The 564090-nt window shown below is 43.8% G+C and overlaps 3 protein-coding genes across 11 annotated transcripts; 1 reads left to right on the top strand and 2 right to left on the bottom strand.

The window, feature by feature from the left end:
• Positions 1–6965: 6965 nt before the first annotated feature.
• LOC144600626 (rho GTPase-activating protein 6-like) lies at positions 6966–192501 on the bottom strand. 2 transcript variants are annotated; one of them, XM_078412440.1, is made up of 12 exons: positions 192201–192501; positions 78140–78296; positions 58299–58367; positions 48779–49035; positions 47248–47443; positions 40563–40618; positions 38642–38792; positions 33700–33848; positions 30782–30958; positions 18055–18152; positions 15190–15443; positions 6966–9675 (listed from the first exon to the last, which is right to left on the bottom strand). In XM_078412440.1, the coding sequence occupies exons 1-12, from the start codon at positions 192240–192242 to the stop codon at positions 9041–9043; spliced, it is 2241 nt and encodes a 746-aa protein (XP_078268566.1). In that variant the 5' UTR covers positions 192243–192501; the 3' UTR covers positions 6966–9040. The 2 variants fall into 2 exon arrangements, with proteins under 2 accessions (XP_078268566.1, XP_078268567.1); XM_078412441.1 differs by lacking the exon at positions 192201–192501 and adding an exon at positions 113885–114279.
• A 13497-nt stretch (positions 192502–205998) lies between these two features.
• nhsl2 (NHS-like 2) lies at positions 205999–462424 on the bottom strand. Of its 7 annotated transcripts, none has more exons than XM_078412443.1 (8): positions 461747–462424; positions 246376–246528; positions 230935–231065; positions 224204–224399; positions 221413–221544; positions 213002–215788; positions 211177–211318; positions 205999–207860 (listed from the first exon to the last, which is right to left on the bottom strand). In XM_078412443.1, the coding sequence occupies exons 1-8, from the start codon at positions 462024–462026 to the stop codon at positions 207512–207514; spliced, it is 4170 nt and encodes a 1389-aa protein (XP_078268569.1). In that variant the 5' UTR covers positions 462027–462424; the 3' UTR covers positions 205999–207511. The 7 variants fall into 7 exon arrangements, with proteins under 7 accessions (XP_078268569.1, XP_078268570.1, XP_078268568.1 ...); XM_078412444.1 differs by having other exon boundaries at positions 211177–211219; positions 230935–231068; XM_078412442.1 differs by having other exon boundaries at positions 230935–231068.
• A 54557-nt stretch (positions 462425–516981) lies between these two features.
• cldn2 (claudin 2) lies at positions 516982–531244 on the top strand. Of its 2 annotated transcripts, XM_078411987.1 has the most exons (3): positions 516982–517110; positions 527615–528293; positions 531067–531244. In XM_078411987.1, the coding sequence occupies exons 2-3, from the start codon at positions 527735–527737 to the stop codon at positions 531093–531095; spliced, it is 588 nt and encodes a 195-aa protein (XP_078268113.1). In that variant the 5' UTR covers positions 516982–517110; positions 527615–527734; the 3' UTR covers positions 531096–531244. The 2 variants fall into 2 exon arrangements, with proteins under 2 accessions (XP_078268113.1, XP_078268112.1); XM_078411986.1 differs by having other exon boundaries at positions 527615–531244.
• The last annotated feature ends 32846 nt before the right edge of the window (positions 531245–564090 follow it).

Consider the following 564090-nt stretch of genomic DNA (forward strand, 5'->3'; position numbering starts at 1 on the left):
ATTGAAGATCAAATACATTGTGATCTTCTTTTAAGGTTAGGGGGGAAAGATTTAATAGGAACCCGAGGGGCACCTTTTTACAGAAAGGGTAGTGGGTATATGGAATGAGCTGCCACAGGAGGTAGTTGAGGCACGTACTATCACAACATTTAAGAAACATTTGGACAGGTACATGGTTAGGATAGGTTTAGAGAGACATGGACCCAACACAGGCAGGTGGGACTAGTGTAGATGGGGCATGTTGGTTGGCGTGTGCAAGTTAGGCAGACGGGCCTGTTTCCATGCTGTATGACTCTATTATGATTCTATGATGTGATTCAGTTCCTTTCCAAATGCATTGTTTACTAAGTCATGAAGCAAGCTACTGATGGACCCAATTCCACATCATCTGAAATTATTTATATTGTTAGTATTTTGTTGCTTCATATAATCTGAGAAGCTTAACACTGCAACAGCCATCAGGTATTTATTTCACAAAATGCTGGAGTAACTCAGCAGGTCAGGCAGCATCTCAGGAGAGAAGGAATGGGTGACGTTTCGGGTCGAGACCCTTCTTCAGCCATCAAGCGTCTCTTATAGAGCCAACCACATTTACATTTTTTTAAAATGTAACCAATTGATGATAGTCGGATTTGAAGTTTGAGATTGACATTGTTTGGTGATTTCACATTTATCTTATGTATCAAATGGGATCTTCAAACCACTATCTAAATGCCTTCAGTCCCCACACCATCGTCAGACATTGCAGCAACTTGCCAAGGCTTTTTCAACACCACGCCATTCTTTACCACATAGAAAGACACGAGCAGTGGATGCATAGAAACAGCATCACTTGCAAGTCACAAACTATCTTTACATAGCGATGTACTGGTGCTCCTTGAACATCAACATCACTGTGTCAAAAGTTCTGAGACTTCCAACCTACCTGTACTTCTCCACAGACTTCACAGCAATGTGTCTGTTCTATTAATGAACAAAGATCATCATGACAAAGTGTTGCAGAATTGATCAAATTTCCAACTCGAATAGGCACTTTCAAATGATTGGCAGATATGGTTGTCCAACCATCTACCAACAAAAACACTGCCTGATAGGTATCCACCTATCACTCACAAAACTTTGTTCTATGCCATCTCTCTTCCAACTTTCTCCCCTCCACTACAATCAGTTTGTAGAAGGGTCCGGACCCGAAATGAAGCAAATCCACATTCTCCTGAGATGCTTCCTGGACCGTTAAGTTACACCGGCACTTGGTGTATTTTATTTGTAAACCAACATCTGCAGTTCCTTTTGTCTTCATAAGTTAAAATAAGATATGAGTTTGCTAAATGTCATGATCCTCTGTGCAGTCACCCATTATGCTTACATCAGTTACAGTGTAATGTAGTGGAGAATTGCCTTTTCAATATCCCATTAAATGTTTCTGGCCTTGTTTGGAAGAAAGATTTTTCGGCAGAAGGAAGGGAAAGGAACAGTGAGAGACTAAAAGGCATTCAGAAAGTCCTGAATTTTCTTATATATAAATCATGAACAGGTAACAAAGGCACAGCAAGTGTTGCAAGAGGATATAAATATAAGATTAGAGATGAACTTCTCCAATTTCACAAATCTTAAGTGAGACCATGTCTGGAATATTAGAGTTTTTAAGTTGCAGATCGTGTTGCAAATGTAATTAGATTGTGGCAATCTTATGGTGTATGTTATATATGCAGTGGGTTTTTTTGTGATGGTACGTGCCGACACCACATCCCAGCACCTCTGAAAAGTTAAACACTCATAATTTCATTCACCGACCACGTACCACATGTTCATTGCAAAGAAAGACAAAAAGTGCTGAAATAACTCAGCAGGTCAGGCATCATCTATGGAGATAAAGGATAGGTGACGTTTCTGGTCAAGACCCTTCTTCAGACCACATATCTACATTTCCACATATGGTTATTAATCGTATGTAGCTTTAAGGTGAAAGGATATGTGCGAGGCAATTTTTTTACACAGAGAATGATGGGTCCCTGGAACACGCTGCCAAGGGTGGTGGAGGAGGCAGATGCGATGGCAGCATTTAAGAAGAATTTAGATAGATCTGTTCTATCACACACAAGGTGGTGAGTGTATGGAACGAGCTGCCTGGGGAAGTAGTTGAGGCAGGTACTATTGTGATGTTTAAGAGACATTTGAGCAGGTACATGGATAAGATAGGGTTAGAGGGATATGGGCAAAATGCAGGCAGGTGGGACTAATGTAGATGGGACAATGGTCGGTGTGGGCAAGTTTGGCCGAAGGCCGAAGGTTATGTGCAGGTAATTGAGATTAGTTTATCTTGGCATCATGTTCGGCAGAGACACTGTGGGTGGAAGGGCCCATTCCTGTGATGACCTATGCTGTGTTCTATGTTCTATGTGCATACCAACACTTTTTTGTCAACAAAAATGCATTGCACATAGGATCTTTACAGCTGTAAAATTGAGGCTGGATTGGGCCTTTGGTTCGAGAGCTGAAAAGAGAATGTGAAGATTTAAGAGAGGTCAACAAGGTAAGCCTGAGGTCAAGAGCACTGGGAGGAGTAGGAGATCAGATTGTGTTGTGATTAAGACTTCCCAAGCAAATGGTCCTCACCCTCCAAAGAAATTCCCTAAAAGAACCATAGACCTTGAGCAGCCAACAACCCCAGCCTCTCGAGAAGCTGTTGAGAATAAAAGGCTTCAGGTTAAAATGCTCTCAAATCTAAGTAGGGATCAAAAAGATGTCACTATATATTATGTTAATTAGGAAGCCACTGGTCCCATTCCACTGCCGTTTTTCTGCAGTCTGCTTATGATTCCCCATTCCCATGCATTCATGCGGTTTTAGAACTGCTGTAGATCCTTACTACCCCTCAAAGGAGTTACAAGTATGAAACCTTTCACACAGCACCAAAACAGGCCCTTCGGCCAAGCTCGCCCACGCTGACCAACGTGCCCCATCTACGCTAGTCCAGCCTCCCTGCGTTTGGCCCAAACCCCTTTAAAGCTTTCCTGTCCATGCACCGTCACTCCAGCACTGACTCTGCTGGGATTATCACTTTACGCAGTGGTGCTGTTTTATTCACTGGCATGCCATGCACAAGCCTGATAATCATAGTCATAATCTACAACAAACTGCCCTGTTCCTGGTGCTTCATATATAAGAGTGACAGCAATAAGAAGTAGCAGATAAACATGGCTTTACAGCAAATATCATGTGATTAAATCTTACTTTGATCCAGAAGGGATTATTAATGCCCATAGAATGCTATTGGAGATCGTGTACAAATAGAGAAATGTCTCGGATGGTCTGAGATGGCTTTAACTTCAATTATGGATAAGACTTGCATTCGTCAAGTTTTACTGATGTTCTGTGATCCCAAGACAGTAATTATTGTGTGGGAAGGAACTGCAGCTGCTGGTTTAAAATCGAAGATAGACACAAAATGCTGGAGTAACTCAACAGGACAGGCAGCATCTCTGGAGAGAAGGAATGGGTAACGTTTCAGGTCGAAACATTTCTTCAGACTCTAGTGCATTATTTCTTCATTCCCGGTGCGTTACTTCAGCATTTTGGGTCTATCTTCGACAGTAATTACCGTTGTTGGTGCACTCTAAGCATTCAACACCAGGATCAGTTATTCTCAGATGAGCATTTTATTTTACATTCCAGTCACATTTGTGTTTTTTTAAAGTAAAAATGCAAAGCCAGTGCCAATCTGGAGCTCTACCAATCGGAATAAGATTGATATTACTTAATGTAATTTAAATTAAGATTGTTAAATAAGGCAAAGTGGGAAGTTCCCATCTGATTGTTGTGTGTTGAGTTCAAAGCTACAGAATACATCTGAAAATGTAAGGTCGTAGTTCACCAACTCATAGTTGCCTTGATCTGAAGATCCTTTTTCTCCCTGGTATCAGATTGATCAGATTGATACCAGGGATAAAAAGGATCTTCAGATCAAGGCAATAGTTTCAGAAATACAAGTAAATAGGAGCAGAACTTGGCCATCTTGCCCAATAACCTCTCCTGCCATTCTATGTAGCTTAGTAAGCTTGGCATGTTCCTCAACAACTCTCACCAACTTCTACAAATGTGTCGTAGAAAGCCTTTTATCGAGATGCATCACAGCTCGGTTTGAGAACAGCTCCATCCAAGATCGCAAGTTATTGCAGAGAATTGTGGATGCAGCCCGAGACCATCACACAAACCAACCTCCCTCCCATTGACTCCATCTACACTTCACGCTGCCACGGCAAGGCCACCAGCATAATCAAGGATGATTCTCACTCCAGACACGCCCTCCTCTCCCCTCTCCCAACAGGCAACAGGTATGGAAGTGTGAAAATGCAATTCTCCAGATTCAGCGACAGTTTTTTCCCTGCTGTCATCAGGCATCTGAACCATCATATCAACAACTGGAGAGCAGTCCTGAGCTACCATCTACCTCATTGCAGACCCTCAGACTACTTTTAATTGGACTTTACTGGACTTTATCTTGCACTGTACGTTATTCCCTTCATCCTGTATCTGTACACTGTGGATGGTTCGATTGTAACCATGTATAGTCTTTCTGCTGATGGAAAGCACACAATAAAACTGTGCCTCATGACAATAAATAAACTGGACTAAAATATGATCATAGCTAATCTTTTTTCCATGAATGACTTCTCTCCCACATTATTAGCTTTCTTGGTGTTGGTTCTTGACCAGTGTTTTGGTCCACCACTAACATCTGCTACTTTACGTCTTCTTAGTTTGGTTTCTATATTTTCCTTAACCTCCTATGTTGACTATGGGTGTGCTTTTTTTCTTGCTTAGTTCCTCTTTCTGAAAGAGATAAGTTTCTGCTCAGCATTATGAAGTAGTTACTGGTATACGTATCTGAAATTTTCCCACTCCACTCGAACCATCCATCTTTTTAACTTTGTAATTAACCTTATTTATGTTGAGGACATCGGTTTTCGACCAAAAATATTCACCAAACTCCATCTGGAAATCCACCTTTGAGATCAATACTTCTTCAGGAAACCTTGATTACAAGATCAATGTGCAGGTTAATATCACTCATAATGATTACAACCTTCTTCTTACATGACTTAGTGGTTCCCCAGTTATGCTTTATCCTATCAAGAGGCAAGATCTTGGGGGTCTCTGCACTATTCTTATATATAGTCTATCTATACAGTCTGTCTATCTATCTATCTATCTATCTATCTATCTATACTTTCTGTCTGTCTGTCTGTCTGTCTGTCTGTCTGTCTGTCTGTCTGTCTGTCTGTCTGTCTGTCTGTCTGTCTGTCTGTCTGTCTGTCTGTCTATCTATCTATCTAGCTATCTATCTATCTATCTATCTATCTATCTATATATATATATACACATATATATATCCTGTTTCTCCTGGCATTTCCTATCTCCACTCAAACTGACTCCACGTTGCAGACAATTGCATCTATATCACTGGTCACCTCTACACTGATTACCGTGTTATCCCATCTCTATCCCTTTTTGTGTATGCTTTTGGAACATTGATTTACCAGGAAAATTGAGCTCCCAATTCTTGTCGTCTTATAATCCATATTCAGACTGGAGAAGGATCTCGACCAGAAACGTCACCCATTCCTTCTCTCCAGAGATGCTGCCTGCCCTGCTGAATTACTCCAGCTTTTTGTGCCTATCTTCAGTTTCAACCAGCATCTGAATCTTGGATCTGTGAGACAAGTCATGGTAAGGCTCCTCTCCATCTACCCTCTGGTTCCCACTACCTGCCACACGTTTGGGCAAACCATCCTGACCTTGATCATTGATTAAATGATCAAACTTGAGGAAATTAACCCAAGAAATGGGCTGCCTTCAGATAATGACCCCCTCCCCCCCACTCTGGGATACATTGCAGTGTGTGAAACATGGACTCCAGTATTCCTGTTCTTTTTCAACTGTAATTTACTCCCTATCTTGAGCCTCCACTTATTTTTAATCTCCTCCACTTTCAAGTCTAAAACCACCCGTCTTTTCTTTGAATCACTTCTGCACTCAAGTCCCAGCCCTCCAGTAATGGTTTCATAGATCAGTCTACAAATGCCAACGAATTAGCTTCCACACCCCTTGAACCAGCCAATGCACAGAGTGCAGTGTTACGTATTAACATTATGAAAAGGTTATGGATTCAATGGAACAGTTCAAAGGCAATCAAATATGTTGAAGATTTTTCTTGTTTACTTCAGCGAGTTGAGAATTTCTTGTAAAACGTTTTCTCATGAGATTCAATGATGGAATAAATTAGATAAAGCCCATATCATATCATATCATATATATACAGCCGGAAACAGGCCTTTTCGGCCCTCCAAGTCCGTGCCGCCCAGTGATTCCCGTACATTAACACTATCCTACACCCACTAGGGACAATTTTTTACATTTACCCAGCCAATTAACCTACATACCTGTACGTCTTTGGAGTGTGGGAGAAAACCGAAGATCTCGGAGAAAACCCACTACCAAGAACATAAATTCATAAGGTCATAAGTGAAGGGAGCAGAACTAGGCCATTCGGCCCATCAAGTCCACTCCGCCATTCCATCACGGCCGATCCATCTCTCCATCCCAACCCCACTCGCCTGCCTGTCTTCTCCCCATAATCCCTGACACCCAAACCGATCAAGAATCTATCTATCTCCGCCTTAAAAAATCCTACTTGTTTTAAAAGCTTCTACTTGCATTAAGAGTAGAAATGGAATGGTTAACTTGAAGAGACTGCAGATGCTGGAACCTCGAGCAAAAAACAAAGTGCTGAAGGAAGTCAGGCAGCATCTGTGGGGGATGGACAGACGGCAAGATGGAGTTGAACTCCAGAAGAAGGGTCTCGACCAGAAACGTCACCCATTCTCCCCAGAGATGCTGCCTGTCCCACTGAGCGATTCCATCCAGCTTTTGTGTCTGTCTACAGATAGACAAACCGTCCGTCTATTCTCTCCACAGATGCTGCCTGACCTGCTAACTTCTTCCAGCCCTTTGTGTAACAGTTAACTTCCAATTTTGTTTGCACATCGAACCTGATCCAGGCAAAGGACTTCTTTTTATCAGCCCACCGGGTAAATATTTCAGGAGCTCAGGCAGAATAAAGGCAAACTGTACGCCGATTCTATCGCAAGCAGGCGAGGGCGAATTTGTAATCGGCTCCTCTACCGTCCGTCAATGTTAAGCGTGCCATTGAGAATCACGACCTCTGCCACAGAGGTACGAGCCTTAAAGTCAGGACCAGTTTTCAACTGCGCAAATCAAACGACCTACAAGAGCACATTGAGAGCTTTTCCCGAGGTGGTGGTGCAGTGCGTGTTTTACAGTAACGACAAGGCTGGGATTTTATTCACATCCTTTGTTCTCTTGTATTTTCCTTGCAGGTTACATTTTGACAAGCATTTGTTTCCGAGGTCACAGCAACTCCATTAGTTATTGGTCCAAAGCACTTGACAGTGAAAATTCAACATGGTTTCCCTCCCCAACCCTCCCCCCCCCCCTCCCCTCCCCCCCCCCCACCACCAATGAACGGACTGGTGCTATTGTTAGAAATCAAGTCTTCCAAAGCGCGGTTTTGCACACAGAACCACAAAGAAGCCCCATTGCCAGGTTGTCCAGTTGCACAAGTTAGTTTTATGTACAGGCATTAGGCAGATGGGATCCACGTTTATTAGCAGAGAAGTTACAGCTGATCTCGGGTATGTATGCACAGCACAAGGTTGCCCACCATTTACAAGACGCCACAGTAAGTAGCAGGCTGGAAACAAGTGGAGTCAGGGATTAACAAGCAAGCCGATGCTGGAGGTTACAAGATGTCCCCGGAAAATGGAGGTAACGTTGCGTGACGTTGGGAGCAGAAAGGGAGGAGAGTGGATAACTTAACCTGTCGAACGAGGAGGATGCCTAAAGGTGCTTTTTGCATTCTTGCCCCAGCTCCCCGCGATAGAGTCCCGTCATCAGCAGAAGTGCAAATGTAAAACAACCCTTGGAACCAGCTCACAAACGCTGACATTCCACACTCCAAGCTGGAAAGGCCTGTCACTGATATGAAAGCAAGCTCGGAGGAAAACAGACTATTTTGTTCAGTGTCACGTTTCGATCCCGCAATGTTGAGCATTCATGCACAGTAGCATGCACTGTGGAAATCATTCTGGAGAGGGAGAGAGGGAGAGAGAGAGGGGGAGGGAAGGGGAGGGAGAGAGAAGGGGAGGGAGAGAGAAGGGGAGGGAGAGAAGGGGAGGGAGGGAGAGAAGGGGAGGGAGAGAGAGAAGGGGAGGGAGAGAGAAGGGGAGGGAGAGAAGGGGAGGGAGAGAAGGGGAGGGGGAGAGAAGGGGAGGGAGAGAGAAGGAGAGAGAGGGGGAGAGAGAGAGAGAGAGAGGGGGGAGAGAGAGAGAGAGAGGGGGAGAAAGAGAGGGGGGAGAAAGAGATGATGGAACAAATTGTTCAGACCATAATAGTCGTCGAAACAGCTGGGCTCAGTGGTCAAAACTTGCCTTCCGTCAATTTAAATGTTCTCTCCTCCAAGATCAAAATCCCTGGACATTCCTTTAAATGTTTGCATTATCAAAGCCATGACACATGATACACTAATAATAATTTGCTCTTATTTTAAATAATGTGTAGATGCACAAAGGTATAAAATTAAAGCTCCGCTGAAGTTAAGCTTCTGCACAGAGAGGCAACAGCCATTGAAACAGCAAATAACATTTAAATATCCTTTAGGGGGGCTTCTGAATTATTTCATGAATGAACATATCATGGGCAAACTGGAAATGAGTCAAAATCGTGCAGCAGCCCAGTGTTACAGTTTACGGAATGCATAATACATTTTAACAACTAACATGACAGACTCAAAACTGTTCCCACATATGTTGAAGTAACACCCTCTTGTAATGAAAGGTCATGGACCTTAAATGTTAACTCATTTTCTCTCTCCACAATTGCTGCCTGCCCAGTGGAATATTTCCGACATTTTCGTTTGTTACTCCTTTTAGAAGTATCCACGGGATTGTTATTTCCAAAATTATACCGCAGTTTCGCGAAGGGAACTTTTTTTCTGATCGCTGCTGAAATTATGGTGTTGCAGTTGTTGTTGTTGATGTTGTTGCTGTGTCTGTCCTTTCCTTGGGGAGTCATCCCTACCACTCCTTTTCACCCACACTTTTGCTTCCATTCTTCCTCGACACGTCTCGTTTTGTAGTGCTGCACTTCTCTCAGATTCCCAGGGAATGAAGCTAGATTCAATCATTTGATTTTTGCTCAAATACTCGTCAGATGAGCTGGCTGCTTCACTGAAGCCCTTAGAGTCCTTGTCCATTATGGCAGCAGAGGATCGCATCATGAGACTTTTACAATTTGGAGAAAATTCTGAACGTACTCTTTGAAGTTTGCCTGCGCCTTTTGAGTACATCAACTCCTCAGTGCTGCCTGTAAATAACTGCACGCAGGCAAGACCTGAGGGTTTGCCATGGCTTTGGTGGTTCAGCTGACCATCGGGAACTGATGGAGACTTGCTTGTTGCTCTTAAAGCTGTGCCCTCTGCTTTCTTCACAAAGTCTATTGTTGGTTGTGAATGACTTGCTGTTGTTAGATTCTCATATGATCGGGATGCTCTTCGTCGATTGGAGATTCTTTCCACACCAGACTCTTCATAAGGACCTAAATAATTAAGAGAAAGTTAATAATTACTTGCTAATTTTATTGACACAAAGGGGAGCCAATTTATTTTACTTTAATAGCTATTAAACTTTTCCCATTCAAGGCCAGAAACCCCCAGCTCTTTCAATCTTTCCTGATCAGTTCTCATAGCATCCTTCTTGTGGATAATGTACATAATTTTAGATCTTTCCTCATAAAAAAATGATAGGTTAGCAATTGCAATACTGATTTTTCACCACCAGATAGGGCTGGCAACTGATATTATATCTGAACATCTCAGGTTAGGAGCACGAGTCAGCCACTTAAGCATTCGAGAATGCTTTTTGGAGAATTTGGACAATTTTGCCCGAAGAAACCAGATATGCTGCTTGTCCCGCTGAGTTACTCCAGCTTTTTGTGCCTATCTTCAGTTTAAACCAGCATCTGCAGTTCCTTCCTACACATAGGCATTTGAGTCTGTTATGCACGTTTAATGTGTTTGTAATCTCAACTCTGCATTAATTTCTAAACAGTGACCTTTCATCCCCCTTGTTTATCAAGAATTTATCTATCTCTGTCTTAAAATTATTTCAAAACTCAGTTTTACCCCCAAAAAATCACCACTCTCTGAGCGGGCGGTAGAGTTGCTGCCTTACAGCGCCAGAGACCTAGATTTGATCCTGATCCTGAGTGCTGTCTGTACGGAGTTTGTACGTTGTCCCCATGACTTGCGTGGGTTTTCTCCGGGTGCTCCGGTTTCCCGCCACACTCCAAAGATAAACAGCTTTGTAGGCTAATTGGCTTGGTAAATTTGTAAATTAGGATAGTGTTAGTGTGCAGGAATCACAGGTTGGCATGGATTCAGTGGGCCAAAGAGCCTGTTTCTGTGATGTGTCTCCAAACTAAACTGAAGGGAAAAAGAGAGTTGTCCCTGTTTTAACTGGTCAACCATTTATTTTTAAGCAGAGACTCCCTATTCTCTGCTTAAAAGAAGAATTTCATCACAAGTGGAAACATACTTTCCCATCGACCTGGCTAAAATGGGTTGCCAAATGAGAGTGTATTCAATTCTAACAGTGATGTTTAACAGATGAACAAGATGTTTAGAAAATTGTTCATCATAGAGTTAATTGTTCACCATAGAGTTAATTAACAGCAGTCAAGTACACTTATTGGTATGGTGACTAGCAGGCTGATGGAGGATTGTGATTTACTTTAGCAGGGTGGAAATATTTCCACTTGTGAATAGCACCAAAACAAGAAGCCACAATACAAAATAGCAATAAATCCAGCAGAGTATTCAGGATATGAATTGTTGGATTCCTGGCACTTTTACTGTTTCCAGTTTCTGATGTACATTTTTTTTATTGTGAGAGAGCCATTGACAAGGGAGAATCACAAAGTATAATTAGCTGTGAATCACTATGGGAATTTAATAGTAGTTTTATTTTATAAATTGGTAAACTAACAAGATATGGGATGTCCAAAGCTGGGGACCAAAACATGATGATTTGGACATTCCAGGTAGATTAATTGGTTCGGCACTGCAACACTCACTGCAAAGATGGATGAAGAGGAAGCCACCTTTTGGGGAGAGCTGCTGGCCTCCCCACAGAACTATCCATGAGAGGAGAAATCAGGCAGCACCATGTATTGCACATGTGCGTAAAAGCACTCCATCACTTTATAAGTGCCTATCAGAATCCTTTCAGGGCATCTCGAAGACTGTACATCAACTGCCACACTGGAGATAAAACGTTGTCCTCTTTATATACTGAACACACATTGTAATAATATTGCATTGTATTCAACTTCCAAAATTCATTTCAGTTGCAGGAAACAGAAACATATCATGGAAGTGGAGCACTACTTAGATTTTCTAATGGGAATGAACATAAACATTTGGCATCAACAAAAATGGAGAATGATGGTGGCAGCATGATGGGGGCACATCAGGCATCATCTAATATATTTAACACGAGTTATGCATTGGATTAGTTTTTAGTTTTAGCGATACAGTTTTTAGTTTTTAGTTTTAGAGTTTTTAGTTGTAGAGATTTTAGATTTTGAGTACGGTAACAGGCCCTTCTGCCCACCGAGTCCGCACCGACCAGCGATCCCCGCAAATTAATACTATTCTATGCACACCAATTCACAATTATACCAAGCCAATTAACCTACAAACCTGTACGTCTTTGGAGTGTGGGAGGAAACCGAAGGTCTCAGAGAAAACTCACGTGGTCATGGAGAGAACGTACAAACTCCGTACAGACAGCATCCGTAAGTGCTGCAAGGCAGCAACTCTACCTCTGCCCCTGCATGACCTATCTTTAAGATTCTGCCCTCTTCATAACTATTTGATTAATTTTGGTGCAGAACTTCCTTAACATGACAGCTCAAGCCCTTGAGATGACAGGCCCTTAATGAGAGCTCAAGCCTTTGTTTTATTTTTTTGTGGTGTGTGTTTAGGTTGGCAGAAAGATATTTATTGTTTATCTCTAGTTGTATTGAATAGTTGACGAGGGTACTTTTCGTTATTGTTTTCCTTGCACAGGTGATAACAGAATTTGACAATGTTTTGTGGTACAGAATCACATGGAAATGTCATGGTATATCGGAAAAAGGGTCTTGACCCAAAACGTCACCCATTCCCCCAATCCCGAGATGTTGCCTGTCCCGCTGAGTTACTCCAGCATTTTGTGTCTCTTCGGTTTAAACCAGCATCTGCAGTTCCTTCCGACAACATGGTACATCCATCCAATGTTACTGCTATAGTATAATTGGTTTCCTCATGATCTGACAGATCTACTACCAGTGATATGGTATGTTATTAAGATGAATGTTATGAGCATATATGTGGATGGTGACTCTGCAAAGAAACAATTCTCAAAGTGTCCTGAAATGCTTTAATGAATGGTCAGTGATAACTGGATAAGTAAGTGGGGAACCATTTTCACATATCACCAGTGAACTAGACAAAAAAAGAATGTTTTTTTGAGGATAGTGGTGTGGGAAACCATGCCAGAGGACTGGAGAGAATAGGATGCTAGCATATTTCAGTATTGTTTTGGATAGGATTTTTTTTTTGTAATGACAATGAAACTCATCATGCTCACCATCATCATAACATGAAATTTTCAGTAATTTGGGGCATTTGGAAATACAATGTCCAGGCCAAACTCCAGAAGTTGCAGTCATTGACTTGCCATTCCTATGCAATTCCCTTATGGAGCCTGCAAAGCAATGGTGTTTTTCACCCAAAGCGAAATCATCCATATTAAAGAATTCTGGTGAGGAGCTAATAAGGAGCTTGAAATTGTTATGCACATTTGGATTAACTCAAAATTAAGGTTTGCTGATGTCCTAGGCCATAAATAATGTTAGAAAACTTGCTGGCCAAAATAATCACATTTAATATGTAGTGATAGTAATTCGCCTTACAAAATGACCAACAGTCGGCTACCAAAAAGAAATGCGATCAGGAATGCAAGGCTGCTGTCCAGAAGAGCACACAAAACCTGAAAAAACAATGGTGGAGGGAGAAAGCTCGGGAAATCCAACAACTAGCAGACGCCAACGACACTCGGGGCTTTTACAACACAACTAAAGCCATTTTTGGCCCATCCACTCATGGTCAAGCCCCTCTCAAAAGCAAAGATGGGCCCACCATCCTGAAGAGCAATGCTGACATCAATTCTTGATGGAGGGAGCACTTTGAAGATCTTCTAAATCAAACCGCCTCATTTGACAGGAATGTGATCAACAACATTCCAAAGCAGCCCGCTGACGACTCCCTAAGCAGAATACTGGTATTTATTCACAAGCATATAATATTAAATTAAGTAAAGTCATTTGAAGATTGATGACGATCTGACATCTGGAATTACCTGCCCTGAATGCCGAAGAACTTTCAAAGCCAGGATTGGACTCATAAGCCACCTGATAGTTCATAAAAACACAGAACGTAGAAACGTAGACCATCATCCTCGACCTCGAGGGATAGCCACGACGATCGTATAAATATTTTGTGAAAGGTTAATATACGATATTGTCACTTCTACCGAAGTAACGGGATCTGAAATTTCAATGGGACTGTGAGAAAAAGATCAGCAATCTTTGTTCATTGGACACTTTCCACGTTCTGTTATGTTTTCTTGATTGAATAAACACAGAGAATTTCAGGAGACTACTTCAGTACCTGATGCAGAGATGTAAAGGTCATAGCTTTAATTTAACTCTTTCTACGATACTGACATTGCTTTTAAATCCACTGCCTGTGGCAATTTAGAAGAAAAGGTCCAAAGAACAGGAAGAATGGATAAAATGGGTAACAAATACCACATTTGTTATGCGGTTAGTGTTAATTATTGAGCACTAATTGCTCTCGTCTGTTCTGCTTCCTTAGATGTCAGATCCTCATGTTGTTGAGTAATACCCTGTATTGCCTCAAAGGACATTCAAATAATAGAAGAAACTGATTTATGATTTTGGAAACTTTATGCGTAATTAATATTACTGGGACCTTTGTGTGTAGAGTGGTCAGAAAAGAGGCATTTGTATAATTCAGAGGTTAAAAATTCAAGCACAATCTGTAAAATAAAATGTCCATACGTAGTCCTGGATCAGAAATGTACAGAATACTGTAATAGTGGTGGGTTCTTGGAGAGGAAAGAATTGGAAGCAATGTGGAAGAGTCTGGTAGTAAAAGGGTATTGGCTCCAAGTTGTGGCAAAGCAAAATAGAATTGTGCTGATACATGATTTTCAGATCTCATATCTGAATAGCAAATTTTCAGGAGGTGAAGGTCTTATCAGATTGAGGTTGGAGGGAGCAGTTGGGGTGCCGGCACGTGGCTCTGGAAAGAAAGCTATGGATATTCTATGAGTCTAAACTGACAAAACTCTTCGAGACGAAACATAGGAAAGAGAGTCTTTTGGTTGGAAATAGAACAAATGTTAGAGAGAGACAATATGTGAAGCAGTCGGCAGAGGAAATAAATGAGGGTTCTGGGCATGGTTGGTGACAAGAGCCACGAGTGATTGCGGAAGATCATGAGGAACATTGAGAACAATGGGATCTCGGACAGAATGGAAAGGGATTAAACAAAGCACTAAATCTCACTAAAGTATTTCCAGCAAAACCAAAAGAGGGGCAATGATACATGCTAGCCGACTAAAATGTCAACATTTCCCAACAGGACTTTGTCACAGCAGCAAACATATCTGCAGTTCCTACAGACCCTTTTGCAAACATTAAAAAAGCATTTTTAACCTAGTTTTCTGAACAATGACAATCATTTTCTACAGTGCACAGTGTACTGGATTCTCTGGAGCAACGCATGAATTTCTTTGGTTAGAAAAGAACAATTCCAAATGAAGCTTAATCCAGGAAAATGAGTCAAGTTCAGGGTGGCAGTGTTTCACACATTCCTGGACAAGACCGCAGCCTGACTTGTTGAACAGCTTTTCTGTAACCCCTACGAAGTTTTTCAATGCAGTATTTAAATTAATTTAATAAATCAAACATATCTCTTACTTTTTACAAATCGGGAAGAAAAGTTCTTTCCATCATCATGATGTCCATGTCTAATGAATGTCAATGTATCTGGAACTTTATACAACTCAGAATCTGAACTTTTCTTCCTCTGGTCCTGCAGAGGAAGGCCTTCACAGAAGCTGCGTGAGCTGTTCATTGGTGTGGTGTTAATGGCTTGAGAGCAGGGCTCGCACACAGCTTTGGCACAAGGTTGCTCTGCCATCACAAACACTTCATTTCCTTGATCTGAACTCCTGTGTAAATTGAGGAATGGAGCATTACATTCAAAAGATCATGTTCAGTTGCCATATCTGAGACAGATAGCAAACACACCAAGTTTCCAATCAAGTTAATTTGTTTCTAATGTTCCCATACCTGGCTGTTAGTTCCTTTATGTGGCAGTATATTACTGTAGTTAGCACTGCATAGTTATTGAAGTTACAAGGAATCGGCTGAGAATCAAAACACTTATAAATAATTTGGCTGTAAATTGAGCTCTGTACTGCCAATTATATTGATGTTAGTTGTTGATTTCCTTTCAGTTTGCTGCACAAATCATGTGCACACAGTTTTTATGGAGATCTTCGCTTGCCAGTGCTAACATGTGCATCTCACTTGGACAGGCAGAAGGCAGTGACACCATTCCTCATGCAATGGTGAAGTCATGCCGAATGAGACTGTGATCAAGATGGAGAGCATTGTGTTTGACCGTAAAAGGAAGCCATCCTATCCCTTACATCTGTTTTATTTATTGACCTTCAGTGGTATATATGTTTGCAGGTGGTTAATTTGAAATAAAGTTTTCAAAAATTGGAGGGAATTGTGTATAATGACAAATTGATATTATATCCTCAACTAATAGCAATAGTCATTGCCTTTCCTGACAAACACAGCTGCATTGATAGTCATGTCTCTGGGTTTTCAATATTTTCTCTGGAGCGCTGGAGGATGAGGGGAGACCTGATAAAGAAATATATAAAATGATGAGTGGCATAGATCGGGTAGACAGTCAGAACCTATTTCCCAGCATGGAAATATCAAAGACTAAAGGGCCTATAGCTTTAAAGTGAGAGCGGTAAAGTTTAAAGGAGATTTCCATGGCAACTTTATTGTACAGTGGCTGGTGGTTACCTGGAACATGCTGCCAGGGGTGGTGGTGAAGGCAGATACAATAGTGATATTTAAGACGCTTTGGAGCAGGCACATGATATGCAGGGAATGAAGGGATATAGATCATGAACAGGCTGATGAGATTAGTTTATCTTGGCATCGTGTTCGGCACCGACATCGTGGGCTGAAGGGCCTGCTCCTATGCTGTAGTGTTCTATGTTGTATGATCGGGCAGAGCATAAACAGATCTGTGGAGGAGTGTGCCCTGCGGAAGAAGGGTTGATTTTGGGAGGAGGTACGGCTCTATCACACCGTCTTTTCAGTGATCTCATCTCCTCAGTGAGGATCAGCATTTTGGGGGATAGGTATATGTTTAGATTTATTATTGTCATGTGTACTGAGGTACATTGAAAAACTTAGTCGTGCATGCTATCTTATCGGATCAGTTGCAGCATACATAAATACAATCAGTTCACACTGAAATGCAATAGATAGAACAAAGGGGAAGATACAGATTGCTCAGTATAGTTCTCAGCATTTTTGTGCATCGTAGCACATCAGCTCCTTGGACAAAGTCCTCAATGGGGTAGAGGTGAGATATCACTTCAGCAACTGGATGGCAACTGAGATTTCAACCATGCTGCTTGAGAGAGGCACGGGGCATCGGTTTGCTGCTGAGTCAGCAGGTGACTGTTCAATTCCCAATTCCAGAGCATGTCTAGGTAGTCTTTCCAACAGGTTTTGACAGATTTCTTGTCCTGAGAATGTTACCAATGTGAAATCAGCAGCGAATTTAACCATAGAAGCATTGACCATTAACTGCAATGACCTGTAGCTATAAGGAGATTTCACATGTTGGATTTCAACGAACTGTTGGATTGTCCTTGCTTTTTCATTCCACCAGTTCTTAATTTCTCAGATGAATAAATGGGATTGGCATGTTGGCAAAGATTCGGGGCTGTATTTTTCAATCATAAACGCCTTTCCACAAGTAAATTTGTGATCTGGATGCCATTTGCATAATCTATCCCACTGCACACAACAAACATATCTAACCTTGGTGAACGTTTAAATGGATTTACACTAGATTTGACCTCCACCATTGCCAAAGTGAAGCAACACGCAAAATGGAGGAACAGCACTTAACATTCCACTTGGGTAGTTTACAACCCTATGGTCTGAACATTGAACTCAATTATCACTTTCAAGCAATAACCCTCCCACCCCCTCTCTTTCTCTTGCCTCCATCCATACCACAGCTCACATATTTCTCTGACCATCTCCCTGAGTCCCCTATTTTTCTTTCATTAGCCCCCTATTTCCCCTTCCACCTGTCCCATTCAATCCATGTCCCTTCCTCCAGCTTTACATTTCACACCTTTCCTTATCTGATGCCCTTTTGTCTCCATTTCACTTCTTGCCTTTTTCACTTACTCCACCCATCTGCCAATCACCCCCTTATCCGCCTAGCACATGCCAAGCTTTGGCCCACCCCACCTCTCTTTCTCCAGCTTTCTGGTCGGCATGGGCAAGTTGGGCCGAAAGGCCTGTTTTCATGCTGTATGACTCGATGACTCTAAGAGGAGGAGCCCGGATGAGTGTAACACCTGACATGAGTCAGGTGTTATCAGCATGAGTGTAACACCTGACAATCTGCTACAATAATAACCATGCCATTGGGCAAGCGACCATGTCTTTTAAAAAAAATAGCAAAAATAAAACAGCCCTCAAATCACTTTCTTCACTAGTACTTACGATTGGAATTTAAGTTTCCTGCGTAGAAGATAATGTACAACATCTTTGTCCGTCTGCATTAAACTCATTAGCACTTCATGCTGAAGCTCCGGAGCAACCTAGACAAAAGCAGAAGCAATGTAATAGAAAAAAAACAATAGTGTTAGAAAAACATAATGAACGTAGTTCTACTAATGAATATAGAGAGAATAATGGAGGAAAACACAGGAGTAAGTGGGGTATAGTTGAAGCTGGTATATAATTAATGATTTTCATTGTGCCTATGTCCAATAATAGCCTCTTGGGTATGTGTTAATACTAGAATTGAATGGCATGATCTATTTATTGAATAATGGATTCCAGGAAGTGAGTAACAGGGTGGATTTTCAACAGCTGTTAAAGTGAGATCTGTTGAGAATACTAAAATAATTTCCTGTAAATCTTTCTACAAACCAATGAATCGTCTCTGAAATATTTCAGCACAGTGTTCCCACAATAGGTTAGGGTTAGAAGAAGTTTAATAGTTTTCTTCAAATCACAAAGTAAAACAAAACACAGATTATTTGGACTGTGACCACATTATGTAAGAATAATCCAACTAGTCCCCACGCCCCATCCTGCTATCCCCATAGCCCTAAAACTGAAGCCTTCACTTGTCAGGTACTTTCCTTCTGTACATTCAAACTTGATTCTATCAATAACTCCAGTTATGCTTCACGAACCTAATGAATCACTCACCCAAGAAAAACGTTTGTCCTCTTGTTGGTATCGATTTGTTTGCCGATCATTTTCACTCTGTACTTTAGTTCTAAACCTCTCTGCCAATAAGTACTAGTTCTCTCTAACCACACTATCAATACCCTTCACAACTTTTAATGCCTCTATCAAGTCCATCCACAACACCCTAATTTCCTAGAACAACCCAGCTTCTTCAGTCTGTTCACATGGCATCTTCTTGGCAAAACTCTTTGGTACCATGTCTAACTCCTTTATATCTTTCCTACAGTGTGGAATTAGAAATGGACCATTATGCTGCCAAATTAGTATTTTGTGATGGTTCACCAAGACTCGCTTGATATGTATCCCATGCCTTTATTTATAAAGAGTCAGATTCCTTATTTGTTGTTAGCACTTTCTCAAACTTGCCTGCCAAACATCAAACTGCTTACCGATACCTCCAGATCTCATTATTCTCGGGACTCTTTCACAATTATATCCTCTTCTTTATTTGCACCCTCATCTCATTTTTTCCTACCAAAATGTACCACTTCACATTTCGTTTTGTTACATTTCGCCTGCTATCTACAAGCCTACTCCATATAAAGTGATAGACTGATACAATGTGGAAACAGGCCCTTCGACCCAACTTGCCCACACAGGTCAACATATACCAGCTACACTAGTCCCACCTGCCCGTGTTTGGTCCATATCCCTCCAAACCTGTCCTCTCCATGTACCTGTCTCACTGCATCTTAAATATCGGGATAGTCCCTGCCTCACCTACCTCCTCTGGCAGCTTGTCCCATACACCTACCATGCTTTGTGTGAAAAAGTTACCCCTCAGATTCCGATTAAACCTTTTCACTTTCACCTTAAACCTATGTCCTCTGATCCTTGATTCGCCTACTTTGGGCAAGAGACTGTGTGCATCTAAATATGCTTCTCTAAACTCTTTGATGTCTATTACTATTGTTCACTACACCTCCATGTTTGCTGTCATATGCAAAATATATCTTGCACACCCAAATCTAAGTTATTAAATATATTTCAAGAAAAGCAATTTCTGAGTACTTAACCTTGGAAAATTCCACCGTATGCTGCCATTCAACCCAAAACAAAACAATGTTCCATTATTATTCATTGTTTTCTATAACTTTGGGATTTTAAAAATTTATGCTCCAACACCTTCTATCTAGATTGGGATACAGTTGTGATGACATAGGGCAATTTGTTAGATGTCTTTTGAATATCCCTAGACTGTATGTACCAACCATATCAATTGCATTTTCCTCATTGATTCCCTTTGTTACTTCATTTTTTTTAAACCGATCAAGTTAGTTTGGCATGATTTATCTGCAACAAATAAATTCTGTGTTACCTAATTGGTCTAATAAAATCATATTTTTTTCAAAATTCAAATGTAATAAGGTTATAATTCAATTGCTCACATCGGCTTCAGAGGATTTTTAAAACTATTCAGCCTGAATGTCATGTTGCATTCTCCTCTCATTCTCCTTCCAATCCAGATCTAGTCCTTCCTTTTTTATTGCCTTTTCCATTCCGTTCTCCTCTATTCCCATCAACAGTTTTGCTCCACAGCCCCACCTGGTTCCATACATTTCATATATACTTTCCGATCCTCTCCCCCTTGTTACTTCTGCCCTTCGTCTCCCCCTGACCAGTTTCTATTATCAGCATTATCACCTTCTTCACGTCACATTCCAGCACTGGGGAACCTTTGTGTCCCTGCTCCAAATGCTGCCTCCACCTTCATACACCCTTCCCCCTATCTCTGCCCATTTGTCTTTTTCCTCCTTGTCCTCTCTTATCTATAGCACACATAATAGAGGACATAAAATGTTGGATGGCACAGAACTTCCTCCAATTAAATGAGAGCAAGTCTGAGGTCATCCTATTCGGCCCCCCCGACTCCATCAAATTGATAACAGGCAGTCTTGGAAGCCTATCCTGCCTAGTCAAACCGCATGTCAAAAACCTCGGCATGATATTTGACTCTGCATTAAAATTTGATAAGCAAGTCAACGCTGTGGTAAAAGCCAGCTTCTTCCAACTTCGAACCATAGCTAAAATCAAACCTTTCCTCAAATTCGACGACACAGAAAAAATCATTCACGCTTTCATTTCCTCCCGCCTAGACTACTGCAACTCTCTATACACTGGGATCAGCCAATCTTCCCTGTCCCGCCTGCAACTGGTCCAAAACGCCGCAGCGAGACTCCTGACGGGTACCCGTAAAAGGGACCACATCACCCCGATTCTGGCCTCTCTCCACTGGCTCCCTGTACGGTACAGAATCAACTTCAAGCTCCTCCTATTCACGTATAAAGCCCTAAATGGACACTCCCCCCCCTACATCAAAAATCTTCTAACCCCCCTCTCTAACTCCAGGTCCCTCAGATCGGCCGACTTGGGGCTATTCACTATCCCGCGGTCTAGGCTTAAACTCAGGGGTGACTGCGCTTTTGCGGTTGCAGCTCCTAGACTGTGGAACAGCATCCCTCTCCCGATCAGAACTGCCCCCTCCATCGACTCCTTTAAGTCCAGGCTCAAAACATATTTCTACTCCCTAGCGTTTGAGGCTCATTGAGGAGGCGCTGTGAACTGTTTGCGTGCTACTGTATGTTTTCATTTTTTTTCTATTGGAACCTAATCAAATGTACAGCACTTTGGTCAACGTGGGTTGTTTTTAAATGTGCTATACAAATAAAATTGACTTGACTTGACTTGACACGATATAATACAATACAATACGATAGAACTTTATTTATCCCAGGGGGGAAATTGATCGACCAACAGTCATAAACACAAAATATATGAAACATGGAATTAAAGTGGCGAGTGGAAAGGGGTGGTGGTGGGAGGGGGGGGGGGGGGTTGGGGGGAGGGGAGTCAGTCTACCCCAAGACAGAAGAGAGAGGAGTTGTACAGTCTGATAGCCACAGGGAGGAAGGATCTCCTGTGGCGTTCTGTCCTGCATCTTGGTGGAACCAGTCTGTTGCTGAAGGTACTCCTCTGGTTGATCAGTGTGTCATGGAGAGGGTGAACTGTATTGTCCAGGATGCTCCGCAGTTTGAGGAGCATCCTCCCTTCCAAGCCCACCTCCCAAGAATCCAACTCTGCCCCAGGATGGAGCCAGCCTTCTTGATGACTTTGTTAATCCTATTGGCGTCTGCGGCCTTCGCCCTGCTGCCTCAGCACACGACAGTGAAGAAGATGGCACTGGCTACTACTGATTAGTAGAACATCTGCAGCATCTTACTGCAGATGTTGAAGGAGCAGAGCCTTCTCAAAAAGTACAGCCTGGTCTGTTCCCTCTTGTACAGGGCCTCAGCGTTCCTGGACCAGTCCAGTTTACTGGACTGCAAGGTATTTGTACCTACACCTACATCTGCCTCCCCACTATATACCCACTTGGCACAATCTGCCCATTATCCTTCATGCCTCCTCTATCCACCTATCAACAACTTGCCCATGTCTGACCCCACCACTTCATTTACCTGCTATCTTCCCTTCAGGACTGAGAGTGGAGAGGGAAACCGACAATCCCTCACCTCCAGTCCCCTCTCCCAGATGCTGTTTGACCCATTGAGTTCCACCAGCAGTTTGTCTTCTGCTCCAGAGTCCAGCATTTATGTCTTTGGGTCTCTCCATGTCATTTTAGTTCAACTTCATGAAGAAAGATTCAATTAACGTAAGGCTAATACCTAATCCAAGATGTGGATTTGGGCAACTAACGTAAATTACTGATGAAACATCAGCCAACTTTGTGCATGTCACCAGGACTGAACTTAAATAAAACTTGATGATCTGATCAAGAAGCAGCCACTAATTCCTGGCATCAATCCACTGAGGAAGTGGATCAGGGCCAAAAGAAGCCTTAAGGGAATTTTATATAAAAATCTTTCCATCTGGGAATAGTAACAGTTTGGTCGCATAAAAGTTATTTATGTGGTAAAATGCTTTGAACATTATCAAGCAATATTTATGAATTGGAACAGGACTAACCCAATGAGCATTGCAATTATCAAGGCAAAAGGTAACAAAAACATCATCTAGATCAGGGGCCTCCAAACTTGTCAGCATGAGGGCCACATTATATATTTGGCACATTTTTGTGGGCCATAGGAAAAAATAAAGAAGTGTGAGTTTTATAAATTTAATGAACTCAAAAAGGTTTAGACTAGGTTACGTTAGATTAGATTAGGAAAGGTTAAATGGGTTAGGTTAGATTAGGTTAGTTTACATTAGGTTTATATGGCAACAAATAAATAATATTAAATTTTTAAAAAGAACTTGAAATATTGGAATACATATATACCGTAGGTATACAATTATTTATAAATCAGAAAAAATATAGTGACCACCACGAGAGAGAGAGAGAGAGAGAGAGAGAGAGAGAGAGGGAGGGAGAGGGAGGGAGAGGGAGGGAGAGAGAGGGAGAGGGAGGGAGAGGGAGGGAGGGAGGGAGGGAGAGGGAGGGAGAGGGAGGGAGGGAGAGGGAGGGAGGGAGAGGGAGGGAGAGGGAGAGAGAGGGAGAGAGAGGGAGAGAAGAGGGAGAGAGGGAGAGAGATGGAGAGGGAGGGAGAGGGAGGGAGAGGGAGCGCTGCGATCTCTCGCTTTGTCCCGGCGCTGGGTCGGTGGCGATCCGCTCTCCGGTGAACCATTCGTCCGCAGCTTCTGCCTCCAGTCCCCGCCGCCTAAGAGCTTGCTGCGGGCCGGATAAAATCTCGTGGCGGGCCGGATGTGGCCCACGGGCAATAGTTTGGAGATCCCTGAACTAGATGAAAAAAGATGGGCCAGGGATTGTAACGGCATCGAGGCACCAGTGGATGCCCTTAGAGTTAGAGAGGATAAGTAGCAAATTCTTCTATACTCACTCTTCTTTCATCTGTAAGTCCGGTAGTGCAATTTTATGGGAACCTAGAGTTATAATATCTGCGATCATTTTTTGAGCAGCCTTTAAACCATCAACTGTGGCAGGACCAGACCACCCAACCTTCTGCAAGCACCACACTTTCCTCCCAACAAACATTCACTTCTACCTCAGCCTATCTGCCATTGAAACCTCAACGCTTACTACATCCATGCCTTTGTCACTTTGGGGCTCCCGTCGGCAACAGTAGGCATCAGCCCCCGAACATCTGTCGGCTGTGCCCCATCCCACACCAACGCTTGCTCACAAATCAATCCCTCCCAGAAACTAAAATGCTGCAGATGTTAGAAACCTGAAATAAAACACAAAATGCTGGAAGCACTCCACCCCAGTCACGAAAGAAACAGGATTAACATTTCAAATCTCCTTGTGAAACATTAACTGTTTGTCTCTCTCCGTTCCGCAGGTGTAGCTGAGTATTATCGGCATGTTCTGTTATTATTTCACTCCATTCCATGGCTGATCTACATTGGACCCTGTTTCTGCATTCCTCCAAATGTAAATACATGGCGATTACACCCTTCGTAGCCTTTCCTCTCCACACCTCTAACCTCCCTCAGCTTTACAATCATCTAAATTACGCCTTTTGTGAACCTCCACCCTCCCTTTGTGACACCCTTAGTGACAGTGCCTTCAGCCTCCCAGATCTTACGCACTGAAATTCCCTCACGGACACAACTGAATCTCCATCGTCCTTCCTTCTTTTAAGGCACTGATCTGATCCTGCCACTCTTTGAATATCTCCTGTGGCTCACCATTTATTTTTGTCTGATTACCTCTGTTAAATGTGCTCAGATTTTTTTTTGTGTTAAAGATACCACATCAATACAGATTGGTTTCAAAATAAGAGGTGATCCTTTTGCAGTGAAGAGATTTTGAGGGAGAGTTTTATTCTGTTATTTCTATTACAATCAAGAACACAAAATGCTGGAGCAACTCAGCAGGTCAGGCAGCATATCTGGAGAAAAGGAATAGCCTGAAGAAGGATTCCGACCCGAAAAGTCACCTATTCCTTTTCTCCAGAGATGCTGCCCGTCTATCTTTGGTATAGACAATAGACAATCGACAATAGGTGCAGGAGTAGGCCATTCGGCCCTTCGAGTCAGCACCACCATTCACCATGATCATGGCTGATCATCCACAATCAGTACCTCGTTCCTGCCTTCTCCCCATATCCCTTGACTCCACTATCATTAAGAGCTCTATCTCTCTTGAAAGCATCCAGGGAATTGGCCTCCACTACCTTCTGAGGCAGAGAGTTCCACAGCTTCACAACTCTCTGAGTGAAAAGGTTTTTCCTCACCTCCATTCTAAATGGCCAACTTCTTATTCTTAAACTGTGACCCCTGATTCGGGACTCCCCAACATCGGGAACATGTTTCCTGCCTCTATCGTATCCAATCCCTTAATAATCATATGTTTCGATAAGATCCCCTCTCATCCTTCTAAATTCCAGAGTATACAAGCCCAGTCGCTCCAGTCTTTCAACATACGACTGTCCCACCAATCCTGGAATTAACGTTGTGAACCTACGCTGCACTCCCTCAATAGTAAGAATGTCCTTCCTTAAATTTGGATACCAAAACTGCACACTATACTCCAGGTGTGGTCTCACTAGGGCCCTGTACAACTGCAGAAAGACCTCTTTGCTCCTATACTCAACTCCTCTTGTTATGAAGGCCAACATTCCATTAGCTTTCTTCACTGCCTGCTGCGCCTGCATGCTTACTTTCAGTGATTGATGAACCAGGACACCCAGATCTCGTTGTACTTCCCCTTTTCCTAACTTGACACCATTCAGATAATAATCTGCCTTCCTGTTCCTACCACCAAAGTGGATAACCTCACATTTATCCACATTAAACTGCATCTGCCATGCATCTGCCCACTCACACAACCTGTCCAAGTCACCCTGCAGCCTCATAGTATCCTCCACACACTTCACACTGCCACCCAGCTTTGTATCATCTGCAAATTTGCTAATGTTACTTTTAATCCCTTCATCTAAGTCATTAACCACCCACGTGCAGTTCGTTCCTACACAATCAAGGTCAGTTTTATTCATACGACACAATGGAGCAGAAAGCCCCAGTAAATCTTTCTCCTTTTCACCCACAGACAATGAGCTGAAGAGTGTGTAGGAAGGAACTGCAGATACTGGTTTAAACCGAAGATAGTCACAAAAAGCTGGAGTAACTCAGCGGGCAGGCATCACCTCTGGAGAGAAGGGATGGGTGACGTTTCGGGTTGAGTCCCATCTTTAGACAGCTGAAGAATGTTGTTTAATGTCCACTGACCAGGAGTCATCCCAAGTGTTGTACTTGGGCTTTCTTAGTCCACTTGATCACATGCTGCAAACATTTCCTGCAGTGAGTCAGCAGGAAGGCTGACCTTCAATGTTTTATTTATATTTAATCATTCCCCGCCCTTTCCAGATGTTGGAAATATTTTCCTATTTTCCATTTAAAAGCAGAACTAGCAGATAGAAATGAGAACCACAGAGGAAATGTTTGTAAAATTATGTGCATGCTCTCTAAACATAGAGGACTGATCTACACCAAAGTATAGCAGGTGATACAGTGAAAGGCATATTCCAATATATGAATCAGTGAAGTGACTCAAGCATGAACTTTATGAAACTTTGATCTTTTTAGGGATATTCCTCTGTTTATAATCAAAAATGATTGTTGCTTTATTTGTATCATCAATTCTGATGCCAAACTTTCAGTTGATTTTCTCAGCTGAAATTGCTGATATCAGCTAATGTAATTCTGTTTTTAGATCACACTGTCACAATTTTGTCATGGGAAATACTCAGTGAAAGGTGGTGTAAATTGTTAGCCTTAAAAGGAGTCTTTCATTTCATCTGTCTGGGTAGACATCAAAATAAAATTTTCACATGTGAATTAATTTCAGGCAATGGTTGAGCTGAATCAGAGGTCATTAGAAATGGAAAACCAACTCCCTCTCGAGTTCCTGCTGCTGAGATGAAGCTACCAGTGCAGCAAAAAAATGTGGCAGCAATGAAATTTCTAGTGCTGGAATTATCCTGAAGTTTGCAATCCATCATTTTCCTGCAAACATTATGACCATGGTCCAGGACTTCAAGAGTTAACTGTTAACTTCAACATTTCAGCAGTCTGGAAAAGGGTCCCTACCTGAAAAGTCACCTATCCATTCCTTCCACAGATGCTGCTTGACCTGCTGAGTTACTCCAGCACTTTGTGTTTTGTTCAACTGTTAAATATTGGATCAGAATGGAGAACGTTGCTAACTGTCTCTCCCCATCGCTCTCACCATTGGGGCTCATCATTGTTTTGCCACTGCTTTGTCTGTTCACCTTTCTCAGGGTGGCCATTCTAATAGCAAGAATGGTTTGGAAAAGCATCCACTAAGAGACCTGCCCCTGCTCCCTTTGGTCATGGAAAATAATTATGACCAGTGCATTCAAACCAATGTGCTGGTCATTTCCTTATTCAATGTCAACTTCTTCAATTTGCAGACTTTATATATATATGTTATCCTTACTGTGCAAGGCTGTGTTATCCTTGCTGCTGCAACAAAAAAAAAAGAAACTTGCTGCTAACATGCGTCGATACAACCCTATAGTTAAATAAATAGGAAATCTTTGTGAAAAGGACCATGTGAACTTAATAACAGGGAACCTTTATATTCTTTTCTGCAGAAACAAGGAACTGCAGATGCTAGTTTACACAGAAGGACCCTAAATGCTGGAGTAACTCAACAGATCAGGCAGCATCTCTGGAGAACATGGATAGCTGATGTTTCGGGTCAGGACCCTTCTTCAGGTCCCATAATATCAAGATTAGGTCGAGGAAAAATTGTATCAATTGCCAAAGGGATCAAGACTGGAGCAGAGATTGAAGGGGAAAGGTAAAAGAACCAAGAAGAAATGTATCTTTGCATAGCAATTGGTTAGCATTCAGAATCCCCTCATCCAGGGATAATTGTGGACGCAGATTCAATTGTAACATCTAAAAGCTGGATAAGTATCTGAAAGGAAGAATTTTCAGGGTTTTGACAAGAGGGTGAGGAATGGGACTAACTGGATTACTCTTTCAGTTGGCAGTTTGGACATGCAGGCTAAATCAAATCCTTTGTTCCTTTAACCATCCTGTGATGTTGTAATTTCATTCATTTCATTGGCAATTAAAATTCAGTGCCACACATGCACTACAGTTAAGGTTGCCAGATCTGGTTGAATGTGTTCCTGGAGATTTCATCTTGTCACATTTGGTCAAGTGTTTTTTTTTGCCGTTTGCAAACATGATAACAGTCAATTTAATTAAACATGGGTCATTGCCTGTGCATACAAATATTATTTTAGAAAAGAAATATGGGACTGGTAAGGAACATCAAATTATTATTAAAATGATCAAAATGTCCATCAGATGCTGTGATCAAAACATCGAAGTCAGAATGGAGATCCTTTAATTCATGTCTCTTTGGGGATTTCAGTAAGTTTGAGTTTGTTTCATTTATTGTCAATGTACCGAAGTACATTGAATAGTTTTTGTTACGTGATCACCAGTCAGTGGCAAGACAATGCATGATTACAATCGAGTCATCCATAGTGTACAGAGACATGATAAAGTGAGTAAACTTGAATGACATTTAGGGCAAGATAAAGTCTAGTAAAGTACGATCATAGGTAGTTCAAGGGTCTCCTATAAGGTAGATAGTAGCTCAGGACTGTTCTCTCGTTGTTCTCTCGATGGTAGGATAGGAGTGTGATATACTCTTTGTTTTTTTTGCATGGCTTCGTCATGCAGCAGCCATTCTCCTGATGTCAGAGGCCCAATTTCAATCGAGAGTCATAGAGTCATAGAATGATACATGTGGAAACAGGCCCCTCGGCCCAACTCGCTCACACTGGCCAACAATGTCCCAGCTACACTAGTCCCACTTGCCTGCGCTTGGTCCATATCCCTCCAAACCTGTCCTATCCATGTACCTGTCTAACTGTTTCTTAAATGATGGGATAGTCCCAGCCTCAACTACCTCCTCTGGCAGCTTGTTCCACACACCCACCACCCTTTGTGTGAAAAGTTACCCCTCAGATTCCTATTAAATCTTTTCCCCTTCATCTTGAACCTATGTCCTCTGGTCCTCGATTCCCCTACTCTGGGCAAAAGACTCTGTGCATCTACCCGATCTATTCCTCTCATGATTATGTACTCCTCAAGAAGATCTCTCTCACTCCTGCACTCCATGGAATAGAGACCCAGCCTACACAACCTCTCCCTATAGCTCACACCCTCTAGTCCTGGCAACATCCTCGTAAATCTTCTGAACCCTTTCAAGCTTGACAATATCTTTCCTATAACATGGTGCCCAGAACTGAACACAATATTCTCACCAACGTCTTATACAACTGCAACATGACCTTCAAACTTCTAGACTCAATACTCTGACTGATGAAGAAGACCAAAGAGGGTAAAGATGTGACCATTTCCAGTCCATCAGATGCTGTGCAAGGGTCAGATGCAGTGACATGGATTAGGGCCAAAAATACCTGATCAGCCTTCTCAAGTGGCAATATTTCACCTGGAATTAACTGAGCACGAGTGGTCTGCTCAAGACAAAAAAAATATTGGGGAGACACTGTGATAGAGTTGTAGGAAGGAACTGCAGATGCTGATTTAAACCGATGATAGGCACAAAATGCTGGAGTAGCTCAGCTGGACAGGCAGCCTCATCAGTGATAGAATTGCTGCCTTACACTGTCGGAGACTGTCCCTAGATTGTCCCCTAGGCTGCAGGCAACAATTCCTGACACTAGCTGGCATTTTGCCACATTGTATCCAGGAAGAATACAGTCCAGTTAACACAATGATGTCCATTTTACGAATCCTATCCAGAGATACACCATTCAGGCCAGCAGCAACATCATTTTTTAAACCATTAATAGCATTTAAAACCTTCTCAGGAGTTAAATCTTTTTAGAGAATACCCTGTTAGCCTGAGCTCGGCTTGGGCTGAATCTGTTCATATCAACTTTACTATTAACAACGGAAAACCCAGATTTGACATTGTTTCTCAAGACTATCTGTACTTCTGGGCCAACCTTCCTCTGCAGCCATCTGCTGCTGTGTGTTCACAGACACAATTGCAACTTGTGAGCTACTCGAGCAGTGAACAGTTCTAAGGAACCCTGCCGTAATCTTGCTAATTCACTCTGGCAATTATTTGTTTTTGCTTTTCTTGGATAAACATTAGTGGCATCTGTTTCACAAACATGGATTATTTTAGCAATCATATGCACTTCACCAGAAAACAATGTGCTATGAAAATAGTATTTGAAAACAATAAGTCTTGCTTATCTGGTGCCAGGTCTAAATCCAGATGGAGGAAATTGAAACAATGGAACTAGCATAAGTCACATCCCCTATCCCTTAAAAACACCTAAAGTACAAATGTTTCCCCTTCCACACTGTGTACCTTGCAAGCTTTATTATTACCCTGAAATTCACTATTTTTAATGTTCCTGAGCATGGTCCAAATATAACTCAACTCAAATGTTTCTTATGTGGCCGACACCCAGTAGCCACGGCAGAAAGCCAGCCAGACAGCATTAAAGACTGAGAGGCCTTTGGGCTGATGTCTATCTTCAGTTGCCTGTGAATTTGAGGGGGGAAAAAAATAGCTCCTTACCGTTTTAGTCCTATCGTTTGTCCTTCTGATCAAAATGAGTTAAATGCAAGGATTGTACTAGCTTCATTGGCAATTGCTGAATGCAAGTCCAGCTAACATTGTCAGAAGTGAAGTGATAATGCAAGTAGAACCCTTTTTCTAATTGCCTGTGGTTGTGGTTGTGGTGGGGAAACAGGGGTGCAGCAGGGAAACATGGACTCGTGGTTATATATCTCCTGGCACTTATTAGACTCATTTGCTAGAGAATGGGAATAAAACATTGCAGCCTAATTTTAAAAGAAGCATCTTGAGCAAAGTACCAACAGTTTTCCATGAAATTGTCCTGCAATAAAATAAATAATGCCTTTGGAAAAGGCAGCAAATTCACAAAAGAGTTGGACTATTTTACGCCATACTCACGGTGAACAGGTTTTTGTAGTTATCTATCATTTTTTGGACCACACCAATGACGGCTGAGCTCTCCTCTACTTCAACTGCCTGCATACTGTAGTCTTTGTCAGAAACATTCTCTCTGTGAAGGAGGTTTGGGCCAAAGATGGTGGCCAGATTGGGAGACGTCATTTTGTTTCCAGTCACCTAAAGAGAAACAGAAGCAATTGACTATTCTTCAAACCTCACAGTGTACTGGAAAGATGATTCATCAAACATTGTGCATCCACACAGATAAACTGGATGAACTATGATGGGCAGGAGGTCCATAATTAATTGATATATACATCTGATGCAATTGTCTACAATGTTGGATTTATTTTGCTTGCAAGGGTTTGTTACGTTGTCTTTCCCCGCTATGGTATTCACAAAGGAAATTGACTTTTTAATTGGAGAACAGCAAATGGGGAAGTGAAATTTTTGATGCAAATCTCCATAAGTAAAGACGAAGTACTCAAATCCTAAGAGGATTAAAGGTAGAAAAATCCCCAGGATCCGATGAGATTTATCCCATGCTGCTATGAGAGGCAGGGAAAGAGATTGCTGCTGCTCTGGCTGAAGTTTTTTAATCTAAGCTGGTCACAAAGGAAAGGGCCTGCCCCACTTAGGTGATTTTAAGCCGACTGCCGGTGACTAGGCTGTCGCCAACAGTTTGCCGGAGTGACACTGGCATGTTCGTGAGGAGTCTTCAAATAATCGTAGTGGATCTCAGCGCGTCGCTGAGAAATGAACCGGATTGAAATTTCTCAGTGACAGCTGGCTTGTCGCCAGGTATCGTTGCTTATTGCGGGCGCTGTCGCATGCTGTCCCCAGGTTTGCTAGGTTGTCGCAGATGCATTTTTAGAAGCACGTAATATTAAATTAAATAAAGTAATTTGAAGATACCATAAAATACTTGTGTTTAACTAATTTATTTACCGTCAGGACATTTCACAGGTAGATTGGAGACGACAGTTTGATGGTCAGGTAAGCGTGGGAATTTCACGATGTTTATGGCCATCAGCGATTACTTTTAAAGTAGGCGCCCAACCCAGATATGCAACCCAGAAAACAGATATGCTTCTCCCGTACATTTTCATAGAATGCCCACACTCGCACAAGGTTATTTCCAGTTCTTCCCATGACTGCCAACCACGACTGGAAATTAATCTCATTTTTCAATTATGCTCTATTTGACTAACTTCTTGATATTAATTCTGAATTTATCTTTTACCAATTACTGTAGACGTGTTACCATTTAGTTTGCAGTCATTATAATGCTGTGTCTTAACACTGCCTCAATTGCCTTCCCTACATTCCTTGTTTAGTTTAGATTTGTTTAGTTTAGAGATACAGCATAAAAACAGACCCTTCAGCCGACCGAGTCCGCACCGACCAGCGATCCCCGTACCCCAGCACTATCCTACACACTTGGAACAATCAACATTTTTACCGAAGCCAATTGACTGACAAACCTGTATGTCTTTGGAGTGTGGGAGGAAACTGGAGCACCCGGGGAAAACCCACGTGGTCATGGGGAGAATATAGAAACTCCATACAGACAGCATAGAAACATAGAAAATAGGTGCAGGAGGAGGCCATTTGGCCCTTTGAACCAGCACCACCATTCATTGTGACCATGGCTGATCATCCACAATCAGTAACCTGTGCTTGCCTTCTCCCCATATCCCTTGATTCCACTAGCCCCTAGAGCTTTATCTAACATTGATAGTCATGAGTGAACCCAGGTCACTTGCGCTCTAAGACAGCAACTCTCCCGTTATGCCACTGCGCTGCCCTTGTTTCTATTCAAACCTGTTACCTTTTCCCTGTGCATCAGTTTTTTTGTTTAAGTCATTTTTTCTTGCTCCTTTAAAAAAATACCTTCCTCTGGCCTTCTCAGCCATAACAACAATCCAGCAATTGCTTAATTGTCTGTCTTTCCATCAGCCCAGTCAATGACATGACCTATTGAATTAAAGTCATCCAGTACTTCTGCACAATCTTGGAGAGCAACCATAATCACAATCTTCTTTCATTAACTGCTAAGCATCTCCTGAAACCCCTTCATCCAATACATTTCTTCTTTATCTTTATAAATTTAAGCTGTTCATGCACTTCTCTATAACCTAGATGGAAGCAATCTTTACCACTGCCTTTTCTGTTTCTACACTTCCACATGCAAAACCGATTCACCCCTCTCCTTAAGCTTCAGTGGGATTCAGTGTTGTATTTGAAATCCAAATTCCGGGAGTGGACATGTTTGATTCCATAAGTACATTTGTGTTGCCTGATAAATGATGGACATAAACAGGATTACTTTGCACTTAGCTGATCCTTTCAGGTAAGATACCAGTACCTTCATCCAAGAATATCCAAGTCAAGAACCAGAGGACAGTGGTTTAAGGTGAGGGAAAAGATTTAATAGGAAACTAAGGAACAACTTTTTCACTCGGAGTGGTGTGGGTACATGGAATGAGCTGCCTGAGGGGACAGGTGAGGTAAGTGCCATGATAGCATTGAAAAATAGATTTGGGCAGGTAAGTGGATAGGAAAGGTTTAGAGAAATATAGGCCAAACATTGGCAAATGAGACTCGCTTTGATGGGGCATCTTGGTTGGCATGGAGGAGTCCAGCTGAAAGGACTATGTCTGTGCACAATGCGTCTAAGACTCCAAATCGGCTTGTATAGCGAGTGATTTTCAATTGACTACTAGACTAGGAAGCGTGGCAGCTAATACACTGCCAAAGAAAGCTCAATAGGCACCAACAAGATGAACGAGCAGTTAATCTGCTTTTAGTAGCAACAGCTGAAAGAGGAGTGTCAGCCAGGACACAGGGATTTGGCTGTTGGATGTACTTATTTTTTCTCTCTGAGCAAATAGTGTTGAAATTAAAGCCGTCATTACCTCTTGTCCACCTTCGCCAACTGAGTCCTGGGCGTGGCTGGCAACCTTTGACAGCAACTCCAGCAGTCGGAGCAGAGTGTCACAGTTGCACGGGGGTAACAGATAAATCAGCAGCTGGAGGGTGGAGAGCTGTTTCTTGTGATTCATCGCTATAGGAGAAAAAACAAGGAGAAGTCAGGGTTTTGTGATGTTGGAGAAGCCTTTGTTGACATCCTATTAATCAAACCAGGAATCACAAACTTGAATGTGCTTTAAATTCCTCTGAAAACAAAGCACGTCATTAATTTACCTTCCAGATTGCTGCTTGGACCGAATCAAATTCCCATTTGTGATTTAATTGTGTATTTTTTTAACAGGATGGGCCACGTAGTGAACGCTCATTTATCACTGGGGATATGTCAGCTTCACACGTCACCATTCTGAGCAGTCGGTATAAAGCCCCCCAGTCAGGTACAACGTGGCTCAGATGCAGACTGTGATATTGTATTGCACTGTTCCATCAAGCATTCCAGTTGGGGATTAGCATCAACTGGATTGGCTTGAAGAGGTGATTCAAAAACTATTCCAGGAAAAATATCCATTAAAAATGATTCAGTGTTGATAAGGAATGCATGAAATACAATAATAAAAAAAGAAAATGCTGAAATCTGTCATAAGCTTAGGTAGCACTTAAGGATCGAGTTACTATTGTACTGGCTCTTCTGATGTCCAATGGACTACATTATTCCTCTTGATGTTGTTCTGAGCCACAGCCCTCCTCTGCAAGATTGACTCCCAGTTGATCAATGAGGGCCAGTTCAGAGCAACATAGCACGGATCACTCCAATCAAAAGTAGTTCACTGCACCCCACTAGACCAGTGTCTATGCCACTCTAAATAAGCACCTCATTAAAATCTCTTTTATCTGTTTCTAACAAAATAATCAATATCATCTTTTTTTTTGGATGTTTAAGGATTACTTTGAGACTTACAATTTCGTTATAATTAGTAGGCTTTTACATGCAATCGCCTCCAAAGTTTTCCAATGCATTGATTTTTTTTGTTGTAAAACTGGCATTTAATTGCTAGTATCATTATGTAAGGCATTTTTAAAGTTAAAAATATGATGCATTCTACTACTGATACCAAACAATATATTCCTTCTGGCCCATTGCAAAGCCTCATTGTATATAATTTTCAACGTGATAAAACCTACTTTCCGAATCAAATCATTGATTTTTCTTCAGAAGGTGGTAAACCTGAACCTGTTCCAAAGCCTATCAGCTCACAGAGCATCGAGGAAGCAATTGTGCTCGATCTTATGAAAAATCTCACGGAAATCAAGATCTCATGCCTTGACGATTATCGTTCAGTGGCCTTGACAACCACCATCATGAAGTACTTTGAGAGGCTGGTTATGGAACATATTAAATCCAGTCTACCAAGCAACCTTGACCCACTGCAGTTCATCTACCATCACTACAGGTCCATGGCTGATGCCATCTCCCTGACCCTACACTCATCCCTGGAAAACCTGGATAAGAGAGACACCTTCGTCAGACTTCTATTCATTGACAACAGCTCTGCTTTCAATACCACTATCCCATCCATGCTCATCTCCAAACTCATGGAACTTAGAGTCAGCACTCACCTCTGTAATTGGATCCTCGACTTCCTGACCAACAGACCATATTCAGTGAGGATAGAGAACAAATCATTCTCTACCATAATCTTCAACTTGTTCCCCGAAAGTAGGCATTCTCAGCCCCCTTCTTTACTCCTTATACATCCACAACTGTGCAGCCCAATACAAATCCAACTCAATTTACAAATTTGCTGATGACACCACTGTGGTGGGCTGGATATCAATTAATGATGAGATGGAGTACAGGAAGGAGAATGAGAATCTCGTAACCTGGTGCCAAGACAACAACCTCAATGTCAACAAGACTAAGAGGATTGTGATCAACTTCAGGAAGTGAAATAGTACACATTCTATTGTACATTGACAGCGCCTAAGTAGAGATAATAAAACGTTTGAAGCTCATAGGAGTAAATATCACTAACAACTTGTCCTGGACCAGCCATATTGAAGCAATAGTCAAGAAATCACTTCCTTAAAATGATTAGGAAATTTGGCATGTCCCCAACAAGTCTCACCAACGTCTGTAGATGAACCATACAAAGTATTTTATCAGATGCATCCTGATAAAACAGTTCCACCCACGACGACAAGAAATTACACAGAATTGTGGACGCAGCCCAAACCATCATGCAAACCAACTGCCCTTCCATTGACTCCATCTACATTTTACGCTGCCTCGGCAGGGCCAACAGCAGAATCAAGGACCAGTGTGACCCCGGTCACTCCCACGTCTCCCTTCTCCCATCAGGCAAAAGGTAAAGAAGTGTGAAAACGCATACCTCCAAATTCTTCCCAGCTGTTATCAGACAACTGAACCATCCTATCACCAACTAGAGAGCAGTCCTGACCTACCATCTACCTCATTGGAGACCGTCGGAGTATCTTTAATTGAACTTTACCTTGCACGAAACATTACTCCCTTTAACCAGCATCAGTACACTGTGGAGAGCTTGATTATAATCACGTATGATCTTTCCGTTGACTGTGTAGCATGCAACAAAAACGTTTTTCACTGTACCTTGGTACACTTAGAGTCATAGAATCATAGAGTGATACAGTGTGGAAACAGGCCCTTCAGCCCAACTTCCCACACTAAATGTTGGGATAGTCCCAGCCTCAACTACCTCCTCTGGCAGTTTGTTCCATCCACCCACCACCCTTTACTTGACAATAAACTAAACTAACTAAACTAAGATTAAAGTTCAACATTTAGTGATTCTTGCGTTTTGCAATTGGATTACAAGATAGTCAATGTAGGCAGCAGATGTGGGTTAGTAAAGCCAATTATGAAAAGAAGGTAAATTGCTTCTGAGCTGTGATAATTAAAAGCAAACTCCTTTATAATTTAGCTCCAAACTTAGAAGAGTGTCACTTAAACAGTCTCGACATGCTATTTGTCACAAAAGAATGTAAGCACCACAGCCAAACTAGACATGATCCGAATTTCAGTGTAAAGTTTGATAGTGTAGTGATTCATTTTAATAGCAGTTTTAGTTATTTATTTTTTAGCTCTGCCTTCAAGAGTTGATTATATACACATACATATATATATATATATACATACGTATATGACAATTTAATAAATCACATGGAACTAACAAGATAAGAAAAACTCAAGGCAATGGGTTTTCCAAACTCAAGGATATTGATCAAAGTGTACTGTACTTGATCGGAACTCCAAGGCCAGACGTGGACACATACTGACGTCTGTACAACGTTCAACATTTCATCTTTACAGCAAATTGAAACAATCCATGGCTGCAGGCAACGAATCCTGGTCACCTCTCAGTGACAAGAAACAATTTTGCCACAGGAGAAAAATAGAATGACTTTCTATAACGGCAAGATAGTCTGACTATCTCCTTTGATAGCATTACCTTTGCCCAATTCACCTAGTAACATAAATTTGTTGTAATAGAAACATAAAAACATAGAAAATAGGTGCACTAGAAGGCCATTTGGCCATTCGAGCCAGCACCGCCCTTCATTGTGATCATGGCTGATCATCCACAATCAGTAACCTGTGCCTGCCTTCTCCCCATATCCCTTGATTCCATTAGCCCTGGAGCTCTATCTAAATCTCTTTTAAATTCATCCAGTGAATTGGCCTCCACTGCCTTCTGTGGCAGAGAATTCCACAAATCTCTGGGTGAAAAAGTTTCTTCTCACCTCAGTTTTAAATGACTTCCCCTTTATTCTTAGAATGTGGCCCCTGGTTCTGGACTCCTCCAACATTGGGAACATTTTTCGTGCATCTAGCTTGTCCAGTCCTTTTATAATTTTATACATCTCTATAAGAGCCCCTCTCATCCTTACAAGATCCCCTCTCATCCTCTAATCTGGAGCAAAAAACTCTCATCCTTTAATCTAGAGCAAAAAATAAACTCAACAGGTCAGGCAGCATTTGCACAGGTAGAGGGGTAGTTGACGTTTTAGGTTTAGATTCTGCATCAGGACTGAGAGTATAGAGAGAGGTAGCGAGTGTAACGAGGGGAGGAGGGGGTTGAAGCAGTGATTGGAAGGCGATAGATAGTACAGGGTGAGGAGAGGGGTGATGGGGAGATGGATCCAGTAGGGGAGGGGGCGGGTGGAGTTGGGAGCTGGTGGGTGATTGGGGTGCAGGGGAGGGGATGGTGGAGGTAGAGACCAAGGCTAGAAGCTGAGGAGGATGTGAGGAGGGGTCCGGGACCCTGGAAAGGGATCACATTGACCCAAAACCCAATGGGACCAGTGACATAACTATGGAGGTTGCAACAACAACTAGAGGCTGGATATTCTGAGCAAGTGGCTCACTTGCTTATTCTTCCAAGACATTTCAATTGTCAGCAAGGTTGGAATTCCCTCTGTTTGCCTTAATCTAACTCCAGCAACACAACAGTCAAGAAATGTGATACTGCCTAGACCTGTGCAGTCCAATTGATTTGTAACCCATACAGCAACCTAAAACACTTGCTTCCTCTAGTACTTGCTGCACTATGGCTGCACTATGAACCATCTGGACAAAGCACTGCAGCGACTCACCGTGACTTTTTGGACAGCACTTTCCAATTTATCGCAGAGTGCCCCTGGGATTCTCATCATCACTAAGTCACAAACAATCCTGACCTAGAAATACATCACGGTTCCTTCATCATCACTGAATCTAAACCCGGAAATGCCTTCCGCCAACAAACCATTGGAGTCCTCTACAAGACTGCTTTGTTTCACGCCACCTTCTTCAGACTAATTAGGAATAGCCATTGATTGATAACCTTGCTTGCAACATTTCATTCCATGAGAGAATAAAGAAACGGAGCTGGTGGGTGGGTCTGTGCTTACACATGGTATTGATGAAGGCTGTGTAGAGCTCTCTGGAGAGAAGTGGATCTGGCATGTCCCGCAGGAACTCTTTCAGTAGAGCTGCTACATCGTGGACACTGTGTTCTTCATCCAAAATCACTTCCAGACCTTGATCAAATTCATCTCGCAGCTGGAAAACACAAACATGTTACAGATTAAATATTCACCCGTTTGCTTCAATATCATGACACGATTTCTTCCAAAACACTTCTGCTTCAAAGCTCCGAATGGCCAGTCTGTCGCCTTTCAATGAATTACTTCTGTGAATAGTTACATTTCTGTATCGGATAATATTTTAATTCTCACGTGATTCAGTTAAAAATAAAATCTGGATTCTTTCTTTACAATCTACCCCTATTATTGATGGCATGATCAATACAAATTGATATTGATTTAACAATACAAATGCATGACAAAACAAATTTGAAGTCATACCTGTTCGTGCAAATTATCACTGGGTGATTATTGAACAGGAAACATGTATAAACTGGGATTAAAACTAAATCGAGTCCTTCATGCAATATTGTTCCCGACGGGCCGCGCAGGCAGAAGGTTTCCCAACGGCCCGCGGATGTGGACTGGGAATGCGGCCAGAGGTCTTTATCGAGGCGCCGCGGTCTTGATGCCTCATGGAAGCCTGGGTCAGGGCCCGGCCGGTGCCTCGCGGGTTGGCGAAGCGATCGGTGGAGCCCGCGGCTGGGGCCTGGGTCAGCACCACGGAGGTGTGAAGTAGGGCGTCGACGGCGGTGAGGTCTCGGCGGCGGTGAAGCGGCAGCAGCGGTGAAGCCTTGGTGATGTTGGGGCCTTGGCGGCGGCGATGCCTCGGGTCGGCCCGCCATCAACGGTCGATGAGAGTGTGGAGGACCATCATGAAGGTGGGGGGGGGTCTCACCTTTCTCAACCTGAAGGTCGGCTGCAGGAGGTGCCCCTGGGGCAAGATGGTTCCTGAAAATGGCCGAGCAAGGAGAAAGACGATGGTTTTCAGGATGACCTGATGGAAGCCGCGGCTGCAACGGGCCTTTATGGCCGCCTGCAGTTGGGACTGTAAAATGGTGCCAAAACCTGGTAGCTCTTGCATATAGACTCAATGGGCTGGTTCTATGCATTATACTTATGTATGGCAATAATCTCTTGATTTGCATGCAAACAAAATAATTTCACTGTACCCTGGTACACGTGATAACAAAGGAACCAGTGACATAACAAAGCATTTGCCTTATTCTTATTCTGATCAACATTATTTTTGAGACAAAGCAGAAGAACCATACTTCACTGCTGTTGAGATGTATCATCTCCAACCATGCACAGGTGATGACGATGGTGCAACAGTGGCACAGACTTCCCCAATACCATTAAGAATGCATTCACGTACATCTAATTGCATAATACACGCCAGTTTAACATGCTTTTTAAAGGGGACAATGTTAAAAATCCTGCATCATTATCCTGTTCATAGCAAACATTTCACCATTCTTCCTGTAGCTATCTGCTCAGGCTGCCTTTGGTTCGTAGAGGCACCATGAGCTAATGTGATGATGGGATTATGATGCTGTCTGGATAATATGTATTGATTCGCAACTATATTTACTGTTAAATATTGCCTGAACAAAGGGATATGAACGGTGCCCTGCAGTCATCAGAAGACACCTTGAATGTCATGCCTTGTCCACTCAGAAACAGGGAAAGAGCCAGCTTGGAGAGGCAGAAAGGATTACTGACCTTATAAATCTCAGTAATGATGGAAAAACAATGAAATGTGAGTTCTTCACTCTTGATAAAGTTATCCATGAGCTAATATCGCCCAATTACATAAGGGTGCAGCTGCGTAGAAAAGATTAATCTGGAGCATTTTTTAAAAAAATTCAATTCGTTAGATTTGGTCGATGTGATTTTATTTTACCTGTCGAACTCTTTTTTTAGAACTTCCAACTCGGAAAACACCAACAGTCTGAAGACCTGAAAAATAAGTAAGCATTCTTGTCAAGCAAACTTAAAAACACTCATGTCAAGTAGCCAAAATCTAATACTTATCATGATCAGCAAGCAGCAACAATAACCTGTGTCCTTTCATCCCCATAAATGGCTGAGCCAATAAAGACACTGCCTTGAAATCCAAGCATGAAGTATTTATATTTCAGCCATGTGAGAGTAATTACTTGCAGATTGTCTGTGATTACGACTATTTGTATGTCTAAACACACCACAGTTGAAATCCAACTGGCCACCTCTGCGTCAAAGATTCACGAAGAGATACAAGGCAGAAACAGACACTTTGGCCGGCTGAACCCATGCCAGACACAACCTCCTATTCACACTAATCAAACACTAATTCCATGTTTTATTTACCCTATATTCTCATCAACTCCCCCCAGATATCACTACTCATACTAAGCACAATTTAGAGTGGCCAATTAACCCACTAACCCTGAAAGAGGAGAATCCGTTCCTACTCTGCATTGGCGGGGAAGATGCTCTGGCTTTTAAAAAATCAGACCATATGTTTCCGACAACTACTCCACGCATCCAGTCAGAAGAAGTCTGGTCTTTTCTAGCAGACTGGAATTACTGTAAGAGCGCACACAACAGGTCAGCCAAGAAAGTTTATTCCCAAAATCATGACAAATTACCATTAATGGGAATAAGAATACAAATAGGTCTGGGTTAGCAAATAATTAGCAAAGGAGGAGAAGGAGGCAATCAATAAATGACATTAATTCTGGCTTGTGAAGAGTTACAATGAGAAATGGTCTAAACATAGTTACTCATAATTAAGGTGCATTGTAAGAAATAATTAGTTTATTCATGAAACACTCTGAATGCTGGAAAGGAAACTGGGGTGCAATCGATAGATAATTTGAAGAGATAAGGTTGTAGTGTTGGTTAATTTAGTTAAGAATTATTACTTAGAGTAAAGAGGAAGGAATGAAAGGAGTTAAAACTGTTTTTTTAAATTAGTTTCATCTAATCCAAGAGCAGTCCCTGACCTGGTTCTGGATAATTAGACTGAGCAAGTAAACAGCCTAAGGGTAGGAGAATGTTTGCAAAATACTTGGAAAACAGAAAGCAATATATAAATAGGTTCCATATAGAAAACGTGGAGGTAAAAGAGAAAGGAAAAATAGGTCATGGGGGTTGTACAAGAGAAAAAAACCAAATCAAAATGAGATAAATGGCACCTTGGCCAGATTAAATGATAGGGAAATCTGTCAAATAAAACCATTAGTTAATAATGGAAAATATGAGAAGGGGAAATGGAATAGTTGTAAATCAATCATTCCATAGAGGAAAGATGGGAGAGATTCAACGGCTAGGTCCCAAGAGTGAACAACGAGACTGAAACAGAATTTGGCTTAGAGTGCTGATAATAAATAATGAAAGACACAATAAATATAAAGCGTCAAAATAAAAATTAAAATAAATATTTTCAAAGTCAAGGAGTAAGGGTAAAAGTAACAAAGACAAACACATGTTCTATGGGTGTGGTTCTGCTTCAATGCTACTCAGAGCTTCAGTCAATGTCCAGATACTTTATGTTCAGCAGCATGTCATACTGCTGGATCCAGTTATAGCCCAGACATCCTAAGTGGACAACCTAACAGTTTCCTCATTGGTCAGATCTTTGCCCACCTTCTTAGAAACATAGAAAAACTAGGCGCAGGAGCAGGCCATTCGACCCTTCGAGCCAGCATCGCCATTCAATATGATCATGGCTGATCATCTAAAATCAGTACCCCGTTCCTGCTTTTTCCCCATATCGCTTGATTCCTTTAGCACTAAGAGCTAAATCTAACTCTCTCTTGAAAAGCTAAATATAGCTCTCTCTTGAAATCTTACTTTCTCTTGAAACTTCTTAACATATTCCAGATTATTTTCTTGCTTCTTTAAGCCCTTCTCACAGCATGCTCTTCACCTCTAGCTTTGTGATACATGCAAATCCAGTCCCTGTGCCTTCAGTTCCTTCATCCAAGTTACAATAAATGAATAAAATAGTCAATACAATTAAATATATATTGTATAAAATTAAGGCCCTAGATATGATTATTTTGAACAGTCCATAATTACAGGAGGCAGCTTCATCCATTGAAGCTAATTTGCTCCCAGGATCACTAGTTACACACTATGGTTTGAGTGCTCGAAACCCTCCCTAGTCAAAGCTTCACCCACAACCTGTCCTTAATTGTTGGAAGAGAATTCTAACAATGCTTGAACTAGCACAGAATTTAAGACCACATTGATTTCAACAAAAACTTTGTATCATTGGAATTTTTGAAAGAGTTATATTTAATTAGTTTACAGTTTAGTTTAGGGCGGCACGGTAGCGCAGCGGTAGAGTTGCTGCTTTACAGCGAATGCAGCGCCGGAGACTCAGGTTCGATCCTGACTACGGGTGCTGCACTGTAAGGAGTTTGTACGTTCTCCCCGTGACCTGCGTGGGTTTTCTCCGAGATCTTCGGTTTCCTCCCACACTCCAAAGACGTACAGGTATGTAGGTTAATTGGCTGGGTAAATGTAAAAATTGTCCCTAGTGGGTGTAGGATAGTGTTAATGTACGGGGATCGCTGGGCGGCACGGACTTGGAGGGCCGAAAAAAGGCCGGTTTCCGGCTGTATATATATGATATGAAATAGGGCCTTCGGCTCACCGAGTCCACGCCGACCAGCGATTCCCGCACACCAACAGTATCCTACCAACGTTCAGGACAATTTACCATTTTTACCAAAGCCTATTAACCTACAAACTTGTACGTCCTTTGGAGTGTGGGAGGAAACCGGACACCTGGAAAAAACCCACACAGTCACAGGGAGAACCTACAAACTCCGTTCAGAATTGAACCTGGGTCTCTGGCGCTGCAAGGCATCAACTCTGCCACTGCGCCACTTTTTCTAAATTATTTTGCTTTAGCTTAACTTAAATTATTTACAAATTGATTAAGTGTTCATAGTTTACTTTTTTTATTTAAGAAGTTATTAACTTTTATATTTTTGCCATATATAGTTTAATTTTAATATTTTCTTAAATGTGTGTGAATGCCAGAAATGGGGGGAAAAAAACCTCTTGAAATCAGTTCCAGCCAGCAAAGTGCCGATTGCAGCTTTGGCAGCTGTCACGGATTATCAGGTGTTCCAGGGGCTGAGGCTGAGCCTCTTCACAACAGCAGCAGGAGGCCTGTCGTCACCAGTCAAGTCGCAATGCTGGACTCTGGGATGAAGCCAGCAATATTGGCTCTGCGTCCAGCCCTCTGCGTCCAGCTACAGGCGATTATTCTCGACAAGCAGATAAGTCCAGCGAGCTCTGGCCCAACGTAATCAAAAAATAGTTGGAGGGGATGACAGAGAAAAAATCATCGCTCTGGGAGTGTTCCAGATGTGGAAATCTCTGCCAAAAACTGTGGTAGCTGAGTTCTTATGTACATTTAAAAGAGGTTTAAAATAGTTGCATGATAAAGGAAATAATAAATGGCAGGGGAAAATGTGCAGGAGAACAGTATTCACTCAATAACAAATTAAGAGTAAATCTCCTTTCTGGCAAGATATTAAAGGGCGTTCCTTTCCAATGACAGAGTAGAGTATGATAAGAGACAAAGATTCCTGTGGGCAGGGACATATATAGGCCAGGGACATATATACTAAAACATTATCATAGACATGTATAAAGGAAAAGATCAGCAAAACTTAATTTGGTCTCAGTCTTCGAAAGGAGAAATTGGTCTTTAACAGCCTTAGAAATTGTATTTGGAAAATTAGGAAATGGCAGAGAAATTAAACAAATATTTTGTGTCGATCATTATGGAAGAAACATAGATAAATAAATCCTGTAAATAGTGGAGAACAATGGATCTCCAGTGAATAAGGAATCAAAATAAGTTAGCCTTTGTAAAAACTGGTTTTGGATCAATTAAAAGCCAATAAATCCCCAGGATATGAAGATAGGGTGACAGAGGAGATAGTGATTGTGTTGTTGGTCAACTCTGGATAGGCCATTTATCCTGGAATGTCTCCACAGGTTAAAAAACAGCAAATGTAACTCTACTATTCAAGAAAGAAAGGAGAGAGAAAGTGGGAAATATGAACCACTTAGCCTAACCTCCTGAGTACGGACAATCCTAGAATCCATTATTAAGGATATGGGAATAGGAATTTAGAAAATAATAATGGGATTAAGTGGAGTCAAAATGGACTAAGGAAAGAGAAATTATACTTGTCAAATGCATTGGAGGTTTTGATCATGGTAACCAAATAATAAATGAGGGAGAATCAGTGGAAATTTGGATTTTAGGATTTTCCCTACTCTTGAGGTTAAGTTATGAGGGAAAATCAGTGGAATTTTGGTAGATTATTAAAGAAAATTAGAGCAGATGGCTTTGAAGTTATATAATAATGTGAGTTAAGTGGTCAATTGGCAAAAAATGCAAACCAATAATAAATGGGTTATTTTGGGGATGGGAGGTTATAACGTGTGGGGCAGAATCGTTCACAAGATACATCAATTATGATTATGCAGTTCGATATGGATTTTGGAAACTAAAATCATGTTTGTCATATCTGTCAGAATTTTTTTTTTAATTAGCAGAACAGATACTGGCAATCCAATGTCTGTGGTATGCCAGAGATATCATATCATATATGATATATATACAGCCGGAAACAGGCCTTTTCGGCCCTCCAAGTCCGTGCCGCCCAGTGATCCCCGTACATTAACACTATCCTACACCCACTAGGGACAATTTTTACATTTACCCAGCCAATTAACCTACATACCTGTACGTCTTTGGAGTGTGGGAGGAAACCGAAGATCTCGGAGAAAACCCATGCAGGTCACGGAGAGAACGTACAAACTCCTTACAGTGCAGCACCCGTAGTCAGGATCGAACCTGAGCCTCCGGCGCTGCATTCGCTGTAAAGCAGCAACTCTACCGCTGCGCTACCGTGCCGCCCTAAGATGTCATTAAACAAAATTATATCACGTGGGAGATGTAGTATATAGAGCGGAGGTGCAGAACCTAGCGGACTGGTGCTCGGATAACAACCTGTCCCTAAATACCACCAAGACCAAGGAGCTGATCATCAACTTCCGTAGGTCACATAACGGGGAATATGCCCCGATCTCTATCAACGGGGTCAGTGTGGAGAGAGTGTCCAGCTTCAAGTTTCTGGGCACTCACATTTCGGAGGACCTAACATGGTCCAATAACACTGCTGCGCTGGTCAAGAAGGCACAACAAAGACTGTTCTACTTAAGAACACTGAAAAAGTCTGGTCTACCCCAACAGCTGCTGACGACCTTCTACCGCTGCACCATAGAGAGCATCCTAACGCATGGAATCCCTGTGTGGTACCTCAGCTGCACGGAGGCAGAAAGGAAAGCTCTACAGCGGGTAGTCCATAGAGCTCAGAGGACCATCGGAACACAGCTACCAGACTTGGAGGGCATCTACAACACACGATGCCTCAGAAAAGCCACCAGCATCCACAAAGACTCTTCACACCCCTGCAACAGTCTGTTCGAACTCCTTCCATCGGGCAGACGATACAAGGCCTTCTATGCCCGCACCTCCAGACTCAGGAACAGCTTCATCCCCAGGGCCATAGCTGCTATGAACCAGTCCTGCTGAGCCGGATGGCCACAACGCATAGATCAACTTGCACTTTACCCTGTCCAAAACTGTTACAACTGTTCGTTTCGTTGGGTTGCTGCTGTCTAAATTACCTAAATTATTGCATCGTATGGGAGGCGCATTCCCAATCTCGTTGTACCCCTGGGTACAATGACAATAAAGATATATTGTATTGTATTGTATTGTATTAGTATATTGGAATGGACTGAATAGTGGCCACAGGCTAATTCATCGGCTTGGTAAAATTGCAAATTGTCCCTAGTGTGTGTAAGATAGTGTTAGTGTGTGGGCCTGTTACCGTGCTTTATCTCTAAAACTAAAACTAAATAAAACTTATTGTGCATTTAATTTTGTTGATATCACATCCAAAGTGCCCGTAAAGCTGCAGAGAAATAGAATTTAATTATTCCGGTTCATTGCTGGTGCATATGACAAATATACACTTGATTTTTGAACAGGGAGATATAAAAGATTTGATTTTGAGAATGTTATTTTGCCCAAAGGCAGATGTTGCCAGAAAAGCCAGCATTAACCTACTTTTCAATAAAAGACGGATTTCAACTGGGATGCTTTAAAAATATTATTAATCAATTTGCAAGGCCACATTTTCTCTGCATTTTGAATCCTGGAATCCGATTTCCTGCAAAGAAATGTTTACAGTGCAAAGCAAATAAAAATGGATCATGTCACAAACCTGAATATTTAGTGATTCATCTTAGCAGAGTGCTGAGATTAAAGGAGACACCAGGAACTGCAAATGCTAGTAGCTGGAGCAAAAAACAAAGTGCTGGAGGAATTCAGCGGGTCAGGCAGCATATGTGGAGAGAATGAACAGGTGATGTTTTGAGTCGATACCCTTCTTTCACTCTGAAGAAGGGTCCTGACCCGAATATGTCATCTCTCCATTCCCTCCGCAGATGCTGCCTGACCTCCAGCACTGTTCATTGAGCTGAGGTTCGTGGTTGCTTACCGTAGCTTTCGATGTGCCGGCAGCATTGCTGCACAATTCTGGGGACCTGCCGGTAGATGGGGTTCAGACTGAGCTTCTTTTTGGTCTTTGTTAAGCTTTTTCTTTCCAGTTCCACTGGCAAAGAGAGCTGCAGGGCCTCCAGCAATCGTGACTGGTTGTCATCCAGATCTGTGATAGAATCGACCGACACAGCACCCTGCAATTGTGGGATTCATCACATTTATTTTTATGTTCCACCACAATGAAGCAAAACAACAGATTTGTGATGATCTATTCATCTAGAATATGCACAACTCGTAGTGGGTAAGGAAGGAATTCACAACTAAATCTGGAAGAAGTACCATTGAAAAGGATTTAGAAAATCATTTTTATATTACTGAATGAATGAACAAATGAATAATACTTTATTGTCACATGTATCTAGGTACAGTGAAATGTTTTGTTTTGCAAATAACCTCAGATGGCACGGTGGCGCAGTGGTGGAGTTGCTGCCTTACAGCGCCAGAGACCCGGGTTTGATCCTGACTCAGGGAGCTTGTCTGTACGGAGTTTATACATTCTCCTTGTGACCTGCATCGGTTTTCTTTGGGATCTCCGGTTTCCTCCCACCCTCCAAAGACATACAAGTTGGTAGGTTAATTGGCTTGGTATAATTGTAAATTGTTCTTAATGTGTGTAGGATAGGGTTAATGTGCGGGGATGGTAAATGCTTCTGGTGAATCAGAATAGATGAAAATGGTCAGGAGAATGAGGAGCAGAATTGAGAGCTGCAAGGCCATCATGAGATAGTTAAATCAATTGAATTAATGTGTGCATAGGCCACAGCACGTTGGAATGCCGAGCTTGAGGCAAACCGGCTTGCGTACCGTGGAATCTCTCAGACCACCGTGCGCTTAGACAGTGATAGCAGCAACTAACAATAGGGTTCAAAAGTGGATCTAAAGGTACACTGTAGGGCATTGGGACAGTGAATATTTGAAAGGGCAGTGGATATTAGGATCCAGAAAAAAATGACGATGAATGCTCTTATGACTGATATCGCCACGTGATAGTTTAAGCAGCCTACCCTCGCTATTTTTTACATGTACAGACATTGAAAATGACATACGCAAGTGAATATTAAAGGTGGACAGAATGCCCTAGACTATTTTAGCCAGAGATGGTACACTGTGAATACTGGACACCTAACAAAAGAGTGTGGCAAAAATACTTATGCACGAAAATACTTTGTTTAAAAAGTCATCAAAAAAGAAAGTGATTCATTAGTAAATATTTCCTATTCCTCTTTGCTAAGTTTCAGAAAATGGAAAAGGTATAATGGAAAATTCCCACAACTTTCAATTATAAAACATAAAGCTGTCAGATCATTTTGAGTTAATAGTATCCTTAAATAAGTCACCAATAAGGAGACCCATTCGTCACACTTTATGTATGGTTTTTATACTATTTCTTTGGATATCCACCATTTCATTAGTACATTAATATTTAGTTTTGCATCCACACTGGCTTTTGAATTGGAAATATCGCATACCCGTCTGTGGCCTCTGGAAACATTATCCAGAAAAGTTGGGGAGAGAGGCTCATCCACCATGTCCAGGACAGACTGCAGAAATACGTTGCTATCATCCAGATGCTTGTGTTGCTTCTTGGCCCGAAATCTCAGGACCGATGTCTCCAGGTCTAGACAGTCTCTCCGACCTTCCTTCACCGCATCTTGCTTCTTCTTTCGTGCACAGTCATTGAGGATGACCTGTGGCAGAGGAATCCCAAACCCCAGAGGATGCAATTCTGCAAAGAAAAGGAATAGTACAAGATTAGTGGTCCAAATCCACAAAATTAAATTGGCATATTTCCATTTTCAACCAGATGGAATTCTGATGATGGATGGTTCATTGGCTTTCTCCGTGCAAGTTTCCAACAAGATCATTGCAAGGTTACGGATCTGCTGCTTGATTAATATTGTCTATTTTAAAAATTCTTACTTTGAACACAAATTGTTTTTTTCCATTCTCCCGGATGTGATCAGCCTGTTGCTCCTATTTTCTAAAGCCCTGCATATTTTACAATAAGACTTCAAAAGAACTATCCTAATGGGTATTAATTGCACACTTCAGCAAAATTATATTTATTAAAGGTCATAATTTTCTGATTAGAATTATTTCAATTATTTTAAAAATCGGGCTCGCAATAACACGTGAATCAAGGCTTGCATTAATTATGGAGAACACAAGAGACTGCAAATGCTATACTCAATGCGTTCACCCAGCAGGTTGTTTTTGCATTAATTACTCTAATTTGTCAAATACTTTCTTGAAGCATGTCACTGGCATCTTGCCCAAACCTGTCAGCTCCTTAAGATCTTCACCTGTAGATCTATCAAATAAAGTCACAATTGAAGTATATTTGAACCATCTACAAGGTTCCTAAATAAGGCTATTGTTTGGTGATCATTTGGATAAGCGAAAAGCACAGACAAAAGACATCAAAAAAGAAAAAGTGAAAAGGTAGGTTTTATGTCCTCTTCTTCATTTAATTCAAAACAAAGTTGAATTTAAAAACCATCAAAAATTAAACGTAATAAAAAGGAACTGCAAGTTCTGGTATATATCATAGATAGGCACAAAGTGCTGGAGGAACTCAGTGGGTCAGGCAAAAACTCTGGAGAAAATGGATAGGTGATGTTTCGATTCGGGACCCTTCTTTAGACTGAAGGTGAGGAAGGGTCCCAAATTGAAATGCCACCTATTCATTTTCTTCAGAGGTGCAGCCTGACCCATTGAGTTACTCCAGCATTTTGTTTCTATCTCACCAAGAAAATGTACCTGGTTAAAACAAATAGAAGCTGCAGAAGGAGAGTAGTTAAAGTTGTAGGTTTCCTGGGCCTTTGGGAACCAACTTCAAGGTACTAAGGATAAATGGGTCTTTAGAGATGAAGTGGGAGATGATAGAGCAGCTGGGAGTTAAGGATATTGCAGTTGATTGGAGGGACATACGGATTAGCGGGGGGGTCTCGAACCCTCGGTTGGGCTAACGGGTCACGTGGTGCGGGAGCGCGAGGTATAGTTGTGTCTGGCGCCAAACTGGGGAGATGAGATTAGATTATATTAGTAGTTAAGTAGTGTGTGTCCAAAGTAAGTGCGTTGCGCCTTGTCACGGTTTTTACTAAGAATAAAGTCTTTTGATAATAACGCTCGTTTTGGACTCACTACATTGGTGACCCCGAACGTAAGATCTGAAGGGAACACGCAGAATGTCACAGGTGGGAGCGAGCGCGGGCGAGGTTCACCTACCGCCGTTCTGGGCCCATCAGCCGCACCTGTGGTTTGTGCAGGCGGAATCCCAGTTCCATATTAAGAAGGTGGAGAGCGACCAGGAGAAGTTCCACCACCTGGTGAGCTGTCTGCAGGCGGAGGTGGCTGCGCGGGTCAGTCAATACCTGACCAGTCCACCCCAAACAGAGCAGTACGTGGGGCTCAAGAGGCTCCTACTGAGGACTTTCGGTTGGAGCCAGAACCAGCGGGCTCTGAAGCTCCTCCATTTACCAGAGCTGGGGCAGCGACTGCCGTCGGAATTGATGACCGAGATGCTGACCTTGGTGGGCGACCATCAGCCGTGTATGGTTTTTGAAGCGGCATTTCGGGAGAAGCTACCACGGGACGTCAGGCTAGTGTTGGCCGACGTCTCGTTTGAAGATCCGGTAGCGTTCGCCGAGAAAGCCGACGCGCTCGTCAGGGAGCGGCATACCCGAGACGACTCGGTTAATCGGGTCTCGAGGCCCAGCGGCAGTCGGTGGAGCGGCCGAGAGAGCGACGGATCGGCCGCTATTTCGCAGTCTGCCAGCCAAGAGGGGGCTGCGGAACATGTTTATTGGTCGCGGGCTCAAGCAACACGGCAGAATAGGCACGGCTGGTGTTTCTTCCATCGGCGGTGGGGCGGTTTAGCCCAAAGCTGCAGAGCCCCGTGTGCGTTTCCGGGAAATGCCTGGGCCGATCGAATGTAGAGGCAGTCTCGATTGGCCGTAATTGCCGCCTCTATGCGACGGACCAAGAGACCGGGATCGTGTTTCTAGTGGATACGGGAGCGGTTGTGAGTATTGTGCCCCCCTACGACTGTGAAGTTCAAGCGGGGGGGGGGAAGGGGCCGCCCCTCATTTCGGTGAACGGCAGCCCCATCCGCACTTACGGTAAAAGGGCTATGTCCCTGTCCTTCGAGTCCAGGACCTACCGTTGGGATTTCATCGTGGCGGATGTGGGCCAGGCTATTTTGGGTGCGGGTTTTCTATGGGCATTTTCATTGGTCGTAGACGTCCGCGGTAGCGGCCTGCAGCCCTCGGCCGGCGTACGGCCCCGAAGTACGGGGCCTGCGGCCCCTCCAAGCGCCGCCCCACCCAGTTCAGCGATCCAGGCCATCACCACGGCCCCCGGTCAGTTCGATGCGGTCCTAGCAGAGTTCCCGCAGCTCCTCGTTCAGCGGTTCGATGCACCTTCCGAGAAGCATGGGGTGGTGCATTTCATTCCGACCGAGGGGCCGCCGGTTTTTGCCCGGGCACGGCGCCACTCACCCGAAAAGCTGGCCATGGCTCGAGAGGAGTTCTTGAACTTGGAGAGGCTGGGAATTGTGCGGCCTTCAAGTAGTCCGTGGGCCTCCCCCTTGCATATGGTTTCCAAAGCATCTGGGGGGTGGAGACCATGTGGGGATTTCCGATGACTTAACGTGGCAACACGGCCGGACCGCTACCCGATTCCGCACATACAGGACTTCTCAGCTAGCCTGGAGGGGGCTACAATTTTTTCAAAGATCGATTTAGTGCGGGGGTATCATCAGATCCCGGTCCACCCGCCGGACATCCCAAAGACGGATACCATTACTCCGTTCGGCCTTAAAAACGCAGCTCAGGCATTCCAGCGTCTCATGGACCGTGTGGGTCGAGGTTTGCCGTTCGTGTTTATTTACCTCGATGACATTTTGATTGCCAGCCGTTCGGTCCAGGAGCACTTATTCCATCTCCGCACTATATTCCAGAGGCTGCAGGACCACGGCCTGATTCTGCACCCGGCCAAATGCCAATTCGGCCTGTCGGTGGTAGATTTTTTGGGTCACCGGGTTACACCGGCCGGTGCCACTCCCTTGCCAGCTAAGGTGGAAGCGGTCCACTCTTTTCCACGCCCTACTACCATCAAGGGTTTGCAGGAATTCGTGGGCATGGTGAACTTTTATCACCGGTTCGTGCCTGCAGCAGCTCGGGTCATGCGCCCCCTTTTCCAATGCCTCGCGGTAACCCCGCTGAGTTGGCGTGGTCCGCAGCTGCAGAGACGGCTTTTGTCGCGGTCAAACAGGCCCTCGCCAACGCCTCCATGCTGTGCACCCGCGCTCCTCCGCCCCCACGGCGCTGACGGTGAACGCCTCAGACGTGGCGGTGGGTGGGGTTTTGGAGCAGCAGGTCGAAGGTCAATGGCAGCTCCTGGCGTTTTTCAGCCAGCAGCTCTCGCGAGCCGAGCTCAAATATAGTGCGTTTGATAGGGAACTCCTGGCCCTCTATTTAGCAGTCCGCCACTTCCGTTATTTTTTGGAAGGCCGTTCGTTTGTGGCCTACACGGATCACAAACCTCTGACATTCGCTTTTGCTAAGGTCTCTGATCCGTGGTTGGCTCGCCAGCAGCGGCACCTCACCCTAATTTCGGAGTTTACCACCGATGTCCGTCATATTGCGGGTAGGCTTAATGCTGTTGCTGATGCCCTGTCCCGGCCAGCCATTCCCTCCGTGGCCGTGTTAGGAGGACAGGTGGATTTCCAGGAGCTAGCGGAGGCTCAGCGCCTGGAAAAAACGGCCGGGGTTTACGCCTCCACAGCCTCGGGACTGCGTTTGGAGCAGGTAGCGTGTGGCCCCACAGGTACCAAGTTGTGGTGTGACGTTTCCCTTCCACGCCCTCGCCCGGTGGTGCTTGCCGCCCGGTGGTGCCTGCCGCCCTGCGGCGTAAGGTTTTTGAGGCCATTCATGGCCTGGCACATCCATCCATCAGGGCGACTTCGGCCATGGTGGCCGCCCGGTTTGTCTGGCACGGCCTGCGGAAGCAGGTGGCGGCCTGGGCACGGGCCTGTATTCCGTGCCAGACCTCCAAGGTTCATCGCCATGTCCAGCCCCCATACCAGAGATTCGAGGTTCCCCCAGTCCGTTTTTTCCATATCCACGTGGATTTGGTGTGGTCCATTGCCCTATTCCAGGGGTTATACTCATCTGCTGACGGTGGTGGATCGGTTTACACATTGGCCGGATTCGCTCCTATTGTCGGACACCTCGGCGGCATCCTGTGCACGAGCCCTGGCGTTGCATTGGGTGGCCCGTTTCGGCGTACCGGCTATCATCACCACAGATCGGGGAGCCCAGTTCACCTCCTCCCTCTGGGCCACGCTGGCACAGTTGTATGGGTCTCGTTTACAGCAGACCACCGCCTACCATCCCCAATCCAATGGGATGGTGGAGCGTTTCCATCGGCAGCTGAAGGCGTCCCTCTGTGCCCGATTGACCGGCCACGATTGGGCTTATCAGCTGCCTTGGGTCCTCCTCGGCATTCGTACGGCCCCAAAGGCCGAGCTAGGTACATCCTCGGCCGAGCTCGTCTACGGTTCGCCCCTGCGGGTGCTGGGTGACATTCTCCCTTCCGCCCCCGCCTTGCCGCCACCCGTTACGTTGGTGTCGGGTTCCCTCCGGGCACGGGTGGGTTCTCTGGCTCCAGTCCCGACCTCCTGGCACGGAAGCACGGCAGTCCACGTCCCGTCGGACTTGCGGGACTGCGATTTCGTGTTCCTTCGGAAAGATTCCCACCGCCCCCCTCTTTGGCCGGTTTATCAGGGTCCGTTCCAGGTACTTAAAAGAGGGGCTGTCACTTTCACCTTGCAGGTGGGTAATCGCCAGGAGCTCGTTTCAGTATCCCGGCTCAAGCCGGCCCATTTGGACCAGGACCTCCCTGTGTCGGTGGCCGCCCCACTGGTCCCGCCAGCGGCGCCTTGTTTGCCACCTCTCGGCCCCCCGCCGCCTATGGTTGGGCCCGGGCCGCCGTTCCCGATCAAGCGCTCTCCGTCGCCTACGCCCTCCGCTTCCGTGGCCCCTCCATCGCCTCCGGCAGCGGCGGCCTCCCCGCCTCCCGTCACATTGGCGGTATCGGTTTCCCCCCTCCGTACGCGTTCAGGGAGGGAGGTCCGGGCACCCATGAGGTATGGTTTCGAGGGTTCTGGGGGGGGTCATGTAGGGACATACGGATTAGAGGGGGGGTCTCGAACCCTCGGTTGGGCTAACGGGTCACGTGGTGCGGGAGCGCGAGGTATAGTTGTGTCTGGCGCCAAACTGGGGAGATGAGATTAGATTATATTAGTAGTTAAGTAGTGTGTGTCCAAAGTAAGTGCGTTGCGCCTTGTCACGGTTTTTACTAAGAATAAAGTCTTTTGATAATAACGCTCGTTTTGGACTCACTACATGATCATATTTTTGCAATGAGGAGATGTAGTCATGTGAATGATGAGCTTGAAAGAAGGTGTAGGAAGGAACTGCAGATGCTGGTTTAAACTAAAGAAAGCCACAAACTGCTGGAGTAACTCAGCAGGACAGGCAGTGTCTCTGAGAGGAGTGGGTGATGTTTCGGGTTGAGGCCCTTCTTCAGACTGTGAACCGGTAGTAGGAATCTGAAGGAGATGCAGTGAGAGAAGAGTGATGAATTGCGGTGGCATGGGTGTGTGGTGAAGCAAAGTCTTCAGTGAAGGAGGTGAATGGGAAGAGGAGTCACTGATTGACCATTTCCCCATGCAGCCCTGCAACTTGTTCTTCTTGAAGACTCCTTTCTCCAATACACTGCGTGATGCTGCACTAGTTTATACAACACTAGCTATGGCGATAAAGACAGAGAGAAGGTGCAGGAATCAGAGAAACAACAAAAAAAAGGGCAGCCCAGGATTAAAGCAAGGGAGGCAGAAGCAACGATGAAAGAATCAGCATTCAAATAACATCAGACATATCTAGGAAAATGATAATATTCCTTGATTTACCTCATGTAATGACACCGAAAAATGGCCATACTATAGTCCAACTGTTAAATATTACATTACAGCACCCAAAATCTTTAATACTAAACTTAGTCACAATTACTTATAATAGCTACATAAAACGAGTTTGCAATGAAATGCCTGCCCCCATATTGAATTTAATATATTGGTTTATTGAATTTAATGCATAACTAGTTCATTAGCCATGATGCTGTGCATGTTAAGCCAGACAATACATTCTTTGATGATGTTGGTGTCTGATGATACAATGATGAATGCATCATGATAAACACAAACATTTTCAAAAGGGAAATGCAAGCGATTAAAAATTAGGATAAACTATATTTTTAGATTTTTACAAATAGTGCAGATTTATAAAACTGAACAAGTAAATTTCTACATGAAATACATACTTTGTGCAGTACATGCATTTATAGGTTTAGTGGTGCACATAGACAGAAGACTTAAAAGACGTTCTAATCTTGTTGGCCTTATTTGTAAAATCAGCTTTGCTGAAACTTGGACTTTGATGTAGCATCACAAAGCACAACTACCACGCAATTAGCAGACGGAGACGACTTGTTAAAAAGTTGAAAATGGAAAGGGAAACTTCAGCAGAATTGCTTTGTCAAAACATAATTAAGGTATAATTCCAGCCAGAACTCATTACTTGGAGACTAGATCCTTCAGAACCATGCTTTTGTGAGAGACATCATTCAATGTATTGAATTGTGCAACGTGATTGAATTTCAATAAAGAACTAAACCTGATCAAGGACTGACTGGAGATTACACAAAGTCCATTATTTGCAGTGATGTCCACTGCTGAGTAATGCAATTTCCATGTTTTTCAACAATACATACTTCAGATGGACAAAGTGGACCTGCACGTGGCATCCCGCAATAAGAAAATGCCCGAAGTAGCATTCCTTTGAAGAAATGTACTTGTCAAGCTTGAAATCCTAATCCGCTCATAAGACCCCACCACCTTTCCTTTGCCATTCTCCTGACCATCAATTTGCTGATCCAATCCCACTGATTATCATTCTGGCTATTCCAACCTCCCACTTCTGACATTTCTTAATATCACCCATCTATGTTCTCCAGAGATGTAGCTTGACCCTCTGAGCAACTCCAGTGCTTTGTGTCTTTTTGTGTGAACCACCATCTGCAGTTCCTTTTTTCAACCTCCACTAAGACCTGGTTGTCAATTCTTGCCCCTACCTCTTTATCAACCCCTCTACCACCTTGTAGACCTGACTCTTCTATCAGACTCACGCATCGCCCTCTTTCTGTCCATGGCCTGATATTTCTCCCCACGTCTCACTCCAACCTACTCTGTGATCATTAACATTCAGTAATAAAGTGCAGACTGTTATTCCAGGCTAAGAAGGGGAATTCATTGGGCATGTAACTGCCACCATTAAGACTTATATAATGAGCACTTTAATCATAGGCATGTGCGCCAGGAAGACATTACCAAATCTAACTTCTTTCATCATGAACTGTTCTTCATTCTTAGTCGCTCAAGCAGAAAGGGGATGGAGAAACTTGGGGTGTAGAAATGAACAGAGGAGACCTGGCAGATGACTGAGGAAATTTAAGAGAGTGGATTGACCAAAATGGCAGATCCTATGCAAAGGACAATGGACAATTATATTTTTCAGTAAGATTGTGTCAATGATTAAGCAATCATTTGGTACGATTAATCCCTGCTATATTTCTAACATTAACCAAACTAACAGAATGTAAGAGGGTACACAATGTACTATTGGAAGACAAAGTGCGAAGAGAACTCTTCAAAAAAATATAAGGTGGATTATATGTGTCAAAAATAAAAGTCCATGTTTCATAAAGTTTTCAACGGACAAAGAACAACAGAAAGAAGTTAAGCCGTATGGTATTACGGTATTTTAATGAAAAGATTATCTGACTTATCCATCCTTCCTCTCCCCACTCCCGTGCAGCAGAAGGTACAGAAGCTTGAGTATGCACACATCTGATTCAGAAATCTGCCTGAAGAGGAAAGACCCCATCTGGTCTCCCAAATAAGCCGGCTAGGCAGATGCAGAGGGGGGTGGTTCTGGGACACCAGAATGCACTGCTGAGCCTACTGGAGACGTCGTGGGTCCAATCAGCCAATTACGTGTCTGCCTAGCCTTTCTCAACATCGGAGGAGCATAGGTGAGTGCATAAGCCTCCCATTACCACCGAGAGCAAATTGATATTTGGCACTTTGGATTTCTAACATCTTGTCCTGTGTATTTGGAAACAGTATAGAAGCTGCGAGGTCATGTTGCAGTTGTATAAGATGTTGGTGAGGCTGCATTTAGAGTATTGTGTTCAGTTCTGGGCATCATGTTATAGGAAAGATGTTGACAAGTTGGAAAGGGTACAGAGAAGACTTACGAGGATGTTACCAGGACTTGAGGATCTGAGCTATGGAGAGAGGTTGAGTAGGCTGGGACTCTATTCCTTGGAACGCAGGAGGATGAGGGGTATCTTATAGAGGTGTACAAAATCATGAAAGGAGTAGATCACGTAGAAGCACAGAGTCTCTTGCACAGGGAAATCGAGAACCAGAGGACATAGGTTTAAGTTGAAGGCGAATGATTTAATAGGAATCTGAGGGATATCTTTTTCACACAAAAGGTGGTGGGTGTATGGAATGAGCTGCCAGAGGAGGTAGTTGAGAAAGGGACTATTGCAATGTTTATGAAACAATAGGTACATGGATAGGTTTAGAGGGATATGGGCCAAACGCAAGCAGGTGGGACTAGTGTAGGTGGGACATGTTGTTCAGTGTAGGCAAGTGGGGCTAAAGGACCTGTTTCCAAACTGTATGGCTGTGTGTCTGCCTCATCACTCTCTGCGGTGTTACATGTGGTACAACCTGTGTCTCAGCGGTGGCAATTTCATCTCTGAGTCACAAAGTTGAGGGTTCATCCAAACAGAAAGCTTTAATGAGATGATTTATTAGCCAAGCAAAATTGCCTGGAAATAAAATGGCTTTATTACCTTTATCTTTGTTTTCTTTGGTAAAAGGTTCTTTCTTTCGCCGAAATGATTTCTTCCTTTTTGGCCCCTCTGTAAAAATGAGAATTTGTGATTAGTTGCAGATGACCAGATGGAAGCAGTCTAAACAGTGCAAACCAGGAAACAAGTTATTAAAACACTGATCTAGACACAGGAAACAAAGGAGCTGGGATCAGAACTATTCACCCCAGATGTTTAGAGTTTTCTATTGGCATTTGGTGTGAGAATATCCTCATACCCATAACAATCTATTGTAAACAGCTGCTCAATAGAATTTTCCTCAAAGCCAAATTGTATGAAAGATAGATTTTTCCATCAAGTACACGCACGAAAGCAGAGCAATGTTAACTGGTTTAAAAAAATGTATATTTAAGATGAAATGGAGTGATTTGATCCCTCAACATATTATCATCATGATTCGGCCAGATAGTTTCTTCCCAAATGTTATCAGGCAACTGAACCATCCTATCGCCAACTAGAGAACAGTCCTGACCTGCCAATCGCCTCTTTGAGGACCTTATAAACTATCTTTAATTTGACGTTACCTTGCACTAAATGTTATTGCCTTTATCCTATATCTGTACACCGCTTGATTGCAATCATGTATTGTCTTTCCGCTGACTGGATAGCACGCAACAGAAACACTTGGCACTGTACCTCGGTACAATAATATTAAAACTAAGCCAAACCAAATTAAAACCAAATTTCCATTGGATGAATCAGCCCAACCACTTCCCCAACAGGGGACTGGCTTGCTGTTAATTCTGTTAGAAAAGCACCCAGTCAGTGCACAGAAATTGATTACAATTAAAGCAATCTAAAGACAACTTGCTATGAAAAATTTCCTATTTCAACTGTTCCCTCGAGTTTCAGACAAGGTACACTGGTGATTACATTTTAAAAGAAAACCTTGAAATGATTTTGAACAATTGACAAGCCTTATATGTTTTTTGATACAATGTTTGCAAACAGGCCCTTTGGCCTACCAAGTCACATTCACACTAGTTCCATGTTGTTCCAGTTTCTTATCCACTTCCTGCACACGAGGGACAACTTTACAGAGGTCAATTAATCTACAAAATGTTATGTGCTGGTCATAAAATCCTAAAATACGGGAAGAACCCAGTAAGTCAGAAAGAGGAAAGAGAGTTAATGACTGTGGAAAGAGAAACAGTTAATGCTTTAGATCAAAGACACCCTTCATCAGGAATCAGAAAGATAGCAAAAGAAAGCTGATCTATGCAGGTGATGGAGGACGACAGGTGGAACAGCGGAAATATCTGTAATCACGCAGTCTTTAAAATGCGTGTTTAAACTCATGCAGGCCATAATATACACATTCAAAAACAGAGTGACCTTCGCATATGGCTCCTTGAACATGGGAATACAGGGGAATGAGATGTTGAGGAGACTAATGGGGTGCTTGGCTTGATCAGCCAAGTCACCGAATATATGAATAGGGATCACAACACAAAATGCTGGGGGAATTCAGCAGGTCAGGCTAGAGTTCTGGAGGGACTTGGTTCAGGACTCTTCTTCAGACTGACCAAGTGGGGGGGGGGGGGGGAGGAGAAAGGGAGAAAGATGGAAAAAGGTTGGGGGTGTGACAATCCTTGACAAGTGATAACCAAGTTCACAATTTCACAAGATATAGTAGAATTAGGCCATTCGGCCCATTGAGTCCACTCCGCCATTCAATCATGGCTGATCCTACCTTCTCCCCATAACCCTTGACACCCGTTCTAATCAAGAATTTGTCTATCTCTGTCTTAAAAATATCCACTGACTTGGCCTCTAAAGCCCTCTGTGGGGGCCACAGATTAACTACCCTCTGACTAAAGAAGTTCCTTCTCACCTCCTTTTTAAGAGCGCCCAGAAACATGTGAGGTTGGTTTGAATGGCATAATGGTGGCCACAGGCTGGAGATGAAAAGGGGGGTCAGATAGGATAGAAGAGGGAGAAATGTAAAGCCAGAGGGAGGAACATAGGTGGAAGGGGACAGAGAAGTATAAAAGAGGAGGGTGGAAGGAAGGGATAATGGGAGACATGGGTACATACTGCAGTGGGGTGATGGGCACGCAAGAAAGAGAAAGGTGGAAAGAGAAAGGTGGAAAGAGGGTTTTGCTTAAAATTGGAGAAATCAATATTCACACATAGGGCAACAGTAGGCTACCTAACCGGAATATGAAGTACTGTTCCTCCAGTTGCGTGTGTCCTCATTTCAGGAAGTGGACGAGGCCAAGAACACAAAGATTGCGATTGTAACGGGAATGGGAGCAGGCCTTGGCAGACTGAACGGTGAAATGGTCGTCTAGTCTTCACTTGGTTATGCCAGTGTAAAGGAGGCCAAATCTAATGCAACAGATGAGGTTAGAAGAGGTGCATGTGAATCTCTGTCTTATCTGGAGGGGCTGATGCGGTCACTGGGTGTGTGCATGGGAGAAGGTGTGGGGACAGGTTGTGGTTGCAGGGGAAAGTGCTTTAAGAAGGGTAGGTTGGGTGAGAAGCGATGAGTGAACCAAGGAGTTGAGTTGTGGAGGGACTGGCCTCTGCACAAAGCGGAAAGGGGTGTTGATGAGAAGATGGGTGGTAGGATCACACTGAACTGGAGTGTTATGCTACACTTGTAGAAAGTGTTGTTCAGATGCACTGAGAGGATAGTGTGCAATTCTGGTCACTGCAGCATAAGAATGGTATGAATAAGCTAGAAAGAATGCAGAAACGATTTATAAGGCTGTTGCCTGGATTGGAGGACTTAAGTTATTAAGGGAGACTGGGTAAGCTAAGTCTGCTTTCACTGGAGCAAAGGAGACAGAGGTGACATGATAGAGGTATATAAAGTTGCGAGGGGCATAGATAAAGTAAGTAGCCAGTGTGTCAATCCTTTGGTAGTGGATCGCTAAAATGGGGGAACAGATTAAGGCGGGAAGGCTGAGGTATAAAGGAGATTGGAGGAGTCATTTTTCACACAGAGAGTTGTTGCTGTCTGGAGTGAGCTGCTAGAGGAGATGGTGGAGGCAGGAACAGTAAACACTTTCAAGAGGTATTATTGAGAGGTACTTGAATGAGCAAGGCATAGAAGGAAATAAAAGTAATGCAGGCAAGTGGGACTACTGTAGACAGGCTTGATGGTCGGTATGGACCGCATTGTCTGAAGGGCCTGCTTGTAAACTGTACAATTCTATGGTTCTCTAATGCTGTGACCTGGGGTTGTGGTATCCAAATAGAAATGCAATGATCAGAATTTTAATGTATCAACATGAATACAATCAAAATAAGAGATGATTATTCTCTTTGATTAAGATTGTCACAAAAAACTCAACGGGTCAGTTTTTTGTGTCTATCTTCGAAGTAAACCAGCATCTGCAGTTCATTTCAACACATATTCTCTTTAGCTGTCAGATACCATGGAATCATAGAAGTGAAGTTCGTCCCGACCTGCATTGTGTCTATCTGACCTAATATGACGTTCGGAGGTGAATCCTCACAGGCCGATCTGTCAGCTCCTCCACGAGCTTCATTTTATCCCCACATTTGCTAATCACTGGCAAACGTGTGGGCAGCAATTGTGCCAATGTTCATTTCTATAAGGGTTGCCGGCCACATTGAAAGCATTGTGGCTGATTAATGAAGGGTTGGGGAGGTAAAGTGACAGTACAAAAGTCACATAAAGAGGCATCTGACAACAAGAAGGGACGACTTAATATAGCCATGAGAAAAGTGAAACTGGGATAAACAGAACATAAATTATAAACAAAGTAAAGCTCTTTCCAAACAGATCTTTTGCCATCAGAATGGAAGTTGATGAGACTAACGAGAGCATTATCCTCTTGAGACAATCGCAGTCAAAGCCAACTTCCCACGACTGATGATAATCCTGTTTATTTCCCACTTACTTTGAGTCAAAGTGTCATTCCAGCTAATAACAATCACATTTCCTACTGTTCCTGCTGTGTTTTTTTTTCCAGAAAAAATATTCTGGAGAGACAGTGGTAATATTGGAGGTGTTGTTTATCAAACAATATGTGGAACCGAAGTCCTAACTGTTCCTTAGGTGGAAGAAAACATCAGCATTTGGGAAGAGGCTGAGCAGTTCTCCCAAGTGTCCTGGCCAAACTTCAGCTTTCTATCAGCCACAGTAAATCAGATAATCCAGCCAATGTCATGCAGCTGTTTGTGGGATTTTAGCATGTGCACGATGTAGCAGCAACTACACTTCACATATAGTCCAATGGTTTTAAGGTATATCTTTAGACCTTCAATACCATTGTGTAAATTCAATTGTCCCCTCTTTCTTACAAAATAAATTCTGCAGCTCATTCAGCAGTGTACCACCATCAACCCACTTGCCGAATGGATCTATGAAAGGTGCTGCCCCAAAGAGTCGGCCAATATCATCAAAGACCGTACCCTGGCCACGCTCTCATTTCCCTACTGCCACCAGGAAGAAGGAATGGGAGCCTGAAAACTGTGACCATCAGGGTCAAGAACAGCTTCTACCCAACAACTATCCGGCTCTTGAACACTACACAATACTAACCTCAGCAACTATGAACTTCTGTGGACTATCTTTGGGAGCACTAAGGACTTCGGGGGTTTTTTGCACTACTCCTACAGTTACTAATTTATTGATTTTCTTTAAAATTATCATATAATTTCTGTGTGTATTGCATTTACAGGCCTATTAAACTGATTCAAATATGAATTTCATTGTTCTGTTGTCAGTACATATGACAATTAAAAACTTTTGACCCTTGATACCAGCAGGGCTGAATACAATGGCCCTCAAAAATATGCTGTGTGATTAACCCACACCTCTTGATTGAAATAAGTTAACACACCAAACTCCTGCCCAAGTGAGCAGTTTTGGTTTGTGGCGCACTTGAATCAGGCTAATCTCAATAGTGGCTGGTACTAGTCCATCTAAAGCCTTCCTGCGTTGAGGTTATCCTGTACCTCTGGGAGCTGAGGCATATTTTGCTTGCAGTCGGAGCTGTCAGGAGTTCCACGAGCACAGCTGAAAGATGAAAGAAGGCAACAACACGGAAACAAAAACTCATCCAAAGGTTCAGAGGACACCCTGAAGACAAAGAAGCAGACATGTTCAGGGGACAATAGAAAAGTTTATGTTTGAGATATTTAAGAATGACTTGGATGGGAACCTGTCAAAGGTTGATCTGTAAGTTTGCCGATGACACAAAAATTGATGGAGTTGTGCACAGTGAAGTAGGCTGTGAAAGAATATAGCGGGATGTAGATCATCTACAGATATGGGCAAAGAAATGCCAGATGGAATCTAATCTGGGCAAGTGTGAGCAGTTGGCTTTTGCAAGGTCAAATGTAAGGGGGAAATATGCAGTAAATGGTTGGATCCTTAACTGCACTGATGCACTACAAGATTAAGGAGATCCAAGTCCGGAGCCCCCTGAAAGTAGCAGCAAAAGTAGATAGAGTGCTAAAGAAAGTATATGGTATGCTTGCCTTTCTTGGACGGGGCATTGAGTATAAGAGTTAGGAAGTCATATTTCAGCTTTCGAAAAACTTTGGTTAGGCAGTATTTGTAGTATTATGAGCACTTCTGGTCACCCTACTTCAGGAAAGATATGGAAGCTTTGGCCAGGGTGGAGAAATGGTTTTCTAAGATGCTGCCCGGATTAAAGGGCATTTGCCATAAGGAGAGGTTAGACAAACTTGGAATGTTTTTCTCTGGAGAGTCAGGGGCTGAGGGGAGATCTGGCAGGTTTATAAAATTATGAGTGGCATAGATAGGATAAACAGCCAGAACGTTTTTCCCAAGATGGAAATGTCAAATACTTGAGGGCATAGCTTTAATGCGAGAGGGGAACGTTTAAAGGAGATGTGCGGGATGTTTTTTTACAAAGAAAATAGTAGGTGACTGGAAGGTGCTGCCAGGGGTGGTGGTGGAAAAGATATGATAGTAATGTTTAAAAGGTTTATAACATTGGCACATAGATATGCAGGGAATGGAGAGATATGGATCACATGTAGGTAGGATTAGTTGAAATTGGCATCATGTTCGGCGCAGAAAGGCCTGTTCCTGTGCTCTACTGTTCAAAGCATGTGTAAAGCAGTTCTTGCCATGATCAGAGGATGTTGCTGTGACCACGCCATGCAAGAAAAATTCAATTGGTTCAGGTGGGACAAGTGCCTGTCAACATCCCAATGGAAATCTGATCAAAATCCTCCCCTCTCCCAACAACATGTCCTGCCTTGTATGTCCTTTGTTCACTATGTAAACCCCTGGCTGGAGCCAAATGCCAGGAAGTCACACCTCTCAGCAAGAGCGAGAAGTACAATTTGAGTATTAGCTCTTTAAATATCATAATATCAAGGTCAGACTTCTAGTTCCACGAGTGAAGAAGAGCTTCCAGTTTTCAGAATGTGAGGCTGGAATTCTTGCTGTGGATAACTTTCATATGTTGCATTCAACTTGGCCATTTGAGAAGTTTCACACATGCTCGGGAGAATGGCGATTCCACCAAAAATGTGAAGTTTAGTTTTGTTTAGTTTAGAGATACAGTGCGGAAGCAGGCCCTTCGGCATACCGAGTCCGCACCAACCAGCGATCCCCGCACATTAACACAAGCCTACACACCCAAGTCAATTAACCTGCAAACCTGTACGTCTTTGGAGTGTGAGGGGAAACCGAAGATCTCGGGGAAAACCCACGCAGTCACGGGAAGAACGTACAAACTCCGTACAGACAGCATCCGTAGTTGGGATCAAACCCGGGTCTCCGGCGCTGTAAGCGCTGTAAGGCAGCAACTCTACCACTGCACCACCGTGACGCCCTCAACAAATGCTCTAAAAAAATGTGGGCAAAATTGTTCATGAATTGGGGTTGACTTTTGTCAATACAGTTCTGTTTTTTTCTGGAAATATGTAAATGGATTTTTAATCTTGTACCAAAAATGTCTGCTTTTTCAATCTGTTTCATTTAAAAACAGAGGAAGCTTAAAATACAACATGAAAATAGCTTTGCTCATCGTGAAATATGCCAATGTAAATTGCATTATCGATATCTCATTTCCATCTCTTTTTGGTGTTTACTTGAACTTCGTTCCCACACCACAAACATTACTGCAGCCATTATTTGGTGAGACCCCTTTGCGGTTAACAGTGGCATTAGGTGGTCAATGACTTTGGATTCCCTCTTTATAAAAGGAAATCATTTTTTATTATCAGTACAAACCAGTTAGCCTCCCAGCCAGCCCTACACAAATGAAAACAAAATATAGAAAATTCTTTTGGAATTGACAAAAATAACCAAAAGAATTTGTCGAGTCAGAGTCATGAGTTTTTCCAGCACAGAAACAGGGCCTTTGACCCATCTTGCCCAAGCCGACCAAGTTGCCTACAGTCTGAAGAAGGGCCCCGACCCAAAATGTTACCTATCCAGGTCCGCCAGAGATGCTGCCTGACCCGCTGAGTTACTCCAGCACTCTGTCCTTTAGTGTAAACCAGCATCTGCAGTTCCTTGTTTTTTAGTTATGTAGGGAATGGATGGATATGAATCACATACAGGCTGATGAGATGAGTTTATCTTGGAATCATATTCGGTACAGATTTTGTGGGCACAGAGACTGGGCAAGTTCATACAATTTTAACCATTACATGAAGAATCAATTGGTATTAATGAGCATTAACAATTATCCTTCCTGAAGTAATGCGCCCCAACAAAGTCAATTAATTGAAATAACAACAAACATGAGTCTCCAGCTTGTGGCCTTGAGAAGTGTGCCTTCTCATTAAAAAGGCATGATACCAGGATTTTTATAAATCAATAGATGCTTAATTCAATAAGAAACTGACCAAAGGACACAGATTAAATGGGCAAGTGGTTCATTGCAGTTTCCTTGAAATTATTTTCACTTACTTAAAATTAGAGTGTCCATAGATAAAGGACAATGCTGAAAACTGAAGTGGCCAACATCTCAAGTAACTCGTAGGAGGGCATCACAAGGTACAGAGGGGGTTTGAAAACCAGGGAACCACATCTACATCCTCAGGACAGGGCATGGACCACAATGCTATTGGTTGTCAAGGTAACGGTGACAAAGCTTCCTGCAATGCCAAGCCTCTTGACTTTGTATGTTGCCTCACTGGGGTTAAGGCGAAGGATGTGACTGAGCAGATGCAGTCACTGAGGGAGAAGGGGAAACAGATAGAAGCCATCGCTTTTGGTAGGAAATGTTTTGAATTATTGCCAAAACAGTTTCACACATGAGGCATGATATTAAAGAAAATTGAAATACAGAATGCTCGTGAGTTGGGAGCACCATAATTGATCTGGGATTGGGTTCCAGATTCCAAGGGCACTGGGATAAGGAATGGAGGAGGTTGATTTTGCTTAAGATGAGCCTGGTATAGGCTATGAACATGGATATTACGTATATGTCGGGTGGACTCTTCTAACCGGGTAGCCGGATAGATGGACAGCTTTGGAACGGAAGAGCCACCGTTAGAAGACGGCCCTCTCCCACCTGTCAGGGGGAGAGGCAATACCTCAAAGCCCTCTCACCATCAGGGCTTTAATAGGGTCAAAATCAGGACCCCACAGTTGGAAGTCCGTTTATTTACTTTAGTGTTATTATTGTGTTTTTGTTTTGTAGTTGTTTTTTGGGGGCTGTTTCGTGCATGGATACTGGAACTGGTATGGTTTATATACTTTTATTTCTTCTACTTATTGGACACTAAATGCAAGCAGTTAAAATAGTAACTTATAATGGGAATGGCCTTATCAATCCTATTAAGAGAAGCAAGATATTAACCAAAATAAAGAGAGATAGAGTCGAGGTGGCCTTTCTACAAGAAACACACCTGTCTGAAACAGAGCATGCTAAACTAAAACGACTGGGCTTTAAACATCAGTACTCCTCATCATATAGTGCTGGTCATAGGAGGGGGGTGGCAATATTAATCTCTAGCAATATAAGTTTTGATCCCACCTTTGAAAAGAGAGATCCAGAGGGGAGATATATCTTCATGAGAGGTAATTTAGGCGGTTCATTGGTTACTCTGTTAAATATTTACGCTCCTCCCAACTCGGATTGGAAATTTTTTAAACATGTGTTTGATTTGATAATATCTGAAACCCAGGGAGTATTAATCTGTGGGGGGGATCTTAATGTTAGATTAAATCCTAAACTGGACTCTTCAATTGTTCATATAGCTCAGCCGAAATTGATAAATAAAAAAATTAACTTGGCAATGAAGGATATTGGATTAATTGATGTATGGAGAGAACTAAATTTGTCAAAACGAGACTACACATATTTTTCTAATCCACATTTGGCATATTCTCGGATTGATTATTTTCTTACCTTTGGAAAAGACCTTCATAGGGTTGTAAGCTGCGAGGTGGGGAGCATGGACCTTTCAGATCATAGTCCTGTGTATTTAAAACTACTTCTTGATCGGTATCAAAGAGACACTTTATGGAGATTCAATACATATGTACTGACTCATATGAAAGAACAGATTAAGAACGATATTACAGAGTATCTAGAACTAAATGACAATGACGAAGTTTCACCTCTGATACTGTGGGATGCATGTAAAGCGGTGCTTCGGGGCAAGATAATAGGATACAGTGCTCACATAAAGAAAGCTAGACATGAAAAGTTAGATCGGCTGCAAGTGGAACTGAAACAACTGGAACAAAACCATAAGGATACAAATGATCAAAAAATCCGAGAACTACTTGTGAAGAAGAAGAATGCAATAAATGATATTTATACAAAAGATATAGAAAAAAAGTTGATTTTTGTAAAACAGAAATATTATGATGGGGGAGGAAAAGCCAGTAAATTATTAGCCTATAAACTAAAAAAACAGGCAGAGAATACAATTCATAAAATAAAACACCCTGTAACTAATTTTACACACTATAAATTGAAGGAAATACAAAATTGTTTTGATATATATTTCAAAATATTATATTTACAACCTCAAATCAGTGGGGAGAAAATGGAGGATTTCTTTAAGGAGATTCATTTGCCAAAATTGACCAGTGAACAGAGTAAGTCCCTTGTAGCTGAAATAACAGAGAAAGAAGTTAGGTCTGCTATAGTACATCTTAAACCAAATAAGGCCCCGGGCCCAGACGGGTTCCCTTCAGAATGGTACCGGGTAATGGTGGACTCATTGGTCCCTACGTTACAACGCACTTTCAATTGGGTTCTCAAAGAGAACGTAATACCCCCCTCCTGGAAGGAGGCAGTAATCTCATTGATTCCGAAAGAGGGAAAAGATAAATCTGTATGCAGTAATTTTAGGCCAGTGAGCGTACTCAACCAGGATTACAACATTTTTACTCACATACTAGCCAAACGATTAGAGTGTTTGCTACCACAAATTATTAGCCTGGATCAGACAGGGTTTGTTCGAGGGAGACAAACCCAAGATAACATTAGAAGGACATTGCACATAATTGACCACATAACAAAATTTAACTTAGAAGCAGTCCTAGTTGGGTTAGATGCTGAAAAAGCTTTTGATTGTGTAAATTGGTCTTTTTTGCTTAGAGCTTTAGATAGATTTGGATTTCACAATACTTTTATTAAAACAATACAGGCTCTTTATGATAGCCCAAGTGCAAGAATTAAAATTAACGGAGTAGTTTCAAAACCATTTTTGCTAGAAAGAGGAACAAGACAGGGATGTCCAATCAGCCCCCTTTTATTTGCGGTTTTTATCGAACCTTTGAGTCAGTGGATTATCCAGAATAATAATATCAAAGGAATAGTAATGAAAGGAGGGGAACAAAAGATTTCTTTATTTGCCGATGACGTATTGGTGTATTTGTCAGACCCTGAACAGTCTTTGTTACAGTTATTTTATGTTTTGGAACGATATGGATCCTTCTCTGGCTATAAGTTAAATGTTATAAAAACACAAATTCTTAGTTTCAAATATAACCCCTCAGTAAAAGTAAGGGAAAAGTTTAATTTGAGGTGGGATGCTGAATCCATGAGATATCTGGGAATAAACATTCCAATAGATCTGACTAAACTGCACTTGCTTAACTACCTCCCATTGAACAATAAGATCAGGGAAGACATTAGGAGGTGGGACCTAATACCTTATCTTAATTTTGGATCTCGTATTGAATCGGTCAAAATGGTTATGTTACCGAGGCTGTTGTATCTCTTTCAATCACTTCCACTAGATATATCAGACCAACAATTTCAAGAATGGGATAAACAAATTTCGAGGTATATTTGGCAGGGACAAAGACCAAGAATCAGATACCAGGGGTTACAACTGACAAAAAATAAAGGTGGGGTTGCACTCCCGTGCTTGAAAGACTATTATGCAGCTGCTCAGCTGAGAACATTAATTTATTGGTGCAACCCCGACTATTGTGCTAGATGGAAGGAGATTGAGATTGCTATAACAGAGGAATTTCCGATTCAGGCTGCAATCGGAGATAAGGAGTTAACAAATAAGTTAATTAATTTGGGAAACTCATGGATTCGATTATCACTTAAGGTATGGAATAAGGTCGTTACCCAAAATCATCTGAGGGATGCTGTGAAGGTTTTGAGATGGTGCACGTTTGATCCAGATTTTGTACCAAAAAGACAGGACACTAGTTTTAAAAGATGGAGTTCTCAAGGTTTGACATCATATTGCACATTTTTACATAAGGGGTCTATGAACAGCTTTGAGAATCTGAAGAGGCAATTTGGTTTGAATAATGATGATTTCTATAGATACCTTCAAATTCGCCATTATATAGATCAAATACAAAAGGAATGTGCAGAAGTAAAATGGGATAATATTTTGTTAAATGTATTTATTGATGCTTACCATGGAGGCTCAAAACAGAAAACCATCTCAAAATTATACAAGGGTTTACGGCAGAGAAAAGGCAACTCACTGTATGTAAAACAGAAATGGGAAAGGGAAGGTAATCTGGTTCTAAAGGAAGAAACCTGGGAGAGCTTATGTGAGATACAATGGAAAACCTCAAGTTCAAATGTTTGGCGGGTGTTTTGCTGGAAAACCCTTATTAGGTTTTTTATTACACCAGTTCAAAAAAGGCATTACACAAATTCTTCTTCATGCTGGCGACAATGTGGGTGCCTTGAGGCAAACCATTTTCACATATTTTGGTCTTGTGTATCAGTGATCCCATTTTGGCAGGAGATTCATAAAGTTTTACAAAAAGTTTTTTATATGGATATTCCATTTAAATTTGAGTTTTTATATTTTGGTGCTTTACCAGTACAAAATGCTTCTATTAAAGATAAGTATCTTTTCCAGATCTTTAGTGCTGCCAGCAGGAAAGCTATTACTAGGAAGTGGTTGAAACCTGGAAAACCTAATGTGGATGACTGGATTAACATTGTATATATTTTTATAATGGAAAGAATAACTTTTGCTTTAAGATTGCAACAGGGAATATGTTTGAAAAGGTGGGAAAAATGGATGTTGTACATCATGCCCGTACGGCCATCATTTGTTTAAAGCGGATCTTTGTATCCTACTTCCGTGTCCTATCTCATTTTCCTTGATTTCATACCGCTCCAGAAGTAGTGATGAAATATTATAGAGGTATACCCCAAATGTTGGTTTTAGTTGTTTTTGTTTTTGTTTTTGTGTGTAGTTGAGTTTTGGATATGATCAAATGTCCAGTAAGTCATTACCCATCCTTGTAGTGCTTCCAATACCTGTGGTATGATTTAGTTTGGGATATGCAGTATTTGTTAACTACGGAGGGTTTAAGGTGAATGAGAATGTGTATCATTGCGGAATGTATGGAACTGGAAAATCAAAATAAATATACAATTATAAAAAAAAATATTTAAAAATAAGATGAGCCGGCTATAACTTAGCAGGTATAGAAACTGGGAAAATAGGAAAAGGTTGAATGCATTGCCTTCTTCCCATATCCTTAATTTTCCACTTCCTGCAATATATTTAATGACCGCATATTCCTATGAGGCAGAAATGTGTGGGGCAGGTATTTTACAATGATGGAGGTGGGTGCGTAGAACATGCTGCCTGGGGCAATGGTGGAAGCAGATACGATAGTGGCATTTAAGAGGCTTTTACATAGGTACATGGATTACCAGGGAATGGAGCGATATGGGTGTATGTGCAAGCAGAAAATGTCAGTTTAACTTGGCATCATGTACGCTATGGACATGTTGGGCTGAAGGGCCTGTTCTTGTGCAATACTGTTTTATGTTCCAGGAGAGAAATGTGAGGCAATTTAAACTTGGTTTAATCTATGTGTAAATGAGTATGGTGAGTAATGTTGGCAGGTGCAGAAATAGCCTTGATGGCATTGATTTTGGGATTGCATCCTATAAGTACGAGTCCAATTCTGCAGCAAATTGTAATGGACACCATCTTCTACTGTAAGTATGCAGAGGACATCAATGGGGTGGGTGCTGCTTTGATGCTGAACATCCACTCGGGAGATTTACATCCCAGCTAAGGCTTTCTGATCGTTAAGCTGAACAAGTATTTAGCAAACGAGAGGACCACAAGGGCAGAGATAAAGGGGATTTTCATCTGCTTACAGACTAGTTGCTGGTCGATTTCTTTGTACTGTTCCTACTGTTATCTGAGAGTCTTTAGTAGTTTTCAAGTTCTAAACTTCTTCAAAGAGTGGATTGCTAAATGTTGAAAGAGTCTTGGCTGATTTCAAAGCTTCTATACAAACCATTGCGAGACATGAGTGGAACATAATCTGGAAACTGAACAGAGGAAAGCTGTTGAAAAATAGTAGTGGGAAAACCGAAGTGCTCATGACCCAGAGCAACATGCGTTTGTGCTGTAAAGGAAGAAATTCTCTAAAGAAAGAATCTTCAAGAAAGAATGACGTGCAAGATGTCTATAGTTCAAAAAGAGCGTTCCTACTGAAATCTGGCATGTACTGTAAACATGACTACAATCTCAAAGGAGCATGGGGAAGAAGGGTCTCGACCCGAAACGTTACCCATTCCTTCTCTCCTGAGATGCTGCCTGTCCCGCTGAGTTACTCCAGCTTTTTGTATCGAACTACAATCTCAAAGCAGGCTGTGGATCAAAACACGACTGACTGTCTAGGTGAATGTGACAACGTTTATACATCTTTGTAAGGGCCCAGAATTGCTGGTATTTTCAATTTCTTAGCTTTTCTTCCTCTGCTATATGAGGGATGTCAATGTAATGTGCTAAACAAAGACTGATCAACTAGTGGTGTGTGCAAGGATCTTGCAGGAAATGCAATTCTCTCCAGATGCAGGATCGCAATGTTTTCCCAGTCACTGCTTTGCCAGTGCTTCATATCAATCTGCCCACGTCCCATGGGACTACAATCTTATGGCATCCGGGTTATGTACAACCAAAGGCAACAAGTCATGCAAGAGCCAGGGACTTGGTAACTGTCATAATATAGAAAATAATGGAAACAGAAGGGGTCTGACGAACGATGTCAGAACATGAAATACAATACAATACAATATATCTTTATTGTCATTGTACAGGGGTACAACGAGATTGGGAATGCGACTTCCATACGATTCAATAAATTAATTAGCTAATCAGTATAAATTTAGACAACCCAATGAAACAAAATTAGAAACAGTTTTAAAACAGAATAAAGTACAAGTAGGTCTGTGCCGGTTCGCTGTGCGATGTGACCATCCGACTCAGCAGGACCGGTTCATAGCAGCTATGGCCCTGGGGATGAAGCTGTTCCTGAGTCTGAAGGTGCGGGCGTAGAAGGCCTTGTAGCATCTGCCAGATGCCGGGGAAAAGAGGAGAACGTCTTCAAAGTAGGCCCACCTTGAGGAGATTTTGCATTGGAGCAGTGAAAATGTAGAAACAAGAAACTGCAGATGGCTGATTTACAAAGAAGGACATAAAGTGCTGGAGTAATTCAACAGGTCAGACTGCATCCCTGGAGAACATGAATAGATGTTGTTTCAGGTCAGGCCCATCTTCAGACTGATTGAAGTGGGGGGGGGGGGGGGGTGGGGGGGGTGGGTGGAGGGGGAGGGGAGGAGGAGAAGAAAGCTGGAATAGAGGAGGAGCTGAACAGAGAACATAGGTAGACCATACACAATTCAATCATTCATTTCTGAACTGAATTTGGCCCTTTAGCCCAACTTGTCCATGCTGTCGTAGTCCTGAAATGAGATCACAACACCTCTTCTAAAATCCAATATGGACCCAATTGGCAACGTTGCTCCAGAACCAGTCAGAACCAGAGGCATTTATTCACAAAATGCTGGAGTAACTCAGCAGGTCAGGCAACATCTCGGGAGAGAAGGAATGGGTGACGTTTCGGGTCGAGACCCTTCTTCAGATCCGACCCGACTTCGGTCTCGACCCGAAACGTCACCCATTCCTTCTCTCCCGAGATGCTGCCTGACCTGCTGAGTTACTCCAGCATTTTGTGAATAAATCGATTTGTACCAGCATCTGCAGTTATTTTCTCATAGAACCAGAGGCATGAGCTTTGAAGGAGATAACTTTTTTCTTTTAACATGTTCACATACAGATATATTTCCACTGCACATTTAAGACACCTACTGTAAATTAATGTGAATGCCTCTTCATATGTGCTGATTGCAGGAAAATGAACAATTAATCTCAAATTTATTCTTAGGCTTTATACTCAATTATACTCCATTTCTGGCATACTTTAAGACAAATTGTCATGAAAGCTGAGACAGAACCTCTCTAAAAAGAGTAAATTCATACTCTGTGAAATACAAAGTATAATCCTTTGGGGGGGACATGCCTAGAAATGTTGTCACTTAGCAAAGAAAATAAATTGAAGCAGGGAGTTTTCATTTGGTTACGAGGAATATTATTGAATCTTGCCCAAAGCATGCTGTGCTTGCATCAACATCAAGCATTCCATTACACAGTACAAAGTGTACCTACTGGCAATGGGTAGAACCGAGAAATAAAATTTCATACTTCTGAAGTTAAAGAATAAACTTGGATCTTAATGCAATGTTCTACTTTTATAATGTCATTTATAATTTTATAATTCATGAATTTATGAATTTTATAATTCATTTATAATGTCTTGTATCTGAAATAAAGCAAAATATGACTAAATACTCAGTAGACCAGGCAGCGCAAATGGAGAGAAACGTAGGGTTACAGGTTGAATGTTTCAGGTCAGCAACCTTTTGTCAGAACTTTTCTGATGAAAGATTGTTGAAATAAACCGCAGCAGAGGAAAGGTACAGCCCATTTTCCTCAGTATTCCCATTACACCATAATAAATAAGGTTAAAAAAATCCAGTGCCTTGGGATTCACTGTGGGAGCTTAAGGAATATTGCTAGTAATGCCCATATATTGACAGAATTAGCTTAAAAATTCAATAGTAAAGAATATAAACAGATGAAAGAAACAAACGTAACTCCCCTGCATGGCCCTTTCACAAGTCAGTATGAGAAAGTGTCAATCTTTTTGTATGATACAAATCAGCATACTGCAAAATGCTTTGAAAAAATTCTAGGCTAGTAAACAATAATATTCTGCAAGATCAATATGCAACATTCTGCACACTCATCTGTACCAACTCACCCAGCCTCCCCCTGACCTCTCCATTTCAGATTCACTACAGTAAAGAGGTGATACAGAAGGCTGAAGAAGAACATCATAAGGGCTAAACTTGTAAGGTAGTGAGAGAGATATACTGGGTGCTCCGGTTTCTTCCCACTTCCCAAAGATGTGCAGTTTTGTAGGTTAATTGGCCTCTGTAAATTGCCCAAATTGTGCAGGAAATTGATGTGGGATAATGTGGAACTGGAGCAAAGAGGTCACCAAAAACATTGATGTAGACATGGTCGATGTGAACGTTTATGGTGAGAGAGATATTAATGGGGTGGCACGGTGGCACAGCGGCAGAGTTGCTACCGTACAGCGTCAAAGACCCGGGTTCGATCCTGACTACAAGTGCAGGCTGTACAAAATTTGCACGTTCTGACTATGACCACTCTGGGTTTTCTCCAGGTGCTCTGCTTTCCTGCCACACTCCAAAAACGTACAGATTTGTAGGTTAGTTAGCTTCGGTAAAAATGTAAATTGTTCCTAGTGTGAAGGATAGTGCTAGTGTATGATGGTGATTGTTGGTTGGCATGGGCTCAGTGAGCTGAAGGGCCTGTTACTGCACTGTACCACAAAACCAAACTAAACTAAAAGAGTTAAGGAGTCAGAAATGACAGTATTAGAATGAGAGATGTTCCATAGACAAGCACTTTATTCTGTATCAAATCACCACCTGCCTTTTTGCTTTCCCACTTCCAGGCACGAAACTTTTGCCGTTAACTAAACAGCAGTGAGATCGTGGGGCTAGATGATTCATAAAAAATGCAATATGAGGAGGTGGTTCAATCCCAGTAGAGGCTGTGAATCATAGAACCATAGAAAAGCGCAGAAGGAAACATATGAGTCAGTGCTATCTCTCTCCATGAGCAATGCAGCTGATTGCATTCCCTGCAGCTTTATTTCAAATGCTGATTCAATTTGCTTTTTAATGCCATGTTGGAATCTGCTCCATCACATCGTTGTCAATACATTCCAGATACAAACACCTCACTTACCTTCATATTAACAAGGACCACAAGTGATTAAAACTCCCATCCTGAGTGATTGTTTTTAAAAAGCATACACGCTCAGGGTGGCACGGTAGCACAGCGGTAGAGTTGCTGCCTTACAGCATCAGAGACCCGGGTTTGATCCTGACTACAGGTGCTTATTCACATGTGCAGGAGGGCAGGAGAAATCACAGAGGGAAATCACAGACAGGTGCTGTCTGTTCGGAGTTTGTTTGTTCTTCCTGTGACCTGTGTGGGTTTTCTCTGGGATCTCCGGTCTCCTCTCACTCGCCAAAGACGTACAGGTTTGTAGGTTAATTGTCTTGGTATAAAATGTAAAATTGGCCCTGGTGTATGTAGGATAGTGTTAATGTGCACGGATCACTGGTCGGTGTGGACTCGGTGGGCTGAAAGAGTACATGTTTGTAGGTTAATTGGCTTGGTATAATTGTAAATTGTCCCCAGTGTGTGTAGGATAGTGTTAGTGTGCGGGGATCGCTGGTCAGTGTGGACATGGTGGGCTAAGAACCTGTTTCTGCGCTGTATCACTAAACTAAACTAAACTAAACTAAATTAAACTAAACTAAACTAAACTAAACTAAACTAAACTAAACTAAACTAAACCAAACTAAACTAAACTAAACTAAACTAAACTAAACTAAACTAAACTAAACTAAACTAAACTAAACTAAACTAAACCATTGAAACTAAATTGAATAGCCTGTAGTTAGGATTATCCTTACTACCATTTTTAAACATTCATATGGACCATGTCTACCGCAATCTTTCTGGTGACTTGTTTAAACCAGGTCTACGTTATCCCATTTTTGCCTCCGTTCCCTGCACAATTTGGGCAATTTACAGAAGCCAATTATCCTACTAACCTGCACATCTTTGGGATGTGGGAAAAAACCGGAGCACCCAGATAAAACGCACTCGGTCACAGGGAGAATGTGCAATCTCCACATAGCATCCAATGTCAGGATCGAATCTGGGCCTCTGGCGGTGTGAGGCAGCAGCTCTACCCGCTGCATCACGGTGTCTGTATGTGGACCAACATTTTGAAAATGCACAACAGATGAATGTAACTTCTTTGGTTAAAGAAGTTTCATTTGCCACTTTAATGTACAAATAATGGACTGAATGTTGCAAGGAAATAATTCTATAACTGTTGTAAATCATCCATAAAATCATGATAAAATTGCATGAAACATGTAAGCAAATTGTATCCAATAGTTAATAAATGTTATTAGGAAAGTTCAAATTAAATTTAATATACCACTTTCAATAGCATAAAGTGTTTAGATACAGCTAGAAAACAGGTCTTTCGGCCCACAGAGTCCACACCAACCATCAACCACCTGCCTCACACTAGTTCTAGGTTATCCTATTTTCTCATCCACCACAGCAGGGGAATTTCCAGAGGCCATTTAACCGACAAACCCACATGTCTTTGGGACCTGGGAGGAATCTAGGGCATCCAAAAGAAAACCACGTGGAAAATATGCAAACTCCGTACAGACATTACTCGAATTGTTGTAGGAAGGAACTCTAAAGAAGGGTCTCAACCCCAAACATCCCCCTATTCCTTCTAGTGGGCGACACGGTGGCGCAGCGGTAGAGTTGCTGCCTTACAGCGAATGCAGCGCCGGAGATTCAGGTTCGATCCTGACTACGGGCGCCGTCTGTACGGAGTTTGTACGTTCTCCCCGTGACCTGCGTGGGTTTTCTCCGAGATCTTCGGTTCCCTCCCACACTCCAAAGACGTACAGGTATGTAGCTTAATTGGCTGGGCAAATGTAAAAAAATTGTCCCTAGTGTGTGTAGGATAGTGTTAATGTGCGGGGATTGCTGGGCGGCGCGAACCCGGTGGGCCGAAGGGCCTGTTTCCGCGCTGTATATCTAAATCTAAATCTAAAAAAAAATCTATCCAGAAATGTGGCCTTTCCTGCTGAGTTACTCCAGCATTTTGTGCCTATCTACAGACATCACTCGAGATCTGGATTGAACCCAGGTCTCAGGCACTGTGAGCCTGTGGCTCTACCACTGTGTTGCCCTATTATGCATATGCTGTGCTGTATTATAATGTGCATTGAAATATTATTTTTTGGATGATTCATAGAATGGATATGGCCAAAATAATCTTCATGAATGTAAACAGGTCATATAATCTGTAGCTTCATAGTAGATGCATTTTGGTTCACAATAAGAAGTGCAGGTAAAATCATTGGCATTGGTTGTACCTTTGGGGATGGCAATCTGACAGCCCAGATCTTTCCCTTGCAGGTGGTAGAAAACTACGTCCTGAAGTCTTGCTCGCTCTAGTTCGGAGAGGCTCTGAATGGGAACAGGCTGCAGCGGGACATTCTGTCCAAACATTGTGTTCCAAGTGAAATCACCCTGCAAAAATAAAAACAAATATAGGCATCAAATAGAAAAAATGAAACAGCTTTGAGAGGGACATAAATCTGCTTCTTCTCATCGTGGCAGCAAGTTGATGGAGCAAGATTGATTAAAGTGGGCAGAGACTAAAATGGAGTGTTAACACTACGTAGACCATTTGTGCCATGAACTCTTGAATGTCATGTTGAATTGAAGGTCCTGGTCCTAATCATCACCTATCCATGTTCTCCAGAGATGCTGCCTGACCAGCTGAGTTACTCCAGCACTTTGTGTATTTTTTAATGTAATCCAGCATCTATGGATCCTTGTTTCTACACCTTGAATATTTCCAATCATACCCATGTACGGGAACTCATAATACAAACAAGCGGAGATAGATCAGCCATGATTGAATAGTGGAGTAGACTTGATGTGCCGAATGGCCTAATTCTGCTCCTATCACTTGTGACCTTATGACCTGAAATCGTCCAATTGTAAAATTAGGCCAGCCTCTTCCAGACATGATCTATGTTAGCACATCTGATATTGTTCAGGTACCAGAAATACACTCAAGAATATCACTGTTGAGATCAAATAAACATTTCCACAGATGCTGACATAAACTAGAGCAGAAAACATTAATCTATATCTGTAATGAAATGACCTCAAAATTGGCAACTAACAAAATACCCAGAAACGGTCCCTACTTTCACATCAATGCAATCTGCACTGCACCTCCCAAACTATTTATGAATCCATTTTGCATTGAATCATAGATAGACAATAGATCATAGATCAATAGATCAAGGACGGTGCTTCGCATTTATGTCAGGTATTGCTAATTACTGATCTCAGCTTTGCTTCAGGATGAGAGAGGAAAGTAGTTTTTATTTTCTCCCAAATCAATTTATTTGGAAACTATTGTTCACTGGAAAAAAAAAAATTGCTTAATATAATGAGTCATGAAAACACAATCTTCCCGTCCAAAGAAAATGGTACCATCGAGCAAAGATTGACAGACAAATTCAAACCATGTAAAAGATGCATTAGAAAAACAGGCATTCCTAACTAAAATGAAGACAAAGATTTACTTAGAATATTACACAAGCACAGAAATTGAATTGGTCAGTAGCCTTTCTTAGTACGTTGAGGTTTAACCTTTAGTCAGAGGGTGATGAATCTGTGGAATTCTTTGCCATAGAAGGCTGTGGAGGCCAAGTCAATGGATGTTTTTAAGGCAGAGATAGATGGATAGATTATTGATTAGTGCGGGTAGCAGGTGTTATGGGGAGAAGGCAGGAGAATGGGGTTAGGAGGGAGAGATAGATCAGCCATGATTGAATAGTGGAGTAGACTTGATGTGCCGAATGGCCTAATTCTGCTCCTATCACTTATGACCTTATGACCTGAAATCGTGCAATTGTAAAATTAGGCCAGCCTCTTCCAGGCATGATCTATGTTAGCACATCTGATATTGTTCAGGTACCAGAAATACACTCAAGAATATCACTGTTGAGATCAAATAAACATTTCCACAGATGCTGACATAAACTAGAGCAGAAAACATTAATCTATATCTGTAATGAAATGGCCTCAAAATTGGCAACTAACAAAATATCCAGAAACGGTCCCTACTTTCACATCGGTGCAATCTGCACAGCACTACCCAAACTATTTATGAATCCATTTTGAGCATTGGAACATCATTACTGTTTTGTGCATTCACAATTGCAGAATTTTTATATCATGCTCCTCCGAACAATATGATGTAATCTTGACCTCAATGATCGGGTTGCATCTTAGAGTGGCACAGCACAGAATACCATGCGGGAAGCCATAGGCATTAATATGGACATATAATATTTTCCTTCATCTCATGGTATCCATTGTGCAACTGGTCTCTGGCCATGGGTGCAGTCTCCCTAAGGTCTGACCAACTTCCCAATGATCAGTGCAAGGATGACTGAGCACTTCCTTCCACCTCCTCTTGCTCCTGCTGCTCTTCAGCTGATGCCTCATGGCCTCCGTCTGCCACCTAATCTTCCTCGAGCATAGCTGCTATCTTTGGATTGTTGGGTTCTGCAGCCTACACCACACAAGAATGAAGCCACTGCATTTCCTGGGTGTCTACTGCACATCACTGATGGATTGAAGCAGAATCTTATTTTCAAAAGATCAGTGAAATGTTCCACATTAATTCTAGTACTTACGAGGTTCAGCAGCTGTATTGGTGCTGAAAATTAGCATCAGGAACAGAGGAGTAGATAGTAGCCCTTGCAACCCAGGATCCATCTCTTTGGGCAGGGAAAATATCTGGCACTGCAGACTCTCTGAGGACATATGCATTATGTCCAGTTTCCAGAAACAAGCCATTTACTGGCAGGAAAGTGGTCAACAATCACCTAAACATTGAACATTTGGACACTTTTTCTGCTGGAGAAAAGATCCAAGCTATTAATAGAAATCCTAATGGGCAGATGAGTGAAAAGCCATCACTGAGATATGTGAAATACTCACAAATGCAAAGAAATTCCAAAACACTCCAAAATGCAAAAACAATATGCCCCTTGGGGTACTACAGTGAACAGTACATTTCTTGGCTCCAATAAACATTTGGTTTATGTTGATAAAGGGATTAGTGTAAATGTTGATGTTGTTAGTTGTGTGACTGACATAAGGAAAATGTATCAGTTGTGTTGCATACCTGGGCCAGTTTTTCAATGATTTTCATGACCATCACTGGTCATGGGTACAATTTATTCTTTTGTGTGTAATTCCATTTGCGCCTCAGTAGTAACGTCACTGGCTGTGAATCACGGTCATGCAGCTTTCCAGGTTAGCAACTGCCCCACGAAACTGGAGATGAACGCTTCAACCAATCCGGACATTTAGCACTTGGAGGAAATATGAGATTATCTTGCCTCTTCAATCCACTGATCATTCCATTATATAGAAATCCCTTCACACATCCTCAGAAGAATATCATTATGGAATTGAAAATCATCTTACCTCAGAAGAGACTTTAGAGGTACAATCTCACAGAGAAAGAGGCCCTTCGGCCCACCGAGTCCGCACCGACCACCAATCACCCCAGTACACTAACACTATCCTACACATTAGAGACAATTTACAATTTTTTACCAAACCCAACTAACCAACAAACCTGCCTGCACGTTTTTGGAGTGTGGGAGGAAACCAGAGCACCTGGAGAAAACCCACGCAATCACAGTGAGAAGGTACAAACTCCGTAGAGGCACTACCCTTATTCAGGATCGAACCCGGGATCCTGGCGCTGCTCCACTTGTCGTCTCTAAAGAATAGAGCAATACTGTTTCTACTTCTGGGTGTGTCAGTGAATATTGTTGTTGTATATGTGTGATAATTACATCTCATGGAATTCACAGAAAATTACCACAATTACAGATAGTCAGAATACAGAAAACAGTGAGGTTTATGGCCATCTTGCAAAGAGGGAAACAGACTGCAGAGCAAGCTCAAAGCAGTGCTTTCAAGACAGCTTTTGGTTTAGTTTATTATTATCACGTGTACCGAGGTACAGTGAAAAGCTTTGTTTTGGATGTTAATCAAATCAATGCAAACATGGGAGAATGCATGCTAACCAATATCTCTGCTATAGACTTTGACAGTGGAAATGACCACACCAAATTTCAAACTAGCATTCAGAAAATGATTAGAAAATAGCACATATTATTAATACTGCATCAGTTAACTCTGTGATGGGGTGAGACACCTGCATGGCGTCCAGCTGACTGGAATAGTGCCCTACTGTGCACATACTGCTGATAATATGGGGAGACATGAAACTGGCTGATCTATTTTTCCCTCTCAACTCCATTCTCCTGCTTTCTCCCCGTAACCTTTGACACCCTTACTAATCGCGTACCTATCAGTCTTCACTTTAAAAATACTAAATGAATTGGCCTCCACAGCCATCTGCACAAGTTTACCACCTTTTGGCGAAAGAAATTCCTCCTCATCTCCATTCTAAAGATATGTCCTTTTATTGTGAGACTGTGCCCTCTGATCTTAGACTCTCCCACTACTGGAAACACCCTCTCCACATCCACTCTATCTGGGCCTTTCATTATTCCATTGGGCCTTAATATTTAGCCCATCAGGTCTATGCCAGCTCACAGAGCAATTCCATTCCTCCATGGATTTTCCCTGTAATCTAGTCTCTCCCAATTCCCATCAACTCTCCCACCCAGATGACACAATGGCTGAATAATCTATTAACCCACATGTCTTTGACATATGGGTGAAATCAGAGCACTGGGAGAAAGCCACACAGTCACAAAGAGGATGTACAAACTCCACAAGGGTAGAACCAGAGGTCAGGATTGAACCTGTGTCACTGGAGTTGAGGCAGACACTAAAAGTTGTGCCACTGTGCTACCCAAACTACGTTATAGACTAAAAGCCTGTAACTGTAAAATTTGCAACACATCAATAGAATACACCATTTATTCACAAAATGCTGGAGTAACTCAGCAGGTCAGGCAGCATCTCGGGAGAGAAGGAATGGGTGACGTTTCGGGTCGAGACCCTTCTTCAGACTGATGTCGGGGGTGGGACAAAGGAAGGATATAGGTGGAGACAGAAAGATAGAGGGAGATCTGGGAAGGAGGAGGGGAAGGGAGGGACAGAGGAGCTATCTGAAGTTGGAGAAGTCGACGTTCATACCACCGGGCTGCAAACTGCCCAGGCGAAATATGAGGTGCTGCTCCTCCAATTTCCGGCGGGCCTCACTATGGCACTGGAGGAGGCCCATGACAGAGAGGTCAGACTGGGAATGGGAGGGGGAGTTAAAGTGCTGGGACACCGGGAGATCAGTTGCGTTAATGCACGTGTGTGGCTGCATCAGGCGGAGCATAGAGCCAAAGCACGTGGGCACCAAATGCCACTACCTGCTGAGGTTCTACCTGTCCCCGGTGTTGCGAAGGATGGGCCTGGCGCAGATGCCACGCAATGTGCCAGTCAGCTGGACATTGCCGAACCATCTGTCGTTTGTGGACAGGTTCTTCCGGACCAACACCTTTGACCACAAGTCCATCGGGCAGTGGTCAGCACGGAACGTCCTGCAGGCACTGCAGGGGAATGACTCCATGGATCCTGTGGCGTGGTTCCCAGAACGGACAGCCCAGCTTGTCTGGCAAAATGCCTCATCGCCAGTACTCACCAACAAGCACCAAGACCTGGCTTGGCTGGCGGTGAGGGGAGCCCTCCCAGTCAGATCCTTCCTGCACCGCCGGAACCTCACTACCAGCGCACGCTGCCCTCGGGACGGCTGCTACGGAGAGGAAACGGTGGCCCACCTCTTCAAAGAGTGTGGATTTGCCAGGCGAGTCTGGAGAGGTCTGCAGGGGTCCCTGTCACGATTCATTCCGAGCAGCTCCGTCACAGAGGACTCTGTGCTCTACGGACTGTTCCCAGGGACGCATTCCGAGACTGACATCGAGTGCTGCTGGAAGGTCATCAACTCGGTGAAAGACGCTCTTTGGTCTGCCCGATCCTTGTTGACCTCCCAGCGGAGCGAGCTGTCCGTCAAGGAATGTTGCCGACTGGCCCACTGCAGACTGCAGGAGTACGTGCTGAGGGACGCTCTGAAGCTTGGTGCAGCCAACGCCAAGGCCCTGTGGGGGAGGACCACAGTCTAGGGTCCTTCCGCTGCTGGACATGGGGGGCAGGGTGTGGTGGAGAGAGACGCCCCTCCAAATAAGGGATATGTATGTAAATGTATGTAAATGTCTAAGTAAATGCCTGTATTGAATATGTAACCTCCGGAAATGTCGGATGGGTTTGTTTAAAAATGATGGTTTGTAAATGATATTTATAACTTGAATAAAGTATTTTTTGATATAAAAAAAAAAAAAAAAAAAAAATTAATAGAATACACCATGCTGAAACTAACATAGCAGAGCTATCTGGCAACATGTGAACTCTGTAAACATTGCATTGCAAATCCTTATCATTCTGCAAATTTCAAAAATAACATTTGCTTATCTCATGAAGCACCAATGAAAAGTATAGAGCAATTTCTAGGCTCATTTGTTTACAACTACATTCTATTCCTTCCTCTAATAAAATAAATACAGCCCTTGAACAAGACAATAAAATTAAACTGGAAAATCCTCTAATGGTGTTTTTACATGCCTTGAAAGGCTGTGAATCATGCAATAACCATTGCAACTTTTGACAAACATTCTGCTAAATACTTCAGGAGTCTTCAGTGTCGGCCAGACAACAAAATAATTATTTCTACAAGACAATGGTTTACCCTATCGTGTTTTGAGTGGAGGTTCAGCCTTCGATGTACGGATGTTGTCTTCCTCTGTGTGTGCGACTCCCTGTCCTCTTCATCCAAGACATCAATACATTGCCATTTCCACCTTGAGACATCTTTAGATATTACAAAAGGGCTTAAGCGTGGTGGCCCATCACTCTGGAGCCCATTGCTCCAGCTAATATCCTCAATTAACTTTGCACAGGTAAAGTGTTCTCAGCAGCTGGAAGGAACCAACACAGGCAGCATTATTTAATGGGATGAGCCATTACTGAGCCTGGCTGGTGGCTGATTTCTTAAGGCTATTGCTGTGACTTAACAACTCTGTGACTGAATACCAGGCACTAAGCTGCCTGGTTCGTTGCTTATGGTCATATACCATTTGGAAGATGGAAATGCTTTTCAGTTCTGGTCTGTGGGAGAGTTGATATGCAGCACCTGAAAATCAAGGTGCCTGCAGTCAGTGTAATCTGACAACATGGGGAGCCCTGCAATCTCTGAAAGCCCATGTACATTCCCAGTCTATATGTCCCTGGGAAAAGAAATGCATCCAGAGTTGGCCATTTTTAACCAGACAGCCACAATAATCTCCCTTACTGCAAGACTCTGCAAAGATTTCAAAGTTCTGCCTGAAAGCTATAAACACCTAAGAGTTCATCCTCACAGTCACTACCAGTGCAATTTTAGCCCTGCATCATGAACCAAATATCAGTGGTGACATTCTTATTGAAATTTAGCAGCACAGTGACGCAGCTGGTAGAGCTGTTGGCTCACAGCACCGGAGAACCAGGTTCGATCCTAACCTCGGGTGCTGTTTTTTTGTGGAGTTTGCACTGACGATGTGAACGATGTGCATTTCATCCAGGTTCCCCGGTTTCCTCCACACTTTCAAAGACGTGCACTTTTGTGGGTTAATTGGCCACAGTAAATTGCCCCTAGAGTTTAGGGAGTGGATGAGAAAGTGAGATAACAGAGAACTAGTGTGTGGTTGATCGATGGCCAGTGTGGACTCAATGGGCTGAAGGACCTGTTTCCATGCTGTGTATCTCTAAACTAAACTTAGATTTCACAAACTTTGGGGTTCAGATTGGGGAAATTACTCTCTGTAACCTTGACTTCCTGGAGGTAATCCTATTCCTTCTCCTTAACCTTTTACAGCAGCCTGTACTGCTCTGTGTGCCCATTCCCATTTCTATTTATGAGACCATGTTCAGGAATATCTGTATTGTGTAGGTGAGCAAAAGGTCTTTCAAAACCGATTGAACATCCTGTAGAAAGCTCTTACAGCTTAAAACAACCATAAAAAGCATCATATTTTTTTGTAAAATCATAGCAACAGCCTGAAGAAATGAACCACCAACCAGGCTGAGAATACTGGTTGATCCCTTTAAGTAGTGCTGCTAGTGTTACTTCCTTCCTGCTGCTGAGGTTATGCTTAGCTGTGCAAAGTTAAAAGATGCTAGCAGGAGAAGCGAGTTCCGCAGCGATTCTGCCGGTATTCATCCTATGCTGTTACCTTCACTAAAATGGACAACTGGTGCAGGAGGAGGCCGTTCGGCCCTTCGAACCAGCACGCCATTCAATGTAATCATGGCTGATCATTCTCAATCAGTACCCCATCCTATGTCATCCTATGCAATGACGCATCGAGTTACAGGGCAGATTTTAAGGAAGGAAGAGAAAGTGTCATAAAAGGAAGAGAAAGTGCTGCAGAGGTCAGAAAGCTCAGAGAGGAAATTTCGGAGTTTCGATCTCGGGCTGACGAGGACAAAGCCATCTAAGTCCGTGATATAAATTAGCGGTGCCCAAGTGACAAAGACTGGGAGAGTACAGAGGACCAGGGTGAGCAAAGGAGTGTCGAACGTATCACACATGCTAACATATCCTGTATCTGAAGCAATTGAAAATCTTCCAACCTACTGTTACTTTTTCCTAAAATATTACAGAAATAACACATTACAAATATTACAAACGTTCACACGTAAAATTACCGTTACTTATTTTTGTTTACTTGCATTCCAGATCCAAGAAAAAATGAATTGAGCTATGTTTAGTGCTAAGGGTATAAAAACATGGACTGAACAGGGATGTAATGCATAACTGAGATCATGCTTAATCTTGCTCTGGCATCAGGCAGTGGTTTGTCTGACAATCAAACTCCACTCTCTTTTACATTTATGGGAAAAGGGTTGTGAGCTATTGATCTGATGCAACACTTTCATAATACTTCAATGCCAGATAGATAAAACTGTAACAATTTGGGAATGTCAATATGGATGCTTTCATTCAGGGATTTGACCAGCAGAATAAAACAACTAATACAATCTTTGTTCAACAAACTGATAAATGGACAAAACTATTTCAGACATCACTCTGATTAAACCACCACATCTATTTTTTGGGTATGCCTTCTGTGAAACCTGAGAACTACACACAGACACAAATGATAACAGTCATGTATGTTGTTATCTGTATCATTTGCTAAAACCATCTGAGAGAAATGGAAATTTGCACTGGAATATATGTTGGGTAGTTGGGGGAATTGAAACTCTTTTCATTAAGTGCTTGCTGGGGCATCAGAGCGAATAGAAATTGGATTAGAAAAAAGAAAACACATTATGCAGTGTTAAAAAAGTGTTTTGCTTGTTTGAACTGTTTACATCCATTTCTGGCAGAAGTGCTTCATACCAAGAAAGTGACAGGGGGTTTCCTGTGCTATTTTCTGACTTCTGGTGTCATTTTCCCACACAATTACTTCTTCAATGTGTGCAGCATGCATTTCTAACTTGTCGATAGAAATTGAATCTAAAAAGTCTCAAATGTATACCTGTCACTTTTCAGACACAGTAAAACAAGCAGTCAGTCATGTAGTAAGTTAAGGAAGATACATGATTGAATGGATCACTGCAGGGACATAGTTTTAATCAATACTGATTCCCCCATATTGATTTCAATATTAGGAGTAAAGAGGTTCTTCCGCAGTTGTATAGGGCCCTGGTAAGACCACATCTGGAGTATTGTGTACAGTTTTGGTCTCCTCATTTGAGGAAGGACATCCTTGTAATTGAGGCAGTGCAGCGTAGGTTCACACGTTTGATCCCTGGGATGGCGGGACTGTCATATGAGGAAAGATTGAAAAGACTAGGCTTGTATTCACTGGAGTTTAGAAGGATGAGAGGGGATCTTATAGAGACATACAAAATTATAAAAAGATTGGACAAGATAGATGCAGAAAAAATGTTCCCAATGTTGGGGGTGTCCAGAACCAGGGGCCACAGTCTTAGAATAAAGGAGAGGTCATTTAAAAATGAGGTGAGAAGGAACTTTTTCACCCAGAGCGTTGTGAATTTGTGGAATTCTCTGCCACAGAGGGCAGTGGAGGCCAAATCACTGGATGAATTTAAGAGAGAGTTAGATAGAGCTCTGGGGGCTATCAACGGATATGGGGAGAAGTTGGGCACAGTTTACTGATTGTGGATAATCAGCCATGATCACAATGAATGGCGGTGCTGGCTCGAAGGACCGAATGGCCTCATCCTGCACCTATTTTCTATGTTTCTAATATATTTCTCTTGGGCAACTGGAGCACTGCTAGGAGTTACAATCTCTGTGCACCTCAGTGGAAGAGGCTGCTATCTAGCTGGTGCAATGATCCAGTCACAGCCCATGGCCTAATGTTTCTCAGGGCACTATCAGACCATTTCATAGTGAGCAGTCCATCTCACATGTCATTGTAACAATTAATTCTTCAATTAACGGGCCAAATGCAGTCAGGTGGGACTAGTGTAGATAAGCTGGGCCGAAGGCATCCATTCTCTGGATGCATTCAAGAGAGAGCTAGACAGAGCTCTTAAGGATAGTGGAGTCAGGGGGTATGGGGAGAAGGCAGGAACGGGGTACTGATTGAGAATGATCAGCCATGATCACATTGAATGGTGGTGCTTGCTCGAAGGGCCGAATGGCCTCCTCCTCCACCTATTGTCTATTGTTTATCTTGGTCAGCAGTGAAGAGGTGGGCTGAAGGGCCTGTTTCCATGCCATGATTCGATGACTCTATGACATCGCCCCATCCTTCAAAGAAATACAGGGGCCTACCCTCCATAGAAGGTACATGGAGTCAGCATGCACAGGGACCTCCAGCCATTTAATCAAATGTCCATGTTGCTGTGAAATGATGATTCAATAATTTATTTGTCTGCATTCGCAAACTTCTTTTCTCTTCCACTTCATTTTCTGTGATGTAGATATTTCATTTTTCCTGCTAAAGTACTCATTCCATACTTCACTTGACACCTAACTGTTTGCAAGTTTTCTAATATTTTTATGAATTGTGTTACATTCTTTCTCAAATCTGAGTTTGTTTGGTATCATTTTCAAATTATGACTTTCCATTACTTACGCTTATTCAAGTCATAAAGATAAATTATAGATAACAGAGATACTTCTTCCTCCAATTAATAGACTAAATTTGGGATAAAGCTTTTGACATGGGCATGTTGTACAACACCTATTGAGAGAGCACTATTATTAGGGCAGCACGGTGGCATAGCAGTCCAGCTACTGCCTTACAGCGCCAGAGACCCGGGTTCGATCCTGATGACGAGTGTTTGTCTGTATGGAGTTTGTACGTTCTCCCCATGACCTGCGTGGGTTTTCGCCGAGAACTTCAGTTTCCTCCGACACTCCAATGAAGAATAGGTTTGTAGGTTAATTGGCTTGGCATAAAATGTAAAATTGTCCCCAGTGTGTGTAGAATAGTGTTAATGTGCGGGGATCGCTGGTCGGAGCGGACTCGGTGGGCCAAGAGGGCCTGTTTCCATGCTGCGCTCTAAACTAAACTAAAACTAAATAATCACAATGACTGCCTTGGTTTAATATGAAGTCCCGGTAAAAAAAATCAATGCAACGGACTATAAATTGTGACAGCATCACAGAAACATAGATCCAGCAGCCTTTACCAGCTTGGACTGGTTGGCATTTCCGATCCCTCTTTTATTAATGCAGAAATAAATCCTGCTCCAGGCTCCTGGCCCAGATTTTTCCACTTACATTTCAATTGCTGGAACCCAGCAATACATTTCCTCTAATTATTTGAGGTTATTTTCCTCTGCAGTAAAATATATTCCTAGAATGTCATTACATGCGGGATGTAATTAGAATAAATATTATTAATTGTAAACATGAACAAAGAGAGAACAGTCGTCCACTTATAGTGCTTTCCCTAACCTTGGAATATAGAATAGTACAGCACAGGAACAGGCACTTTGGCCCACAAAGTTTGTGCTGAACATAATGTCTAGTTAAACCAATCTCCAGTCTGAAGAGGGTCTCGACCGGAAACATCACCCATTCCTTCTCTCCAGAGATGCTGCCTGTCCCGTTGAGTTACTCCAGCTTTTTGTCTCTATCTTGCGTTAATCTCCTCTTCCTGCAGGTGATCCATATTCCTCCTTAATTCTTCTTAATTGTTAACTGTATGTTTCTGTTGTCATTTTTGAGCGGTGCACCAAGGCACATTCCTTGTATATGCACATACTTGGCCAATAAACTTGTTCATTCATTCCATTCCCTGCATATTCATGTGTTTATCTAAAAGCATCTTAAATGCCAGTATTGTATCAGGCTCCACCACCACCTCTGACAGCACATTCCAGGCACCTACTACTCTGTGCATGGAAGCCACAGGTTTTATATTGAAACGCAAAAGCCACCTTACCAGCCACGACAAATTGAAGGAAAATAGAACCAACCCTGGCAGTTTCCCCTATACAGGCAGAAATTTCTGAAGAGAACAGACCAATTACACCCCTGCTTGACTGCTATAAAATGTGAGTGGAAGCATAATTCAATACAAATCAGGGAAATAAAGTTTGCCCCTCTCACCTTAAAGCTATGTCCTTTAGTCCTTGACATTCCCACCTTGGCCTTTCCTTCTTTTCATTCCTTACTTTATTTCCCTGATTTATGTTGTTATGGTTCCACTCACACTAATATTGCAGCCAAGCAGGGGCTGCGAAAATTGGTATGTTCACTTCAGAAGTTTCTACCCAAATGGGGGAAATTGCCAGGCTTGGTTCTATTTTCTTTAAGGTTGTTGTGGCGGCCCAAGTGGCTTTTGGGTTTTAACAGAAAATTTGTGGCTTCCAAGCACATCACCTTTGCTCCCTCTCCAGTAGAGTCCATCCTCGATAAGCCACAACACCCCAATCCAAACTGAAAATTAATAGACATTCCCTGATTTTCAGCTGTTGACCACCAGGTTTCTTCCCCCTGTGTGCAATACTTTCTTAACTAATGAACTATGAATGAACAAAAATGTTCCAAAAAAATGGAAAAAAACCCTACATTTAATTATAATGCCCCCTTGATTATTATCAATGGTTGTTTGAAGCAGTACCTTTAATTGTGAGAGACTGAAGCATTTTCAAGAGAATTGACAATCACTATGTTACTGGAGCTGAGATTGGGATTGCAGATACAACTACAAACCTTGATGTGACATCTTTAGAATGCCAATCATTTCCCTTTCTTAAAATTACAACTTTTAATTGTAATTAAACTTGGGGAGGTTCAGCAAGATTTTTAAAGATTCAGTATTTACACCTTACTCTGGAGGAATAGATATTTAGATGATACGTTGCCGTCTATAACAAAATGTTGGAGGAACTCAATGAAGAAGGGAATGAACAGACGTTGTTTCGGGTTGGAATTCTTATTCAGATTGATACATTGCTGCTGTGCTATGAATTGGCTGATGATCACAGTGTATAAAACAGAGGCGGCATAGTTGGTTTGGGGTGATTTCAGAGGGGGTGCAGGATCTAAATGTCCATTGATCCCATGTGTTGATCTGATCCTTGCACGGGAGGGCACGTGGCAACTTTGCAACATGGAAAATTGGAGGAAAGTGTACAGGTTTTGTGGGATGTTCTGCACTGGACTCCAATCAAGAGTTTTCAAGCACTCATTCATAATGTGGCAGTACTCAGAACTGGCTCTGACCTCAATGTTTATGTCAAATATAGGCACAAAATGATGGAGTAACTCAGTGGGACAGGCAGCACCTCTGGAGAGAAGGAATGGGTGACATTTCGGGTCAAGATCCTTCTTCAGACGAATCAATGTTTATGTGACTGGTCCAGTTAAGTTGCTGCCTTGCGGTGATCTCCAGAATGATAATGAGGGAGAAGGGGCGAGGGTGTGAGAAAGGTAAGCACTTCTTTCATTTGTGGAAACATGACCTAATGCATCTCAAGTCATAGGAGATGATCAAATGTGCCCAAGGAGTGAAAGGAGTAACACAACATCTGTTTATTCACATAAATTTCAAATGAAGATTTGGTTTGAGGATCTAAATGAAGCCCAAGTATTTGCATAAAACAATTACTGCCAGTAAATATCTTCAGCCATTTAAGGAAATGATTTTCACAATTGCAGCTTTGAGGAAAATATTAGCTTTGGCTCATATCTTCAATTGCACTCATTTAGCCTTGAGCCATAATCCATTTTGTCATTATTTTTTCCCTGTACAAGCATTTAAGATGCTTTTGGATAAGCAGATGAATGTGCAGGAAATTGAGGGATATTGATCATGTGCGGGCAAAGGAGATTTAGTTTAACCTGGCATCATTTTCGGTGCTGAGATTGTAGATTTAGGGCCTGTTCCTGTGCTCTACTATTCCAATCCCTATCTCAGGCCTTATCTTTCATGTGTATTTTTCCTTCATGTATGGAATGTGGTTGATTCTGGAAGAGCCTGTATATTTTTCTATTCCTTGCCATCTTTGAAACATTGGCTATTAATGGCATAATTTGACCTGCCGCAGTTCTCTTGAGAAAGGTACTCTCATTATGACACTTAGTTAATCCCAGGAATTACACCAATGAATGAACATTGATATATTTCCAAGCTCGGATAGCTTTGGAATTGTAGGGTGAAAGTACAAATGCTTCCAAGTACCAGCTGTACCTGTACTCCCAGACTGTTGCTAGGGATGTGTAGGAAGGAACTACAGATGCCGGTTTAAACCGAGGATAAACACAAAAAGCTGGAGTAACTCAGTGGGACAGGCAGCATCTCTGGAGAGAAGGAATGGATGATGTTTTTGGGTCGAGACCCTATTTCAGACTAGTGGACAATTGGGATGTGCTATTGGACAATATGCCATCTGCTATCACAATACCCCAAATGGTTGACAGTGCTTGCTTACAATAGACAATAGGTGCAGGAGTAGGCCATTCGGCCCTTCGAGCCAGCACCACCATTCAATGTGATCATGGCTGATCATTCTCAATCAGTGCCCCATTCCTGTCTTCTCCCTATACCCCCTGACTCCGCTATCCTTAAGAGCTCTATCTAGCTCTCTCTTGAAAGCATTCAAAGAATTGGCCTCCACTGCCTTCTGAGGCAGAGAATTCCACAGATTTACAACTCTCTGACTGAAAAGGTTTTTCCTCATCTCCGTTCTAAATGGCCTACCCCTTATTCTTAAACTGTGGCCCCTGGTTCTGGACTCCCCCAACATTGGGAACATGTTTCCTGCCTCTAAAGTGTCCAACCCCTTAATAATCTTATATGTTTCAATAAGATCCCCTCTCATCCTAAATTCCAGTGTATACAAGCCTAGTCGCTCCAGTCTTTCAACATACGACAGTCCCGCCATTCTGGGAATTAACCTAGTAAACCTATGCTGCGCGCTCTCAATAGCAAGAATATCCTTCCTCAAATTTGGAGACCAAAACTGTACACATACTCCAGGTGCGGTCCCACTAGTGCCCTGTGCAACTGCAGAAGGACCTCTTTGCTCCTATACTTAACTCCTCTTGTTATGAAGGCCAAAATTCCATTGGCTTTCTTCACTGCCTGCTGTACCTGCATGCTTCCTTTCAGTGATTGATGCACTAGGACACCCAGATCTCGTTGTATGTCCCCTTTTCCTAACTTGACACCATTCAGATAATAATCTGCCTTCCTATTCTTACCACCAAAGTGGATAACCTCCCACTTATCCACATTAAACTGCATCTGCCATGCATCCGCCCACTCACACAACCTGTCCAAGTCACCCTGCAACCTCATAGCATCTTCCTCACAGTTCACACTGCCACCCAGCTTTGTGTCATCTGCAAATTTGCTAATGTTACTTTTTATCCCTTTTGTTTCTCTTTGTTTGGTGTTGGTTTATGATTGTGTGTGTTATTGCTTATTTTTATTGCTTATTTTTATTGGTCTTATTGTTGGACTGTGGGTAATCTTTCATTTCACTGCACATTTATGTGTATGTGACAAATAAATTGACTATTGACTATTCATCCAAGTCTATCGCTGCTCCATCGAGAGTGTGCTGGCATACTGTATAATCACATGGTATGCCAGCTGCTCAGAAAAGGACAGGAAGGCCCTTCAGAGGGTCATCACGACGGCCCAGAAGATCATCGGCTGCTCACTGCCCTCCCTGGAGCACCTGTTCAGCCTACGCTGCCTCAGTAGAGCAGGCAAAATAATAAAAGATTCATCCCACCCCGGCCACCGTCTGTTTGTTCATCTGCCCTCTGGTCGACGTTTCAGGTCGATCAAATCCCGAACAAACAGACTTAAGAACAGTTTTTACCCCAGGGCCATACGAGAACTGAACACTACTTTCTGCACTAGGCAACACTGTTAAAACTTTTGTACTTAATATAATTGTATTTATTTGTTTTTGCATTTATTGCATATATGTTTTTACGCACCGTCAGGATTGGCTATTTTTTAAATTTCATTGTACAATAAATGAATATTATTATTATTATTATTATTATAATGTATATTGTAAATAGCTGCGGTCCCAGCACCACTCTTTGCTTTCTGTCTGCCAACCAATTTTCTATCCATGTCAGTACCCTACCCCCAATACCATGTGCTCTAATTTTGCCCACTAATCTCCTATGTGGGACCTTGGGACCTTACGGGGAAAGATGTGGTGTAGGTCATACAGCCTGCTTTGTCCTGAATATTTTCCAGCTTCTTGGGTTTAGTGGCAATGACAGGCAAACAGAGATAATTCCATTAGACTCTTATATGCTTTACTGTTGATGGTCAAGAGGATTATGGGACACAGAAGATGTGCCAATTGCGATTTTATGCACTGACTCTGACCTCCAATGTTCATGTGGCTGGTCCAGTGGTTACTGGCATGTGGTGATCCCTGGAATGTAAATAATGAAGACTTGGCAATGGGGATGCCAGCGAATTCCAAGAGTGACGCTATCTCATGATTAATGCCTGGCATCAGTGTGACATAACTGTTACTTGTCATGCCTGAATTCTGTCAAGTGAATACTACACAAACAGAACAATGGAATTCTTACTTGCAATATCACAACAGATATAAAAATGTAGTACTCCATTAAACCATAATAAACAATAAGAAAGTATATAAATATATATATGTGTGTGTGTGCGCGTGTGCGTGTGCGCGCGCGTATGTAGATACATATATATATAAGCACATAAACAAACAAACAATAATAATGCAAAGACAAAAAAAAATCCCTCAAGTCCATGTAGTTCGGAGCTTATTTGCAGGTTGTAGTGTTTAATAGCCTGATGGTCATTCTCTGAGGAGCTGTGAATGGAATTAAACACTGTGAAACTATCAACAAACAATTTTATTTCCGAGAGACACAAGGAACTGCAGATACTGGGATCTTACATAGAACACAAAGTGCTAGAGTAACTCAGCAGGTCAGGCAGCATCAGTGGAAGGAATGGATAGGTGACGTTTCGGGTCATGATCCAATCTTATTTCCTGTTATCAAGGAAGAAATATCTTTAATAAAGTTGCTCAGAATAGTCGGGTCTAGGATATTACCTATTGCATGGATGAAGCACTATTGGCTCAATATCTCTCTCCACAAATGTTGAAGAAAGAATATTTCTGGCATTTTCTCATTTCATTTCTTACTAATATTTTGACAAAATGATTCTAATGCAATCCCCAGCACAGATTCAACGGGCTGAACAACCTCCAACTGTGAGAAAATTTTCTCGGAACATTATGTTTCCTTTTATCTCAACCCACCGCTTCATTGTGTAATTTCTAGGCCAGAACATTTCAAACAAACAACGGCCCACACCGGCCAACAATCCCCCAGCTACACTAGTCCCATTTGCCTGCGCTTGGTCCATATCCTTCCAAACCTGTCCTATCCATGTACCTGTCTAACTGTTTCTTAAACGATGGGATAGTTCCAGCCTCAACTACCTCCTCTGGCTGCTTGTTCCACACACCCTCCACCCTTTGCGTGAATGTTACCCCTCGGATTCCTATTAAATCTTTTCCCCTTCACCTTGAACCTATGTTCTCTGGTCCTCGATTCCCTTACTCTGGGCAAAAGACTCTGCATCTACCCAATCTATTCCTCTCATGATTTTGTACACCTCTATAAGATCTCCCCTCATCCTCCTGCGCTCCATGAAATAGAGACCCAGCCTACTCAACCTCTCCTTACAGCTCACACCCTCTAGTCCTAGAAACATCCTCGTAAATCTTTTGTGAACCCTTTCAAGCTTACCAATATCTTTCCTATAACATGGTGCCCAGAACAGAACACAATATTCTAAATGCGGACTCAACAACGTCTTATACAACTGCAACATGACTTCCCAACTTCTATACTCAATACTCTGACTGATGAAGGTCAAAGTGCCAAAAGCCTTTTTGACCACATTATCTACCTGCGACTCGACCTTCAAGGAACCATGCACCCGTACTCTTCGATCCCTCTGCTCTACAACACTACCCAGAGACCGACCATGTACTGTGTAGGTCCTGCCCTTGTTCGACGTCCCAAAATGCAACATCTCACACTTCTCTGTATTAAATTCTATCAACCATTCCTCCACCCACCTGGCCAATCGATCCAGATCCTGCTGCAATCGTTCACAACCAACTTCACTATCTGTAAAACTGCTAACTTTTGTATCAACAGCAAACTTGCTAATCTTGCCCTGTATGTTCTCATCCAAATCATTGATGTAGATGACAAACAGCGCCGAACCCTGAGGCACACCACTAGTCACAGACACCCAGTCTGAGAAGCAACCTTCCACCATCACCCTCTGCTTTCTTCCATGGAGCCAATTTGCTATCCATTCAGCTATCTCTCCTTGGATTCCATGCGATCTAACCTTCCAGAGCAGCCTACCTTGCGGAACCTTGTCGAGCGCCTTACTGAAGTCCATGTACACAACATCTACAGCTCTGCCCTCATCAACCTTTTTGGTCACGTCTTCAAAAAAAATCAGATTTGTGAGACACGACCTCCCACGTACAAAACCATGCTGACTATCCATAATCACCCCTTGCCCATCCAAACCCCTTTCCCTTAGAATACTCTCAAGTAACTTACCAACTACAGATGTTAAGCTCAAAGTTCCCAGCATTTTCCCTGCAGCCCTTCTTGAAAAGAGGTACAACATTTATCACCCTCCAGTCTTCCATTGTGCCAAATTCTCCTGTATTTAAGGTCGGCTCGTAAATTTCAACCAGGGCTCTCGCAATTTCCTCTCTAGTTTCCCACAGTCCTAGGATATATCAGATCAGCCCTGGAAATTTGTCTACCTTCAAATGCGACAGTACTTTCAGTACTTCTTCGACAGTAACCCTGACTGCTCTCAGGACACTTCCAGTGTCTGCTCCAATTTTCTCCGTCCTACTATCTTTTTCCTCGGTAAATACAGAGGAGAAATACTCATTGAGGACCTTGCCCATCTCCTGTGGCTCCACACAGAAGTGACAACTTTGATTCCTGAGAGGTCCCAATCTTTCTCTAGTTACCCTTTTCCCCCTTATGTATTTATAAAATCTTTTGGGATTGTCCTTAATGCTACCCGAGTGGCGAGTGGAGTGCCGCAAGGCTCGGAGCTGGGGCCACAACTATTTACAATATATATTAATGATTTGGATGATGGAATTAAAAGTAACACTAGCAAATTTGCAGATGACACAAAGCTGGGTGGCAGTATGAACTGTGAAGAGGATGCTAGGAGGTTGCAGGGTGACTTGGACAGGTTGAGTGAGTGGGCAGATGCATGGCAGATGCAGTATAATGTAGATAAATGTGAGGTTATCCACTTTAGCAGCAAAAACAAGGGGACAGATTATTATCTCACTGGTGTCAGATTAGGGAAAAGGGAAGTGCAATTAAACCTGGGTGTCCTTGTACACCAGTCACTGAAAGTAGGCGTGCAGGCACAGCAGGCAGTGAAGAAAGCTAATAGTATGTTGGCCTTCATAACGATAGGATTTGAGGAAAGATAATGAGGAAAGATTGGAAAGACTCGTCTTGTATTCACTGGAGTTTAAAAGGATGAGAGGGGATCTAATAGAGACGTATAAAATGATGAAAGGACTGGATAAGCTAGTTGCAGGAAAAATGTTCCCAATGTTGGGGCAGTCCGGAACCAGGGGCCACAGTCTTAGAATAAAGGAGAGGTCATTTAAAACTGAGATGAGAAAAAACGTTTTCACCCAGAGTTGTGAATTTGTGGAATTATCTGCCACAGAAGCCAATAGAGGCCAATTCACTGGATGAATTTAAAAGAGAGTTAGATAGAGCTCGAGGGGCTAGTGGTATCAAAGGAAATGGGGAGAAGCAGGCACGGGGTACTGATTGTGGATGATCAGCCATGATCACAATGAATGGCGGTGCTGGCTCGAAGGGCCAAATAGCCTCCTCCTGCACTTATTTTCTGTGTTTCTATGTTTCTATACCCGCCAGAGCTATCTCCTGGCCCCTTTTTGCCCTTCTGATTTCCTATTTTAGTTTACTCCTTAGTTCCCAAAGTCCTCCAGAAACTCTATTTTTTGGTTAACTGAACTTTCATATCATATGAAACTACTTTCATATTGTTCCAGGGAATATGTTAATTATATGTTAATTATAAGTCTCATATGTTAATTCACCATATTGGGTGGCACGGTGACACAGTGGTAGAGTTGCTGCAGTTCCACAGACACAGGCATGTTGTACATCACCTATTAAGAGAACACTATTATTAGGGCGGCACGATGGCGTAGCGGTAGAGGTACTGCCTTACAGCGCCAAAGATCCGGGTTCGATCCTGAAAACGGATGCTTTTCTGTTTGGAGTTTATATGTTCTCCCAATGACCGCGGGGGTTTATCACCGAGATCTTCTGTTTCCTCCCACACTCCAAAAATGTACAGGTTTGTAGGTTAATTGGCTTGGTAAAAGTGTAAATTGTCCCTAGTACGTAGGATAGTGTTAATGTGTGGGGATTGTTGGTCGGTGCGGACTCGGGGGCCCGAAGGGCTTGTTTCCGCGAGGTATCTCTAAACTAAACTAAACCACATTATCGGTATGATTAACAACACCGGGTTAGTTTCTGGGTGGTGGAGGTGGTGGGGTATGTGTTGAGTGGTACCCGTTGGTTGTAGCTGGGTCTAAAACAGTTTTTGCATGTACTTCTCAACAGAGGTGACTAGCCAGCTATTTAGAGCCAACATTATTACAGCAAAGCTAATTATTACTGCAGAGCATGATAGAGAGTTTAAGACAGGATGGGATCTAAATATAATGGAACAAGAACATGGGTGTTGGAATCAAGAGAGTCAGTTTACCCAAGCCTCTTGAACATTTACTAAACACACATAAAATCCGTGCTGCAACCTCATTAAATGTCATGATTCTAGAAAGCAGCCAGCACTCTCCTGACATTTATCGCCTTAATTTGTGACCACGGGGCTTAATTTAATGAGTGGCTGGCACCATTCAATCCATCTTGCACCACTATTAGAGCCAGCTTGCAGCACTCTAAGGGGATGTATGCTGTGTCTGTGATCTTGGAATTTATTCCAAGGATTCAGCAGCTTCTTCAAGGAAATGCAGTGCATTGGGGAGAAGTGGGCGTGCCGACATTCTGATATGTTTCTGAAGGCCTTGCAGGGGGAGATGGGGAGGAGAGGAAGGTCAGGTGCGTGTGTCCAAAAACACCAGTAGGCAACAATTCAGTTAGCAGTGGGAGGAGGGGGCATCTGATGTGAATGATAGAAGCTTAAGAACAACTAAATCTAACACAAAAACTGCATCAAACAACATGGTCAAGATCAGAGAATACTCGATCAAATCCTAATTCTCATTACCTGCACCGAGAGCCTCTCACACTACTCAGTAAAATCAAATCCTATCATTCATCAATGGTATAATCCTTCTCAAGTTGTTCTCATATCTAGCTATCATTCTGTCAGGATTCTTTCGAGATCAAAAGCATTCTATTGAGAAACATCGCAGCATGGTTTGGGAACAGCTCCATCCAAGACCGCAAGAAATTGCAGAGAATTGTGGATGTAGCCCAGACCATCACGCAAACCAACCTCCCTTCAATTGACTCCATCTACACTTCGCGCTGCCTCAGCAAGGCCACCAGCATAATCAAAGACCAGTTTCACCCCAGTCACTCCCAGTCACTTAGGAGGTACAGAATTTTGAAAAAGCATACCTCCGGATTCAGGGACAGTTTCTTCCCAACTATTATCAGGCAACGGAACTGTCCTCTCACCAGCTAGAGAGCGGTTGTGACCTCCCATCTACCTCATCGGAGACCTTCGAACTATCGTTAATTGGACCTTATTGGACTTCATCTTGCCCTAAGCATTATATCCTAAATCCTATAACTGTACACTGTGGGTGGATTCATTGTTTACATATATAGTGTTTTCGCTGACTGGATAGCATGCAACAAAAAGCCTTTCACTGTACCTTGGTAGACGTGACAATAGTAACCTAAACTAAACAAATGCACCACCCCTTTCACGCACAATGATTCCAAGCCTCATATCCACATGACATATACACATTCAACTATTCAACCATGGCAGGTACCAACTACTTTAAAGAACGTGGGTGCTGTAATCAGGAGAGTCAGTTTACCCAAGCATCGAACATTTACTAAACCTAATTAAAATCTGTGCTGCAACCTCATTATATATTATGATTCTAGAAAGCAGCCAGCACTCTCCTGCCATTAATTGCCTTAATGTGTAACGCACGTCGCTCTCTTTTGCAGAAGAAAGTGGTGCACAATCACAACCGGTCGTAACTGGTGGGGACGATTACCTTCCATTGTTTAAACCTCAAGAGGATAGTGGGCCACGTTGCAGTGGCTGTGACTGTATCTCTAACCAGCATCTGTGCCAGGATCACGAGTACAACAATATTAATGTAACTAATCCTCTTTCTTATATTGCTCTTCCTTCGATCCCAATCTCTTCTGACAAGCTTCAGGCGATATAAACTTAAACTTCTTAAATGATTTCCCCTCCCCTCCCCTCACTACAAGCTTTGAACCGTCGGAGAGCCGAGAGATCCACGCTGGCCCTGTTAATTGCTGAGTGGCAGGAGAGTGGTGATGCTGGCACACCATCACTTGATCAGACACTTGCAACCCCCATAGCAGATAATGGCATGGGAGAGGTTATTATGGATACAAATTATGCATCTGGTAAATTACTGGGCATGAATGGTTTCCAGCCAGCAAAACAAAAAAGGGCAAACCGGAAGATAAATCCAGAGATACCCTTTTAGTTTTACAGATATCGGCAATCTCCCTCTGCTTCTCTTCCTCACGCTCACCATTGTAAGGCCTATAACACAGTCCCATCAAAGTGATCAATCCCTTCCTGTTTTCAGGTTCTACACATTAAATCTCACTGGACTATCCCACACCAATATCCTCTCTGAGCACTGAGGATATGTCCTCCCTGACCAAAAAGACAACTCTCCCTCCTCTCTTACCTGGTTACCTGTTATGCTTGTAAGCGTCTCCACCCTGCAACATTGAGCTGGCAACCCTGCCCTAACATCCCAGTCCCACCAGTCAATCCATGCCCCAAATTCATCAGCCTGAGGTGTGTTACAGAGGAAGCTCCAACATCTGCCATGCAAGCTTAGACCTACAAAAATGGCAATGCAGAGATGCAAATTGTTGTTTGCACGGTTGACCTGGTCATAGTGTTCAATCATAATGTTCAAGCAAACCCTGAGATGGTCAGCAATGAAAGTGGGGCAAGGAGAGGAGTGGTGGAATGGGAACTGGGATGGAAAGGGGAAATGGAATTGTGTACTCAAACCATTATCTAGTTTCCTGAATGGCCAACAAAGATTCACCATTCTTCCCTCCTTCCCTCCTACTCCTCCTGTATCTCCAACTGAAACCTACTGGCAAACACTGAACATCCATGTGAAGAATAACCATGTGGCAATGGGTTTGGATGTCCACTCTGCCATACGCTATAAGATACCACCAGAACAGGCAGCAATGGAAGTATTGTTTGAAGATACCAATGGTCTGGTCCTTCACGTTCTGGCTGCAAGCATGACCAACATTGGTTAAAGTACTTCCTTTGTGCTTAGTATTTCAGTTACTAGGTCAGTTTATTGTCACTTGTACCAATTACGGTACAGTGAAATCTGAGTTACTTGGAGTAAATTCCAGGAAACAGAAGGTCAGAAGGTTGCATTTGTTCTCAAACAAATACTGTCTGGACAGTTCAAAGATAAATGGCCCAGATGAATGCATCGAGGCGGCCCCTCCTGTTTACCAGACTACATAGAACTGCCACTGTATTTAGTTTTTCAGCATTTGGAAAGTGTTTTACTTCTAGCTCCAAACATAAAGAATGGCCTCTCATAACACATTGAAATAAATTAAATACAGATTTTGCTATCAATCTTATCCATTACTATCTCTGTAATATAAAGTTACCAATCACAATGGTCAAAATGCAGACACGAAAGACTATAGCTGCTGGAATCTGAAGCATAAAAGAAACTGCTCAAGAAATACAAGGGATCGAGAAGCATCTGCGGGGATAAAGGAATTGTTGACGTTTCAGGTCGAGACTCTACAACAGGACTCTGAGTTCACTCTGAGTAAAGTGAATGATTTTCAAAGCAAACGATAATACATTACTTCTTGGTTTTAATGCGTCAATTAGGATAGATCCAATGAAAGATGCAGTACTTAATATTAAGGTTTATGAGCCATATTGCTTTCTAAATGCCGCTTGACCAGCCAAGTTTTTCAAGAATTTTCTGTTCCTGAATCACGTTGCAAAACAGCTTGTAAAAGACCAGTGGCTAAATGAAGCAAAATAATCAAGTTGTGCGGGATTATGATAAAGTGAAAAGTTATGCACTCTGAAGTCCTGTGGAAACATAAACTGGATCAGAAGCTAAACTGGAAGCCTTTTGCCAAGTAGAAAACCAAGAGTGCGTGTTTCACCCAGATTCCACGGCCATTTCACACGCATCCAGCGGCAACATCTGGTCCAGGCCAAGAAAAGATTAGTTTAATATTTTCACAAAGCTCCCTAACGAGCCAGGTCAGTTATTTCCACTGCTGACCACAAGAAATACTGATTTCATGACACAACATTAGACAAAAATAAATGCAATTACTGTTTGGACATTTCAATCAAGGAAGCAATGCTTTCACCAAGTGGCCCTCTGAGTGTACAAAGATTGATGATTTACATTGATGGCCATATTATAAACTGCTCAGTTAGATGATAGATGACTCAGATCATGTATTCACTTAAGCTAGAGAGAAAAGCACTGCAACAAAGTGGCTCCAGTTAACCACATCTTGTAAAGCCAACAGATTATGCACAGCAAATAGCATCTGTCCAATACAAACACAGTATGCTCCTGTTCACCATATTATAAGATCAATGGTTGATCTGGTTGTAACTTGTTTATCTTAAGTAAAAGTTCAGCTCCATATTCATCATTTATCTATCCACCTTAAAAGTATTCAAAAACTCTACCTCCGCTGCTCTTTGCAAAAGAGAGTTCCAAAGACTCACAGTTCACCAAGGGAAAACATTTTGCACCATGTCTGCCTTCCTTTTTCAACAGCGATCCCAAGTTCTAAATTCTCGTGTAAGAGGAAACATCCTCTCTGCCTAAATCCCTGTCATATCCATTAATATTTGTATCTGTTATCTGGGAAATGCAAATATTAATAAGGCATAGAACATCAATCTCATGTAACTGCCATTAACATTTCCATTCATCAATTCCCTGACTTAAATGCTCAGGGCAGGCCAAAAACCAGGTTCATGAAACAGGCACCATGTTTTTGTGCTCCGTATTAGGAAGTATCACAGATAGAAGAGAAGAGCTAAGTATGTGCTCAAAATCTCCTTGAAAAAAAATGCGACGTCACCACTGACTTCTTGGAATCCCTGGCTCATCATTGTTCAAAGTCGAGAAGGAGCATTGGGAATTGTGCAGCCAACCTCATGTCCAACCTCTGGCAGCACGCAGAAAGAATGCCCTGCCTCACGAACCATAAACCCACTCTCCCCGTCAGTCACCTCCTGTCCCCATATGAGGTGGAGCCTGCAGTTCCCACCTTAATCTCATCATCGTCCTCTGAACCCATCAAATTGAAGTGGAGGCAAGCCATCGTCGATCTCAAGAACCTGCCTAAATAGGAAATAAATGCAATGAAACAGGAGAACCATTTAGTTTAGCCTTAACATATACAATTATTAAGGGATTGGACAGGCTAGATGCAGGAACAATGTTCCCGATGTTGGGGGAGTCCAGAACCAGGGGTCACAGTTTAAGAATAAGGGGTAGAACATTTAGGACTGAGATGAGGAAAAACTTTTTCACCCAGATAGTTGTGAATCTGTGGAATTCTCTGCCACAGAAGGCAGTGAGGTCAATTCACTGGATGTATTCAAGAGAGAGTTAGATATAGCTCTTGGGGTTAACAGAATCAAGGGATATAGGGAGAAAGCAGGAACGGGGTCCTGATTTTGGATGATCAGCCATGATCATATTGAATGGCGGTGCTGGCTCAAATAGCCTGCTCCTGCACCTACTTTCTATGTTTCTATATTTCTATGTTTCTAACCCCATTTGTAGGGTTGAGATATTGATTTCCAGTATCACGTCCATAATTTCATCCTGCAATCTCACTCACACAGTACTGCAGTCCGTTTTCCCGTGATCTAGTATTAATCCTGTGATATTCTTGTCCCCCTCACAATTCCATTCAATTTTTGTTCATTCTCTTTTGCAACTATTCAATTTCCCCTGCTTCAACTCCCAGTTGATAAGTTTGAACAAATCACGCAACGTTGTACAGGGATTATTTTTCAGGGTCATCCAGAAATATTAAAAAACTGGCAAAGGAACAAATAGAAAAAGACAGCGAGCAGCAAAATTAATGGCACATGTGATGGCTGGACCCTGTAATCAGGAAACTAGCTGGATCTCACCCAGGAAGGTAGCGTTTAGAATTTAGAACACAGAAAAGTACAGCGTATCAACAGGCCCTTTGGCTCACAATGTCTGTGCCAAATATGATGCCAAGATGAACAAATCACATCTGCTCGCACAATCCAGATCCGTCCATTCCTTGCATATCCATGTACCCACCTAAAAGCCTCAAACACCGTTATCCTATCTACTACCACCATCAGCCCAGGCAGTACTTTATGTTTTCCATGAGCCAGGGAAAGGAATAGTCAATCAATCTCAGTGAATAACCCGCTGTAAAAATTATCTCCTTCAGATATGCCCTGTTGCATAAATTTACTATAATCTTAAACCGTACGGTTCTAAAAACATTGGGAATGATCAACATAAACTGAGATGTTATGCAGATTTAACCAAACAAGTCAAAGTAAGAGGATTCCAGAAAGTGGTTTGAAATTAATTCAGAGCTCCTGAGAGTTGCAAATCCTATTTATCCCGCAGAGTGTGTGATGATTCATTCTTCACGGGTCCCATAAAGCTCCAAATCCTTATTCAGCTGATAGTGAGATTTCCGATTAAAAGATCAGGCAGGCTGCTAGCCCATTTTGACAAATGGAGCATATGCATCACACTTTAAATCAAAAAGAGTAATTCTCCCAAATAAAAAAACCAAAAGAGTGGCTGGGCCATTTTTTGGCCAGCATGGGAGATTAAGGGATGACCTCAGAGACGTTTATAAAGTCATGAAGGCTTCGATAAGGTGAATAGCCATTGTCCTATCCCCACGATAGGAGAGTGTAAAACTAAAGGGCATAGGTTTAGGGTGATTGAGATGGATGGAAAATTTGGAAGGAGCAGTATTTTCACATAGAAGCTGGTGCATATATGGAATGAGATGCCAGAAGAAGCTGTGGAGGTGGGTACAATAATACTTAAAAGACACTTGACAGGTATATGGATAGGAAAGGTTTGGCAGGAAATGGGCTGGCATGGGACTAGCTCGGTTGGGTAACTTGGTTGGCAAGGACAAGTTGGGCTGAAGGGCCTGTTTCCATGCTGTGACGAAATGAGCTGCAATTCTATGTTGCTATTTAACCTTACATTGGCCTGCTCAGAGGATATACTATTTAATACGGAATGAAAGCACAGATTAAATTATTGTCAAATGACCCAAAGGCCTGAAGTAAATATTTGAAAGCATAAACTCAGTTAGTTCACTGCAGCTGGAGAATTCAGTTGATTACGTTACTTAAATAACCCAGAAGACAAAGTTGGTAATAGTGATGATAGTGACCATGGAAGCACTGAATCTTTGTAAAAAGATTCTTTAGGTCACTACTGTCTTATATGGAAGGTAATCTCCTGCCTTCACCTAATCTGAAATCTGCCCGTCTATCCTCAGCTCTTGGAGCTGGCTCCAAATCCGGTGATTTATCGAACACAACACTGGCTAAGAATGACACACGATTGTGGCCAGCCCCAATAGCTTCTCCATACAATCTGCAGCCATTCAAGAGAACAGCTTGAAGGCAAACAGATAAGGACATTAGATTTGGTCTTGCAACATCCCATGAGAGAATACAAAACAGATCAAAGCATTGCATTTCAGTCAGAGAGTTGTGAATCTGTGGAATTCTCTGCCTCAGAAGGCAGTGGAGGCCAATTCTCTGAATGCATTCAAGAGAGAGCTAGATAGAGCTCTTAAGGATCGCGGAGTCAGGGGGTATGGGGAGAAGGCAGGAACGGGGTACTGATTGAGAATGATCAGCCATGATCACATTGAATGGCGGTGCTGGCTCGAAGGGCCGAATGGCCTCCTCCTGCACCTATTGTCTATTGTCTATTGTCTATTGCATGATGCTCACACAAATTATTTGATGGCTAAGGCATAGGTGAATCTCTCTTGTACAAAATGTAATGTTTTCTGTTCTTAAAGACGTACTGTATGGGCTTATAATATTATAGGTTATTACTCAAGATTGATTAGAGGTCAGAAAATAGAGAGCAGGAAAAAATATTTTTCAGTGACGTTTCGGGTGGGAAGATCCTCGAGTCTGAAGAAGAGTTCTGATCTGTAACGTCACCTATACCTTTTCTCAAGAGATGCTGCCTGGCCCGCTGAGTTACTCCAGCATTATGTGTCTATCTCCAGTATAAACTAGCATCTGCAGTTCCTTCCTACACAAAATATTTTGTGTTGGGGGACCTATCTGAGGAGTGTCATCAGTGTTTGTACTGCAGCCATCAACATTAATGGCCTCAAACACTCTCACCTTTTGCCAGGATTTTCACAAGGACCACTAATGATGTGCTGTTCATTGGCTCACCTTTGACTTCTACAACTAGCCGATGAGCTGAGGTGGGACGCTGGTGCATGTAGTAGCTGCCTGCTTTCATAGGAATTTTGCATTGGTTCCTCAGCTTTATGGTTGGGCATGGAACTATTCCTTAAATGGAGCTGCTGACCATACTCGCAAAGTTAAATACAGATTAGCTTTATTTTCATTATTTGCTGCACTCTTCTAGTTTACATAATGCAGCTTTGCTTCAAATAAAGTTATTACTTTTAACTTTTCAATTACGTAAATCTTTTAAAACTGGTTTTAGAAACATTTAAAATCAATTCAAAGGCCTTTGACAGCAACAAACAGTCAAAAAACCAACACGGCAGCTGAGGATGAGGCCTCAAGATCTAAGACCAGAAGTGTAGTCACTGTTTGCCCAATTCACCCTGCGCCATGGTGAGGACTGTTGGACCTCTGGCAATAGAAACATAAGAGTAGAGTACAGACAGAGAGCTGGGTCCAGCATGATGCTACCCGTCTGAAGAAGGTGACCTGAAACGCCACCTATTCCTTTTCTCCAGACATTTTCCCTGATCCGCTGAAGAATTCCAGCATTTTGTGTCTATCCTCGGTGTAAACCAGCATCTACGATTCCTTTCTACACATTTTGGCCACCCATTGACTTGGATGAAAACAGAGCGTAACTAGACCAAGTCGCAAAGATGGAAGACGTATATTCAACGGAGGAAACAGAAAAAAGAGAACAGAAGAATAGAGAAAACAGAAAAAAACGACGCTATGGACGGAGATAGGTCATGCAAGTGACCAAGAAGGTGGCAGATTCAATAAAAAGAGAGAAGATGATAAGATTATTTGCTTTGCTGGGAGCAATGGAAAGAGATATATTTCAAAGCGGTAGGAAACTAGTGAATGTTTGCATATATAAGGGTGAAGGTATATGGTCTCTGAAATGGAAAAAGTGACATTAACAAGCCGTACAACAAGTAGTCAGAAAGAAAAACATGTTAATTGCCTTTATTGAAAATCCAAAATATTAGATTGAAATAAAGAATTGGCAATGAGACACAAATAAATACTGAGATACCTCCTAACTTCTAACTGTTACATGTTTATCCCCGACAATCTTATCTCAGAATTACTAAGACTATGCCTGCATGCAAAGGCATCATGACAAGGCAGTAGATGATTGAGGCTCGATCACATCAATGTCACTTGCATTAATAGTATAACAATAGCAACATGTGGGCGATACAGTGGCGCAGGAGTAGAGTTGCTGCCTTACAGCGCCAGAGACTGGAATTCGATCCTGACTGTGGATGCTGTCTGTATGGAGTTTGTACGTTCTCCCTGTGACGACGTGGGTTTTCCTGAGGTGCTCCGTTTTCCAAAAAGACGTTCAGGTTTGTAGATTAATTGGCTTCTGTAAATTGTTCCATTAGATCTGGAGGGTGGGTGATCGCTAATCGCTGTGGACCTGATGGGCCGAAGGGCTTGTTTCCACGCTGCATCTCTAAACTAAACATGTAGCTCTTCTGGCTAGTTCAACCCTTTCCCACACTACAAACTCAGATTACTTCACTTCAGAAGATGTTTATTTTGTGTGGACAGTTCAGTATCAACAACTTATGTCCATCATATTCCGTTGAAAATATTTGAAGTGATCGTTTAAAATATTGGACCTCCTGTGCCATCGGAACCATTTAGAGTCCAAGGCAAATTCCTTGCACCCAGAATGTGTTCATTGGACTCAGAGTTAATAGCATCAGTTTCACATGGCCACATAATCGCACCTAATGGCTGCGGCTCGCTGGAAGTCTGTTTGTCCTATTTGTTTGTGTGTTAGTGTTGGGGTGTTTTGTTTTGGTTGTGTATGTGTGGAGGGGGGGAAATCTTTCTTTTTTTAGGTCTCTTCCTCGGGGCGAGGCTTGGCCGCGGGGCCTTCCATCGCCCGGCGCGGCTCGGCCGCGGGACTGAACAGTGCCCGGTGCGGCTCGGCCACAGGGCCTTCCATCGCCCGGTGCGGCTCGGCCACGGGACTGAACAGTGCCCGGTGCGGCTCGGCCGCGGGGCCTTCCATCGCCCGGCTCACCACGGGACTGAACAGCGCCCGGTGCGGCCGCGGGGCCTTCCATCGCCCGGCGCGGCTCGGCCGCGGGACTGAACAGCGCCCGGTGCGGTCGCGGGGCCTTCCACCGCCTGGTGCGGCCGCGGGGCCTTCCACCTCCCGGTGCGGCTCGGCCGCAGGGCCTTCCATCACCCGGCGCGGCTCGGCCACGGGACTGAACAGCGCCCGGTGCGGCCGCGGGGCCTTCCATCGCCCGGCGCAGCTCGGCCGCGGGACTGAACAGCGCCCGGTGCGGCCGCGGGGCCTTCCACCGCCCGGCGCGGCTCGGCCGCGGGACTGAACAGCGCCCGGTGCGGCCGCGGGGCTTCCATCGCCCGGCGCGGCTCGGCCGCGGGACTGTACAGCGCCCGGTGCGGCCGCGGGGCCTTCCACCGCCCGGCGCGGCTCGGCCGCGGGACTGAGCAGCACCCGGTGCAGCTCGGCCGCGGGGCCTTCCATCGCCCGGTGCGTCGCGGCTACGGGACTGAACAGCGCCCGGTGCGGCCGCGAGGCCTTCCATCGCCCGGCGCAGCTCGGCCGCGGGACTGAACAGCGCCCGGTGCGGCCGCGGGGCCTTCCACCGCCCGGCGCGGCTCGGCCGCGGGACTGAACAGCGCCCGGTGCGGCCGCGGGGCTTCCATCGCCCGGCGCGGCTCGGCCGCGGGACTGAACAGCGCCCGGTACGGCCGCGGGGCCTTCCACCGCCCGGTGCGGCTCGGCCGCGGGACTGAGCAGCACCCGGTGCAGCTCGGCCACGGGGCCTTCCATCGCCCGGTGCGTCGCGGCTACGGGACTGAACAGCGCCCGGCGCGGCTCGGCCGCGGGACTTTCCAGCGCCCGGTGCGGCTCGGCCGCAGGGACTTTCCATCTCCTTGCGGGGGCTGTGCGGGTCGGTCGCCTCGGTAGGGGTCGAGCTGCCTGTCCGTGGGTGCGGGGGGAAGAGAGAGGGGAAGTTTTTTGCCTCCATCACAGTGAGGGGGTGTTTGGAGTCACTGTGATGGATGTTTGTGTTGGAGTTGTGTCTTGTGGTTTTTTTTTGTACTGCTGGCTAAGTAATCTCGTTCTGTACGAATGACAAATAAAGCTATTTTGGATTATTTGTTTATTTAGGATTTTGAAAAAAGAATTGTCACCTTCCTCAGTCACTTGGATGCACATCTTTCCTTGAAATTTTACATCCAATGTGAAGGAAAGTGCCCAATTAGTTTCAGTTTCAGAGATAAAGAGATAGCACGGAAACAGACCCTTTGCCTCGCCGAGTCCGCGCCAACCAGCCATCCCTGCTCACTAACACTATCCTACACACACGGGACAATTTACAGTTTTACCCAGCCAATTAGCGTACAAACCTGTACGTCTTTGGCGTGTGGGAGGAAACCAGAGCACCCGGAGAAAGCCCACGCAGGTCATGGGGAGAATGTACAAACTCCATACAGACAGCACCCGTAGTCAGGATCGAACCCTGGATCGAACTGGCACTATAAGACAGCAATTTTGGGCACTATATCTGAGGAAGGATGTGCTGGCTCTGTAGAAGGTCCAGAGGAGGTTTACAAGAATGATCCCAGGAATGAGTAGGTTAACTGATGTAATGAGCGTTTGACGACAAGGGGCCTATACTCGCTGGAGTTTAGAAGAATGAGGGGGGACCTCATTGAAATGTACAGAATAATGAAAGGCTTGGATAGAGTGGATATGGAGAGGATGTTTCCACCAGTGGGAGTCTAGGACCAGTGGTCATAGTCTCAGAATTAAAGGATGTTTTTTAGGAAGGAGTTGAGGAGGAATTTCTTTAGTCAGAGGGTGGTGAATCTGTGGAATTCTTTGCCACAGAAGGCTGTGGAGGCAAAGTCAGTGGATATATTTAAGGCAGAGATTGATATATTCCTGGTTAATACGGGTGTCGGAGGTTATGGGGAGAAGCCAGGAGAATGGGGTTAGGAGGAAGAGATAGATCGGCCATAATTGAATGACGGAATAGACTTGATGGGCCGAATGGCCTAATTCTGCTCCTATCACATGATCTTATGAACTCTCCTGCTGCGCCCCCGTGCCACTGAATTATAATATAAAATTAGTAAGGATGAACGAAACACAAATGAACAAACCACTTCAATATAAATACTGGCAGAAGGAAGGGTAGCTAATGCCAACAACTGCTGCTCAGTCTTTACTGCCTTGGGAAGCAAACTGATTGTGTAACTCATTCCAATCACGCAGTCATCATCAAGCTTTCATTATACTGATTTTCTCACTGTTCATATTAATAATAATAATAATAATACATTACATTTATATAGCGCTTTTCATATACTCAAAGACGCTTTACAGGGATTTAGAGAACATAGGGAAGTGAATAAATAGATAAATAAGTAAACGAACAGAGAAAGGAGACAGAGGGTGGGGTGACCTTCAGTGGTTGAAGGCAATACTGAATAGGTGAGACTTCAGTGATGTTTTGAATGTGGTGAGTGTGGAGGAGTCTCTGACGGTTTGAGGTAGTGAGTTCCATAGGGTGGGAGCAAGCCCTGTCCCCCCAGGATCTGAGTTTGGTCCGGATGTGGGGGGATAGGAGATTGGCAGCAGCAGAGCGGAGGGTGCAGGTGGGAGTGTGCCTGTGGAGGAGGTCGGTCAGGTAGGATGGGGCCAGGTTATGGAGGGCTTTGTAGGTCATGAGGAGGATTTTGTACTGGATTCTCTGGGGGATGGGGAGCCAGTGGAGTTTGTTAAGGACGGGGGTGATATGGTCACGGATCGGGGTGTGGGTGAGTAGACGGGCAGCGGAGTTTTGAATGTATTGAAGTTTACTGATGATTTTTGAGGGTGCGCCATAGAGGAGGCTGTTGCAGTAGTCCAGACGGGAGGTGATGAAGGCGTGGATGAGGGTTTCTGCAGCTGTGGAGGAGAGGCATGGACGGAGACGGGCAATGTTTTTGAGGTGGAAGAAGGCTGTCTTTGTGATGTGTTTGATGTGTTTGTCGAAGGAGACATTAAGTATTAACGTCATACTTTGCTTTCTCCTTTATACATTCCAACTTGGTGAATAAGTATTCTGCATTACTTACTCACATTAGTTAATGATTGCAAGTTATTGGATGCTGGTTATGCTGGGTTCCACATTATCCCTAATGTGGAATCCTAATTACTGTAAAAAGTGTGCAGAGCGTGAGATCAGTTCTTCATGTTTATTAACAAAGGTTTCCTAATCTTTTCTATGCATTTGCTCACTCATATTTTATGGACATTCATATTTGGAGCAAAAACAAGCAAATAGAACCCCTTGATGGTCTGAAGAAGGGTCCTAACTCGAAACATCATTAATTCATTTTCTCCAGAGATGCTACTTGACCCGTTGAGTTACTCCAGCATTTTGTGTCTATCTTTAGAACCCCTTACATTGATTACACTTTAGAATATACTAGACCAAGTGGACCCGTTGGGCCCAAACCTCTTGCATTGGTGCAACATCCTCTCCTCCCACCCTCCCCTCTCCCTCCCCTCTCCCCCCACTCCCCTTCCCCTCTCCCCCCACTCCCCTTCCCCTCTCACCCTCCCCCTCACACCCTCCTCTCCCCCTCCCCCTCACACCCTCCTCTCTCCACCCTCCCCTCTCCGCCCTCCCCTCTCCCCCATCCCCTCCACCCTCCCCTCCCTCTCCCCCTCCCTCTACCCCCCTCCTCCCCCTCCCTTCTCCCCCCACTTCCTCCCCCTCCCTCCCCCTCGCCCCCTCTCCCCCTTCCTCCCTCCCTCCCCCTCCCCTCTCCCCTTCCCCCAACCCCCTCTCCCCCTTCCCCCAACCCTCGCTCCTCCCCTTCCCCCCTCCCTTCCCCTCCCCCTCTCCATCCCCCTCAATCCCCCTTATCCTCCCCCCTCCCTCCCTCCCTAGGAGATAGATTTAAACATTAAAATGTGAATAACTTAAAAAATATAACACCGATTTCAAGGAAACTTCACCCATTAGCACCAAAGGGACGACGGTAAGGTGGGCCTAAAATTGTCACGTTATTGTGTACCGTTTTGGCTGTAGTTCAGGAACAAACAAACAAACAAACAAGAGTTTTAGTATATAGATAGATGAGAACCCATTATACTGCCATTGAATTCACACACAGAGATGGTATAAGAACTTTGCTCACGCTACAAGTGATAGAAAATACCTTTTGGTGGTGGGAACTATACACAGTGCAATCGTGCACTAGTCGGATTTACTATTATCTAGAAATGGGTATAATGAGTAAAGCTTTTAAATGATAACATTTCAACATTTCTAATGTTTCCATTTCCACGAGTTTCCAATACTATTATGCACTAACTAGAAACAACAAGTATTAGAATATAGGTTTTATTAGCTTCATTATCAACAAGATCAAACTACGAAATATCCCGCTAAATTAAAGGCAGTTTTATTATTAGCTCAGTAGAACTGCATACTCAGATCCAGAAAAATGTAAACACTTTCACATAACATTGAAATAAAGATGGTAATCATTTTGCAAAAAACAAAACTTAACAGCACAAACTAATCTTACAGCAGTAAGGCTAACGCCAAAGAATAGATTTCAGGCAGGTAAACAATAAAACAAGACAGTTGCAATGCTTTCATCAGTACTTACTGTGATATTTGTAGCTGTATCTAATGTCCGTATCTGAGATGCCGTAAACAGTTCACACAAAATGCCTCAACTCTCTCGCTATCTCTGAAAAATCATCATCAATCAGAATACATACGGAACTCAGTCACTCCATTTGCTGCTCAGAGCTGCAGTTGCAATTGTGTGGGGTTGTGTGTGTGTGTGTGAGTGAGATGGAAAAAGGGCAAGAGCTGGAGAGAAATTACCCCTCATGCTGTTTCCATCGCATTCATCTCTGATGTTTACACAAGCTGGGAATGTGACCAGCTTCCCTTCCAAATGAAGGAGTTTGAGAGTCTTGCCAAAAAATCATACTCCAGTTGGATAGACAAGAACATGGCAATTGTAGAAGTATATAGGGAAGAGAGAGGGAGAGAGAGAAGGGGGGGGGGGGGGGGGAGGAGGGAGAGAGAGAAGGGGGAGGGGGGGGAGGGGGAGAGGGGGAGAGAGGGAGAGAGGGAGGGAGGGAGAGAGGGAGGGAGGGAGGGAGAGAGGGGGAGAGGGAGAGGGAGAGGGAGAGGGAGAGGGAGAGGGAGAGGGAGAGAGAGAAAGAGAGAGAAAGAGAGAGAAAAAGAGAGAAAGAGAAAGAAATAACAGTATCTCGTTAAACAATGCCCTGACGGAAAAGCAAGCTGCAGTGGGCTTAGATTAAAAATTACACAAAACATTATCTCATACGTAACAGTGTCAGCTATAGGACACTGGAACAATGCTTTTATTATTTCATTTTCCAGAGCTGTTAAATGCAACTCTAAAGTGGCTTCAACAGTCGACAGTTAAAGTGATCTCTTTGCGAGTGCTTTACAGTAATACATAACCTCAAATAGATGGAATGAGTATAATGCACCTCTGCAGTCTCAAGTTGGAGATTGTTGAATGCTGAGCACTCATGTCTTACATCAAACCCAGCCTCAATCACTCAAACTATATGCCACAAAAAGCAACTAAGCTACTGCATTGTAAGTGACTTTAATGCCATTCTCTGCCTCAGAAGGCAGTGGATGCCAGTTCGTTGGATGCTTTCAAGAGAGAGCTGGATAGAGCTCTTAAGGATAGCGGAGTGAGGGGGTATGGGGAGAAGGCAGGAACGGGGTACTGATTGAGAGTGATCAGCCATGATCGCATTGAATGGCGGTGCTGGCTCGAAGGGCTGAATGGCCTACTCCTGCACCTATTGTCTATTGTCTATTGTCTAAACGAAATCATTCTTCAACAGGAATCGTTCCTTTTGTGAGTGGTATGGAAAAGTCAGAAATAAATTTGAACTTACTTAGGTTTAGATTTATTATTGTCACGTGTACCGAGATACAGTGAAAAACTTTCTTTGGTTCTTCAGTTCCCTACCCTGGGTGAAAGACTTTGTGCATTCATCCTATCAATTCCCCATCATGATTTTATACAACTCTGTGAGATCACCCCTCAGCCTATTGCGTTCCAAGACATAAAGTCCCAGCCTGCCCAATCTCTCCCTTTAGCTAAGACCCTCGTGTCATGGCAATATTCTCATAAACCGGGTAGATTTCTACAGTTATCATATGATGATGCTTGGAAAATGTGACCAAAGATCTGTTTCCGATTTCTTCCCACAACCTAACGATAAGCTGGTAAGTTAGCCTGCTGCTTTAAATTGTCCTTCCGTGTAGGTATGTAACCAAAAGAACCAAAGGAGAGTTGATGGGCATGAAGAGAGAATAAGTTGCAGGAAGGGGTACACAATGGCACTGCTGGGGTTACCATGCTGACACGAGAATAAACTTTCAACCTGAAAAATGATCTTAACCAGAAACGTCACCCTGTAGGGACACAGGGATTGGTCCAGACCATCGAACCCTCTGATTGGTAGAAGAGGTGAGGTGGTGCGCAGGTAAAGGAACTGGGCAGTCTGGTTTAGTCCTCCGAAGGAGACAGTAAGATTTATGGTTGTCTGTCGTTTGGTGCGTTGATTGTCACGGTTGTTAATGTTACAATAAACGTCTACCTCAACGTACTTCGCCTACGACTCGCCATAGTGGTGACCCCGACGTGATCACAGATCACCAAGATGTCCCATCGGGAGGCATCGACGCCAAACGCAGTCGGCGTTCATCTGCCCCCGTTCTGGGCCCACCAACCACGCCTGTGGTTCGCCCAAGCGGAGGCGCAGTTCCACCTCTGGGGAATACAGGAGGACGCGACCAGGTTCTACCATCTACTGAGCGTCCTGCCATCGGAGACGTCCGCACGGGTCGCACAGTACGTCACCGACCCGCCTGAAACCGACAAGTATGCGGGCCTCAAGTCGCTGCTGCTGAAAACCTTCGGGCGCAGCCAACAACAACGGGCCAGCACACTCCTGCACTTACCTGAGCTCAGGGACCGACCGCCGTCGGTCCTCATGACGGAGATGATGACTCTAGCGGGAGAACACACCAAATGCCTCATGTTCGAGGAGGCATTCCGCGAGAAGATGCCAGAGGACGTCCGCGTAGTCCTAGCAGACGTTACTTTCGGGGACCCGATGGATTTCGCAGAAAAGGCGGACGCACTGGTCGCGGCAAAGGCGAGGCGCCCCGGGTCAGTAAATCGGGTTTCAACACAGGTGAGCGACCGACCACGCGGCCAAGATGGCGCCCATCCGCCCGCCACTTTTCAAAAAACCCGCCAAGCTGCTACGTCGACGGCGGCCATTTTGAAACAGGCCCGCGACATAGAAACACACCAGCGCGGCTGGTGTTTCTTTCATAGAAGGTGGGGAGCAGCGGCACGCAACGGTAGAAGCCCCTGCACATTCTCGGGAAATGCCTCGGCCGATCAAATGTAGAGGCAATCTCGATCGGCCAGAACCATCGCCTCTACCTTGCTGAGCAACACACAGGTACCGTTTTCCTCGTGGACACCGGGGCGATCGTCAGCATTGTGCCTCCATCCTGCCAGGAAGCGCGATCAGGTAAGACCGGCCCCCCACTCATTGCGGTCAACAGCAGCCCTGTCCGTACCTACGGAACACGGGACATGTCCCTGTCCTTTGGTTCCAGGACCTACAACTGGACTTTCATCATCGCAGATGTAGGCCAGGCAATCCTGGGAGCGGATTTCCTTTGGGCTTTCTCATTGATCCCTGACGTCCGCGGGAAGAGCCTGCAGCCGTCGTCCAGTAGCGTTGACCCTCCCGCTCCTTCGGTTTCCGTGTCATCCACCCCGACCGTCCAGGCCGTCACTACGACCTCCGACCCGTTTGCTGCGATACTCGCTGAATTCCCGGAGCTCCTGTTCCAGCGATTCGACACACCTGCCGCCAAGCACGGAGTCGTGCACTGCATCCCTACGGAGGGACCGCCTGTTTTCGCCCGAGCCCGTCGCCTACCCCCTGATAAGCTGGCAGTCGCTCGCGAAGAGTTCCTCACTTTGGAACGGCTGGGGATCATACGCCCGTCAGACAGCCCGTGGGCCTCACCGTTACACATAGTCCCAAAAGCATCTGGGGGGTGGAGACCATGTGGCGATTACCGACGTCTGAACGCCATCACCATGGCTGACCGATACCCGATCCCGCATATTCAGGATTTTTCTGCCAGCCTAGAGGGTGCCACGGTTTTCTCAAAACTGGACTTAGTCCGAGGGTATCACCAGATCCCCGTTCGCCCTACAGACATCCCTAAGACCGCCACCATCACCCTGTTCGGGCTTTTCGAGTGGCTGCGGATGCCTTTCGGCCTCAAAAACGCCGCCCAGGCGCTTGTTCCAACGCCTCATGGACCATGTGGTTTGTATTCATATATCTGGATGATATTCTCGTGGCAAGTCGGTCGGCTCACGAACACCGGTCCCACCTGCGCTCCATATTCCAAAGGTTGCAAGACCATGGTCTGATCCTACACCCGTCCAAATGCCAATTCAGACTATCCTCAGTAGATTTCCTGGGCCATCGGATCACACAGGCCGGTGCCGTTCCCTTGCCCGAGAAGGTGGCTGCTACCCGCTCCTTCCCCCGCCCCGACACTATCAAATGGTTACAAGAGTTTGTAGGCATGGTGAATTTTTACCACCGCTTCGTCCCGGCGGCAGCCCGGATCATGCGCCCCCTTTTCCAATGCCTCGCGGGTAACCCCACCGAGCTCGTGTGGTCCCCTGGTGCCGACGCGGCTTTCGCAGCAGCCAAGCTGGCCCTTGCGAACGCCACCATGCTCGTCCACCCGCGCTCCTCTGCCCCCACTGAACAGCAGGTTAACGGCCTCTGGCACCCTTTGGCCTTTTTCAGCTGCCAGCTCACTCGCCCCGAGATAGCTTACAGTGCCTTTGATCGGGAACTCCTGGCCCTCTACCCGGCGATCCGTCATTTTCGCTATTTTTTAGAGGGCCGCTTTCTCGTGGCTTTCACTGACCACAAGCCACTGACGTTTGCTTTTTCGAAGGTTTCCGATCCGTGGTCGGCCCGCCAGCAGAGACACCTCACTTTCGTTTCGGAATTTACCACCGACGTTAGGCACATTGCGGGAAAACTAAATGCCATGGCGGATGCCCCGTCCAGACCGGCTGTTTCCCCGGTTGCCGAGGTAAGTTCCGGGGTGGATTTCCAGGAGCTCGCGGAGGCTCAGCGCCTGGAAGACACCCCCTCCCTGTACCCCCACACCACCTCGGGGTTGCGGTTGGCACAGGTAGCCTGTGGTCCCACGCGTACTAAACTCTGGTGCGACGTTTCTCTGCCGCGCACCCGCCCGGTAGTACCCACTTCCATGCGGCGCCAGGTTTTTGACACTATTCATGGCCTGGCACACCCGTCCATACGGGCCACTTCGGCTCTGGTTGCGGCTCGATTTGTCTGGCACGGGCTGCGGAGGCAGGTGGCCGCCTGGGCCCGCTCCTGCATTCCGTGCCAAACCTCCAAGGTACACCGGCACACTTGGTCCCCCGTCCAGCAGTTCACGGTCCCCGCAGTCCGATTCCTCCACATCCATGTGGATCTCGTCGGCCCGTTACCCCACTCCAGGGGCTACACCCACCTCCTCACGGTAGTCGAGCGGTTCACCCGGTGGCCAGAGGCGCTCCCGTTGTCCGACATCTCAGCAGCCTCCTGCGCGCGGGCTCTGGCGCTAAATTGGATTGCCCGTTTCGGCGTCCCGGTCGTCATCACTACCGACCGGGGCGCCCAATTCACCTCATCCCTGTGGGTGGCTCTGACTCAGGTGTGCGGGTCGCGATTACAACAATCCACCGCCTATCACCCCCAGGCCAACGGGATGGTGGAACGGTTCCACAGGCAGCTTAAAGCCTCACTTACTGCCCGCCTGTCCGGCCCCGACTGGGCCGACCAGCTCCCATGGGTTCTCCTGGGTATCCGCACGGCTCCAAAGCACGATCTCGGAGCTTCCTCGGCAGACCTGGTCTATGGCTCGCCCCTGCGGGTACCAGGCGACGTTCTCCCCCAAGGTTCCACCCCCCCTCCCTCCATGCCAGCACTCTTAGCTTCACTCCGAGTGCGGGTGGGGTCCCTGGCCCCGGTCCCTGCTTCTCGTCACGGGGATCCCCCTTCACACGTCCCGCCGGCCTTGGGCGACTGCGAGTTCGTTTTCCGGCGCATCGATGCCCACCGGCCAGTTTACCAGGGTCCGTTCAGGGTAGTGAAGAGAGGCACAGTCACCTTCACGTTAGAAGTGGGTACACGACAAGAGGTCGTCTCGGTTTCCCGCCTCAAGCCTGCCTATTTGGACCCAGACCAGCCCGTCACAGCGGCTCAACCTCCTCGCCGGGGCCGACCTCCGGCCGCGGCTCCCATACAGCAGTTTTCCCCCTCGCTGCCCCCGTTCGGGACCCCGCTTCCCCCGGTCTCCTTGCCACTGCCGCCTCCGGCTCCGGCAGTTTCCCCTCCTCCCGCGGTGCCGGTTTCCCCGTCCACACCCCCGGCAAGGCCCCCCTCTCCTCTCCGCACCGGTCGGGTGGTCCGGGCACCTGCCCGGTACCGCACCGAGGGTTCTGGGGGGGGGGGTCATGTAGGGACACAGGGATTGGTCCAGACCATCGAACCCTCTGATTGGTAGAAGAGGTGAGGTGGTGCGCAGGTAAAGGAACTGGGCAGTCTGGTTTAGTCCTCCGAAGGAGACAGTAAGATTTATGGTTGTCTGTCGTTTGGTGCGTTGATTGTCACGGTTGTTAATGTTACAATAAACGTCTACCTCAACGTACTTCGCCTACGACTCGCCATAACCCATCCTTTCTCTTCAGAGATGCTGCCTCACCCGCTGAGTCACTCCTGTACCTTGTGTCAATCTTCAGTGTAAATCAGCATCTGCATTTCTTTTCTACCCACTAGAATGGACCCATTATGCTGAGAAGTCTTTTTCCGTGATGTAATACAAAACATTATGCTAAGTACACTACCAATATCAATCTACAGTATAACTGAAACGGGTTTAGGACATGTTCAGGAAATTTTCTTCATGTTACAAAGAGTGCAAGCATAAAAGCTGCATAATTAACTCTTCCAATTGATTCGGTAAATGTAGTGGTCTGAGCTGAGCTATACTGAGTGGGAAAGATCCAATGTTAATTTAATTGGTTACACATGCAACTCAACTGAGCAAAGTTAAGCAACAGCCCATATTTATATTCTGAATGTTTTTCAGCAAGGTTTGGTTGTTATTCCCGTGTAAGTCAGAAGAAGGGTCCCAACCCAAAATGTCACCTATCCATGTTCTCCAGAAATGTTGCCTGATTTACTCCAGCACTTTGTGTCCTTTTTTTTGTAAACTAGTGTCTGCAGTTCCTCGTTTCTTCGTGTGTGGATCTTACTTCAAATTAAAGTTAGCATTTTTATTCAGGCTGATGGAAAGACCCTCTTCTTACATCGTCTGCTATTTCTCAGCATATTTTGCACATAATACCTGGTATTATTTTCAAATGATAAATGGAGTTAAAGTGCCAGAAAAATCTATTGAAAAGGAGATGCAAAGCCACAGAAATGTGTAACGGGATTTACTGATGGCATGATCAAATCAATTCCTTAGCCAGAGATCCAGAGCATTACTCCAATAATAGCAGCTTGTATTTCAGATCAGTAAGCTGAATTAAAAAGTTTGGCTCCATATTCAATAACTAAGAGAAACTTCAAAGCCTCCCATATTTTGATTTGGTATTGTGAATATTTTAGTAGATTTACTTTTGAACTCGTTTTATAAAATTTGATATTGATCTAAAATGGAGAACCAATGTTCTCAGATTCTCCTGACAAAATGCTATAATTTAAATGGGAACAGTGTGATGATTCCATAAAACCTGAACATCGGGATTTTCATGACCTCCTGACAAAAAGGCGGCAGCTGATTAGGATAACATCTCAGGAAGTTCCGAGTCTGGCTATCTTCAATGGAGGTATAGAGCCTTGCATGTAAAATTCATGTCAAATGGTATTCTGTAATGAGCAGGCAAGTTGCTAAGTCAGTTTATTTCCACATTATAAGACTAAAAATTGCCATCACTGTTTCAGAGTTAAAATAATATTTTGTGATTAAATTCATGTATTCATGGACCATGTTGTTCCCCTCCTGAAATCTTGTCGTTGGATGTAAATGTTCTGCAGTTTTAGATATGTACAAAAAGGAAATGGCCCTTCAGACAAACGTGTCCATGCTGAGTTGGCATTCTGGGCTAGTCCCATTTGCCTGCATTTGGCTCATATCCCTCCAAACCCTTCCGATCTTTATATCTGTCCAAATGTCCCCTGAAAATTGTGTCATAACTCACGATTGTATTACAGTATGTATAGGAAGAAAATGGAAATGCTGGTTTACATCAAAGATAGGGTGAGCCCAAAGACGGGTTCCTACCTGAAACATCTCTCTGGAGCCTTTGAAAAAGTTCTGCAAGATCAGTAATTAGGCAACCAACACAATGAGCGTTATTGAATATGATTTTGTTTCAACAAAGCAGTGAATTTACACTGTGATAGCCCAATCTCCTAAAGAGTTTAACATGGGACCAGTATAGCCAGCTAAGTTTAGTGAGTTTCATTATTGCTATGTAAAAAATTGCCACATGATGGGAATGGATGACTCTTATTCTTAACTATTTTGCGCTGGAAATAGATAGATTAAAAGTAGTCAGTTATCATGTCAGCAATCAGTATTAAAAAGCTAGTGTCAACAGTCAAAGAACTAGCAAAATGTCAAACAAAGCCTTCAGCTTTCTGATAAGTAAATCATTTTTGAAAACTACAACGATAAATATGAAGTTTTGGATAATAATTAAATTAACGACTTGATTTCAGTATGAGAAAGCATCGCAACTCCTGGAATCTGGTTTAATCGTGACATTGGGTGATGTCTGCATGGAGTTTACAAGATCTTCCACTGACTTTTGAGAGACTGGAGAAGGGTCTCAATCCGAAATGTCACCTATTCCTTCCCTCCAGAGATGCTGCCTGTCCCACTGAGTTACTCCAGCATTTTGTATCTACCTTCCACTGACTATGTGGGTTTCTGCCAGGTGATGAAATGAAGGTCCGAAAATATGGTGAGAGCGCTACTTTATTTACAGAAGCCTGTTGCCTGAAGGCAAAGGCATCTGTATCGTGGGCAGCTTCTGTCATTTGCCTCTGTACTTGTATCTAGACGTGAAGTGTGCATGTAGGAGTAGGCAGGGTTTAATAATGGCTTCCACTCAAGGTCATTGTTGCTTTTGGAGAGTATCCTCAAATGGAATTATCTAATAGATTAAAATTTCATTCATTTCATTCATTTCATTTCATTCATGCTCCAATCCTTCTCCTGAGAACTGTGGAGCGTTTGAAAGAAAAGCCGAAAGTTAATATTAACGAGATTCCCAGCAACTGTAGCTGGAGTGCCCCAGACAAGTGAAGCTATCAGGAAGCATCCAACAACCTTCAATAATTTTATTTGTTCAACAGGAATTCGGATAACCCAGAAACAATCAGTGGCAGGGAATCATGCAACAAGAACAATGTTGCCCTAACAATAAGAATGCAGCTTTCACGGCAGGCTTCTCTTACAGCGGCTATTTCACAGACAGTCATACAGCAGTGTTGGTCTGTTTCCAAACTTCAATCACATTACAGGTCAAATATTTAATTTAAATAGTTTCATTTAATAATATTAAATTGCTGATCTTTGACACTGCTTGTTCGTGCATGCTTACAGGGCTGAAAGGGAATTCCAATGGCCTTATATTTTTATTAGTTATTTGCTTTTTATCTAAGATTCAGGGATAGCTAACATGGCCAGAATATATTGCCCATTTCGGATTGGCAATGGTGATCCATGTTCTTCATCTGATACTGTCCGCTGCACATACCATGCGCAGACTAGGTCTCAAAATCCAATAACACGATGCTCAAAATGTTTGGATAATAAGTAGTGGCCCTACAGAATACCTATCATAACTAGTTCTTAATTTATAGGCTCCTTCTTCTACTTGGAAACAAGGTTCATTTGAATGAAAATATAATGGTTTGATTTATTATAAGGGTATAAACTCGTAAATCAGGTATAAAGAAATCATGAGCCAGAAAGTTTGGTATGGACAGGATAGCTTTAGAGGGATATGAGCCAAATGCAGGCAAGTGGAATTTGTGTAGTTGGGGCATATTGGTCAGCATGAGCAAGTTAGGAAGAAGGGCCTGTTTCTACACTATTTGACTCTATGGCTCTAATGATGAATGAAAAAGATAGTATGATTAAAAACCTTGCATGACAAAGGATTAAAGGTTAGAATAGGAAAAAAGCAAGCAAATGAGTAAGTCTCTTAAAAATTGGAGGGGCGTAGGAGAAACTTAATAAATAAATTAGAAAGAGGTCCTCAGAAATATCCTTGGCAAGTAAAATTAAAGCAAATCTCAAGATATTTCGTAAGCAGGGGAAAAGTGTGTTCCCTTCAGGACCAAAAAGTAATTTATGAGTGCAGATCAATGATATAGGCAAACTCTTAAATGAATAGGTCTTAGTTTTTTTTAGTTTTAGTTTTAGAAATCAAGTGCGTAAACAGCCACTTCGACACACCAAGTCCATGCTGACCCGTGATCACCCATACATTAGATCTATCCTACACATGAGGGACAATTTACAGAAGCCAATTATCCTACAAACCTGCACATTTTTTAAAAGTGGAAATCGGAACACCCGGAGGACACAGACGCGGTCAGAGGGACAAGAGAGACTCTGTACAGACAGCACCTGCATTCAGGAACGAACTTGGGTCTCTACTGCTGAGCTATTCTGCTACCCATCTCATCTGTATTAATCAAGTAGAAGAATGGGAAAACTTTGACATCAGGAAGGATTACGTTGATGGTTTGGAGCATATTAATATTAGGAATAAAGGAGGTGTTCAATGTCATGAGTACATAATATTGATGAACTCTTCAAGTCTGGGTGAGATCTATCCCAGGACGCTATCCCAGGAGATAACTAGAGCCCTGACAAAGATTTGCTTCTTTGTTAGCTACAGGTGAGGTCCCAGAGGACTTGAGCATAGCCATTGTTATTCCTTTATTTAAGGAGCGCAGCAAGAATACACCAGGTAATTACAGATCAGCAAGACTTATATTAGCAGTGGAGAAAATATTGGAGAAAATTCAAAGAGATGAGATTAACGAACATTTGAAAAGGCAGGGAAAGTTCAGGGAGAGCTAGCATAGCTTTGTGTGAGGGATGTACTCACACATGTGAATGAAGTAAACAAGGATAATCACAACATTTAGTAATCAGAGCTTGTGTTGGGGCTCCATGAGGAGGTTTGAGGGAAAGCATCTGGACAACAGTGACCTCAACATTAGGAATGTGGTTGAAATCTGCAACACAAGGAAGATTTTAAAATGAACCATTTTGTTAAAATGAAGGACAACTTTGAATAGATCGAAAAGAGAAAATCAATATAGGTGACAGACGGTAAATGATCTGTAAGGCCATTACAGGCACCTCACGCACAACTAGCAGCTTGGAGTACAAAGAACTATCACAGAAACGAGGTCTCCTATTCAATCTACTAAAAGAATAATTTTACAGAATTGTGAAAACAAATAGAAATACGTGATGTGGGAGAGTCGAGGAAAAGTCAAAGACTATAATGAGCCAGTCAAGGTCAAGGTGAGGTTGCAAAGTAATATATTATCTATTCCCATTGGTGGGAATGTTATTTTTCATTGGGCTTCACTCTTAAAGACAATGTGCAATAATTAGAATTTAATGATGGTAACGTGATGAATATTATTAAGATTTTAGAAACATGGAATCACTGATGCTGGTTCCAAAAGAGGACACAAAGTGTTGCAGTATCTCAGCAGGTCAGACATTTTATCTGCAGAATATGGGTAGGTAGCTTTTTTCAGACTGATTGTAAATTGAGGCAGAGGTTTGACAAAACTGGGAGAAAGAGGAGGCAGGGCAAAGTATAGCAGGTGATAGGTAGACATAAGCTCAAGGTGTTTTGATAAGCAGATGGTTTAGACAAAGGCCAGAGATTAAAAACAAAGGTGAGGGCAGGAGAGCAGCAGGAACCACAGAGGGTGAACAGTGAGAAAGGATCTCACAGTACAGAGGGTTTTGGATAATGTTTAGAATCTGAAAATACTTAGATTTGTGTACATTTTTAGATTTTGATTTAGAGATACAGCGCAGAAACAGGCCCTTCGGCCCACTGGGTCCGTGCCGCCCAGCGACCGCTGCGTCCCCGCACACTAACACTACTCTACACCCACTAGGGACAATTTTTACATTTGCCCAGCCAATTAACCTACATACCTGTAGGTCTTTGGAGCGTGGGAGGAAACCGAAGATCTCGGAGAAAACCCACACAGGTCAAGGGGAGAACGTACAAACTCCGTACAGACGGCACCCGTAGTCAGGATCGAACCTGAGTCTCTGGCGCTGCATTCGCTGTAAGGCAGCAACTCTACCGCTGCGCCACCGAGCCGGTAGGAACTGCAGATACTGGTTTAAATCAGAGATAGGCACAAAATGCTGGAGTAACTTAGCAGGACAGGCAGCATCTCTGGAGAGAAGGGATGGGTGACGTTTCGGGTCGAGACCCAACTTCATCCGGTCAAGGGTCTCCAGAAACAAATGTTTTGCCAGTTGCTTGCTCATGTTTGTAACGGTTTACATGCGCTTCAGGCAGTTCTTGCAAACCAGAAGGATTTTCAGTCTCACAACCCAAATCTTGTTTGGTTAATGTGATTAATGGGAAATCAATTGGCTTACAAAACATGATTGTTGAAGTTTGGTTTCGGGGATTTTCAGCATGTCTTTTCAAAATATCTTACAAAATTAATTGTATATTTGTAACAAGGCACTTCACTGCTGACAGGACACGTGCAATAGGCAACAACTTGTCAAGCTAACAATCACTCCGGCAAAGTGTGAGATAAAAAGCTTCTCCACATAAGTTATTTTCATTATAATCTTTCCAGCATTATTTTAAAAACACGGAGATTATAAATTAATTTAAAGCAATTTAGAGACTTGTCCACAATCATGCCCCTTGGGGATCAATGTTTCATCGCACCATTCTTTAACATTATTTATAATAATTTCAGTGTCAATGTTGGGGCCACAGTCTTAAGATACGCACATGAAATGTAAATTCTGTCTGCTCTATGGACAGATGCCTGATTGAGTCAGTTGATCTTGACTTTGAGGTTAACGTTATGGAAAGGCATCTCCACTGCGCCGACTCTATGTTCAAAATGGATACGGATTGATCTATCAATATCAACGCGACAGTCCAATTTTGGGATTCAATAAAATGAAACTAATGTTTCTTATTTTGTGATGATTTACATCTTATTGAGTTGAATGGTTATGGAAGTATAATATAATAGATGACACAATGACTCTATTAATCTCTCTGCAGCTACCTTTTAAGCTTAATCCTACATATTTGTTGCCATCTCGGTGATAAATCAGCCAACAAACAGTGATGCACATTTTCTGGTGACTAACCAGGTTATGGATGGAAGATTGTTATTTTAGGGCCTTCTTTGCTACCCATCATCAGTTGTCTCCATAGATTCCAACTAAGGTCTGTGTAAGTCCTCCTTCCACTTGTTACCAGGCTGGAAACCATCTACGCCCAATTTTCAGGCCACCGAACTCGGCGCATGCAAGGATTCAACCCAAAGGGAATCATCGCATCTGCCTGACTTAAACTGGTTTTATTTTAATTCAATAGATTACAGGCTTAAAACATAGTTACATTTTGATTCTGCATGTCCATTTGGTATGTAGCTGATTTATTTACCACTGAAACCACCCCAACTTTGATTGAATAATCTCAACCATGTGTATTCTTTATAAGGCCTTGACTTTATAAGGTTTTTATGATTTCTTTATAAGGGACTTTCCATCTCCTTGCGGGGGCTGTGCGGGTCGGTCGCCTGGGTAGGGGTCGAGTTGTCTGTACGTGGGAGGGGCATGGGGGAAGAGAGAGGGGAAGTTTTTGGCCTCCATCACAGTGGGGGGGGGGGGGGGTGTTTGGAGTCACTGTGATGGATGTTTGTGTTGGGGTTGTGTCTTGTGTTTTTTGTACTGATGGCTAAGTAATCTCGTTCTGAACGAATGACAAATAAAGCTATTTTTGATTTTTTGATTTTTTTTTGTTAGTCATTCAATTGTCCTCATGGAATTGTCAGTCTGCTTGATGTTTGACCACTATCAAGCAAAAATCGTTTGCTGGGAAATTCCCTACATCTTAAGTTGCTGATGAATAGCATTACTATTTCTAAGGTGTGTAGGAAAATAACTGGTTAAAATCGAAAGTAGACACTATCTCCATCACAGGAGACAGACAAGTGACCGACATCTGCTAGACAATAGACAATAGACAAAAGGTGCAGGAGTAGGCCATTTGGCCCTTCGAGCCAGCACCGCAATTCAATGTGATCATGGCTGATCATTTTCAATCAGTACCCCGTTCCTGCCTTCTCCCCTTACCCCTGACTCCGCTATCCTTAAGAGCTCTATCACGCTCTCTCTTGAATGCATTAAGAGAATTGGCCTCCACTGCCTTCTGAGGCAGAGAATTCCACAGATTTACAACTCTCTGACTGAAAAAGTTTTTCCTCATCTCCGTTCTAAATGGCCTACCCCTTACTCTTAAACTATGGCCCCTGGTTCTGGATTTCCCCAACATTGGGAACATGTTTCCTGCCTCTAACGTGTCCAACCCCTTAATAATCTTATATGTTTCGATAAGATCTCCTCTCATCCTTCTAAATTCAAGTGTATACAAGTCTAGCCGCTCCAGTCTTTCAACATAGGACAGTCCCGCCATTCCGGGAATTAACCTAGTAAACCTACGCTGCACGCCTTCAATAGCAAGAATATCCTTCCTCAAATTTGGAGACCAAAACTGCACACAGTACTCCAGGTGCGGTCTCACTAGGACCCTGTACAACTGCAAAAGGACCTCTTTGCTCCTATACTTAACTCCTCTTGTTATGAAGGCCAACATTGGACCTCCTCCCCTAATCTTGAAGGAGGGGACACTTCAACTCCCCCTCCCATTCCCAATGTGACTTTTCTGTCCTGGGCCTCCTCCATTGTCAGGGTGAGGCCCAGCGCAAATTGGAGGAACAGCACCTCATATTTCGCTTGGGCAGTTTACACCCCAGCGGTTTGAACATTGACTTCTCCCACTTCAGATAGTCCCTGCTTCCCCTCTCTATCCCCTCCTGCTTCCCAATTCTCCCACTAGTCTTCCTGTCTCTGACTACATCCTATCTTTGTCCTGCCCCCTCCTTCCATCCCGTCACCTCCTTGTCCCGTCACGCATCCCTTCTCTCCTGAGATGCTGCCTGACCCGCTGAGTTACTCCAACATTTTGTGTCTACCTTGTATTACTATTTCTAACGTTGTTTGGAAATGTGTCCAGAGTTCCTGGAGAAGATGCTATTATTTTTTGAGTCTTGGAGACAGGTAAACTACAGGGATTCAGAGAAGAAAATAATTAACTATTCTTCTGCAAAGTTTTACCAGTGGCGGCACAGTGATGCGGCTGGTAGAGCTGCTGCCTCACAGCGCCAGAGACCCGCTTTTGATCCTGATCTCGGGCGGTGTCTGCATGGAGTTTGCACATTCTCCCTGTGACCACGTAGGTTTCATCCGGGTGCTCTGGTTTCCTCCTACATTGCAAAGACGTACAGGTTTGTGGTTAATTAGATGGAAAAGTGGGATAGCATGGTGTGGGTGGGTGATCGATTGGTGTGGATTCAGTGGGCCGAAAGGCCTGTTTCCACGCTGTATCTTTCAATCAATTCAAACTAAAATTCAGCCCCTGCTACTTTCCATTCACTCACATTTCTTTAGAAATTCATTACAAAGATTTGTTGTCCCTTTCAGTATGATGGTAAATGGTTTTGTCAGTCGGTATAGGTGTGGGCCAAGTAACTGTCTTTATACAACTGCTGTCTGACCCCCTTCATGTAGATATAGTTAAATGTGTATGTGCTTCAAGTTTGGCTACAAGGCTCTTGAATGATGAGTAGAATAGCATTTATCATGTAGCTGGTGAGGCCATAAATCTTCCAAAGAAAATATTGCAGAAGGTGCATTAGCTGCATAGATCTGGAGAATTTCAGACCCAAATCTCTGGAGTGATAGTTAGAGGGGAGTTGGAGCACACCCACAGAATAATTGATTTCAAGACAAGACATAATTTGTTTTTCTCTAAATTCTTGGTCAGCCAGCACTTGGAACACAGCTTTGATCTTTTTTCCAGATGGTTGACGTGGACTTTGGGAAGGACTGAAGGATTCAGTCCCTCTATTAAGAACGATATTGGTTATGACGATGGTCTTAAAACAAATTTGCACCCTATTCTATGGAGTAGCACAGATTTAGATCAGATCAAAATTCATCAAATGATAAGATAAATGATAAAATAAATTATAAAAATAGATTTTTTTAAAAATTGAAAACAGTCCCAATTAGCTAGGTTGGAGAGTTCTAAGAGTCATGGCTATTCTGCAATATGTGATCAGATTTAGACTTTAGACTTTGAGATACTGCACGGAAACAGGCCCTTCGGCCCACTGAGTCCACGCCGACCATCAATCAACCCAGATGTCAAGGGATAGGCTGGGGCTGACTCTTTACTGTGTATACAGTGAACATCAATTTGTTAAATCCCTTCAATAGAGAGCTGTACTTATTCCCAGCAGGAGTGAAGATTCCCTCACACAAAGAGGTGACTCTGCCAGGAATTCAAAGTTGGAGAGTTCTCCAGGGGCTGGAGAGAATTTTAAACCTATATGCTTGGGTTATATGTGTCTTTCTTTTCTTTCTCTCTGGCAATCAAATGGTTTATTGTTGGTGGGGAGTGCATATTGTATTGCACACTCCATCAAATTTGAGCAGGGCCAAGGTTCTGTTTCTTTCCATCACACCATGTGTTTGCATGAGCAGTGTTTGAAATAGTAGTTTGCAACCCTGACTACTAATAAAAATCGATTGTTTCCCCGCATAGCACGCTAGACGTTCAATAGAGATAAAAAGGATAAGCTGACAGTGAGCGTGGAAACTTTGTTCTTCCTTTAAGCAACACTGGGAAAACAAGACTAACGTCAGCTGGAGAGAAAAGTACATACCTAGATTACTTCACGAAAGAGCTGAAGCTTGACTCATTAAAATCACATTAATTATATGAGGGGGAGGGGGGGGGGGGGAGTAGTGAACCACAAAAGCCATTAGCTTTGAAGTGGTGTATTTGAAATTTAAAAAAAATGTTTTGTGGAAGTAGGGGAATTTATGTCCCCAATGTTAATTTTTTATAATCATGCAAAATATTATCTTTTTAATAGACTTTGGGATTCGCTGATGTTGGTGTATCGGACAGAGATGACAACTATGAAGGATTCCTGAGAAAACAATAACCAGATGATTTAATTTAGTCTAAGTGCTTGCAAATCCAGGATAGACTGAGGAATGTGGAATCCACTGTGATGGATGTTTATGTTAAGTTTTATGTGGTTGTGTGTCTTATTGCTTTTCACTTAGTATGGCTGCATGGTAACTCAAATTTCACTGTACCTTAATTGGTACATGTGTCAATAAATTGACCTTGAAACCTTGATGACATCAAAGGTTTAGAATCTAATGTTACACATTACTGCACACTTTCATTGACGTTTCTAGTCGGCTTATGCCTATTTTCCAGATGTTATAAATCATCGTTTCTCAGAACTGCACTCAGCTAGTGTGACGTTGTCATTTACCACAGTTTGTCAAAACGTTGGGAGCACTGAATACAACAGCTCACACATAATTTAATCTTGAGTGGAATTAAGTCCTGAGCTTGCCTCAAATCGCTCATTCCCACAAACAGGCTAAAAACCTAATTTTTGATCAATTGCCTGGATTCTCATGGCCTTTTGTACATAGAACATAGAAAAGTACGACAGGATCAGATCTTTTGGCTCACAAGGTCTATGCTGCACATGATGCCAAGATCATTTTATCTGCCTCCATATCCCTCCACTTCCTGTACATCCATATGCCTATCATATTTGCTTCCACCACCACCCCAGCAGTATGTTTCAGGCACTCACCACCCTCTGTGCAAAAGAAATATACATCTCCTTAAAACTTTGTCCCACTCACCTTGAAGCTATGCCCTCTAGTATTCTATATCCCCATCTTGGGGGAAAGATTTTGACTGTCTACCCTTGTAATTCTGTATTGACCAAAATAATCAATGGAGTAAACCTTTGTTTTAGCGGACCACATTATTATGGATTTTGGTTACAGATTGAATCGTTTGTGGACCGAGATCATGTTTCATGGAATGACCACTGGGTGGATGGAGCGAATGGTGGTTTTAAACCATTTTAGCTTAGCTTCGTTCAGACACACAGTGAGGAAACATAGAAACATAGAAAATAGGTGCAGGAGTAGGCCGTTCGGCCCTTTGAGCCTGCACCGCCCATTCAATATGATCATGGCTGATCATCCAACTCAGTATCCTGTACCTGCCTTCTCTCCATACCCCCTGATCCCTTTAGCCACAAGGGCCACGTCTAACTCCCTCTTAAATATAGCCAATGAACTGGCCTCAACTACCTTCTGTGGCAGAGAATTCCACAGATTCACCACTCTCTGTGTGAAAAGAAACGTTCTCATCTCGGTCCTAAAAGACTTCCCCCTTATCCTTAAACTGTGACCCCTTGTTCTGGACTTCCCTAACATCGGGAACAATCTTCCTGCATCTAGCCTGTCCAACCCCTTAAGAATTTTGTAAGTTTCTATAAGATCCCCCCTCAATCTTCTAAATTCCAGCGAGTACAAGCCGAGTCTATCCAGTCTTTCTTCATATGAAAGTCCTGCCATCCCAGGAATCAATCCGGTGAACCTTCTCTGTACTCCCTCTATGGCAAGAATGTCCTTCCTCAGATTAGGAGACCAAAACTGTACGCAATACTCCAGGTGTGGTCTCACCAATGCCCCGTACAACTGCAGCAGAACCTCCCTGCTCCTATACTCAAATCCCCTCGCTATGAATGCCAACATACCATTCGCTTTCCTCACTGCCTGCTGCACCTGCATGCCTACTTTCAATGACCGGTGTACCACGACACCCAGGTCTCGTTGCATTTCCCCTTTTCCTAATCGGCCACCATTCAGATAACACTGAGTCCGTGCCGACCAGTGATCACCCACATGTAGAAACAAAGAACTGCAGATGCTGATTTATGCCAAAGATAGACACAGAGTGCTGGAGTAACACAGCGGGTCAGGCAGCATCTCTGGTGGAAAAGGAATAGGGGACGTCTTGGGTCGAGAGACTTTCTCAGGCTGAAGAAATGCCACCTAACAAATGTCACCTATAGATTTTGCTCCAGTGATGCTGCCTGACCCGCTGAGTTACTTCAGCGCTTTGTGTCTATCAATAACAATCAGCCATACATTAGTTCTATCCAACACACTCGGGACAATTGATAAGGACAATGTGTAGGATAGAACTACCGCATTGGTTCTATCTTTCCTCCCACATTGCAAAGACATTGTGACAGCGTGGGTTTCCCCGAGTGACCCTGCCAACAGTGCCACCACCCCACAGGGCCAGAGACCCGGACCAGATCCCCGCAACCTCGCATCCCCTCCACCAGGTTCCCCCGCACACCAGCTCCCCACGACACACCAGGGACAACTTACGGTGGAGGATAAAACCAATAGAACCATTGCACTAGAGCACCCGGAGGAAACCAACGCGACCACAGAGAGCACCCGAGGACAGTATTGAACTCTGGTCTGTGACACTGTAAGGAAGCAACTCGACCACAGCACCACTGTGCCGTCCAAAGGTATTGTGTATTTTGTGTTCTTTGCTGTTTATTGTGCTGTGTATGTTAGAAATAGACAATAGACAATAGAAAATAGGTGCAGGAGAAGACCATTTGGCCCTTCGAGCCAGCACCGCCATTCAATGTGATCATGGCTGATCATTCTCAATCAGTACCCCGTTCCTGCCTTCTCCCCATACCCCCTGACTCCGCTATCCTTAAGAGCTCTATCTAGCTCTCTCTTGAATGTATTCAGAGAATTGGCCTCCACTTCCCTCTGAGGCAGAGAATTCCACAGATTCACAACTCTCTGACTAAAAAAGTTTTTCCTCATCTCTGTTCTAAATGGCCTACCCCTTATTCTTAAACTGTGGCCCCTGGTTCTGGACTCCCCCAACATTGGGAACATGTTTCGTGCCTCTAACGTGTCCAACCCCTTAATAATTTTATGCGTTTCGATAAGATCCCCTCTCATCCTTCTAAATTCCAGTGTATTGGCTGTTTTTCCATTAATACTGTACATATTAACCCCCTTATTCAGTTAGAGTGGACAATCGGTAATAACGGACACCATCTCCCACAGTGTAGACACAAAATGCTGGAGTAACTCAGCGGGTCAGGCAGCATCTTGCGTGATGCTTCCTTTTCTCCAGAGATGCTGCCTGACCCGCTGAGTTACTCCAGCATTTAGTGTCTACCTTCGATTTTAACCAGCATCTGCATTTTTTTCCCTACACATCTCCCACAGTGTGGTCTGTTACAGCGAGGGTTTATTGGAATTAAATGGAATAAATTGCTCTTCGGTGTCTTGGTCTCCTGCAAGTACCGAAAAAGTGTGTTTTAGTTTTTAATTAATGATGTTGTGACTTTAGTTTGTTTAACTGAGGGGGATTAAATATTTTATTTGAACATTCTTTTACTTTCCAAACAGTGCTTGGAAGGCAAACAGCTTTGCCATTAGAATATCAACTGAAACGGGAAATTGCCACATAATGGCAGTATCTACGTATCTCCTCTTAAAGTTCCAATGCAATGAGAGGGGCCAGCAGCAGGTTTTAAGCACTTTCCAGAATTGCTTCAGATTACTCCTCTGGAATGAAAATGACTCACACTGGTGAGGAGGTGGAACAGTTGAAACAGCTGCTGGATTTTGTTACTTTCCTTGATATGTATGTAATTGTTTCATGGGCTTCTGCAATGGCATTTGGTACACTTAACAACTTCATATACTAATGGCCCTTTTCTTGCCTTCTGTCATATAGAATCTTATTATGCCTCCCCCATTTGAGCCGCAACAACAAGAAACAGAAAAGTGGCCAAGTTGGTTAAGTTACTGGACTAACAGCTGGAGATACGAGTTCAAACACCATGTCTGCTGGATTCAGTTTAGTTTATTGTCACGTGTACCGAGGTACAGCGAAAAGTTTTTGTTGCATAGAAACATAGAAAATAGGTGCAGGAGGAGGCCATTTGGCCCTTCGAGCCAGCACCGCCATTCATTGTGATCATGGCTGATCATCTACAATCAGTAACCTGTGCCTGCCTTCTCCCCATATCCCTTGATTCCACTAGCCCCCAGAGCTCTATCTAACTCTCTTTTAAATTCATTCAGTGAATTGTCTTCCACTGCCTTCTGTGGCAGAGAATTCAACAAATTCACAACTCTCTGGGTGAAAAGGTTTCTTCTCACCTCAGTTTTAAATGGCCTCCCCTTTATTCTTAGACTGTGTGCCCTGGTTCTGGACTCCCCCAACATTGGGAACATTTTTCCTGCATCTAGCTTGTCTAGTCCTTTCATAATTTTATACGTCTCTATAAGATCACCTCTCATCCTTCTAATCTCCAGTGAATACAAGCCTAGTCTTTCCAATTTTTCCTCATATGACAGTCCCTCCATCCCAGGGATTAACCTCGTGAACCTACGCTGAACTGCCTCAATAGCAAGAACATCCTTCCTCAAATTAGGAGACCAAAACTGCACACAATACTCCAGGTGTGGTATCACCAGGGCCCTATACAACTGTACTCAAATCCTCTTGTTATGAAGGCCAACATGCCATTAGCTTCCTTTAACTTTTCCTTTTTTCATGAACATGTTGTTTCTCCTTTAATGGAGTGTGACATTTTCTTCATGCTCGGGTTTACCACTTACTCCTTTAAACTAACATTTTCTCTGGGTTCCCTTGACAGACTGGGTCATTTTGCTTGGTGGGTTTCTGTCCCTTAAAAGGTTATCTGTTTATTGTAAACAGACACAAAAAGCTGGAGTAACTCAGCGGAACTGGCAGCATCACTGGAGAGAAGGAATGGGTGACATTTCGGGTCGTGACCCTTCTTCAAAACTATGTAATCATTCTTGTAAAGTGATCCATTGCTTGTTTAGTGGTATACTTTTAAATGTAGACACAATTGGTCCCAGTCTAATTCAAGTAAAGCTAATCCCAGTGGAATGGCTCCCTCTTTCCTGTTATTGGTTTGTGTCACATAATTTGAAACTAATTTCTCCTTCAGTTTCTTGGTCACTCATTCATCCGTCTGATGTTAACAATGTCAATTTTCACATCACTCGGGAAGTAATCCAGAAATGATTTCACTTTCACCCTGTTTTAAATTTAGACCCCAGCTGCTCATACTCTTTCAGTGTAACTTCCTCTGCGGTGCTATTTATGTTATTTATTCCCACATGGATCATGACTGGTTTGTCCACTTGCAATCTGAATTCCTCTTGAACCTCAAAGAAGTGTCCCTAAGCCTGACACTAACCTTCAGGACTCGCATTCACAACTGCAGAGAGTAGCGTCTAGCCCTCTTGCAATACCCATTCTCCCAACATGAGTGACTCCCTGTTCCCTGGTGCGATAGTTAACTTGCTGTTTCACCCTTCACTCTCCACTCTCATCTCCACCTGCCGCTTTCATACCTCTTGAACAAGTGTAGCAGCTGAGACTGCCCCATTGCTACATCCCCATATATCCCTCATGAGGAGGCACACTCTCCTGACTGACCAGTGCCGCAGTAATTATTTTAAGGTGCTTTACAGTCTTTCGAAACTGGAAACTCTCCTTTCTCATCACAGTCTTTGAATCTTGGACGCCAGCATTCAATTCTGAATGACAATTCTTAATTTACAGTGGTAGTTATGAGGGATCTCAATGGCTTCCATCTGTTCTCATATCATAAAGCTGCAACACATCACCTCCCTGCCTTACCTCTCTTTAATTAACTTAAAACTATACCTTGTCCCAGTGAAGATCCTTACTTACTAATATCCACATTCCATAGGCTCTGGACTGAGTGGGTACTACATGCTGTGCTAAGTTACACTGTGCATTAACAGAAAACCACAGATTTATATTCCACCGATTTAAATTGCACAGATTGAGACCCCAGTGTATCACGTTCCATTTCATTTCATCATGTATCTGGCTAGACTTCATTGCTCAAAGTACTCAACACAACACGCCATCACATGCTCCACCACATAATATGTCCAGTCATATGCCAATGAAGTATATCTGCCTATACTCCAGCACACAATATATCCGGCCGCACTACAATACACAATGTGCCAGACTACAATCTACCACAAGCGTATTCAGTTACACCACTTTTCATTGCATCCAAAACACTTCAAAGGACATTGTGCTAGACAATATCCCACCATACAATGTATCTAAATGCACTCCAGTAAAACAATACTTCTGGCAACGGTCACCTTACTCATCATATCAGACTGCATTCTACAGCACAAAGCATCTTAGTGACTTCATCGCACAATATATCAGGCCGTACCCAACAGCGCAATGTATCCAGTTGTGCTCCAGATACAATGCATCTAACTACACTAACTAACTGGATATGCAAATAATTGTATATCCAATACACATCCAATGTGATAGATTTTGATGCACAATTTATGTAAAAACATAGCACAAAAAGTAAGGAAATTTGTGTTTGGTAGATTATTTATTTGTTGTAACAATGCTTCTTGGCAATAAATCTTATACTGTTGGAAAGCCTGTTTATTTCCCTTTTAAATGGTGCCACATTTGTAAGGAACATGCATTTGTGGGATGAGCAGCAGAGCTGAGTATATGGGTTGCGCCCATGAAAAATTTGCCAAATCTTCTCTGCCAATGCCAAACAGCTTATTCTGCTGTTGCTATTGACTCTTGTTTTGAGCTTCTGGTACCCCCAGGTGCTGACAATCAGGTGCCTGATTGGCACCTGATTGGCAGCATCTGTGAGCATGGGCCCTGCTACAGTGGTCAGTAGGTGTCTGCTCCAAGAATCGGCATGCCACGTTTGACTGATCTGGATAGGGCCCGTGCGATAGGGCAACTTCAAGCAGGTGTTCCGCAAAACCAAGTTGCGGCATTATTTGGAGTGAGCCCTAGTACCATCTCCAAAGTGAAGGCCAAGTTCCATATAATGGGGGATGTCAGAGACGGGCCGCGAAGTGGGCGTCCCAAGAAGACGACACCCGAAGAAGACCGTTTCCTCACCCTGTCAGCACTTAGGAACCGTAGGCTGTCTTCTACAGATTTGCAGTCAAGGTTTGCAGGACGATATGGCCGACGGCTCTCTGCCGAGACAATTCGGAACAGACTGCACGCAGCCGATCTCCGGTCTCATAGGGCTGCCAGGAGGCCTGCCATGACTGCCCTTCACCGTCAGGCCCGTTTGCGCTGGTGTCGGCAACACGTGCACTGGAACCTGAACATGTGGAGGAACGTTATGTTCAGCGATGAGTCCAGATTCTGCCTACGGCAGTTGGATCATAGGGTCAAAGTGTAGAGAAGACGCGGAGAACGCTATGCTGATTGCTGCACCGATAGAGTAACATCTTTTGGTGGAGGCAGTGTGATGGTGTGGGGCGGCATCTCCCTCACTGGAAAAACGAGGCTTGTCATCATTGGAGGCAATCTCAATGCAGAGAGATATCGAGATGAGATTCTGCAACCAGTGGCAATACCATATCTCCACAGTCTGGGACCGAACTCTATCCTCCAAGATGACAATGCTTGCCCCCACAGAGCAGGGTTTCTCAGAGACTACCTCCAGAATTTGGGAGTGGAGAGGATGGAATGGCCTGCCAGCAGTCCTGACCTCAACCCTATTGAACACTTGTGGGATCAGCTTGGGCGTGCTGTTCGTGCCAGAGTGACTAACACAACCACGTTGGCTGACTTGCGACAAATGCTGGTTGAAGAATGGGATGCCATCCCACAACAGTGTGTGACCAGGCTGGTGACCAGCATGAGGAGGAGGTGCCAGGCTGTTGTGGCTGTGTATGGTTCTTCCACACGCTACTGAGGCTCCTGTTTATTAAATGAATAAATTGTTAAATTGCCAATATGTCTTGTTTCTTCAGACTTCAATCATCCAATCCACCAAACAACACCGAACAAGAGTCAATGGCAGAATAAGCTGTTTGGCATTGGCAGAGAAGATTTGGCAGATTTTTCATGGGCGCAACCCACATACTCAGCTCTGCTGCTCATCCCACAAATACATGTTCCTTACAAATGTGGCACCATTTAAAAGGGAAATAAACAGGCTTTCCAACGGTATAAGATTTATTGCCAAGAAGCATTGTTACAACAAAGAAATAATCTACCAAACACAAATTTCCTTACTTTTTGTGCTATGTTTTAGTTCCGATACACAGTATAGAATGTACCAAACTTCACTTCAATGTGCAATGTCCAAACTATATACCAGAGCACAAAGTACTACATCACACACACAGCAGGACCCAATGTGCCCAACATCATCCAATGCGCAAAAATCAGACTGCACCCACACCAGTGAACTGGTGAACTACATTTGATCACACGACCTTGCGCCACACAATGCCTTTGTTCACCACACGGCACCATGCATCAGAACACGCTCACACAATGGGTTCCTTGGATAAAGTGCTTAGATCGATACCTCAGCCAGAGTTAATGTTTTTCTTGACGTTGGCTTCTTTCTTAACTACTTGAATCCAAGGCAAGAAGACAAAGTCATTCTTGTGAGTTAGCATGCTCCTGTTGTTTGGTTGATTTAGCCTGGAGAGTTCATAGCAGAAATCCCCTTCTTTTTCTGTGTATGTAAAACCAGAAACTGACCTCCAACATGTGCTGCAAGCAATTAAAGTCTGTGAATATTTATGCTTTGATCATGACACGAAAGGGTGAACAGTAATTTTCTGTTAACACATTAGAAAAGCTGGGACAAAGACTGCATTTTTCCAACCGGAATACATACAAAGAATAAATGATAACTCCGTGAAGAGTTGATTGCAAAAAAATGCTTGGCAATAAATTTTCCAAAACTCAATCGTTTTTCCAACTCCAAATTGCTGGAGATAAGAATAACATTTCTGTCACAGATGGATGTTTATAAGAATAAATGGTAATCTAACCAATTAGTTAAAAAATAATGACAACATTTCACAACTGAGATTAGGAGAAAATAAAACAAACAGAGGGCTGTGGGGGTTGGGGGTGGGGGGAAGGGAAAGAGAAAGTGCTCACGGAAATGAAAGTGAATGAAATATCGGACTGTAACCATATTATAAATGGCCATCTGAGCAGAATCATGTCTGGTGTTGAACTAAATATCAATCTGACTTGGGTATGACATATAGAAGTTGCAAGAAAAAGCCAATCACCCGATCAGCCCACATGGTGGGTGTCCACAGAAGTCTTCTTTTTACTCCAGCCATCAATGACCTTATTCACAAAAAAAGCTGGAGTAACTCAGCGGGACAGGCGGCATCTCTGGAGAGAAGGAATGGGTGACGTTTCCAGTCGAGACCCTTCTTCAGACTGACTGCAGTCTGTCTGTCTGTTTGAAGAAGGGTCTCGAGCTGAAACGTCAACCATTCCTTCTCTCCAGAAATGCTGCCTGTCCTGCTGAGTTACTCCAGCTTTTTGTGTCTATCTTTGGTTTAAACCAGCATCTGCAGTTCCTTCCTACACAATGATATTATTCAGATCTGTTCACATTCCCTTATTCACCTTTCCATTGAAACAATACTATCATGTTTGTTACCTTAATCATTAACTTAGAAGTGTGATAACAGCCCTTTAGATAAAATCGTTTGTCTGGTTCACCAACCTGTATATTTATAGCCTCACATCCCATAAGTGTCAAGGAATGAATGATTGTTCTGACTACAGTGCTGTGCCCCTTTGTAATTTGAAGTACATCCGCCAAATTGATCCATGATCACCTATGTTGTACTATCAACAACTTTGCTGCTCCAATTAAAAACATATTGACAATAGTCTATCACAACCAAAAAATTAAAATGATGTTCCGTTATTAAAATCTTTCCAGACCTTAATAATTGCCCAAAAGGAAATTTTAAGAATTTATGGACAGTTTTGATATGTTTAAACATCTTAATTTTTTAGCTGTCTGTGGCAGAAGTTCAGAGCCTCATGGGCTTATTTTGGGAAAGAGTGAATATTGGTGTAAAGTAAACGCTGTGGTAAAACAATGTATCTGTCTGAAAGTTAGCACGCTGCCTCTGTGTGAATTGCAGAATACAATGATTTAACTGAGCCACTAAAAATGTACATGTTGGCTTAACTGTGGTTGGATGGAAGGAATTTTCTCCGAGTGGGATATTTAATGAGAACACTTGGATTGAAGGTTTAGTTTAGAAATACAGCATGGAAACATGCCCTTTGGCCCACTTGAGTCCACGCCGATCTTCGATCACCCAACAACACTAGTTCTATGCTATCCCACTGCCTACACATTAGGTGAAAGCTTCGATTCATCTAGATGCTTTTCCGAGAAAAGCAATGATTACAACACTAGACACCAAATGTTGCCAGTTTCCTTGACATGTCTAACAAAGAATTTTATGCACAATCATGCCCTTTTATTGACAAGCCTCCTTGAGTCATCTTTCAAATCTCTGTCAAACCTCCTTGCTCCTGCACTAACACCTATACCAATGTGGCAACTTGCATGGAACATTATTTAAACTAGCATTAGTCCTTTGAACATGACACCACTTGATAGATTTGTGACATAAATTATTTGAGAAAGTTCAATGGTTCAAAGGTTCCTTTATTATCATGTGTACCGTGGTACAGTGTAATTCTTTTTTTTGCTAACAGATCAGTAAGATTATTGCCATACATAAGTACAATCCTCAGTTCAGCACATAATACATAGAATTGGCTCACTGCGTCTATATGCAAGAGTCACCAAGTTCTGGCACCATTTCACTGTGCCAACTGCAGCTGGCCATAAAGGCCCTTTGCAGCCATCGCCTCCATCTGGTCAATCCGCGAACCCTCGCCTCTCTTCCTAATGTTTCACGTTTCTTGGTTGCTGGCTGTGTCCATTTCTGCCTGACGTTCGACAGCCGAGGTCTACTCTGAGCAGTTTCTCTGAAATCATCACTCACTGCGTTCCAGCCAGCAACCAGAGCAATCTATTCTGAAATTTGCATCAGCATGCAACAACCAGAACCAAATATTTATTCTCTGGGTAAGCCGTTCTTGCCTGCTTCTGTGCCAAGCAGACACAATTTGTTATTCAAATTGAAATGCCATTTCAGGCATCCTGGAGATATTTAGTATTACACCACTCAAAGGAGCCAGACATTCCAAAACAGAAAACCTAACCGTTTACAGCCAATTGCCGTCAGTTTTGGTGACTTTACGAGCTTATCTTACTAAGATAAAAAGAAAATTCACATTCCATTTGCCAATATACAAAGTGTCCAGGATAAGCAGAGAGAGAAAGGAAGCGTGGCAATATCGATTAAAGAGCATATCAGTGTGCTGAAGAGGGAGAATCATTAAAGACAGAATGTGATTAATTGGAACTAGAAAACAGTAAATGGAATTTTATTTCGGAGTCACGTGAGTGACTACGTGAAGACCCCGTCCAGCACGCATGCGCGACATTAGCGTTCAAGCAGTGCAGCGCGACGAACGGGAGTTCAAGGTGCTCCCGCTACAATTTGAAAAGTCGGGCCGACAGGTAAGTTTTACCGTGGCCGTGAGTATTTTCTCTGTTGTCTGTTTTATGTTCCAGACCAGAGGGAATAAACTTGCAGCTCGCCCCCGTTCGTTTTCCGTTGAGGAACGTTCTTTGGAGGGGGGGCAAGAGGCGGCAAACTACCGAGCCGAGCCCAGCACCGCTAGCGCAGCCTGAGCAGCGAGCTGGAGGTACCTGCAGCCAGAACCGGGCGGTAGTATCCGACGATTCGGATGAAGATGCCACACCGCTACAGAGCGGCACTGGCAGCCGCCTAAGCCGAAAACGGCTTATGGAGCAAATGCTCCAGCGAGATCTGCTGAGAGAGCAGCAGCAGACTCGCCAAGGGAGCCCAGGTACTCCCGCAGTGCCCTTTACGGCACTGGCCATTGCCTCACCTTCTTTTGAAGGCAGCATTGGCGACCAGGTCTGGGCTGGTCAACAAGATGGGTTCTTGGCTGAAGATGTCCGGAGTACGCAGAGTGTACAGGATCAGGAAGAGCTGCTGGGTGTGGTCAACCGCTACGTGGTCATTCCACGAGGGGGTCGGCCTTTAGAGCCGAAACTTGCAGCCAGCATTGACCACCTGTCCTCAAAACCCCTACAAGAACGGGTGGTCAATGAGGCTCTTAAACTATATTCAGCCCCAGAAAATTGTACATCATTGAATGTACCAGCTGTAAACAGCCAAATTTGGGGACATTTGGGGCAGAACATCAGGAACCTGGAGTTGAAGCTCCAGAAAATCCTTAAACCCCTGACTGCAGGGATGACATTATATGCTCGGTCCATTGATGGTGTGGACATCTCCACAAATCAGCAAGATACATTAGCTCTGCTGTGCACCAAGGAAATCATCAAGCCTGCCCTCAACCCTAAGTTTGCGGGACTTTGCAAAACACCGGGTTCAGAACCTCCAATTCTGCTTTTGGAAAGGACCTTCCAAAAAAGGTGAAAAACCTAAAGGAAGAATCCAAGACCTTTGGTCTCGTGAGGGCAGGTTTGGGACCGAGCAGACCTAACAAACCCAGGCGGCAGTACCTCACGGCGTCCACCAGTCGTAGACCACCATATGGGACTGGTGAAAGCTCGGGGTCCGCAACCATTCCCCGTAAGCCTTTTTAGGCCAGGGCCCAGAGCGGACCCCATGGAAAATGCGCCACCCCCAACAACTTCAACAGCAGCCCTCTACAGCCCAGCAGACACCTCATCGCCCAGCGAAGAGGCAGAAGTAGCACCAGTAACCATGGAGGTAGGTGGGTCTGGTTCCTCTCAGCATATGAGCAGTAGGGGCTCTATACTATCAGGGGGGAGATTGCACTTGTTTTTGGATGCATGGGAAACCATCACTAATGACAAGTACATACTAAGCTGCATTCATGGCTATAAAATTGACTTTGTTCATGAAAACATTCCGCCAGTTCAGCATATACCCCAAAGGGTATTCACCCTCTCAGTCAAAGAGAAACAAGAGGGTCAAGCTGAACTTGTGAGGCTACTAGCAAAAGGTGTCATTGAAAGAACAAAACATGAACCTTTGGAATTTGTGTCTAATATTTTCACTAAAACTAAAAAAGATGGTGGATGTCGCATCATCATTGACTTAACTACGTTAAACGAGTCAGTTAAGTATACACATTTTAAGATGGAAACTTTGAAACCGCCAGACTTTTGATTTCTAGAGGGTACTTTCTAGCAGGCATTGATTTAAAAAATGCCTACTACTCAGTACCCATACACAAGGAGCATCGTAAATAGCTATGGCAATTTAAAACCAAATGGACTAACCTCCGCTCCAAGGTTGTTCACTAAAATCTTAAAACCCGCCTTCGCATTATTGAGGAAACAAAAGCATATAGTCATGGCGTACTTAGACGACATTTTAATAGTAGGGAAAACCTTGGAGACAGCTATTTTGGCAGTAGCAGCCACCAAACGTTTGTTTGAAACTTTGGGGTTTGTCATACATCCAGATAAATCCAATTTTACACCGTCCACTACCATGGACTATCTTGGATTTACGATTGATACTGTTCGCAGAAGGGGAAAGCATCACAATTGACACTAACATGCCACGAACTACTGCATAAACGTCAGCCAACCATACGGCAGGTAGCTAGAGTTATTGGTAAAATGGTAGCAGCTTTTCCAGCTGTACAATTTGGGCCTTTGCACTACCAAAATTTACAAAGAGCAAAAGTGCACGCACTAAAGCAAAACTCAGGTCACTTGACCGAGCTATGTATTTAACTGCTGAATCCATTCCAGAGTTACAATGGTGGACAAGGAACATTAGGCTCAGTTTCCAGTCCCATAATAATCACCAACCCAGTATTAACCATTCAAACGGATGCAAGTGCTTTGGGCTAGGGAGCAACTAACATGCAATCCAGCACAGGGGGCAGATGGACTAATTCTGAATCATCTTGCCTACAGACACGGGGTATCAACTATTTAGAAATGTTGGGTGCGTTTTATGGTTTAAAAGCATATTCATCTAATACGGATCATGCACATGTCCGGTTGCAATTAGATAATACCACGGTGGTGGCTTATATCAACCACATGGGTGGTGTAAAGTCGATATCGTGTGACAAATTGGTCAACCTAATCTGGCAATGGTGTGTCGAAAGACATACTTGGTTACCAGCAACTTACCTACCAGGTAAGCAAAATACAGTGGCAGACACCAGGTCACGCAAATTTAACGATAACATCGAATGGATGTTAAATCCCAAACTATTTGCCGAAATTACAAAGCAATATGGCACACCAGATATCGATCTATTTGCATCCAGGCTGAATCACCAGGTACCAACGTATGTCGCTTGGGAACCAGACCCTGAGGCAGCAGCAGTTGATGCATTCACGCTGTATTGGGGGAAAATGTTCTTTTATGCCTTTCCTCCCTTCTGCCTCATCAGTCGGGTATTACGCAAGATTCAATTGAATTCCGCTTCAGGAATCTTGATAACACCCGACTGGCCTACACAGCCATGGTTCCCAGTGGCCCTCGACATGGCTGTCGAAACACCGTTGGAATTCCCCAGCAGTCCGGAATTATTAATCCACCCAGTGTCAGGCATTAGTCACCCGTGCCATGACAGAGTCAATCTCCGGGCTTGCAGATTCTAAAAAGACCTCTACTGGGCCTGGGACTGTCTGAGGACGCCATCAACATGATGACCGCATCCCACCGGGAGTCCACCAGGAGACAATACCTGACCAACATAAGGAAATGGGAACGGTATTGCTCCAAAACAGGAACTACCTACAACAGCGCCATAAATACAGCCAGGAGTGCGTTGTCAGCTTATTTGGTTCCAGCAGCAGGACAACTGGCTTTGGGGTCCCATCCACTAGTAATCAAAATCATGAGGGGCATTTTTAACACTAACTCCCCCAGACCAAGGTACACTCAGATCTGGGATGTCAGCATTGTGCTGACGTACCTTAGGGGATGGCCACCGCCCAGGGCACTCACGCTGGAACAACTTACACTGAAATCAGTCATGCTCATGGCACTAGTGTCAGCTTAAAGGGTACAGTCCCTCCACCTTCTGAGGCTGGACAGCATGACAGAGTCATTGGACTGTTTCACATTCCATATTCAGGGACTGGTCAAACAAACTAGACCAGGTACCACGCCTCCAGTCATGGAGTTCTGGGCATATTCATCTGAACCACGGCTGTGTGCCAAGACCCATCTCGCCAATTACATAGACACAACATACAACTTAAGAGGGAGAGAAAAAGCCTTATGGATAAGCCACAAGAAGCCTCATGGTCAGGTGACGAGCCAAACCATTTCAAGGTGGCTCAAGCAGGTGCTTAAGTCCACGGGAGTCAATACGAATGTTTACAAATCTCACTCCACCAGGGCTGCATCTACGTCGGCGGCTAGTCGAATGGACGTGCCTATGGACCATATTCTGGCCGAGCAGGATGGTCCTCGGAAAGAACTTTCCAAAGGTTTTATAATAAACCGCTGGCGCAACCTGCTACATTTGCAGACAGAATTTTAGAGTCTGCAGATAATATTTAATTTAAGCCCTGGGGAGCTCTCTGTTTTTTGTTGTCATTAATAAACCTTTTTGTTCACAAACAGGTTCTTGATCGCGATAACATACTTCCTCCCTCTAAGGTCTTCAGACAGTGAGTGAAGCATGAGCTGGTACACGGTTCGGAATCACAGAGCTTTGAAGTCTTCACGTAGTCACTCACGTGACTCCGAAATAAAATAGTAAGATTAAACGAGAACTTACCAGTTCGAAGTTTGATCTGTATTTTATGAGGAGTTACGATGAGGGATTACGTGCCCTCCGCTCCCACCCTCTATTATACAGATCAACTGGTAATTAAGTTCTTATTTTTTCTTTACTATATTTATTTCAATCGTTGTGTTTTTTCTGTGAATCCACACCGCTGCTTTGAAGAATGTCGCGCATGCGTGCTGGACGGGGTCTTCACGTAATCCCTCATCGTAACTCCTCATAAAATACAGATCAAACTTCGAACTGGTAAGTTCTCGTTTAATCTTACTATTTTAAACTGTTGACTGCTGATTATACTGGAATAGAAATAGCATTAAGAGCATAAAAGTCATATCATAAGACATAGGAGCAGAATTAGGCTCTTCGGCACATCGAGTCTGTGCCACAGGATGATGCGTTTCTACAATGTGTGCAAGACAAATTTGTATAGCAGTTGTTTTCTGGTCGAATGGAAAAGAAGGCAGTGAAGGATCTGGTTCCAGGGAATGAGGTGGTTGAAGTCAACCAATGAGTTGTAGGGCTCTAGAAAGCATTAGCTGTGGTAGTGTGTGGTGACAAATGTGCTGGAGAACGTTCAAGGCCACAGTGGGTGCCCGAGGCTGCACGGGCACGCATCGCCGAGAGCCAAGGGGGACAACTGAGAACAAAGGGGGTCACGTTGTGGGGGGAGGGAAACCACGGAGAACAAAGGGGGCCCATTGGGACTATAATGAATACATTGTACCCTTGTCAGCACCCTATACATGGCAACTCTTTGCGTACTTTGTGTATGGTGTGCAAAGCAAAGAAATTCACTGTGCCATGCCACATGTGATAATAAAGTATCAATCAATCAATGTGCACAAATTAAATCCCTTGAATGAACCAGGCTATCCCATGTGTTGTATATCTTTGGTATTTTCTTCTGCAGCTGACTGTGCCTCAGAGACTGGAGCCATGTGGATCAGCAGGAGATTGATCTTGAGGCAAATGATCAGCCATGATCTTATTGATGGGTGTAGCTGGTTTATGCCCATCTCATTCCTGTGCCTAATATTTATTTTCTTAATATCACTGATGGGTTTAGTCACCCAACACTGTTGATGCTATTAAAAAAAATATTGAAGATCAAGTCCAATATCCTTTATGTGTAGGAAGGAACTGCAGATGCTGGTTTAAAAGGAAGATAGACACAAAAAGCTGGAGTAACTCAGCGGGATAGGCAGCATCTCTGGAGAGAAGGGATGGATGGCCTTTCGGGTCGAGAGTCTGAAGAATTTGCAAGAAAATGCCAATCACCCGATCAGCCCACATAGTGGTAGTCCACATAAGTCTTTTTTTTACTCCAGCCATCAATGATCTTATTCACAAAAAGCTGGAGTAAATCTGCAGGTCAGGCAGCAAGCAGTCTGAAGACGAGTCTCAACAGGAAACGTTACCCATTCCTTCTCTCCAGAGATGTTGCCTGTCCAGCAGAGTTACTCCAGCTTTTTGTGTCTATCTCCAATATCCTTTAGTGCTTTGTAGCAGCAGATTTTCATCAATTATTTGAGCCATCTCAATCACTCTCTACATAATCTATTTGATTTAAGTGTCGCAAATTTTACATCAGTGAATGAAATTAAAAGATTAATATTGTTATTACAGATTCAGTTACACTGCAACCCTACCTCACCCTATCAATAAGCATTGGTGATATACGTGTGTATTTTTCAACAAAGCACTAAACCTGTAGAAAAAATTCTAGTTAATTCATCACTCAAATAATATTTACCAACAGCACCCGATAGTCTTAACTGTAAACTGGCAATTTATTTAACATACAAGATATTGTAATTTTTATGATAAATTATTCAGGATGGCAATTTATCAAAGTCTATTTAATATTGCATTGCCAGCTTGTTGTGCCAGCAGGATGATCATTATGCAGATGAGACTGACACTCTGTAGTGTTACTCCGTGAGTAATCTTCATCTGTATTCCATGATCAATAATCCTCACCCTGCTGAATAAACAAGAATTTGTTTACTGTTTGTGCTGCGTCTAAACCCTCGAACTGCTGAACCAACTCCTCTGTTTCTCACCTGCGTTAAACCCCAATTTAAAACCAGCGACCATTTCTTTATGGTTGTACAGCTTGTTTTAATCAGCAGTGTGTCCTTTTTAACTCTGAGGTGAGACAGGGAGAAACTATATCTATCTGAACAGGTGTAGGAAAGAACCGCAGATTTGGTTTAAATCGAAGTTACACGCAAAATGCTGGAGTAATTCAGCGGGACAGGCAGCATCTCTGGAGAGAAGGAATGGGTGACGTTTTGGGTCGAGACCCTTCCTCAGACTGACTGCAGTCTGAAGAAGGGTCTCAACCCAATACGTCACCCATACCATCTCTCCAGAGATACTGCCTGTCCCGTTGAGTTACTCCAGCAATTCGTGTCTATCTGATCCGGGCTGGGCATACATGCAGTTTGTAGCCCACATACCCAGAGACAGCAAAATTTGATAACCCAGTCTGCCATGAAAATACTAAGGTCAATGTAAGTATACAGGACGTGAGCAGTGCCGGATTAACATAGTAGCAAAAGTAGCATTTGCTACGGGCCCCGCACTTTCGAGGGCCCCACGCTATGTTGCTGCGTGCCGCAGTTAGAATGTGCTGCCAACGCCAGGGTGAGAATGTGTTGGCGGTAGGGCTGAGCGGAGCAAAGGGCAGCCGGCATGTCACCGGCCAACCGCCAACCCCGAGACACAGACCCTACCCCCCCCCCCCCCCCCCCCCCCACCAGGGGTGCAGTGCTGTCGGAGCTCACCGGAGCGCCGCTCCGGCACCTCTGTTTGAAGAGAGGTCTCGATCCGAAACATCACCCATTCCTTCGCTCCAGAGATCCCGTTGAGTTTCTCCAGCATTCTGTGTCTATCTTTGGTGTAAATCAGCATCTGCAGCTTCTTCCGACACATAACTTCCCGACGGGCTGTGGACTGGGAACGCGGCCGGAGGCCTTTATCGTGATGCCGCAGTCTCTATGCCTCCTGGATCACCCGGGTCGGGGCCTAGCCGACGCCTCGCAGGTAGAAGCCCGGGTTGGGCGAAGCAGCCGACGGAACCCAGTGTGGCGTCGACATCGGCGGGCCTCAGCGGCGACAGTGGTGAAGCCTCGCGACGATGGGGTCATGGCGGTGGCGATGCCTCGCGAGTCGACCCGTGGTCGACAGTCGATGAGAGCGTGGAGGACCGCCGTGAGGGGAGGAAGAGTAAGAACAATGGAGGACCCGGTGTGGGGGGATCGCTGAGGGGGGGGGGGGGGGACACACAAAAGGAGGAGCCGCCGTGCTTGGTAACTTTATCATTTTTTTGAACACTGATTCAAATCTGAGATTGAAATGTATTAAAAGCTAAAATGTGTGAAATATGAAGTAAAAATGTAAAAAATGCTGGAAACACCCAATCGGACAGGCAATATTATAATGCTAATTAATTTATTGCATCGCATGGGAGGCGCATTCCCAATCTTGTTGTACCCCTGTACAATGACAATAAAGATATATTGTGTTGTATTGTATTGTATTAAGAATACACATTATGATTTAAACATGTGAGTGCAATAAACCAGAGCAAAAAGAGACTACAAACTTTTGGTTATTGAGTAGAGCTACTCGCGGAAGAAAGCTGTTTTTATGTGGCTGCTTTGACAGTTCGGAGTCGCCTTCCAGAGGGAAATGTTTCAAAGAGTTTGTGCCCAGGGTGAGAGGGGTCAGAGATGATCTTACCTGCTCGCTTCCTGGCCCTTGCAGTGTATAGTTCGTCAATGGGGGGAAGGTTGTATCCAACTACCTTCTCAGCTGATCGAACGATTCTTGGCAGCCTCCAGATGTCGTGCTTGGTGGCTGAGCCAAACCAGACCATGATGGAGAAGGTGAGGACGGACTCAATGATGGCAATATAGAATTGGACCATCGTTGCCTGTGGTAGATTGTTTTTACCTTAGTTGCTGCAGGAAGTACTTCCTCTGTTGGGCCTTTTTGACTCTGGAGTCAATGTTCACCCCCCCATTTAAGGTCCTTGGAGATGATGATTCCAAGGAACTTAAATGACTCCACAGATGTGACTGTGGTGTTGTTGATGGTGAGTGTGGGGGGGGGGGAAATGTCCGGGGAAAGGGAAATGAGAGATTATAAACAGTGAGGTAGGGAGATATAGAACAAATGTATGATAGATATGCAAAAAAATAACGATGATAAAGGAAACAGGCCATTGTTAGCTGTTTGCTAGGTGAGAACAGGAACCTGGTACGACTTGGGTGGGGGAGGGATGGAGAACCTCACTCTGACAATGGAGGAAGCCTAGGACAGAAAGGCCAGAGTGGGAATGGGAAGGAGAATTAAAAAGTTTGGCAACCGGGAGATCAGGAAGGTCCAGGCGGACTGAGCTAAGGTATTCAGCGAAACGATTGCCCAGTCTACGTTTGGTCTCGAGTCCACATCTTCAACAACAGATAAAGTAGATGAGGTTGGAGGAGATGCAAGTGAACCTTTGCCTAACCTGAAAGGACTGTCGGGGTCCTTGGACAGAGTTGAGGGATGCCCTGGTATGGAACACCGAGAATCCAACTCCCAACATTTGCTAATGCCAGAGTTCAGTCCAGGGCTTGTCATGGCACATGCATACACAGAACAGCTTAGACTACAGTCTGAGTATTGCTCCACTCATCTGTCCAGCTGACAGTTAATATTTTCCACATAACATAACTCTGATAACAAAGTGATTCTCATTTCTAAAGTTGAAGAAGCTATTACTAATTTCTTAATACTATGCAGTGTTGTACTTGTAGTTAATTCTCAGTTTTTTTATACTTATTTAATGCAGAACATGCATGAAATGGAACAGTTTTTCCATTTCCTGACAACTAAGTAATCATTAATCTATCCCTGGTGAGGCAAGTTGTGATTTGAACAGAGAATAATGGTTTCTGTTTGTGTTCTAACTTCTATGTGATTACTTTTATCTTAGCAATTACCCTTCGTGAATTTTCATGCCGCACATTAGCCTCCCTTGTGGATTCTGGCAAGAAGATTACAGTTTAACTCTAATTAATGTGTAAATTATTCTCGGGTTCATGACCATTATGAACAAACCTCACTCTCATTTAACGTAAGGTCATAGCAACCAATGGAGTGATGAAAAAAGACTGAATGGTATACCTTTGGGATATTTTAAGGCAAAGGATTACACATGCTCAAATTTAAAATAAAAATGAGAACTTTAACCTTGACAGACTAGGTAACATCTGTGGAGGTAGAAACAGAATTAACTTTTAACTTCCTTTCAGCTGAATTGGGATAAATTGAAGGTGAACATTTCTAGGGGAAGAGGGGGGGAGGGGGGGAGGGGGAGGGGGGATGTATGAAAGGGAAACAACAATGAAAAAGTCGGCAGATGTTGGAAATCTTCATCAAAAATTTATAAAATTCACCTTGACTGTGGACATGTTGAATTCTACAACTTCACATAAATTGATTTCTCAGTTTGTATCAGTCAGTCATCTGTTACATTGGCTCAGGTCCATTGCTATTTCTTTTTTTTTGACAACTTGTAGCGGAGGTCAAAGCCAAATCTGACCTGCCAGACATGTCTTCCTGCTCAAGATAGTTACAAAATGCTGGAGCAACTCAGCGGAACAGGCAGCATTTCTGGATAGAAGGAATGGGTGATGTTTCGGGTCGAGACCCTTCCTCAGACTGAGCAGGTGGAATCACAGAGGGGGAGCAGCGAGAGAGGATGTTGCAGAATACTTGTCGGAGAGAGGAGGAGAACTTTTTCACAATAGGCACACCTTGAGGAGAACATCGGTAGTTGGGAAAATGCTAGAGTCAGTTATTAAAGATGTGATAGCATCACATTTGGAAAGTGGTGAAATCATCGGACAAAGTCAGCATGGATTTACGAAAGGCAAATCATGCCTGACGAATCTTATAGATGCAGGTGCAGCAGGCAGTGAAGAAAGCGAATGGTATGTTAGCATTCATAGCAAGGGGATTTGAGTATAGGAGCAGGGAGGTTCTGCTGCAGTTGTACAGGGCCTTGGTGAGACCGCACCTGGAGTATTGTGTACAGTTTTGGTCTCCTAATCTGAGGAAAGACGTTCACCAGATTGATCCCTGGGATGGCAGGACTTTCATATGAAGAAAGACTGGATAAACTAGGCTTATACTCGCTGGAATTTAGAAGACTGAGGGGGGATCTTATTGAAACATAAAAAATTCTTAAGGGGTTGGAGAGGCTAGATGTGGGAAGATTGTTCCCGATGTTGGGGAAGTCCAGAACCAGGAGTCACAGCTTAAGGATAAGGGGGAAGTCTTTTAGGACCGAGATGAGAAAACATTTCTTCACACAGAGAGTGGTGATTCTGTGTAATTCTCTGCCACAGAAGGTAGTTGAGGCCAGTTCATTGGCTATATTTAAGAGGGAGTTAGATGTGGCCCTTGTGGCTAAAGGGATCAGGGGGTATGGAGAGAAGGCAGGTACAGGTTACTGAGCTGGATGATCAGCCATGATCATATTGAATGGGGGTGCAGGCTCGAAGGGCCGAATGGCCTACTCCTGCACCTATTTTTTATGTTTCTATGTTCTATGGAGCAGATGAAATGTGTAGGAAGATGCAGATGCTGGTTTACACTTAAGATAGACAAAATGCTGGAGTAACTCAGCAGAACAGGCAGCATCTCTGGATAGAAGGAATGGGTGACGTTTCGTTTCTTCTGAAGGGTCTTAACCCGAAACGTCACCCATCCAGAGATGCTGCCTGTTCCGCTGAGTTACTCCGGCATTTTATGTCTATCTTCGGTGTAAACCAGCGTCTGCAGTTCCTTCCTACACATGTCCTCCTACGCTGCATTCTCCAACTCCTTTTAGGTTTAGGTCAAGTTTCATTATTGTCACTGAGGTATGGTGATAAGCTTTGTTTTGCATGCTATTCAATGAAATCAATGAATAGCTTACATAAATACAATCAAACCAAACTCAAAGACAACAGAAAGAACAAAGGGAAAGATACCAAGTGCAGAATATAGTTTGCAGCATTGTGGTGTAACAGTTCAAGAGACAAAGTTCAATGTCTGCATGAAGACGGTACCCTAACTTATGGAAGCAGTCGGTTCAGAAACCTGATAATGGAGAGGACAAAGCTGTTCCTGTATCTGGTGATGCTTCTGCATCTTCTGCCTGACTGGCGCGGGAAGGAGGAGGAATAACCATGGTAGGAAAGGTTATGCTTTGGGTCTTGACCCGAAACGTCACCCATTCCTTCTATCCAGAGATGCTGCCTGTCCCGCTGAGTTACTCCAGTATTTTGTGTGTATCTTTGGTGTAAACCAGAATGTGCAGTTCCTTGCTACACATGGTAAGAAAGGTCTTTGATTATGTTGGTTCCTTTCCCAAGGCAGCGTAGATTGTAGAAGGAATCACTGGTCAAGAGTCTGGTCTGTGTGATGGACTGGGCGACATCCACAACTCTCGCAATTTCATGCAGTCGTGGGCAAGCTGTTCCTAACCAACCCGTGACACAACCCGACTGTATGCTTTCTATGCTGCATCGATAGAAGATTCACTTGTCGGTTTTTACTCTCCAACTGCTTCCATTCACTCACTGATCAGATAGCCTTGTTTGCAGGTTATGCTGACAGTCACTCAGGTTTTACCCTGTCAGAGAGATTGCCCCTCCCCGACCTTCCTTGTAGCTTCATAAGCTTTTCTCTCATTACCGGATCTGATAAAGAGTCTTTGATCGGAAATGCTAACTCCCTTTCTTTTCCCATAGATGTGGCCTAATCTGGTGAGCATTTCCAAAATTGTCTGTTTAAATGTCTACGAGAGCAAGAAGGGGTGGGGGATTTAGATACCTAATTTTGATTTAGATGCCTTTATTACAAGACGGATGCCTCTGAAGAGGTCCTGTGACCTGAGGAACAGATGATGGGGTGAAATGCGGACAAGAGAGCCAGTAACTCACCACCGAGTGGTTAGGTCAAGTTTGGAGGGATATGGACCAAGCGCAGGCAGGTGGGACTTGTGTAGCTAGGACACGTTGGCCGGTGTGGACAAGTTGTGCCGAATGGCCTGTTTCCACACTGTATCATTCTATGACTCTATAACATGCATGCCATGCCTTCCTTCCTTCCTGTGACAGAGTCTGCACTTCCCACAAACACCGTAGAATACACAGAAACGGAGCAGAAACAAATCATATTTGGCCCCACAGGGATTACTGAGATTCAGCTGCATTTCAGTAGAATCATGATTAGCTGTCAGGTTCTGTTAAGACTTTGAGAGATCAGTGATTACAATTGAAATAAGGTCCTTCCTCTCTCCTGCTCACAGGTCATCAATACTGCTGACAGCAATTGGTGGCACTGTAGAGCTTTTAAATTGGAGTATTTTCACACCTCATTACCTACAGTAAGTGCTTCAATGCTATGAGCACCTTTCGGAAGTTGGCAGTACCTCAGTGTATTCATTGCAGTGCCCCAGGCTCATTAGAAGCAAGTTTACATTGCTGCTTCAGTTCCATGGGACCGACACTGGGAACCCATCACTGAATGTTCTTGACTGAACTAAACTATAGTCAATGATGTGCCATCGCCCTTTATTGCATCGAATGGAAGTCGCATTCCCAATCTCGTTGTACCCCTGTACAATGACAATAAAGATATATTGTATTGTATTGTATTGTGGGTCATGACGTTCATCCCATTTATTTGGACCTTGTCTCATGTAGGCGTACTGCATGAATAGAAAGCAGCTCAAATAAGTACTGTATTTAGGAAAGGCCACGGGAAAAGAGTCCAAGGTTTAACTCCATCACAGTGTGGAAATTTTAAAAAACTGCAGACGTTGGAAATCTAATATAATAATAGGAAATGCTGGAAATACTCGGCAGGTTATGCCGCATACGCGAGAAGAGAGGTAAAGTTACTGTCGAAGGTATTTATTCACAAAATGCTGGAGTAACTCAGCAGGTCAGGCAGCATCTCGGGAGAGAAGGGATGGGTGACGTTTCGGGTCGAGACCCTTCTTCAGTCTGAAGAAGGTAAAGTTACTATGGTAAAGTTACTGTGTCAGGGCAAAGACCATTTGTCAGAAGTGAAAGCGAGACGAAAGACACTTGTAAAGCCACAGAGAGGCTGGTGGAGGGAGGGGGGAGGGGGTTCTGATGGGGCACTGCCATGGGAATCTTTAGGGATGTGCTGCAAACAAGGTTATCTGGTCAGCAAGTGAATGCGAGCTGCCAGAGAGGGAGAACATGGAGAAACTAACGTGAATAGATGAACAGGGGTGTTGTGAAATGCAGAGCAGGAGACAAGGCCAGCGGGTCAGGCTGGGCATGCCCTTCATTCCCATAGTCTTCTTCTTCATGCATTTGAGGCAGCAGAAATCATGTAACGCCCTCCAGGCGCTGTAGCCAGTGCAATGTGCTGTTGTCAAGGGCCGTGAGGTCTACCCCTCCACCAGGGGGACGGAGGACAGTAGTGAGGAAAGTGTAGGAAAGAACAGAAACATAACCCTGGGACTCACTCCCCCCACCCCCAATCACCACTTCACACGTACTCAAAGACTGACTCCAGTTTGCAAAGACTGGATCCGTCCCCACCCATTCCTACCCAAGCAGCAATTCCCTCCTACTCAGAGACTGGCTTGAGTTTGCAAAGACTGGCCCTTCCACCCCCCCCGCCCCCCCCCCCCCCCCACCCCCTCCCCTCTGCAATCACCAATTTGCACATCCTCACAGAATGACTCCAGTTTAACAATAGAAATTGCGGAGGTGGAGAGGCTATTCAGAAAACAGAAAAGCCGGAAATCTCCAGGACCGGACAACGTTTCCCACTCCACCCTCAAGCTCTGTGCCAAACAACTGGCACCGATCTACACAGACATTTTCAACCAGTCCCTGCAAACCTGTATTGTCTGCCTGCCTGCCTGCCTGCTTCAAGGTCTCCACTATTGTCCCTGTACCCAAAAAGACAAGGATCACTGGTCTTAATGACTACAGGCCTGTCGCACTTACCTCTGTAGTCATGAAGACCTTTGAAAGACGTGCCTGGCCCAGCTGAAAAACATCACAAACCCCCTGCTGGACCCCCTGCAGTTTGCATATAGGGCCAATAGATCGGTGGACAACGCAGTCAATCTAGGCATGCACTTCATCCTCCAGCACCTAGATCACAAGGAGACCTATGCCAGAATTCTGTTTGTGGACTTTAGCTCTGCTTTTAACACCATTGTGCCAGAGCTACTACACTACAAACTCTCCCAGCCGACTGTGCCTAAACCCCTCTGTCAGTGGATCATCAACTTCCTGACGGACAGGAAGCAGCCTGTGAGGCTGGGGACACCAACGACTGCACCTCCACAGACTCCTCTGTCAAGCTCCTCAAGTTTGCGGATGACACTACCCTGATTGGACTGATCCAGGATGGGGAGGAATCTGCCTACAGAGGGGAAGTGACACAGCTGGCGTCCTGGTCCCATCGCGACAACCTGGAGCTCAATGCTCTCAAGACAGTGGAACTAATTGTAGACTTTCAAAGAGATCCCCTTCCCCTCCCCCCACTCACCATTACCATCACCATAGGAGCTCCGCAAGGCTGCGTACTCTCCCAAATAATCTGTGGAGTCATTTAAGTTTCTTGGAACCATCATCTCCAGGGACCTTAAACGGGGGGCCACCATCGACACCACCGGATGTGCACCAACCTTGTCACTCTTCAAGTCACAGCTCGACAACTTCGACATGGATCATCTCACCAAACTTGCCCACATAAAGATCTAAATAACCTTTTTGCAAGCAGTACCCAAGCGAGTGAAACCTGCACGAGATAGCCCAGCTGTTGGTGGTTATGCAGTAGAAAACAGAAACAGAGAGATAAGGAACTGACGATATTGGATTATTAAAGAAAACACAAAATGATAGAGGAACTCAATGAGTCAGGCAAAATCTGTGGAGGAAATGGACAGATGACATTTCGGGTTGTTTGCAGAAATGTGTTTGATGCAATATTTCAGTAATTTACCTATTCTGTGAACATGGTTCATGGGCATGATATATTCAATAGTTGGCACAATTCTAAAAAACTTGGAAGAGCATCTACACGATAAGGTCTGAGGCAGCGAACCAAAGGCTAAAGTTTTAATTGCAAGTTTAGAAACATAGAAACATAGAAAATAGGTGCAGGAGTAGGCCATTCGGCCCTTCGAGCCTGCACCGCCATTCAATATGATCATGGCTGATCATCCAGCTCAGTAACCTGTACCTGCCTTCTCTCCATACCCCCTGATCCCTTTAGCAAAAAGGGCCAAATCTAACTCCCTCTTAAATATAGCCAATGAACTGGCCTCAACTACCTTCTGTGGCAGAGAATTCCACAGACTCACCACCGCATGGAGCATCTTAAATGCTGTACAGTTTATCCAACATCCTAATTAAGTCTACGTGGAATGATTTTTCTTTGAGTGTTTAGAACCAGAAATGCAGTACCAAAATAAATCAGCTAGACTAGTTATTTTTACCCAAGTCTGGAATTATCAGGACTGTAAATAGGCAGGAATACAATTCATGGCTGGATTATGAGATACATTGTGCTGCTGATTAATTTAATGATTAACATTTCAATAGTACAAGATGCTGGAGCAACGAAAGACAGGTGGTCTTAATAGTGTCACATCTATACCCATTTAAGAGAGATGTGTCTTAGGTTAATGTCTCAAATGAGTGATGCCAGCAACAGTGTGGCACTAGACCAGAAGTACATTGGAACGTTAGACCTGCTCTCGTAACCTGATCAGAGCCAGGAGTGCTAACAACTGAGGACAGCGTTCATGAATTCCTATGTACCTCACTGCAAAGCCTAACAGCCCACAATCAAGTTAGGTTTATCATCATGTGCACAAGTACGATTCTGAGATACTGGTACAATGGAAAATCTTGCTTGTAACAGCTCCACAGGCACACACAACACATACATTATACATCATCTACAAAAAACAAATAACAATAAATTACACGCACACTACTCAAAATTTCCCCAAAAAAGCAAGGCACGAGTGTGAAACACAATTTCTTAATAACTAGTCCATGGTAATGCAGAAGGTCGATTGCAGTATTCCATTGTCAAGATAGAATTAGAGTTGTGCAAGTTGTTTCAAGAACGTGATAATTGTAGGAAAGCAGCTGTTCCTGAACCTGGTGGGATAATCGCCTTCTACATATCTTGCCCAATGGTAGCAGTGAGTAGAGGGCATGGCCTGGATGGAGGGGATCCTTGATGATAGATGCCAACTGCTTGAGGTAGCACCTCAAGTAGATGCTTTCAACAGAGGAAAGGCTTGAGCTCATGATGGCTCAGGCTGAGTCCATGCACTCTGCTCTATGTCTTGCTTCCTTCACTTCTCAGTTAATATACAACATGTCATTTCCCTAAAGCCCCAAATGGCTCCTTTTGTTTCAATGTGCTCTCTTTCATTCACAATCTCTTTGGTTGCAGGAAAAGATGGCACGTTGAAAGGCAGAGACCTGGAGCCACCCACATGGAGCAGTTTGCACAGGAACTCCTTGTCTGAATCCATCCATTCAGGCTTCTGCCCCAGCCTCACTTCTGAAAGAGTTTTGATCAATTCATGATATCTTTTGTGGATAGGACAATCCCTCCTTGTCCCTCTTGGCCAGAGCAGTCTTTGTTACAGTCCTCTCCAATGCCTTTTTGCAGTTATCCAATTAGTTGCAAATGCACTACATTTATCTATTTATTCACTGCAGGAGAATCAATCCAAATGACCTCTAGTCATGTGATTGCAGCATGGTCTCTGGTACAAAGCAGGGATCTCCGGTGGCTCTTTCCTGTTTTCATCTGCATGCTAGTCCTTATCAAAATCATCTGAATATGCAGCATCAGCTTCTGCATGTTTAGTTTAGTTTAGCTTAGAGATACAGAGCAGAAACAGGCCCTTCAGCTCACTGAGTCTGCACCAACCTGAGATCTCTGCACTCTAACACTATCCTACACACACACTAGGGACAATTTAAGGTAAACACAAAATGCTGGAATAACTCAGCGGGACAGGCAGCATCTCCAGAGAGAAGGAATGGGTGTCGTCTTGGGTCGAGACCCTTCTTCAGACTGCATTGTCTAGGGACAATTAAATGTTTTATACTGTAAAAGGACGTCCCTCGTACGCAGAGTCTTTTACTGAATAGGTTTATTAATTGCACTACACACATTATGCCCTAGCTGTCCGTGGTCATCACTGGAACTAGAGAGCGAGCTGGGGGTGGGGAAGCTACAATTATACAAGAGACCATGGGGAGTGGTTAGTAGTGGTGAGGTCACTATGTTAAAGGAACATGCACTGATCTACATCCTTCCTCTTGGAAACAAGAGCGACCACGGCTCATACGCTAGACTTAACTATAAGCAGGGAGCAGATAGAATGCAGCACAACACAGACTACTCGTACCCACCGTACCGGACAGGCGGCTTGACCAGTCGCCCAGAGCGGGTGCGCAACCCCCCATCCCCTGCGGTCGAAGGAAGAGCAGGGACGGGTGCGGGTACCGAGGCAGGGGAACCAGGGGAAGGAGGAGAACGGGGCGGCGATACCCGCAAACGCGCAGGCGAAGGAGGGGAAGGGGGCTGGGGCGAGCCGGGCACAGACAGCCGAGACGGCGAAGGTTGGGGCACGCGAGGATGGACGGGAGCAGGAGGCACATCAGGCACCGGGGACTGGACGGGAGGTGAATACGGGACCGCGGGAGGCGGTGCAGGCTCGTTGACCAGCATCAGGTGCTGGCGGGTACGACGGTACACGGTGCCCTCGTAATTAACCAGGTACGACCGTGGAGAGTCAGCATTGCCGACGACCACGGCCAGCCGGTGGTGACCCGAGGCGGACTCCATCCGGACAACCTGGCCAGCGAACAGAGGGGGAAGGGGACGGGACGATTTGTCAAAGGAGCGCTTCTGAATGACTTGCTTTTCGATGATGCGCTCCTTGACAGCGGCAGGGCTGCGAGCCGTTGGTTTCAGGGATTGCTGGGAGACGGGGATGGGGGGTCTAGTGGTGCGGGACATGAGGCGCTGGGCAGGGGAACCGAGCGCGGGGTCCCGGGAGATGTTGCGGAGGTTGAGGAGGGCAAGGTACAAGTCAGAACTGGCAAGCCGACAACGTTCCATCAGTTCCTTCGCGCTGCGGACAGCGCGCTCTGCAAGTCCATTGCTTTGCGGGTACTCGGGGCTGCTGGTGATGTGGCGAAAGTTCCACAGGGTGGCGAAAGCGGCAAACTCCGCGCTGGTAAACTGGCTGCCGTTGTCGGACTGGAGAGATACCGGGGAACCAAAGGTAGAGAAGTGGCGGCGAAGCTTCCCGATGACGGCAGCAGACGTGAGGGACGGCAGCAGGTCCACCTCGAACCAGCTGGAGTAGGAGTCCACCAGGACCAGGTAGTGTTTGCCACGCCACTCGAAAATGTCGGCGGCAACAGCCATCCACGGCAACTCGGGAGCCGGCTGCTGCAGGAGAGGCTGGCGCTGCTGATGAGGTAGTAGGCGGTTGCAGGCAGCGCAGGCGGAGACCCTGTCCCGGATGTCCTGAACCATGCCAGGCCAGTAAAATTGTGCTTGGGCCTGGGATAAAGTGGCCTCCACCCCGGGGTGTCCGTTGTGGGCAGTCTGAAAGTAGTGATCTCGCAGCGCGGCCGGCACCACGACCTTGTGACCCTTCACCACCACGCCCTCGTGCAGCACCAGTTCATCCCGAACCAGGAAGTAGGGCACGGCACCAGCCGGCAGGGAAGACCGTCGGTCAGGCCAGCCACGGCGGATGACGCTCTCAAGCTGTTGCAGGGCAGGATCAGCGGCAGTGTGTGTGACCAGGGACTGCATCTGCCAAGATGGAACGATGTTGACGTTCAACACCATCAGGTCAGCCGATTCGTACGGATGGCGGGAAATGGAAGGTAGTGGGGCACGGGACAAAGTGTCTGCCACGAACATCTCCTTGCCCTTGCGGTACACGATATCGAAGGTAAAGCGCTGAAGCTGCAGCATCATTCGCTGCAAACGGGACGAGGCTGCGTGGATGGGCTTGTTCAAAATAGAGACCAGCGGTTGGTGGTCAGTTCTGATGGTGAAGGTGTTGCCCAGAACGTAGTCTTTGAATTTGGAGCACGCGAATACCACGGCAAGGAGCTCCTTTTCAATCTGGGCGTAGCGCTGTTCAGCAGGGGTCATTGTGCGAGAGGCATAGGAGACGGGCAGCTGCCGGTCGTCATAGAGCTGCAGGCAGGCAGCACCAAGGCCGAACCGAGATGCATCGCAGGTGAGGACGATTGGCCTGTTCAGGTCGAAAAACTGCAAAGTGGGGGTCCGTGCGAGTCTGGACTTCAGGGCCACGAAGGTCGACTGGTGGTGCGGGAGCCAGACCCAGGCATAGTCCTTCTTGGCCAGCTCCCTCAGGGGGGCACTCAGTTCGCTGAGGTCGGGTATGAACTTGCCTAAGTAGTTGACCATGCCCAGAAAGCGTTGCAGGCCGGGCACGTCAGTGGGAGCGGGCATTTCGGTGATCGCCGCCGTCTGCTCGGGGTCTGGCTTCAGGCCCCCCGCCGTGAAAACATGGCCAACGTAGGTGACTTCCTCAACGCGGAATCGACACTTCCGTTGATTAAGTTTGAGATTGATCTCACGAGCCCTGTCCAGGACTTGGCGGAGGTGTCGGTCGTGCTCAGCGACGTCCCTCCCGTACACCAGGATGTCATCCACAATGATGGCGCACGGCAACCCGGCAAACAGCTGCTCCATTGTACGCTGGAAAACCTCGCTTGCTGAGTTGATCCCAAAAGGCATGCGGAGGAAACGGAACCTGCCAAAAGGTGTGCTGAAGGTGGTCAGGAAGGAGGAACGTGCATCCAAAGGGATCTGCCAAAAGGAGCTCTTGGCATCTAGGACCGAGAAAACTGTGGCTGGACCGACCTGTGCCGCGACGTCCTCCACCGTCCGCATGGGGTAGTGCGGGCGTTTGATAGCCAGGTTCAGGTCTTTTGGGTTGATGCAGATCCTGATCTCGCTCGCATCTTTCTTGGCAGCGACCACCATGGTGGAGACCCACTGGGTGGGGGCACTCACTTCCTTGAGGATGCCCATGTCCACCATGCCACGTAGTGTGGACTCCACGCGGCCCTTCATGGCAAAAGACACACGGTGGGCCGGTCTAACCACCGGGTTGACCCCCGGGTCAACAACGATCTTGTAGGCACAGGGCAGCTTCCCCAGGACGTCATCAAATCGGTCGGGATACTCGATCAGGGGGTCCATGGGGGCCTGCACCAGGTGGATGTCGCGGTGGAATGAAACCAAGCCAAAGTCCTGGCATGCACGGGCGCCCAGCAGGGTGACGTTGTCAGATGCTAGCAGGAGGAACGTGAGGGGCCGAGAGGTCTCCAGAACAGTACAGATAACCGTTGCCTTCCCCACGGCAACCAGAACACCTCCCCCATAGGCATGAAGGCGGGAGTCGTCAGGAGTAACCCTCTCCCCCGAGCTTATCTGCTCGAAGAGGCCAACAGACATAACATTTGCAAAAGCACCAGTATCGACCTTCGCAGGGAAGGAGTGTCCATTGACAGTAACATGCACGGAAGGATCCGTTATCAACGCAGGTGCACCCAAAAGCGAAAACACTGTATCTGGATCGGGGAGTTCCTCGTGTTGGTACTGGGAACCGGTTGCGCTATCACTGTTCGCAAGGTTGTTTAGACTCCTTCTAGGAGCAGGGACAGGTCTCCCACGAGAACGACAAGCTGCAGAAAAATGGTTCAGTTTCCCGCAGGAATTACAAGTTTTGCCCTGCGCTGGGCAAACGTTAAACTGGTGTGACGAGAAGTTGCAGTTTGGGCATCGGCGAGGGGTGACCGTAGTGGGCGCGGAGGGGGCGACCCTGGCCGGCGGGGCATTTAGCCGCCGGCGGCCGGTGAAATTTATGTCATGGGACGCCGGCCGAGATACTGAGGCAACAGCAGAGGCCATGCGTGCGGCATGTACGGCGTCCTTTAGCGACAGGTCAGGCTTCATCAGGAGCTCGTCACGCAGCTTGGAGTTTAGGAGACCGTTGACCAGGACGTCCCTGATCATCTCGTCGGGTGTGATCGTTTCAAGGCGGCACCGCCGAGCCATATGCCTCAAAGAAGCAATGAAGGCGTCAACGTGCTCCCCTGGAGTCTGACGACGCGTGAAAAAGTTAAAACGCTCAATAATGTTATTGGTGGGTATATCACACAGGGCAGTGAACTTGGCCATGAGACATGCCGGGTCGTTGCGGTCCTCCGGAGGGACGAAATCGAACGAAGCATAGCGTTCCATTGCCTCCGGACCAGCCAGGTTGAGGAGCAGGTGAGCCTGTACCGCAGGATTTGCATCAGGATGGGCAATCGCGATATAGTGTTCGTAGTCCCGCTGGAAGACAGTCCAGCGGTGCACTATGTCCCCATCAAAAACGAGCGTGTCCGGACGACTACACGAGGGAGCCATGGCAAAGTGGAAGGAGGGGACACAACTGGGAGGAACAAATAATAAAATAAAACCGATCAACAGGAGACGCAAGTCTACCGCTCTGACACCATGTAAAAGGATGTCCCTCGTACGCAGAGTCTTTTACTGAATAGGTTTATTAATTGCACTACACACATTATGCCCTAGCTGTCCGTGGTCATCACTGGAACTAGAGAGCGAGCTGGGGGTGGGGAAGCTACAATTATACAAGAGACCATGGGGAGTGGTTAGTAGTGGTGAGGTCACTATGTTAAAGGAACATGCACTGATCTACATATACCAAGCCAATTAACCTACCTGTATGTCTTTGGAGTTTGTGGGGACCGAAAATCTCGGAGAAAACCCACACGGTCACTGGGAGAAGGTACAAACTCCATCCAGACAGCTCCCGTAGACAGGATCGAACCCGGGTTCGATGTAAGCGCTGTAAAGTAGCAACTCTACCACTACACCACCGTGACTCTCAGCTCAACCTCATCACCATTTTAATTAACATCTCCGCTGCTCACAACGTCAGACTTTTAACCAACAATAGCGAAGCATTAATTTCCTCTAGTTATTGGGGGGGCAAAGAAAAACGTAATTCCCCATCACACGCTTTGTATCTTCCACTGAAAGCTCTCGCTGGCAACTTTGCAAGTGTGTTCACAATCTCAAGCCTTTTCTAGGAATATATCTGCCTGCCCTGCAGCACAAATTTGAAACTTGACTTGGAAGTGTTTTCTTGGAATTGATTCTGTTACAATGCAAACAGGAGGGAGTTGGAATAGATTCAAAAGAAAAATGTTGGTTCAGTGAGTAATAATTATATTGCAACTTGGAACATATGCTGGGTCTCTCATGTGAAATCGAAATAGCCTTTCCCTGCCCATGACATTTAATGGCAGTGTTTGGATAGCATCTACAAATATTAAATGTACTTAATAGTCAAGGATTACTCTGGTTTTGAACAGTGAACGTTATATGAGAAAAATACAGTTGGAATCAAAGTTTAATTAAAACGCCACAACTTCCTTTCATCTTTATATGTGGCACAGTGGCACAGCTGCTGCCTCACAGCTCCAGAGACCCTGGTTCAATCCTGACCACGGGTGTTGTCTGTGTGGAGTTTGCACGTTCCCCCTGTCTCCCTTGGCTTCCTCCGGGTGCTCTGGTTTCCTGCCACATCCCAAAGACGTGCGGGTTTGCAGGTTAATTGTGCTCTTAATTGCCTCTCGTGGTTAGAATGCAAAAGTTAGATAACATAGAACTAGCGTAGGGGCGATCAATGGTCGGCATGGACTTGGGGGCCAAAGGGCCTGTTTCCACGGTGTATCTCTAAACTGAACTAACTAATGATTCTCTAGGCCCAGTTTGATTTGTTATCTATTCTTAAAATAAAATCCAGGAGCCACTGGATGTGAATTTTATGAATCTCTAGGATAAACCACTTGCATGGTTCACGTTGCACAAATCACCCTATCAGTGAAAAGAATGCCACCACTGGCTGCCTCCCTGTTACTTGCTCACTGAAATGGTTTCAGCATCCATCTGTTACAACACATGGATGCACGAGTAGGAAGCCAGCAGCAAGCATGGCCGGGCTCTGGGCACAGTAAGCCTGCATTGCTTAAAGCCAACTTGCAATAGTGCATGTGACTAGAACAAGTGTTGTCTGTTCTTGTACAAGATAACCCAACTTTGGAATCAGCTTTTCCTCCATTTCCCAGTTCAACAAAATTACTTTTGCATGATTCAATGTTGTCTGTCTGATTATTTCTCGTGAATAATTGGTATTGGCTTTTCTTCTCACTTGTGGTCTGTCATCTCCAAAGTTAATTCATCTGACTTTGGAAACATTGAGGAATGGCACAGCATGAAAAGGAGCGTGCCTCGCTATCTTCCTTACTAACTCTCTGAGATACTGGAAATAGTTGGCAATAACTATCAACAGAGATATTTATGCAGGAGTTTACCAAGACAACTAGCATTCCTTCAGCTGTCCTGATTCCAAAAGCCTGCTCACTGACACAGTATTGCAACACTAGTCTGTGGTACTGAAGACCTATGCCCCAGAGCAAGTAAGGTTTGAACTAGATCTCTAGACTACATGTGCTAGGTTTATGTTTTCTTGTGACAGTGGGTGTATTCCCTGAATATCCTCGTTTCCACCTAAATGCCATAGATGTTGGTTGATTAGCCACTGTAAGATAGATGGATGGTGGGAGAATCAGGGTGAAATTGATGTACTTGTGAGAAGGTAATGAATGGGAGAATGGTTCTAAGGGAATTGTTCTAAGAGCCCACAGGCAAGAGGTACAGAAGTTTGAATACGCATAACTCCACATTCAGTCTGAAGAAGGGTCTCGACCCGAAAAGTCACCCATTCCTTCTCTCCTGAGATGCTGCCTGACCTGCTGAGTTACTCCAGCATTTTGTGAATAAATATCCAGATTCAGGGATAGTTTCTTCCCAGCTGTTATCAGGCAACTGAACTATCCTATCACCAACTAGAGAGCGGTCATGACCTACCATCTACCTCTTTGGAGACCCTCAGACTATCTTTAATCAGACTTAACTGGACTTTTTCTTGCACGAAACGCTATTCCTTTTATCCTGTATCTGCACACTGTGGACAGTTTGATTATAATTAGGTCTAGTCTTTTTGCTGACTGGATAGCACGCAACGAAAAAAAAAAGCTTTTCACTGTACCTCAATACACGTATCGATACTAAGCTAAACTCTAAACTTTATTTGTGGCGCTAAAATAAAATATGGGAACATTTTTCCTTCATCTTAACGAGCAAAGCACACACGGAATCCCTTTTAAATAGTGTTCTTAAACTATATTGCCTGAGTTTTTATGTCCCTGTTCTTGTGATGATGAAACCTTGCAAGCAGCTAACAATTCATTAGCAAAGATTCAGTGCGCTGTTCATGGTTTTCATGTAAACCACAGACACTGCAGTTGTGGTGTTTTTAACCTAATATAAATATTCACTTTACTTTATTACAAAGAACTGCAAGGAATATTTTCTCAATGAAAAATACACAGGGTAAGATAGAGAGCTGTAAGAGCCAAGTTCAAAGTTATTTGGTATCCATATGTCCACAGGCACAGTTGCAAGTCATGCTGCAAACTGAGGCAGGCAGGAAGGTGTTGTTTACACCAGTGCCTGATGTGGAAATGGATTAAGCAATCACAGTGTTTTCAAGTGAACTGAGGCAATTTAGTTCGAGCACACCCCACCACCCAGATGATCATCTTTGCGAAGGCTGGAGTGTAGCTGCCAAGAACCACAGCAGCCAAGAATCCATTGGGAATCCTAGTGACTGCGCAGGACTGGCAGCTTTCTGTAGACCTGGTGAAACAGCTGAAGTTCCCACGGCACATCGCCACGACTACCCTGAGGCCGGACATCCTCCTGGTCTCAGAGGCAACCAAAAACATCGTCTTGTTGGAACTGACAGTGCCGTGCCGTAGGAGGACCGTCTGGAGGAGGCCCATAAGCGAAAGAAGACCAAGTGGTCATAGACTGCCGTAAGCAGAGCTGGAAGGCTAGGTGTATGGCCATCGAGGTTGGCTGTAAAGGTTTTGCATTGCAATCGCTCTACAAAGCCTTGATTGCACTGGGCATCACCGGAATGGAGAGGAGAAGAGCCATCAAGAACACCACAGGGGCAGCGGAGAAAGCCTCGAGATAGCTCTGGATCAGGATAGGAGGTCCATGGGGAGGAGTGAATGGCACCTGAACACGTCGTGGTCTGATCAACCACGGCTGGGTCGCCCGGGCGAAGGTGTCTAATGTTTAAAGACCCGAAACACCCAATGACCCCAGGAGCATCAAGAGATGTATTTATCAATCATCGTTGTAAAACCAACACAAATGCAGGGAGCAAATATGCAAGATGGGAGCTCTTTAAAACTAATATTTTGCAATGAATTCTGAAAACGACAAAACAAAGAATTAAATTGTAGCAGGGAAATGATGTGGGGTAAGAAGATTTAGAAAGTGTTCCCCTTCCTGCTCAGATTTTGTAGGTCAAATTTACACAAACTGTCTTTAGAATATGGAACATAGCACAGGAACGGGCCACAGAAACATTCAGTCCACAATGTTTGTGCCGAACATGATGCCAAGTTCAACTGATCTCATCTGTCTGTACATGATCTATATACCTCTTTCCCTGCACTTCCATGTATCTATCACAAAGCTCTTAAATGCCACTATCCTACTTGCCTCTACCACACCATGCCAACGCATTCCAGGCCCTCACTACTCTCTGTATAAAAACCTGCTCCATACATCTCCATTAAACTTTCCCCTTCTCACCTTATAGCTATGCCCTCTAGTGTAGACGATAGGTGCAGGAGTAGGCCATTCGGCCCTTCGAGCCAGCACCGCCATTCAATGTGATCATGGCTGATCATTCTCAATCAGTACCCCGTTCCTGCCTTCTCCCCATACTCCACTATCCTTAAGAGCTCTATCTAGCTGTCTCTTGAATGCATTCAGAGAATTGGCCTCCACTGCCTTCTGAGGCAGAGAATTCCACAGATTTACAACTCTCTGAGTGAAAACGTTTTTCCTCATCTCCGTTCTAAATGGCCTACCACCCTGGGAAAAAGGTTCCGACTATCTATTCTATCCATGCCTCTCATAATTTTATATACAGTTTTTATACACATACTCACAAATACACGTACATATATATATATATATGTATATACATACACATATAGCGCTAATGCCGTTACATTTATTAGCAGCTTGTCAGTTACAGCGCTGTTTTCTGCTGTTTGTTTTATACAGGTAAGCTCAGAACTACTATATTTAATGATTTTCTGCTGTGCTGCTGGCAACATGTCACCACAGAGAGGCACCATTTTCCAAATCATTACATAAGTATAAGAAACAAAGAACTGCAGTTGTTGGTTCTTACACAAAAGGACACATAGTGTTGGAGTAACTCAGCAGGTCAGGCAGCATCACCGGAGAGCATGGAAGCTGGCCTGGAATCCAGGTGAGCTGAATGCCCCGGCCTACTAGCGGCCAGGTGAGAGGCAAGGATCGGAGGAGTTATTGGCCAGGGCCCACCGGTGGCCGGAGTTCAAATAAGGCTCAGCAATAACAAGGGCAGGCGTGGCCCGGAAATGGAGGGGATGTTTCCATTAGTTTCCACTCGTGGGAGAGTCCAGGCCAAGAGGTCACAGCCTCAGAATTAAAGGACGTTCTTTTAGGAAGCAGATGAGAGGAAATTTCTTTAGTCAGAGGGTGTCTCCCTCCTAACCCCATTCTCCTGCCTTCTCCTTCTTTGCCGCAGAAGGCAAAGGCAGGAGAATGGGATTAGGAGGGAGATAGATCAGCCATGATTGAATAGCGGAGTAGACTTGATAGGCCAAATGGCCTAATTCTACTATTCCTTATGACACATGAAGTTATGGGGGCCGTCGGTGGCTCCAATAGGTCCGGCCTGGAAGCGGCCAGGCTGGCGATGTGGGCCGGAAGTAACGTTGTCAGCCACCTGTAAAGATCGGCAGGTCCATCCGCTGTAACTGAAATCCATTATAAATCCATTATCAACTTAGAACGATCCCGAGAACAAAATGATGAAATAGTTGGCAATCAGCAAAGCTTTCTGGAACTTTGGCGCTTAAAAGTGATATTTGCTTTAAAGATTTAATAACCTGAGTAAGTTCTGTGAAAGAAGCATAGTTTATACTGGAATTGTGCAAGCAATGACTATATTGGCTGAATGACCTTTAGTTGGTCTTTGTTTTCCCATATTCCTAAATCTATAATTTAGAGAGGACTAAAGAATTTTCTGAAATCTCCAGTCATGGGGAATGAAGACTTAACGTGTTAACAAACCTCCCTAATCTATTCATTGCTCTGATCCATTTCAAATAAATATTGTAGGCAAATGCATGAGGAGACAATCACTGTGTAGCTTTAAGTTAGACAATTTCCTTTATAACCTCACTGGACATAAATAGAGGTATTCCACATATCTTTATTATACTCTGACCTTATAAAATCGAGCTTCTTTTTTGTCTGTCGGGTAGTTAATTAAGTTTATAAGTGAGAGTGCGTCAAGGCAATCTTGCATGTTGCACATGCAACACTAAAGTCAGAAGGGGCCATCACAGACAGCAAATGTAAAATGAAAAAGCACAACATATCAATCCACTCAAAGCACTGCTGCGAACATTGCTTCAGTAGTGAAAAAAACCTTCAAGACAACAAAATGTTATATTTAAATACAATACTGGCACTAACAGTTGCCGCCTTTCAATAGCCATGCTTGCATTTTCCATCTCATTAGTTTTCGTTTTTTTTAGCTTTAGAGATACAGCTCCGAAACAGGCCCTTTGTCTCACCATGTCCATGCCAACCAGCGATCCCTGTACACCAGTACGATCCTACACACGAGGGACAAATTACAAATCAATCTGGATGCTCAGGTATGGAATACTCCACGCTAAATCAGATACATTATTTATTGCACATGTAAATGATTCAGCCTTCAAAACAAACACAGCTGTGATTCAATGTTTTCGATTCCGTGATCTATGACTCCACAAAGACAACATCCGAAGTCAAGATCAAACCCGGGTCACTGATGCCGTGAGGCAACAGGTCTACCAGCTGAGCCACTGTGCCGCCAACTTGTTCTCATCCAAAATTCTGCTATCCATATCGCACTCATGTCAACACACATTCATCCGTCACACGTGCTGTTGCCTACAATGGCTAACAATGCAACAACTTATTGATTCCCATTCTGGCTTTCAAATCCCTCCCTGTCCTTTCTTCTCATTTTCCTGATAAATTCCCCTACCTCTGCTACCTTCTGAGATCACTCCACTTCACCAATTGTGGCCACTTGCACTTACCCAGAGGTAAGTTGTTCCATCACTCCACCACTGGCTGCTGCGTATTAAGTTCTGCAATTCCCTCTCTCCATCTCCGTCAGACTGCTTTGACCAAGTCTTTGGTCACTTGTTTAATGGGGTAGGAATTCTACCTCAGTGGAATGCACCGAGTAGAGTAGAAAGAGCCAATTGTACTCAGCTTCTAAATTCAGCCCCTGATTTTAAGAACCAAAGCACTTTGGACATTTGCACCATATCAAGCAGTTAGCCCTTGCAACCAAAGATGAATTTCCATCCTAATTATCTGCTGTGTGGCTTACTGACAAACCTTGGTTGGTATGAAGTGCCTTGAATCTTTTTTGCTGCTTCAGGCAAAATATAATTTGATATTGTCCTAGTGTTGTGACTACTTCCGCTGTCTGCTTAGTGCCAAGCCCAATTACATGCTTCCATGGGTCCATAATGATGGCATGAAACTAATGCATTTTCCTATATAACTGGCTGTGTATCAGTTTCCTTGCTCATCATTAACAGTTTTTCAACTCCACATCTGACATTAGAATACTGAAGAGAAATATAGGTTGATGTCCAAAAAACTCTTGTCTGGAAACTCAGTTACTCAAACGGATGTGCCAGTTTGATATTGCATCAGGATGTTCACAACCGTTTCAATTGAGGTCTCCTCCACTGCAAATTTCAGCTGGTTCCTTGGACATCTACTTTCCTTTAATGTAAAATATGCCACGCAGGACTCAGAGAGCTCACGGGAGCAATGAGACTGAGAACAAGGCATGAGGGTCACTGAGGCATGTAAGTGAGCAGAGATTAAAAGTCTTCCTCAATGGCCAGGGTTGGGGGTGGGGGTTACAGGGGAAACATTCTAGCCCTATCGAGGACAAAAATCTGATGTAAATGTTATACGTGATCATAGGGAAGTTGCCAGTGGGTTGGAGAGGAGATCACAACTTTGTGGGGGGGATCTCAAGTGATCACTGGATTGAGGATAGAACTTAGAACAGAATGTAAAAAGTTTAGACTTTAGACTTCAGATATACAGCGTGGAAACCAGTCCTTTGGCCCACCATTCCATGCCGACCAGCAATCTCCACGTACACTAGCACTATCCTCCACACTAGGGACAATTTACAATTTTACCGAAGCCAATTAACTTACAAACCTGTACGTCTTTGGAGTGTGGGAGGAAACCGGAGCACCCGGAGAAAACCCACGTGGTCACGGGGAGAATGTACAAACTCCATACAGACAGCACCCATAGTCAGGATCGAACCCAGGTCTCTGTCACTGTAAGGCAGCAACTCTACTGCTGCGCCATCGTGCAGTCCCCAAAACGCCACTGTGCTACCAAAAAATAGCATGTCTGGAATTTTCATCTCATTATTGTAATGGCAGTTACTGTAAAGCAATGAGTATTTAATAATTTACAGAGAGCCATTGTGAATGTACTAGGTTTCAGACCCTCATTTAAACTGTTTTTAACCAACTAATTGTTCAGAAATCTGCAGTTTAAGTTCAAAAAGAAAATTAATAAATGCCATTTAGAAGTCAAATATTAAATGAAGAATTCCAGTCACAAATTGGCTCCTTGTGTGAAACATGTCCTGCTGCCTCTTGTGTCGGCTGCTGCATACAAGGGGAACCTCATCCTTACAGTGGATTAGAGGAGTTGACATGAGAACGGAAGGGTGGGAAATGGAACAGACGAAGCTGAGAACTCTGAAAACTACGGAAGACAAAGGGTTGCAGAGGTTAAGGCAAGGACCCAAATATCCAAATACACTATCTATAAAAATGACACTGAATATTCAATGGACCATAACTCCCTTCTGGTTTGTGACTTGGAGTTCAGTGCCATCTCCCCCACCTCCCCTCCCCCACCTCCCCTCCCCTCCCCCACCCCCACCTCCCCCCCCCCCACCTCCCCCCCCCCCACCTCCCCCCCACCTCCCCCCCCCACCACCTCCCCCCCACCTCCCCCCCCCACCACCTCCCCCCCCACCACCTCCCCCCCCACCACCTCCCCCCCCCCACCTCCTCCCCCCCACCTCCCCCCCCACCACCTCCCCCCCCCACCTCCCTCCCCCCCCACCTCCCTCCCCCCCCCCCCCCCCACCTCCCCCCCACCTCCCTCCCCCCCCCACCCCCCCACCTCCCCCCCTCCCCCCCTCCCCACCCCCCCCTCCCACCCCCTCCCCCCCTCCACCCCCCCACCCCCACCCCCACCTCCCCCCCACCTCTCCCCCCCACCTCCCATCCCATCCCACCCCCCCCCCCACCTCCCACCACCTCCCACCACCTCCCACCCCCCACCCCCCACCTCCCACCACCCCCCCCACCTCCCACCACCCACCACCCCCCCCACCTCCCACCACCCCCCCCCACCTCCCCCCCCCACCCCCCCCCACCACCCCCCACCACCCCCCCCCACCACCCCCCACCACCTCCCCCCCACCACCTCCCCCCCCCACCACCTCCCCCCCCCCCACCCCACCTCCCCTCCCCTCCCCTCCCCCCACCCCACCTCCCCTCCCCTCACCCCACCTCCCCTCCCCTCACCCACCCCCCCCCCACACCACAAATGTTTTTGAGGTGGAAGAAGGCTGTCTTTGTGATGTGTTTGATGTGTTTGTCGAAGGAGAGTGTTTGAATCTGTTTCTGTTTGAATCTGTTTCTGTACCCATTGATAGCCAGCAGGAATCCTTGCAGAGTGACAAGGATTGAGAAACCCGGATGATTTATTGTTTTTTTCTATGTGTATGAATGCACTGTTGGATAACATATACTCTGCACGGAGGCTCAAGGTTTTTTTTACTAGCAAGATAATTGCTTTTCAAACTCCTTTGTGCTTTGACTTGGAATGAATTATTCAGTCCATGACTCATTAAGCAATGGCAAAAGATCTGGAGTTCTTAGGCATTCAGCTCACCAGAAGACAGTCATGGCCTGTTTAGTTTCAATGTTTTTTGTTGTACAGGATAGTGTATTCGGATATTGTAAAAGGATGTCCCTCGTACGCAGAGTCTTTTACTGAATAGGTTTATTAATTGCACTACACACATTATGCCCTAGCTGTCCGTGGTCATCACTGGAACTAGAGAGCGAGCTGGGGGTGGGGAAGCTACAATTATACAAGAGACCATGGGGAGTGGTTAGTAGTGGTGAGGTCACTATGTTAAAGGAACATGCACTGATCTACATCCTTCCTCTTGGAAACAAGAGCGACCACGGCTCATACGCTAGACTTAAACTATAAGCAGGGAGCAGATAGAATGCAGCACAACACAGACTACTCGTACCCACCGTACCGGACAGGCGGCTTGACCAGTCGCCCAGAGCGGGTGCGCAACCCCCCATCCCCTGCGGTCGAAGGAAGAGCAGGGACGGGTGCGGGTACCGAGGCAGGGGAACCAGGGGAAGGAGGAGAACGGGGCGGCGATACCCGCAAACGCGCAGGCGAAGGAGGGGAAGGGGGCTGGGGCGAGCCGGGCACAGACAGCCGAGACGGCGAAGGTTGGGGCACGCGAGGATGGACGGGAGCAGGAGGCACATCAGGCACCGGGGACTGGACGGGAGGTGAATACGGGACCGCGGGAGGCGGTGCAGGCTCGTTGACCAGCATCAGGTGCTGGCGGGTACGACGGTACACGGTGCCCTCGTAATTAACCAGGTACGACCGTGGAGAGTCAGCATTGCCGACGACCACGGCCAGCCGGTGGTGACCCGAGGCGGACTCCATCCGGACAACCTGGCCAGCGAACAGAGGGGGAAGGGGACGGGACGATTTGTCAAAGGAGCGCTTCTGAATGACTTGCTTTTCGATGATGCGCTCCTTGACAGCGGCAGGGCTGCGAGCCGTTGGTTTCAGGGATTGCTGGGAGACGGGGATGGGGGGTCTAGTGGTGCGGGACATGAGGCGCTGGGCAGGGGAACCGAGCGCGGGGTCCCGGGAGATGTTGCGGAGGTTGAGGAGGGCAAGGTACAAGTCAGAACTGGCAAGCCGACAACGTTCCATCAGTTCCTTCGCGCTGCGGACAGCGCGCTCTGCAAGTCCATTGCTTTGCGGGTACTCGGGGCTGCTGGTGATGTGGCGAAAGTTCCACAGGGTGGCGAAAGCGGCAAACTCCGCGCTGGTAAACTGGCTGCCGTTGTCGGACTGGAGAGATACCGGGGAACCAAAGGTAGAGAAGTGGCGGCGAAGCTTCCCGATGACGGCAGCAGACGTGAGGGACGGCAGCAGGTCCACCTCGAACCAGCTGGAGTAGGAGTCCACCAGGACCAGGTAGTGTTTGCCACGCCACTCGAAAATGTCGGCGGCAACAGCCATCCACGGCAACTTGGGAGCCGGCTGCTGCAGGAGAGGCTGGCGCTGCTGATGAGGTAGTAGAATGTTGCGGGCAGCGCAGGCGGAGACCCTGTCCCGGATGTCCTGAACCATGCCAGGCCAGTAAAATTGTGCTTGGGCCTGGGATAAAGTGGCCTCCACCCCGGGGTGTCCGTTGTGGGCAGTCTGAAAGTAGTGATCTCGCAGCGCGGCCGGCACCACGACCTTGTGACCCTTCACCACCACGCCCTCGTGCAGCACCAGTTCATCCCGAACCAGGAAGTAGGGCACGGCACCAGCCGGCAGGGAAGACCGTCGGTCAGGCCAGCCACGGCGGATGACGCTCTCAAGCTGTTGCAGGGCAGGATCAGCGGCAGTGTGTGTGACCAGGGACTGCATCTGCCAAGATGGAACGATGTTGACGTTCAACACCATCAGGTCAGCCGATTCGTACGGATGGCGGGAAATGGAAGGTAGTGGGGCACGGGACAAAGTGTCTGCCACGAACATCTCCTTGCCCTTGCGGTACACGATATCGAAGGTAAAGCGCTGAAGCTGCAGCATCATTCGCTGCAAACGGGACGAGGCTGCGTGGATGGGCTTGTTCAAAATAGAGACCAGCGGTTGGTGGTCAGTTTCGATGGTGAAGGTGTTGCCCAGAACGTAGTCTTTGAATTTGGAGCACGCGAATACCACGGCAAGGAGCTCCTTTTCAATCTGGGCGTAGCGCTGTTCAGCAGGGGTCATTGTGCAAGAGGCATAGGAGACGGGCAGCTGCCGGTCGTCATAGAGCTGCAGGCAGGCAGCACCAAGGCCGAACCGAGATGCATCGCAGGTGAGGACGATTGGCCTGTTCAGGTCGAAAAACTGCAAAGTGGGGGTCCGTGCGAGTCTGGACTTCAGGGCCACGAAGGTCGACTGGTGGTGCGGGAGCCAGACCCAGGCATAGTCCTTCTTGGCCAGCTCCCTCAGGGGGGCACTCAGTTCGCTGAGGTCGGGTATGAACTTGCCTAAGTAGTTGACCATGCCCAGAAAGCGCTGCAGGCCGGGCACGTCAGTGGGAGCGGGCATTTCGGTGATCGCCGCCGTCTTCTCGGGGTCTGGCTTCAGGCCCCCCGCCGTGAAAACATGGCCAACGTAGGTGACTTCCTCAACGCGGAATCGACACTTCCGTTGATTAAGTTTGAGATTGATCTCACGAGCCCTGTCCAGGACTTGGCGGAGGTGTCGGTCGTGCTCAGCGACGTCCCTCCCGTACACCAGGATGTCATCCACAATGATGGCGCACGGCAACCCGGCAAACAGCTGCTCCATTGTACGCTGGAAAACCTCGCTTGCTGAGTTGATCCCAAAAGGCATGCGGAGGAAACGGAACCTGCCAAAAGGTGTGCTGAAGGTGGTCAGGAAGGAGGAACGTGCATCCAAAGGGATCTGCCAAAAGGAGCTCTTGGCATCTAGGACCGAGAAAACTGTGGCTGGACCGACCTGTGCCGCGACGTCCTCCACCGTCCGCATGGGGTAGTGCGGGCGTTTGATAGCCAGGTTCAGGTCTTTTGGGTTGATGCAGATCCTGATCTCGCTCGCATCTTTCTTGGCAGCGACCACCATGGTGGAGACCCACTGGGTGGGGGCACTCACCTCCTTGAGGATGCCCATGTCCACCATGCCACGTAGTGTGGACTCCACGCGGCCCTTCATGGCAAAAGACACACGGTGGGCCGGTCTAACCACCGGGTTGACCCCCGGGTCAACAACGATCTTGTAGGCACAGGGCAGCTTCCCCAGGACGTCATCAAATCGGTCGGGATACTCGATCAGGGGGTCCATGGGGGCCTGCACCAGGTGGATGTCGCGGTGGAATGAAACCAAGCCAAAGTCCTGGCATGCACGGGCGCCCAGCAGGGTGACGTTGTCAGATGCTAGCAGGAGGAACGTGAGGGGCCGAGAGGTCTCCAGAACAGTACAGATAACCGTTGCCTTCCCCACGGCAACCAGAACACCTCCCCCATAGGCATGAAGGCGGGAGTCGTCAGGAGTAACCCTCTCCCCCGAGCTTATCTGCTCGAAGAGGCCAACAGACATAACATTTGCAAAAGCACCAGTATCGACCTTCGCAGGGAAGGAGTGTCCATTGACAGTAACATGCACGGAAGGATCCGTTATCAACGCAGGTGCACCCAAAAGCGAAAACACTGTATCTGGATCGGGGAGTTCCTCGTGTTGGTACTGGGAACCGGTTGCGCTATCACTGTTCGCAAGGTTGTTTAGACTCCTTCTAGGAGCAGGGACAGGTCTCCCACGAGAACGACAAGCTGCAGAAAAGTGGTTCAGTTTCCCGCAGGAATTACAAGTTTTGCCCTGCGCTGGGCAAACGTTAAACTGGTGTGACGAGAAGTTGCAGTTTGGGCATCGGCGAGGGGTGACCGTAGTGGGCGCGGAGGGGGCGACCCTGGCCGGCGGGGCATTTAGCCGCCGGCGGCCGGTGAAATTTATGTCATGGGACGCCGGCCGAGATACTGAGGCAACAGCAGAGGCCATGCGTGCGGCATGTACGGCGTCCTTTAGCGACAGGTCAGGCTTCATCAGGAGCTCGTCACGCAGCTTGGAGTTTAGGAGACCGTTGACCAGGACGTCCCTGATCATCTCGTCGGGTGTGATCGTTTCAAGGCGGCACCGCCGAGCCATATGCCTCAAAGAAGCAATGAAGGCGTCAACGTGCTCCCCTGGAGTCTGACGACGCGTGAAAAAGTTAAAACGCTCAATAATGTTATTGGTGGGTATATCACACAGGGCAGTGAACTTGGCCATGAGACATGCCGGGTCGTTGCGGTCCTCCGGAGGGACGAAATCGAACGAAGCATAGCGTTCCATTGCCTCCGGACCAGCCAGGTTGAGGAGCAGGTGAGCCTGTACCGCAGGATTTGCATCAGGATGGGCAATCGCGATATAGTGTTCGTAGTCCCGCTGGAAGACAGTCCAGCGGTGCACTATGTCCCCATCAAAAACGAGCGTGTCCGGACGACGACACGAGGGAGCCATGGCAAAGTGGAAGGAGGGGACACAACTGGGAGGAACAAATAATAAAATAAAACCGATCAACAGGAGACGCAAGTCTACCGCTCTGACACCATGTAAAAGGATGTCCCTCGTACGCAGAGTCTTTTACTGAATAGGTTTATTAATTGCACTACACACATTATGCCCTAGCTGTCCGTGGTCATCACTGGAACTAGAGAGCGAGCTGGAGGTGGGGAAGCTACAATTATACAAGAGACCATGGGGAGTGGTTAGTAGTGGTGAGGTCACTATGTTAAAGGAACATGCACTGATCTACAGATATGACCTTCTATTAACTTCCACATCTCTTTGTGCTGTTGTAAGTCATTGCATTACAAAGCTACAACCCATTCATCTCCCCTGCCCGCCAGACCCCTACACTATCTCCACTGCCATCCCCTCCCTGTCTTTTCTCCCAATCATACATTTACTCTGCTTTGTCACTGCCAATAAAGTCAAGAGTACTTTATTGCCTTATGTCCTGAAATGGAACAATGAAATTCTTACTGGCAGCAGTAAAACAGATATTTAAACACAGTACTCTGTAAACATCATAGTAAACAAAAAAGTTAAGTACAAAAAATATATTTATATATACACACACAATCACATATCTGTTTCACGCTGAATGAATATATATAGAGATATAGATATACACATATAAACAAACAAATAATAATAGTGCAAGACAAAAATAATTCCCCAAAGCTTAGTTGGAGCTGTAATGTTTAGTAGTCTAAGAAGATAACTGCAGATGCTGGTACAAATCGAAGGTATTTATTCACAAAATGCTGCAGTAACTCAGCAGGTCAGGCAGCATCTCGGGAGAGAAGGAATGGGTGATGTCGTCTGATGGTTGTAGGGAAGAAGCTGCCCCTGAATCTGGATGTTAGTTTTCGAGCCCCTATATGTTCTTTCTGACGGCTGGAGTGAAATGATAGTGTGGCCAGGGTGGTGTGGGACTCTTTGACGATGCTCACTGCCTTTTTGAGGCTGCTATTTTTGTAAATCCCTTCGATGGTGGGGAGGTCAGTACCTGTAAATTTGTGCAATCTTCTCCCTGATCATCTTTATCTGACTAAATGACTGCTGAGGGCATGAATTTGCCTCAAATCATCTGCAATGAATTATTTCAGATATCCAGCATCTGCTGTTTTTTTTATGATTGTCACATACAGACAATAGGTGCAGGAGTAGGCCATTCGGCCCTTCGAGCCAGCACCACCATTCAATGTGATCAGAGCTGATCATTCTCAATCAGTACCCCGTTCCTGCATTCTCCCCATAACCCCTGACTCCGCTATCCTTAAGAGCTCTATCAAGCTCTCTCTTGAATGCATTCAGAGAATTGGCCTCCACTGCCTTCTGAGGCAGAGAATTCCACAGATTTACAACTCTCTGACTGAAAAAGCTTTTCCTCATCTCCGTTCTAAATGGCCTACCCCTTAATCTTAAACTGTGGCCCCTGGTTCTGGACTCCCCCAACATCGGGAACATGTTTCCTGCCTCTAACATGTCCAACCCCTTAATAATCTTATATGTTTCGATAAGATCCCCTCACATCCTTCTAAATTCCAGTGTATACAAGCCTAGTCGCTCCAATCTTTCAACATAGGACAGTCCCGCAATTCCGGAAATTAACCTAGAAAAACTATGCTGCACGCTCTCAATAGCAAGAATATCCTTCCTCAAATTTGGAGACCAAAACTGCACACAGTACTCCAGGTGCAGTCTCACTAGGGCCCTGTACAACTGCAGAAGGACCTCTTTGCTCCTATACTCAACTCCTCTTGTTATGAAGGCCAACATTCCATTGGCTTTCTTCACTGCCTGCTGTACCTGCATGCTTCCTTTCAGTGACTGATGCACTAGGACACCCAGATCTCGTTGTACGTCCCCTTTTCCTAACCTGACACCATTCAGATAATAATCTGCCTTCCTATTCTTATCACCAAAGTGGATAACCTCCCACTTATCCACATTAAACTGCATCTGCCATGCATCCGCCCACTCACACAACCTGTCCAAGTCATCCTGCAACCTCATAGCATGTTCTTCACAGTTCACACTGCCACCCAGCTTTGTATCATCTGCAAATTTGCTAATGGTACTTTTAATCCCTTCATCCAAGTCATTAATGTATATTGTAAATAGCTGCGGTCCCAGCACCGAGTCTTGTGGTACCCCACTAGTCACTGCCTGCCATTCTGAAAGGGACCCATTTATCCCCACTCTTTGCTTTCAGTCTGCCAACCAATTTTCTATCCATATCAGTACCCTTCCTCCAATACCATGTGCTCTAATTTTGCCCACTAATCTCCTATGTGGGACCTTGTCGAAGGCTTTCTGAAAGTCGAGGTACACCACATCCACCGGCTCTCCCCTGTCAATTTTCCTAGTTACATCCTCAAAAAATTCCAGAAGATTAGTCAAGCATGATTTCCCCTTCGTAAACCCACGCTGACTTGGAACGATCCTGTTACTGCTATCCAAATGCTCCGCAATTTTGTCTTTTATAATTGACTCCAGCATCCACCCCACCACTGATGTCAGACTAACTGGTCTATAATTTTCCGTTTTCTCTCTCCCTCCTTTCTTAAAAAGTGAGATAACATTAGCTACCCTCCAATCCACAGGAACTGATCCTGAATCTATAGAACATTGGAAAATGATCACCAATGCACCCACAATTTCTAGAGCCACCGCATTAAGTACCCTGGGATGCAGACCATCAGGCCCTGGGGATTTATCAGCCTTCAGTCCCATCAGTCTACCCAACACCATTTCCTGCCTAATGTGAATCTCCTTCAGTTCCTCCGTCACCCTTGGATCTCTGGCCACTAGAACATCTGGGAGATAGCTTGTATCTTCCTTAGTGAAGACAGATCCAAAGTACCGGTTCAACTCGTCTGCCATTTCCTTGTTCCCCATAATAAATTCCCCTGCTTCTGTCTTCAAGGGACCCACATTTGCCTTGACTATTTTTTTCCTCTTCACATACCTAAAAAAGCTTTTACTATCCTCCTTTATATTATTGGCTAGTTTACCCTCGTACCTCATCTTTTCTCCCCGTATTGCCTTTTTAGTTATCTTCTGTTGCTCTTTAAAAGAGTCCCAATCCTCTGGCTTCCCACTCTTCTTTGCTATGTTATACTTCTGTTTTATTTTTATGCTGCCCTTGACTTCCCTTGTCAGCCATGGGTGCGTCTTACTCCCCTTAGAATCTTTCCTCCTCTTTGGGATAAATTGATCCTGCAACTTCTGCATTATTCCCAGGAATACCTGCCATTGCTGTTCCACCGTCTTCCCTGCTAGGGCCTCCTTCCAGTCAAATTTGGCCAGCTCCTGCCTCATGCCTCTGTAATCCCCTTTGCTATACTGTAATACTGACACTTCCGATTTTCCATTCTCCCTCTCAATTTGTAAAGTAAAACTTATCATCTTATGATCACTGCCTTCTAATGGTTCTTTTACCTTGAGTACCCTTATCAGATCAAGTTCATTACACAACACTTAATCCAGAATTGCATTCTCCCTGGTAGTCTCCAGTACAAGCTGTTCTAAGAATCCATCTCGGAGGCACTCCACAACCTCTCTTTCCTGGGGTCCATTACCAACCTGATTTTCCCAGTTTACCTGCATGTTGAAATCTCCCATAACCACCGTAGCATTACATTTGCAACATGCCAATTTTAGCTCTTGATTCAACTTGCACCCTATGTCAAAGCTACTGTTTGGGGGCCTGTAGATATCTCCCATTAGGGTCTTTTTACCCTTACAATTCCTAATTTCTATCCATACTGATTCTACATCTCCTGATTCTATGTCACCCCTTGCAAGGGAGTGAATATCATTCCTTACCAACAGAGCGACCCCACCCCCTCTGCCCACCTGTCTGTCTTTTCTATGTGTTGTGTACCCCTGAATATTCAGTTCCCAGCCCTGGTCCTCTTGTAGCCATGTCTCTGTGATTCCCACAACATCATACTTGCCAATGTCTAACTGAGTCTCAAGCTCATCCACTTTATTTTTCATACTTCGCGCATTTAAATACAACACTTTAACTTTGGTATTCACCTCCCCTCTCACGCCGGTCACAATTGGCCCTGACCTTACTCTCTTATCCCATCTAGAACTTCCCTTCCCATTTATTCGAGAGTCCTTTGCAATTTCTCTTGTATTCCCTTCCCCTTTAACTCCATCTTCATATTCCCAATTTGTCAACCCCTCCCCCCCATTACTTAATTTAAAGCCACACTTGTAGCACTAGCAAACCTGCCTGCCAGAATGTTGGTCCCCCTGCTGTTAGGGTACAACCCGTCCCTTTTGTACAGCTCACCCCTACCCCAGAAGAGATCCCAGTGGTCTAGAAATCTAAATCCCTGCTCCCTGCACCAGCCCCTCAGTCATACATTCATATCCCCGATCTCTCTGTTCCTGCCTTCACCAGCAGGAGGTACAGATAATCTACTGTCCAGAGATAACCACCCTTGACGTCCTACTTCTCAGTCTTCTTCCTAACTCTCTAAGCTCACGTTGCAGTATCTCCTTCCTCTTCCTCCCGACGTCGTTTGTGCCCACGTGCACAACTACTTCCGGTTGATCGCCTTCCCTCACTAGGATGTTCTGAAGCCGGTCCGTGATGTCTTGAACCCTGGCACCAGGGAGGCAACAGACCATCCACAAGTCCCGCCTGCCGCCACGGAATCTATTATCCGTACCTCGGACAATGGAGTCACCCACTACTATGGCTCTTCCTGACTACGGTCTCCCCGGTCAAGTCTCCTTGCCTGGATTAGAGCCGCCAACCTGTCCGCCGCTCGGACTGGAAGTGTCTTCTGCCCCGACAGCTCCCAAGAGGGTGTACCTGTTTGCAATAAGCACAGCCACCGGGGTCTCCTGGAGTCCATGTTCACTCCCTCTTGAAACAGTCTCCCACCTTCGCTCGACCTGGACCCTTGGCATGACAGCCTCACAGTAGGTCCTGTCCAGGAAACTCTCGCATTCCCTGATGGCCCTGAGGTCATCCAGCTGCTTTTCCAACTCCACCACACATCCATTCAGGAGCTGCACCTGGACACAGTTCTTGCAGGTCCCAGAAGCTCCAGCAGTGCCCCTACCTTCCCACATCCTGCAGGAAATACACTGCACCAACTTATCAGCCATTAGTTTATTGTCTAAAAACAAATCAGGCTTAAAAACAACTGTAACCTCTCAGCCAAAGACTCGCACTTTTCTCACAGGGCACTTCCCTCAACAGGGCCACACCCCTTGTGCAAGCTTTGTTCATATCAGCCACTAAATTGCCTAATTGGCCAATTTATCAAACTTCTCATTTTATTGATCAGCCAATCCACGTACACATCTATCCTGCCTACCTGACGAGCTTAGAGGTATGCGCGTCACTGATTGCCTGCTAGCGTATCTTTCATGCTCTTTTTAAACTGACTTTTTACCTTCAATTAACACATACTTGCTTTCAGCCAATGGTCGTCCTTGCTCTTGCTCACCCGATCTTTACTAATTTGTTTTGTTTTGTTTTGGGGGAACATTTTTTTGACCACAGAGCAGCTGTTCAAATGCTGTTTGCTTCTGTTCCCTCGGGTCCAATAAGAATATTTTCAAAGACTTTAAGAAAATCCTCCTCTGACCCCTGATTCTCTCCCCCAAGCCAAAAACAGTCAAACTTGTCAGTATTTTTCTGGTGTTTTCAGTAGAGTTCCTTGGAAAAGGGCGATGCTTAGGATGCTGAATTGTTCACTCCCCAGAGAGACCTAAAGGGAGAGCATTGGGAAGGAGAAGGGAACAGAGGAGTAAAACAGGAGGCATGGGGTGAGGTCAACTAAAGGATGCTTGAGTGCAAAGGAATGTAACAATGAATGTTTGGAAAGGGAGAGAAAGAGCATAAAGTGTGCGGAGAGAGAGAGAGGAGAGAAGCAAGGATGGGACTGGGATCCCACCTTTAACTCAGCCAAGTGGTAAGTGAAGCATTTTGCATTTTGGGGAAGGACATGTATAGTAAAAGGCAGGTCCTTGGGGAATTGTTGTAGAATGGAGAGACCTAGGGGTACAAGCAAATAGTTTCCTGAAGTTGGCAACACAGTTAGTGGTGAAGAAGGCATGTGGCACGCTTGCCTTCATCAGTGGGGGATTTGAGTACAAGAGTTGGCACATTATGTTACAGCTATACAAGATGTCGATGAGACCACACTTGAAGTGCTCACTGTGCAGTTCTGGTCACCGTGCGAGGAAGGATGTGATTAAGGTGGAGAGGATGTTACCAGGACAAGTAGGCTTGAGTTATAAAGAGACTGGATGGGATGGTACTGATTTCACTGGAGCATTGGAGGCTGTGGGATGACTCTGTAGATGTTTATAAAACCACGAGGGGCTTAGATAAGGTGGATAGCCACATTCTTTTTTCAGGGTAGGGGAGACTAGAGTGTAATGGGTGTAGAGGGAGAGATGAGAGAAAACTAAAACTAGAAAACTAAAACTAGAGGGAACAAGTTTAAAGCTAGAGGACTAAGATTTAAGGGGGAACTGAAAGGCTAGGTTTTGGCATTCAGAGTAGCAGGTCTATGGAACAAGCTGACAGAGGAAGTTGTAGAGGCAGGTAAAATGATAAAATTTAAAACACATTTGATTCAGTAGGTGGATAGGAAAGGTTTAGAGGGATATGATCCAAATTTAAGCTAATGTTCAAGTAAGCCGCTTGGTCGGATGCTGAATGTCTGTTTCCGTGCTGAAAAACTCTATGAATCTGAGGTCAAAGAAGTACAGGTCAAAAGCCAGGTTTGGACAACTTGGTATAACAAAGCTGCGATGATACCCTTCAAAGTTTCATAAACATTCAAGTCAAACAAAAATCCACTGCATAACCAGAATTGGAATTAAAAGGAATCGGAGAGTAAATGATTTGGAGTCGGTTTTGGCTAACTCTACCAGCTGCACCACTGTCCTGCCCTAAACGTGTAATTCCAATCTCCAAAATTACCTGTTGCTAAGGCTCTTGAACCTTTTTTTTAACCCGCACTTTCTCTATGGCTGTGATGCTATAATGCTGTAACTCTGTATTCTGTACTAGTATTTATTGCTTTGCACTACCTGTTGTACTTGTGATTTGACTGGATGGCACACAATTTGTTTTCACTGTATCTCCTCAGTACATGTGGCAATAATAAACCAATATCTTTGGTTTTAAAAAACTTCAGAAGGAAACTAAAATGGCAATATGGGGAGAAAAAATGAAATACGTAGATAAGATAGCTAATAATATAAAAGAGGATAGCAAGAGTTTCTTCCGTTATATAAAGAGTAAGACAGAGGAAAGAGTTGGACCACTGGAAAATAATGCATGAGAAGTGAAAATGGGGAATAAAGAAATGGCAGAGGAGTTGAATAACTTTTTGCATCAGTCTTCACAGTGGAAGACACCAGCAATGTGCTTGAAATTCAAGAAAGTCAGGGGATGGAAGTTAGTGGAGTGGCTATTACTAGGGAGAAGGTGCTTGGGAAGTTGAAAGGGCTGAAGCTGGATAAGTCACCTGGACTGGATGGACTGCACGCTAGGATTCTGGAAGAGGTGGCTTTAGAGACTGAGGAGGCATTGATAGTGATATAGTCAGGAGTGGTTCCAGATGATTGGAAAATTGCCAATATTACCCCACTGCACAAGAAGGGAGGAAAGCAAAATAGTGGGAACTATAGGCCGGTTAGTCTGACCGGTAGTTGGTAACATTTTAGAGTCCATTATAAAGGATGAGGTTATAGTACTTAGATAGTGCAAGAAAATAACTGCAGATGCTGGTACAAATCGAAGGTATTTTTCACAAAATGCTGGAGTAACTCAGCAGGTCAGGCAGCATCTCAGGAGAGAAGGAATAGGTGACGTTTCGGGTCAAGACCCTTCTTCAGACTTCTTCAGTCTGAAGAAGGGTCTCAACCCGAAACGTCACCCATTCCTTCTCTCCTGAGATGCTGCCTGACCTGCTGAGTTACTCCAGCATTTTGTGAATAAATAGAGTACTTAGATGTTCACTGATCTTGCCTGCCAAACATGCTAGAACTCTTTGAAGAATAGTAGGACAAAGGAAAGTCAGTAGATGTAAAATACCTAGATGTTCAGAAAGCCTTTGATAAGGTGCCACATGAGAGGCTGCTAAGGAAGATGAGAGGCCATCAAAGGGCCGATACTAGCATGGATATCAGGTTGGCTGGATGGCAGAAGGCAAAGAGTGGCAATAAAGAGGGCTTTTTCTGGTTGGCTGCCAGTGACTAGCGGAGTTCCGCAGGGCTCGGTGCTTTGATGCTGTTTAGCCCAATAATTGAACTTGTTAAAACAATAAATCACTGCTGAACCTTTGTGCTAGCATTGAGCCGCCCAACGACAGATGACATAATATTGTCAATAATAGGAGAGGGCATGGTGCTGCTTTCTGTTCTCCAAAAGTTGATTATGTTTATAATGGATTTTGTGAATGATGTGAGCTGGAAATCAAATGCAAAAATTTCAAATTGACCTTTTTGCCACTGCAGAAAATCAGCAGAGTTAAACTGAACACTTCATTTTCTAACACAACCAGTGCCTCTAATGTGTTTACTTTGATAACAGAGATGTGTGTTTCACCTGTTGAAGGTTATTGTACCTGGCCTCACTGAACACTTAAGACCAGTCACTGAACACAAGGACGGGAAATAGACTTCATCGAAATTGAACATTCATAATTTAGGAGTACTCCTTTGTGTTCATGAATTACTTCTTCACACATTATTTACCTAGTCTGTTTGTTTAGTGCAATAATTTGGATGAGGGGATTGAAGGCTTTGTGGCCAAGTTTGCAGATGATATGAAAATAGGTGGAGGGGCAGGCAGTGTAGAGAAAGCAGGAACTCTGCAGATGGACTTGGATAGATTGGGAGAGTGGGCAGAGAAATGGCAGATGGAATACAGTGTAGCAAAGTATGGAGTCATGCATTTTGGTAATAGAAATAAAGGCATAAATTATTTTCTAAATATCGAGAGAATCCAGAAATGGGAGGCGCAAAGGGACTTGGGAGTGCTGGTGCAGGATTCCCAAAAAGTTAATCTGCAAGTCGAATCAGCAGTAAGAAAGCAAATGCAATGCTAGCATTTATTTCGAGAGGGCTTATATGAAAAAACAAGGATGTAATGCTGAGACTATAAAAGGCGCTGGTTAGGCCGCATTTGGAATATTGTGAGCAATTTTGGGCACCATATCTGAGGAAGGATGTGCTGGTTCTGGAGAAGGTCCAGAGGAGGTTTACAGAAATGTTTCCAGGAATGAGTAGGTTAACCTACGATGAACGTTTGTCAGCACTGGGCCTGTACTCGCTGGAGTTTAGAAGAATGAGGGGGACCTCATTGAAATGTACAGAATAGTGAAAGGCTTGGATAGAGTGGATGTGGAGAGGATGTTTCCACTAGTGGGAGAGTCTAGGGCTAGAGGTCATAGCCTCAGAATTAAAGGATGTTCCTTTCGGAAGGAGATGAGGAATTTCTTTAGTCAGAGGGTGGTGAATCTGTGGAATTCTTTGCCACGTAAGGCTGTGGAGGCAAAGTCAGTGGATATATTTAATGCAAGGATAGGTAGATCCTGCCAGGGCTTACTGGCTTAAATGGCAGAGTTGTAAAAATGTGGTCAAGAAGAGAACACAAGTTCATAAGTTTAGTTTGGTTTAGAGATACAGCGTGTAAACAGGCCCTTTAACCCACTGAGTCCGCCCTGAGCAACAATTCATACACATTAACGCTATCCTACACACACTAGGAACAATTTGCAATTTTACCATGCCAATTAACCTAAAAACCTTTATGTTTTTGGAGTGTGGTAGGAAACTGGAGCTCCCGGGGAAATACATGCAGGTCACAGGGAGAAGGTCCAAACTCCTTACAGACAAGCACCCATAGTCAGGATCGAACCCGGGTCTCTGGTGTTGTAAGGCAGCAACTCTACCGCTGCACCACCGTGCCTCCCTAGGAGCAGAGGAGTCATAGGAGTAGAATTAAGCCATTCGGAATCACCTTTAAACTATGGAAAGAGACATAAAAATGCCCAGAGTAACTCAGCAGGTCAGGCAGCATCCCTGGAGAACATGCATAGGTGACGTTTCAAATTGGGGCCCTTCTTCAGACTGAGTTAACTATCCATGTTCTCCAGGGATGTTGTCTGACCTGCTGCATTACACTGCCATTTTTATGGCTGTGTTATTGGTGAACTCTACGAGAGAGTAAGGTCATGCACATGGGGCTGAATTACTTTGTTCTGAACTCTATCGTTCTTTGATATGATAAGTAATTGTGCACTCCCTTCTTGGAGAGAAAAGAGAGCAAGAAAAGTATAAATATACCACCTATTTCGTTTGAGATACAGCGAGTAAACAGTCCCTTCGGACCGCCGAGTCCGTGCCGATCAGCAATCACCCATACACTTGTCTATCCCAGCAAAAGGTACATAAATATACCATCGACACCATTGTACTGTAGTAATGGGATGAGGAAGAATAGGTGTACACTGCTGCCCAGTTTATCACAACCCCACAAACTCTGGTGAGTTATAATAATAATAATAATAATACATTTTATTTATATAGCGCTTTTCATATACTCAAAGACGCTTTACAGAGATTTTGAGAACATAGGGAAATGAATAAATAGATAAATAAGTAAATAAATAAATGAACAGAGAAAGGAGACAGAAGGTGAGGTGACCTTCAGTGGTTGAAGGCAGTACTGAACAGGTGAGACTTCAGCGATGTTTTGAATGTGGTGAGTGTGGGGGAGTCTCTAACGGTTTGGGGTAGTGAGTTCCATAGGGTGGGAGCAGCGATGGAGAAAGCCCTGTCCCCCCAGGATCTGAGTTTGGTCCGGATGTGGGGGGATAGGAGATTGGCAGCGGCAGAGCGGAGGGTGCAGGTGGGAGTGTGCCTGTGGAGGAGGTCGGTCAGGTAGGATGGGGCCAGGTTATGGAGGGCTTTGTAGGTTATGAGGAGGATTTTGTACTGGATTCTCTGGGGGATGGGGAGCCAGTGGAGTTTATAAAGTACGGGGGTGATATGGTCACGGATCGAGGTGTGTGTGAGTAGACGGGCAGCGGAGTTTTGAATGTATTGAAGTTTATTGATGATTTTTGAGGGTACGCCATAGAGGAGGCTGTTGCAGTAGTCCAGACGGGAGGTGATGAAGGCGTGGATGAGGGTTTCTGCAGCTGTGGAGGAGAGGGATGGACGGAGACGGGCAATGTTTTTGAGGTGGAAGAAGGCTGTCTTTGTGATGTGTTTGATGTGTTTGTCGAAGGAGAGGGTTTGATCAAGGATGATTCCAAGATTCCGGATGTGAGGTGAGGTGGATACTGGGAGACCATCAATGTTGAGGATGAAGTTTTGGGTGGATTTGGTGAGCGTTTTTGGACCAATGATGATGATTTCAGATTTGTTGCAATTGAGTTTGAGGAAGTTTGATTGAAGCCAAGATTTTATTTCAGTGATGCAGTTTGTCAGTGTAGAGTGTGTGGTGGGGGAGATTGACTTGGTGGAGATGAGGAGCTGGATATCATCGGCGAAGCAGTGGAAGTTGAGACCATGACGGCGGATTAATTGACCAAGGGGGAACAGGTAGAGGATGATGAGGAGGGGGCCAAGGACTGAGCCTTGGGGGACACCTTGGGGGAGGGGAGCGGTGGGGGATTTACAGTTGTTAATGGAGATGAACTGGTGTCTCTATAACACTCGTTCCTGCTGTCCAAACACTCACAGAAAGGTAGCCCCCTGTGCAATAAGAAGACATATATACACTAAAGGTGCCTGCTGTTGTTCAAAGTACCTGGGTGCTGGGTACCTGGGACAAATTCTTACCCTCTGCTTGCACCCGCAGCAGTGTTTCACCCTCAGCTTGGTACGGAGAGTTTGGCTGTGTGGGGTGGGATGAGCAGAGTGGAATTCAGTGCTCAAATGTACACCCTGGAAGGTACAAAGAGTGCGGCCATTGCTAGGAATTGACAACCCCCACTCCATATGTCAAGTCTACCTGGATCCCATATTCCCTCTCATCACCTTCTGTTGGATGGAATTGAAGTTGCTCTCCCAGGCCAGAGAGCTCCCCATGATAACAAGCTCAGTGATGGTTGTTCACCATTGGATTTGTTGCCTGAGAGAAATCAGTCATCGCCACATCTCAGCTGCGACTGTCTGCATTGTTCACTCCAGCCCATTGAGCTGAAACAGGCCCTTCGGCCCACCAAGTCTCCAGCAATCATTGATCTCCCATTCACGCTGGTTCTACGTTATCACAATTTTTTCATGCACTTTTCACAAACTAAAGACAATTTCGAGAGGCAAAACGACCTACAAACCCATACGTCTTTGGGATGCAGGAGAAAACCGGAGCACTCGGAGGAAACCCACACGGTCACAGGGAAGAGCGTATGAACTCCACACTGATAGTACTCAAAGTCGGATCGAACTCAAGTCTCTGGCACTGTGAGGAGCAGCCCTCCCAGCTGAGCCACTGAGTTGCCCCAGTCATTTTGATACCTCACACCCACAACACAAAACACACTGAACCCAAAACACAAAGATAAAAATAGTTTTTGAAACATTTTAGCTAAAAGGTAGCAATCAAGGAAGAGCAAAATATTTATTTCATTTGAATCAGTTATTTTGTTGTTCATCACCTGCAGTACCTTTTCTTAGCGAGATGACAGTCAGTAGAAAGCATCCAGGAGAATCACAATCACCTGATATCTGGAGAGTAGCACTTGGATAATTGATTTTGCACATTTACGTTAGAGATATAGTGTGGAAACAGGCCCTTCGACCGACCGAGTCTGTGCCGACCAACCATCACCTGTGCACTAGTTCTATCTTACACCCTAGAGACAATTTTTACCAAAGCCAATTAACCTACAGACCCACACGTCTTTGGAAAGTGGGAGGAAACCGGAGCACCCGGAGGAAATCCAGGCAGTCACGGGGAGAACGTGCAAACTCTGTGCAGTCAGCACCTGTAGTCTGCATTGTAAGGCAGCAGTTCTACCGCTGCACCACTGTGCCATCCTAGTTTGTTGGGAGAATATCAGTGATGCAGTGCATTATTCCCCAAAAATTATACTATGCTAGATAGCTTTGAAAATTAAGCAGCTTGTCAAAAGTGAACCAATGTCATTAATACAATCCAAAAAACTTGCATTATCTACCTGAATATTGTATGAATGCATTAAACTATAGAGTCTCAAGCACATCAGATGTGTATGTTTACATGGATTTCCTCTCTGTAAACCTATTAGATTACATTTTCATCCAAATCCGTGCTGTTATTATCTTTTGTAAACATCCGTTTTGTTATCCGAGGACTTCTACAGCAATAATACTGACTCATCTGACAATTTCACCAGCTATGTGTCATGGTTTAATCTCTACAGCAAAGTGATGGTTTGATTCTCAGAAAATATCCAAACATTTATTTTGAATTACGTGCCACAAATACTCCTGACTGGAAAAAGTGTAAGTGCAAAACTTAGATGGCTTTCCTCTGAATGCAATTCGAAATTTTGAAATGGACCTGTAAATTTCTGCAGTTCACACCCTTTACCGAAGCCAAAGGCTTTTCTGCCTTCTCTCTCTCTCTGAACTGATAACATATTGCAGATCATTTGGTTCCAGTATTTCAAAGTTCAGCCTTTGTAAATTGTTTTCCATTTCATATTTTGAATCCTGAGTTAGTTCATCCCAGAGGAACATATCGCCATCAAACCTCATCAAATTATAAACAAAAAGAAATGCAAAGCCAGTCAAAGCAATTACTTCACAAGTCTAAAGAGCAGAGAGCTAAAATATATTCAACAAGACAAAAATGCCATACACCAGTAAAAACAAATTGGTAAGTAAAAATTTAGTACTGTTTGTGAAAGAATCGCTTTTGACTCACCATGTAATATAACAAGTTGTCAAAAAATGCTGAATTGTCCATGCTTCAGTTCACAAAGACAGGAAACAACACGAAAAATCTCCTTGTAAACACCAGAAAGCTACTGTGCCAGATGAAGACGGCAATTCAACAAAAGGAAACAATCAAGAGAGTTTTATCTCTGCTTCGACATCATCTTTCTCTGCTGCCCGTTGTATTTTGATCAGGTGGCACCACTCATTTTCTGTTGCCTTGGTGTTTGGTGTCAGCCTGGACTGCCTCTCACACTCACAACAGGAGGCAGAGAGTTAACAGAGCAAAGAGAAAATGCTTCTGGAAGGCAAATTCTCAGGACAGCAGAATGAATTTCATGTTGCAGGCATGCTGGGGCGAATTGAAGGTGTGCGGTTTAGAGTCAGACTGAGAAATCCTCAGAGGATGTATGCAGCAGCTATTAACTTTGCCATGATAGTCTTTACTAAGGAATCAGGGAAGCTCACATATGAAAATTCCTGGTCACCTCTTAGTATCGGAGAGATTGTGTTTTTGTAGCTAAAAGGAATCAGCGTGTGTTATTCATTGTCTCAGCATGTAGCCAATTTCAGTTAATAATAACAGAGCTTTATACATAGTCTTTTTTATCTGGTTCATAGTCCAATTTAAAAAACAATTGTTTTCTTCACCTTATTATCTGCACTTGAGAATATCTTGTGAAACCGGATATTAATTGGCTTTATCCTTTTCCACTCCTGTCTTCCAGCTTTCCCCACCACCCTGCCACCATAAGCAGTTTGAAGAAGGGTCCCGACTCGAAACATCACCCAACCATGTTCTCTATAGATGTCCCCTGACCCGCTGAGTGACTCCAGCACTTTGGGCCCTTTTTTTTTACAAACCAGCATCTGCAGTTCCTTGTTTCTGCATTAATCATCAGTTAATTGATATTTTACCAAACTACTATTTTTCTCTTTGCTTTTCATGCTATACTTGTGTGTGGCTTGATTGCATTCATGTATAATATTATATGATTTGATTCTATAGCGCACAAACAAAAGCTACACACAGTAGACACAAAATGCTGGAGTAACAGCAGGACAGGCAGCATCTCTGGAGAGAAGGAATGGGATGATCTCCAGAGATGCTGCATGAGTTACTCCAGCATTTTGTGTCTACCGTTGATTGAAACAGCATCTGCAGTTCTTTCCTACACAGCTGTACACTGTATCTCGGTACACTTGACAATAATAGAGCTAAACCTAAACCTATTCGTGTTCAATGATAAATGGTGAGTATTAGTCAGATATTCAACAACAAAAGCATCACAACTAAGCCTGAGTTTGCCTGATTCTGGGCAGATATTCTTCTCTCTGCCTAACACAAGGCACTGGAATTCCAATTAAGATAAAATACAAAGGTACTGAGAAAGCATCCAGCAAGTGGGATAACAAGGAACTGCGAATGCTAGTTTATATTGAATACAGACCAAAATACTGGAGTAACTTAATGGGTCAGACAGGATCCCTGGAGTCTGATGAAGGGTTCTGACCTGAAACGTTACCAGGGATGCTGCCTGACCCACCGAGTTACTTGAACATTTTGTGCTTATCTTAAGCCTCTGTGGGATGTAAGTTGGGAAACACTGGAAAATGAGTGTGGGCACAAATCAGTCTCCCAGCTATTGAAATGTGTTTAAAGAATAGTCACTATTATGATTTATTGGCAGCCAATTTAACTAGTTTAGAGAGCAAAGGTTTTGATGTATTAATTGAGACAATCACTTACTGCTCTCTCTCCACTGGTATATCATATCATATCATATCATATATATACAGCCGGAAACAGGCCTTTTTTTCGGCCCACCAAGTCCGTGCCGCCCAGCGATCCCCGTACATTAACACTATCCTACACCCACTAGGGACAATTTTTACATTTTTTACCCAGCCAATTAACCTACATACCTAGAGAACTGACGGCGTCTCTGTATTCTTGCCTCATCTGAAAGCACGCCTGAGCAATAATGTGGGTTTACCACTGAGTGTAAAGGGAATTCACCTCCTTTCTTAGAAATGCAAATAAAATGCCAGTAATAGGCGAGTCCACATTTTTTTTCTATGGATATTTAATTCACAATTTCTCCTAAGGAATTATTGCTTGCTGAATTACCAGTCACTTTGGAATATCACAACTACAGTTTTTCTTGCAAGATTCTGATCTGGAAATTCTTCAACACCAAACACCATTTATGAGATTTATTTCACAAATAGTAGAAGAAAGAACAGCAACTCTCTCAATTTAACTTTGACATTTCCTGACAAAAAGGTAAAAGATATGCCCCAAAATAGACATTTGGCACAGGCTGAACAGGCAACCAAAATGACTATCACAAGCCTCTTTGCCAATCGCCCTGTTTCACTCAGTGGTTCCAATCCTCACCTGCCCACAAAGCCAGCCATTCTCATTTAAGTTTCCTACCTTATGAGAGGTGCAGAAATGGTCTTTCATTCTCAAGGAAAGTTGGCTTGTCCGGGATTCCAAACCCTTTCCCTGACTGATCTTCACCCACGATAAACATATACCCTACCTTACTGCCACCTACTGATCCCAATTAGTCTTTGCGCCACCTCGCCCAGGATTCACAGCAACTGGGACCTCAACGCCTGTCATCTCGTCACCCTTTCTCCTGTCATGCAGCGACCCTCTGTGGCTCCGGTTTCAACATACTAGGGGCATGGAGAACCAGCTGGGAACAGACATCGTGACCTCCTCAATTCACTGTCGCACCGAACACCACAGCCCCACCCGGCTTGGACATGCCCCGCAAAGAGTGGGTCGCCCTGAACCGGCTCCACACAGGGGTCGGCCGGTTCAATGCCAACATGCATCGTTGGGGGTTGCGTTCATCAGCAGCCTGCATGTGTGGAGCAGACCAGCAAACAGCGCAGCACGTCATTTTCGACAGCACTGCCCTCCGTCCCCCTGGTGGAGGGGTAGACCTCACGGCCCTTGACAACAGCACATTGCACTGGCTACAGCACCTGGAGGGCATTACATAATTTCTGCTGCCTCAAACGCAAGAAGAAGAAGAAGAAGAAGAAGAAGTTAGTCACATGGCTGAAAGCTTATTGCTCACAATAGTCAGCTCCTTCCTCTCAAGGTTTGCCACGATGTATGAATATGAGTGACACAAAACAATTTATAAGATTCATTTTACAAAAGCAGATGAAATTACAGCATATTCATTGTTACACAGTTTAACTTCCACATTCATAAATCCTGACACAAAAAGTAACAAAATATGCTCTAAAATAGCCTGCAATTTAACACATTTCAAAAATGAGGAGTGGCTCAAGCTTGGTGCTTAAAAAAATTCATGTCCTGGGCCTAATCTGTGTGGGTTCAGCCACTTTGTATTTACGTTGTTAGCTGCCTAGTAGTGCATAGTGGTAGCAAAGATGGTGAGAGCAGGTATTGAGGGGGGTTGTTCTGGAATGCCAGAACTAACTGTTGAGCCTTCCCGAGGTGTCGTGGGCCTAACTCAATGAAATACCAGTGAAGGGAGGTGCCCACTTGATAACCTCAATGATATATTGGAATCTATATGCCTAGTTTGTGTTGTCCCATAGTTTAACTGTGTAAAGGCATTTTAGATTCTCATGTTGCGTTGGGATTGGGTTTCTTGGTTAAAAATTTAGCTTGTGTGTTTGTTCACATGTAGATAGCTTATTACTGAATATGAAGTTAGTTATTACCCTGGAACCCTGCGCTTGTAGCCCAGTGGTATGAACATCGACTTCTCCAACTTTAGATAGTTCCTCTGTCCCTCTCTTCCCCTCCCCCTTCCCAGATCTCCCTCTATCTTCCTGTCTCCACCTATATCCTTCCTTTGTCCCACCCCACCTGACATCAGTGTGAAGAAGGGTCTCGACCCGAAACGTCACCCATTCCTTCTCTCCTGAGATGCTGCCTGACCTGCTGAGTTACTCCAGCATTTTGTGAATAAACACCCTGTAACATAAGTGTCTATAGGTAGTTTAGATACCACTTTGGCATTGGGCATGGTTTTCTTGGTTGGGCACTTATTTCTGTTGTTATAGCACAAGTACTTTGTGTTTTAAGTGTAAATCAAAGTATTTTAAGACTATGAATAATGCATATATAGTATCTTTGCCACCAATACCTGTATCTCCACCTTTCCTTTCAGTTCACCTCTCAATTGTCCAGATAGCACTTTTGCACAATTAGGTGATGAGTAAAACCTGTTAAGAATGAATTCAGAAACATTTCAAATAGAAAAAGATTGAAAGGACATAGGAATTATTTGACTGTCAATTGAACTCGAACAGATAATTAGAACAATTCGTGGCATTTTACATTCATTTACTGAAATTTATAAGTTAATGCTCGGGCCATCTTTAACCGTGAAATGCTACTAAATCAAAGTCAAACCAGATTTGAGATCAATTGCATTTTACTCAAAAGTTACCGCTGACCAATAAACCGAAGTTAAGCAGAGATTTTGAGAGGAGATTTATTAGTACAATTATAGTTGTGGTTCTCAGACTATCATGTGTCTCAGTACACTCCCTAAACCCTTTTCCTAAATTGCTGTGGAGCCAGTGGGTAATAGTGTGTGACGATATGATAATTTTAAAAAGTCATTAAAAAGGACATTAACAAAGCACTGAGGTCAAAACTGAATGATTAGAGGAAGAAAAAAATGCAGGCAATATTGATTGTCTGTCTAATACTGATTGAGATCCTTGTTATGTGTACTATATTATAGAATTATAGAATAGTTTAGTCAATAGTCAATAGTCAATAGTCGTTTATTTGTCACATACACATAAATGTGTAGTGAAATGAAACATTACCCGCAGTTGAAACACTAAGACCAATAAGAATAATCAATAAAAATGCAATAACACATTCAATCATACACTAACACCAAACAAAAGAAACATCCATCACAGTGAGTCTCCTCCAGTCCCTTCTCACTGTGATGGAAGGCCAAAATGTATTTTCTCTTCCCTGCCGTCTTCTCCCGAGGTCAGGCTGTTGAACTTGCCACGTCGGGGCGGTCGGGGCTCCCGACATTGGAGCGCCGCGCCGGACGGTGAAAGGTCCACGACCTATTCCAGGCCGCGCCGGACGGTGAAAGGTCCGCGGCGGGCCGACCCAAGCCCCGCGATTCGGGGCGGGCGAACACGCTGCCTCTGCCGCTGCCGGAGCTCCCGATGTCGTATAGAAATAGAGGCTATTCCCTAAGCCCTTTTGGCTGGTGCAGCTATTTAGAATAGCAGTTCAGTTACATTCCCATATTCTTTTCTATATTTTTTGTTTACTTCCAAATATTTATGACATTTTCTTTTGAAGTATGATGTTTAGAATTCTTCTCTGTAGAATCAACACTTCCTACTGCTTATGCAGACAATTTGAGCTTAGATGCAAAATCTGAAAACCAACATTTGTAAGTTGGCAAAAACAACATAGCTGTTTACAAATAAATTGACGGAAAAGGGATTGCAATTTCAATTGTTTCCAAAGCAGCAGAAATTGATGGTGCACCACTCCTATACGGGAATGCCAATGCTTACAGAACCTTTCTTTAGCACCACTTTCTCCCCCTGCTGTTATAATGTGAGTACTGCAGAATTCCAGCTTCTTCCCTCCATTGTCGTATTCCTTATGGAATAAGGAGTAGAGGGAGAATTTTAAGCCTCCAGAGCAAGTAAGGTGCATCTAGGTGGACTAACTAAGAAGTTTGGAACCAGACCAGAATATCCCCACTTCCACTTCCACTTCCAAGTTTAATTAGACACTTCCAGACACCAGCAAAACACAAAACATTGACCATTACATAGAAAATAGGTGCAGGAGTAGGCCATTCGGCCCTTCGAGCCTGCACCGCCATTCAATATGATCATGGCTGATCGTCCAGCTCAGTAACCTGTACCTGCCTTCTCTCCATACCCCCTGATCCCTTTAGCCACAAGGGCCACATCTAACTTCCTCTTAAATATAGCCAATGAACTGGCCTCAACTACCTTCTGTGGCAGAGAATTCCACAGACTCACCACTCTCTGTGTGAAGAAGTGTTTTCTCAGTGAAGATGAGCTACCGATACTGCAGCAATTCACCTCCTCGTGGCATGTTAATTTTAACTTTGTAAACTGAATTTCTTGAAGTTTTAAGAGTTGCATCTCCAGCATAGATTTAACAGAGCTGGGGCACTTGCCCATCAAAGTGAGAACAAAACTAGGCTGTGTGGATATATTAAATTAGTTATCACACCATCTCAGTAACCTTCATTAATTACAGCTAGTGGCTCATTTAGCATTGAGTTTCTGAATCGATACAGAATCTCCAAAACCTTGGTGCCTTTAGTTTTGTTGATATTAGGATTAGGATGGGCTGAATGAATATACCAGAGGACACTGGAGGAGTTCAACAATGACCATGCAAGCCAGCAGTGGTGTGCTTGTCATTGATCTGAAGAAGGTTAATGAGAATAACTCAATGGAGATAGCAGAGAAGGGGGACAAAAGATAGATACAAAGTGCTGGAGGAACTCAGTGGGCCACGCAACACCTATGTAGTAAAAGGAGAGGTGACTTTCAGGCCAGGAACTTTCTTGGACCCCAAGATCACTCTGTACATTAATGCTGTTCAGGGTCTTGCCATTACCTGTACATTCTCCCCTTACATACAACATCTATTTGTGTATGAAGATTAAATGTATAGTTCCAGCCTTTCCTCCAGCAACATGAATTTAGATGAGTTTATGTTGACCTCAATATGACTGGGAATTGCATCTTATGCTATTTCTACGCATAGGGTCAACAGGAAAGATTCATAAAGAAAGCTCCACAAAGACAAAAAAAATTATCATCTGTCAGGGGCTGATGTACTTTAAAACAGTCAACAAATGTACTTATGACAAGGAGGGAAATTGTCGGTTCCTACTGTTTAGCCATTATCATCTTCCTGCATGATATATCTTGCCCATGGAAAAGAAATCTGAAATAAAAACCTTATTTTCCAATGAACAGAACAAACAAACCGAAGGAAAAAAAACCCAACTTAAACATAACCTCAAAGGTTCATAGCTTTCCAATTTGATTTGTGAAACTTATTTAATGGACAGCTTCAGAATTCAGTCTTCAGTCTTCTCCAAGTTATGTGTTACATTGTGCCTTGCACACCAAGGAGTTTAGGTAGATTAAGGGAAACTTTCTTTTGTTGGGGAGTCCAGATCAAAGGACAATCACATTATTGGGCATCGGGAGATGATTTCAGATTGCAATTCTGCACATTATGGGTAACCAAAATGAGGGTAGGTTAATTGAAAATTACCACATTGTAATTGGATATATTTATTAGGCATTTGAAAATTGAGATTTACAAAATGTTAAAAGCTTTGTTAGGTAACTCCTATGTGGTTATCTGTCCCAACACATCACTCCGATGAGGTCAAAGATTGACCTATGTGCAGTATTCCGCCCTTCAGCCTTACTGTGAACATGCTCACAAAACTGGGCCTTCTTACTCCTGCTGATGCTATCACACATCTCGACTGGTTTTAAAGCAATAGAGTTGTGTGCTAGCCTTACTCACTCCAGGGCTCCTCCCTCCTCAGTCCTGCAGTATTCTCCTTAATCAATAGTGCATTCTCCTCCTCTTCAATGACTTTCCAGAACACCTCGTATCTGGCAGTATTTAAAACACATTTCTACCCCTTTTTAAGCCATTTTGTTTAGCCAGGACATCACAATCTAATGCATTTATTTACATCTGTAGCTCACTAACCTTGTTTAATAGACTTCTTGACTTTACATATGTGCACTGTAAACCTATCTTAGATCTTCTAGAACTCTAGCTTCTATTTTCTGCTAAATGAGACTGTGGGCAGGAGGATTGAAGGTGAGGATTGCTGTCCTAGGTCTCCTGCATTGTCAGAGTGAGGCTAAACGCAAATTGGAGGAACAGCATCTCATATTTCGCTTGGGGGGCTTACAACCCAGTGGTATGATTCTTGATTTCTCTAACTTCAAGTAACCCTGACATTCCCTCCCCCTCTCTCTCTCTCTCTCTCTATCCCTCCCCTACCCAAGTCGCACCAACTCGTTTTCACCCAACGAACAGCTAACAATGGTCTGTTTCCTTTATCATCGTCACTTTTTTGCATATCTTTCATTCATTGTTCGGTATCTCTCTACATCATCGTCTATATCTTTCATTTCCCTTATCCCTAACTAGTCTGAAGAAGGGTCTCGACCGGAAATGACTCCCATTCCTTCTCTCCAGAGATGCTGCCTGTCCCGGTTGAGTTACACCAGCCTTTTGTGTCTATCTTCGGTTTAAATCAGCATCTGCAGTTCCTTCGTACACATTGCTGGTAAATGCTTGGTCTGCAACACCATATAGTGGTCAGTCCCTGCAAATGTTAGCGGACACAAGATAAGATTTTTCAGCCTCACATTCAGCAATATTCATCGGGAAAATTGAATACTAAGACACTGAGACACTGGGGAAATGATTCTATGGCAAACAGTTAGGCATGCCAACATTTGAATGCTCCCATTTGGATACGTGCACATGAAGAGGTTGCAACAAACCCATTAGATTTAATAACATACGGTGAATACTCCAGTGCATTTGAAAATGTTAGCAGTAGACGATAGAGTGTTAAATGCTTTTTATCCTCTGGGAAATAATAGATCACAACACTTTAAATACATAACTTAAAAATTAACGTCCCCTGCCGGACAGAAAATCTTTAGATAATGAAAGTAAAATGAGAAATATAAAACAGATAGAGATAATCAAGCACCAGAAACAAATCTCCTACAACTTTCAACATATTTAGAACTTTAATTTTTCCAATTACAATTTGGAATGGTGGGATTGTTGTTTATTTTACCAACACTAAAAAGTGTTCATGATTATGAATTATCTTAATAAAATTCTGAAAAGGATAATAAAAGATATGTATCTCTTTCCCCAGTGTCCACCCCAATATGTTCTTGTCTCTCCCCTTATAAAACAAAAAGTGCTGAAGTGTCAATGGGTCAGACACCATCTGTGGAGTGGAAAAACAATGTTTATTTTTCCAGCTCAATGTCCCTTTATCTGCTAAGTATATCTAGCACCATCTGTTTTGTTTTTAATTTTGATGTCCAATATCTGGAGGATTTTTTATTTTTAAACGCTTGCATTTACATCATGTTTTTACAAGTTCAAGTTAACGTTGGCCCAAGGGTCTTTACAATCTGCTGATATACCACGATATACTGACTCAGTAGCCTGTTGTTTTTTTAGGAGGTACCATGTTACAATCTTTGGGTTCTGGCGAGTTAGGTTATGACCTTATCTCTGAGCTACTCACAAGCATGCAACATGATCAGCTTTCATCTTGGTAACACCCTTTGGCCTGGAAATACTCCTTGCTTCTAATTGTTGAATTGCCATGAGGTGGCTGTAGCGAGTCCTGTTTCTCTTACTTTGCTCATCGCACCTATATAATAAGTGCGTTCTTCTGTCAACGTTCAATACAATCCATGCTCCTGGTGTTCCAATAATTCAAATACATCTACATGAATTAGTAGCTAAAACGCAAAACTGCTGGAGGAACTCAGCGGGCCAGGCATCATCGAGGATAATTTGTCACAAATCCTCAATATTCACAATCCCACCATTCCAATTGGTGATTGGAAATTTTACATTTCTAACTATGTTGAAAGTTGGACGAGATTTGTGGTCTGTTGGTCAAGAAATCGAGGATTCAGTTGCAGAAGTGAGTGTTGACTCCAGGTTCCATGGGTTTGGAGATGAGCTTGGTTGGCATAATGGTACTGAAAGCAGAGCTGAAGTTTATGAATAGGAGTCTGACGTAAGTGTCCTTCTTATCCAGGTGTTCTAGGGATGAGTGTAGGGCCAGGGATGAGTGTAGGGCCAGGGAGAAGTGTAGGGCCAGGGAGATGGCAGAAGCCGTGGACCTGTGGTGGCTGTCGGTGAACTGCAGTGCATCAAGGTTGCTTGGTAGGCTGGATTTAATGTGTGCCTTAACCAGCCTCTTGAAGCACTTCATGATAGTGGATGTCAAGGCCACTGAACAGTAGTCATTAAGGCATGAGATCTTGATTTTCTTCAGCACCGGGATGACAGCGATCTTCATCACTAGATGGGTGACTCAGAACAGAGTTGGGAGAGATTAAAGATGGCTGGGAACTTCCTTGCAGTAGTTCTTCAGTCTGAAGAAGGGTCTCGACCCGAAACGTCACCCATTCCTTCTCTCCTGAGATGCTGTCTGACCTGCTGAGTTACTCCAGCATTTTGTGAATAAATACCTTCCTTGCAGTAGTTGGTCCTTACAGTCTGTGAATGATTGAGTAATTATACTGGGACTCATGTTTGTCCTGGTATTGTCTCTTGGCATTCCTGAAGGCTCTGCGAAGATCATAGCGAGGTTTCTTGTACTGCTTGGGATCGTTTGATTTGTAGACTGTGGTCTTGGCCTTTACCTGGGAAGAGACCTCATGGTTCATCGATGGTTTCCATTTAGGGAACACTCGGATTGCATTGGGTTGCAGTGACTGGCAATGTGTCCACCTGGTTCATTCTCCTACACTAGGCATAATTGGGACAGTGACTGGCTGGAATGTTTCCAACAAGCTTGACTTCGTTGTCTGTCATTACAATTTGAAATATTTAAAAATTCTTCTGAAAGTTGATAAGTTCTCAGTGTTTAATACACGGTTTGTAGTAGCCATGTAAACATGGTCCAACAATAATGAATCGGTCTAACAATAATGTTAATGATGATGACTGATGACCTGGAAGGAAGATGTACAATTTTATACAATTTTGATTTCCATTTGAAGGAAGAATGTATGTGTATTGATGAGCGTAGAGAAGGTTCATCAAGCTCACTACTGGGATGGAACATAGAACAGTACAGGGATTGCGTTTATACCACCAGGAAGTCAAGAGGTAAGGAGAAAAAGTGGGAACATGGTCATTTTAACTACAAGGGAAATTTAGTTTAGTTTAGTTTAGAGATACAGCGTGGAGACAGGCTCCTCAGCCCACACTGTCCAGTGATCAGCCTTACACCAGTTCTATCCTCTATACACTAGGGTTAATTTGCAGCGGTTAATGAACCTACAAACCTGTACGTCTTTGCGATATGGGAGGAAACCGGAGCACCCAGAGGTAACCCACACGGTTACAGGAGAATGTGCAAACTCCACAGAGACAGCAACCGAGGTCAGGATCGAACCCAGGTCTTTAGCGCTGTGAGCCTGCAGCTCAATCGTTGTGCTGCCCCTTTGCCTCCCAATAATGTGTAAGGGGAGAGAGTGGCAAAGTGGTGTCGCGGGCCAAGGTTGTTTTAGTCATGATTGCATTGAATGGCAGAGCAACTATGAGGGGCCAATTAACCCCGTTCCTTTCCCTGTTTCTTACAGTTCAGTTTGGGTGTTGCATGGGTGTGACTGACTACGGCTGGTAATGATGTTCACAGAACAAAAACATGAGATTTTTTTGTAGTGTCAAATGAATCACGATACAGTATTTAAAACTATAGTGAGCCGCAAAGAATCTCTTGCAGTTTTGGATCCCATTCTAACAATGCTGGGGCAATTGGATTATTTTCCAATTACAGTTCTGATGATGGGTAAGGAAGTTGTAAGAAATAAAAGCACAAAATGCTGGAGAAGCTCAGAAGTCGGGAAACACCTATGGAGAGAGAAAAACAGGGAGAAACAAAATTTAAACCAGATGAATATCTCCAACCTTTTCTGTTTTTATTTCTGATTTCCAGCATGCACAGTTCTTTGGCTTTGGTTCAATGCATGAATGCACAACATGACAGTGACATGAAAGGAAGCAAAGTATCTCCTGTGCCAAGGCTGAATTCAGTGACGGGCCAATACAGTAGACGATAATTTCCCAGAGTGGAGCAATAGGAATCAGTCAGATATTGATCAACTGATAACTAACTAGTAACCTTGTTGCCTGTGTGCATAAATGTATGTATTTCAGTACATGCAGGGAAAGGAATGGTATGTAGCTGTCTCAATATGTGTGCTTCTATGCACTTTTGCCTCTATGAATGTGGGACTGGATGGTGCCTCGAGCAGTCAATAAGCCAACTCAGATCCCAGACTCAAAAGGAATGAATGACTGCTTTGGCAACGTGTCAGAGAGCTGCTGCCTTTTGAAGATGTCCTCCAGCAACTGCACCCTTAGGAGAAAAAAGAACGAAACAGTTTAAAGAATTATTAAGCCTTATTTTTAGATTCAAAATGTTCCCCTGCCTCAAGTGAAGCTAATGCATATTTCAGAGCAAATTAAAACTGTTCTTGAATTGTTTCTGGAATCATTTAAGGAACTGGAAGAGGATTTCAGAAAAAAATAACAACTAGCTCAAAATGAATTTTGCTTCAAGTTTCTTTTTAATGATTGTCCCAAAGATTACACAATTATATTTATTTATCACTAAACTATCGGGGCAGGGAAATGCATTTTCCAATATATGTAAAAATAGCTATTGATCATTCCCAATTTCCTGAGTCACTTTTAAAGCGCACAATTTTAATTTCAAATGCATAAGTGCAAGACATCACAGACATAAAGCGATGGAGTCCTCTCGAGGTAAGTGCACTCATATCTCACTGTTTGCGGGATAAATGCCGACTGCATTTCGAAGTGGTGGTACATGGCTTTTATCACAAGGTGCATTCAATCCCTTATCCTCACCACAATGTGACATTGCTCGCGCAGTCTGGTTCAGAAATGTAGATGCTCTCCAAGCGTAACACCTGGGAGCTCGGGAAGTCTTATACATTCAAGATTAAGGTAAAACATGAATACTTCCAGAAGCTTCAATCAATGGACTTGTGACCTGTGCAAATTAGTAGTGCCTGGTCTTGCTAATAAAAATACATATATATTTTTTTAACTAATCAAGGTTATTTTAACTCTTTGACATATGTAATTTCCCCATGACATAAAGTACCCTGAGATAAACATGAACCTCATGCAGGGATTGGGAGGTTTTCTAATGTGTCCTTGAAGGAATGAGCTGGTAGGATTCAACTTGTTCTCAGTCACAGCAGCAAACACATTTTAATGAGAGCATCAACACTTCAAATGATCCCAATTAAGGTTTTTAATTACTTGAGAAAAACCTATATTTATTACTTGCGCTCCCAGATATAGAGTTGCTGCTGGTATTAATAGTAAATGGGGTTCCACTGGCCAGAAAATGGCTCAGATCACAGATGTCCCAACTTGAATGAGTTCTAGAGTGAAGGGGATGAAGTACTGGGTACAATGTAATCAGTTGGCTCTGAAGGAGAAACAGAGTGGAATGGAGAGAGCATTGGCAATGAGTGCGAATGGACATTAATCGTCTTCTGGCTGAGAGGAGGGAAAAGTTTGTGATGATTTGGGGGTGGGGGGAGGAGGGGGATTTAGCTATGGGTGGGGTGGGATGGGGTGGTGTTTAGACCTCAGCCCTGCCTCTGTTACTTCTGATAGTGCTTCTGGGAGTGCGCTGAGAAGTTTATACCTCAAATTGTGGTTCACCTTCCATTTTCAAACAGACTTTGTCACCTTGTGAATAAAATAAAACATACACCTTTAAAACACCAGGGTTAATATTTTCCAAAATATTTAAACAATATGTGTAGGGAGGAAGTGCAGATGCTGGTTTAAATCGAAGATAGACACAAAAAGCTGGAGTAACTCAGCGGGACAGGCAGCATCTCTGGAGAGAAGGAATAGGTGACATTTCGGGTCAGAAGAAGAGTCTCGACCCAAAACGTCACCCATTCCTTCTCTCCAGAGATCCTGCCTCCGCGCTGAGTTACTCCTGCTTTTTGTGTCTACTATTTAAACAATATGTCAGAAAAGAACCAGGGATCTTGTTCAAACCAAAGCTAAAGACATTGATACTGTCTACATTCAAATTGTTATGTTATTTCATGGTAAGGGCAGCACAGTCCTTTACAAAGCTAATATATTCATATTTATCTTCTTTCATTCAATTCTTGAAACCTTTGAAACAATTCATATATATTGATGCCATATTACATATTACAGTATATTTATAAAAAAATACCAGCAAAATAGGAGGCACTATTTCAAAAACATTACAGATCAGGCAAACAACTGTTCTTAAGCAAATAGTAAAAAAAATAGCAAACTGCAAGCCATTTGCAAGACCTCAGTATTATGCCTCCCTGGAACCTGTGCTTTTGCCTCTCCACCTGATTCCCTAAAGCTGTCTTTACAGAGAAGACATGGAGAAAGGCAGAAAGGCAAATAAAAGATTTCATGAGTTGCAGGACATGGTTTCTCTGTCACAGGGTAAGAGCAGGCTATTTTACAATCCTAAGGAAAAGTCATTCTCCTGAAGCTTCATAGTGGGTCGAGACTCACAGAGTGAATGTGGACCCAGTGGCAGTGTGGAGCTGAAGGGTCACTTAGATTGTGTTGTTTCCTCCCCAGGTGTCTTGTAATGCAAATGCCTTCACAAGGTTTGTGCACCACCATGGGTTTCTGGGGGAAAAATACTTTTCCATCGTCGTAGCAGGAGTAAAAAACAGTCAACTCCTTCCCCTCACCCCCCCCCCCCCCCCCCCACCACTCTCCATTTACACCCACCCTGTACCCTTCCCTGACGTACATGCATGCATGCACACATACATGCACGCACACGCGTGCACACACTCATACGTGTGCGTGCACACACAGACACGCGCGCACATACACCCACACACACACAGACACGCACGCACATACACTCACACACACACACATCAGTTCCGTTTACTGCTATCTACTTCAACTGTTGTTTTGCAGTAATAAATGGAAATGCATGGAATATTTATAAACAGATCAGAGTCATGCACAAAAAATATTTTTAAATGTCCAGTTTCAATAAGGCTATAGTACACCTAGTGGAATGTAGCATCTCACTGTACATTTTCAATGTTCTCCAGGCTTGTCCAGTCCAATTAAAATTAGCTTCATATCAAGAAGATCTTCACATATCCACATCTTACATCGAGGAATTACCTCAAAGTTCTTGATCCAGAAACAGTCTGCAATTAAAATCTGTCACCTAATTATTCCAAATTTCGCTCGGCTCCCAAATGGACGAAGCACATCATTTGTGGCTTCACTTCATTGAATTTCCGCAAAACCGTCTCCATCCTCTGACCAAATTACAGCTCTGTGGATATAGCAACAATGAAAGTAATCCTGTTCACCGGGGCAGAGAAACAGGAACCTCTGCTCCTCACACCCCAGGAACTGGTTCGACTCTAACACTTTGAAGCGTTCTCAGGAGAGCCTGGCTCCGAGATTGGTTGACACCTCTCTGAGTCCTGTGTAAACTCCGTCGCAATCCTTCTTGCAAGTGGGTTGGTACTTTTTAGGAGCTCCGCTGCTGACATGCGTGCTCCTCCTGCTGGCTTGCTGCTCTTTTTCTGCAATAAAGCCTTAAAGTTCTCATTGCTTGTGTTGGTTTTGGACCCATTTCCATTAGCCGAGGGGTTGAGCCTGATGCCAGAGCTTGGGGTTGGCGCGATGGGTTTGGTGGGTGAAATGGCCACCTGCCTGACCATGAACGATTCTCCTGGCTCTTTCCAGCCCAGCACCTTCCTCTTTGACCTGGTCAAAATGAAATTGCAAAATAAAGTTCAAACAGAATAACTGAGTCTCTTTGACAAGTAGTGGGGTATAACTGGACTACTTTACAAGACCTGTAGGAAAATAAACTGCAGATGCTGGTTTAAATCGAAGGTAGACACAAAATACTGGAGTAACTCAGTGGATCAGGCAGCATCTCAGGAGAGAAGGAACAGGTGACGTTTCGGGCCTGAAGAAGGGTCTCGACCCGAAACGTCACCCATTCCTTCTCTCCTGAGATGCTGCCTGACCCGTTAAGTTACTCCAGCATTTTGTGTCTACTTTACAAGACCTCATGGGGAATTAACCCCTCAACCAAAGGGCGGCACAGTGGCGTAGTGTTAGACCTGCTGCCTTACATCGTCAGATACCCGGGTGCGATCTTGACTAAGGGTGCTGCCTGTACAGAATTTGTAAGTTCTCACTGTGACCGCGTGGGTTTTCTCAAGGTGCTCTGATTTCCTCCCATGTTCCAAAGACGTACAGGTTTGTAGGTTAATTAGATTCAGTAAAATTGTAAATTGCCCTCATGTGTAGGATAGTGCGGAGTGATTGATGGTCGGTGTGGACGGTGGGCCGTAAGGTCTGTTTCCATGCTGTACCTTTGAAGTAAAGTCAAAGCTAAAATGAAGGTACAAGTGTCTTCAAGTCCAGGGAGCAGAGAAAACAGTGTTCATTTCTCAGTCCCATTTCCCCTTAATTGTGTAAGAAAATAACACATATTAAATAAAACTATTTATTCACAAAATGCTGGAGTAACTCAGCAGGTCAGGCAGCATCTCGGGAGAGAAGGAATGGGTGACGTTTCGGGTCGAGACCCTTCTTCAGACTGATGTCAGGGGGTCAGATAATTTTATAAACTTCTATCAGTTTTCACCTTAGCCTCCAATTCAGAGAAAACAGTCCAGGTTTCCCCAACCTCTCCTTATAGCTAATACCTACCAATCCAGGTAACATTCTGAAAAACCTCTTCTGTACCCTCTCTCAAGCCTCCACATTCTTCCTGCAATGGTGGGCGACTAAAACTGCACACAATACTCCAAATGTTGCCCAACCGAAGTCCTATTAAGCTGCAAAATGATTTCCTTACTCTTCTACTATTATTCTTCATTGCCTAACAGATTAAAGAAGTTTCTCAAGGCACAGAACGGATGTAGGTGTTTTGAGCAGGAAGAGTGAAATGAGACCAAACATTTAGATTTTGCTTTTTGTTTCACTCTTGGATAATTTTTGTAAGATAGAATATCACTCATTAGTCAGGTCTCTGTGTAATTGACTGTAATGTTAATCACTGGTAATCTCACTGTAAAGATCAGCATTGAATAATAGCATTATAATGAACAGTAACATCAGTGTTTGATAGTTCCACTACAATAGAGAGTGTAACAGTTTGTAACAGACACTCCCATTGTGACACTTGTCTTTTTTAGTTTAGAGATACAGCGTGGAAACAGGCCCTTCGGCCCACCGATTCCTCACTGACCAGTGATCCCCACACACAATCACTATCCTACACACAATAGGGACAATCTACATTCATACAAAGCCAATTAACCTACAATCCTTTAAGTCTTTGGAGTGTGGGAGAAACCGAAGATCTCGGAGAAAACCCACACAAGTCACAGAGAGAACATACAAACCCCGTACAGACAGCACTCGTAGTCAGAATAGAACCCAGGTCTCTGGCACTATAAGGCAGTAGCTCTACTGCGGGCGGCCACGGTGGCGCAGCGGTAGAGTTGCTGCCTTACAGCGCTGTCTGTATGGAATTTGTATGTTCTCCCTGTGACCGCGTGGGTTTTCTCCGAGGTCTTTGGTTTCCTCCCACGCTCCAAAGACGTACAGGTATGTAGAGTTTGAAGAAGGGTCTCGACCCGAATAGACACCTATTCCTTCTCTCCAGAGGTGCTGCCTGTCCCGGTGAGTTACTCCAGCATTTTGGCTTGGTGTACGTGTAAATCGTCCCTAGTGTGTGTAGGACAGTGTTAATGTGCGGGGATCGCTGGTCGGTGGTCTGAAGGGCCTGTTTCCACGCTATATCTCTAAACTAAATGAAACTCTACCACTATGCCACCATTGTCAATCTTACAGTAACAGACTGTAGCATAACTTGTTGACAATCCCATTGTAATCATATATATATATATATATCATATATATATACAACCGGAAACAGGCCTTTTCGGCCCTCCAAGTCCGTGCCGCCCAGTGATCCCCGCACATTAACACTATCCTACACCCACTAGGGACAATTTTTACCTTTACCCAGCCAATTAACCTACATACCTGTACGTCTTTGGAGTGTGGGAGGAAACCGAAGATCTTGGAGAAAACCCACGCAGGTCACGGGGAGAACGTACAAACTCCTTACAGTGCAGCACCCGTAGTCAGGATCGAACCTGAGTCTCCGGCGCTGCATTCGCTGTAAAGCAGCAACTCTACCGCTCCGTAATGGATTGTAATAGTGTGAGTCATTGATAATCCTCCTGTAATGGATTGTCTGAGATACACAGTATAATGCTAGCTTCAATAGACAATAGACAATAGGTGCAGGAGTAGGCCATTCGGCCCTTCGAGCCAGCACCGCCATTCAATGTGATCATGGCTGATCATTCTCAATCAGTACCCCGTTCCTGCTTTCTCCCCATACCCCCTGACTCCGCTATCCTTAAGAGCTCTATCTAGCTCTCTCTTGAATGTATTCAGAGAATTGGCCTCCACTGCCCTCTGAGGCAGAGAATTCCACAGATTCACAACTCTCTGACTAAAAAAGTTTTTCCTCATCTCTGTTCTAAATGGCCTACCCCTTATTCTTAAACTGTGGCCCCTGGTTCTGGACTCCCCCAACATTGGGAACATGTTTCCTGCCTCTAACATGTCCAACCCCTTAATAATCTTATACGTTTCGATAAGATCCCCTCTCATCCTTCTAAATTCCAGTGTATACAAACCTAGTCGCTCCAGTCTTTCAACATAGGACAGTCCCGCCATTCCGGGAATTAACCTAGTAAACCTATGCTGCACGCCCTCAATAGCAAGAATATCCTTCCTCAAATTTGGAGACCAAAACTGCACACAGTCCTCCAGGTGCGGTCTCACTAGGGCCCTGTACAACTGCAGAAGGACCTCTTTGCTCCTATACTCAACTCCTCTTGTTATGAATGCCAACATTCCATTGGCTTTCTTCACTGCCTGCTGCACCTTCACCAGCAAAGACACCCAGAGAGCTCATGTTTATTTATTACTCTCGGTCATATTCTCCCATTCGGCTACAGGCACCTTTCAACATTATTCTCACCTGTGAATTACCGTGAAGAGATCTTCAGTGGAGCGTTGGGTGCCTGGGGAGACAAAGACTTCATCATCATCCTCCATCACAATTTCTCCACTCTGTACAGCTGTGGGACTTCTCTGCTTAGCATTCAGATTCAAGGAAATATCTAGACAGAATGAGATGGGATTCAACTATTAGGAGAGACCCTAATCTGATCGAGGTTTCATATAAATCAACGCATGTACAAATGCAAAAGTGACAAAAATTAGCTGGGTTGTGCAATTGTCATTGGAATCCAAAGTACAGCACCCAAAGAATTTGAATTACAAGAACCAAAACGGACCAGAAGATACGTTAATTTTGCTCATCAGGTCTATGTGCACCTATACCTTGGCTACATTGTCTGGGTGAACCATAAGAAACCTAAGCAGTTTAGCAATTCAGTGGTCCATATTACTGAGCCATTAAAAGCAAGAGACTTCCATATTTGATTGTCTCTGCCATGTAAGCTGATGACAGCCGAGGGGAGCAGTTCAGCATTTTACAAATAGTCTGAAAGAAAAGGAAAGGAAATCAAACAGTATTTTCTTAAAGGTAATATCCAGACAATCTTGCCAATGGGGTGTGCGTGGAAAATGGATTAGCACAGAGCCACCGCAGAACCAGCACAGCTATGGTTAAGCAGATTGGAGAATCTTTGCATTGAACGACCACTCCCTTTTCACCACACTATTCAATAGCTGCAAAAAACCCTGAGTCACTTACCCCTTCTTTGAAATGTTTCCTTTTCCAACTCATCTTAGATGGCCATGAATATGGAAGAACATTTCAAGACAGCCCTGTTTAAGCAAAGTAGTATAAGAATGGGAGAGTTTTCTCTTAGAGTTCAAAGTGTTCTATGGGTGGATGCTTCAACCTGGGAACTAGACTGTGTTCATCTCTGATCTTAGAGGGATGTCCACAGTCATGATTCTGCCTCAAGAATCAAAAGAGATCACTCACGGCATGGAGAACAGATTGTGTTAAGCGAAGCTCATATTGTCATTAAATATAAACTTAGTGGAATAGGAACAATTATACAAAGACTAATTCTAATCTTGGTCAAGGTAAATTAAGTACTTTTAAAAAATAACAAGCTTAATGTGAAACCTGATCAGGATCATTAGGGCCAGAGTCACAACCATCTGCTGTATCAGCTCACGCGTTGGCTTGGAGATCGCAGCACACCTCTCTGTCCAAATTTTCAACCCTACCATTGGCAGTGAAAATGCGGAAATGAAAAGAAAGAAAATCAAGTCTCTTGAACCTTGTGAATGAACTAAAGGAGCTTCTACAAGATTCAAACAACCTGGAAATATATATATGTTTTGTCCGGATGGAAACATGCTTCAACCTACATTCTTCTGGAAACAGAAGATCGACGCAAAGTGCTGCAGCAACTCAACCTGTCAGGCAGCATCTCTGGAGAAAAAAAAAGAATGACATTTCGGGTCGGAACACTTCTTCAGACTGAAAGTAAAGGGAGGCGGGGGACGACGACTGGTGAAATGGCGCCCCGGCATGACATTTTCTACATGGCATGTACCCTAAGTATCATCTCCTTCCATATCCCATTCCTAGAAATTCAGTTTCACATGGAACTAACTTTACAAAATGCCAAAATGTTGGCCAGAATCTTCTCACCAAAAAGATGATTCCATACAACCACCAAGAAGTGCACCCAGCACTAGATGCATGGAACTCTCAGTAAAGTGTAAGTACCAAATATCTTATTCATACATTGCAAGGACACATAGCAGCAGGAAACCTGGAAGTTTTTACCCTCAGTTTACCCTGATATCGTACATACCTTCAGGATTCTGATCTAGATCAGGCCTCAGTGATACAGTTTGATATCTTCCAGTTCCGTCATTGTATTCCACATTTCTGTTCCCTTCCATATGTATGCCCGCACTTGGAACTGTCCTTATATTTGGGCCCATGTTCAGATCGTGTGCTTTAATCACTTTTGACCCTCTTTCTGCATTGGAAGCATCATTGGTAAATGGAACATTTGCATTGTCATGGCATGCAGAGACAGTTGTTTTGTGCAATGGTCTCTGCGCAGGTCTCTCTGTCACTACAAGTATGTGTGCTGTGTTTGTTGGTACAATCAGTACGTTCGGTTTCTTAGGGACGGGAGGTGGAGTCTTACTTTTCTTTTTCTCAATGCATTGGGTGGAGCTCCTGGTTAATTCTGCGGAGCAGAGCCTTTGGGTCTCGTCTTGGGTGGTCAACGGTATGCCTCTGGATTGTTTGTTGCCCACATGGTTACTCTGAAGGTGATTAGGTTGAATATGTGCAGGATTTGGAGATGCCTGAAGCTTCTGGCTATCTGGCTTATCTAAAGAGTCTTGTTTTTTGACACCAACCTTTCTAAATACTGTCCTAAATCCTCTATTTGAAGATACTGGTGAAGGTACGATAGCAGTGGGTGATGGATGCTCAATGGGAGAAAGCTTCAGAGCAATACTTGAAGGCCTTTTTGACATTGGTGGCTTCCCTGGAACTGGTGGCCGGACCTTTCTCAGGGGAGTTTCGGAGGATTCACTGTGGGTCATCTGTGATGGTTCTGGAACCTCCGTATGATCCTCATTCTCCGATCTACTGACCGAGCGAAGACGCACTGACTCCAAGACTGTCTGAGTTATGACTGGCATAGAAGGCTGGTTAGGGCTATGTTTCTGGCTGGGTTTGTTAATGTTCGAAGAGTCAGAGTGTCGTCTGCTGGCTTTGGATTTGCTTTTGAAAGATAGCAGCCCCGACAGATCCAAATGAGGTGGTGGAGAGATGGGCAACTCAAAGATGCGCTTTGACTTCGGGCTCTTCTCATTCGGGGAGGTTGGCTGTAACGAGGACTTCCGTTCTGGCACCTTGGGTTTTGCTTTGCCTCCTGGCTGTGGCACATGGCCTTGATAAACAGATATCGGAAAATAAGTTGTGGGAGTTTCCGACTGACTTGAATAACCACTGGATGGTGACATCAGACCAGGGAGCTTGCCTGGAGAAGACATTTTTGATTCTGCCTCAATGGATAACTGGGATGGTGTTGTGGCCCTTGAAATAGATGGCGAGGTCAACGATTCAGAACTACCACGGGACTTGACGCATTCAATCACCGTTATCCCTGTTGTAGTACTGGAGTTTGATAATGATCTATATGGATCACTGGACTTCCAGTCATTAAGGAACCAATGTTCTGTGTACCGCATGGGTTCTCCATCTCTCAGTGTGGGTGTAGTTGAGCTGGAGTGGGCATCTGATACAAAGCCACTAGATTCATTGCTACCTACTGATTCACTTTGAATGACCTGGTTCTCTGAAGGTATAAAGAGCTCTGTTGGCCTATTTTCTTGAGGAGAGCTGTTTGCGGACGTTTCTTCAGGGTTCAAACTAATCTCGCACGTCTTCAGAGAGACATTCCGCACGGGTGGAAGGGGCTTCTTCTTTGGCTTTTTCAGAGAGATACTTTTTGACCGAGGCCTTGATTTCTGGGATCCTTCCTGGTCCGTCATCACTGAGACATTCTCGGTGCTTTGGCTCTCCTCTGAGCTGACACTCGGGTAACGCATGATGTAATTGGCACTGTGTCGCCGGGTGTGGTCATAGTGCTTGGAGTCATAGCTTCTTACTGCATCCGACGAACAACACGACCCAGAATCCGTCGGCGTTGACAGAGATCTCTCACGGTACATGCAAGCTTCCGTACTTGCATAACCTGGGAACTCCAGGTTTGAGTTTGTATCTTCGCTTGCATTGTTGATTGGGTAAATTATAATTCGTTCGTGGTTAGTCCTTGTATCCTTGTGATTCTGAGATTTCTCTGCTGCTTCCCCTGGAGTTGATGTGAAGGAGCTGACCACGGGGCTTCTGGTATGTTGTCTTTGGCCTTGGCTTGGTAAAAAGGTGGAGAGTGGAACACTGCGCTCCGTATGCGAGCCATCATTCAGTAACAGCCCCGAGTCCTGCTGCGAAGAATGTTTCAAGCATTGAAGTGACATAGTTGGAGGCATATCTGAAAGGTGAGGAGAACTCACAGAGTTGCTGCCATTCCAGGCTCTGCTGAAGGTACGTGGGCTCTCCGTATCGTTTTCCCGGTCGGACATGCTAGCGCTTGGCCCCTGTGCTGAGGAGCAAGGGCCACGCTGCCCAGGAGACTGACCACTGTTGTAAGTTTGACTGAACGTCACAGGAGTACGTGTGCCGTCATTCAAGGCCTCCACTGACACCGAGCTTGGTGCAGTTACAGCACTCGAATTGTTCAAGGACGAAGAACAACTAGATCCTCTCATTTGATCCCAAGAAGTGTTAAGAGAAGAGAAGCTGTTTTCGCTTATCGACGTAGGCATCATCTGGGTATTGTTCATTGTGAATGTGATGTTCCCTGAAGACTGAGATAGATTTGAATTGTTTATTTGACCAAGATCACTTTGTACCTTCCTGAGAGTTGGGGGGAATGACTGCACCATCCCAAGATTGCCGACTGAGTCCTGGTTGCCGCTCATAACATTCATATCTTCATCAAAGGTAAAGAGACGTTGGTTTGCCTCTGTCTTTGTTAACACATGAGGAGATCTCGATCCTTCCTTCAAAGAACCTAAAAAGCGAAAGGAAAATTGACTCCATTAAATTTTTTGTCAGAGAACATTAACTGCAAGTCACTTACTTCCTTTGTAGTGCTTCCAAATGACAGAAGCAAATGTATATAGTTTCCAACGCATTTACATTCCCTGCAGGAGTTGTAAGCAAATGTTGGCAACACTGAATGTTTTGGTTTCAAAACTTTTTGTTTCAGAGACATTCCACATCACAAATGAAGCATAACCAGTTGACTATTTTCCAAATACAGCATTAAAATATTGCGTGGTACCACACTCTAAGTATACAGTGTGTATACTTGTATTGCAGTATGCAGGACAAAGTTAGATGTGCAAGTTAGATATGGAATTCTACTGGAGAAACGTAAATTAAGTTGATTAATGGTCTAATGATTTTAGCTGGGCTGTCTCTGTCAAGAGTGAGGCCACCTTTGCACCATGACAGTGCCCTTCACAGGCAATGTAGACAATAGACAATAGACAATAGGTGCAGGAGTAGGCCATTCAGCCCTTCGAGCCAGCACCGCCATTCAATGCGATCATGGCTGATCACTCTCAATCAGTCCCCGTTCCTGCCTTCTCCCCATACCCCCTCACTCCGCTATCCTTAAGAGCTTTATCCAGCTCTCTCTTGAAAGCATCCAACGAACTGTCGATAAAGGGACAAGCTTTTCCCATGTCCATGTGGTAGCAATAATTCTAAACAATCTTAGGTAGTGTGTTCTAAGTGTTCAAAAGAAACAGTCTACATTCTCTCTATTCCACTACTCTTTTATCTATTTACCACTCGTGTAGTAAAATATCCCAAGCCATTTCACAGGAGATACAATGGGATATTTTATTGAGTGGGGAGACAATGGGGCAGATACATCTTAGAGATGTTTTATAGGACAAGGGGCAGAGGTAATCAGCTACTAGCGAAAACCCTATGATTGGAGCCTGTAGGTAAAACATGGCATTTCAATGAGAGGGATAGAAATTCCGCCTTTCGCCTTCAACTTCCTCTGCTGTCTGTCGCTTGTTTATCAGGTGCCTCTGTTCCCCAGTTCTTTAGATCTCTTCTCTACCATTCACATATGCTCATTCTTCCCTTCTCCTTGTGCCTATCCCACCTTCCACTACTTGCTTCCCTTGGTGGCACAGAAACAAGAATATTGGAAAAAAGGGAGAATGGGGAAACAATGAGACAAAATATTGGATTGTTTTGTCCAAGCGACACATGCCCCAACATCATTTGCTTTTGAACTAGAGCTCAAACACGACAGTGCCCTCCATAATGTTTGGGACACAGACCCATCATTTATTTATTTACCTCTGTACTCCACAATTTGCGATTTGCAAAAGAAAAAAATAACATGTGGTTAAAGTGCACATTGTCAGATTTTAATAAAGGCCATTGTATATATTTTGGTTTCACCATGTAGAAATTACAACAGTGTTTATACATAGTCCCCCCATTTCAGGGCACCATAATGTTTGGGACACAGCAATGTCATGTAAATGAAAGTAGTTAAGTTTAGTATTTTGTTACATATCCTTTGCATGCAATGACTGCTTGAAGTCTGCGATTCATGGACATCACCAGTTGCTGGGTGTCTTCTCTGGTGATGCTCTGCCAGGCCTGTATTGCAGCCATCTTTAGCTTATGCTTGCTTTGGGGGCTAGTCCCCTTCAGTTTTCTCATCAGCATAAAAGGCATGCTCAATTGGGTTCAGATCGGGTGATTGACTTGGCCACTCAAGAATTTACCATTTTTTTAGCTTTAAAAAACTCCTTTGTTGCTTTAGAAGTATGTTTGGGATCATTGTCTTGCTGTAGAATGAACCGCCGGCCAATAAGTTTTGAGGGATTTGTTTGAACTTGAGCAGATAGGATGTGTCTGTACACTTCAGAATTCATTATGCTACTATCATAGGCAGTTGTATCACCAATGAAGATAAATGAGCCAGTACCTTCAGCAGCCATACATGCCCAGGCCATAACACCCCAACCACCGTGTTTCACAGATGAGGTGGTATGCTTCGGATCTTGAGCAGTTCCTTCTCTCCTCCATACTTTGCTCTTGCCATCACTCTGATATAAGTTAATCTTCATCTCAAGGTCTGGAACCTTTTTCCAGAACTGTGGTTGCTCTTTTAGGTACTTTTTGGCAAACTGTAACCTGGCCATCCTATTTTTGCAGCTAACCAGTGGTTTGCATCTGGCAGTGTAGCCTCTGTATTTCTGTTCATGAAGTCTTCTGTGGACAGTGGTCATTGACAAATGTACACCTGACTCCTGAAGAGTGTTTCTGATCTGTCAGACAGGTGTTTGGGAATTTTTCTTTATTATAGAGAGAATTCTTCTGTCATCAGCTGTGGAGGTCATCCTTGGCCTGCCAGTCCCTTTGCGATTAGTAAGCTCACCAGTGCTCTCTTTCTTCTTAATGATGTTCCAAACAGTTGATTTTGGTAAGCCTCAGGTTTGGCTGATGTCTCCAACAGTTTTATTTATTTTTTTCAGTCTCATAATGGCTTCTTTGACTTTCATTGGCACAACTTTGGTCCTCATGTTGATAAACAGCAATAAAAGTTTCCAAAGGTGGTGGAAAGACTGGAGGAAAGACTAGGTGCTGAGAGCTCTCTTATACCTGCATTAAGGAGGCATTTAAACACACCTGAGCAATTACAAACACCTGTGAAGCCATGTGTCCCAAACATTACGGTGCCCTGAAATGGGGGGACTATGTATAAACACAGCTATAATTTCTACATGGTGAAACCAAAATGTATAAAAATACCCTTTAATAAAATCTGACAATGTGCACTTTAACCATGTGATTTTTTCTATAACAAATCTCAAATCGTGGAGTACATAGGCAAATAAATAAATGATGGGTCTTTGTCCCAAACATTATGGAGGGCACTGTACATCTGTAAATACTGCCATTACATCAAGAAAGTAGAACGAATATTGGTTACATGTAACCTTTTTAGACCTTTAGACTTTAGAGATATAATGTGGAAGCAGGCCCTTCTGCCCACCGAGTCCATGCTGACCAGCGATCAGTACACCAGTACTATCCAACACACTAGGGACAATTTACAATTTTTGCCAATGCCAATTAACCAACAATCCTGTTCGTCTTTCGAGAGTGGAATGAATGTGGAGCATCCAGAGAAAACGGATGCAATCACAGGGAGATCGAACAAAACCCCATACATAGAAACATAGAAACATAGAAAATAGGTGCAGGAGTAGGCCATTCGGCCCTTCGAGCCTGCACCGCCATTCAATATGATCATGGCTGATCATTCAGCTCAGTAGCCTGTACCTGCCTTCTCTCCATACCCCCTGATCCCTTTAGCAAAAAGGGCCACATCTAACTCCCTCTTAAATATAGCCAATGAACTGGCCTCAACTACCTTCTGTGGCAGAGAATTCCACAGACTCACCACTCTCTGTGTGAAGAAATGTTTTCTCATCTCGGTCCTAAAAGACTTCCCCCTTATCCTGAAGCTGTGACCCCTGGTTCTGGACTCCCCCAACATCGGGAACAATTTTCCCGCATCTAGCCTCTCCAACCCCTTAAGAATTTTATATGTTTCTATAAGATCCCCCCTCAGTCTTCTAAATTCCAGCGAGTACAAGCCCAGTCTATCTAGTCTTTCCTCATATGTAAGTCCCGCCATCCCAGGGATCAATCTGGTGAACCTTCTCTGTACTCCCTCTAAGGCAAGAACGTCTTTCCTCAGGTTAGGAGACCAAAACTGCACACAATACTCCAGGTGCGGTCTCACCAAGGCCCTGTACAACTGCAGCAGAACCTCCCTGCTCCTAAACTCAAATCCTCTTGCTATGAATGCCAACATACCATTCGCTTTCTTCACTGCCTGCTGCACCTGTACACTTGCTTTCAATGACTGGTGCACCATGACACCCAGGTCACGTTGCATCTCCCCTTCTCCCAATCGGTCACCATTCAGGTAATACTCTGCTTTCCTGTTCTTGCCGCCAAAGTGGATAACCTCACATTTATCCACATTATATTGCATCTGCCATGCATTTGCCCACTCGCCTAATCTATCCAAGTCACTCTGCAGCCTCCTAGCATCCTCCTCGCAGCACCCGTGGTCACGATCGAACTCGGGTCTCTGGCGATGTAAGGCAGCAACTCTACCACTGCGCCACCATGCCGCCCCTCTGTCCCATAATGGGTGTTCACTCAACATTGTCCTGAGGATTCCCTCAAAGACCAAATCTTTAATTACAGAGTCATAGTCATATGGCACAGAAAGACCCTTCAACCCACTCAGACCATGCTGCCCATCCAATGCCTATGTGCACATAATGACTCTTGACATTGCCACCTTACATTTTTCTTTTATCATTGTTCATACCCACTATCTAGTCCTACAATTACTCCTCAGTTGCTATGACAACACCTTTTGTATCCTTAGCTGAGCATGATACGTATCCTTGACTGCATCATTCTTGCAAAGAACTCCAGACACCTCAGTTGTACCAAATGTCCTTTTCTCTCTACAGCATAGACATGGTTAATGGGTTTAAGGATATTTTCCATTATTGATTTCAAGTCCACTGACTCTTTTTCAGAATTGAATCTCCAAACATTTGGTTCACATTTTTGCCAGCTTTGTGGTTAGCTAATGATGTTGAACTATTCCCACTACGGATCCTGCCTGAACCACTGAAAGTGGTCGGTGCCCATTTCAAATTCCCATTGTATGCACTTTGCATATGTTCGCTGTTCTCTGTGGAATTCTCTGTAAATCTGTGGAATTCTCTGCCTCAGAAGGCAGTGGAGGCCAATTCTCTGAATGCATTCAAGAGAGAGCTAGATGGAGCTCTTAAGGATAGCGGAGTCAGGGGGTATGGGGAGAAGGCAGGGACGGGGTACTGATTGAGAATGATCAGCCATGATCACATTGAATGGTGGTGCTGGCTCGAAGGGCCGAATGGCCTACTCCTGCACCTATTGTCTATTGTCTATTCTCACTAATGGCTCTTGCACAAATGAGACATGGGGAACTGCAGATGCTGGTTTACAATAATAAAATACTAAGTGCTGGAGTAACTCAGCCATTCAGGCAGCATCTCTGCAGGATATGCATAGGCAAGGTTTTGGGTTGTGACCCTTCACAGACTTGCACAAATGTGTTAAAATTTACAAACTCAAATGTAGCGATATTCTCTCAGCCACTAGGTGGTGGCCTTGCCCATCTTAGAATGGAGCCACTTCAACAGGAAAGCATTCAAGTTGCTCCCTGTGATTGCGTTACATTCATGTGCATATTATTTTATCGGAGTTGAACCATTAAAAATAAACCCGAAAACGTCACTTATCCTTTTTCTCCAGGGGTGCTGCCTGACACGCTGAGTTACTCCAGTACTTTGTGTCGATCCTCAGGATTTTATATGTCTCAGTCAAGTGACTTTCAATTCTTCCAAACACCAGCAAATACAAAGCCTTGTCTCTCACCTCATAAGACAACCTGCCCAACTCACCTGTAAATCTATGAACCGGTTCACAACATTTGCCCACCGACCGAGCCTCATGGGCAATGTGGTTTTCTGCTCCCTAGTAGCAGCTTCAGGGGTTTGATCAGGGTGGGGGGCTCACCTGGCTGAGGCTGAACTGGCTCGCACAAGCCAGTGATGGTCCGCCTCCTCCTCAGTGTACTCTTTGGGTTCACCGTGGTCTCTGTGTTGAATAAAGAGTGCCGCACGATCGCCTGCCGCTCAACGGGCTCTCCTGAACAAGGACAGAGGTGAGAAAAAATGGATCTTCCTCAAAGCCATTCACTATTGAACATGAGGCCCACAGCACCATTCCTCTGCTATTCTTTCACCCTCAATGATAAAGGTGGCCCTGACCGAACAGGCCCAACAGCCCCATTGCTTCATGTACACCAAATGTCGGCACGCTATCTCTCCACTACAGCTCGGTAAAGGTTAATTGCACCTTTCTCATTCATCGCACAGAACAGCACTCTACAGTAAACTCTACGAAGGGTCATGGGACATGTAGGTTTTTAGGCTTTGTCCTGGACAAGGACCATTTGGATTATTGCAGATGGTCCTGAGACTCCTTTTCCTGGAAGTGTATAGTTATGATGGGATTGATTTTCCTTGAGCACTATCCAGTTACCAGTACAGAACCTATCTGAGGAGATGATCAGCTGTGATGGCTTCCAACGTTGGGCTCATGACAAAGATTGGTCATCTGGGTGAGCTGGTAGTGGGCTCCTCTCCACAAATACATCAGGTTCTTCCACCCAATATTTTTGTATATCAAAACACATAACACCGTGAGCAGAAAATAACTGAAAATGCAGAAATCACAGTTGATCAGAGAGCATCTAGGGAGAATGAAACCAAGGTAACGATTCAGATCAAAGGGCTTTCATTAATGCCAGTTCTATTGAAAGGTCATCGGCCTGAGATGATAACTCCACTTCTTCCACCAGTGATGCCGCCCAGTCTAATGAATATTTCTGGCATGCGTTATTTAATGCATCACTCTGAGCTGCATTTGAACCTGGTTCACCAAGCATAAAAATCAGCGTCTAACTCACAGCACCAAACAGCTCCTATAAATGTACTATGCTCATCATGGATTAAAATGCAGCAAAGACAAGCTGTTGTAAAATCAATTAATTAGTGAAATTTAGATCATGAGTCAGGACAGCAGCAAATGTCAAACTTAATCAGTTCTGGAACATGACTTCTTTAACAACTGAATCTACTGATCACTGTTCAAAACCTAGAAGAAATAAACATCACAAAACATGAGCAATGGTGTCTTCTAATATTCGTGTCCTTCCTTTTCAATTTATTTTGCTACATTTAATAAGGAATGATTTGAATGTTTTTAGAGTATAGATCCAAATGTCAGCTGCCTATTTCTCCATTTCACTATTGTGTGAGATCTGTGTGTCTGGTCACTTACTAGTAAATTATACAGACTACGCATGTCATGTCTACACTGAACTAGGTACACCAGATGATTAAAGATCATAAAGAAACAAGGAACTGCAGATGCTGGTTTACAAAAGGAGACACAAATTGCTGGAGTAGCTCAGTGCGTCATGCAGCATCTCAGGAGAACATGGATAGGCGATGTTTCAGGTCTAGACCCGTCTTCGGTCTGAAGACCTGAAACGTCAATTAAAAAAAAAATTCATCCTTGCTTCCTTTGGTTGAAGGAGACAAGAAATCAGAGCAGGATTCTGCCACTCCTGTGAGGGACAGCCAGCCAGCCAGCCAGCCAGCCAGCCAACCAGCCAGCCAGCCAGCCAGCCAGCCAGCCAACCAGCCAGCCAGCCAGCCAGCCAGCCAGCCAGCCAGCCAGCCAACCAGCCAGCCAGCCAGCCAACCAGCCAGCCAGCCAGCCAGCCAGCCAACCACCTGCATGCTTTCTCCAGGTTAACCATGTGCGTGAGGCACTAGAGCTGACAGCAACAATGGACCTGGACCATTCACACTGACAAGCCTGGTTTAAGAATAACAGCAGTTTGAAATTATTTGCCTCTTTAAAAGTTAAAACATTTCTATGCTTTCTTGGTGGATTAAGATCAGTCCCAAATTATTTGTCAAAAGCATTACTCCTGAATTTTTTTTTGCAGATTTTGATGATCACTACCACTACCCAATCCTCACTCCCCCTCCTGTCCATCCCTCATGCACTCTCCTACCCAACCCTCATTCATTCCTCTACCTATTCCTCACTCACCCTCCCAACCATCTCACTCACCTTCCTAACCAACTGTGACTCACTCCCTCCCTGTCTCTCACTCCTCCTCTTACCCATCCCTCATCCATTCCCATCCCTCACCCACCTACGTATCCCTCATGCCTCCTCCTACCTATCCCTCACACACTCCTCTACCCATCACCCATTCACCATCCCAACTATTCTCCACTCACCCTCCAATCTCTCTCTCTCTCTCTCTCTCTCTCTCTCTCTCTCTCTCTCTCTCTCTCTCTCTCTCTCTCTCTCTCTCTCTCTCTCTCTCTCTCTCTCTCTCTCTCTCTCTCTCTCTCTCTCTCTCTCTCTCTCTCTCTCTCTCTCTCTCTCTCTCTCTCTCTCTCTCTCTCTCTCTCTCTCTCTCTCTCTCTCTCTCTCTCTCTCTCTCCCCCTCCCTCTCCCTCTCCCTCCTTCCCTCCCTCACTCCCTGCATGAAGTAACTCTAACCCAAGCCACACATCTCTGATTTGTGTAACACACCCTCTCTCTGCATTGATTGCACTTGTCTCTGGCATTTGCTGCGATCATCGTCGGTGCTCAGCCCCATTCTGCAGTAATTTGCAGTGTGTGTGTGTGTGTGTGTGTGTGTGTGTGTGTGTGTGTGTGTGTGTGTGTGTGTGTGTGTGTGTGTGTGTGTGTGTGTGTGTGTGAATTGTAATTGTACCTGTCACATTGATGGGCACCAGGTCTGCCTGCACAGTCCGTGCCTGGTGCCACCGTTTTTTCTCTGGTGTTGACTGTGGGATGCCTTGAGTCCACTTGGGTGGTTTATCGGGTGTACTTGGGGAGTTCAGAAATTGTTCGTGTGGTTTTACGCCAAAGGTGGTCGTCTCATCTTCACTGCTGGACCTTGTGCTTGGCTGATGCACAGAAACACACAAATCAGAGATGGAATACGTTTCAGTAAAAGATATTAACGTCCAGTGCTACTTTCAAACACATCCCCACAACGATGAAGGTATTTTAAACGCAAGCTGGCTTTTAAATGCCAGAAGACTCAAGATTTTACATCATTTCCATCATGGTTCTCTGCGACAAATGTCCACAGCATCTAAGCCACCAGTGAAAAGAGGATGGATGCATTTTTCTGTATTGGACAAAAAGTCTCTCAGGGACAAGACTGGGTCGAGAGGTTCAGCAGAAAAAGGATCTGGGTTAGAATTGTCTAAGAGGATTGCGGTCAATCACCGGGGAAGGAGGGGGCTGGGTGTGGGCTGCTGTTCGGAGATAGTGACCTCCATCAGTGGTCTCTGGAGATTGCTACTGTGTCGGGGCAGAGGCCAAGAGGATGGTCAGTGCTAGTTGACAATGAGTGCACGGTGGTGTGGCCATGACAGAAACCTTGTGGTTGGGTGTTTGGTTCCTACACACCGGGGGGATCGGTACCATAGGGTTGGCATAGTGGATATGTTACTGGCCTTCTACGTATTCTAGACGGACAATCCAGGGAGCTGATCTCAAATCACCCTGCAGCTGTTATTGAATTTAAACTCAGTTAATAATCTGGAACCGTTTCAAAAATACTTCATTAACAATGGTGACCAGAATTTCTTTTACTTGTTTTGTTGTAAAGTTAAATGATGTCCCCTTCAGGGGAAGATTCTCCCATCCATACATTGTTTAGTCCATATATGACTCCAGATCCATCAATGTGGTTGACTTTTCAAAGCCCTCCGAGTTGACCTGCCAATTTGAATTGCCCTTTGAAGGGCAGTCAGGAATGGACATTAAATGCTGATTTTACCAGCAATGCCGAAAAATAAATTACCCCAATAATTGGAGGGTCTGGAAGCCCCAAGACCCCAGAGCCAGGGTCTCCGGGCAGCAGTGGCATAGTGGTAGAGTTGCTGCCTTACAGAGCAGAGACCCGGGTTTGATCTTGACCACGGGTGCTGCCTGTACAGAGTTTGTACATTCTCTCTGTGACCATGTGGGGTTTCTCAGGGCGCACCGTTTTCCGTATCAAACCCGAGTCTCCTGCCACTGCGCCACTGTGCCGCCCTAGTTCACAAGATGGAAATATAGCTGCCTTGTGGGTATTTAAACTAAACTCAAAGGCCAGCCAAAGGCAATGTGTAGTTGCACCAGCATGTTTAACACAGCATTCAGATATTCTCACGGAAGTGACGTGAGAGGACGCTGGCGTTGTTTGTTCGCCGCTTCTCACCACTTCTCTGTTTGTATTAATTTTGCTGTTTTTGGAAAGATTTTCTCTGTTTGCATTAATCCTTCTGCTTGGACTAATCCTTCTGCTTGACCCTCCTGGCATCATCTGCCCAGCTCTACCACCGTTGCCTCCGCTGCCAACGCACCCTTGAACTTCTCACTCCTGTCTGTGCTCCTGTCTCTGCTGGCTTGGACTGCTCTCCTGTGGGTTACCTGGACAGCTAGCTAGCTAGCTCCCTGCTAGCCACCGCTGCAGTCATCGAGCTGCAGGTTACTCGCTAGTTGCTAACGCTAACAGCTGCCCGGCTACCTCCTTTGCCTGCACGTCCTCAGCTCCCTATTAACCCTCAGGCTGCTCAGCTTCCTCGGTCCTCCTCATAGGCCTTGCTCTGGATCAGCCTGTTGTGCCTGTTGTGACGTTTTGATCTGCTATCCCGCGGTAGCTGGCTAACTTCTCCGGGCTCTGTGCTCCTTCGTTCCTGCCTGGCATGGCACTGAGGTACTTCGCTGCGAGGCTGCTCCAGCTCAACAACCACTCCATTCCGCCATGCATCTCTGCCATCATCAACCACGGACTTCTACGACGACCCAGATACATCCACAGAGGCTCCGATCACAAGTTTGTTTACTCCCAGACCGGTCACTCCATCCCTACACTCTGGTCAGCTGAGCGGACTTCCACTCATCGATTACGTCATCACAATAATGCACACGAGCGCGCCCCCTGTCTGCAAACCCTGGCTAAATCACCCGTGTCCATCCACACCATACAAAGCAACATGAAGCTCACTCTGTTCAATATCCGGTCCCTCAACAATAAAAGCCACATTCTGAATGACTTCATCCTGGAAAATAAACTGGACTTCCTCTGTCTGACTGAAACCTGGCAACAACCTCTGGACTACCTCCCACTCAACCTCACTACACCCAACGGATACTCCTACATCAATAAACCACGCTCGGAGGGCCGAGGTGGTGGGATTGCCGTAATTCACCGACTGGACTTCAAGATCAGCCTCATCTCCATCTCATCTGCTCCTTCATTTGAACATCTGGCTTTCAAACTCTCTGGCCACACACAATGGCAGTTGTCTACCGCCCTCCCAAACCACACCCATCATTCCTTTCTGACTTCTCTGACTTTCTGACCCAGTTCTGTTCTCTCTCCCCCTCAATCCTCCTCCTCGGTGATTTCAACATCCATATGGACTCCACTGACTCCACAATAACCGCTGACTTCACTGAAATACTCAACTGCTTTAACCTCACTCAACACGTCAATTTTCCCACCCATAACCGTGGGCACATTCTGGACCTTGTCTGCTCCACTGGACTAAATCTACATCACCTCTCTGGCTCCGACCCCACCCTCTCTGATCACTTAGCCATCACCATGTCCGTCAACATTCCCACCCCAGCTCCAAGGCAAAAATGCAAAATCAACTTCCGTAAGCTGAACTGTTTCACCTACCTCGCTCTCATCCTCCCTCTCTGAAATAATGTCCGCCTCTCCCTTCGTTGACCTCCACAGCCCCTCTGACCTCACCGACTACTACAACCACACTCTCTCCTCCTGCCTCGACCAGCTTGCACCTATAAAAACCAAAACAGTTTCCTTCACCCATTCTGCTCCCTGGTTTACCCCCGAACTCCGCATGATGAAAACTCATGCCCGCCAACTTGAAAGACTCCGCAACAAAACAGGTCTCACAATTCACTCCCAAGCCTACAAAGACCACCTGCAGCACTACAAAGATGCCCTCTCCCACGCCCACTCCACCTACTACTCTCAAATAATTCACTCTGGCTCCGGAAACCCAAAAGCACTCTTCTCTACAATAAACAAACTCCTCAGCCCCCTGGACACCATCTCCCAATCATTCACAGTTGACAAATGCACCACTTTCCTTTCATTCTTCCAAAGCAAAATAGACAGCATCTACAGTACCTTAACCACCAACGCACCTGCTCCCCCTCAAACCACCTGCCCCCCCTTATCCTGTCAACCCCTGCCTCAGTTCTCCCCAGTCTCCACCACCGACCTCTCTGACCTCTTCACAGGAATAAAAACTGCCACCTGCTCTCTGGACCCCATCCCCTCCAGCTTTGTCAAGGCCTGCCTTCCTGCTCTCTCTCCACTTATCACTGCAACAATAAACTCCTCCCTGTCCACTGGCATCGTCCCGCCATCCCTCAAAATCGCTGCTGTCACCCCCATTCTGAAAAAACCTGGTCTAAACCCTGACATCCCAAACAACTTCAGACCAATCTCCAACCTACCCTTTCTGTCCAAAGTTTTGGAACGTGCTGTAGCTTCCCAACTCAAATACCACCTCTCTACCAATAACCTGTATGAAACTTTCCAATCCGGATTCCGCTCCAACCACTGTACTGAAACTGCGCTCCTCAAAATCACAAACGACATTCTCCTCTCCTCCGACGCTGGCAACCTCAACATCCTCATCCTACTTGACCTCAGCACCGCCTTTGACACCATAAATCACTCCATTCTCCTCACCCGACTTGAAACCTCCTTTAACATCACCGGCACAGCCCTATCCTGGTTCAAATCTTACCTCTCTGACAGGCACCAGTTCATCTCCATTAACAACTGTAAATCCCCCACCGCTCCCCTCCCCCAAGGTGTCCCCCAAGGCTCAGTCCTTGGCCCCCTCCTCTTCATCCTCTACCTGTTCCCCCTTGGTCAATTAATCCGCCGTCATGGTCTCAACTTCCACTGCTTCGCCGATGATATCCAGCTCCTCATCTCCACCAAGTCAATCTCCACCACCACACACTCTACACTGACAAACTGCATCACTGAAATAAAATCTTGGCTTCAATCAAATTTCCTCAAACTCAACTGCAACAAATCTGAAATCATCATCATTGGTCCAAAAACGCTCACCAAATCCACCCAAAACTTCATCCTCAATATTGATGGTCTCCCAGTATCCACCTCCCCTCACATCCGGAATCTTGGAATCATCTTTGATCAAACCCTCTCCTTCGACAAACACATCAAACACATCACAAAGACAGCCTTCTTCCACCTCAAAAACATTGCCCGTCTCCGTCCATCCCTCTCCTCCACAGCTGCAGAAACCCTCATCCACGCCTTCATCACCTCCCGTCTGGACTACTGCAACAGCCTCCTCTATGGCGCACCCTCAAAAATCATCAGTAAACTTCAATACATTCAAAACTCCGCTGCCCGTCTACTCACCCACTCCCCGATCCGTGACCATATCACCCCCGTCCTTTACAAACTCCACTGGCTCCCCATCCCCCAGAGAATCCAGTACAAAATCCTCCTCATGACCTACAAAGCCCTCCATAACCTGGCCCCATCCTACCTGACTGACTTCCTCCACAGGCACACTCCCACCTGCACCCTCCGCTCTGCTGCTGCCAATCTCCTGTTGTCCCCCATCCGGACCAAACTCAGATCCTGGGGGGACAGGGCTTTCTCCATTGCTGCTCCCACCCTATGGAACTCACTACCCCAAACCGTCAGAGACTCCTCCTCACTCACCACATTCAAAACATCACTGAAGTCTCACCTGTTCAGCACTGCCTTCAACCACTGAAGGTCACCTCACCTTCTGTCTCCTTTTTCTGCTCGTTTACTTATTTATCTATTTATTCACTTCTCTATGTTCTAGAAATCCCTGTAAAGCGTCTTTGAGTGTTTGAAAAGCGCTATATAAATGTAATGCATTATTATTATTATTATATTGCTGTGAGCCAGTAGATGCCTACTGGCCTGTAGAAGCCAGCATATCTAGTCTCCCAAATGCTCATTCATATATACGGGCTGTACCTAAGTCAGGTTTTCGTTAACTGGTGATGGCCTGTACAGATAATATTTAAAGGTATTCTTCTGAATCACTGGTTCAGTGACACTATCTCTACATTACATCCAAACATTGAATCCAGCATACGTCAATGTAATGTTATCTCCCTTGGTGGGAAGAATAAGAAAGCAAATTATTTAAATTGTGAAAGATTGGAAAATGTTGGTATTCAGCGTGATCTGCAACATCTTGGACTTTGATCATAGTAAATTAGCAGCAGATGTAGCAAGCAATTAAAATACAATACAATGTTTGAAGATTCATCATTACCGCAAAATAGATACAGTATAAGAAGAGAGAGATGGGACCTCAAGTAATGGCTTTGGTGAGATCACTAAAGGAACTGCGTTTGATCTATCTATGCAAATGTAATGTAAACAAATAGACACAAACTGCTGAAGTAACTCAGCAGGTCAGCAACATTTCTGGGGAACATGAATAGGTGACGTTTCGGGTCGGGAACCTTCCTCAGACTGTGTCAACTGGTTTTCTTTTGCCTCTGCATCAGCATGGTCTGCGATGAAGTTCACCCCTGTACTTGAGCTACATGAGATGGTTCAAGCAGTGCTGATGTAACACTGCATTGTCATTGAATTGAATTGAATAAATTTTATTAGCCACATATGTTCACATACAAAGTATTTGCCTTGGTGCTTTGCTCGCAAGTGACAACACGATATACAGTAAACAATTAAGAATAAAACATGATAATTTAAACATGTGAAGAATTAAATAAATTTACCAGAGCAAAAGGAGGCTGCAGACTTTTGGTTGTTGAGTAGAGCTACTGCTGGTGGAAAACCATCAGGGATGGCTTATAGATGCGATGTTAAACGGGGTTTTCTCACATTTAAAGACACATTCTCCATCATGTACATGGGAGTGGCCGCCAAAAAGCATTAACCACATAAACTGAAAGCAGCACTTTTCATGTACAAACACTCTGCCACCTAATTCTACCCTTCCTTCTTTTGAGGAGCTCTTCTTCCTTTCAATAGCTTTCACCTCTCCCCTAAGTTGAAGTTGGCACTTTATTGAGTGTGATTCTATGAAGCACCTTCTGTTGCACTGGATATGCCTGGCACGAGGCTGCATGTTTGGAGGACGCATCCAAGCTCGCCATTATCTTTCCTCAAAAATAACCTATTCTAACACACACTTCGTAGATGGAGTCATTAAAAGCCATGCAAGCAACCTTTTACCATTTCCTGGCAACCCAAAGCAAAGGCAATGAGTTGTTCCATCAGGATCATCATCACTAAAACCCTTGCACTCAGCAGTTACCCCTATTTGCACATGCTCATCAGTGATCCTATACCTTACATTCTCATTAACACTTCATCGTAAATCACTTTATAATAAATGGACTTACCATCAACACAAACTCCATACGCTTTTCCCCCTTCTTGGGGCAGCTGTCCGGAACGACCTCTCTATTGAGAGCTGGTTTGTGTCCGAAGGTATTTGCAGTCACCTTCTTCTGGATCACTGGCTCACCAAACTCTTCTGAAAGAAAGAAGCACATTTTAACATGTCGGAGAGCAGCGAGGGTGTGGTGGGGCTGGAACAGATTGCTATCATGCGAGATAACGCACAGTTCAATGCTTAAGAATCTTTCTGAATCCCAGACTCTGCTGCCGAGAGAGCAACAACAGATTTATTCCCGCAGTCTAAAGGTTGCAGATTTTCTGACAGACTGATGAAGACTGGTTGCTCGGCAACGACGAAGTAAGGAAACAATAGCTCACAACTCAGATTTTTTTTTAAAAACCTTACGTGCTTTACAGACCTCTAGGGCTGTGCAGCCAACCCCCATTTAAACCCTGAAATTACAGCCATTTTAACTTGCTCGACCATCTATATAAACCTTAAGGCGTTGAGGTCAGTGTCGCAGCTGGATTTTCTTTCCCCTGGCCCTTCAACTAATTGGCTGCCTTCACGTCTGCTCTTTGGCTGCTGTTCCAGCAACAAAAACTCCTCAGGAAAATCATGTTCAAGACTGCTGCTAAGAAGTAGCTTTAAAATCTTTTTAATTTTGTGGGACACCCCTGAATCTAGTGCAAAGCTTGATTTTTCTTTCAGCACTGGTTGCACGTGCTGTTTGGGGAAGAAAAAGTCGGTTTCCATATTTGCTCACTTCCATACTGCAGTGAAGGAGGTCATTTCAGCCCATCGAGTTAATGCTGGCTCACAGAGCAATCCCATCCCCCCCATTACTTTTCCCTCAAACCTAAGTCTACTCCCCACATTCCCGAAAAACTCTTCCAAAGTTTACCACACACCTGCACACAGAGAGCAATTTACAGTGGCCAATTAACCAATCAACACACAAGTCTTTGGGTTGTGGGAGGAAATTAGAGCATCCAAGACAATGCCTCAGTCACATGGGAAAGGTGCAAACTTAGTTTAGTTTAGAGATACAGTGCGGAAATAGGCCCTTCAGCCCACCGAGTCTGCACCGACCAGCGATCGCCGCATATTAACACTACCCTACACAAACTAGGGACAATTTTACATTCGTACCAAGTCAATTAACCTACAAATCCGTACATCTTTGGAGTGTGGGAGGAAAACGAAGATCTCAGAGAAAACCCATGCAGGTCATGGGGAGAACGTACAAACTCCCTACAGACAGCATCCATAGTCAGGAACAAACCCGAGTCTTTGAAGCTGTAAGGCAGTAGCTCTACCACTGCGCCACCTAGATGTACTTCACATGGATAAAAACGGAGATCAGGGTTGACCCCAGGTCACAGGAGCTGTGAGGTAACAGCAGTGCACCCCTCTGATGCCAGTTTTTTCTTCACGATGTGACAGTGATAAATGAATTGTTTTTTATTTACGTGTGATGGTACAGCACACGAAAGATCCCGTCGCCCCACAGCAGTCCTGAGCCACTATCTACCTCATTGGAGGCCCTTGGACAATCTTTGATCAGACTTCACTGGACATTATCTTGCACTAAACATTATTCAAGTTATTCCCTTTATCATGTATCTGTGTACTGCGGATGACTCAATTGTAATATGTATAGTCTTTCTACCAACTTGATAGCACGCAACAAAAGCTTTGCACTGTACCTTGGTACATGTGACGATAAACTAAACTCACTGTCCATGACGAAAAAGATGCTGAGTTAAATTAATCTCCTCTATCTGTATGTGATCTATATCCCTCCATTCCCTGTCTATAAATGTGCCTCTTAAACACCATCTTCATATCTGACTTTACCACCAGCCCTGACAGTGCATTCCCACCTTTCACTGTGAAAAACATTTGCCCAATTTGCACATCTTTATTAAACTTTACTCCTCTCACCGTAAACCTCTGCCCTCTCGTAATTTCCATCCTGTCTCCCCTATTTATGCCTCTCATAATTACAGACTTTCTATTTCTATCAGGTCTCCCCTTAACCTCCAGCATTCCAGAGAAAACTATATATGTTTGTCAAACCTCTTCTTCTAGATAATACTCTAAATCAGGCAACATTCTGGTGAATCTCTTCTGCACCCTCTCCTAAAACCTTCACACCTTTTCTGCAATGGATTGACCAGAACTGCACACAGTACTCTAAATGTGGCCCAACATTGGCCTATGAAGCTGCAACATGACTTCCTTTGAAAAAGGATTAGCATAAAAGGCTGATTTTTATTTATTACTTAACATAAAAATGTTCTGATTCACATTCTGTAAGCTCCGAACTAAGAACTCCAATGACTCAAGTCATCAAAATCAAATATCTAATCCCTCAAAGAAAATAAGCTCTTGCTTTTAGGAATCAAATCCCTCAACTAATTCCTAAATCCCTATTGTCATAAAAAGTATCTTTATGTACTGTAATAGAAGGAATATGGATTGAGAAATATAACATCGGTTACATCTACTTGTAGCTCAACGGCAACCAACACAAGATGCAAATTTAGTTTAGTTTAGTTTATTGTCACGTGTACTGAGGTACAGTGCAAAGCTTTTTGTTGTGTGCTAACCAGTCAACAGAAAGACAATGTATGATTACAATCGAGCCATTTACAGTGTATAGATACATGATAAGTCAAGTCAAGTCAAGTCAATTTTATTTGTATAGCACATTTAAAAACAACCCACGTTGACCAAAGTGCTGTACATTTGAATTAGGTTCCAATAGAAAAAAAAATGAAAACATACAGTAGCACGCAAACAGTTCACAGCGCCTCCTCAATGAGCCTCAAACGCTAGGGAGTAGAAATATGTTTTGAGCCTGGACTTAAAGGAGTCGATGGAGGGGGCAGTTCTGATCGGGAGAGGGATGCTGTTCCACAGTCTAGGAGCTGCAACCGCAAAAGCGCGGTCACCCCTGAGTTTAAGCCTAGACCGTGGGATAGTGAATAGCCCCAAGTCGGCCGATCTGAGGGACCTGGAGTTAGAGAGGGGGGTTAGAAGATTTTTGATGTAGGGGGGGGAGTGTCCATTTAGGGCTTTATACGTGAATAGGAGGAGCTTGAAGTTGATTCTGTACCGTACAGGGAGCCAGTGGAGAGAGGCCAGAATCGGGGTGATGTGGTCCCTTTTACGGGTACCCGTCAGGAGTCTCGCTGCGGCGTTTTGGACCAGTTGCAGGCGGGACAGGGAAGATTGGCTGATCCCAGTGTATAGGGAGTTGCAGTAGTCTAGGCGGGAGGAAATGAAAGCGTGAATGATTTTTTCTGTGTCGTCGAATTTGAGGAAAGGTTTGATTTTAGCTATGGTTCGAAGTTGGAAGAAGCTGGCTTTTACCACAGCGTTGACTTGCTTATCAAATTTTAATGCAGAGTCAAATATCATGCCGAGGTTTTTGACATGCGGTTTGACTAGGCAGGATAGGCTTCCAAGACTGCCTGTTATCAATTTGATGGAGTCGGGGGGGCCGAATAGGATGACCTCAGACTTGCTCTCATTTAATTGGAGGAAGTTCTGTGCCATCCAACATATTATGTCCTCAAGGCAGTGTGAGAGGCTGTTTAAATTTGACTGGTTGTTGGGTTTCAGGGGGAGGTAAAGCTGAGTGTCATCGGCATAGCAGTGGAAAGAAATGCCGTGCCTTTGAATGATTTGGCCAAGGGGGAGCATGTATAGAGAAAAGAGAATGGGGCCTAGGATTGAGCCTTGTGGAACTCCGCAGGAGAGGCTAGCTGGAGCAGAGGAATAACTGCCTATGTTGATGGCGAAACTCCTATCTTTGAGGTACGAAGCGAACCAGCTCAGGGCAGTGCCATCAATGCCAACCGCGTACCGGAGACGGTCAATAAGGATGGTGTGGTCCACTGTATCGAATGCTGCGCTGAGGTCGAGAAGGAGCAGGATTGCACAGTCGCCGGTGTCGATGGCGAGAAGCAGGTCGTTGTGTACCTTCAACAAGGCAGACTCTGTGCTGTGGTGGGCTCTGAAACCTGACTGGAAACTTTCCAGGATGGTGTTTTGGTGCAGGTAGGGCACTAATTGGTTAAGGATTGCCTTTTCAAGGACTTTTGACAGGAATGGCAGTTTGGAAATGGGTCTGTAGTTGCTAGGCAAGGTGGGGTCTAGGTTAGGTTTTTTCAGTAGGGGCTGGACCACCGCGTGCTTGAAACTGGTTGGAACAGTGCCAGTGGCCAGAGAACTGTTGATAATAGAGAGGATGCTGGGACCAGCTATTGCAATGACATCCTTCAGAAGGGCAGTGGGGGCAGGATCAAGGGGGCAGGTTGCAGGTTTCATAGCGGAGATAAGCTTTGCAAGGGAGGATAGAGTGACGGGTTGGAAGCAGTCCAATTTAGATGAACAGACTAGTGAGACAGCTAGGTCACGGGTGGGAGGGGAAATGTTCATTCTAATATTCTCAACTTTGTTGGTGAAAAATTTAGCGAATTCTTCGCACTTAGCAGGGGACCCAACTAAGCTGGTACTGGGGGCGGGACATATGACAGAGGTAATTGTTCTAAATAGGACCTTGGAGTTATGAGAGTTTTTGGAAATAAGGTCGGAGAAGTATTGTGCTCTAGCAGACTTTACTGCTTCCTGGTATTTGAGAAGATAAGGGAATAACATTTAGTGCAAGGTAAAGCCAGTAAAGTCCGATCAAAGAAAGTCTGAGGTTCATCAAGGTAGTAGTTCAGGACTGCTCTCCAGTTGTGGTAGGATGATTCAGTTGCAAAAAAAATGCAAAAATGCAACAATGCAACAAATGCAGAAACAACCATTTCTAGATTGTTAACACATTTCTTTTCTGGAGAAGTCGGGCCTGGATAAGTATCTCATGACGGCCAAAAGAGTATATATGGCATCAACTGCTGCACATAATACACAAACGTCCGGTGTGACTGTTCCACCCAGCAGCTGTTTGACTAAATTAAGAAGCATAGATGAGCAGGGTGAGGAAGCATCTTGAAATATTCAGCCCCATTCCTTCCTGCACAACAACCCCTGACCTACCGATTCGTCTCTCAACCCGCCAGCTCCTGTTTTTTGATGACCCAACCCACAGAGGAAACCATTGCATGCCTCTGTCTCCAACACCTATCTCTTTATCCCTTCCATCCTCAACCATGTTCATGGGCTCTCGTCCAAGATTCATTTTCACCTCACCTGCGATCTAAGGCACACGTTTCAATCCCTCTCCATACATGTTTAGCCCAATTCTCCGTCCCCTCCAGTCCATAATCCAGGGTGAGGCCTGATCCCTTCCTTTGTCCTGCTGATTATAACTCTCCTGATTCATGTTCAATGGGAACCCTTACTCTTCCCCCATAAAGCTAATTGTGCAGGAACTGCAGATGGTGGTTTAAACCAAAGATAGACACAAAATGCTGGAGTAACTCAGCGGGTCAGGCAGCATCTCTGAAGAGAAGGACTGGGTGACGTTTCAGGTCAAGACCCTTCTTCAGACTCAATTGTGCGGCATCCTGTCTTTCTTTTGAGGTCCATCCTATTTACTTGCAATGTTAGACCTATACTGTTTCAAGCAGGAGTTTCTGTTGCTGCTTTTAGTTCGGCTGATGTTGATCTAATTTATCTTGTTCTATCTAGATTTATTAACTTCTCCCAGACAACTCCCACATTGCTGAATGCATTTGGGGACTTGAATTATATTTTGTTATGATGAAAGATTGGACAACAGCAAAGGACCAAAATGTTATCACCATTTTCTTACACACATTTAAGCCTGAAACGAAGAAGAATGGGTTTGAATATGGGAAGGAGATGCAGCTGGATATGCCACAGGATTGCAAAAAGGTTCAATTTTGTAACCCTCCTTCTTATCCTTGCTGTATTTCCTACATCAGCCAAGAATACAAATAGCAGCTGATGCCATATTTCCATCTATTTAGCACCTACTTCTCCAATAAATGGTCTTATGTTCCGGTCGCGTCTTTGTAAGGGGAATTATAATGCACAGAAGCAGACCATTAGAACCAACAGTGTTTCTATCCCAAAATAGCCTCCTCCCACAGGTATTGTTACTAGCATTTCTTCTACTCATGAGGTTACAAGATATCTCTTTCAATTTTTAGCTTCATGGCTCATTGTGGTGAGTTTCCGAGTCCTATCACTCTTTGGGTAAAATAGCAGTCCCAGTCCCTTCTGTTGTATTGGTAGCATTAATGTCTCTTCGTCTTGGTCACAGCGCACAGAATTGCTACAAAGCCCCTCAAAGCTTTGAAAGCCTTTAACAGAAGTACAAGATCCTCAGGCTTTTGACCTTTCCTGCTGTACATACCCCAAATCCTCGAGCAATAGCTATCCTTATCAATTTGTTTTGCAGCTTATCCAGAGCCTTTATGATCTTGGAAAGTTTTCAACACAAATGGGGGCCAATCACCCCATCAAGTCGATGGCTCCTCGTGAGCCCTTTCACCCAATTATTATTCACAGGCCTAAGGAGGTTTTTGCTTTTTATTTGTAGATGCCACCAGATTTTTTTCCTCTTTTGCCTTTTTAAAAAAATCATTTTTTCCAATCCATCCAAACCTCTGAAAATCAGATTGGTTCCCACACTTCCTTAATCTGACAATTTTTATATGATAATTTTCCTGCTTTATTTTAATCTCTATCTCTAGCCATTCATAAAATTCTGGGTTGAGGAGCTTGGGCACCTTGGTCATCTTGAACCCCCTCCTTCTTCAAGCTCTCCCAATGTTCTATTGTAGTTTCATCAACTAATCTTTGACTCCAGTTCCCTTGAGCCAGATCACTTCTCATCCTATTGCAATTGGCTCTACTAAAATTCACTATTTAACTTAGAGTGTCCTTACCTTATCCACAAATATTCTAAGTAATATGATATTATGATCTATTCAAGAGGGTTTAATTGTCATATGTACCAACAATGGAATTATGAAATTCTTACTTGCAGCAGCATATCAGGCCTGCAAACACAACAGACAGATGACAATAATAAACAAAAAAATAAATAAATAATTATGTTAATGCTAGTTACTACCATTTCCCCCCACTGATACATACTGAACTTAGCCTACCTCATAGTCAGAACCATGTCCAGCAAAGTTTTCTTTCTTGGGGAGATGGAAATGTATCATCTGGGAATATTTTCTTCCTTTCCCATTTTATTATGGAGTCCATATTCGGATTGTTAATATCTCTCCTTACCATGACTTTTTGACTTTTGCACCTCATGTAAATTGCCTTCAATACGTTCTTCTATTTCGTTCCCACTAGCTAGCAACCTATTGAAAAACCTCAATAGCATTTAAATAGATTCTTAACTGCAACCAAATAGATCCTGCCCTTGACCATTTGAGGACATCGTCTCTCTCCAGCACTGCTGCATCCCCCTTAATCAATGCGTCAGATTCTATAGGTGAGAAGCCTTTTACTTCCTTAGAAGTCTTAGGAAGTTTGGCATGCCCCCAACAACCCTTACCACCCTCTACAGATTGAACTGTAGAAAGCATTTTCTCGGGATGTATCACAGCCTGATTTGGGAACAGCTTCATCCAAGACTGCAAGAAATTGCAGAGAGTAGTGGACATAGCCCAGACTATCACGCAAACCAACCTCCCTATCATTGACTCTATCTACACTTCACGCTGCTTCAGCAAGGCCAACAGCATAACCAAGGACCTGTCTCACCCCGTTCACTCCCTCTTCTCCCCTCTCCCATCAGGCAAAAGGTACAGAAGTTTGAAAACGCATATCTCCCGATTCAGGGACATTTCTTTCCAGCTGTTATCAGGCAACTGAACGGTCCTCTCATCAGCTAGAGTGTGATCCTGACCTCCCACGTATCTCTTTGGAGACCTTTGAGCTATCTTTATCGGACTTTATCTAAACGTTGCACCCTTTATCCTTTATCTGTGCACTGGGGACGGCTTGATTGTAATCATTTGTGGTCTTTTCTACGACTGGATAGCATGCAAACAAAAGCTTTTCACTGTACCTGACACGTGACAATAATAAACTAAACCAGAATTGGATTGAGAGTGACACACACATATGAAGATAAACATGTGCTAGGAGCACGAATAGGGCACTCAGCTCTTCCTGCCTGTTCAACTGTATCATAAATTCATGGCTAACATGATTATAATCAGGGAGTCCTGACCCAAACCATCATCTGTCCATTCCCGCCGCGGATGCTGCCTGACCCATTGAATTCCTCCCACATTTTGTTAATTGATTATAATCTCAGCTCTGGATTTATGAGGTAACCTGTCAATCACTTTTCTTATCAAGAAACTATTTACCTCCGTTTTAAAGAATGGTTATCCATGTGCTATCTTGAACTATTAACAGGTGCAGGTTGACTAATTCCTGTAAAGTGTGAGCTAGGAAAACCTCAGCCTCCCTGATGCATTGCAGTGATGTACCTCAGACATCCTAAAATGGAGCTTGGTTTATTAAACCCTTAGACTTGGTTCCCCAGGAAGTATGAATCGTCCTTAATTGTCCTGAAATCCTTAATCATTCTTGCTGAGTAATGGTGTCCAGGGCTATGGGGAGAAGGCAGGAGAATGGGGCTGTGAGGGAAAGATAGATCAGCCATGATTAAATGGCGGAGTAGACTCAATGGGCCGAATGGCCTAATTCTGCTCCTATGACTATGAACACATGAACTTAAGTTCCACAATGCACAGGAGTCAGTTTCAGCTGCCTCTACAAACTCATAATGTTGCATTTTTTTCTGTAATACCTTTTTCTTATAACACTTAATTTTAAATTGTGTGGTTTGAATTACCTCTAGCCCTATTTTCACTTCAATTTCATAATTCAAGTTATATGTTTGTGTAAAAATGATTGATATTTTCTTTGCAAACTCTCCCTGTAATTTTTTTGTTATGTATTGTTCCCCTTATTCATTAAATTTCCATTCGCTACATTCTGCAGAAACTGTGCTCCATGAGAAACTGCAGTCTATGTCTACCTCACCTGATGGCAATGCCTTCCTACTGCAACTCATAGATCACCTGCTCTTATATTCAGGGAATGGAGGGATATGGATTATATACAGGCAGATAAGAGAGGTGGTCTTGGCCTTATGTTCAGCACAGACATTGTGGGCTAAAGAGGCTGTAACTGTGCTACACCATTCTATGTTCTATGTGTCTGAGCAGACCGATGTAGACCAAGGGTGCCAAGGGTTATGGGGAGAAGGCAGGAAAGTGGGATTGAGAGAGATAGACCAGCCATGATTGAATGGCCGGGTAGACTCGATGGGCTGAATGGCCTAATTCTGCTCCTATGATTATAAACTGACAAACCTATAACCAGAATAGTCCCAAAATTCTCAGTCAGTTGGCAGTACCTTTAGGTAACCAAATCTGGCTTTCTGCAAGACTGTGAAACAACTTCTTACCCACTAACATGGCAATTTACATCACAGGTTAAGGTTAAGAAATTCAGATAGTACAATGTAATTATATTTCAATATGAAAATCAGCCTCTTACAAATTCCTTCACTCACTACATCACCGTTCTTTACTCCCGTTGGAAACTGCACTGTGTGGATAACTGCATGCCGTGTTTTTGCAGGTCCAACATGTATTTATGTGGCCAGGATCCCAAGTAGACCAGGCGATTGATTTTGTAATGGTTCTCCTGTTGCTGTTTATTTGTGATTTTGAGTTTGACACCTTGATGGTGATTCAAGAGCTCACTGTTGTAATCCAGGCCACGTGGCAACGGTTTTTCACAGAGGCCCTCACTCACCAATGACATAATGATCAGATAATCTCTACTCGTGATAATCATGAAGGCAACATACTAGGAAAAGATATTAAAGAATAACCAGTGTCATGTGGTAGTAATGCTATTAGTCACGAGCATTCATAAAGAGGAACTCAAAAACTTAAGCAATACTTGCAAACTGAAAATGGGGTTTATAATCACAATGATCTTGTTTTTGCTCGTGTGGTGCCAGGCTTGCACTTGTGATGTTGATGCACAGTGACATTTTCACCCTTCAGTGAAGTTTGCACATTTTGCAATCTTGAATCCACTTTCAGATCTTGTCCAACAGGCCATTCCTCACTTGTGAATCCGAGGACGCATTCTTAACTCACTTCGGTTGGAGGAAACCAACAATTAAGATGATAAACTTCTGAAGAAGGGTCTCGACCCGAAACGTCACAGTTTTGGTCTCCTAATCTGAGGAAAGACATTTTAACCTTAGAGGGAGTACAGAGAAGGTTCACCAGATTGATCCCTGGGATGGCAGGACTTTCATATGAAGAAAGACTGGATAGACTAGGCTTATACTCGCTGGAATTTAGAAGACTGAGGGGGGATCTTATTGAAACATATAAAATTCTTAAGGGGTTGGAGAGGCTAGATGCGGGAAGATTGTTCCCGATGTTGGGGAAGTCCAGAACCAGGAGTCACAGCTTAAGGAAGTCTTTTAGGACCGAGATGAGAAAACATTTCTTCACACAGAGAGTGGTGAGTCTGTGGAATTCTCTGCCACAGAAGGTAGTTGAGGCCAGTTCATTGGCTATATTTAACAGGGAGTTAGATGTGGCCCTTGTGGCTAAAGGGATCAGGGGGTATGGAGAGAAGGCAGGTACAGGTTACTGAGCTGGATGATCAGCCATGATCATATTGAATGGCGGTGCAGGCTCAAAGGGCCGAATGGCCAACTTCTGCACCTATTTTCTATGTTTCTATGTTTCTATGTTTCTATTCCTTCTCTCCAGAGTTGCTGCCTGTCCCGCTGAGTTACTCCAGCATTTTGCGTCTATCTTAAACTGATAAACTAGTTCCCCTGACTGCGACGCTTTCCCACTGCAGACTCACAGCTCACCTGCTCTTTTCATTGGACAGGAGCATGCCTAACCCAAGCTATCAGGTCTTATTTAAATATATAGATAAGAGTCTGATGACATTATTGAGACATGTCTGCCAGATTAGTTGAAGGCCTCTGTGTCAGTTCATAACGGTCTGGAGCAAGGCTGAGCACAAGATGAGAGCTGGTAGAAAATGACTTCAATCATCTTTGTGCCCTTGAGTAACAGGGGGAAGAGGAGGAATGAAAACATAAATGGCCGAGCAGTATTATCTTTGGACTCAGGCAGCTCAGCTTTAAGTTTGAGGCTTGTGTGCACCACATCTGTGTCTATTTACATTCAAAGCCTGAGATTGAATGGGCCTAGGAGGTGCATCATACATAGGTCAAGTCATACACATGAGGACAATGAGGTAAAGGTTATAGGAACAATGCAAATCTTATTTGCAGCAGCATCACAGATACATAGATTGAGACATTACACAAAACATATATTATACAAGAGATCGAAACGAGTTAAAATCTAATTAGAAAACATGTCCATGGTAGTGCAAGTGTTTCGTTACTGAGATAGGATTCCGGTCGTGCAGGTCAATTCAAGAACCTGGTGGTTATAGTATAGTAAAGTAAATATAATCCTGAACATCACTCCTGCCCTTGCAAACGTATTGCAGCTCCTATTCTCTCAAAGCTTTCAATCATAAAATCCCTTCCAGTGTTTAGTTTAGTTAATAGATAGAGCCTGGAAACACGTCCTTCAGCCCACTGTGTCCATGCCGACCAGAGATCACCCATGCACAGGTTTTATCTGACACACATAGGAACAATTTTACAGAAGTCAATTAACTTACAAACCTGCACGTCTTTGGAATGTGGGAAGAAACCAGAGTATCGGAGAAAACACCCAGTCACAGGGAGAACATAAAAACAGACAGCACCCATAGTCAAGATCGAACCCGGGTCTCTGGCGCTTTAAGGCAGCAACTCTACCGCTGCGCCATTGTGCCATCCTAAATCTTGCTTCATTTCCTTGTACCATTTATCCAGTCCAAACCCACCCCCTAACCCCGACTCATCTCAAAAGCACTTGGATCATCTGACCCTGCTCTTACCTACCTTTGCGCCACCATTGATGGCATGTTGTCCAGATTCCATGTTTTTATATTCCCACCCTAAAATAATCTACCAGGTGCTCCACCTTATACTGCATGCAGGCAGGCCTTTCCAGCCATGCTTTTCGGCAGATGGTTATCACTCTGCCTGTAGCTGCATCGCTTGGTCTGGCTTCACTTTGCTAAGCAGGCAGTACATAACATCCTGCTTTACAAAGGCACAGATTTCAGAACACACAATTCACTGCAGCTGAACGAGCTGTCAGCCAGAATTTCAATCCAATAACTTTTAATTAGATTGATGGACCAGTTACACCTGTGAGGGCAGAAACTGAGTTCAGTGAAAAATGTCCTTGAATGCTTAGCATGCCAACCACATTCCTCTCACTATAACTGGAGCAGAGGTTTTGGTGTGTTTATTTGCAATGAATTAATGCCTGTGATTTAAGTGCTTTAAGAATAACATTGCTCAATGTAATATGTTACTAATGTTGAAGTGGCTCAATCTGGACATATGCTTGGTGGAAATTTGGATTCTGTCATATAATTTATGTCAAAACACCGCATTGAAAATGCCTTGTAATTAATATCATATTCATTCTCACCATACCCCCCCATCCCTCCCAATAACCAGATTTTATTTAAGCGAGCTTTTGGTATTGTATCTCCACGAACTTCAGGGGCGGCACAGTGGCGCAGCGATAGAGTTGCTGTCTCACAGCGCCAGAGAACCGGGTTAGATCCTGACAATGGGTGCTGTGTGTACGGTGTTTGTACATTCTCCCTGTGACCGCATGGGTTTTCTCCGGGTGCTCCGGTTTCCTCCCAAACTCCAAAGGCCTATAGGTTTGTAGGTTAACTGGCTTCGGTAAAATTGTAAATTGTCCCTAATGTGTAGGATAGTGCTAGTGTACATGGAGATTGCTGGTCGGCATGGACAGTGGGCCAAAGGGCATGTTTCTGTGCCATATCTCTGAAGTGGGGAGGTGGGGAGGGGAAAGAGGGGAGGAGGCAGTGGGGGGAGAGGGGAGGGGGGATAGGGGACAGGGCAGTGTGGGGAGGGAGGGGTAGGAGGGGTGGGGGGGGAAGAGGGGAGGGGGAGTGGGCGAGGAGAGGGTGCTGCACCAATGCAGGAGAGGTTTGGCCCCAACGGGTCCACTTGGTCTAGTCAACCTATATTTCTCTTCAGTATTCTAAAGTCAGATGTGGACTTGAAAAACTGTTAATGATGAGCAAGGAAACTGATACACAGCCAGTCTCAGAGGAAAATGCATTAGTTTCATGTCATCATTATGGACCCATGGAAGCACATAATTGGGCTTGGCACTAAGCAGACAGCGGAAGTAGTCACAACAATAGGACAATGTCACATTATATTTTGCCTGAAGCAGCAAAAAAGATTCAAGGCACTTCATACCAACCAAGGTTTGTCAGTAAGCCACACAGCAGATAATTAGGATGGAAATTCATCTTTGGTTGCAAGGGCTAACTGCATGATATGGTGCATATGTCCAAATCGCTTTGGTTCGTAAAATCAGGAGCTGAATTTAGAAGCTGAGTACAATTTGCTCTTTCTACTCTACTCGGTGCATTCCACTCAGGTAGAATTCCTACCCCATTAAACAAGTGACCAAAGACTTGGTCAAAGCAGTCTGTTTTAACGAGTGACTTAAAAGGAGGACGGAGATGGAGAGAGGGAATTGCAGAACTTAATACGTTAGTAGCTAAAGGCACAGCAGCCAGTGGTGGAGTGATGGAACAACTTACCTCTGGGATGTGCAAGTGGCCAAAATTGGTGAAGTGGAGTGATCTCAGAAGGTAGCAGAGGTAGGGGAATTTATCAGGAAAATGAGAAGAAAGGACAGGGAGGGATTTGAAAACCAGAATGGGAATCAATAGGTTGTTGCATTGTTAGCCATTGTAGGCAACAGCACGTGTGACGGATGAATGTGTGTTGACATGAGTGCGATATGGATAGCAGAATTTTGGATGAGAACAAGTTGGCGGCACAGTGGCTCAGCTGGTAGACCTGTTGCTTCACAGCATCAGAGACCCGGGTTCGATCTTGACTTCAGACGTTGTCTGTGTCGAGTTCGCACCTTCTCCTAGTGACCACATGGGTTTCCCCCCACATTTCAGAAACGTGTGGATTTGTAGGTTAATTGGCCTCTATAAATCGCCCCTAGTATGTAGGGAGGGGATAAGAAAGTGGAAAAACATAGAACTAGTGTGAACGGGTGATCGATGGTCGGCGTGGACTCAATGGGCCAAAGGCCCGGTTTCCATGCTGTGTCTCTAAACTGAATGAATGAATACTTTATTGTCACAGTGAAATTCCCAAGGTATGCAAATAGTCGCCACATGAAGAGTGCTTACAAAGTTACAAAGCATCCTGTGTCAGGTCTACCTTTGTTCTTCCTCCCTCCCTCCCCCTCCATCACGGCAGTCCCCATTGTCCATTGTTCTTCCCCCTCCCTTACAGCGGTCCCCCCTTGCCAGCTCCTCCTTTTGTTCCTTCCCCCGGCAGTGGTCCTCACTCTGCGTGATCCATCATCATCCATCAGTCGGTGCCCTCATCGACCGCCGCATCGACCTCTCCACTATCGCCACCAGGTCCGGTCCTGAGGCATCCATGGCGCTGACCCAGGCTCCGTCAGCCACGGGCTCCACCGACCCAGGCTCTGTCGGCCACCGGCTCCGACCAGCAAAGCTCCACTGACCCGCAAGGTCCCGGCCCAGGTTCCGTCCCACGAGGCCCCGGCGCCGGCTTCTCCGCGGCCATCCGGGAGGCATTGAGACCGCGGCGCCTCGATAAAGGCCTCCTGCCACGTTCCCGGTCCGCAGCCACAGCTCGGCGGGAAGCCTTCTAGGCTAATGATGGATCCCAGTCATAGATCACAAGATCGAAAACACTGACTCACAGCTGTGTTTGTCTTAGAAGGCTGAATCATTTACATGTGCAATAAATAATGTCTGATTTGGTGTGGAGTATTCCATACCTGAACATCCAGATTGATATCTGGCTTCAAATAGGTCATAGGGCAACATTTGTTCATAAATTCATAAGTGCTAGAAGCAGAATTAGGCCATTTGGCTCTCATGTCTACTCCGCCATTCAATCATGGCTGATCTGTCTTTCCCTCTCACTCCCAGTCCCCTGCCTTCTCCCCATAACTCCTGACACCCTCAGGTGCTCCAAATAGTTTGAATGCTTTTCGCTATTAAACTCACTGCTGAGGCTCAGAGATTAAGAGTGGCCATGTTGATGAGGTATGAGAGGTGCAACTCACTGCACCCTCATGAGAGGAAGAAATAACAACAAGAGACCACAAAGACACGATGGCTACTGCTGCTGCCAATAGTACAGAACCGCACGCTCACCCCTGCTAATTACAATTCACACGGCCAACCTACAACTGGCCTTATCAATCGCAAATCATGCAAATACATTTCAGAAGTCTGCCTGTACCTTGGAGCAAAGACTGCAGGTTCAGCTGGGCCTCTTGGTGCAATTCCTCCACACAGGGTGGTCTGGATGAGGAGTCGAACACATTTATATTCTGTTGCCATGACGACTTGAAGTGGGCCGTCCTCTTGCTCTCCTGATCCAAGTTCGATCCACCTGAAGTTAAAAATGAATCAATAATTGCACACTGCATACGAGACAAAGAATTACCGCAAGAGGCAGGTTGTGGTGGAGGATTTAAGGAGCGCAGCTGAAGTTCAAACGTAAATGTGGCAGAAGGTCAGAGTGGAGCTTCAATTAGTATGTCAACTTTGACTGGTCTTTTACTTGGAGACATTTTTGATCTCTGTTGTGGACGGTAACTTGAGTAGCCATTGGACCACTGTATAAATCAAAAGGGCAATTAAAGCACTGGCCCTCCAAGACAGGTCACTCGGCACAAGCAGTCAATTGCCACTAAAGAAGCAAGACTCCCAGCAGCAGGCAAGCAAGGTCACTCGGCAATAAAATATCCACCTACTGCTTTTGAAGGCCCTACAGACACAGATCTTTATTTTGTCTGTAAAGAACAGGCGAACGCCACGTCTGGGCACATACCACCACTGGCAAAAACTGGCCAAAAGTGCCGCCACAACGTCTGAGAAGGCTGTCAAATCAAAAAGCCAAGAGGTGTTTTTTTTGTAATTAATTGAGACCATTTATTTTGATCAAATGGATCAATGAGCAAGTATTTTATTTTTCCATGATTAGCACTAGTACTACACAACCTGGAATAACATAATCCTAAACCCTGCCGATCACAAAAGCCTTCACAAGAGGGCAAAAGCCGACAGCGCTAATGCTTATGATCTCAGGATGGTTTGGACCTCTTCACGGCTAATAAAACATTTGAAGAGTAGCTCTGTTCGAATGCAAGCAGTGTGGGAAGTCAATTGGCACATTAGCAAGCTCCCACAATGTGATAATGACCGGATATTGGCAAGACACAGAGATCATTTCCATGATTTTCTTTAAGACGGTGCCATGGTTTAACTTGAAGAGTCAAGAGTGTTTAATTGTTATATGTATTGGCAATGGAACAATGACATTCTCACTTACTGCAGCTTTACAGGCCCATTAGCAACAAATTAATATATGATAATCAATGGTGCAATGAATTACTAATCAGTAATACTGGGTAATCAGTCCATAACAGTGCAAAACCAAAGTCTGTATTGCAGCCACCACAAAGTCTGGGGAAATGGTTGGTGTTGTGCAGTGTTCTAGAATCTGGGAAGAAGCTGTTCTTGAACCTGGAAATCATGGTTTTCAGATTCCTGAATTTTTTCCTCTGACTGCTGCAGTCTTCCACATTGGCACGACTGTGCAGTTGTTAGTGTAAAAAGTGCAACTCTTTACTTTAGACTTTCGACTTTAGAGATGCAGCGTGGAAACAGGCCATTCGGCCCAATGAGTCCATGTCAATCAGTGATCACCCCGTGATCCTACACACACAAGGGACAATTTTTACATTTACCAAGCCAATTTTACCCACAAACCTGTACATCTTTGGAGTGTGGGAGGAAACCGAAGATCTTGGAGAAAACCCACGCGGTCACGGGGAGAACGTACAAACTCTGTACACTCCGCAGAGGCAGCACCTGTAGACGGGATCGAACCCGGGTCTCCGGCGCTGCAAGCTCTGTAAGGCAGCAACTCTACCACTGCGCCACCGTGACAAGTTACTTATTCTGAGCAAACTGCTCTAACCCCTCAGTTCTGGACTTCCTGTCACGTTATTCATTCAGCCGCTCACAGATACCAGCAGAGAGCTGCTGATGCTTCATGTCATCCATATGTCAGTCAGCGTTCAGCACTCACTGTCCATCTTCACAGGTGAACAAGAACCTTTTGCAGGATACGGAATACTGAGGGAGTGCTGTTAGCGCCTCTAACTTGCAGCAAGTCTCACTCACAGTCCCACACCAGCTGATCCAACTGATAGAGTCAACTCAATCTTCAATGCCATAGGAAGGAACTGCAGATACTGGTTTACCAAAGATACCAAAGATAGACAATAAGTGCTGGAGTACTCAGCGGGTCAGGCAGCATCTCTGGAGAAAAAGGATAGGTGATGTTTTGAGCCGGGACCTTTCTTCAGACTGAAGAGGGTTTTGAACCGAAATGTCACCTATTCTTTTTCTTCAGTGATGCTGCCTGACCCGCTAAGTTACTCCAGCATTTTATGTCAATCTCAATCTTCAAATTCAAATTCTTATCCTCCGAAGATCTCTGCATTCTTAAATTCCAGCCCATTGGAGTACAGGACTCCCCCAATAATTTACATCTGTGGTTTCAGCTATCCTGAGCTCCGGAATTCTTATCCAAGTCCCACAGCTTTTCTTTCCTGCTCCGAATGAAACCCAGACCTCCCTAGACAATAGACAATGGACATTAGACAATAGAGAATAGACAATGGACAATAGACAATAGGTGCAGGAGTAGCCATTCAGCCCTTCAAGCCAACACCGCCATTCAATATGATCATGTCTGACCATCCACAATCAATACCCCGTTCCTGTCTTCTCCCCATATCCCTTAACTCCGCTATCTTTAACAGCTCGATCTAACTCTCTTTTGAAAGCATCCAGAGAATTGGCCTCCACTGTCTTCTGAGGCAGAGAATTCCACAGATTCACAACTCTCTGGGTCAAAAGGTTTTTCCTCATCACTGTTCTAAATGGCCTACCCCTTATTCTTAAACTAAATGGCCTACCCCTTATTGTTAAACTGTAGACCAAGCTTGTTCTGTTACCGCCAGTCTTACAAACTCCTCCTCACGTAGCTTAATGCAATTTTTGTTCAACGGCAAATGGAAATGTTAAATGCTGGAAATCTGAAATAAATCCAATAAATGTGGGAAATCTTTGTCAGGTCAGCTGTCAAGTGTGGGGAATACCAGCTGCAGGTACACCTTGGCACTTACATGGATAGGAAAGGTTTGCAGGGATGAGGGACCAGCTAGGTCAGGCAACTTGTTCAGCAGGGTCGAGTTGGGCCGTAAGGCCTGATTTCATATTGTATAGTACGAATTATTTCATAAAACATCCATCGTATGAACTTGCAGGGAAGCAAGCTTTATATAAGCTCAGGAAATCCAGAAGCATTTTGAAGAATGGTGATTCCTGTGCTATAGGAACCTGTTGCCCATTTGACTCATTAGTCCAACTCATCAACTATGGCTACCAGCATTTTATTTCAGAAGCCCTTGCCTCAATACCTCTGAATTTGCTGATTTACATCAACTCCTCCCTGCTTGCAAATTCCTATTCTCACCACCTCTATGTGTACAGAGTGCTGAAATTTACTTTCCCCATGTGTCCATAACGTTCCTATCAGCTTTCTGCAGAACAGCCTGCCCTGTTTCATTGCTCTATCTGGAACATATGACAATAAAACACTATTGACTCTCTTCACTCTTGACTGCATCTTTTCTCAACATATCTCTGTTCTCTGTAAATATGTTACAACAAAAACACCTTCTGATTTACACCCTACTTACATACATAATGAGCCACAAATTATATTGTAGGTTTATACAGTAAGTCTGCTTTTATTTTAGAACAGAAAATCCACCTTTCTTCCCCCAATGTTCTCAAATAAAGAAGGCTAGAGTTCATAGCAATGGACTTTAATTCTGCTATTTATGTTATCACACCCCTTCCTCACAAACTTCTTCCTGATGTCTGTTACTAATTTGCTGATCACACTTCCATTTCCTCCTTCCTTCTGAACTTTTGTTCTCCAGCTGTTTCCCATTAGACACTCATCTGCCAGAAATCCCCTTTTAAACTTTATTCTCTCCTTTTAATTCATCACCTAACTTGCCCAAATTGATGGAAAGTAGCTGTTCCCATTTTGATGTCCAGCACTACTTTTGAAATTCTGTTAATGTAAAAGGTCCTAAGCTGCCAAGTTCATAACGAAGTGAATGGAGATAAAGGAATGCTATCAAAGGTTGCAGAATAGTCTTCCAGAATAACATTTTCTCTCCCAAGACACAGTGTTGGGGGGGGGGGGGGACACAGTGTTGGGGGTGGGGGGGGCACAGAAGACATAAAGCCACTGGATTATATGGCACTTTAACCAAATTTATAGGCTGAAAGAATGGCACTGGTTTGCTAAGTTTTTCACTGTGATCCTCCAAGGCAGAGGAGTGCATCAGAAGGCAGTGGAGGCCAATTCTCTGAATGCATTCAAGAGAGAGCTAGATAGAGCTCTTAAGGATAGCGGAGTCAGGGGGTATGGGGAGAAGGCAGGAACGGGGTACTGATTGAGAATGATCAGCCATGATCACATTAAATGGCGGTGCTGGCTCGAAGGGCTGAATGGCCTCCTCCTGCACCTATTGTCTATTGTCTATTGAGTGCCTCAGGAAGGAAAGCATGCAACATCAACATGAAACCAGTACAGCTGAGTAGCCTTGGTAGCTGCTGGCCTACCTTGCTGTTATTCATTGTGGCTAAGTCGTGAATCCCAAAGGGCCCATCGCTTGCCGCATCATAGTTTTTAGTTTTTAGTTTTAGTTTCAGAGATACAGCGCGGAAACAGGCCCTTTGGCCCATCGAGTCCGAGCCGAACAGTGATCACCGCACACTAATACTATCCTACTCACACTAAGGACAATTTACATTTATAGAAAGCCAATTAACTTATTGTTAACCTACAAACCTGTATGTCTTTGGAGTGTGGGAGGAAACCGAGGATTTCGTAGAAAACCAACGCAGGTTACAGGGAGAAGGTACAAACTCCGCACAGACATCACCTGTAGTCAGGATCGAACCCGAGTCTCTGGCGCTGAGAACACTGTAAGGCAGCAACTCTACCGCTGTGCCACCGTGCTGCCCTAAGTTCCTGAGAAATTGAACATAAAGTGGAATCCCCCTAAAGCCTAAATATTAAACAGGATCTTACAGAAGTGTAAAAGATTATGAGAGGAATAATCAGGGTAAATGCACAGTCTTTTACCCAGAGTCTGGGAATCAAGAACCAGAGGACATAGGTTTAAGGAGAGGTGGAAAGATTTAATAATAACCTGAGGGGCAACTTTTTAACCTAAAGGGTAGTAGGCATATGAAACAAGTTGCCAGAGGAGGTAGTTGAGGCAGATATTATCACAATGCGTAAAAAACATTTGGACAGGTACAAGAATTGGATAGGTTTGGAGAGATATGGGCCACATGCAGCCAGGTGGAACTAGTGTATATGGGGCATGTTGGTCGGCGTGGGCAAGTTGGGCCAAAATGTCTGTTTCCATGATCTCGGAACTTGAGTACGACTCATGGGCAAGTACGAAGCAAACCATTATCTTGATGAATCTTCTTCACCTCAACAGATATTTTTTTTTCATTAAGGCTATCCAGTTGCCTTTATTTGTGTTTTATAGGTGGTAAATAAATAGGTGATAAAGCTTAAACAACAGTCAACACCAGATTAAGTAGGTAACTTTTAGTATCATTGTCTTATAAAATATAAGGTGGCTTAAATAGAATCTTTAATCCATGGCCGTTGCACCATTCGAGATGCTCGCTACCTCGACATCTAACTTCAACCCATCTGACATTCATCTTATTTATATGGATTCACATTTTCATAAACACTCTTTAAAATTATGCAACCTCAAGCCTTCCCACACTCACCTCTCGCAGAGGAATGGCCTACAGAGCTCACACAAGCAAAAGAGCAGCAAAGGTCGGTGATGGAGAGAAGTCAAAGGCCAAAAACACACTGTCAAAATTGGAAGTAAGTGGAGTAATGACCTGATTCTCTGAGAAGGAACAGTACGTTTCTCTAGTACAATGCATTACGATGATTCCATGTGATTTACCACCCTTGGCACATTCAACTCTACAATGACAAATAAGACCTCACCTCAGAAATAAATAATTTTATTAAAGAAGGTAAAACTAGTCATCAGCAAAATGGTTATTGGTCTTAAAGTTTGATAAGTTTAGTTTATTTTAGAGATACAACGTGACAACAGGCCCTTCGGCCCACCGAGTCCACACCGACCAGCGATCCCCGCACATATTAACACTATCCTACACACACTAGGGACAATTTACACATACACCAACCCAATTAACCTACATACCTGTACGTCTTTGGAGTGTGGGAGGAAACCGAAGATCTCGTAGAAAACCCACGCGGTCATGGGGAGAATGTACAAACTCCGTACAGACGGCACCCATGGTCGGGATGGAACCCGAGTCTCCAGAGCTGCAAGTGCTGTAAGGCAGCAACTCCAGCGCTGAGCCACCGTGGCCGCAACAATTGTAAAAGTTATTTTACTATTTGTAACTCATCTCACTCTGACCACCCAGGCTGATGCTCAGCTGTACAGAGACCAAGATGATTGTCATAGCAAAATACTCATAAAGATTTATCCTCCAAACTTTGGCCCAGTTTTGATACTTCAGAATCCTGTTGATCTGTTCCTTTCAGAATTAATTCCAAACAAAGCTGCTTTTGCAATCTTGCTGCCCCATTTTTCACTTACTTAATGAGTGATGGTTTTATCTGTTAGTAAAGCCAGATTATTGCATAAAAAGAGCCATGAATTCCAGCAGACAATATTTAATTCAAGCATTATGTGTTGGTGTTCAATCCCATTACTGATCCTTGGAACAGTTTAAGATGTTGTGTACAGAATTAGAAGATTCAATTTATTTAATGCATTGTTCAATGCAACGTTAGACAACTCAGTAAATAGCTAACTAATTTCAATTCTCAGAAATCAACCAATAATTCAGTCATCTTTCTATCTTTGACATTGTGCAGGCAGCCAGTCTAATAGATCAAATTATCATTTTGTTTTACCTGCTAACAGAAGGCATAACTGGACTAAGAGTGTTTACAAATCTGACTGTCCTGCTGCAGAGACATCTTAGGAAGCTCAAACAAGGGGCTGGGTGGGTGGGAGTTTTGAGAGAACCTGGGTATCAGAGAGAGAAGTGAACACAGGTGTTGCAGGTTACCTGAACTTGGAAAATCAAATCAAACCTCATATTCTGCCTTGGTCATCTACAGCCCAGTGGTATGATCACTCAATGTTATAGTTCTAGGCTTCATCTGCCCATCATCCTCTGACAGTCATAGAGCCATATAGTGTGGAATCAGGCCCTTCTGCCCAACTTACCCATACTGATTAACATGTCCCATCTACACTAGTCCCACCTGCCTGCGTTTGGCCCATATTTCTCTGAGCCTGTCCTATCCATGTGCCTGTCTAAATGATTCTTAAACGCTGCAATAGTACCTGCCTTAACGACCTCCTCCAGCAGCTTATTCCATGCACAAAGCACATTCAGTAAACAGATTAAGAAAAAATAAAATAAAAATAGGACATAAAAGCACATAGAACAACTACATTGCCACAATTGGTCAGCCAGCAACACAACCAATTATCTACGACACTAACCTCCATTGCAAACCAATTCAGTAAACCATTTCTTCTCCCTCGGCCCACGTTGTATCAATCAAGCTTACCAGTAAACACCGGAACAAACTGCACTCAAACTGCCTTTTACTCAGTCAGTTGTTTTCAAGAGCGTACGGTTTAAGTGCAGTGAAATATCTGTTGGAGAGGCGGGTGGTTTTGTTACTCAAACATCTGCTATTTCCTGAAGGTCTTGCAATAATTAGAAAAAGGGAAAGAAATATTCTTCACAGCTCAAGGAAAAGAGGATCTAACTGCTTAATCTTGTTTTCAGAAGGGAAGGGTGTGTCTCTTGGTGTGAGGGCTGCTCCCCCTTCGCTCAAACCCCAAATAACGCTACTCTGATAAAGAGGTTGAGCCAAGCCAGTAGTCACCAGGGATGTGCTCCCTTCAAGAGCAGTCAAATATGACTGATAAACAAGAGACTGCAGATGCTTGAATCTATATCAAAGAAGGAGCAGCTGGTGAAACTCAGTGGGTCAGGCAGCATCTGTGGGGGCAAATAGATACTCAACGTTTCAGGTTGAAATACTTCATCTAGACCTTCCTTTTTCCTTCACAGATGCTGCCTGACTGCTGTTCCTTCTGCTCCACTCCTTGTGTTTTGCTTAGGACCCAAACAAATGCTGTTATGTTCTTGTTCAGTGATAGACGAGTGATGGAGGAATGGGAAACGGTGTGAAGTAGAGATAATCATTTTAAATTTGGCATTATTATCACAATTTTCTGCTGCTTAGCAACTGTCCACTCTGGCTTCATCAACACTCTCTCTGAAGCAAATTACCTTCTGCAACTGACTATTTCAGCTACCCTCTGCATCATGTCAACCATAGAGGTTTATCAGCATCTTTGATAGTGATCAGAGGTTGCAAGTGCACCAAAGACTGTTTTGATCACAGCCTGGGTATGGAAACGTTGTCATGTCTGAGGCTTAAGGCATTCTTGCTACTTCCATTCAGAATAGCCTTTCCATTACATACTGCACCAGTGCAGAGCACTCAGGGAAACTGCCTTGCCCAAAGTGTGGTCATTCTGGAGGGATTGGGTGGGTAAGTCAGTAGGAGGCATTGGTTGGTGCCAGAGATTGCTGCGTTGGCCATGCAATAGATATTCAGGGCTGGAAGTCGGTGGATTGGGGACCTGTGTTCAACCACTTGGAGAGGGTGAAGGTTTTGCCTGTGAGTAGGTGATCAATAATTAGATGAACCTTTGACAGGAGCCATGAGCTTGGTAAGGATGGAGTCAGTATCACAGAGTGAGAAGGGGCCTGAATGAAAGCTAAAAGGTAAATTCAAGGAGACCTTGGTAGGCAGAATCCCATAACTAAGACAGAACTACTATCAATCACACAGCTGCAGAGCAAGCAGCACGATAGAAACCTGAGATAGACACAACATGCTGGAGTACCTCAGCTGGACAGGCAGCATCTCTGGAGAGAGGAAATGGGTGACATTTTGGGTCGAGAAATGAACTTCTTTCCAGAGATGCCGCCTGTCCCACTGAGTTACTCCAACTTTTTTTGTCTATCTTCGGCTGAAACCAGCACCTGCAGTTCCTTCCTACACATGATAGAAACCTGGTTGGGTTGTGAGGATGTAACTAGGAAAATTGACAGGGGAGAGCCAGTGGATGTGGTATACCTCGACTTTCAGAAAGTCTTCGACAAGGTCCCACATAGGAGATTAGTGGGCAAAATTAGAGCACATGGTATTGGGGGTAGGGTACTGACATGGATAGAAAATTGGTTGGCAGACAGAAAACATAGAGTGGGGATAAATGGGTCCCTTTCAGAATGGCAGGCAGTGACTAGTGGGGTACCGCAAGGCTCGGTGCTAGGACCGCAGCTATTTACAATATACATTAATGACTTGGATTAAGGGATTAAAAGTACCAGTTGTGAATCTGTGGAAATCTCTGCGTCAGAGGGCAGTGGAGGCCAATTCTCTGAATGCATTCAAGAGAGAGCTAGATAGAGCTCTTAAGGATAGCGGAGTCAGGGGGTATAGGGAGAAGGCAGGAATGGGGTACTGATTGAGAATGATCGGCCATGATCACATTGAATGGTGGTGCTGGCTCGAAGGGACGAATGGCCTCCTCCTGCACCTATTGTCTATTGTCTATTGTCTATTGTGAGTGACTGGCGACTAAAGAACTCTGGATCAATGTGACCTATTTCTTCCCAATCTAAGGAAAACATCACACCAAGAATGATGTTGCAACTGTGGAAAACAGTTGACTCATACAAGAACAGTTTGCAAAGATGCATGATTCAACCTGGACACGAGGGTGATTTTACTGCACTGGGGGAAAGTTCAACCTTTAGATGTGTAGCCCTGTAACATGCAGTACAAAATGCCTACAACATAGGAATGTGGTGCTGAAGTTAAAAATCAAGAAATGAATAATAAGACAGCCCGTGACAAGTTAAATAGCCTATTCCTGCTTTCATTTCATAGTTTGATTTTGCTCATTTAACAAAAAACGTATTATAGTGTGCATGTGCAAGGAATGTCTGTTATAACTGAAGTGTATTAAATGCTATGACTCTGATGTATTGTTATCTCAAGATATTGATAGTTAATTGTTAGTTAATGTCTTGTATAAAGGATTTATTGATTAAATTCAGCCTCAACTTGATAATGTGGTCAGTCCAGCAGTTATCAGTGCCAGTCATGGAACAGCTAACAATGAGCTGGACTTGGGCTGTTCCTATGAGATGCTATGCTTTCTTCCAAAGATGGAACAACATATGGCTCATGTCAGGACAATACTCCATGTATTTTGATGGGCAAATAACCCTTCTGGAGTCAGCCTCTTTGGAATTCAACTTGGAGTTTCAGTCTGTCTCTCTCAGAGATGTGACCACGATCTTTCTGAAGTTTCTGAAGGTCACCTTGGCCTAATGCATAGATTATATTATTCGAGTGCATGCAGTGTATGTGTGAGCATTAAACTGCATGCAGCACACCATGGTCTCCAATTGCATTGGCTGTGATGACTGTTGGTTCACTGTCAGAGTGGGCTGACGAGGCATATGGCATACTCTAACTTTACAGTGGAGTCACTAAAATGTTGAATTAGCTTATTCGTAACAACTCTGTGAACACCATCAAATTCCAGATACAGTATTCTTTCGCTTCTAAACTGCATCTTCATTATTTCTCATCTATTTGAATGCATATCTTTTTAAAAATCTAAGATCTACCGTTTATAAATCAACTGCTCTCTGGGATCCAATTTATGCCAATCCTTTAAGATTTTAAACATGTAATTGATATCAGCCATCCCTTTCCGATGGAAACATTGCTAGTATCTGTTACTTGTCCTGAAAACCCATGAGCCTATGACTAATTACTGGCTTTGATGCTGAATGTTGTATTTTCCACAAGACAACGATGCCCTCCCCAGCACAGTGCCCAACACCTTATGTTGGGTATTTAGTGTAACTGCAGTCCAGAACGAAACATCATTTCCTGGTGGATGCAGCCCAGTGTTTTTGCAATAGTTGACAAACTGACACTTCCTGTTTTCATCATAGCAGCACAGACGTTCAAAGGTGCTTTTGACAAGGCCGCCCTGATATGTCTGTTGTGCCACGTCTCGTTCACTATTTATTTTAAACTCCCTTTGTCTGTTTGTGTTTACCATTTACGCAGCTTTTCCAATCATTGCATGAAATGACATCTCTCACTTTTGTGCCAAATTACCTGTATCCCCGCCATCCCTCCTGTGCCACCATGAATTGTGTTGTCACCTTTGAATTTTACATCAGCAAATTTGGGAGCACTGTCCCATAATTTTTTTGTAATCATTAATTAATATATCCTAAAACACCAGTGCGGTTTATTATTATTATTGTCACGTGCACCGAGGTACAGTGATAAAGCTTTACGTTGTGCGCCATCCAGTCAGCGAAAGGACGAAACATGATTACGATCAAGCCATCCACAGTGTACAGATACAGGATAAAAGGGGATAACGTTTAGTACAAGATGGAGTCCAGTAAAATCTAATTAAAGATAGTTCGAAAGCCTGGAACTGGACCGCTAGTTGGCCTGAACTGAACACTGTGGAACCCTGTGAGTCAATTCCTCCAAGACAGACGTTGCTTCCTCACAACCAGCCATCCCATGCTTTGAATCATTCAGTTGCTGAACCACTTTCAGCATTTCCTTTTCTCCTCAATGTCCTTTGAATTATAATTTCTTGCAGACAAATCTGCCAATGGCTGTTAAGGCCTAGCTAGCATAAGTAATCTATCGAGTTCCTCTATTAATCAATGTAAAATTCTTCAACAACGCCAGAAAATATTGACAAACAAGTCTCATCATCAATGATGCCATCATGACTATGCTGTACTATTCCAGTATTTTGGCCACTATGAAGGTACGGGTCAAAAGCTCCATTACCATAGATGAAGGGAGACATGCTGATCTTGGAATCTATCTTGTAAAATACGATAGTGCACTACAAGAAGCAGTGAGAGCCAACCATTATAACAGGGCACTTACATATTCTCCAGAGTTACTGCCTGACCCACTGAGTTTGTGTCTTTTTGGTAAACCAGAGGGACTCCAGGTCATCAAAGCAATCCATAAGATGAATAGGCATAGGTGCAGAATTAGGCCAATCAGCCCACTGAGAATGCTCTACCATTCAATCATGGCCAATCTATTTTTTCCTCTCAATCCTATTCTCCTGCCTTTTCCCCATAACCTTTCTTGCCTTTACTAATCAAGAACCTATCAATCTCCCCTTTAAAAATACCCAATGGCTGGCAATGAATTCTACAGATTCTCCAGCCTCTGGCTAAATTCCTCCTCATCTCTATTCTAAAGGTACGTCCTTATCCTGAGGCTGTGCCTTCGCACAGGCCCAGAGCCATCAAACACTCCTCATAAGTAATCTATCGAGTTCCTCTATTAATCAATGTAAAATTCTTCAACAACGCCAGAAAATATTGACAAACAAGTCTCATCATCAATGATGCCATCATGACTATGCTGTACTATTCCAGTATTTTGGCCACTATGAAGGTACGGGTCAAAAGCTCCATTACCATAGATGAAGGGAGACATGCTGATCTTGGAATCATGAGCAAAAAACAAACCGTTGGAGGAATTCAATGCGTCAGGCAGCATCTGGTCTCCAGAAGGGTAGTCTGTCCATTTACCTTCACAGAATCTGCATAATCGGCTAAATTCCTCCAGTACCTTCGGTTTCCTCCCACACTCCAAAGACATACCGGTTTGTAAGTTAATTGGCTTGGTAAATGTAAAAATTGTCCCTAGTGGGGATAGTGTTAATGTGCGGGTATCGCTGATCGGCGTGGTCCCGGTGGGCCGAAAGGGCCTGTTTCCACGTTCTATCACTAAACTAAACTAAAGACACTATCCGGGACAAAGGAATACATAATCATTGGTGACATAAGGAACTGCAGATGCTGGAATATTGAGTGACAAAGTGCTGGAGTATCTAAGCGGGTGGCACAGTGGCGCAGCAGTAGAGTTGCTGCCTTACAGCGAATGCAGCGCCGGAGACTCAGGTTCGATCCTGACTACGGGCGCCGTCTGTGCGGAGTTTGTACGTTCTCCCCGTGACCTGCGTGGGTTTTCTCCGAGATCTTCGGTTTCCTCCCACACTCCAAAGACGTACAGGTATGTAGGTTAGTTGACTGGGTAAATGTAAAAATTGTCCCTAGTGTGTGTAGTGTTAATGTGCGGGGATCGCTGGGCGGCACGGACTCGGTGGGCCGAAGGGCCTGTTTCCGCGCTGTATCTCTAAAAAAAAAAAAAGCAGTTCAGGCAGCATCTCTGGAGGACATGGCAAGGCGATGTTTTGGGTCGGGAAGGGACCCGCTGAGTTGCTCCAGCACTTTGTGTTTCACTACATAATAACGGGTTTGATATTAAGAATGGTCAAGGAACACCAAGGTCTTATTGTGGATGTTTATAGATCTCTGAAGATAGTAGGGCATTTGGTTGCTGGAATAAAAGAGTGCCAGATCTGAACTGATTGGTTCAGCCATTAGAACTGATAAGGCCAGAGAGTGATATACAAAACAATTGTTAAGCGCCAGCTTGAGTTTTGCGTATGGTTCTGTTCAGCAGCAGCTTGCAATGGTACTCGAGAGATTGCAGAGGATATTTGCTCATGCTGGAGGAATTGCCTTGGCTCCGGTTGTCGTCGTTGAAGCAAAGAAGGTTGACGGTAAAATTAAATAATGTGCATAAAATGACGAGAGACGAGAGGCAAAACAAATAGCAAAAAACTAGTCCCTGCAGCAAGAATGTGTTGACATAGAGTTAAGGTAGAAGGATTAGAGGGGAACCAGAGGGAAAATGTTTCACCCAAAATGTGGTGATGTCGGGAATGCACTGTTTGTGGTGGAGACCAATGGGAGGAATCACTCCTAAACGCAGCATCACATGTGGTCCAATGGCCTCAATAAATGCATCTTCAGATGACATATTCTGCAGCTGTACTACTTTTCTTACACAATGCTCAATTAACTGCACACCGACATCAAACAATGTCCTCTATCAGTCAGAACGTATGCCTGATGTTCACGTCAACAATGAATTGGAGCCTACCTTCAAACCCATGCACACCCATAGTCATGTCCTTATGCACCTATACTACTGTAAACTTCACGCCTCAGAACCAGCACACAACCAGCCATTTATTCTTCCATGACAGTCACGTTTGCCAATCACTGATACGCTTCTTCCTCTCTTGTAAAATACGATAGTGCACTACAAGAAGCAGTGAGAGCCAACCATTATAACAGGGCACTTACATATTCTCCAGAGTTACTGCCTGACCCACTGAGTTTGTGTCTTTTTGGTAAACCAGAGGGACTCCAGGTCATCAAAGCAATCCATAAGATGAATAGGCATAGGTGCAGAATTAGGCCAATCAGCCCACTGAGAATGCTCTACCATTCAATCATGGCCAATCTATTTTTTCCTCTCAATCCTATTCTCCTGCCTTTTCCCCATAACCTTTCTTGCCTTTACTAATCAAGAACCTATCAATCTCCCCTTTAAAAATACCCAATGGCTGGCAATGAATTCTACAGATTCTCCAGCCTCTGGCTAAATTCCTCCTCATCTCTATTCTAAAGGTACGTCCTTATCCTGAGGCTGTGCCTTCTCACAGGCCCAGAGCCATCAAACACTCCTCATACGTCAACCCAATCATCCCCAGGATCATTCTCCCATTCCAGCACATCCTTCCTCAGATATGGGGCCCAAAACTGCTCACAATATTTCAAATGTGGCCTGACTAGCACCTTCTCAAGCATTACATCCTTGATTTAATTTCTAATCCCCATGAAATGAATGCTAACGTTACATTTGCCTTCCTTACTACCAACTCAACCGGCAATTTAACCTTATTGGGAAACCTGCACCAGCACTCTCATCAAGTCCCTTTGCATCTCTAAATTCTGGATCCTCTCCCCATTTAGAAAATAGTCTATGCCTTTATTCCATCTACCAAAGTGCATGGCCCTGCACTTTGCTACACACTATTCCATTTTCCACTTCTTTGCCAAATATCCCTACCTGTCCAAGTTCTTCTGCTTCCTCAACACGACTTACCCCTCCACCTATTTTCGTATTATCCGGAAACTTAGCCACAAAGCTATTAATTCTATCATCCAGATGTTAGAAACATAGACAATAGGTGCAGGAGTAGGACACTCAGCCCTTCGCGCCAGCACCGCCATTCAATATGTTCATGGCTGATCATCCAAAATCAGTACCCCATTCCTGCTTTCTCCCCGTCCCTTGATTTCATTAGCCCTGAGCTCTCTCTCTCTCTCTCTTGAAAACATCCAGTGAATTGGCCTCCACTACCTTCTGTGGCAGAGAATTCCACAGAATCACAACTCTCTGGCAGACTCAACAACGATCACTGTGGAATATCACCAATCACTGGGAGCCAACCCAAAAAGGCCCCCTTTATTCCCACTTTTCGTCTTCTGCCAGTCAACCAATCTTCTATCCATGCTAGTAACTTGTCTCTCATGCCATGGCCTCCTATCCCGTTTAGCAGCCACACGTGCAGCACCTTATCAAAATCCAAGTACACAATATCTAGTCCAGCCATCTAAATATCAACAGATGTTGAAAACAGTTAATATACCGCACCAGGAGAATAATAGTTGCACCATGAAACACAAACTTAATTCTCTCAAGCAGACTTTGACCTTTAACATCTTCTTCTCCAGCAGTTTTCCGACAGCTGATTGTCAGACAACCAACTTACAATGGTCGACAATGACTTGTGTGAGATGGTGAATGAGCTGCTTGAGGATATCCTCCAAAATATCCACTGCCGTTCATTCACCAGGCTCCATCCTGTCCTTCTGTGAAACTTACCCTCTACAAAGCCACAGGGATCATAGGTACAAGGAGTAGTTAGTTGACCTTTGCAATATGCCATAGTTTAATTTTTAAACGGCTTAGAATGTGTACTTTGAGGCGGTTTTTATGTAAATGCATGACAGTGGGCAGGGCCGTCTTAACGCATGGGCCTGATGGGCACTTGCCCGGGGGCCCACGAGCATAGGGGCCCCATGCTGATCTGTGTATGTTAAGTGACTTGCAATAAATAAATACTACTTTAAAAATGTAGGTTCAATAAGTGCTTTTTTCGCAACATTTTCGGTCACTAAGTGTTTCTCACAGCGATCTGTAAGTGCTTTTCGCAACAATGTAGCACCCTAAGTCCATCGCTAAGTGCTTTTCGGTAAGTGCTTTTCGCCGGCACGACAGGGGGGGGTAGGGAAAGGGGGGTGGGGGAGAGTAACGTTAGGGGCCCCAGTACACTGCTTTGCCCGGGGGCCCATAATGCTGTAAAAACGGCCCTGACAGTGGGAAGATACGTTACAAGGCTTTTGTGAATGAGACACTGCTACTGCACTGCAACTTCCACTGAGATCCCACTTATCCATTGGACTTCCACTGGACTTCCACCGATTTTTCCGCTCCCACTCTTCCTCCACCTCCAACCTTCCTCTGGCTTCACATTCTGCAACTCTTTTATCCTGTTTCACACCTTCTGCTTTTATCTCTGGCCTTTGTTCCAACATCTGCCTATCAAACCCTCCCCCCCCCCCACCTGTGTCTACCTATTACCTGCCATGCGTTGTCCTGCTTCACCTTTCTTCCTGCTTTTGTCCCTCCTCCAACAAACAGTCTGAAGAAGGGGCGAGACCCGAAGCGTCACCTACTCATGTTTTTCAGAGACGCTTCCTGGCCGTCTATATATATGTGTGTGTACTTGTGAGTACGTGTATATATACACATTGAACTATTATTTTTCTCTCTCGTTTATTATATTGTTTACAGTGTACTATGTTTACATATTCTGTTGTGTTGCAGCAAGTAAGAATTTAATTGTTCTATCTGGGACATATGACAATGAAACACTCTTAACTCCTGACTCCTGGCCCACAGAGTTACATCAGCACTTTACGTAAACCTGCATCAGCAGATTCTTGTTTCAACTGCACTAGAACAAGTGCTTGGCAACCAGTATGGTTCCTCCCTTCCTCTTTGTCATTCATTCACCATCTTCTATTCCTTCTCATGATCCCACTCTTTAACTGGTGAACTATGTTTATTATCCATGGCATCCTGTGCACAGTGTTATCTCTCTTCCTTCTCTGCACACATTTGCCTGTCCTGCTGAGTATACTTCTGACCTGCGTTTTCTGTGGATATTATCTAATAACGGTAAAATTCTTAACAAAGGAAACATATGATATTCTCTTGAAAAGCAATGATGATATTGAAATTAAAACCATATATGATGCTGTAGCGACCATAGAGAATGGTCCAGGTCGTCGAACCCTCGGATTGGCCAGCGAGGTCACGTGGGAACGCGACCATGGGGATTGGTCCAGGGAACGACATCGCTGATTGGCCAGCGATGTCATGTGCGCGTTTGGCGCCCGATTTAGTCAGTTCGGCGAAGTCTTCAAAGAAGACAGTAAGTTTGTATTGGTTGTCCTGTACCTTGTTGTTTAACTTTGTATTCGTGTATTGCGGCTGCAATAAACTTCGTCTACAACCAACAAGTTTCGGACTCGCCATATTGGTGACCCCGACGTGATCTGGACGATCACCGACTGAGCAGGAACCCGACGCCTCGTTGACGATGACCGAGCAGGGCACACCGGAGTCAAGCGCGGCAGGCGTTCATCTTCCGTTATTTTGGACGTACGCACCGCAAGCTTGGTTTATCCACGCCGAGGCTCAATTCCATATAAAGAAGGTGTCGGACGAATCCACGAAGTACTTCTACCTCGTCAGAGCTCTATCGCCGGACACAACCAAGTGCGTGATGCGGTTCATCGTAAATTCACCTGCGGAAGACAAGTACGAGGCCATGAAGAAGGTATTACTGCGAACCTTCGGGTTGAATAAGCATGGTGGTGCGGCAAAACTTCTGCACCTACCGGATCTTGGAGACCAACTGCCTTCCGTCCTCATGGCCGAAATGATGATGCTAGCCGGTGAGCATACGGATTGCCCGATGTTTGAACAGGCATTCCGCGAGAAACTTCCCGAGGATGTCCGACTGCTGCTTACGGATTGTTCTTTTAAGGACCCCGAAGCATATGCAGCGAATGCGGACGCGCTCATAGCGGCAAAAAACAAGGCAAGTGGTTCAATCAACAAAGTTTCGACATCGGTGACCACGCCACAGCGACGGCAAGATGGCGCCACGTCTCCCGCCAATTCTCCGAAAGCCCGCCAAAAAGATCCGCACAAGCGCGGCTGGTGCTATTATCACCTACGATGGGGTAACGAATCCCGCAACTGTCGTTTGCCTTGTACCTTCGCGGGAAATGCCTCGGCCGATCGTACATAGGGGCAGTTACGATTGGCCAGAACCGGCGCCTCTATGTCCATGATCGATTCACGGACACAGAATTTTTGGTAGACACGGGAGCCATCGTCAGCATAGTGCCGCCGACCGACCTCGAAACCAGATCGGGTAAGACAGGTCCCACCCTCATCGCGGTTAATGGCAGCCCAATTCGCACTTTCGGTACACGGAAGATGTCCCTTGTGTTAGGCCTCCACACGTACGAATGGCCATTCATCATAGCCGACGTCAAACAAGCGATCCTGGGCGCAGATTTTCTCTGGGCTTTTTCACTGGTTCCTGATGTCCGCGGTAACGACCTCCGACCCTCCGCCGAAGATGAGCACGTCGCTCCGACAATCGCCTCCTCGCCCAGCCCTACTGTCCAGGCCGTCGTCGCGGCCCCCGACTCGTATGCTGCGATTCTGGCAGAGTTCCCAGAGCTGCTCGTCCAACGTTTTGACGCACCTTCGGCTAAGCACGGTGTGGTCCATCACATCCGCACCGAAGGCCCTCCCGTTTTCGCTCGGGCCAGGAGACTACCGCCAGACAAACTGGTGGTGGCAAGGGCGGAGTTCAGGAAGATGGAGGAAATGGGAATTGTCCGTCAGTCTGACAGCCCGTGGGCCTCGCCGTTACACATGGTCTCCAAGGCATCTGGGGGGTGGAGGCCATGTGGCGATTATCGGCGTCTCAATGCTGTCACCACGGCTGATCGCTACCCCATACGGCACCTACAGGACTTTTCATCTGGGCTGGAAGGAGCGGTGGTGTTTTCCAAAATCGATTTGGTGCGAGGATACCATCAGATTCCGGTGCGACCGGAGGACATACAAAAAACTGCAACTATTACTCCGTTCGGGTTGTTTGAATGGTTGCGTATGCCTTTCGGTTTAAAGAACGCGGCACAGGCTTTCCAGCGACTGATGGACCGCGTGGGCCGGGGTTTACCCTTTTTGTTTATTTATTTAGACGACATCCTGGTAGCCAGCCCCTCAGTGCAGGAACACCAGGCCCATTTGCGGACCGTGTTCCAGCGGCTCCAAGACCACGGGCTCATTATCCAACCCTCCAAATGTCAATTCGGCCTGCCTGCCCTCGATTTTCTAGGGCACAGAATTACTCCTGCCGGCGCCGCCCCTTTGCCCGAGAAGGTGGAAGCTATCCGGGCTTTTCCCAGGCCCACCACAGTAAAAGGGCTGCAGGAGTTCGTAGGCATGGTTAATTTCTACCATAGATTCGTTCCGGCAGCGGCGCGAGTCCTGCGCCCGCTTTTCCAATGCCTTGCAGGGAATCCGGTAGAGTTGTTGTGGTCCCCGACCGCAGAGTCGGCTTTTACGGCAGCTAAGGCAGCCTTGGCAGACGCCACCATGTTGGTCCATCCGAGCCCCTCCGCCCCCACGGCCCTGACGGTTGACGCCTCTGACGTGGCGGTGGGTGGGGTTCTGGAGCAGCAGGTCGGTGGCCGTTGGCAGCCTTTAGCGTTTTTCAGCCGGCAACTAAATTCGGCCGAGCTGAAATATAGCGCATTTGACCGAGAGCTTCTAGCTCTCTATTTAGCTGTCCGTCATTTCAGGTATTTCCTCGAGGGCCGCCCATTCGTGGCATTTACGGACCACAAGCCATTAACATTTGCTTTTTTGAAATTGTCTGACCCATGGTCGGCCCGCCAGCAGCGGCACCTGACTGCTATCTCCGAATTTACCACAGATGTCCGTCATATCGCGGGTAAGCTTAATGCCGTTGCTGACGCCCTGTCTAGACCTGCTTTTCCCCCTATTTCGGCGGTGGACTGCGAAGTGGATCCCCAGGAGCTCGCGGAGGCACAGCTCCTAGCGGATACCGTTTCGGCTTACCAGTCCACCACTTCGGGATTGAAGTTGGCCCAGGTAGCTTGTGGGTCGGAGGGCACGAAAGTCTGGTGCGATGTTTCTCTTCCTCGTCCCAGGCCGGTAGTACCGCCCTCCCTTCAGCGCCGGGTTTTCGATGCCATTCATGGGCTGGCGCACCCGTCCATCCGCTCCACCTCTGCCTTGGTAGCAGCGAGGTTTGTCTGGCATGGCCTGCGGAAACAGGTAGCGGGGTGGGCACGCTCCTGCGTGCCCTGTCAGACCGCTAAAGTCCAGCGCCACGTCCAGCCCCCCGTACAGGATTTCGAGGTCCCGGGTTTTCGTTTTTTCCACATCCACGTGGATTTGGTCGGGCCTTTGCCTTCCTCCCAGGGCTACACCCACCTCCTCACGGTGGTGGATCGGTTCACCGGTGGCCAGAGGCTTTCCCATTGTTTGATATCTCGTCAGCGTCTTGTGCTAGGACTTTGGCCCTTCATTGGGTAGCTCGTTTCGGGGTCCTGGCAGTTATTACAACTGACAGAGGGCCACAGTTCACTTCGTCCCTCTGGGCCGCGCTGGCGGAACTGTACGGGTCCAAGTTACAACCCATAACTGCATATCACCCCCAGGCAAATGGACTCGTAGAAAGGTTCCACCGCCAACTTAAGGCGTCCCTCAGTGCAAGGCTTGAAGGCCCGGACTGGGTAGACCAACTCCCTTGGGTTCTTTTGAGCATCCGGACTGCTCCTAAGCCAGATCTCGGTGCGTCGTCCGCAGAGCTAGTATATGGCTCGACACTTCGAGTACCCGGAGATCTGTTTCCGGACCCTTCAGCCCTGCTCCCTACAGTCCCATCAGCGTTAGCATCTCTCCGGGAACGGGTGGGCTCCCTGGCTCCAGTGCCGACTTCACGTCATGGGTGTCCCATGGTACATGAACCGTCTTCCCTGAAGGACTGTGAGTTTGTTTTTCTGCGTAAAGATGCCCATCGCGCCCCGTTGCAGAGGGTCTATCAAGGGCCGTTCCGGGTTTTACGTAAGGGAACGGCTACTTTCACCTTAGACATGGGCGGCAAGAGTGAACTCGTCTCGGTGTCCCGGCTCAAACCTGCCCATTTGGACCCAGATCAACCAGTCCTGGTCGGTCAAACCCCTAGGAGAGGCCAACCTCCGTTAGTTCCGCCCAGTCCAGAAACCCCCGTTCCGACAGTTCCTCCAGGACCCCCCGTTTCGGCAGTTCCTCCAGGACCCCCCGTGCCGGTAGTTCCTCCAGAACCTCTCGTTCCGGCTGTTCCACCAAGTCCGGAACCTCCGGCTCCTGTGGTTCAGGCTGTCCCTCTCCGTACTCGTTATCGTCGCGAAATCCGGCTCCCAGCTAGGTTCCGCACCTCGGGTTCTGGGGGGGGGTCATGTAGCGACCATAGAGAATGGTCCAGGTCGTCGAACCCTCGGATTGGCCAGCGAGGTCACGTGGGAACGCGACCATGGGGATTGGTCCAGGGAACGACATCGCTGATTGGCCAGCGATGTCATGTGCGCGTTTGGCGCCCGATTTAGTCAGTTCGGCGAAGTCTTCAAGGAAGACAGTAAGTTTGTATTGGTTGTCCTGTACCTTGTTGTTTAACTTTGTATTCGTGTATTGCGGCTGCAATAAACTTCGTCTACAACCAACAAGTTTCGGACTCGCCATAATGCGGTCATAAAAGCAATGTGACAATCACGGTCAAATAAACAAAGTCAAATCCTAATCAAATAAGCTTTCCCCAGGAACCTATTTCCCATGTTGGACATCTTTTTGAGGCTTCATTCAATAACATTCCCTGAAAATGGGTCGGAGAGCTCAGGGGATTTTAATCCATGGAATTTTGAGAACGTGACAGATGATTTGATTTATGTTTGTTTTGAGCAACATTACACAGCGGTTGTGTTGTAGATTAGTGCCATCAATTGGCAATGAAGCTACAAAATGAATAATGTCAATCAGGAAACAAACCAGGTTGTGATAGCTGAGGAAATGACATTACAGAGCTTAGCAGCGGTTGCTAAGGCAAATAGAGGTTTAAGAGCTTTAAATAGATCTGCAGAGCAGAGTCCATTGAAACTGTAGACATCCAATACTGAAATTTTTGTTTTCATACATGTTCATTTTAAACATATTCAAGATTCCCAAAGCAAGATTAAATAAAAAATAATTGAACTTAACAATATGAAGCATTCAATAATTCACCACCTATTTAGAAAATCCAGTCGATTCTATTGTAGCCCAAGCCTAATTGGAAACTAATACTGAGATGAAAAATTGATTGGTATTTTTTCATGTTGAGATTGCTTGGAAATATTTAATGTGAGTTTATATTCCGTGAGTTGAAACTAATATCCTCTGCCTGCATGTGATTCATATCCTACAATCCCCTGCATATCCATCTGCCTATCTAAAAGCCTCTTGAATGCCATTATCTTATCTGCCTCCACCACCAACCTTGCGAGAGTGTTCCAGGTCGCCACCACTCTCTTTGTAAAATAACTTGCCCTGCGCATATACTTTAAACTTTGTCCCTCTCACATTAAAGCTCTGTCCTCTACTAGAGTCATAGAGTGATACAGCATGGAAACAGGCACTTCAGCCCCTGCTACGCTAGTCCCACCTTCTTGCGTTGGTATGGGCCATATCCCTCCAAATTTGTCCTATCCATGTACCTATATAACTGTTTCTTCAACTTTGGGATAGTCCCAGCCTCAACTACCTCCTCTGGCAGCTTGTTCCTGACACCCACCACCCTTTGTGTGAAAAAGTTACCCCACAGATTCTTATTAAATCTTTTCCCCTTCACCTTGAACCTATGTCCTCTGGACCTCAATTCCCCATCTCCGGGCAAGAGATTCTGTGCATCTACCCGATTTATTCCTCATGATTTTATACACCTCTATAAGATCACCCCTCATCCTCCTGGAGGGGGAGGGGAGGGAGGATGGAGGGAGGTGGACGGGAGGGAAAGGGGGGAGGGTGAGGGGTGGGGGAGAGAGGGGGAGAGGAAGGGAGGGAGGGGGCGAGGAGGGGAGGGAGGGGAGAGAGGGGGGAGGGAGGGGAGGAGGGGAGTGGGGGAGGAGAGGGTGCTGCATGAATGCAGGAGAGGCAACCCTAGGGGGGAGGGGGGCGAGGGGGTGGCGAGGGGGGGCGAGGGGTGGGGGGGGAGAGGGAGAGGAAGAGGGGGAGGGAGGAGGGAGGAAGGGGGAGGGGGATGGGGAGGGGGCGAGAGGGGAGGGAGGGGTGGGAGGGAGGGGGGAATGAGGGAGGGGAGGGTGCTGCACCAATGTAGGAGTGGATTGGGCCCAACGGGTACACGGTCTAGTAATAACTAAAAGGGAAATATGATTCCCTGCACTTGACCCTTTCTCTGAGTGTATCATGCAATTCAATTCAAATGCCATACTATTGTTTGCATTTTAGTCATGATAATCAAAACTACTCACTTCGGAGGAGTATATTCAAGGAATGGTTAACCGGATTTTGAAATTATTTCTTATGCACTACTTCCCATTTGCAGTCCTTTTTTTCTCTGCTCAGTAGGATCTCTACCCTCCACTGTGATCCTACCATTACCCATCCCCAAACATGTGACTGGGGGCATTTGGTACATGAGGCAGGTGATTCCCAGCCACCAAGACACCCGTGTCTCCAAATTAATCAGTGACTGCAGTCTGTTTGAATCATCTGGAGGTAGGGAAAGTGGATCTGAAACGGGAGTTGGGGAAAAGTGATGGGTAAGGTTAATCACAATGGATGTGGAGTTAAAAATGTTAGCAACCTTTACCTAAACAACTGTAAAAGAGCTGAAGTACAAAACATTTCTTTAATTCCAGTTACGTTTATCAGATTCGAGACAGTAACAGGGAGCATATAAAAGTTGGAGTCAATATTGGTTTTGCAAAAAAAGAGGTATTAGCATTGCAAATGCAAATGGATACCTTGAGAATTACACTGGATAGATTTTAGCTGTGATCCAACAAAAATAATCATAACACTTCCCTTTTCAGGCTTCCTTCCCTGTCCTTTCTGGTTTCAATGATCAGTGTTTCCATGGAGTAGGCTTGGCAGGAAGGTTATTACAATTTCTTCAGCATTCATTAAAGAATTCCGGTTTGCATGGGCCATCAATCCTGAACTCAGCAAATTGGCCCATTGAGTTCTCATACAAACACAAAACAAATACATCATGGTGAAGAGTTGCTGCTTGTACCTCGATCTGAAGAATATTTTTTTATAACAATTGCAACTGGACTAAAAGATTTGAGATTAATGTCCTATGAAGTCATCTGGGCGTTACTTTATTGGAAAGGCTCATGCTGATGTGTAATGGCTTGCTCAGCCAATGCACCCTGTTTCCTTCAATGCTCCAGAGAAGCAGCAGACAATGAGGATTTTGAGAAATATGCAGCATTGTACTTTAGAAAGCTCAAAGTTCCTCCTAGGAGGGTGAATGAAGGTGATGGCCAATGTGCAAGTCCTGAAAGGCAGGTTGGAACACTGGAGGAGAAATACAACTTGCGATGGTAAGTTTTATATCTGGAAAGTGGTCAGCTTTTAAAATTCACTAGATCCTTAAACTCAAAACTAACCCTAACCCTAAACCTAACGTAAACCCTAAGCCAGCAAAATGTCTGCAGCCCACAAATCTGACAACTGGTAAAATATGTATATTGCCTTCCGATGCCAAGTATCTAAAGCAGCAAAATTTACAAATACAGCAGGTCTGCTCCAGACAACTTTGTTAAAGTTGTAATTAGTGGCAAGCAGTTACACAAGGATACATTCCATGCAATCCAATCACTTTTTTAAAATCTTGAGTATAGTTAGGCGTAAGCATTTAGAGTCCAATTAAATTTGTCTTTTCCCCCTGGCTTTATATTATCAGTAGCTCCCCTCATCTTCTAGTGAAGATATAACATGATGGTTCTTTGACAATTGACCATTCTTATCTCGAATGACCTGGGTGTGGACCCTCAAACCCCACCTTTGTAATTGGCCTTTAAGTTGTTGCTGAAATCGCCTACCAATTCAGGAACAATAAAGGATGAACAATAAATGCTGGGTTTCTCAGTAAGGTCTATATTCAGTGAATGAAGAGCCAGCCTGGGACAGATAATGTTATATTTATTGTTCCCTAAGTGTTCCCAACTGTATCATGCTCCACTCGCACTGCTTCATTCCATAAAATTACATCCAAAATTAGAAGAATGTTTTCTTCCACACGTAGTACTTGCAAGCATGATGATCAAGAAAGTACTCATATACACATCTGAATTATTTCTTTCCCTTTTACACTGTTACTATTCCACCCTGTTTTTTGGCTAGTTAAAGTCTCCCATTAAATACTTTTATATAGTTGTTGCATCTTCCTGAAAATTGCCAGCAATTTGCTTCTCTCTCCTTCTCATTATTCACTGGCATCTTCTATAAACACAGTCGTGTATTTTATCTTTTATTGATCCTTATTTCTACCTAAATGGCATCTGGCTTTACAGCATCCATCCCCAGTAATGGAATAGCTTAATATTTATAGTTTAGTTTAGAGATACAGTGGGGAAATAGGCTCTTCAGCCCACCGAGTCCTGACCCACACACTAACACTATCCTATACACTAGGGACAATTTACATGTATATCAAGCTAATTAACCTACAAACCTATATGTATTTGGAGGTCATATTGGAGGCTTTGATTGACACCTTCTTCCTTTTCTGCTTTCCTTACCTTTTTTGTCTACTTTGTCATCAGATATAATAGGTTCCCAATGCTCCCTTTCATTGAGCCAGCTCTCCATTCCTGCATCTGTATTGTGTTGCAAAAGACAACTGCAGCTCAACAACCTCAAGTGCATTTGAACAGCACAGTGGCAACACTAGAAGATCGGCTGCCTCAGCTCCAGTGACCTGAGGTCAATCCTGGCCTCTGACACTGTCTGTGTGGAGTTTACACATTCTCCCTGCGACCATGTGGGTTTCCTTCGGTGCCACAGTTTCCTCCCACATGCCAAAGATTTTTGTCTGATAGCTTCCAGCACCTCCCTTTCCTACATCATTGATTCCCACTAGGCCTGGGTGTTCCCCAACAAAATATTCTGCACTCTTTCGGCAATGTCCCTTACTCTGAGAGAGAAAAGGCTCCAGGAGGAGCTGAAGTAGTGACTGCACATCACGTCTCCATTGACAATAGACAATAGACAATAGACAATAGGTGCAGGAGGAGGCCATTCAGCCCTTCGAGCCAGCACCACCATTCAATGTGATCATGGCTGATCATTCTCAATCAGTACCCCGTTCCTGCCTTCTCCCCATACCTCCTGACTCCGCTATCTTTATGAGCTCTATCTAACTCTCTATCTAGCTCCAGGAGGAGCTAAAGTAGTGACTGCACATCACGTCTCCATTGCATTCCCATACTTTGCTGTATGCCTCAGTGTCATTCTTTGTTCCACATACTGCTCAGGATTCTGACTACAGTTCTGCACGTTATCATTGCTTTCATTGGTTTTCAGTGCAGGCATTCAGTAAAGGAATCTTGGGAGGGTAACTATTACTAGAATAGTTATTGTGCACTGCCTGCTTCCATTTCCATTTTTCCACTGGTTTTCCATTGAAGCCAAGCGATCCCATTGTTCGGCAAACGGTGAATTGTCAGTGTCAGGATTCCAGATATGTGCTATGAAACACAATTCTGTCTGGAACTGTCTGAACCAGTTTCAGTTCAACTGAATTTCAGTTAAATTGTTTCCTTGGAAGGTTTCTTTGCATTCCTGTCTGCTATTGCTAGGGCGGACATGAGCCTCCAAAGAGCAAACCAAGAGTAAAAAAAACTCACAAATTACAAATATGACCGATGCAGGTTTGAAACAGGTCAGTTCCTAAGTGTGGACGTGGTGTGATATTGATTCACAGTCTGTGCTGATCCCAGATTAGGCAGCGATTGGCAAGTTATAATGTGGGTTCGAATGCTGGCCAAGGGAGTAAATGTGTGAAAGAAAACAGCCATTTTCCTATCCAGCAAATTCATCCTAAGTTTAGTGGCAGAAATATTGGGGCAGCTTCAGGATCATCTGCGGCTAAATAGCTGAGATGATTTACATTCAAGCCTGGCAGAATGGGTGAGATCTCATGTGACTGAGCTTCAGATATTTAAACTAATTTTTCGGCATAGACGATAAAAAAAAAATTAAAAAAAATCTTTTTAATTATCCCATCACTTAACACGTTTCAGTGGACTCCTGTGAATATTTACAAAATCATGCATCAGCTCTGCTTTATTTAGGATGTGCTTATTAAGTGACGGAATGTTAGCACTGAGAGCATTCTGTTGTGTTTGCCCCTCAACTTCAACATCAAACTACTCCTTGTAAGGACAATTTAACCAATCGCTTTACTTTCTGCTCTGATCATAATCCCTCATTACCATAGTTTCCAATTCTCAAATGAGATATTTTGAAGATAGGCACAACATTTCCCAATATAAGGATTAATTTAATTTTGTAGAGTTGAGCAGACTTGTATGGAATCATACAGTGTGGAAACAGGCCCTTTGGCCCAACCTGCCGGCACCAACCAACATGTCCCATCTACACTAGCCCCACCTGCCCGCGTTTGGCCCATATCCCTCTAAACCTATCCACGTACCTGTCTAAGTGTTTCCTAAACATTGCACTAGTTCCTGCCTCAACTACATCCTCCAGCAGCCCGTTCCATATACTCACCACCCTTTGTGTAAAAAAGTTACCCTACAGATTCCTATTAAATCTATTACTCCTCACCTTAGACTTATGTCCCCTGGTTCTCAATTCTCAATTCCCCTACTCTGGGAAAGACATTCTGTGATTCAACCCGATCTATTCCACTCATGTATAAAAAAATAACTGCAAATGCTGGTACAAATCGATTTATTCACAAAATGCTGGAGTAACTCAGCAGGTCAGGCAGCATCTCGGGAGAGAAGGAATGGGTGACGTCACCCATTCCTTCTCTCCCGAGATGCTGCCTGACCTGCTGAACTATTCCACTCATGATTTTGTACATGTAGAGGTCCTTCTACAGAGGTCCTTCTACAGTTGTACCGGGCCCTGGTGAGACCGCACCTGGAGTACTGTGTGCAGTTTTGGTCTACAAATTTGAGGAAGGATATTCTTGCTCTTGAGGGCGTGCAGCGTAGGTTCACTAGGTTAATTCCCGGAATGGCGGGACTGTCGTATGTTGAAAGGCTGGAGCAATTAGGCTTGTATACACTGGAATTTAGAAGGATAAGGGGGGGATCTTATTGAAACATATAAGATAATTAGGGGATTGGACACATTAGAGGCAGGAAACATGTTCCCAATGTTGGGGGAGTCCAGAACAAGAGGCCACAGTTTAAGAATAAGGGGTAGGCCATTTAGAACGCAGATGAGGAAGAACTTTTTCAGTCAGAGAGTGGTGAAGGTGTGGAATTCTCTGCCTCAGAAGACAGTGGAGGCCAGTTCGTTGGATGCTTTCAAGAGAGAGCTGGATAGAGCTCTTAAGGATAGCGGAGTGAGGGGGTATGGGGAGAAGGCAGGAACGGGGTATTGATTGAGAGTGATCAGCCATGATCGCATTGAATGGCGGTGCTGGCTCGAAGGGCTGAATGGCCTACTCCTGCACCTATTGTCTATTGTCTATTGTACACATCTATAAGATTAGCCATCCTCCTACATTCCAAGGAATAGAGTCCTAGCCTGCTCAACCTCTCCCTTTAGCTCAGGCTCTCGAGTCCTGGCAACATTCTCGTAAATCTTCTCTGCACCCTTTCCAACTTGACAACATCAATCACGACAATTTGATGACAGTTAATGTATCACTATTAAATTTCGAGGGGAAAAGTCATATTCAAACCTGATGCAAGTTGAAGAGGTGATCATATTCTTTCAGCAAACTGTCTACAATAATAAACAAGACACAATTGCTCAACGTAACTGGTTTACCTTAATGACAATGTCAATTCCTGCTGCGTCTTCCCCTTACTGTCAGCAGGAAGTCAGTACAACCTCATGCTCTCACCTTATCCAAACAAGATGCCTCAGCTGTCTGTGCTGAGTAAGTCTGAGGCAGCTTGGCATTTGGAAGGTGATTATGGTAAGGAAAGCGGTAGATCTACTGCAAACTGAGAGAGGAATTTGGACGGGATGGAAGGTAATCACAGTTTCCAGCAGATAGTGTGAATACCCAGGTCGACAGTCGGGTAAATATCACCTTATCCATCTGATACAGTGCTTGTGCCTTTTCAGCACATACACACTCTGCTGATGCAGGAACTCTTGTTAGTAAATCTCATGACCTCTCATGAAGTTTGTAAAAAAAGTTTAGTAGCCTCACAGTGTTCAATGCACATCAATGAACCAGGTGCAACTCATTTCCTTATTAAAACATGTAACCGCCTGGGGGGGACACTCGTGGGAGAGTCTTGCACCGAGGGACGTGGTTACAACAAGGGATTGGTCATTTAAATCTCAGTCATACAGGAATTTCTATCTCTGAGAGATATGGACACTAGATCACTGGAGGAACAAAGAAGAATCACTTATTCTTTAAAAGATTTGGGGGTCGAGGGCTAGGTGGAACTGATACAAAGAAGAGAGGAGGCCTAGGGCAGATCAGCTATGATCATGTTGAAGAATAGCAGAGCTGACTTAAGTGGCCAACTGGCCTGTTCCTGCCCCTATTTTCATGCGTTATTGTGTGAGTACGCCCACTGCATTAACTGCATTACCCTTGACCTGTCCAAAGTAGGTGAGTTAGTTCAGTTTTAGAGATACAGCGTGGAAACTGGCCCTTTGGTTCACTGAGTAGTGCCGACCATGATACCCGTACACTAGGTCTATCTTATGCACCAGGAACAATTTACAAAAGTCAATTAATCTACAAACCTGTACTGTATGCCTTTGGAATGTGGGAGGAAACCTGAGCACCCAGAGAAAACCCACAGGGAGAACGTACAAACTCTGTCCAGACAGCATGCATAGTCAGAATCGAACCCGGGTCTCTGGCGATGCAAGGAAGCAACTCTACCTCAGCGCCACTGTGCCACACTGACTATACTGCCCCTTTTGTGTTTCTGACACTTTTGACTTTATTCTTACAACACATTTCCACATTCCCAGTTAGGCCAAGAAAACTGAGAATGAAAATTGTTGGATGTGTAAAAAGTGTCTTTACTATTCTTATGTCAAAATCACTTCAGTCAATTGGCGGAAATTGCTGGAGTAAGTATTTCCTCAGCTGGAGTTCCGTGTGGATATGCAATTATTTATGTGCAAGGAAGTCTCATAAAGCAAAGAATTCTAGATTTGACCAAGGTCAACCAGTAATACGACAGAATTTGTCCTTTATTGAAATCGTATTCTGCACCTATCATCCACAGCAATAATGTAGAAATGCCCCATAAATCATTAACAAGTCTGCCAGACATGCAAACTAACGGGACAGTTTATAAGCCTCTCAAGATCCACCCAGTCTCAAAGTTAGCATGAAGTTGAACATTCTATGTGCTGAAATAAATAATAAACTAGAAGGAAGTATATGATGGAAGGGATTATAATGCAGTTTCGAATAGTTGTGGTTAATTCACAAGACTATCATCTGCATTAAATTCCCTCAGATTCAAAGCTGAAAAAAACATGGAAATAACAAAAGAAAGGTTACTCTGGTGACTGAACCCACGAAGGGACGAGCAGTATAAACTCATGGGGAAGCGGGAGGGGAGGGGGGGGGGAGGGGAGGGGGGGAGGGGAGTGTTGAATGCAGGAAAAAGCCAGGAAGTATTTAGTTTGTCTTGGTAAATACCAAGGCAATGTCGCATTCACGTGACAAATTTTGCAAGTCAAAGACGGAATTTGGCAGAAATTCCTTTATCCACAGATTTCAAGTCAGAATGCTGGATCACAACCACAGGGTGTATTTGTAGGGAGAAGTTACGGAGGACTCTTTGCACCTGAAGAGAAGAATTAAAATGTTGACAAGCTTGAAGAAGAAAAAGTGGAAATGGAGCAAGAATGTACACATAGAGCTGCTGGAACCGAACGCTGACGTGTACACATGGAGCTGCTGGAACACGAATGGCCCTCTGCCGTGGTGTTTTTAGTTCTACGTCATACTTTGTGAAGATAGGATGTAGGGAGGGAAGAAGAGAGAGGTGGTAGTTATGGGTCCTCAGTCACATCAGAATGATTCCCTCCCTGTATAGGAAGGAACTGCAGATGCTGGTTTAAACCAAAGATAGACACGAAAAGCTGGAGTAACTCAGCGGGACAGGCAGCATCTCTGGAGAGAAGGAATGGGTGACGTTTCAGGTCGAGACCCTTCTTCAGACAAGAAGGGTCTCAACCTGAAATGTTACCCATTCCTTCTCTCCAGAGATGCTGCCTGTCCCTCTGAGTTACTCCAGCTTTTTGTGTCAATACTGACAGATAGTTTGCACCCAGCAATGTTCAATCCAGAGTAATGAAATAAATGAACACATCTGCTGTCTTGGGTGTTACAGTTTACAAATTGTAATTTAGTTGGAGCTTTCCTGTTCTTCGAAGATTTCAATTGGCTTGTTTCATATAAATCTCTAAAATACTCCACTATAAGACTTTGGTTAGGCCACATTTAGAATATTGCATGCAGTTCTGGTCACCCCATTACGAAAAGGATGTGGAGACTTTGGAGAGGGTGCAGATGAGGTTTACCAGAATGCTGTCTGGATTAGAGGCATAGATAGGATAGACTGGGTGGAAATGTCCAACAATAGAGGGCGTAGCTCATAAGGTGAGAGGGGAAGCGTTTAATGGAGATGTGCGGGGCAAGTTTCTTTACACAGAGAATGATGGGGGCCTGGAATGCACTGCCAGGAGTGGTGGTGGGGGCAGGTGTGATAATGGTGTTTAAGAGTCTTCTAGATAGGAACATGAAAGTGCAAGGAATAGAGGGATATGGATCATGTGGAAGCAAATGCGATCAGTTTAGCTTGGCTTCATGTTCAGCATAAACTTCATAGCTGAATGGTTGCATTGGGATGCCATCGTGGCACAGCTACTGGAGATGCAGCCTCAGAGTACCAGAGACCAGGAATCAATCCTGAACTCAAACGTATTTGTGTGGAGTTTGCATATTTTTCCTATACTATGTGCATTTCTTCTGGAACTTCACGTTGCAAAGACATGTTGGATCAGTAGGTTAATTCACCGCTGTGAATTGCCTATAGTGCATGCTTAGGTGAGAGTTAGAATCTGGGAAAGTTGATGAGAATTTTTTTTTAAATGAATTAATATGGGATTAATGTAGTTGGGTGGTTGATAGTTTCAGACGACCAAAATACGTGTTTTCGTGATGTATCTCTCTGTAGCTCTGTGCCTCTAGCCCTGTCTTTGGAACCCACACACTGGCTCCTTTCACTGTTGTGGATAGGAATCTTTTTACCATCCACTTCTCTTCCCATTCACATATGTATATGGGAGATTAACAGAGGTGATCCTTTGGTTGAGGTATCATTTCGCTCAGTCTAAGACACATCACTTTTGTTGTCTTTCATGCATGTAGTCTTAATTTGCAGTTTTGCCAGTTTTTGTTAGATATGCTTTTTTGTACTCGTCATTGATTCCCTGGTTTCTTTGTAATGATACCATCGGGATACAAAGTGCCATGAGGTTCCACTTTATGTTGGTGAGAATTGTTACCACTAATGCAACCCAGACTGCTTCACAGAGTGTGTTGGGCTGCCAAAAGCATTAAGTATGATTACAGCGCTGTACAACCTAATGGAGGGTGTCGTTCATGTGAAAATGGGACTGGCTCCTAAAGGACTGTGCAGTGGTCACTTCAATAATCCCATCACAGACAGATACATCTGCAACAGGTAGACTGGTGAAGACAAGGTCGCGTAGGTTCATTCCTTGGGCCTTCAGACACAGTCTGGTAGACACATGCTTCAATATATGGCCAACTCAATCAATTATGGCTGATGGACATTGAAATCGCCCACTCGCAGTACACTGTGCCCTTACTACTATCAGTTCTTCAATATGACGGAACATGGGCGGCACGGTAGCGCAGCGGTAGAGTTGCTGCTTTACAGCGAATGCAGCGCCGGAGACTCAGGTTCGATCCTGACTACGGGTGCTGCGCTGTAAGGAGTTTGTACGTTCTCCCCGTGACCTGCGTGGGTTTTCTCCGAGATCTTCGGTTTCCTCCCACACTCCAAAGACGTACAGGTATGTAGGTTAATTGGCTGGGTAAATGTAAAAATTGTCCCTAGTGGGTGTAGGATAGTGTTAATGTGCGGGGATCGCTGGGCGGCACGGACTTGGAGGGCCGAAAAGGCCTGTTTCTGGCTGTATATATATGATATGATATGATATGGATTTATGAGACGTTGATGAACAATAGGTGATAATTATCAGATGGTTTCCTCATCCATGTTGGACCAGATGCCTTGATACTTCACATGGTTGAGGGCACCCTGGGCTATTTCCTCCTGTCATTTTACCGCCATACTGCTATTTATGGTGAATTTGCCCCATTGTGGGATAAGTATATAGATATCGTTATCTAAGCTACTAGCTAATTTACTGTGCTGTGAAATCCAATTTGATTTTACGTGAATCTTATGGAATTGTACCATTTGGCATGCAGTCTGTATGGAATGATTCCGTGACTAGGAACTGATGAAGTGGAGAAAGTGGAAACAGATATGAGAAATGACAGAACAAGGTGAGACAAGGAGTGCCTATATAACACAATGGTTACTGCAGTACATTTTGTACAGGAAAATGAGACAGATGCTAGCTGGAGTTCTTTCATTTCCTGTACACAGCTTTAGAAATGTTGACAACAAAACAGTGTTTTGGTATAAAAAGGAAAATATATCATCTTTGAATAAATAATTTGGCATCTAAACATAAATCCTTTGCTAGAATTCATTTATTGTTAATCCATCGTGGGTGGCCGCTATTTGTATACATTGGGTACGCAAGCAAAGAATTTCACTGTGCCTAGTCACATGTGACAATAAAGTATTCCTTTTCCTATTCCATCTGCAGAATCAATGGTATCGAATACACACTACGCAAGTCCACCAATTTTCAGTTTGCTTCTTGGAGTAATGAATAAATGCTTGCATTTCAGGATGGATGTGCACTGAGGATTTATGACTCTTTGAAAATTTGTCTTTTTACTTCAATAATGTCCTTTTAAGCAAAACTGGAGGTACACAAGTTGAAATTAATTATCATCCAATTAGTATAGTCGTTATGATTAACCAAAATAAGATACACAATAAATTACCCTTTGTAATGTTAGTATACAATAATGTCGCAAGTAAATTGTCTTAAACCTAGATCCTAAAAATTAACTTTGTTATCACTGGGGATCGCTGGAGTTTTCAGAACAGGACAATTTTTATTTCCTGAATAACTTACATCCAAATATCAGATCATCAATGTGAAGATACTGGCATTAAGGATTCCTGGAATTGGTTGGTTGACTCTCAATTGATTTATGTATAGAGACTGTTATAAATGTTTGTGCTAAGCATTTTAAACACAGACCTACATCCTTAACTTAAATCCAAGCAGTAAAATGTATCAGCCAAAAGTAATGTCCTGAATTGTGACAGTAAGTACTAATTATTCAAAACTAAGGTTAGAAATTGTATTCAATGTTGAAGACTAATTGGAAAAACTGTCAGATTCCTGTAGGCACCTCAACAATGATAGACATTGTTATTTAATTTAACAGTGGTGTGAAGTCCAGTTTTATTTTATGTAAATCTATTGAAATGCTACCATCATGCATCGCTATTTTGAATTAAACCAATGTTATAATCACACAATCTATATTCAAGGCTTGGAGGTTTCCAATTTGTGTCAGTTCTATAGTTCATGGGAAACAAATGAAGTGCACTTTAACACTTTTCAGTAATAAAATATCCGAAACATGCCTTGGAGAGGATCTGAGAACAACGTGAAGGAAAGGTGAAATTGTTTATGTGAATGAGAATCTCGTGCTTACTTTTAATCATTCAAAGGAAGGCAGCAAGGCAATGCTGGGAGCTGAGGAGAAGGATGGGCGGGATGAAGAATTTGTGCAGTGGGTCTGGTCAGTGTAGGTATGCGGAGAGGGCACGCTCTGTAGTTTAAATCACTGAAGTACCAGACTAAACCAATCTGTGCACATTGATGATACACACAAATTGGGAATTTTGTTAAAACAGCTCCAAGGCATCAAAAAGCTCTAAACCTGGCCTGCATGCTCTGTTCTCAGGCTGGAAATTGGAGAGAAAAATAATAATAATGTTATGTAAGCAGGGTTATCTAGAGTCATACAGCGTGGAAACAGACCCTTCAGCCCGACTTGCCCACACCGACCAACATGTCCCATCTATACTCGTCCCACCTACCTGCATTTGGCCTTTATCCCTCTGAACCTGTCCTATCTATGTATCTGTCTAATTGTTTCTTAAACATTGCAATAGTCCCTGCCTCAACTACCTCCTCTGGCAGCTTGTTCCATACACCCACCACCCTTTGTGTGAAAACATTACCCCTCAGATACCTATTAAATTTTTCCCCCTTCACCTTAAACCTATGTCCTCTGGTTCTCGATTCCCCTACTCTGGGCAAGAGACTCTGTGTGCCTACCTGATCTATTCCTCTTGTGGAATCATATCCCCAGCAATCATATCAGAAATTAAATTTTTGGAGGCTCCACGTATCCTCTACTTCATGACTTGGCCCAATGAGCCCATTGTCAGGGGACAAGAGTTGACAATACAGAGCTGCTCGAATTTGGAAAGGATTAGTGATGAATAAATACTAGAATAGGTCAAGGCTGGGAATAGACAGATTAAAACTGCTGTTAGTGATTGTGCTGTTCTGGGGCTATGGCACCCATTCCAGATGATGTAAAGGGAGATATTCTTTTGTTTTCAGACTGCAGCTGACCTGAGAATACGTCATCAATAATTGAAAATCTATTTGATCTATATCCCACCACTGTATTTGTCATATTCAAAAGGAAAAAAAAAAAGGTATTTTAATTGGCATGTCAGAAATTCATAGATAAGGAGCAATTTCAAGTCACAGGCCAAATCTCTTGAGAGTACCAGCTTCTAATCAAACAATGAAGAGGGGTTGCAGGAATTTGGAGCAGTTTGTATTATAAGGCCACATTGAAACTGTTGTACTTCTCAATTTCTGAAGTGAACACTGTTTATACAACGGAAGGTTAATAATGAGCTATTACTGCTGAAGTTGCATTTGCTGGAGGTCAGAGATCAGTGTGGCTTTAATGGATAATTAATTGACCTGTAGACTAAATGGAGCTTTTAGTACGAGACAACGCTTCAGAACAAATCTGAAATTAGCGGTGTTGACAGAGATGGGTAAATACTGCAGTACAATCGAAGAGTGTAATGTGTTAAGAGGGCACGCTTAGCAGTTGGGCTTATCAGGGGAATATTTGTGTGATACAACATTCATAAATAATTAATTACACCATTTGCCGCAATATAGGACAGACCATCATGGAATGATAAAGACAAGCTGTTGTACAGTTTTCAGTTTGTCGCATTAAGTGTTGCGTAATCGAGTGGGCTGCACGGTGGCACAGGTGTAGAGTTGTTGCCTTACAGCACCAGAGACCCAGGTTCAATCCTGACTACGGGTGCTGTCTGTACAGAGTTTGTACGTTCTCCCTGTGACTGCATGGGTTTTCTCCGGGCACTCCGGTTTCCTCCGGGCACTCCGGTTTCCTCCCACATTCCAAAGAGATACAGGTTTGTAGGTTAATTGGCTTCGGTAACAACTGTAAATTGTCCCTTGTGTGTAGGATACGATAGTGCTAGTGGTAGGGGTGATTGCTGGGCCGAAGGGCCTGTTTCCGTGCTGTATCTCTAAACTAAACTAATGTACACATGATGAACAGGAACAATTTTTACTGCACTTGCAAAGAGACTCTGTGACATTGGAGACACTAGAAAACACAGATGCTGTCATCTTGAGCAAGGAACAAAGGGCTGGGGGAACTCGACGGGTCAGGCAACATCTGGGGAGCGAATGGACACATGACATTTGGGTCAGAACCCTTCTTCAGACTCAAGAAATCTGACAGTGTCCTGACCCAAAATGTCATCTGTCTGTTTCCTCCCTAGATGTTGCTTGCCTGTTACATTGATTGGCCTTTGCACATCTGTTCTAATGAACTCAGGAATGCGACACTTCCCATGTGTTAGTTGCACTTTGGATTGGCAATTGTGGAAACAGGCCCTTCGGCCCAATTTGCTCACACTGGCCAACATGTCCCAGCTACACTAGTCCCACCTGCCAACATTTGGTCCATATCTTAAATGTTGGGATAGTCCCTGCCTCAACTATCTCCTCTGGCAGCTTGTCGCATACATCCACCGCCCTTTGTGTGAAACATTACCTTTCAGATTCCTATTAAATCTTTTCCCCTTCCTCTAGTCCTCAATTCACCCTACTCTGGGCAAGAAGCTTTGTGCATCTACCCGATCTATTCCGCTCATGATCTTATACACCTCTATTAGATCACCCCTCATCCTCCTGCACTCCAAAGAATAGAGTTCCAGCCTACTCAACCTCTGCCTATAGCTCAGACCTTCGAGGCCTGGCAACATCCTCGTAAATCTTATCTGTACCCTTTCAAGCTGAACAACATCTTTCCTATAACACGGTGCCCAGAACTGAACACAATACTCTAAATGTGGCCTCACCAACGTCTTATACAACTGCAACATGACCTCCAAACTTCTATGCTCAATACCCTGACTGATGAAGACCAATGTGCCAAAAGCCTATTTGACCACCCGATCTACTGATTCCACCTTCAGAGACCTATGCACCTGCACTCCTAGATCCCTCTGCTCTACAACACGCCCCAGAGCCCTACCATTCACTGTGTAGGTCCTGCCCATGTTGGACGTCCCAAAATGCAACACCTCACATTTTCCTGCATTAAATTCCATCAACCATTCCTCAGCCCACTTGGCCAATTGATCAAGATCCTGCTGCAATTTTTCACAACTATTTTCACTATCTACAAAACTTTTGTATCATCTGCAAACTTGTTAATCTTGCCGTGTATGTTCTGACCCAAATCATTGATATAGATGACAATCCGTAACGGGCCCAGCATCGAACTCTGAGGCACACCACTAGTCACTGCCGCCAGTGGTATTATGGTGTTGAAGGCTGAGCTATGGTCAATGAATAGCAACTTGACAGAGATGTTGTTATGTCAAGATCATCCAGAGTTGAATGTAGTGCAAGAGTTTCAACTCTTTTAGGGCGGCATGGTGCAGCAGCTGTAGAACTGCTGCCTTGCAGTGCCAGAGAACTGGGTTTGATCCTGACCATGGGTGCTATCTGTATAGAGTTTGTACATTCTCCTTGTGACCGGGTGGCGCCAGCAATGGCTGCCTCACCAACAGTCTGTTTGTCCCTTCCTTCTTTATTGTTTGTTTGTATGTGTCAAATATATGTTTTTAGTGTTCTTTAGCTTGTTTTATGTGGGGGGTGGGGAGTTAGGGGAAACCTTTTCTAATCTCTTACCTTGACGGAGATGTGATTTTTTCCCATATCGTATCTTTGTCCGCACTGCGGCCTAACATCGAGGAGCTGGCGGCCTTTGTCGGAGACCAACTTCGAGGTCACCACGGGAGCCTGCGGCCAACATCATGGAACTCGCGATCCCAGTCAGGGATCGACTTTGGGGCTCCGACCGCGGGTGCCTGTGGACTTTAACATTGCGGAGCTCGTGGTCTCTGGTTAGAGACCGACTTTGGGAACTCCAGGCCGCAGGGGCTTCGATCGCCCTGATGCGGGGGCTTCGATCGCCCCAACTGCGAATGGTTCGACTGCCCTGACCACGGGAGAATAAAAGAGGAAGGAGATTGGAATTTAATGCCTTTCATCACAGTGAGGAACGTGGGGAATCCGCTGTGGTGGATGTTTATGTCAACTTTTATGTAGTTGTGTGTCTTGTTGCTTTTTGTTAGTATGGGAATTCGAATTTCACTGTACCTTAATGGTACATGTGACAATAAACAGACCCTTGGCCCTTGACTGCGTGGGTTTTCTCAGAGTGCTCCTGATTCCTCCCACACTCCAAGGAACAGGTTTGTTGGTTAATTGGCTTTGGTAAAATTGTAAGTGCTAGCGTACGGGTGATTGCTGGTCGGCGCGGACTCAATGGGCCGAAGGGCCAGTTCCCAAACTGCATCTCTAAAGTCGAAAGATATGGTGTCCTCTTGTAGACCGACTGGTGAAGTGAGGTGTTGAGGATGTCGTCGTAGACAGTAGCCAGTGTCAGGCACACAATTTCAGAACTCGTCTAAGATTCCACCCGGGCTGGCTGCTTTCCGAGAGTTTATCCTCGTGAAAGCAGATCTGACTTCTGCCACTGAAATGTATGGGACAGAACCAGTGGAGGAGGATGGTTGACCTGCCTTATGGAACTTTGTTTGGCTGTTCAAAATGAGTGAAGACACAGGATGTTATCAATTACATTTTGGCACTGAGCCACACAAAGAGATTTTAGGACAGGTAATTAAAAGCTTGGTCAAAGGAGAGCACAACAGTATCATTAGATCGTCATAAAGAGCTATTATAATGAATGTCTTCATTTAACAAGCCTGGTTATTAAATTCACCAAACTCTTAAACATTGCTTCTAACTATAAGAAGCTTTCATTTAGAAAACATCCCATTAAGCTAATGTTTAATGTGATTCCTGAGGGCCCATTGAACCCAAATTAGCAACAAAATAAAGAACGAGGCTAAAGCCTATATTTGCAGATTGTGCTACTATCTTTGCACCATTCTGCTATTCTGTCATTGTATTTATTGTGATAACTATCATTGCCATATATTCTCCGGAGGACTTGGATAGGTAACGTTTCGGGTCAAAACCTTTCTTTGGCCTGAAACATCACCTATCCATGTCCTCCAGAGGTGCTGCTTGACCCACTTGAGTTCCTCGAGCAATTTTTTGTAAACCAGCATCTGCAGTTCTTAGCATCTACATTTTACCATGTATATTGTTTATTCAATGAATAAACACAGTCCATGTCTCATGAAGCCTAAACACAAAGTAAAAGTCTGTGCAAAATGTTTAATAGTCGTGTTATGTTTTTGCCAAAAGAAGGAGGCATTCCTATCTAAGATTTATGCTGCAGCTAATGGTCCTATGATTGCACAAGGAAGGACAATATTTTCAATGGTCACCGATTTTTCCAACACTCAAGATTGTGAATGATTGCATTGGCTGGCAAACTCCCTTCATTCACCATCCAATGGAGGCAACTAAAAGCCAGCTGAGTAGAGAAAGCTTTAATGAGTCATGCAGGATAACCCGACTTTAATGCACCTCCTGCAGAAAAAAACTTCACACACAAAAGAGAGCGGATGCTAAACAAAGGGCAACAAAGAGTCACCCTGAACAAAGAGTCAAAAATACCTATGTATGTTTATCCACATGATCCTTATTCATCAATGCAAAATGGTACTGGGGCAATGCGAATTCAATTACAAGGAGAGATTTTGAAAAGTTAGTTTCTATTCTTTGCAGTTCAGATAATTCAGGAGTACTTTCAAAATCAAATTGGACCAAAGGGCCTGCTTCCATGCTGCATGGACTCTCTGACTATCATTTCTCATTTATATTTAAAATGAGAAAAAAAAATAACGGCACAGTATACATGGAGACATTATTTCCTCTCCTTGGACAATGATCAATGAGGGGGGTACAATAAAATTAAGGATAAACTATTTATGACCACAAGACCAGAGGCCTTGTACACCTTGAAGAAGGGTCTCGACCCGAAACATCACCCATTCCTTCTCTCCTGAGATGCTGTCTGACCTGCTGAGTTACTCCAGCATTTTGTGAATAAATATCCAGGGACATACATCAGTTAGAGTGTGCTACCAAAATACTACAACCATTTTCCTGTACAACCAGTGGCATAAACTCCCTTGACCACTGCTACACAACGTCAAAGATGCTTACAGCTTCATATCCGGTTGCAAATCTGACCACCTAGCTGTGCTTCTACTTCCTGCAGAAACAGATGTGGGGGATCCGGTACAGAAAGCCTTGGCGTAGATATGACAGCCAAGAATGAACAGCAATGCTTCCACCTCCTCAGAAGACTAAGGAAGTTAGGCATGTTCCTAATGACTTACCAGCATCTTCAGATGAACCACTGAAAGTATCCTGTCAGATAGAAACATAGATAGAAACAAAAAAAAAAACAGGTGCAGGAGAAGGCCATTCGGCCCATCAAGCCAGCACCACCATTCAATATGATCATGGCTGATCATCTGAAATTAGTACCTCGTTCCTGCTTTTTCCCCATATCCCTTGATTCCTTTAGCCCTGAGAGCTAAATCTAACTCTCTCTTGAAAACATCCAGTGAATTGGCCTCCACTGCCTTCTGTGGTAGAGAATTCCACAGATTCACAACTCTCAGGTGAAAACTTTTTTCCTCATCTCAGTCCTAAATGAACTACCCCTTATTCTTAAACTGTGGCCCCTGGTTCTGGACTCCCCCAACATCGGGAACATTTTTCCTGCATCCAGTCGGTCCAATCCTTTAAGAATTTTGTAAAATCTCATCTCATCCTTCTAAATTCCAGTGAATACAAGCCCAGTCGACCCATTCTTTCATCATAAGTCAGTCCCGCCATTCTGGGAATTAACCTGGTGAATTTAAGTTGCACTCCCTCAATGGCAATAATGTCCTTCCTCAAATTGGGAGACCAAAATTGCACACAATACTCCAGCTGCAGTCTCACCAGGGCCCTGTATAACTGCAGTAGGACCTCCTTAATCCTAAACTCAAATCCTCTCGCAATGAGGGCCAACATGCCATTAGCATTCTTCACTGCCTGCTGTACCTGCATGCTTACTTTCAGTGACTGATGTACAAGTACACCCAGGTCTTGTTGCACCTCCCCTTTTCCTAATCTGACACCATTCAGTTAATAATTTGCCTTCCTGTTCTTGCCGAAGTGGTGCCGAAGTGGAGATGGTCAAAGCTTCAAGTACCTTGGCGTAAATATGACAGCCAAGAATGAACAGCAATGCTTCCACCTCCTCAGAAGACTAAGGAAGTTAGGCATGTTCCTAGTGACTGACCAGCATCTTCAGATGCACCACAGGAAGTATCCTGTCAGATAGAAACATTGATAGAAACATCGAAAAATATGTGCAGAGTAGGCCATTCGGCCCATCAAGCCAGCACCACCATTCAATATGATCATGGCTGATCATCTAAAATCAGTACCCCCATTCCAGCAGGAAAAATGTTCCCAATGTTGGGGGAGTCCAGAACCAGGGGCCACAGTCTTAGAATAAAGGTGAGCCCATTTAAAACTGAGGTGAGAGGAACTTTTTCACCCAGAGAGTTGTGAATTTGTGGAATTCTCTGCCACACAGGGCAGTGGAGGCCAAATCACTGGATGAATTTAAGACAGTTAGATAGAGCTCTGGGGGCTAGTGCAATCAAGGGATATGGGGAGAAGTTGGGCACAGGTTACTGATTGTGGATGATCAGCCATGATCACAATGAATGGCAGTGTTGGCTCGAACGGCCGAATGACCTACTCCTGCACTTATTTTCTATGTTTCTATGTTTGCCACCGAAGTGGATAACCTCACATTTATCCACATTATACTGCATCTGCCATGCATCTGCCCACTAACCCAACCTATCCAAGTCACCCTGCAGCCTCATAGCATCCTCCTCACAGCTCACACGGCCACCCAGCTTTGCATCATCTGCAAACTTGGAGATGTTACATTTAATTCCCTCGTCTAAATCTTTAATATATATTTATAAATAACTGGGGTCACAGCACTGAGCCTTGAGGCACCCCACTGGTCACTGCCTGCCATTCCGAAATGGACCCATTAATTCCTACTCTTTGCTTCCTGCCTGCCAACCAGTTCTCTATCCATGTCAATACCCTGCCCCCAATACCATGTGCTCTAATTTTGCATACTAATCTCTAGTGTGGGACCTGTTCAAAGACTTTTTGAAAGTCCAGATACATCACATCCACTAGCTCTCCCTTATCCGTTCTACTTGTTACATCCTCAAAAAATTCTAGAAGATTAGTCAAGCATGATTTCCCCTTCATAAATCCATGCTGACTTTGACCGAACCTGCCACTGCTTTCCAAATGCGCTACTATAACATCTTGAATAATCGTCTCCAGCATCTTCCCCACTACCGATGTCAGGCTAACTAGTCTATAATTCCCCGTTTTCTCTCTCCCTCCTTCCTTAAAAAGTGGGGTTACATTGGCTACACTCTAGTCCACAGGAACAGATCCAGAGTCTACAGAACATTGGAAAATGATCACCAATGCACCCACGATTTCTAGGGCCACCTCCTTGAGTACTCTGGGATGCAGACCATCAGTCCCAATAGTTTACTGAACACCATTTCCTGACTAATGTGGATGCCCTTCAGTTCTTCCCTCCCACTAGATCCTCAGTCCCCTAGTATTTCTGGGAGATTGTTTGTGTCTTCCTTAGTGAAGACAGAACCAAAGTACTTGTTAAACTGTTTTGCCATTTCCTTGTTTCCCATTATAAATTCACCTGTCTCTGATTGTAAGGGACCTACATTTGTCTTCCCGGGTCGCACCAGGGATGCGTGAAGTGTAGCGTCGACAGCGGTGAGACCTCGGCGGTGGTGAAGTGGTGGCAGCGGTGAAGCCTCGCGACTAGGGGGCCTCAGCGGTGGTGAAGCCATGTGGGTCGACCAACGGTCGATGGTCGATGAGAACGTGGAGAAGAACAATGGAGGACTCGGCGTGGGAGGACCGCCGTGAGGGAGGTGGGGGGAGAACAATGGACAATAAGAGGGGGGGGGTGGGAGAACAAAGGACAATGGGGACCCGGCGTGGGGGAACCGCTGGGGGGGAGGGAGGGAGGGTGAACTAAAGGAGGAGCCGCCGTGCTTTGTAACCTTGTCAGCACCATAGATGGCTGCTATTTGTATACACTGGGCTGCAAGCAAATAATTTCACTGTGCCAAGTGGCATGTGACAATAAAGTATTCCATTCCATTTCATAATTAAGGACCATTTATACCCCCATCATTTCTCCCCTCTCTCATTGGGAGGAGGACACAAAAGCTTGAAAGCAACAACCAGCAGATTCAGGAACAGCTTCTTCTCGGCCATTATCAGCCGACTGAATGGTTCTCTCAGGAGCTAAGGGGTAGTCTTGATCTACCTATCTACTTTGTTGTGGCCCTTGCACTCTTTCTTGATCTGCACTTTCTCTGTAGCTGTAACACTGTAAGGCTGTCATATTATTGATATCAGTCTCGGTTTATTATTGTCATGTGTTTATTATTGGTTTATTATTACTGGATGGCACAATAACAACGTTTTTCATGGTATCTCGGTATGGTACACGTAACAATAATAAACCAATATTTAGGAAGCATTTTATTGCACAGTAGGTAACAGAGATCTGGTACTCTTTTTCCCAACAGACTGACTATTCTAAGACTGCTGGAGCTTTGAAGACCGAGTTTGTTTTTATTAGGTAGTGGGAGTCAGGGACATCGTACAGCAAAATGAAATGGATAGACCTGTCACAACCTAACCAGGTCTGTAGAGGATGAATGAATCGAGTGCTACTCATGTTCCTATGTTTAATGTAAATACAGATTGTCAATAGACATCCACAGACTCACATTAGCTTTAGCCAGCTAATTTCTCCATTTGCACAAGCACAGATCCTTTATTGAGATACACAACCTTGCTACTGGTGCTCTCTTTTCCCCCATGGTATAGATTATGCTCTCTATCAACGGATCAGTTATTATATGTGCAGTCAAATTATTTACATTGAATTCACCAGCGATCCTGGGCTGACTTTAACTCCTAAAAATAGGTGATTAGGTGGTTGTGGTTTAGCAGAGAAGAAACTGCCAAGTAAACAAAACCAATGTGAACCCGTCCTCATGTGAGTTTCACGGAGGAGGGTGTGAAGTCACCCAACCACAGCTTTGCCATTTTAATTCTCTTTTTAATCAAAGAGGGCTGGGTTTTTCAGGCTTTCAGGAACTGCAGGCAAAAAGAGTCAAATTCGTAAAGTCAGAGTACAAAGGGCAGCACAGTGGGCGCAATGGCAGAGTTGCTGCCTTACAGCACCAGCAACGTGGGTTCAATCCTGACGATTTCTATATGGAGTTTGTATGTTCTCCCTGTGACCTCGAGAGTTTTCTCCGACTGCTCCGGTTTCCTCCCATGTTCCAAAGATGTCCAGATTTGTAGGTTAATTGTCTTTTCCAAACTGTTCCGAGTGTGTAGGAAAGAACTAATGTATAGGCGATTGCTGGTCAGTGTGGACTCGGGGGGTGGGGGTACAAAGTGAATTTACAGAAAACTCTGCTTTAAGTGTCGAATAGGTCAGGAGGACACATTATTGGCAACAATGCTGAATACAAGATTCAACTGCCAGCTACTTATGCCAGTTTACCCGCTAAACAAAAATCAGATTCATTTCTGGTTTCTGGAGGGGGCTGAAGGACCCGTTTCCGCACTATATCTCTAAACTAAACCAAACTAAACTAAACAAGGCCTTTATAGCAGTGCTTGTGAGTTGAAATGTTTATGAAGGCTCAACAAGTTTACTATGTGATCCACCCATGTATCTCAATTCTGTTTCTCCCTGCTCGCTGCTCGACAACCATTTTGTCACTACAAATCAACACGCTATGACAAAAGAAACTGCTATATTACTGCAACTGGGATTTAGGACTCTTTGAGCACCCTCCTAGATTTTCAACTAGATCCACAACCAAATGCAGACACTGCTAAGTGTCTGGACTGCCCCCTGCCACGGTGACTGCAACCTACAGATTGGAGCATAAGGTGGATGTGGACCTCGGCCCTCACCTCCACTGCCATTCCTCCCTTCCATCACCCTGGCCCGCTGTCCTCCCCAATCTTTGCTTTATAGTTTCACTGGCAGCATGTTAAGATGGCTTCATTGCTCCTTCTATTACAAAACTCACTCCAGCTTAAAATAAGGTCCCATGTGAAACTGGGTGATCACAAGTACCCCACACACAATGTTATTCAAATGGTTATCATGCATTTCACACAAAATGCATTTGATCAATGACGTACATCAACATCTGAGACTCGACTGGGAGTAATGTGTCTAATAAAAGAACTGAGAAACAAAATTCACATTGGATTGTTTCCCTCGGCATGGATCTGAATTCAGATACTTCTCTGCAGCACTGAAGCACTTACCAGCATCATTTCTGAAACAATTGGTCAGTTCACTGATATCACCCTGAGGAAGTTATTTTGATTCCATGCACAAATATTTTCCTGATGAAAAGACGCAGGCTTCATTCATAACATTTAGGATAAGCTCGTCATGTAACATAAATGCAATTCCCATTTGGATATAATAACTGTATAAGAAAATAACTGCAGATGCTGGTACAAATCGATTTATTCACAAAATGCTGGAGTAACTCAGCAGGACCTGCTGAGTTACTCCAGCATTTTGTGGATATAATAACTGTTCACATCAAACCAAAATATTTATTGATTTGAACATTTCAGCAAAAACTTCGAATCTGCTGCGAATCTTTTCAAATATAATTGGAAGGGTTGGATGTTTTGTAAGTTGACAGAAGCCCTCGGGCAAATCTGTTTTGTACAAATGATATAAGCAAAATGTGGCGCAGCAGCAATGAGCATTAATCTACACGATTGTTCTTTCATGAAGCAAAATTTATGAACGTGCTCGAAAATTTGTAAGTATTCCAGGTTACAAGTTGTTCAGCAAAGATCAGGAGAAATATGGAGAAAGGAGAGCGAGTGTCATTGATGATGAAGGAAAACATTCCAATGCTGGAGAAAGAAGACTCTGAAATGATGAAGGACAGAATCTACTGGTTTAGAAGTGTGAAACCATAGAGCTGCTATTACATGAATGGAACAATTGTGCAGACCATCCATCAGAGGGAAAGGCTACTGAAGAGCAAATTTGCTTTTCAATGGGCTTCTGCTATCCAAATTAAAACATCCATGATCAATATGTTTCTGGCACATTGAGGATCACGACATTACTTAGTTTCATTCTGTGAAATTAGCCATGCCAAGTGGGACAGTAACATAGGGGAGCATCAAAGAAACAGTAATCATAATATCATAATGTTTACTTGTTATCTCTGATGCCACTTCACCTTCAACCCTTTCATGCTTATATGACTGTAGCATTTTATGAATTCCTTTTTTATACAAGATGACCATCTTTACTCATGCTCTTAGGACCACTCCAAGGCAGAAAAATAATCATTTGGGAAAGGGCCATTTTCAATGAGGTTTGGCCTGGATAAATAGGAATCAAAGCTGGGCATCAAAACTAATTGAAAAAGTGGGACAATTTTTTAATGGAAATTTTTCCATCGTAGTCTAGGTATTTCCCACGAGGGCAAAACCAATCAAAATTGAGCTCCAGGGATGACCTGAAAGAGGAAGAATAACAAAAAAAGCTGAGAGAAATCAGCTTGTGAAAGATGCCGGGTTGTTTGAACAAGGGATAGTTTTGATGGTGGGGAGGTCTATGGCCATGTTGGACCGGCCAATGTCCACCATTTTCTGCAGCCCCACATATTTCTATGCATTGGTATTGCCACAACAGGCCACGATGCAACCAGTCAGGATAATTTCCACAGAAATTTGTTAGTATATTTTGTAACTAGCCAAATTTCTATAAACTTATAGTGATAGGAAACTCAATAGTTAGAAGGACAGTTGCTTAATGTTCCAGGCAACAAATGTCAGAGTAGGAATAAAAGCGGAGGCAAGAGTTGTGAATGTATGTGGCATGGTTTATAAGTTAACAGAGAATAATAAAATTAGTACAATAGTGTCAGAATAACAACCCCTACCTCAATGTCAGCAAGACAAAGGAGACATTTCAGGAAGCATGGTGGAGTACATGCCCCAATCAACATTAATGTTGCCTAAGTGGAAATGGTTGCGAACTTCAAGTTCCTTGGCACTAATATTATAACGTTCTATCATGGGTCAATCACATTGATGCGACAGCCATGAAGGCACACCAACACCTACACTACCTTAGGAGACTGGGGAAAGTCAGCATGTCTCCAATTACTTGCATAAACTTCTACGGCAGACACAAAATGCTGGAGTAACTCAGCGGGTCAGGCAGCATATCTGGAGAGAAGGAATGGGTGACTTTTCGGGTCGAGTCCCTTTTTCAGACTGATGTCAGGGGAGGGGGTGGGACAAAGAAAGGAAGTAGTAGGAGACAGGAAGACTAGTGGGAGAATTGGGAAGGGGGAGGGGATAGAGAGGGAAAGAGGAACTATCTGAAGTTAGAGAAGTCAATGTTCATACCGCTGGGGTGTAAACTGCCCAAGCAAAATATGAGATGCTGTTCTTCAAATTTGCGCTGGGCCTCACTCTGACAATGGAGGAGGCCCAGGATGGAAAGGTCAGATTGGGAATGGGAGGGGTAGTTGAAGTGCTGAGCCACCGGGAGATCAGGTTGGTTAAGGCGGACTGAGCGGAGGTGTTGAGCGAAATGATCTCAGAATCTGCTCTTGGTCTCACCGATGTAAAGAAGTTGACATCTGGAGCAGCGGATACAATAGATGAGGTTGGAGGAGGTGCAGGTGAACCTCTACCTCACCTGGAAAGACTTTTTGGGCCCTTGGATGGAGTCGAGCGGGGAGGTAAAGGGACAGGTGTTGCATCTCCTGCGGTTGCAGGGGAAAGTGCCTGGCGAGGGAGTGGTTTTGGTGGGAAGGGACGATTGGACCAGGGAGTTATAGAAGGAACGGTCTCTGTGGAAAGCAGAAAGGGTTGGAGATGGGATGATGTGGCCAGTAGCGGGATCCCGTTGGAGGCGGTGGAAATGTTGGAGGATAATATGTTGTATGCGACGGCTGGTGGGGTGGAAGGTGAGGACAAGGGGGACTCTATCCTTGTTACGAATGGGGAGAGGAGGAGCAAGAGCAGAGCTGCGGGATATAGAGGAGACCCTTGTGAGAGCCCCACCTATAATGGAAGAGGGGAACCCCGTTTCCTAAAGAATAAGGATATCTCTGATGCTCTAGTATGGAACACATTGGTTGCCCACTGCCCTCTCTAGAGGAACTTTACTCCGTCCGCTGCCTCAGCAGAGCAGCCAACATCCTGAGGGATCCTTCCCACCCTGGTCATCAGCTGCTCTAACTGCTGCCCTCTGGTAGACGGTTCAGGTCCATTACATCATGGACTAATAGACTCAAGAACAGCTTCTACCCCAGCGTCATACGTGAGCTGAACACTGCCAGACACTCATATAAAACTGGATGGAAGGAACGGAACTGATCGGAACACTGTCAGTTACTTGTCAGAAAACATAAGCCTCAATTTAATACATGTTTACATCCTACTGCACTTATATTGCTTAACATTTGCTAAACTTATTACATGTTACACCCGACCGCACCTTATATTTAATTACATTATTATTATTTTTTGTTTTTTAAACGGCGCTACCGATGCATTTGCAATATGTTAGCTCTCATTGCTGTGCAATAACTTCTTGTCTTGATTGCACTGTACACTGCCTTGACCGTATTGTAATTGTTTTGTCTATATTATATTAGAGGTCAGTTTGTTTAATTAAGTAGATTAGGTTTAGCTTGTTATGGATAAAGGTTTATCCTTTGTACTGTCTGCTGTGTGTGATTGCATCATCTGGACTGCTTTAATTTCGCTGTACTTTGTGTAGTGACAATAAGGTTTTTTACATTTACATTTTTTTACTTTTACATTTACATTTTTTTTTTAACCTCATCCTGGGCACAGATCCGGCGTAGACAGGGGAATTGGGAGCGGGGGATAGAGTTTTTACAGGAAACAGGGTGTGAAGAAGTGTAGTCAAGATAGTTATGAGAGTCAGTTGGTTTGTAGTAGATGTCAGTCACTAGTCTGTCTCCTGTGGTGGAAATGGTGAGATCCAGAAATGGTAGGGAGATGTCAGAGATGGTCCAAGTATATTTAAGAGAAGGATGGAAATTACTGGTGAAATTTATGAAGTCAGTGAGTTCTGCATGGGTACAAGAGGTAGCACCAATGCAGTCGACAATGTAACGGAGGTAGAGTTCGGGGATTGGGCCAGATTTTTAACAACATCCCGTACAAACGTCTAGAGATGCACCATAGAAAACATACTGTTGGGTTACATCATAGTTTGGTTTGGGAATAGCTCTGCAGACTTCCCACCATTGACTCCATCTACACTGAGGTAAAAGCGGAAAAGCAGCCAACATAAAGTACGACTTGACTCAACCACGGTTCTTTCCTTCATCTGCTCCTTTCCAGCAGAAGGTACAAAAGCTTGAAAGCATGCATCGTCAAACTTTAGGTGCAAGCAAGTATGACTAGCTCAAGTGGGCAACTTTGTCAGCATGTACAAAGGGCTTATTTCCATGACTCGCGACAATTAAAATCTTTGTTGCTGAGCAAGCCCCTCATGCAATAGCAGAGGCTGAAACACTCAACTGAATTGGGAGCTACAGCCTGGAAAGGTTTGTTTCCATTTTAAGCCAAGTAACTTTCTAAGCATCATCATTAGTTGCAGGACAGTTCCATTGTAAATGTGCAAGATAATGAAGTATAACACACTGGGTGCGGCGCGGCCGCGGGACACCATTCTGCTTTAGTTAAACATTTTGTTCAAGATGGCCGCGCCGTTGTGTTTGGCTGCCTGCCACTGTATGTTTCTTTTTTTTTTTTCTAATCAGATGTGCAGCACTCTGGTCAACGTGGGTTGTTTTTAAATGTGCTATACAAATAAAGTTGACTTGACTTGACTTGACTTGACTGAAGAATAAAGTATCTACAATACTTTAGTGAGGTAAATGAGACTCTAAATGTGATTGTTTTGAGAATGAATGTGCACAAAGTGATGGTTGTTGAAGGATTGTGTGAACTTTGAAGATCAAACATCATGCAGACATGTATTGTCATCAAGGAAGCCCCAAGCCGAAGGCATGGACTGAATGGCTTTACATTCTTATCTTCCTGTTGTTGTGACACATCTTGGCTATCCCAGTCTGGACCTTCACCCTGTTTGTCTTCCTGTTTTATCAACTGGTCTTAGTCTTGCTAGATAAGAGTGAAGATAACCGTGTGTGTGTATGTGTGTATGTGTGTGTGTGTGTGTGTGTGTGTGTGTGTGTGTGTGTGTGTGTGTGTGTGTGTGTGTGTGTGTGTGTGTGTGTGTGTGTGTGTGTGTGTGTGTGTGTGTGTGTGTGTGTGTGTGTGTGTGTATGTGTGTGTGTGTGTGTGTGTGTGTGTGTATGTGTGTGTGTGTGTGTGTGTGTGTGTGTATGTGTGTGTGTATGTGTGTGTGTGTATGTGTGTATGTGTGTGTGTGTGTGTGTGTGTGTGTGTGTGTGTGTGTGTGTGTGTGTGTGTGTGTGTGTGTGTGTGTGTGTGTGTGTATGTGTGTGTGTGTGTGTGTGTGTGTGTGTGTGTGTGTGTGTGTGTGTGTGTGTGTGTGTGTGTGTGTGTGTGTTGCAGACCCAGACCTTATTAACCCAATAAACCCAACGGCGTGTTTATTTTATTTTAATTTTGTTTTGTTTTGTTTAGTTTAGAGAAAGAGAATGGGAAAAGGCCCTTTGGCCCACTGAGTCCACTCTGCCCACTAATCATCTGTTCACACTAGTGCTAAGTAATGCCATTTTCGCATCCACTCCCTTTACACCAGGGGCAATTTACAGAGGCCAATAAACTGACAAAACACACATCTGAAGGAAACCCAAGTAGACACATGGAGAACGTGCAAACTCCACACAGGCAGCACCCAATGTCAAGATCAATAGACAATAGACAATAGGTGCAGGAGTAGGCCATTCGGCCCTTCGAGCCAGCACCGCCATTCAATGTGATCATGGCTGATCATTCATAATCAGCACCTCGTTTCTGCCCTCTCCCCATACCCCCTGACTCCACTATCATTAAAAGCTCTATCTAACTAACAAACCCAGGTCTCTGGTGCTGTGAGGCAGCAGCTCTACCATCTGTGCCACTTTGCTACCTTTCTTTAGTTTGTCGTTGAAAATAAAACAAATTTCTCAACTGCTTTTTTTTTTTCTGAAAATAAAGTTATTTTCCTGACCTATTTAATTCTATTAGGTCTCAGAAGATTTGGCGACTTATATCCCCAGAATTTTACCTTTATTTAATAGGTGAATATATACACATCAATTTTAAAGGTTCTGAGGTTTTTTTTAAGCATTCCTTTATTTCCACAGTAAAGAGCAATTTGGACAATGATAGGTGACAACTACCATCATCCAAATATGTCCTCCAAATATTAGTTGAATTATTCATGTCATTAATCAGTGTAAACTGAGCTCCATGATCATAAAAACAAGCTATCAATTATTACATTTTATAGAACAGCACTTGCAGTGTGACCAGTTATTCCATGCTTCATAGATCTCACCAAGCATCCTTTTAGCAATTGGTTTCTTGCTAATTCTTCAACTGCTATCCTGTAAGTACTGTGGAAAGATCACAATGATTCAGTTGCAGTGTCCTCCTGCACTCGATGATACAATATATTTGAGCAGTGGGTGAATGAGCAGCTGAATGGTGGCATGTTCTCAACATGTTACCCATTACCATTTTTGTTACAGTACGGTGGTGTTAAAGATGCACAACTTAGAAGATGTGTGAGAGCATCTAGCACACCAATGTACCGCACCAAAGCTGCAGCGTGTGATGCTCAGAACTCTATTGTCTCCTGAGTGATGAATTTGTGGACACAGCCACATCAATAATCAGTACTTGGAAGTGATGGTGGATCATTGGGGGAGTTGTTGGGAGAGGACTGGAAGGGGATCATGGTCAGATCCTACAGCCATCAGGCTATTAAGCATAACAACCAAATAAACTCTGCACTGCATTGACTTAGGGCATGGGTTTTGTCTTTCTGCACTATTACTGTTACTATTAGTTATCTTTGCAGTATTACCAACACATATATATATATATATAATATATGTGTGTGTGTGTGTGTGTGTGTGTGTATGTTAATGTATTTTATATAAATACACAGTATATACTGTATATATACACATACACACACACACACATAAAAAGGCCAGTGTATGTATATTTTCATTTATTATATTGTTTATTTCAGTTATTATATTGTTTAGTTTTTTATATTGTTATTATATTATTTAGTTTAATTTAATTTATTAGTATATATATCCTGGATAAACTAATAAATTAACCTAAATAATATAATAAATAAAAAAGGTTAGTGTATACACTGACCTTTTTTCATTTATTATATTAATTTATTAATATATATATATATATATATATATATATATATATATAACTATTAATCATATAAATAAGTAATTAAATTCTTACTTGCAACAGCACAACCGAATATGTATCATATCATATCATATATATACAGCCGGAAACAGGCCTTTTCGGCCCTCCAAGTCCGTGCCGCCCAGCGATCCCCGCACATTAACACTATCCTACACCCACTAGGGACAATTTTTACATTTACATTTACCCAGCCAATTAACCTACATTAACCTACATTAACCTACATACCTGTACGTCTTTGGAATGTTGGAGGAAACCATAGCACCCAGAGAAAACTCAAACTATATAGTCTGTTTTTATGGGTTTACAACCCAAAACTGAATCCCGTTTTGGCACAAGTTTAAAAATCCCACTTTATTACTGTATTTTGGCATTAACTTTCACTAAAACTTTGTTCCTGTACTCTTAACTGAGCAAGACAAGTGAATTTGGTTCAAGGCTTAAAAAACTGACAAAGTTATTTATTAGATATAAAAAAAAGCTTCAAAAATGTTGGAAGAATGCAAGTTCTCTTAAAATCCCACCTGTCTTTTCTGAGAATTGCCAGGCTCAGATCTGGTTCTTTAATTGGAACATTAAACAGTCCATATTGTAAGTTATGTTGAAAAAAAATCTAAAGCATTCCAATTATTTCCTTTTCTTCTCTGTGGTCATTGTCTTTGACTGGAATCAAACCGAGGAGGATTAACAGCTTACGGTATCACACTGTGGATGGTCATTTTTATGAGTGTTTGTAGAAAATGGCTATTGATATGGGATCAGCAATGATTTTGCCGGCAACCCTTTGCCCTCTCCCCTTCTGCCGAGTATTTTGACACATTTGCACACCGCAGCAGTTCAATATAAGGAATAGTAGAATTTAGTCATTCGGCCCATCAAGTCTCCTCCGCCATGTAATCATGGTTGATCTGTCTCCCTCTAACCCCATTCTCCTGCCTTCTCCCCATAACCCCCGACACCCATACTAATTAAGAATCTATCTATTTATTCACAAAATGCTGGAGTAACTCAGCAGGTCAGGCAGCATCTCGGGAGAGAAGGAATGGGTGACGTTTCGGGTCGAGACCCTTCTTCAGACTGATGTCGGGGGTGGGACAAAGGAAGGATATAGGTGGAGACAGGAAGATAGAGGGAGATCTGGGAAGGAGGAGGGGAAGGGAGGAACAGAGGAGCTATCTGAAGTTGGAGAAGTCAACGTTCATACCACCGGGCCGCAAACTGCCCAGGCGAAATATGAGGTGCTGCTCCTCCAATTTCCGGCGGGCCTCACTATGGCACTGGAGGAGGCCCATGACAGAGAGGTCAGACTGGGAATGGGAGGGGGAGTTGAAGTGCTGGGCCACCGGGAGATCAGTGGCGTTAATGCGGACCGAGCGCAGGTGTTCAGCGAATCTATCTATCTCTGCCTTAAAAATATTCATTGACTTGGCCTCCACAGCATTCTATGGCAAAGAATTCCACAGATTCACCATCCTCTAACTAACGAACGTGTACACATGCACATTATCGACTAAATATAAAGCACTTTAGACATTCAAAGATTGTGAAAGTTGCTTCATATGCTTAAGACATCTTTCCTGGAACAGATCAACATGTTCCCCATTGAAATTGACCAGTTTGGGATGGTGGGAAGTTGATTGACTCCGATGCTGATCAAGCCTGTATTGGACATAGAGTGGATGAGGCTATCATGTGCAAACCCCGTACAGACAGCCCCCGTAGTCAGGATTGAACCCGGGTCTCGCGCGCTGCATTCACTGTAAGGCAGCAACTCTACCGCTACGCCACCGTGACAGCGCAAGTCTGAAAATGCACACCTCCAGATTCAGGGACAGTTTCTTCCCAGCTGTTATCAGGCAACTGAATCATCCTATCACCAACTAGAGAGCAGTCCTGACCTACCATCTACCTCATTGAAGACTCTCAGACTATCTTTAATCAGACTTTACTGGACTTTATCCTGCACAAAACACTATTCCCTTTATCCTGTATATGTACACAGTGGGCGGTTTGATTGTAATCATGTAGTCTTTCCGCTGACTGGATAGCACTCAACACAAAAGCTTTTCACTGTACCTCGGTACACCTGACAATATGCTAAACTAAACTAATTTTTGCTTACAATGATCAATAAGCAGGTTTGTTTGATTACATTGGTCCCTGGGTACTTGTCTCCTTAGTTTAAAGTGGTTACAATATTTTACTTTAAAGAAGTCAATTTATCTTTAGTGACAAATGTCAGTGGTGATTACACTTAATGGAGAGTGATTCATGCTGACAGAGTGGACATTAAATACACCTCTTTAATTTGGAGAATACCTTGGAGAAGATTGTGTGGTGGAAGGTTACTAAGTGCAGGATGGCTTTGGGAAGCAGAATGATAGGATCATTGCAGCACATCATTCCAGCTCACATCATCCATGCCGATCATGGTGCCTACCTATGCCATTCCCATTTACCTTCATTAAACTCTCATCCCACTACACTCTTCCTATGTAAGCACCTGTCCAAATGCCTTTTTAAGCATGGTAATTGTATCTGCATCCACAAGCTCCTCCAGCAGCTAATTGCAGGTCACCAACACCTCTGTGTGAGAAACCGACCCCTCAGATTCCTTTTAAATTTCTCCTCTTGGGCAGAAGAGGCGGTATATCTAAAAAATTAGAATCTGTATTTCAGAAATCTTCTGAGTACTGCCAACCGTGGAAAAATATTTACATCGAGAGATATAAATCTGTCAGGAGAAGACATGGCGAAGATGAATCAGAAGATCAATATAAAACACCACAGCAAAATCACCATGGAAGTTGTGCTTCATGCAAATAGTCCAGAAGAAATACTGCAAGTCAAACTCAAGGATGTGAAAATGATTGCACTGAAGACCTAATCTGAGAACCGCTAAGATTTGTCATACAGAGGACAGCATGACCAAGAACACGAGCGTGGTGCATAAATCCAGTGAAATCTTTAGGGTTGACAGAAGAAACCTTGCAGCCAAGGTTGGTGAAACTCAAAAGGACAAAATAATGTTGGAACAGCATGGGAGCTTCATGGGAGAGAATTGTACCCTTTGATCAAATATGTCACATATCGAAGGAGCAATCATTTTGCAGACCAATGTCGTGGAAAAGGATTGTTTGCACAAAAACAGCCAGTGGGTGCCATTATTGAACAACTGGGCATCAATTGTTTTCATTGACAATGAGATCAATGCTCATAATGTGGATGATGAGGCAAGTATTACGTTTAACATTGGAGTCAGGCCACTATCTTTTTAGGTTTCAAATGAACACAGTATCCCCTAGAAATGTAGTAATACTTCACATACAGGAAAGCAACCAGAGATTTTAAATTTGATCAATGGAATCGCATAAATCCTCAGGTCTAGTGTATAGTGAGGTTTGTATAGAGGATGGGTTTAACTGCTGGTTCAGTCTAGTGAACTTAAATGTAAGACACAAAATGTTGGAGTAACTCAGCGGGTCAGACGGCATATATTCCTTTTCTCCAGTGATGTTGCCTGACCGCTGAGCTATTCCAGCATTTTTGTCTACGGTGTATACCAGCATCCACAGTTCCTTCTTGAACATAAATCTAAATCGGGCTGAAGGGTAGGTAGCATAACTATACAACCTCTGCAATGCAGAAAGTAATCTTTGAGTATGGAATTTTTAGTTTAGTTTAGAGATACAGCCCGGAAACAGGCCCTTCGGCTCACCGAGCCCCCACCGACCAGCGATCCCCGCACATATTAACACTATCCTACACACACTAGGGACAATTTACACAAACACCAGGCCAATTAACCTACATATCTGCACGTCTTTGGAGTGTGGGAAGAAACCGAAGATCTCGGAGAAAACCCATGCGGTCATGGGGAGAACGTACAAACTCCATACAGACAGCAGCCGTAGTCCCGTAGTCAGGATCGAACCCGGGTCTCCGGCGCTGCAAACAGTTGTAAGGCAGCAACTCTACCATTGCGCCACCGTGGCCACCCTGTCAACTATAAAAAGTAATAGTGATTTAATTAATGGAACACCTTCTGCTGGAGTCATGATTTAAACATTAAGTGGCAATAATCCAGTAATTTGTGCTTAACGCATGAATATTCTCAGGTGCTTGATGGAGGAATTGGTCAACAGAATAGCGAATCTCACGATGCAACCGGCACCTCATCAGATGCCAGTGGTTTATGGAAAAAGTTGTAAAAAACACCAAATGGTCTGATCAAAAAAGTATTCAAGCTATAGTGATGTTGAATGGCTGCAGCATCCAAGAAGGATGGATCATTCCATAAGTGCTTAGAGCTTTTTAAAAGTGCAATATTTGCTGCCAGTGATGGACGATGTAGGTAATATGCCTGTACAATGATAAAATGTTTCTGATCCCTTGTGTTCAAAATCCATTTATACATGCAAGTTTGAATGAAGCTTTTATATTTGACTAGTTTTTGTGCACCTTTGGGGAGGTACAGCTGGACGTTTATGCCATTCGAGATCAACTCCACTCCAATAGATTCCCATACGTAAATGAATCTGTGGGTAAAAAGACTTCAGGCACTTGAGCTGCAGAGTGGCGTAGCGGTATAGCTACTGCCTTACAGCGCCAGAGACCTGGGTTCGATCCAGACTAAGGGGAACAGAGTTTGTACGTTCTCCCCATGGCCTGCGTGGGTTTTCTCCGAGATCTGTCTTTTTCTCCCACGCTCCAAAGACGTATAGGTTTGTAGGCTAATTGGCTTGGTATCAATGCAAATTGTCCCTAGTGTGTGTAGGATACTGATAGTGTGAGGGATCTCTAAACTAAACTAAAAGTCATTTATGTGTATGATGGAACTGCAGATGCTGGTTTAAACCGAAGATAGACACAAAATGCTGGGGTAACTGTGGGACAGGCAGCATCTCTGGACAGAAGGAATGGTGATGTTTCGGGTCGAGACCCATTTCGGACACTTTTGTAGCTGGAGGTTTTGGGAAAATGACAGTAAAAGCATTCAACACCCTGATAAACTTTCAGATGCACTTTTTAAAAAGTTGTAATGAGTGCAGTGCGGCACTAAATAAAGGGAACAAAGTAGCATTAAATCAGAGGCAAGAAGTTGTAGCTATTGTGTGCATTGCTGCAGGCTGTGGACTTTGTTGCATCGACTCCAAGTTTTGGAGATTCCAACTCAACAAGGAAAGAGTGATTCCGGGGAACAGCCCAAGTAGCATTGAAATATCTAAAGCAGCTTTGAGCAGCCCATCAATTTCTAGCTTTTACTATCTGAAAGAAGTGGTAACTTCCAATTTATCGCATCTCAGTCTGGACTTGGAGGAACAGCATGACTCTGCGACTGCAAATGTTATTTTACAAGATGCATTGGCATCTTAGTTTGATTTTGAAGACGAATTAACTATGCAAATCTAATATTTAAAGGACAGCAACTTGTAGTAGCAGCTGTGTTATTTAAATAACATGCCATACAATGTAATAATAGCATTGAAACAGATTAAATGAGGCCACACGCATTTTAGGAAAATGCACCTCATATTTCGCTTGGCAGCTTCCAACCCAGCAATATGAACGTCGATTTATCCAATTTCAAGTAACCCCTGCATTAACTCTCGCTCCCCCTCTCCCACCCTAGCCGCCCTACTAGTTCCACTGTTCGTACCCTTGTATCCCTTTGTTTATCACCTCTTTCCCAGCCAACAGGCTCCACTCTTCCTTGGTCATCTGTTGCTGGCCCTGGTTTGTCCTGGCATTTTCCTACCTCCAGTTCCCTCCCCTTTACTTTTAGTCTGAAGAAGGGTTCCAACCGGAAACATCACCCATCCATTTTCTCCAGAGATGCTGCCTGGCCCGTTAAGTTACTCCAGCACTTTGTGTCCATCAACGGCATTGAAAGTTATATTCATAAAGATTAAGACGACATCTATTGATGGAGCATGATATCTGAGGCAAAACAATGCATTCAGAACCATGACGTAATTTAATACAAAGTTTTCCAAGTAAACAATTTTTATTTCAACACAAAGCCATGGAGAGGCTGTGGGCGAGGGCTGAGGTTGCTCTTTGTGACTTACATGGTCATTCTGGTGTGGTTTTTATGCAGTAAATCTACTGAAATGATAAGATTTACTTCAACAATAAGAACAATACTTTGAAAGAACTTCAGATACATTTGTTAGATTTGGAGTACCAGACATCTGATAATGGACTACTACTTACAGCCATAAGGCATAGGTGTCAGTAGTTGAAGTAAGTTTAGTCTGATCGATAATATTACTGCAATAATCGCCCACAATAAGAATGGCCACAAAGATCAATAGAAAAGCTTGCCCACAGCCTTCACAGATTGAGATTTAGACAATTGATATCTCCACCTTCAAATGATCGAGCTGGGAAGCAAAGATTGGTCATGGCACCTCAAGAGGCTATTTGGCCCATCAATTCCATGTCAGCTCTTTGTAGAGCAGTTGTGTCAGTCCAATTCCTCAATCTTCCAAATCGATCTCTTTTAAAGTGACTTTACTATACGTTTTGAAAGCATTGATTGATTGTGTTTCTATTGCACTTACAAGTAGTGAATTCCTGATCCGAACGACTCCGAGTAAAAACATTTATTCTCAAATCTACTTTGTACCATTTGCCTGAAATTTTAAACCTGCCCTCCTGATGTTTCCTATATTTCCTGTCACAGTTCTGCTGAAAAGACTCACGTGTTGATCACAATGAAAGGTTTGCTTCAGTCCGAGGACTGTTCTAAAATGTGTAGGGCAGGACGACAGATGCTGGTTTAAACCGAAGATCGACACAAAAGGCTGGAGTAACTCAGCAGGAGTATCTGTCCAGGCAACATCTCTGGAGAGAAGGGATGGGTGACGTTTCGGGTCGAGACCCTTCTTCAGACTGTTCTAAAGTCAGGTTCCCAGCAAAGATACTAACTTCTCCAGAATTCACAAAGCCAAGATACAAGAACTAAAAGAGTCATGGATAACAGGAATAAATGCCCAGTGGCTGACTGTAGACCTGGAAGGCAATGGCACCTGCCAGTGCAATGGAAGTATGTGTGCTTGTTCTAATTGTGTGCTTGTTCTGTTTGTTTTAGTTAGACAGTGACATATCTTTGAGAAAAAAAGATGTATGAGTTCACTAAGTAAATGTGGTTGCAGTGGAAAGTGAGGTGACATGAATAGGTTTGTTTGTTTACATTGTTCCATTGAATTCAGGATGTCTCTGTGAAAACGTCAAACAAAGCAGCCTGTAAAATACTTGCCTCTTTAGTTAGTGGGGTCGTTTTAATTTATATTTAAATCAAAATTGCATTCTCCCTTATAACAGATATTAGATTTAATTAAAGGGGAATCCTACATATTCAGTACATGTTCAACAATGGAAGAGTGCAGTGTTCAATAATGTGTCTATGTAGTTCATCTATTAAGAGGGGACAACATTTCTAAGAAGGAACTGCAGATGCCGGTTTAAACCGAAGATAGACACAAAATGCTGGAGTAACATTCCTCGAGTGAGAGGAAATGGGTGACGTTGTGGGTTGAGACCTTTCTTCAGACCGCAGCATCTCTGGAGAGAAGGAATGGGACGCTTCAGGTTGACATCTTTCTACAGGCTCAGTCTGAAGAAGGGTCTCGACTCGAAACGTCACCCATTCCTTCTCTCCAGAGATACTGCCTGGCCCGCTGAGTTACTCCAGCGTTTTGTGTCTCGGAGAGGAGGCGGAGGGAGCTGGAGACGATGGACGCAAGAGCAAGGGCCAGTAAGAGAGTGAACCAGGGTCTTCCCTTCTACACCCTCAAGGTCAGCTGCAGGAGGCGTCCCCAGGTCACAAAGCCTGAAGGTTGGCAGGCGAGGAGAGGGACGACGGTTCCATGGACGATCTGGAAGGAGGCGATGTCTGGAGGCCCTGCAACAGCCTGGGGCTCGCCTGGATCGGGCCCCACCCCAGAAGACCCAGCGCGCAGACCAGCCTGCACTTTGAAAATGGCGCCAGAACCTGGTGACTCTTGCATGCAGGGTTTCTGTGGACTAATTCTATGCATTTTGTACTAATCTGTGATTGTGCCTAGCTAGGTATGGCAATATTTTACTGAACTGTATGTAAAAAGAAAATTCACTGCATGTCTGTACATGTGATAATAATGAACCATTGACCATCGATTAAAGAGATAACTGGCCATGGCAGCTGTGTGTGAAGACTGAGGGGGCGCGTGATCCGTTTACTGTTGATACCCCCACATTTGTGCCCCGATGGCGCTGTTGATGACTAAGGCTAGGTTCAAGCACCACCCTGGAGAAAAATTGTACTGCTCCATCTGCACTACCCACGAGTCAGAGTGTGGATGGAAAGGCAGCTGTGACTCACAAGCAACCAGTTCTATTAAATGCGCCGGTCGGGGTTTAATGCTCTTAAAGAATTTTTTTAAACCATTGTGGTGACACCTGGTGGCAACCTAAGGGCAGAACGAACCATCGGCGCTAGAGGGCGGCGTCTCGGTGTGGGAGGCGCTAGCCACGGGGTCGGTACCTGAGTTGGTATTTAAGGCCGGGCAACGCCCGTGACTTGGGGTGGTGTAGAGAGCTGTATTGGAGAGAATAAACATGTCTAGTGCACGCTACTCGTGTCCGATTAGTTTTTGGTGGACTCCTTCTCGTCCCGCTACATTGGTGACCCCACAAGGCCTACGAGGCCGAACTCAACGCGGTATCGCTGAAGCTCCCTACATTTTGGAACTCGCAGCCGGGGTTTGGTTTCGACAGGCCGGATCCCAATTTTACATCCGTGGCGTTACAACTGAGAAGACCCGCTATCACTATGTGGTAGGTGCCGTGGACCAGCAGACGGCCGGTCGGGTCACTCCTTACCTGGATAATCCGCCGGCGGCGAATAAATACACAGGCCTCAAGAAGCTGCTGCTCCGGATCTACGGGCCAAGCCGAATGCAGCGCGCCTGTCGGGTCCTTAACATGGGTGGGCTCAGCGACCGAATGCCCTCGGCCCTCATGAGTGAGATGCTCATGCTCATGGCCGACCACCACCCTGCCCGCTCTTTGAATTTACCTACCTGCAGCAGTTGCCGCGAGACATCCGCCAGCAGCTCACGGGGGAGAGGGTCAAGGATCCCATCCGGCTAGCGGCCTGCGCTGATGAGCTGTGGCTGTCCGACCAGCAGCAGATGGGTGCTCTGGAATACCTGGAACCGCTGGAATCCCCGGAATTGCTGGACCGGATTGATTCCACGCCCTGGGAGGCCCAGCGACCCAGGACCACGCGCACAAGAGGGCCACGCCCATGAGAGCCACAGACCAGACAAGTGGCACAGGAGAGGAGGATTGCTGAGCAGGACCTAGGAGATCCAAGGAAAAGGATGTGGTGTTTTTACCACCAGCGCTGGGGTTCAGCAGCCCGCCAATACCGCCAGCCATGTTCGTTCCCGGGAAACGGCAGTGCCGGCCGCCGTTAGTCACCGAGGTGGCCGGCAGGATCCATCGACTGTATGTCTGGGACCGGCGCAAGGGGCTCAGGTTCTTGGTGGACACCGGGGCGGAGATCAGCGTATTGCCCCCATCTGGACGCGACCTTCGTGCTGGTGAAAGGGGCCCCCCGTTAACTGCTGCGAAAGGTAGTTCAATCCGCACATATGGCGTCCGCACGGTTCCGATTATTTTCGGCGCGCGCCATTTCACCTGGCCATTCATCGTTGTGGACGTGGCCCAGCCGCTGCTAGGCGCAGATGTCTTGCGGGCGCAGTCGCTCCTCGTGGACGTGAGGGGCCAAAGTCTCGTCCACGCGTCAACTGTTGAGAAGATCTCCTTGCGCTCTATCGCGCCCACAGCGCCGGTCAGCAACCCCGTAGCGACGGTGGACAATCTCTACGCTCAGGTACTGGCTGAGTTTCCGTACATTGTCACCCCTATGTTTGGCTCAGCCAGCCTGAGGCACGGTGTCATGCACCATATTCTGACATCGGGCCCACCGCTCCACGCCCGCGCCCGCAGGCTCGCTCCTGACAAGCTCCTCATAGCAAAGGCGGAGTTTCGGAGTATGGAGACCATGGGCATCATTCGACGCTCCAACAGCCCATGGGCCTCCCCGCTGCACATGGTGCCGAAGGTGTCCGGCGGCTGGAGGCCGTGCGGGGACTACCGCCGCCTTAACGAGGCCACGACCGCTGACCGTTACCCTATCCCCCACATACAGGACTTCGCAGCCCATCTGGCCGGGGATATCACCAGATCCCTGTGCGACCGGAGGATGTCCCTAAGACGGCAATCGTCACCCCATTCGGGTTGTTCGAGTTTCTTCGGATGCCCTTCGGCCTCAAGAACGCCGCGCAGGCCTTTCAGCGCCTGATGGACACCGTGGTGCGCGGGCTCGACTTCCTGTTTGTCTACTTGGACGACATCCTGGTGGCAAGTCGCTCGCGAGAAGAACGCTGCGCCCACCTGCGTCTACTCTTCCAGCGCCTCAGTGACCATAGCCTCGTAATTAACCCTTAGTAAATCAAGTGCCAATTTGAGCTGTATTGGAGAGAATAAACACGTCTAGTGCACGCAACCCGCGTCCGATTAGTTTTTGACGGGACTCCTTCTCGTCCCGCTATACCATAGTCTTAAAGCAAGGATGTCGGAGTTTGTGTTAGTGACTGACTGTTAGGCGTGCCCTCGATTGGAGGTGATACCATCTGCTGGAGGGAGAGAGGAAGCTGACGGCACATGCTGGAGGAAGATGACACATGGCCAGCCACTCTCTGGTTATTCCTCAGAAGACCAAGTCATAAGTGTAATGGAGTATTCAATGGTATCACGCCAAGCCTGACGTGAGCATAGGATAACATATGAACACACAGGATACTTAGCAGTCACAGGCCATTCGGCCCAGCCAGTCCATGCTGGTGTTTATGCTTCACTCAAGCCTCTCCCTGGCTTTCCTATGTTAAATCTATCAACATGACCCTATATTCCTTTTGCCTTTGTTCACTTGTCCAGCCTCCCCTTAAAATCATTTAGACTTTTAAAAACTTTTAGAAATACAACGTGGAAACAGGACCTTCGGCCAACGAGTCCGTGCTGACCAGCGATTACCCAGTACACAAGCACTATCCTACATAGCAATCACTCCGTACACTAGCACTAATTGGCTTCTGCAAATTGTCCCTCGTGTGTAGGATAGTGCTAGTGAATGGGGTCACTAATGATCACCAGTAATCACTGGTCGGCAGGGACTCTGTAGGCTGATGGACCTGTTTCCGTCCTGTACCTCCAAAGACTAAAGTATAAAGAAGCCAATCAACTTACAAACCTGCATGGGAGGAAACCGGAGCACCCGGAAAAAACTCATTCAATCCCAAAGAAAATGTACAAACTCCGTGCAGATAGCACCCGTAGACAGGATCAAACTTAGGGTCTCTGGCGCTGTAAGATAGCAACTCCACCGCTCTGCCACTGTGCTGCCCATTCCAATTACACATTGAGAAGACCAGCTCCACATTTCTCACAGCTCTTTGGGTAAAGTGGTTTCTTCTGAATACCCAACTAGATCTCTGCACGACCATCTTATAAATGCATCCTCTAGCTTTTCTTCCCCCTACCAGTTACAATACTTTCTCGGCAACCATTCTATCGAAACCTCTCTTTAAGCTGAGAGGTGCAAAACTTAGAGAAGACGTGTGGGGCTAGTTTGACACAGAGCTTGGTGGGTGCCTGGAAGGCATTGCCAGGAGTGGTAAATGCAAATACTACAATGGCATGTAGGATTCCTTTAGACACACATTGATACCCTGGGAATGGAGGGATATCATGCAGGTAGAGGTGATCAGTGTGATTTGGCATCATGTTCGACACGGACATTATGGGTTGAAGGGTCACTTCTGTGGTGTACTGTTCCACGTTCTAAGTCCTAAATGTTTCAGAATTCTGAAGACCTCTCTCGGGAGCTTACATTTCTCTAAAGAAAAGACCCTTAGTCTCTCCTGGCTAGTTATCAACACATGCACATTTTATAGCATTCATATAGTTTTTATAGGAATGTAATGAGATGCAGGAGTTCAGACTCATTCTTTCCATACCTTGTCCGACAAAACCAAGGCCACTTTAGTAAATCTCAATGCCACTGAGAGAGCAAGCAGGAGCCATTACCATCAAGGACTTAGTCCCTCTGGACAGTGTGGTTAACCCTCAGCATTGACGGAGAAATATAATATCCTCTTGCAAGATTTGGGGAATTTCTTAAAGAAATGCATCTCCTATTAAACCCAGCACAGAATATAGCTAAACTGTTAATGATCTAAAGTTGCTGCTTTTTTTAATGATATTGACCATCAATTTAAAAGTATTGAGGCAGGAAGAAGCTCTTGGCAGCGACTCCTAAAAAAGCATAACTTTTGGATTCCATTGCCACAGGTTTATAATAGCAATTGATATGATCTTTCCCCTCTCCCCACCCTCCACAACTCCCTTCATTAATCATAATTAGATTACGGTACATGTTATCAACAGCCACCTATTCATTATCCTGGATTTAATATGAAAAGATACAGCTTTCTAATTAACATAATGGTAAGCAAGTTAATTAAAAAATGAATCGTTGTCTGTAATGTGACTGTGGCCACACTGGGGCTAATTCTGGCTTCACATGGCAATGTACCGAAGGTCGGCTTCACGTCTATCCTCGCTTTTATTCCTGTAGCAGGTAAAGTGAGGTGGAAACCGGCTGGCTGTTCACAACAGCTTCTTCACACTATCTCATTCACTGTGAATAACAGCAGAATAAAATCCCAAAAGGAGTGATAAATGCAGGATCCCACTCCTTGCTGTTAAAAGTCAATTCCTGAACCACAATGAAGTCTAATTCATCGATTTCTTTTTCTGATTTTCCTTTCTAAAAATACAATGACAAAGATAGGAAAGGAATGCATCACTTCTACAATCCAGCCCTAATCATCACCATGTCCCACGGTATATGCCTCAAGAAATCTTGATTACTATTTAAAAAGAGAATAAGCAAATAGAAAGACTGTAGCATGAAAATATTAAACTGTTCTATCACTGGACTGAAATATTGCCATTGCACATTATGTAGTAACGTGGTGGCTAATCTGTGCTAATTCAATCATGAGCTTAATTTAACTTTTTTTTTGCATTAAAACTAAAAAAATCAGAATGCCACACACTTTCAGACTTTTACACCAGAGATTCCTACCTCCCATACTGCGAGAAATTGTTAGGGTATTCGATTTATAATCCATCTTCTCTGTACAAATGCTCCAAAGCATAGGAGTCCAGCCACCAGCATGTAAGAAATGTGGTTAACACCACATTGCAAAGCAGCAAGCTGAAAGATCCCATTAGCTCATTCGCAACAAAAAAAAAAGCAAAACTAAACGGTAACTTCCCTTCAAATCTGTTGACTCGGGAGCATAGGAAGTGAGCAGGAACTCTGTTTTACGAAACTCAGATCAGCCCATTGTCACAACCCAGTCCCCTTTCCTTCCCACTTGTGTAGTGCCTTCCTTCTCGAGGTTTTGCTGGGAGATATAACATGTTTTTACAATGATTCAGTCTGGGCCCAATCTGCGTAAGATCAGCAGACCTTGTGAAGCCATGCCTTTCCTATTAGACAAGCTGAATAGCCAGCCCTACTCGCTACCAACACCCCCCTTCCACCCCTTCCTCTCCTCTCCTCTCCTCTCCCCTCCCATCCCCTCCCTCCACTTTTCAAGCAAAGAGCTATCAGCTCCAGAAGCTTAAAGCAAAACCTGGAACAGACAACAGGCACAAAATATGCTGAATTTGCTCCTGGTACACATTATATAATCTAAACTGCTGATTAATGTTTTATCCATTGGAGGATTTATAATCTCATTTTACCAAGTTTTACTAAAGAAAACTTTTGATTTTTGAGAATACTAAATAAATAAAACTGTGATTTCTTTACAAGCTTGATTTTTTTTTAAACCAACAATGAGAAATGCAGATGGGCACATAAACAGATGGGCACATAAACAGATGCTTTTTCAATGCAGGTGTATTGAGAGTTCTTGCAGTAATTGTTATATTATCAATCAATACCTACACTTCCTCCAGTGAAAGCAGCATTCATCTCATCTCACATTCTCCACAACTAAACTTCAGCCTTAACTCTTTCATCATTCAAACAGCCTTTAAAAATATTCATGCTTCATATGACAGTACTTGTGATACCTTAATTTTAAATTAAAAGTGTCATTACTTCACAAATCGTATAAACATCATTTTACTGATATTACCAATTCTAGCGATCCTGGAAACTTCAATTACTTTCCAAACTGTCACGAGAGCCCATAAGAGCAAGACAAATCCAAAGAATTCTAAGGTGTTATTTACTTTATTTGTACCTTGCTAGATTTTGCTCATTTTTACTGAGATACAATGAAGATCAAACAAAACAAAAAAATCTTACATTTATCACGGATTTAAGGCTGTAATTCCTCCCACATTCCCAGGCGCCATTCACCAGTTTGCTCTCAATTTATAATAATAAAGATAAAACATTTTAAAAAATGCTCCCAAACTCTCTGAAGACATCTAAAGAAGGGTCCCGACCCGAAATGTCAGCTATTCATCTTCTCCAGAGATGCTGCCTGACTCGCAGAGTTACTCCAGCTTTTTGTGACATCTTCTATTCTCCAGAGATGCTGCCGAAGCCATTAAGTTACTCCACCACTTTGTCCCCCAAATTCTTTGTTACCGACAATAAACATTAACTATTCGCGTTGCCACTTACATATTGTCTTAGCACAGAATGAATATAGTATCTGCCTTCCTGCTCCAAAACACAACCCTTACAGATCAGCATCCTGTCCACTCTTCACACCCACATTAGATATTCAAAATTGTAAACATATGTGCGTGACTACATACCACACACACACACATGCACTCACACGCACACAAAACACAAACACGCACAAACACACACACACTATTCTTCCTATCCTCAATGCCCTTCACACACCCACATACAGCCAACGATCGAGAGTTCCTGGTACAGGACTAAAGCCAAATATGATGTAATGCAAAGACAGACTTAATATTCAGTTCCTTAGATGGTAACATTCCAATACAATTTTATCTATTTTCACACAGTCAGTCATGGCTACTTATGTAAGGATTTGGGAATCAGTCACTCATTTATTGATTAGCAGACTGGCTGTGTTTTCCTGAACAAGAATATTCCCTCTAGAAATGACAGCAGCAGAAGTAATACTTAGCAGCCCGAGTATGGGGTCTGTACTGACACTGATTCAATCCTTATCGGAAAATGTCAGCAGATACCAAGCAACAAGCTGCACTCAGAAATCACACATGGCTGCCTGCTGTTATTTTTGCTATCAATCAGAATAAATTAACACTGTAATCCTCCTCGATCTTTTAATCCGCTTGAGAGTCCCAGTTTACGGTAACCTTCTACATTTCTGTTAAAAGCAACCCAGCAAAGATGTCTGTTACCTGCTCCATGCAAGTAGTGCAGCAACTGATTTTTCTCACCCGAAGCCTATGGGGAAATCCAGCGTGATACAGCAAAACAATACCTTTGTATTTTTTCTTTCTCTGGCCCGGTTGCTCTTTTTCATAGGTGTTGCCCATCATCCCTTATTACCATGGTGCAGCTCATCCCTCGCCTCTTCCCTCTTGCCTGGATTGTTTGGAGGATTGCCAGCAGCAAAATGCTAGCCCCAGCGCAGCCTGCACAGGGTGCATCATTACAGACAGTTCCTATGGGAAATGGGCCCTGCGTACCACAGGAACAAAAGGGAGGGAGGGGGAGAGGCACTGTTTGAACTCCTTCCTGGTACCAACGAGGAAAAGCAACAATACTGCAGCTGTGGTGTGTGTGATTTCCCTCCTTTTAATATCAAATGCATCTACATACGTAAATCTTTCAGTAATTAATACCTGTTCCAAACCACCGTAATTAACTGATAACCAGAAGCAATTAGCTCAATGGGTCAGCTAGTACAGCAACAACTATTAAAGATTGTGAAACAGGAAGCACCTGGGTTTGCTTCCCGTCTAGTCTGCATTACGATAGATTTTCCATCGTGGGGCAGTAATAAGTGAATATCAATTGGCCTGTGTGCCCAAAGATTGACAATTAGAATCACCACCCAATGAATTCTACTCAATGCTTATCGACGCATCTGCGACTGCCTCATGTTTTCGTCTCAGCTGCTTGGACATGAATTGGGCAGTAACACAAGACCCATTACTATCTACTATCCAAACCTCACTTTTGAATGCGCATTTTGAGCAGGCCACAACTTTAGGCTCCGGGCAGAAAGAAGTAGGGACATCATTGATTTATTTGAGGAAGGACGCAAAGTGCGGGATTAACTCAGCAGATCAGGCAGCATCCCTGGAGAACATGGATCAGGAACCTTCTTCAGACGTAATCTGGCCTTCTGTGAGATATTTAAGATTTCAACACTATTTTAATATGATCCTGCTGTGCCTTAAAGCTACAGGTGTAGGAAGGAACTCTAGATGCTGGTTTAAACCAAAGGTGGACACCAAATACTGGAGTAGCTCAGTGGGACAGGCAGCATCTCTGGATAGAAGGAATGGGTGACGTTTCGGGTTGAGACCCTTCTAGCAGGAAAGCTCCAACTAAAATACAATTTTTTTAACTGAAACACGCAATACAGATGTGTTCATTTATTTCATTACTCTATATTGAACATTGCTGGGTGCAAACTGTCTGTCAGATTTAGACACAAAAAGCTGGTGTAACTCAGAGGGACAGGCAGCATTTCTGGAGAGAAGGAATGGGTGACGTTTCGGGTCAAGACCCTTCTTCAGACTGAGTCTGGGGAGGGGGAGATACAGAGACAAGGAAGTGTAAGGTGTGAAAACAGGACTAAGGGGATGGAGATCAAGGAAAATGTAGAATAGATCATTGTTAGCGAGGAGAAGGTAACAACAAAGTAAACAGAGATAAAATGTAATCAAGGACAGTCAATCCGGCCGGAGAACTGGGAAGGGGGGAGGGATGGAGAGCAAGGGTTACTTGAAGTTAGAGAAGTTAATATTCATACCGATGTAAGCTGCCCAAGCGAAATATGAGATGCTGTTCCTCCAATTTGCGCTGCACCTCCTTCTGACAATGGAGGAGGCCCAGGACAGAAAGGTCAGTGTGGGAATGGGAGGGGGAGTTAAAGTGTTTAGCAACCAGGAGATCAGGTAGGTTTAGGGGGACTAAGCGGAGGTGTTCAATGGTCTCGCTGATATATAGGAATCTACACCTGGAACAGCGGATACAGTAGATGAGGTTGGAGGAAGTGCAAGTGAACTTCTGCCTCACCTGAAACGACTGTCGGGTCCTTCGACAGTGTCAAGGGGGGCGAAATAGGGACAGGTGTTGCATCTCTTGCAGTTGAAGTGAATTGAATTAAATAAATTTTATTAGCAAAGTATGTATATATACAAGGAATTTGCCTTGGTGCAGGGGAAAGTACCTGTACCTTGCAGGGGAAAGTACCTGTGGAGGGCATGGTTTGTGTGGGAAGGGATGTTAACCAAGGAGTTGTGGAGGGAGAGGTCTCTGCGGAAAGCGGAAAGGGGTGGAGGGGAGAAGAAGTGGCTAGTGGTTGGATCCCATTGGAGGTGGCAAAAATGTCAGAGTATTATGTTCGTTATGCGACGGCTGATGTAGTGGAAGTTGAAGACTAGGGGGACTCTGTCCCTGTTGTGACTGAGGGGAGGGGGAGCAAGAGCAGAGCTGTGGGATATTGAGGAGACCCTAGTGAGGGCCTCATCTATGATGGAAGATGGGGACATCTAAAGAATGAGGACATCTCGGATGTCCTAGTATGGAACACCTCATCTTGGGCGCAGATGCAGCGTAGACAGAGGAATTGGGAGTAGGGGATAGTCTTTACAGGAAGCAGGGAGGGAAGTAGTCTAGATAGCTGTGGGAGTCTGTAGGTTTATAATAGATGTCAGTCGATAGTCTATCTCCTGTTATGGCGACGGTGAAGTCAAGAAATGGTAGGAAGAATTTGGAGATGGTTCAAGTGAATTAGAGTGCAGGATGCAAATTAGTAGAGGTTAATGAAGTCAGTGAGTTTTGCATGGGTGCAGGAGGTAGCACCGATGCAGTCATCAATGTAGCAGAGATTGAGTTTGGGGATAGGGCCATGCAGCCTTAAAGCTACATGATGATTTGGTGCAGTTATTTTGCTCACTGGACTCATTTGGTGAATATTTTGTTTGCTGAGTGATTTTCCAGTTAATGTAGATGCTGCACAACCTTCAGAGATTTCAAGGGAAGAAGGTTTTAGCTACAGGAATTCTCTTGCCTCCTCCAATCTGCCCAATGGAACAGGGCCACCTCCAAAGTAAAGGGAGTCGCAGATAAGGAGTAAAGGAATCTTCAGGTGGCTTCACTCTCCATATTAGGTGCACAATCCCACAGTTTCTCTGAGAGGTTGCTTGAAAGGAGATAGGACTTCCCAATACCTGGCTCTATGTGTCCGCCATCCTTTACCCTTCCCCGGTCCACCCATCACCTCTCACTTCTGTCTCACCACTCTCCCTCTCCTCTTCATGCTGACTATCTTCCCTCTCCTCTTCATGCTGACTATCTTCCCTCTCCACACTTTGTCCCGATGCTGGGTTTCAACTCGAAACAGTGACCATTCCTTTTCATCCACAGATGCTGCTCGGCTCGCTGGTTCCTGCAGCAGATTGAGTTTGAGTTCAAAGTATTGTTTATTGTCACGTGTACCGAGGTACAGTGAAAAGCTTTTGTTGCGTGCTAACCAGTCAGCGGAAAGACAAAACATGATTACAATCGTGTCCACAGTGTACATTGTTTGTTGCACTAAAATAATCTGACTGATAGTGTTGCCAGCTGGACCTGCTGGCTGGTCACATATTGTATCTAATGGTTACTCATGTCACCTTTCCTCCAATTCGACGACACAGAAAAAATCATTCACGCTTTCATTTCCTCCCGCCTAGACTACTGCAACTCCCTATACACTGGGATCAGCCAATCTTCCCTGTCCCGCCTGCAACTGGTCCAAAACGCCGCAGCGAGACTCCTGACGGGTACCCGTAAAAGGGACCACATCACCCCGATTCTGGCCTCTCTCCACTGGCTCCCTGTACGGTACAGAATCAACTTCAAGCTCCTCCTATTCACGTATAAAGCCCTAAATGGACATTCCCCCCCTACATCAAAAATCTTCTAACCCCCCTCTCTAACTCCAGGTCCCTCAGGTCGGCCGACTTGGGGCTACTCACTATCCCGCGGTCTAGGCTTAAGCTCAGGGGTGACCGCGCTTTTGCGGTTGCAGCTCCTAGACTGTGGAACAGCATCCCTCTCCCCATCAGAACTGCCCCCTCCATCGACTCCTTTAAGTCCAGGCTCAAAACCTATTTCTACTCCCTAGCGTTTGAGGCTCATTGAGGAGGCGCTGTGAACTGTTTGCGTGCTACTGTATGTTTCATTTTTTTTCCTTAGTACCTAATCAGATGTACAGCACTTTGGTCAACGTGGGTTGTTTTTAAATGTGCTATACAAATATAATTGACTTGACTTGACTTGACTTGACTTGACTTGACCTGACCTAAGTGTGTCCTGCTCAGAATTTGAGATGGGAATAAACGAGGGGCTATTCTACGCGTCTATAACTCCATTGATTGTCACCATAGCAATGGAGGCAATTGAACGGCAGCTTCCGGAGTACACATTAAACAAGAAATGTGCCCCTAAGTTACCATTCATCTTCTGCCAAAACCATTATGTAGGTTATAATATTCATTTTTGCTCTCTGCAAAATGTTTTAAAAGTTAAATTAAGAGCTTTATGTTTCTTGGTTTGCCATTTGTCAGTTTTGACACTCAGTCATAATGATGACATGAACTGAAAACCACACATGCCCCACAGAAGGCAACGTGCTGCAACTGACTGTGGTAGAATCCACACACTGCTCTACAAGATCTTTGTAACTTTGCGTAAGATCAGTGATGAGCCATAGAGTTGTAGTCATACAGCTTGGAAACAGGCCCTTCGGCTCAACGCCCACGCCAGCCAAAGTCCCAGCTACACTAGTCTCACCTGCCTACGTTTGGCCCATATCCCTCCAAACCTGTCCTATCCATGTACCTATTTAACTCTTTCTTAAAGTTTGGGATAGTATCTGCCTCAACTACCTTCTCTGGCAGCGCGTTCCATACACCCACCACCCTTTGTGTGAAAAAGTTACCCCTCAGATTCCTCTTAAATCTTTTCCCCTGCACCATAAACCTATGTCCTCTGGTCCACGATTCCCCAACTCTGGCCATATCCCTTCACCACAGACTGAAAAATCCAATCTGCCTTTCAGTTGTGAATTTAGATGACAACTGACTTTCCTCAACCACATATAGTTCTGGGAATTGAAAGCAAGAAACAAACTGCTGGAGGGTCTCAGTAGGTCAGGCAGCACCTGTGAAGGGAAATGGACAGACAATATTATGGGTTGGGATGCAGACTTCTTCAGACTTCAGTCCCAATTTAAAACATTGTGTGAAGCAGATACTGCTTGACCCACTGAGTTAGTCATAGATAGAGACAGCGTCATACAGTGTGGAAACAGGCCCTCGGCCGAACTTGCCCACACCAACCAACATGCCCCATCTACATTAGTCCCACCTGCCTGCGTTTGGGCTATATGCCTCTAAATCTATCCTATCCGTGTACCTGTCTAAATGTTTCTTAAACATTGCGATAGTACCTGCCTCAACTATCTCCTCCGGCAGCTCGTTCCATACACCCACCACCCTTTGTATGGAAAAGTTACCCTTCAGGTTCCTATTAAATCTTTCCCCCCTCACCTTAAACCAATGTTTTTGGGTCTCAATTCCCCAACTCTAGACAAAAGACTGTATCTTTACCCGATCTATTCCTCTCATAACTTTGTACACCTCTATAAGATCACCCCTCATCCTCCGGGGCTCCCAGGAATAATGTCCTAGCCTGCTCAACCTCTCCCTACAGCTCAGGCCCTTGAGTCTTGTCAACATCCTCTTAACTCTTCTCTGCACCCTTTCCAGCTTGACAACGTCTTTCCTATAACATGGTGCCATAAACTGAACACAATACTCTAAATGTGGCCTCACCAACGTCTTATATAACTGCGACTGACCTCCCAACTTCTATACACTCCACCCTCCAGAAGTTTGTTTTTACTCAAGATTCCAGCATCTGCAGTCTCTTGTGTCTTGAGGAATTGAAGTTGGTTGCAGAGAAACTGGATTCTTAGATCTGTACATTAGTGAATCTTAATGAAAAATCAGTCACATTATGAAAACTGGGATACATTGTGGGACACACAAAAAACTGACTTCCTTCAGGTGCAGCCTGAGACGGATGCATTTATTTCCACAAAATAGGCTTGAATAGGCACCGGCCATGGAGTCTGGCTTTGGGAGCATATTTCAGGTAGGTCTTGTTCAAGTAAAATGCTAATCCCTTGTGAAAGCTCTCCCTCATTCTCCCCATATTACTGATCTCAAATTCTATTTGGTCTCCAACAATCTGATCCCATCCAAACCACCGGTGCGGGGACATGCCTTCCATCCTGACAATATATCCATCAGCTGCATCCCACATCTATAGGGAATTCCAAATCATACTTAATTCCAGTGCTAAACCCCCAACAGAAAACCAGCCATCAACCCACCTTCCCTCCCCATCACTGACCCTCCTTCCCATCCCCGCCTCAGATCTACCTTCCAAATACCCCACCACGGACCCACCTTCAGAACCCCCACCGCCAACTCACCCCCATCCCCCACCATCAACACCCTCCTATCCCCCACCATCAACACCCTCCTATCCCCCACCACCATCAACACTACCATTCCCCACCACCAACTCACCCTCCCATCCCCCACCACTAACTCACCCTCCAATCCCCCACCACCAACTCACCCTCCCACCCCCACCACCAACTCACCCTCTCATCCCTCACCACCAACTCACCCTCCCATCCCCCACCACCAACTCACCCTCTCATCCCCCACCACTAACTCACCCTCCCATCCCCCACCACTAACTCACCCTCCCACCCCCACCACCAACTCACCCTCTCATCCCTCACCACCAACTCACCCTCCCATCCCCCACCATCAACACCTTCCCATCCCCCATCACCAACTCACCCTTCCATCCCCCACAATCAACTCACCCTCCCATCCCCACCACCAACTCACCCTCCCATCCCCCACCACTGACCTGCCTTCCCATCATTAACCCATCTTCCCATCCCGCTCAACTGATCCACCTTCCCATCCACACCAGTGACTCACCCTCCCAACCACCCCCCCTCACTAACCCACCTACCCATCCCTAACCACAGACCCACCTTTCCAACCCCATGTCCTAGTTGACATCCAGAAAGCACAGTGAAAAGAAAAACACGGGAAGAAAGATCATATTTTTATGTACACATCATTAATTGCAATAACTAGCTCTCAATGCGAAGAGGTTGACTCATGCACAATGTGTTGTGATGTGACACCCTTATGGCTTTAAGGATATTATGACAGTGATTAATATGTGTGGGTTTATTCTGGGAATAAGTGTTTCATTTCTGTCATTACCTCGAATGACTGAAATTCAAATAGCTACAGTAACAATCTCAACTATTTCTAAATGTAGAGATTTAAAATTAAAAATTTCTAAATGTAGAGACGAGGTGATTTGACTGAAACCATATCTGAGATGGGTTTCCATTATTATCTGTGCATAAATCTACTTCACAAACTGATATAAAGCTTTAGTGAGGAGGATGTTTACAAATTCAATTCTTAATCTGCAAGACAGCAATTCTTAATCTGTTCGAATTGTACCAGCATCTGCAGTTATTTTCTTATACTTAATCTGTGGGGGGTCATTAAATCTATTTGGGAAGAAAATGCTAACAGAACAATTTTATTTGATAAAGGTTTCAAGGAATGTAGTTAATGTGAGTTAATTGGGCTGCGGATTTGTAATGATCAAAGTGAATGATAAAGTAAAATAAAGGGACCTCATTATGACCACCGAGAGGCGAAGTGAATAACGTTGATTATCTTGTTACAATGGCACCTACCTGTCAAGGGGTGGGATTTATTAGGCAGCAAGTGAACAGTCAGTTCTTGAAATTGATGTGTTGAATGCAGGAGAAATGGGCAGGAGTAAAGACCTGAGCAACTCTGACAAGGGCCAAATTGTTATGGTCAGACGATTGGGTCAGAGCATCTCTGAAATGGCAAGGCTTGTGGGGTGCTCCCAGTCAGCAGTGGTGAGTGCCTACTGACAGTGGTCCGAGAAGGGACAAACCGGCGCCAAGCTATTGGGTGCCCAAGGCTCATCAATGCGCGAGGGCAAAGAAGGTTATCCCGTCTGGTCCGAACCAACAGAAGGTCTACTGTGGCACAAGTCACAGAAAATGTTAATGGTGGTCACGGGAGGAATGTGTCACAATATACAGTGCATCGCACCCTGCTGCGTATGGGGCTGCACATGGAGGACCAACAGCATATTAGGCAGGTGGTCATAATGTTTTGGCTCATCAGGTCATAATGTTTTGGCTGTATATTTCCCCAATAGATATCAACATTGTTGCCATTTATTGCCCATCCCTAATTGCTCCTGAACCAGTTATGAGTCAACCATATTGCGATACTGCATGGTTGCCAGCAATGGTCTACCAATGTTCTTAATATTCCTCTGTATGGCTGCAACGTACAAGGGAAGAAAAGCTGGAAGAGTACCAAATTTGCACCTACCCAATGTCTATGGCATATACCTGAAGAAGGGTCCCAACCCAAAACATATTCTGGCCATTCCCTCCTCAGATGCTGGCTGGCTCGCAGAATTCCTCCACCATTTTGTGCTTACTCAAGATTCCAGCATCTGAGTCTCTTGTTTCTCCATGGCCTTTTCCACAAAACTGACTGCATGAGAAAGTGGGTGTAAATATCTCCAAATAATTGTGCACAGGCATAATGTAGTAACTAAAACTGAAAGGTCTTCAATTTCTCATCAACGATGTTATATCTGTGAATACCAGTGTATTCTACTGTATATGTTCAGGGCTACCAAAGCAGTGGGATGGATATTAACCCTAACAATTTACAGAATTATGGGAAATTAAAGGAGAAAAGCCCATCACTGTTGATTCTCAAACAAAACCCCATCACTGTCAAATCAAGAAGAATGACTACCTAGATGAGGCATTAGAAAGTGGTTGGTCCAGTGAGACCTGGTGCAACCAAGCAAACTCGCAGGAAGTAACCATAGCAATGAGCTGCATTATGAAAGATAAATGGCGTTTTCACCTTGGAGATAAAAGCTGCTGATTGCTCAACTTTCAGCAGCCCTGGTTTATCCAGGAGGGTGATGGTTAAAATTAGATATTCATCCAGGCTCTTGATACAGCTAACAGTTCCCAAGGCCACTTGCTGCAAAGTTTCCATGGAAACCTGGAAGCTGCAGCTTCTCCCTTCTGTTGAAGCTCATCGCTGGCTGAGTGAGTGGAGCACAAAATATTATTTTTTATAATCTCAGATATTAAGCACATGGCTCTTTTCCAGAGAGGCCGTGCTGTTCGACTGCCCTTGCAAAATCTTGGGGTTCTAGTGTCTAGAGCAGCAACACGAGAATGTTTGGCAACAGCGATGGTATTTAAAACATATCATATTACTGTAGCCTGCTCCCCACCCGCCCACAAACACCTTCACGAAAAATAAAGGAAGCTAACCCTCACCTTTTCATGGAGTCGCACAGCACAGAAATTAGCCTGAGCTAATCATCAAACACCCATTTACAATAATTCAAGGTTTCCATTCCATCATTTCTACAGTCTGAAGAAGTGTCCCGACCCAAACCGTCATCTGTCTATGTTCTTCAGAGATGCAGCCTGACCTGCTGAGTTCTTCAGGACTTTGTGTCTCTTCTTGTAAACCAGTATCTGCAGTTCCTTGTGTCTCCAATTTATTTACTGTTCTCATTTTATCATCAACTCTCCTCAGACTCCACCATGAACCTACACTAATGTAGATATCAGGGACAAAGTACAGTAGCCAATAAACTCACCGCCATTAAGGGCCTGGTCAGTGATCCCAACATCCCATTATTATATCTTATTTGACCAAATTAATTGAATGTTTTGTTGAAGTAACAGAGAGAGTTAATGTGGGTGATGAGTGAGCATCATGTGTATTTGGACTTCCAAAAGGCATTGGGTAAAATACCACATGATAGACATTGGATTAAGGAGACTTAAAACAGGAGGTCTGGGGATAAAAGTCAAACAAATGAGACAGAAAAAGATACAAAACTGGATTGATGTCAGAACAAAAAGGAGTGGGTAATGGTTGATTCTCAAACTGGAGGAAAGTATTGAATGAGTTTCCCCAAGAGTCAGTCTTTCTTATATATATATTAGTGATCTGGACGTTTTCTGTGGATAACAGATTTTAGGGGGATGTAAACAAATTGGGCATGGGTACATGATGTAGAATTTAATGCAAATAAGTGAAATAAAGTTAAAATGGACTAAAACGTATAAGTAAACCACAGGCTCTTTCTAATAGTAGATAGTCTACGGTGCCTGCATCATTTTGAAGTAGGAGTCAGTTTTGGCCGCACAATAGAAAAGTGTCGGAAACCTTGATCTGATCGGCACGTAATGTTCAAACGCACTGCCACATTTCTCCCTCCCATACAAGTTATCCATCACGGACATTTGAAATCAAGCTGGAAGTACAACTTTCCGAGCCGGTACTAAAAGGATCGGAAGACTACTCTTCCCATTACACTACAGCTAACCAGTACCATTCAGACCATTCACTGAGCAATAATAATAAATGTGGCAGAACAGAGCCCTGAAGTATTCATAGCTGTAGCAAAGCTCATTACATTGCTATTAAATTAAACTTTACAAGATACAGGAGATTTAGTACATAAAATAAATTATTCAACCCCATCTCAGTTCAACTGACTCTCAGTAAAAACCTGCACTTCTCTCATCACAACATCTGGGTAGCTATTGAAGCAAGTTAATATTAACTCTTCACCACCTACAGTGCTATTCCATGCAAAGGATACTCTTCAAGTGAAGAAAATCTTGTTGACACTTGTCCAAAACTTGTTTTTCACCAATTTGTTTATTTGTGTCACATTGTCTGACTTCCCTTATTCAATCATGATAAAATGCGACAAATTTGCAGTGAGGCTCCACATGTTTTCCTTGCATTCAACATGTTTGAAGCCCTGGAGTCAGTTGGCTACATTCTGGAGACTCTTGTGTGGCTATTTACTTGGAAATCAGGCACAAAAAAAAAATGTCTTGTGCATGTTTTGAAACGTTTGCATCCATTTCCTGTTGAAGATCTGTCAATAGTCAATAGACAATAGACAATAGGTGCAGGAGTAGGCCATTCAGCCCTTCGAGCCAGCACCGCCATTCAATGTGATCATGGCTGATCACTCTCAATCAGTACCCCGTCCATCGGGAAATGGGGACAGACACACCCGGTCACAATTTACAAGCAAGGGGCTCACTTTCTCACTGTGTGTCATACGTAAAGTTGTCATCATATCCATCAATACGCATTGTGCCGTTAATCAGAAATTGGATCAAAAGATTATAATACATGACCTTAATTTAGAACTTAAATAGCAGACGGCACTTAAATGGGGCGGCATGGTGGCGCAGCGGTAGAATTGCTGCCTTAGAGTGCCAGAGGCTCGGGTTCTACCCTGACTACGGGTACTGTCTATATGGAGCTTGTACGTTCTCCCTGCGACTGCCTGGTTTACTCCCATACTCCAAAGACGTAGAGGTTTGTAGGTTAATTGGCTTTGGCTTTGGTAAAAATTATAAATTGTCTCTCGTGTGTAGGATAGTGTTAGTGTATGGGGTAATCGCTGATCAGCACAAACTCATTGGGCTGAAGGGCCTGTTTCTGTGCTGTATCTCTGCACTAAACTAAACAGAAAGCAGACATGATATCACTGTTAAAATTGCACAGGGACCCTGCAGGGAAATTAGTTTGTATATTTAATAAATCCTGCCCCCAGTTATTCTAATGTATTACAAATGTAATTGTACTTAATGTGGAGGATATGTCGATGGTTCAGTCTGTGGCCCTGGTGTTGACATTTATTCAGTACAGGGGCTTGGAGCTCCCTGCAGCATTAGACCAGACCTCATCAGCTCCACGTTGAGGTGTGTCTCCACCTGAAAACCCATCAACCATTATTCCACCAGCCATGTTTTTCCTCCTCCCTCTACATTTACCATGATCTTCCTCCAACCCCCCCCCCCCCCCCCCCCCCCAAACTTTAGATAAAGTCCTTTAATACCAGTGTTGCTTCTCATGAAGCAGTGAGGGAATTGCCAGTTTAGTCGTGCGGTTTGGCTTTAATGCTTCTTCAAGGGAGGAAACCACAACCTGGATGTTTTTTTTAGAGTAAGGATGTCGCATTTTCACAAGTTAACTGGTGCAACCCAATCTGATGCAGACAAATATTTGGTGCACAAAACATTCAATTTCTGACCAAATACTTTAACATAAATATTACAGCAGGAACCACCTGCAGGTCACAGATGGAACACACATTTCAAATGAGGTGCTGCTATAACAACAAAGGCTCCACAAGTACCTGATATTGTTATTGCAAATGTACATGCATGTGGTACGATTGGTATCATATCATATCATATCATATCATATCATATATATACAGCCGGAAACAGGCCTTTTCGGCCCTCCAAGTCCGTGCCGCCCAGCGATCCCCGTACATTAACACTATCCTACACCCACTAGGGACAATTTTTACATTTACCCAGCCAATTAACCTACATACCTGTACGTCTTTGGAGTGGTATGCAAGCCAAGTTAATTCTTGACTCTGTGCAACACTGTGAAAAGATTGATAGCTACAGTAGTTACCAGCATATTTCAGTCCCAGTTTCTAAACCCATTGAATTATATTTTTAGAATAAAAACAGATGTAAAATAGATTAACAACTGGGCTAGCATCTGTTGCACATTCAAATTCTACTCCATGAGTTAGGCTTTCCGTGATTTGAAGAAACCATTTCAACCCACAACTGTATCAAATGCCCTACCACTGGATAAACTAATGTTTGGAATTTTCACTGGGATACTTCTGTCACTGTGAATTCGGCACCAAAGGAAATCAATGTAAAATTCCTGACAGACCCAGCGGCCGATTGCGTCGAGATAGAGCTACTGCCTTACAGCGCCAGTGACCCGGGTTTGATCCTGACTAAGGGTGCTTGTCTGTACGGGGTTTGTACGTTCTCCCCGCGACCGCAAGGGATTTCTCCAAGATCTTCCATTTCCTCCCGCACTCCAAAGACGTACAGGTTTGTAAGTTAATTGGCTTGGTATAATTGTAAATTGTCCCCATTGTGTGTGGGTATAGTGTTCGTGTGCTGGATCGCTGGTCGGTGCAGACTCGGTGGGCTGAAGGGCCTGTTTCCACACTGTATATCTCAACTAAACTAAACCCCAGAGCAACAATGTATACAATTACAAAGCTTGAATGAAAGTTGGGAATCAACAAAACTGTAATATTTGTATGTTGGTTGGAAGCAGAAAAGAGTTCAAACACCAGCTAGTTCTGATGGAAGATTATCAACATTACACATTAGCTCTGTCTAAACTGCTTAGTATTTCAAGTGTTTTTTTGCTTTGTTTCAGATCTCCAATATTTTATGTTTAGTTTCTATTACCAAATTTCCTCATCCTAGCTTCTCCATAAAAGAATAATCACTTGATTAACGAATTGGGGAGCTCCCACCATTCGTAGCATCAGACCAATACAAATCAATGATTTCAAGTGCAGGCAAAGAAAGTAGAGGACAGGATTGGGATGAAATTAAACACTCCATTTAGCAAGAGTTAAACTGTTACATAACTAGTCACAGTACTGCTATTTATTCTCTGGTGAACACAGATTGTGTTTATGATACCAACAGTATCACAGTTTTCAGTTTTCAAAGGAAAAAGTACTCTTATTCTTTTGGACAAACTGGGTTTGGAATTGTAATTAGCCAAAGATGGCACTAACTAATGGATAATTATCAGTGGAGGTTACATTTACATTGACGTCCACCCAATAAAGAGGAAAATTGCCCACTTATGTCCATATGACAAAAGGCAAGACAAATCCATTCCCACTAATTACAGCCCAAGCTGTCTAAACCTAATAATCTGAACCAGGGTTTCGACCCGAAATGCCACTCAAGCCTTCTATCCAGAGATGCTGCCTGCCCCGCTCCCCACTCCTGCATTGTGTGTCTATCTTTGGTGTAAACCAGCATCTGCAGCTCCTTCCAAGACGTGATAAAAGCTGTTGTTTACGGCACTATCACGTGGCATATATCCCCCGATGCCCAGTTTGAGCTTTATGATGACCACTCAGCCCCAGACTATCAGAGCCTTTCCCCAAACATGGACCAAGGAGCCGATTACTGGGATGAGGTGATATCAGAGCAACATTTGATTGGGTGGTGGTGTCAAGATGCCCTGGTAAAGCTGAACGTATTTATTCACAAAATGCTGGAGTAACTCAGCAGGTCAGGCAGCATCTCAGGAGAGAAGGAATGGGTGACGTTTCGGGTCGAGACCCTTCTTCAGACTGATGTCAGGGGGGCGGGACAAAGGAAGGATTATAGGTGGACACAGGAAGATAGAGGGAGATCTGGGAAGGGGGGACAGAGGAACTATCTAAAGTTGGAGAAGTCGATGTTCATACCACTGGGCTGCAAGCTGCCCAGGCGAAATATGAGGTGCTGTTCCTCCAATTTCCGGTGGGCCTCACTATGGCACTGGAGGAGGCCCACGACAGAAAGGTCAGACTGGGAATGGGAGGGGGAGTTGAAGTGCTCGGCCACCGGGAGATCAAATTGGCCAACGCGGACCGAGCGCAGGTGTTGAGCGAAGCGATCGCCGAGCCTGCGTTTGGTTTCGCCGATGTAAATAAGTTGACATCTGGAGCAGCGGATGCAATAGATGAGGTTGGAAGAGGTGCAGGTGAACCTCTGTCTCACCTGGAAAGACTGTTTGGGTCCTTGGATGGAGTTGAAGGGGGAGGTAAAGGGACAGGTGTTGCATCTTGTGTGGTTGCAGGGGAAAGTGCCCGGGGATGGGGTGGTTTGGGTAGGAAGGGACGAGTGGACCAGGGAGGTATGGAGGGAATGGTCTCTGCGGAACGCAGAAAGGGGAGGGGATGGGAAGATATGGCCAGTGGTGGGGTCCCGTTTTAGGTGACGGAAATGTTGGCGGATGATTTGTTGGATACGCTGGCTGGTGGGGTGGAAGGTGAGAATGAGGGGGATTCTGTCCTTGTTATGAGTGGGGGGAGGGGGAGCAAGAGCGGAGCTGCGGGATGTAGAAGAGACCCTAGTGAGAGCCTCATCTATAATGGAAGAGGGGAAGCTCTGTTTCCTGAAGAATGGGGACATCTCTGATGCCCTAGTGTGAAACACCTCATCCCGGGCGCAGATGCGGTGTAGACGGAGGAATTGGGAGTAGGGAATAGACTTTTTGCAGGAGACCGGGTGGGAATAAGTGTAGTCCAGATAGCTGTGCGAGTCAATATGCAGCCAAAGGAAAAACGCATAAGCAGTTGTGGTCATACTTTGCACAAAGGCAGATGGTGGTGGTCATTAGAAGTCAAACATTCCAGTCCCAGGACATCCCTGCAGGAGATTCCCTGGGCAGGGTCAAACCAGCTTCAGCATTGACCTTCATTCCATCACAGGTCCTGACATTGGGGTGTTTGCTAATGATAGCACAATCTGCAATTCTTCAGCAAGTGAAGTAACCCATAATTGCATGGAGCAAGACCAAAGACAACATTCAAACATGATCTGATAAGTGTGCAGTGCATGCAAACGATATTAATACCAATAGCCCCCCTTCCTCCACCCCCTTCAGAATCCTCAGAAATGGAGTAGAAACAAGTTATTCTTGACGCTGGGGCCTGCTTAACAAAAAGTGTTGACAGAATACCAGTGTGTAAAATGACTCAGCCACCCAAGTGTAACCTGCAACTGGAAATGTGTAGAAAGGGACTGTAGATGCTAGTTTATACTGATGATCGACACAAAGTGCTGGAGTAACTCAGCGGGTCAGGTAGCATCTCGGGAGAAAAAGGATGGGTGATGTTTCGGGTCAGGATTCTTCACACTGACCCAACCCAAAGTGTCACCCATCATTTTTCTCCATAGGTGTTGCCTGACCCACTGAGTTACTCCGGCACTTTGTGTCTATCTTCTGCATCTGGAAATGCATGGTTGAGATTCCAATGGCTCAATTTAACTTGTACTCCAGAAACATCCATTTTCGTATGTGCAACATTGAACAACTGAAAGGCATTATGGCTGAATTTTAATGCAATCCTTCCAGAGGTGCAGGGTTAATACTACACACAGTCCACAGTCCTTCAGGAGATGTTGAATCAGTATGGATAGAAATGAGAAATTGTAAGGGTAAAAAGACCCTAATGGGAGTTATCTATAGGCCCCCAAACAGTAGCCTCGACTTAGGGTGCAAGTTAAATCAGGAGATAAAATTGGCGTGTCAAAAATGTAATGCTACGGTGGTTATGGGAGATTTCAACATGCAGGTAGACTGGGAAAATCAGGTTGGAAATGGACCCCAGGAAAGAGAGTTTGTAGAGTGCCTTCGAGATGGATTCTTAGAACAGCTTGTACTGGAGCCTACCAGGGAGAAGGCAATTCTGGATTTAGTGTTGTGTAATGATCCTGATCTGGTAAGGGGACTAGAGGTAAAAGAGCCATTAGGAGGCAGTGATCACAACATGATAAGTTTTACTCTGCAAATGGAAAGGCAGAAGGGAAAATCGGAAGTGTCGGTATTGCAGTATAGCAAAGGGGATTACAGAGGCATGAGGCGGGAGCTGGCCAAAATTGATTGGAAGGAGGCCCTAGCAGGGAAGACGGTAGAACAGCAATGGCAGGTATTCCTGGGAATAATGCAGAGGTTGCAGGATCAATTTATTCCAAAGAGGTGGAAAGACTCTAAGGGGAGTAAGAGACACCTGTGGCTGACAAGGGAAGTCAGGGACAGCATAAAAATTAAGGAGAGGAAGTATAACATAGCAAAGAAGAGTGGGAAGACAGAGGATTGGGACTCTTTTAAAGAGCAACAAAAGTTAACTAAAAAGGCAATACGGGGAGAAAAGATGAGGTACGAGGGTAAACTAGCCAATAATATAAAGGAGGATAGCAAAAGTTTTTTTAGGTACGTGAAGAGGAAAAAAATAGTCAAGGCAAATGTGGGTCCCTTGAAGACAGAAGCAGGGGAATTTATTATGGGGAACAAAGAAATGGCAGACGAGTTAAACCGTTACTTTGGATCTGTCTTCACTGAGGAAGATACACACAATCTCCCAAATGTTCTAGGGGCTGGAGAACCTAGGGTGATGGAGGAACTGAAGGAAATCCACATTAGGCAGGAAATGGTTTTGGGTAGACTGATGGGACTGAAGGCTGATAAATCCCCAGGGCCTGATGGTCTGCATCCCAGAGTACTTAAGGAGGTGGCTCTAGAAATAGTGGAAGCATTGGAGATCATTTTTCAATGTTCTATAGATTCAGGATCAGTTCCTGTGGATTGGAGAATAGCAAATGTTATCCCACTTTTTAAGAAAGGAGGGAGAGAGAAAACGGGTAATTATAGACCAGTTAGTCTGACATCAGTGGTGGGGAAAATGCTGGAGTCAATTATAAAAGACGAAATTGCTGAGCATTTGGATAGCAGTAACGGGATCGTTCCGAGTCAGCATGGATTTACGAAGGGGAAATCATGCTTGACAAATCTACTGGAATTTTTTGAGGATGTAACTAGGAAAATTGACAAGGGAGAGTCAGTGGATGTGGTGTACCTCGACTTTCAGAAAGCCTTCGACAAGGTCCCACATAGGAGATTAGTGGGCAAAATTAGGGCACATGGTATTGGGGGTAGGGTACTGACATGGATAGAAAATTGGTTAACAGACAGAAAGCAAAGAGTGGGGATAAATGGGTCCCTTTCGGAATGGCAGGCAGTGACCAGTGGGGTACCGCAAGGTTCGGTGCTGGGACCCCAGCTATTTACGATATACATTAATGACTTAGACGAAGGGATTAAAAGTACCATTAGCAAATTTGCAGATGATACTAAGTTGGGGGGTAGTGTGAATTGTGAGGAAGATGCAATAAGGCTGCAGGGTGACCTGGACAGGTTGTGTGAGTGGGCGGATACATGGCAGATGCAGTTTAATGTAGATAAGTGTGAGGTTATTCACTTTGGAAGTAAGAATAGAAAGGCAGATTATTATCTGAATGGTGTCAAGTTAGGAGGAGGGGGAGTTCAACGAGATCTGGGTGTCCTAGTGCATCAGTCAATGAAAGGAAGCATGCAGGTTCAGCAGGCAGTGAAGAAAGCCAATGGAATGTTGGCCTTCGTAACAAGAGGAGTTGAGTATAGGAGCAAAGAGGTCCTTCTACAGTTGTACCGGGCCCTGGTGAGACCGCACCTGGAGTACTGTGTGCAGTTTTGGTCTCCAAATTTGAGGAAGGATATTCTTGCTATGGAGGGCGTGCAGCGTAGGTTCACTAGATTAATTCCCGGAATGGCGGGACTGTCGTATGTTGAAAGGCTGGAGCGATTGGGCTTGTATACACTGGAATTTAGAAGGATGAGGGGGGATCTTATTGAAACATATAAGATAATTAGGGGATTGGACACATTAGAGGCAGATAACATGTTCCCAATGTTGGGGGAGTCCAGAACAAGGGGCCACAGTTTGAGAATAAGGGGTAGGCCATTTAGAACGGAGATGAGGAAGAACTTTTTCAGTCAGAGGGTGGTGAAGGTGTGGAATTCTCTGCCTCAGAAGGCAGTGGAGGCCAGTTCGTTGGATGCTTTCAAGAGAGAGCTGGATAGAGCTCTTAAGGATAGCGGAGTGAGGGGGTATGGGGAGAAAGCAGGAACGGGGTACTGATTGATAGTGATCAGCCATGATCGCATTGAATGGCGGTGCTGGCTCGAAGGGCTGAATGGCCTACTCCTGCACCTATTGTCTATTGTCTATTGTCTATTGTCACTGCCTTCTGAGGCAGAGAATTCCAAGATTCAAACCCTCTTAATTTCTTGTTGTAGCCTTATTGTTATTTTTGCTCTTTCAGAACAACGCACCAAGGTCTCTTAGTCCACTGACATTTATTGGTTTCTCATTGCTGATAAACTACTGTGTCTCTCTGCACTTCTTACCAATGTGAATAACCTCATATTTTCCCATTGCAAATTGCACCTGCAACCTCCCTGCCCATTTTTAGTTTAGTTTCGAGATACAGCGTGGAAATGGGCCCTTAGCCCTAGCGTTTGAGGCCCTATTTCTACTCCCTAGCGTTTGAGGCTCATTGAGGAGGCGCTGTGAACTGTTTGCGTGCTACTGTATGTTTCATTTTTTTTCCTTAGTACCTAATCAGATGTACAGCACTTTGGTCAAAGTGGGTTGTTTTTAAATGTGCTATACAAATAAAATTGACTTGACTTGACTTGACTTGACTTGACTTGACTTAGCCCACCGAATCTGCTCCGATTGCTGTGCCACCATGCCACCAATTGCTCAACCTGTCTGCATTTCTTTGACCCTCTTCCTGCCTTCCACCCAGCTCACTTACTATTGCTTGGGATTTTTAAATTAAATTGCAGTCAGCGGTAGAATCCGGAGCAGCCATAAAACAGGCTGATTTTGCCGCTTCCTTGCAGACGATATGAACAGGAAAAGGAAAGGCTTTCAATTAGTGGCAAGCAGCTGGCATCCACAGAACCTCAGTGGCTTAACCAAATTAAAGGGATTGAATTCTGACATATGTCCATTTATTTTAAAGCAACTGCTTTAAAGAAGGGTCTCGACCCAAAACGTCACCCATTCCTTCTCTCCTGAGATGCTGCCTGACCTGCTGAGTTACTCCAGCATTTTGTGAATAAATACCTTTGATTTGTAGCAGCATCTGCAGTTATTTTCTTTCAATACTTTAATGTGATTGGCTGACTATTGCTTTTGCTAAGTTTCAATAAATTACAATATAAAAAACTTCCAATGCAGTTCACATCTGCCAATCGTCTCTGGCAATCTCATTAAGTTGGAAAGATTAATAATACCGTTTTGTCTTTAGATCTCCAGGAGCACATCCATTCAAATGTTGATTTAAAAACAGTTGAAACACCGGAAAGTCAGGCCCTTCAGCCCAACTCATCCATGCCGACCAAGATGCCCCATCCATCTAAGCCAGTCCCATTGGCACAAATTTGCCCCGTATCCCTCTACACCTTTCTTATCCAGATGCATGTCCAAATGTTGTTATTGTCCCGACCTCAAATATTTCCTCTTGCAGCTCATTTCATATCCCCACCACCCTCTGTGTCAGAAAGTTTCTCCTCTGGCTCTGATTAAATCTTTCCCCTCTCACTCTCTCGTTCTTGATTGCCCAACCCTGGATAAAGAAATGGTGAGCATTCACATTATCTATTCCCTTCATGGTTTTATATACCTCTGAGATCACTCCTCAGTCCTCTTCTGCCCATCCTCTCCCTATAGCTCAGTCTCTTGAATCCTGGCAACATCCATGTAAATCTTCTCTGCACTCTCACCAGCTTAACGGAATCTTTCCTATTTTCTGGGTCAGGAATTGGCTATTTTATTCTCAATATTTGCAGAGCACCACAGAGTTGTAGAGAATTGTATTGATTTTTTATTAATGCAAAGTTTTGTTTTGGTTATTAGTTTATCCAGTGCCCAAAGGTATTCCTATATTTCCTATACAACTCGGCCAAGGTTTGCTGGTCAGGAACCCAGTAATTCCTGAACTAGCACTTGCGCAATGTAATGAAGCGATACATGCTGTGGATAAAGGAGCATGTACTAAAATTAGAAGTCAGTTAATAAGGTGCCGCTTCAAAGATTAGTGCAGAAAATAGAAACTAATTATGTAAAACTATCTATTGGTGTGGATAGAATATTGGCTGGCTTATAGATAACAATAATGTGCCAGGGTCACAAATGTTACAATTCATATGGATGAAGGCATCATAGATAGGGTCGCTAAATTTGCTGATCAATAGGGATGTAAAGTGATCAAGATAGATTAACGGAGAGGGCAAGGATTTGGCATTTTGTCTGTGTGTAGTGCATTTACAAGCCTGTTTAGCTGCTGCAAGTAAAAAATTAATTGTTCCGTCGTGGTTAACTAAACACTACACTCTTGACTTGACGATGGGACAATGTGAGATTGCTTATTTTGGCTATAAAAAGAATGAAACATTTTGTCTACATGATGAGAGATACTAAAAATTTGAGATGTTGCATGATTCGCAAAAGACTTGTAGGTTGGTATAAAACTAATTAAGAAAGCTTAACAGAATGTTTCATTTATTGCAAACTTTTTTCAACAAAAGGGCAGTGTAATGTTTGAATAGTGTTAAGGCAGAAAAAGATAAGCAAGAAGATGAAAGAGATGGAGCTAAGATTATGTTCAGATCAACTATGATCTTTAGACTTTGGACTTTAGAGATACAGCGTGGAAACAGGCTCTTCGGCCCACCAGATCCGCGCTGACCTGCGATCACCCTATACACTAGATCTATCCTACACGCTAAGGACAATTTACAGTTTTTACCAAAGCCAATTAACCTACAAACCTGTACATCTTTGGAATGTGGGAGGAAACCGGAACACCCGGAGAAAACCCACATGGTCGCGGGGAGAACATCCAAACTCCATACAGACTGCACCCATAGTCAAGATCAAACCCGGGCCTCTGCCGCTGTCAGGCAGCAACTCTACCAATGTGCCATTGTGTCACCGCCTTACTATTGTCTTACTAAATCTTACTTAATGATGGAGCAGATTCGAGTGGCCAAGTGGTCTACTCCTCTTGATCCGCATGTTTGTAAGAGAGATTGACTAGGTCCACTATATTAATGGTCAGACGTGGCAAAGACCAGCAGGGGAGAAAGATGCCAGTTGCATTGATCTACCTTTGAAAATGTTGATGATACATTAACTAAGCCCACAAAATTCTTGTGTGAGAGTGCAATTCACTCATTTGCATATATGTCTTATTTCATTTAGTATGCCCCTGGTAACAATTCCAATATGAAAGCAGTTTTGTCATGCTGTAAGAATAGATCGGCAACGATAACATTAAATGGAGGGTGGGGCGATCTTACAATGACATCTTTCAACCAGGACTGGTGACAGGGAGGAGGCGAAATGGGTGCAGAAAGACCTGAAGGCGAGACTGAGACAGGGGCAAGGGGCGATTACAGGAGGAAGCTGGAGCTTAAACTTTAGCAGAACAACATGAGGGATGTGTGGAGGGTATGAAGAGCATTACAGGCCACAAGAAGACCAGTGGCCTTGGGAGGGAAAGCAATCAGGACTGGGCCAACCGAGCTAAACCTGTGGTTTAATAGATTTGATGGTGGGGCCACTGCCCACCCTCCCCCCTGTTCCTCGACAGACTCTCCCCCTCTATCCCCCTGGTCCACTTCCTCCCCTCTTTCTTTGCTGAGCCTGACCATCAAGGCTCAGCAGGTGAGGAAAGAGCTGATCAGACTCCGCCCAGGCAAAGCCACGGGTCCCGATGGTGTCAGCCCTAGGGTATTCAAGGCATGTGCCAGCCAGTTGTGCACAGTACTCCAGCATATCTTCAACCTGAGCCTGAGCCGGGTGAGGGTTCCTGTGATGTGGAAGACATCCTGCCTGGTTCCTGTACCAAAGAGCACGTGCCCCAGCTCCTCAAATGACAACAGACGGTTGGGGCTCACTTCACACATCATGAGGTCCCTGGAGGGGCTGGTGCTCACTCACCTGCGACCCCTGGTTAAACCCTACTTGCACCCCCTGTAGTTCGCTTACCAAACAAAGATGGGGGTTGAGGAAGCCAACATCCACCTGCTCCATCGTTCCTATGCTCACCTGGATAAGCCGGGAAGCATTGTGAGAGTCATGTTTTTTTACTTCTCCAGTGCTTTTAACACCATCCGCCCTGCACTGCGAGGGAACAAACTGACGAAGATGCAGGTGGATGCTCCATTGGTGTCCTGGATCACCAACGACCTGACTGGACAACCACAATATGTCAGGCTAGAGAACTGTGTCTCGGACATGGTGGTGAGCAACATAGGGGCCCCACAGGGAATGGTCCTCTCTCCGTTCCTGTTCACCATCTACACCTCGGACTTCAGATATAACTCGGACTCCTGCCACCTGCAGACGTTTTCAGATGACTCTGCAATTGCGGGCTGCATCAGTGAGGGGAGGGAGGCTGGATACAGAGGTGCAGTCAACGACTTTGTTGAGTGGTGTGGGCTGAATCATCTGCAGCTCAACACCGACAAGACTAAAGAGTTAATGGTGGACTTTAGGAGGAGCACCACTGTCCCCTGTCTTCATCAATGGTGTGGATATGCAGTTTACCAGGGAGTACAAATACCTTGCAGTGTACCTGGATAGTAAACTGGACTGGTCCAAGAATGCTGAGGTCCTGTACAAAAAGGGGCAGAGCCAGCTGTACTTTTTGAGAAGGCTCCGCTCCTTCAATGTCTGCAGTAAGATGCTGCAGATGTTCTACCAATCAGTGGTAGCCAGTGCCATCTTCTTCGCTGCCCTGTGCTGGGGCAGCAGGGCAATGGCCGCGGATGCCATTAAGATTAACAAACTCATCAGGAAGGCTGGCTCCATCCTGGGGGCGGAGTTGGATTCATGGGAGGTGATCTTGGAGGGGAGGATGCTCAAACTGCAAAGCATCCTGGACAATAGAGCTCACCCCCTCCATGGCACACTGGTCAACGTGAGGAGTACCTTCAGTAACAGACTGGTTCCACCAAGATGCAGGACAGAACTCCACAGGAGATCTTTCTTCCCTGTGACTATCAAACTGTACAACTCCTCCCCCTTCTATCATGGGGTAGACACCCCTCCCCAATACCCACATACCCAATCCTTTCCACTCGTCACTTTCATTTCACATTTCGTGTATTTTTGTGTTTTTATGACTATTGGCAGATCAATTTCCCTCCTGGGATAAATACATTTCTATGGTATCGTATCGTATCGTACTTCTAATCTCTTGTCTTCACCACATCCCATCCTGCCCCCCTCCCCTACTTCTCCAAATGTCAGTGCAGATCAATCGCCCACTTTAGGACTTTCCTGCTTTCCAAAGTTGGTTTAAGGCGACCAGGTCTGCCCATGGTTAAGATGCATCCCTGCCAACATCCCCATCCATCAAGAGACAGCTCCATTTCCTTTCTAACAGCAACCCTGCTTGTTACAAGGTAAATATGGAGCCACATGAATAATTGTTGCCTAGCAACAGAGTCTGCCCACACAATTCTCTGCAGGACAACTGCTCACAAAGCTCAGCATAATACCTTTTCCCAATTTGACTGATTTGTAAACAACACCTATACCCAATGACATTCGGTCAATATAACTGAGGTGTTAGAGGCGAACTATCTTTCTTATTTAGGGTTTTTGGATTATCTCGAAGGACAACCAAATCCATTGGAATTGTTAAATAAAATGAGAGTGAATGAATTCAAGCATTCATGCAAGGGAATTGAACAGGTTTTCCCTTATGTTGAAGTATTACAGTAAATCACTATTTATAGCAAAAAAAAAACAATTTAAAGATCAGTGAAATTCTAGTCATAAAAGAGGTAACTACTTTATCTTCACTGCCCAAGTTTCTCACTACAGAGCTTGAAAAACCTTCATTCTAGTTCAACACCATAGTATCTTGTACTAAAATAGGGTATGAATTAGACCTTCACATCTGAATTACAGGGTGAAACAGGGGTGACAAATCCGAATGTTTGGATTTAGATACCAACACCAAGATACTTCCTAAGGTTAAAACAAAGTGCTGGTGGAAGAAGGGTCTCTTGCTAAAACGTTGTCTTATTAGGCTGATTGTTACTTCAAGCCTCAAACAGGTTTTCGGATCCTTAAGGGATCCAAACATTCTGGAAGTTGGTTCATGAAGTGGTTTAGAACAAAATAAAAAGTTATTCCCATGAAGCCAGTAAGGGCAGCCCCAGCATTATAGGTGAACATAGACCCCCAAAGCCCAAAAATGAAAACACAGGTGCCAAAAGAGCACGGTAGTCTGAAGAAGGGTCTTGACCCAAAACGTCACCCATTCCTTCTCTCCAGAGATGCTGCCTGTCCCGCTAAGTTACTCCAGCATTTTGTGTCTATGCAAGATGCAAAGATACGGGATTCCAAAAATGGTTCTTCTCACTAGTCCTTAAAGAGCAGAAGGTCCATCTTCCCTCTCTCCCCATCCCCACCTTTCTCAATTGCCGCTTTACTCCTTTCCTCCCAGACATTCAAGGGACTTGCTGAGAGCCTCCCAACTGCAACCCAAATTCACATTGTTTTCAGGCCTGCATTACACTGCCATTCATGAGTATGGTATTAATGAATACCATGATCCAGCGACATCACATGAAAGTCCATTCCTGCAACAGGCCACATCGCAACAAATATTCCATCTCCAATACACTAGATCTTTTACAGTTTACATCTCTATAAATAGTCCCACAGTACAAGAAACCTCAGAAACAACCTACTGAGTAGAAAATTCTACTTTAAGTCAAGTTGACAACAATGCTTCGTCTAAATTACTGCAGGCCATATAACCCCCACTGGGTAGCAAAGACCTGTCCATCTTTTCCTATAGTGTCCAAAACCATCCACACACAAATGAAGAAATCAAGAACCAGCCCTGCAGTTGTCAAAATTGAAAATAAACGTTATCTATAATGCATCTGTTTCTAACCTTGCAGCCTCTGTTCTATTCTCATCCCATCTTTTAACACTAAATCATTAAGATAGCTATGTGAGTTGCACCCCCAGTACTTGCAAAGCCTTCACTCAAAGCCTTCATATCATATCATATCATATATATACAGCCGGAAACAGGCCTTTTCGGCCCTCCAAGTCTGTGCCGCCCAGCGATCCCCGTACATTAACACTATCCTACACCCACTAGGGACAATTTTTACATTTACCCAGCCAATTAACCTACATACCTGTAAGTCTTTGGAGTGTGGGAGGAAACCGAAGATCTCGGAGAAAACCCACGCAGGTCACGGGGAGAACGTACAAACTCCTTATAGTGCAGCACCCGTAGTCAGGATCGAACCTGAGTCTCCGGCGCTGCATTCGCTGTAAAGCAGCAACTCTACCGCTGCGCTACCGTGCCGCCCTTTGTGTAGCTGTTCAATGTATCAGCCTATCCTGGATACTAGTTTGTGTAGCTCTAAACAGAATGGCTAGTTTTAAGTATCAGAAATAAGGTCATAAGGAATAGTAGAATTAGACCATTCGGCCCATCAAGTCTACTCCGCCATTCAATCATGGCTGATCTCGCTCTCCCTTCTAACCCCGATGCTATTTGTTGTTGGGTTCTGAGTACGCAGGAAAGGGTGCAGAAGACTGCAAAGTCCAAAAGATGTTAAAATCTAGGAATCCCCTCATTAATATTGTTGGAGCCCCAGAGCATTAATCTCAAAGCTGAGTGCATATTAAATATGTGCATTTCATTTGTAGTTTTTTCGTGGGTGGTTGCAATTTTCACTGGAATAAAAACAGAAAATACTGGAAACGCTTAGCTGGTCAGTCGGGATCTGTAGAAAGAGAACCAGAGTGAATGTTTCAGGTCAAAGACCCACCGTCATAGCTGGGTAAGAGAGAAATCAAGTCAGTACGTGTAGGAAGAAGGGACTCGACCCAAAACGTCACCCATTCCTTCTCTCTAGAGATGCTGCCTGTGAGTTACTCCAGCATTTTGTATCTATCTTCAGAAATCAAGTCACTTTTAATTTGCAGAAAAAATGGGGAAGAGATCGGTAGGACAAAGGGAAATTTCTGATAGCCGGGGTGAGCTGTGGGGATAGGATAAAGAGGTCATTCATTCGATGAGTCAATGTGGGGCATAAAGAATGAGAAGACAAACAAGAGAATGAAAGGGTGCAAAATACAAACCTATGTAACGGGCCAGCAGTCAAAATGTGTAGGAAAGAACTGCAGATGCAGGTTTAAATCGAAGATAGACACAAAATGCTGGAGGAACTCAGCAGGACAGGCAGCATCTCTGGAGAGAAGGAATGGGTGATGATTCAGGTCAGGCTGGCTAATAGAGAGAGAAAAACTCAACCAATATCATGGCGGAAATGGTCAATTCTGAAACAGATGGGGAAAGTGAGTAATGTAAAATTGTAAAATTTAGTATTGAGTCTGGAAGGTGCAAGATCTATAGATGGAAGACGAGGCTTACGTTGGGCCTCATTAAAACTGTGCAGGAAACCTTGAGCAAGAAAAGTCTGAGTAGAAATGGGAAGGAGAGTTAAAGTGGCAGCAAATAGGAAACTCAGGATTGCCTCTGACGAATACGTTAGGTACCCCACAGAGCAGTATCGTCGATTTTCTTTTGTGGTAGTTGCGGTTAATATGCCTGCAAAGCTGCAGCAAGACGGATATAATTGTTCCTGTCCCAGTGCATATGACAATTAAACATTCTTGACTTCTTCTTGATTTTATGTGAATAAGTCCATTGAGCATGATGAGGTAGAAGGGAAATGACACAAAATGACACAGAGGCCTAATTTCGAAGACTGAGGGCTCCCTTTAATATTCAGAGGATTGGGTAATTTAGCATAAATTGAATGGATCACTGGCACTTGAAGATGGTGTATTTTATAATCAATCTGAACACTGTTGAAGATAGATTAAAACCAATGAATTAACTTTGGAAAAGTAGCAATGACATCCTTCCCTCCACAAGGTTATATGTTCAAGTCCCACTCCAGATTTGAGCACCAAACTCTCTGACCACATTCCTCCCAGGTCCTTTGCAATAGGTGTTGAGCTAGGTGTCTTCTATCATAGAATAGATAGAAGACACTAATTTAAAGAAGCCCAGGAGAGTTTTCACTGGAATCTTTGCTGATATACATATTTTCCTAATGCCGCCTCTCTGCCCATTAAACGTTGCTACTTTTGGGAACTTGTTTGTGTATTGACTACTAACCATCTTCTACTCTTTCTAATCCCAATCTGCTTTCCCTACCATGACTGGAACAACTCAGTCGTCACCCACACCAGCATCATTTAACTCCCAATTGGCCATTTCCCCCAAAATAACAATGAGTGCAATCAGAACCTCACCATGCAATTCCATTCAATCAGACCATCTCAACACAAAACCAGGACTTCCAGAATAACATTCACCTCCCCTTTAGATCCAGAACCCATCATATCAGACCTTTCCTCTTCTTAGGGTAATAATCCATCTTTGGTCACATACCATAAAAATGTGTCATCTATTGGCCACCCATACTACTCCCCACCAAATGTTTGGCTCCATTGACTAATGAATCCAAAGATTTGAAATGAAAAAAGTTACCAGAACTCCAATGATCAATTAACATTCATCACCAAAGACAGAGTTCTACCCTCAAACCTTAATCATTAATATCCCTGGTTGATGGAGATAAAAGTACTGCAGAAAAAAAATCATGAAAAAGACATCAGGATGCAGCGGAAGTAAATCCCACAGTCAAGTCAAGTCAAGTCAAATTTATTTGTCACATACACATACACGATGTGCAGTGAAATGAAAGTGGCAATGCCTGTGGATTGTGCCCAAAAAAGAATTACAGTTACAGCATATAAATAAAGTTAATAAGTTACTATAGTGTAGACAAAAAATTAGTCTCTGGGGTTATAAAAGTTGACAGTCCTGATGGCCTGTGGGAAGAAACTCTGTCTCATCCTCTCCGTTTTCACAGCGTGACAGCGGAGGCGTTTGCCTGATCGTAGCATCTGGAACAGTCCGTTACTGGGGTGGCAGGGGTCCCTCATGATCTTGCTTGCTCTGGATCTGCACCTCCTGATGTATAGGTCCTGCAGGGGGATGAGTGTAGTTCCCATGGTGCGTTCTGCCGAACGCACTACTCTCTGCAGGGCCATCCTGTCCTGAGCAGAGCTGTTCCCAAACCAGACTGTAATGTTGCCGGACAGGATGCTCTCTACAGCCCCAGAGTAGAAGCAATGAAGGATCCTCAGAGACACTCTGAATTTCCTCAGTTGTCTAAGGTGGTAAAGGCGCTGCTTTGCCTTACCCACCAGTGCGGCAATGTGCGTTGCCCACGTCAGATCCTCTGTGATGCGGACTCCCAAGTATTTAAAACTGCTCACCCTATCCACAGTAGACCCATTTACAAAAGATATACAACACAACAAACTTTGGGTTGAAGACTGATCAAGGTTATGCAATGTTGGCAATTTTGACTCCTTGGCGATCAGTAGAGCCATCCCTGTGGTTTCTCTACAAATAATAAAATGATGGGCCAACTAGGTATCATTTTGAGGAGGAATAGATTACTACTATCTCAGTAATACTTATGAATCAGCCAGGTGCACAGGTGACCAACCTTCCTCTGAGCTAAAGGGCAATATTTGGGCAAGGGAACTCAGAAAACATTGTTGATCAATCTGTAAACAGGTTGAGGCATTGAAATATTGGGAAATGCTACATTTTTAAAAATACCAATGAAGCCCCAGATGCAAAGCATCTTAAATGATTCAACAGTCTTGCATCAACTTACCGCCTTATATTGGACACGCTTCACTAGGAACAGAACCCTGCAGGCTCCAAATGATACACTTCTTTCCTGAAGCATTTATCCCCCAGGGAGAGTCTTCGTGATTCTTAGCACTGAATATTCTAACGCAAGCAAAGGCATGTAAAAGATCCGAAACGTGACTGAACCTGTATTGCTCTTGGAATAAAGACGACTAATGCGCAATTCCCACTTCCCCCATCACACACACTCACACTGTTCCTATTGGTTTTCTTGACACTGCTGTAGAAATGCAACCTGCAGGCCTCTGTCAGCTAAAGAATACGATCGCCATGACAACTGAATGGTTTGCATCACGTATGTAAAATAAAGTCATGATAATGCAGTGGGTGGAAGAAGACACAAGATACAGAGAGAAATCACGTAAAGATTGTACTTCCCCATTTGTAAATGTTCCAGAGTAGTTGATCTCAGTAGCAGCACCAAGAGCCAATCCCTCCCATTTCTCTGCTACCTTTTTCTGGTCTGCTGACAGCATCTTCAGAGGACCACAGTGGCCTCACTGCGTATATTTTCATACAGCTGGATACCTGAAGATAAGGTGATCCCATGTCAGAAAGCTGGGGTGCCTAGGATAGACTTTGTGTGTTCCCAATATCAACATCAACACAGCAGGAGATTCCCATTGAAGATAGACACAAAAAGCTGGAGTAACTTAGCGAGTCAGGCAGCATCTCTCGGGTCGAGACCCTTCTTCAGACTGAGAGAGGGAAGATGGAAATGAAAGATATGAAAATGTACATAGAACAAATGAATGAAAGATATGCGAAAGGGCAAATCCAAGCAAGCAACGATGATCAAGGAAAGGTGGAGCCCACAATGGTCCATTATTGAGAGATATTTTCAGATCTCTAGTTTCCCTCTCCCGACTCTCAGTCTGAAGAAGGATCTCGACCCGAAACGTCACCTATTCCTTTTCTCCAGAGATGCTGCCTGACCCACTGAGTTACTCCAGAATCTTGTGTCTATCTTCGGTGTGAACCAACTTTTGCAGTTCGTTCCTACACAGGAGACTCCTATAATTTTGCACTGTGAATGCTTAGGCCCAGGTGTGTGGCTATCATGAGTGCACTTGACACTTTGGCAGCACAACAGAACATACACATTGTCAAAAGTGCAATCAAATGGTGCAGATGAGAGGGTGGTAGTTGATGTTGGGGTAACAGGGTGCAGGATAATGTCATCATGTTTATTCCAAGATCAATTCAGGTTAACCATAACTTTCAAGGACACAAGGTGCTGGAGTAACTCGGCATGTCAGGTAGCATCTCTAGAGAACATGAATAGGTGACGTTCTGGGACGAGACCCTTCTTCAGACTGACCTGCTGTGTTATTCCAGCACTTTATGTCCTTTTTGTGTATTGACCAGCATCTGCAGTTGCTTGTTTCTAACCATAATTTTTAATTGTCCTGGTTTGCTTTTCTTTACGACTGATTTTTAGAGATACATGCTTCTGGAAAGAACGCAGCAGATACCCAGTACAAGACCACAATCTTAGACACTGAGGCGAGGATGTAAAGCGAAGTTGGGCTGGTCAGACCATGTGAAGATGCGTACCGGAGAATGGCAATCTAACCCAGAGGTTGGGGCGACGGGGTGACTTAGTACATGTAGATTCTTCTGCTGTAAATCTTGATCTGAGATACGTGCTCAAGCAGAGCTTCCTGTTGCGATGTGAGCCCACAGTGCACAATCCAATACTTCCAGATGTGAGAAAAAGCAAGAAACCAGCGAAAAGCAGTAATGAATTATTGAGTTTCCTCCATTTCAAAAGTGAGCTTTAATCTGGTGATACAATACTTCATGAAGCAATGCCCAATACTCTTATTACACATTAATTTCCTAGCTATTTTTAAATCCCAGCTATTTTTAAATCACAGATTCTTTCCTTGTTTCTTCAAAGATTAAAGAGAACTTTCCAAACCCTATGCGGAGTTTTATAATTGGAAAAAAAACCTCTTGGTTCCATATTAATTGTACCAGACTGGTCTACAAAGGCTACCACACAGCATGTATTTAAATTGTTATACCATACCGTACAATAATGTCACTTTAGCATCAGTGCAGATACAATTCCCTTGTCTGTCACATAATGGATGGATTAATTTGACCCCAAATTAACCATGTTCTTTTGTCATTTTATTTGTCCTTGTACAGTTGATAAGCGGTACACATGAAGATGAAAAATAACAAAACACAAGCCACTGCTTCACCTTGTAAATTAGTTCATCACCAGAGGCCTGTTAACTCCATGAGTACCAAAACATTTGAAACATACCTTTTACATATTTATCTTGCCTCTGATAAGAAGAAGGGAGGCAGGTGTATAATCTGCTCTGAAGAATGAATTTCAGCCGTGAATATTGAAATGAGAGGTTTCATCTGTTTCATCCAAACCATGCTGACCATGGTATTGTTCACATGTTATAGTAGAATTAGGCCATTGGACCCATCAAGTCTACTGCCATTCAACCAGGGCTGATCTCTGCCTCCTAATCCCATTTTCCTGCCTTCTCCCCATAACCCTTGACACCCGTTCTAATCAAGAATTTGTCTATCTCTGCTTTAAAAATATCCACTGACTTGGCCTCCACAGCCTTCTGTGGCAATGAGTTCCACAGATTAACTACATTCTGACTAAAGAAGTTCCTCCCCATCTCCTTTCTAAAAGAGCGACCTTTAATTCTGAAGCTGACCTCTGGTCCCAGACACTCCCACCAATGGAAACATCCTTCCCACATCCAATCTGTCTATGCCTTTCATTATTCTGTAAATTTCAAATGAGATACCCCCTCAACCTACTAAACTCCAGCTGTCAAGCACTCATCATATGCTAACCCACTCATTCTTGGAATCATTCTTCAAGGTTTAAGGTTTATTTATTGTCACATGTACCAATTAAGGTACAGATTGCCATACAGTCATACCAATAAAGAGCAACAAGACACCCAATTAAAATTTTAACATGAACATCCACCAAAGCGACTCCCCCATATTACTCATGTGATGGAAGGCAAAAAAAGTTCAATCTTCTTCCCTTCTTTGTTCTCCCATGGTCGGGGCACTCGAACCTTCCGTTGTCGGGGCGATCTTGCCTCCCACAACCGGCGGTCAAGCACCCCGCATCGGGGGGATCTCAGCTCCCTGAGCCGGATGATCGGACTCCCGAGTCGGGGCTGGTCAAACCTCCAGTGGCTTGGAGCTTCCCGACATCAGTCTCTACCCCAGACTGCGAGCTCCTCGATGTTGGAATCCGCAGGCCGCGGTTGGAGCGTCAATCCCAGGCAAGGGATGACAGACTCCGGTGGTAAGTCCACGACCCCACGGTGGGGCTCAAAGTCAGTCTCGAGCAAGGCCTCCAGCTCTATGATGTTAGGCTGCAGAGCGACCGGAGTTACGATCCAGAAAAAAAATCCCATCTCCGGCAAGGTAAGAGATTGAAAAAAGTTTCCCCTGACCCCCTCCCCACCCCCCACATAAAACAAACCAGAGAACATTAACACATACATTAACATTAACACATACTTTTTAAAACACACAAAAATAATAAAAATATGAAAAGATAGACTGTAGGTGAGGCTGCCATTACTGACGGCGCCAAACCTCTGGGTCCTCTCCAAGGCCAGCACATCCTTCCTTAGATATGGGGCCCAAATTTGCTCACAGTACTCCAAATGCGGCCCGATCAATGCCTTTTTGAGCCTCAGCATTACATCTCTGTTTTTGTATTCCAGTCCTCTTTAAAGGGAGAAAATGTATTTGAAAATTTTCCAACAGTAATGCCTCTGGAGCTCCAGTACCAGAAGAATAAAGAAATGGAAATAAAAAATATTGCAGATGCTGGACATCTGAAACAAAAGCGGAAATTATTGGGAGCACTCAGCGTGACAAGCAGCATCTGTGGAAACTGAAACAGCATCAATATTTCATGTTTAAGATTCCTTGTCATCTAGTTGTAACGTTTGGAGCCATAGAGTCATACAGCATGGAAACAGACCCTTTGTCCCAACTTGTCCATACCGACCAAGATGCTCCTTCTCAGCTAGTCTCATTTGCGCTTGTTTGGTTCATATATCTTTAAACCTTTCCTATCCACGGAAACTGAAACAGCATTAATATTTAATGTTTCAGATTCCTTGTCAGACAACTAGTTGTAACATTTAGTCATAGACCCATGGGGTCATTCAGCACATTAACAGGCCCTTTGACCCAACTTGTCCATGCTGACCAAGTTGCCCCATCTAAGCTTGTCTCATTTACCAGTGTTTGTGGCTCATACACCTTCAAACATTTCCTATCTGTAGATGGTTATGCATGCAACCTATACTGTAGCTACCTTATCACCACTAACCACGCCCCATCCTATTAGTACAACTGTAGTCTCCTCCCTTTGTTCCACCCTTTTAGGTCCCGGTACGTCTGAAGGCTGGATGCAGTCAGTGCTGGGACGTGTGTACCATGTGCTATAATAAACTACCAGTAAAGGTTACAGTGTGTCAGAGAACACTCCTTTACATGGTGTCAGAAGTGGGATTCGAGCGTTTCCCGTTTACCGGTTTTCATTTATTTTGTTCCCGTTAGTGCCCAGTTTCGGGTTTCCCTCGATATGGCGTCCTCATGCCGAAAGCCATCTCCCCTTGTCTTCGATGCCGACATTGCGGAACGATGGTCGACTTTTGTGATGGACTACACTCACTACGTCAATATTGCGAACCGGAACGACCCAGCCGCGGTCAAAGCATCACTTTTGCTCAACCTGGCCGGTCCCGACGCAATGAAGAGAGCTCAAGCCTTTGTCTATGCACCAGCGGTCCTGGATGACAACGACCAGCCGGTCGAGCCAGCTGAATCGGCCGACGACCCGGTATGTCTTTTGCGCAAATTCGCGGAGCTATGCGACCTGCCCTCCAACCGTATACTGGAGCGGGCCAGGTTCTTCTCACGCAAGCAACAGCCGGATGAACCTGTTGAATGCTTCATTGCCGACCTGCGACACCTTGCCCAGCGGTGCCGATTCGAAACCATGCGCGACCAGCTCGTCAGAGACATTCTCGTTACCGGTATGGTCGATCAGAAGCTGCGTGCCGACCTGCTGCAACGGCCTGACCTAACCCTGACTCAAGCAATGCATGCGTGCCGCATTGCCGAAGTGGTCCACCATCCTCACGGACAGAGGGGGTCTGACAACCGAGCCGTAAATTTAACTGGAGTTGCTGGACAACGACGGATGAGGGAGAACTTTCGCCCTCCACAGCGGCCCGTTCGCACACCCCGGGACCCAAGATCTAACAAGTGTCCTAACTGCAGCTACGTACACTCCTCAGAATCACAGTGCCCAGCCCTTGGGAAGACATGCAATTTCTGCGGGAGAAGGAACCATTTTGCAGCTGCCTGCCGATCCCGTGGGAAAGTTCCCTCAGCTCCCAGACAACTCCTAGACAATCTTTTGCAGGTTGATAGCGAGATGGACTCTGAGCCCAGCTTTTCCACGGGAGATGTAAGTATTTACACTCTCCTCCACAGCCGATCTCGCCTCCCCGATCCTTCTGTGAACATAACTGTCAACAATAAGTGTTTCTCTGCTAAACTTGACACGGGGGCGAAGGTGAACGTAATGTCAACAAAGCTGTTCCACCGGATAAGGAATAATGAGCTGCTGATTGCCGACCGCTCTGTTTTGCGTGCCTATGGGGGAGAGGAACTAACACCTGTGGGGAGGGCGACCTTCCACTGCGTGCTGCAGGAAGGTTCCCAGGACCTGTCTTTCTTCATTCTGGACAGTGACTGTGTGACGTTGCTTAGCAACCGGGCATGCCAGGATCTTGGGCTGGTGTCGTTTAACCATACGGTCCACAAGGTGCAACCTGTGATGGATCCACTATGTGAGTACCCAGACCTGTTTGACGACAAGCTGGGGAAGCTGCCGGTGGTGTACAAGATCGCGACAGACCCATCTGTGGAGCCCGTGATCCGTCCACCCCACAGGGTGTCTTTTGCCATGAAGGGCAAAGTGGAGAATATGCTCAAGGACATGGTCAACATGGGAGTGCTGGAGGCTGTCAGCGATCCAACCGTATGGGTCTCCACCATGGTCGCCACGTTGAAGAAAGGAACAAATGAGATACGGGTGTGCATTAACCCTAAGGACTTAAATATGGCAATTAAACGGCCCCACTACCCCATGAGGACTGTCGAAGATGTTGCCGCCCAGGTGGGACAAGCTACTGTGTTCTCCGTCCTCGATGCAAGGAGCTCGTTTTGGCAGATACCCCTGGACAAACGCTCCACGGATCTGACCACGTTCAGCACGCCCTTCGGCAGGTTTAAGTTTTTACGGATGCCGTTCGGCATCAACTCTGCCAGCGAGGTATTTCAGCGTTCTATGGAACAACTATTTGCAGGTCTGCCCTGCGCGATTATTGTGGATGACATTCTGGTCTATGGGAGGGACGTGGCCGAACATGACCACAACCTCCGGCGGATTTTGAACCGTGCCCGGCAGATAAATTTGAAGCTCAATCGGTCAAAGTGCAAGTTCCGGGTGCCTGAGGTCACATACGTCGGACACATCTTCACAGCCCAAGGGTTAAAGCCAGACCCGCAAAAGACCAGCGCCATCTCTGAGCTGCCGGCCCCGACTGACGCTGTCAGTCTGCAGCGCTTCCTGGGTATGGTGAACTACCTGGGGAAGTTTATCCCCGACCTCAGCGAGTTGAGCGCACCCCTGAGACAACTCACAAAGAAGGACATTGCCTGGGCATGGTTTCCACACCACCAGCAGGCGTTCGACCTGCTGAAGACGAGGCTGGTCAGCACACCAACACTAAGGTTTTTTGATCTGCTGCTTCCAATCGTGGTCACCTGCGACGCCTCCCGATTTGGACTGGGTGCTGCCTGCCTGCAACTCCACGCTGACGACTCGCTGCAGCCTATCTCCTATGCCTCTAGGACAATGACGGCCACAGAGCAACGCTATGCTCAGATAGAGAAGGAGCTGCTGGCGGTGGTTTTCGCGTGTTCGAAGTTTAGAGACTTCTTATTCGGCACCAGGTTCACCATTGAAACGGATCACCAGCCACTGGTGACAATACTTAATAAACCGATACACTGCGCTCCTGCCAGACTACAGCGGATGATGCTGCAGCTACAGCGCTTTGACTTTAAGATCGTATATAAGAGGGGCACCGAGATGCATGTGGCTGATGCACTGTCCCGGGCCCCCCGGACCTCCTGCGACCAGCACCCCTTCGAGCAGTCGGACTTACAGGTACTGAACGTCAACTTCGTCCCTTCTCACCAGCTGAAATGCCTGGTTGAACACACCGCAAACGACCCCGACCTGCAGCAGCTTGCTGCTGTCATCAAGCGCGGGTGGCCCACCAAGCGGAATTCGTTGCCTGCCAGCGTCCACCCCTATTTTTTGGTCCGCGATGAGTTAGTCCTCCGGGATGGTATTATTATCAAAGGGCACAAAGTTGTCATCCCGGAATCACTGCGTGGCTTGTATTTTGATGCCGCCCACATGGGACATCCCGGTGCAGATGCCACCATCTCACATGCCCAGGACCAGTACTACTGGCCGGCCATGGCTAAATACATCCAAGCCCGAGTCGATTCCTGTCCGGACTGTCACTCGCTTGCCCCGCATCAGCAAAGACAGCCACTTTTGCAGCAGCCTGCACCTGAAATGCCCTGGACTTCTCTGGCTGCCGACATTTTCGACTGGCGTGGTAAGCAATACCTTGTGCTAGTAGACTCTTACTCGAATTGGTTCGAGGTGGACTTCCTCCCTGCCATCACCTCCGAGATGGTGATCAGCAAGCTTCGCCGCCACTTTGCCACGTTTGGTTCCCCTGTCCGGCTGCAGACAGACAACGGTCGCCAGTTCACCAGCGCTGAGTTTCGAGCGTTTGCCACAAAGTGGAACTTTAATCATTTCACTAGCAGCCCGGAGTACCCTCAAAGCAATGGTCTAGCGGAACGGGCGGTCCGGAGCGCTAAGCACCTGCTTGAACAAACCCGCCTCTCGAACGGGGATTTCTATCAGTGTCTCCTGAACCTTCGCAACATTTCTCGAGACATTTCCATGGGATCCCCTGCCCAGCGACTCATGTCCCGAGTTGTCCGCCCTCCGATGCCTATTGCCCAGCAGTCCCTGATGCCTAAAGTCCTGCAGCCTGCTGATGTCCAGAAACGTATTGCCCAAAAACACGAGATCCAGCGACGGTCGCATGATAAATCCTGCCGCCCTCTTTCTCCACTGATGCCGGGACAGGTCGTCCGTTTGCAGACGTCCACCGGCTATTCCCGACTTGCCACCGTCGTCGGGTTTGACACCGCGCCACGTTCCTACCTCGTGGATTTCGAAGGGACTGTCTACAGACGCAGCCGCCAGCACCTGTTGGCGGTTAACGAGCCCAAACCACCTCCTGCGGTTCCGTATACCCCTCCATCGCGTGTCGAGCCTTCCTCCACTAACGTACCCTCTGCTCCCTGCATGCCACGGTCGGTCCTTTTGCCTCGGGTAGCCCCCCCTGCTCCTCCCGGGCTTGCTCCCCAGGCTCTGTTGTCCCCTGCAAAATCTTCTCTCTCTCCAACTTCAACTCGTTCTACCCCTTCATTTTCGCCTGGCTCTCCTGTGTCTCTCCGTTCCCCCTGCAAGCTGGGTTCTCCACCCAGCTTCTCTCCTCCTGTTTCTGTTCTTGTCCCCCCTCCTACTCTTTCGGGCGGGGAGGGTGAAGGTGCTGTGCGCACTCGCTCGGGTCGGATTGTAAAACCTCCGGCTCGCTACGGAGAATATGTCTAGCTTTGCAGGTACTGTATAATAATCCTGCTACTGTAGTAACTTGTTTGAATTGTAAGGGGAAGGATGTAGATGGTTATGCATGCAACCTATACTGTAGCTACCTTATCACCACTAACCACGCCCCATCCTATTAGTACAACTGTAGTCTCCTCCCTTTGTTCCACCCTTTTAGGTCCCGGTACGTCTGAAGGCTGGATGCAGTCAGTGCTGGGACGTGTGTACCATGTGCTATAATAAACTACCAGTAAAGGTTACAGTGTGTCAGAGAACACTCCTTTACACTATCCATATATCTGTCCAAATGTCTTTTAAATGCTGTTCTGGCACCTGCCCGATCAGCCTCCTCTGGCAGCTCATTCCACATACCCATCATCCTCTAAGATTCTTTCACTCAAAATGGTTCTTTTTCCACAAATGCTGCCTGACCTGCTGAGCATTTCCAACATTTTCTGTTTTTGATTCAAAACTCGAACTCAACTTAAAAATAGAATGTGTCTAAATTGTGGTGAGTTCCACCAAAGTAAGATTACTCAACCCAACATGTAAGTGATTGTAGTGGCACCAAAAACACAGTGATACGGAAAGGCCCAAAGCCCGGAAAATGTATTGTACATTCGCAAAGAACTGCTGTTTTGAGCTTTGGTATCAAATCCTCTGGGATGGTCCAGGGGCCTTCAAGATTCAAAGACTACCTTCCAGGGTCCTTTTGCAGGCAGACAATATGGAAATGCAAACAAAAGTGCTGCTTTTCATTTTCTTCAAACATTTTCATTCATTATTTCAAATCAAATATTGGTCCAAAAAGCTGCTTAACTTGGTGGAACAGTTGGAACTGGATAATCAAGTAGCCAAGAAAACCTCCTTTCAGAACTGGCAACCTGAGCTCCACAAGGTGATTTCCATCCTGCTATTAGAACTCCAAAGGTTCTGCCCATTAACTCGGTGCAGATGTTGTTGTGTTGTAATTCTGTCAAAATTTCCAGCTCAGGATGTCATTGTTTCCAGCAAGGAGCCTGTGAGATTTGAAACTGAAAACCAATTTTGGAATCCAGTGGGTATATTGCTGAAAAAAGAGCAGAGAATTCCAGAGCAACACAAAGTGGTGTGAAATAGATTTTCAATACATCTGACCATTTCCTGCATATGTTACATTTTCATTATGATGACATTTCCAGTGGAATCCTGAGGCAACGAGAGACAGATAGACAGAGTGAGCCAGAGAAAGAGAAAGAGAAAGACCGGCATGGTGACGTAGCAGTAGGGTTGCTGCCTTACAGCGCCAGAGACCCGGGTTTGATCCTGACTATGGGTGTGGTCTGTACGGAGTTTGTTCCTTCTCCTCGTGTCCGCATGGGTTTTCGCCAAGTGCACCAGTTTCCTTGCACACTCCAAAGGCGTACAGGTTTGTAGGTTAATTGGCCTCTGTAAAGCTAGTAAAAATTGTCCCTAGTGTGCAGGATAGTGTATAGGGATCGCTGGTCGGCACGGACTTGGTGGGCCGAAGGGCCGGTTTCCGATCTGTATCTCTAAACTAAACTAAAACTAGTCAGAACAGAGAGAGATAGAGAGATAGAGAGATATATACATAGAGAGAGAGAGAGGGGGGAAGAGAGAGAAAGAGAGAGAGGGGAAGAGAGAGAAAGAGAGAGAGGGGAAGAGAGAGAAAGAGAGAGAGGGGAAGAGAGAGAAAGAGAGAGAGGGGAAGAGAGAGAAAGAGAGAGAGAGGGGAAGAGAGAGAAAGAGAGAGAGTGTGGAAGAGAGAGAAAGAGAGAGAGTGTGGGGAAGAGAGAGAAAGAGAGAGAGAGAGAGAGAGAGAGAGAGAGAGAGAGAGAGAGAGAGAGAGAGAGAGAGAGAGAGAGAGAGAGAGAGAGAGAGAGAGAGAGAGAGAGAGAGAGAGAGAGAGAGAGAGAGAGAGAGAGAGAGAGAGAGAGAGAGAGAGAGAGAGAGAGAGAGAGAGAGAGAGAGAGAGAAAGAGAGAGGAGGGAGAGAGAGAGGAGGGAGAGACAGAGAGTGGGAGGGAGAGAGAGAGAGAGAAAGGGCCATCCATGGGAAATCAGTGACCAATGGCGAGTCCGAAACTTGTTGGTTGTAGAAGAAGTTTATTGCAGCCGCAACATTCGAATACAGAGTTAAACAACAAGGTAAAGGACAACCATCACAAACTTACTGTCTTCCTTGAAGACTTCGCCGAACTGACTAAATCGGGCGCCAAACGCGCACATGACATCGCTGGCCAATCAGCGATGTCGCTCCCTGGACCAATCCCCATGGTCGCGTTCCCACGTGACCTCGCTGGCCAATCCGAGGGTTCGACGACCTGGACCATTCTCTATGGTCGCTACATGACCCCCCCCAGAACCCGAGGTGCGGAACCTAACAGGGAGCCGGATTTCGCGACCATAACGAGTACGGAGAGGGACAGCCTGAACCACAGGAGCCGGGGGTTCCGGACTTGGCGGAACAGCCGGAACGGGAGGTCCTGGAGGAACTACCGGAACGGGGGGTCCTGGAGGAGCTGCCGGAACGGGGGGTCCTGGAGGAGCTGCCGGAACGGGGGGTCCTGGAGGAGCTGCCGGAACGGGGGGTCCTGGACTGAGCGGAACTAACGGAGGTCGGCCTCTCCTAGGGGTTTGACCGACCAGGACTGGTTGATCCGGATCTAAATGGGCAGGTTTTAGCCGGGACACCGAGACGAGCTCACTCTTGCCGCCCATGTCTAAGGTGAAGGTAGCCGTTCCCTTACGCAAAACCCGGAACGGCCCTTGATAGACCCTCTGCAACGGGGCGCGATGGGAATCTTTTCGCAGAAAAACGAACTCACAGTCCTTCAGGGAAGGCGGTTCATGTACCATGGGACACCCATGACGTGAAGTCGGAACTGGAGCCAGGGAGCCCACCCGTTCCCGGAGAGACGCTAACACTGATGGGACTGTAGGCAGCTGGTCTGAATGGTCCGGAAACAGATCTCCGGGTACTCGAAGTGTCGAGCCATATACTAGCTCTGCGGACGACGCACCGAGATCTAGCTTGGGAGCAGTCCGGATGCCCAACAGAACCCAAGGGAGCTGGTCTACCCAGTCCGGGCCTTCAAGCCTTGCACTGAGGGACGCCTTAAGTTGGCGGTGGAACCTTTCTACGAGTCCATTTGCCTGGGGGTGATATGCAGTCGTGGGTTGTAACTTGGACCCGTACAGTTCTGCAAGCGCGGCCCAGAGGGACGAAGTGAACTGTGGCCCTCTGTCAGTGGTAATAACTGCCGGGACCCCGAAACGAGCTACCCAATGAAGGGCCAAAGTCCTAGCACAAGACGCTGACGAAATATCAAACAATGGGAAAGCCTCTGGCCACCGGGTGAACCGATCCACCACCGTGAGGAGGTGGGTGTAGCCCCGGGAGGAAGGCAAGGGCCCGACCAAATCCACGTGGATGTGGAAAAAACGAACAGCCGGGACCTCGAAATCCTGTACGGGGGGCTGGACGTGGCGCTGGACTTTAGCGGTCTGACAGGGCACGCAGGAACGTGCCCACCCCGCTACCTGTTTCCGTAGGCCATGCCAGACAAACCTCGCTGCTACCAAGGCAGAGGTGGAGCGGATGGACGGGTGCGCCAGCCCATGAATGGCATCGAAAACCCGGCGCTGAAGGGAGGGCGGTACTACCGGCCTGGGACGGGGAAGAGAAACATCGCACCAGACTTTTGTGCCCGCCGACCCACAAGCTACCTGGGCCAACTTCAATCCCGAAGTGGTGGACCGGTAAGCCGAAACGGTATCCGCCAGAAGCTGTGCCTCCGCAAGCTCCTGGGGATCCACTTCGCAGTCCACCGCCGAAATAGGGGAAAGAGCAGGTCTAGACAGGGCGTCAGCAACGGCATTAAGCTTACCCGCGACATGACGGACATCGGTGGTAAATTCGGAGATAGCAGTCAGGTGCCGCTGCTGGCGGGCCGACCATGGGTCAGACAATTTCAAAAAAGCAAATGTTAATGGTTTGTGGTCCGTAAAGGCCACAAATGGGCGGCCCTCGAGGAAGTACCTGAAATGACGAACAGCTAAATAGAGAGCCAGAAGCTCTCGGTCAAATGCGCTATACGTCAGCTCGGCCGAATTTAGTTGCCGGCTGAAAAACTCTAAAGGCTGCCAACGGCCACCGACCTGCTGCTCCAGAACCCCGCCCACCGCCACGTCAGAGGCGTCAACCGTCAGGGCCGTGGGGTCGGAGGGGCTCGGATGGACCAACATGGTGGCGTCTGCCAAGGCTGCCTTAGCTGCTGTAAAAGCCGACTCTGCGGTCGGGGACCACAATAACTCTACCGGATTCCCTGCAAGGCATTGGAAGAGTGGGCGCATGACTCGCGCAGCTGCCGGAACGAACCTATGGTAGAAATTAACCATGCCTACGAACTCCTGTAGCCCTTTTACTGAGGTGGGCCTAGGAAATGCCCGGATAGCCTCCACCTTTTCGGGCAAAGGGGAGGCGCCGGCAGGGGTAATTCTGTGCCCTAGAAAATCAAGAGCAGGAAGGCCGAATTGACATTTGGAGGGTTGGATTATGAGCCCGTGGTCTTGGAGCCGCTGGAACACGGTCCGCAAATGGGCCTGGTGTTCCTGCACGGAGGGGCTGGCTACCAGGATGTCGTCTAAATAAATAAACAAAAACGGTAAACCCCGGCCCACGCGGTCCATCAGTCGCTGGAAAGCCTGTGCCGCGTTCTTTAAACCGAAAGGCATACGCAACCATTCAAACAACCCGAACGGAGTAATTGTTGCAGTTTTCTGTATGTCCTCCGGTCGCACCGGAATCTGATGGTATCCTCGCACCAAATCGATTTTGGAAAACACCACCGCTCCTTCCAGCCCAGATTAAAAATCCTGTAGGTGCGGTATGGGGTAGCGATCAGCCGTGGTGACAGCATTGAGACGCCGATAATCGCCACAGGGTCTCCACCCCCCAGAGGCTTTGGAGACCAGGTGTAACGGCGAGGCCCACGGGCTGTCAGACTGACGGACAATTCCCATTTCCTCCATTTTCCTGAACTCCGCCCTTGCCACCACCAGTTTGTCTGGCGGTAGTCTCCTGGCCCGAGCGAAAACGGGAGGGCCTTCGGTGCAGATGTGATGGACCACACCGTGCTTAGCCGAAGGCGTGTCAAAACGTTGGACGAGCAGCTCCGGAAACTCTGCCAGAATCGCAGCATACGAGTCGGGGGCCGCGACGACGGCCTGGACAGTAGGGCTGGGCGAGGAGGCGATTGTCGGAGCGACGTGCTCATCTTCGGCGGAGGGTTGGAGGTCGTTACCGCGGACATCAGGAACCAGTGAAAAAGCCCAGAGAAAATCTGCGCCCAGGATCGCTTGTTTGACGTCGGCTATGATGAATGGCCATTCGTACGTGCGGAGGCCTAACACAAGGGACATCTTCGGTGTACCGAAAGTGCGAATTGGGCTGCCATTAACCGCGATGAGGGTGGGACCTGTCTTACCCGATCTGGTTTCGAGGTCAGTCGGCGGCACTATGCTGACGATGGCTCCCGTGTCTACCAAAAATTCTGTGTCCGTGAATCGATCATGGACATAGAGGCGCCGGTTCTGGCCAATCGTAACTGCCCCTATGTACGATCGGCCGAGGCATTTCCCGCGAAGGTACAAGGCAAACGGCAGTTGCGGGATTCGTTACCCCATCATAGGTGATAATAGCACCAGCCGCGCTTGTGCGGATCTTTTTGGCGGGCTTTCGGAGAATTGGCGGGAGACGTGGCGCCATCTTTCCGTCGCTGTGGCGTGGTCACTGATGTCGAGACTTTGTTGATCGAACCACTTGCCTTGTTTTTTGCCGCTATGAGCGCGTCCGCTTTCGCTGCATATGCTTCGGGGTCCTTAAAAGAACAATCCGTGAGCAGCAGTCGGACATCCTCGGGAAGTTTCTCGCGGAATGCCTGTTCGAACATAGGGCAATCCGTATGCTCACCGGCTAGCATCATCATTTCGGCCATGAGGACGGAAGGCAGTTGGTCTCCAAGATCTGGTAGGTGCAGAAGTTTTGCCGCACCACCATGCTTATTAAACCCGAAGGTTCGCAGTAATACTTTCTTCATGGCCTCGTACTTGTTTTCCGCAGGTGGATCCACGATGAACCGCATCACGCGCTTGGTTGTGTCCGGCGATAGAGCGCTGACGAGGTAGTAGTACATCGTGGATTCGTCCGACACCTTCTTTATATGAAATTGAGCCTCGGTGTGGATAAACCAAGCTTGCGGTGCGTGCGTCCAAAACAACGGAAGGTGAACGCTTGCCGCACTTAACTCCGGTGTGCCCGGCTCGGTCATCGTCAACGAGGCGTCGGGTTCCTGCTCAGTCGGTGATCGTCCAGATCACGTCGGGGTCACCAATATGGCGAGTCCGAAACTTGTTGGTTGTAGAAGAAGTTTATTGCAGCCGCAACATTCGAATACAGAGTTAAACAACAAGGTAAAGGACAACCATCACAAACTTACTGTCTTCCTTGAAGACTTCGCCGAACTGACTAAATCGGGCGCCAAACGCGCACATGACATCGCTGGCCAATCAGCGATGTCGCTCCCTGGACCAATCCCCATGGTCGCGTTCCCACGTGACCTCGCTGGCCAATCCGAGGGTTCGACGACCTGGACCATTCTCTATGGTCGCTACAGACCACTCTATTATCCATCTATTGTATCATGCCTTGCCTCAGACTTAAACACTTAATCTTTGGCAACTGACTCTTTGTCCTGTTCCCATCTATGTTATTCAGAAAAGGTGCGGTGAAGATCCTCTATCGACTGGTGGGAAATGAATACACTAATATGATATTCTTTCAAAGTTAAATTAACCCCATTCCTCCATCACCACCAGCAACACGCCTAACTGATAATATTTACTTAGAACAGTACAGCACAGAAACAGGCCCTTCAGCCCTCAATATCCATGCTAAACATGATGCTAAGTTAAACGAATCTCTTCTGCCTGCATGTGATTTATAACTCTCCATTCCCTACATATTCATTTGTCTTTTGCTGCTTTAAAATCCAAACATGATTCATTTTGATGCAAGTGCATCATGGGGATTGATTTTAGCATTATAAATGTCCTGTCAATTTTCATCAGCATCAGATTGCAGATTATCTTCATTCATAATCAACCACATCAGTCTGATTTAGATCAAGTTAAAGTTTACATTAATTCTCCATCTTTCAAATTATTAAATTTGTTCTGACCATTCAGCTGACTTGTTACAATTAAATTTACCTGGTGAGTTTGTGCAGAAAGTACCTGCATGAATGAAATTTTTTCTCCTCTACATTCTTGGCAATAAAGATTCATCCGAACTAGATATCGGGAAGAATATCGGGACAATTTATGCCTCCAGCCAGGTGGAAAAGGACACATATCCTCTCAAATAGTAACGCACCTGGTACCAAGGAGAAGTATGACTTCCCATTAAAAAATATCAGACATTGTTTTGTCAAAGGCTTGGAATTAGGATTGACTAACTGTGATGGGGCCTCAGTGAGTTTTCAACAGAGTATGCTTTGAAGATGATGGTCTAAATGGTGGAAAGAGGTCAGATATGGACAAGGCTGAAACTGCACTGGGAATATTCAATGTCAAATCCCTTCAGCGAGAGATGCTTAACCCATGGTTATTTGGAGAGGATGTTTGATCAACTTTCATGAACTAAAAGAGTTGAAGTTTGTAATACTTTGTGAGTCTAGCTAGTTTCACCCCCCAGATGGACAGAAATTGGCTTAGTTGGGAGCAGAGCAATTGCATTCACATTTTTAGGTGCCTTAACATCCATTGGGAAACTTGTCTCATAGCTTTTCTCCAGGATTTTCATTTTCTCATCTCATATTTTCTCCAATGTAAATATCTTCAAATTATATCAAAAGTAATGCAACATACAAAAGTCACCTACAGTAAGTCTTTCAATCTCATGGGGCTGAAAAAGACAGTTCTTATTTACTTATAATGCAATTTTTGTTAACCCTTTTTCTCTTATACTAATTTTTTGCCCCTAATTTCTGATCTTCTAGGAGCTGAATTACAACATCTTGTGTGTACCCTGACCATTTTGCCCATGAAGTCCAGTTAACCCATTCTCAGCTTTCAGGACTCAGGATCATTCTAGGCTGTTGCTCATCTCTGCCACATCTCACATTGCTTTCCTTAGGGTTGCCCAAATTCCATACACAAAGGAAACATGACTTCATTCACTCTTCCCTCAGTCTACATGAGCAGGTGGAATGGACATAGCTATCACTCTGTGCTGCAGAGTTCTCCAAAATGGCTTTAAGTGACCTACCTGCCAACATGGCTATTGCTGTGGAGGGCACCTGCAACCCTGACTGATTCAGACTGAAGAAGGGTCTCGACCCGAAACATCACCCATTCCTTCTCTCCAGAGATGTTGCCTGTCCCGTTGAGGTATTCCCGTGTCTATCTTCAATTTCAACCAGTATCTGCAGTTCTTTCCTACGCACTCCTGTAGATAGTAGTTTTCACCAAATCCCTCTATCTCACTGGCAACACTCTTCCACTATTCCCATTGATTCCCGTAAGATCCTTGGATATACCTGGTCAGGCCCTGGGAATTTGCCCAACTTTGTGCATTTTAGGTCTTCTAACACAATTTTGGACCATTGCAGATTTTATTTTAAGGGCAGCACAGTGGCACTGTGGTAGAATTGCTACCTTACACCTCCAGAGACCCATGTTTGTTCCTGACTACGGGTGCTGTTTGTACAGTGATCGTACATTCTCTCTGTGACCGCGTGGGTTTTCTCCTGGCGCTCCGGTTTTCTCCCACATCCCAAAGACGCACAGGTTTGTAGGTTAATTGGCTTTTGAAAATTGTAAACGTCCCGAGTGTTTAGGATAGTGCTAGTGTACGGGGTGATCGCTGGATTGAAGGGCCTGATTCTGTGCTCTTTCTCTCAAGTCTAAAGTAAAGTCTAAAGTAAACTTTAGTAATGTTGCTTTGTAATGTTGAGCCTAAATATTACTGTTCCCACCCCTGTATTTATGAGCTTCAATGTCCTTTTCTACCGTAACCACAGACAAGAATTATTCATTTAAGAAATTGTCCATTTCCCGTGGCTCCACATTTTTAATATACTTACAGGATCCTTTTGGATCCTCTTTTATTTTATCTGCCAGGGAATCTCTTTCTACCCTCCTTACTTCCTTTCTGTGTTCTCCACAAGCCTTATACTTTTCAAGGTATCGCTTGACCCCAGCTGCCGATAACTGACGTATGCTTCCTTTTTTCTCCCAACCCGACCCTCAATATCTTCAAAAGGACACAAACTGCTGAAGTAACTCAGCGGATCAGGCAGCATCACTGAAGAACATGGATATGATGTTTCAGGCTGAGATCCTTCTTCAGACTCTCATTTGAGGTCGAGACCCTTCTTCAGATATTGAGACCCTCAATATCTATTGTGAACAAAAGTTCCATCATTTTGCCAGCCATGCCCTTCGACAGAGAGTCCTGCCCATCCCTCAACTTGTTTCCGTAATGGCACAATCCCATATGCTGATCAATTTTACGAGTTCATCTGTCTTACCTATGAGGTTTCTTGCATCAAAGTCGCAAGAAACTTTGCAGTTTAGATAATCAGACCTTCTTTGCTCCCCATCCTGTTCTGCCGACTAGACTTGTATGCTTTAACCTCCAAATTTGCTTCATCATTTTCATTTGATATGCCTCTTCATTTGAAGGCACTCTTTTAGAAAGGAGTTGAGGAGGAACTTCTTTAGTCAGAGGATAGTTAATCTATGGAACTCATTGCCACAGAGGGTTATGGAGGCCAAGTCAGTGGATGTGTTTAAGGCAGAGATAAACAAATTCTTGAGTAGAACGGGTGTGAATGGTTATGGGAAGAAGGCAAGAAAATTGGATTAGAAAGCATAGATCAACCATGATTGAATGGTGGAGCGGACTCGATGGGCCAAATAGCATAATTCTACTCCTATAACTTGTGAACGTGAACTTGTGATGCGCCATCATTTTCATTTGATACCCGGGGACCAGTTCAGGATGAGTTTTCTCTTTAATCTGTGCTGAGAACTACATGTTCAGTCCGCATGGTGTGGGCTGGCATCTTGGTACAGTGCAAGAACAGTGCCTCTGGCAGTCGAGAGTGACAGAAGGAAAAGGATCTAAGATTGGGAGATGACGCAGGATCACAGAATAGAAATATGTTATTTCTCCAGAAAAGTTGTTCTTCCAAACAGCCTCACCTTAGCGAGATCTTTCCATCAATTTAATTATGCAAAAGATGTTTAAAAATTCACAGAAATTAAGTATTTCCAAACCCATCATGTACGTTGAGGTCTATCCAAAAGATTGCAATCTCCATCATATTACCAGTCACTGGCATAAACTCTGAAATAGCTTTGTCTTACGGGCAAGATTCTCTTCAATGCAATTGAAACACCTCAAATAATGCCCCATGTATCTAAATTATCTGAACTTCTAAATTAAGGTTCAGTTTGTAGTTCTGTGTATCCAACATCAAAATCCTCCACTTATATCCAAGCTTGTTCTTCTTTGTCATTTCCCCACATTCATCTCGTTAAATGATTCATGAGCGAATGTGTTAACTTTGGAGTTTCGTGTGAAGAATTGAACGGTGAATTTATAATGCCTTTTAGATTTTACTTTAGCCTTTAGAGATATAGCCCTTCGGCCCACCGAGTCCAGCGATCACCTCGTACACTAACAAACACATACAAGGGATCATTTTACAATTTACCAAAGGCAATTAACCTACAAACCTGTATGTCTTTTGAGTGTGGGAGGAATCCGCAGCACCCAGAGAAAATTCATGTGTCACAGGGAGAACATACATGCTCTGTACAGATAGCAGATTGTCACTGAGTCAGGGTCGAACCAGGGTCTCTGGGGCTGTAAGGCAGCAACTCTACCATTGCTCCACTGTGCCACGCCACTTTTAATGAATTCCATTTCATTGATGTATATGGGTACTGTCTTGTTCTGACAAAATGGACCCCACCTATCTAACAATCTTAAATAGAGGACTGTGGGTGCAGGCAATATGCATAAAGCTTAATACCAATGTTTAGTTACAAAAACTCACTACCAAAAGCAACATTCACTCTGTCTGCTGCAAAAATAAAAACTTCTGGGGTTTTCTCAGCAGGTCAAGCAACCTCTGAGGAGGCAAAAGGATGGCCAACAGACTCATGCAGTCTCATTGAGTTCCTCCAGCAGTTTGATTTTTGCTCCAGATTTCATCATCTGCAATTTTGTATATCTTCACTCCATCTGTTATTATAGATCTGGCATTGAGCACATGCCTGTTTGGATTGGGGATGGGTTTTTTCCCAATCAATCACAAGATTAAGTGCAATTAAAAGACCATTAAACAATCAAGTAGTCAGAAAATCTATAACACACTGCCACCTTGTGACTATGATCATACATAAATGAATGTTTGGATTTCTAAATATAAATTCCAGGCTTCTGGAACTTTGCTCCCTCTACTGGCAGTATCTGATGCACAATAATATACACAGAGAAGGGACACAAAATGCTGGAGTAACTCAGCAGGTCAGGCAGCTTGTTTGGAGAACATGGATAGATGACGTTTTGGGTCAGGACCCTTCTTCATGTCCTGACCTGAAACATCACCATTCCATATTCTTCAGAGATTATGGCTGACCTGTTGAGTTACTCTGGCACTTTATGTCAATTTTGTAAATCTGCAATTCTTTGTGTTTATAGTGTACACAGAATGTTTGGAAAACACTGCCCTTTGACTTGCTCCTCGGACTTTCCCATAAGTCATAAGGTCACCAGTGAGAGGAGTAGAATTAGGCCATTCGGCCCATCAAGTCCAGTTCACCATTCAATCATGGCCGATCTCTCTCTCTCTCCTAACCCCATTCTTCTGCCTTCTCCCCAGAACCTCTGACACCTGAACTAATCAAGTATCTATCTATCCCTGCCTTCGCCACAACGGAATTCTGCCACTGACGCAGCCCTCTCAGTAGAAAGGGGAAAACACAGTTCACAGTGAAAACAGGAATAATATAAAATAGATGGAAAATCCAGTTATGGAAAAAACTTTTTTTTTTCCAGAGTCAGTGATCCATTCAGTCGACCTGTGGCACTGCACATGAGCAACATAATCTGAAGGTCTATGACTTTCAGTGATTTCACTATTGCATTGCACTTTAGAAGCATGATAATGGGCTGAGGTCCAGGGGTCAGGGTGAGGTGAGGATCGCAGGAGGGCGTCAAAGGAGAAAAACGCAATGGGGTAACGCAAAGCCACGGAATGTTTCAAAAGTAAAGAGATGGTTTGCTGCATTAGAGGAAGATAAACAGAACATGACAAAAACATGAGTAAACAGTAGCCGGGCTTTTGTGCAAGAGAGGTCTCATGTTGCAGAATCCTCCGTTAGTTAAAGTTTGTTAGATAGCTCTGCAATCATGAAGACTAAGATGGTGACAATATTACCCGGTCTTACCCGCATCTTAAGAGCCAAGCACTGCTCCATTATCATACACATCAGGGAGAACCATTTATTGACGAGGTGCTTGCAGTTTCTGAATCATTTGGTTTATGTAAAATGCAGAGATAATTTCTACAAGTACATATTAAAAATTAAATCCTCTTGGGTGGTAGATTCTGCGCATTTCTTGAGGATAACATCCACTGATTATCAGAAACTGTGTGCAGATTCTGATTTAAATCTTTTGAGTATTTGGGGAATGCGGTCAAAAGACTGAATGATAAGCCATTTTTGTGAGGTTGATTGTCCAAGCAGCATCATCACATTTAAATAAATAAAATTAATATATTAAATAATCAAATCAGCCATGTTTAATTCATCCAAAACAGTATTGGTTCACTATTTTGCAGTCCGAAAGAACACAGATTATGTCCACAATAATGAATAATGCATCAATTAATGCCACCTGCCACCGGCCAAGAACAAAATATGTTTTACAAGCGGCAGGGTGGTGCAGCGGTGGAGTCGCTGATTTGCAGAGACCCGGGTTCGATCCTGTCTGTACGGAGTTTGTACGTTCTCCACGTGACCACCTAGGTTTTCCCCGGGTGCTCTGGTTTCCTCCCACATTCCAAAGACGCACACCTTTGTATGTTAATTGGCTTTGGTAAAAATCAAAACTTTTCCCTAGTGTATGGGTATCGCTGGTCGGCATGCTCTCGGTGGGCCAAAGGGCCTGATTCTGCACTGCATCTCTAAACCAAACCAAACTAAAGCATTGAGAAACGAATATTGTTTCATACATTGAAAACTATTCTACATTTCATGTAAGCTAAGGCCAAGAAGGTAAACAAAAATCCTCTAAAAGCAAGTGCCCCACAGAAGCCCAAAGTCATAAGATCATACAGCATTGGTTTAGTTTCATCTTTGCAGACTTGGCAGAGATGAAAGGGCCATGGCAGAGAACATACTGTATGGATTCCCATGCAGTAACCTCCAATTATTCACACCACCAGGTACCAACACACAAAAAAAAGTTAAAACACTCTTAGCAGCTTTAAAACAGGTGACAGATCCATGTGACAGTACACAGAAAATAAAAATAAAGTGGGGTACCAACAATACAAAATCCAAGGTACGTTTGAGCTCTTTTAGTTTAGTTTAGTTTAATCTAGAGAAACAGGAAACAGGACATTCGGCCCACCAAGTCCATGCCAACCAGTGATCCCCGTACACTAGCATTATCCAACACTCTAGGGACAATTTACAATTTTTACCGAAGCCAATTAACCTACAAATTTGCATGTCTTTGGAGTGTGGGAGGAAACCGAAGCATTCGGGGAAAACCCACGCGGTCATGTGTAGAACATGCAAATTCCGTTCAGATAACACCCGTAGTCAGGATTGAACCCGGGTCTAGTTTAGTTTAGATTAGAGATACAGAGCAGAAACAGGCCCATCGGCCCACCGTCTGCATTGACCAGCATTCCCTACACATTAACACTACTCTACACACACTAGGGACCAAGCTAATTAACCTACAAACCTGTACGTGGTTGGAGTGTGGGAGGAAACCTAAGATCTCGGAGAAAACCCACATGGTCACGGGGAGAACGTACAAACTCCGTACAGACAGCACCCTTAGTCAGGATCGAACCCGGGTCCCCGGCGCCATAAGGCAGCATCTCCACCGCTAGACCATCGCGCCATTCCCCTGGCGCTGTGCCACCATGCTGCCCCCGTCTTTTCTCTAAGGAGCAAAATTTACAAGAGTACCAACTCATTGTTAAGTTCAAATTAAACTTTGGAGAAGGGTGAGAAATTGAGTGATCCACGGGCAACAGGGAGGGAGGCTAGCATGATCGGAAGCTCTGGCTGGCGTTCCCCTCGGGAAGGCCACAGTTTCTGATTTACATTCATGGCTTAAGGTCAGAAGTTTAATTCCAAACTTTCAGGTAACGCCACGTAAGAGGTTCTGAGGAAGTAACTTGGAAAAAGAGCATGTTTCGGGCCTAATATGTCAGTTGTGCATGACCAGAAGAACATATTTTGCCTAGAAAAGGGATAAGGTGCCACGCGTTGGGAGAAAAATAACAATATGGATTCTGTGAATAGTATTCAAAAGGGGTTAACATGATTAATGTTCTTGGTTCTTGGTTCTTGGTCCTCCAAAATATTCCAAATGGAATTTAAACTGGAGGTGTTTTAATGGTTAACATGACAGGCGCTGGACAGCAATTTTTTACAAAACAAAAGATAAAAACAATATGGGCTTACAAAAGCTGAGAAAGTCATGCTTAAACTGTGTAATGTTCCAGTCATCCCACACCTTGAATCCTGAGTTTCGATGTAATAACGCACAAGGGACACATCCAGGTCCCAGAGGCAGATGGTAAATAAATCATGGGGGGTTCACGTAGAACAAAATATGGAGGCAGGAGAGAATCCCGTGGGATACATAACAACATGACTGAGAGGGACCTTTAAAGGGCCGTATTGCTGATAATGAGTGCAGAAAGGTTAAATAGGAGTAAAGTTTAAATTAAATCGTGAGGGCAGAAAGGAGAGACTCAGCTCTAATTAGTAAAAGGTAGATTCAGTGTAAATGTTAAGGATATATTCCTAATGCAGAAAGTGATAAAAATGGCAAGTGACTTGTGAGTAGTTATGAAAAATAAGCTCATAAGGTCATAAGGAATAGGAGTAGAATTAGGCCATTCGGCCCATCAAGTCCATTCCACCATTCAATCATGGATGAACTATCACTCCCTCCTAACCCCATTCTCCTGCCTTCTCCCCATAACCACTGACACTTGTACTAATCAAGAATCTATCTATGCCTTAAAAATAGCTACTGATTTGGCCTCCACAGCCTTCTGTGCAAAGAATTCCACAGATTCATCATCCTCTGACTAAAGAGATTTCTCCTCATCTCCTTCCTAAAAGAACGTCCTTTAATTCTGAGGCTATGACCTCTAGTCCTAGACTCTCCCACTAGTGGAAACATCCTCCCCACATCCACTCTATCCAAACACTTGGGTGTTACGGTGGTAAGGAGGATATTGGGATCTCTCAAGATGGTATCACAGCCTCTAAAATCCGCTTTTGCTTTGCTCTGTGAATAGCAGCATCACGTTCACTTTCTAATAATTAATCTACCGTACATGAAAAAGGATTCTTGATGTTTTATTTAGTACATTTTCAAACATTATGGAAGCTCCTGCCACCTCATCATTGAAAGCAAAAAGAATGTTTTCTGAAATTGTAATGTTATTTGAAATATGTAAATAAAAGTAATAAAAGTGGACAATTGGGACAAGCATAGATTGGCATTTTGGGCGGGATGGCCGAGTTGGGCCGAAGGGCCTGTTTCCTTGCCATTTGACTCTATGACTAGGTAGCTGCATAATCTTCAATACATCTATATCAATCTAGCACCCACCATTCTGAATTGCGTGTAGAAAAATGATGTTAATAGTGAACATATCAGTGACAGAAATCTTATAATAATCACAATGCCCCTCCATATGTTCAAGGTAAAGCCAGCCCATTATCCCAACTTGCTCTAAACTGGACCCATGGCAACCAAAAGCTAGCTTATTGTTGATTGAACTAGGGAATTGCAAATTTAAGTAGCTTCAGGGCAGATGAAGGTGAGCTGACATCATTAAAACAGAACCTTTTAACTGAATTCTGATAGTCATATTCAAATAATAACTTGACCTTTCGTATTTTAAATCTAATCAACCTGATGTATGCGTTTCAAACACTTTCAAGCAAGAAGCTAAAATTACTTTCAAAGATATTTTCAGACAAAAGCTATTTGTATGACCCACTTGTACGACCTTTCTCTCCTCACTAATTTAAAGAGGTCATTAATAAATGGCTTAATATCTCAGCTGACATCCACTACACAAAATATAAATTGAATGCATGGTCCTTGGCTCCTATCAATACCAATGTTTTCTCTGTCCTATATCAGCTTTTTGACCCCAACAAATACATATTTTCTTGTGCTGAAGAAAATGCTGAAGAAAATTTTTAGCTTTGGCTGCCCGATGGAAGTCACATTCAATAAAATGGCAGTAATGATTAGCTCCAAGTCAGAGGTTTTGAATCCAATTCTAGAATCTCAAGGATAAAACTACAGCATTGACTGTCAGAGATACTTATCTGTGGTTCCATCATGCTGCCATAGAACATATGCTGAACAGAACAGCACAGGAACAGGCCCTTCAGCCCACAATATCTGTGCCAAACATGATGCCAGGTTAAATTAATCTCCTCTGTCTGCATGTGACTTTACTTTATAATTTAGAGACACAGCATGGAAACAGGCCCTTCAGCTCAACTAGTCTGCACCAACCACCGGCCACCCCGGAGAAAACCCACATGGTCACAGTGAGAACGTGCAAACTCCGTACAGACAGCACATTTTGTCAGGGTCAAACCCGGGTGTCTGGTACTGCAAAGCAGGAACTCAACAGCTGGGCTACTGTGCCGCCTGTGAATCCATATCCCTCCATTCACTGTCAGGTAGATAAAAGAGATCCAATGGATCTCGTATCAATGTTGAGTGTGGTAGTCATCCTTTTGGTCCTTGGCAATTAAGAATTGCTGTTGAAGGGAGCCTGCAGAATTACAAATTGTTTCCCACATTACAATGTGCTCCAGCAAAAGACACAGAAGAAATTCGAGTTTTCTAAGTGTTTCTACATACTTCCCTGATGTGGTTGTCAATGGCGAAGAAGTTCACGTAACTGAGGCAGTGAGGTTAATCCTGTATGTTAGTCCTGCAATGCACATAAAACCATGGCAACATTGTAAGGACCCATTGCAGCTTTTGCTGAGCCAAACCAGCTGAGGGAAAGTAAGAAAATTCTAAAAAGGGAAGGCTAGGACTGTGGATTGTTTCAACTGTACTCCCCATCTAACACACGCAAGACTCCACAAAACCCAGTCGTCACCTCATGACCTGGCTGAGTGTTGTCATTTGGGGCCTGCACTCGATCTTCATCTGCCTTATTATGTTTGTGTCAAGCAGAGACTTGGCGAGCATTATAAAAAAAGGAGGTCCGGCAAGTAATGTCAGTCAACCAGACCTCCTTCTGATACAACAGTTAAACTGCTCTGTGCAAGTTCTTTCCAACTTCAATCCCTGATATTTATGAGTTCAATATTAAACCGAAAATGTCAAATAAAATCTTGCAGTTACAATATATAGTCCCCAACTGAGTAGAAATAGCACGATCAAAGTTATGAAATGGTTCTTGGACTCTTGGCCAAGTTTCAATGTCTACAATAAAAATCAGATAGAATGTGGCAATTTACATATGGATGCAGTGACAGGGGGTCGTGGGAGGGTTGAAAGCTTTTGCCAGGTTAGCTGTTCTGATCCCTTAAACACATAGAGGTTTACGTTTGAGAAACAGTAATTTGGGTAAGGTTTTCGAATCGATGGAGTTTTACCTCCACGAGTCAGCAACTTTATGACGGCAGCAGGGAGGAGTTGGGATGTAATAACTAACAGTGCTGGAAGGCTGGAGTGCACCTGCTAATGGTTGGGAGGAGAAATGTCTGGCTGAGATCAAAAGGCAAGTCTTGGCAATGACTGCAGGCAGACATCATGGTCTCAAAGAAATTCACAACAAAATGTATTGTTATAAATTACTGATGGTGCTGATTATTTTCCCCATTTATGTCTGGCCCTGAGTGAGAGCAGGCGGCAGTGAGAGAAAGTAGAATTGATTTCCAGCAAGAATCAGCTTTGATCCTGCTTTAGAAAAGAAAAACCATCAGGTTTAAGCTGTTTACAGACGATCGAGAAACTTTGCTCCAAGTGTGGACTTTGCTCCAGGTGTGAAACTTTGCTCCAACTTTGCTCCAAATGTGATATTTAAATATTGTACACAATATTTGTGTTGACGAATACACAAGGCGGGCAGAGAGGAACCCGGGAGAACCTTTTTGCTCTCTATGGTGGGTGAGTGTCGATGCAGATTGTTGGGCTGAATGGCCTATGGCATGTTGTAAGTGCTGGTTACAGAACACAAGGTGGTAGGAAGAGTGGGGATCTGGGGTGCTTCTGAAAAGAGTGAACTATATCAGTTAAGAGTTAAGGAAAAGCCAGGGGACCCTTGAACGAGACATTGGGAGGAAGTGCAGGAGACCGTCTGAACATCCAAGATCCAATTAGATTTGATAGTAAGCCAGCTTTAGTTTGTACACATGAAAAACACTGTGGCTGTGGTTCTTGTGGTAGGACAGACTGGAAAAAGTTCACTCAGCCAAATGGACAAAAGAAAGGAAGAGATTGGGACAATAAATAGATTGCAAGGGGTTACATGCTGTGATTTTGAGCTGGGAGTTTTTTTAAACTGTGGGGATCCTTGGAGTGTGTAATCATTATTTTCCAGCAGTAGAGCAGCTTTAAAGATTATAATAAGAATAGTCAAAGTAAATAGTCTAATCGCATTAAAGATTTGCTCCGTTTCTTCAGCATTAGTATTATAAATCCAATGATTCTAGTACAGTATTTGATTCTTTACTAAAAATCAAAAATGTTTCTCTTGCTTCTGAAGTGGATCTACTTGTGCTGGATTTGGCCCACTGCCCACATTCAACCCACCCTCCTATCTCCAACCCCCCCCCCCCCCCACCACCACCACCAACTCCCAGCACATCACAACAAGATGGATTAATATCTCACTCTCTTAAGAAAACCTTGAATTATTGAAGCATTGACAAACACCATGGAGAAACCAAGACGCATAGTACTCTCGTAACTTGGTCAGGCAGCATCCCTGGAGAACATGAGTCTGAAAAAAAGGTCTTGTCCCGAGACATCACCTCTCCATGTTCTCTAGGGTTGCTGCCTGACCTGCTGAGTTACTCCAGCATTTTGTGTCCATTTTTTATATTAAAGCAGCATCTGCAGATCTTTGCTTCTACCATGGAGAAACTAACCTGATGGATTTCATAATTGCACCACTGCGGCAGATTTGAATTCCTGGATATCTTGGACATAGAGAAGAAAGGAAACGTATAGTTTTGATTTACAGTTGAGTGCTAAAGAAACTAACATCTAGTGATAATTAAAAAGGAGCAGTGGAGGAATTTACAGTATGTCCACAATTGGGATCGTATGTTAAACTGCAGCTCTCTGGATGCTATAGTGCCTATATCTATATTTGTGTCTCGAATTTATTGGAACTTGTAAAGTAGCATCTCATTTATCCTTTCATAGGTGTATTTGCTTTTGCCAGATCAGTGTGATAAAGTTCTTGGGTAAACATTGGTTAGTTAAACATCAAAATCTGTCCTTTTAATGATGAAAATGATCAGATGCAGTTTCTGAGCAGTCAGATCCTGCAACCAAGTTATTGATGAGATTTCTGCCAGGTGAGAGACTAGTGTTTCCACTCAGTCCCTTAAAATGGCAATCAGGAGAAAGGTTACTCTGAAGCTTCTTGCAGCTGTGAAAGCTACTGCTTTACAACCTGCCCCGATCACACTCTGGGTACATGCATAATATTATTATTACAATATTATTATAATATTGGTGAAACATAACTGTGCAAAATATATTTCCTCAGAAAACTACCAGCAATGTCATCATTTCTGCCTTCATTCCAGACTAAGTTACTGCAACTATTTCTCTAACACAATTCTAAATTTTATTTGAGACCCACATCAATTCAGCCCATTCTCTGGAATGAATTTTGGACAGTTTCTTTCAGGGCAGTTCAATATCATATCACTGCATGTTCTATCACAATGTGCAGGTACGATCACAATGTGCAGGTACCATCACAATGTTTAAAAAATAATTGGACAGGTACATGGATAAGATAGGTTCAGAGGGATATAAGCCAAATGCAGGCAGGTGGGACTGGTGTACATGGGGCATGTTGGTCAGCATGGGTATGTTGGGCTGAAGGGCCTGTATCCATGCTGTATAACTCTATGACAGTGAACTGTTCTACAATCAGTGCATGACAACCATCTGCTTATTTTTCTGCTATCTGGCACCAAACATCAATGTTTACTCATCTCTGGTGTGATATTTTTGCAGGATAAAACGAGAAAGAATAACCATCAGTAGGAATATACTATACAGAGTATGACACATGGTTAAATCAAACATGTAACAAACTAAGTCAAAATCAGAGAGATTTAACCAGACTCTCATTCATAGCAAGATTCAGGCCTCAACTCTTGCCATAGGTTGATGACAAGACTAGGCCGTGCAAAAAGGTGCCCCAACTCAACTCTGACAGCAGCCAAGGACCACAATCTGGAAGTGAGGTACATCTGGCTCACACATTCAGAATGGAAGTTTGCCTCATGGATGCTGCCCACACAGCTATAGCCAGTAAGCCACCAGAATGCAGTGGAGACAAATGAAAAAGAAAACCAGCTGTGATTAGCGATAGAGTTGCTGCGGTAGAGTTGCTGCTTTACAGCGAATGCAGCGCCGGAGACTCAGGTTCGATCCTGACTACGGGTGCTGCACTGTAAGGAGTTTGTACGTTCTCCCCGTGACCTGCGTGGGTTTTCTCCGAGATCTTCGGTTTCCTCCCACACTCCAAAGACGTACAGGTATGTAGGTTAATTGGCTGGGTAAATGTAAAAATTGTCCCTAGTGGGTGTAGGATAGTGTTAATGTACGGGGATCGCTGGGCGGCACGGACTTGGAGGGCCGAAAAGGCCTGTTTCCGGCTGTATAGATATGATATGATATCTGAATGGGAATCATGTGCAACAGAAGCGAATATTGTACCAAACTAATTCTGCACATGAGAGGAGTGTGTCCTGATGGCATTAATTTCAAATGGATCAATGCTTTGATTCAGCTGTCGAGTGTCAGGATCTGCAGTATTGTTGGGTGCCAGTATTGTGAGGTTTCATGAGAATGTTACACCATAATCTTGAAAGTCAACTGGAAAAATGAGTCCATAAAATGTAAGTGAAGGAATATAAGAACCGTTAACGTCACTCTCATTTCAGAACCAACCTTGTATCTAAAACCAGAACCATCTGCTGTGTTTAGTACAGTTTATGTTCAATTCGAAGGCTTCTGAACAGTTTATAAAGAGAGTAAAAGGAGGCCAGGCAATGAATTAGAGAGGTATCGTAGAAAGCATTAAGTTGCACAGGTTAACTGAGAGCTGACAATAAATGATTACAGTAAGATGGAATGAAGGAGGAAAGAGGCTGATGGTAAGTCAGGATGAAAGACAATCCTAGCAATCAGAGGGCAGGACACAGAGACAGCTATCAAAGGATTGAGAAAGGTTAATAAAGAAGTCCAGATGAGTTAACAGGATAAAAGAATGGCACCATGGTGGCGTAGCGGTAGAGTTGCTACCTTAGAGCACCAAAGGTTTGATCCTTACTACAGGTGCAGTCTGCAAGGAGTTCATACATTGTCCCTGTGACCACGTGGGTTTTCCTCGGCTGCTCCGGTTTCCTCCCACACTCAAAAGGCGTACAGTTTGTAGGTTAATTGGCGTCAGTAAAGAAAATTGTAAATTGTCCCTAGAGTGTAGGATAGTGCTAGTGTACGGTTGATTGCTGGTTGGCATGGACTCGGTGGGCCAAAGGGCCTGTTTCCACACTGTACAGATACTCCCCGACTTACGATGCTTCGACTTACAATATTTCGACTATGCGATGGTGCAAACGGTATCGACCCATAGTGAGCCGCCACTCGCTCCCAGCCACGTGATCAGGTGTATTAAATGCATTTCGACTTACGATATTTTCGGTTTTCGATGGGTTTCACGGAACGTAATCCATCGTAGGTTGGGGAGCACCTGTATCTCTAAACTAAACTAAAGATAGATAGATACAAGATAGATACAAGTATGTAAGAACATACAAGGAATTTGATTTCCCACACAGTCATACCAAAAAAGCAACATAAAACGACATAAAAATTAACATAAACATCTACCACAGCGCACTGTGATGGAAGGCAATAAAGTCTTATCTTCTTCGCCCCTTTTCTCCTGCGGTCGAGGCAGTCGAACAATCCGCAGTCGGGGCAAGCGAAGCTCCCGCAGCCGGCGATCGAAGCTCCTGCGTTGGGGCGATCGAAGCTCCCGCGATCAGGGCGGTCGAAGCTCCAGCGGCTTGGAGCTCCCGAAGTCGATCCCTAACCAAGGGACCGCGAGTTCCACGATGTTAAGTCCGCAGGCACCTACGGTTGGAGCTCCCGAAGTCGATCCCTGACAAGGGATCTTAGGCTCCACGTTGTTAAGTCCGCATGTTCCCGAGGTTGGAGCTCCCAAAAGTCGATCCCCAGCAAAGGGACCACCAGCTCCACGATGTTAGGCCGCAGTGCAGACAGAAATACGATATGGAAAAGGTCGTATTTCTATCCAGGAAAGAGATAAACTAACAAGTACTAACGGAGGCAGGAAATTGTTTTCAGAAAGCATATGAAAGATCTAGAATGGAGTTAGGAGAAGTGTAATTGAGAGCTTTGGTGAATTTGATAAGTGATAACAGCAATTAATAAACTGAATGTCAACAGTGTGTTTTGGGGCGATATGCAGGAGATTACCAAGTGAACAGAGATAAAGGTTCAAGAATGTGGTCAGTTGTTCCATGTTCCCACTGACTCCTGGCTACCTCTGGCCCATGACTTCTCAAAATAGAGAAAGAACATTTGTCAGGATCCCTTCCTCAGGCAATGTCCCCAGTGCCGAGGCTCTAAGTGAATGTTGTTGGTTTCGAAGGGCAGGCCACATTCAGTGAGATAGGCTCTCAAAGCCCGTCACATTGGGAGATTACCACGTGTGCTGAGAATGGAATAGAAGGATAAGTTCATAAATTCATGTTCATGTGATTGGAGCAGAATGAGGCCATTTGGCCCATCAAATATACTAGGCCATTCAATTATGACTGAACTATCACTCCCTCCTAACCCCATTCTCCTGCTTTCTCCCCATAACCCCTGAGACCCGTACTAATCAAGAATCTATCTATCTCTGCCTTAAAAATGTCCATCGATGGCCCCCACAGCCTTCTGTGGCAATGAATTCCACAGAATCACCACCCTCTGACTAAAGAAATTCCTCCTCATCTCCTTCCTAAAGGAACATCCTTATGTTCTCAAAGCCTTATTCAAAGTGGAGAAGCGGTATTTTGGAATGGCATTGGAATTTGTGAGTCAAAACTCACAGAAGCTCGGAGTAAATGGTGAAGGGGGTGCACCACCAGCCAAACAGACCACCAACCTGCATCCCCAAGCACCACCTGCCCCACCTGTGGAAGAGTGCATGAGTCCCTTGCTGGCTTCATCTGCTGCCACAGCAGCGATAGAACTGCACATAGAATTCTCAAGCTTGAGGGACCGATGGTGTGTCATAGCATAAAGGGAATAGATTGTGAATCAAGTAGTGATCGAGGACTAAAAATGTCCTATGCAGAGATTCATTTACAACATGAAAAATCGCCTCCATTTTCATCCTACCAAGAACCCTCAGGATCTTATATGTATTCCAGATTCATTTCACCAGCTGACTGCTTTGGATGGACTCCCTTCCCGCTCTATCTGGCTGTTTTACTGTTGTTAGCACTTGCTGCAGGGAGGCAAGCAACAGCGATTTACAAGATCAAAAAACCAGGCACCGGCAATCTGAAATAAACATGTAAAAAGCTATAAGTTTGTTGATTGCACTAATTTGGCAGCATAAAACGACTGTTGGGATGGAAAAACATTGTCACAAGTCTACTGCTTAATAAATCTGCAGGATGTATAATGCAATACCCAGAAAAGTTATATCGTAAAGCCACAAAAGTATGGATATCACAAGCCCATTACTGATTGCATAGAAATTTTAGAGGTAGACATTTTTAGTTTAGTTTAGAGATACAGCATGGAAACAGGCCCTTCAGCCCACCGAGTCCGTGCCGGCCAGAGATCCTCGCGCACTAACACAATGCTACACACACCAGGGACAATTTACAATATTACCGAAGCCAATTAACCTACAATCGTCTTTGGAGTATGGGAGGAAACCGGAGCACCCAGAGGAAACCCACGCAGGTCACAAGGAGAACGTACAAACACTGCACAGACAGCACCCGTGGTCAGGATCGAACGTGGGTCTCTAGTGCTGTAAGGCAGCAAGTCCACCACTGCGCCACCGTGCCGCTTAATTATATAGAAAGGAGTGGTGAGTGGTCTTTATGAAACAGCAATCAAAAGATTGCTATTTTTTCTATAGTGGTATCCCACTTAGCTCAACCCTGCAGAGTTATTGTTCTCTTGGTCCTCTAGTCTGAATGATCCTTATACTTTAAAGAAGCCAAGCACTTGTGTTGCACACTGTTGTGGCAGAAACATGGTACAATCCCCAGGCTCTGCCAGTCCTCCAGCAGTCAACAAATAGTAACCTCAGTGCTTCAAGGATCGGTTTAGAATGAACCATTGTGGCATTATTCAGAGGCTGACTGTGTCTACTGTTGAGCTTGTTACTCTAGAGAAATCACCATCTTAAGGAGAGCTGTGCAGCTGAACCAGGAGGGGGAGTGATAGCAGCTTCTATTACATACAACCAGAGATGATGACAGAGACTCCGAGAAATGTAGCAGCCACTGCCAATCCCTGGCAATGGCCCACAGTCACTGTGCAGCCCAGGAGGTGGCCCTATGCCTCTACCCCAGTGCTGAACCACTCGCCCAGCCTGCCCACCACTGCACATTGTCTCCGTGACTCACTCCACACCAAAGCACCAGGCATTGAGATCACCGACAGTTTCATTATTACGCCGTGCAATCAGGCAACTGAACTATCCTATCACCAACTGAAGAGCAGTCCTGACTACCTTCTACCTCATTGGAGACTCTCAGACTATCTTCAATTGGACTTTACTGGACTTTATCTTGCACTAAACAATATTCCCTTTATCCTGGATCTGTACACTGTGGACGGCTTGATCGTAATCATGTTTAGTCTTTCTGCTGATTGGATAGAGTGCAACAAAAAAACTTTTCACTGTACCTTATTACATGTGACAATAAACTAAACTAACTAAGTAACTAACTAACATTGGAAGGTTGTGCCCTTAACCAGGTTCCCAGCATACAGCAGCAGTGAGAGGAGGATTTCACCTGGTGCTGTTTGCATTGCATTTCTATGCATAAAATGCTATAAACATCCCTTTTACTACTAATGCTCTCATTCTAGAGAACACAGCATGAGTGCCAACAGACGCACGCTGTTAATTACAAGCAGGAGACCTGATACTAACATTGTGCAGGTTTTCATAAGTTCATAAGTTCAGAGGTTATAGGAATTAGGCCATTTGGCCCATCAAGTTTACTCCACCATTCAATCATGGCTGATCCATCTTTCCCTTTCAATCTCATTCTCATGCCTTCTCTCCATAACCCCTGACACCCTTAGTAATCAAGAATCTGTTAATCTCTACCTTAAAAATATCCATTAACTTAGCCTTCACAGCCTTCTATGACAACAAACTCCACACATTCACCACCCTCTGACTAAAGAAATTCCTCCTCATCTCCTTTCTAAAGGTACATCCTTTTATTCTGAGACTATGACTTCTGGTCCTAGACTCTCCCACTATTGGAAATATCCACTCTATCCAGGCCTTTCACTATTTTGCTCTATGGCATCTTCACAACTGTATTTACTTTGGGTTACAGCCTTGAGACCATATGAGAGGAGAAACAAAGCTGGTCTCTGGGGCTGAAGGATGGGCTAATGAGCAAATGAAGATCTGGAGAAAATGGGAGTATTCCTCCATGAAAGGAGGTGGCTGAGTGTGAACCAGTAGAAGCAAAAGGAATGAATAAGGTAATCTGGTGCAATATGTAAGGTCTGCCAAAATATTGGAACCAACTCTACAGTAATGATCAATGGTCAATTATCTGATATGTTAAGTCAGTTTCCATTTACGCAAGTGCAGCCTGGCCTGCTGAGCATTCCCAGCATTTTCTGTTATATTGTAGATTGTGGGCAATTGGCTATCGATGTCAAGTTGAGCTGCACTCTGCAAAGTTTTATCACGTTTCGGAATGAAGTCATGCATTTATTAGCCTCAGTTTGCTGATTATTAGCCTCAGTTTTAGCCAATTATTAGCCAAGAAGGGGATAGGAATCTGTGTTGCATTTTTGGGTGGCTTGATCTTAGTTCAGACAAATTGCTTGGCTCGGCCTATGTACTTAACACTGCATCTGACTGCAGTGCTCTGGATGTGCTTAGTGTGTCAGATTCGAAGAAGCTTTACTTTCTGTCTAACCCATGTTGTATTCATTGTTGGCAAAGTTTTGCAAAGTATGAAAATATTATATGCACCAGCACTAAAACAGTACCCTGATGGATGAAATGATTCATCCTTCAAAAAACAAAAATTGCAGTTACTATACAAATAGTGTAAATAATCTCAAAATGAAATTTGCAGAGCACTCCGTTTCCTTCCATTTCCCCCAGATCTGCATCTGGTTATCTATCGATGTGCGAATCACTCAATTGGGAACTCACTTCTGGTAGAAGGGTAATTAACTTAAACAGTCTTGTGAGCATTGAGGAGAGCCTGGAAAAGTGTGTGGGAGGAGAAGACGTGATGAGCACTTATGACCCAGTAATGCAATGTACAGGCACTATTGTTTCCCTGCATTTACTTACAGGCTGCTTTCATCAATTCCAACCGCATAATTACAGATCGGAGGCCTGTGCTTTATTATTGTAGCACCAATTCGAACAATGGATATATTTTTACGTTTCTACTTTTTAAAGAATGCTGGCTGTACTGTTAGTTTCTTGTCTTACTTTTAATATATTTCCCTCTCCAGAGTATCCCCATCATACAACTTTACTCTCAATCTTTTTCCTAATCCTCCCTGCTGCCCTTCACCCCCATGTAATTGTAAGTGCAACGTGCAGGCGTGAGGTCGTGCTTGCTTGTAGTTGATGAAGTCTTTGGATCATTATCCAGGTGTACGGCTTCTGTTATTATACAGTCAACACAACACCCCACCCACCCAAACACTGCCCTCCCCCCCGCCCCACCCCCCCCCCCCCAACCCACCCAAACATTGCCACCCCGCCCCACCCCCCCACCTACCCAAACACTGCCATCCCCCCCCACCCACCCAAACACTGCCCCACACCCCCCCCTCCCTCCCCACCTACCCAAACACTGCCTCTTCCTCACACCCACCAGCCTCTCTGAATAACATAGATAGACACAAATGCTGGAGTAACTCAGCGAGTCAGGCAGCATCTCTGGAGAGAAGGAATGGGTGAAGCTTTGGGTCAAGACCCTTCTTCAGACTGATTCCACCTCTCTCTAAATAACATGACTCTCACTCTCTCGGTTAGAATATTTGATCTGCTGCATTTTCTTTAGATTTTAGATATAGCGTGGAAACAGGCCCTTTGGCCCACCGTCCGTGCCGACCAGCGATTACATGTACACTGGTGCTATCCTGCACACTATGGACAATTTACAATTTACAATTTACAGAAGCCAATGAACCTACAAACCTGTGCGTATTTGGAGCATGAGGAAGTCGGAGCACCAGGAGAAAACCCACGCGGTCACAGGGGAGAACGTACAAACTCCGTACAGACAGCACCCATATTCCGGTTCGAACCCGGGTCTGTGGCACTGTAAGGCAGCAACTCTACCCCTGCGTCACAGTGCCACTCTATTAGGCACGTTAGATAAATTGTCTACCTTATACAGCTCAGTCTATACTTCTTCTGGTCATTAAGCTGAGCATTTCTAATTAATATTGTCACGTATGCCCAAGCAGGGCCATCTGTTCTCTCTGGATCTGTGTGCATCATATTGTGGCTTGAGGTGTGCCTGGCATGCAATATTGCAACATTATGACAGGAAGCTGCACCAGCAGGTTAAAGACTCAACATGTAAAAAGTCTGACTTGTCCACCAAATAAACGTTATCTCCGTACACCATGCTCAAAGCACTTTTAAGACATTCAGGGCGGCATGGTGGGGCAGTGGTAGAGTTGCTGCCTTACAGCGCCAGAGACCCAGGTTCGATCCTGGCTGCAGGTGCCGTCTGTAAGGAGTTTGTACATTCTCTCCGTGACTTGCATGTGCTCCGGTTTCCTCCCACCCTCGAAAGACATACAGTTTTGTGGGTAAATTGGCTTTGGAAAAATTGTAATTTGTCCCTCGTGTGTCTAGGATGGTGCCAATGTGCGGGGGTTGCTGGTCGGCGCAGACTCGATGGGCCAAAGGGCCTCTTTCCGCACTGCATCTCTAAATTAAACTAAACATTACAAAATTGGTGACTTGAACGGTAGCTTTCCATCCGGTTTAACGACACTGATGAATTTAAATACTTTCGTGGCACCAAAACTGATTGCTTTGTAGTGTTTTCCTGCAACCATATTTGTTCAAAGACCTCCACGTGTACCAAATAGATAGATAGCAGAACAAATAAGAGCACAAGCAGATAGAATTACAACTATCAAAAGACATTCGGATAGATATATGTCAAAGAGATATATGTACAGATTGCATGCTACCAGTCAGCAGAAAGACAATACATGATTACAATTGACGCATTTACAGTGTATAGATGCATGATAAGGGAATAACTTTTAGTGCAAGGTAAAGCCAGCAAGTTCGATCAAGGATAGTCCGAGGGTCATCAAAGAGATAGATAGTAGTAGTTCAGCACTGCTCTCTGGTTGTGGTAGGATCAGCATCAGCCTGATAACAGCAGATAAACCTAATAACAGGTTTAGAGGCCTATGGGGCAAGTGCTGGCAAGTGGAATGAGCCTAGAATGCCAACCTGGGTTGGCATGGACAAGTTGGGCTGAAGGGCCTGTTCCCATGCTGTAAAGCTCCGTAACTCTGTACACAACCATGGCAAGTCACAGCAGCATTGACTTACCACTGCGCACAACAAATTTGCCTATTTCACCACTAAGCAGGAGTTGGACCACATATCAACCCTGCCGGATAGACCAGAAACGCCAGGACGTAAAAGTAAGATGGACACAAAATGCTGGAATAACTCAGCGGGTCCGGCAGCATCTCTGGAGAACGTGGATAGATGACGTTTTGGGTCGGACCCACCTTCGGACTGATTGTATTGGGGGAGATTTTGGAAAGGGTGCAGAGGAGGTTTACCAGAATGATGCTGGATTAGGGGTTGTCGGTTACAGGGAAACATTTGACAGACTTGGGTTGTTTTCTCTGGAATGCCGGAGATTGTGTTCCCATCCATGTTCTCCAGGGATGATGCCTGACCCGCTGAGTTACGTGAATAATTTTTGTTTATCTTTTGCATAAGCCAGCATCTGCAGTTCCTTGTTAATACATCAAATGTTTTCTTCTTCATATCTGCAGAACCGAGCTCGATGTGAGAGTGCGAGCAGCAAAAGCCACGAGTCTCTCTTGCTCATCGTCTATTATGCTGCTGTTCACATTACCACACCACGTCAATCAGGTCATGAGTAGCATTGTAATAATGAACAAGGGGAAATTCACCCATTCAACAGTCCTTGCATTCATCACATCTACTTTACTGTTCCTTGCTCCTTGTTCATTTCACTTCCCTTTGTAATTGCCTGAGTACTTGCAATATTTGAGTGGGATCATGTGAAATGCAACATCATCCCTTGGAATGATCATAGTTCTTCTTTCAATTCAGCTTTACAACATTGGTAAAGCCCTCTACTTTTTCCTTCACTGCACATTTAAAACAAGACACCCTTCACTTTCAATGTGTAAGATTTTTCGAGGTACATTATGGAATAAATTCAGAATGCAATGCTGAATCAGGTAGAAGACGAATCTATTGTTTCATTATGAAGTAGATCCTCCTGATGTTTAATTTGGCTGCAAATATTTTGCCAGCTTGTGACCTAATTCTCTTTCTCTGCTCCAGTCCACTGTCCTTCCCCATCTTTTCAAGGGTATATAGCCAGCATTCATACAAGACTGGATGTCTTTTGCTATCTGCAGAAGCTGAATGGACACTGATATATAAATGTTTCTACCACCAGCATACAACAAGAAGTACACTGAAAAATGACGACTGACTTAATGATTTGATAGCAAGAGATCTGTTTAATCTTCCTGCAGGTTTCCTGATCAGGTCATGATCGGCCACCTCACCCGGCCTAGGTGCCATATTTTCAGAGGAGCTTCCAAGGGGGATTTCAAGTGCATTCTTGTAGTTTTGTCCAGATTAGAGGAGGTGCCTGACCATCAGTTGCTGGAAAATCAAAGGTTGACTTATTGACCCATTAGCTTAATGTGCCCTGAATTATTTTGCAGTAAACTAATCAAAATTAGGGGCTGGCACTTGAGGAGTGGTCTTACAAATATAACCTCCACGGACGTCTCAGTGAAACTACTTCTTTGTCATATCGTTTTGTTTGCTTTGGGAATGGCTACGTTTCTGATATTTGGCAGCAAAGCATATGCTTTCATCATTGCAACTTGTGTGGAAATAATTAGCATTTTTATTTGCTGATTGTGCATTCCATTAATCACCATTATTTTAACCTGTCAGTTATTCAAGTTGTAGCTCATGAAATCATAAAACAGCAGTGTTATGAAGAATCACCTGATATAGCTTGGTTGAGTTTAAAGTCACGCTGTTCCCAGGGACAGGATAGCAAAATGGATCAGCCAACTCTCTTTATAGCTGAAGCCTGGATTGGACTTCTGAGAGAAATCTGATAAGACATCTTTCACTGTGATAGCAGTAATCAGATTTACTCCACCACAATCCCCTTGGGCTTTCATTGAGCACTTTACAAAAGTTCTGTCATGAGCACCTTCAATTAGAAAACCACTCCTGTGGTGTGTGGGTAGATTGGGATATTCGTTAAAAAGTTGATTATAATCAGCAAGATTTGTTACAGAACTGCGAACTAAATCTCACAGGATTAGTACTTTGATGCTCATATTGATTCTAAGATCTCAAATGTTCAAACAATTTTAAAACAGGAAGAATGGTAGGGGGCTACCATGCTGTTACTGACTCACACAAGACCAACTACTAGTCATAGAGTCACACAACAGAAATAACCCTCTTCGGACAACCATGTCTAAAGCGACCATCATGGGAGCACTTGCATCATAGCCTTCTACGGCTTGGTGATCAAAATCTTCCCCTGGGAACTTATTAACATGTTCTTGCCTCCAGCATCCCCTCAGATTTTATATTCCACTCATTTACTGGGTGAGAAAAGTTCTTCTGAGAGGCATAGATAAGGCAGATGGTCAGGGTCTGCTTCACATGGTTGGGGTGTCAACTACTCAAAGGCTTAGGTTTAAAGTGAGAGGGGGGAGGTTTAAAGAGGATTTGAGGAATCCATTTTTCATGCAAAGCGTAGTTGAGATCAGCTGCCAGAGGATGTCGTTGAGAAACAACATCTAAGAGACATCTGAAATGGAACTTGAATGAGCAAGACATAAAGAGATACAGAAATAATAAAGGCAACTGGGAATGGTGTAGATAGGTGTGGTATCAGCATGGACACGGTGGGTGAAGAGGCATTGTTCCTATGTCGTCCAACTCTATGATTCTAGGACCCTCTAAACCTCCTACCCGTTATCTTAAACCTATACCCTGTATTTTTAGACATCTCTGCAATGAGAAAAAGTTACTTACTCTCTCGCCTGGTTATTTATTTGAGTAGAAAAAAAATAGCATGAAATGAGTTACAGATATTTGGAAATTTTCTGATATAAAAATATAATACGATACGATACAATACAATACTATACGATATGATACGATAGAACTTTATTTATCCCAGGAGGGAAATTGCCAACAGTCATGAAACACAAACACAAAAACACAAAATACATGAAACAAAACACGAAATACATGAAACATATCAAGAGTAAAATTAGCATGAAGTTATTTTTCAAGTCACCTGGGTATAATAGTAGATTTGGTACATTTAATATGTGGATGAAAAGCCCATTTAGAAAAAAACAGTAGAATGTTAACATTTCTATTTAGAAAAGATAAGGACATGTCTACCGAGGTTTATTGAGATCATGCCTCACTTGAATTCCTCCCCCCACCCCAATCCCGCTTTGTTATTGCTTCCCTTTCAGATAATGGTGTGCCCTGTGCTGTGCCACAATACCTTTTCACTCAGTCTCCTTATGTCTGCCACAGTTTTCACAAAATCTGACTTTTTGAACAACCAATTTATTTATTTCCTCGCAACATGTGAAAACCCATCAAAGCATTCATTACTAGGGAAAGGATATAGGGGGCGTTTTGGGTCAAGACCCTTCTTTAGACTGAGAGTCAGGGGAGAGGGAAACTAGGAGTGTGATATTAATTTCCCTCTCCCTTGACTCTCAGTCTGTAGAAGGGTCTCGACCCAAAATGTCACTTATTCCTTTTCTCCAGAGATGCTGCCTGACCCGCTGAGTTACACCAGCATTTTTTGTCTATCTTCGATGGAAACCAGTATCTGCAGTTCCTTCCTATACTCCAACGCATTCATTACTGACTGCTTTCAAGCAGCACCAACAACTGTTTTGTTACTTTGTCCATCTTTGCCCAGCACAACTACAATAGACTGTCTTCATAAACCTATGTGCTCTACTCCATGCATCCATCAACTACTTCTTCCTTTGTCTCTTTCGGTCGATCGGCAAACACTTCCCCTTCCTTATTTTATTTCAGAATGTCCAAAAGTCTCATAAATGCCACTATCATGTCTGCCTCACACACCAACCCTGGCCATGCATTCCAGGCACTCACCATCCTCTGTGTAAAAAATCTTTGCCCCTCTCACCTTAAAACTGTGCCCTCTTGTATTTGATATTTCCATACTGGGGAAAAAGTTCTGACTGTCAACCTTATCGATGCTTCTCATCATTTTATATACATCTACCAGGACCCTTTACAACCTCCAGTGTTCCAGTTAAAACAATCCTAGTCTGTCTAACCTCTCCCTGTAGCTAATGTCCCTAAACTAGCCATGCTGAAAAGTATCTACAGGTGTTGAAAGGATGGATCGAATTTGACTAGTGTACATTTGAGGAACTGAAGCTATCCCATAATGAGCTGCCATTGAACATCGGGGGATGAGATCATTGAGTGGTAATACCAACAATTTTGAGAGAAAACATTCTGGACGTCCTTCACACTGAACAGAATGGAAAAGTTACAAACTTTGTTTTCTGGTCCTCTTTAGACAAGGAGCTCAAATGTTTTCAAACCTGTAGAAACAAGCACTAATAATGCCTTTGAACAATTATCATTCAAAATAGAATGTGAAACACATGGGTTTATGTACCCCCACTGAACATACCACATACGGATGACCTGAGTACTGGTGGTTGTGTTCCTAAACCACCATATAAATTAAGCCTACATAAGTAGATGTGTAGACCAAACTGAGACGTTGCAGAATCAGGAGATATTTAAATGAAATCGGCGACAAAAATACGATGAGTTTGTGTAAATCAAATGATCAAGTAGAAATCAACCAAGTGTGAATGATTATCATGAAATTGTTTCCGAGTTACGTGCAGGGTGGCACGGAGGTGCAGCGGTAGAATCGCTGCCTTACAGAGCTTGCGTCGCCAGAGACCCGGGTTTGATCCCGACCACGGGTGCTGTCTGTACAGAGTTTGTACATTCTCCCGGTGACTGCGTGGATTTTCTCTGAAATCTTCGGTTTCCTCCCACACTCCAAAGACGTACAGGTTTGTAGGTTAATTGGCTTGGGTTTGTATATTTGGTATAATTGTAAATTGTCCCTACTGTGTGCAGGCTTGTGTTAATGTGCGGGGATCGCTGGTCGGTGTGGACTCAGTGGGCCGAAGGGCCTGTTTCCCCACTGCATCTCTAAACTAAACTAAACTAAACTAAACTAAGCTAAGTGAAATACGAAATCCAAGCAAGTCTGATGAAGAAACAGAATCTGCTTTGAGTTCAAATCCACAACCAAACTGTACAAAAGTTGATTCTGCATCAAAACCTTTAAACAACATCATGAGGGTTCTGACAACTGGTCATTTGACCAGATTAATGACACACACATGGTTAGGTTGCTTGTATTTCCTGCGAAAAAAAAGTTTGCATGTTTAAACATACTTTTCTCTTTATATCCAAAAATATGTCCATATTGTGATCATATTAAACAATACTGAGAATAATGTGGTGTGTGCGCTCTAAAAAATGTAACACTGTCGCAGGATGTCTGGAACATAAGCAAAAGCAGCTTACAGATTCACACGTAAATAATTACAGTGTGCTCCCTTGCAAATAAGCCACGCATTACTTATCTCAATATACTTCCGAATAAATGATATGCCCCTCCTTTAAAATGCTTCTTAAAAGCTACTCAACATTTTGATCACCTGGCATAATATGTCATAAGCCTCAATGTCAAATTTTGCTTCATAATGTTCTTGTAAAGTGCCCAAGGACATTCCACCACTTGAGATGCATCAGATAGGCTTGCCATTTTGATTTCAATGATCCATGAAAATGGTTACACATATTTTTTGTTTGTAAAGGACCAAAATTTGAACTCAATAGCAAACCAGCAACACTTTCTACTGATCTCAAAGATAAACTCTGCACAAAATTCTGAGGTGAGAATATTGCACTTGCAAGTCTGTGGTCGTCATGCATCCGTTTCATTCAATCATAAATGTCCAACAGTTGTGATGTATTCAAACAGGACACATTACACACATTAAAATATTTTCATAACATACGCAAAACTAAATACACTGTATTTATAAGATGAAAAAACAAATACAGGTCCACCACCGATTTTCCGGCATCCTTGGTTCCAGAGCCCTACAGGATTATCCAGACCTGCTTTGCCGGAGCAACAGAGGTCACAGCCTCCGAGAGAAGTCCAACGGTACCGGAGCAGTCCGCCTAGGAAGCCGAAGAGCCGTGATATATCAGCCGCAAAGTTGGCCTCGGAAGTCGTCTGTGGGAACGGATGGGAACATCCGGCTCTGGCCGGGCCGGAGTTCCACAGCCTCGGCCACACGGGACAATTTTGACCCGCCGATTGACCGCGGAAGTCCTAATGAGGTCGATATCGACTGCTTCACCCGGCCTATGTAGGGGGACATCCGGGCTGGATTTCAAGTGCGCTCTTGTAATTTTGTCCGTGACCACCAGTTGCCAGATAACCAGTGGTGGACCTGTACTATAATGCTGGAGCCAGAGGATGGCATAAAACGGCCATAGATAACATGTATTTAATTGAAATAACAGATACAGAACATTACATTGCTTAGTGTATTACATTGGCAACACCAACAATTGGAACAGATATAGAGGAGGCAACTATGCGGGTAGATTAACTATTCTTGCAGATAAGTGCAAAATCTGTACATTCGTTTTACTGGAAGGATTTAATCATGCCAATGTAAACTGAGATGCTAATAGTCCTAAGGATAGAGAGGCTGAAGAGCATATAAAATGTGTCCAGGACAAAATCGTAAAACAGTCTGCTTCCCATCCAAGAAAGAAGTTAATGCTGAATCTGGTGAATGGAATAGGGTGGGTCAAATGCACCATGTTTTGGTCGGGAACATTAAAGTGATAGTGATGAAAACATCATAAGATGTTGGTCAGCTCTTGTAAAGTGATGGCGCAATCCAGACTAAAAATAATTAAGTGGAAGAAGTAAAAGTCGATTGAACTGTAACAGAACAATGGACTGTCTTGAAGGAAGAGACATTTCAAGTAAGTTGGGGGAGATTCCCATAAAGAATAAAGGATCAACAAAGGAATCCAGAACTCAATGAATTGCAAAAGAGATAGAGAAAGATAGTTCAAAAAAGTGTAGGAAGGAACTGTAAATGCTGGCTTATACTGAAGACTGTCCTGGAGTAACTCAGGGGGTCAGGCAGCATCTCTGAAGAAAAAGGATTGCTGGCGTTACGGGTGGAAACGTCACCTATTCTTTTTCTCCAGAGATGCTGCCTGACCCGCTGAGCTAGTCCAACATTTAGTGTCGTACTTCAAAAAAGGTTGTTTATGGGTTGTAAATATCAGTGAAAATCAAACTGAAAGCAAAAAAAAGGAAAGCGAAACCTAAAATAAGAGAGGTTGAAACAATACATAAAAACTGCCAACATAAAAAAGAATCGGAAAGTGTTATTTTAGGTTTCGCTTTCCTTTTTTTTGCTTTCAGTTTGATTTTCACTGACATTTAATGGTGTACATGGATGAATGGGGCCTATTGAAGAAAATAGGAATTTGCACATGGATGCTGAGGATACTGTTATGGTATAAAATAATTGCTTTGCATCAGTCCTCACTCGGGAAGAGGGTGCATCCAAAGTAATAGTGAGGGAGGGGATTGCTGCAACACTAGTCTCATTCAAAAATAATTTAGTCTTGAGGTATTAGAAAAGTTTACAATTAAAAAAATAGCCCAAAATGCCAGGACGAAATGCAGGTAAAGATTTCAGGTAAGTACAAGAGGAAATCATGGGGGCAATGAAAACTATCTTTCTTTGTTCTTTGGATAGAGGATGGTGCCAGACAATTTGAGCATGGCAAATGTTACTTCCTTCGTTCAAAAAAGCGAGCAAGGCTAAGGCTGGCAACAGAGGTGGGTAAGCTTTGGGAAACGTTGATCTTGGACAGGATTAATAATCATAACTAAGGCAATGGATTTGCCGTGACCGTGCCACTAAAAGGTTAAAAAGGGTATATACAATTCGGGGCTTTACCAACAGGTTGATGGAGTAAAGAAGCAGGAATGCCAGGCTTAACCTCACAGTCCAGTCGCAGCTGAAGATTTCTGTTCCATTCCGGTTGCCTCTTTATAGAAAGGAAAAGAGGCACAGGAGATTTATAAGAATGGTTCTAGCATGAGGAACTACAGTTACAAGATTAGAGAGGCAGGAATTGTTTTGCTTTTGGATGAGAGAAGACTGAGGGAAGATCTGATGGCATACTATAAAATGATGAAAGGTATGGACAGAGTGAATTGTGGCACATGGTTGCTATTGGTGGACCAGAGACCACAGATGCAAACTACATTGGAAAAGAATTAGTAATGACATGAGGAAAATCCTTTTGTAATCCTGCGGACGTAACAGAAATGTGGAGTGCATTGCCTGTAGATGTCGTGAAGTCAGAATCCACTATAGCTCTCATGAGAGGACTGGGTATATGGAGTAAGGAAACATCTACAATGCTATGGACATGGGACCTAGGTGTGGAAGCTGTGAGATGTTCTCCTGCAGAGCTAGCATCATTACAATGGGCCAACCATCCTCCAACTGTGCTGCAACTAATGTACTATGACTTCCCTTGATCACTGTAGTGAAGATGCAAACAGACCAATCTATACCTTGAATCACTGTCAACAAATTCTGCATTAAACTAGGAGGCAGAAAAATGCAAAAACACTACTTCAAATGCATCTAATATTGACAGCAAACACTAGGAATGTCACCATCAGCATCATCACTGAAACATTTGGACCATTATTTCTTTATCGGCTTCACATCAGTGATTCTTATTGGTCTTTCAGTATATACACAGAATGTTGACGTTTTTATCAGTTTGTGTTTCAGATTTATGTTATTGTACATTATTTTAATAGTTTAATTTGGTTTGTTAAAAACTGTTAATATTTAACAATTGTAGTAAAAGATTCAGAGGCTTGACTCTGATAGCTAATGATCATTTTAACCTTCTGATGTTGGGCGTGGAGGCTGCTTCATTTTATGAGGCTCATCCACTGTGTTGGACACACCCAATAAACTGTCCTAGGTCCGATTAATGCTTCAGCCTGAACAATGAACCTGGACTGGTGGTGTGAACGTGGTGGACCCCATGGCGAAGTCCCTGGCGTGTCCGAGTGGCACGAGGAAACTTATTTTTTCCATTATGCAGCATGTGGCTGGAATCTGGAATGCGCTGACCACAGATGTGGTGGAAGCAGGTTCCAGCGTGGCCCAATTAACAGCATTATTCAGAAAGGTGGAAAATGGAAAATGGTTTTGGCCTTTAGCTGGGACACATTCATAGCTCAGTCCTATTAAAATATGGAAACATTTAAGCTGATGCAGTGCCAACATAACAAGCACATATTCTCCCCCAACTCCTCCACCAGAAACATTCACTAAATACTCTTCCATGACATAAGTTCATTTGAAAGCCTTAGTTCCTCCAATGGAGCTGGCCAAAGCTGAATGGTTGTGAAATATTTCCCATGCTCTGCTCCACACCACTCATTAAATGTTGCTGTATTAAGACAAGAGTTTTCCTGTGCTCTACATGTTGTGTCTTGCCTCCCACTATATGCCCTACATCCAGACAAGTCAAACATGCCAAGAGAAAGTCGAAGAACAATAAAATATTTAAAAATAACATGCTCCCAGAATTTATTTTGCTTTGTTTCTCAACCATATGCAGACAGGAAAGGCTGATCCAGGCTCATAATATGAATTGATTTTGGATCTAGTTCAAGTAGGCTGCATGATTCAGGAACTGATCCCCAGAATCAGTCAGCCCAGCACTGGGAGAGTGATGACTTCCGCCTACTTTCAGGTAGTTGCTATGATCCCGTGCAGGGAGCTGGGACAATTCAACTACACAGGGAAGGAGGAGAAGGGGGGAGGGCTAGTGGGGGAGGCAGACAGGCTCTGTATAATCCAACCTAGGACATCTCACTGACACTACAGAGAGGCTGGAGGCTGGAGAGCAAGGTTGTTGGTGACAAGGATGATGTTGGATAAAGCTAGAAGCAAAATAAAAGTGTGATAGAATTCCTGAAGCCAGATTTGCCTATGCCTTAAACATGGAAAGAGAGCAGGAGGGATAATCTGTTTAGTGGAAGGGAGTGAAACCCTGTTAATTTTGTTTTGTGTCCTGTCCCACCTGCCCACATTTGGCCCTTATCCTTTTACATGGAAATAGTTGTTCTCTGACTCAATAAACCACTCAGAGCTGACGCAGATCTGTTGAGATCATTGCTAAGTCTTCTCCCTCAGTATGTCATCAAACGTGGTACAAACTTCCTAGAACTTGCTGATATCTAGGGGGAAGAAACTACTTATGACTCCCATCATATCATTGACACACTCGCCATTGCCAGAATTTAGTATCTCCACTGATCTGTAGGGGAAGCCAAAAGAAGGGAAGAGTATTCAAAATTTCAATCTTTGCAGCCCATCACAAAGTGTTCTCAATGAGCATATGTCTCTGAATGGTGGATCTCAGAGCCAGTTTACTTTGGCTCACATGGCAGCCTGATCTGCTGAGTTACTCCAGCACTTTGTGTCCTTTTGTATATTAACCAGCAACTACAGTTGTTTGTTTCCACTGCTAATGAAATGATAATCCCTTATTCAGTTACAGCCGACAATCAGTAATGGAATCAGCAACCGAAGGCTGTGGAGGCCGTCAATGGATCATTTTAAGGCGGAGAAAGATTCTTTAGTACGGGTGTCAGGGGCTATGAGGAGAAGGCAAAAGCTTGAGAGGGTTAAGAGGGTAAGATATATCAGCCATGATTGAATAGCAGAGTAGACTTGATGGGCCAAATGGCCTAATATGCTCCTATCACTTATGAACATGATAACGGACACCATTCCCCCCATGATCCATAATAATGAAGGTTTACAGTACTTATATGTCCAATTGAAAACAATAGCACTTCACAGCAAAATACAGCACTGAAGCTGAAAGAACTGTATGAGAATCCATGGGACATGAACTCTAACCACATCTGGAATCATAATTGCCTCAGACATGGAGACAAAATATTGAAAACACTCAGATTATGCATTACCTTGTGTCACGCACCGACATTCATACAAGGCTAGCAATAAATCGGCAGAAAGAAAATCTGTCTAAATGTGTTTTATTGTGCTTCATGTGTTTCACTTTTATTTACATGGCGCCCTGTGTGAATCTTTGCTGCAAGATTGACCTCCCTTGGCGAATGATAACATTTGAAAAGGAGAATCTTGAGACATAATTCATTAGTCTATTCAAGCTTCAAACATTATGCCGATTCAATAGTTTGCTGTCCATCTGTGACTTATTAGGTATTGCCCTCATTCGACTCATTACTCAGATAAATGGGTACCAAAGCATTTTGTATGGTGGTGCATGGATGCATTATATAACCAAGTGTGCAGAAAAGGGTGTACACAGTTCAGGTCTGAACTATTTATTAGTCCCTTGGCATGTGCAATGTGGAGCCCAATAACTGTTTGAAAACCATTGAGCAAAGATGAATTGATGCAGCTTGTTTCAGGATAGCTGCCTTCAAAGCAGTTAAAGTGGTTCCCAGCAAATTAATCCTAAAGGGGACAACTGCTAATAATAGGCGACATAAAGAAAAATGTTGATCTGAATGTGGAATAGGAATGAAAATTCTGCATTAAATGGAATCCCAAAAATGTTTGATGACCCCTGGCCCCTGGTTTGCTCTTACTGAAACGCCCAAGCTTTTTCGCCTCTGATCAGCCACTTTCTCATAATCACTTTCTTCCCCTTTACCAAATTAATTAAATCCCCAGGTTTTTATTTACAAAATGCTGGAGTAACTCAGCAGGTCAGGCAGCATCTCGGGAGAGAAGGAATGGGAGATGTTTCGGGTCGAGACCCTTTTTCAGACTGAAGAAGGGTCTCGACCCGAAACGTCACCCATTCCTTCTCCCCCGAGAAGCTGCCTGACCTGCTGAGTTACTCCAGCATTTTGTGAATAAAAACCTTCGATTTGTACCAGCATCTGCAGTTATCTTCTTATACTAATTAAATCCCCACATCCAACATGCATTATTGAAGAAATCTGAAATTTCCTTCATTGGTGAAATCTGTGCCAGCCTCAAAGCCCCACATCCACAAAAGGGATTATTCAAGGAAATTCTAGACAAAGGAAGGGTAGGACGTTCCAGTCAATGTTTCTGTCTCTCCTATGGCCCGGCCCAATTGTATTGAAAGAATTGTATTTAAAGATACAGCCCACTGAGTCCACGCCGAATATTGTTCACCCATTCACTCCAGTTCTACCTTTCTCCCACTTTCGCACCCACGCAAATGGCCAATTTACAGAAGGTAATTCAACTACAAAACCCACACATCTTTGGGATGCGGGAGGATACCGGAGCATCCAGAGGAAATCTATGTGGTCAGAGGGAGAATATGCAAACTCCACACAGGCAGCACCTGAATCAAGATCAAACCAGGATCTCTGGTGCTGTGAGGCAGTGGCTCTACAAGCAACCCAGAACCAAACTGGATGCAAATAATTGGAACGAAGCTGGAAATAAATAAAAGGGATTAGAATTTCAGGCAAAAGGAATCTCTGTTCACGAAGTCAAAATGATTGAATTTCAACATTATGTTCAGTTCTGTAAAAAAAGTCAGCTGTTTTCAATAGGTTCCTTCTGGTTTAGTTTACAATGCTGCAGTGAAGCGTAATGAACATGCCTCAGTTCCAATACATAGGCTCAATGACATGATCATCAGTTCCTCCATCAATCACCGTAAATCTCATCTACTGCCCCATCGGAAGGTCACTTCAGGACACACTAAGTAACAGAGATCGTTCACTCAAGGAACAGGCATTGATAGCTCTGTTTGTAAATTAATCTCTTGTGTCTAAAACCATGAAAAATCTGATCAGCCTGCCTCTTTTCCTTTGGCTGGAATTGTAAACACAAAAAGCAGTAAATTAAAAATGGTGACTCCTGCATGAACAAATGTTGCCTGCATTATCAAAGAATCACAATGCATCTTCAATAATGCCGCCTGTCCATTCCCATCCCAGATGTTGCCTGACCTGCTGAGTTCCTCCGGCACTTTGTGTTTTGCATCTCCAATAATCATTCCTCAGTAACTCTGAAACAGTTAACAAGGGATTTTAAATATTTCCATTATCGTTTTACTCTGTGTTTCATCTGCTCTCTACTCACAAAGAAAGCTTTATGTACCAGGTTTCTATAAAAAAAATAATCAGGGAAAACTACTAGTCTAATCGATTCATTTGAAACAAATAACACATTTGCACTATAAAAGGGTTACAAAAGGGTGTTATCAGCCTTGATTGCATCGCACAACCTACATCTGCAAGCAGGCAGCCATCTATCATTTCCTCTGCTGATGAGTTCTGCCCCATTTGTTGGCGGCATCAGAATGAAAACATTATTCATCACCCTGGAAAGCTTGTGTTGATGTGGAATGTTTTCTGGTGATTGAGAGCCACTTCATAATACCCCTTAATAAATAGGTTTGGTGTAGTGCTGACATTGGGAATACAAATATATGCTCGCGAATACCACTAATGGTGCACAATCACAAAGCTGAAGATGGGGAAAATGTTCACCACATTTGTCGTTCCCGTTGTTCAGAGTTTAAGTATGTGCTGTTATGTGAATTGCAATATAAAGTTTTTAATTGCTTCCTTAATGGAGCAATACAGTGAAGTGGCTGATTCCTACGAGTTGTTGCAAAGTGCCTGTGATATAAATCTTAAGGGCAGTGACATTCTTCAGTGGCTTTGATATTATGTCACAGTCAACTGACGCCGATGATCTTTCTTCTTGTGCTGACTTATGACTCATAAATTTGTCACATTTTGCTGGGTTTATTTTTCAAAGTTGACTATTTTGGCCAAGTCATCCCACACTAGCTCAACAGCTCTGAATGTACTGTTGCTATCAGAGAGTGGCTCTGAACACACAGGAAAAGCTAGCACAGAGGTCATCTTATACCTGAGATGTACAGCACCACACGGGTGCAATTACAGTACATGAATATCAGGAAAGATCAAATGTTACGTTGGGATATTGCTGAGGTGATCTTTAATCAGTAAGATCTTAACTTCAAACATAGCTGCTATTATCGCAGTTAAACTAGGTGATCATAAATTCTAGAATCACAGCATTATAGTATTATGCAGAACAGATAAAGATGATTTGGTTCATTGCCAAATTATTTTAGAACGATCCAACAGTTGCATTTCCCTACTTTTCTACATATTATATATGTTATCCTATGTGTACATCCAAATCCCTTTGAAAGTTACCACTGAATCTTCTTCTACTGCCTATGATTCTATGATCTCCCCTTTTTAAATTAATCTATCGCAGATCTTTACATTTTCAACAGACTGTTCCTCCTCTCTTTAAATCTATTTCTACCCTCCTTGTTGTTTCCATTCCCAGATTTGCATCATGTTTAATCGTGCCTGATATTCACAAGTCTCGGTCTTCATTAGGTTGTAGCTCTATTACTAATCTTTATGGAACATCTCTTCAAACACCTCAAAGACAACTTGTTTCTGAAGACGGGTCCCAACTCAAAATGTCACCAATCCATGTCCTCCAGAGATGCTGCCTGACCCGCTGAGTTACTCCAGCACTTTGTGCCTTTATTTGTAAACCAGCATTTGCAATTCCTTGTATCTGCCTCTGTTTCTTTGCTATCTTCTTCTCAACCAATTTTAATAACCACATTGCTAAAGTCTTGCTATCAAGTGGCACTTGATCAAACAACTATTGTTAAGTCCATATATAGAACATTTTAACTATAGCAATCTCATTAAGCCCCTATTCAAAAGTCTGAACACACCTTGCCTTTGATTAACTTGTCCTGGCCTGCTTACTTGATATTTATTAGCTGACAATGGGCTTGATCCTACTGCCAGTGGTGACCTGCCCTGACTTGCCACGTACCATTGTGATCCGAACCCTCTCCAGAAGTTCAGGTGCCAACTTGCTGCTGAAACTCACCCCATAATGATAGCAGGGCCTTGATGCTGTCAAATGGCCAGGTCAGGACAAGTTACACTTGGTGCCACCTAGTATAATCAACCATGCCCTGTCCCTATAAGATTCTCTGCTTTTTGGTCCCCATCGGCCCCACACTTCATGTAGCTGTCCACATGTTAGGGTTTCTCTCGGTGTTGGCCGCTAATTCATTTTCTTTATTTCTTCTATAGACTCTAGACTATAGAGATACAGCGTGGAAACGGGCCCTTCACCCCATCGAGTCCGCGCTGTCCAGCAATCATCCCGTACGCTATCCTACCACGAGGAACAATTTACAATTTTAACAAAGCCAATTAACCTACAAACCTGTATGTCTTTGGAGTGTGGGAGGAAACCAGACCACCCTGAGAAAACCTAGTTGGTCACGGGGAGAACGTACAAACTCCGTACAGTCAGCCCCCATAGTCAGGATCAAACCCGGCTCTCTGGTGTTGTATGGCAGCAGCTCTACCACTGTGCTGCCCTCTCAGATATTTTTAGATATTTTCTGACCTCCTCTATTAAGCATGGTTCTTAAACTCTTTTTCCAGGTCAACATACCCTCCCAGACCAACATGCGCACCACTGATGCTCTGATGTTCAGCCAGCTCTGATGAACAGGCCATAATCTCCCTTACGTCCCGCACCAGTTCCCTGAAACATGCATTCAACTCCGACCTTTGTCTCAGCTAGACATTTACAGGTCTGAGAAAACACTTCAAGGATACGCTTAGAGTCTTCATAAGTACTTTTAACTTCATCATTGACTCATGGCCCCCCATCCATTTAAAATGGAGGAACATTTATCATGGCACTGAGCACCGGCCATCTCTCTCCTCTCCCATCAGGCAAGAAGCACAGAAGTTTGAAAACGATTACCTCCAGATTCGGGTACAGTTTTTTCCCAGCTCTTATCAGCCAACTGAACTATCCTTTCACCAGCTAGACAGTGGTGTTGACCTCCCACATACCTCATTGGAAATCTTTGAACTATCTTTAATCTGACTTTATTGGCCTTCATCTTGCACTAAACATTATACCCCTTATCCTATATTGTACACTGTGGATGGCTTGATTGTAATCATTTATAGTCTTTTCACTGACTGGATAGTATGCAGCAAAAAGCTTTTCACTGTACCTCGGTACACATGACAATAATAAACTAATAACAATCTCGCTGATGAATACACCAGTGAAAATGGCAGAAAGCGTGCAGGATATCTCAAGAAGAAGAATATTTCCTCTGTTCTTGAACCTTGCATTTATCATATAGCTCTTTGTCTTATTTTAACATATCTTGGTGAGATATTGTCACAATAAGCACCTACTGCTTAGGAACTGCAGATGTCCTTAGAGCTCAGTATTTGATGCACACACTTTCGGGTGGTGAATCGTTTCAATGGGATGCAAAGGCATGTGAGAGTGCCCAAAATACACATTGCAGGCACATCATTAGTCAATAATACTGATCCCATGCCAACGCTGCTGTTTTGAGTTCCTTCCTCCAGTCAACATGCTCCCTTAACCCTGCACGGAAAACATGTGTTCATTAGTAGAAAGACACCCCCACAGTTTCTGAGTCATTTCTTCGAGCTGTTTAAATCTTCATCTGCCCAGTGCTTTCTATTGTTTCAAGCTGAAGGAGTCCACAGGGAGAGAATGCTGTCTCCACTGAAGGGTTCTGCAGCAGTTAGCTGAACACAGTAGGCTGAACGGCCTTCTTCATTACAATACATTTCCATGATCCACATCCATTTCATGTCTGTCTGTTTTCCCAGCTGCAGTTGTTCCTCCAAAGCAAAGCGATGCAATATTACGGGGTGACAAGAATTATCCATCGAAGTCTCTGGAGGTTAATCTATGAACACATACACAGCATGCTGCAGCAGGAAATGGGATGAATCAGACCACTGGTGTTTGCCGAAATGTTTCTGCTGTCTGGAGTACTTTCGAGAGGTTTTATCGTAATCAGAAGGACAGGAGGGTGGAAAGGAGAGAGGAGGCAGAGAAAGGGCAGAGAAGGGACAGAGAAGGGGCAGAGAAAGGGCAGAGAAGGGGCAGAGAAAGGGCAGAGAAGGGGCAGAGAAAGGGCAGAGAAAGGGCAGAGAAGAGGCAGAGAAAGGGCAGAGAAGGGGCAGAGAAGGGTCTTCTTGAGGCTACAGTCTTCAGACATACAGAGCGGAAACAGGCTTTTCGGGCAGCGAGGCATGTCTGGGCAGAAGGAACCTCAGCGGATGGTGGAGATGGGAGCCTCAGTTGTGGCAGCGGGAGACTCGGCGGCAGAAGGGGCCTTGGCAGCGGTGTGGGCCTCGAGGGCAACATGGGCCTCTGGGGCAACGGGAGCCTCAGTGGCGGTGGGGTCTCGCGGTCGATGTGCGTGAGGGGGGAGGGGAAGACAATGGAGACCCGGCCTGGGGGACAGTGGGAGAACAAAGGGGGATCTGGTGTGGGGGGGGGGGGGGGGGGGGTGGCGGCACCTCTACTTTGGAATCATCTGCCCAGGGGATAAGTCTGTGTTTGTTTGTTTGTTTGTTCATTTGTTCCGGTGAAGGCGCTGGAAGCCAGCCAACAGTCGCTTGTCTTTTTCTTTTTGTTTTCACTTTAATTTCAAGGTTTTGTGTACCTCGTGTGTTGTGACTGTCGGCAGACCAATTTCCCTCCGGGGATGAATAAAGTTTTACCGTATCGTATCGTACCCACAGTGTGGGCCATTGAGTGTGTCAACTCGTTTCTACACAGATCCAAAATCAACACTATTACCTTGTTCCCTGTCTGCTATTCTCCATTGAATTTTGTTACATTTATATATTCCTTTTCCTCAGAAAGGAAAAGATTGGAACAAATCCATTCTCACCAGCTGTGAAAGGACAATTTTGCCATTCTCTGTCAACTGTAGGCGAGTGCAGAGGCAAAGCAAGGCCTCGGTTGTGGGTAGACCTTAGAGAGTGTTCTACTGTGACCCAAACCCCGCAGGTTGTGTCTCCTGTTAAAGCCAAGAAGCTTTCTAACAGTATTTAAATGTTCAAACGCCCCAGATTTAGGGACCGTTTCTCCTCAGCTGTTTTCAGGCAACTGAACCATCCTACCACAACTAGAGAGCAGTTCTGAACTACTATTTAACGCATTGGAAACTCTCAGACTATCTTTGATCGAACTTTACAGGCTTTATCTTGCACTTAATCTTATTCACGTTATTCCCTTTATCATGTATCTGTACACTGCGGATGGCTTGGCTGTAATCATGGATTGTCTTTCCGCTGACTGGTGAGCACTCAACAAAAGCTTTTCTCCACACCTCCGTACACTTAACCATAAACTAAACTCAAACTGAAAAACTTAAACTCAAAGGCTCTTAAAAAATACTATATGTCATATATGCCACCCCAAGTGTGTGAAGGAGAGATATCGGAGGTCCTTCCTTCCCGCTGCTGTGAGACTGCACAACCAGCACTGCTCCCAGCAGACCAGTCAACAGTAACAGTAATACACAGAAAACTAATGACAATTTATCCTTGTCTTTACTTTTATTTATAATGAATGATCTCTTGCTATCCACTTTGCTGCTGTAACACTGTAAATTTCCCCCGGTGTGGAATGAATAAAGGAAATTATTATTATTATTATTATTATTATTATTATTATTATTATTATTATTATTATTATTATTATTATTATTATTATTATTATTATTATTATTATTATTATTATTATTATTATTATTATTATTATTAATATTATTATTATTGTTATTATTATTATTTTTATTATTTTTATTATTTTTATTATTTTTATTATTTTTATTATTTTTATTATTTTTATTATTATTATTTTTATTATTATTTTTAAAAAAGGAATTTGAAAACTTTTTAAAAGGTCTACAAAACTTAATAAAATATTAATCTGAAAGTTTTTTTTGAAAAGTCACTTAATTTTTCCAACATCCAAATCCACATTCTTAACGAAATGAATGTGGCCTCTGATCAAATACCAGGTTTGACCTGCTATAGGATCCAAGAGACGGACTTAAAAGCCCCAGACGTACACATGGTGCAAGTCCTGGACTCACGCTGTTTCTGTTAAGTCTGGGATTTTTAAAACCTGCTTGGGAATGGCTGCATAACTGCTCCTTATGGTAAAGCACCGCATGTTCCGATAGTTCTCAATATAAAAGTATTTCATTTAACCTCTTTTCCCTGCTGCTTCAAAGATAATTTAAATTTAATTCTTCCCTCTGCTATCCCTCCAATCAGTGGACCATTCTTTTCCTGGTTTCCATATGCAGTGCAGAGTTTATATCTTCCCGAGCATAATATTTTGTGTGCTGGAGCCATCTGGACATTGCACTTAACTTGTAAAATATTGCTTGCCATGTTTGGCACAAGTTTTGAAGTCTCTTTTTGTTGTGCTGCCCAAATCAAGAAGGATTTCTTCCAGCAACACACAACTCAGCACACTGGACAGATATGGAAACAGATGTCTGAGAGGCAGTTACAGGGAAAATATCAAGGGAGGTGTAAGGCACTAAGTTTCAAAATTTCAAAGAGAAACTTTCCATTAAAATACATATGTTTGGTGGTTCAAAGTTTGAGGCGTTTTAAAGAAGGAGGACAAACTGCCAGGAAAGCAGGGAAGAAGAATATGGAACGAGAGCAATAGAAATTAAAAAAAAAAAATTTGAACTATTTTCATTGGATATTTTAAAGCTTTCCTAAACTCAATAACCTCTGACAATTTCCGACCAAGAGTACCGAGAGCAGTCAAGGGCAATGCTTCTGTTATCCCCATTTGCACACTTCCAGATCCCTTTCTTTCTTGGTGTATCACACCCTGACTTACAGCATTATCCCTTTTAAGTAATTTATCTTGTTTGTTTAACACCTCATCGCTAACTTTGTAGAGAGGAGAGTGAAATTGAAGTGTGATATGGTCAAAAAAGTAGCAAAAGATACCATAATGACAAGGATGGAAGACGTCAGGTACAGGTCTACCACCAATTTTCTGGCTCACTTGGTACAAGAGCCTTGCCCAATTTTTTCCGATGTGCCGGATTAACAGAGCTCACGTAATAATGATACAAGCTCTGACCCACTAATTTACTCTTCCCATGTCGGGTGTCAGAGGTTATGGGGAGAAGGTAGGAGAATGGGGTTAGGAGGGAGAGATAGATCAGCCATGATTGCATGGCGGAATAGACCTGATGGGCCGAATGGCCTAATTCTACTCCTATTCCTTATGACCTTATGACCATGTCCCTAACCTGCTGAACCGAGATTTGCCAAATCTGCCATAGATGCAGAAGGGCAGGCGTGCTCGCCGCTCCATGCTGGCCGACGTGGGCCTTCGAGAGGAGTTTAACGGTACTGGAATGGTCCACATAGGCCACCGGGGGACCAAGTTACCTGCCTGCAAAGTCGGCCTCAGAAAACGGCTAAGGCAACGGAGCCACTGGCTCTGGCCGGGCCAGAGTTCCAGAACTCCGGCCCCAGGGGGCAAATTGGACCCGTCGATTGGTTACAGAAATCCAGATGAGGTGGAGATCGGCCGCCTCACCCGACCTGGGCACCACATTTCCGGGATTTCCACGGGAGATTCCAAGTGCGTTCTTGGGATTTTGCCTGGATTAAAGGACGTGCCGGACCATCAGTTGCCTGAAAATCGGTGGTAAACCTGTATATGGAATAAATTGACAAGCTGGCATTACTCCTCTTGCAACAGAGAGGATCCCAGGAGATTTTACAGCCATTTCCAAAATTATGAAGGGGATTTTATGAGGCAAAAGGAGAACTATTTCCATTGGCTGGGTAATCAGTGACTAGAGGCAAAAAAAGTAGCTTAGTGGTTAGATTAGTGGACTAGAACTCCAAGGATCTCACCTACTGTTGTGGAAACACAAGTTAAAATCCAGCTCAGGCCGCTCGGCAATTTCAATTCAGTTAATTAAATAAATCTGGAATGAAAAACTAGCATCAATAATCGTGTTCATGAAAGCACCAGATTGTTGTAAAAACCCATCTGGTTCCTTTTTGTTCTTTAGAGAAGAAAACCTGGCATCCTTTCCTTGCTTTTTTGGGGGGAAAGTGCAACAGAGTGAAACAAATTGTTGAGCTCTTTCCAAGAGCTGGCAAAGGCAGAAGCCAGCAGATGACCTCCTCCTCCTCCTGTGGTGTTGAGTTCTCAGGTCTCAAAGAAAACAGGCCATCAAGGAAAAAAAAAGACAAGGTTCTACTTAGTTAGAAATTAGCTGCAAATGTTGAAAAGCACTGAGCAGCATTATATTTAAGTGAGCTGGAATGGGCAATGCTCACTTTGTGTAGCCATGCAGTTAAATTGGTACAAGCGAGAAGCATCGAAAATCAAAGAAACCGCAGAAGGCAAATGATTGACCTGAAGTATTATCTGCTTATCTCTCCGCAGATCATAGGTCATAAGTGATAGGAGTAGAATTAGGCCATTTGGCCCATCATCTACTACGCCATTCAATCATGGCTGATCTATTTGTCCCTCCTAACCCCCATTCTCCTGCCTTCTCCCCGTAAACCCTGACACCCATACTAATCAAGAGTCTATCTATCACTGCCTTAAATGCTGTCCAGATGCTGCTTCACCTGCCAAGAATGACACGTACTTCCTAATTTACATAAAATAATTGCCATTAAAAAACAGTCAAGGATATTGATTTATGAAGGTTTCCTTCAAGCCACATCAATCTTCAAACAAGGCTTGAGTGGAATCAGGGTGATGTTTGGATTAGCTTTCATCAATAAAAAAAGATCTTCCATAATGAGCATAACTCTGTTCTGACTTTACATCATTAGTCTAAACCAGGGGTGAAAAACTAATTTTAGGTCATGGGCCGGAATGGGCAAAATGCGACTTAATGCAGGCCAGATCAGTTGTGCACGCACGAACGCACGCACATGTACTCCCACAGCTTTCGTTACGTTCGTTTTCTCAACCTGCTCTCATGTGCCTCGGTCTCTGTTATAACTACAAAGTGTTTCACTTTACGAATTTTGTTACTTATGGAGTCCCGCTGTTACTCCAGCTTTTTGTGTCTATCTTTGGTTTAAACCAGCATCTGCAGTTCCTTCCTACACATTGACAGATAGCACTCGGGTGGGGGAGGGGAAGGATAGAGATAGCTCCATAGGTTGGGAGGGAACAAGGACTCACCAAAGGGTTGCATATTGTGTAATCTGGTAAAACAGGTGAAAAGTAGAAGCAAACAAGGGCAGCTGGAAACGTTTGGGGCATGATCCATGAGGAGGAGGGTGATGGGCAGATGGTTTACATATGATTAGCAAGGACGTGTATTTCTGCTCTACATTGGTTCTAGTCCTGGGGAAAACAAACCCACATATGACCACTAATTGCAGTAATTTAGAGTATAATGTCATCTTGCATATTTATGTACATATTGAAGTACTTGTTGAAGTAAATTTGCACATTAATTGATAATCAGCCCAAAAAGCTTTTCCGCTGTGTTTTATATTTTAACCCCGTCTTAATTAATGAATATAGTTATATAATCTTGCACTTAAATTTAATATTTGCTCATTACAGTTCCACCACTGATTTTCTGGCACTCTTAGTTCCAGGGCTTTGCTGGTTTATCCATTTTACCGGACCAAAGGAGGTCATGACCTCCGAGAGGGGTACTATGGAACGGTCCACCTAGGCTGCTGGGAGGGCCGAGATACCGGCCTGCAAAGCCGGCCAAGGAAGTCGACTATGGGGATAGATGTGCTGGCTCCAGCTGGGCTGGAATTCCAGAGCCCCGGCCGCAGGTTGCCAATTCAACCCACCAATCGGCCGTGGAAGTCCCGATGAGGTCGAGATTGGCTGCTTTGTCCAGCCTAGGTGCCATATTTTCGGGGAGACTTCCAGGGCGGGGGGATTTCAAGTCAGAACCTCTCGGAACCTTAGCGCCCTCTAGCGGAACCCCGGTTGAGAAACACTGCTCTGCACTCTACATGCAGCAGCGGCCCAGGCAGCGGTGGGAGAGAGAGCAGCGGGGGAGAGCGGTTGCCGTACAGATACATAATAAATGGTCATGAATATACTCTTTTTTCCCCAAATCATTCCACGGGCCGGATTGGAACCTTCGCGGGCCGGATGCAGCCCGCGGGCCAGTTTGACGCCCCTGGCCTAAAACTATACAATCTTCTGCAGCCAGCATAGTGGCATTGGAATAAATAGTGGAGGCACTGTCATACGCACGCATCGTTAAGAAGAATTTTACCAAACAATAACCGCATGGCACTGTTTAACAACAGAAGCCTTTGTATCCTTCTGTGTCACTCACCTCCCCCGAGGGAAGTGGAAATGTATCTTTCAGGCACATTACCATAGCAACATTGCTTTCTTAAAAGGTGCAATAGTGCACTTGCGCAGAACGGGAGTGGAATTCCATTATTTTGTATTTAAATCATTCCATGACAAGACAAGATTCCTCTCAGTAGGGACACATTCTCCTTTGATCTGTAAGTGCAGATTTTCATCCCTATGCTGTTGCTGGATAAAGTCTTGTTTGCTAGTTGCAAGTGATGTATAGGTTGTACCCGAGCCAAGGAGATTTAAGTATCTCTGCTAATCCTTTATGCCAAAGCAGAAAGTGAACATATTCAGTACTAATTTGGGCTTAATCACCCATGTAGAATGAATTTTGTTTAATGATAGTGAAGAGTTCTCTTCCAACTTATTCTTCTTTATGTACAATCCAAGTCATAGTGGAGAACCTGGGCTTAGAAATTACATCAATGCTTTTAGGTAATAAATGGACATTTTGAACCCAAACATCTGGTTGTGTAATCTAGGACTTCCTTAGATTGAGGAGGCCACTGGGCTTGCGCAGTAAAGTCAAACTCTGCAGCACACTGGTTTTGCCACCTATAGCATCTATGCAAAACCTGTGAACAGCACAGTCCTCAAATGCCCAAGCTGTTAACCAGGTAGTTGCTGCTGCTTTGGCATTGATTGAATGCGAGGGGTTAACCTGGGTGCAGCTTGGGGGACACTACTTGTCCCTCTACAAGGCCCATATTGTGTGCACCTCTCCTCACAATCAAAAACATCTACATGAGGTTCTGCCTTTAGATGGTGGCATCCATCATCTCGAATCCATCATCCATCATCTCGAATCCATCATCCAGAATCCATCATCCATCATCTCGAATCCCCATGAGTCGGACCATGCCCTTTTCTCGCTGCTACCATCGAGCACAAAGAACAGAAACGTAACGTCCCATACCACCAGATTCGAGAATTGCTACTTTCCTACAACTATGAGGTTTTTTAACTGATCTACACAAGCCTAATCCTACCTCAGTCACGGTACTCTATGGACTACTTCTTGCACCGCCATGTACTTGTTTTCTAATTGTGTTTTTACACTATCTTGTTTTTGCCATGTGTTTTTCTTTTTCGTTGTCTTGCATAATTTATGTATAATCTTAGTTTTTGTGTGTTTGTCTTTGTGCCTGTCATGCTGCAAGCAGCAAGATTTTCTTTGCACCTGTGCCTCACTGTACTTGTGCATATGACAATAAATCTGATTTGACCTGACTTAACCCTTCCACTGCCCTGATCACTTCCATTCAACTCCACGGCAATCCCGATCTACTGCTCTCCTCAGGCCTTCAGTCTTCTCCATGGATCATCTTCCATCTCCAACACACTTTCTATTGGAACACCACTCTGACAGTGGTCGGGAAAATTGTTGGAGAGGATTCTTAGGGATAGAATCTACCAGCATTTAGTTAGGCATGGATTGATGATTATGGATAGTCAGGGCAATTAGTGTCTCAGAAATATGATAGATTTTTTTGAAGGTGTCACTAAGAGGATTCCCGTAACCTACGTGGGTCTTCTCCGGGATCGCCGGTTTCCTCCCACACTCCAAAGATGTACGGGTTTGTAGACTAATTGACTTGGTGTCATTGTAAATTGTCCCTAGTGTTTAATTTAGTTTGGTTTAGTTTAGAGATACAGTGCGGAAACAGGCCCTTTGATCCACCACCCCCTTCATTGACCAGCGATTCCAGCTCCAGCACATTAACACAAGCCTACACACACTAGGGACAATTTACGCTTATACCATGTATACAAACCCAAACCAATTAACCTACAAACCTGTACGTCTTTGGAGTGTGGGAGGAAACCGAAGATCTCTGAGATAACGTACGTGGTAACGGGGAGAACGTACAAACTCCGCACAGACAGCACCCCTAGGCAGGATCGAACCCGAGTCTCTGGTGCTGCATGCGGTGTAAGGCAGCAACTCTACCACTGCTTAGTTCTTGATGGTACCTGGAGCCATGAGGCAGTACTGGATACACCACTATGCCTTTCTTTGGTTATAGAATCACAGAGAGAGCTTTTAGTTTAGTTTAGTTTAGTTTAATTTAGAGATACAGCATGGAAACAGATCCTTCAGCCCACTGACTCTGCGCCAACCAGTGATCACCGCACTCTAAAACTACCCCGCCAAATGGCCTCCTCCTTTGTCACAAGAAAATTATAAGATTAAGTCCAATTAAATTGACATGTTTAATCAGCCAGCAAAATGCATCTTTTTGCTCGCTATCCCTGCTTATCTGCTGAATGAATGGATTAGATATGGGCCAAGGATATGCCGATTACTTCTTTGATCTGCAACTTAAAGAAACATTATCCAAGAACAATCTGGTTCAGGCATAAAACCACTTGGCTGCAAGTGTTTATGCGGCTGAATATTCAGCCAGATTAACAATCTCTTCCTCAGCTACAAAGAACGTGTCAGTAGCAGTCTGAGACTTGACAACTCACATTTTGAAAAAGACAGAGTAATTGTAAATAACCCTCAATTTCAAGACCTGGACTGAATTAAAACTGAAGGCTATCCTGAGAAAAGACAGTGACTCTTGAAGTGTAGAGTTGCTAAATAATACCTCCGATGCAAGTTTTGACTTACTTTATCTTTCACCTGAGACCCTTATTGCTCAGTGTGCACCTGAGCTTCCATTTTCTGCCATTCAAACTGGTTTGGCGGCCAGACTGCAATTTCTGGAACATAGAACAGCACAAGAACAGTCCCTTCAGCTCACAATGTCCATGCCGAACATGACGCCAAATCAAAATAATCTCCTCTGCCTGCATGTGATCCATATCTCGCTATTCCCTGCAAAGCCATGTACCCATGTAAAAATCTCTTAAATGCCATCATTGTATCTGCCTCCACCACTACCTGTAGTAGTAGGTTCCCTCCACTCTCTGAGTAAAAGCTTGCCCCGCATATCTCTTTAAACTTTGTCCTCCTTACCTTAGAGTTATGCCCTCTGGAGTTCCATTCTCCTACGCTTCTCATAGCGATTTCAGTTTAATTTATTGTCACGTGGACCGAGGTACAGTGGAAAGCTTTTGTTGCACGCTAACTAGGCAGCACAAAGACAATGCATGATTCTGTCATGATGTTCTGTCATGTCATGGCAGTTCTCAAACATGACTTGAGTTGGGACCCTGACCTTTCACAAAACACTGATTCACCAGCAGATACTTCCAATGGAACTTGTTACCACCCACCACACATGTCTACAAAACATGATGTACCGAAAGTGCTGAATCTAACAGAGGTACAAAAATGACTAACAGGGGATAGCATGGCAGACTTTTGTCCTTTTGCAATACTTAGGGACTACGGCATACAGAGAGATCGCTACTATACTGCCCTTCCTCCATCACTGCAACACTTTTCTCAGTTTCAATGACAATCTGCCACATGGACCATTATAATTACGGGCAACAGAACATGGCCAAAGATAGATGGATACTGGATCCAAAATCCCAGATCATGGATTGACTCCAACAGCAGCCCGTTCTTCTCTTATCCAAGGTTAATCAAAAACTATAAATATCAGTTTTGAAATGTAAACTTTTCGCTGTAATCTTATTCTGAGCAGGGTGGTTAAAGTTTTGAACAAAAATCAGAAACCTGTCTGAAGAAAGGTCTCGACTTATTCCTTTTCTCCAAAGATGCTGTCTGTCCCGTTGAGTTACTCCAGCTTTTTGTGTCTATCTTTGGTTAAAACCAGCATATGCAGTTCCTTCCTACACATCAGAAACCTATCAGCAGCCCACCTCTAATATGCACATTCCCAGCTTTAATGGGAGAGAACTGACTCTGGAGACAAAATATTTGAATAGGATAACATGCGCCAGATTTTAGTTCTGATTCTGATTTGGAACCAGTGGGCTGTTTTCCCCACAAAAGATAATGATGCTCCCACACTATCTGTGGACCAAGTGTAGTGGCTTCCTGGCAAATCAGTTCACTTCCACCCAATCCCTGCATCCCCATCTCACCCATCACCTCTCTGAAGTCTAACATATCTTATCTGTGGTTCCCCTTTCCAATACAAAATTGAAAGTCTTCTCACCCAGCCCAATCTACTATCTTAATCCCGGTGCGCTGTGCAGATGGCTGTACTGACGAGAGCTCCGAGTCAACTCAGCAAACTTGTGTGGATTTACTTTTTACTACTTGCTCGTTTTGCACATACTGTACATGTTCGGTATGATCGACAGACACCTTTGGAGATAGGAACGTCAGCCAACGCGGACTTTAAGCCAGCTATTGATAACACAGACGACGACCTCCCCTGGGTGTTTTGTCTACCTGCACGGCGGAGGTGGAAAGCAAAGAGAGGGAAGCGTGCTGGCGCTCTGTGCAGAAGCCGGTGAAGAAGTAACAAACCCCCTCTGCCCAGCATTCTGTTAGCTAATGTGCAATCCCTGGACAATAAATTAGACGAGTTGCGCGCACGGATCGAACACCATCGGGACATTAAGAACTGCTGTGTTCTGGCGTTCACGGAGACGTGGCTGGAGACCAGCGTACCTGACTGTGCCGTCACTCCGGAGAGTTCTTCCGTCTATCGACAAGACAGAACGAAGTACTCAGGCAAGTCGAGAGGAGGGGGAGTGTGCTTTATGGTTAACTCTTCGTGGGCCATGGATGTCTGCGTTTTAACTATACACTGCTCCCCGGTTCTGGAACTGTTGACCATTAAAGCTAGACCTTTCTACCTCCCCAGAGAGTTCAGTTCAGTCCTCCTTACTGCTGCTTACATCCCCCCCACAGGCTGATAAATCTCTAGCCCTGGATGAACTGTATGGGATTGTAAATGAGCTGGAGAACTCACATCCTGAGGCTGCGTTCATTGTTCTGGGAGACCTCAACAGAGCCAATATGAAGAAGGTTCTCCCAAAATACTTCCAACACATCACTTTTCCCACTAGGGGAGAGCAGACCCTGGACCATTGTTACACCCCATTCAGAGACTGTTATAAGCCCCTCCCTCGCCCTGCTTTTGGTAAGGCAGATCACTGTTCCATTCTACTGCTGCCTGCATACAGGCAGAAACTAAAACAGGAAAAAACGGTTTCCAGGGTCATATATAAATGAAACAATGAGGTTGATGAGGCCCTACAGAACTGCTTTGACACAACTGACTGGCAGATGTTTGAAGACGCAGCAGAAGCCAATATCATCGAATACACAGACTCTGTCTTAGGCTACATAAATAAGTGCATCGATGATGTGGTTCCAAAAGCCATCTGCACTTATCCAAATCAGAAACCCTGGATCGGACGGGAAATCTGTGCTAAACTTAAAGCATGGACTACTGCCTTCAACTCAGGCGACCTCAACGCCTACAAGGTAGCCAGATATGACCTCCGGAGGTCCATCAGGAAAGCCAAGAGAGACTACAGAAACAAAGTGGAATCTAACTACTACAGCTCGGACTCCAGACGCATGTGGAGTGGATTACACTGCGTCACAGACTACAAAGGGAAAAACAGGAGCACTGTTCAGCCTACCGCATCGCTCTCGGACGAGCTTAACACCTTTTACGCCCGGTTCGATGCAGACAACACAGCGTCCACCATGAGTCCACAGGTGTGCAGGGGGACTACCACACTGTCCTTACAAATGGCAGACGTGAGGCGGTCCTTCAAAAAGGTCAACGACCGCAAAGCTCCAGGGCCGGATGGTATTCCAGGGCGGGCCCTCAGAGCGTGTGCTGATCAACTGGCAGAGGTGTTCACCAACATCTTCAACCTCTCTCTGAGTCAGTCTGTGGTTCCCACCTCCTTCAAAGCATCCATCATCATTCCTGTTCCAAAGAAACCAGTAACCTCCTGTTTAAATGACTACCGTCCTGTCGCACTGACATCAGTCATCATGAAGTGCTTCGAGCGACTAGTCAAAACTTATATGTGCTCCTCTCTCCCTGACACCTTGGACCCTCTTCAGTTTGCATATAGACCAAACAGGGCCACGGACGATGCCATCGCCATGGCAATACATACTGCGCACACCCACCTGGACAAAGAAAATACTTATGCGAGAATGCTCTTTATTGACTGCAGCTCGGCATTCAACACGATTATTCCATCAAAACTCGTACCCATACTCCTTGATCTTGGACTGGAGACCTCCATCTGTGGATAGATATTCGATTTCCTGACGGGCTGGCCCCAGGTGGTGAGAATTGGCAGCCACACCTCTTCCTCACTGATCCTCAACACAGGCACACCACAGGGCTGTGTGCTCAGTCCTCTCCTGTACTCCCTGTTCACGCACGACTGTACTGCTAAGCACAGCTCAAACAGCATCCTAAAGTTTGCTAACGACACGACCATCTTGGGCCTCAGCACAGACAACAATGAGACGACCTACAGAGAGAGTTGGTAAAGGCACTAAACAGCTGGTGCCAGGAAAATAACCTCTCTCTCAATGTCAGCAAAACTAAAGAGATGATCGTGGACTACAGGAGACAGCGGGGGAGTGGACACCTCCCCATCCACATCGGTGATGCTGAGGTTGAAAGGGTCAGCAGCTTTAAATTCCTCGGTGTGCACATCACTGAGGACCTTTCCTGGACACTGCACACGGACACAATAACAAAGAAGGCCCACCAGCGGCTCTTTTTCCTGAGAAAACTGAGGAAGTTTGGCATGAACGCCAGCATCCTCACAAACATCTACAGATGCACCATCGAGAGCCTGCTGACGGGCTGCATTACAGTCTGGTACGGGAACTGTTCTGCCCACAGCCACAAATCACTACAGGGAGTGGTGAAGACGGCACAACACATCACTGGCAACTGTCTCACGGCCATTCAGGACATTTTCTATCGGCGGTATCTGCGGAAGGCACGCAGCATCATCTAGGACCACAGCCACCCAGCACGCAGGCTGTTCTCCTTGTTATCATCAGGCAGATGATACAGGAGTATGGCTGCGCGTACCACCAGACTTAAGAACAGTTTCTACCATCAGGCTTCTGAACTCATAAACACATTTCAAATCATATATGTTGATTATTTTTAATATTGTCTTTTTACCTATTTTTAATATTGTCTTTTTACCTTACTAATGTCATTTTTTAAATCTTATTTATCCTTGGAATATTACTGCTGAGGTGACCCGTTGTCTTGTCAAATACATTTCATTGTACCGTTGACCCTGTGCCAACCTACATATGACAAATACAATTATTATTATTATTATTATTATTATCTTTGAATCCACCCTCCTTCCTTCCTGTCATTGCTTGTATCCTTCCTGCTGTCAACCAATCTAGCTGGCACTGGTTCATAAATAGAGTGCAAAACGACACCCATTTTGTCTGGGCCTCTGGGAAGCTTGCATGACTGTGTCTTCTGACCCCAACATTTCCTCACATTCTCTTTTCAGCCCCCCTTAAACATCAGAGACATATGTCCATGCACCATTCTTTTACTGCTAATATACAGCACGGCAGGATAAAATATTCACATATCTCTTCGTATCAGTGCATAGAAAGGACAGTAAAGATTGCTACAGCATAGTTTCTGATAAAAAATAAATTGACATGATGCTTCCTGACACACAAGACAACAAATTCCTCATTCACAAGCAGTCACATTAAAAGAGCATGAGGCTTAAATGAGTATGACCGCCAACATCATTTGTGGTTCGACCTTGCCAATAAATGGGATAAAATGACAATCTTAGAGTCGACAAGGATCCAAAGCATATGCTCAGATCTCAAAATGAAGTACTGCACTGTAAAATTAATCATAGAGTCATAGAGTGATACAGCGTGGAAACAGGCCCTTCGGCCCAACTTGTCTACACCGGCCAACATGTCCCAGCTACACTAGGCCCACCCGCCTGCGTTTGGTCCATATCCCTCCAAACCTGTCCTATCCACGTACCTGTCCAAATGTTTCTTAAATGTTGGGATAGTCCCAGCTGCAACTACATCCTAGAGCAGCTTGTTCAACATCAATCAACTTTAAAACAACTTTCATGGATTAAATATTATCTATGCCACGGCTAGACGGCCTGAACTATTGGGAGAGGCTGAGTAGGCTGGGATCCTATTCCTTGGAACAGAGAAGGACGAGGGGGTGATCTTATAGAGGTGTATAAAATCATGAAAGGTATAGATCGGGTAGATGCACAGAGTCTCTTGCCCAGGGTAGGGGAATTGAAGACCAGGGGACATAGATTTAAGGTAAAGGGGAAAAGATTTAATAGGAATCTGAGGGGTAATTTTTTCACGCAAAGGGTGGTGGGTGTATGGAACACGCTGCTAGAGGAGGTAGTTGAGGCAGGGACTATCCCAATGTTTAAGAAACAGTTGGACAGGTAAATGGATAGGACAGGTTTGGAGGGATAAGGACCAAATATGGCAGGTGGGACTAGTGTAGCTGGGACATGTTGGCAGGTGTGGGCAAGTTGGGCTGAAGGGCCTATTTCCACACTGTATCACTCTATGATTCTATGACTCTCTATCAATTTGCAGGGTTATCGCAAATTATCAGGGAGACCAAATTCTTAAAAAATGTTTGCTGCCCTTGAAATCTCACAAAGCTGGCAAACACCTTTTGACCTAAGGCATTCGTTAACAATGCGACAAAGTCTCCATTTCATTTTACCAATAAAGGGATGAAACAGACCTTGGTGCTAATGCAAGATGTTACGCACCCAACCTCATTCAGTTCCACTAAAGTCAGCTCACCCACTCCATCCCTAAATTCTCTGGATAGTGGTCAGGTTCACCCTCCCATTGGATGTTTGGGGCTTCCCTGAAGGCTCTGGGTGATACTCAGGCATCTGCTGTGGTTAATGGATGTGTTGGCACAGTCTTCCTCTTCCTCCAAGACAGTAGATTATGTTCAGGTACAATTCCAACGCCACAAGACATCTCACACATTTTTACTTTTCTCATGAAGCAAGGTGGTAATTATTGACAGACTCTTGGCAGAACTTCCACTAAAAACACACCATCAGCTCCAATTGTTCTTGCATAAACCTGGTCAGTGTTGGCAAGTAGAAGGGTTGCCTGAAGGTGAGATGAATTGAATTGAGAACCTGGTGCAGGGTAAATTATGCATGCTCTGTCCACTCTGCTGGTGTAGGTATTGCCACTATGATTCGGCACAAGTTATGTTTCTTCAACTAGTCTAGCTTTGCTTTAAGACTCCCTCTTCTCGAAATCAGGCATGAATATTCCATCCAAAAGAGGTGAGATGACACATGGTAGTGATATCAAGCTATTTACTGATCAAAGCTGTGCAGTGCTCATGTAAAATGTCTTCCTGGCATATCCTGCTTTTAGCAGAGCCACTCATACATCCCACCACATCACTCCAACAGTGGACGATCTGAGACTGGAAAAGGGGCACCTTCTTTAACACAGTGAATGTGGAACTCAACGGGAAATTTAGAGCACGGTGAGGTGTAATTTGCAGCCATAGCTAAGATAGGAAACTAGGTTCCATCGTGGAATACAGCTTTTGTTTAATAGTTAGTGTGCGGCAAGTCAATTTAAATTTTGTTCAGGAACCCAACTCTGTGAAACGCAGCCACATATCACATGCCACAAGGTGTTTCATGCTCCCGAGTATGACTTCCATGTTCAAAGATCTCTTTGTGGAGGGGAAAGTCGGAAACTGACATGCCAATGACCAACCCAGGTTTGGAAGCAGAATTTGTTCATTAGCGTTGGGGCAAACTGCGATCAAAAGAAGGCTCAGACTGGGATTGGAAGAGTAACAGCCAGAAAGAGATCAGGAGTGGAGATGGTTTGTGCGTGGATCAAAAGTAGGCTGGGATATTGGGGTCAGCCTGTAATTCAAAGACTGCGGGTTGAGACTGGTTCAAAAGTGGTGCTGGGCAGAGGTGAGAGAGATCAATACTGGTATGAAAAGCAAGAGGAAAGGTCAGTGCAAATGTCAGCTCCTGGATTTCAGTGGGGTAGAGGGCAGGGAGAGAATGAGTCAGGGGTCAGGTGAGGTGGGCATTAGGTTGGCAGTTTGGTGGTTAGGGGAAGAAGGTAGACTGGGTGGAAGGATTAGTTGGCATAACAAAATCAAGTGAATGTACCAGGAGTATTATTGTGAGGAATAAATCTAATATTTAAAGGGATTTCCCCAGATGGTTTAATGCCACATTTGATAGGCTGGAACCTCACAGATATCCCCTATTAATAATAGCTTTGTGAAAGTCTGCTTCCACATGTGTGGCCACATACTGCCCGTCAAGCATGCATCGAGGAAAATCCCAGAAATATATTCAATGTTTGTGTCTTCCGATCTGAGTAAAGAAAACACAGAGTGCTGGCTATGTAAAAAATCCACCATTTGGTTGAATGTTTTCTATCCGTGGCGTGATTGTGCCTGTTTCACAAAATCAGCTTCTGATTGCTTCACTTTTAGCAGTCAGGTAACTAAAGTGCTCAGCATGTCTACACGCAGTGCCTTCTTCTGCCAGTCACTGCTTTCTGCCCTGTATTCTCTATAAATAATGCGCTTTACTTCACGATGCAAATCACTCTGTTATGATGCTCTTTTATATATATATATATATTTTTTTTTTTTTTAAATATATATATATACACATACACACATGTTTTATAGATGTTTGTATGTGTATGTATATGTATAGAAACACACACACATATATATATACATACATACAAACACACACATACATACCACACATAAATATATATGATATATATATGTGCGTGCTTATATATATGTGTATATAAACATACATATATATATAAAACATGTATGTGTATGTAAATATACAAGTGTGCGTTTGTATATATATATGTGTGTATATATGTGTGTGTGTGAATGTACATTATATATATATGTGTACATACAGAATGTACATTATATATATGTGTGTGTGTATATAAAAGTGCGTGCGTGTATATATATACGTATATATATATATGTGTAAGTATATTTTATATATATACACACACACATATATATTTATGTGTGTGTGTGTCTGTGTGCGTGTTTGTATGTGCGTGTATATATATATATATAAAACCACAATTATAATGCTGATGTGATGTCTTGGGTTTGATGTCAGATTGTCTTCAGCCTACCAACTAATCTTTTCTATTAATTATCCTATTGCTTTTTCGCAAATAATCGGAACTCCTGCCCTGCTCTTTCATCAAAGGGCTAGTTAGCATGATATTGTGCATCGCTTGTCAGGAGAGGGCTGAAGTTAATACCGATAATGCAGTGGATTGCCAACAGCATCTTGGCCATAGTGATGGGAAGTGAACCAACAGAAGGCATATGTCAAGTTTGTTCACAATATATGACTTTTTCTCTGAATGACTTTCACCAGTAATTTGCTGCTAAAGGGGTTTACATTTAATACATGTACATTAAGCAAGAAAAATATAATCCAGAAGCTAATTATTTCCACACTGTCAAACTTGCAGCTTATATCCTCATCAAAATATTAGAGCTTAAAAAGTTACTTTTGGTCTTAATAAGTACTTATGGAATATTGCAGCATTGTAGTTGTTTTACCCAAGTTTGGTTATTGACCAAGTTTAATATAAAAAATATTGTGCATTGAACCTCCTGGAATGCGAAAACAAAAGTCAGTGGCAGGAGTGGAAAAGGCGAATAGCAAATTCGAGCCTACTTTGGCCAATGGAAAAGGAAAACAAGTGTGCAACAATCTGCTTCATTTTGTTCCCCTTTGGGGAATCTAAAGGCTAAAAGCTTTATACAATGGGTGGTTCAAAGAGTGGGCGCACAGTGGCACAGCAGCACAGCGGCTGAGTTACTGCCTTATACACCCAGAGTCCCAGGTTCAATCCTGATTACGGGTGCTTTTTTGATGGAGTTTGCAACTTTTCCCTGTGACCATGTGGGTTTTCTCCAGGTTTCTTCCCACATCCCAAGACATGTTGTAAATTGTAAATTCTCCCCAGTACGCAGGATAGAACTAGTGTATGGGTGATCACTGGTCGGTGTGGACTCAGTGGGCCGAAGGGCCTGTTTCCATGCTGTATCTCCAAACTAAACTAATTATCAGAATATGAATCAGCAAAATAAATGGTTCATGAACGATGTGCTCCCTCCATTGTTAACATGCAAGACTAAACTGAGATTATTTCAGCCTCAAGTCTGACATCTAAGTGACATCTGGCAAAATTTAATCAAGGAATGCTGACCCGGTGCACAAAAATTCTGAAATGTATCTGCGCCTGCATACAAAGCAAAGTTCCTGAAGTCCCAACATAAGCCAGCCTTTAAACACATGAATCAGGGGCTGGAAGAGGAGAAACTAGCTTTGTTTCCAATACATGACCACCCAGAAAGCCAGCAACCACATTCATTAAGCACACTAGGGCCACATCCCTGTTGAGACAAAATATAAAACTCAGATTTCAGACCTCTGCTTTCAATAGAGAACATGACATTTATAACTAATGGTAACCTTGACATTCCAAGGGGAATAAGAGTCTTTTGTTATTGGTTTAAACTCTTAATCCTATGGTACAATAGAACACGTGGTTTAAAGCAAATTGGTAATTTGTAGAAGATTTTGGTTTCTCTTGCTGCTGAATGTCTGAGAAAAAAAATCCACAAAACCAGTCCCAGTCTAATGCTAATTTATATGCAGGGGAGAGATAATTTCAAAATCTCAGGAATCTCATTTTACAGCTGTACTAGTCTGCAAAATTAACGATGTAAGTTATCACAATTTTGTGAATTAACCTCTCAAAAATAAAGAAATAAGTAGCCAACACTATTTCTCCAGTGTTTCTCTGCCAGCTAAACAGATCAATCGTCTTGTAAATTCCAGCCCTGGAGGCTGATCTTTGCCACCCGTCCCTGCTCTCTCCTCCACATACCCCTCTCAGGCAAAAGTCATCTCAGATCGGAAATACTTCACCACATGGCCTGCAACCACCTCACCCAGGCAAAGAAGCTTGCTCCTTGGCTACAACAATATTTTCATTTCTCAATAATGTGCTCAATACAACATTGAAATTAATGACATTTTAATGACTCTGTGTTGGTGGGAACAATGTCAAGGTACATACGCCAATTCCTGGAGATTCCAGGTACACACCAGAAAGTTGTCACTCGGTTTTCATAGAACATAGAATATTGCAGCACAGTAATGGGCCCTTCTGCCCACAATGTTTGTGCTGAACATGATGCCAAGTTAACTGATCCTGTGGATCACAGAATAACAGAAGTGTTAACAGGAACTTATAATAGGTAGTGTGTTAGATTCCAATTTAAAAGGGGCAGTCTACCAATAATTCTTCATGTAATAAAGCTGAAATCTTGCCTAAGACATCGATTTAGCCTACATTGAGAAGTTTACATGTCCATAAGATGGCATTTCAGGGAATGGAGGGAATGGAGAGATGATGTTTCGGGACGGGACCATTCTTCATTCTCTTCAGGTATTAACATTGGACTGAGGTGTGGAGTTGAGGGTATGAACATTGCAGTTTCCAATTTGGAACAAATCTTACCTCCTGCTTTCCGCAATCTCTCCCCTGGTGCATCTTGGGTCCTCCCATTTCTGTTTCCTTTCCCATGCCACTCCTCCACCACCTCAACACCCATTTTCCACTCGCTGCCCCTCCTACTTCCATCCATCCTCCACCCACATAAATCCCCTTCCCCATCTAATTCCACCTGCTCTTCACTTCCCCCTAATGGTTCCGATTATCAGCTTCCTTGTTTATCCGATACCCACACTAGTAGCCTTTGTTTTTTTGCTCCAATATGATCAACCTGCTTCATGACACCATTTTGTGATGTCCCTGCTTCAGCTTGGCTTTTGCATTCGCAAAACATTGCAAATGTGACCTTTTCCTCCTCAAGCTCTGACTTGTCACGATTAAACATGAATATCACAGCCTTCCGCTACCAACACAGTCATGTAGTCACTTAACAAAGTTGACAACTTTGTCACTTAGAATAGTTGTGATTCTTCACAGCCCTGTCCTCATTGCCCATATGAAGTGTGTGTGCAATGAACGAGTTTATAAATTCAAACAATGCTGGTAGCAGAACGTATGGACTGACAGATAAGAAACTTGAAGAAACCGAATAAAAGAACGTGTAGTTTATTCAAATCCTCTTTGCAGACTGTCTCAAGAACTTTCCATACATATTGTTTGCAGCCCAGAGAACTGTATGCTATTTGAGATAAGCTTTAAAAGGATGAGAGCATTAACGCAACAAATATTCATCACAATCTATATTGCTTATGGACCGTAAACCTATAAAGCCAGCTGCCAATTGAGTTCCATGTTTTACATTGTGTTTGCATTGATTCTGTCAGTAAGCCTGCCTGACCATGGAGAAGATTCCACAGAAGCTGTCTATTGCTGTAGATAAAACAACCATAAGAAATACAGTTTAGCGCAACGCACATTCTGTATGTGAATTAAAAAAGTACTTTTTCGTATAGATTTAATGACCAGCAATCCTCTACTCTCTTAGACAGTGACATTGAAACGTGTCTGAAGTGCTGACTGATAAAAGTATAAAAGCTGGATTTTAGGCATTAATCCAAATAATCCACTGGGCATAATTCCTCCCAATGGAGGTAAATACTGGGACATCTAACGAGAGATAGGGGCCCTGTATAAAGCGGATAATTACAAAGATACTGCGGTTTGTGATATTGCTGTTGAGTAATATATATCTTTAGTCAGATTACAGGACAGATCACACATATGTAACCTCTTACTGTGACATCAGGTAAACCAGCAGGCAAGAGATGAAGAAATGCTGGTATTTTTCTAGAAAACATATGCAGTGTTACAAAGAATATTCACCTGGTGAGAATGGAAAAACTGTTTTTTAGTGGCCTATTCACATTTTATTTTTGTTGATCGTTTAGGATCAAATCAGATTTCGAAAAAAATATGCTCAACTCGGGCCAGTCATAGAGCTTTGCATTTAAAGTCACAGAGTTACACAGCGCAGAGAAAGGTCCTTTGACCCAACTCATCCATGCCAACCAAGATGTTCCATCTCAGCTGGGAGACCCATTTGACCCAGTTGTCGGCATTTGGATCATCTATATGCTGAAACCCGTTTGTTTGTTTGTTTGTTCCTGAACTACAGCCAAAACGGTACAAGATAGCGCAACAATTTTAGGCCCACCTTACTCACCGTCGTCTCTTTGGTGTTAATGGAAGAAGTTTCATTGAAATCGGTGTTATGTTTTTAAAGTTATTCACATTTTAAAGTTTAAATCTATCTCCTAGAGAGGGAGGGGGGAGGGGGTGGAGGGTGGAGGGAGGAGGGAGGATAAGGGGGATGGAGTGGAGGGGAGGGGAAGGAGGGAGGGGGAGGGAGGGGGAGGGGGTGGAGGGAGGGGGGGAGGGGGAGGGGGGTGGAGGGAGGAGTTGGAGGGAGGGGGGAGTGGGGGAGGGAGGGGGAGGGGAGGAGGGAGGGGGAGGGGAGGAGGGGGGAGGGGGCTGCTGTACCAATGCAGGAAAGGTTTGGGCCCAACGGGTCCACTTGGTCTAGTATCCCCCTAAATCTTTCCTATCTGTGTACCTGTCCAAATGTATTTTACATTTCTGGTAGATATGGAAGACAATGGTGGAATCTCTTAGAAAACTGGTAGCACAGAATGGCATCAAGTAAGTTCACGCTCCAATTTCTCATGGAGATTGTAGAATCGCAGTTGTAAAGTTTATGAAGCTTCTGGCAGGAAGTTAGATACTTCCTGGAGAGGAAATAAGTAATCTATTCTTCCTTATTTATTGTGTAGGAAGGAACTGCAGATGCTGGTTTAAACTGAAGATAGACACAAAAAGCTGGATGGAGTAACTCAGCGGTACAGGCAGCATCTCTGGACAGAAGGAATGGGTGACGTTTCGGGTCGAGACCCTTCTTCAGACTCATAAGAGTCGGTTTTATTTTCGGTTTAAACCAGCATCTGCAGTTCCTTCCGAAACGTCACCCGAACGTCACCCAGAAACACTGCCTGTCTCTCCAGAGATGCTGCCTGTCCAGCTGGGGTGCGGCAGCTTTTTATGTCTATCTTCCTTATCTTTTGTTGGTCTGCTATGGAAAAATGCCAGATGTAAGCTGCCTGGCCATCATCAATAGAAGGGAATGATATATGCCTTGGGAGACTAGGTGGGGCAAAAAAGGCAAACAGAATGCAAATCAAAATGGAAGTCAATTTCATGATTTTCACCAATTAGTGAAAACTTTGAAACAGCAGTGTACAAATACACTGGAGGCAATGCACTAAAATCAATTTCCCATCTGAAAAGAGTTCCTTGGTGTCAATAACAGCAATCATCAAACACAGTTTTGAAAGTTAATAATATCGAATTAGGTTTCCTGGGTCTCTTATGATTATATAATCTAACAATTAAACCAATGACATGCACAGAATTATGCTGCCTGGTGTATGTCTGTGTTCGTCTTAATGTTATCTTACTCTGACAGGTTAGCTGGCTTTGTTGGCAGTGTTCAGCCTTCCAGCCCTGACTGGTTTGGTTAATGAAACAAAGTTAGTATGTTGGCATTGGTTAAGATAAACCATTTCAAAGAATCAAAATTTTAGACCGGGATACCAGATCTGCAAAAGTGATTCTCTGAAACAGAATTTGAAGTGCGTTAAAAGTTTATTCGATAACCTTTGACTAATATCCTTTCAGTTCACAGATTTAGTTTCTGTAGTGTTTATATGTCATGAAGCATTAACATGCCAGGTCGTACCTTTCATTGCAAGACCGTACTGGGAAACTGTGCATTATTTTACACCAGCAGTACTTAGAGCATCAAACCCTGTACAGAGGGACAGGAAACCCTCACTGCAGCTTGCTTGAGGAACTTTCCTTAGAGGAGAATTGGCTTCCTAACAAGAAAGCAGTGCAGGAAGCCACGAGTCATTGCCTCAATCCACAGTAAAATCAAGGAAGATACAGTCAAACACACCGCCATTCCCCTCCCCCACATGATAAAGCAATTCATATTCCTCAGTATGATATCCAGATGAAAATATGTTCATGAATTAGTCAAATATTCATGTGCACGTTTGCTATTTACAGAACAGGATCTCTAGGGGGTAATCATTGATTATTTTTTCCATGAGAAAAAAAAGTTTTTCAAGTTAATGTTACTAAAAATATCAGAGCCAAGCAGCTCCCATCAACATTTATCCACAAGTGAACAGGAAATTGCTGTCACAAAGGAGAACATATCCTCCCTGCAGCAACTCCAGTTCAAGAAAATGAAACTATTAAAAAACGTGAAAATTCTTGAGTAAAAACAAAATGCAATTAAAAAATTGAATGAACTTTAGGGCAGAACGGTGGCAAAGCAGTAGTGTTGCTGCCTTACAGCGCCAGAGATTTGGGTTCGATCCTGACCACGGGTGTTGTCTGTACAGAGTTTGTACATTCTCCCCGTGACTGCCTGGGTTTTCTCCGTGATCTCCGGTTTCCTCCCACACTCCAAAGACGTGCAAGTTTGTAGGTTAATTGGCTTCGGTAAAATTGTACATTTTCCCAAGTGTGTGAAGGGTAGCGCAAATGCGCGGGGATCACTGGTTGGCGTGGACTCGGTGAGCCAAAGAGCCTGTTTCCACGCTGCATCTCTAAACTAGCCTGAACTAAACATAAACTCAAGCAAGTAAACAACGCCAAATCAGCAAATGCCTGATCCCTTGCAGCCATACCCTGCGATGGAAGGAATAGAGAGGCTGTTTATGTGCCTGGTGCAGCCTCAGAGGTTGTTTGATGGACTTTGACTGTAATATTAGGTTTCTACTGTGTCGCAGTTCTTTCTGCAAAAACACCGCAAACTCCTCTGAGCCTGGGCAGAAATCTGAAGTTGCAGTGAGTAATGGGAAGTATCATTTGATACACAGGGAATTTTTCCTCAGATTCCTTCACAGCCTTTAGTGTTTTACAACTTGAAGGCTTTGGTATATTTCTAACTGGCATTGACAACTAGTATGCTGAGGTATAAAAGTTTGCTTTTTGGTCAGTCAGTGAGATTATTTCACATCTTATGCCAGTATCAAAGATCACATTTGGAATTCCTTTCTCAGGGCGACTGGCTCGGGTCATTCTCATCAGTAAACTGTTGTTTGCTGCGCTTCCTTAGATTTTATTTTCCAGTAGGTAGATAAATTACAAGACGTTTGGACAAGCACATGGATAGGAGAGATATAGATATGGGCTAAATGCGGGCAGTTGGCACTCATGTAGATGGGGCATCTTGGTCGGCATGGGCAAGTTGTGCCGAAGGACTTGTGTCTCTGCCGTATGACCCTATAATTTGTAAATGCGCCCAGAACAGAAAGCCCTGATTCCTCAATGTCACAGAACTAGCTACACTGTCTGAAGAAGGGTCTCGACCTGAAACGTGACCCATTCCTTCTCTCCAGAGATGCTGCCTGTCCCGCTGAGTTACTCCAGCTTTTTGTGCCTATCCTTAGCTACACTGTATAATCAATCTTGACTTCACAAGGCAATAGGGCAAATGTTTTAAAGTATTAGACTTTAACTTACGGTAAATCAAAGAGGGTGATCATACACCGAAAGTGAATAACTGTAAACTCGTAATGAGATGCTGTAGATTTTATTGTAAATGTGACAATTGTAAATCGTAAAGTATAAATGTGACCTACTAACATGCTCCTCTTCCCCAATCTTCCTCCTCCCCCTCCCTCTCTCCCTTCCACCTATGTCGCTTTCTCTGGCTTTATATTTCACTTTTCTTCCCTCCTTATCCAACACCCTTTGGTCTTTTCATCTCAATCCTTTGTCTATCCATCTGCCTATCAAAATTCCCCTCACCTGTATCCACCTATCACTTGCCAGGCGTTGTCCTGCCCCAGCTCTTTTCCTGCCACCCCCTCCTCCCCTCCTCCCCCACTATAATCAGTCTGAATAAGGATCCCTCCCCAAAACGTGGCCTATCCATTCCTTCAGCAGTTGCTGCCCACACACTAGGTTACTCCAGCACTTAGTGTTTTACGCAAGATTCCAACATCTGCAGTTCCTTGTGTCCCCACCTAAACCTTCAAATTGGGCAACAACAACACCCACGTGCATGTCCAAATTACTGCTGAAAATTTGGAGAAGTTAAACTAAAAAGAAAAACTAAAAAAGATTGTTGGAATAATTCAGGTTAATGATCTTTCATCAGAGCTCTGATGGCACATCATCAACATGAAACACAGATGTTTTGAATGATCTTCTTTTAGCCCTGTGTGAGACTAAACTAATTCGCTTCTAAAAATGAAGACAGTTGCATCCAAAACTGACAGCAATGGATGCACAAACAGCCTGCGTCCAATTGCTAGCAATGCAGGAACATTTGTGCTTCTCGCTACTTGCTCAGTCACGTGAACCATCCTGTTCAATGGCCTATTGTTTAGTTTTGTTTAGAGATACAGCGTGAAACCAGGCCCTTTGGCCCACCAAGTCTGTGCCAACCAACGCTCACCCATACACTAGTTCCACGCCATACACAAGGGACAATTTACAGAGCCAATTGACCTACAAACCCGCTCGTCTTTTGGGATGTGGGAGGAAACCAGAGCACCTGGTGGAAATCCACGCGGTCACAGGAAGAACTTATAAACTCCGTACAATCAGCACGTGAGATCAGGATTGAACCTGGGACTCTGGCATTGTAAGGCAGCAACACTACTGCTGCGCCACTGTGCCTTCCCCTATTACCTCAAGAGGAGATCCACTCTCGTGAGCAGCTAGCATTTCTCTAATTGAAGCCGGAGTGACATTTTCAAAAATGTAAAGCGACTACAGCAAATGGTGGCAAACATTCTGGAATTCACTCTGAACTGGAAGAGACTGACGTTTGGCCAACATGGGCAGAGGGTCTTTCTGAAACTGCAACAGAGGTTTGTGGAGGAGGTGCAAAGTATGCATGATTCCCATTGCTGCAGGAGCGGGCTCTCCTGGTTGAGTTGCATAGATCTAGTTGCACACATCATTCCAGAAAGTTTTTTAAATTAAGGTAATCAGATTCTGTATCTATGGACTATATTGCTGGGAACATTCTTCATGTAATATTGAGCTTTCTTTTCATTGGGACAGTAATTAGACAAATTTGCTGAGCAACACTGCCACATATCAAGGATAGTAAAAAGTAACTCGGTGCGAAAGTTATGGAGCTAAGACTCAGAGAGTTAAGACTGTGCTGCAGAAATGCAGAGGGGTGTTTTCTCTCTTCAGTTTACATACTTTCATATCCCAAACTTGGCATCAGCTAAATGTTTACCTCAAGAGGAGACACAAGACACTGCAGATGTTGGAATCTGGAGCAAGAAACAAACTGCTGGAGGAATTTAGTGGGTCAGACATCTGTGGAGGGAAATGGACAGGCGACTCTTTGAGTCACAACCCAACATATCATCTGTCCATTTCCCTCCACTGCCACTGCCTGGCCCGCTGAGTACCTCCAGCAGTTTGTTTTTTGCTCCATGTTCCTCTCGAGTTTTGGCTGACTCTGGTAACATACATTGAGCATTGGGCATTCATTTAAGGTTGTTAATGAAAATTACATCATTCTGGATATGTCCAGTATTTAAAACAAGATTATTGTTTTATTCAATTCAATATTTTTTGAAAAGAAGTTGAAATTTATAAGATTTTGGTTTCCCCTTCTGCCCTGCATTTGGATGTTTTGTCTTTTCTGGCTTACGTGCCTGTGTCCAAGACCATGTGAAGATAAAACATGTAGGAAGGAACTGCAGAATGTTGGTTTACACCAAAGATAAACACAAAATGCTGGAATAACTCAGCGAGTCAGGTGACATTTCAGGTTGAGAAGGGCTGAAGAAGGGTCTCGACCCAAAACGTCACCTATTCCTTTTCTCCGGAGATGCTGCCTGACCCACTGAGTTACTCCAGCATTTTGTGTCTACCTCTTGAAGATAACCGAGTAAAAGAAGTGGGGGTAATTTCTCAGAGTAATCTTGTTTCTCCATTCTTGGGGTGCTGAAACATTGGTCCAATATACCTCCAATAAACCCGGTCACATTACTTAGAATTTGCAACACAACTGCCAGAGCAATCTATTCAAGCAGCCTCTATTAATATTTATACTCCACAGGCGGCACGGTAGCGCAGCGGTAGAGTTGCTGCTTTACAGCGAATGCAGCGCCAGAGACTCAGGTTCGATCCTGACTACGGGTGCTGCACTGTAAGGAGTTTGTACGTTCTCCCCGTGACCTGCGTGGGTTTTCTCCGAGATCTTCGGTTTCCTCCCACACTCCAAATACGTACAGGTATGTAGGTTAATTGGCTGGGTAAATGTAATAATTGTCCCTAGTGGGTGTAGGATAGTGTTAATGTGCGGGGATCGCTGGGCGGCACGGACTTGGAGGGCCGAAAAGGCCTGTTTCCGGCTGTATATATATGATATGATATGATTACTCAACATTGTACTCCACACCAATATAATCAAGTCCATCCATGGCTCAAAAAAATTGAAAGCACACCCCACTGAGATCCAATAACTGAGAAGCAAACTAGGACAGAGATGCAAGCTGAAAGGGACACTTTAAAGAATTTCTCTTTATTATGAAGGGCCAAAGGGCAATTGAAAAATGACAAGGCTTCAGCATTGGATCGGAATTTGGGGTTCAAATCCACAGCCTCATCTTTAACATCTCAAAGAAGAACATATGCTAGGGAACCTTAGATTCCATAATCATGGTCATCTGACAAATCTCACTGTGGGTGGTCACAGGGTGGTCCTGTTCTCTGCCCCGAGAAAGTTATTGCTTCTCCGCTTAGTGGTCGAAGAGCTGCTACCTCAATGCCATCATTTCTGACAATCAGCACAGTGGCGCCTCAGGCTCAGTCCCCTGCTCTGCTCTCTCTATACCCACGACTGTGTGGCCAGACACAGCTCCAAATCCGTCTTTAAATTTGCCAACAACACCACAGTTGTTGGACGCATAACGGGTAATGATGTCGGAATACAGGGAGGAGAATAATAATCTGGTTGAATATGGCCAGACAACAATCTTGCTCCCAATATTAGCAAGACCAAAGAGCTGATTATTGATATCAGGAGAGAAAACTGAGGGTCCATGCACCTGGCTTCATGGACCAGATGGCAGGAGAGAAAGTTGATAGTTTAAGCCCTGGGGCATATATATCTCTATGATCTGTCTTGGTCCCAGCACATTGATACACTTAGATAGAAAGCACACTAATGCCTCTACTTTGATTTCGTTTAGTGTAGACGTACAGCATGGAAGCAGTTCTTGGGTCTATGTTCATTAAATGGATGAGCTAAAATTCATGAAATGAATTAAATATAATGGTTACATCAGTAATTGCCTAATATCAGTAATAAGGGAAATGCAAAAGTCAATGAAATAGAATGTGATACATGGGCAATTAAAAAATATAGTTCGTAGATACAGCCAGCGACAATATATGAAAGGGGAATTATGTTTTACAAACCTGTTAGAGTTTTAATTGAAGATTTAACTTAGAGAATAGCTAAGAGAGAACCTGAACATCATGAGAGGAATGGATCAGGTAGATGCACAGTCTCTTGCCCAGAGTTGGGAAATCGAGAACCAGAGCAAATAAGGCGAGAGGGAAAAGATTTGAAAGGAACATGAAGGGTAACTTTTTCACAGAAAGCGTGGTGGGTGTATGAACGAACTTCCGGAGGAAGTAGTTGAGGCAGGTACTATTGCAACGTTTAAGAAACATGCAGACAGGTACATGGATAGGACAGATTTAGAGGGATACTAGACCAAGTGGACCCGCTGGGCAAATTCCTCGTAGAGGGGGGACAGGGAAGGGGAGAGGGTGTCGTCACTGAGTGAGCCCTATTCCCCCCTCCCCCTCTCCTGACCCTCTCCTGACCCCCACCTCCCTCCCTCTCCCCACCCCCACTTTCCCCTCCCTCCCCCAACCCCACTTTCCCCTCCTCCCCACCCCAACTCTCTACTGCCCCCCACTGTCCCCCTTCCCCCCCACCCCCACTGTTCCCCCCAACCCCTACTCCCCCTGCTCCCAACACCACCTCCCCCCTCCCCCACTCTCCTCGACCCCCTCCCCCACCCCCTCTCTCCCCCCACCCCCACTCTCCCCCCCCCACCCCCACTCTCCCCCCCCCACCCCCACCCTCCCCTCCACCCACTCGGCCACCACGCCCACTCCCCTCCGTGGAGCCGTTGGCTGAGAAAGGCACTTACCAGTGCCCGTGTGTTCAACGCTGACTGCCGACGTGCGAGTCTCTCAGCCGGGGCGGGGCCGGGGCCGGGCAAGAGGCGAGGGGAGAGGGGAGACGGGCGAGGGAACAACTGAGGCTGGGCGAGAGGCGGGAGGCAAGAGGCCGAGGCCGGGGCCAGGCGAGAAGCGAGGTGAGAGGGGTGAGGGAACGACTGAGACCGGGCGAGGGGAGAGGGGAGAGGGGGGAGGGAACGACTGAGGCCGGACGAGAGGCCGAGGCCAGGGCCAGGCGAGGGGAGAGGGGACGACTGAGGCCGGGCGGGCGGCCCCGCTGCCGGCGGCCATCTTGTTTTGGCGAGTGAGGAGCAAATGAAGTGGAACGTGGAGCATTGTGACATCATACGCTGAGGAATTTCAGGAAATGGGTTAGAAAGTGAATTTTTAAACTTTAAAATCTCTCTAGCTTTAAAAATGTAGCTTCAATTTGAATGAGAGTTGTTACATATTATGCCCAGGATAATGGTGAGTAAGGTGGTGCATAAATGGTGGCGCTATGGTGTACCGTTTTGGCTGTGCAAACCATAAAAGTTATGCTTTGCACAAACACACATACACACGGAGAGTTTTTGTAATAGACAGACAGACAGACAGACAGACAGACAGACAGACAGACAGACAGACAGACAGACAGATAGACAGATAGACAGATAGACAGATAGATAGATAGATAGATAGATAGATAGATAGATAGATAGATAGATAGATAGATAGATAGATAGATAGATAGATAGATAGATAGATAGATAGATAGATAGATAGATAGATAGATAGATAGATAGATAGATAGATAGATAGATAGATAAAACGCAGGCGGTGTAGATGGGACATGTTGGTTGTTGTGGGAAAGTTGAGCCGAAGGGCCTGTTTTCACATGGCATGACTCTATAACATGTGATTTTCAGAAGTGTAATGGTTATTCAAATAGAATAGAAAACACAAAAGGAAAAGTGACCAACCTGGGGTTATGAAAGAAGTTAAGAAGAGTATTAGATCCAAAGAAGAGGCAGGTGACGTTGTCTGAAAAAAGTAATGTGCCTGACGACTGAGAACAGATAAGAATTCAGCAAAAACAACAAAGAGTTTGATTAAGGTAAGTAAAATAGAGTGTGAGAGCAGCCTGTGAAAGAATTTACAATTAATTCAAATGAAAAAGATAGGTCAAGACAAATATAGATTTCTTATCATCAGAATTGGAGAATTTATAATAGGAACAAAGCAATTAAACAAATAGTTTGGTTCTGTCTTCACAGCAGAGGACACAAGTAGATGTCCAGAAATGCTGGTCTAACATCTATAGGTAAGGAAAGTGCGAGAGTTAATTATAAAGAAGGTGATACTTGAACACTTAAAAAAAATATCTATCTTAGATACAGTCAACATAGATTGCTGAAAGGGAAATTATGTTTTAGAAACTTATTGGAGTTTACTTGAGGATTTAAGTTCATAAGTCTTAGGGGCAGAATTAAGCCAATCGGCCCATCGAGTCTACTCTGTCATTCATAGAAACATAGAAACATAGAAACATAGAAAATAGGTGCAGGAGTAGGCCATTCGGCCCTTCGAGCCTGCACCGCCATTCAATATGATCATGGCTGATCATCCACCTCAGTAACCTGTACCTGCCTTCTCTCCATTCCCCCTGATCCCTTTAGCCACAAGGGCCACATCTAACTCCCTCTTAAATATAGCCCATGAACTGGCCTCAACTACCTTCTGTGGCAGAGAATTCCACAGACTCACCACTCTCTGTGTGAAGAAATGTTTTCTCATCTCGGTCCTAAAAGACTTCCCCCTTATCCTTAAGCTGTGACCCCTGGTTCTGGACTCCACCAACATCGGGAACAATCTTCCCACATCTAGCCTCTCCAACCCCTTAAGAATTTTATATGCTTCTATAAGATTCATGGCTGATCTATTTTTCCCTCTCAACCCTATTCTTCTGCTTTCTTTCCGTAACCTTTGAGTTTAACTTACAGAATAGTTAAGGGAGAACCAGAAGAAGTCGTGTATTCGCATTTTCAGTTGGCTTTGGATAAAGTCCTGTATAAGAGGATTGTGTTTAATATAGTTGAATGGATGGAAAGGTAGTTGACAGAGAGCAAATAGGGAGGAAGAATAAATGGGATCTTTTCAAAGTAACATGTTGTGATTAGTCGGGTACCTCAGGGACTGGCACTTAGGCCCCAGCTAAATGTTGTACTTCACTGACAATGTGAAATTGGGTAAGATTCAAGGTGATACAGACAAGTTGAGTGAGTGGTGAAATACATGCAGATGCAAAAACAAAAGGCAGAGTATTATTTAAAAGTTGATACAATGAGAAATGCTAATAAAGAGACCAGGTGTCCTTACACACCAGTCACTGAAAGCAAACATATAGTTCCAGCAAGCAATTAAAAAGAAAGATGGTATATTGTCTTTTGTTGAAAGGGGTTATGAGTGCAGGGACAAAAACGTCTTGCTCCAATTATACTCGGACTTGGTGAAACCAAACCTGGAGTATTGTGTGCAATTTTGATCTCCTTAAACATGAAAGGATATATTTGGCATGGGTAAAATGCTGCAAAGGTGCACCAAACTGTTTACTGAGATGACAGGATTGTTATACAATGAGAGATTGGATCAACTAGGCCTGCATTCACTTGAGTTTGTAAGTGTCACAGGGGATCTCATTTGATATTTTGAAAATCTGAGAGGCACAGTGGCACAGCGGTAGAGTTGCTGCCGTACAGTGGCAGAGACCTGGGTTTGATGCTGATTACAGGTGCTGTCTGTATGGAGTTTGTACGTTCTCCCTGTGATCTTGTGGGTTTTCTCCGGGTGCTCCAGTTTCCTCCCACATTCCAAAGACGTGCAGGTTCGTAGGTTAATTAGCTTCTGTAAACAAAAATTGACCCTAGTTTCTAAGATAGAACTAATGTGTAGGTGATCACTAGTTGGTGTGGACTCACTGAGCTGAAGGGCCTGTTTTCGTGCTGTATCTCTAAACTAAACTAAACTAACTAAACTAAACTAAACTAAACTATCTAAACTAAACTAAACTAAACTAAACTAAACTAAACTAAACTAAACTAAACTACTAAATAGACTAGATGCAGGAAGGATATTTCTCCTGAATAGTAGGTTACAAACTCTGAATACGGAGAAGGGCACTTAGGACTAAAATGAAGAAAACTTTCTTCGGAGGTTGGGGTTTTTTTAAAACTCAGATTGCTTTGAAGACCAATTTGCTGACTGTATTTAAAAAGGAGATGCATAGATTGCTGGAACAAGGCATCCTCACTGGAGCGTCGGAAGTTGGTCACGGCCAAAGTCCGCCGACAGGAGGAGTCGAGTAGGTGTGCCAAGGCTGTGTCGCAAGCTAAACAGGGCCAGTGGATGAGATGGGAGAGTGTGGAAAAGCGGAAGATCAGCTGGAAGGACATGTGGGAGATGGAGGCGAGCAGGATAAGTTTCCTCATTCGGGCAACCTATGATGTCCTTCCTAGCCCAAAAAATCTCAACCAATGGCTGGGCGAAGATCCATCATGCCCCCTGTGTTCAACACCAGCCACGCTTAAGCACATCCTCACTGGGTGTAAAGTAAGCCTCTCCCAAGGACGGTACACCTGGAGACATAACCAAGTGCTCAAATGCCTGACAGCGACTCTGGAAAGCAGGAGAACAACCAACAATGCCCTGCCGCCCAGAACAACCAACCCAGTTATGCTAATTGCCTTTGTTCGGGAGGGGGAACAAAAGCAACGGAAAATTCCACCAAGGACAAGGTTTGGACAGCTGGAGGCAGCCCGGGACTGGCAGATGCTGGTGGATGTGGACCAACGGCGTACAGTTCCACCAGAGATAGCCATCACCAACTTGAGGCCTGATCTTGTCCTCTGGTCCAACTCTCAGCGCATGGTGTATTTTTGTGGAGCTCACAGTCCCTTGGGAGGATGCTGTGCAGGAAGCCTTTGAAAGAAAGAAACTGCGCTACACAGACCTTGCAGCGGAGGCAGAACAGCGGGGCTGGAGAGCAAAGATCTGCCCGGTAGAAGTTGGATGTCGAGGATTTGTGGCAACATCTACCATAAGACTGATGAAGGACCTGGGGATCAGCGGACAAGCCCTACGCCAGGCTATCAAGGAAACATCACAGGTGGCAGAGCGGAGTAGCCAGTGGCTCTGGCTGAAGAGGAAAGACCCAATCTGGTCTCCTAAATAAGCCGGCTAGGCAGATGCAGAGGGGGGTGGTTCTGGGACACCAGAATGCACTGCTGAGCCTACTGGAGACGTCGTGGGTTCAATCAGCGAAACATCGATGAAAGTAGGTGCCCACTTGATAACCCCAATGACGTGTCTGCCTAGCCTTTCTCAACATCGGAGGAGCATAGGTGAGTGCATAAGCCTCCCATTACCACCGGGAGCAAGTTGACATTTGGCACTTTGGATTTTTAACATCTTGTCCTGTGTATTTGGAAACATGCATGCACAAGGATATGGGGAGAGAGCTGGGATGTGGTTTAAATTAAGAGCACTCCCACTATCATAGCAGAATACAGAGAAGGTCCAAAAGCCAAATGGACTTGTCCTGCTCCTAGTTCCTATGTTGTATCTTGATAGTGGTTCACATGTAAAGACATGCGAGAGTGCTTTGAGAAGCATCAGAATGCAGTGGGCTGAAGATGCAGGATGTGATCAGTGGATGGAACTGGAAGCCATGGCCTGCTCAATCACTTTTTGTAATCACACATCTCCATGCCCTGCTCAATCATTTATTCTCACACACAGACATTGGTCACTTGAATCAGGTTCTGAAGGTGCCTTTTGAAGAGAGACTTTGCATGACCAGTGCCCCTTAGAGATGTTGCTAATTTACAAAAAGCAGAGGGACTTAGCAATCCTGAGTGTGTTTGTAATTGTAGACACAAAATGCTGGAGTAACTCATTGGGTCAGGCAACATCTCTCGAGACAATGGATAGGTAACGTTTCGGATCGGAACCCTTCTTCAGACCAACGTTACCAATCTATTTTCTCAAGAGATGCTGCCTGACCCGCTTGAATGCTGAACTCCAGCATTTTGTGTCTATCATTGGTATAAACCAGCATCTGCAGTTTCTTGTTATTACATTATATGTTTGTAATTGTGTCAATTTGTCATGTCCAATCAAGAGTTAAATTTTCACAGCAGACCATCCCTGGGAAAGTGTTGAGATTTGCGATCTTGACCCCAAAAGCACAAATTCTCTTTTTTTTTTCCTTCTTGATTGGAACTCATTGTCTATTTATAGAAATTATACTGTCTTTCCCAGGGATGTGATTGGGACATTTATTTTGTTGGAGATACCACTGGTGAATTGAATCGTAAAGTGTTTCCCATCGAAAAAATAACAATTCAGTTTCTCAATCGCTTGTGTCTGGAATTTTTGTTTAATGTTGAACATAAAGTAGGGTCAGTGACCTGATCATCAGCGAGCAAGATATTCTCTGAGCGTACATGTTCAGACTTAAAAACTACTGAATGACATACTCCTCCCCAGTGAAAGTAATGTCAGCGTAGACTTTAGGGTTATGTTAACTACACTGCCAAAAAGCAGCCACACCAGAGACGTGCAACAAAGACAACTGGGGAATTCTGTAAGGTAAATAGGATATAAATAGGAAATAAATAGGAAATAAATAAATCTTCCTCCCCTAAATATGAAAGAAAAAAAAATCTCTCACCATTTGAAAGTGGCCCACAGTGCACCTCTCCAATAACTTACTTTCTCAAGAGTTATCGCTGTTTAATAACAACAATTAAAAGACAATTGTATGGATACATAAGTAGGAAAGATGTAGAGGAACATGGCAAACAAAGGCAAATGGGAGTAGCATAGATGGGCATCTTGGTCCTCATGTTCAAGTTGAGCTGAATGGCCTGTTTCTGTGCTGTATGACTCTGACTCTTTGTTATAATGTCAAAATATGCAATGCCACAATTGTGCGGACCAGGGATTACTGTTAAAAGGAATTGGGGATGTTTACTGAGAGAGTAATGATGTTTTGATTTAGGATTTGTTCAGACCTAAAACGACACGTATCCATGTTCCGAAGATAGACACAAAAAGCTGGAGTAACTCAGCGGGTGCACCTATCCACGTTCTCCATGGATGCTGCCTGACCCACTTTGTTACTCCAATACTTTATGTCTTTTTTTTGTAAATCAGCATCTGCAGGAGCTTGTTTCCACAAGGTATATAGCATGCCTTCATTAGTTAAGCAATAGAATATAAATGCAGTGAGATTATCCCACTGGAATAATGTGTACAGTTAGATTTAGGGTAAAGAGTAAATGGTTAAGAGGGGGTCTGAAAATGATTTTTTTAAACTCAGAATGTGGTGGGATTATGAGACACAATGCTTGAGTGGGTGATGGAGGCAGGCACTCTGCCAACACTGAAATGTCTAGACATACACTTGAATCACCTACAGGTATGTATAGAAAGCTACTGACCATGTTTGAGCAGCACGGTGGCGCAGCGGGTAGATCTACTGCTTTACAGCGCAATTGATCCGGGTTCGATCCTGACCACAGGTGCTTGTCTGTACGGTGTTTGTACGATCTCCCCTTGACCTGCATGGGTTTTCTCCGAGATCTGCGGTTTCCTCCCACACGCCAAAGATGTACAGGTTTTGAGGTTAAATGGTTTTGTGTAAATGTAAAATTGTCCCTAGTGTGCGTAGGATAGTGATAATGTTCGGGGATCGCTGATCGGAAGAGCCTATTTCCGCGCTGTATCTCTAAACTAAACTAATCGTGCTAGTATGGATAGGTACTTGATGATCAGCATGGATATGTTGGGCTGAAGGGCCAGTTTCTGTGCTGCGTGACTCAATAGCAGTTTTCACTGTCAACACAGTTCATGTAATCTCATATGGGAAAGATCTCGTGATCAAAGAACAAGCTTCCAGTATATTCATCCAGTCTCACATCTGCCAATAAAACATGAAGCCCAAAACATAACACTTTTCGGTAAGAAATATTGACTAATCCGCCTCCTTTTATTCATTAGTATTTTCAATTTTTATTTTTGGGACTCAATGCTGCTCTGTTTTCAGAATAACATCGCCCACCTATTCTGTCCTATGGGGAATTTTTCTTTAACCTTTGATGACAGTGCAAGAACACTTACATAATCCTCGCAGTTCAAGTGAAATAGAATACTGAATAATAATATTTCCAATGCATGGAACAGCCAAAAGCAGGGTTTTTTTCTGTAAAATAAACAAAGGGGTCCATAGTTGACTGGATTCCACATTACAACAATACCGAGAAAAACAATTGAACATACTCAAAATCCTTGATGTGCTGACACTTCAAGGTTACAATTAAATCCAGCTCTCCCGACAGCATAACTGATTCAGATAATGAGTAGCAGGAGGGAAATAATGAATGGTGCTTCACATATCCAAGAACATTTCAATATATATATATATAAAGAAGTTAGACACAAAATGCTGGTGTAACTCAGCTTTGTCAGAAGGAATGGGTGACATTTTGGGTTGAGACCCTTCTTCAGACTGTGTCGGGGCGAAGGAGATAGAGAGATAAGGGAATGGAATGTGTGAAAATGAGACAAAGGGGACGGAGATCAAGGGAAATGTAGAATAGGTTATTGTTAGCTAGGAGAAGGTAACAACAAAGCAGTTTATATATTAGTTTAGTCATTGTTATGGTCGCAAATGTAGCAAGCATTTGCACTCAGTAAGATCACACAGACACAAATGAGACAATATCATCATATCATATCATATATCTACAGCCGGAAACAGGCCTTTTCGGCCCTCCAAGTCCATGCCGCCCAGTGATCCCCGTACATTAACACTATCCTACACCCACTAGGGACAATTTTTTTTTTTTTTACATTTACCCAGCCAATTAACCTACATACCTGTACGTCTTTGGAGTGTGGGAGGAAACCGAAGATCTCGGAGAAAACCCACGCAGGTCACGGGGAGAACGTACAAACTCCTTACAGTGCAGCACCCGTAGTCAGGATCGAACCTGTGTCTCCGGCGCTGCATTCGCTGTAAAGCAGCAACTCTACCGCTGCGCTACCGCAAATAACCTGTTATTCTGTTTTGGCAAGCTGGTTTAAGGACTGACATCAGCCTTATCTCAGTTACATAGCAATATTTTATCCAGATATAAATTGGCATCTCTTCCCAAAGATAACAACTGCAACGAGCACCAAATGCATCAATAACCCTAAATGACACAACAAAATCATCAGAGCTTGAGCCCAATACATTTCACCCCAAAAGCAGGTGTACTGCCACGAGGCCAAGCTAATATTTGATTGTTTATGGTCTTTTCTCGCCTTGAGCTTCACCTCCCCCCCCCCCCTCCCCCACCCAAATCCCCTACTTTCAGTCTGAATAAGTCAAAATGTCACCCGCCCTTTTTCTCCAGAGACACTGCCTGACCCGCTGAGTTACTCCAAAATTTTGTGTCTATCTTTGGTGTAAACCAGCAGTTTTTTATTTCTAATGTTTAGAAGGCTCTAGATTTGTCACCTAATATGGTCTGAGCTGATCACAGCTACAGCAAAGAAATAAAGATGCTGTGAATGGCCTCACTCCCCTTTAACAATATTGTTAACATAGAGGGTTTCACCCTCCTTGACTCTTAGTCTGATGTAGGATCTTAACCTGAAATGTCACCTATTCCTTTTCTCCAGAGATGCCGCCTAAGCTGCTGAGTTATTCCAGCATTTTATGTCTATCTTCGGTGTGAACCAACGTCTGCAGTTCCTTCTTACACACTGGTAGACATATTTGTTATGCAACAATTCTAACTGAAAAGTAACTGTGTTAACTGTGGTGAGGAAGCATTGCTCTTGGATGTTACACCCCCCTGAAATTGAACAGACTTTCAATGACATACAGGCATGTGAAGACTGGTAATTTAGTCATGGTATTAAAGGTGATTTGGTATCCATGGAGCTATATCTCCAAAGAGGAAACAGAGAGGTTACCATTAAAAAAAATCACTACATTGCTTGTTCATCGACCCACTTGTAAAGAAACACTGCTGAACAACTTGACCTTTTAATTACACAGGCCACTGAGGTTGTGCACATATTCTGTCGTGTGCGTAAGGTTTGTGTCGAACGGTCCATCAACCCTAACAACATTACATGTTAGCAGCGCTGAAAGCACCAAGCTCCAGTAAACAAGACTCCATGTGGTGCGACTATTCTGAATCTGACAACGGACATTTCAAATGAAGCACAACAAATGCTTTCTTGCAAATACTTCTTCACATTACTCCCAGCTGTTGAAACTGCTTGTTTAAATAAAAACATACTTGCAAGACACGGGTCAAAAGTGTTGAGTATTTTGTGCTTTTGCCAATTAGCATGCACTGTGTTATCACGGCAAGCTATCTGGAACAATGCTATGCACTCTACAATTATTCATATCCAAAACCATGACAATTTTTCTGTTTGCTTCAAGACTGGAGACTCACCATCTGGATGTCATTTAAAAGTCAGTTAGAGGTGGGATGTTGCAGACTGCTGGAATCCAACATGTTGCACCATGGAGCAACGAACTAGCAGATACGTCTAAGCCGGCGACCCTCCACACAGGGAAAGAGAACATTAAGTCAGCCTTTCCCAGGTCAATCCTACATACCACAACCTCTGTGCGGCTTTAAAACACCTGATTTACACTCCCAATGCACAGATTTCACATGGCGTGCAGTGTGGATTGGGAAACTTTGGAGAGGGAATTGGGAAATCGAAGCGTTTTTAGCTCAAATAAATATATACATTTCCAATTAATTTCAATTTCCTCAAAGAAATTCTCTATGTTTTAATATCTGAAGCAGTGACTTATAATTCAATTATTCACTGGGCCAAGTCATTCGGTCTTTTTCAAGGGGGAGATAGACAGATTCTTGATTAGTAAGGGTGTTAAAGGTTCCGGTGAGAAGGCAGGAGAATGGGGGTTGAGAGGGAAAAATTGCTCAGCCGTGATCGAATGGCGGAGCAGACTCGATGGGCCGAACGGCCTAATCCCACTCCGATGTCATGGACTTTTGGTTTCCCCACAGAAAATTGTGCAATTATTACTTCAGTGATTTGATAAAAGAATCCTTTCTTTTTATGTTAAGACCAGTGCAGCTGTGCTTATCTAGCTGACTACTGGTAAACTGGAGGATTGTTTTGGCCCAGAAGGGGACAGTGATCTCACAGGCTCTCATGAAGAGACTGTCAAGGGATCCTTTGCTGCCCACACAATCAATGCTATCCACTGGCAGGCAAGGCTGGCGGTGTTGATCTGGGCCAGCCCTTGGCAGCCTTCCTCATTGTCCAACTCCTCTTAGTCCTGCTCTCAGTCAGCCTGCACCTCCACACTCTCAGGCCCTGGTCTGCCCGCTGCCCTTCCTCTGACACTGGCTGCTGTTTTCACATTGTTAGGTTGCACAACATTCCGTACCTCATGATGAATTCTCTGCACCTACTGGGCAACTTGTGGGAGGTGTAAAGTGTTAACCACTTTAAGTCCTCTTCCCAATCCCCTGCCAAACTTTCTATCCTGGGCCACCTCCGATACCAGGAACAACACCTTGTATTCCGCTTGAATAGCTGCCAACCCAACAAAATGAACATTGAAGATAGACACAAAATGCTGGAGTAACTCAACGAGTCAGGCAGTGTCTCTGGAGAAAAAGAATAGGTGACATTTAGGGTCGAAACTCTTCTTCAGACTTCAGATTCTCAGTCTAAAGAAAGGTTTCGACCCTAAATGTCACCTATTCCTTTTCTCCAGAGATGCTGCCTGACCCGGAGTTACTCCAGCATTTTGTGTTTAACTTCGGTGTAAACCAGTTTCTGCAGTTCTTTCCGACACAGAATGACACCTAACCTTCCTCTCTCCCTCTCTTTCCTGTTTCCACCACACCCTGGTGTGCACCCATTTTTCCCATTATCCTGCCCCTTCCTCCCCCCCTCAACCCCCGTCCACCAATATACCTCCCTCTGGCTTTACATTTCATTCCTCTCCTCTCCTTGGCTGACACATTTTAATCTTCTTTTCATATCTAGCCTTTGTCCACCTATCTGTCAATCAACCCCCCTCCCCCCACCCGTGTCCACCTATCACTCACCAGGCTTTGTCCCACCCTCACCTGTTTTCCAGCTTGCTCCTCCCTACTACAGTCAGCAGAAGAGTCCCAACCCAAGACATCACCTATTGATGTCCTCCAGAAAAGCTGCCTGCTGAGTTTCTCCAGCACTTTGTGCCTTACTCAAGATTCCAGCATCTGCAGCTCCTGGTGTCTTCCTGTAGAGGATATCCTTTGAACCCAGGATCCATCCCTTCAGGCAGTGTTGAGCATCGATAATGTCCAATAGCCAGGTCTCCCTGAGGATTAAGCCACGTGCCCCCTTTCTTGAAACATTGTATTCGGCATCAGGGTGGTCTTCTGGAGGTCCATACCCCCCTGCAGTTTTAGGGAGTAGTAATGCTTTCTGTTGAGTCAATGATCCAAGCTATTAAATGAAGCCCTTGTCGGCACATGATTATAGTCGACAATGCTGGCAAATCCCCAATGCCCAAGATGCAATCTGGTCCTAAATGAAATCAAAGTGCATGAAGTCATGTCTCAGTGAACCAGTGCTTGGGTGGCCTCTGCAATGTTTGGTGTTTGGTTCAGCAGTAAGTTGGAGATGTGCAGACATCTGCTGCAGCTGCTGCTTGGAACAATCTTGTGGTCAGGAAGTTGAAAGTCAATGAAACTGTGACTTCCATGGAAATAAGTCAAGGAATGCACGTGAGGTCACATCTCTGCTCACAGCATTTCATTTACCTTATGGTGGCACAGTGACACGGCGGTAGAGTTGCTGCCTTACAGCGCCAGCGACCCGGGTTCGATCCTGACTAGGGGTGCTGTCCGTAGAGAGTTTGCACGTTCTCCCTGTTTCCTCAGGGTGCTCCGAATTCCTCCCACATTCCAAAGATGTGCAGGTTTGTAAGTTAATTGGCTTCTGTAAAATCGTCCCTAGTGTGTAGGATAGAACTAGTGTATGGGGATCGCTGGTCGGCACGGACACAGTGGGCCAAAGGGCCTGCTTCCATGCTGTGTCTCTAAACTAATCTCTGTGATAACATCTTTGGAAAGCCTGAACTTGTAAGAACATGACACATCAGTGAAATCCAGGTAATATGGGTTATTTTTATTGTATTCATTTCTCAGGATCTGGAACAGCAGCATTTAATACTCATTCCTAATCATCTTGGCAATGCTGACAACGAACCTCTTTCTTGAATGCTGAAGTCCTTTGGGTGAAGGTACTGTCATGATGCTAATTGAGAGGTTGTTCCCGGATCTAGACCCAGCAGGGATGAAACGATGGCAATATTTTTCCATGTCAGGATGGTGTGCAGCTTGCAGAAGGCGATCCTGGGTGGTAAAGGTTACCAGTCTGCGAGGTGATGTCAGAGCAGCACAGGAGAGTAAACCCTGTGCATTTTAAATACATGATAAACATTGCAGCCACTGTGCACTAGTACTGGAGAAACAAATGTTCAGTGCAGTGGATGCAGCACCAATCCAACAGATTGCTTTGTCTTGGGTGGTGTTGAGCTTGTTGATTGTTGTTGGATCTGCAATCTCCTGGCCAAGTGCAATGTCCTTTTCTTAACAAGACTACCATTAGTGGATGGTGCCAGTTCTGTCACGGATGGAACAACCACTGAATGTATAACTCAGCAGTGAAATGTTGAGGGAATGTTGCTGTTAGTTTAAGCTTGCACTTTGGAAGGTGATGAACACCCTGTAGTGAGTTCTCAACTGAGCTAGTCAGGTACTCTGAAGTCAGCAAAGAGTTACATTAAATAATGGTGAAAGCACTAAGTGGCATGATGTACTCCTAAGATAGACACAAAATGAATAACTCAGCGGGTCAAGATGCATCTCTGGAAAAAAATGGATAGGTGATGTTTCGGGTCAGAACCCTTCTTCAGACAGTTTAGAGTGGTGGGGGGGGTGGACTGGGATGGACTGGAAGTGAGAAAAATAGCAGGATAAGTCAGGGCCAGCAACAGATGGCCTCAGGCAAGGAGGTTCCCTGATTGGCCCATTGTTGGCTAGAGACAGTGTGTGTCCAAGAGGGCTACCTCACTGTGAACTGTAGAACTGGTTAATGGAACTTCAGTGGAGGAAGGGGTGGAAGAGGGAGGGGGAGGGGGAGGGGAGGGAAGTGTTTGTAGAAGTTACCTAAAATTGGAGAATTCAACATTCATATGAATATAAGCTACCCAAGCGAAATATGAGGTGCTGGTCCTCCAATTTACACATGGCCTCACTCTGGCAATGGAGGAGGCCCAGGACAGAAAGATCATTATGGGAATGGGAAGGGGAATTAAAATGGTTAGTTACCAGGCATCCAGTAGGCCTTGGCAGACCAAGCGTAAGTGTTCATCAAAACAGTCGCCGAGTCTACGGTTTGTCTCACCATTGTACAGGAGCCCACATCGGGTACAACAGATTCAGTTCATGGGGTTAGAGGAGGTGCATGTGAACCTCCTTGTCTTGCCTGGATGGGCTGTTGGTTCCCTGGGTTGATGAACTCCTAGTTGTACTGAAGCTGCTCAATGACATGGTGGAGCTCACCTTTCACCTCCACGTTATGCCAGTGAGGGTGAAAAGGAAATTGCATGAACAGCAACATCATTTGGTTCATGTCTGATGAAAACATCGCCATGACAACATGAACAGTGCATGAAAGCGGTGGTGTAATTTCTCCATGGGTGTTATTGATGATCACTGCATAGAGAAACCCAAGATAAATTGCTTTTATGTACAATTCAAACATGAAAATTGGAAACTAACCAATCTGATTTGTAGGCAATTACTTGGGCCGTAAAATAGATACAAAACACAGAGATTTAATAGTGCACCCCTTGCACCAATCATGTAGTTCACACTTCTAAAACTGTAGAGATCATCAATGCCAGGGATTCAATTTTGATATCCAACTATACCATAGCTCCAACTGTAAGGTAGCTCCAACTATAAGGTAGTTCTCTGATAATATCAATACCAACTATAAGGTATTCTATCCTTCCAAACTGCAATGAAGATTCAGCAGCCTAGATTGTGCAGCCTTGAATGTCAAAACTCATAGCCTTCCGAGTGGCAATGATATTTTCATGGAGCCAGGTGTCTTAAAGTGTGGTTACAAACAATCAGAATGCCATGTACCATTTTGAGCATCAGTACATATATTTCTCTAAAGTAATCATGTTACCTGGAATTAGACAATGCAGGGAGAACTGATTTCCCCACTGATTACCGAGCAACAGCACAAGGTTGTGCAGATATTTTGCGGTGAGCGAATTCTCGGGAAGTAGAACGCAAAGTGCTGAAGTGACTCTCGGGGGATGAAGAACACAAAGTGCTGTGAGACCCTCTCTCGCTGCTCCCCATCTGACATTCTTGCTGCTCTCCTGCTCTCCGATTAGGTTACTCCAGCACTTTGTGTTCTGCGCAAGATTCCGGTGTCTACAGATCCTTGTGCCTACATCCTGGGGACGATTGTCTCTGGACAGAGATCGCAGGGGGTGTGCAAGCAGAGGCCAGAAAAGAAATGGAGATCACGTTTGATGGTGGCGCAGTGAGGGCGGCTGGTAATGGGGGACTGCCTGGAGTCTGTAACATTGTCCAACTGTCCATTTACAAAAGGGCACAGTCATGAGTAAGGGGAAAATCAGATCAACAGAAAATGCTGGAAATTCTCAGCACGTCTGGCCACATCTGAGGGAGGGAAATGTAGTCAACATTTCTGACTAATGGTACCCAACCTGAAACTGACTGTTTCTCTTACCACGGATGCAGCCTGATCTGGCTGCATCAAGAGGCACAATTATAAAAAGAACCAAAAATAGTGACTTGTTGCCCTCAATTGCTTCCCACTCCATCCCGCAGGCACTGACCTCCTGGGAACACATGACTTCAACTCACTGCAGAGTGCAGGGTCCCAGGCAGGGAATGTTGCTCAATTAGTGGAAGCAAATGCTTTAGGAATGAAGTCCAGAGGAAACAAAACAATCAAGTCACCAGAACGGTGCCTCTGCAAATTTTCCATTAAAACGCCACAAGTCAAAGCTGAGGTCACAGAGATAAAAGCCTGATGAGTTATCACTGAATCTGCTATCAGACATAAGCTTAATTGCCAATATCCAGTCCAAAAGTCTCAGCCCTGACTGCATGAAGCTGGATAATTAATCCCTTTATTCATGCCGGCATAATTATAAGAAACTGCAATTAAAACCATTATGAATATCATTAGAGAGGGTAGGTGGGAATGGGGAGACAATCCCCCACTTCACAGGCGAGGAAAGGAGGAGAGTAGAAGTTCAGTAAAGTTGTCCGTTGCCATCTTCTCACCTTTCAGCAGTAAATCCCCCACCTCCACCATTTGAGAGGACAGTGGCTTATAAAATAAGGTAGAGTTACGGTGGCAGTTTGGGCACCACTTACCTGAGCTATTTGGGAGTTCTACACCGAAGACAATGGATTCTTCTCCAGTCCACCTTTGAACCAGATGCCTTCACATTTTACAGGTAAAATCCTTCATCTCATTTAGCGTAACATCCGTGGCCACCACTCTGATGCCTGACCTGAATGACACCTGTTTAATCATGCAAGGAAGTGATTTCTTCTGGTTGCCTTACCCATCCCACAGTTAGATCAGCCAATTCAACCGCACTACTTTTAACAGCTATTCACGTTGAGAACATTCCCTTTCCTAGCTCATACCAAGGCTGCAGATCCCATCACATTGGCAAGAATCGTCCTTCATGAACCGTGTCTGAAATACCAAGGTCCTTCTGTGTAATTGACATAACACCCAACCTGAGAAATTCCCTCTCCCTTGGCCTTGAAGTAAGTCGGCAAAGGTCCATTTTAATCTCCACTTCTATGCTTGAATCAACTTATTACCCAATTTTTTTAAATTCCCAACAGATAGTAATGTCAGTGTATGTTTATGTGTCACACCCTTGCAATTCTGAGAAATAATTATGCTGTTCTCAACTCAAATGCAATATTTGTGTGACTTAGTGCAATCCCAATTACATTTCACCATTTGCAATTTGACGCCTGGGATTGCTTAAACAATTCATGGGAAAATACCAAGTAGGATGAAATCAGAAGGACAGAGAGTGTGCGTAGGAAGTAACTCCAGATGCTGGTTTACACCGAAGATAGACACAAAATACTGGAGTAACTCAGTGGGTCAGGCAGCATCTCTGGAGAAAAGGAACAGGTGACGTTCCTGGAAAGGCAGAATAATCGAGAAAGATCAGGGCAAATAATAGTGAAAAGGAGGGATAAAGCAGCAAGACTCTGCAATAAAAATGTTCAGGACATGAGAAAGGGACCAACCAATGGAGAAAAGTGGGGATTAAGAAGAAAATGGTCAGTAAGGCAAGTTAAAAGGGGAAAGAGGAAGTGAGAAGCTTCAGGAGTAAACTCACTCTGCAATCAGGAGTTTGGGTTCTGTGTGGGGGTCACATACTTCAGTAAAGTCCATTCCCATGAACAGAGAGTTAGTACACTAATTATTATTGTGTTAAATAACTTTGTAAATTCATGACAAGCAGCCGAAAGGGTCAATGGTGTGGTAGTGAAGATTTGTTGATAAAACAGTTATAAATCAAGAAATTATTAAATTGTTCAAAAGTCTACGCAGCTATTTATAGTTTGTGCTCTTAGGCATTGCTATCTCGCTGTCTTCAGAAGTGTTGTCTTGACATTTTCTCTTAGCTGAGCTTCACAAAGCTCTAATCTAATTTTGGAGGAAAAGTGCATACCTCTTACTTTGAAATCTAATTTTGGTTGTCAGATTGCTTGTGCTGGCACAGGCTGCTGATCTCCTGCTGTGAGTAAAAGTCATGCTGGGATTTGCCATGTTGTAGGCTGTCTCAGACCAGCACTGACTCATCCAGGCGGGAGAGACCCGGTGCAATTCTGGCCACTGCTTCTCAATCGGAACCCGGCCTGGGGCAGTCACAGTGTGGGAGTTGCCACAATTTTTGACAAAATCCTCAGGGTTCAGGAGGATTAAAGAGGAAAGGAGTCCATAAACAGATTTCCAATCAGTGACTCGAACTGGAAACTGCATCCAACAGGGGAGGAAGAGATGAGAGCAAGTCTTGACACCATTCAAGTGAAAGTCAACTGCGAACATTAACAATCTTGGCTCGTAAATGAAACATGGCCATTTGGCTACACGAGGGAGCTGTGACTGCCAGCGATATGGTGTGTCAGCATTAGGTAGTCTTGTTGAGGAGTCATGAGGGAAACAGGTGTATTTTCAAAATCTCTTCTTACCATCTCCCATGCTCCCCGTTCCAAAGCAAGTGTCAGAGATTTATGACTGTAAAAATGGATAAATGTTATGAGTGGCATATCAAAAATAACTTCTTGGAAAACATATCAGAAATGACAGACTGGTTACCCAGATGACAGAATGGAAAGCCAGCTCTCTGCCAATAACCGTTGTGAAGGGAAACAAGCTTGGACACCCGGCGGTGGGGTACAGAGGGATATACGATGTACTTCTGTTCAAAACAGCTCCGACATGCCGTGCATGCTGTTCATTGCATCACTCGCCCAGGCCACGTGCTCCGTGTTCACACCCACTCCAAATATTTCCCGTGGCAACCACCTAGCTGCTTGCATCTGTCAGAAATATGGAGGACGAGTTCTCTCAAAACATGAAATGGATCTACTTCCATCAAAACCCCCCAGTGCGTTAAGTGTTACAGAGAGCAGATTCAAACACCACAACTATTAGTTAACAGTTTTGCTCAGATAAGATAGAATGGATCAGGAAGGTTAATACTCCAATGGTTACAATGAAGGAAAATATCTAAAACAGTACCTTGGGATCAAAGGTGGTTGGTTTCCACTATGGTCCTTCGGCTCCAAGGTTCTGATGAGGCCAAAGTGGAGCCAGGAGATTTCACATCAGGTGGGGCAGGAAAACCGTGCAGGAGTGTGTGAGTATATAGTTTGGAGATGGTGTTTGCCCTTCTGTCAGTTACACGAGGCTTCTGCATGCCACCAGTCAAGATGCAGTCATCATGACTGGAATATATTAAGCTGTGGACCCATTGGTTAGCATCACGATTACAAACCATCAGCATGGTGATGTACTTCTATAGGCAGCCATTGTTGAGGAGGATTCTCCACAGTCCCTCCTGATTCTTGGAGTCAACAATTTTAGTGAGGCCAAAAGAAAAGAGAGCATGGTGCATTCTCCTCAACTATGGTTGCCATAGAAATTGATGCTGATTGTTACCTGGATTCTGATTTGGATCAGCTTATTGTTATATACACCAGGGTGCAAATACGTGAAGCCCACAGAGTAAACATTATATGTGCCGTAGTGATAAATATAATAATGCACACAGCAGTGAATGCAAAACAGCAGAATGATGCAAGATTCTAGTGCAATTAAAGTACCAATAACAGAGTATCCAAGAGGTAGAATTAGGAGTGTGAATACCCGGTAACACCTCTGGGAATTGGAAACCAGCGCACCTGGACGAGACTCTCATGGTAACAAGGAGATTGTGCAAACTCCACACAGACAGCAGCACCCCTGGTCAGGATTGAACCGGGCCCCAGGCGGAGCCCAGTTCAGCAAGGTGAAGATCAAGTCTCACTTCTCATATTATTCTTGCTGGTGGATGCTGTGACTCAGTTTGCCAACCTGCACTCCACTTCATACTTTCCAATGAGATGCAGTTTTGTGCTTGCCTGCTGTGTTATTCCAGCAGTTAGAAATGGACAGGGAATAGTCCCAGCACAGTTCACCGAAATAGAGCCATTTATCCCATCAGTAGGGCTCAACTTTGATCGTGAGGTTCCAGTTGTAAGAGCATGGAATCAGGTCCCAAAAGATATGTTTTAACTTTGCCGATTCTGCTCGCCAGGAAATCTATGCCACGATTTTGAAGCTTACTTCAGGGAACACTCATATAGAACTGTTTCTCCCCGATATGATATGCCAATTAGGCCAAAAGTCACAAAGCTTTACTAAACTGTGTCTAACCCAGCAAATGTTTCTGAGATTATAGCGAGCAATGCAGAGAGATGTGCAGATGTTTAATGGATCTGTAATAAGCAGAAATCTGTGGTTGATCGGACCTACAAAAGGCCACTTCAACAGTATTCCAAAAATGATAATCCTTAAGGAAACCTTGCTATGGTAGGGAAAGTGGGAGTAGGATGAAAAATTGTAGTTTGAGAAAAGGAAATAGATCAGGGGAGAGATATTTATCATGTCTGAATGAACTCGAAACTACTTCACATTATGTGGCTATAGTTTGAACGGCAATGTTGCTCTTTACTTAAGTTCAGATGGATCCCAACAATTGGGCCAGCAATACGTCTTCAGCAATTGAAAGAATATAACCACGATTAACAAGGTTTCTTCAAACTTTAGTCAGAGATCTCACAAACAGCTGCTTTAGGAAATAGGAAAAAAGCTCAATCCAGCCAAAGATGTTCTTTTGAGGCCAGTGTTTATTAGGTGTAGGTGGCAACTGCAGATGCTGGTTTACACCAAAGATAGACACAAAATACTGGAGTAACTCAACGGGTCAGGCAGCATCTCTGGAGAGAAGGAATGGGTGACGTTTTGGGTCGAGACCCTTCTTCTGAATATACAACTTGTTCTGCACTATAGTAACCATGTTTATAAACACTGGAGATAGACACAAAATGCTGGAGTAACTCAACGGGACAGGCAGCATCTCTAGTGAAAAGGAATGGGTGACGTTTCGGGTCTCCAGAGATGCTGCCTGACCTGCTGAGTTACTCCATCACTTTGTGTCTATCTTGCTGGAAGAACTCAGCAAGTCAAGCAGCATCTGTGGAGACAAAGGGATGGGTGACATATCAGGTCGAGACCCAATGCAGGATTTCAGGATTTTGACTTGAAATGTTGAACAGCCCTTTGCCTCCGGAGGTGCTGCTTTGACCATCTGAGTTCTGTCAGCAGTTTATCTTTTGCCCCTAAATACAGGAATGTTTGGGTAGGTGAGAGGGTGTTTGAAGGTGAGAAGAGAATTCGAATTACAGCCTGATGTAAAAATGAAGTTCAGAATGTGACAAAAGTACTATTTGTTGTGGTTCAAAGGTGGGCATGTTATAAAATGGCACTGCATAAGTGATGCTTTGTTGCAGATGTGAATAGTGAATTGTTGAGGATCCCCATTGTTGGAATTGTTTGGCAAGTGTTCTTTGGATAAATCTTAACAGGACTGTGCTGTCAGCTCCATTATGTGGTCAAACTAAGGCATGGATATTGTATTTTTTGCTAATTGTTTAGTTTAGAGATACAGCGTGGAAACAGCCCCTTTGGCCCACCGAGTCCACTCCGACTAGCGATAACTGCACATTAACACTGTCCTACACACACTTGGGGCAATTTACACGTATACCAAGCCAATTTACCTACATACCTGTACGTCTTTGGAGTGTGGGAGGAAACCCAAGTTCTCAGAGAAAACCCATGCAGTCACGGGGAGAATGTACACATTCCGTACAGACGGCACCCATAGTCGGGATCGAACCTGGGTCTCCGGTGCTGCAAGCGCTGTAAGGCAACAACTCTACCACTATGCCACCCTCCCGCCTATAAGTAAGTCCTCAAGTAAGATCAATTTTAAAGCTGTAGGTTTGTAGCACTTTCTTTATACAAAACATCTGAAGAAGGGTCTCGACCCGAAACGTCGCCCATTGCTTCTCTCCAGAGATGCTGCCAGTGCCGCTGAGTTACTCCAGCTTTTTGTGTCTATCATTGGAAATCAATCATGGACTTGGAGGTACGACTGGGATGCTACTAGTTATGTGTGTTGATGTCTGTATGTTTGTGTAAATGGGAAAAGTCACATGTGGACTTGCAAGCATGTGGAAATACAGTGTCAATGTGCATGGTGGAATAAGTCTCAAACGGGGCACTGTTATGGAATAACAGCTGAAGTTGAGATGGTTATTGCAGTGGACTACATTATAAATGCTAAGGTGCTGACACACCCTTTACAGGAAATTGTCTAACCTGACTGATTAGCCAGGCAGGGAATTTCAGGGGATATTGATATGGAATGGAGTCATGGAATTTGAATTGAGGTGGTTCAGGGGAAAAAGAATAATGCCAACCACATTTTTTTAGAATTAAAGAAAATAGCCGTAGGAATTTTTGTCAAAATGCAACTATATGTTAAGATTGAGCTTTTAACATGATGATGTCCTCTTCTACAATGTGAGTGTTCAAAACATTGATAAATTCCCCTGTTAAGTGCCAGCAACCGACGATCTAAGTTGTTTGGTTTAAACAGTGCTTCTCATTCCATAACTTGAATTCAAATGCTTTACCTACAGATAGTGCAACCCTGATTCTTTCATGTTGGCCTGCACAACTTAACATTATAAATGCCAGAAAAGGCTTAGACACCAGTCTAACACTCCCATTTGACTTAATGACACAGCCATAAAGGAATGTAAGGGTTCTGGATGTCCCTAATATTTAATAACACTCAAAACCATTCCAAACAACTAAAAATCAATTCACATTTAAAAAATCTTGAAAATTAAAACACTTACCAATTAAAGGGCAATAAGAAAATGTATTTGAAATATGTAAATTATTTTGTAATTACCCTTGTTCCTTTCAACTAGCCCTTTCTATTCAAATGTATGGTCCTACTGTTTATGTGCCAGGTGTTATTTTCTTAATATGTCAATTTTGCACAGGAACTACTGAACACTGACTCTCCTGCCAATTGGAAGTGTCAGTGGTTGGAGAAGAATTGCCCACAGCTCCCAGCAAGTTCCAGCCCTTTTTATAACTCTGGTCAGTGTCTTCGCCACATTGGTGTGATCCCTCTGCCAAGAGTTTGCAGAGGTCTTTTTCCTGGCCTGCAGAGATTCTGCTTCATGTCAGCAACCTTTTCCATATCTAAGTGCTGTCATCATTCTCCTATGGCTGTTTAGTTTAACCCTGTTTCCATTCTCAGGGAGAGATTATATTCTTTGGACTAAAGAAGAATGTCGAAAAAATTAATTGAACCATGTAAAATTCTCAAAAGAAATTGGCGGTGCAAATTCAGTTCAGATGCTGGGAATTTCTTCCCAACTGCAAAGTCCTGAACCAGAGCTGACGCTCTCATCGAAAACAATCAGTTATTTGACTGGCATAGGAGGAAAAAATTATTTGGGTTTTGGATTCTCAGAGAATATTTATGTAAGAAGGCATTGGATGATTCCTGGACGCATGGGGAATCAAGGGAATATAGAAATAGTGGGGGAAATATACCTGGTAGGATTTGTTGCAGCACAGAAGAGCCCATTTGGCCGATCAAGTCCATGCCAGTTCCTCTTAGAGCAATCCAATGTTGTTTGCTGTACCTTGCTGTTTTTTCATTGTCCTGATGAAATGAATCTGTTTTGAAGACACATTGATTCTGTTCCCACCACCCTTACAGAGAGCGCTTTCCAGATCCTATATGATCTCTGATGAAATAATATTCTTTCCTAACAATCCTTGATGTGTTTTGCCCTTAGCTTTTAATCTGTATGCTTTGGTTTTTGACCTATCTGATGTTTCCTGCTATCTCAATGAGAGGCAAGGCAGTGAACAAGAGCTGACTGTATGTGTCAGTTTCAGGTCAATCAGATAACAAAGTTTTTACTGTCCTTCTTTATATTCTTGGCCAGCTTCCCCTCGTACTTCGTCTTTTCAGCACGTATATTGCCCTTTTTGTTACCTTCTGTTGTCCTTTGAAAGTTTCCCAATCCTTTGGCTTCTCGCTACTCTTTGCTATGTTATCATTTACCATCCCTTTCATCCCTTACCAACAGAGCTACCCCACCTTCTCTGCCCACCTGCCTATCCTTTCTATAGGACGTATATCCCTGAATATTCAGTTCCCAGTCCCGATCCTCCTGCAGCCACGTCTCTGTAATCCCCAAAATGTCATATCCACCAATCTCTAACTAAGCCTCAAGCTCATCCACTTTACTTCTTATACTTCGCGCATTCATATATAACACTTTTAATCCATTATTCATCTCACCTTTCACATCGATTCCTATTACACTTGGCCATACTCTCCTATCCCTTCGTGAGCTTTCTGTACCGTTAATTCCAGGGTCTTTCTTAACTTTTCCTATACTCTCTTCCCCTGTAACTCCATCATTGACTATCCCATTTGACATCCCCCCCCACTATTTAGTTTAAAACCACCCGTGTGGCAATGGCAAACCTGCCTGCCAGAATGCTGGTCCCCCGCCTGTTGAGGTGCAACCCATCCCTTTTGTACAATTCACACATACCCCAAAACAGATCCCAGTGGTCTAAGAATCTAAATCCCTGCCCCCTGCACCAGCTCCTCAGCCACACATTCAGATCCCCTATCTCCCTGTTCCTGCCCTCACCAGCACAAGGGTCTGGAAGGAAACTGGAGATAACCACCCTGGAGGTCCTGCTTTTCAGCCTTCTTCCGAGCTGTCTAAAGTCACGCTGCAGAATATCTTCCTCTTCTTCCTGACATCGTTTGTGCCAACATGCACTACCACTTCCGGCTGCTCACCTTCACCCTTGAGGATGCTCTGCACTCGGTCATTGATGTCCTGGATCCTGGCACCAGGGAGGCAACACACCATCCTTGAATCCTGCATGTTGCCACAGAAACCCCTGTCTGTACCTCTCACGATGGAGTCCCCTACTACCACGGCTCTGCCTTATGTCGGTCTCTTTAGTTTACATTTAAACGATTTTTGTCGTGAGTTCATTTCAATAATGCCTCACTGAATCCAAATCATTCTTATTTCTTTGTTGTCTCTAAGCAACCCTATTCATATCAAATTCTATCAAGGCTTAAATTTTGCTTTCATATCTGAAGAGAAGCTGTTTATCGATCATTCATATTTTGAAAGGAATAATAAGAATACCAGGCATTCTTTCGCCTGTACTTTTTCTTTGATTCTCCCTCTTCCTCTTGCCTCCCTCTCACTTTAAAACCAATACCACAACTATCAACACTTCTCTAAACTTTGTGCGAGAAATGCAACAGGAAAGGAAGAACTTTGGAAGTAAAAAAATCATAGGTATTTAGGATTCAGTGATACTGAGAGAGGTCGAAGAAGAGGATGAAAAGAATGAAATGTTTGAAAATACCTAAAGAACAAACAAACAACATTTGTGAAAGAACGATGGGGAGAAACTAAATAGGAATTAAGTCCTTTGGAATGTCCTGTGGTTGTAAAATCAATGCATACACACAAAGTTATGTCCTTGTGTTTACCCGTTAACCCTGCAAGATATTCAAACTAATCATGGTCTTGATCTTATATGTCCTTCAACCACAGAGAAGGTTTCCAGAACAGCTTGCTGCATATTGAACAGGAGTACACTGTAACTCCTTGGGCATTGCCTTCTCCCAATCGCAGTGATGGAGAAGTTAACAAGAGCACCCAAACTCCAAACTGCTGCCCCAGGTGAAATTGGCTAATGCAGTGCAGACCAGGATAAAAGTGGCTTTATTGGTGTAGGAAGTAACGCAGATGCTGGTTTATACCAAACATGGACACAAAATGCTGGAGTAACTCGGCGGGTCAGGCAGCATCTCTGAAGGAAAGGAATGGTGAAGTTTGGGGTTGGAACCCTTCTTCTGACTTCTTACACCATCTACCCGTTTATAAATCAGAAGAGATCAGAGGTTGAGGGAGGCGGGATGAAAGGAGGAGGGTGAGGTCCAAGGATACTATCCTGCTTATTGGCATCAACTCTGTCAGAAACAACCAACACAGTAACGTTTAGAGTCACCACACCCATTGGGATTAGGACATATTGTCCACCTCTGCACCTTGCAATTGTTTCCATAAGATGGAGAAGGGGTGCCAGTTAGTGTTGTGCAATGTGTTTGTGTGATGCATGTAATATAAATGAGGGCATAGAACAGTATAGCATAGGGTCCTTTGGCCCACAATGTCTGTGCCAAATATGATACCAAGTTAAACTGACCTCATCTGTCTGTACAAGATACATATCCCTCTATTCTCTGTACCTCTGTACCATCCAAAAGCCTCTAAAACATCACATTGGTATCGGCCTCCACCACTACCCCTGGCAGTGCATTCCAGGCCCACACCACTTTCTGTGTACAAAAACTTGCCCCGCACATCTCCATTTCACTTCCCCCCCCCCCTCCCTTGCCTTATAAAATAGCAGCTGGCAATTAGCAAGGCGTTGTGAGGTGTACTTCTCTGGAGTGTGGGAGGAAACCAGAGTAGCCGGAGAAAACCCAAGATAGACACAAAATGCTACAGTGACTGAGTTGACAGGCAGCATCTTTGGATAGAAGGAATGGGTGACATTTCGGGTCAAGACCCTTCCTCACACAGGTCACGGAGAGAACGTACATACTCAGTACAGACAGCTCCCGTGGTCAAGATCGAACCCGGATCTCTGGCCCTGTAAGGCAGCAACTCTACCGCCGCGCCATCGAGTTGTGAGAGTCTAGTGAGCCTGAACTAGCTGAATGAGTTCTGACAGATAGAGACTGGTGGTAAATGGGTGATGTTTGTGTGATGAATAAAGCATTACATGACCACTCCTTCTGTTCTCCCCACTCCAATCAGGTAATAGGTATGATAACGCACACCTCCAGATTCAGGGACAATTTCTTCCCAGCTGTTATCAGGCAACTGAATCATCCTACCACAACCAGAGAACTATTATTTACCTCATTGGTAACCCTCAGACTATCTTTGATCGGACTTTATTGGCTTTACCTTGCACTAAACGTTTTTCCCTTATCATGTATCTAATGTAAATGGCTCGATTCATGTATTGTCTTTCCGCTGACTGGATAGCTTTTCACGTGTACCTCAGTACACGTGGCAATAAACTAAACTGAAACTGAACTGGTGTAGTAGGTTGGCATGGCATATGAAGATGCATCCACAATGACCTTAAAACACTCAACCAAGTTTGCTGAACTTCTTGTGGCATGGCAACCCTGCCCTCTGGACCTGACTTCACATTGACTTCCTACAGATGGGTCACTGAAATCATTGAAACAAGAAAGCAGCATGAATTTGGCGTGAGGCAATGAGCTTGGATTAATTGTGCATCACAAACGCTGTGGTCATTTCTCGGGGCTATAAGATCTGACTTAAATATGCAAAGCACTCAGTCATTTGCTAATTATGAGATCTTACAGCTCTTTTAGATTGTCAGTGACTTGATAAGATCCAGAAAAATACAACAGAAAGGAGGTGAACTCCACACTGCATTTGGCATTAAGACCTAATAAATGCAAAGTTAAGTGTGGAAAGTAAATGTTTCCAACGGGATCACAATCTTTAGTTGAAGATTGTGGCTCTTGTTATTTGACTCAACCTTTAATAACTTTCTGGTATTGGGAATATATCATCAACTGACAGTGATCAGAAAGGGTTTAAAACACCACTTACCTGAAATTCCTGTCGTAGTGTAATTGTGAAATATCTGGTTATAGTGGTAATAATGCCAACATGTTACTGAATGCTTTTAATTTAAAATGTAAAAAGAATACAATTGCTGGAAATCTACTTGAATGCAGAACATAGAATAGGAACGCACCCTTCAGCCCATAATGTCTACGTTAAGCTAATCTCACTCCGCCTGTACGTAATCCACATCTCTCCATTCCCTAAATATCCATGTGGTTATCCAAAAGTCTCTTGATTGCTACAATCACCTCCACCAGCACCCCTGGCATCATGTTCCAGATACCCACAACCTTTGTGTAAAACAACTTGCCCCGCACATTGAAGTAGAAAATGCTGGAAGTGTGAAACAGACCAGGGTCCACGCAGAAAGGTAAAGAAGTTAACTGATATTGCCAGCTTCAATCTTACATCTGAAACAGAGGAAAAGCAAGCATAAAAGTGTTCATGTTAGAAGCTGAGATTCTAATAGGGATAGTTCAAGAATTAAACAATGGTTCCAGAATCAGAACCAACTGGTGGATGATTTTGGAAGATCACTCTTTCAAGCTGGCACTGGGTGACAAATGCCCAGAAACGAAAGCAATGAAAGATATGCAACTAATCATGGCAAAGAAAACAGATCTCAAAAGTCCTAGTGAATGAAGCAGAAAGAGGTGGAAGTCATGAAGTTGCAAGGGATAAGAAAAACTGAAATGAAATTGTTAGTGGTGCACTCACAAGCTTCTCAGCATTCCAATACTGAAAGGTCAGAACTAAATATTGCACTCGATAATTTGATGAAGATTTCACAACTCATTTGTAGATTGTATTCCTATGTCCAGATGTATTCCCAACGTCTTGTACTTCTGAGAAAATGGGGCACTAAAAGTCAATAATCAGACCAGTTAGCAATTAATTTCCCAGGGGTAAGAACAGTGGAAGAGGCCAAAAACAATTGGCGAAGCTGTGTTGGGGAAAAGGAGTACAAGTACAAAACCAGAAATTCAGACAGATTGAAAGGGCTTGGCAATGTGCCCTTGGTCTCTCAATGTCGAGCATCCTGAACAAAGTTCAAAATATATAGCGTATGAAAACTGCTGAATCACAAAGCAAGGGCAATGGTGTGGGAAGACACAAACAGATGTTGCATGTTTCATGGGAAAGTGACCATGGAGTCATGGTGTTCAGAGCACTCAAAGGACCCTCCAATAAACTACAATTCTTTGGTGATTTTCCATTCGTTTTCCTTCTTTTTGTCCCAAAGACATGTGTATAATCTACTCTGAAACATTACTTGATCTATTCTTTCCACAGATACGAATGGGCAAACTAGCATTTTCTTGACTTTCTGTGACATCTTAACTTCAGATCAAGGAACATCATAACATCAGCTCCTAAGCAAATACTAGAAAGTGGCTTTATATTAAAATTTGAAAAGGATTAATAAATCTGTTTTGTGCTAATTATAGTGGGTATATTGAAACAAGAGAGAATAGATTGCAGATTCATTAAGATACTGCCTTTTACAAAGAAAAATGTAATAATTGTGTCTCATACTTAGAACAGTTTAAAATTACAAAGGGATGGGAAAAGTAAAGAGAGAGAGAATATTTCCAGCAATTCAGGGGTCCAGAACAAAGAAACATTGACAACGATAGATTACAAGAAGTTTGGGAATGATAATAAAATAAACTGTTTGCCACACACAGCAAGGTTGTAGAATGCATTACTGAACTTAATAATTGAAGCAAGTACCAATCTGAGATTCCACAAAAGTTTAGTTCAGCAATGGAAGGGATGGTGTTAAAGCAGGACAGTTACAATGGATTGGATTAACACTACCGTTTATGTGGAGAACAAACACCTTCATCGACGGGTCGAGTGAAATGGGGCGGCACAGTGGTTGCTGCCTTACAGCACCCGAGACCCCGGTTCGATTCTGACTATGGGTACTGTCTGTATGGAGTTTGTATGTTCTCCCTGTGATCTCGTGGGTATTCGCTGGGTACTCCGTTTTCCTCCCACACTTCAAAGACGTATAGGTTTGCAGGTTAATTGGCTTGAGTAAAATTGTAAATTGTCCCTAGTGTGCAGTATAGTGTCAGTGTACGGGATGACCATTTGTCGGAGTGGACTCGGTGAGCGAAGGTCCTGTTTCCGCACTGTATCTCTACAGTCTAAAGAAATGGCCTATTTTCATTTCCACGCAATTTGATATCGAAGATTTCAAACATTTCAGATTTTCCTCTTCTTCACATTAATATTTACAGTGTAAAGGATGTTATTGTCTCTGGATTTTGACTCTCCAAAGTTGTATGTTTTTAAAGAGGAGAGCTCTGGTCTACCTCAGCATTTGTGTGCCTCGGTTAATATTGTTACAAGGGGTCCATTATCTGGCGAAATCTAGTATATTGAATGTGAAAGGGACCTAATTGAAACTTACCAAATAGTGAAAGGCTATGATAGTGGATGTGGAGAGGATGCTTCCACTAGTAGGAGAGCCAAAGACCAATGGCCATGGCCTCAGAATAAAAGGATGTACCTTTAGAAAGGAGGAATTTCTTTAGTCAGAGAGTGGAGAATCTGTGGAATTCAATGCCACAGAATGCTGTGGCCAAGTCAATGAATATTTTTAAGGCGGAGATTGATGGACACTTGATTAGTACATGTGTCAGGGGTCATGGGGAGAAGGCAGGAGAATGGGTTTGAGAAGGAAAGATAGATCAGCCACGATTGAATGGCAGAGCAGACTTGATGGCCCGAATGGCCTAATTCTGCTCCTATAAGTTATGAACATGAATGCAAATATATGTCAGTGATATATACACCAATAGAAAGTATAAACAATACAATATCAATGCATGGGTGGGTCAGCTTACTGTCAGGTGTTTTATTTTAAAGGTGTTTTATTTTAAAGGTTTTTTTTTTCTATTGTTCATTTTACTCAACCAATGCCTGCTGGCAGAGTTGTTTTTATTTATGTTGAACCATATTCTGAAGAAGGATGGCAACTCAACAGAAATACAGCCAAATGTAGATATCTGTCTCTACCACTTAACCAATAATAACTTCTTTTTATATGGAGTCATAGAGTCATACAGTGATTCAGTGTGGAAACAGGCCCTTCAGCCCAACTTGCCCACACAGGCCATCAATGTCCCAGCTACACTAGTCCCACCTGCCTGCGCTTGGTCCATATCCCTCCAAACCTGTCCTATCCATGTACCTGTCTAACTGTTTCTTAAACAATGGGGTAGTCCCAGCCTCAACTACCTCCTCTGGCAGCTTGTTCCATACACACACCACCCTCTGTGTGAAATATAGTTCCTTTAATAAACTTTCCAGGATACCTTCACAGAATATCCAGCTAAAATTTGAAGCGATACAAAGAAAGCGATAATTAAAAACTTGATCAGATTCATTGGTTATAAGGAGTATCTGAAATGAGGAAAGAAAAAGTCATAAGATGAAATTCCAGACTTCATGATCTGGACATTTGAATGTACATCATTCAATGGTGTGGCAAGGAAAGTTGAGGATGCAGAAGTGAGACTTTTAACTTTGAGGCCTGGGTTGACTGGGACCCGTGTGGACATATCAACACAGGGGCGATGGGATGTAAAACCTGGGCAGATTCATACCATGGACAGAAGAGCTTGATAATCTTAAATCAATGGAGCGTGAAAGATGAACTGGGCCAGGGAAGCAACTGCATCTAGACGAGAGTCAACCAGTATTAAGGGAGTGGAAGAAAGCAGTCTTGGCAATGAAAAGGAATTGGAGTCAGTTATTCAGTTAAATGAAATATGTGAAAATCTCAGATCCTCGATTCCATGTTGCTTGTGGCAAAAGCACAAACTCAATTATAAAATCATTTTGAATTGAAATAAATCAGTTCCATATCCCATAAAGGCCTCTACATCCTCAACAGAGATGAAACCATTGTACAACTGACAACTGAATACAGTCATAGCCCTTCAGCACCCATTGGTACTAATTCTGCACTAATTCCATGTCATTCTCCCCACAGTGCCATCAACTCCCTCTGTTATGACCACGTACCTACTCCCTTGGGGGCAATTTTCTATGACCAAATGGAAACTGGACAACTTGGAGAACATGCAAATTGCACACTGACAGCATGGGAGGTCAGGATTAAATCCCAGCCCCTTAAACTATGACAGCTGCACCACTATGCTACTTGACAGAAAAACATTCTACTGCTCATCGAATCAATGGTTCAGTGAGTGAAAGGCCGTCTTTTGTCCTCTAGATGTCTCTCCAACTGAACTGAAGATGCTGCCTTGGATTTGGTTCTTCCGTGTGCAGCTGGACTTGGAGTACCTGACAGTTATTCTACCAAGGGCTGGGAATCAGAGACACGTGTACACCAGCAGCAACTGTTTTAGGCATGACATCAGCCACTGGGAATCTGGTTGCATTTTCTTCCATCCACTGTAGTTTGGCATACACTGGGGTGATTCGTCATACTGCCATTGTCATTGTGCTGCTGAGACCACCCGGGGATCTCAATACAGATCAGCACCGTGGCACCAGAACCTGGGTTTGGTCTTGACCTCACGTGCTGTTTGCGTGGAGTTTGCATGTTTGCCCTGTGGCCAAGGCGGCACAGTGGCGCAGCGGTAGATTTGCTGCCTTACAGCAGGTTCAAGACCCGGGTTCAATCCTGACTACGGGTGCTGTCTGTAAACGTTTGCATGTTCTCCCAGTGACCACGTGGGCTTTCTCCGGGTGCTCAAGTTTCCTCCCACATTCCAAAGATGCGCAGGTTTGTAGGTTAATTGGCCTCTGTAAATTTTCCATAGTGTGTAGGATAGAACTAGTGTATGGGCGATCAATGGTCGGCACGGACCCAGTGGGCTGAAGGGCCTGTTTCCATGCTGTATCTATAAACGAAACAAAGAACTAAACATGGTGTTCAGGATTCTCCGGGTGCTCTGACTTCTTCCCATATCCCAAAGACGTGAAGGTTTGTATGGTAATTGGCTCTCTGTAAATTGCCCCTTGTGTGCACAGAGTGGATGCGAAAGTGGGATATTGTAGAACGAGTGTGAATGGGTGATTTATAGTTGTTGTGGACTCGGTGGGACGAAGGGACTGTTTTCATGCTGCACCTTTCAATCAATCATTCAGAAATTAAATCTGGCACCTCCTGGGCAAAGTAAAACAGTTCCATGTTCGCAAATGCAATGCCAGATTTCCAACTTAAGTTTCTTCCAGAGTGCCTGGCAACACTCAAGCAAAATTTCCAGCAGAAGGCGTCAAAGCAGATGACTGGGCTGGGAGACAGCCCTGAGACCGTCACCAATGCCAGGTGGGAGGCCAACAAGACAATTCATTCATGAAGTCTAGTACAACTCAATTAATACATCAAGTCCCGACTTGACATCAATCGTGACTCTTTCACTGTTTACCTGCAAGCACCGCCACAGTTCTGTCATGTGTGCACCGTCCTCATTACACATTTACAGCATTAACAGGGCTGGCATTCAATCACTCAAGTATCTCTGTGGGATATTACAAATCATTTCAAAACGCCCAGTGGCCAGGCGCAATCATACCACGCTGACAACGATCACACAAGGACATTCCATCTCCACAATAACAACAAAACCAAAAAGTTTGGCATCTGAAGACATCGCCCCACCCGGGAGAAACTGGACAGATGTTGCTGCTTGGTACTCACAGTGTGTCGCTGGTCGCAGAGACAGGGCTGACACGTATCTGTGCAAACCGATGATCCGGACTTCCAGCAGCAGCGCCCGGTGGCAGACAGATCCAATCTCCAGCTCAATCTCCTCCAGCACACTCACCGCTTCCCTCGCCAGAGCGGAGAGCTGCCTCAGCACACTTCCCAAAGTAAAGCTGGAGACATCGATTAGATTGTCCAAAACTGGCGGCGTCCTCCCCTCGCCCTGGAAACGGCAAACTTGCACCGGCCGCACGATCCTCTTGCAGAACGGCATTGTTGGGTATTACAAAATAAAATCTTATCTTCGTTAAAAAAAAAAGTCAATAACACGATGCAATGAAACAACTGTCAGGGTGGAACAAGCCTGAGCCCCAGAATGGGATCGCTCTTTGCTTTCTGACAGCTCTTATCCAAGCCTCCAGAGAGCGCTGTTTCTCTGGAAGGGGAGGGCGATCCACATTGCTAACAGTGGGGGTGGTCCAATTCTGGGAGGAATTCCAGTCCAAGACGCTCCCTTTAGAGTAAAGAACCAGCAACGGTCCTGTTTTGCAGACTGCCTGTGATCCGTGGCGGATTGTGATGCATTACATAAACGAGAAGGTGAAATTGACATTTCCTCTCCTCCACCACCACAGTCTAGAGTTGGGTTTACAATCTGTTACAATTCCTACTAGCACGTCCCCCCCTCCCTCCTTCTTTCGTCAGCGCAACAGGAAGTCTGAGACAGTTTGTGCAAAACAACGTAACGGGGTACTCGTGATAGCTTCATCCTTTCCAGAGCTGCATGTTCCAAGCTGTTTACAGAACATTCCTTCTGCACAGTCCCGACTTTCTGTAAAATGGGAGCAATTGCTTCGCTATTTTAAAAGCAATATTTTTGACAAAACTTTTCACTGTTGCTGATCCTGTCACCTGCATTGCTTGTCTGGTGAGTCTTTTGCTCCACTCCTCGATCTCTGTTTAATGCCTGTCCTCCCCAACGCTGGCTATTAAAACTAACAGTAAAATGCACATTAAAATCCATTAATAACCGATAGAAATTATTTGGTTTTCTGCAAAAATTATCCAATAAGTCTACACCGTTTTTAAATTTTAAATATGCAATTCAATACTCAAACAACGCAGACTGGTCTCTCTAAATCAATCATTATCTTCACTTTTTAAAGTAATTCCACTCTTGCATGTGGTCTGCCTAAGTTCGTGAATCATACTAAGTGAGGTGGTACCGTAAATAACGTAGATGAAGCTGCAAGATTCAAGCGAGCATTGATAACTTAAGTGAGTGGGCAAAACTATGGTAAGTACAGTTCACCAAGGTCATCCAATGTAGATAAGCTTAACAGAACTCATTTTAATGTACTATTTTGACAAGTAGCATTGAGATTTGGTTTTCATCTTTTAATTCAATGTAGATTAATTAGAATTTTCAGGATAGCACAAAATTTGGGGACAAATTTACCATTGATGGTTTGCCATGGAAAGATCGATTTACGCAAACCTGTCAAAATGTTTAAAAAAATCTACAAGCCAATAAATCTGCTTTAGTTCACTGTTCATTTGGCAGGAATTTTACATTTGTAAGTAAAATAAAAGGATAAGAGATATGGAATATCTGCATCCAGGTGGAGCCAAGAGAAAGTATTGGAAATAACGCTGGTGATAATAATAATAATAATAATATTCATTTATTGTCATTGCAACGAGTACAACGAAATTTAAAAAATAGCCAATCCTGACGGTGCGTACAAACATATATGCAATAAATGCAAAAACAAATAAATACATAAATACAATTAAATACAATTATATTAAGTACAAGATTTTTTAACGGTGTTGCCTAGTGCAAAGGTAGTGTTCAGTTCTCGTATGGCCCTGGGGTAAAAACTGTTCTTAAGTCTGTTTGTTCGGGATTTGATCGACCTGAAACGTCGACCAGAGGGCAGATGAACAAACAGACGGTGGCCGGGGTGGGATGGATCTTTTATTATTTTGCCTGCTCTACTGAGGCAGCGTAGGCTGAACAGGTGCTCCAGGGAGGGCAGTGAGCAGCCGATGATCTTCTGGGCCGTCGTGATGACCCTCTGAAGGGCCTTCCTGTCCTTTTCTGAGCAGCTGGCATACCATGTGGTTATACAGTATGCCAGCACACTCTCAATGGAGCAGCGATAGAAGGACAACATGAGCTTCTCCTGCAGGTTGGTTTTCCTGAGGATCCTCAGGAAGTGGAGTCTCTGCTGTGCCTTCTTTACTGTGGTGATGGTGTTGGTAGACCAGGTAAGATCCTCTGCGATGTGCGTACCCAGGAACCTGAAAGCTGGTACCCTTTCCACACAGACCCCATTGATGTAGAGTGGGTCTTAATCTCCACTGGTTTTTCTAAAGTCAATTATAAGTTCCTTTGTTTTGGAGGAGTTCAGGACCAGATTGTTCACTGAACACCATGCTGCCAGCCTTTGGATTTCATCCCTATAGGCTGTCTCATCTCCTTCTGAGATGAGTCCAACCACAGTCGTGTCATCCGCGAACTTGATGATGGTGTTGGTGGGATGGGTGGGGGCGCAGTCGTGAGTGTAGAGGGAGTAAAGGATGGGGCTCAACACACAGCCCTGTGGTGAGCCGGTGCTCAGTGTAATGGTGGAGGAGAGGTGAGGGCCTATTTTGACGGTCTGGGGGCGGTTGGTCAGGAAGTCCTTGATCCATTGGCAGATGGTTTGGGAAAATCCAAGGTCGGAAAGTTTGGTGACCAGTCTGCTCGGGATGACCGTGTTAAAGGCAGAGCTGAAGTCGAGGAAGAGCATCCTCACGTAGCTCCCCTGGTGTTCAAGGTGGGTCAGTGCAGTGTGAAGAGCAGTGTCGATGGCATCCCCTGTAGACCTATTTGCTCTGTAGGCAAACTGGTGTGGGTCGAAGGTGGGTGGGAGGCTGGCTTTGATGTGCTGCAGGACCAGTCTCTCGAAGCACTTTGTGATGACCGGTGTGAGTGTTACCGGACGGTAGTCGTTAAGACCGCTGATGACAGACTTTTTCGGCAGTGGGATGATTATGGCGGACTTCAGGCAGGGAGGGATGGTGGATTTTAAAAGGGACAGGTTTGTTAATTGCAGTGAATGGAGGGAGATAAATAAGAACAAAGAGTGAGAGAAAAGAAATGTTGGAACAGATGCTGGATATCTAACTTAAACTAGTACGTGGGAAATACCCGACAGATCAGCCAGCATCTGTGGAGAGAGATAAGCATTGATATTGTCACAAGTTGATAACATTTCTTCAGACCCTTCTTCGGAAGGGTCTCGACCCGAAATGTCACCCATTCCTTCTTTCCTGAGATGCTGCTTGACCCGCTGAGTTACTCCAGCATTTTATGTCTACCTTCGATTTAAACCAGCATCTGCAGTTATTTTCCTACAGTAAAACTACCAGGATGACTTGGGTGGAGGAGGAACGGAGAGAGAGGGAATGCAGGGCTTACTTGAAATTAAAACAAAATCAATATTCATACCACTGGGTTGTAAGATGCCCAAGCAAAATATGAGATGGTGTTCTTCCAATTAGCGTGTGGCCTCACTCTGACAGTGGAGGAGGACCAGGACAGAAAGATTCCAAGAGTAAGCTTGAAGGGTCTACAATTCACCTTCCATCTTGGCATGTCACAGCCTTGGGGACGATACTGAATTACATATTTTCAAAAAACAGCCTTTCTATTCATGTCAGAACCAGTCGGTTATGCTGCAAGGTCACTCACCTCCAACATTAAATCAGTTTTCTCTCTCATCGAGTCATACAGCATGGAAGCAGGCCCTTCGGCCCAACTCGTCCATGCCGTCCAAGATGCCCCATCTAACTAATCCCATTTGTCTGTGCTTGGCCCATATCTCTAATCCTTTCCTATCCATGTACCTGTCCAGTAAAGTCCGATTAAAGATAACCCTAGGATCTTCAATGAGGTAAATGGTAGCTCAGCACTGCTCTCTAGTTGTTGATAGGGTGGTTCAGTTGCATGATGACAGCATTTTCTTTCCAGCTGTCATTAAGCAAAAGAACCATCCTATAAAACAACTAGAGAGGGATCCTAAGCTCCTATCTACCTCATTGGAGACCCTCGGACTATCTTTAATCGAACTTTACTGGACTTCATCTTGCACTATACATTATTCTATTTATCTTGTATCTGTACACTGTGGACGGCTCAATTGTAATGCTGAATAGTCTTTCCGCTGACTGGATAACACGTAACAAAAAGCTTTTCACTGTACCTCGATAATAAACTAAACTAAACTAAATAAGTTTCTTTTAAATGCTGTTATCATACCTGTCACAACTGCCTCATCTGGCACTTTGTTCCATATACCCTTAATCCTCTGAATGAAAAATTTGCCCCTCAGTTCCCTATTAAAGCTTGCCTCTCTCACCTTAAACCTATGTCCTCCGGTTCTTGATTCCCCAACCCTAGGTAAAAGACCCTCTGCATTCATCCTGTCTATTCCCCTCATCATTTTATACTCCAGAATAAAGTGGTGTCCAGAAGATCACCCCTCACCTTCTGCGGTCCAAAGAATAAAGTCCTAGCCTGTCCAACCTTTCCCTATAGCTCAGGCCTTCAAGTCCTGGTAACATCCTTGTTAATCTTCTAGGCTTAATGTCGCAGAAACTGCTTGGAATACTGAGAATTACCGACATTTTCTTCAGGTCAGATTTTTGCAATTACCGTGATTTGCATCTCAGAATTTCAACATGTTGCTGTTTGTTTTCCTCTTCCTCTTTCCAAATTCCTTAATTCATCTTTCTCCACTTACATTCTTCAAACAGATCAGCTGTCATTAACTTGCATTCATTCTGCTCTCATTGCATTCATTCAGAAAAGAATTGTTGCACCTGGATAACCTTGGGCTCCACTTTATCGCAGACATCCCATTTGTTCCTTTTACTCTCCTCTTTTTTTCAATGTGGATGATTCATTGACTTAGATCTTAGCTTTGTTTCTCTCTCCACAGATGTGCCTGACATGCTGAGTATCACCAACATTTTCTGTTTTAGTCCCATAGTCTTTGATTTGGAAGAAATATTGTGAAATTCAGGGAGAAATTCTCCAATGTGAATATGAATTTAGTCAAGTGAAGAAGAGTGGTGGAGGAGGATTTTTTTGAGCCCTGGTGAAGCAAAAATGAAGGACCCTCATCCCATTTTGGCTGGAATGGATCAGTATAGATGGATTGGATACTCATGTTGAAAATGAATCAGAAAACCAGAATCGAACAACTAGAAAGCAGTCTCGAACTACTATCTACCTCACTGGAGACCCTGAGACTATCTTTGATCGGACTTTATTGGACCTTATCTTGCACTAAACATTATTCATGTTATTTCCTTTATCATGTACCTGTTGACCGTGGATGGTTCAATAGTAATCATGTATTGTATTGTCTTTCCACTGTGGTTAGCAGGCAACAAAAGCTCTTCTCTGCACCTTGGTACATGAGTTAATAAATGAAACTCAACTCAACTGTCAATATGGTGGAAGGCATCAGAACAGTAACAGATGTAAATGGGAAGACACTAGGTAAGAGGAGATGGAAGGGAGTTAAGGTAAATACCGAGGGACAAGGATACACTGGGACAATGTTCCTTGTGGATCTTGAAGGAGAGGTAGAGGTAGCATGGTTGGGGGACTATGAGGCTGTGGAGCGGAGATCAGAGGAATTGAGATCCGTGATCAACAGGCAGATAATGGCCTGATATTCAGTGGTGGGATAATGGTCTCAAGAGGGTCTGAGAAGGATGAGATTTGGAGTTCAGCCTCTGTGAGATACAAACCAGTTCGCCATACAATACAAACACTGCCCTAGTGTAATGAAAACTTTGGGATTTATCCCTAATGGCCAGAATTTTCCAATGTTTTTTGAGCAGTTAGTGATAAATAGAGCAATAAACTGTAATAAACAAGAGTGAGGGCTGCATGTGGACCAGGAATTCCGAGTTCAGAAGAAAGGATCCACATTCTGGGGTGAAGGTATCTAGTCAAAGATATGGACATAGAAGTGAAGGCACTAGAAGAGTTCAGCAACATCATAGGATCAGAATTCATTGAGATGGAAACTTGGGGGAGATGCAGTCAAGGCCTCTGCTAGGAATCTGCTAGGAATCAGAGAGGGAAAGATGAGGAAGAATAGTGAACCACACAGTTGCAATGAAAACATAGTATCCACATAGCGTCAGGATCAAACAGGAGCAGTCCTAACTACTTTTCCACTGTGTTTTCCTTGTATTCGTGCTCTTTGATGCCTTTGATATTCAAGTCAACCAGAGGTCTAACTGCTCTCACTAAAGCCTTAGCATTTCTGGTTGGAAATGATCATTATTTGGCAGTTTCAAGTGCAAACATTACTTCCATCATTAGGAATGCCTCTGCATTATAGGCTAACCTTTCAGGAAAAATGGTCCGTATTGTGATTTTCCATAATGTGAAGTCACATTATCCGCAAACATGGCAAAAAACATGAGTTTAAATGAAATAATTTTTGTTTTTTTTACTTTATTCAACTCAATTCTCTGAGAGCAAATTTTATCCCGTATTTCAAATTTTTGTGTATTGATTTGTGAATAATGTAAAGGCAAATTTCTGTTACCCAAACAACTGTTACAGGGGTTGCCTGCATCATAAGAATAGTAAATAAAACGGAATATTCTGCAATTTTCAACAATTACGGTCTTTTCAAATTTTATGACATTTGGAATATAATCAATGAAGCAGTTACTGTTAGTGGGCTCTGAGTTCATTGCTTAGCCCCTCTTTTCTATCTATTATAATCTGTAACATTTATAGACAATGAGTTTAGAAGGATGAGGGAAGACCTCATTGAAAGTTACCGAATAGTGAAAGGCATGGATAGAGTGATTGTTGAGAGGGTTTCCAATAGTCAGAGAGTCTAGGACCAGAGGCCATAGGGCTCAGAATAAACGGGGAAAACCTTTAGAAAGGAGATGAGGAGAAATTTCTTTAGTTAGAGGGTGGTGAATCTGTGGAATTCATTGCCATGGACGGCAGTGGAGGCCAAGTCAATGGATACTTTTGTTGGATATTGACAGATTCTTGATTAGTAAGGGTGTCAGGGGTTATGGGGAGAAGGCAGGAGAGAGGGAAAGATAGATCAGCCATGATTGAATGGCAGAGTAGTCTTGATGGGCCGAATGGCTTAATTCTGTTCCTTGAACTTATGAACATGGTCTGAATATCTGATTTTCTTAAAAAATGTAGATTAATGAATTCTTTGGCATAAACATGCACCTTGTCCTAAATGAAATACTTTGTGCATGCGATTATTTAGTCTAATTTATCTCTTCTTCCCTCCAAGGAAGCACATCGCCATCAAAACCTCCTTTTGTCTACACTCGTGATTGACCACTTGCAACTTTGGAATTGTAGCAAATTTATTAAAATGTATTATTAATTTATTCAAATTACTTATTAAATGTTTTTTTAATTTATTAAAATGACTTATTAAAATGTATTTTTAATTACTTATCTATCTTGCCATGACGCGTTTCCCCATAAAATGTTTAACTCCCTTTCATTTGTGAATGCAACACAATGATTTAAATTGCATGAGAATGTGATCTCACCTCTCCTGAGTGTAATGCCATTGTGAAGATTTGTTTTTCTTCTACAGAGCTTCCCAACAGTGTTGTCATGAAGGCAGTATCTTTTTAAAATTTTAGCTCACATTAAATTGTAACTGGAGCTTTAATCCTGCAAAAGAACATTTGAAAAATGCCCTTGATAGAGTCAGCTGCAGAGAGAAGAGTGTGACATGGCATGAAAGAGCTGGTGGAGCAGCAAAGAAACAGCAAGGGTTCAGAAACACACTGAGACTCGGAGCTGTCAATATTGAGCAGATGCTAGCTGTGCAAATTTCTGGCATCCGCCATAAACTTGAACCGTTGGCTGGTGCCAAAACAAACCTGACTAAAAGTGGCATGTTGCATCTGTCAACATGGACTGCAGGAGATATTACAGTCACATTAATGCATTCCTCACTCGTTTTCCCTTTATACCTCATCTTTCCAAATCCCACTACAAATCGGTACTGCAGGAAAGGATTTATCTTGCTGGGGAGAAAACTGGTGATGTGTAACCATGATACCTCACTCTCATTGCTACACATTCAAATCCCTCTCTTTGGTTTGAGTGATTTTTTTCCTCTCTGCCACGAGGACATCAGGTCTTCGTTGAGTAAAAGTTCTTACACCAAAGAAATGCATAAATTTCTCCCAGTTTTCCATTGATTAATCTAAATAGATAAAAGAAACTGAGCATTTGTGCATAATGCAGTAAAGACTTTATGATAATATTGATAAACAGCGGGACAGAGTGCCCTTGTAAATAGTTAAAATCTTCAGCTGTAAGGTTCTAATTCATGAAAACTGCAGGTTCAGTTGCTGTGAACGATGCAAATATTTCAAACGGTGTTCTCAATCCCCGCTATCGTGTCAGCAGCAAAGTTAATGGATAAGCTTGTAATGATTTTAAAAAGCACGATGCACCCAGTGCAGCTCGTGCCATCCTTTCACCTCACATTCAATCATCAGCGGTCTGATCATAGTGGTCATTGACATAAGGGTAGCACAGCCAGTGTAATCAGGTTAGCTTCCACTAGGCACACTCAGTCTCTGATCTCTGATCTTATTACAGCCTCAGGTCCAACAATATGTAGGGAGGAACTTCAATTGTTGGCTTATACGGAAGATAGACACAAAGTGCTGGAGTAATTCAGCAGGCCAAGCATCATCTCTGGAGAAAAAGGATGGGTGACGTTTCGGGTTGGAACCCATCTTCAGACTTGGTTCCATTCAGGCTTCAGTTCTGTTCATTTTCAAGAACGTTGCGATTTTTGTTAAGGTCAACCATTTCAATGACAGCACATCACCGCAAGAGTTTCTCTGCACATTACAGTAAACCCTCAGATGCAGAAGAAGGCTCCCAACCCGAAACATTGTTTGTCCATTTCCCTCCATCAGTCTGAAGAAGAGTTCTGACCCAAAACATCATCTGTTCCTTTTCTCCGGAGATGCTGCCTGACTCGCTGAGTTACTCTAACATTTTGTGTCTATCTTCGGAATAAACCAGCGTCTGCAGTTCCTTCCTTCACATGGTGACTGCCAGTTGGCCACTCATGTGCAAATTAATGTATTTTGACACTTGCCATTTTTGGTTAGGAGGAATTGGATTCACTGTGTAAGCTTCAATCAATTAAACTGACAAGAGAACAGAAGAAATCCAGAAAATATTTTGAAAGCCCTTGTTTTCAAAGCTCTTGGAGCTAATGGAATCAAGGGATATGGGGAAAAAGCAGGAACGGGGTACTGATTTTGGATGATCAGCCATGATCATATTGAATGGCAGTGCTGGCTGGAAGGGCCGAATGGCTTGCTCCTGCACCTATTTTCTATGTTTCTATGTTTCTATGAAATAAGCCTCCAGTGGCCACATATTAATCTGGACTGCTGGTGCCCTGGTACTTATGATCTCTGCAACCATTACCTGTGTTCCTTGCAATCTACCTTGCTCACAGCTGCTCAAGCCCCGTCTGTGGTAATCTAGCTGGTAAAATAGTTTAGGATATTTGCCTTTGAGGCAAATATCTCAGAATCACAGTGCCATTTGTCCACCAGAAATGGGCGGACAGCCATTGCAGTCTGCCAGTTGGACTCCCAAAAGTCAATATTGAGACCATTGTTTCCATTGTACAAGAACTTGGATCATTTCGTTAACACCAAGGACAACACATGTCTACCCGTGACAATGGCAACATAGCGGCATGTTTGGTACAGAAAGGAAATGTGAAAATAGTAGTTTATTATGTCTAATTTAGTTTAGAGGTACATTGTGGAAACAGGCCCTTCGGCCCAACATGTCCACACCGACCAGCGATCCCCGTATGCTCGCACTAACCTACACACTAGCACAAAGCCAAAATAACCCACTTCTTTGGAGTGTGGGAGGAAACATGTACATATTTGGAGAGTGGGAGGAAACCTGTACGTCTTTGGAGTGTGGGAGGAAACCAGAGCCCCAGAGGAAAACCCACGCAGTCACAAGGGGCACGTACAAACCCCGTACAGACAGCACCCAAAGTCAGGATCAGACCCGGGTTTCTGGCACTGTAAGGTAGCAACACGACTGCTGCGCCGCTGTGCTGCCCATTATGTCCACAATATCTCGTTTGCACCCTCTCAAGATTATGTCTTTATAATTTAGATTGCAGATCTTCTTGCAGTGTAATAATGTATCATTTATTAGCAAGTAGCTTCATTGCCTCGGAAGTAGGGATGATATTATAAATCCATGAGCAATTTTCCGTGCATCCTCAGATCTTACAAGGGCTAACATGAAGCCAACTTTGTTCAGCCAGTGCTGTTGGCAAGGCCCAACAAATTACTCTCACCAGCAAGCAGTGAGTGGTGCTAATGTTACTGGATGCACTGCAATTGGACAGCCATTCCAAAGTTAGGCCACATCACCTTTAAGAATAAATTGTGGTGTCTCTTTTTATATTGATTTTTCACTCTTTTTAAAATACATGTAATTAGTACCATTGGGTACAATCATTAAAATTAAATGACTGTGACTCACTGTAGCAACAAATCTGAGGAAGAGGGAATTGCACCTCGAACGAAGCAGACTTTTAAAAATCCTTTTGCCGTCCATGAAAATCACGAATTATTCACATTATAAACAATTGGTGCAAATCAACATAATCTGCCAGTATTTAATGATGGAGGAAAACAGATATTCTAGTTATTCACAAAATGCTGGAGTAACTCAGCAGGTCAGGCAGCATCTCGGGAGAGAAGGAATGGGAGAGAAGATATTCTAGTCTTTGTTTTAGTAATGAACATTTCATCCTCTCTCCCCTCTCCATCATTATTAGATCTCCCAAGGTCAGTTTCAGAAAAAAGCTCTCTGTTCGTTAGTAACTTAAGAAGGTTTTATCACCTTATCTGGCTCCACCCACTTTGCCCAGTGAAATAGCCTCAGTCTAACATATTATCTGATGCAATGTTTTCCTTAAATCTCCTGATATCTTTTTATTTTTAAATTTTTTATTGGAGATAGGTACATCTTTACAGTCATACATTTTTAAATTGATAATATTGTCAATTATTATTATATTGTCTCCAATACCTTTTGCCCCCTTTTTTTTTAAAACTAGATAGAACTAAAGAAATAGATGAAGTAAAGAAAGAAAAGAGAGAGAAGCAAAATAAAAACAAAAACAAAAACAAATTATAAAGATAAGGAAAAAGTTAGTTAAAGAAGAATGGAAAAATTTATTAAAATAACAAAAACTTCATTCGAGATATATACGTACATTTCAAAGTATAGCATTTCATCCATTCTTTAGTCCGAGTGCTAGTCAGGTTCCTGTGCTGAACCATTCTGACCCTTTAAGTAATCAATAAAAGGAGACCATATTCCAATGAATAATTCCTGTTTGTCCAACAGGGAAAATCTGATTCTTTCCACGTTTAAGGTCTCCGTCATTTCTATAATCCACATTTTGATTGTGGGGACCGTAGGGCCTTTCCAAAATTTTAGAATTAATTTTTTTCCCGTTATTAAACTATAATCCATAAAGTTTCTTTGTATTGTTCTAAATGTTTGATTTAATTCTAATATTCCGAGTATAATTAATTTTGGATCTGGGTCCAATTGTGTGCTGGTTACTTTAGATATTATGCTAAAAATATTTACCCAGAATTTTTTAATTTTTATACAGTTTGCGAACATATGAAATAATGTAGCTTCTAAATGTTGACATTTATCACATTTAGGTGAGATATGTTGGAAAATTTTATGTAGTTTTGTTTTTGAATAGTGTAACCTATGTATTACTTTAAATTGTATTAGAGAATGTCTGGCGTTTAGTGAACACTGATGTATATGTTGCAAACTTTCTTCCCAAGTATCTTTCGTAATTACTTGGTTTAATTCTTTTTCCCATTTTTGTCTGTATAAGTCCATGGAGGGAATGTCACTGTCTAATAAGATATTATATATATAAGATATTAATTTTTCTGTATTAGGATGTTTGTTCCAACATTCATCAAGAATTTCTGAATTTCTAATTCGAAAATTTTGGGAGTTCGATTTTACATAATCTCTAAGTTGAAGATATCTGAAATAATCATTTCCACGAAGACCATAAGTCTGTTGCAACTCCTGAAATGTCAGAAAGGTGCCTTCCTTATAAAGTTGTCCCATATTTTTAATTCCATAATCCTTCCATTGTGTAAAATCTCCTGATATCTTTGTCACCAATAAATGTATAGACCCTTGTCCACTGTCTCCTTGGCTTTATCGTTCATCCATCCCCACTAAACCTCGCCCCACCTTATTCTTTCCCACTCCAGAATGCTTGCCCTTTATTTCACCCCATGCCTCCATTCCTCAGCCTCCTTGTCACCCTTATTCTCCTATCCTCTCTTCCCCATATTCAGATGCCAATAGACAATAGACAATAGACAATAGGTGCAGGAGTAGGCCATTCGGCCCTTCGAGCCAGCACCACCATTCAATGTGATCATGGCTGATCATTCTCAATCGGTACCCCATTCCTGCCTTCTCCCCATACCCCCTGACTCTGCTATCCTCAAGAGCTCTATCTAGCTCTCTCTTGAATGCATTCAGAGAATTGGCCTCCACTGCCTTCTGAGGCAGAGAATTCCACAGATTCACAACTCTCTGACTGAAAATGTTTTTCCTCATCTCCGTTCTAAATGGCCTACCCTTTATTTTTAAACTGTGGCCCCTGGTTCTAGACTCCCCCAACATTGGGAACGTTTCCTGCCTCTAACGTGTCAAACCCCTTAATAATCTTATATGATTCGATAAGATCCCCTCTCATCCTTCTAGATTCCAGTGTATACAAGCCTAGTCGCTCCAGTCTTTCAACATATGACAGTCCCGCCATTCCGGGAATTAACCTAGTAAACCTACGCTACACGTCCTCAATAGCAAGAATATCCTTCCTCAAATTTGGAGATCAAAACTGCACACAGTACTCTAGGTGCGGTCTCACTAGGGCCCGGTACAACTGCAGAAGGACCTCTTTGCTCCTATACTCAACTCCTCTTGTTATGGCCAACATTCCATTGGCTTTCTTCACTGCCTGCTGTACCTGCATGTGACTGATGCACTAGGACACCCAGATCTCGTTGTATATCCCCTTTTCCTAATTTGACACCATTCAGATAATAATCTGCCTTCCTATTCTTACCACCAAAGTGGATAACCTCATACTTATCCACATTAAACTGCATCTGCCATGCATCCGCCCACTCACACAACCTGTCCAAATCACCCAGCAACCTCATGGCATCTTCCTCACAGTTCACACTGTCACCCAGCTTTGCGTCATCTGCAAATTTGCTAATAGTCCTTTTAATCCCTTCATCCAAGTCATTAATGCATATTGTAAATAGCTGCGGTCCCAGCACCGAGCCTTGCGATACCCCACTAGAATGCCTGCCATTCTGAAAGGGTCCCATTTATCCCCACTCTTTGCTTTCTGTCTGCCAACCAATTTTCTATCCATGTCAGTACCCGACCCCCAATACCATGTGCCCTAATTTTGCCCACTAATCTCCTATGTGGGACCTTGTCGAAGGCTTTCTGAAAGTCAAGGTACACCACATCCACCGGCCCTCCCCTGTCAATTTTCCTAGTTACATCCTCAAAAAATTCCAGAAGATTAGTCAAGCATGATTTCCCCTTCGTAAATCCATGCTGACCCGGAACGATCCTGTTACTGCTATCCAAATGCTCCGCAATTTCGTCTTTTATAATTAACTCCAGCATCTTCCCCACCACTACTGTCAGACTAACTGGTCTATAATTACCCGTTTTCTCTCGCCCTCCTTTCTTAATAAGTGGGATAACATTAGCTACCCTCCAATCCACAGGAACTGATCCTGAATCTATAGAACATTGGAAAATGATCACCAATGCGTCCACGATTTCTAGAGCCACCTCCTTAAGTACCCTGGGATGCATACCATCAGGTCCTGGGGATTTATCAGCCTTCAGTCCCATCAGTCTACCCAAAACCATTTCTTGCCTAATGTGAATTTCCTTCAGTTCCTCCGTCACCCTAGGATCTCTGGCCACTAGAACATCTGGGAGATTGTTTGTATCTTCCTTAGTGAAGGCAGATCCAAAGTACCGGTTCAACTCGTCTGCCATTTCCTTGTTCCCCATAATAAATTCCCCTGCTTCTGTCTTCAAGGGACCCACAATTGCCTTGACTTTTTTTTCCTCTTCACATACCTAAAAAAGCTTTTACTATCCTCCTTTATATTATTGGCTAGCTTACCCTCATACCTAATCTTTTCTCCCCGTATTGCCTTTTTAGTTATCTTCTGTTGCTCTTTAAAAGAGTCCCAATCCTCTGGCTTTCCACTCTTCTTTGCTATGTTATACTTCTTCTCTTTTATTTTTATGCTGTCCTTGACTTCCCTTGTCAGCCATGGGTGCGTCTTACTCCCCTTAGAATCTTTCCTCAACTTTGGGATAAATTGATCCTGCAACTTCTGCATTATTCCCAGGAATACCTGCCATTGCTGTCCCACCATCTTCCCTGCTAGGGCCTCTTTCCAGTCAAATCTGGCCAGCTCCTGCCTCATGCCTCTGTAATCCTCTTTGCTATACTGTAATACTGACACTTCCGATTTTCCCTTCTCCCTCTCAATTTGTAGAGTAAAACTTATCATATTATGATCACTGCCTCCCAATGGCTCTTTTACCTTGAGTCCCCTTATCAGATCAGGTTCATTACACAACACTAAATCCAGAATTGCCTTCTCCCTGGTAGGCTCCAGCACAAGCTGTTCTAAGAATCCATCTCGGAGGCACTCCACAAACTCCCTTTCCTGGGGTCCAGTACCAACCTGATTTTCCCAGTCTACCTGCATGTTGAAATCTCCCATAACCACCGTAGCATTACATTTGCGACATGCCAATTTTAGCTCTTGATTCAACTTGCACCCTATGTCGAGGCTACTGTTTGGGGGCCTGTTGATAACTCCCATTAGGGTCTTTTTACACTTACAATTCCTCATTTCTAACCATACTGATTCTACATCTCCTGATTCTATGTCACCCCTTGAAAGGGAGTAAATATCATTTCTTACCAATGCCTCCTTCCATCCATTCACCAAGGTTCCATCCTCTTTCCCTTTAATGTCTTACATTTCCCTTGTTTTGTCTTTTCCATTCACCAGCCCTGAGAAAAATCTCAGCAACAGTCTGTGGTTTATTTGATGCAGTTAGTTGATACCTGGACTGGCCCCATGTCAATTGATGCTGCCTGAGTGACTCTTCTTGAACACACTCCTGGGTCCTGGTGACTGCACTCTCTGGAACAGGGAGTGACAATGACAATGGGACTAGCCGGGATTCAGCCTATCGGAGAAAAAGAGCATTGGAAGGTTAAGGCATCAACCTAACTGATGGTCTGAAGAAGGGTCTTGACCCGAAACATCACCTATTCCTTTTCTCCAGAGATGCTGCCTGACCCGTTGAGTTACTCCTGTATTTTGTGCCTATCTTCAGTGTAAACCAGCATATGCAGTTCCTTCCTACACATAACTTATGGATTGTTGGGCCAAAATCCAGCCACACTGCATGTTCTGAAACATTGAACCCTACACTGGTCATCTCTAAGCATGAGATATACCACCAGTTGTCTCCACAAAATGGTCCAAATACACTCGCAGGATAGGCAAAGCAATATCAAAGTCATGCCCCTGCCAATATCCCCAGCAATGAGTCTCTAACTGCCTTGGATTTAGCTGCCTCCGAATAACCAGACCATGTGATTTACTTGCTAAACATCAGATTCCTATGTTGAAGCATTCAACTCCCAGCTTCAGCGCAGGAATCAATTACCAGGAAGACAGAGGAAATGCTTCAAGATATTCTCAAAACCTCTGTGGGAAAATATGTAACATTCTCACTGACTCATAGGAATCCCTGGCCCATGGCAGGTTGGGGAAGGAGCATGGAGAAAGTAGAACTCAAGACCTTTCATCAGGAGAACTTGAAAACCCAGTGAAAACAGCAGAAGGAACATCAAACCTCCTACACTACACATTTACCCTTCCTTTCTATCAGCTTTAGCCCCATCTGTGGTCAAGTCTGCTGGTCCACTTTGCCTTAACTAATCACCCCAGAACCTACAGAACTGGAATTAAAGTAAGTCATCCCCAATTCTGAGAGACTCCCAAAAAAGATGGTCTAATAAATAAATGTGTTCAAAGAAAATGAAAAGAAAATCTCCTAATATCTTTCATGTCCCAACAATCATTTTCTTTGGATACTTAATCCATTATGTAGGAGGTGAATCTTGGGGACTGGAGAATTCAGGCTAATCTTGAAAGGTTTTCAGATTTATGAGGTCAGAGTATTTTGTCGAATCATCCAACACGGAGACAAGCACTTTCGGCCCGTCTCATCAATGCTGACCCGAAATGCCATGGTCTTCCTCAGCAAAGTATTCCCAGTATAGCTCACCCTTACAAAGCAAAGGGGACATGTTTCTATAGTTTACATCAGTGTTGTTTCTCAGCAAGACTGATGATTGATTGCCAATTTTCACCTATATTACGTTCAATTTTTATACTTTAGAATGTCATACAATGCAAGATGGTTTGTGAGGCAAAAGGCTAGCGTAGATAGTTTCCATCCACATCCATGGTAACAAAAGTAATGGGCTAGAAATGGTAAACATCCATTGAAGCAGACCAGTGTGCAAGGTTTACTTCTGCCTCTGATGTGAACAAGGCCCAAGACATTAATATATTGTAATTAATATATACTAGAAAAGGATGGACCCGTTGGGCCAAAACCTCTCCTGCATTGGTCTAGCACCCTCCCCTCCCCCACTCCCCACCTCCCCATCTTATCCTCCCCCCCCACCGTTTGCACCATCGCAAAGTCGAAATATCGTAAGTCGAAGCATCGTACGTCGGGGAGCATCTGTATGAGATCAACGTCCCCAACTGCGCAGGTGCGGACCCGTTGGGTTCCCATTGTGACGTTGAACACGGAGGTAATATTACGCAGGTTCGGCTGACAGGCAGGGCAAGTTGAAAAGGGATTTATTAAAGTTTAAAAAGTGATTTTTATAGTTTATAAAGCGAATAAATTTAAAAATATAACAACCATTTGAACTGCAGGCCTATGGTGAATAAGGTAGGCCTAAAATTGTTGCATTATCATGTACCGTTTTGGCTGTATTTTAGGTACATACAATTAAACTAACAAAGCAACAAACAAACAAACAAGATGAGAGTTTGAGTAATTTACTAGACTGACGTGGACCCGTTGAGTCCAAATCTCTCCTGCGGGCCACTCCTGGGGCAACCCTCTCCAACTGACGATGCACGTTGCTGGGCAGGGAGTGTCCCCCATGGCCATGGGCGGGTAAGGGGGGACAGGGAAGGGGAGAGGGTGCCACTCACCTCGGCCCCGTCGCCAGAACTGCAGCCAGAGTGAGCCATGGACCCAAAGCCTCTCCTGCATTGGTCGAGCACCCTCCTCTCCCCCACTCCCCCCCACTCACACACTCACCCACTCCATCCCCCCTCACCCCCCATCCTCCCCTCCCCCAACCCACAACCTCCCACTACCCCCCTCCCCATCCCCATTCCCCCCTTCCCCACCCTTATTCCCCCCCCACCCTTCCTCCCCACCCCCACTCCCCCTCCCCTCCTCCCCACATCCCCACCCCCACTCACCCCTCCCCTCCCCCTCCCCTTCCCCCCCCCCCCTCACCACCCCCACTCACCCACCCCTCGACATCAACAGGCCCCAACTCTGTAGGTGCGGACCCGTTTGTTCTGCACACATAGGGAAGTACTTTAAATAGATCTCCCCCCACTCGGGCGACACGTAGGTATTACATGAACGGGCCCCAAGTGTGCATCCCTCATTGTGACGTCACTCGCTGAACATGGCAAGCAATTGGGTTAATAAGGTGATTTTTAAACCTTAAAATCTCTCTAACTTTAAAAATATAAGACCAATTTGAATGAAACTTGGATGAAAGTGTCCCCAGAAAAATGGTGAATAAGGTAGTCATAAAATTGTTGTGCTATCGTGTGTGTATGGGTGAAAACTACACACACAAATGGAAGAAAAAAGTGCACAAGAAACGCAGGCACAACGGGACAAACAAACACAACGGGACAAACAAGATGAGAGTTTTAGTAATGTATCGCTAGACAGACAGACAGACAGACAGACAGACAGACAGTCAGACAGACAGACAGACAGACAGACAGACAGACAGACAGACAGACAGACAGACAGACAGACAGACAGACAGACAGACAGACAGACAGACAGACAGACAGATAGATAGATAGATAGATAGATAGATAGATAGATAGATAGATAGATAGATAGATAGATAGATAGATAGATAGATAGATAGATAGATAGATAGATAGATAGATAGATAGATAGATAGATAGATAGATAGATAGATAGATAGATAGATAGATAGATAGATAGATAGATAGATAGATAGATAGAAGAATAGATTTGGACTTGCACACACAATAATGTGCAGTGGGGTTGAGTTGAGGTGGGGAGGGGGATTACTGGGGGAAGGGGGGGGAGAAATGATTGGGATAGACACAGGAAGATGTGTGGTATAGGAAGGGATCACGTGGGAGTTTGCTGTGGAAATTGCTAGAGAAGACAGGTTGAAGAATCCTGCATCAACAGTTTGTTAATTTTCAAGAATATTTTGATTTTTGGAAGCCAACCATTTCAATCCCAGCACATACAGTTTCTCTGGACAGTATCACATGCCCAATCATCTCCAGCAGCATGGTCAATGATCTATTTTTATTCCATCATAAGGTTGGAGGTGGATGTGTTTCTGATGACTTCACAAAGTGCAGTTCCATTCATAACTCCCTAGATAGTAAAGCAGCTTGTGGCTGCATTCAAAATTGGGTTGATAATTGTCAAGGTACATTTCCACGTCTCAAGTGCCAATTAATAATATTCTCAAACAATTGTGATTCTATCCTCTCCAGTAGTTTTCCTACCATTGTTGCGAGGCTCATTGGCCTATAATTCCCCAGATTATTTCAGATTCCCTTCTTAAATAAAGGAACAGCATTATCAACATGTCTGAAGAAGGGTCTCCACCTGAAATGTCACCCATTCCTTCTCTCCGGAGATACTGCCTGTCCCGCTGAGTTACTCCAGCATTTTGTGTCTATCTCAGCATTATCTACTCTCCAGTACTCTGGAACCTTGCTTCTGACTAGAGAGGATGCACAGATCTTTGTCAAGGCTCCCTCAATCTTCTCACTTTCCTCTCTCATTAACCTGGGATACATCCCATCAGGTCCTGGGGATTTATCCACTATAATGCTCTTCAAGAACCCAAACACCTCCTCCTTATTAATCTCAAATTGCCCTGGTCTCAGATCAGTGTGGAGAAATAGCATTCTCCACACTGATCTCACTATCCACCAGGTCCTTCTCCTTGTTGAAAACAGAGGCAAAGCACTCATTTAGTACCTTGACTACCTCCCCAGACTCCAAGCACAAATCCCCTTGAGCGGTTCTACCTTCTCCCTGGTTATTCTCTTGATTCTAATGTAGCTATAAAAAGTTTTGCAATTTTTACAAGTTCCCAAGTTCACAAGTTATAGGAGTAGAATTAGGCCATTCGTCCCATCAAGTCTACTCTGCCATTCAATCATGGCTGATCTCTGCCTCCAAATCCCATTTTCCTGCCTTCTCCCCATAACCCTTGACACTCGTTCTAATCAAGAATTTGTCTATCTCTGCCTAAAAAATATCCACTGTGCCTCCATAGTCCTCTGTGGCAATGAGTTCCACAGATTAACTACCCTCTGACTAAAGTAGTTCCTCCTCACCTCCTATCTAAAAGAACACACTTTAATTCTGAGGCAATGACCTCTGGTCCTAGACTCTCCCACCAGTGGAAACATCCTTTCCACATCCACATTATTCTGATTTTCTTCATCCGATTCACCAAGGGCATTTTGTGGCCCCTTTTGGCCCTTCTAATTGCTCACGTGCTTTCCACGTTTCTTTTTATTCCTCAAAAACCCTGTCTAATTCCATCCTCTTAAACCTTGCATGTGCTTCCTTTTAATTTGATCAAATTTACAACCTCTTTGGTCACTCAAAGTTCCCTTCCTTTGTCATTCTTATGCCTCCTCCTTACTGGAACATGCCATTTCTGAGCTTCGATCAATTGACCTTTTAACACTTCCTACACGTCTAGTGGGGACTTACCCAATAACAACGACACCCCATATATCCACCCGACCCCCTGACTAATATTGTTGTATTGTGACCAAAATCATGAGTTATGTTTTCATAACTTTCTTCAGAAGCAATGAAATATTCATCTTGAAATATCAGCCCCGTTTCTCTCCCCACAGAAACTGTAAGCCGAGTAGAATATTTCCATCTGCATACAAGTTCAATTATCGTGTTATGGGGCACAATCCATAAACTGATAATAAGACCAGACATGTTTGTCTGTGCTTCAATTTGCAGAGAGCAGAAACTTACCTTTTGGCCTTTATTTTTGTGTCGAGTTTGAGGAAAATGATTTGTAACCATCGAATAATTTTTCCACAGTTAAGGATGAATTGAATTACCAGAGAAAACTCTTCAGGGGTCATTTCATCAAGATAAATGACTTGGTGATCTAATGTGTATTTCAGAGTAAACCGTACTGAGGGCTTGAATTTTTCAATTCCAACTGATAAAACTGCAAAAGCACAGCTGAGGGTAAGCTGCAATTGATTTTTTCTATGTTTTACCAATAAAACTCTGTGCTAGCCATAAGTGTCAACCATTCCAAATTTAAATGTTCATTCATTTTGCTTTAAGAATGCCACACACAGCTTTGAAAATATAAACAACTCATCAATCCCATATGTTTGTGGAATGCACTCATCAGTGGCTTAGTGGTGGTGAGAAAGGTCGAAAGAAAAGTGCAGACAGAAATAGAACAAAACAATATCATCATCATCATATCATATATATACAGCCGGAAACAGGCCTTTTCGGCCCACCAAGTCCGTGCCGCCCAGTGATCCCCGCACATTAACACTATCCTACACCTACTAGGGACAATTTTTACATTTACCCAGCCAATTAACCTACATACCTGTACGTCTTTGGAGTGTGGGAGGAAACCGAAGATCTCGGAGAAAACCCACGCAGGTCACGGGGAGAACGTACAAACTCCTTACAGTGCAGCACCCATAGTCAGGATCGAACCTGAGTCGACGGCGCTACATTCGCTGTAAAGCAGCAACTCTACCGCTGCGCTACCGTGCCGCCCTCATATTTTTCCTTAAAATGGGGGCGGCACAGTGGTGCAGCGGTAGAGTTGCTGCCTTACAGCGCCAGAGACCCCGATTCGATCCTGACTACTGGTGCTGTCTGTATAGAGTTTGTACGTTCTCCCTGTGACCCCGTGGGTTTTCTCCGGGTGTTCCAGTTTCCTCCCATGCCCCAAAGACATACAGGTTTGAAGGTTAATCGGCTTCAGTAAAATTGGAAATTGTCCCTAGCGTGTAGGATAGTGTAAGCGTATGGGGTGATCGTTGGTTGGTGCGGACTCGGTAGGCCGAAGAGCCTGTTTCCCTGCTGTATCTCTAAAGTTTAAAATCTAGGCTGACAGGAATATACGATAAAAGCGACAAATTTGTAGAGTCATTGTGGTAAAGTCAGAAATTATCTGCAATGGTCATTATAGCTCATTTCAATTTATCAACACCTTAGAGATTCAAAATTGATGCAACTCTTGAGTAAATATTTGTGAAAGAGCTGTAAATTATGAGCTTTGGTGAACTAAAAAAAACAAATTAACTGTCCCTGAACCAGGGCAGTTGAGTGATTAAACTGTGATTGATTCCATAATTAAAAAAGTTAATTGCTCGTTAACTGTGGTTTTAATTACACGGTGAATATCAATATTTTTAATGATGCAAATAAAGCACTTTGTCTTGAATCTTGAATCATCGATGGAAACTATAATGCCTTAAAATCCAATAAAATTGTTTAAAATGATCAAGTCCAAGTCTCTTCATTCTGGAATCCCTACCAGATCTATAGCCTCAGAAATCTGCATTTCTCAGGAGCTAACCTCCCCCCCCCCCCCCCCCCCCTCCCCCCCTCTCCGTCATGGGCAACCAAGTGCCCCATTGTCAAATAACTCTTCTTGCCTTGCAACATTTCATTCACATCATTACTCATAAAAATATTTCTTCTTGATGAGATATTGCGGAGCAAGGAAAGTGAGGAGTTGGGGAGATAAATAATGGTGGATAAATCAGGTGACTGATACCAAATCCGGTAAAACAGACTGAGAGAGCGAGACGGAGAGACAGAGCATGGAAACAGACCGTTTAGCTCGACTTTCCACATGTTTTGCCCATATTTTTGGCCCATTCCCTCTAAAAACCTTCCTATCCATATATCTGTCCAAATGTCCTTTGAAAGTCTTAACTGCATTCGCTTCTATAACTTCATCTGGCAGCTCATTCCACAACCTCAGTCTTCTACGCTCAGCAGATATATTTAAAGAGATAAAATTAAAATATTGTTGATATAGTGAAGTCAATAAATAACATGAAAGATCTGTGCATATTTGCATATTTCCACTTTTACCTGTTGCCCTGCCATTGGTCAATGAAGATTGGAGATTGAATGTTTTTTGTTAAGGTTGCTCTGAAGTTTATTTTTATCCAGCTGGTTACACACTTTATAATTTTTTATGGCCAGGACTCCAGGTGTTGCCATTGGCAATACCTGAAGACCCAGGTCACAGGTAACTTACTCAGCTGGTCACCGGTGCAGCCAACTTTCTCTTTGAAGGAGCAGCTGTGACTTAAGTCTTGCAAAGGAACCTGTTGGAATTGCAAAGCACCAGGAATGGTTATCAAACTGTTAGCAGTTTAATTTCAGTTTGGTAAATTTAGTGGCAGGGACAGGACATTCTATGGAGCCACTGCTACAACTTCACTGGAAGCATGGCAGAGTTTAACAATCACATCACTCGTTGCTGTTATGCCTCCACAGATGTTATGTAGGGTAATAGGAGCAGCACACGAGAAATTCTTCACAGAAATCTGGAACAAAAGCTCGAATCAAGTCAACAATGGCTAGAAACTGTATTTCAGGCTGTTTTGGTGCGCATAGATCATTGCCCAATCAGTTTTCCACAATGTTGGCCAAAAAGATGATTGAAATGGCATGAGGATGGTGCGGACCAGAATAAAGTTTTAAAATAAGACCAATAATCTCTTTAGCAGGGTGCAGGGGTGGACAGGGAAATTGGACCTAGAGGAGGGAAGTTGGGTCTCATGGATAAGATCATCAAACGGATGATGGAAATTGAGGGTAAAATAGACAGAGCAGTGAGCTTAGCATGAGGAATGATGCAAGCCTGGGATGAGTTTACTTTGGGGCAATGATGCAGTAGAAAAGGGATTCATGGATTACATGAGGAAGAAGTTTGGAGCAGCTAATTTGCAATTTCAGAGGAGATGGAGGTGAAGGTGTCAGGAGGTTAAATCATTCATTATAATCAGTCACAATCAAGAGGTCAAAGGTACAAAGAGAAGGAAAGTATTTTGGAGAGGGTTTTGTGCATGGTTAAGATTTCAAAGGAATTGTAAGAAAACTGGAATAAAATGAAATGTTTAAAAGTTGTGAAGCTGCCATTAATTAACGTACCTTTGTCAAACAATTGATTCCCCCTTGGATTATTACTGAACTTTCCTATTCAGCCAGCAGATGGCAATAACCACAAATTGGTTTTACACAATAATGCAGACCAGCAGAGCTAACCAGATTAGCATGACACAAATTCCCTTGTCAAGAGTTCCTGAGCCCGCTCCCTATTATGTAACCTGATACTTAAAAGGTGTGAAATGCTGCAATACTGCTACCCAGTGCACAAGCAACAGAAGGACATGAACACTGTCAGCTTTCGGTTCAATGTACACCCCCAACATACAAACACGTCCTGTTTAATTATACTGTTCATTGCCTGTCATCATGACTAAGAGCCTGAACCACATTCTGCTTCTTGCGTTTGAGGGAGCAGAAATTATGTAACACCCTCCAGGCACTGTAGCCAGTGCAATGTGCTGTTGTCAAGGGCCGTGAGGTCTACCCTTCCACCAGGGGGACGGAGGACAGTGCAGTCGAAAATAACGTGTTGCGCTGTTTGCTGGTTTGCTCCGCACACGCAGGCTGCTGATGGACGCAACCCCCAATGATGCATGTTGGCATTGAACCGGCCGACCCCTGTGCGGAGCCGGTATAGGGCGACCCACTCTTTGCGGGGCATGTCAGAGCCGGGTGGGGCTGTGGTGTTCGGTGCGACAGTGAATTGAGGAGGTTGCGATGTCTGTTCCCAGCTGGTTCTCCATGCTCCTAGTATGTTGAAACCGGAGCCACAGAGGGTCGCTGCATGACGGGAGAAAGGGTGACGAGATGACAGGCGTTAAGGTCCCAGTTGCTGTGAATCCTGGGCGAGGTGGTGTAAAGGATGTTTGGTGTCCGATGGGGCCTTGCACACCAGCCTATGAGTGAAGAACTCTCTGCGAAGCTTGGCAGGTGCGATACCTGCGAGCACCGGCAGGAGATCCGTCGGAGTAGGGCGTAGGCAGCCAGTGATGATCCGCATGGTGTCGTTGAGGGTGGCGTCTAGCTTGCTGGTATGAGCGCTGCGGCACCATGCAGGGGCGGCGTACTCAGCGGCGCTGTACACGAGTGCAAGAGCACTGGTTCGAAGAGTAGATGTCCTGGAGCCCCATGACGATCCGGCCAAGCAACACAGGAGGTTGTTCCGTGCCGAGACTTTAGCACGGAGAGCTTCAAGGTGTTGCTTGTAGGTCAGCTGCCGATCTAGTTTCACCCCGAGGTATGTAGGAAATGGGTTGTAGGGTAGGGGTGACCCATTGAGGGTGACAGTTAGCTGGTGTTGAGCTTCCTTGTTGTTCAGGTGAAAGGCCGTTGTGGTGGTTTTTGCCATACTCAGTTTTAGTCTCCAGGTCTTAAGGTAGCCCGCGACAAGTTCCATATTGAACCACATTGAGCACCTCACACTGAACCTTTCAACACTCCAGTGCTGCTTAATAACGACAAGTAATGAAGTTCACATTGAGGTCCCAGACAAATTAACAATCAAGGACATCCATAATTATTGTCATACGTCAACATTATTGATCTTCGTCAGTCAAAGGAGTTTCAATGACTTGTATTTTGGTTTCTCTTAGTCAAAATAGGGCTGCTAAGAGATGCAGTGGTAGAACAGCTGCCTCACAGCGCCAAAGACCCTGGTTCAATCCTGACTGCGGGTGCTGTCCGTAAGGAGTTTTACGTTCTCCCTATGACCTCATGGGTTTTTTCCGGGTGCACCTCTCCTCCCATATTTTAAAGACATGCAGCTTTGTAGCATAATTGGCTTTTGTAAATTGTCCCTAGTGTGTAGGATAGAACTAGTGTACAGGTGATCGCTGATCAGCGTAGACTCAGTGGGAAAAAGGGTCTGTTTCCATGCCATTCCTAAACTAAACTAAACTAAAATTAAAATATATGACTGGGAGACAGTGTTCAGACTAATGAATTTAATAAACTAGTCAGTGTTTCAGTTTTTTGCAAAGACCAGCATCTTCTTGAAGCCACCAGCTGAGATGATATTTTGCCATGCTCAGTAAGAGCAGTCTAGTGAGGATGCAGTCCTGGGAGCGAGGTGCCAAAATGGACTCGGTGGACTGTTTTGCGCATAGAGTACTGACCGGGTCGATTGTGCTTATGTATGGCGATAGTTTTTGCTGAGCTGTATGCAAAAAAATGTATTTCACTGTACCTGGTACACATGACAATAAAGAAACCATAGAACCATTGAATCAGCGTCACCTTAGGGAAGGGTTAGGTAGATGGCCTTTCTGCCTCTTGCAGGCACAATGGAGAAAAATGAAGAAATGTTCAGAATTCCAGTGGAGTTTTACCAATTGGCCACATCAAATCTGGCAGACATGCACTTCATTGATAGCATCAGGAGTGTTTGGTGAAGTCGCAATAACCAGTCCGAATCACTGGTGAGGGAAGTGGAGGTGAATTGATGGGAAGTCAGTAGGTTGGGATGGTCTGCCAAGGAAGGGTGCAGTCAGTGTGTTATTGGTCAAGTGGCAGGTAAGGTTTGTTTTTATGCTAGATACATCAAAGCCAATGGTGTTACATTTTCTATTTCATGGCGTAGGTTTGAGATTGTGTAAAAGTGAGGCTTTAATTAAAACCATTATTGTTCACTGGGTGTCTGTTTAATAGACCCGTTCGAATCTGGCCTCAACTACAAAAATTATACTGGGTCAGCTAAGGAAATATTGTTGAACCACACTTGACTCCATTTATATCTCACTGCCTCGGCAAGGCCAGCAGCATAATCAAGGATGAGTTGCACTCTGGCCACTCACTCTACTCTCCTCTCAGAATCAGGCAAAAGGTATAGGTGTGAAAACACTCACCTCCAGATTCAGGGACAGTTTCTTCCCAGCTGTTTTCAGGCAACTGAATCATCCTACCACAACCAGAGCAGTCCTGAACTACTATCTGCCATATTGGTGACCCTCGGACTATCTTTGATTGGAATTTGCTGGCTTTACCTTGCACTAAACGTTATTTTACCTTATCATGTATCTATGCCCCGTAACGGCTCGATTGTAATCACATATTGTCTTTCCGCTGACTGGACAGCAAGCAACAAAAGGTTTTCACTGTACCTCAGTACACGTGACAACAGACTAAACTGAAACACAAGATGCGTGACAATTTGTACATGACCATATTTGTCGGATGGAGAGTGGGAAAAGCGAGACTCTTCCCATCAAATCTCTCAAGGCCTGCTGAACACTTCCTGCATTTTCTGTTTCATTGCAAATTCTCAAAAGGCCTGAAACATGATTGAGCCACATTTAAATAGAATCAGAGAGCTGTTTGTGCAAAACCAAAGAACTACAATGTTTTGCATGCTGATGGTAATGCTGATTAATTCTGCATTGGTTTGTTTAAAACAATTGAACTATGAAAGACAGCTTTAAGTGTTTGTCGAGGACAAGTTGAAATGAGAGGCCCCAGTTATTCATTAATGCAAAGAGTTGCACAGGAATTAATTAACAGCCATCTGATTTATGGCAGTGAACTTGATGCTACCATTGTGGAAGGCAAAGGTGAATTATACATCAGAAAGAATAACATTTACCAGTAACTCTGACTCCAACCCTGCGATGTGGGAAGGTAAATAGAATAACAAACATAAGTGAAGCATCTACGCTGTCTTGATTGTCTACATCCACAGTCACTATCAAGGTTTTCATAGCAACATTAACTCGTTACCTTCTTGTGGGGCATTTGTTCAACAGCACGATGCCCACAGAACAACTCTACCAGTGAGGTCGGCGCAGTTGAGGGCATGACCTCCAGTCACAGACCCTCAGAGGTTTGACACACACCTCTAATACCATTGGAGTGGTACAGTGGCGCAGCAATAGAGTTGCTGCCGAACAGCGGCAGAGACCCAGTTTCGATCCTGACTATGGGTGCTGTCTGCATTTCTCTTTGACTGCATGGGTTTTCTCCGGGTGCTCCAGTTTCCTCCTTCATTCCAAAGACGTGCGGGTTTGAAGGTTAATTGGCTTCTGTAAATTGTCCATAATGTGTTGGATAAAACTAGTGTTTGCTGGTTGGCGCAGACTCGGTGGGCCGAGTGGCCTGTTTCCGTGCTGTATCACTAAACTAAACTAAACTAAACTAAACTAAACTAAACTAAACTAAACTAAACTAAACTAAACTAAACTAAACTATGCAAAATGTGCTGAAAAGCCTTGGGGAAGCTGCCCAGCTTGAGCTCAGGAGGGAGAATGGGATTACTTGGGCTTCTTAAAATCTAGCCTTAAAGTGACCAAAGTGAGTTCTGCATTATAGGGATGTTAAAAAAAAATACAAGATCTTCCTGCCAATCTTTATAGGTTCTATGTCCTGCTCTTGTGAGATCAGGTGCCCCTGAGCCAGAGCTATATTGGGGTCCCAAATGAAGATTCAGGGTTGGGAGGTTCTTATTCAGGGAGGTCCTGTCCATGCTCCTTTAATGCTCAAGGTCTTTTAGGGGAGATCGAAACCCATGTCACAGCCACAATTCTGATGGATTCCTGCCAAGTTTATCATGGGAGCTTGCTAATATGAATAACAATGTTTGGGTCCATTGCATATAAAAACACTCAGCGGGAATGTTCATTCCATCATACATAGTGAAACTTATTTTACGTAGCATTTTTAATCTTTCTGTAATGCTGCAATTTTGTACTGTCATGTATCTGAACCAACCTCACATTAACATGATGGCAAAAATAACCATGATCAGAACCCATCACAGACTCAGTTGCCTTATTTCAATAAACTAATTGGCAGCATGATAGAAAATGAAGTGTCACAGCTCTGAGGATGTGCAGTCCTTTGAGGGAAAGCGCAGCATCTAAAGACTCAGTAAAAGTCTCTTGCTAAAGTTACACAACATTATTAATTTGATGCTGGATTATTAACGTGAAAAGTTGAGGGTAATTAATCATTTAGTATCACACTAAATAAAATAAACCAAAACAAGAAATAACTAATTTTAATTCTATGTCGAATCCTTTTAGCGTCTTTTATACTCTTTCTCCAAACAGGAAACAAAGCTAGGTGGCAGTGTGAACTGTGAGGAAGATGCTATGAGGTTGCAGGGTGACTTGGACAGGTTGTGTGAGTGGGCGGATGCATGGCAGATGCAGTTTAATGTGGATAAGTGTGAGGTTATCCACTTTGGTGGTAAGAATAGGAAGGCAGATTATTATTTGAATGGTGTCAAGTTAGGAAAAGGGGATGTACAACGTGATCTGGGTGTCTTAGTGCATCAGTCACTGAAAGGAAGCATGCAGGTACAGCAGGCAGTGAAGAAAGCCAATGGAATGTTGGCATTCATAACAAGAGGAGTTGAGTATAGGAGCAAAGAGGTCCTTCTGCAGTTGTACAGGGCCCTAGTGAGACTGCACCTGGAGTACTGTGTGCAGTATTGGTCTCCAAATTTGAGGAAGGATATTCTTGCTATTGAGGGCGTGCAGCGTAGGTTTACTAGGTTAATTCCCGGAATGGCGGGACTGTCATATGTTGAAAGACTGAAGCGACTAGGTTTGTATACACTGGAATTTAGAAGGATGAGAGGGGATCTTATCGAAACGTATAAGATTATTAAGGGGTTGGACATGTTAGAGGCAGGAAACATGTTCCCAATGTTGGGAGAGTCCAGAACCAGGGGCCACAGTTTAAGAATAAGGGGTAGGCCATTTAGAACAGAGATGAGGAAAAACTTTTTTAGTCAGAGAGTTGTGAATCTGTGGAATTCTCTGCCTCAGAGGGCAGTGGAGGCCAATTCTCTGAATACATTCAAGAGAGAGCTAGATAGAGCTCTTAAGGATAGCGGAGTCAGGGGGTATGGGGAGAAGGCAGGAACGGGGTACTGATTGAGAATGATCAGCCATGATCACATTGAATGGCGGTGCTGGCTCGAAGGGCCGAATGGCCTACTCCTGCACCTATTGTCTATTGTCTATTGTCTATTGAAACCCGGTGGCACAGTGGTGCAGCAGCAGAGTTGCTGCCTTACAGTGCCAGAGATCCGGGTTTGATCCTGACTACAGGTTCTGTCTATATGGAGTCTGTACGTTATCCATGTGACCCATGTCAGTTTTAGACTTTATTTTAGACTTTAGAATTTGGAGGTACAGCATGGAAACAGGCCCTTCGGACCACCGAGTCCGCGCCGACCAGCGATCACCCCCTACACTAGCACAACCCTACACTCTAGGGACAATGTACAATTTTTACTAAAGCCAATTAACCTACAAACCAGCACGTCTTTGGAGCGTGGACGGAAACTGGAGCACCCGGCGAAAACCCACGCGATCACAGGGCAAGTGTACAAACTCCATATAGACAGCATCTGTAGTCAGGATCAAAACCTGGTCTCTGGCACTATGAGTCAGAAACTCTACCGCTATGCCACCGTGCCCTATTGTAGGGGTAATTGATGGTCGGCGTGGGCCGAAGAGCCTTTTACCACGCTGTATCTCTAAAATGAGATGTGAGACCAATAGAATGGAGTTATCCATTGCATATTGCACAATAACATGACTCAAAATGTTTTCCCCTGAGAACCAGTACAACATTGATGGAAATAAAAATAGATGCTGGAAATCTGAATTTAAAACAGAAAGTGCTGGAAACATTCAGCAGGTCAGATTGCAATTGTGTAGAGAGAAACAGAGTTAACGTTTCAAGTTTATGACCTTTATATATATATATACACACACACACACATACGTACATACGAAAACCCAACAATAATAGTGCAATAATAACAATAACAGTCTATGTAGTTTAGAGCTTAATTTTAGGTTGTAGTGTTTCATGACCTAATGGCTGTAGGGAACAAGCTGGTCCTGAACCTGGACGTTACAGTTTTCAGGCTCCTGTACCTCTTCCCGATGGCAGGGGTGAAATGAGTGTGTGGCCAGGATGGTGTGGGTCTCTGATGATGCTGGCTGCAGACCAGACTTGCCACAGCCTGAAATTCATAGGATGACAGAATTATAGAACACTACTGTGCACAAGCATGCAAAGGCTCTTTCAAAGAGCATTCCAGTTAGTTACTCTTGCCCCATTCTGGTTCCATATCCATGCAATTATTTTCCTGCAAAGATTAATCGAATTGTGTTCTGAAGGTCACGAATGAATTTGTATTTTTGCAGCCTTTTAGTTTGCAATTTCGAAATTCTAACCAATTCTTACAACTAAGCTCATTCCCTCACACCACTTCTGCATTTTGAGCTGACCGTCTAAAATCTGAGTTGTTTTATTATCAGCCCTTCAGCCAATGGAACAGTTTATCTGCGCTTATTCTATGTAAAGTGTGCAAGATTTGAAAAAAGATCCTTTCAAATTTGCTAGAGACACAGATTTCAGATGCTGGAATCTTGAGTAAAAAGACAAAGTGCTCGAGGAGCAGGGTCATGACCCAAATTGTCATCCGTCCATTTCCCATCATAGATGCTGCCTGACCTGTTCAGTTCACCCAGGACTTTTGTGCTTTTTTTTTAATGTCCCCTTAGTTGGATTAGTTCATTAGTCTTTCTATGAAACAACAAATCATTGTCTCTGGAATCATCTGGTGACTCTCTTCTCTATCTCTCCAAAACTTGATTTAAAGTGCGATGTTGGAATTGCATGTAATTATCCAACTGGGGATGAGCTAATGTATTCAGTAACTGTGGCGTAATTTTCTGTTTTTTTAGAAAGCTCAGGATTCTATATGCTTTAATAACTGGTTTGTTAATCTATCCTTCCATGCCTTTGCAGATTTGCTACCCTAAATCCTAAATCCCTGTGCCTCAAAGAAGTTTCATTTATTCCTTTCACAACAAAATCTTACTTTTTTTTAGCTTTGCCGTTCATCTCCGATGTACCCACACCTTCAATGAGTCTCTCTCTGTCTTTTGGGGACAACCCACCATTAACTACCATTCTGTGTTTCATAAGATCAGTCATGGACATCCTTTCGCAGTAAACCAAAGAAAATGTTAAAGAGGAATGCAAGAACATAGTTCCTTAAATAGCGTCAGGATATCCCAAATCTCTTCTTAGCCAAAGTATCTGAAGTATCTCTGGAGAGAAGGAATGGGTGACTTTTCAGCTCGAGACCCTTCTTCAGACTGAGAGTCAAGGGAGAGGGAAGCTAGAGATGTGGACGGGTAAGGGGAATTTATTTATGAAATGTTACCATTGTTGCAGTGCAGGAACAATAGCAGGCAATTTTCTCATATTAAAGTCCCACAAGTAGAAGAGTAACTGGCTGATTAAATTATTTTTGTGCTATCTGTTGGCAGGATACAAAGAGAAAGTTTGAGGTCTATCTTCAGCGAGTCCAACAGGCTTCATACCTTCACCTGCCCGATTGGATGTCTGGTTTAACGTGTGAACGTGTGTGCTGAATAATAAAAGTCCAATCATCTGTAGCATGTTATTATTCCCTACACTCTGTAATTTTATTCTTAGGTTCAAGCTTCTTTAAAGGTCTAACATTTTGCCAAGATTTATTATCATATTGCTCTTTTGTTGGTGCAATGTCAAACACAAATGAAACAAACCCTAATGATTAACAGTTGTGATTCATCCATTGCATGCACATTTGGGTCAGAACAAGAGCAAGTCACTATGACCTGAAAAGAGGAGGAGAAATGTAACCACACTTGCTGTGCGATGGCTTAATAAAGATATGCAGAAGATCAGCTCACTAAGGCAGGGGGCAGCAAAGAATTATGTGGAGATGATCTGAAAGAAATTGGGAAGGAAATCTCCTCTCCTAGCTCAAGATAGCTCCCTGCAGTCCTCCCCACTGATATCTATTGATGGTCCTCTAAGGATTATATACCACACCACAAGATGTTCTTACATAATGAGTCCCCGGAGGAATAATTATCCATTGCAAATTTCAGCCGTGTTCTTTTTCTCTCTTAAACAATTGGCTTTTCTTGGTGATTCTCTTTTCCAGATAAAAGGCCACTTACTTTTGATACAGGGAGTGAGATACAGGGAGTGTGTGAAAATCCACTTTGGGCTCTTCTTAAAACTATTGATAAAAGATTGAATATATGCCTACCCAATCAGTCACCAATGGTGCAATACACAAAAGATGAAGAAAAACATCAAAATATCCTTATTCAAAATTAGCGAGGCAGGCAATCCCCTTCGAAAACAATATACCATTTTGTACATTGTTGGGGGGATAGCCTCTCAGGGGCAAATAGCAGCAGCAGGCAGAATAGCTGCACCACATCATGCTTTGTTGAAACAGCAGGGTAAGGCTAAGCTTAGGAGAACAATAATGATAGAGGACTCCATTCAGACACAAGCAAGACTCCAGAATGGTGTGTTGCCTCCCTGGTGCTCGGGTCAAAGATGCCTCTGAGTGGGTATAGAAAATTCTGAGAGAAGTGAGTCAGCAGTAGAGGTGTGATCCATATTAATCCAATGGCATAGGTATGAAGCATACACATGCTGCCAGAGGAGGTCATGGAAGTAGATACAATAGAGGCATTTAAGAGGCTTTTAGATCGGCACATGAATATGCATGGAAGGATATGGATTATGTGGAGACAGGATTTATATAATTTGTCATTGTGTTTGCACAGATATCATGGGCTGAAGGGCCTGTTTCTGTGCTTTCCACATTCTCTGTTCTAGTTGTATCCTTTGTAATGTAAATGGATGCATAGGCTAGCCATGTTCTGGTCTGGTGCTTAGATTTCATGGAGTTAACTAATTTCAGCTTGGTTAGTAGTTTGAAAGTTAATATTAGCAGCTGGAGTACTGATATGGAAGGGAACGTGCGAATAGGAATAATATTTAACACTGAGTTTATTTGAAGATATGAGCACCATTTATGATTTCCTCCATTAAAGCATGAATTTCATTATATTATTATCTTCTGTGCTCAGGAAATTTCTGGAACTTATTTTGACCAAGTTCAAATTACATACATTTTGGATTTATTAGGTAGATATTGTTAAAATATAGAGTCATAGAGTTAGACAGCAAGGGACAGCAAGGGAAACAGGCCCTTCGGCCCAACTTGTCCTTGCAGTCCAAGAAGCCCCATCTAAGCCAATCCCATTTGACCGAGTTTGGCCCATATTCCTCTAAACCTTAATATGTTACTGTTTAATATAAAACAGCCTCTGCATTGTTTATTGTATTATTTTTAACCAGTTGGGAGAATAAACAATAGTGTTATTATTCATTGTCATGAAAATGATTATTAAGTGGCACACACTGTCCAAAAACTCCATTGTTTTCTTGAGGTTTCCAGACTCCATTGAAAAGGCTGCAACAAAGGGACATTGTAATGGAGTCGAACTTTCTTTTGCCCTCATCCATTAAAACTTCTGGTAAAGCAGCACCACTTTTACATTTTAAACACAGTTATAAATTCAGCATTAGAATCTACCCACAACAATTCAAACCACTTAATTGTTGTGCAATTATTTATATTTGACGCATTTTACAGCATGTTGTGTCACTAACAATTGACACATCCCTGTCGGGTTTTTCTGGACAGTAATTTGTATAATCTAATAAAAGTTATCTTAATTAGACCTTTTGTGTGCTTTGTGCAAGACAATTCAAAGCAATTATCTAATTGGCCATATTACTCCATACTTCATGTGAAAATCATTTGAGAATATATTTCTTTGCTTAGCTAAATTGATCGATTTCTGTGTTGGTTAGATGAACAAACGTTTTCAATAGACTGGAAAGTAATCTTAAAATGTTCCAAATGTGAATTCAACAGATTTGTCACCAGCCCATTTTGAAAGGTCAGGGGAGCCATGGCATGTTTTTATTTGCAGTCTCCAGAACTGTGGTAATGGTTTTTGTCAAATTCAAAGAGCCGCCTCCTACTCTTAGTGCAGCTGTGCTTCTAGGACATGAATGCTATTTTTCTATCTTTAAATGAGTGCTGCTTTATGTTTGCTGTTTGAAATGTACAAGTGGCTTTTTTAAACCAGAAGCATCTGCATAAATAGCAACATTGTTGGTGGACGGGCAGCTGAGCTTGGCCAGTGATGTTTAATTTTCTCTCTGCGTTTAATTTCGGCTACCGCGCAAGGTTTATCAAAAGGGCGGCACAGTGGCACAGCTGGTGGAGCAGCTGCCTCACAGCGCCAGAGACCTAGGTTTGATCCTGAACGCGGGTGTTGGCTGTGTGGAGTTTGCACGGGCTACCTATGACCACGTGGGTTTCCTCCAGGTGCTCCAGTTTTACCCACATCTCAGAGATGTGCGGGGCTTGTAGGTTAAGTGGCCTCTGTAAATTTCCCATAGATGGGAGTCAATGTGAAAGTGGAATAACATAGAGCTAGTAAGAACAGGTAATCAATGGTCAGCATGGATTCGGAGGGCTATATCTATCAATCAATCAATTGAAAACAATGCATTTGGAGATTGTGTAGAGGACCAAACTCACCATTTTAGTCCAAAGGCTAACAATTGGATATTCAGGATGGAAAACCATATTCAATAATGTTTTGTACCACAAATCTGCATATAAAAGAACAGGTTATAGGCTTAAAATACCAATTTACTGTTTCTTAATTTCTCTAACTTTGTGTTTTTAGATGTCTAGTCTTTTAGCATAATGTTCAAATTCATTATGGATATTGCAGGAGAGGCTATTTAAGAAAATTGAAAATATGCAATATGGAATGTTTCTTAAAAAAAATGTAGCTAAGATGTATTTTTGGGTTTAAAGCTACCATTAAGCATATTATAATAGGGCATCGAAAAAAATCAAGGTAATGAGACAAACCTCTATTTGACCTACATGCAGGAATTCTTAAAAAATATAAAGTGTACTGTCAATCAAGAGTAATGGTGCACGTATTAAGATTTCCTAATGGCATGTTGTAAGGTACCACATCAAAGAATTCTGGAATAAATAGAATCATGGCGTAAGAGATAATAGATTGGTGTGGTTGGAAGATTAGCCAGCTACCAGGAAGCAGAATAGTTAAAATTAATCTTTTTTGGTTCACAACCAAGTGTGAAGCCAGAAATGTCACAGGGATAAATGAAAGGGAAAAGATCTGACAGAGTGCAATATAGGAAAATGGGATATTGTCCATTTTCTCAGGAAAAAGACATTATAGGGCGGCACAGTAGCGCAGCGGTAGAGTTGCTGCTTTACAGCGAATGCAGCGCCGGAGACTCAGGTTCAATCCTGACTACGGTTGTTGTACTGTACGGAGTTTGTACGTTCTCCCCGTGACCTGCGTGGGTTTTCTCCGAGATCTTCGGTTTCCTCCCACACTCCAAAGACGTACAGGTTTGTAGGTTAATTGGCTGGGTAAATGTAAAAATTGTCCCTAGTGGGTGTAGGATAGTGTTAATGTACGGGGATCGCTGGGCGGCGCGGACTTGGAGGGCCGAAAAGGCCTGTTTCCGGCTGTATATATATGATATGATATGATATGATAACACATGATCTAACTGATGAGAGATTTGAGAGCTCTGAGATGCATAAGGATCTCAGTAAGTGTCCTAAAGCATAATTTACCTTGAGTGCAGGTGAACAAGCAAAGAAGGGTCTCGACCTGAAACGTCACCCATTCCTTCTCTCCATAGATGCGGCCTGTACAGCTAAGTTACTCCAGCTTTTCATGTCTACCTTCGGTTTAAACCAGCATCTGCAGTTCTTTCCTACACAGAATAATTATCAATGTTGGACGGGGAACTGAATACAAAAGTTATGTTACAGTTTTAAAAGATATTGGTGAAACCACATCTGGGGAACTTTGCATAATATTGGTCTTCTTATGTAAGGAAGGATGTTAGTGCTTTGGAAGCAGTTCACAGGAAGTGTATTAGATGAATACCTATGAAGGACATTGTTATTTTATGAAGTGAGGTTGAACTAGCCAGGGTTGTATCCAAGAGCCAAGAGTGTTTAATTGTCATATCTGCCACAAATGGAACAATGACATTCTTACTGGTAGCAGCATAACAGGTCTGCAAACACAGTCCTCAAAGATAACACAATTAAAAAAAAAACATTTAACAAGTTAAAAATATACATATTAGTGCAAAAAAAGTCCAGTCACACATGCAACCAAGGTAGTTTGTAGTCCATGGGAATTTAGAAGAACGACAGGGGAAGTTGCTTGAAACAGAAAAAGATTTGAAGAGGACGTGGCAGGATGGATGTGGAAAGGTTGTTTCCTCTTGAGGTAGAATCTCAAACTGGTGGCAACGTTTGTGTAAAGAAAATCATGTTTAACCAATCTACTGGAGTTCTTTGAAGGTGAATTACAGCATGCGTCTATCAAAATAATAACAGTCATTTGTAAGAGATGGTTGTGAGTCTTTGGTATTCTGTTCTTTGAAGGGTTGTGGAAGTAGAGTCCATATTGTTAAGGCATTAGTGGACAAGCAGGAGTGAAAAGTTACCTTGGGTAGACAGAAATGTAATACTATATATAGATATATAGCTCTTCGGGCTAAGGAAATCATAGGGAGAAAGCAGGAACGGGGTACTAATTCTGGATGAACAGCCATGATCATATTGAATGACGGTGCTGGCTCGAAGGGCCGAATGGCCTACTCCTGCACCGATTTTCTATGTTTCTATGTTTCTATCGGAGACCACAGTCAGATCCACATGTATCTTATTCAATAGTGGAGCAGGCATGAGAGACAGAGTGTGATCTTTGGGCTTTCAATCCATATGTTCTTTTGTCCATAAGTTCAGAATGAATGAAACACAACTCTGCACTCATCAAGGACATAACTGATCTGTCCTTGATTCATATTGACTGTGGGCATCTGAAATGGACAGTGGCTAATTCACCTTAATGGGTACAAGGAAATTGTGGAAGCAATTTACTCAGAACATTTAAAAAACAAAGTAGCACACTTATTCAACTTTATGCTTAAAAATGCAATCTGTTCTTTCCCTTTTCTTTCTGTGCTATAGTTCTATGAGTCCCACTCATGCTCATGAAGCCACAGTGGAACTTATAAAAGCATCTTGAGCATGTATAAAAGTGGCTCTGAATAACGCCAACTTGATTCAGTGCAGTAAGTGCATTGCACATCTTGTTATATGACAAGTAGAAGCCACCAACTGAGAAATGACTGACAAAGTTTATAACTATAGCCTCAAGGGTAACAATAAAGCAACACTATAAATTATTTGATGAAATGAATGCTCATAAAACAAGGGAATGCTGTGCAAATACATTGATTTATTACAGCAGAGAAACAGTTGATAAATTCTAATTTGATTCTACTTGTCGAAGTTGGGCAGATATAGTATTGGCTGGATGCAGAGTAAACCATGAAACAATTGATCCATTCTTACTCAGATGAAAAATAAAATCCCCAATAAACTTCTTGGCCTCTGGTGAATTTCACCTTTCACCTTTCAAAATAACCCTGCTACCCTGAAGGCAATCAGTAAGGCTGCAGCAGTAACACGGCAGAACCATTGTTACATTAACTTTTACAACTATTTGCAAAGGTCATTTCAAATGACGAGAGTGTAAATTGAATTACAACTTGCTACTGATTATGACTTAAGTGTCATTTGAAAGGTTTGATGGACCATGCAATTCCACTTGACATTTACATTGCTTCATTACTGGACCCATGTAATTGCATGAGGTGCAGATTTGTATCTTGCCTGAACCCTACTAAGCTAATTGAGTGTAGTTATTTGTACTTAACCACATGCAAGTTTTCTCCTGACATTGATTGCTCAGTTCTTATTGAACTGAGGCATTGTTACTTTGGGACATCTTGATCTGACTCCTGTCCAGTTTGGGTTTTCTACGATGTCACGACCAGCAAGGCCTTGTTGGGCAGAATCCTCTTCATTAGTTTAATTTAGTTTAGATCTACGGCGTGGAAACAGGCCCTTCAGTCCACTGAGTCCAGTGATCACCCGTACACTAGTTTTATCTTACACACTAGGGACAATTTTCTGAACCCAATTAACCTACAAACCTGCACATCTTTTAAACATGGGAGGAAACCAGAGCACCCGGAGAAAACGTACACGGTCACAAGGAGAATGTGCAAACTCCGTACAGACAACAAGCGTAGTCAGGATCGAACCCAGATCTCTGGCGCTGTAAGGCAGCAACTCCACCACAGTGCCACTGTGCCCTCCACTTTTTTTTTCTGTAACAAAAGAACAAATAAAATCTGATCATGAAGATTCTGTGAATGTCTGAGTCAGATCATTCAGAACCGGGCAAGCCCCTGTATACGAGAAGGATGAATCTGACTGATGTTATCCTTGCTCTGCCAACCAAAGAGGATGTTCTGTACAGTGTACAGAGTGTACAAAGATAACATAGAACTAGTGTGAACGGGTGGTCGATGGTCAGCATGGACTCGGTGGGCTGAAGGGTCTGTTTTCACACTGCATCATTCAAACAATCAAAATATGATAGGCCTGAAAGCATTTGTATGCGCTACTATCTAATTTGTGTGACCGCTGCAGATTCTGGCTGGCATTCTGCAACGCAGTCTAACATGGACAAGTCTTGGCACAACATAGGAAGGAAGGGTTCTTTAATCTCTTTCCTTGGTTCTTGGTTCTTGGTTCTTGGTTCTTAGTTCTTGTCCTCCAAAATATTCCAAATGGAATTTCAATTGGAGGTGGCGGAGTATGGACTTAAGCAAGAAGGCCTTCTTGGAGAAGAAGAGTTACCTTAAATTTAGTTGCATCTGGTTGAGTAACTATAGTAGAGTGAAGACTATTCCATGCTTTAATTGTGCGAGGGAAGAATGAATTGCTATACACATCTGCTTTGGTAGCTGGTATCTCGAATTGAATCGAATGCCCACGTCTGCTCCTGATAAGTTTGGGTTTGGTGTAGATTTGGTAATCTTGACCATTTAACATTTTGTAAAAACAGGTCAAACGGTGGGCTTCACGTCTGTCTTGGAACGGGTTCCACCTCAATGTATTTAGAAGTTTGGTAACACTCGCTTCTCTCTCATAGGTATTTGAAACAAATCGAGCTGCCTATCTTTGGACACGTTCGACGGAAGAAATTTTTCCATTTGTGTATGGATCCCATGCTGCAACTGCGTAGGCCAAATGAGGTCTAACACGAGTGAAGTATAACTTCTCCTTGATAGAATTTGAACAATGATATAAGTTGCGTCTCAGAAAATTTAGGACACCTGTTGCTTTCAATGTTGCATGATGAGTCTGACCATTCCAACGTAGATCGCTCTGTAATTTGATGCCAAGATACTTGGTCTGTTTGGATTCTTCAAGATTTGCACCAAGGATATTATATGATGTTTCGCCTGGTTTCCTCCTCCTGGTGACACGCATGGTTTCACATTTGGAAGGATTTCCCTGATACAACAAATGAAAAGGAAGAGACTCGTACTTCTGGAGATTAGTGCCAAGAGTCAATGTTAACAGTGTGGATCCATTGCTTTATCTGTAAGGGGCAGATGGTCCTCCTCACAGCCCCTCCAAAGGCAGAGGTCCCCCAAGAAGGACAATCCCCCAAATTATTCCTGAGAACTTGGATATAATATCACAACCAATTCAATATCCCTGCACCCATGGTCAAGATTAGTGAATATATCTTTAAATTCCATATTGTAGCAAATTTCTGAATAGCCTGGAGACCACAATGCACCATATCCCTGTCACACATCTACCAGCCATTTGTACCTTTCATGACTCACACTTAACATTTATAGGTTCACCACAACTTCACATACACCATTGATGGAAGATGCATGCTTCCAGCACACACAGCCAGCTATTCAGACACATCTGCCAAATAGGAGATACAAGAGACTGCACATGCTAGAATCTTGACTAAAAATCAAAGTGCTGGAGGAACTCAGCACAGCAGGGCATGCAACGTATGTGAGGGAACGGACAGATTATATTTTGGATCGGAAATCTACTGCAGACTGAAGGGCCCAGACCTGAAATGTCGTCTGTTTCTTTTATCTCCACGGATTCTGCTGGACCTGCTGTTCCTCCAGAAATTTTGTTTTACATCAGCCAAACAGATTGCATAATAAATTCCCCATGGTAGAGTTGTTCAAAATTATGATGTTATGGAGTGAATAAGCTTCACACCAGTGGAAGGAAAGTTGGTAACTAAAGTCTAGAGATAAAATGTAATTGGCAAAAAGGAAGAATGTTTTTTTTAATATAGCAAGTTGTTTGATTGGAATGAATGCAATACATGCAGCAAAGATTATTACTGTCCATGGGGTTGTATGGGACTAATTGGGTAATTCTACCAAAGAGCCGGTATAGCTGCAGTGGGCTGAATGCTACCTTTCTGAGCTACAGTAAATGGTTCGATAATTTCAATTACACAAAGGAACCATTTAATTTTTGTTGAATAATAACAGGTGTCATTTGGAAACATCCAACTACGGGAAGGATGTGTGGTCAAGCTTAATCCAGATAAAGGAGTTACAATGGGCGGCACGGTGGCGCAGCGGTAGAGTTGCTGCCTTACAGCAAATGCAGCGCCGGAGACTCAGGTTCGATCCTGACTACGGGCGCCGTCTGTACAGAGTTTGTACGTTCTCCCCGTGACCTGCGTGGGTTTTATCCAAGATCTTCGGTTTCCTCCCACACTCCAAAGACGTACAGGTATGTAGGTTAATTGGCTGGGCAAATGTTAAAGTTGTCCATAGTGGGTGTAGGATAGTGTTAATGTGCAGGGATCGCTGGGCGGCGCGGACCCGGTGGGCCGAAGGGCCTGTTTCTCCGCTGTATCTCTAAATCTAAAAAATCTAATGTAGGAAGGAACTGCAGATGCTGTTTTACACCATAGACACAAAATCCTGGAATAACTCAGTGGGTTAGGCAGCATCTCTGGAGAAAAAGAATAGGTAACGTTTCGGGTCGAAACACTTCTTCAGTTTACAGTTAACTGTCAGATTTACAGTTACTGCAATCTCTTTAGGGTTTTAAGTTATGGATCTTTAACCAATGTTAAACCAGTTCTGATAGTGTTGGACAGGACAACAATGTGGCTTATTGAACCAATGAGCACAACCAGGCCAGCTCAGCCTCATTGCCGTCACGTACATGATGAAAATCTGGCAAGTTATTTATAATGGTTGCTGCATTTAAGAGATAACAATCTCTTTGTTAGCGGTTTTCAGGATTCAACTGTAATCCTTGATAGGTTGAGAAATTAGATTGCCTCATTCTGGTTGTTCCAAGGCAGTAAGCTTGAGATTTAGTGTTATTAACAGTAGATTGCGATTTTGAAACCACCTTCATCAGTCAAGAAACACTGACCAGGTGTGTTCAGTACCTGATACTCCCACCACTTTTTGTGCAATGCTGCTTTTCAAAGTTGCCAGTAAATTGATTTCCAAGGACCGGGAAATATTTGTCACTGAACTGGACCATCAATTAAAGGAACGCTCACTTCAAACTATCCACCTAGTTGGAGACCCTCGGACTATCTTTGATTGAACTTTACTGGACTTTACATTGCACTAAACGTTATTTACATTATTCCCCTTATCATGTATCTGCACACTGTGGATGGCTTGATTGCAATTATATTATCTTTCTGCTGACTGCTGAGCACACAACAAAAGCTATTCAAACACCAACATGTGCTAAATATTTATCATGATCTCTCCATGGCTGTACCATTGGCAGTACTTTTGAGTGGGATTTTCAAGTCAGATGATGCAAACAATTAAGGCAAGGTAGGAGAGACAGGGGAGGAGGTACTGAGGTGCACATGACACTATCCCCCCGAGACTATGTGGGGACATGTCCTCTGGTTTGACTCCTCCAAAGAGCAGCAGTGTCTGACCATGTTGTCAGGGATAATTTAACAGAAGGGTTTCCATTTTTTAAAAAGCATAACTATTTGTCAAAATGCAGATGATGTATGTGGTGTTTGAGCAAAGGGGAATCTGTTGTCTTGGAGACAACGGAGGGACGGAATGTATTGTTTTGTGTGAGGGGTCATCCATGTCAGGGTCAGCAAGAACAACATGCTCTGACCCAAAGCTTATATCCATTATTTCTGTCTTGAGTTGCAGCTCACAGGAATAAGGCATTTAGCCTCTTGGTCCAGCATTCAATGAGATCAATGCCGATCTTTACTCAGCACTACTTTCTGGCATAAACTCTCTTGGTTCCTCTATTAACGAATATTGTAACTTGAAAATATTCAGCTTCCTGCGTATAGAACTACAAAGATCCCCTGAATTATGGGTGACTCCCAATGTTCTGAAGGGCTGCGTCCACAATGATTCTCAACATTGGCACCCCACAAGGATGTGTTCTCAGACCCCATACACCTATGACTGTACTGCCAAATTCAGCTCCAACTCCATCTACAGGTTCGCAGATAACACCACTCTGGTGGGCTGGATCATGAACAATGGCAAGACGGAGTACAGGAAGGAGATAGAGAACTTGGTAACAATGGTGTCAGGACAATAACCTCTCTCTCAATGCCAGCTAGATGAAGGAGCTAGTTATCGATTTTAGAAAGCATGATAGAGTATATGCCTCAATGAGCATCAATGGTGTCAAATAGAAAATGGTTGAGAGCTTCAGGTTCTGTGGCATTAATATAACCAGTGATCTGTTGTCAACCAATCGCTTTGAAGTGACAGCCAAGAAGGCACATCAACACCTCTATTTCCTGAGGAGATTGAGGAAATTTGGCATGTATCCAATGACCTTTCAAACTTCTACAAATGCACCATAGAAAGCATACTGTTAGGTCATATCACACCTTGGTTTGGGAACAACTCGACCCAAGAATGCAAGAAATTGAAGAGGGTTATGAATGTAGCCCAGTCCATCATACAGACCAGAACTTCTGACCATTGATTCCATCCATTGACAGCGGGACTGTCATATGAGGAAAGATTGGAAAGACTGGGCTTGTATTCACTAGAGTTTAGAAGGATGAGAGAGGGTCTTATAGAAATCTATAAAGTTATAAAAGGACTGGACAAGCTAGATGCAGGAAAAATGTTCCCAATGTTAGGGGAGTCCAGAACCAGGGGCCACAGACTAAAAATAAAGGGGAGGCCATTTAGAACTGAGATGAGAAAAAACGTTTTCACCCAGAGAGTTGTGTATTTGTGGAATTCTCTGCCACAGAAGGCTGAGGAGGCCAATTCACTGGATGAATTTAAAAGAGAGTTAGATTGAGCTCCAGGGGCTCGCAGAATCAAGGGATATGGGGAGAAGGCAGGCACAGGTTACTGATTGTGGATGATCAGTCACGATCACAATGAATCGTGGTGCTGGCTCGAAGGGCCAAATGGCCTCTTCCTGCACCTATTTTCTATGTTTCTATACTTCATGCTGTCTTGGAAAAATAGCCAACACAATCAAAGACTTGTCCCATCCCAGTCATTCCTATTTTTACATGCTCCCATCCGGTAGAAGATATCGAAGCTTGAAAGCACATACTACCAGAATCGGGAGCAGTTTCTTCTCCTCTGTTATCAGACTTCTGAATAGTCTGTCAGATAGTCACATCCTTTCCTACCAAATTCTGCCCTAATCTTCCACTCAGCTACACATTCGGAGCACAGTAGCCAATTGAATTACTCCAATTGAGTGGCACAGTGGAGCAGCTTGTAGAGTTGCTGTCTCACAGTGCCAGAGACCCAGGTTCATTCCTGACCTGGGTGCTGCCTGTGTGGAGTTTGCATGTTGCCTCAGTGACCACCGGGTGTCTTCCGGGTGCTCCGGGTGCCCCTCACATTGCAAAGACATGTGAGTAGGTGTGTTAATTAGCCACTATAAATTGTTCCCTTGTGCAGAGGTACTGTAGAATCTAGGGAGAATTGATGATGCTTTGGAGATAATAAAATTAAATTAGAATAGTGTAGGAATTGTATAAATGGGTTGTTCATGGTCAGCATGGACTGGGAGGGCCAATGGCCCTGGTTCTATACTCTATCTATCTCTATCTGAACCACCAATGTATGTGTCTGTGGGACGTAGGAGAAAACTGGAACGTTCAGAGGAATCATCCAGGATCACGTGAACATGCAAACTCCACGGGAGGTTGGGGTTGAACCTAGGTTGCTGGAGATGTGCAACAGCAGTTCTGCCAACTGTGCCACTGCACCAGCCCAGCTATGAAAGGTTTTGATCCTTCCCTTCATCTGCAAAAAATGTAGCTCACATTTCTTTTCATCACCCAATGACACAATTTTTTTTTTTTTTAAGTTTCTATAATGCTGTTTGATTCTTGGTCTATTGGTTATTACTATTATTATAATTGGTCTATTCTTGGCTGAAATTGTGTAGAGATTATTTCCATATTACACACAATGGGACACACAAGTCAATGTTTTCCTTTAATTTAGCACTTGCTCATTGTCAAATATAGACTTTTTTTGTCACTTATTTATCTGATGCTCTCATATTAGGTCTTGTTTATCTTCCAGGGCACTGTTTGCTAATTTGACTTATAGACCAAGTTCCATGACTAAATAATGTCTTTGTTCCAAAGATAGACGTAAAGCACTGGAGTAACTCAATGGGTCAGGCAGCATCTCTGGAGAAAAAGGATGGGTGACGTTTCAAGTCGGGACTGTTCTTTTCCATCTGCTTGAGTCATGGACTGAGATCCACCTGGAAAACTCACGGAAGTTGTTTGCATTCCAAAATAGGGTAACAGTCTTTCCAGGGAAAAGTATAGATTATGAGATTGAAGTAATGAAGCACATGTCACTAAGTGCACTGCAAAAAGAACTAGAAGCAGGATAATTCACTGAGAAACACCAAAATTCACCTCAATGCGAGAAGAATTGTGTGACTCGCGCCGTCAGCCAGAACAGTTTGAATCAATCCTCTTGTGCAACTGGATGTAAATGTCATGATGTTAACTCAACCGTCAAACTGGATGGCATACAGAACCAAAAGCTTCTTTATATCTGGAACAATGACATGCGAATTGCCAAATATCCCGTACATAGTTCCATTTGCACAATCAAATGAATAGAGCTAATTTATTTGCATGTAATAACTTAAAATATGAATAATTTATCGAACGTTTCTGAAATAAATATCTATGTACTCACCCTGATCATGGAATTGATTCTACTGCTGACAACACCCAGAGGCTCTATGTCTTAATGTGCTCCTTGCATTCTCCTGTGTTGGGTAAGGTTATATCAATGATTAATGTCCACTGATGGCAGTTGGCACTTTGGAGGGGAATTCAGCATGTGATGATGTGGTTGGATAAAACTAAGGTCACAATTCAATGCTTTAATAAAAAAAGTCACCTATTCTTTTGCCAGTGCAGGACTTCAGGAAACATGGTGGAGTACATGCCCCATCCAGCATCAGGGGCACCGAAGTGGAAATGGTTAAGGCCAAGTTCTTTGACGTTGATATCACCAATGATTTGTCATGCACCAACCACAATGATGTAAAAGCCAAGAAGGCCCACCACAACCTTTTCTTCCTTTGAAGATTGAGGAAATGCAGCATGTCTTCATGACTCGTACAAACTTCTCCACGTGCACAACAGAAAGCATAGTGTCGGGTTGCATCACAGCCTGGTTTGGGAACAGCTCTGCTCAAGACCGCATTAAATTGCAGATTCTTTCTCTTCTGTTTTCTACTGCACAACAACTGGGCTATCTCGTGCAGGTGTTGAGATGGTTGTAGATGTGCCCAGCCCATCATACAAACCAGACACTCCACCATTGATTCTATCTACACTTCATGCTATCTTGGAATACCAGCAACAAACTCAAAAATTTGTCGTACTCCAGTCAGTCCTTCTTCTCCCTGTTCCTGTCGGGCCGAAGGTGCAGAAGCATGAAAACACACACCACCAGACTCAGGAACAGTCTCTTCCCCTTCTTTTATCCAGCTTCTAAATGGACCTTCTATAAACTAGGGTACAGCCTGATTCACCATTACCCCATTGTGGGCATTGGACTTAGTCTATTGAACTGATGTACTACAATCTTTAGAATGATATTCTGAACTCCATATCTTCTCCTTTGCTTTACCTATTGTATTTGAGTTTGACTTGTTTGTAGTTATGTATAGTATTATCTGATCTTGATCGGATAGTGTCCAAGACAAAGCTTTTCACTTCACCTCTGCGCGTGGCAATAATAAACCTAAACAAAACCATTTAGATCTCTAAACTGCAACCAGATCTCTGACTTACTGATGTGAAAGAAACAAAATTCACCACAAAATGCCAACAATTCTGATCGCTGTATGTACCAGTTTTGTCTGACTAAAACCCTCTAAGTTAAAACATGGCATGAAATAATTTGAATAGCAGAATTAAAGTATGGCATGTCGCTGAACCCACCGGACTACTATTGAACAAATCAAGAAAGAGCCAAATGAAAAGATGATTGGAAATCTAAGACAAGTCCTGAGCTGGGATTACTGGAGGCCCCACCATAAATATTACTGACATGACAACATCAGAAAATAAAAGCAGGGGAAGTACATTCGGCCCCTCAGGACTGCCCCACCATTCATGGGATAATTCAGAACGATCATCTAGGCCTCATTTCCTCTTTTGTTCCAGTTTCCCGCAGTCCACAGATCGTTGATCACATCCTTCTGTCTTTAAATATTCCCAATGATCTAGTCTTCACGACTTCTGGGATAGAGCATTCTGGAGATTCACCAACCTCTTCACCAAGGCCTGTTAACATGCAACTTTCCTTCCCCGACTTTAGAGTCATATAGAGTCATAGACTCATAGAGTCATTCAGTATGGAAACAGGCCCTCGACACAACTCGTCCATGCCGACCAACATGCTCCATCTAAGCAAGTCCCGCTTGCCCACATTTGGTCCGTCTATCTATATATTACTAAACTCTCTGTTTGTTTGATTGTTTGGGGACACTTTCATCCAAGTTTCATTCAAATTGGTTTTATCTTTTTAAAGTTAGAGAGATTTTAAAGTTTTAAAATTACCTTATTAAACTGAAGCTTCAGCGTAGGCAAGGTTCAGTATATGACGTCACAATGGGACCACCCGAGTGACAGCCAATGAGAGGGGGGGGTCCGATGACCGCCGGGGACGGGGGTGTAGAGTGACGGGAGTGGCGGACAATGAGGGGGGGTGTAGATTTTTCTAATTTAAAACAAAACGTTTAGCTTAAAGAAGAAAAAAACCCGTTTAGTTTAAAGAAGAGACCCATTATTTTACAGATGAGTTTTATTTCATTTAAAACAAAACTTTTTGATTTAGATTTAAAAGAAAACGTTTAGCTTAAAGAAAAAAAACTTTTAGTTTAGAGAAGAGACGCTTTATTTTACAGATAAGTTGGGGACCATTGATATGATACTTACGCAAGATGGCCGCCGGATCAGCGCGTGCGCAGAACACTTCGGGTCCGCTTCTGCGCAGTTGGGCCCATTGATTTGATACATATGTAAGATGGACGCCTGATCCACGCGTGCGCAGAACCCAATGGGTCCACGTCTGCGCAGTTGGGGCCCGTTGATGTTGAGGGGGGATGGTGTGGGTGAGTGGGGGTGGTGGGGGGAAGGGGAGGCGAGGGAGAGGGGGTGGTGAGGGTGGGGAGAGTTGGGGTGGGGGGAGGAGGAACGGGGTAGTGGGGGTGAGGGGGAGAGGAGGGGGAAGGGGGAGCGTGGGTGGGGGATGGGGGAGTGGGGGTGGGGAGGAGGGGGTGGGGGGAGGGGAGTGGGGGTGGGGGGAAGGGAGGGGAGGGGGGAGTGGGGATAGGGAGGGGAGGGGGAGCAGGGATGGGGTGGGGGGAGTGGGGGTTGGGGGGGAGGAGGGGAGGGGGAGGGGGAGTGGGGGTAGGGAGGGCAGGGGAGAGGAGGGGAGAGTGAGGAGGGTAGTGGGGAGGGGAGGGTGCTGGACAAATGCATGAGAGGTTTGAGGGAGTTTTAGGTGGGGTTGAGGGGGGATGGAGTGGGTGAGGGGATGAGGGGAGGAGGGGAGGATAAGGGGGGTTGAGTGGGGATGGAGTGGGTGCGTGGGGGGGGAGTGGGGGAGGGGATGGTGAGATGCTTTGGGTCCACGGTTCACTCTGGCTGCAGCGCAGGTGGCACAGGGCCGAGGTGAGTGGCTCCCTCTCCTCTTCCCTTTCTCCCCTCACCCGCCCACAGCCCGGGGACACTCTCCACCAGGCAATGGGCTTCGTCAGTTGGAGAGGGTTGCCAGGCCCGCAGGATCATCAGTTGGGGGAGGAGGGGGGGGGGGGGTTGCCCCAGGAAAGGCCCGCAGGAGAGATTTTGACCCAACGGGTCCACCTCAGTCTAGTAGCCTTCTAAACCTTTCCTATCCAAGAAATAGGATAGGTAAGGTCCAAGTATCTTTTAAATGTTGTGATTGTACCTACCTCAACTATCACCTCTGGCAGCTCATTCCATACATCTACCACTATTTGAGTGAAAGGTTGCCCCAAGGTTCCTTTTAAATCTCTCCACTCCCAACTAAAACCTATGCCCCCTGGTTCTTGATTCCCCTACGCTTGGTAAAAGGCACTGCACAACCACCCTATCAATTCTGCTCATGATTTTATACACCTCTTCACGGTCACCCCTTAGCTTCCTGTGCTTCAAAGAATAAAGTCCTAATTTGCCCAATCTCTCCCTACAGCTCAGGCCTTGGACTCTTGACAGCATCCTTGTAAATCTTCTCTACATTCCTTCCAGAGAATGACTGAAACTGAATACAATTCGCCAATCCTGGCATAACTGTAACATGATATCCCAACTTCTATACTCAGTATGTGTAAGAAGGAACTGCAGATGCTGGTTTAAACCGAAGATAGACACAAAAAGCTGGAGTAACTCAGCAGGACAGGCAGCATCTCTGGAGAGAAGGAATAGGTGATGTTTTAGGGTCGAGTCTGAAGAAGGGTCTCGACCCAAAACGTCACCCATTCCTTCTCTCCAGGGATGTTGCCGGTTCCGCTGAGTTACTCCAGCTTTTTGTGTCTGTCTTCTATACTCACTGCCCTGACTTATGAAGGTCAATATATTAAAAGCCTTCTTTATCATTCTATCTACCTTTTCATGCCACATTCAGGGAACTGTGTACCTGTAGGTCTCAATACTTCTGCTCTACAACACTCCTCAGGGCCCCGAACTGACCAAATTAACTGAATTTATCTCTAATATGACCTAAAAAAAAGCATAATCTACAGCTACAAAATGTGAAAAATGTTTTGGGAAATTATATTTTATGATGTCCTGTTTCTGTCTGGAACTTAACTGTGGGTCCTTTAATAAAGTGTCTGTGACATAGCCTGCTGGGAAAGCCACAATCATCTTTTTCAGTTTCTTTTGGAAAGCAATGAACTTATTACAACATCAAGTCACCTGATGAGACATTAATCTAAGCAGTGCCACAAGGTGTGTACTGGCCAGTGACGCAGCCTACAACCTGACTGTAGTCCAAATCATTCAAACATAAAATCCAAAATGCTGAACTCTCTTTTTTCTTACAAAGGTACACATTTCAAATCAGGAACTTATTTTCAAACTCCTGACACTGCAAACCTATCTGTGTTACTGGCCATCAATGTTGAATGGTTTTGATTGGGGATGGAGCCGTCACTTTCTATTGGCAAGGCTGGCAGTCTTCATGGCACTGGCCCTATTCTTTAAATAATTTCAACCATGTTACATCCAGTGAATAGTCAGCATCAACACTCTGCTGGTGCAATAGGATTAATATCCGAATTTTAAGAAAACAAAATGAAAGCCTTTTGGGGAGAAGGCAGGAGAATGGGGTTAGGAGGGAGAGATAGGTCTGCCATGAATGAATGGCGGAGTAGACTTGATGGGCCGAATGGCCTAATCCTACTCCAATGACCTTATGACGTTAGGTGTATCTTCCGCCTGATTTAATAGTGCTGGCAGTTAGTTTTACTTCATTTCATTGGTGTTCATTTCCATTTATGGTTAACAAAGAGGATGTAAAGTTTAAAGTTTCTCTCGTATATTTTGAGGCTTCGTGCAACTGACCTCCTTAAGGTGACCTCCTTAAGGTCTGAAGAAGGGTCTCGACCCGAAACGTCACCCATTCCTTCTCTCCCGAGATGCTGCCTGACATGCTGAGTTACTCCAGCATTTTGTGAATACTGACCTCCTTAAGGTGCTGCTTGTCATCGGTCTACAAAACCCAACCTTCCTAGATAATTGAAAATGCCGCTCAGCATCCAGCAAAATTAATAGCATCTGAATAAAATTATACAGGGACACCAATATATCAGTTGGGTGGTGCACTCCCTGCAGTACTTCCTTAAGGATTGGTGAAAACGTTTGGAAATATTGCTCTCTGATTTTTTTTGTGGTTGGAAATAAAGGATAAACATTAACTTGACTATTGGGGGATCTCCAGGTTCTACGTATAACACTATTAGATTTTTATAGTTCACCTGAACTATCAGTTTAAGATTTTATTGAAGGGACTGTATCTCTGATAGTGCAGCATGCCTTCATGAATGCATACATATATCAAAGAACAGTACTGCACTGGAATAGGCCCTTCAGCCCACAATGTCTATGTCGAATATGATACCGTTAATCTCATCTGCCTGCACATGATCCATACCCCTCAATTTTCTGCATATCCAGGAGCCCATCTAAAAGCCTCTGAAAAACCACCCAGTGCTAACATACTGATGCCTCAACCTTCTAGGTTGAGATTATTAATAACTGAGCCAAGCTCCCAGGGGATGGGAAAACAAAATTATCACCAGATTATGGTTAAGGTGTTTAAACAATCTTGTTTTAAAGATATAGCAAGAGAATTATGTTGATTATGTTGAGTATAATCACTCATAAAAGTGTGAAATTGCTGGCTTTCTGTCAACAATATATCCCATTCTAAGATATTAATCTTGGTTTTAATTTTAGTTTTAGAGATACAGTGTGGAAACAGGCCCTTCGGCTCTCCGAGTCCACGCAGACCACTATCACCCATTCACTTGTTCTATCCTTCACACTAGTGACAATTTACACAAGTCAGTTAACCTACAAACTTGCACGTGTTTGGAATGTGGGAGAAAACAGAAGGACAATAGACAATAGACAATAGACAATAGGTGCAGGAGTAGGCCATTCAGCCCTTCGAGCCAGCACCGCCATTCAATGCGATCATGGCTGATCACTCTCAATCAGTACCCCGTTCCTGCCTTCTCCCCATACCCCCTCACTCCGCTATCGTTAAGAGCTCTATCCAGCTCTCTCTTGAAAGCATCCAACGAACTGGCCTCCACTGCCTTCTGAGGCAGAGAATTCCACACCTTCACCACTCTCTGACTGAAAAAGTTCTTCCTCATCTCCGTTCTAAATGGCCTACCCCTTATTCTTAAACTGTGGCCCCTTGTTCTGGACTCCCCCAACATTGGGAACATGTTTCCTGCCTCTACTGTGTCCAATCCCCTAATTATCTTATATGCTTCAATAAGATCCCCCCTCATCCTTCTAAATTCCAGTGTATACAAGCCTAATTGCTCCAGCCTTTCAACATACGACAGTCCCGCCATTCCGGGAATTAACCTAGTGAACCTACGCTGCACGCCCTCAATAGCAAGAATATCCTTCCTCAAATTTGGAGACCAAAACTGCACACAGTACTCCAGGTGCGGTCTCACCAGGGCCCGGTACAACTGTAGAAGGACCTCTTTGCTCGTATACTCAACTCCTCTTGTTATGAAGGCCAACATTCCATTGGCTTTCTTCACTGCCTGCTGTACCTGCATGCTTCCTTTCAGTGACTGATGCACTAGGACACCCAGATCTCGTTGAACATCCCCTCTTCCTAATTTGACACCATTCAGATAATAATCTGCCTTTCTATTCTTACTTCCAAAGTGAATAACCTCACACTTATCTACATTAAACTGCATCTGCCATGTATCCGCCCACTCACACAACCTGTCCAAGTCACCCTGCAGCCTTATTGCATCTTCCTCACAATTCACACTACCCCCCAGCTTAGTATCATCTGCAAATTTGCTAATGGTACTTTTAATCCCTTCATCTAAGTCATTAATGTATATCATAAATAGCTGGGGTCCCAGCACCGAACCTTGCGGTACCCCACTGGTCACTGCCTGCCATTCCGAAAGGGACCCATTTATCCCCACTCTTTGCTTTCTGTCTGTCAACCAATTTTCTATCCATGTCAGTACCCTACCCCCAATACCATGTGCTCTAATTTTGCCCACTAATCTCCTATGTGGGACCTTGTCGAAGGCTTTCTGAAAGTCGAGGACCTGGATAAAACGTGGTCACTGGGAGAACGTACAAACTCCGTACAGACAGCACCCATTATCGGGATCGAACCTGGGTCTCTGACATTGTAAGGCAGCAAATCCACCACATCTCCCCTCCCCTGATGGTTATGTAGGAAAATAACTGCAGATGCTGGTACAAATCGAAGGTATTTATTCACAAAATGCTGGAGTAACTCAGCAGGTCAGGCAGCATCTCAGGAGAGAAGGAATGGGTGCCGTTTCGGGTCTCGATGGTTATAGTGGAAGGAGGGAAATACTGAAGAGTCATTGGAAGAATTTGACTCAGATATTGTTTAACAACCAGAGGAGGAGATTCCCATCACACTGAAAGCCTGGACTTGTTCCGAAAGGGTTTTTTCTGTGCTGACATTCTCTCCTTGGTTGCTCACCTATGTTCCCTGGAATGAGAGGTGGAAAGCTCTGCCTTTAAACCAAAACACTGCATGTGATGAGGGAACTTCTGCTACAGTCTTGGATGTAACAAATTCTAAGGTATTCAACATGATGATGAAGCCAAAAACTGCGCACATTGAAGTCAGGAGGATATGTGACTTAGAAGGGAGGGTGTTCCCTTCACACATGTACTCTTGCTCTTCCTCATTGTACAGATGTGAGATGAAATGTTTTCAGTGTAAGTTTAATGCATGGACTGTTGACAACAGTTACAGCGAGTAATGTGGAGAGGTTGGATATTGAGCCCCATGGCAGGAGGAGTGAACAAGCACACTTCCTCATAATGAACAGTGGCGTGATGCTCTAGGAAACACAACATTTTGAATGAAAAGACTGACCTGCGGAAATGCACATTGAAACAACACTGCATAGGGAGCAGCACTGGGTTTAATGCAAGGCTGGGACTGATCAATTCCCTACTGCACATGCAACTAATTCCATGCGTGCAAGCATTGGGCAGCATTTCCAGAGTCACACAAAAAGCAGGAAATAAGATCTCCTGCCTAGTAAAATCTCTTAAACCTGCCTTTGGGTTTCTAAAGATCCTGACTTGACAGGGTGGATTTGGAGATATGTTTCCTCTTATGAAAGAATCCAGAATTAGGACTCACCCTGCTTTTAAAACCATTCAGGATAGAGATTTTTCCCCCTCAGAAGTACATGAGGCTTTGGAACCCAAGAATGCAGGAGGCAGAATTTTGATTTTTATGGAACCAATGAATAAAACCGGAGAAGCAGGGCATCATGATCAGGGTACCATGGGTATCATATTAAATTATCTTGGGTAGAGAGAATCGACCACACTAAATGCCAGGCCAGACTTGAGAGGCTTGACCTACTCTTACTCCTAATTCCCATGTTAGCATGATTCCCTTGGGACCTGCTGTATCAAGGGGTGGGTCATGTTTAGGTTTTTCTGGAAGTGGCAGATCAAAGATGGGATCAGACTGTGTGTCTATAATGGACAATGAGGTATCATGCTGTGGGAGGTGACACTTACACCATATATTGACATCTTATGGTTCCTCATCCACCCTAGTAAATAGGTCTTTTGTCAACCACTAGAGATTTTGGATCTATTGCAGAAGATTTTAACTGACCAGTCCCTTGCTTGTAACTGTGCTCCCTTGTCTGAGAACCAGTGTGAAAGGGTGATCGATAGTTGGCGTGGGCCGAATTTATCTCTAAACTAAATTAGCTGTCCTCATGAGGCATTGCCTTTTCCCTGAGCAGACCCTATACCTCCCATTAAGACCTGCTCATAATCCAGTCCTAGAGTCCTACAGTCATTGAGTCATACAGCATGGAAACAGGCCCTTCAACCCAACTTGCCCACACCAACTAACATGTCCGATCTACACTACTCACACCTGCCTGCATTTGGCCTATATCCCTCTAAACCTGTCCATGTACCATTCTGAATATTTCATAAACGTCTTTTGCAACTTCTGAAATGCCTGGTGCATTTTCATGTGGTAACTTTATCAAGTGTGCATTGTACACCAGTTAACCTTCCTACTGTCCTTCAGTGCACATGCATATCACACAAACTGAAGACTGCAAAGCCACTTCTGAACAAATAAAGTGCCGTAAAGTAGAATTTCAACTCCATGAAATTTAAAATAAAACAGGATTTAATAGTTTCCAGAATGCTAATCAAATCAAAGAGGATTTACCAGTAGCAAGGTGTCAGCCGAGCACTAGGGAGGTTGATTAATAAGTACCAGATGAGCACTGGGGCGGAAACTAATATTGCAGTGCCAAGCGAGCATGGGACAGGGAGTGACAGCAGAGTACAGTGTTGGAGGACGCTTTCGTGAATGCAGCTTGCATGCAAGTTGCTGAGTACAAAACATCGGCAGCTTTGGAGTTGAAAAGACAGAGGGCTATCAAAAACAGGTAGGAATTTGTCTTGGAAGAAGCATTTAAAGAATGTGGACTAATTTATATTAAACTGATTAGATTTTTCTGCAGTTTGGCATGTACGAGCTGGGAGAAAATTAAAACGCTCACTGGCAGTGTGCAATAATATCTGAACGTTAGACGGTGGTTTATTAGCAACCTGGTAATCAGCCTTCAAAGTAGGACTAGAACTCCTGTTTTAACGGGTCGGAGTGGTTGGGGACTGATACTGGCTAGAATTCCTCTGGATCCTCAGAGCGTGAGGCTCAAAAGATTTAAACCCCCCCCACCTCACTCCCCCCCCACCTCCCACCCCGTATCATTGACCTCTACCCAAAGACAGCAGTGGGGCAGGGGCACTGATGTCACAAGATGAATGTAGAGCCTTGCAAGGGTCAGGAGTTGCAGAATTAGCTTCAGTAAGGTAGGTGAGGAAAGGAGAGATCAGTGAATGCAGCATTCTCTGCTAGTTAGACACTTTGTAAGCCTAAAAATTAGCAGGCAAGTAAAATTATATTTGCATTCTAAGAGGCTGGGCAAACGTCTTGCATTGGATTTGGGGATCGAAAGAAAATGTGTTGACCATTTCCTTTAAATCATAATCCAGAACCATGGACTCCATTTTACTAGATGCAGGGAGTAAGCAGTTTAAAGTATCTGCTCAAGGCTGCTATGCAGAGAAGAATTTATTAATTGGTATCAGTCGAATGGCAACACTCTGATGTGAACTTTATTTAAATCATTCAGCCAAGACTTGCACAATCACACACAAAATCAGCCCAATCCAAGCTCATGGGACATTGCCTTCGACCATGACTTTGTGCTTTTTACCTCCTTTGATGTTTCCATAGCACTCAATAACATTTGTTATTTTCCATCAATGGCTCATCTCCTCACCCAACTTCATCTGCATGTCTTTCTGTATTGCCCATCTGAATACAGCAAGGGCATTTTTAGCAATATTTTCCCATCTCCCACTTACAGCGCTAGAATTCCCAGGGCTCTGGATCTGTCCCTCTGCATTGTCTTCATCTCCTTCCCTGGTCACTTTCTTAGGCTGAATGGGATGTTCATGTTCAATCCTGAGCCGATAAAATTAAACCTGCATCCCATCCATCCGGAAAACCCATCTGTACAGCCTTCCCCAAACACCAGGTACTCAGGTACAGAAGCTCCCACGCATGTCCTTTTAATTTTCATTTCCAATGCAGTCTTTCATCCTTCACCCTCAATAAACTCTAAAAAGAATTACAGCACACAACTTGTTTCACACTGATTGCTTTCTCTGCAACTGCCCTTTCTGACTTTCTTCCTGCCATCCGAACATTATTCTTAAGCCATGTTCTCTTTCAATCACTTCAATGATCATATCTTGTCTCTCTACAATCCGCTACTCCCCTTGGGCAATTACTTCAGCATGAAAGTTTTTATAGCTAATCCCAATTCTACCTTCATTAGATGTCTGCACACATTTAGGACTGTGATAATAATCAATAACAGTTTCCTTGCTGATACTCCGCTTAAAAAAGTCATTAATTTATAAAATGCTGCAAGCATTCAATAGCTCAGGCAGCATCTGTGGAAAGAGATACATTTAATGATTCAAGTTGAAGATCCCTCATCAGAATGGTTTTGGTAAAGTGTGTTTGAACTGAAATGTTAACTCTGTATAATCTTTCATGCCCTCAAGATAGTTTAAGCATTTTGAAAGCTAGTAGTTACGTTGCACATTTACGATTGTTGTAGTGTCGCCCAGACAGGGCTTTTAAAGCTTTGTGAGATAAATAGACAATCTTACAATCCAATGTCAGTTAACAGATACAAACATGTCAAGAAGACCCAAAGGATTCTCTGTTATTCTTTGAATTGGAACATGGTATCATCATTAATAGTTTCTCACCATTAAATTATTGGATTTGTTGATGCACATTCAAACCAATTTGTCCTGTAATATGTTGCTGACCTTCAGCTGCTGGCTTCTTGAACTGCCACTCCCATGCCTGCAGTCCCCTGCTGTATTGAAGGATCTCATAGCCTCCTCCAGCAAATCTTTATTCTACCTCTTGCCTCATCCAAACCTCTGAGGCCATGACAGAAACAGCACTTCTAACCTACATCTCTCCTAACCCATTGGCATTTCCCCAATAGTCACTCTGAATTGTTATCATATACTGTTCTCCACTGTTGCAGCGTAGGTGAACTTTGGCAAGGCAATTTTCACCCTTATCTTCAGCACTGAGCAACACTTCATCCTCAACTTACAACTAAATAAACACAACCCCTTCAACTCTTGCTGCTATTCTGTTTGACATATATACTTACCATCCAGCCTTGGAAATATCTTCTCAAATTTCTACCATTTTCAAACTTCCTCCCCTCCAGTTGATCACTAGCTTCAACCGTCAAAGACTTTGGGATTCGGGCTTGGTGAAGAGTGCAGGGGTATGTAATAGGATGGTAACTTTTTCTGAGAATAAATTCGTAATTAAGGATTTCAGGATGATTTCACATAAATTAACCACAAGTCATTTTTTATGTGTTCTTTTTAACAAGAACGTACATCAAAATCGAACCCTCCAATTGGCAAAAGCTAAGCTCCAGCAAATGGCAATGAAATAAATGACCATTTATTGATGCTTTGCCTATGTTCAAAAGCAAAGCTTAGCTGCTTCAGGTGTTGGTGAAAGATTACATTTTGGCCGGAAGATGAGGAGAGCCTCTCTGCTTTTGGATATTTCATATCTGAGAGCGTAGATGGAAACTTTGTTTAAAACATCTCTGCTGATAAAGCAAATGGTTCAAACTGTAGCAAAGAGTGTCAGGACACATTAACCCCAAATCACCCATTATTGATGTGAAAAATGCTTTCTGTTGCTTTTAATGCCAAGTCCAAAATTATTGCTTTTGGCAATTTTGGTTTTTCCTTTCATATGAAAACATTATAAGCAAACTCAAACATTTATAGGCAGTGGCTGTCTACTGAACATCCAGCCATTCCGTCATCCATGCATTGCCTGCTACAAGGCTGGTTAGAACTGTTAAAGAGCTCTCTCTGTGGTCGTCAAGCACACAGCTCTGGCAATGAGACTAAATATGGAGAGTGGGAAGTGGACAGAAAGTAAGTGCAAGAAATAAATACAGAAATAAGTCCATACGCTGGAGAGAATTAGCCCATACACCAGTGCACAATTTTGTTTCCCTGTTAATAACTGCTTGCTAAAATCTCTGGAAACTGATTTTAATGCATAGTCTTTTGACTTAGAGTTGGAAAACTGAGTCTAAGAGTCTAAAACTGAAGACTAAGTCTTCATTTTATGATTATCACCATAACATTTTCTCTCCCATTACCAACTCCTTCTCCTCCCTCACTGTTGCTCACTCTGTCACTCCAGCCAATCTAGAGCGAGTACTTGATCTATTCAAGAGCTGAACATCAAACCCCACATCCTAGGTCCACCAGGACTGCTTACTGTCAGCTCTTCCAGCTACCCTCCTGTAATACATCATCAACAAAGTTCAACTGGTCCAAATCCTGCCACCAATATCCTATCCCATATTGAGCTCCATTTGCCTATGAAACAGATAATCTCACTACTGCCTATTTTCCGTCCACAAAATATTCAAATCCCTCCATAAAACCAAGTAATGAGTCCTCTTTTGAATTTGTTGCATGGCTGGGGTAAATAACGTCACTTCAAGTGATTGGAGCAAAGTTTCGGTTTCTTCAAATTGATTCTGGTCAACTTTACTGTGTCCTTGGTATACAGAAAAAGATACAAAATGCTGGAGTAACTCACTTTAAACTCACTCTGTGTCTTTTTTTTTACAGTTTCCGTAATTGCTTATGCTTCTAAAATTATTTGCCTATTCATTTGATCTTCCTCCATCACCTTACCTCCTGCCATACTCAAGTATTTTAAAGCCTTTCTTGTAAAACGAATCAGTATTTCAAGAAACTCCCAACTTTTGTTTCTACATCATTAAGATCACAGCAGCTCCAGAACTGGCCTTAATTTCACAGAGAGCCAAACTCTTTCATCGTTTCTCTCTTCATCTCTCCATGCATCAGTTTGGCTGGTTAAATATCAGCTATTTTTTTAGGCCCATTTGACAATATACATCCTAATTCCAGCACAATTTAGGAATTTATTTTTATTTTCTTTATTATATACTGTGACTAGTATTCTTCCTTTATAAACCCCGGTATCGAGTTAATTATGAACTTTCGCCTGGCACCAAGCAGCTAACATGCCTTTTTCATAATCAACTCTTCCTCAATCATTTTTCATTGTACTGTGTTGCTGCTCTTTATGTCAGTAATAATAATGGATCAGCCAAGATAATACATCTGCAACTCCTACACCTCCTATCGACCCCTTGCCCAACACAATGCATAGTCACCAGCTTACAACTTTTTCTTCTTCTTTTTTTTGAGTACCTGTGCCACAACAAATTCTTTCCATGAACACTCCTCCCCTGATCATCATTCTAACAACATGAATAAATACAACTGGAGCTCCTTAGACCAAGTGCACTTGCCTGGGTACTCACCCATCCAGCAAGAATTCCTAAACGTAAGCTAATTCAGAACTAGTTCAGAGACAACCATGATAAATAAAATAACAATACTCAAAGGTGACATGATAAACAATGTTCTGCCAGTGCAACATTTCAAGTTTTATCTGTGTTAAGGTATAAAAATTTGACTCGGGCCCAATGAAATCAAGAGGAGTCTTGAACAAATGTTAATTGTGAGCTAACTCCTTTTGTGAGCACTTGTTGATACATTAAAAGGCTCAGCTTGTTATTGTTGCATGAACATGTGATGGAGATAAAGGAAACACTCCTTTCCACAACGAATTAACCTATGCACCACCAAACATCATTCACTTTGCAAGTTAAAAAGAAAAAGTGCCTTCACACAATCTAATTAAAAATATATAAAAGGCAATGATTGTTAATAAATATAGGCTGTAAGTTAATTACTTTGTAAATTATTTCAAAATATAACTTACTAAAGTGCTTTGGGACATTCCATACCACAGTATGTAGATTAGAACAAAGAGTTTAGAGGTTAACCACAAACAGTGATTTGTACATAAATAATTACTTTTGCTAATCTTAAATTAAGCCATGAAAGGAAATTATTTCCTATTTTAAACATGAGAAACTTGCCTGAAGTTGGAAATTATGAATTTTAAAAGTTGCAGCATTTCATGCTTAATATCTAACCTACATCAGTGAAATGATAGTGAAAATTATTTTAAGCATCGAATATGATGCTATGATTTGGCACATTACAAATAAATGGTACAATCTTGGCATTGAACCTCCATCAATGCTTACATATGACCGTTTGTGAAATTTCAGTTCCCTTCCCAAAACTGGGACTCAGGTAAGCAAAGCTTGTTTTCTTTAATTGCCCTGGATTAAATACTAAACAAATATGTCATTATTTTTAGAAAAATGGCCATATTGCAGGATAAACTACCAAGGAGCCAAAGACTGCATGGTCAATTATATCAGCGTTTGCAATGGATTTTCATAGGAGTGAAAAATGTAGAACTGCAGACCAGAATGTTCCATTAAACATTGAGAAACTAAATCAGAAAAGGAACAATTTAAAATAAAAAACAGAAAATGCTGTAAACACTCAGCAGGTCAAGCAATGTTCATGGAAAGAGAAACAGAAAAGATGATGGGTCCCAAGCTTGAAACCTTAACTGTTTGTCCTTCGACCGATGTGATCCGACCTGCTGAGTATTTCCAGCATTTTATCATTTTTTGAGATTTTCACTACTTGCTATTCAGGGGGTAGGGGACGAGGGTTGAGTGGGGAGAGGGGGATTGGTGAGAATGTGGAGAGAATAAATAACTGGCATTAATGTCGAGTTAGTATAAAATTAGTGACTTATGCTTGGTGAGTCAAAGGGCAGATTTCTGTGCTGATTGACTCTATTGGCAAGTTCACATAGGGCATTGTTCTGGATTCAGTTCTCTTTGGCTGCTTCATCAATGGTCTTCCTTCCATCATTACATTGGAAATGCAAAAGATTGCCCAACTTTAAATCCATTCTCAACTGTCAGCAAAAACAACAATTCATGTTTGCATACAAGAAGATGTGGATGATATCCTGACATTAACAGTATTTAGTATTCATGCCATAAAGGGTCCAGCTACGGTCATCTCCTCCAAGGGAGAGTTTAAACACAAACCCTAACAGCTCCAAAGAACCGGGATTGATCCTGACTATGGGTGCTGTCTGTATGGAGTTTGTACGTTCTCCCTGTGTTTCTCCCATGGGTTTTCTCCTGGTGCTCTGATTTCCTCCCACATTCCAAAGATGTGCAGGTCTATAGGTTAATTGACTTCTGTGATTGTCCATACTGTATAGGAAAGAATTAGTGTACGGGGTGATCGCTGGTCTTCGCAACTCAGTGGGCTGAAGGGCCTGTTTCTACTTTGTATCTCTAAACTAAACTAAACTAAACTAAACTAAACTAAACTAAACTAAACTAAACTAAATTAAACTAAATTAACATCATAACATCTACCACATAGGACAAGGTCAGCAGATACATGGCAACACCACTTACCTGTAAGTTCTCTCAAAGTAACACATGATCCTGGCTTGGAAATATAATGCTATTCCTTCATTACCAGTGGGTCCAAATCCATAAACTACCAGGTAACTGTATTGTCAGAGTGTATTCTTAAGCATTTCAGCAGAGTTAAACATAACCTGCCATCACATCCTCTAGGGCAATCAATATGGGCAATAAATTCTGAAAAATGATCAAAGGTTTGACTTATTTCCTAACCAAAAGTCTTGAATATTGATTCACCGGTATAATTTTTGACACTGAAACCACAGAAATCCTGGGGGGCACACAAATAAGAAAGAAGGCTTTTGTAGAATTTCCTTTGAACTAAAACATTGTGCCATCCCCCTTTACTAGTGGGAGAGTCTAGGACATAGCCTCAGAATAAATGGACGTATCATTAGAAAGGAGACGAAGAGGAATTTCTTAAGTCAGAGGGTGGTGAATCTGTGGAATTCATTGCCACCGAAGGCTGTGGAGGCCAAGTCAATGAATATTGTTAAGGTGGAGATTGATAGGTTCTTGATTAGTACGAGTGTCAGGGTTTATGGGGAGAAGGCACGAGAATAGGGTTGAGAGGGAAAGATAGATCAGCCATGGTTGAATGGCGGAGTAGACTTGATGGGCTGAATGGACTAATTCTGTTCCTATAACTTATGAATTTATGAACTATGAACTATACAGTTTAACTCCAGGCAAATTGCAGCAAGATAGACAGATAAGGTGATCTTTAAGAATCTTCCTTTGATGGCTGAGGAATAAAATGTAAGATCGGACAGGTTGAGCAAGAACTTTATAGAAAGCTAGGCATAATTCATCTAGAATGCAGCTCAATAGCTTTAGTTGACAAATTACAGCAAAGACATGAGAGCGTGGGCAGGATGTAGACATTTATGTTGGCAGGGCTGACGAATTTTAATTAAGAGGGAAGATCAGATGGGCTGGAGTTATTTCTTTTGGCTCAGAGAGGTCGAAGTGAAGTTTAATTGAGGTGTGTAAAAGAGAGATAAACACAGTGGATAGGATAAACTGATATCTCTTTACCAGTAAGTCAATAACTAAGTGGACAGATGTACTAACTGGTGGAAGGAATCGCAATATGATGGGAATGTTTTCACTCAGAGGATGGTGGGGGTTTATAACTCAATACTGATAGGATAGTGTGCGCACAAACTTTACTCCTTCTCATAAACTATGCGGGTATTGATAACGAGTTGGGAATCAGGATTGAGCTTTTATTTGGAAAAGACAAGAAAGTATTTAGTTTTAATTTAGTTTAGTTTAGTTTTTTGCCACATGTACCGAGCGAGGTACAGTGAAAAGCTTTTGTTGCATGCTAACCAGTCAGTAGAAAGACAAAACATGATTACAATCGATCCATTTATAGTGTATAGATGCATGATAAGGGAATAACGTTTAGTGCAAGGTAAAGCCAGCAAAGTGATACTGTGATCAGTGCCAAAGTTTGCATTCTGTGTATGTTATTCCCCCCCCCTACCCCCCCCACCCCTCCCCCCCCTCCCCCCGCCCTACTAAACATATATACGAGGATTCTTCTCATTTATTTTGGTTTCATTCAACTGTAGCACCGCTCAGAAGGGAGGACTTTTATCTTTGTCGATGAATTCAAAAGGAATCTTTAATTGACCTGTGCCACTGAGAAAGATACTGTTTTGTGAGAATGATTTCTGTTTGTCAGGTCCTGAGACAGCTTTCCTCGTTCAGGCAGATATCCTTGAGAAGGACTTTGCGTGCATTTGCCATGTCTGAGTCTTGTGCTAAATTCATTGTTGGGAGATCTTAACTCAGATTTTGCGATCAGCAGGGAGTCACAAGTAGTGCCTTTGATCTGTATAAGGTCTACATGCAGAAGCCCTAGAATTTGAACTGGGATGAAATGATGGGAGATTTTTCTGCAACGTGACCTTCAACAATTGTGTTTTGTAGTCCTGTAAATTGACATCATGGGAGCTGGTCAAACTTAGACCAGCCCACAAAAATCAGAGACAACCTTTCTAAGATATGTCCCTAAGTTTAACCTGGATAGCTCAGAGGTAAGGCGTGTTTTAACATTTTAGAAACTCTTTTAAGCATTTTAACACTGAATGTAAAAAATGTAAAAGATCTAAATTTAAAAAACGCAAGATATTTTAAAAGATCTTTTTTAAATCAATAAGCTACTTAAAATGTATTGCCTTGGTTTGCCACAAATATTTTCCTCTATTAAAATTTATTTCCAGTTTAAGGAAATGATCACTGCACTTCCCTCAGACTGGTTACAAAATCTTTTGTTCAGTTATTTTTGTAAGTATGGGGCAATTAACACAGATTAATGCTCCCTTGTATTTTCAGTTTGGAGATCAGCCTGCAGTGCGGCATTAACCCATTTATGGAAATATTAGAATTTCCAAGCTAACCATATGCAAGCACAGAATTCCCACAATTGATGAAAGGCTTGTGAAGCAATCTCAGTGAACACCTGCAACTCTACCGTCACCATTATTACAAAATCCAAGCATTATATATTGGTGAATTAGTTTGATATAATGAGGTGACTTGCTCAGAATCAGAGGGCAGGGAAGAGTTAGAAACATTGCCCTGGATCTGGTGTCATGTTTATTTCAGACCAGGTAAAAACAGCCAAATTTCTTTGCTGTAGGATGTTAGATTTTAACAGCACTGCATTAGTATGGTAGCCATTTTGAATCTATTTTTTAAAATTACATTTAAATTCTATGTCTATGGCTCTACATTACTGGTCTAGTAATTTAACCACAATACCAGCATTTCTTAGCTGGAAATTGTTTTGGGGGGGCTGTTTTTTGGGGCAGGGAGAATTACTTGTGGTGCTGTGGATGTATTAAAATGGTTGGTTTCAATTCTCATGTGTTGCAGGAAAAGGGAATCTACATGAAACCTAGTCAGTTGATCTCAAAGGAAGTAAAAATAGAAAATGCTGCATTGAGCACATCTGCCTGCATCTGTGAAGCGAGAAATAGAGTTAATGCTTCAATTCATCACGAGACATTTGTTTGTTGTAGAAACAAGGAACTACAGATGTTGGTTTATACCAAAGATAGACACAAATAGCTGGAGTAACTTAATGGGTCAGGCAGCAACTCTGGGGAAAAAGGCTGGGCGACTTTTCGGGTCGGGACCCTTCTTCAGTCTGAAGAAAGGTCCCGACCCAAAACGTCACCTATCTATTTCCTCAGAGATGCTGCCTGACCCACTGAGTTACTCCAGCACTTTGTGTCTTTCTTTGAAAACAATGTTTTTTGCCAGCCTGCCCTATGGGATGGAGATGGTGGCCTCGAGAAAGGGAAGGAAAGAGTCAGAGAAAGTGAGAACAGGGTGAAATTTGGCAGAAAGATCAAGAATATCTTTGGGTGTTTATGAGGGCAGGAAGCATTGTTTTATGGGGAATCAAGTAACAGCAGATGCTAGTTTACCAAAAAAAGACACAAAGCACTGGAGTAATTCAGCAGGACAGGCTGCATCTCTGGAGAACATGGATAGGTGACATTTTAGATTGGGATCCTTTTATTACAGTTAATGTGAGTATTGGTCATAGACAGAACACGGGAAGTGAGAGATGACTTGTTTAAATGCTAAATGCAAACTGATTACTATGCATTGTCAGGGGGCACAAACAATTCAGGATGTTAATATGACAGTATAATATGACAGAAGCGTTTAAAGTTAAACTATTTGAATTAGCACTGAAATGCAAAATGTCCTTTTAGAATTTTGATACTTGATACAAGATGGGAAACGCAATTTCCACCCTTTGTGAAAGTTCGATAAAGAACAATTAATATTTGTAAAGTTTAGTTTTTAAGTAGCTGAATATAATTTCTTCAATACATTTGTAAACCTTTCATTTCAATGATTTCAGATAGGCACATGAAGCCAGGTCTCTGACGGCAGCAACTGATGTCCGAAGCACAATTTTGCATGGAAAGCATGCAGTAAGGATCTACGTTTTTCATTGAAGTGAAGGCTTTTGCATTGCACCATGGCTAACACTGCCATGCAACTGGTAGCTTTGATTGTTTGCATAATCGGCATGGTTGGGACATTGTCTGCTACTATTATGCCACAGTGGAGGATCACAGCACACATCGGAGCGAATGTTGTGACTGCCATTGTCTACATGAAAGGGCTATGGTGGGCCTGTGCCATGTTTAGCACTGGTGTCTTTCAGTGTGAGACCTACAACTCTGTCCTGGAGCTTCCAGCAAATCTGCAGGCCGCACGAGCCATGATGGTCATTTCCGTGGCTCTCTCCTTGCTCGCTATCACCATTTCCGTGGTTGGCATGAAATGCACTGTGTGCGCCAAGGATTCTCCAATAAAGGACAAAATTGCTGGAACTGGAGGAATCTTCTTCATCATAGCTGGACTGATGGGCTTGGTACCTGTGGCATGGACAATGAATGGGGTGATACTGTATTTCAACGACCCCTTAATTCCAGGTGACCTAAAGTTTGAAATTGGGGAGTCCTTGTACCTCGGGGTCGTTGCTGCCATGTTGACCATCATTGGAGGAGTCATACTGGCCATGTCATTCATAGGTAGGAAATCTGAGCCGTACAGTAGACGACCAATGTCCTACCAGAATCCTGCAGCAAACCGTACTGTTCCAGCACCCTCAGCTGCATCTCTTCATTCAAAAGCAGCAAAATCAGAGTTCAACTCTTACAATCTGACTGGTTATGTGTAGATTCAGTTGTGTGTTCAGTGCCAGTGTGGGGCTCACGGTGAAACCACTGAAAGGAGTTATCACAAAATTATTCTTTATCACAAAATCATTCTCTCTGAAGGAATTTAGCTGTCAAAACAATTGCAAAATAAAGTTTAAAGATATCCTTTTGCTGATATGGCATGCAAATGATTATGTACTCATAGTTTATAATTTTAAAAATAATAATTTTCCACAGTCTTTGACCATTAATGGGGTAGAAGTAAAATTTGCTAGAATGAAACTTGAAGTAGTGTGGGTTTTTCCTGCTTTTACTAAACATCATTCCCAGGTTGATAGACACTACCTGAAATATTTTGTTATCCTATGCAGTTTAAAAATAAATCTAGGCTATGTATAAAAATGACCACGGAAAAAAAACTAATTTCATTTTTCCAAGGAAAAATCATGGACTTTGCTACAGATTTTCTGTCAGCATTTGTTTTTATGTGAATGATTGAATACTAAAGGAAAACAATCCAAATTCCTGATCTGCAGCTGTGGAAAAGACAGTTTTTAAAGTAGGATTTTCTTTCACATGTCTGAATGAGATAGGTTTAAAGCTTTTGGAAGGCACTTGTTAAACTGTAGATCAAATAAAAAGTTTACCCCTCTGATTTAGTAGTTCTCCCATTCTAACAAGGACATCATGTAGAATGGCACTTTACAAGATGACAGTTGTAAATAATTGATAGCTCAGCAAAGACCTTCCAACTCGTGGTTACAATAGTTCCGGTTAATTTTAGTTAATATCTTCTTTGAAAGAGTTCCTAATTGGTTTTGATTATCTCACCACTTACTCAAACTCCGTGCCATTAAACATTTATGCATTGTTCATTCAAAGTGGGTTGGGTGAAAAGTTAGTCAAGTGATTTCAGTAGCTGGCCCATGATCGCACTACCCAACCCACAACTTACGCAGTCTTACCCATTCTGGAATAATACTTTAGTTTGTTTAACTATTTGCTTGACCATTCTCCCCTCAATTTAGAATATCTGATCATTTACACAACGCACTGCAGGATACAAACATTTCATACCAATTAATTTTGGTACATCGATAAACAATTCAGTGAAAATCTTTAAAGACCTTACATTATTGTTAATTTTAAAGTAGGTTCATTCTCCTACAGTACTTGTTTAAATTAAATTAAATTAAATGTCATTGTTAAAAAATAATTGTTTAAATTATATGATATCTGAATTTAGTGGAACATCAATGACTTCACTTATTTGCCCAGTGATGGAAGAGTTGAATTGTGTGGTGCTTTGGAAAGGCCGACAACATTTAGATTAATTATTGTTATATTTATCACAAGTTGAATGTTACAATATAAACGTGCATGATAAACCTTGCCAATTGTTCTGTGTATAATCAGCCTTCATCTGCTCTATAGGCATTCTGGTTTCAGCTCTGATACCTACTCTGTGCTAATTTGGTGGATCTCATTTGGGTTGAAAGTGAAACGCCCAGCTGGAATGTTCTAAATTTATCCATGAAATGCTTAGCCAGTCTGCTATATATGATTGCCACCCAGTTTTTACCCTCTGAAACTGCCGGATTAGTTGAATAGTCTGACTGTGCCTGTTGCTGTGGACTACTTCTGAGTGTTAACACATGGAATTATACTTTGGTCCAAGTGCTTCTTTGAATAAAATACAATACTCATTACCTGTATTTTGCACCAGGTGAGGATTGGTGGAGCATTTTAATAGATGTGATTGTTGAAACAGTAACCAAGATGGCGTCTGCCTCTGGTGACATGTTGCAAAAAGTACAGCAAATGTTTACATATTCTGTTGTGCTGCTGCAAGTAAGAATTTCATTGTTCTATCTGGGACATATGACAATAAAGCACTTGACTCTTGACATCCATTGACTAAGTTGAACCATTATAAATTGTTCAGCTTTGCCATGACAGAATAATGTCAAAAGAAAATAAAGTTTCACGGAACACTATCACACTATGTACAGGCCAGAGTGAACGAACGCCTGCTGCACTGTTGCTACTCAGGAACTCCCATGTCAGAGTGACATGAACTGACTGCTCAACCCATAGATATTAACTGACTTGGCTAATAACACCATTGTCTTCAATCCAATCCAACGCTGGAAACAAACAGCATGCTTTGCTGAATCAAATTTGGACATTATGTGGCGTTCTCACACATCAAATAAGTACTTTGGCATGTTTCCGTTCTCTAACACTCCACACAACCTGCAACTCAATTCCTGGAGTGGGCCATCTCAACACTCCCCATCTCTGCAGATTAGAAACTGATTGTTCCCTGTTTTGTGCAAGCATTATAAATTAATTTCTGTCAGGTGGAACATTTCAGGGATGTTTTTTAAAAATAAATCACTTTTTAAAATGCCCATGGTCAAAGAAGCCTTCTATTTTACTGAATTTCAATGATCAATTCTTCAGCAAAACAAATCTGTGCCTGGTTCTTAAGAAGGATTTGGTGGACATTGAGACCATGACCAGTTTCTATGTTGAATCCTAAATGATTAGGAGTTTATGTCAATTGATTTTGTGAACTCTAATCATTTTTACAGAAAATTTGATTTGAACTATTGAAAATAACAATATTCCTTTTTTCTAGGCATAAGAAAAAAAGCTTCAAGATATTAACCAGAACGTTTTAAAATGGAGTCATTACTTTTATATTAACACTTCATAAACTGCGAGATGTTCTGTTATTACTGATTTTTAAGTTTCAAATCAATTGAATAAGAAATTAATGTACTTTGTAGATTTTTTTTACTTTTTCTTCATTTATTGACAATTTTCTTGAGATTATATATTTACAAAAATGAAAAATGTCATTGATAATTAGCGATTGTAATCAACATTTACTGGGAACAATAAAACATTCTGATCATGATTATTGCCTTGCACTTGTACACTGATCACTGATAACCAAAGTTGAAGTACATTCACGTTTATTGAAACTGCTCCTCATTACTACCCCACTGTTACAGCGCTCCAGAGTTTCCCAGTCTTCCTGAAAGCATTGCATCATACCATTGGTATCTTTGCTCCCTGCACCAAAGCCGTATGTTTTGGGTTGGATCTCAGCAGAGGTTAGATTTGAGGAGATCGCGAATGAACCAGTTATATGTACTGGGGATTGATGTCTGGGCTGTCTGTTGGTTCCCACTCCCACAAAACCCTCTGCCACATCAGTCAGGCCAACCCAAATAAAACAGATTTTGAGCAGCCTTGTTTCACACAGATAGGATTTCACAGATTATGAGATCTGACTACACTCAGGTTATGAGTGTAGTCTGACCTTGCATATTGAAATTATTTTAACTGCACAAGTCATGGGAGGCCTGATTTTGCAATCCATGAGTGACTTGACCCTGCACAGATAATGCTCGTACAGATACAGGAATAAAATGCAATGAAACTTCAAAATATGAAATAAAAATTTTAGGGAATAGCACACATTCGTGGAAAGAGATACAGAGCTAATGTTTCAGATCACCTTTTGACAGGCGTGTCTGGATAAACTCTTTTTCTTCTCTCCTCAGATACAAATTAGTATTTCCAACTTTTTCATTTGAACAGGATCCAGCAATCAAATGGCTGGTGCATAAATCACAACTAGATGTGAGGGTGACTTATTAACTGGCAGTGTTAAAGGTTAAGGTTTAATCTGTCCTAATTAGCTTGAAGTTCAAATGCAGGCAGGTGGTCGGGGTTGCACTAACAAGAGAACTTGAGGTTCAATAAAGCTTCAGAATTAACTTAGTGAGTTCCATGTAGTGCTGGTAAAATTATACATTAGAAATGGGCAGACTATGCTCTGAATATGCTCTATACAATCGTTCCAGTGGAGAGGAGTCACAACTGTAAGAGATCATTCACAAAAAGGAAAATAATAAAAATCTGCAATGATGGAAATCTAAAATAAAAAATTAGGAAGTGGTGGAAATACTCAACAAGTCAGCCCACATCTGTGGGAAAAGAAAGAGTTCATGATTCAGGTCAAAGACCCTTTGTAAGTTCTGGGAAGCAGAGAACAGAATCTTGTTAAACTGCTGGGAGGATGGGGAGGGGAGATGTCCCTCGTTAGATTAAACCCAGGGACACCATGGGGATAATCTGATCAATGAGTGAATGAAATCAGAGAGCGAGAAGATGAGCAAGACAACACGAACAGCAGAATGTAGAAGTTGTGAAGTGGAGAGCAGGAAGTCATGCCAGGCAAGTCAGGCTGGGCATGTCCTTCACTTCCAGAGAACAAAAAAGGAAGAATGAACAGTAAAATAAGAGACAAACTAAACAAACAAGCTGAGAAAATGTGACAGATGAATAAATGATACAGGCACGAATACCTTGTTACCTGAAGTTGATGAATTCAATACTGAGTCTAGAAGATTGTAATGTGCCCAAACGGAAGATGAGGTGCTGTTCCTCAAACTTCGGTCAGGCCTCATTGTTACAATGCAGGAGACCACAGACTGATGGGTCTGAGTGGGGCTGGGATGGAGAATTAAAGTGGTCACTTTCACCTACGAGCCAAGCATGTCTATAGCCTACTCTTGCATCTACTTCTTATGGATTGTGCCATCGTCAAAATGCATTGCAGTTACTGTGTACTCTTCTCCCATAGAATCTTCCAAATCCACAAACTCTTCCCCCAAGAACACAAGGAGTAAACGCCACCCGCTGCAAGCCGTACATGAAGCTGACTTGAAAATACATAGCTGATTGGGAAATCTCTGCCCAACAGCCCTCCCCCGAAGGGATGAACAGTTCAAGAAGGCTGTTCACTATTACCTTCTCAACACCACTTGAGCAACAAAACACTGAACTTGGCAGCAATGCGTGCATACCACAAAAAATGAATGCAGGTCCTCCCCAGTTTATTAACGTATGATTTATGCACATCCTAAACATATGAACAAGGGTTTGGACGACTGGCAGTATGGATTTGCCAGCTGCTGCGATAACTGTCCCTGACACTAGCTGGAATTCTGCCACGTTGGACCCAGGAAGAACTCAGTCTAGTTAACACGTTGCTAACCTTTTTGTGAATCTGATTTAGAGATACGTTGGTTGGGCCAGAAGCAGTGTCCTTTTTAAAACCTTCAATAGCATTTCAAACATTATCCGCAGTAAAATCTTTAAAAAGAATATCATTACCTGCTGTAGGTAGGTTTGGGTCACATTTGTTAATATCAGCTTTATTATTAAGAATGGCAAGACGAGATTTAAAATGCTTCTCCAGGCTACCATTCCTATGGGGCAACCCACTTCTGCAGGTATCTTACGCTGTGTAGGAACTCGGTTTGTGACATTTCCAACATGTGAATTGTTTGCGCTATGAATAGTTCACAGGAACTGAACCCTGCTGTAACCTGAAGAGGCCGTGTACAGTGTTCTTACCAACAGCATGATTGACTACCTAGTACATTGTAATCTTCAACATCAGCAAATCAGTTAATCATCATTGCTGGAACCCATTCGATTTTTTAATCAAAGTTTCAATCCTTTCCCACATCCATATTCTCGAGCCTAGACTTGTACAGCACAGAAACTCCAGCCAACTTGTCCATGCTGACCATGATACCCATTTACACCAATCCCATTTGCCCTCGTGAGGCTCATATCCATACTGAACATTTGTCCAAATTACTCTTAAACATTGTAATTGTATTAGCTTTCATCTAGCAGCTTGCTTCATATAACCACCACCCTTTGTGAAAAACCTGCTCCTCAGATCTTAAATTTCTCTCCTCTCAACTTAAATCTATGCCCTTTAGCTTTAGACTCCCTTTCTCAACGAAAAAGACTATCTATCTATCCCATTATAATTTTATTAATGTCCATAAGGTCACCCCTCAACCTTCTCCAGTGAGAATAAACACAGCCTACCCAATGGCTCTTTATGTGTAAAGACTCTATTCCAGCAACATTCAGGTGAATCTCTTCTGCACTCTTTCTAATGCCACCACATCCATCCTTTAGTGTGGCAACCAGAACTGTGCACAATATTCCAGGTGTGCCCTGACCAATGTTTTGTGTAGCTGCAAAATAACATCACAACAATTACATCAGTGCCTCGGCTGAATGCCTTCTACACAGCTTATCGACCAGTGTTGTCATTTTTAGGAAGCTATGACCTTTAACCCAAGGTTCCTCTGTACATCACTATTCCTGAAGTCCCTACCATTTACTGTATATATCCTGTTAGTATAGGTCCATTTGGTTCCAAAATTGCTCACATTCATTCCGTGTTAAGGAAGCCGTGTTTTCATTCCGTGTTTTCGACGTGAGTTTAGCAACATGCTCTTTCACTGCTCCCCCTCTGTGATTCCTCCTACCTTCCTGCCCTATGCCCACATTTTTACCCAGACTCGCTACCACATCCACGTCTGTAAAATCCGTTGTTCCAGATGTCAACTTCTTTACATCGGCGAGACCAAACGCAGGATCAGTGATCGTTACGCTCAACACCTTCGCTCAGTCCACCTTAACCAACCTGATCTCCCGGTGGCTCAGCACTTCAAGTCCCCCTCCCACTCCCAGTCTGACCTTTCTGTCATGGGCCTCCTCCATTGTCATAGTGAGGCCCACCGCAAATTGGAGGAACAGCATCTCATATTTCGCTTGGGCAGCTTACACCCCAGCGGTAAGAACATTGATTTCTCTGATTTCTCTAACTTCAGATAGTTCTTCTGTCCCTCTCTTTCCCCTCCCCCTTCCCAGTTCTCCCAGTCTTCCTGTCTCCAACTACATCCTATCTTTGTCCCGTCCCTCCCCTGACATCAGTCTGAAGAAGGGTCTCGACCCGAAACGTCACCCATTCCTTCTCTCCTGAGATGCTGCCTGACCCGCTGAGTTACTCCAGCATTTTGTGATGACTCATTCCGTGTCAAATTACTTTTGCAACTGCTCCACACAGCTTTCCAACGAATCTATGCCCTCTGAAATTTTTCACAACCTTCTTCGCTATCTTCTTCTTCCTTCTTCACCAATTTTTGAGTCGCAAGTTCAAAAGTCAAAGGAGCAGAATTAGGCCATTCAGCACATTGAGTCTACTCCGCTATTCAATAATGGCTCATCTATCTTTCCCTCTCAACCTCATTCTCCTGCCTTCTCCCCATAACCCCTGACACCCGTACCTATCAAGAATCGGTCTACCTCTGCCTTAAAAATACCCAATGACTTGGCCTTCACAGCTATCTGTGGCAATGAGTTCCATAGATTCCCACCCTCTGACTAAAGAAATTCCTCCTCATCTCCTTTCTAAAGGTACGTTGTTTTATTCTAAGGCTGCGCTCTCTGTTCCTAGACTCTCCCACTAGTGGAAACATCTTCTCCACATCCACGCTGTCCAGGCGTTTCACCGGGAGTCATTAGCAAATGTTCACAAAGTCATTAGCAAATTTACTAATCAGTCAAATTTTCATTCGTCATTCATTTAGTTTTGTAATTGTAATTAATTTATTAGCCAAGTATGCAAACATACAAGGAATTTGACTTGCCAACAGTCATACAAAAAAGCAACATAACAATTAACCAAAGACTTAAACAGCCACCACAATGGTGTGTAAGGATCCCCAGGGCACACAGCATAAGCAGAGACCCACAGCCATCAGTGCAATGTCCGGGCCACACACACGCTCCTTCACATAATGTGACCAGAGTTGTACCGACCACTGTACCTGTCCGCCCGAACAGTCAGAAAGCCGTCCAAACTCACACTCACATGTCCTCATGGAGCCATGTGCCCGCAAAACACCGAGATCACTGCACTCACGGCACTCCCTCCGAGTCCTCACCAGTGCAGGCAGCACGTCCATCGTGTTTTTTCACCAACCTCACTTTCCCCATTGTGATGGAAGGCAAATAACTTATACCTTCTTTCCTCCTTTTCTCCCGCGGTTGGGGCAATCAAAACTTCCGCAGTCAGGGCGATGGAAGCTCCCGTGGTCAGCGATTGAAGCTCCCGCATCGGGGCGATCGAAGCTCCCGCGATCGGGGCGGTTGAAGCTCCTGCGATTGGAGCTCCCGCAGTCGATCCCTAACAAAGGGACCGCCAGCTCCACGATGTTAAAGCCGCAGTGCAGACGGAGATACGATGAAAAAGTTGCATCTCCATTGAGGAAAGAGATAAAAAGGCTTCCCCCAACCCCCCCCCATCCCCACATAATACAAAAACTAAAGGTACACTAAAAACATACAAGTAAACACAGACCAAAACAGCAAAAGAAGAAAAAGACGAGGCAGGCTGCTGGCGCGGCTGCCATTATATGGCAAACAACATTGGTCCGAGCATTGATCTCTGCTGTGCATCCCTGGTTACTGACTTCCAGTTGGAAACACACCCCTTGACCACTACCCTCTGTATCCTATCGCCAAGCTAATTTTGGATCCAATTTGTCAACGTACCATGGATTCCATTTGCTCTAATTTTCTAGACAAGCTTATCACGACGAACCTTATCAAAAGCCTGGCCAAAGTCCATGTAAAACACATCTATTGCCCTGCCTTCATACATTTTCTTAGTTACCTCCTCAAAAATCAAATTTGTGAGACAAGATTTCCTCTGCATGAAAATATGTTGGCAGCTCTTAGTTTCCTTGCCTTTCAAAGTGAACCTTGCCTCTGGGATTTTATTTCCCAAAAATATCCCTACTACTGGCCTGTAGTTTTCTGGCTTGTTGCTACTGCTCTGGTCAATTTCAACAGTCACTGACTACCCAAGTGCGAAATGTTATTGTTTAAACAGTTCAGTATTACATGAGGTTTGCCCTCTAACTCAGATGTATTCATTGGCAAAGGCTCTAAGCGGAGTAACTCAAGAGGGAAGGGTTAATGAATACGGTGCTGGAGTCAGGCACAGATAATTGGAGAACATGTTGCTTTTACATAGGAACTCTTTGTGCACCTAGCTTGTACCGGAATGTAAGATAATTTATTATGACAAATGCTCCGTGAATGTGAAACCCTATTCATCACCACCAGTGACTTTAATCAAGCAAACATCAGGAATGAATTCCCAAATACTACCTTTAGTTTAGTTTAGTTTAATTTAGAGATAGGGCGCAGAAACAGGACCTTCAGCGAACCGAGTCCGCGCTGACCAGCGATCCCCGCACACTAACACTATCCAACACACACTAGGGACAATTTACAATTTTGCTGAAGCCAATTAACTTACAAACCTGTACATCTTTGCAGTGTGGGAGGAATCCGGAGCTCCCAGTGAAAACCCACCTATGTCACGGGGAGAACGTACAAACTCCGTACAGACGGCACCAGTGATCAGGATCGAACCTGTGTCTCTGGCGCTGTAAGGCAGCAACTCTACTGCTGCACCACCATGCCACCCATCATCATGTCTCCGGCCCTATGCTAACACATCCAACCACTCCTACACCATTAAGTATGCCAATTGCTCCATCCTTTGCCTCATTTTGACCGGTCTGATCATCCGCCAGCTTACACATAAAGATTCAAGAGTGCGGCACCAAAGAAGAGAGTAATACAGCAGTGGTCTGAGGAGGCAGAGGATTTACTTCAGGTTTGCTGTGAGTCAGTGGACTGGAATATGTTTAAGAGCACTTCATCCAACATGAATGAGTACAGACACAAAAAGATGGAGTAACTCAGCAAGTCAGAGAGCATCTCTGGAGAAAAGGAATAGGTGACGTTTCGGGTCGAGACCAGACTGAGTCAGGGGAAAGGGAAATGAGAGATATTCACGGTGATATAGAAAGATATAGAACAAATGAATTAAAGATATGCAAAAAAGTAACAATGATAAAGGGAACAGGCCATTGTTCGCTGTGGCCTAGTTGAAAACGAGTTACAGATAATGAGACTTAACAAGACGGCTTTGATGCTAGTACAACGACTTGGGGGGGGAGGGGTGATGGAGAGAGAGAGGATGCATGGGTTACTTGAAGTTAGAGAAATCAATAGTCGTACTACTGGGTGGTAAGCTGCTCAAGCAAAATATGAGGTGCTGTTGTATACGTCAGTCATCGTGTACAAACAAGGAACTGCAGATGCTGGTTAATACACAAAAGGACATAAAGTGCTGGAGTAACTCAGCAGGTCAAGCAGCATCTCTGGAGAACATGGATAGGTGAGAAGACGAGATCCTTCTTCAAACCTATTGTCAGGGGGGGGGAAGAGAAAGCCAGAAGAGGGGTGAGGCAGGACAAAGTGTGCAAGGTAATATGTGAACACAGACAAGGGTTTTTAAAAATTTGTAGATGGTTGGAACCAATACTCTATGGATTACAATAAACACACTTCATCCCATCAGCGTCACCATATTCCTTCACCACTCCCTGCCTGTCCTTAGAGATATACTGGTCCTAACCTCTACCTTCCAATCATTCTTTCCAATTTCCAAACTACAACTCTGGATCCCATCCCCTTGCCTCTCCGGTTTGAACCCTCCTGAGTAGCTTTGGTGAACCTCTCCATCACAGTTCTGATGCAACACCTCCCTCTTGTACAGGTCACCTCTGCCCCAGAAGGAATCCCAAAGGTCCAAAACTCTGTATCCCCACCCCCTGCACCAGTTCCTGAGCCACGCATTCATCTGTCCAGTCTGCATCTTCCTACCATCACCAGCACTTGGCATCAGGAGTAATCCAGAGATTAATACCTTCGGGGTCCTGCTGTTAAATGTTCTGCCTAACTCCAACTCCACTATATTCACCTCTGGGATAAGATATAGGAGGTCAAAATGCTGGGCATTTTGCCAGACCTAAGAACAGCTTCTTCCTAACTGATATCAGACACCAGTCACTTTTCACACCCACTTCACAGATGTGCTGCCATATAATTTTGCTGTGAACTCCACCTCATTTGGTTGTTCTGTTTTTTGCATCACAATCTTGACACCATTCTGCTGTTTTGCATTTGACGCTGTATTTATTCACGTGTCTATCATTACCCATGTATATTGTTTACTTTGCGAGCTTCATGCAAATGAGAAATTTTATTGCACCCTGACACATGACAATGAACTAATTAGAATTTGAATTTGAAATTCAACTAAAATTTCGTTTTTTAAGTAAAAGCAAATAAGCTTTGGTGAATTTTTAGCCATTATTGTGTGTGTTCCAGCGGGGGGGGGGTCGTGACCATCAGTGGGCACTAGGCCCCTGAACAGACCTTGGAAATAATGTATAGGTGAAGCTCCAGAATGTTACCAAACATGGAGAAAATGGACTGTACTCTTTACAGCAGGAAGAGTTAAAGAGAGTTTTTGTGCACGTATTCAAAATTAACCAAGCTTTTGATTGAAAAGAAGAAACAAAACCCAATGGTAGTTAGTTTGATGATATGAGGACAAAGATTGAAGGGTTATTTGGAAAAATAAAGGACAGAGATGAGAACTTCCTTTTATGCAGTACGTTATCACATTGAGTTATGTAGAAACAAGGAATTGCAGGCGCTGGTTTACAAAAAAAGACACAAAGTAACAGCTGGTTAGGCAGCATCGCTGGAGAACATGATAACGTGACCTTTTGGGTTGGGACCCTTCTTCGGGGGTGGGTTGTGGGGTGTGTGGAGAGAAGAAAGCTGGAAAAGGGGAGGGGCAGGATAATGCAAGTAACAGGTGGATACAGGTGAGGGGGGGTAGTTGATAGGCAGATGATTGAACAAAGGCGAGAGAGGAAAAGACAGAAGGTGTGAGACAAAAGGATTGAATAATTTCAAATTGTGAAGCTGGAGAAAAGAATGTAGGTGGAAGGGAAGGGAGAGGGGAGAAATAAGTGTGAGTCCAGGTGAGGCACAGGGGAGAGGGGACTAGGGGAACAAGAATGGGGGGGGGGGGTGGGGTTGTTGGTTAGTTACCTAAAATTGGAGATTCAATGTTCATACCGTTGGGTTATAAGTTACCCAAGTGGTATATGAGGTGCCATTCCCCAATTTTGCTTGTAGCTTTACGCTGGTGATGGAAGAGGCCCAGGACAGAAAGTTCAAGATAAGAATTGGAAGAGGAGTTAAAATGGTTAGCTCCAGGAGATACAATAGGCATAGGCCAACCGAGCGCAAGAGTTCAGCGAAATGGTCACCAAGTCTACACCTGGTCTCGCCAATGTACAGGAGGCCACATCGGGAACCACGGATACAGTAGATGAGATTAGAGGAGGTGCATGTGAACCTCTATCTTACCTGGCAGAACTGCTGGGATCTCTGGATGGAAGTTAGACAGGAGCTATAGGAACGGCATTATCTCACGCAGTTGCAGGGGGAAGTTCCTGGGAGGGGCTGGTTTAGGTGGGAAGGGATGAATGAACCAAGGAGTTGCAGAGGGAGCAGTCTCTGTGGAAGGTGGAAAGGGGTGGAGATGGGTAGATGTCGCTCACGTTGGGATCACTTTGGAGGTGACAGGAATGTCAGAGAATAATGTGTTGGATGCGGAGGCTGGTGGGGTATAAGGTGAGAACCAGGAGAACTCTATCCTTGTTTCATCTGGGAGGAGGAGTTGTGAGAGCAGAACTACAGGACACAGAGGAGACACAGTTGAGAGATACATCTATGACTGCAGAGGGGAAAACCACGTTCACTAAAGAAAGAGGACATCTCCGATCTCTGATGATCTCTGATCTCTGATGTCCTAGAATGGAAAGCCTCATCTTCAAAGATAATGCGGCGGAGATAGAGATATTGTGAGTAGAGAGCATCTTTGCAAGAGGCAGGGTGGGAGATGGTGTACTCAGATAACTGTGGAAGGTAGTGGATTTGTAGTAAACATCAGGCGGTAATCTGTCCCCTGTGATAAAGACAGAGAGATCAAGAAAGAGGAGAGGGATAATCCAAGTCAACTTGAGGGCAGGGTGGAATTAGTGGTAAAGTTAATGAAATCATTGAGTTCTGCATGGGTGCATGAGCCAGTCCCAATGCAGTTGTCCATGTAGTGGAGGATGGTGCCCGTGTACATTTGGAACAAGGATTGTTTGACATAATCAGCAAAAAGGCAGGCAGAGCTGGGGCCCATGCGAGTGCCCATGGCTACACTCCTTAACATGAAGTGAGAGGAGTCCAAAGAGAAATTATTGAGATGAGGCCAAGTTCCTCTGCCACTCACAACCCACAAAAGTTGACGGAACAGTGACGCAACAGAAAAGCTGCTACCTTAAAGTGCCAGGGACACAGGTTCAATCCTGATTACAGTTACTGTCTTTACGGAGTTTACATGTTCTCTCTGTGACCACGTGGATTTTGTCCAGGTGCCCCGGTTTCCTCTCACATTCCAAAGACGTGCAGGATTTTTAGGTTAATTGACTTCTGTAAGTTGTCTCTAGTTTGTAGGATAAAACTAGCATTTGGGAGAACGCTGATCGGTGTGGATGCAGTGGACCGAAGGGCCTGTTCCCACGCTATATCTCTAAACTAAACTAAACAGATTCAATAGAAATGATCATGAGTGTAGTTAATTATTTATTCCTGTGGAATTTATTGTGCCACCCATGTTCCGGCAGCAAAACAGTGGCTTCAGTGGGCTATTTCAGAGAGCACCTACAAGTTGCCTGGGTAGGTGTGAATTTGGAATCACGCTTAGGCCAAAACTGGCAAGGGCAACAGACCTCCTTCCCTGAAGGACATAATTTAAATTCCTCACTTGCTGTAGTGGGGTTCAAACTCGGGTCAACTGGATCAACTCAGACCTCCAGAAACGAATCTAATATTTTAACACTATGTTATCATATGCCAAGATGCTTGAAAAGTTAAAGAATGTGAAAGGGAACATTTGAGTCAAATGGAAATAGGAAGTATGGTGAATTGGAATGGTTTATCCAAGACTCAGAGCAGGTAAAATAACAGTGCAGTGAGCAGTGATACGGGTGTCAGAGGTCATGGGGAGAACGCAGGAGAATAGGGTTAGGAGGGAGAGATAGATCAGCCATGATTGATTGGCAGAGTAGACTTGATTCTACTCCTATTCCTTATGACCTTATGACCTAAGCATGCACCACGACAAGGTCTGAGAAATGACCATTTTGCTCATGAGTTCATCACTTACATATGTTCAGTGTAGGAAGGACCTGCAGATGTTGGTTCAACCGAAAATAGACACAACATGCTGGAGTAACTCAGCGGGACTCTGGAGAGAAGGAACGGATGACGTTTCGGGTCTTTTGTGTTCTTGTTCTATGTCTGTATAAAACTTGAGAGTCTTCAAGGTACAATAGAAGTCTTTATTACAGTAACTCAATGCTGGCAGCAAGACAACTCAAATGGCTGCAACCACACGGTCTGACTGTACACTCCACACTGTGTACAGCCAAGATAACTATGTACAAAACATCTCCCTTTGTCCTGTGCAGCGCCACCTGATGCACGGGAGGAGCAACGGGTCCTCCCACCCCACACGGTCCATCAAACATCACAGGGTCGAGACCCATCTTCAGATTTACGTTCAGTGGCTCAAGTGAATGATCCCAGGAGAAGCCTTTTTTCTTCAGCCTCCACGTCAGTGCAGGTTGTGGATAGACAGTAACAAATCCAAGCTAGTGTGGTTTGGGAGGAAAAGCAGCCCAGGAGTGGGAATGTGGTTCTGTATTGCATACGGATTGGCAGTCAAGCCAGGATGGCACTCTAAACTTACACCTGTCTGGTTGACTTCTAATCATGCTTCCTGCAGGAAGTCCACGTTTTCGCACAGTACAGAATAAATACATGAATGGTTTGGTCATTATTGCAAATGAGAGTGGGAGGGTGTCAGTGAGTTCGAGGGTAGGATCGATTGAGGACAGCCTGAGTACTGGTGTAAGGGCAAAAGACTCACTGAGTGATTGGTGGCTGAGGGATAGATTGGACGATTGGAGCAGAAATATTAGGTCAAGTGTTCGGAGTGGCCTTGTGGGTTTTCTCTGGGCTGGTTTCCTCTGCATTCCAAAATCTGTGCAGGTTTGTAGGTTAATTGGCTTCTGTAAGTTGTGTAGGATAGAACTAATGTACGGGTGATTGCTGGTCGGCACGGACGTGGAGGGCCGAAGGGCCCGTTGCCACGCTGTATCTCTGAACTAAACTCCAATACAAATTGTGGAAGAATCAAAGGAGCAGATTTAGAGTGACTTTCATGTCCTTTACCAACATTATGACGCATTTGATGAACTGTACAGTGCAAGGGCCAGGAAGCGAGCGGGCAAGATCATCTCTGACCCCTCTCACCCTGACCACAAAATCTTTGAAGCATTTCCCTCTGCAAGGCAACTCCAGACTGTCAAAGCAGCCACAGCCAGACATAAAAACAGCTTTTTTTCCACGAGTAGTAGTTCTACTCAAAAACCAAAGCCTGTAGTCTCTTTTTTGCTCTGGTTTATTTTCACCCACATGTTTAGACCGTAATGTTGTATCCTTATTGTTTTGATGTGGTTATGCTTTGCCCTTAATTGTTAACTGTATGTTCGTGTTGTCATTTTTGAGCGGAGCACCAAGGCACATTCCTTGCATATGCACATACTTGGCCAATAAACTTATTCATTCATTCATTCAAAACCCCCATGTGCTATTCAGTCAATGTAATACTGATTAGTACATTGCATCTCCACCAAAGAGACCAGTTGCAAGTCAACCAGATCAATGGAAGTTTGGAGTCATACAAACCAATACAGGCAAGGACATCTGACTTTCTTCCACAACAGGGCAAAACAATTCAAAGTGCATTTGAAATACACCTTCTCCAAGAGTAAAGCAATCCCTTGGCCAGCATGGAGAACCAGTCTAAAGATTTTTATGCATAAGTTTCTGGAATGGAATTTGTGTCTTCTAATTCAGAACGTGAGCTCCAATAACTTAGTCACGGCTAACCTGAAATGGAGACAAACTTTTGTTTCAAATATGCAACTTTCATCCCAAGAAAACAAAGCAACTTAAATGGGCAAATCAATCTTAAAAGTCTAGTTGTGAGTCACCCACATAAAACTAGATTTTATTTCTTTTTGCCAATTGGTTTATCATCTTTCCTAAACTTGTGACTGAAACTAGATTATTTTATTGCAGAAGGAAAGTCATTTAGCACACAGGAAAATGTGAAACTAATTCATGTGAATTGATCAATAAAGTTATAAACTGTCTTAAAATGACCTTTTAATCTTTTAACGAGCATAGTTGTTGTGCTAATGTACTACCTAAATCCTTAAAGGCTCCCAGGGCATTTTTAAACAAAGAGTACCTCTTTCACCTTTAACTTTTTAAAGTTCACACATTCCAAGTTTCTTTTCCTTATCCCATTTTTGTTTTACAGTGCCACTGCTTCTTTAGTTTTTCATACAATTCGAACTAAACACTAAATTTTCTCCATTTTTGTCCTATTCCCCACAGTCTCACTGTTGAAATGTAGAATTATTCCCATTTTTCTAGAAAGTCAAATAATAGAACATCATATTGCTTTTCAACTTTATCTTTTAAAAAGACCAAACTCAGTTTCACTCGCACAATATTCATTTTTCTTTTAATGTTCTATCTGTGCGCCGATGAATAAAATCTCCATGAAGAAATCCTTAAACAAGAGTATGGGTGAATTTTGCACCATGAACTAATAAAGCTGCTCGTTTTTGACTTGTCAAATTAGTAGGGGTTCCACACAATGAGGCAGCTTTTAGCTCCTCCAGAACACTACATTGATTCTGCCAGTTAGACAACTATTTAATAGCTCTAATGCTTAAATGAGCCATGATCACATTGAATGGTGGTGCTGGCTCGAAGGGCCGAATGGCCTACTCCTGCACCTATTGTCTATTGTCTATTGTCTAAATATTCCTGAAGAGCTTTGGGGCACAGGATCGGAACAGGCAGCACAGTGGCACAGCAGTAGAGGTACTGCCACATAGCATAGAGATGCGGGTTCAACCCTGACTACCGGTGCTGTCTGTACGGAGTTTGCACATTCTCCCTGTGACCACATCGGTTTTTCTCTAGTTTCCTCCCTCATTCAAAAGATGTGCAGGTTTGTAAGTTAATTGCCTTCTAGTAAATTGCCCCTACTATGCGTAGAACTAGTGCATGGGTGATCGATGGTCGGCGTGGACTCGGTGGGCCGAAGGGCCTGTTCACGCACTGTATCTCTAAGCTAAGGTAAGAACACAAAAAGGCAAAGGATTCCTTGTGGGATAATAAAAGGAAAATTGAGCCAGCCAGATTACTATCTGTAGCAGCAAAATATAATGGGGTGTCCACTTAAGAAGATAGAAAAACATTCTTAAAAACAAACATATCGTTATAAATAATCCATGCAAGATTCAAAAGGAAATGATTTGCTTGACAAACTCATCACTGAATCCTTTGAAAAATTAATGTTCAGCATGGACAAGCATAATGTTATAAAATTAAAATCTATTTTGCAAAAAAAGCCTTCAATTAGAGTTTTATAGCTTTTATTCATAATAAATTTATGAATAAAATCTGAGCATGTGAATCACAAGATATTTAGCAGAAGGGAAAATATCTAATGAGCTAGCTGCAAGATTTTCAACAAATGGTGACTATTCAGAGTGAGAGATTGTGTAAAAGGTAGTACCACAAGGATCTATGCTAAGATAATTGCAATAACTTAGATACTGAATCAATAATAGAGTTTCTAAATTTTCAGAGCATATCAAATTGGAATAGTCAATACAAAGGGGAATAGTAAACAAGAACATGGGGACATTAATAGACTATTCGCAGAATAAGCATACATTTGTCAAATGAATTTCATCACAAGTAACTGAACCAGTATTACATTTTGGAAAGAAAAATAAGAAGGTCACAAACTCAAAAAATAGAATTTAAATGAGCTAGAAGAACAGAGGGATTTGGAAATACAAACACACAAATCATTGCAAGAACTGATGTAATTCAATGAGGCCATAAAGTAAAGCAAACTAAAACAATGTTTAATTTCTAGGAGAATTGAATTGAAAATAAGTTATGCTCAGTTTGCATTGAACCATGGTTAAGTCATACCCACAGTAATGTTTAATCTTCTGGTCAGCATTTCACAAAGACGAAGAGGCACTGGAAAGGGTGCACAGAAAGAAAGGAATAACAAAGTGCACATTCCATTTCAATGAAGTCCTAAGTGAGTATATCAACTTTTCTAACAGCATGATGCTTTGGGTAAATAAATGTGCCCTGCGTTCCCAAAATTTACTCTTTAGGCACACACTTTTGAATTTATCAGCCGTCTGTGTGTTGCTACCAGCATTGATTATATATTGTATCTGAACTTCTTAAATGCCAATAAATATCACCTGCATCATAATTATTCTTCATAACCAATCATCTTCCCAACTTCTTAAGAAGGGTCTTGACCCGAAACTTCACCCATTCCTTCTCTCCAGAGATGCTGCCTGTCCCGCTGAGTTACTCCAGCATTTTGGTAACCTTTAGGTAACCTTTGGTAACCTTCAGTACCTTCGACTGAAACCAGCATCTGCAGTTCTTTCCTAAACATCTTCCCAACTGTATCTACTAATCCACTTTCTAAGGCTTCCTATTTTCTTCAACCAAATTATATATACAGCCTTCTCCCCCCCAACCCTCCCCTTCACCCCCCCCCCCCCTCCCCCCACCCCTTCCCCACCCCCACCACAATACTAAGCACTCCCAGGGGGTTCTGCAATTGCATTATTTTTTCCATATTAGTCATTGGGATGTGAATACATTGAATACCCACAGTGGGTCATGTTTAAGAATCTCGACAGTTGAGAGGACTTATTGTTAAGACATTTCTGGTAATTTTTGCCTTGAAAATATTTATGTTCCTTTGCTCTCATCCATAAATGACATTGTGCCTGTAAGACAATAGCCTTCCAGCCAAAGACCATAAAAACACTACTGCCAATGTTCTTGTCTCCTGGTAGGTATGACACAACAGTTTAACAACGGTCACACACAAAAAACTCTGTAGTTGGCAATAAATCCCAGCAAATGCAAACTTGTGAAACTTGAGCACTAATCTTTCTTCTGCTTCCACTCACAAAGTGGTACAAAAACTTTAAATTACTTAAACTAGTAAACTAAATGCCTGGACTAATGACCCAGAAAAAAATCAAATTCCACCATAGCAGTTGTGACATTTACATTCAGTTATTATAATAAAGTTTAGATTTTTTAAAACATCGCCTACTGCAAAATTACTCTTCATTCATAAAAATCTAACTGGTTAACGAGTGTCCTTTGAGGAAGGACATTTATTTTCCTTATCCAGTTTGATCTCTACCAACGAAAGACACAAAGTGCTGCAGTAGCTCAGTGGGTCAGGCAGCATCTCTGCAAATAGGTGACATTTCAGGTTAGGACCCTTCTTCAGACATCCATATTCATGTTCTATATGCTGTTCAGTCTGAAGAAGGGTCCCGTCCCATTACGTCACCCACTCTTTTTCTCCAGAGATGCTGCCTGACCAACTGAATTACTCCAGCACTTTGTGTCTTTTTTTTGTAAATCAGCATTTGCAGTTCCTGGTATCTTGATCTCTACCAATGTGTTTGACTCTTAAATGTCTCTGAAATGACTTGGCAAGCGAATTAGTTAATGTAATAATTAAGGATAAAAAATGGCCATGTACCAAGTATGAATAACCATCCACATGCAAATAGGAGTCTGTTACAGACTCACAATTATACATATACGTAGGTCATTCTTTCCTCAATGCAATCCTTTAATTGTTTAATGTGCCTTTAATTATTTGTTTTCGGGAATTATTGGTGAACTAAGAGTTCAGATACTTTGGAGTGAATGCGGGATCTTTTCAGTGTAAATTGCCAATGGTTTTGATGAACCTAAAACCGAGAGATTTCTGGATCATCCCTTTCCTTTCTCCACACAAAAAGTTTTAGAAAATAATTCCAAAGGAATGTAAGTTTGAGGTCCTACCCAAATTCAAGTCTAATCTGTTACAGTAATAACTGCAAAACAGAATTATTTTCCTGCGTGAAATCATGGGAAGAAGAAAATAACTCTCCTCTGATTTTCTCCTTGTTCAGTGGTTTACCTCTTGGCATGTTGGTAGAAATGTGGATGTTAGGTAACACATAAAAGTAGAAATTCACAAACACGTAACAGGTCAGGTTTTTACATTCCTGGTCTGTGGGAAATAAGGAGGTGAAAAGCCATATGTGGTTGTAAGGGAAGCAAAGGATTTGGCAGGGATTGAGGCACGGCCCCAGTTTGGCAGGGATTGAGGCATGGCCCCAGTTTGGCAGGGATTGAGGCATGGCCCCAGTTTGGCAGGGATTGAGGCACGGCCCCAGTTTTAGTGGAGAGAAGGTTTTCTCAGAATGTGGAGTGGGGAAGGGAGAAGAAGCAATGTTTGGTAATGTCAGTACCAAGATCAGCTGAAAATTACAGAGGATGATTCATTGAATGTGATTGACCATGTGATTCTGGGTGTAGACAAGTGCACTTCAAGATGGCGGCGTTGGAGGATGCAGGATAGGAACGGTGCGGGTAAGTGGGCTGGGAGTCTTACTACCCACACTCATGAAGACAATCTGGGTGTTCTGAGGTTGGCCATGGGATGTCCTCCTGGGCACAGAAGCTGAGCGGTGGCCGTGCGATGCGAGGTACGGGCACTCACAGGTTAACGTGTCCTGATCGAGGTGTTGGTGGAGTGGGCTGCTGGAAGCCCTACAGCAGCCTGGGGCTCGAGTGGAACAGGTGCCGCTCCAAGAAGCTGGGCATGTGGATCGAACGCAACCTGTAAAGGCACGGAGTGGTGGAGCAGTGGTGGACTACATTAACAGCATCGCCAAGCCAGACTGATCCTTGCAACTCCAAACCGTGTGCTACCACCAGGACAACTGGGCTTTAAAGTCCAACCTTGGCCTTGAATCGTGCAAAATGCTGGTAACCCGTGTACTGTTTCGGTGTAATCTACTTTTCCTATACTCTTGTACTTAATTATAATTGTGTTTATGTACAGCAATATATTTAGTGAACTCTATGCAACAAAAATAAAAGGAATCCAGTGACATGTAACACAGACAAAGAAGTACAACCACCCACTAACTGTTCCTATTTAATCCATGTGTCCTGGCCTCACCCTAATCAGATATCCTCTTTCCCTCCCTTCTCTGCAAACAAAAACTCGTTTTTTTTTCTCTTTTCTAGTTCGACCTGAAACATTCACTGGGTTTCCCAATTCTACATGTGTTGCCTGCCCTGCTATGTTGCCAGAGTTCTCTGATTTTGTTCTATTGCTCCATACTGCCGCTCCATTCAGAGAGCTGACCCTTATCATCTCCATTTGCGCTTTGCCTTCCATCTGCAGCATTACGCAACTAGTTTTAAATGAAAATCATTGACTTTAAAATGCAATGCCAATGATGTCTTCATTCACAGAATAATTATTTGGAAGAAAAAAAATCCTGAAATGTGGCAATTTGTTCGAACTTGCATTCTGATTCTGAGTATAATGTGGGCTGCTCTTCGTGTAACCTTCCACTGCCTCAATGTTCTCTATGTTTATCTTGCAAAGCAGAAGGCCGAAGGTTGAGTGTGACTCTCCTGAATGAACATAAGCTGGTAACAGCACAGCCAACAAGCTGTTTGTAAAAATAACTGGAGCAGAGGTTTTCGAGTGAGTCGGCAAAAATAAGTCGTGCCAACTGAACAGTGTTAGGTGTTTGGTATTAATTCTACCACTTGCCAACACTACCTTACACTGGTTCCAGCTTGTCCTGGGATTTCCCACAGGGTCTTTCAAGGAGCAGAATTTCCATCCAGTCAATCAGGCCACTCAATCACTAAATCACGACCCATTGTTGCGGTATTATCGATAAGACACAGAAATAAAAATATATAATGACATTAGGAAGGAAATTGGATTTCTCCTACTTGCTCTGTGCATTACTCTGCACTGTATCCAATGTAAATAATTTCACAAGAAGTCTAACCACAACCAATTCATTAAAAAAGATAACATTTCTACCTGCCCAAAGATAATTAAGTTAAACTACGTTATAATCTACATTTCACAACCTTAAGCACTTCTATTCCATTAATAACATTTCCGTGCCCCTGTAGCACAGTAACTATTGTGTTCTCTTTGGTAACAAGTCATTTATGAGCCTACTTATCTGTAAAACATTCAGCTGCCTCTTGGTCAAATACCGTTGCACCTTTTAAAAAAATGTTATACCATGCTTGAAACTACAAGTGAAGTTTAAGTTAAATAAGTACATCTGCATTCATAGACATAATATCTACATTTCCTATGAGTTAATGCTTCAAGTGAATCTCTTGTGAATCTTTCAATCATCTTTGTAAAGATATGACTCAAGTCAGTGAACGATTGAAAATATATAGCTTAAGAATTGAACACATTGTAAATGTGACTTTTAGCAATGATATTACTTAGAGAAATAAAATGGCTAACTCCATTTCGTACTCAAACACAACCCATTGCTTGGTTAGCCTTTGTGGTCACAGATTAATGTATTCTCGCCATGGCAATCAGCTGGAACTGTTTCTTCTTCCACCACAGCTGCCAAGAGCTATTTAAGTAACATTCTTGCCATCCGCTCACGGGATAACTTTAATGATGATGGGGTTTGGGGGATTTCCAAGAAAATGTTTTAAAAAGTTGTTTAAAGTATCAGTGTAGATGTATCAGAGACACTGTTATAGCCCTTTCACCTCTATCAACCAATTACCTGCCAGACTTTGTCCTGCCCATTCCCATCTTCCAGCTTTCCTCCGCCTCATTCCCACCCCTACAGTCAGTCTGAAGAAGGGTCCCATCCTTGAAACATCTCCTATCTATGCTCTCCAGAGATGCTGCCTGACCCGCTGAGTTACTCCAGCATTTTGAGTCTACCTTCTCCACTATATACTGCTCACTGTCTCCTCCATCCTGCATCTAAACTCCAATTACCCTTTGCTGTGGCACAACAGGAAACAAGTGTTTTTCTTCTGAGTCCACCCTGAGGAAATTCAGTGCAGGCCCTGCTTAAAGGCAGAAATGTCCATCACGTGCACAGCTGGTGTGCAGTGATCAGCAGTTGGTATTCAGGTGGTGAGGGCTGCTGGTTGGTGTTCAGAGGGAATGCTGAATTACTTTGGGGATGGACCAGGTTGGCAGATCAGTGAATGAGGGAGGGTATGTTAATTAAAGGGAACCTACCTGAAATGGTTTCCCTATGCCAGGCTGGTACCTGCTCAGGAAAATCCCCTTTGTTATGCTGAAGCAGCCCTTATAGACAATGTGAAAGCCTTATATCAGTATGAGGAGTCTGAACGTGCCGTGTTCTGGGCAGGCATCACTTAAAATGATAAAAATGGCACCCAGATGTGTCAAATAATACTGAAAATTCTGGAAATCTGAAAGAAAAGCAGAAAATGCTGGAAACACTCAGCAGGTCAGCTAGTACCCGTGGAAAGGGAATCAGTTAACATTTGAGGTCCAGGATCCTGAAGTGTGAAGAGGGTACACACCCGAAACATCACCAATCCATGTTCTCCAGTGATGCTGTCTGACCCACTACTCCAGCACTTTGTGCCCTTTTTTGTAAACCAGCATCTGCAGTTCCTTGCGTCTACCTTTCGATGTTTGTGGCTTTGTCTGAGGTCGTTGGTGTATCAGATTCATGGAGAATATCAACTGAAAATCATGGTCTTTGTTACTCTTGGCAAGAGTCCACAAGTTTTCATAGAACTTGAATTGTATATTCTTCAATTTACAACGTTTGATTTACAGATATTCACTATTGCACCATTGAACCTTTTGGATATGTGTCTTTGGTTTGCAAAACTTTAATCACTTAAATGACAATTGGCAATCTTTGTCATTGCATCTTACCTCTTGCCACATCTTTTTCACTTTGAGAGTGTTGAGCTGTGCTGTTACAAGGATACATCAAGTTATTTCATGCATCCTTCAAGATGACTTCAAAACACACCAGCAGTTCTGAGGATATCTCCATCACTAAGCAATCACGGCAAGATTTAACTACAAACTCTAAGCTGGATGTAATTAATAGAAGTCAAGGAGTTGCGTGTTAAGTGAATCACCTGATCATTAAATTTACAACTTTAACTTTGCAAACAGTCCATGACAACATGGACAGAATAAAAGCTAGTAGTCAAAGGCTACCTTTAGACATATAAGAGCAAATGTGTTCTAATGTAGAGAATGGTGAAAGTGTTAAATGCATGTTTCGAGGATCAAAATCAAAGATATGTACACCCGAATTTGATGATGATCCCAGAAAGAGCGAGGTTGTTTTGACAGGACTTGAATGAACATGAGGAGGTGATGGGTCTACTATAGGTCCCTGATATATTCCAAGCCAGCCACAACTGGTTTGAACTTGGCAGAAAGCCTTCAAACCTGCATAATATTGGATTTACAGAGAAGGCGTCAAGTGCAGATATCATGGTAGCAGAAGATTTTCCTCAGGAGTTGAAGCAAATAGTTGGGGAAGGTGACTACCCTCCTGAATATGGACAAAATGTGGTTCTTTTGGAAGAAGATGGCCTTGTGTACAGTTATCTGGAAGCAATGCAATCCAAAGATAACCCTACTTTTTTTCCCTATATGGCCAATGGCTTAAAAGACAGTTAACTGAAGCCTTCCTTAATCTACCAATCAGAGAATCCGAATGGCCTGGAGGGATGTTCAAAGATCTTCCAGTGATATTGTGATCTGCAAAAATACCTGGGTGATACCTTACAAGGTTAAAAGTCATAATTTCTCTCTCTTTTCATCAAATAACATTGTGTGAGGAATAACTTGGATAACGGAGCATTACTCATTTCTAGCAATACCCCTGGGCATCCAGTTAATATTAAGGACATGTAGACACAAGGAACTGCAGATGCTGCAATCTTGAGGGAAAAAAACACAAAGTACCAGAGGAACAGTTCACCCATCTGTTAATCAACCCCCTGACCTGCACCCACCTATCACTTGCCAGGCTTTGTTCCACCCCCAGTACTCTTCGAGCTTTCACGTCTCCCCCCCCCCCCCCACCTACAATCAGTCTGAAGAAGGGTCCCAACCTAATACGTCACCTAACCATTTCCTCAAGAGACTATCTGTCCCACTGAGATCCTCCAACACTTTATGTTTTTTACTCGATATTAAGGACATGGCTGCTGATGCCCGGGAAGCAGTTTTGTCCTTTAGAAATTTGCCAATGTTACAGTAAAGATGAGGCAAATGAAGGTGAAGCAAAATCTTTTCTTTAAAGACTCCATGCCTGCTATTGGTCGGGTTCAAGGTTTGCCTCACTTCTGTTTTAAAATAAGAAAATTATTATTTTCAGGAAATTACCCCTAGATCCAGAATATTCTACATACCCTCTGCATCCAATCCACTCAGAATCTTTGTTTCATTTTGCTGGTTCCCTGAAAATGTACCTCTTTATTATCTCTCTTTAAGATTTAATTGCCAATAAAATAACATTATTATTTCAGATGCTTGTGTCAAGATATGATTTCCGATAAGTTTAAGTGTCTGTGTTTTTTTTAACTAAGGTTATTGAGCTCTAGAATGCAACCAAAGTTCTTACTTTAGACTTTAAAGATACAGCGCGGAAACAGGCCCTTTGACCTACCGAGTCCGCGCCGACCTGCGATTACCCCGTACATAAGCACTATCCTACACATTACGAACAATTTACATTTTTACCAAAGCCAATTAACCAACAACCCTGTACATCTTTGGAGGCTGGTAGGAAACTGGAGCACCCAAGGAAAACCCACTCGGTAACATGGAGAACATGCAAACTCCGTACTGACAGCACCCATAGTCAGGGTCGAACCCAGGTCTCTGGCACTGTAAGGCAGCAGCTCTAACGCGGCGCATTGTGCCGCCCTTACGTTGAGCCTAAACAGAAATGTCTTTTTGGCGTAGCAATTTTTGCTTAAGGAAATTGCTTAAGCGATGTTTGCTCGAAGGGCCGAATGGCCTACTCCTGCACCTATTGTCTATTGAAATGTTTGCCAGAAACACAATGGTTTTAGAAATCATGCAATACTCTTGTGCACATACCTGATGTTACATGATCCAATTCATGGGCATTTGCACTTTTCAACTCTTTGGATGGCCATCATTATCAATGGGTGTAACAAGAATTTTTTGTCATGATTTCTTCCAATTTTACACCTTTCATGATTTTAACTGGAATTGCCAACCCTCTGCTTTAGTGACGCGGGTTGAGTGAGTAATTCAACCATAGAAATTACCAAAAAATGTCCCACTACACAAAGCTCAGTGAGTGAAACATAATTAAACTGGAACTATTCTTTACCTTTATTCCGTTTTACAATCCCACCAGGCTAATCTTCCTGACAGTGTTTTCTCGGTCTTCATCTCTATTTTGTTTCATGTTTCTTTCAAAGTATTTCTGCTTTGCCCAGAGGTGGCATCTTATCTCTTTATTCAGCTGCTTTGGTGTGGCTCTTGCTGTGTTTCTGTCTTCACTCACGAACATATCTCTTTTCCACATCCTTAGAAATATTCCATTTTTAGTTTTACTTCTTAGTATTGTTTCACAGTTATTCCCCCCCGGATGTCTTCTCAGATCCACTAGATATGCCCTTCTGAAATTTTAAACGTTTATAATATTTAGTTCTGCTTCATCTATTTGTACCGTAACTGACAATTTAATGATCTTCAGGATCAAGTTGTGAACCCACTTTCAGGTCACAAATCTGTTCTGCCAGACTGTAGTTCTCTACAGTCAGTTTAGCTACCTTTTTATAGACAATAGACAATAGGTGCAGGAGGAGGCCATTCGGCCCTTCGAGCCGAATGTGATCATGGCTGATCATTCTCAATCAGTACCCCGTTCCTGCCTTCTCCCCATACCCTCTGACTCCGCTATCCTTAAGAGCTCTATCCAGCTCTCTCTTGAATACATTCAGAGAATTGGCCTCCACTGCCTTCTGAGGCAAAGAATTCCACAGATTCACAACTCTCTGACTGAAAACGTTTTTCCTCATCTCAGTTCTAAATGGCCCACCCCTTATTCTTAAACTGTGGCCCCTTGTTCTGGACTCCCCCAACATTGGGAACATGTTTCCTGCCTTTAACGTGTCCAACCCCCTAATAATTTTAGTCATGTTTTATTTTACAATGCGATAGTTGGTCACTTATTTGAAATTCACTTGTACTTTTCATATGCTGGGGCTATCTCTTGGAGCCTTTTGAACTAAAAACAGTATTCTAATTTTCTCAATCACCGAATCAGCACACTATTAGTTCAAAAGTTGACGGCTGGCATTTGTTTTAGAAACATAGAAACATAGAAAATAGGTGCAGGAGTAGGAGCTGGAGGAGTTTTAGGTTTGGATTAATGCCATTCCTTATCATTATTACCTCCTCCCTCCTGTTCTTATTTTACCCTTTTCTGGGTTGATGTAACATTATTATTAATATCGCTTCTTTATCTGTGTTACAAGAATTATCTTAGTGAGACATTTTGTACTCTCAACTCTGTTTCCTGCTAACAGCCATTTCTCTGTGAGGAACGAAGTTAAATATAAACAGGATAATAAATTAACTCACTCTGGTTAATGTTCAGTCCACTATTTTGAGCCTGTTCCTCTAAGTCATTTTTGAGGAACTTGTTTCAGGCCTCATTTCTGTCTGCACCCTTTTCATCTCTAGACTGAGTTCAGCTGGGATAAACACATCATAAACAAGTTTACTGTCAAATGCTGGCCTAAAGTTAGAAACATAAACAGCACGAGGCCCAGCTCAAAGTCTTATTGTCAACAGGACTTAATCAGATTTTCCAGCCAGGTGGTTTTCTGGCCAATTTATTTATTCAAATTATTTAGAAGCATACAATAATTCACATAGTGAAGGAAAGTGATCCAAGCATGTGGAGCTGGATGGTTGAATCTCCTTAATTGACTGCTTGATGACAGGACTATGTCCACTTCCAGCTTTATTGTGTAATAAAATGTAAATATCCCCCAGCAGTTTTGTGATTCAAGTGGGATCATCATTATATTCAATGTTAAGAGCATCAGAAGCTGGTGATAATTACTGCAGCCCACTCTAGTTTAGAGAACATGCTTACAGTGTCTGGTATGACTTGGGGCACGCACACTTCCAGTGCCACTCTCCTGTTGATGAATTCACCTTCATTAAATAGAACTTTTGCTTGAGTCCGGTGATGTCCAAGGGCCCTAATATTGTGGTTTACAGCAGAACTGCCTTCTCCAATCTCTGGCACATTAACTGGATTCACATTAGAGGAGCGCAGACTGATCCTCTCTGCTACTGCATTCCCACTGTTCTCCCAACCTGGACATATCTGTGCTTACACATTGCAACTCCTCCAAAGGCCAGCACAGGTCAACTCTTCATCACCATCATCACTTGTGAGGAGGGCCTCTTCAAGGAGTAGGTATAGAACAAGGAAGCTACAGAGTTGCGCAGCTAGGTGGCACAGTGGTTGAGTTGCTGCCTTACAGCACTTACAATGCCGGAGAGCCGGGTTCAATCCTGACTATGGGTGCTGTCTGTACGGAGTTTGTACATTCTCCCCGTGACCCCTTGGGTTTTCTCTGAGATCTTCGGTTTCCTCCTACACTCCAAAAAAGTACAGGCTTGTAGGTTAATTGGCTTGGGTTTGTATACTTGGTAGAAGAGTAAATTGTCCCTAGTGTGTGTAGGCTTGTGTTAATGTGCGGGGATCGCTGGTCGGTGTGGACTCGGTGGGCCACGCTGTATCTCTAAAGTACACTAAAACTCGATAGGACAACATAGAGGATCCAATAAACGGCTGACACCCTCAGTGCAGTTGGACCACAGCCCAGACACTGCAGAGGGATGGATGACAAAGTGGAAAGCCTGAAAATCCATAATGAATTCCACTGCTATCCTGGTGGTGCTACAGACCACTGCCTCCAACTGGCTGACTGCCTCCTACAGGAAGATGAATAGGCTTAGCAGAGGGGATATGGAAGCTGGATGTGAGACTGATGACCCTCAAAAACCTTAGGTGCTTCAAAAGAATTGTGAAACCTTGTTAGGGGAACCTAAAACTAGAGGCTATAGGTTGGTGGTGAGAAAGGAAAGATTTAAAAGTGCAATTTTTTCACACAAAGGGTAGTCCGTGAATGGAATGAGCTGCAAGAAGAAGTGGTAGAGGTGAGTACAATGATGATATTTAGAAGATATTTGGACAGGTACATGGATAGGAAAGGTTTGGAGGGATACGGGCCAGTTGCAGGCAAGTAAAACTAGCTCGTTAGGCAACTCGGTTGCATGGACGAGATGGGCCAAAGATCCTGTTCTATAGCTCGATGATGCTGTGAACATGAAGCGCATCTTCAAGCATATTCAGAAAGTAAGAAGAAATCAGAGAAATAGATCAACTCCAGAAAAACATGATGGGGATGGATGTTGAGGGGCAGCTCCAAGGAAAAAGGCCATCAAGACCTGTTGTATTCCCCTGAGACCGACAAAGTTATCTTCCAATCTGGATTCACCTCTTTGGAGCAGGATGAAATGTGATGAACATCCATTGACCTGGCCTCCAGAGCCTTTTGTGGCAAAGAATTCCACAGGTTCACCACCCTCTGACCAAATAAATTATTTCTCATCTCCTTCCTAAAGGAATGTTCTTTAATTCTGAGGCTGCGACCTCTAGTTCAAGACTCCCCCACTAGTGGAAACATCTTCTCCACATCCACTCTATCCAGGCCTTTCACTGTTCAGTACATTTCAATGAGGTCCCCCCTCATTCTTCCAAACTCCAGCGAGTACAGGCCCAGTACCATCAAATGCTCATCATTAGTTAACCCCCTCAATCCTGGGATCATTCTTGTAAACTTCTGGACCCTCTCCAGGGCCAGCACATCCTTCCTCAGATATGGTGCCCAAAATTGCTCATAATAATCCAAATGCATCCTGACTGAGATAGAGATAGATAGATTCTTGATTAGTATGGGTCATAAACTTAAGGTCATAAGGTCATAAGTGGTAGGAGTAGAATGAGGCCATTCAGCCCATCAAGTCTACTCCGCCAGTCAATCATGGCTGATTTATCGCTCCCTCCTAACCCCATTCTCTTGCCTTCTCCTCATAACTCCTGACAACCAAATTGTCTTTCTCAAGATTCACCCAGGTTGCTGTACAATACAAGACTTTGTGCTCTTCTGGCTGTTCCCAGTGACAAACATTGTCTGGTGCTGAAAGACAATCAATTTGCTGAAAAGCACCTTCTGCTCTGCCCAAAATGTGCTGGTCATCCAGTGCCACAGACTGGCACGTGCCACCATGCTGAGAGAACCACCAGTCCTTGAATAGCCACCACATGAGCTTTTTGGAGAAAAGCCAATCGTGTAGTAATCTCCCACTATTATACCTTGGGTGCCTGGATCCAATGAAACCCCCCCCATGCTGTTTGTCAGCAAATATAGATACTGGAAAATTTATGTCATCTGATATGGTTAATCCTTCAACTGGAATGAGTCACCCAAGTATGCCAGGCTCTGTGCAGAATGAATGTAATCCGTCTTGTATTGTGAACAGTGATATATGAATATATTGTACTGTACTAACTGAGCCAGCATTCAACTCTGCTCTTTATTTTAAAACTTGATTTCTTGGCAGAGGCAGCTAAGGAATGCAATGAGCAGACAATGTTATCCTAACTTCGCAGTGAAGGGATTCAGTAAAAAAATAACCATCGAAACTCCAGTTTCTACTTAATCTCAATCGCACATTGGATTGATTTAAATTAAAAGGTCATTTGTGGAACATTGCAAATCAAACACTCATTGTATTCCATCATCACCTAAAACTCATTGCCAATGGGGAAGATTCAGGGGAAATCAGGCAGGTCAAAGCCAGGCCCTCCAGAGGCACTGCACTCCACCAGTCTGTCAGCTTGTGGCCAGGCAAATTCGTCAGTCTCCCATTGCTGGTTGTTCTTGTTTCAATGATGTGTGCAGAAGGGCTTGACGCAAGCAGCACCAAGCATAGCTAAAAAGGAGGTCACAAATTGGAGAGATTATAACCCTTCTTCAGAAGAATGCCTGAAGAAGGGTTCTGGCCTGAAACATCACCTAACCTTTTTCTCCAGAGATGTTGCCTGACCCACCGAGTTACTCCAGCACTTTATGTCTATCTTCAGTATAAACTAGCACCTGCAGTTCCTTCCTACACAATGGAGGGGTTATAACTCAGGATGACATGGAATGCAGCCAGGTCTGTGGGAGTGAATCACCTAGCAGTAGAGGAGAGGCCACAGCTCTGAAACTGGCCATGGGTCAAGTTATGCGTCAAGATAACACATAAAATATAAATCATACATGAATTTTACAAGACAGTGGAAAAAATCTTTGCAAAATACAATTAGAAATTAAGTCGAGGATAGGTGGGCTCTAGTGTCCCGTTGCTAAGGTATGATTAGGAGTTTGAAGATCAGTTCAAAGGCCTGATGGCTGTGGAAAAATATCTGTTCCTGAACCGGATGGTGTGGGACTTCGGGCTTCTATACCTCCTGGTCTATTGTAGCCGTGAAACGAGGGGATGGTTGGGATGTGGGGTCGTTGATGATCAATGCCATCTTTTGCCTTTGATGGTGGGGAGAACCATGCCCATGATGGACCAGGGTGAGCCCACCACTTTCTGCAGCCTCTCGTGTTCCTATGCATTGGAATTGCTGTAATGCAACCAGCCAGGATACTTTCTTCAATGCATCTGTAGAGTCATTTCCAGTACCACACTGGCATCCACGTGACAATGTGAACAAAAGACAGATATATCCAAATCTAAAACAAAGAATGACACAACATGCTGGAGTAACTCAGCGGGACAGGCAGCATCTCTGGTTAGAAGGATGGATGACGTTTCAGGTCGAGAACCTTCTTCAGGTCTTCAGCCGAAACATCACCCAAGTCATCTCTCCAGAGATGCTGCCTGTCCTACTGAGTTACTCCAGCATTTTGTGCCTATCTTCGGTTTAAACCAGCATCTGCAGTTCCTACCTACGCAAAAGAAAAGGACATAGCTAATCTGGCATTTACCATTCAATCAGTCCACTCTTAATCATCAACAAAGAGTGCTATCAAACACTATTTATTCACTAATATCTGTTCACTGAAACTCAGTTTAGGATTTGCTAGTGAAGCTGTAAGGTAGAGTAAAAGTGAAAGAGAATTTCCAACCTGATGTTTATCAATAGTGTTCTCACTGGAAAAAAACTGCTTCACACCCATGGAGTGCTAAATTGCCAGGACATTTCCAAAAACCTAACCACCATCAAATTTCACATTTCTGGAGCTTACTACTGACCAGAAGCAAATTGGAAAAATACTGTGATTATAACAACAGGTCAGTGGTGGGGAATCCTGCAGCAAGTTTCTCTCTACTTAACACACTAAACACTTGATGTAGGAAAGAACTGCAGATGCTGCTTTAAATTGAAGATAGACACAAAATGCTGGAGTAACTCAACTGAACCAATTCCTTCACACAAAACACTTTCCAGCATAGAGGCTACTCTGACAGCATTGTGCAAACTCATAACCTCCATCACTAAGAAGCATAAGGACAGACATAGCATCACCCACAGTTTTCTTAACTGTCAAACATATCATTGTTCCTTCTTGTCACAAGCTCCTCCCCAACAGCACTGTAGAAGAACCTTCATCAGAAAGGCAGCAACCGTTCAAAAAAGTGTCTCACTCCCAGCTTCTCAACCAATGACAGATGGGCATTAAATGATGGCCTTGCCAGGATATGATGAGTAGACACAAAATGCTGAGGTAACTCAGGGGGACAGGCAGCATCTCTGGAGAGAGGGAATGGGTGACATTTCAGGTCGAGACCCTTCTTCAGACTGAAGGTAGACACAAAATGCTGGAGTAACTCAGTGGGACAGGCAGCATCTCCAGAGAGAAGGAATGGGTGATATTTTGGGTCGAGACCCTTCTTCAGACTTCAGATGCTACCTGTCCCGCTGAGTTACTCCAGCATTTTGTGTCTACCTACGATTTAAACCAGCATCTGCAGTTCTTTCCTATACATAATGATGGGCATGCACTTACATATTGTGGTTGCATTTACACACAAATTTAGTTTAGAACAAGGGAGAAAAAGGGAAGAGAGAATTGCAGATGGGCAGTTTCTGCCCTCATATTGTTACTAAGATACCAGCAAGCAACATACAATGACATTTCTCAGTTAGGTTGTGTGGAGATGCAATTTGCACAGGGTAACTCTGCCACCTGGTGGACTGGAGGTTTTAACATCACAGATATTGTAAGAAGCTGGTTGACAAATGGTCTCCACTTGTACATGTAGCTGGCAATAGAAAGACTATCTCCAAATCAAACGGGTAGCTATGGGCACTCGCATGGGCCTCAGCTATGCCTGCCTCTTTGTAGGGTACATTGAACAATCCCTGTTCCAGACATGTACTGATGCTATCCCTGAACTCTACCTCTGTTGTATTGATGACTGCATCGGTGCTACCTCCTGCACCCATGCAGAACTCTTGGACTTTATTAACTTTACCACCAATCTCCACCCTGCACTCAAATTAATTTGGACCATCTCCGACACCTCCCTCCCCTTTGTTGATCTTGCTGTCTCCATTACAGGAGATAAACTATCGACTGATGTCCATTATAAACCCACTGACTCCCACAACTATCTCAACTACACTTCTTCCCACCCTGCTTCCTGCAAAGACTCTATCCCCTACTCCCAATTCCTCCGTCTACGCCGCATCTGCGCCCAAGATGAGGTGCTCCATAGCAGGACATCTGTGATGTCCTCATTCTTTAGGAAATGGGGGTTCCCCTCTTCCATCATAGATGAGGCCCTCACTCGTGTCTCCTCAGTACCCCGCAGCTCCACCCTTGCTCCCGCTCCCCCTAGTCGCAACAGAGACAGAGTCCCCCTAGTCCTTACCTTCCACCCCATCAGCCGTCGCATACAACATATAATCCTCCGACATTTTTGCCACCTCCAACTGGATCCCAACACGAGTTACATCTTCCCATCTCCACCCCTTTCCAGCTTCTGCAGAGACCGCTCCCTCCGCAACTCCCTGGTCAACTCATCCCTTCCCACACAAACCACCCCCTCCCCAGGAACCTTCCTCTACAATCCCAGGAGATACAACACCTGTCCCTATACCTCCTCCCTCCTCCAGGGATCCAGACAGCCCTTTCAGGTTTGGCAGAAGTTCACTTGCACCTCCTCTAACCTCATTTACTGTATCCGTTGTTTAAGATGTGGACACTGATACAGTACATCAGCGAGATCAAACGTAGACATGGGTGATCATTTCGCAGAACACCTTTGCTCAGTCCACTTGAACCTACCTAAAGTCCCGGTTGCTCAACACTTTAATTCCCCTTCCCATTCCCTCTGACCTTTCTGTCCTAGGCCTCCTACATTGTCAGAGTGAGGCTAAACACAAATTGGAGGAACAGCATCTCATATTTCGCTTGGGCAGCTTACAACCCAGTGGTATGATATTGATTTCTCTAACCAAGTAACCCCTGCATTCCCTCTTTCTTCATCCCTCCCCCACCCAAACCGCACCAGGTTCTCGTTCTCACCTGGCAAACAGCTAACAATGGCGTTTCTTTTATCATCGTTACTTTTTTGCATATCTTTAATTCGTTCTATATCTCTCATTTCCCTTTCCCCTGATGTCTGAAGAAGTCTCGACCCGAAACGTCACCCATTCCTTCTCTCCAGAGATGATGCCTGTCCTGCTGAGTTACTCAAGCTTTTTGTGTCTATCTTTGGTTTAAACAAGCATCTGCAGTTCCTTCCTGGACTATCAGAAAGATCAGACAGCTAAATCGTCTAACAAGAAGAAATTGATAATGGCACCAGCTAATATTATTTAGTCCATGCTGATGTAAATTAATTTCCATTGTAACATCCTGCAGGTTTAAAACATGCGTCCACTGTTTCTCAAATTACCAGTTCAAAGTTGATATTTTCTTGAACAATGTTGTTTTCTTGATGCTATATGTGTGAAAACGTTATCTTCTCCAAAAGTGGAATGTAACACCTGTGGCTTCTGGGTTAAATCAAACCACTATAAATTCGAACAGGCACTTCCTGTCATAGATCATGCCTCAGCAGTATTTTCATGTTGGGCATGCAAATAGAAATGCAACATTTCTTTAAAGATTTGCTGCAGCAATGTGGTTTCAAAGTGTGACTGCCATTGGGCGTTCCCATACCAACACTTTTTTACAAGGGTCCTCTCTGAGTTCTTGAAGACTGCGAGCAACCAACCAAACTGCCGAGTGTCCATCAGTGGCACGCCAGATGCTAATCATTGGCTTCTAACACCTCAATCACTGGCATCCAATCTTACCTTGGCCAGCCTTTTCCAATCTACAACGCACTGACAACTAACTACTGGTCCTCTTCTTCCCAGCGTCCCAACTGCAGCCATGAATCTGGATCACCCGCTTTTGTTCCCACAGGCTTCATTAAAATAGTCCTCTTATGAAAGGCCCAATGTCTTGCCCTTGCAGAATTATCAAGTGGAAAAATAGTCAGGACTTGATCATCACATGAAGTCATGCTTCAAAGCTTTTGAGCCTTGCAAGAAGAAAAATCCATGGTAATCTATTAAACTAAGGGGATCTGGGATAAAACCATGAGGAAATCAAGGTACTTGTAGAACCTGATGAGCAATCATAG

The sequence above is a fragment of the Rhinoraja longicauda genome, chromosome 15 (assembly GCF_053455715.1).
Source record: "Rhinoraja longicauda isolate Sanriku21f chromosome 15, sRhiLon1.1, whole genome shotgun sequence".
NCBI classification, from domain to species: domain Eukaryota; kingdom Metazoa; phylum Chordata; class Chondrichthyes; order Rajiformes; family Arhynchobatidae; genus Rhinoraja; species Rhinoraja longicauda.

Bases quoted from the DNA above. Each gene is read 5' to 3' on its own strand.
- LOC144600626 (XM_078412440.1), bottom strand. From the start codon at position 192,242: ATGGACAATTCAGCATTTTTTGACAACTTGTTATATTACATG. The intron at 78,297-192,200 runs GTGAGTCAAAAG...TTATTTTTGCAG, and splicing joins ACAACTTGTTATATTACATG to GGTGATTTCACTTGGAACAC. The intron at 33,849-38,641 runs GTAAGCACAGAC...TTTCTCCTATAG, and splicing joins AGCCTTCATCAATACCATGT to CGATGAATCACAAGAAACAG.
- nhsl2 (XM_078412442.1), bottom strand. From the start codon at position 462,026: ATGCCGTTCTGCAAGAGGATCGTGCGGCCGGTGCAAGTTTGCCGTTTC. The intron at 231,069-246,375 runs GTACAGGCAGAC...TCTTTCTTTCAG, and splicing joins CCTGCAGTCTTTGCTCCAAG to AAGAGTTTGGTGAGCCAGTG. The intron at 207,861-211,176 runs GTGAGAATAATG...CATTTTGACCAG, and splicing joins CTCTTCACGGTAATTCACAG to GTCAAAGAGGAAGGTGCTGG.
- cldn2 (XM_078411986.1), top strand. From the start codon at position 527,735: ATGGCTAACACTGCCATGCAACTGGTAGCTTTGATTGTTTGCATAATC.